At 42.7% G+C, this 576,716-nt stretch overlaps 7 protein-coding genes across 10 annotated transcripts in view; 2 read left to right on the top strand and 5 right to left on the bottom strand.

Annotated features, from left to right (window-relative positions):
• The window catches only part of tbck (TBC1 domain containing kinase), a 275,407-nt gene extending 211,813 nt beyond the window's left edge, over window positions 1-63,594 (top strand). The window contains exons 24-26 of the mRNA XM_055641803.1: window positions 9,304-9,479; window positions 40,099-40,258; window positions 63,116-63,594. Coding sequence (XP_055497778.1) covers window positions 9,304-9,479; window positions 40,099-40,258; window positions 63,116-63,226 — 447 coding nt within the window. The 3' untranslated portion in view covers window positions 63,227-63,594. The remainder of the gene's footprint in view (window positions 1-9,303; window positions 9,480-40,098; window positions 40,259-63,115) is intronic.
• A 13,360-nt stretch (window positions 63,595-76,954) lies between these two features.
• npnta (nephronectin a) lies at window positions 76,955-145,471 on the bottom strand. Of its 2 annotated transcripts, XM_055641780.1 has the most exons (13): window positions 144,916-145,471; window positions 140,802-140,899; window positions 135,674-135,724; window positions 124,749-124,841; window positions 117,900-118,019; window positions 113,392-113,511; window positions 111,607-111,741; window positions 111,331-111,453; window positions 108,214-108,549; window positions 98,983-99,078; window positions 94,126-94,224; window positions 84,221-84,480; window positions 76,955-79,219 (listed from the first exon to the last, which is right to left on the bottom strand). In XM_055641780.1, exons 1-13 carry the CDS (start codon window positions 144,993-144,995, stop codon window positions 79,118-79,120), a joined length of 1,713 nt encoding a protein of 570 aa, XP_055497755.1. In that variant the 5' UTR covers window positions 144,996-145,471; the 3' UTR covers window positions 76,955-79,117. The 2 variants fall into 2 exon arrangements, with proteins under 2 accessions (XP_055497755.1, XP_055497763.1); XM_055641788.1 differs by lacking the exon at window positions 135,674-135,724 and having other exon boundaries at window positions 144,916-145,466.
• A 36,200-nt stretch (window positions 145,472-181,671) lies between these two features.
• gstcd (glutathione S-transferase, C-terminal domain containing) lies at window positions 181,672-401,225 on the bottom strand. 2 transcript variants are annotated; one of them, XM_055641751.1, is made up of 12 exons: window positions 401,090-401,225; window positions 399,396-399,821; window positions 380,390-380,977; window positions 365,155-365,409; window positions 355,082-355,172; window positions 231,963-232,078; window positions 230,061-230,105; window positions 226,762-226,890; window positions 201,051-201,184; window positions 199,472-199,502; window positions 194,725-194,794; window positions 181,672-183,918 (listed from the first exon to the last, which is right to left on the bottom strand). In XM_055641751.1, the coding sequence occupies exons 2-12, from the start codon at window positions 399,807-399,809 to the stop codon at window positions 183,716-183,718; spliced, it is 2,076 nt and encodes a 691-aa protein (XP_055497726.1). In that variant the 5' UTR covers window positions 399,810-399,821; window positions 401,090-401,225; the 3' UTR covers window positions 181,672-183,715. The 2 variants fall into 2 exon arrangements, with proteins under 2 accessions (XP_055497726.1, XP_055497733.1); XM_055641758.1 differs by lacking the exon at window positions 365,155-365,409.
• ints12 (integrator complex subunit 12) lies at window positions 401,198-412,897 on the top strand. The gene is made up of 6 exons (XM_055641773.1): window positions 401,198-401,473; window positions 407,396-407,548; window positions 408,070-408,251; window positions 409,674-409,833; window positions 410,948-411,097; window positions 411,539-412,897. Exons 1-6 carry the CDS (start codon window positions 401,318-401,320, stop codon window positions 412,076-412,078), a joined length of 1,341 nt encoding a protein of 446 aa, XP_055497748.1. The 5' UTR covers window positions 401,198-401,317; the 3' UTR covers window positions 412,079-412,897.
• A 34,173-nt stretch (window positions 412,898-447,070) lies between these two features.
• Window positions 447,071-477,297, bottom strand: ppm1kb (protein phosphatase, Mg2+/Mn2+ dependent 1Kb). The gene is given in 8 exon segments (XM_055641728.1): window positions 447,071-447,343; window positions 447,345-447,380; window positions 448,277-448,411; window positions 449,475-449,619; window positions 449,743-449,908; window positions 471,070-471,170; window positions 474,919-475,463; window positions 477,159-477,297. Coding segments are annotated over 7 exon segments (1,119 nt in total). The 5' UTR covers window positions 475,359-475,463; window positions 477,159-477,297; the 3' UTR covers window positions 447,071-447,247.
• A 16,465-nt stretch (window positions 477,298-493,762) lies between these two features.
• The window catches only part of LOC129700896 (probable E3 ubiquitin-protein ligase HERC3), a 275,970-nt gene continuing 193,016 nt past the window's right edge, over window positions 493,763-576,716 (bottom strand). The window contains exons 1-25 of one of the 2 annotated variants that reach the window (XM_055641704.1): window positions 568,261-568,493; window positions 557,240-557,396; window positions 555,574-555,650; window positions 554,552-554,773; window positions 552,749-552,840; window positions 547,075-547,205; window positions 545,569-545,723; window positions 544,047-544,123; window positions 540,783-540,859; window positions 537,822-537,881; window positions 536,516-536,621; window positions 533,966-534,155; window positions 528,833-528,990; window positions 523,417-523,497; window positions 517,213-517,272; window positions 511,942-512,007; window positions 510,180-510,269; window positions 508,931-509,035; window positions 505,990-506,127; window positions 503,764-503,930; window positions 503,458-503,524; window positions 502,026-502,105; window positions 500,828-501,011; window positions 496,398-496,497; window positions 493,765-495,186 (exon numbers count right to left, since the gene is read on the bottom strand). In XM_055641704.1, coding sequence (XP_055497679.1) covers window positions 494,966-495,186; window positions 496,398-496,497; window positions 500,828-501,011; window positions 502,026-502,105; window positions 503,458-503,524; window positions 503,764-503,930; window positions 505,990-506,127; window positions 508,931-509,035; window positions 510,180-510,269; window positions 511,942-512,007; window positions 517,213-517,272; window positions 523,417-523,497; window positions 528,833-528,990; window positions 533,966-534,155; window positions 536,516-536,621; window positions 537,822-537,881; window positions 540,783-540,859; window positions 544,047-544,123; window positions 545,569-545,723; window positions 547,075-547,205; window positions 552,749-552,840; window positions 554,552-554,773; window positions 555,574-555,650; window positions 557,240-557,396; window positions 568,261-568,423 — 3,024 coding nt within the window. In that variant the 5' untranslated portion in view covers window positions 568,424-568,493 and the 3' untranslated portion in view covers window positions 493,765-494,965. Of the gene's footprint in view, window positions 495,187-496,397; window positions 496,498-500,827; window positions 501,012-502,025; window positions 502,106-503,457; window positions 503,525-503,763; window positions 503,931-505,989; window positions 506,128-508,930; window positions 509,036-510,179; window positions 510,270-511,941; window positions 512,008-517,212; window positions 517,273-523,416; window positions 523,498-528,832; window positions 528,991-533,965; window positions 534,156-536,515; window positions 536,622-537,821; window positions 537,882-540,782; window positions 540,860-544,046; window positions 544,124-545,568; window positions 545,724-547,074; window positions 547,206-552,748; window positions 552,841-554,551; window positions 554,774-555,573; window positions 555,651-557,239; window positions 557,397-568,260; window positions 568,494-576,716 lie in introns of those variants that run through there. The other variant, XM_055641695.1, reaches the window with a different exon arrangement.
• LOC129700920 (probable E3 ubiquitin-protein ligase HERC4) overlaps window positions 570,151-576,716 on the bottom strand; it is a 70,261-nt gene continuing 63,695 nt past the window's right edge. The window contains exon 23 of the mRNA XM_055641738.1: window positions 570,151-572,755. Coding sequence (XP_055497713.1) covers window positions 572,547-572,755 — 209 coding nt within the window. The 3' untranslated portion in view covers window positions 570,151-572,546. The remainder of the gene's footprint in view (window positions 572,756-576,716) is intronic.

Genomic DNA, 576,716 nt, shown 5'->3' with positions numbered 1-576,716 from the left:
CCTCTGGCAGCTTGTTCCATACACCCACCACCCTCTGTGTGAAAAAATTACCCCTCAGAATCCTATTAAATCTTTTCCCCTTCACCTTGAACCTATGTCCTCCAGTCCTTGATTCCCCTATTCTGGGTTAAAATAAAGTGCATCTACCCAATCTATTCCTCTCATGATTTTGTATACTATAAGTCCTCCCCTCATCCTCCTACGCTCCAAGGAATAGCGACCCAGCCTACTGAACATCTCACTATAGCTCACATCCTCTAGTCCTGGCAACATCCTCGTAAATCTTTTCTGAACCCTTTCATGCTTGACAATATCTTTCCTATAACATGGTGCCCAGAACTGAACACAATATTCTAAATGCGGTCTCACAAACGTCTTATACAACTGCAACATGACCTGCCAACTTCTATACTCAATACTCTGACTGATGAAGACCAAAGTGGCAAAAACCTTTTTGACCACCGTATCTACCTGTGACTCGACCTGGCCAATCGATCCATATCCTGCTGCAATCGTTCACAACCATCTTCACTATCTGCAAAACCACTAAAAACACTACTCTGTTAAGTTATGGCCACCATGCTAAAGGAAATATGTTGTCAAGCTGGAAAGAGTGCAGAGAAGATTTAGGAGGATGAGCTATAGGGAGAGGTAGGACAGGCTAAGACTTTATTCCTTGGTGAATGAGGGGTGATCTTATTGATGTGTAAAGGGCCTGTCCCACTTACGTGTCCTTGGCACGCAAATTACGGGACCTCGTAGTCGCGTTGAGGCGCACGGGCATCGTGTGGCCGCGCGGGGCCGGTCCCACTGAGAAGCGTGGAGGGGTATGTAGTTGTGCGCGACATCTACATCTTCTTAGCGCGCCAACGGCCTGTCGGGTAACTGACGACCAAAGTGGGACAGGCCCAAGACCCTGGCGCAAAGCAACGTCTCACCTTCAACAGCAGCAGAAGCAGCCAAACGATCGAGGGGGGCTCACGGCCGTTGCGGTCCGGATCCGCCCCCACTTCTACTCCCAGAGCAGGGCCAGGAAAATTGACGATAAACACAAAATGCTGGAGTAACTGAACACAAAAGAGTCTCGACACAAAACGTCACCCATTGCTTCTCTCCAGAGAAGCAGCCGGTCACGCTGAGTTACTCCAACATTTTGTGTCCATCTTCAAATGAAGTCACGCGCTCCAGACGGCTGTGCGGGCGAATGAAGTTGCGGGCGACCTTCGCAGGACCGTCGCGCCTCAACGCAACCACGTAATTAGCAGGTCATGTAATTAGCATGCCAAGGACACATAAGTGGGACAGGGGCTTAAGATCATGAGGGGAATAGATGGGATGAATGCATAGAGTCTTTTACCAGAATAGGGGAATCAAGAACCAGCGGACAAGTTTAAGGAGAGAAGGGAAAGAGCATGAGGGGCAACATTCACAAGGAAGGCGATGGGTATATGGAACGAACTGCCAGAGGAGGTAGTTAAGACAGGTACTATTACAGCATTTATGAGGCATTTAGCAGGTACATGGATGGGAAAGGTTTAGAAGGATACAGGCCAAATGCAGGCAGATGTCAAGTTGGGCCAAGCACCCTTTTCCATGCTGTATGACTAATGCATGGATGCTTATGCTTTCAATTAATCTCATCAAGTGTTAGGAATATTTTTCTGCACTTTATTTTTATGAACTTCATAATCCTTTTTCCGTAATGCCTCTTGAATAGACGACTATCTGCCTTGTAATTCAGCAGATAGACACAAAATGCTGGAGTAACTCAGCGGGACAGGCAGGATCTCTGGATAGAATGAATGGGTGACATTTCAGGTTGAGACCCTTCTTCAGGCTGGTAATTCAGCAGGTTGCCTCATCTATAAACGTAGAAACATAGAAATAGAAAATAGGTGCAGGAGGAGGCCATTCGGCCCTTCGAGCCAGCACCGCCATTCATTGCGATCATGGCTGATCGTTCCCAATCAATAACCCGTGCCTGCCTTCTCCCCATATCCCTTGATTCCACTAGCCCCTAGAGCTCCATCTAACTCTCTCTTAGATCCATCCAGTGATTTGGCCTCCACTGCCCTCTTTGGCAGGGACTTCCACAAATTCACAACTCTCTGGGTGAAAACATTTATTCTCACCTTAGTCTTAAATGGCCTCCCGTTTATTCTAAGACTGTGTCCCCTGGTTCTGGACTCGCCCAACATTCTATAAGATCCCCCTCATCCTTCTAAACTCCAGTGAATACAAGCCTAGTCTTTTCAATCTTTCCTCATATGACAGTCCCGCCATCCCAGGGATCAATCTCGTGAACCTACGCTGCACTGCCTCAATCACAAGGATGTCCTTCCTCAAATTAGGAGACCAAAACTGTACGCAATACTCTAGATTTGGTCTTACCAGCGCCCTATACAACTGCAGAAGAACCTCTCTACTCCTATACTGAAATCCTCTTGTTTTGAAGGCCAACATTCCACTAGCTTTCTTCACTGCCTGCAGTACCTGCACCCCAGCTTTCAGTGACCGGTGTACAAGGACACCCAGGTCTCGCTGTACCTCCCCCTTACCTAACCTAACCCCATTGAGATAATAATTTGCCCCCTTGTTTTTGCCACCAAAAGTGGATAACCTCACATGTATCTATATTATACTGTGCCACGAATCTGCCCACTCACTCAACCTGTCCAGGTCACCCTGCAACCTCCTAACATCCTCTTCACAGTTCACACTGCCACCCAGCTTTGTGTCATCCGCAAACTTGCTAGTGCTGCTCCTAGTTCCCTCTTCCAAATCATTAATATATATGGTAAACAGTTGCGGCCCCAACACCGAACCTTGCGGCACTCCACTCGCCACTGCCTGCCATTCTGAAAAGGACCCGTTCACTCCTACTCTTTGCTTCCTGTCTGCCAACCAATTTTCTATCCACGTCAACACCCTACCCCCCAATACCATGTGCACTAATTTTAGTCACCAGTCTCCCGTGCGGGACTTTATCAAAAGCTTTCTGAAAGTCTGGATACACTACATCCACTGGCTCACATTCATCAATTTTACTTGTCACACCCTCAAAAAATTCCAGAAGATTAGTCAAGCATGATTTTCCTTTCATAAATCCATGCTGACTTGGACTAATCCTTATACTGTTATCCAAATGCCCCATTATTACCTCTTTAATAATTGACTCCAGCATATTTCCCATCACCAAAGTCAGGCTAACTGGTTTGTAATTCCCCATTTTCTCGCTCGCTTCTTTCTTGAAAAGTGGGATAACATTAGCTATCCTCCAATCCGTAGGAAGTGATCCTGAATCTATTGAACATTGGAAAATGATCACCAATGCGTCCACTATTTCTAGAGCCACCTCCGTGAGGACCCTGGGATGCAGACCATCAGGCCCAGGGGATTTATCATCCTTCAGTCCCATTAGCCTACCCAATACTATTTCTCACCTAATGAAAATTTATTTCAGTTCCTCAACCCCCTTAAATCCTCTGTCCTCCAGTACTTCTGGGAGATTGTTTGTGTCTTCCTTAGTGAAGACAGATCCGAAGTACCTATTCAACTCTTCTGCCATTTCCTTGTTTCCCATAATAATTTCACCCGTGTCTGCCTTCAAGGGACCCACATTTGACTTTGCTACTCTTTTTCCCTTAACATATCTAAAGAAGCTTTTAGTCCTTCTTTATATTCCTTGCCAGCTTCCCTTCGTTCTTCATCTTTTCAGCCTGTATTGCCCGTTTTGTTTCCTTCTGTTGGCCTATGAAAGTTTCCCAAACCTCTGGCTTCTGGCTACATTTTGCTGTGTTATACATCTTTTCATTTAATTTTATTCTATCCCTAACTTCTCTTGTCAGCCACAGTTGCCTCGTACTCCCCTTAGAATCTTTCTTCCTTCATTCAGAAGCTACGTTATCGCACATGTTTACAAGCTGTACAAAAATTAAAAATTTTTGGGTAAATATTTTTAGTATAATATCCAAAGTAACCAAAACACAACTGGAACCAAACTCAAAATTAATAATACTCGGAATATTAGAATTAAATCAAACACTTAGAATAACACAAAGAAACTTTATCGATTACAGTTTAATAACAGGAAAAAAATTAATCCTAAAATTTTGGAAAGGCCCTACGGCCCCCACAATCAGAATGTGGATTATAGAAATGACGGAGACCTTAAACGTGGAAAGAATTAGACTTGCCCTGTTGGACAAACAGGAATTATTCGTTGGAACATGGTCTCCTTTTATTGAGTACTTAAAGGGTCAGAATAGTTCAGCACAGGAACCTGACTAGCACCCGGACTAAAGATTGGATGAAATACTACACTTTGAAATATACGAACATATCTCGAATGATGTCTTTAAACTTAAACAAACTTTTCCATTCTTCCTTAATTACCTTTTTCACCCCTCCTTCCTTTTTTTTTTTTTTTTTTTTTTTTTTTTCCTTTTATTTTCCCCCTCTTTTTCCCTCTTCTTTCCCTCTATTTCACCTATCCTTTTAGTTCTATCTAGTTATTAAAAAAAAACGAAGAAAAATGTAAAAAATATTGGAGACAATGTAATAATAACTGTCAATGTTATCATTTTAAAAATGTAAGACAGTAATGATGTAATAGACTATGTACTTATCTCCAATAATAATTAAAAAAAAAAAAAAAAAAAAAAAAAAAAAAAAAAAAAAAAAAAAAAAAAAAAAAAAAAAAAAAAAAAAAAAAAAAATAAAATTAAAAAAAATTAAAAAAAAAAAAAAAAAAAAGAATCTTTCTTCCTTTTTGGAATTAAATGATCCTGTGGCTTCCGGATTATGCCCAGAAATTCCTGCCGTTGCTGTTCCACCATCATTCCTGCTAGTATCCCTTTCCAGTCTATCTTGGCCAGCTCCTCTCTCATGCCTTCATAATCCCCTTTGTTCAGCTGCATCACTGCCATTTCCGATTTAACCTTCTCCTTCTCAAATTGCAGATTAAAACTAATCATATTGTGATCACTAACTCCAAGCGGTTCCTTTACCTCAAGTTCTCTTATCAAATTTGGTTCATTGGACAACGCTAAATCCAGAATTGCCTTTTCTCTAGTCAGCTCCATTACAAGCTGCTCTAAGAATCCATCTCGGAGGCATTCTACAAACTCTCTTTCTTGAACCAACCTGATTTTCCCAGTCTACCTGCATATTAAAATCCCCCATCACCACAGTGGCGTTACCTTTGTTACATGCCAGTTTTAACTCCTGCTGCAACTTACACCCTACATCCGGGCTACTATTTGGGGGTCTGTAGATAACACCAATTAGTGTCTTCTTGCCTTTGCAATTCATAGAAACATAGAAAATAGGTGCAGAAGGAGACCATTCGGCCCTTCGAGCCAGCACCACCATTCATTGTGATCATGGCTGATCGTCCCTGATCAATAACCCGTGCCTGCCTTCTCCCCATATCCCTTGATTCCACCAGCCCATAGAGCTCTATCTAACAGAATTCCTCAACTCTATCCACAATGACTCTTCCTCGTCAGCCCCTATGTCTTCCCTCGCAAGGGACTGAATTCCATTCCTCACCAGAAGAGCTACTCCCCCTCCTCTGCCCACCTGTATGTCCTTTCTATAGGATGTATAACCCTGAATATTAAGTTCCCAGACCCGATCCTCCTGCAGCCACGTCTCGGTAATGTCATATCTAGGCCTGACATATTGAACCAAGGCTGATGAGACTTTACTAATTGTCAGCATAAGAGCGGATTTCTAATGAGATGCAGATTCAGGTTGAGATTAGGTCAGGTCAGACCCTGCACAACAACCTAGCTCAGTAACTCATCCAGGTCATGGTGATTTGCTTGTCATTACTCTCTTCTCTCTTGCGGTCCTTGCATCTCAAAGCATTATACTGTAAGTTCAGCATTTAAATAGTTATTTTTTGCTGCTTTTCTGCAGATGATTCAGAATCAGGTTATGGAAAAAAATCTAAGTGTTTGAACTCGGCTCATATTTTCTGTTCTCAAGTAGGTATTGGGTCAGTTTTAGTTTATACCCAAGTAGATCTCAAAATAGAAATACATTGATCAATGTAATATTTAATCTTTGTCTATACTTGTGAAGGCAAGTACCTTGTAATTTGGCTAATATGGAAGAAATAGAGGAGCAAAGTTGTATTGTTTACAAAATCATTTTCTTGACCTTTACTAACCATTTTATTTCTAAACACATCTGGCTTTAAAAAAATTTAGACATCACAGCGGGAACTGGATAGAAAAGGCTGAGAGGGATATGAGGGATAGTGGGATAAAAGGCATAGAGCCAACATCAAAAATACTGGGTGGGCATTGGTTTATTCTGGCAATTATTCCTTTTCTGCAGTTGGAAAACAGATGGGTCTACATGGATGAATTGGGCCGAAAGGCCTGTTTCCATGCTGTACGAGCCTATGAGAAGCTGCAAGGCCAACAGGACTTGGTGAGCAATGGGGCAAGCATCAGCTCTCTAAATTATCTGCTCTGCCCAAGACCCCAAGAAATTGCAGAGAGTTGTAAATATTGCCCAGTCTGCCACACAGACCAGACTCCCCACCATTGATTCCAGCTACACTCCACGCTGCCTCGGAAAAGCTGCCAACATAATCAAAGACTTGTCCCACACTGGTCATTTCTCCTTCTCCCTGTTCCCATCCGGCAGAAGGTACATAAGCTTGAAAGTGCGCACCACCGGATTCAGGAACAACTTCTTCCCCTTTGTTATCAGGCATCTGAACGTTCCATCTATAAGCTAGGGTCCATAAGTCCGATTCACCTCTACCCCATTGAAGATATTGGACTTTTTCTGAAAAACTGATATTCTACAATGCATGTCAATGCTGAGAAGTATATTCTGCATGCCATACCTTTCCCTTTGCTCTATCTATTGTACTAGAGTTTGATTTGTTTGTATGGTATATCTGATCTATTTGGATAGCATGCAAACCAAAGCTTTTCGCAGCACCTTGATACATGTGACAGTAATAAACCTACCTATCTACAGAGCCTGAAGATGCATGCTATACTCTGCTGGAACTCAATGTTACATATGGGACTCTTCACTATGCTGTGAACCTAATGAATTAAGAGCAACAAACTAACCAAACCTATTGTTTCCCAACTCAATTAAATAATGCTGTTGAGGGGAAAAAACCTACTGACATTGACCCTATCTGTCTCAAGGAAAGTTGTGCAGGAAGATTAACTGAGGGGTTGGAAGACTATGAAAATAAGTCCTCTCTTTCAAATAAAAGTCACTAAATGCGGTTGACACCGTAAGAAGCTGCTGAATAAGCAGGAAGTTTGGCCGGGTAACAAAGAAATATAAATCCAAGGAAAATAATCTGGTGCTGCTGAATAAGAATTCTCATGTGCAAAGTAGCAGGAAATCTCAATGCAGGATTAAAAAACCAAATCAATAGTGTTTCCTTGGTATTAATACCTTTATCCTTTCTTTGAAGCTCTTTATTTTCAAACTGTTTGGAAATTAGTCCCTGACATTTAGGAATGAATGCTTAACATTGTAATCATCTGAGACATATATGTATGTGTTCTTTACTTCTAGTCCCTTGTGTATTAAACTATTGTCCAAAACTATTTAATATTTTTAGGGCTACAATTTGACATTTAATTCAGGGATAATTTAATTCCACAGATGGTGAGAGTGACGGCAGTGAATGAGACCAAATAGAATTAAATAAGCTGTGGTAAAGGAAAGTGACAAAAGCATGAGATGGAGGTCAAAGAAGCAATGAACAGAAGAATAATACACGATGATTATCCTTGTGCCATTTCTATCCATTTATTATGTTCCTACGTCAATATAAGTTGTGATTGTGGATAATTCAACAGCACTACCACAGCCAAAAAGTGTATGTAAACAAGCAAACGTGAAAGAAATATGGATTGCGACATTTATAATGAAATATATGTTTAAAAAAATTAAAGGATGATGTTCCGAAAAGTGACTGATGGTCCTGGTGCAATTATCCCGCAACCTCTAATTCTCTCTAAGTCGCACACTATTCTGGTATGACTCCACAAAGATTGATGAAAGTCAGCGTATGTTTTGTGTATTAAAGGTCAGTTTAGTTTAGTTTTAGTTTAATTTATTATTGTCACGTGTACCGAGGTAGAGTGAAAAGCTTTTTTGTTGCACGCTATCCAGTCAGTGAAAAGACTATACATGATTACAATCAACCCATCCACAGTGTACAGATACAGGATTAAGGGAATAACATTTAGTGCAAGACAAAGTCCGGTAAAGTCCAATTAAAGATAGTCCGAAGGTCTTCAGTGAGACAAATGGTAGGTCAGGACTACTCTCTAGTTGGTGATAGGATGGTTTAGTTGCCTGGTTAACTGAATCTGGCCCTGAATAAACTGTCCCTGAATCTAGAGATGTGCGTTTTCACACTTTTACACTTCTTGCCTGATGGGAGAGGGGAGAAGAGGGAGTGACCCGGATGAGACTCATCCTTGATTATGCTGGTGGCCTTGCCGAGGCAGCATGAAGTGCAGATGGAGTCAATGGAAGGGAGCATTGGTTCGGAGATGTTGATTGTGCACACACTTTTACCTGATCCGATCCAATTGTCTATTCCTAAAGCAATGACAAATCTATTAAACAGATTTGGAAAGAGCCATTGAAAGCAGATCTATTGTAAATTCCTGTGGCGGCATTTACTGTGGAAATTATCATATAAACAGACCACTTTCTAATTATAACTCCTGGTAGTGTTTTTATTCCTAGAATGTGGATCTGTTATTGCCCTTGAACTCTTATTTGTTCAACCACTTCAGAAGACATTTAAGAGGCTTCTACATCACTCGAATGCCGGAATCTTAAGGAAAGATTTCCTTTCCTGAAAGATGTCAGTGAACCAGATGGGATTTTATGACAATCCGGTAGTTTCACAGTCACTGATATTACCTTTTTATGGTGCAAATTTGGCTTTTTATGGTACCTGAAATTTGGCTCTGCAGCTTCTCACATTGCCTCATGTTTCAAAAAACGATTGTATAAGAAATAAAGACCATTTAATTTGATTTAAATGTGACGACCAAATTTGATGAGTGGGCATTAATAATTATTTACTGCTTTCGATTCTGCTGTTCACTTCGAATTGAAACGTGGTAATCCCTCTCCACATAATAATCATGCCATGATGATTGGTGGGTATCTTTGAAAATTAAAAACATGATTGCTTTAGTTTTGTACAAAAATTGTATGTTGTGCAATTGTTAATACATGTGTACACTGTTACCTCGGTAGTTTTAAACAGAAGTCTCTTTCTTTCAGTCACGTGACCCCATTAGATTAATTGAACTCAAGGCTGAAGTGTCACCACGGATATCTGCAGAGGACCTGATTGATCTGTGTGAGTTGTCTGGACCCACCAACTTCAAGATGCCCACGAAAAAGACAAAATCAGGGAAGCCAAAACTGCTCGTGGTGGACATTCGAAACAGTGAGGAGTATCCTTGCACAAACTATAACTGCTTTTCCTCTTGTTATTTTAGGGTTACATAATGGAAGGATATGTACTAATGCTCTGAACTAGAGGGCTGTGTATGCTTAGTTATTGAGGGTATTGAAGACACATTTTTCAATACTAAAGGATATAATAAATGGGTAGGAAAGTGCACATGATCAGATGCAATCTTCTTGAACAAACTGCTGGAGGAACTCAGCAGGTCAGGCAGCATCTCTGAAGGGAAATGGACAGATGATTTGGGTGGGGATCCTTCATCAGGCTGATGGGGGAGAGGGGAGACAGCTGGTAGAAAGAGTGAAGGCAAGCAGTGGGGCAAAAGCTACACTGTGATAGGTAGATACAGGTGAGGATGGGTCAATGGTCACCTGGATCAATCTATCACTTGCCACCTCTTTCCCCATGCCTGTTTCTACCTCCAACCTCCAGTCTACTCCAGTCTCAGGAAGCCCCAAAATGTTTTCTGTCCATTTCCCTCCACAGATGCTGCCTGTCCTGCTAAGTTAATCCGGCACTTTGTTTCTTCCTAAAGATTCCTGCATCTGCAGTCTCTTGTGGCTTCAGAATCTTATTGAACACTGGAGCAGGTTATAAAGGACGTTCCTGATTCTGTTTCTCATGTTTAATTGATATTGGCAGCTTGTTTTACCACAAATGAGCTGAAAAATTGAGGATGAATGTAACATTGCATCAAGTAGGCAAACAAAAATGTTCATTATATATACATAGTACTGTTACCAGTACTGGTTTTGAAATTTGAAACGTATCATTATGAAACTTAATCAAAATATATCTTTGCAGAATCACTTTTTCAAATGTTGACAAATGCATGTTAAACGATATCACTATTTTTGTAGTGCTTTCAGCGACTAATGCTTATTTTGGGTTTTTATGAGCTGCTTTATGAGGTTTGACATGTGGCTGATTGGTAAAATGGAAAGCTTGGCATTCGATCAGATGAATCAGCTTATTTTCAATACATAAATCATACTAACCAGCATTTTTATGACCTTGTTAAAAACCAGAACTAGTAAATGCTATAGTAGCCCCGTTCAATTCTCCCACATTTGATCAGTGTCCAATGTTTTACTGGTAGGTACACTTATAACAAAGAAAAAGAAAATTGTATTTATGTAACACTTACCTGTATATTGCCTCAAAATATCCCCAAACATGTTATGGTTAGTTTAGAGTTACAGCATGGAAACAGGCCCTTTGGCTCATGGAGTCCACGGATAACCATTTCACACTAGTTCTATCCACCCTTTCTCATCCACCCTCTACCTATTAGGGTCAATTTATCAAGGCCAATTAACATACAAACCCACACGTCTTTGGGAAGCAAGAAGAAACCGAGCACTTATGAGGAAACCCATGCGGTTACAGAGAGAGCATGCAAACTCCTCACAGACAGCACATGAGATCAGGATCGAAAGCTGGGTCTCTGATGATGTGAGAAAGCAGCTCTACCAGCTGAGCCCCTCTGCTGCTCGATTATATTTTGTGAGTAAAGATCTGTACTAGATCTTTAATATAAAGAACCAAATACTGGTGATCTAAAATAGGTGGAGTTGCTCAGCAGAACAGGCAGCATCTGTGGAATAAAGAACCATTCTCTCATTTTGGTCCATTGAATAAAGCAAAACAAGATGACCGAGAAAATAGAAAGGTAATGGTTAAATTCAGGCATGTGTTACATGACCCATGCTATATGACACTTAAGTGGATTCTAGAGCAGGTTGTTGTAGTGATAGACCCTGGAGTTTTTCTGGCATTCCTTATTTAAATATAGATAGGAAAAGTTTAGAGGGATATGGGCCAACCACAGGGAGGACAGACTAGTGTAGATGGGTCATCTTGAACAGCATGGGCAAGTTGCACTAAGGAACCTCATTCTGTGCTGTATGGCTCTATAACAAGTGTCTTTTTGATCATTCCGCTCACACACAAATTGGCTTGCAAATTCATAGCTTCTCTTTTGTGTTCATTCATATGTTTGCTGTAGTTCTTTTAGTCACCAATTCCATCACCTCTGTTTTCCTTCCTACCATTGTTTGTTATTCCCAAAATCCATTATCCATCTTTCCATGTCATATTCCCATCATGTTAAACACCACTCCCTTTTCCTTTCCTTGACCAAAGTTAATTACTTTGGAATTAACCAGCACAAAGACAACGCATGGCTTTTCTCACAACATTTAAGAAACATTTGGACAGGTACATCGGTAGGATAGTTTCAGAGGGATGTGGGCCAAATCTCAGCACATGTCAACACCTCTACTTCCTTAGAAGGCTAAGGAGGTTTGGCATGTCCCCAACAACCTCTACTGATGTACCGTAGAAAGCATTTTATCAGGATACATCAGAGCATGGATTGCGAACAGCTCCATCCAAGGCCGCAATAAATTGCAGAGAAATGTGGATGCAGCCTAGACCATCTCACAAACCAATCTCAATTGACTTAATTTACACCTCACACTGTCGTTGTAAGGCCACCAGCATAATCAAGGACAAATCCCACCCAGCCCATTCATAGAAACATAGAAATTAGGTGCAGGAGTAGGCCATTCGGCCCTTCGAGCCTGCACCGCCATTCATTATGATCATGGCTGATCATCCAACTCAGTATCCCGTACCTGCCTTCTCTCCATACCCTCTGATCCCCTTAGCCACAAGGGCCACATCTAACTCCCTCTTAAATATAGCCAATGAACTGGCCTCAACTACCCTCTGTGGCAGAGAGTTCCAGAGATTCACCACTCTCTGTGTGAAAAAAGTTCTCCTCATCTTGGTTTTAAAGGATTTCCCCCTTATCCTTAAGCTGTGACCCCTTGTCATGGACTTCCCCAACATCTGGAACAATCTTCCTGCATCTAGCCTGTCCAACCCCTTAAGAATTTTGTAAGTTTCTATAAGATCCCTCTCAATCTCATAAATTCTAGAGAGTATAAACCAAGTCCATCCAGTCTTTCTTCATAAGACAGTCCTGACATCCCAGGAATCAGTCTGCACTCCCTCCATGGCAATAATGTCCTTCCTCAGATTTGGAAACCAAAACTGTACGCAATACTCCAGGTGTGGTCTCACCAAGACCCTGTACAACTGCATTAGAACCTCCCTGCTCCTATACTCAAATCCTTTTGCAATGAAAGCTAACATACCATTCACTTTCTTCACTGCCTGCTGCACCTGCATGCCTACTTTCAATGACTGGTGTACCATGACACCCAGGTCTCGCTGCATCTCCCCTTTTCCTAATCGGCCACCATTTAGATAATAGTCTGCTTTCCTGTTTTTGCCACCAAAATGGATAACCTCACATTTACCCACATTATACTGAATCTGCCAAACATTTGCCCACTCACCCAGCCTATCCAAGTCACCTTGCAGTCTCCCAGCATCCTCCTCGTAGCTGACACTGCCCCCCAGCTTAGTGTCATTAGCAAACTTGGAGATATTGACTTCAATTCCCTCATCCAGATCATTAATATATATTGTAAATAGCTGGGGTCCCAGCACTGAGCCTTGCGGTACCCCACTAGTCACTGCCCGCCATTGTGAAAAGGACCCGTTTACTCCTACTCTTTGCTTCCTGTTTGCCAGCCAGTTCTCTATCCACATCAATACTGAACCCCCAGTGCTGTGTGCTTTAAGTTTGTATACTAATCTCTTATGTGGGACCTTGTCGAAAGCCTTCTGGAAGTCCAGATACACCACATCCACTGGTTCTCCCCTATCCACGCTACTAGTTACATCCTTGAAAAATTCTATTAAGATTCGTCAGACATGATTTACCTTTCGTAAATCCATGCTGACTTTGTCCAATGATTTCACCACTTTCCAAATGTACTGCTATCCCATCTTTAATAACTGACTCTAGCAGTTTCCCCACTACTGATGTTAGACTAACTGGTCTGTAATTCCCCGTTTTCTCTCTCCCTCCCTTCTTAAAAAGTGGGATTACATTTGCTACCCGCCAATTCTCAGGAACTACTCCAGAATCTAAAGAGTTTTGAAAGATTGTTGAAATGCATCCACTATTTCTGGAGCTACTTCCTTAAGTACTCTGGGATGCAGCCTATCTGGCCCTGGGGATTAATCGGCCTTTAATCCATTCAATTTACCCAACACCACTTCCCGACTAATCTGTATTTCACTCAATTCCTCCAACTCCTTTGACCCACGGTCCCCTGCTATTTCCGGCAGATTATTTATGTCTTCCTTAGTGAAGACGGAACCAAAGTAGTTATTCAATTGGTCCGCCATATCCTTGTTCCCCATGATCAACTCACCTGTTTCTGACTGCAAGGGACCTACATTTGTTTTAACTAATCTCTTTCTTGTCACATATCTATAAAAACTTTTGCAGTCAGTTTTTATGTTCCCTGCCAGTTTTCTTTCATAATCTATTTTCCTTTCCTAATTAAACCCTTTGCTGGTCTCTGAATTTCCCCCAGTCTTCTGGTATGCTGCTTTTTCTGATTCTAATTTGTACTCATCATCCTTTGCTTTGATACTATCCCTGATTTCCCTTGTTATTCACGGATGCACTACCTTCCCTGATTTATTCTTTTGCCAAACTGGGATGAACAATTTTTGTAGTTCATCCATGCAATCTTACATTGCATATCCACCGTCAACCCTTTTAGAATTAATTGCCAGTCAATCTTGGCCAATTCACGTCTCATACCCTCATAGTTACCTTTCTTTAAGTTCAGAACCATTGTTTCTGAATTAACAATGTCACTCTCCATCCTAATGAAGAACTCAACCATATTATGGTCACTCTTGCCCAAGGGGGCACATACAACAAGATTGCTAACTAACCCTTCCTCATTACTCAATACCCAGTCTAAAATAGCCTGCTCTCTCGTTGGTTCCTCTACATGTTGATTTAGATAACTATCCCGCATACATTCCAAGAAATCCTCTTCCTCAGCACCACAGCCAATTTGATTCACCCAATCTATATGTAGATTGAAGTCACCCATTATAACTGTTTTGCCTTTGTCGCACGCATTTCTAATTTCCTGTTTGATACCATCTCCAACTTCACTACTACTGTTAGGTGGCCTGTACACAACACCCACCAGCGTTTTCTGCCCCTTAGTGTTTCGCAGCTCTACCCATACCGATTCCACATCCTCCAAACTAATGTCCTTCCTTTCCATTGCGTTAATCTCCTCTCTAACCAGCAACGCTACCCCACCTCCTTTTCCTTTCTCTCTATCCCTCCTGAATAATGTTTAGTGCAAGATAAAGCCAATAAAGTCTGAACCAAGGTAGTCCGAGGGTCTCCAATGCAGTAGATAGTAGTCCAGGATAGTAGTTATCCTTCTTCTCCCCTCTCCCATCGGGCAAAAGGTATAGAAGTATGAAAACACATACCTCCAGATTCAAGGACAGTTTCTTCCCAGACATTATCAGGCAACTAAACCATCATCCCAACAACTAGAGAGCAGTCTTGAACTACTATCTACTGCATTGGAGACCCTCGGACTAGCTTGGTTCGGACTTTATCGGCTTTATCTTGCACTAAACATTATTACATTATTCCCTTTATCGAGTATCTGTACACTGTGGATGATTCAATGGTAATCATATATTGTCTTTCAGTTGACTGGTTAGCACACAACCAAAGCTTCTCACTGCACCTGGTATATGTGACAATAAATTATACTCAACTCAAACTCAAATGCAGGCAGGTGGGACCAGCATATATGGGGCATGTTGGTCGGCGTGGGCAAGTTGGACCAAAGGGCCTGTTTCCACTGTATAACTCTATGACAGAGAGCCACATGACTGCTTTTCATACCCATTCAGCTCTCATCATCAAAGCCACGTGCTAAGAGCTAATGGGCCTTTTGTCTCAGAGATTGATAACATTATAGAGCTGCTTTGCATGGTTACGGAAACTCAACACCAGTTTTATGTCCCAATTGGTGTATTACAAAGCCTTCCAGTAACACTCATAGAGCTGTACACTTCAACAAAGCAATAGAGCCCAGCTGTATTAAATATTTGAAACATTACCTGTAACATGAAAGACATGGCTATAGTTAGAATGCCATTTCAAGCTAAAAGTAACTTTAGCATAATCAAATGCAAGGGCAAAGTGGTAAAAGTTAAGTCCCACGATTGATGTGATCAAGGATTTGTTCATTCCCATTTATAAATAGAATGGATTCTATATGAAAACAAAAATATAAATTCTGCAATCATTCAAGGGGAAATAAACAAGGGGTTCTTGTATAGGGCGATCCAGATGGGCTGAATAACTTCCTCCTTTGGTTCTTTATAATTTCTGCAGGTATACATTAAGAGCGTTTATGTATAGGGCTGGTATTTGCAGATGTTTAGCTCAATGTTTCTAACCTCTCCAGGCAAAGTTAAATGTTGGCTGGAACTTCACTTCCTCTGTCGTACACAAGACTAAAGCTAAATTAACTTGAGCAGTATCAAAAAACGCATTACCATAGAAAAATATGGATTATAATCTGATACTAAACATCACTCCAGAGGTTTTATATGAATGGCAATGGAAATGGTCACAGTTCAACAATTTCCTGCATTGAAGCAAAGTGCTGAAATAACTCAGCAGGTCAGGCAGTAACTCAGTAGAACATGGATAGGCAATGTTTTATTCAGGACCCTTCTTCAGACTGATTGTAGTAGGGGGAGAAAGCTGGAAGAGAGGTGGCGGCAGGACAAAGCCTGGCAAGTGATAGGTGATAGATACAAAGTGCTGGAATAACTCAGCGGGTCAGGCAGCATCTCTGGAGAAACATAGAAAATAGGTGCAGGACTAGGCCATTCGGCTCTTCGAGCCAGCACCGCCATTCAATATGATCATGGCTGATCATCCAAAATCAGTACCCCGCTCCTGCTTCTTCCCCATATCCCCTCATTCCGTTAGCCCTAAGAGCTACATCTAACTCTCTCTTGAAAACATCCAGTGAATTGGCCTCCACTGCCTTCTGTGGCAGAGAATTCCACAGATTCACAACTCCCTGGGTGAAAACGTTTTTCCTCATCTCAGTCCTAAATGGTCTTGCCCTTATTCTTAAACTGTGACCCCTGGTTCTGGAGTCCTCCAACATGGGGAACATTTTTCCTGCATCTAGCCTGTCCAATCCTTTATGAATTGTATATGTTTCTTTAAGATCCCCTCTTATCCTTCTAAATTCCAGTGAATACAAGGCCAGTCGACCTATACTTTCATCACATGTTAGTCCCACCATCCCGGGAATTAACCCGGTGAACTTACGCTGCACTCCCTCAATAGCAACAATGTCCTTCCTCAAATTAGGAGTCCTAAACTGGACACAATACTCCAGGTGTTGTCTCACCGGAAAAAGTATGGGTGGCGTTTTGGGTCGGGTCTGTTGAAGAAGGGTCACCTATCCATGTTCTCCTGAGATACTGCCTGACCCGCTGAATTACTCCAGCACTTTGTGTCTATCTTTGGATAAACTAGCATCTGCAGCTGTTTATTTCTATTAGGTGATAGGCAGGGACAGGTGAGAGGGTTTTTTGATTAGTTTTGACTGATAAGGGCCAGAAATGAAAGGACAAAAAGTGTGAGATAAGGGTAGAAGATGTGAGAAATGTGAAGCCAGAGGAAGGAACCTAGGTGGGAGCGGACGGGGGGAAGAAGAACAGGAGAACTGGGTGCACATCCAGGTGGAGAACAGGAAAGACAGAGAGAGGCGGGAGAAGAGGGCGGGGGTTATTTACATAATATTGGAAAACTCGATGTTCATACTATTGGATTGTAAGTGATCCAAGCGGAATATGAAATGCTGTTCCTCCAGATTTTGTGTTTGGTCTCACTCTGGCAATGAAGGAGGCCCAGGATGAAAAGATAATTGTAGTTCAATGGTTCTTTATTGTCATGTATGCACAGCACAGTGAAATTCCTTTACACATTTCTTTTGGGAATGGCTTTGAGGAACCGAGAAATCCAGCAGGTCCTTGTGGATTTCTCACCATTGTAAAGAAGACCACATCAGGTACACAAAATACAATAGTTGAGATTGGAGGAGGTGCATATGAACCTCTGTTTCACATGGAAAGACTGCTGGGATTCCTGGATGGAGGTGAGGGTGGAGGTATAGGGACAGGTGTAACATCTGTGGTTACAGGGAAAGTACCTGGGGAAGGTAACTTTTTGGTCCCAGGTTTGCAGCAGTGACTGTGGCTGCTCCTAGTCTGGTTCACAGGTGGGAAATTCTCCCTAACTTAATCAGGCTAGAATTATATAGTGTGGAAAAAGGCCCTTCGGCCCAACTTGCCCAGACCGACCAAGATGTCCCATCTACACTAGTCCCACCTGCCTGCTTTTGGCCCATATACCTCTAAACCTGTCCCATCCATGTACCCGTCCAATTGCTTCTTAAACATTGCGATAGTACGTGCGTCAAATACCTCCTCCGGCTGCTCTTTACATACACCCAACATCCTTTGTGTGAAAAAGGCTGAGACGAAAGGCTAAAGGAAACGTTTGCCACAAGATCCCAGGAATGAGTAGGTTAACATATGATAAGCATTTGATGGCACTGGGCCTGTACTCGCAGGAGTTTAGAAGAATGAGGGGGAACCCATTGAAACTTACCGAATAGTGAAAGGCATGGACAGAGTAGTGTGGAGAGGATGTTTCTATTAGTGAGAGAATCCAGGATTAGAGGTCATTGCCTCAGAATTAAAGGACGTTCTTTTAGGAAGAAGATGAGGAGGAATTTCTTCAGTCAGAGGGTGGTGAATCTGTGGAATTCTTTGTCACAGAAGACTGGGAAGTGTACTTCAAATGATTGCACATCCTTTAAGCTGATCAGGATAGGGGGAATTTCCCACCTGTAAACCAGATTAGCAGCAGCACTTTCATCCGTACCTCACCGAGAAGGGCCAATTAACCTACAAATCCACATGTCTTTAGGATGCGGGAGCAAATCGGAGCACCCGGAGGAAACCCACGCGGTCACGGAGAAAGTGCAAACTCCAGGCAGACAGCACCTGAGGTCAGGATCGAACCCACGTTTCTGGCGATGTGAGGCAGCAGCTCTACCAATTGCACCCCTCTGCTGCCCAATTATATTTTGTGAGCAAAGATCTGTACTAGAACAATATAAGGAACCATTGGAAATCCCAAACCAGATGCTGGTAATCTAAAATAAAACAGGTGAAAAATGTTCACTCAGCAGATCAGGGAACTCAGGGAAGTTAACTTCTTGGTCCCAGGTTTTTAGTAGTGACTTCAGCTGTTCCCGATCTGGTTTACGGATGGAAAATTCTCCCTTGCCCGATCAGGCTAAAGGAAACGTTTGCTTTTCAGCTGCAGTCACTGCTGTAAACCTGGGGCCAAGAAGCTAACTTACCAAGGTACTTTATGGCAGCACAGTGGCAAAGCGGTGGAGTTGCTGCCTTACAGCGCCTGTGACCCGAGTTCGATCCTGACTGCGGGTGCTGCATGTATGGAGTTTATATCTTCTTCCTGTGACTGTGGGGGTTTTCTCCTGAGGGTGCTCTAGTTTCCTCCCACAATCCAAAGATGTACAGGTTTGTAGGTTAATTGGAATTCTGTAAATTGTAAATTGACCATAATGTGTAAGATCATGTTAGTGTACGGGGTGATTGATGGTCGGCGTGGACTCGGTGGTCCGAAAGGCTGTATCTCTAAAGTCCAAAAGGCTAAAGACACATGATATAGTAGTGCTTTTCTGCAGTTGAGTTCAAACGCTGCCGCAAGGCAACGACCAATATTAATGATTGATAATACAAATGTCATAGGGGCCACAGTGAAGAATGTCAAATGGAATGCTTGCCCTCATCGGTCAGGGCATTGAGTAAAAGATTCAGGAAGTCATGTTGCAGCTTTATTGGACTTTGGTTTGGCCACATTTGAAGTATTGTGTGCAGTTCTGGCCACTCCATTACTGGAAGGATGGGGAAGCTTTGAAGAGGATGCAGAAGAGGTTTTGCCAGAATGACACCTGTATTATAGGATATTAGCTATAAGGAGAAATTGGATAAAGTTGGACTGTTTTCTCTCAGAGGCTGGGGGAGACCTGATAGAAGTATTTCAAATTGTTCATCAGCGGTTCCAATGCAATCTCTCATAAAATTGAGACGAATGGTAAGAATACATTGCATTCCATCTTCCACTCCATCACAACTTCAATTTCCAATTGAAGGACGTTTGCTACAGTTGAGCGAGCATCCACATAGATAGAACTATTCTTCTAAAAAGCATTCCCCTCCTTCCCCACTTCTTACATTTCCTTCTTTCAAAAACAAATTCACGGTAGACTGACATTTAATCCATTGACATAACTAATGATCTTTCTGTACTGACATCACCTAAACACTTTTCTTGAATGACAAAAGTTTCTTTATCTGGAGCGCCATTGTGAGGAATGTTCTCCACATCACCTTGGATTTCCACAAAGCCTCATATCCAGTGTCTTCTGTCCCATAATGTCTCCTTTCCTCAGTCAAAATAGCTGCTCCTCCATTAGTATCAATGATGTACTTGATAAGGTACACAAAAATGCTGGAGAAACTCAGCGGGTGCGGAAGCATCTATGGAGCGAAGGAAATAGGCAACGTTTCGGGCCGAAACCCTTCTTCAGTCTGTACTTGATACGGAAACCTTGCGGACTGTGGATGGCTTGTCAAGGATGAAGGTGGTGAAGCAATGGTTCGCTGAGATGTAGGGTTGTCCAGGAGGAAACATCAAGTAGGATGGACCTTTCACTCGCCGTAGTTTAGGAGAGTGATATTTAATCTCTTCAAACATCTGACCTTGAGAGTATATGTTGACTGGCTGTTTCCACAGCCGGTGAGTCAGAATTGTAGAGCATGAGGCCAGTTCATTGGCTATATTTAAGAGGGAGTTAGATGTGGCCCTTGTGGCTAAAGGGATCAGGGGGTTTGGAGAGAAGGCAGGTACAAGATACTGAGTTGGATGATCAGCCATGATCATATTGAATGACGGTGCAGGCTCAAAGGGCCAAATGGCCTACTCCTGCACCTATTTTCTATGTTTCTATGATGTTAGGATGAGTCATCAGCCATCTACCAGAGATGTAAGAAATGTCTTTATACAGAGGTTTGCGACTCTTTGGAATTTCAGACTCCAGAGGGTTGTGGATGCTCTGAATGTTCAAACCTGAGATCAATAGATCTTGGTCCCAAATTAATCAAATAAATCTATTAATATACAAACATTCAAAATATGTGCTAGACAAGAACTCGAGGGCCTGGGCTACAGGGAAAGGATTAGTAGGCCAGGACTTTATTCCTTGGAGCACAAGAGGTTGAGGGTTGATCTTATAGCAGTTTATAAAATCTTGAAAATAATAAAAAGGCAAAAGCAGTATTTTACCCACAGTACGGGAATCAATCAGAAGACAGATTTAAGTTGAGAGGGGCAAGACTTAATAGGAACCTGAGGGGTAACTTTTAATACATGAAGGTTTAGAGGGATGAGGTCAAACGCAGGCAAATGGAACTAACTTAGATGTGGCATCTTGGTCATCTTGGACAAATTGGGCCTAAGGGCCTGGTTTGTGCTCTATGACTCAATGACAGGGCCTTGCCTTACATCTGGGGCTAAACAGGTAAAGTTACATCTGGCCTCATAATATCACAGCAAGCAGCTGCAGCCTAATCTTGTGACCAGCTGATTTTGCTACCAGTTTAGAAATCTATAGTAACATTACAAATATACTGAGAAAGTACATTTTGTATTCAGTAAAAAGTACTGAACACATAATATCTGCTTCATGTTTTCGAATTCAGTTTTTAGAAGAATGAGCTTCCTTAATTGGAAGTCATAACAGAGGTCATAATGTAAAATGCAATAGCTGGTACAAGTATGAAGACATGACTAATGCAGTAAATATGGTCTAAATATAGCAGCCAAACTTCATGGTGCCAAAAAAAAAATGTTAAGGCAGAGTAAGTTCCTCAGCATTATCCACCGTTTTCAAAATCCAGTCAGCATGCCAAATGTAAAGAGGGGTATTAGCATAGTTATATAGAAAGTCGCAGTTTAGAAATAAATAATGTCTCAAGCATGAAAGGAATATCCAGTTGGACACATCCCCTTGCTCTTTCCTATAGTTCTGCAATTCTTCTCCCTTCCCTGCCCTCCCCACCCCCACCCACCCCTCAACACCCTATTTGAATGATCTTTTTTTTTGCTATCTCCTTCCTTAACCTTAATTCCAAATCACAATTTGCTGACATTAAAATATTTTCTTCATCTCTTGTGTGAAACTATTTGCCTGGCCGTCTATTAAAGGCTTATGGAGATCTAAGTTCATAAGCTGCCACCTACAGAAGTGTTTTTGAAATCAGCTTAACAAACTGTAAATCGACAACTTAAAGAGGTTGATGGGTATTTGGAATGAGCTGCCAGAGGAAATACATATAACATTATGAGAGACATAGATAGAGTAGAACATTTTTCCAGGGTGGAAATGTCCAACACTAAAGAACAGAGCCATAATGTGAGGGGGGGAAATATAATGGAGATGTGTGGGGCAGTTTTTTTTACACAGAGAGTGTTTGGGCCTGGAACACATTGCCACGGGTGGTTGTGGAGACAGTGGCATTGTGTTTTAGAGGCTTTTGGATAAGCACATGGAAATGCAGGATATAGAGGGTTATGGATCATTTTCAGGCAGATGAGATTAGTTCAGCTTGGCATGATGCTCGGAACAAACAATGTGGGCCGAAGGGCCACGTCCTGTGCAGTATTGTTCTAAGTGCTAAGAATCCCGACACAAAACACGACCTGTCCACATTCTCCAGAAATTGAGTCTTTTTTCGGAAAAGTATTCACTTTCCACCTCAACCTGATTGCATTTTAAATGAAATTGATTAAAGTTATATACAGATTGGACAGCAATCCAAATGCCTACATTTATTATGTGGTTGTAATTTCAACTGGATCAGGTCCCACCAGGGCCATTCTGAGAATCTGCCTTCCATTTCAAAAATATTGATGCATCAGTAAACTGTTAAAAGTTACATGAGTAAAAGTAAGATTGCTTTTAAAATAAAACACTGGCTCACTTTTGTAGTTCATGGAAGGAGATTTACCATTATCACAGGTATGGCCTAAATCCAAATGCAATCCCAGGCAATGTAGGTGACTGTTTGTCATCTGAGATACCCTTATAAGGCACCAGATTGTATCAGTCACATCTCAAGATGACTAACAAACAGCGGCAGAGCCAACACTGGTCATTTTTTAAGAATGAGTTTTTTTTTTTAATGCCTGGTATTTAATCTATGCCAGTAACTACTGATGATGTTTCTTTTGGCCTTCATTTCCAGGCCTCTATTTTATGTATTAACTTTATCAAAACATCAACCATAATGTTGGCCTCTGCATCCAGGATTCACTGCGGCCCATGCGCTGCCCACTGATTCTGGAAGGCTTAGGAAACCCCTGTGGACACTGCACGCTTTGTCTCCAGGGATATAGAGGCAAGAATGTAACCCAGAAAGAGAAGCAGACAGATAGCTCTGTCTGACCCCAAGGTACTACTTCTTTGTCCTCAGTCACACAAATTTTTCTTTCAACCAAATTGCCCCCGTTTTCATCAAGTGCAGAAAGCATAGGTCTAAAGTGCAACCAGAACTTGAGGAGCAACCACTTCAACAGATCAACAGCGGCACAACAGGACTGTAAACAAACTACTCTGCAGATATCACAATAAACAACCAAGGGAGTTCAACAAAGTGCAAAAACAAAACCAAAGCTTAAGTCCCTACTGCAATCAAGGCAGCTCAGAGTCTAGTAGGACTCCATAGAATTCAATAGCCTGATATTTGTTGGGAAGAAACTGTTCCTAAACATGGACATTACAATTTTCAGGCTCCTACGCCTTCTTCCTGATGGTAGGCATGAAATCAGAGCATGATGGTGTGGGTCTCTGATGTTGCTGGCTGCCTTTTTGAGGCAGTGCCATCTATAGAACCCTTTGATGGTGGGGGAGGTCAGTATCCGCGATGGACAGTCTGTGTCCACCACTTTTTGTAATCTGCTTTGTTCGTGGGCATTCGAGTTGCCAAACCAGTCTGTAATGCAACCTGTCAATATACTCTCAGCAGTACACCTGTAGAAGTTCAAAAGAGTGTTCATCAATGTGCCAAATCTCCTCAATCTTCTAAGGATGTAGAGGCGTTGATCGGCTTACTGTATTATTGCTTCTCAATATGCTGGGCCCCAGAGACCATAGACTTAAGGTGAAAGGGGAAAGATTTAAGAGAGACCTTTGGGGCAATTTCTTTCACCCAGAGGGTAAGTATCTAGAAAAGAATCTAGCCAGAGAAACCTGAACTGGAATTGTTCATCGGCCCAAGGTCTCAACCTTCCTTGGAATATGGCCCCACGTGACTTGAACCATCTTTATAATGCTCTCCATGCCATTCCACACCATATAGAAGTGTTTCCTGTGTGGGCAGCTCCTCACATTCAGGAGTCAACTGATGAGGAACTCCCTGGACCAACTCGCCACCCTGTACCAGATACTGAAAGCACATGGTTAAAAGGCAACCAGAATCTGAAGAGCAGCCACTTCAAATGCTCAGAGAAGAGCTTCCATGTTGTGCATTCCTTTTCCTCAGCTGTGTCTATCACAGAGCCATAGTCATAGACTCATACTGCATGGAAACAGGTGTTTCGTCCCAAATTTTCCAGGCCAACCAATATGCCCCATCGACTTCCAAGATCACAAGGTGCAGGAGTAACTTCGCAGGTCAGGCAGTATCTTTGGAGAACATGGATAGATGATGTTTCGGGTTGAGACAACTTCTTCAGTCTCATTCTGCCCCATCTTCTTATCCCACCTGCTTGTGTCTAGCCCATATCCCTTTAAACCTTTTCTATCCATCTACCTGTCCAAATGTCCTATTAGATGTTGTCATTATTTAGACACAATGTGATGATCGGTTCTGGCGGTGGTAAGGGGGGACCCCAGAAGAGGAGTCTGCATGTTAGAGTCCTCCCCACTTTATATTGGGGATGTAGAGTGGAAAATGTGGCATAGAGCAGTTCCACCTGTCATTTCTTTGGCTTCAACGACTCCATGGTCCATACATTTATGGAGTGCTGAAGGTATTGACCTGTTGATTTAACATTTCTGTCTTATCTATCCTACCCCAGGTCTGTATTAGATCTTTATTTTGTGATATCCTGAAAAGCGACTTGCGTTCTCAGACTTGCCTTCTCACTATACATACCTGTAGAACATAAGTGCCTGCATCCTCACAAAAACATAGTGAGGTTGCAAATATAGTCTTTACAATGAAGTGTTAAGAATTAAACAGTTTTTCATAACAAGAGCGGTAAGAATTTAATCATCTTCTTATACCCACATATGGTTATTTTTATAGCAATTATTTAAAGAGGTCAGATTCTTCTGTAGTGTCTGCAAACAATAGTCTAGCCAAAGCAGCATACCAAGTGTACTTTGAAAAGGGAAGAAAAATCACATTGCATGTTACCAAATATCCCTGTTTATTATCTCAAAATTCAGGCTAGGTTAACACAAGATCTCACCACACCACTCCCACTATGTTGATATCCTCATTCAGTTTGGAGTATATTTGTCACACACTTAACACTGTTCAGCTGTACGAGGACTGGTTTTCTACTATAATATGTACCAGCTGTGCACACTCAGCAGTTTGCAGTGTCCTGTTTCCTATTAAAACTGCCTCTACCTAAGATATCCAACACCTTATGTCAGTGACTTCCTTCACCTTACCCCTTTTGATCCATGGACACTATTCCACTCTTTCATTACCAAATGTTTTTCCAAACCTAATACACTTGTTACCTTCTTCGGAGCTTTCACCAAAGTCCTTTTAATCCCTTCCAGAATTCAAAGTCGTACCAGAAGGTTATATCAGTCAGGTGTTCTTGACCCCAGGACATCTTATTAATTGTTTCTTCGATTCACTCAAAATGTTTTGAGATATGAGACCATAAAATAAATGTGAACTTATGATCATATATTTATTTTGACATAATTTTTCAGTACTGTGTCAGGATGGAGATTATCCAAGATGACATCAGGCAGCTCAAAACTAAAGCTAAATTTAGAAATAATTCAACATTTGAGGCCAGTCAGCACAGTGGCTCAGCAGTAGAGTTGTTACCTCACAGAGACCTGGGTCAATCATACCTCGTGTGTTGTCTGTACAGAGTTTGTACATTCTACCTGTGCCCATGTGTTTTCTCTGGGTGCTCCAGTTTCCTTACACATTCCAAAGACTTGTAGGTTAATTGCCTTCTAGTGTGTAGGATGTAAAAGTGGGATAATATGAAATGAGTGTATGGGTGATTGATGGTCGTGGTGGGCCACAGGGCTTTTGTGGGCCACAGGACATAGGTGTGATCTTGGTGGGCCACAGGGCATGTTTCCACACAGTATCTCTAAACTAACTTAAAAGGGCAGCACGGTGGCACAGTGGTAGAGTTGCTGCCTTACAACGGCAGGGACCCGGGTTCGATCCTGTCTACGGGTGCTGTCGACAGAGTTTGTACGTTCTCCAGAACAAAATGACTGATTTCTTAGTCAGTCTGATCAGCACAAAAACTTCAGCACTTGTCAGGGAAATACACCCACCTTGGAACAATTGTAAATTCTGATACCCGAGACAGAACGAGTCATTGCAGTTTATGTACCTCATGAACAACTAAATGAATTACAAGCCTTGCAGCCTGCTACCTTTCCAAGGGATTTATGGCACTAGTTAAAGCTTGGCTTTTATTGTGCTACAGGTGTGAACTCTAACCTGTGGAAACATCCTCAGATTTTTACTCAAATCAGTGAAGCAGCTGCATCAGCGAAAGTTGGTGGATGCAGAATTACTTGTCTTCCTAAGTACAGAAAAGAAAGTTACAGATTACTATAAACCCTGCACGGGAGCTAAAGTAAATAAGAAGCACATTTATACAGCGTGTTTCAAAAGGATCTACAGCCAGGGAAACAGTTTTGAAGTGTAATCACTATTTGTGGCTAACTTGCATGCAGCATTATTATACAATAAACATGCCAGAAAATGGCACAGCGGTAGAGATGCAGCGCCAGAGACCTGGGTTTGATCCTGACCAACCTGTCTGTATGGAGTTTTTACGTTCTCCCTGTGACCGTGTGGGTTTTTTCTGGGTGCTCCGGTTTCCTACTGCACTCCAAACATGTACAGGTTCATAGGTTAATTGGCTTCCGTAAATTGTTCCTACCATGTAGGTTTGTGCTAGTGTATGGGGTGATTGCTGGTTGGCGCGGACTCATGCTGTATCTCTAAAGTCTAAAGTCTGAAACAATGAAATTAATAACTGTACAATTTACCCTAGCTTTGACTGAGGCATTGATATTGCCCAACAGTAGATGTATTTTTTAAGAACTTCTTAAAGAGCCAACATTGATTTAACATCCCTTCCAAAAGGCAGCACTTACAATGCTCCCTCAAAATCACACTGAAGTGTAAGTGCTTAACTTTCCGGAGTTGAACTTGAACCTATATCCAGGATGTTACTTCATTCCAGTAGTTACACGAATAGGAAAGGTTTATAGGGATATTTGCCAAACCTGGCCAAATGGGACTAGCTCAGATGGAGCATCCTGGTCAGCATGTAGGGCTGAAGGGCCTATTTCCATTCTGTGTGATTCTTATGACATGTTCTGGGTAAGTTCACGGGTTCTATCCGGTCCTATACTAAAGAATAGCGGAGCCTTAATCATTGTTACCAAAGACACATTAACTGGTCATATATCTTACTTTATTAAGTATAATATGCCTTTCATCATTATGAATCATTTGGTATGTCCAGAAAATGTGAAAGGTATATAACGGCACCAGGGGGCGCCGCACGATGGCAGCCTCGCCAACAGTCGATCTGTCTTTTCGTCTTTTTTTTGTTATTTTTAATGTGTTTTAAAAGTTTGTGTTAATGTTCTTTGGTTTGTTTTATGTGGGGGGGGGGGTCGGGCGAAAAGTTTTTTTCAATCTCTTACCTTGCCGGAGTTGCGATTGTTTTCCGGATCGTATCTCCGGTCGCTCTGCGGCCTAATATCATGGAGCTGGAGGCCTTGCTCGGGACTGACTTTGAGCCCCACCGCAGGGACGTGGACTTACCATCGGAGCCGATCCCTTGCCTGGGATCGACGCTCCATCGGGGAGCTCGCAATCTCGGGTAGGGATGAATGTCAGGAAGCTCCAAACGACTCAGAAGGTTCGACCAACCCTGACCCGGGGTCAGATTGCCCAGCGCGGGGAGCTGACATCCCCCCGATGTAGGAGCTTGATCACCCCGATGCGGAGGGTTCGACCGCCGACTACGGAGCCAAGATAGCCCCGTCAATGGAAGGCTCGAGGTCCCCGACCGCGGGAGAACAAAGAAAGGGAAGAGAGGAATGTGGAGGAGTCACTGTGGTGGAGTTTATGTTAAAATGTATTTTGTGTGTTCTGTTGCTTTTTATTGGTATGACTGTATGGCAAATTAAACTCATCGAATGTTGCAAACATACTTGGCTAATAAAGCATGATTATGATTACAATTATAAATGCAAGTTCTTCCCTCATTGTAACAACGTGGAAGGAGTTCGTGCTTGCCTGTTTCAGAAAAGGTCATTCAATCATTGTACAGGCAACAGAGGAAGATTACAAGAACCAATGAAGGCAAACATTATGTTCGCCTTCATTGCCACTTTATAGAGTTGTGTTGCTGCGTTCAGGGAGTTGTGAACTTTCGCCCAACATCCCTCTACACATCAATGCTCCTAAGGGTCCAGCCATTTACTGTATAATGAGTTCACCTAATCAAAGCAGCATGGGAATCTATATTACTCATCATCTTTATCTTGTTATTTAAAGGAAGGAAGGAAGGCCATCATCCTTACTTGGAACGTTATTTGAATAGCCTTGTTAAAGACATTGTCAGAGTATATAGAACTGGGCAATTCATGCTCATGTCAGCCATGTTCAAATAATTAAGCCTGTGCTAAGCTTCATATCAATGACTTAAATCCTTCAAGTTCTTTCCTGGGAATTGACCAGAAGTTCATATGACCAGAAGTGGAAGAAACTTGCAAAGATTGAATATTCCTGAAACGTTTTGATTGCTTCCCGTGCTAAAATTGAAGGGATTTTGTTACAAATTCGACCAAGTTCCTAGCAACCCAATTTATTTGATACTTTCAGCAGTTTTCTCATTCTGAGAATGACCTGACGGGTTTGAATTGTGATTCAAACACAGAGGAATAAAGTCCCAGATAATAGATTTTTAATCAAGTGTATTTGTTCTGTGAAGGATAATCTGCTTAATTTAATTAACTTTTATAATTATTGAAATATTGAGTGAATCTTCCCGTCTATTGTTGTTCTTTCGTTTATCAGCTTGGTTTCACAAATTTACACAGATAAGCTAGACAATAGTACATTTTTCTCCATAGCAGAAGTGTAGGAAACTGGAGGGCAATGGTTTAAGGTAAGGGGTTGGAGGTTCAGAGGTGATATTAGGAAGAGGTTTTGCATTCAGAGGATGGTTAGAGTTTGAAACATTGCCTGAGAGGGAGGTGGAGACTGGCACTCTCACAATATTTAATAAATATTTAATAAGCAGTAGCACAGCTGAGAGAGCTGCTGCCTCAAAGCACCAGAGACCCAGGTTCGATCATGACCTCAGCTGCTGTCTGTGTGGAGTTTGCACTTTTACCTGCGAACGCATGGGTTTCTTCCAGCTGCCCCAGTTTCCTCCCACATCCCAAAAAACGTGCGGATTTGTAGGTTAATAGGCCTCTGTAAATTGTCCCTAATGTGTAGGGAGTGGATGAAAAAGTGGGATAACGTACATGTGGTGTGAACGGGTGATCGATGGTCATTTTGGATCGATGGGCTTGTTTCCATGCTGTATATTTAAGCTAAACTAAAGTTTTCATACAAGCACTTGAATCGGCAAGACTTAGAAGGAAGCAAACCAAGAGCTGGTAATACTTTTAACAGATGAGTATTTAATAGTCTGTGTGGATGACATAGGCCTATTTCTGTGCTGTATGATTATAAACACTAACAGTTATTGCACCTGGGACTCGAACTCTATTAGTCCCTTTCCAGTTTAACTGAGGTAATTATGCTTCATCTTCGTGTTTTTTTCCTTCAGTGGGATCTTGAGTCAGAGTCATGCAGTGTAGAAACAGGCCCTTCAGCCCAACTCGCCCACATGAACAGTAGAGACGTTTAAGATCTCTTCTGAGTATTTTCTAATTTAAAAAATAATTATGGCTGCTTAATTACCCACTGTGACATGCAATATAATCTTGGCTATTTCTTTATCCAAACTTTTCATTTGCAGAAATACTAAAGCCCCAAAGAGATGGAAGGAAAAGTTTTGATTTTACTGCTGCAGTGGCCAATGAAATGGAAAGCAGTGGTGGAAGGAACTGTGCTCATTTTTGTACCAGTGCCATTTATTAACAGTGGTGGAATAAAAGAACATAGCCCAGGAACAGGCCCTTCACCCCACAATGTCCGTGTCGAACATGATGCCAAGTTAAACGAATCTCAACTAATCTCATACATGATCGATATCCTTCCATTCCCTGCAAATCCAGGCGCCCATTTAAAAGCATTTTAAATGCCACTATCATATCTGCCTTCACCACCACAAAACACAGCATGTTCCAAGTACCCATCTGTGTAGAGAAACTTGTCCTGCACATCTCCATTAAACGTTGTCCATCTACCCTTACAGCTTGGCCTTGAAAATTCCACCCTGGGAAAAAGGTTATGACTGTCTACCTCTATGCCTCTCAAATTTTGAGAGGATAAGAAGACAGGAAGAAGGAGATGGGTTTCTTAGCTCAGGGTAGGGTTTGAACTTTCAAACAAAGCACAGGTGTAGCAAATTGCATAATTACATCAAGACAGCTAGATAGTAACAAAATAAAGGTGGTTCACAACAGGAAAAAAACCGGAGGGATATCGATCGCTAGGCTTCCATTGCGTTGGAATTCCATTACCTTTTTTCCCGTTGTCGTGGTCTAAAAACAGCCTCCCCCCGCCCGCGGAGATGATCCGCGTTCGCGAATCGGCCGCTTATTAATTGAGACCGAGGCTTCACTTTACCGCGAGTACCTATGTCCCGCGATCGGAGCACTGTTTCCCGGTAAGTTTTTGCAGGCAGCTCCGAGATTAGCTGTTAAAGACTAATTACTCTACAACAGGCTGGCATTAGTGACAATGTTTAATTGACTGTGTTATGGATACATATAGTTTAGGCCCTCAATTTCATGAATTAATGAATGAATGTATGAGTGAGTGAATGAATGGATGACTGAATGGATGAATGAATGATTGATTGAATGAATGAATGATTGAATGATGAATGAATGAATGAATGCATGAATGAATGAGGTAAGTGAATGAATGAATTTATTCACCTTATAAAAGGGTGCAATTAATTTAATTAAACTCCATACAGATAGATTTTCATAAATTCAGACTTTAGATCTTACCTTTTAGTTAGAGTTGGTTCCTGGCTCTTAATCTTTGTGTTCCAGGACCTCAGCAGGGACTTTGCTTTCAAGACTTCCATCACTTTCAACACTTCCATCAACTTAGCAGCACTTTCTTCAGCCTTTTTAATGCTTTTCCCACTAAATACAATTACCTGCTGCAAGTTTCCACTACATTTATTCCACAGAACAACAAATCGGAATCTCCAGTAAAACAGGCATCTGTGAAGCCCCCTCAGCCATTTTGTGTGCTAGCCTGAAACAAAGCGCGTGATTGGCCAACTGGCAGACAACTCAATGTTAAACGTGCTTTGATTGGACTAAAAAATACCCGAAATTTTTCCGTTTTTTCTCTAATTTAATAAAAATGTGCAAGTCTTCTTCATATCGAGTTTCAGGGGTGATTTATATAATTTATTTTACACAATATGTGAACATTTCATGTAGTTTGGTGACTTGTGTCACAAAATCCTTTTTCTAGACACAATTTTGATGCTTGGCCCACAGCCTAAGCTGGCACCTTGTTATAGCAAGGCTGTAAAGGTGACTGTAATACCGAAGTGGGTAAGAAGATTTTCTCCCCGTAAATTAGAGTTGAAATGCATTGTCAGCATTGTGCTAGGACTGTGTTATGCTGTATCTGATTCTTGAAAAGCTTTTTTTCCCTGGTGTGTAGATGTTGATACTTACATTGGATGAGGAAGAATTAGAGATACAACACTGAAAGGTTTAGATGGATATAGGGCAAACATAGGCAGGTGGGACAAGCGTAGATGGGGCATTGTGGTTGGCATTGGCAAGTTGGGACTACGGGCCTGTTTCTGTGCTGTATGTACACACCTTAGATGACTATAAAATGGGAAATATCAGAACAGCTGTAGTGTATATATCTTCACTGATGAGAAACAGTTAATAGATGTCTGATGTGATAGTGTCTCAGTTTATACAGTGACCAAAGATAAATTGACCCGGCTGAATTCCTTGGTGATGATGCTGGTGTTTTTAATAGGCATCAATTCGCGGAAATCTACAGGGGATTCTTTTACAGCAACAACTGGATGCCAAACTGTTATTCCAGCAATGATGTCAGCTGCAGAATTAAAATAAAAACCACGAAAGTCTATTCAGCATATTGCAAACAAAAGCTATGTTTAGAATGATGCTTGTGCAAAGCTCCAGGTGGATGTCTAGTTGGTACATAGAAGTTTACAAAAGTGAAATAGCCGTGCTCTCAATAGTCCTTTATCCAGTGCTCGTAAGTCAGGAGTTGGAGTGACACAGTTGCACAGCTGGTAGAGCTGCTGCCTCACAATGTCAGAGACACAGGTTCCACCCTAAACTGCGGTGCTGTCTGTGTGGAGTTTTCACGTTCTCCCTGTGACCACGTGCATTTCCTCTGGGTGCTCCAGTTTCTTCCCACATTCCAAAGACGGAGGGTATGTAGGTTATTGGCCTCTGTAAGTCGCCTCTAACATGTAGGGAGCAGATGCAAAAGTGGAATTAAGTAGAACTAGTGTGAATATGTGATCAATGGTTGGCATGGACTTGTAGGGCGATTGGGCCTGTTTCCATGCTGTACCTCTAAATTAAACTAATGGCAAAAAGGGGGTTGAAGGATGTGCTGAGAATCGTCCCTTTGCCATGAATGTATTTGCACTACTAAATTCCTGAGCACGCACTGTGTAAGGAGTTTCACAAAAGATCACAGGAGCTGTAAGAGTTAAACGTGTAGCTAAGCAAAGTCTGATTTTTCAAGGTGCTGTGTTTCTAAGGCCACAGCGACTGTAAGCATAATTAGAATTGCAGGGTTAGGTGTTTTAGAGCAGGGTCTCCATGCTCATTGTACAAAGCCGATTACAACATCTAGACTAGATCCACATGAAAGCATTAAGGTGCTGACCCTTATTAGTGCAATTTCCTCCTCCCCCTAAGAGACTAGGTGGAAGTTTTCTCATTGCAGCAGGACACCACCCAGCACAGCGAGATGTTTATTGACTTTGGCACTTGAAATGAGGAGGTGATTAAAGCAAAGTTGGGCCCAAGTAGTGACAGGAGATCTAACTGCAAAGCAGTTTTTAAGATGTCCAGTTTATCACTGCTTGTAAATGATCTTTTTCTCTCCTCTGCATTTCTTGTGGGTTAATAGAAAAGGTCTATTCATGCTTTATGCAGAGAGGTTACTTTGTATTAATTTAACTGATGTGGACACATGGTTTATGGGGAACAACAGGAGCCGTGCTGGGTTGAGAGGCATATATAGTGTCGACCTTTTTCCAAAGGCAGAAATGTCAAAGACTAGGGGGGCATAGCTTTAAGGTGAGAGGGGCAAGGTTTAAAGGAAATCTGCGGGGCATTTTGTTTTACAGAGTGGTGGGTGCCTGGAACACACCGCCAGGGGTGATGATAGAGGCAGATATGTTTAAGTGATGTTTAGAGACTTTTGGATTGGCACATGAATATACGGAGAATGGAGGGATATGCATCACTTGCAGGCAGAAGAGATTAGTTTAACTTGTCGTCATGTTTGGCCAGGACACTCTGGGCCAAAAGGTCTGCTCCAGTGCTGCACTATGTTATAATAGCTATTTTCATGTTTGTGGAACATTGCCACCATAACTCTTAATTGCCCTTATTGTGTATAGTGAGCACACTATTACAAACTGTGTTCCATGTGACTTAACCTCACTATAGCATACTCTGAGTATCGTTTATCATGCAGCCTGGCAATTACACAATAACTAACTGCTAACGCATTAAATTTGTGAAGAACCTTGGATAGACCACACTGATCAGTACTGGTCTGAATGAAAACTTTATTGTCATTCAGATATACACCTAGACACAGTGCACCTTGAACGAAATTTCGTTGCATTTTACTCTCCAAAATCAGTTAATAGTTAAAAGTTCTAGGTGCGTCCATAAAAATGCCTCATGCGCATGGTTCTGTAAAATAAATATATATAAAAAAGTTTTTAAAAAGTGACGATATTTAAAAAGTTCTAGCCTCGGTTTTTTTGATTGTTCAGTAATCTTATGGCCTGGGGGATGAAGCTGTTGCAGAACCTGGTTGTCCCGCTCTTCATGCTGCGGTACCTCCTCCCAGAGTTAAGCAGTATGAACAGTCCAAATTGTGGGTGTGTGGGGGCTCTGATAATGCCCTTAGCTCTAATCAGACAGCGCTTGTACCCCATGTCCATGATGGAAGGAAGAGAAGTCCCAATGATTTTTTCCGCTGTCCTCACCACTCTCTGAAGGCACTTCCAGTCCGCAGCTGTACAGCTGCCGCACCACGTAGAGATGCAGCTGGTCATGACCGACTCAATTGTGCTTCTGTAGAAAGTGGCGAGGATGGGAGGGTGGAGGTGTAAACTTCTCAACCTGCGGAGGAAGTACAACCGCTGCTGTGCCCGTTTTGCCAGAGATGTAATGTTTGTGGACCAGGTTAAGGTGTCCGTTATATGCACCCCCAGGAACTTGATGCTTTTCACCTGCTCCACTGCTGAGTTGTTGATGCAAAGTGGAGTGTGACTGGGCTGAATTTTCCTTCTGAAATCGACGACAATCTCCTTGGTTTTGTTCACATTTAGGAGAAGGTTGTTCCTGCTGCACCAACTCACCAGCTGTTCCACCTCCTCTCTATATGCCTGGTCGTCGTTATTGCGGATGAGGCCCACTACTGTTGTGTCATCCGCGTATTTGATGATATGGTTAGTAGTGGACCTGGCGACACAGTCATGTGTCATCAATGTAAAGAGCAGCGGACTCAGGACACAGCCCTGAGGGGAGCCGGTAATCAGTGTGATGACCGAGGAGGTGTCCACATTATGGTCAGATAAAGAGACACAGGAAACGTAGCAGAGAAAGGTAGGAACTGGAAAGATGTACATGACAGGTCTAAGCAGTCAGGGACATATAAGGTGGGGTGGGGGTAATGACTGTAAAAGTGTTCAGTGTAGTTATTGTAGGAAAAATTGCTTTACTGGTTCAGGGATGCAGAAATAAAAAAATATACATATAAGAAAGTTGTTAAATCATCAAGGAAATGTATCCAAAGCTGCTACATCCAGCGTGGCACTTTCTACCACCGTAGCATCAGGAATGAAAAGATAAATGCATCAAGTTATTATTTTAATTTAACTTGGCATCATATTCAGCACAGACATTGTGGGCCGAACGGCCTGTTACTGGGCTGTATTGTTCTGTGTTCTAGAGGTTGGGAAATGGAGGGATGAAAAGGCTTGTGTGAAGTATGAACATTAGTACAGACCAGTTGAGCCAAATGTCTACTTTTGAGCGCTGCAGATTCAATGTAACACAATGCATTAGTTCACACTATAAACAAGTACAACATAATTAATCCATCCAAGTCTCGTACAAATACAAGTGTAATATATTTGTGTGTGTGTGTGTGTGTATGTGTACACTATATATAAAATATATTTTGTCAGCAACAGTTGTCAGCAACTGTAGAGCTATGGAGCATAAACTAGGCTAAACTACGTAGATGTCCTTGATAGTTGGTGGTGCTGTGCCCAGTTGCGTGTGGAAGTAATTTAAACGTAGTGTGGTGCATTAAATACCACTCTTAAACATTGACTTCACAAGCACCATAATTAAAGATCAGAGAGAGACTACAAATATGGGTGGGTGGCAAGTTAAAGACCTGCAAAGGCCACCAATGCTGACATTTCTACCACTGCTGGTGGTGTACATTTACAAATTCAACAGAAACCATCTCATATTTTCCAACTAATGTCTCGTACATTTGTGAGACGCATAACCAGTGGGAGGTAGCAGTGTTGTTACCTGTGTAGTATTTAATAATTTATGTACATTGAACATAGACTTCTCGTGTACTTTATTTATTTTAACTATGGAATGTCAATATATGGTAAAACTCCATGGTGAGATAACTTCAATATTTTTTGCCGGCTGAATGAAATTTGTTTGTATTGAGTGAAAATTTGAGCCCCAGTTACTCATTGTTTATCCCGTAAAGAGAAGTGAATGGCACTTGCAGATCAGTGTGAGGTATGCCCACAATCAGTCATCCCCCCCACCCACCCCGTTTTAATGCTCCTAATCTCCGTGCATTCACTGTACCGCATGTTGGGAAATGGTTCGGAATGTTGTATAATCCGCCAGCAAGTAATAGATATGTTTGATATAAAGTCTGAGTCGGATTTGATATTATTTTGTTTAGATTTCTATGCAATTCAGTTAATTAGCTCTTAATATTGTAAAATGAAGCGCTTGTTTATATTGTGATCTCCTAAGGCCTTTTACAGGTAGTTAAGTATAGTATAGGAAATGTGGGAGCCAATTTGCATGCAGCACAATATCACTAACAGCATTTAAATAATCTGGATTGTGATGTCGGTATTGGTTGGGCACCAGCGAGAACCAGTCTGCTCCGCTTTAAATAATTTGTTTGTTTTATCTTAACCTGGAGCTTTGGATTCAAGTACCATATCATGTGTGTATATATTTATATTATAGTACTAGACTAAGTGGGACCCGTTGGGTCCCAGCATCACACAGGAGGGCTGGTCATCCAACGCAATATTCCACCTCTCCACCAATTCTAATATTGGTGGCCAGTTGGGGGGGGCTTTCTGGAGCGCTAGTATGGGTGTTGTGGGCTGAAGGGACTGGTTTCCAGAGGGCTAGTATGCAAATTGTGCGCCAAATGGATTCTTGGGCTGGCGTCTCAGTCAATCAAGCCTGTTGTGCTGGCAACTCACTCACTCACGGCTGGTGGGCTGGTAGTTGACTCACGGCTAATCCTTGAAATTCTATTTCAAGCAGGGTATAAGGCCACCAAATTCAAGTGCAGTTTCATACCATTTGAAGTAGGGTGCAAAGCCACTAAAGACAGCGAGTCGTGACCTCTCCCTCCTGCAGAGACTGAGCCACACCCACATTTCTGGGTTTTATAACCCCCCCCCCCACCAGAAAAGGTGTGGCTTTCATGGAGTGATTGACAGGAGAGAGATTCTCAACATTTAAAAAAAAACTAATAACACTTTTATTTTTCATTGATGGGAAGAATTCTCTGCACCTGCTCAGCGGAGGGGGACCGAGTAAGATTGCCAATAATCACAGCCGTAAGTGGTAGCGTTTTATGTAAATCAATATACAGTGCAAACAGGAAGTGCATTTACAGTAGTCATGCCTTTCAACTTCAAACCAAAGCACCCAAGGCACCATTTGCAGTAAGTAGTGCATTTCAACATCATGCCACCATTTGCAGTAAGTGGTGCCTTTCAACTTCAAGCCAATGCACCCAAGCCACCATTTGCAGTAAGTAGTGCCTTTCAACTTCAAACCACACCCAAGCCACCATTTGCAGTAAGTAGTGCCTTTCAACTTCAAGTCAAAGCTCCCAAGCCATCATTTGCAGTAAGTAGTGCCTTTCAACTTCATGCCACCATTTGCAGTAAGTGGTGTCTTTCAACTTCAAGCCACCATTTGCAGTAAGTACTGCCTTTCAACTCCATGCCACCATTTGCAGTAAGTAATGCCTTTCAACTTCAAGCCATTGCACCCAAGCCACCATTTGCAGTAAGTAGTGCCTTTCAACTTCATGCCAGCATTTGCAGTAAGTGGTGTCTTTCAACATCAAGCCACACCCAAGCCGCCATTTGCAGTAAGTAGTGCCTTTCAACTTCAAGTCAAAGCTCCCAAGCCACCATTTGCAGTAGTAGTGCCTTTCCACTTCAAGCCAAAGCAACCAAGCCACTATTTGCAGTAAGTAGTGCCTTTCAACTTCATGCCACCATTTGCAGTAATGGTGTCTTTCAACCTCATGCCACCATTTGCAGTAAGTAGTGCCTTTCAACTTCAAGCCAAAGCTCCCAAGCCACCATTTGCAGTAAGTGGTGCCTTTCAACTTCATGCCACCATTTGCAGTAAATAGTGCCTTTCAATTTCAAGACACATCCAAGCCAAGACAACCAGGGGAGGGGGAGGGGAGGGGCTTTCTGGAGCGCTAGTATGAACCATTTTATAACCAATAGACATTTTTTTTTGCAAGCTTTAGAACCAATAGAGACATTTTTTTGCAAGCCTTAGAACCAATAGAGACATTCTTTTTGCAAGCTTTAGAACCAATAGACATTCTTTTGCAAGCTTTAGAACCAATAGAGACGTTTTTTTGCAAGCTTTAGAACCAATAGACATTTTTTGCAAGCTTTAGAACCAATAGACACTTTTTTTGCAAGCTTTAGAACCAATATACACATTTTGCAAGCTTTAGAACCAATAGACATGTTTTGCCAGCTTTAGAACCAATAGAGACACTTTTTGCAAGCTTTAGAACCAATAGACATTTTTGCACGCTTTAGAACCAATAGATTAGAGACACTTTTTGCAAGCTTTAGAACCAATAGACATTTTTTGCAAGCTTTAGAACCAATAGAGACACTTTTTGCAAGCTTTAGAACCAATAGAGACATTTTTTGCAAGCTTTAGAACCAATAGACACTTTTTTTTGCAAGCTTTAGAACTAATAGACATTTTTTGCAAGCTTTAGAACCAATAGACACTTTTTTGCAAGCTTTAGAACCAAGAGACATTTTTTGCAAGCTTTAGAACCAATAGAGACACTTTTTTTGCAAGCTTTAGAACCAATAGACATTTTTTGCAAGCTTTAGAACCAATAGACACTTTTTGCAAGCTTTAGAACCAATAGAGACACTTTTTGCAATCTTTAGAACCAATAGAGACACTTTTTGCAAGCTTTAGAACCAATAGACATTTTTTGCAAGCTTTAGAACCAATAGAGACACTTTTTTGCAAGCTTTAGAACCAATAGACACATTCTGCAAGCATTTTAGAACCACTAAGGGCACTTACATTTGAGTAGACATGTGTTCAGTGTTATTCCCAGCTCAGAGAAACGTGACCCTCTGCCTTCCTCCATGTTGAAGAGACTGTGTGGCACACCACTTCCTGGATTTATAATCCCTCCCCCCTGCCGCCAGCGGGGGCAGCAGAGAGAATGGGTAATTTTGTAAAAACATTAATATCTCTGTCATTTTTAATCGACGGGAAAAATCCTTGGCACACATGCGGCGGAGGGGGACTCTGAGCAAGGTGGCCAAAAATGACGGCCGTAGGTGGCGCCGTTCTCTCGGAAATCGCAGCACAGATGGCCAAAACCGATCAAGAACAGACATTTAGTAATATAGATAGATAGATATGGATATGGACACACTGATCTGTTTTGTAGTAAACGCCAACTATGTTCTGTGTGCTGAAGCAAAGCAAGAATTTCATTGTCCTATCAGGGACACATGACAATAAACTCACTTGAACTTGAACTTGAATGCATTCGATGGTGCAACACCACCTTGGTACACTGTTGCAATGTTAAAGCTATTAAAACTGCCACAATGCCATGAGTTGCCTATCTCATCAGTCCAGTCAGAATTAAATGGTGTTGACTGTGGGGGGAAGACAATCCATTCTCAATTTGTTAGAAATTTAAGTTTTATTTTAGACCAATATTTGTGTCCTCAGCTTGTGAAAGAACTCAGTGTCTCTGTGTTTCTCTTTCCGGCTAATTGGGTATTTCTCTTGTTGGCTAAATGCTTCTCTGTTGACTAATTGGCTATTAATACAATTAAGTTTGTATTATTAGTAAGAGTTGAGTTTTATGAAATCCAAAAGCATAAAATAAGATATATTGCTGCAAACACTTAATTTTCAAACTGTGAAGTTGAATGTTATTATTTGATAAAAAGATATGACCCGCATAAATGCAGAAAATGTTCCTCTGCATGTAAAGTCAACAGGTTACATCGAGCGGAGCGGCTGAGGTCAGCTACAGATCAGCCCTATTAAATGGTGGTGCAAGCTTGAGGAACTAAGACGTCTTTTACTGCTATAATATCCTGTGCACTTGTGACCACTATAAAAACAGATAATAAGCAACTGCAAAGTACTGCTATATCATACGTTTATGATTTGTAACACCAGCATGGCAGATACAATGTGCTGGAGTTATTCAGCAGCTTGTTTTGTTTTCATCCATTGGTACTCTCCTTGACTATTTGGTTCCAGATTCACTCGTGGCCACATCAATGGCAGCATAAACATTCCATACAGTTCTGCCTTCAGCCCGGATGGTGAGCTGATACAGTGTGCATCGACCAGCTTGCTGCAGAGTTTCAAGGGACGCGTCATTGTCATTGTAGGAAATGTGGTCAAGAACACAGCCAATGTAAGTCACTACTTCTTTGTTCAAAAATATACTGATATGTTTCCAGTAATGGGAGAGTCTGGAACCAGTGGGCACAGCCTCAGAATAAAAGGACGTACCTTGAGAATCATCCACACATTTATCTCCTCCGCCTAGATTACTGCAACTCTGGCATCAGCCAATCTTCCCTGTCATGCCTGCAACTGTTCCAAAACGCCGCAGCGAGACTCCTGACGAGCAGCCGAAAAAGGGACCACATCACCCCGATTCTGGCATCCCCACTGGCTCCCTGTGCGTTTCCGAATAAATTTCAAGATCCTACTTTATGTCTACAAAGCCCTTAACGGGCTTGCCCCCACCTACATCAAAAGTCTGATTACCCACCACACCACCTCCAGGTCCCTCAGATCGACCGACTTGGGGTTACCGAACATCCCACGGTCAAGACATAACCTCTGGTGCGACCACGCCTTTGGGGTTGCAGCTCCTAGACTGTGCTAGACAGCATCCCTCTTCCCATCAGAACTGACCCTCCATCGACTCCTTTAAGTTGAGACTCAAAACTCATCTTTACTCTCAAGCCTTTCTTGACGTCCTTGAGTGAGGGCTATATGTATGTATTTATGTATGTACTTAATCTATGAACCGATGTTGTGTAACGTTAGTACCTCCACCAATTGTAAAGCACTTTGGCCAACTAGAGTTGTTTTTTAAATGTGCTATAGAAATAAAAGTGAGTTTGACTTGACTAGAATGGAGATGAGGAGCAATTTTGTTAGCTAGAGGATGATTAATCTTTGGAAATCTGTGGCCGTGGAGGCCAAGACATTGGGTATTTTTAGTGTAGAATGATAGGATCTTGATTAGTAAGGGCATCAAAGGTTACGTGGAGAAGGCAGGAGAATGGGGTTGAGAGGAAAAATAGATCAGCCATGATTGAATGGCGAAGTAGACTCGATGGGCCAAATGGTCTAATTCTGCTCCTATGTCTTATGGTCAATGTTGCTTAAATATTGCTTTCACTACGCTATTGAGTTCTTTCTGGAGGGCAAATATACAAAACTACATAGCCTAGTGAAAAGGAAGCAAGCATAAAGTTGGCTCACTGCAGATGCTGAAACTAAGATCTTTAAACACGCTTAAATCCTTAGGATGATGACATGAATCTTTGGTTTCGGATGATCAATGTAGACCCATTTATTAGCCTGCACACCATGTGATCATGATAGACACAAAAAGCTGAACTCAGCTGGTCAGGCAGCATCTCTAGAGAAAAGGAACAGGTGATGTTTCAGGTCGAGACCCTTCTTCAGACTGAGAGTAAGGGAAAGGGAAACTAAAGATATAGAAGGATCATGACCTTGGCATTTAGAACAACCTGTTACCAATTAACATTTGGAGATTGGAAAAGGCTACATTCCCACTGAATGCACCTACATTTTTGAAAGGAATTTGCAAAAATAATGTATTCTCCTTTTAAATAGTGCAGGGCCGTGGTAAGGTAGATGTAATTAATTCAATGCATTTCCCAGAGTCAGACACAAAGTGCTGGAGTAACTCAGTGAGGCAGGCTTTTTCTCTGGAGAAAAAGGAGTTGGAACCCTTCGTCAGAATGAAAAGAGGGGGTGGGGGGGGGGGAGGGAATTGAAGGAAGGAAAAGGCCAGAACAAATCTGGCAATAGATGACCAATGTAGCACATAATGGCACGTTGTTGGCTGGGGAAGAGGTGATAACAGGGATACAAGGATGTTTCTGAGTCATTTTCACATTTTCCTGAATCAATCTATTGACTGTAAAATATTCACATGATATTGGAAGCCATAATCCAACACTTGGCCCCAAAGTGGAAGCAGCTTTAGTCTGGCATGATGTGATCCTGTGGATGATGCTTCATTCAAAGTGTTCTCAGGGAATTCTGTATTTTCAATCAAACCATCTTTCTAACAAGATAGTTAAATGATTTGAGTGAATGCGAAAAACTTCTGGCAGCACTTGAAACACAGCAGGGGACTTCTCCCCTTCCAGGAAAATACAATCTCTCAATAAATAACACTAAAATCAAGTTAATCAACCATTTATCCCCGATTACCGCTGATGGAAATTGTTTTTTTTTTTTTTTCAATGTTGGTGCCATTTTAACTGCATTATAATGGTGACTTCTTTATGGGAGCCCCTTTCCTATATCCTGTTGGTTATGAGAGGGCACTTTGTAAACATAGCTTCTTTTGTCAGAGTGTCATCAACAATGTTTGAATAGTGCCAGGGAAACACTTAACAAATGTGCTTGCAGTAAATCTTAGAATCTGGACAGCACAGACTGGTCTCACAGTACTATCTAAACTACTTAAATATTAACTACAGAGAGAGGTGCACTTTGCAGGTGTCTATCCACAGGGGTCCTGGCTTAGGCAAGAGAATTGGAGTTCCAAATACAAACAAGGTTCTCTGTCTGGTTTAAAACTGAACTCCAACTATCTGATTCGGAACTAAAGCTGCAGTGTTTATACTTCTTTAGTTGCTGAAGCAGAGTAGTTATTGTGGAGCTAAATTCCTTTTTTACCTCTATCTCAAGAGCAGTTGCCTGTTACTCAATATATTGCAAAATATGAATAATTAATATTAATAATAATTTAATATCTTGATTTAATGACATTAGGTAAGCTTTTCTTCAAAATTACCAAAGCTTGGGCAGCACAGTGGCGCACCGGTAGATTTACTGCCTCACAGCAGCAGAAACTCAGAATAGATTCGGATCTCAGTCTGTGGTCTGTGTCGAGTTTTTTTTATTTTCCCTGTGGGTTTCCTCCATGTGCTCTGGTTTCCTCCCATATCCCAATGATGGGCCAGTTCCATGCTGTATCTTTATGCTAAACTAAACTAAGCTAAATTAAGAAGGGTCATGACCCAAAACAACGCTACAATCAGTTTGAAGAAGGGTCCTGACCTGAAATGCCACCACTTTTGAAAAAGGGAGGGAGAGAGAAAACGGGGAATTACAGACCAGTTAGTCTAACATCGTTAGTGGGGAAACTGCTAGTCAGTTATTAAAGATGGGATAGCAGCACATTTGGAAAGTGGTGAAATCATTGGACAAAGTCAGCATGGATTTACGAAAGGTAAATCATATCTGACGAATCTTATAGAATTTTTCGAGGATGTAACTAGTAGAGTGGATAAGGGAGAACCAGTGGAAGTGTTATATCTGGACTTTCAGAAGGCTTTCAACAAGGTCCCACATAAGAGATTAATATACAAACTTAAAGCACACGGTATTGGGGGTTCAGTATTGATGTGGATAGAGAACTGGCTGGCAGACAGGAAGCAAAGAGTAGGAGTAAACGGGTCCTTTTCAGAATGGCAGGCAGTGACTAGTGGTGTACCGCAAGGCTCAGTGCTGGGACCCCAGCTATTTACAATATATATTAATGATTTGGACGAGGGAATTGAATGCAACATCTCCAAGTTAGCGGATGACACGGAGCTGGGGGGCAGTGTTAGCTGTGAGGAGGATGCTAGGAGGCTGCAAGGTGACTTGGATAGGCAGGGTGAGTGGGCAAATGCATGGCAGATGCAGTATAATGTGGGAAGTAGAATATTATCTGAATGGTGGCCGATTAGGAAAAGGGGAGATGCAACGAGACCTGGGTATCATGGTACACCAGTCATTGAAAGTAGGCATGCAGGTGCAGCAGGAAATGAAGAAAGCGAATGGTATGTTAGCATTCATAGCAAAAGGATTTGAGTATAGGAGCAGGGAGGTTCTACTGCAGTTGTACAGGGTCTTGGTGAGACCACACCTGGAGTATTGCGTACAGTTTTGGTCTTCTAATCTGAGGAGACATTCTTGCCATAGAGGGAGTACAGAGAAGGTTCACCAGACTGATTCCTGGGATGTCAGGACTTTCATATGAAGAAAGACTGGATAGACTCGGCTTGTACTTGCTAGAATTTAGAAGATTGAGGGGGATCTTATAGAAACTTACAAAATTCCTAATAATAATAATAATAAATTTTATTTTCGGGCGCCTTTCAAAATCTCAAGGACACCTTACAGAAATTAACAGAAGAGAAAAAACATATAGTCGGAGTAAAATAAATAATAAGGACATCACCAATACACAAATTAAAGACAGAAATCACTCCAAAGACAAAAAATCAAAAAACACAATGTGAAAGAGAGAGCAGCGGCAGCTAAAGCGCGCCAGCGTCCACTCTCCCTTCCGACAGCCATCTTAGACACAGACTAACATTTTAACTTACAGACAGGAAAAAAATCATCCCCCCACAGTAGTTACCACTGTGGGGGAAGGCACAATGTCCAGTCCCCATCCCCAGTTCACCCAAGGTCAGGCCTATTGAGGCCTCCGCTATTGCCTCTACGGAGGCCCGATGTCCCTGGCCGTTCTGGCCGGGTGGTGTTGCCCCGGCGTCGGGAGAGTCCTCTCAGCGGCTGGGCCACCTGGAATGGCCGCTTCCTAGCTGGGGACCGCGGCTTCCGAAGCCGACAGGGCCGCGCCGGGTTGGAGCTCCCAGGCTCCCGATGTTAGAGTCGGCGCCGTCCGCTCCGCTCCGCAGACCCGCAGCCCGGAGGTGTTGATATCAGCGGTCAGAGCTCACCAGAGCTCCAACGCGTCGATCCAGCGCGGCGACCCAGGCAAGGCATCGCCCGCTCCGCTCCACGATAGCGCTCCAGCGCTGTGCCGCCACCGAAGCCGGGGTGCTGGATGTTCCCCGCCAGGAAACGGCGCTCCAAGCCCGCTGGTAGACCACAAGGACGGGTCGACGGGGCAGAAGCTGCCTCACCGACCAGGTAGGGACCTAGAAGTAAAATTGCCCCCTACCCCCCACATTAAAAATACCTTTTCTCCAACGGACGAAGCACAGGACTTACTCAAAACTTCAAAAAAAAGTGAATTAAACGGACGGCTGCTGGTTAGCAGCCGTTCCCCAAGATGGCTCCTCCTCACTTAAGGGGTTGGACAGGCTAGATGCAGGAAGATTGTTCCCGATGTCCAGAACAAGGGGTCACAATTTAAGGATAAGGGGGAAATCTTTTAGGACCGAGATGAGGAAAACATTTTTCACACAGAGAGTGGTGAATCTGTGGAATTCTCTGCCACAGAAGGTAGCTGAGGCCAGTTAATTGGCTATATTTAAGAGGGAGTTAGATGTGCCCCTTGTGGCTAAAGGTATCAGGGGGTATGGAGAGAAGGCAGGTACAGGATACTGAGTTGGATGATCAGCCATGATCATATTGAATGGCGGTGCAGGCTCGAAGGTCCGAATGGCCTACTCCTGCACCTATTTTCTATGTTTCTATGTTTCTATCCATTTTCTCCAGAGATGCTGCCTGACGAGTTGAGTTACTCCAGCACTTTGTGTCTATCTTATACTAAACTAAACTTTGATGACGAAAGTAAACATTTATTGCATGTGAGAGAGCATTAATGTTACAGAATTACTGAAGCACAGACTGGTTTAATGAACAATTAAAGCATTCCAAAAACCTAATATATTAAATAAATAAATATATTAGAACTGCAATATCTTTCAAGTCGTTGAATAAAACCCTCCAATTTCTGGAATAACCAAACACAAATCCATAAAGACACTTTTTGTCCACGGGGGTGGGGCAGCATCAAAAATATCCTCTAATTTACTGCATTCTTAAGAACGGGTATTTTTATTGACTTTTATTGGCAAAAGATGAGTAAGATGTTCATAATTTATTTGCTTTAATACTGTGCATGCCATGACACGGTATTAGATTTAAGCTTTATACGTTATCACAGTGGATAACTTTTTCATATATAAGACAGATAAAGGGCAGCACATAAACCATCTGGTTTAAGTTTCTAACATACTCCCTATTAAGCTATTTTTTATAGCACCAACACCCCTTGTGACCTGAGCTTGCAACCCTCCCTGCTACGCCACCACCATGAAATGTCAACATATGTTTAGCTTTGACCTGCAAGTGCCTATGATGGGTGTTTAAGTCATGGTAAGTTAGGATGTTGTTTTCATTAATGGCAGGGTCCACTTTCATTCATTTGTTTAATGAACCATCACAACAGGTGTCTTCCACAGCTTCTGCCAGCAGTTGATCCAGCAGAGGAAAGTGAGCACCAGTTTCTTGATTAGTACGGGTGTCAGAGATTACGGGAAGAAGGCAGGAGAATGGGGTTAGGAGGGAGAGATACTGTAGGTCAGCCACGATTGAATGGCGGAGTAGACTTGATGGGCCAAATAGCCTAATTCTGCTCCTATCACTTATGATCTAAAGGACAGCAGAATCTGAATCCTGAATCTGATCAGGTTGTTGTCGGCAGCACAGTGGCACAACCTGGATAGCTGCTGCCCCACAGTGCAAGACACCCGCGTTTGATCCTTACCTCGGGTGCTGTCTGTGCGGAGTTTGCACATTCTCCCTGTGACCGTGTGTGTTTCCTGCAGGTACTCCGGTTTCCTCCCACATACCAGAGACATGCGAGTTAATTGGTTAAATGACCTCCAGAAATTGCCCCCAGCATGCAGGAAATGGATGTGAGAGTGGGATAATGTAGAACTGGTTTGATGGTTGACGCTGACTTGGTGGGCTGAAGGGCCTGTTTCCATGTTGTATCTCTAAACTAAACTCAATCCAGGGCAGAAGCTCAAATTAATCTCAAAGAGCGAGTTAGATATAGCTCTTGGGGTTAACGGAATCAAGGGATTATGGGGAGAAAGTAGGAACGGGGTACTGATTTTGGGTGATCAGCTATGATTATATTGAACTGGCTCGAAGGGCCGAATGGCCTCCTCCTGCACCTAGTTTTCTATGTTTCTATGTTCATCCAAGCTTGCAGATCACCTGTAGTTTCCCCTCAGTTGCTGGGATCAGTGTAATTCCTCCAGACCTGCCTATCACTATTAGGGACATTGCAGGAAAAAATGTCATGGGTGAACCTTTTCCTCTCAATCACGTAGCATATTTGTGTGTATGTACAGTATCAAAGACTCATTTACACTAATCCCATTTTTCTTCTCCTCAACAATTACCCCTAACCCACAGATTCTTCCACACACACCAGGGGCAATTTACAGTAGTCATTTAACCTTTCAATCTCACATCAGCAGAAGGCTTTTGGTACATTGGCCTTCATCTGTCAGGCTATTGAGTATAGAACATGGGACGTTTTGTTACAGTTGTACAAGACTTTAGTAGTGTTTTTCCCTCTCAACCCCATTCTCCTGCCTTCTCCCTGTAACCTGTGATGCCCCAAAATAGTCACAAAACACCATTGCCGGTGTGGTTAATGGCATGGAAAAGTAAAGGTGGGTTGTGACGGGATAGATTAGCCACTGAAATAGGTGTTTATTTATGATTCGTTTTTGCTGAGGTTTTTTTTTTAGTTTGTTTATATCCTATGCCTTAAATTTTAGAAAATAGAAAATATATATTGTGCTAGAACTGCAGAAAGCTGTCACAATCCATGCAAATTGTTTAAATTGATTTATTTAAAACATCAGGGCAGAAATCCTTGAATTTTTCTAACGTGAACCAAGCCTTTGACACTCAAAACCTAAAGATTTTCCAACAATATGGAAAATTGCTTTTGCCCAGGGGCCAAGTGAGTCACATGGAGAACAGAGAACAGAGAACAGCAAACAGTGTTTGCTGGAGTTTTCTGAATGAGAACATTCCATCCTTGGCTTGAATTCAACCTGAAATTGTGACTCTCTAAAGCTGAATGAATCGGAAGAAATTGCTTGATAATCTAGTCAAATGACAATAAAATGTTGCAGATTTTTAGTTTGGTTAGAGATACAGGGCGGAAACAGGCCCTTCGGCCCACCGAGTCCGCACCGACCAATGATCCCTGCACATTAACACTATCCTACACACACTAGGGAGAATTTACACATACGCCAAGCCAATTAACCTACAAACCTGTACGTCTTTGGAGTATGGGAGGAAACAGAAGATCTCGGAGAAAACCCATGTGGTCACGGGGAGAACGTTCAAACTCCGTACAGATAAGCACCCATAGTCAGGATCGAACCCGTGTCTCCGGCGCTGTAAGGCAGCAACTCTTCCACTGCACAATCCGTGAAAATGGCATCTTCAAAATAGGGAAATACTTTTTCCTTCCTCTTTTCCCATATTTCTCAATTTATACACCCATTCCCACCCACTCCCTTTTCCCTGTCCCTCTTCAGTGACATTAGTCTTTAGTCACCTGGTCATTTTCACTTCAGCAACTTTTGTTAGACCAAGGGAGTATGTATGAGCAAAACATTCCATCCCACACATTGCACGCTTCCATCAGGGATCACTGATCTCTGACCATGAAATAGGGAGCACATTTTGCTTCTTCCGTACTTTCATGAGCAGCCCATCCATCTAGTTCTCCCTGCAAGCCAGTGGAAAATAAGTTGACTCGTTCCAAATTCTACTACCTTGGATATTATCATCAAACTACAGTGGAGGCCAAATCACTGGATGGATTTAAGAGAGAGTTCGATAGAGCTCTAGGGGCAGGTGGAATCAAGGGATATGGGGAGAAGGCAAAGCACGGGTTATTGATTGGGGACGATCAGCCATGATCACAATGAATGGCGGTGCTGGCTCAAAGGGCTGAATGGCCTCCTCCTGCACCGATTTTCTATGTTTCTACACCTTGTGTTTAAGGAAACCCTGGTAAACAATGGGACTACATTGAGGGGATTAAGGGATATAGGTACATCTAATAGAACTACTGCCTCTATCCTCTAAGGACCCAGGTTAAACCCTGACTTCCGTTGCTGCCCGCGTGGATTTTGCACGTTCTCCCTTTAGCTGCTTAAATTTCCTCCAGGTGCCCTGATTTTTTCCTACATCTTAAAACCATGCAGGTTGATAGGTTATCCAGCCACTGTAAATTGCCCCTGGTATGTAGGCAAGTGGGAGAATCTGGGAGGAATTGGTTGGATGTGGAGATACCAAATGGGATTAGTGTACAATTGGTACAAATGGGTGCATGAAGGTTGGTGCAGACTTGGTGGGCTGTAGCGATTGTTTCCGTGCTGGATGATTATGGCTCCTGTGAACTTCAGGTTGGTTCAGACATGATCCTTCTGATTGGCAATGTAGGTGTATGAGGCTGATTGTTTCTTATGTCCTCACAGAGTGAGTTTTGAGTTCAGTGTCGGGAGATGGGGCAATGGTTCCTTCTCAGTTATAATTTAGCCTAGTATCATGCTTGTAGAGTAGAGCTCATCAGCGCCTCTACTTCCTGAGAAGATTACGGAGAGTCGGATTGTCAGGGAAGACTCTAACTTCTACAGGTGCACAGTCGAGAGTATGCTGACCGGTTGCATTGTGGCTTGGTTCGGCAATTTGAGCGCCCTGGAGAGGAAAAGACTGCAAAAAGTAGTAAACACTGCCCAGTCCATCATCGGCTCTGACCTTCCTTCCATCGAGGGGATTTATCGCAGTCGCTGCCTCAAAAAGGCTGGCAGTATCATCAAAGACCCACACCATCCTGGCCACACACTCATCTCCCTGCTACCTTCAGGTAGAAGGTACAGGAGCCTGAAGACTGCAACAACCAGGTTCAGGAATAGCTACTTCCCCACAGCCATCAGGCTATTAAACCTGGCTCGGACAAAACTCTGATTATTAATAACCACTTTCTGTTATTTGCACTTTACCAGTTTATTTATTCATGTGTGTATATATTTATATCATGGTATATGGACACATTTATCTGTTTTGTAGTAAATGCCTACTATTTTTTTTCTGTGTGCTTAAGCAAAGCAAGAATTTTGTTGTCCTATACAGGGACACATGACAATAAACTCACTTGAACTTGAACTTACAAAACCAGAGAGCGATTATAACTTAATGACTGCTATTTCTCTTTAGTTAATCTTCAAAAATACTGTTAATCAAAAACGAAAACAATTTAACCATGCAGTACAAACAAAATGAGCCAGTAATAAGAAAAGGTTTCAAAGTAATTATGCTAGAATCAGAAAGCATCTTCAGGCAAAAGATTAAGACAAAGCACATCAAGCACTTTTGTTACCTGAGGCAACAAAAAAAACTGCTGAAAAATGTTGAGCAAAAGCAGTAGTGGAGATGAAACAGCATGAAAGTGAAAGTTTACACCCAACAGGCAGTTTTACTTGCTGGGATGCCTGAAGTCAATGATTGTATTTCAAGACAAAAGAATGGTAACCTTTAGGTTAATTTTGAACTCTTGCATTCTTAGCTGTGGAGTCAATTTGGTATTCAGGCAAAATTCCTTAGATCTGAAAATGCACTCAATATTACTCTCATTTTTCTAATTTCTAGTTACACCCAACCATTTCTATATAGTCATGCCAATACATTGAACTTGATTTTTTTTTTAAACCAATCATAGAATTATTCAGAAAATTACACAAAGAATAAGTGTAAAAAGTCTTGTCGTAAGGTGATATTGAGAGACCTCCCACACGCTCAAATCAAAGAATTTGAGGATACTTGAATTTGATTGTTGTTGGGTAAGGTGCTTGGAGTACCGGAAGGAGGAAGTTGCAGACACATGTTCTGGAGATGTTGTGTTGATTACTTCTTAAAAAGGTCTTGTAAAAGACCTTCTGCCCATCTTGGAGGGTGAACTAGCAGCTCCTGGTTCACCTATTATTGCATTGATAACTCACACACTCTCCATCATTTCAAGAACTTCCAATTCCTAGGCCCCCACCACCTCATCACCATATGGAAATGTTATTGTAAAATCATGAGGGGAATAGATAAGGTGAATGCACAGATTCTTTTAGTTGAGCATCGAGCACCAGAGGACAAAGGTTTAAGGTGAGATGGGAAAGATTTAATAATGAGGCCTCACCAACATCTGAGGGGCAACCTTTTCACAGAGTGGTGGGTATTTGGAACGAGCTGCCAGAGGAGGTAGTTGAAGTGGGCACTATAACAACATTTAAAGCACATTTGGAGAGGTACATGGATAGAAAAGGTTTAGAGTGATGGATCAAACATGGCCAGGTGGGACTAGTGTCGATGGGACCAGCAAGGGCATGTTAGGCCGAAAAGCCTGATTCTGTGGTGTGTGACTCTATGCCTATCTAAGTGTGGTTAAAGGCTGCACACTTACAGTGTTCAAGCAGTTTGACTGTATTTTTGGAAGTTAAACCAGGAACATTAAACCATTCTGTTATTACTGTCCCCCGTTAAAACTAATCTTACATTATAAGCTTGATATTAATGTCAAATTAATGTTTAGGTATTAAAGACCACTATTTAACTCACAGATTCTTTAAAGCTGATGTGACCTTAAATTCTTTGTCTAAACCCCGTTTGAAACTTGTGCTGAATCAGATAAGTATGTACGAAATGCTGAAACCGTGAAATTTCTTCCATAATTTAATTACAGGCCGATTGAAGATTAATGTCCATATATGGTTGCCAACTTTCTCACTCCACAATAAGGGACAAGAGGTCAATATACGGGAAAGAATTCATCGGTTGACTGACTCGGCCATGGCTGAGTGAATGATGAGTTGGCCTGGGTGCTGGACTGCGCATAAAGCCCAGCCGGCGGGCCAGCTGAGGAGTTTTAGCCCGCGCGATGTCGTGCACAAAGTCCGGCACCCCATCCAACTCATGAACCAATGATCGGCCATTAGAAGGAGGGGTGGTGGTGTCGGCGGTAACCGAAGGTCCAAAGGTGGGACAGCTGGCTGGGCTGCCGACCAACGGGGCCACGGGCGAGTCGCTGCTGCTGCACTCCACGGGCTACGTCGGGACGGGTGAGGCGGGGTCCGATGCGACGCTACGACTCAACAGTCCCCTCGACCCAAGTAGTAACAGTCAAATATGGGACAAGGGCGGTCGCATACGTGACAAACAAATGTAGCCCAAAAAAACAGGATGTTCCGTCTAATAGTTGGCAACCCTATGTTGATACTTAAGATTCAATGAGCAACAAGCACTATCAATTTCCAGAATATGGATCGCACTGGGAATATTCATGAACTCAAAGACAATTTTTCCAAATTTAATGGGGATAAGTGCGAGGGGTTGTATTTTTGGAAGTCAAACCAGGGCAAGACCTTCACAGTGAATGGTAGGGCCCTGGGGAGTGTTGTAGAGTAGAGGATTATGAGTACAAGTGCATAATTTCCTGGAAGTGGTGTCACAGAAAGGTAGGGCTGTAAAGAAGGATTGAGGTTACAGTCAGTCTTCATCAGTCAGGATATTGAGCATAGAAATTAGGACATTATGCTACAGTTGTACAAGATGTTGGTGAGGCCTCATTTGGAGTACTGTTTTCAGTTTTGGTCACCCCGCTATAGGAAAGATATCATTAACTGGACAGAATGCAGAGGAGATTTACGAGGAAATTGCCAGAATTTGAGGGCCTTTTTCAATCAGAGGGTGGTGGGTATATGGAACGAGCTGCCAAACGAGGTAGCTAGGGCAGGTGCTATAACAGCATTTAAAAGACACGGGCAGGAAAATGGTTAGGAAAAGTTCACAGGAATATGGCCCAATCACTGGCAAGTTGGACCAGCTTAGATGGGGCATCTTGGTTGACACAAACAAATTGGGCTGAAAGACCTGTTCTTGTGCTGCATGACTCTATGAGTCATTCTTCAGTATTGAATGCCGTTGTTTAAATGAATGTTCATTTATTACATGAGAGAACGTCAAAGGTAGAAGCTAACATGTTGTAGTAATTATTTTAGTACACCTGCTTCATTTAACAACATGGCTTTGGATTGCTACACCTTTTTAACTCTGTGCCCAGTCTTATTTTCCCAGATTTCTGTTAATTCCCAATAAATGTTCCAGCAGTTCCAGATCCTGTTACTCATTGTTACAGAGTGGAATGAAAAGATTTTCCTAAAAAATGTGTTTTGCTCTTCTTCTGAGGATCCTACACATTGCACAGATGCAAGCGCGTGTCTGTTTTATTGCAGCAGACTTCATTCCTGCGCTAACCCTTTTGTGCAGTAAATTTCCTTTCACATCTGTGGTCCATTTGGGCCTTCTATCTTTGATGTTGAGCTGACACGTGGTGTTAACCATTTAATCAATACATTTTACCGAGTCATAAGCCAGATACTGAAAGCTTATTTCCAGCACAGCCTGAAACGTGGTCAACATTTGGGGCTTCTCCGGCGTCTGGATAGCTGGTGAAGGGTTTGTACTGTGCTTAATGCTATCCAAAAGGAAACGGATGCAAACATCATTGTACCATCTTTGACTGCAGTTCAAGCTTTTAATGGAAGTTGTTGACCTTTTAGTTACAACTGTGACCAATAGTTTGTATTTATTACAATGCTTTGAGGCTATTATTGTACACCTGAGGCCAATATATTGTGGTTCAGCCCAAAATGTCAGTGTCCTTATATATTCAATTACAACGTTGGGCTGCCATTTAGAAATAGGATGATTTAAACCAGTACTATGTAACGTGCGAATGGGATAATCACCATTGTGTTGGCGGCTTATGTTGTAGTGTAAACACTCCAAGTTACAGTTCATTGCTGGTTTCTAAATATGTTGAAATTGTGTTGAATTTTATTAAAAAGCACTTATGACAGCACCAGTTGTGCTCAGTAAATGCTGCCTTCTCTCTTAATGTCCGCTTTTCACGTCAAGGCAAGTTTATTGCCAAATACACAAGTACGCTGAGGTAAAGGCAGTGCTTTATATTGTCGACAAACAGGTGCCGGTACGCATATCAATTAAAAATTAAGCTGCAATGCTCAACAATTTGTTCCCGTCAATATAACCAACGTTGACTTGTAATATAATAACTGAACTCTTAAGTCTAAACAAATAAATATTCTCTGATAGACACAAAATGCTGGAGTAATTCAGGGGGTCAAGCAGTGTCCCTGGAGAAAAAAGGATGGGTGACGTTTCAGGTCGGGACCATTCCTCAAACTCAATAAATGTTCCAGTTCATTCACTTACTTCATCCATTAACTCAACATGATTAATAAACATACATATCACAGTAGACGTGCCGGTACAAACATTGGGTTCATGTACAGTGAAGATCTTGCTTGCAGCAGCATCACAGACACATAGACTTAGACAATACACAAAAACATAAATTACGCCTACATTTTAAAATCTGTAATTCAAGCAGATATTTTCCAAATTTAATTGATTTACAACTGAAAATATTACGTGCACTCCTCCCTACAAAGGGGACCATTAACCATTAAATCTAATTGGGTTTCAAATATCATAATCATAATCATACTTTATTAGCCAAGTATATTTTGCAACATGCGAGGAATTCCCGACATCAGTTTCTATCTGAGATTGTGAGCTCCTCGATGTTGAAATCTACAGGCTGCGGTTGGAGCGTCGATCCCGGACAAGCGACGTTGCAGACAACCGATCCTGACATTGCACGGGGCTCCGTAAGAGATTGAGAAAAAGTTCCCCCCGAAAAACTGACAGTACGCACCGTCGATGGGCATAAGCAGCATCTTGACGCCGTACGCACCGTCTCGACGCCGTACGTCACGCGCGAACTTCCCGCAGACTTCACTTGAACTTCATGTCACTCACTCGACCTCCGCGCGGCCCCCGCCTCTGGTTTGGTCACGCTTGCCACATGCAGTCGCATGCTCGTGGGACAGGCCCTTAAGGGTAATCATTGAAGAGCCTGTTTCAACATTGTATCTTTAAACTAAACTAAATTAAATTAGGTGACATGTTTCAGAGCTAATTGTGCTCAATCATTATTCAGTGAATATTAGCTGAATCTAAACAACAGTGGAAACAAGGAACTCCAGCTGCTGATTTACAAAAAAAGACACAGTGCTGAAGTAACTCAGCGGGATAGGCAGCATCTCTGGAGAACATGGATAGATGACGTTTCGGGTCGGTACCCTTCTTCGGTACCTAACAGTGGGTCTGTTACACAGCAAGAAATTTAGAGATCAAAGAAGAGCTGCTTCACTTTTGTTTTTAAACCAGTTGCTACATTTAGCATTTTAAACATTATAACTTATTCAAAGCCCTGTCCCACTGTGCGAGTTCACCCAAGAGCTCTCCCAAGTAAAAAAAAAAAAAAAAACTCGTGGTAAGCACGTAGAATGAACGTAGCGGGTACATCGGAGCTCGGGATGTCTCTTAGCGCTAACAGCAGGTACTCGGGAAACGTGGTAACTCGTGAAGATTTTTCAACATGTTGAAAAATGTCCACGAGTAAAATATACTCGGGATGTAAATTTTTTTTATTTTTTAACACGTAGTCATACCGTAGTAGCTCGTGAGTTTACCGTAGTAGCTTGTGAGCTTGACGTAGTAGGACCTGGTGTCCTATATCACCCCCTATTGTATGTTCATGATGGAAATAAGAATAGTCAGTATATTCATTACCTTTGAATTGTAGTTTGATGTAATCGTCCCATAATTTCTGAGTTCCATTTCACAATATCTATCAGACATACAGAATGTTGCAAGGTAATATTTTGCCCAAACTCAGTTGTATCTTTCTATCTCAATAAATATCACAAAATATGCCATTGTTTCAGCCACATTATGACAAAATATAGAATATTTTAAAAATATAGAATATAGTTATTTGTAATCAGTCACCCATCCCAGAAACAACAGTACTTAAAGAAGAACATTTGTTTTACTAATTTACAAGCATGTACCATACATAGTCCGTTGATCCATATCCAGCATAATGTTGTGATAATTGCATAAAAGGTATTATTGTCTAAGAAATTTGGTGTGGAATGATAATCCATCTCAGTACTCATTTAGGCAAGTCCCAAGCTGTAGATACTTTTCCCCACCCCATTCCCCCCTCGCCCGATCTTCATTGAACCTAGCATTTGACCAATCTTTTACTCAGCTGCTGTAACGTTTTCTTCCTATCAAAATCTCTGTGTCTATCTTCAAATTCCCACTTTGAAATAAAATACAACTTTTGACTTAAAAATTTCACAGTTGGAACTCAGAAATTATGGGAGGATTACATAAAACTACAATTCAAAGGTAATGAATATACTGAGTGTTCTTATTTCCATCATGAACATACAATAGTGATATAAGACACCAGGCCCTACCACGGTAAACTCACAAGCTACTACGGTATGACTACGTGTTAAAAAGTATCACATTTTTACATCCCACGTATATTTTACTTGTGGATATTTTTCAACATTGAAAAATCTTCACGAGTTACCACGTTTCCCGAGTACCTGCCGTTAGCACTAAGAGACGCCGCGAGCACCGACGTACCCGCTACGTTCATTCTACGTGCTTACCACGAGTTTTGATTTTTGTTTTAAACTTGGGATAGCTCTTGGGTGAACTCGCACAGTGGGACAGGGCTTTCACAAAATCCGGAACTCTATTTTGAATAAATGGTGCCAAAGTTCACAATGTTACATTTAAAGGCTGACCAAACACAACAACAAACTCAGTTTGCTAGTCGGTTTGCAAAGCAGAATGGTGTTTAAGTGACGCCAAGTAGCTTGAGAAGGATCTATGTAGTGGGTGAAGATGGGGAGAGAAGGGTGTAGGAAGGAACTGCAGATGCTGGTTTATGGTTGTTCACACATGGCTAGTCAAATAACTGGGATACAATGCACCCATCTCTTGTCCACAGCTGGTAAATGTCTGCAAGATGGCTGATCCTAATCATAGAAACATAGAAAATAGGTGCAGGAGGTGGCCATTCGGCCCTTCGAGCCAGCACCGCCATTCATTGTGATCATAGCTGATCATCCCTAATCAATAACCCGTGCCTGCCTTCTCCCCATATCCACCACATGCTTCTATCTTCTACCACATGTGTTAGGTTGTTGGACAGGCTGAAGGGAGTTTTATTCTTTTTCTAGCTGTGTTCAGCATAAGCCAGGAGACCTTAATATTGACCATGAAAGCCTAAATGGGAGAGGCTCCATTTTCCTAGAAAAACATCCTTTGTGATGAGCACAACCTTTTGTAGCCTTACTTTAGTTTAGTTTAGAGATACAGTGCAAAAACAGGGCCTTCGTCCCACCAATTTTTACCAAAGCCAATTAACCTACAAACTTGCACATCTTTGGAGAGAGGAAGGAAACTGGAGCACCCGTAGAAAACCTATGCGGTCATGAGGAGAACGTACAAACGCCATACAGACAGCACCCGTGGTCAGGATCGAACTCGGGCCTCTGGCGCTGTAAGGCAGAAATTCTACTGCTGCGCCACCACAAGTACAATGTCAGTGAAACCTGATTCTGGAATAAGTGTCTGTGGGATAGCAATGAGGTCCAAAGGAGGATGTGTTTAAATCCCCAAAATTGAAGCAAAGAACTTTGATCTCCTAAAGCAGAAGAAAGTGAGGGGAGCAAAATTGAGGTGAGGGGCAAAGTTTAAAGCAGATGCGCAGGCCAAGTTTATTACATAGAGGGTAGAGGAGATACGATAGTGGCATCTAAGTGACTTTTGGATACACATATGGGTATGCAGGAATGGAGGGATGTGGATTATGTGCAGGCAGATAAGGGTTTGTTTGGTATCATGTTTGGTCGGCACACATACTCTGGGCCGAAGGGCTTATTCTTGAGCAGTATTGTTCCTTGTACTAACATACAAGGCAGGAGTGAGCAGGGCAGAGGAATTAGTTTTGACGAGTTGGTCATAGGCTTGGCTGTGGACATGATAGGCAATATGAAACCCTTGCATGCTGAAAACTTCCAATACTGTCATTGCTTTAGTGCAGTCCAAGAAGCCTCCATGACGCATGTCAAGTATGTTATAAACAAAGATGTATTTCAGCACAGAAGTTAGGAACAGATGACGATGTAATAATAATTTAAGAAAAACATAAGAGCAGTATGTTAGAGATTGCTTTGGTCACAGATGATGATATCGCCCTTTCTATGTTATAATTCCTTTCTGAATTATTATTTTTTTTTAATAATCTGCCGTATTCAGTTTACAGATGAATCTGTAGTAGAATTTGGTACATTTTTTGAAATAATTCCTTCTTTGCTTAACCTTCAACCTATTAAAGAGATTTTTTGTGTTTCAAAGTAATACAACATACATTAGCTACCCATTTTAATTGTTTCTTAGTCTTTACTCAACTGTTTTTAAAATGCATTTTTATATTACAACTCGTGCCTTCAGCAAGTGGGCAAGAAGATATCATGAAAATGTCTGTTGCATTTGACAATATGTGTTTGACTGAATCCAAATCTACTTTTGATTCTGGCTTCTGTCAAAGAGACACTGTTAGTGTGCATGCTATTCACTGTGTATATTTAATGTAATTTAACCTTGAGTCAAAGGGGTATTGAAAATTATAGTTATGAAAGTTCAAGGGCCTTGTTATAAACATTGTGCAACAGCTGACCCTAAATAATTTCATATCTTGCATGTATAAGGAGGAACTAATCATTGAACAAATATCATAGCAGTGGACAAAGTATACAATTTCAAATCTTGCTTGGGAACAGGGAACGTAAAGCTAAATTTTGACAAATGTCATTATTTTTAACCTTATGTTATTGTACTTTAAATTGCAAGAGAGCTTTTAGGCTCTGACATCTATACTGATGGTTCATAAATTGAGAAAGACACAAAGTGCTGGAGTAACTCAGTGGGCCAGGCAGTATCTCTGGAGAACATGGATAGGGGACGTTATGGGTCAGGGCCCTTTTCAGACATTCTTTGGGACAGAAGGTTCCTGACCCAAAACGTCACCTATCCATGTCCTCGGAGATGTTGCCTGATCTGCCGAGTTACTCCAGCTCCTTGTGTCTCAGCAACATCTGCAGTTCCTTGTATCCATAATCAGAAACTAACCCACCAAGTTCCTCCAGCACTTTGTGTTTTGCTCAAGATTCCAGCATCAGCATGTCCATGTGTCGTCTATTGCTTCTGATTCTCATACTCACCCCTCTCTTCCTTCAACCTCTATTTTTCTATTTAAGGTAATGTTGAAATTGGGATCAGCGCTGTAGAACGCGGTTAAATCATTAGTGGGGGAGAGAAAGGAAGCAGCCGGTATTCTTACAGAGTTTAAGGATCCCTGCTTTAGTTGTCTCTGATGGCTATTTACAGTTCAGACAAGTGGCACTTTATAGAAGCTGTCAGCCTGCTTAATGTTACTAGGATTACAAAAATCATATTTAACACTGACAATTGTGCACACCCTGTCTGCCTTGGGACTAGTCAAAGTGCTTATAGCTATTGGGTCTAAAACGATACAAAGCTCCCTTGGGCAGCAGGCTTTCACAATCATAGCTTTGGTCAGATATCGCCTTTCAAAAGGTTTTACAGGGAAATTGTCACCAGAATAAATTTCAAATTATACTTAACATATTTCCAAATAACAGGTGGAGATTCTCTGCTCTGTCAGATAGCTAGTGTAATGGTATTTGTAGCCACCACATCTCACTGGCTGTACCCCTTGAAATCAGTTTGTTTTATTTAACCATGCTTAAAGAAGGAGAGGTGTAAGAAGGATTTGGGCAAGAATAGAAGTTGTTTTATTATTGGTAAGCCCCTCAGGATGAAAGATAACTTGCTTCCATGCCGTTACTGAGGCTTTGGAAGTAGGTAATGAGGCCATGTTGGATTTCAGGCACATTCACAGATGGTGCTTGATGGGGTGGCTAGTTTGTGAGATTGGAGCGTTCCTTCTGTCTTTTTCACTGGGCTGCTGTGTGCTTGTGACTCATGGACTGTCCATGGCTGTCAGTGTAATCCAAACTCCTCCACAGGGAATGAGAATGGGGAAAGTAGTGACAATTACTTTTTCAGGCTTCTTTAACTTTCATCAACAATAGGAGAAAGACCAGCATGCTGTGCACCCCCCCCCCTCCAAATAAACTTTATTCAGAATGAGAAATACATGCAAAACAGGAACTGTGCAAAAATTCTTCCAGCTTTCTCAGTGGTTATACATACAATCATTTGGTAGTGTTCACAGTAATATCATTATACTTGCCATCCTTGTGGACCCAAGACTGTGGTCCTCCCCCACAAAGCTTTGGCATTGTCTGCACCGAGCTTCAGTGCATCCCTCTGCACTTACTCCTGCAGTCTGGAGCGGGTCAGTCGGCAACATTCCCTGACGGACATCTGGCTCTGCTGGGAGATCAACAAGTTTCAGGCAGACCAAAGAGCATCTTTCACTGAGTTGATGACCTTCCAGCAGCACTTGAAGTCTGTCTCTGAATATGTACCTGGGAAGAGTCCGTAGAGTCCTCTGTTACAAAGTTGTTCGAGATAACCCGTGACAAGGACTCTTGCATCATTCACCAGATTGTATTCACAAATCCACACTCCGTGAAGAGGTGGGCAACCATCTTCTCTCCTCATGCTGGACATGTTAGCATTTATTTAGAGAGGACCAAGATATAAAAGCAAGGATGTAATGCTGGGGCTTTATAAGATGCTAGTCAGACCACGTTTGAAATATTGTGAGCAGTTTTGTGTCTACATCTGAGGAAGGATGTGCGACATTGGAGAGGGCACAAAGGAGATTTACAGGAATGATCCTGGGGATGATTGGGTAAATATACGAGGAGAGTTTAGTTTAGTTTAGAGATACAATGCGGAAACAGGCCCTTCGGCCCACCAAGTCCGTGCCAACCAGCGATACTCGCACATTAACACTATCCTGCAGACACTACGGACAATTTACACATAATCCAAGTCAATTAACCTACAAACCTGTACGTCTTTGGAGTGTGGGAGGAAACCGAAGATCTCGGAGAAAACCCACACGGTCACGGGGAGAACATACAACCTCTGTACGGACAGCACCCGTAGTCAGGATCGAACCCTGGTCTCCAGCTGTAAGGCAGCAACTTTACCGCTGCGCCACCGTGCCGCCCGCCGCAATGGCTCTGGGCCTGTACTCACTGGAGTTTAGAAGGATGAGGGGGTATCTTATTAAATACAGCAAAATAATGAAATGTCTGAAAAGAGTGGATGCGCAGAGGATGTTTCAAGTAATGGGAGAGTTTAGGACAAGAGGATGCAGCCTGACAATAATGGGATGCACCTTGAGAATAGAGATGATGAGGAATTTCTTTAGCCAGAGGGGGTGAATCCGTGGAAGTCATTGGATATTTTTAAAGCGGAGTACTTGATTAATAAGGGTGTCTAAAGGTTTTGGAGAGAAGGCAGGAGAATGATGTTTTGAGGGAAAATTAGATAAGCCATGATCGAAGATGGAGCAGACTCGTTGGGCTGAATGGTCTAAATCTGCTCCTATGTTTTATGATCTTATGAAGCAGGTGTCAAGGGAGTCAAGAGTGCTTTATTGTCATATGTCCCCGATAGAACAATGAAATTATTACTTGCTGCAGCACAACAGAAGACACTGTAAACAATGTAATAAACGAGAAAAATAAAAGTTCAGTTCAGAGAAAAAAAAGGTGGTGGGGGGTTGGGTTGGGTTTGGGACTTATTAAGGGACTTGCATTGGTGAAGGACCTTTTTCCCAGGATAGAATTGTCAAAGACTAGAGAGCATAACTTTAAGGTGAGAGGGACAATGTTTAAACAGAGCAGCATAATCCTGAGCATTTGAGGATGAGTAGACTTCAGTGTTGGAATCTAATTACAGTCTAACTATGGACTGATAGATGCTCAACATCTGATACTCACATCCTGGACTTTACATAAATCTGTACTTTACATAGATGATTAGACACAAAATGCTTCAGTAACTCAACAGGACAGGCAGCATCTCTAGAGAGAAGGAAAGGGTGACCCTTCTTCAGACTTTAGTCTGTACTTTACATACTTAGGAACAGCCAAGTGGCAAAGATAACTTTCAAAATTGTTATCCACAGTCAGTGTGATTCAAGCCACACAGATATCCCTTACAAATGTCAAAAAGGAAATGTTTAAAAAACTTTAAAAAATTGTTTCTTTGAACATTTAAAGTGAGAGGCATTCTTTTTTACACAGAGTGTGGTGAGTGCTTGGAACATGCTGCCAGGCGTGGTGGTGCAGGCAGATATAGGAGGAGCATTTAAGAAACTTTTGATGGCTATGCAGGGAATGGAGGGATAGGGGCTATGTGCAGGCTGAGGATAGTTTAACTTGGCACCATGTTCACTACAGATATTATGGATCGAATATCTTATTCCTGTGCTGCTTGTTCTGTGTATCTTGTAGACAAATTGATTACATTTTTTGCCATAATTAGGCAACTCCTATCATTATTGCATCATCAGGCAACCCTCAGAGTTGGAAAGGGCCAAACAGATGCATTACATTTTCTATTATTTAGCAGTTCCTATACCACACAATTAACAATGAATTTCATTTTGATATGTTTGTATGCACAATAAGAAGTCGCATCAAAATGGGCAGTTTTTATTTCTTCATTATTGGCAAGGCTAGTCTTTATTGCCCATCCCTTGTTCCATTAACTAAATAGTTTGCTAGGTCATTTCGAAGAGCAGTTGGTGTTGGAGAGGTCAGAAGATTTGTTTTCTCTAAATTACATCAGGTGACAACTTCTTCACGGCACATTGTTTGCCACTGAGCTGGGCTGTTTTTGCGATATTAAGGGGTAGCACAGTGGCGCAATGATAGAGTTGCTGCCTTACAGCGCCTGAGACCAGGATTAGATCCTTACCAGGGGTGTTCTCTGTGCGGAGTTTGTACATTCTCCCTGTGACTGCGTGGGTTTTCTCCTGGTGCTCCGGTTTTCTCACGCACTCCAAAAACATAGGTTAATTGCTGTTGGTAACTTGTAAAATTATTCCTAGTGTGTGTGGGTGGTGTAGAGGTGATCACTGGTCGGTATGGACTCAGTGGGCCACAGGGTCTGTTTCAGTGTAGTATCTCTAAAGTCTAAAGTAAAGTCTAAAGTTTGGATTGCTCATGGCTCTGCCTTTCTTCTTCAGTTTGCAGAACATCTAGTGAAACTGGCTTATCCACGAGTCTGCATCTTGGACGGAGGAATCAACAAGATGAAACTCACCGGACTGCTAATTGTGCCATCACCTCAAATCTGACCATGTTCACCTGCAGCACCGGGGAAAGATGTATGAAGTCGGAGCTGGCTGAGGGCATTTACAGCACCTGCATCGAAGGGCATTACTGGAACCAGTGACTGTAATCCTTGTCCATGAATCGGACATGATCATGAACTTGTAGCGTGGTGCTGATTTCAACACCAGTGAAATCCACAGAGCAGTGTTATCCAACATGATATTGAATCGGTGGAGATTTGTACCTGAGTGTTATTCAGCAAGGAGACCTCTGATGAATCATGTTTTTCATTACTATCAGAAATGTAAGACTCGTTTATTGTGACCTGTGATTTTAACAGCATGTTGTAGTACAATCGTTATTTAAAGACCATACACAAAATCAAACCTCGTTTGCAGTTTTTTGAACCATTTCTGGAAGAGGTCTAAATGACAGGAATGAAACTCTACAACAGCCCATCTACCATGTCAAATAAACCCAAAAGTGGGGCTTCAAAGAACCAGAAAATAATTACCAAAGCACTGAACCCACTGATGATAAAATTGGGCTACAATTCCTTCGTATAAGCCAAGCATTGAAGGGCCTGTTGATGCATAAAATTTACTTTGGAGGACTCCGGTCCCCCTGGCTTCCTCCAATATCTCCAAAACTGCATGTTTGTGATGTGGGAGGAAACCATAGAACCCAGAGGAAACCCACGCAGTCACTTAGCGAGCATGCAAACTTCACACAGACATCACAGTCAGGATCGAACGTGTGTCTCTGGTGCTGTGAGGCTTCAGCTCTACCAGATAATGTGTTGGCAATAGTGTCAAGTCTGGATTGTTTCCTAGTTTGGCCTACTTGGAATATGCTGAGTAGGCCAGAATATACAAACGAAAGAGAGAAAAAAGTGGGAATGGAATGGTAAGTGAAAATGGCCAACCCTGATGCAAACTGAAAGAAAGAGCATGTTACCGGAAGTTAGAGACTTCAACATTGAGTCCTGCAGGTTGCAAACTGCCCAGATGAAAAACATAGCACTGTTGCTCAAGCTTATAATGGCTTATCAATGGCATTGACTGTATCAATGCAGGAGGACAGAGAGGTCTGAGTGGGATTGGGACAGTGAGTTAAAGTGGCAGGCAATGAGAAGCTCAGGTTCATCCCTGTGGACTGAGTGCAGGTGTTCCTCAAAGCAGCCACCCCAACTACATTTCATTTCTCAATGTAGAGGAGACCACAATGTGTAACACTGAACACGATAGACAATAGATTGGAAGATGTGCAAGTGTTTCGCTGCTTCGTTTGGATTGATCACTTGAATCTGCTGCCAATTTGACGTAAAAGCTGTAAGCTGTAAGCTGCAGGCAGAGAGGTGATCAAAATGTGGAAGGTATTACATTGACTTTGCAATCTGAAATTCCATTGCAATCATTAGCACTGAGCAGGCTTCTTAGCTCCCGGAAGGTGACCGTCGAATAAGGAGGAACACGATAGAGACAATGCAGAGAAAATAGCAGGACAATGACATCCATGAAGTCACCAGGTGAGCTAACCTGTCAGAGCACTCTTAGAAGGAAGCAAATAAACGTAAACTCATGATAATCAAAGTTAGGAAGTACAGTGGAACAAGTTGGTGAGGCTGCATTGTGCATATTGTGTTCAGCTTTGGTCACCCTGCGATAGGGAGGATGTCATTGCTGGAAAGATGCAGAGAAGATTCAAGAGGATGTTGCCAGGACTTGAGGGAGAGGTTGAGCGGGCTAGGACTTTATTACCTGCAGTGCAACGGGATGAGGGGTGATCTTATTGATCTTACATAAATGCACAAAGTCTTCTACCCAGAGTAAGGGAATCGAGAACCAGGAGACATAGGTGAGAGGGGAAAGATTTAATAGGAACCTAAGGGGCAACTTTTTTACACAGAGGTTGGTGGATATATGGAACGAGCTGCCAGAGGAGGTGCTTGAGCCAGGTACATGGACAGGAAAGATTTAGAGAGATAAGGGCTAAACACGGCAGATGGGACTAGTATAAAAGGAGCATCTTGGTCGGCATAGGCAGGTTGTGCCAAGGCCTGCTTCCCTGCTGTATGACTGACTAAGTTGACGTTTGTTAAGTTTTATTGTCTAGCCTTGGTGAATATTTTGAGTCCCATTGTGGAAACTGCAAATGCATCTAAACCGATGACAAGAGATGATGCCTACTTCTATTTCTGAACCTTTGCAAAGGGTCTGAAATCAGCATTATTTTATAATGTCCTAAAATAATTATGGACTATACATTGAACGGCAAAGGGCGAGAGTGTGGATCGTTGACATTTCACCCTGTATTAGCTCGGGTTTCATTCCTTGGGACCTAGTCCTGAGCTGTTAGTTCGACAGGTAAGACCGTACTGTTTCGGGTCACGTTTTGTAGTGTTTCTCAGAGCAGCAGTCGGGGATTTTATCTTGTTGCCTGGTAGTTACCGCACGCTCTCATTGCCTGTGAACAATAGAAGCATTGTGAGAACTTTCTCTTTCCATAATTGCGGCCACTGTTAAGAAAACGGAACTTGTTGATTGAGCACAGCAAGGATTACCGTGTTAGCTCGAGGAGTGAAAGAAGTCAGAGTTTCAGACTGCATTCTAATCAGGCAGCTGCAGTTTTGAAGAGTGAGGGCTTTACTGGTGGAATTTTCCACTCTGCAATCTTGTGACGGTTTATGTGTGGGCTTTAATTGATTAAAGTCCAAATTCCATAGACATTTGACATCATTGGTTTAGTAACCATAAATCTTGAATAGTGAATGTGAATATTTAATACATGTGTGTCAGTACTGCTCGATACTTTTTTTTATATGGTATGACGCACTTTTAGACAAAGTAGAGATGTTAGTGGAGATTCATTTTTGTTTATTTTTTCAATGCCATAGTTCAAGTCATACAGTGTGGAAACAGGCCCGTCAGCCCAACTTGCCCACACTGACCAACATGCCCCATGTACACTCGTACAACTTGCCTGCATTTGGCCTCAAATCCTTCTAAATGTTTCTTAAAAGTTTTGAGAGTGACTGCCGCAACTAACTCCTCTGCCAACTCGTTCCATACACCCACTACCCTTTGGGGGGAAAAATTGTCCCTCAAATTCCTATCACATCTTTCCCCCTCACCTTAAACCAATGTCCTCTGGTTCTTGATTCCCCTTCTCTGGGTGAAAGACACTGCATTTACCCTCTCTATTTCTCTATGATCATATACACCGTTCATCCTCCTGCTCTCCAAGGAATATAGTCCTAGCCTGCTCAGCCACTACTTATAGCTCAGACCCTCGAGTCCTTGCAACATCCTCATAATTAGGTTATTACACAAAAAGCATAATTTAGAAAAGCCCTTGGGGGTCAGCTGTGGTTCTGTCTGTGATACATTGGTGAGATTTCCTGCCTTTGTATACAGTACATGGGTCTTTAACTGGGTATGGTGGAGCCTTCCTGCCCTCAGAAGATCAGATGGTAACGACTTACGACTCGCTTCTGATTCAGATTCAGATTGCTTTATTGTCATATACACCAGGGTGCAATCAAATTCCTTGTTCATGCAAAGTTTCTTAGAGTGAACAGTACACGTGGTAATAATAAATACACCAATAAACGCAAAGATGATGCAAAATAGCAGAATGGTACAAAGGTTGAAGTTCAATCTGAAGTACTGCACTTTAGTTTAGTTTAGTTTAGAGATACAGGGTGGAAACAGGCCCTTCGGCTCACCAAGACCGCGCCGACCAGCGATCACCCCGTACACCAGCGCTATCCTACATATGCTAGGGACAATTTACAATCGTTATCAAAGCCATTTAACCTACAAACGTGTCGTCTTTTGAATGTGGGAGGAAACCGGAGCACACAGAAAAAACGCGCATGGTCACAGGTAGAACATACAATCTCCCGTAGTGGAGGTTCTTTCCTGTCCATGTGCCTGTCCAAAATGTCTTTTAAATGGTGTTGTAGTACCTGGCTGCGCCACTACCTCTGGCAGCTCGTTCCATATATCCACCAACCTCTGTAAAACCGTTGCCCTCTTAGGTTCCTATTAAATCTTTCCCCTCTCACCTCGAATCTATGTCTCCTGGTTCTCGAATCCCCCACTCTGGGTCGAAGATTTTGTGCATTTATGTAAGATCTATAAGATCACCCCTCATCCCATTGCACTGCAGGCAATAAAGTACTGCACTGCACCCGGTCAGGATCGAACCCGGGTCCATGGCGCTGTAAGGCAGCAACTCTACTGCTGCGCCACTTTGCTGTTTTATGTAGTGCAAAAAGAACACTAAAGTACAAGAGTACTTTACAAGAGTAGGAGTATGTGGCAGCACCTCCAGGAAGTGATTGGTTCAGGGGTCTGATAGCAGTGAGGAAGAATCTTACTCATGGATGTCCGAGCTTTTAGGCTCCTGCATCTTTCATAGATAGTAGATGGGGGGAAAGGGAATGGCCAGGGTGCAGACATTTAGTTTAGTTGAGTTTAGAGACATTGTGTAATAACAGACCCTTTGGCCCAACTGAGTCCACGGCGACCATCACACTAGTTCTATGTTATACTTTTGTATCCTACACATTAGGGACAATTTACAGATGGAAGCCAATTAACTTACAAACCTGCACGTCTTTGGAATGAAGGAGGACACCTGAAGAAAACCTACCTGGTCACAGGGAGAACGTACAAACTCCACACAGACAGCACCCATAGTCAGGATCAAATCCGGGTCTCTGGTGCTGTGAGGCAGCAGCTCTACTGCTTGACCATACTTCCAGCCTTCCTGATGCAAACACTGTGAAGATGGACCGGATGGAAGGAAATGACATGCCTGCGGTGGACTGTTCACCACCCTGCAGGCTTAGGTGGTCAAGAGCAGAGTAGATGCCATAATAGGCAGAGGAGCATCCCCTCTTAAACATTTCTATAGGGTCATTGGTCAAATTGTAGAGAATCCTCATCGATATGCTGAACCTTCTCGGAAGTCTAAGAAAGTAAATACATAGACAAACGTTCTTGATGGTGATATGAATGCCTACGCAATGTGGCTTTTCACCATCTCTACAGCCGCTCCATTGATGAAGAGTTTATGTTCACCCCCCACTTCCTTCAGTTAACAACCAACTCTTTCATATTGCTGACATTAACGGCTAGGTTTATTTAGTTTAGTTTATTGTCACATGTACCGAGGTACAGTGAAAAGATTTTGTTGCGTGAAAGACAATACATGATTACAACCAAGTTATTTACTGTGTACAAATACATGATAAAGGGAATAATGGGAATATCTTTTAGTGCAAGATAAAGTTCAGTAAAGTCCAAATAAAGATAGTACGGAGGGCCTCCAATGAGGTGGATAGTAGTTCAGCTCCATTCTCTAGTTGTTGGTAGGATTGTCCAGTTACCTGATAACAGCGGAATAAACTGTCCCTGAATCTGGAGGTGTACGTCTTCACACTTCTATAGCTTTCTCCCGATGGGAGAGGGGAGAAGAGGGAGTGGCCGGGGCATGACTGGTCCTTGACTATGCTGGTGGCCTTGCCGAGGCAGAGTGGAGTGTAAATGGAGTCTATGGATGGTTGGTTTGTATGATGGTCTGAGCTGCGTCCAACATTTTCTATAATTCTCACAATTCACCAGCAGACTTCAAGATCGAGTTGGTGATGTACTTGGCTGCACAATCATGGGTGTACAGGTGAAAGATCAAGGAACTGAGCACACAACCCAGAGCAGCACCAGTGTTGAGGGTCAGGAGAAAATGACGTGACCAATTCCAACAACTGAGGTCTGCTGTTCGTGGAGTTCAGAAGCCAATTGTTGCTGAATGTCACACAGCCAAGGTCCATGAGCTTTTTGATATGGGCTTAGCCACTATTATGGTGTTGAAGGCTGAGCTGCAGAACAGGAATAGCATCCTGACATACGTAGGTGTTCTTACTGTCGAAGTGACTTCAAACTGGTGTGCAAGAGTGTTTCTGCATCCACATTGCAAGGTGGTTAAGATTGTCTGGAAGACTGGCATGGATATGTGTCATTACTAATCTTTTAAGGCACTTAATTATAGTGGATGTTAGAGCTATTGGGCTGTAGCCATTGAGACTGGTACTTTACTTTTCTTGGGGAGTGGAATGATGGAGGTTATCTTGAAGTCGATGGGGACTGTAGACCATTGAAGCAAGAGGTTGTAGATGTTGATGGCCAGTTGATTGGTGTACAATTACAGAACCTGTCAATCTTTTAGATGCCTTATGTGAGGCTGAATATTCAACCACGCGTTTTTTCCTCGTAAGGTGATTATTTCCAAATCATCACTGGCTGACCTGACCTGACCAGTGACAAGCCTGGAAATAGAGGACGTGGAGAGGATGTTTCCAGAGTCTAGGAGAGAGTCTAGGACCAGTGGCCATCAGCTGAGAATGAAAAGTTGTACCTTTGGAAAGGAGATGAGTAGGCATTTCTTTATTCAGAGGGTGGTGAATCTGTGGAATTAATTATCACAGACGACTGTGGAGGCCAAGACAATGGAATTTTTTTAAGGCGGAGATGGACCGATTCTTGATTAATACAGGGGTTATGGGGAGAAGGCAGGAGAATGGGGTTGAGAGGGAAAGATAGATCGGCCATGATTGAATGTCGGAGTAGACTTGATGGGCCAAATGGCCAAATTCTACTCCTAGAACATATGAACTTATTAACCTCCAACTATCCATAAAATCTTCTGCTGCCCATGTCCTAACTTGCAACAATCGTCTTCCTTCGTCACCATCGCTAGGCTTGCTGGCCTGGATTGGTTGCAACTCAAGAACTACTTTGAATTCTTACCTTAATAATATTGCTTACTCAAGCCCTCTGACACTTCACATAGTAATTTTCCCAAGACCTTTACCCCTACCAAATATCTGCCCTCTAATTTGATGATAGCCATATCTTTAGCTACCTGGACTATAAGCTCTGGAATTCCTTACATGAACTTTCTTTCCATTTTTTCCTCCTTCAATACATTCCTCAAAGCCTATCTTGTTCATTTATGCTCATCTGCTTACATGATGGAATTCATTTTTTACCCGATAATGTTCAGATAAGGTACAGAAGTGTGAAAACGCATACATCCAGATTCAGGGACGGTTTCTTCCCAGCTGTTATCAGGCAACTGAACCATTTTATCAACAACTAGAGAGTGGTCCTGAGCAACTATCAACCTCATTGAAGCCCCTTCCAACATCTTTAATCGGACTTTACTGAACTTTATCTTGCACTAAGTGTTATTCCCTTTATCCTGTATCTGTACACTATGGATAGCTCAATTGTAAACATGTGGTCTTCCTGCTAACTGGGTAGCAGTTTTTCACGTGACAATAAACTAAAGTGGTTATTCCAATTTAACATTTGATACACTGAAGTCATTACATAGATGGATAATATTGTTTTCATTCATTGTTTTTCTTCTCAAATTATCCATGCCGTGACATTACGGTTCATATTGGTAGCTGGTCCTTGCACTGGGAAGCCTTTCTTTTTGTGAACGAGGAAGAGGACAATTTATATATTTCTTAGCAAGAAACATTAACAGCCGGCGAAAGCTTTGTTGATCTCGCATCTGTTTCCCTGCATTTTATCATTTAATGCCTTGCAACATCTGACCCATTCTGATGACTGGAGTCGGTTTAATGTCTGTGCACCTCATGTATCCATAATTGATGTCCCATTACACATTGTTGAACCTGTGCCTAATGCAGGAATATGGGATGACATCTTATCAATGTGCACAAGATTGATGCTCAGCCCTGAGAAGCTTTTGAAAGTCATAGATAACTTACAGCTGCAGCTCCTATCTGGTTCTGGAGCCTAGTAATGATCTGGGGTTGACAGGCACAGCCTATAGCTTACAGCGCAAGAGACCCGGGATTGATCTTGATAACGGGTGCTGCCTGTATGGAGTTTGTACGTTCTCCCTGGGACCACGTGGGTTTTCTCCAGGTATTCCAATTTCCTCCCACACTGCAAAGAAGTACAGGTTTGTAGGTGAGAACTGCAGATGCTGGTTTAAATTGAAGGTAGACTCAAAATGCTGGATAAACATTTGTTCTCTTATCATGATCCTAACTTACTGCAGTCTGGTGAAATAGCAAAACGATGTGATCTGTCAACAAATAGATAATATGTTTTGACTGTCTATGCTGTCTATGTGCAGTCTCCATCACAGGAGACAGCCTATTGACCGACATCTACTACAAACCTATTGACGCCCATAGTTATCTAGACTACACTTCTTCCCACCCTGCTTCCTGTAAAGACGTGATCCCCTACTTCCAATTCCTCCATCTATGCCGTATCTGCGCCCAGGATGAGGTTTTCATTACTAGATCATTGGAGATGTCCTCATTCTTTAGGAAACGGGCTCCCCTCTTCCATTATAGATGAGGCTCTCACTAGGGTCTCCTCAATATCCCGCAGCTCCGCTCTTGCTCCCCCTACCCCTACCCCCATTTGCAACAAGGACAGAGTCCCCCTTGTCTTCACCTTCCACCCCATCAGCCGTCGCATACAACATATAATCCTCCAACACTTTTGCCACCTCCAACGGGATCCCACTATTGGCCACATCTTCCCATCTCCACCCCTTTCTGCTTTCCGCAGAGACCGTTCCCTCCACAACTCCCTGGTCAACTCATCCTTTCCCACCCAAACCAACCCCTCCCCAGGTATTTTCCCCTGCAACGGCAGGAGATGCAACACCTGTCCCTTTACCCCCCTCATATTTCGCTTGGGCAGTTTACACCCCAGCGGCATGAACATTGGCTTCTCTAACTTCAAATAGCCCTTGCTTTCCCTCTCTCTCCATCCCTCCCCCTTCCCAGTTCTCCCACCAGTCTTACTGTCTCCGACTACATTCTATCTCTGTCCCGCCCACTCCCCTGACATCAGTCTGAAGAAGGGTCTTAACCCATTCCTTCACTCCAGAGATGCTGCCCGTCTCGCTGAGTTCCTCCAGCATTATGTGTCTACCAGGTTTGTAGGTCAATTGGCTTTAGTAAAATTGTAAATTGTCCCTAGTGTGTAGAATAGAACTGGTGCACAGAGTGATTGCTGGTCGGCACGAGCTCGGTGGGCCAAAGAGCATGTTTCCACACAGTAACTCTACGTAAGTTAAAAAAGAAAAAAACTGGAGTATTACAAAGGAAATCCAAAGTGTATTTTTCACTCAGTATGAAGCCCACTATCAACTCACTATTTTCTCCTGAAATCAGGTAAGTGATGCAATACACCCTGACAATTGTTTTCACCTTGTGTCTGGCAACTGGTGGAAATGCTCGATTTTTACGACCTGTCACTAGGTAAGCCTGAGCCTTGGACCAGTGCCGTCATTGTTAATGATAGTACTTCTACAAGTCACTTATATGAGCAGTTCCAAGATATTGATTCATTGACGGGAAGTTGATATATGTTGTCAAGGCATGGCGACTTAGGTCTTGCAACCTTGGTTCTCTGGTCTTTCGATGAGGTCCAAGGTCATTTGGAGAGGAATGTTTAGAAAAATTAAATTTGTTTCATAGGTTCATAGAATTACGCCAATCACGAAAAGGCCAATCAGATAGTCCTGCCTGTGTTATTAGCCAATTAGTCCCAGAGCAATGCAGCACAGAGAGAGGCCCTTTGGCCCACCTTGTTCACACCAACCAAGTTGGCATACTGGGCGAGTCCCATTAGAAAATTATTCTAAAGGTCAACAGTAAAGAACTACAGATGCAGGAAATCTCAACACAGCAAATGTTAGAACTTGTCAGTTCAGGCAGCATCTGCAGAAAGAGAAACAGTTAATATATCTTGGTATACGTAGCATTATAAATCAAAACCAATAGCAACACTCCAGATTCTACCACTCCTTTACACTTTAGTGCAATTTATAGTATCCAATTAACTTACCAATGCGTACTTTTTTGGGATGTGAGAGGAAACCAGAGAACCCTGGAGGAGAACCAAGAGAGAATGTGCAAACAGTACGCAGACAGGACTGGAGGTCAGAATCCAGATCTCTGGAGCCACGAGGCAGCAGCTCCATTAGCTGTGTCTCTGTGCCACCAATACTCACACTTCTCAGACTCCTGGCTAAATTGAAACAGTGGGGACAAAGAACTGCAGATGCTGGTTTATACTAAAGATAGACACAAAGTGCTGAAGTAACTCAGTGGGTCTGCCATAATCTCTGGAGGAAAAGGATGTGTGATGTTTCAGGTCAGGATTGAAGAAGAGTCTCTTTTCCTCCAGAGATGCTTCCCGATCCACTGAGTTACTCCAGCACATTGTATCTAAATTGAAAAGATGTTGCTAGGTAATCCTATTCATCCAGAATCGTCTCAAATGTTTGATTGTCTCTCTTGTTCCTGGACAATGTGCTGGATGAGTCTTCCCCACAAGTCCTATACAATAAATGTGGTGTCCTTGGCAATGTGGACAACAATCTACTATTAAGCACTATCTTTTGCATCTCTTTGCAACATTATGGCACAGTTGTTAGAGCTGCTGCGCCATAGCATCAGAAATCCAGGTTCGATCCTGATCTCTCCTGCTGCCTCCGTGGAGTTTGCCTATTCTCCCTGTGGTGCATGGGTCTCATCAGGATGCTCAGATTTCCTGCAACATTGCAAAGAGATGCAGGTTTGTAGGTTTATTGGCCTCTGTAAATTGCCCCTCGTGTGTAGGGAATAGATGCAAAAGTGGGATAACATCGAACTTGAGGGAGCGTGTGATCAATGATCCGTGTGGCCTCCATGAGCCGAAGGGTTTGTTTCCATGGTGTATCTCTAAACTCTCTAAACTCGAAACACACCTGCAAACTTAACACATCAATCAGTTGAAGTGGCAGATTTTTGATTCTGACATTTATAAAGTAAATGCAAATAGTCTTTATTAGCAAAATAATTCATGATCGCTGCATCTTACAATAAAATAATGATACAATAAACTCTTGTTATAAAGGACTGCAGGGATAGGGTGGTGTCTGTTATTGCCAATTGTCCACTATAACCAATTAAGGGATTCTCATTGTGTAAGCAGTAGAAACAAGGAACTGCAGATGCTGGTTAATACACTGAAGGACACAGAGTGCTGGAGTAACTCAACAGGTCAGGCAGCATCTCTGGAGAACATGGATAGGTGACGTTTTGAGTCGAGACTTCTTCACTCGGTCTGGAACTGAACCATGTAAGCAGGTGAGTTGATGGGCCCAGGCTACTGGCGGTCGGGGGAAAGGCGAGGATCGGCGGAGTCATTGCATATGGCCTACGTGCGGTAAAGGTCGGTGGCGGCGGCAGGCAGGGCCTGGTAAGGGGCGGGGAGGTGGTGATGGCCGGGGTTGGTGCGGCAGCCTAGCCCAGAGGAGAATGTCGTTAGGTGCGTCCACTACAACCAAGATCCATTATATAGTCCATAATAATGGCGGTTTACAATACGTCAATGTGATTGCTTTTGTCTATAATGCTGCCCAGACTCGACCATAACCATATTTGTGCAGTTACTCTTCACCAGGAACTGTATGATTCCAAGACTAGCTGCTCCCATCCATTAACAAGGGAATCTAACCACAACACCAGGATTGTCTAATCAATTTACTGGAGAGCCTGATCCCCTCCTGATTTTGTGAAGTCTTTTTGATCTCGTTGTGGCTACTTCAGTGTAAAACGAAGCTGACTGAATAATTGCCTTAAACCTTTATTGGTGTGTATTACTGTAACTCGCACCAACTTTTAGCGCAAGTATCATTATCATTGGAAGATTAAACTATATTGCTGACAGATGAGTTCAGAAAGAAGTACAATATAGATGTTTCTGAGCTGATTCCATCACTAAATCCCTTAAAAAAATAACTTTCAAACACACTCCCTGGCTTCAGGCGATCTACTGTTGTTCCAAACTAATGACCCTGTCCCACTTAGGAAACGTGAACGGAAACCTCTGGAGACTTTGCGCCCCACCCAAGGTTTCCGTGCGGTTTCAGGAGGATTTTGTCATTCTCCCTACCTGCTTCCACTACCTGCAACCTCCGGCAACCACCTTCAACCTCCGGGGACCGCACGGAAACCTTGGGTGGGGCGCAAAGTCTCCAGAGGTTTCCGTTCAGGTTTCCTAAGTGGGACAGGGGCATTATAAGCCAATCTCAGAGGAAACCGTGTGGGAATTGGGGCAAAAGAAGATGGTGGATTAGGGATGAATTGGGTAGCTCTTGCACACAGGTGTATCGTAGGCACAATGAGCCACACAGCCTCGTTCTGCACGCCGGTTTCCGTAAAGACCGAGAGAGCTGAGAGAGAGAGAGAGAGAGTTTGGACCCCTGCGATTAGATTGTAGCTCTGATTTCTGATATTCCCAAACAGTCATGTGTCCAATGTAACATCACATCTTGGCAGCTTGAGAATATAAATGCATTGTGTTTTTCCAAATAATCTGTCAGAAGGCCAACTGGTCAAACAGTGTTCTTCAACGGAAATCTACCATCCTGACCTCACCTCTACTCTCTCTGACTGTTATCCCACACCAATGTGAATGATTCTCATTAGCTCTCTGCAGTGGCCGAGGTCAAGTCCATTGTATCAAATCAAATTGGAGGAACAGCATCCAATATTACGCTTGGGTAGCTTACAAACCAGCGGCAATAACGTTGATTTCCCCAATTTTAAGTAACCCCTGTATCCCCTCTCCCAGTGCTCCCCTCTCCTCTACCCTCGTCATCCCATTAGTTCCACTGTTCGCATCCTTGTATCCATCTTTATCACCTCCTCCCCAGCCAACAATGGACAATTATGGGCTCCACCTTTCCTTGGTCATCTGTTGCTGGGCCTGATATGTTCTGGCATTTTCCGACCTTCAGTTCCCTCCCTTTTACTTTCCGTCTGAAGAAGGGTTCCGACCTGAAACGTCAGCCAGAGATGATGCCTGACCCTGAGTTACTCTAGCACTTTGTGTTTATCTTCTGTATTCAATCCACCACCACACCACAGATATATTCTTGATTAGTATGGGTGTCAGGGGTTAAGGGGAGAAGACAGGAGAATGGGGTGAAGAGAAGATAGATCAGCAATGATTGAATGGTGGAGTAGACTTGATGAGCCAAATGGACTAATTCTGCTCCTATTACTTATGAATACCACCTCCTCCTTGTAACTGAAAATTAATGCTGGCCTTACCAGTCACCAGATATTTCTGTTTCAAAAAGTGTAACAAGAAAGGTTTAGATGGCAGAGATGGGACTTTTCAAATACTGAGTGGTCAGCAAAACTAAGCATTTCACTGTACATGTGGCAATAAAATATCATTGAATCTTTGAACTTATCCATGCCGACCAAGATGCCCATGTAAGCTAGTCCCACCTGCTGACTTTTGGCCCGTATCCCTCTGAGTCTTTCCTATCCATGTACCTATTCAAGTGTCTTTTAAATGCTGTTATGGTACCAGCCTCAACTAAGGCAGCGCATTCTATACCCACCATATACCCAGCATATACCATCCACCCTTGGTGAAAAGGCTGTCCCTCAGGTTCCCATTAAATCTACCCCCTTTCCCATTAAATTTATTGCTTCTGGTTTTTGATTCCCCTACCCTTGGTAAAAGCTCACCTTAGAAACATCACCAGGTCAATTTGGAACAACCTAACCCATGGTAACTGCATCTGGTTCCATCTCCCAAAGATTCTGCTTCTAAGGTACCACCATGGACATAATGAAGTGAGAGTTGATATTGTCTACCACTAATCAGAACAAGCACTTTTACACAAGTCCATTTTTATTACAAAAATCAGCACATTTTTAACCCTTTGATTCCCTTCCAGTGAATGGGGTGGCTGCCATCGAATGGTGGCCAGTTTTAAACAAAGGTTGACTCGTTGTCATTAACTTCATAAAGAAATGCCATTCCTGCCTGTGTTAAATATTCTGTAATAAATATTCCATCATCACTCATGAAGGCCTATATTTTGGATCCACTGACTGCCTTTCATTGGGGACAGGCATGGGTCTGATAACGCAGAATGCTGGGCAAGAAATATATTCAGTGGGGGCAAAAAATATATTCAGACCAAAAATGTTTACTAATAGAATATGTGACCATGTGAAAATTCAAGAAAAAATAACCACCATTGTAAACATAGTGCCACAGGAATCACAAAATGAGCTCTGAGTCTTAGTGCCACCCAATAGTGTTCATGGGTGTTGTTTAACGAGGATTACTGAACAAACTGATAAATGTTAACACACGATACAGGATGTATTCAAGGACTGACCATACTGATCAGAAATAGTCCCACTCTCAAGCTACAATCATAATTGGTAGCTATAGTTATAAGGAGTGGAACAGCTGAAGTCTTGCTATAAAACCTTGTAGTGATGAAGGGTATTTAACTGAAGGGTACTTACTGGGTGTGAACATAACCAAGACAAGATATCCCACCCAATCACACTGGACTAGTTTCCTGCACCCTGACTGCCAAACAAGGGCCACTGTGATCTGGATGTATTGCTTTGTTCCTCTTGAAAAGAAAACTTTATTTTTATTTATTGCAATATATAAGGAATAATGTGCATACTCACCATTTAATTTTCTGGGTTTGCAACCATTTGTGTGTTCTGGTAAAATCAGGAAGTGAGTTTTGTATTCTGATAATCCCATCAATTTGCATTCCTAAATAATCACCGCTACAAACCTCCTCAATAGCTGCCTGAAAAGCTTGTAAAAGTACAGCTGTGTAATTCCCTGCAGTGTTATATACAGTACTATGGAGTGCCTACACAAATACAAATAGCTGCAGTAAGTGCATGCTCAAGTAAATGTGAAACAAACGCATGTTAAATAGAGTGAGACAATCATCCCAAACAATAAAGAATTCATTTACACGTAGGTACATTTTTAAATGGCTATAGTTGTTGTTTGGCATCAATTACTAAACAAACAATTAAAAGCAAAAGCACATTGTAGGAACATATTCATGGCACGACCACTGTCAAGCTCTTAAGAGACAAAAATGTGAAGGAGAAACACAGTCACCTGGGTTACTAAGCGGCAGTCCATGTGACACGATCCAGGACAGTACAGGAGTCCCCCCGCATGGAGCCGAGTGATTTCCCAGTGTACAACAACATGCTCAATGTGGGAATGGGGTGGGAGGAGAGTTGCTAGGCAGCTTTAAGCTGAGACGGCAGTGACTGCAATTTAACAAGTCATCAGTTACGCACCTGTAATGAGGTGGAGGATGCCAAAGGGGTAAAGCAACACAATGAGACCCTGCATGACGGGCAAGAGCAGAAGGAGGAGAGGAAGAAAAAGGGCCAGGAATTAATGGAGTGACTACCGACTGAAGTCCCTTGCAGCTCAAATATACGTGCGTGGTGTCAGATTAACTTCACATGGAAACTTCTAAAAAGGTGATGCTAGACCCAGGTTTCAGGTTACGTGAGATATTTACCATCCGAGGGCCAAGACTCATCAGGACAATGTTTAGGACGTTTCCAGTCCAGTGCCCTGATAAGAATGACAGAGATATGATTTGTGCAAGGAGTTGACATCTAGTTGGGTGCGTCCACTCTCCAGCGTAATACAATGACATGTTGATTAATGAGTCGTTTCATTTAGAGCTGCTGTTCCAACCAACACCCCTCTCATTCTGGAGATTTCATAGCCATATTCGTCAGCATTACTGGACCACAGACTAATCGCATAAGCACACAGATAAGGTTTATTAAAAATGCGGAGTTTGTTTGAATCTCTTGTGCCCTCAGAGGGCTGTGTCCAGGAAAGATTGTACTCAGGAGCCAAATAGAATGGCAGTCAGCTACTTCTCCCCCTCCCCCCCCCCCCCCCCCCCGCATTCAGTCCTCACACAGACGGAGGGGGGTGAGGTGGGGTGGCCTTTCAGATGTGGAACCCTCCGCTTCACTACTGACCCCAAGGTCTTCCCGAGCATTGGCCTTTCTGCAAGCTGATATCATCCAGACCGATGATTCCTCTGTTCTTCTCTTGGATCCCTTTGAAGATGACCTGGAGGAGAGAGAGAGAAACCAGGTGAGAAACGTAGAAACAAGGAACTGCAGATGCTGGTTTACAAAAGAAGACCCAGAGTGCTGGAGTAACTCCGCGGGACAGGCAGCATCTCACGAGAACATGGATGGGCGATGTTTTGGGTTGGGACCCTCCTTCAGAAATTTGGGAAAAAAACAGCAATCTCTTCTTTGCATTGAACTTTCAACATTCAGAGTTTCGGAGCCATTTTTCAGCTAATCCGTGAAGTTTCGTGTTAGTTCACCAAGTAAACCATCTTTCGCCTTGCACTGATCTCCAAACAATTGTGTCCAAACTCACCAAGTATATCCTGTCCACATTTGTGCAATCAGATTTTATTTTAAAGGCTAAATAGACATTTTTATTATTGAATTGTGCATATTTTCCAGGACCATATGAAGTAGAGTGTATATGAAGCTCATTTTTCAGGGGCTACATTATGCTGGAGGAGATAGGATCAATCTTTTGGCATTAAATGTATTTGGCAGCTCGACCAAAACAATGAAGTGGTCTCATTCTCTTTGGCAGTGGGGAGTTTATGACTATTTTGGATTCCTGGATTAGGGGGTAATAGTTACAGGGAGAGGTTTACAGACTTGGATTGTTTTCTCTGGAACACTGGAAGTTGAGGGGAGACCAGATGGAAGTATATCAAATGATAGGCATAGGTAGGAGACCTTTCTCCCAGGATGGAAATATCAAATATTAAAGAGCATAGGTTCAAGGTGAGATGGGCAAAGTTTAAAGGGGATGTGCAGGGCAAGTATTTTTACACGGAGGGTGGTGAGTGCCTGGAACACGATGCTGAGGTGGTGTTGGAGGCTGATACCATAGTAGCATTTAAGAGACAATTGCGTAGGCACATGAATATGCAGGGAATGAACAAATATGGATTATATGCAGGCAGATAAGAGTTGGTCTTGGCATCATGTTTGGCATAGACACTACAGACCGAGTTCGATTTTCTATTCTGCCCAAAATGCTCCAGACCCAATCTTCATAGTTTGTTTCTTATGAACGAGACCCAATGACAACACCATTCTCGAGAATAAAAAGGTAGGTAGCAAGATAACAGTATGACAAGTAATAAGGAGGTACTAGAAATCCTGGTTATCCTTAAAAAAAAACCTGTAGATCCCCAGATAGCTTCTTGAAGGCTGCAGAAGGCATGGGATTTGCAAAGGACTTGCTGTAATCTCCTGACAGCCCCTAGTTATTGGAGTGGTTCCAGAGAACTGGACAATGGTACTTATGATACTTTTGGTCAAAAAGGGTGTGAGGACATTCCCGGCAACTGCAGGGTGATAGGACCAACCTCAGAAGTGGGGAAACCTTCAGAAGCCATATTTAGGGAACAAAAATATGGACAGAAGTTTCAGTTAAAAAAACAGAACCATGGATTTCTCCAAGGCAAATCATTGACTAACCTGATTGAATGTTTTATGGGATAATAAAAAGGTTAATGGAACAAATGCAATAGATATGGTCCAGATAGCTTGTCAGGTGCTGGTTTTCCAGGTAGATTGTCAGATGCAGGTTGATTAACAAAAATGAGGACCACAGAGACATTTTATCTATTTTTGTCCTTATTTTTATGAGATGTGCTCTGACAACAAAGATAATATTGAAAATGGGCTTCTGAACTGATTATAGTGGCAATATGTTCTGACTGCCAATGCTGTCTATGTGCCATCTTATTAAGTTAACCCATCAACCATGCATCAATTTGGTTATCCATTCTGCCTCTAACCACTGATGTATGATCGAAGGGTTAACAGCAAGGCGGTACATAGACAGTCAAAACATATCTATTTGTTGACAGATCACATTGCTTTGCTATTTCACCAGACTGCAGGTAGTTAGGATCGTGATAAGAGAACAAATGTTTATCAAAGTTTCACAAGATTGTCTTCTCAAAAGCATGCACACATTAATAGTGTGATAATTCATGTGGAACTTTTGATAAATAAACGGAATCTATGATCAGATACAGTATTGACTAAAACCTGCCCTCTACACAATCGGTGGCCTGCCTTGGTTTGTCGTTCCATATCATTTGATTATCTTCAAAAGACAAACATCTTGCAAAAATTCCCAAGCCCTTGGAGCATTCCAAAAGCTTCACCCCGCCAATGAAACCTAGAGTCATAGTCATATGGCATGTCCTTGGCCCATGTCTACCGCACTGACCAAAATGTTACATCCAAGCTGGCCCCCTATGCCCATGTTTCATCCATATCCCTCTAAACCATTCCTATCCCTGTACCTATCCAAATGTCTTTTAAATGGTATCTGCCTTAACTACCTTCCCTGGCAGCTCATTCCATAAATCTACCACCCAGATGAGTGAAAAAGTTGGCCCTCGCGTTCCTCATAGAGTGATACAGTGTGGAAATAGATCCTTCGGCCCAACTTGCCCACACCGGCCAACATGACCCAGCTAAACTAGTCCCATCTGCCCGCGTTTGGTCCATATCCTCCATATCCAAACCAGTCCTATCCATGTACCTGTCTAACTGTTTCTTAAACGATGGGATAGTCCCAGCCTCAACTACCTCCTCTGACACCCACCGCCCTTTGTGTGAACAAGTCACCCCTCAGATTCCTATTAAATCTTTTCCTCTTCACCTTGAACCTATGTCCTCTGGTCCTCAATGCCCCTATTCTGAGCAAGAGACTCTGTGCATCTACACGATACGTTCCTCTCATGATTTTATACACCTCTGTAAGATCACCCCTCATCCTCCTGCACGCCAAGGAATATAGACCCAGCCTACTCAACCTCTCCCTATAGCTCACACCCTCTAGTCCTGGCACCATCCTCGTAAATCTTATCTGAACCCTTTCAAGCTTGACAATATCTTTCCTATAACATGGTGCCCAGAACTGAACACAATATTCCAAATGCGGTCTCACCAAAGTCTTATGCAACTGCAACATGACCTCCCAACTTCTATACTCAATACTCTGAGTGATGAAGGCCAAAGTGCCAAAAACCTTTTTGACCACTTTCTCTACCTGTGACTTGACCGTCAAGGAACCATGCACCTGCACTCCTAGATCCCTCTGCTCTACAACATTCCCCAGAGGCCGACCATTTACTGTGTAGGTCCTGCCCTTGTTAGACGTCCCAAAATGCAACACCTCACACTTCTCTGTATTAAATTCCATCAACCATTCGTCCGCTCATGTGACCAATCGATCCAGATCCTGCTGCAATCGTTCACAACCATCTTCACTTTCTGCAAAACCACTAACTTTTGTATCATCAGCAAATTTGCTAATCTTCCCCTGAGTGTTCTCATCCTAATCATTGATGTAGATGATAAACAGTAATGGCCCCAGCGCCAAACCCTGAGGCACACCACTAGTCACAGGCATCCAATGCGAGAAGCAACCTTCCACCGTCACCCTCTGCTTCCTTCTACGGAGCCAATTTGCAATCTCTCCTTGGATCCCATGTGATCTAACCTTCCAGAGCAGCCAACCATGCGGAACCTTGTTCCTATTAAATATTTCCCCTCTCAAGTTAAACCTAGCTCTTGATTTCCATATCCTGAGGAAAAGACTCTGCACATTCACTTTTTTATTTACCTCATGATTTGCTGCAGGGGTATCTCAAATCCCCCCGCAGTTGCAGGTTCTCCTACTCTCCAAAATATAAAGTCCGAGCCTGTCAAATCTCGTTGGCATTCTGTGATGTATGTAACAGGATTGTTTTCAACTCAACGCCTTTAGCAGATGCAACCCCGTGCATGGTCACTAAGTTTACTGCAGCCATCAAAGGCACATTTGATTCATTTCTCAAACTGTGTTGGCAGTGACACATCCAGACAGCTGCTTCTGTGCAAATAGTGCATGTGGCATTCAAGTCTGATTACACACTGTTTAACTCAATGCTCTTCCCTGCATACGAAAAATAAACTCATTGGAACAACCTCATGTTTTCCATCATTCCCTTGTTATTGTATAAAAGGGACGATTGCAAGAGAAGTGGAGTTGAATAGCAATATTTAAGGATAATTAATGGCAGCAGTGTGCTCACTAATCAAGTCTGACTTTTCCACAACTTGGCCAAGATTACACAGACATTCCAGGCACTACAAGGATCTGGAGACAGGGGTATGGGATACAAGGAGTTTCATCCTATTTTCAATAGTTTGTTTAAAGTGTAGGTGCCCGATCCATCGCCCCCTCCCCCCTTGTGTAAGTGGGGTACATCTAAGAACGACCCTGGCAAACCATCGCTTAAAGTCGCACATGAACTAGGCTGTTGAGATTGCTATCGCTATAGAGTGTTTTAAGAGTTTCGGGGGGATTTGAGATACCCCTGCAGCAATGTAGTGTTCATCACCTTGCTGAGGAATTCTGATTACCCCACTGGGAGCAAAAGAATGGAAGAATGGTTTTGTCCCACCGTCAATGTATCAGTATCCACTCTGGGGGGTTGGATACCCATTCCAGATTTACAAACAACTATTAACTTGAAATTGAGGCAAATAAAGCTGATGGACACAAGGAACTGCAGATGCTGAAATCTTCAGCAAAAAAAATACAAAGAGCTGGAGTAACTCAGCAGGTCGGGCAGCATTGCTGGGAAACATGGATAGGTGACGTTTCAGGTCGGGACCCTTCTTCAGGCTATGAAGTTGTAAGAATAAACTGGAGATGCTGGTTTACACTTAAGATAGACACAAAAATGCTGGAGTAACTTAGTGAATCAGGGAACATCTTGGGTCGAGATCCTTCATCAGGCTGCTTTGTCAAACTGATGAAGGGTCTCAACCCGAAATATTACCTATTCCTTTTATCCAGAAATGCTGCCAGACCCGCTGAATTACTCCAGCATTTTATGTCTATCTTTGAAGCACTTGAGTTGGCTGTGACCACTCTGGGATGCCAGAATGTGTGCCATTTGTTGTGTTCCCACCAACTACGGTTATTTAAAGGTTGTACTGTTTTAAAGTTGAAGGCACTCACGCTCTCAAGACCTGGTCCTCTCAGTGTGAACCAACTCGTCCTCCAGCCACGCCCCCTGTTCCTCTCCCACAGTGTGTGTCCATAAATGCCATGCCTCTTCACGAACACCTGGATCTTTCCTGGGGAGTCACCGGACAGCTTGTGCCTGAAGGAAAGGCAGAGGTTGCCCACACCAGTGGTTGGCCCCAGCGCCAGGAGCATGTAGGCGACCTCCCTCCGCTTGTGGTGGGTCACGTGAAGTGTCAGATACCAACCACGACCTGAAAACACACATCAGGAGAGAATTAGACTTCGCACAAACTAGGGTTGCCATTAAATGGGAGTGGAACACGCAGACAGGAGGAACAGCATATTCTGCTTGGTTTAGTATAGTATAGTTTATTATGTAATTTGTACCAAGTTGCAGTGAAAAGGTTTTTTTGTTGCGTGCTATCCAGTCAATGATTACATCATGATTACAATCAAGCCATCCACAGTGTGCAGATATAGGATATAAGGTATATTATTTACCACAAGATAAAGTCCAATATAGTCTGCTTAAAGGCAGATTAAAGGCCTGCAATGAAGTAGATGGTATGTCAGGACCACTCTCTAGTTTGGTGAGAGGACGATTCAGTTGCCTGATAACAGCTGGGAATCTGAAGGTGTGCGTTTCCTAACTTCTGGACGCAAACCCATCCCATCACGCAAACCAACCTCCCTTCTATTGACTCCATCTACACCTCACGCTGTATGGGCAAGGCCACCAGCATAATCAAGGACGAGTTTCACCCCGGTTACTCCCTCTTCTCCCCGCTCCCATCAGGCAAGAGGTACAGAAGTGAGAAATGCACACCTCCAGATTCACGGACAATTTCTTCCCAGCTGTTTTCGGGCAACTGAACCATCCTATCATCAACTAGAGAGCGGCCCTGAGCTACCATCTACCTCATTGGAGACCCTCGGTCTATCTTTAATTTACTGGACATTTTCTTGCACTAAATGTTATTCCCTTTATCCTGTATCTGCACACTCTGGGCGACTCGATTATAATCATGTATAGACTTTCCACTGACTGGATAGCACGCAACAAAAAAGTTTCTCACCGCACCTCGGTACAGCTGACAATAAATTAAACTAAACTAAACTAAATGTGATGGTCCAGTCTTGCCCTGGATTCTACAGTCTAGATCAGGTACTTGCGCCTCTGTAATTCGACATGAGTGCAGAGTCCGTGTGAAAGTTTTCAAATGCTTGCACCTAATGGAAACCTTAAGAGAAACTATCCACATGCCCTGAAAGGGAGGTGGAAGCAGGATCAATAGTAGCTTGCAGAAAAGGAGGGGCAAATGGAATAACTTGAGAGCATTTTCAAAGAGTTGGCAGAAGTAGAGCGGAGCGAGAGGCCTGTGCATTATGATCCTTTTAAACGTCAGACATCAGAGATACAGAACGGAAACAGGTTATTTGGCCGACCTGGTCCACGCCGACCAGCGATTGTTCCACTGGCACCATCCTACACACTGGAGATAATTTACAATTTTACTGATGCCAACTGACCTACAAACTAGAACGTCTTTGGAGTGTGGGAGGAATCCAGAGCACACGCAGTCATGGGGAAACGTACAAACTCCGTACAGACAGCACCCATAGTTAGGATCAAACCCGGGTTTCTGGTGCATTGAGGCAGCAGTTCTACCACTACATTACTGTGCCGCCCCAGTCATTCTTAGTTTAGTTTAGTTTATTATTGCCATGTGTACTGAGGAACAGTGAAAACATTTTGTTTTATGCTACCCAAATCTAAAAGTACCAATGCCACAAACGCATTGACAACAAGTAGTCAGCAGCAGAATGTGTCTCCAAGTGTTTCTTGATTGCTGAAAGTCCCTTTTTGCAATTTTGGCACAAATGTCCACAGTTAACAAGATAATTGTTGCCATGGCTGACTACGTCTTTGTTCCTCATTCACTACGGGCGGCAGACAGCACAGCACAGCATTCCAGAATGGAGCACAGGCTTTGAATTTATAATGTAAGGACATAAAACATCCAGCATCATAGGGACAAATGGCTGGTTTCATTTAAGCATATCTGCTCGCAACATACACGTGCGTGCACACACGCACACACGTGCATGCATGCACACACACACACACACACACACACACACACAGTTTAGACTAATTGTTCCATTATGGCGTTTCATAGAAACATAGAAAATAGGTGCAGGAGTAGGCCATTTGGCCCTTCGAGCCAGCACCGCTATTCAATATGGTTAATCATCTAAAATCAGTACCCTGTTCCTGCTTTCTCCCCATATCCCTCGATTATGTTAACCTAACTCTCTCTTGAAAACATCCAGTGAATTGGCCTCCACTGCCTTCTGTGGCAGACAATTCCACAAATTCACAACTTTCTGGGTGAAATAGTTTTTCCTCATCTCAGTCCTAAATGGCCTGGCCCTTATTCATACACTGTGACCCCTGGTTCCGGGCTTCCCCAACATTGGGAACGTTTTACTTTTACTTTTACTCCCTTCCCATTTATATTTCATGGTATATTATCAAGATAACAATCTATTCTTTTCCTCTCAAGTGCTTATCTATGCTGTCACCTGCACTACTGTTGGTGGGTCCATATTTAACCACAATGGTTAGAAAAAGCATTTCTTCTGAAACTCTATTGAATTTATCATTGACTATATTTATGGTTCCTAGTTTTGGTCTGGGATAATAAAATGGAATTATTTCTGCGCCTATCAAATATAGATCTTCGTCAGGAGATTCCTCAACATCCCTTTCCATATAACCATATAACAATTACAGCACGGAAACAGGCCATCTCGACCCTTCTAGTCCGTGCCGAACACGTATTCTCCCCTAGTCCCATCTACCTGCGCTCAGACCATAACCCTCCATTCCTTTCCCGTCCATATAACTATCCAATTTATTTTTAAATGATAAAAACGAACCTGCCTCCACCACCTTCACTGGAAGCTCATTCCACACAGCCACCACTCTCTGAGTAAAGAAGTTCCCCCTCATGTTACCCCTAAACTTCTGTCCCTTAATTCTCATGTCCCCTTGTTTGAATCTTCCCTATTCTCAGTGGGAAAAGCTTATCCACGTCAACTCTGTCTATCCCTCTCATCATTTTAAAGACCTCTATCAAGTCCCCCCTTAACCTTCTGCGCTCCAAAGAATAAAGCCGTAACTTGTTCAACCTTTCTCTGTAACTTAGTTGCTGAAACCCAGGCAACATTCTAGTAAATCTCCTCTGTACTCTCTCTATTTTGTTGACGTCCTTCCTATAATTAGGCGACTAAAATTGTGCACCATACTCCAGAATTGGCCTCATAATTCATATTTTCATTTTTGTTCTCAATATGACTATTTGGCTCATCAATATGACCATTTGGCTCATCAGGTCTTTGCAGCACCCAGAACATTTCCATTCATCCCATTCCCCCACTTAGGCCTTGTGACCTATCTCTCTTACATACCCATTAGTCGCTTCCCACCAGACATCTATACTACAGTAGCCCACCAACCAACCAACCAACCAACGTGTCTTTAGAATGTGGAGTTCTTGTGAGAAACTCATGTAGTCCCAATGAGGACGTGCAAACTCCACACAGACAGAATTTAATGGAATTTAATAGGGAGAAATGTGAGGTGTTGCATTTTGGAAAGTTTAACATGGGCATGACATACCCAGTGAATGGTAGAGCACTGGGGAGTGTTGTAGTGCAGAAGGATCTGGAATGCAGGCAGACAAAAATGCTGGAGAAACTCAGCGAGTGAGGCACCATCTATGGAGCGAAGGAAATAGGCAATGTTTCGGGTCGAAACCCTTCTTCGGACATAGTTCCTTGAAGGTGGCACCACAGGTAGTTAGGATGGTCAAAAAGACTTTTGGCACATTGACCTTCATCAGTCAGAGTACTTTGTTTAGAAGTTGGAAGGTCATGTTGCAGTTATATAAGGCATCGGTGAGGCCACATTTAGAGTGTTGTGTTCATTTCTGGGCACCAATCCCCTGACCTCAATGAGCACATGGAAAGCAAGCCTGTGCCATGTAGAGTTCATTTGTTAACTATAAAGGCAATCAGTTGACAGGGTGGCCTCTGCTGGACATACTATCCAATAGTCAATTTTTTAAAAATGGCGCAGCGGTAGAGTTGCTGCCTCACAGCGCTGGAGACCCGGGTTCGATCCTGACTACGAGTGCTGTCTGTACAGATTTTTGTACATTCTCCCTGTGGCTACGTGGGTTTTCTCCAGGTGCTCCGCTTTCCTTCCACATTTCAAAGATGTGCTTCTACAAATTGTCCCGTGTGTAGGATAGAACTAGTATACGGGTGATCATAGGTCGGCATGGACACGATAGGCTGAAGGGCCTGTTTCCAAGTTGTATCTCTAAACTAAACTAAAGTAGCTCTTTTAAACCAGTACTTGGCCTGAATTGATTTCGCCTGCCATGCTTGTGCGAGAATGATGAATTATTTGGGAGTCATTGAAGCTTTAATCCAAGTAACACGTTCCAATCAGGCAGTGATCTGCTCCCCCTGGTCCCCGTAGATCACGGTCTCTGTCATCTCGAGCAGTGATTCCCAACCTGGGGCCATATGGCCCCCCATGGCAAATTTCAGGGGGGCCACAGAAAAATTTGGGGATTTAGGGGGGCACAGGTTCAATGAAGGGGGGCCACAGAGCTACCACCCTGTTGCCTCCTACATTTCAGTTCTAATAAATTTAAATCTATGTAGTTGAAATATTTTGATGTTTGTGGAATAGAATAAAAGAGAATATATGTGCAATTAATAGACACTGATATTTTTATGGAAGGTATAATAATATTGAAGTTCTTCTTTTCCGCTAATAATGACAGGGGGGGCCACAGAAAAATTAAAAGATCTCAAGGGGGCCATGAGCTAAAAAAGGTTGGGAACCACTGATCTAGAGGAGTGCGCATATTGCCGGATGCTCAGAAGCTGGTCAGGAGCGTCCATCATCATAATTTGTCCCTGACCTCAGTGTCTGCCCTCGTTGGCCTTCTGCCCTCCCATTTAATTTGTTCTGCATACCTGGTTAAGTGATAGCTTCCCTCCAGTGCCGTTCTGTCAGGGCCCATCTGGCAATCACTGTTGTCAGGCAGAGCACACATGTCAACAAACATTACAGCTCTGCAGCTGCAAGGAAATTCAGATAAACTCTTCTTCAAACTGCAATTTTTACTCCAGATTTAGAGTCCCCTTGACGATACAAGATGGGAGATACCAAGGGCACCAACTATGGGCGCACAGTGATGCAACGGTAGAGTTGCTGCCTTACATCGCTAGTGAACCAGGTTCGATCCTGACTACAGGTGCTGGCGGTACGAGGTTTGTACCTTCTCCCTGTGAACGCGTGGGTTGTTTCCACAGTGTTCCAGTTTCCTCCCACATTCCAAAGACGTATAGGTTTGTAGATTCATTGGGTGAAATTGTAAATTGTCCCTAGTGTGTAGAATAGCGCTAGTGTATGGGGTGATCACAGGTCAGTGTGGACTCAGTGGGCTGAAGGGCCTATTTGCGAACTGGATCGCTAAAGCCTATATTAAATTCTGGACTTCAAATTATGAACTGCTTTGGTTGCCCTAGGGTTTTTTGGGGGGGGGTTGCACTAATATTGTTTTTTTTTAATTTATTGAAATGTTTTTTGTTTCTTTATAATGTTATTTATTGGGCACTGTGTTTACAGACCTGTTATGCTGCTGCAAGTAAGAATGTCAATGTTCTGTTTTAAACATTCTAGACTAAGTGGGACCCGTTGGGTCCCATGTTCACACGGGAGGGCTGGTCCCCCAACGCAATATTCCACCTCTCCACCAATTCCAATATTGGTGGCCAGTGGGGGGGGGGCTTTCTGGAGAGCTGGTATGGGTGTTGTTGGCTGCAGGGACTACTGGTCTCCAGAGGGCTAGTATGGACATTGTGGACCAAATGGATTCTTGGGGTGGCAGCTCAGTCCCTCAAGCCTGATGTGCTGGCAGCTCACTCATGGCTGGTGGGCTGGCAGTTGACTCACAGCTATTTCTTGAAATTCCATTTCAAGCAAAGTGCAAGGCCACCAAATTCAAATCCATTTTCCTACCATTTCAAGCAGGGTGCAAGGCCACCAAATTCAGGTTCAGTTTCCTACCACTTCAGGCAGGGTGCAAGGCCACCGAATTCAAGTGAAGTTTCCAACCACTTCAAGCAGGGTGCAAGGCCACCACATTCAAATGAAGTTTCATACCATTTCAAGCAGGATAAACCACCATAAAACCACCATAAAACCACCATAAAACCACACAAAACACCACACTCACAGATCAGTAGACATTCAGTGTGTTTAGTTGATTCACAGCTCAGACAGAGTCGTGACCTCTCCCTCCCCCATCATGCAGAGACTGAGCCACACCCACACTTCCGGGTTTTATAATCCCTCCCCCTCCCACTGGAAAAGGTGTGGCCTTCATGGCGTGATTGACAGGAGAGAGATTTTTAAACACAAATAACACTTTTATTTTTCATAGATGGGAAGAATCCTCTGCATCTGATGAGTGGAGGGGGACTGAGTAAGATGGCCAAAAATCGCAGCCATAATTGGTAGCATTTTATCTAAAATCAATATAGTGCAAACAGGAAGTTTAGACAAACAACCCTTTGCAGTGCCTTTTCACTTCAACCCAAAACCCCCCAAACAACCATTTGCAGTGTCTTTTTTACTTCAACCCAAACCCTCCAAACAACCATTTGCCGTGCCTTTTTACTTCAACCAAAACTCCCAAAACAACCATTTGCAGTGCCTTTTTACTTCAAACCAAAACGCCCAAACTACCATTTGCAGTGCCTTTTTACTTCAACCCAAAACCCCCAAACAACGATTTGCAGTGTCTTTAAACATTTTCAAACCACATTAAGGGCATTCACAGTTGAGTAGACATGTGTTCAGTGTTATTCAGAGCTCAGAGAGACGTGACCCTCTCGCTTCCTCCATCTTGCAGAGACTGGGTGAGGCATACCACTTCTGGGTGTTATAGTCCATCCCACCAGCAGGAGCAGCAGAGAGAATGGCGAATTTAAAAAAATATTAATATCTCTCTGATTTTTCGTCGATGGGAAAAATTCTCCGGTCCAGTCCAGCGGAGGGGGGCTCTGAGCGAGGTGGTCAAAATGAAGGCGTTCTCTCGGAAATCACATTGCAGTGAGTCAAAAGCGGTCAAGATCTTACTTTTAATAATATAGATAGATGACAATTAAACAATCTTGACTCCTGACTCTTGGACAGAGCAATTTTTGATGATGGGGAATTTTCTCAAGTGCTTTAAAACAAATTAAATACTTTTGAAGTACTGTCATTGTCGTAATGTGGGGACACATGGCAGCCACATTTATCCACAGCAGAATCTGTTTAATGATAATTTTCTTAAGGTTTAAATATTGGCGTGGGCAAGAGGAGGACTTGATTTATGAACAGTGCCATGTCCACTAGAGACACATCCAAGTGGGAATCTCCAACAGTGCAGCAATTCCCAGTACTGCACAGAAATGGTAACCAGGATTCCATCTCCACATCCCAGAGAGGATCTCCTATTTATTCCCATCTCTATTGACATGTGATCTGAGCGACTGACATTTACGAATCAACTGTGTTGCTGTCTGTGACTGGGGTCACATACTGGTCAGACTGGTTAAGGGCAGTAGGTAGTTTAGTTTCGTTCAGCGCGGAAACAGGCCCTTCGGCTCACCGGGTCCACGTTGACCAACAATCACACCGTACATTAGCACTATCCTACACACTAGGGACAATTTACAAAAGGCAATTAACCTACAAACCTGCACGTCTTTGGAGTGTGGGAGGAAAACAGAGCTGCTGGAGAAAGCCCATGCGGTCAAGGGGAGAAAGTACAAATTCCATAAAGACAGCACCCATAGTCAGGATCAAATCCGGATCTGTGGCGCTGTCACACAGCAACTTTACCGCTGCAACACTGTGTACCATAGTTGGTGCCCTTCTTGCCTCCCTTCTCTATCGTCAAGGGGACTCCAAATCTGGAGTAAAAATTGCAGTTTTGAAAAATTGCAGGATCGATTCCGGGCTCTGGTGATGCTCACTTTAACTGGGGTCCTTTCTATGAACATTTATTTTAAAAAGTGCCTTTAAAACATTAATTTTAATCTTGCATTCTGATTTACTCAAGTCACAGCTACAGATACAATGTGAAAGAGGGTGCAAAGGAGTAGGAAATCATTTAGCCCCTCATGTCTCCCCCACATTTGGTAAGGGCCTGTCCCACCAGCATGCGATAGCATGCGTCTAGCGCACCAAACGTGGTCGGTTGAGGCGTACGGCCTCGCGGGGCCGGTCCCACTTCGATCGGCGGAGGCGTATGGAGTTGTGCGGGGCTGGTCCCGACATCGCGCGGGGCTCCAAAATCTTGCACTGTCCGAAAATCCCGCGTGACAACGGCCCGTCGTCCTGCAGCCGCATTGAGGCCGTTTGCAGCGTCTTGATGCCGTACGCACCGTCTTGATGGCGTATGCCTAGCGCGTGGCGTTGTGCGATGACGTCACTGCCCGACGCCATGCGACGTCCAAATTCAGTCGGCCCGCCTCCTGCCCAGCTGATTGGTGAATATGATGTCAGGACCAGCCCCGCACAACTCCATACGCTTCCGCAGTTTGAATTGGGACCGGCCCCGCGAGGCCGTACGCTTCAAGCGACCACGTTTGGTCGCGCTAGACGCATGCAATCGCATGCTGGCGGGACAGGCCCTGTAATCTACCTCAACACTAACCCTCTATCACTGATATACCTCAGTGTATCTTGAGCGCTTATTCCCTGGGGCCCAATGTGGGTAAATTTGCAAGAAAGTCTTTCCAGAAAGCTGCTTTTGTTAAAACTACAAAATATTCCACTCGCTATATCATTGCTACTTAACTAAAGTGCAACTGGGCACAGACCGACATATAAAAAAACAAAAAAAATGTTTTATTCCACGTCTACCTTCATTTTGAAGTCCTCATGTTGGAATCACTACATGGCTTGATATTGCACACTCTGTAACCTCTTCCAATCCGGAAATCCTGGAAACTTTGAATGGCACAACTATTGCCCTCTCTGCCATTACCATTGCCTGGCATACTATCTAGAATTCTAGAATTCCTCCACTGTACCATCCCCTCTCCACAGTTTAACCCTTTCCTTTTTTTTCCAGTTCTTCTAAATTTAAGTTTCCAGTCAACCTTCATTACATTTCATCCTATGTTTGTTCTTAAGTCTATAAGTGGTAGGAGCACAATTAGGCCATTCGGCCCATCAAGTCTACTCCGCCATTCAATCATGGCTGATCTATCTTTCCCTCTCAACCCCATTCTCCGTTTCCCCATAACATAGAAACATAGAAAATAGGTGCAGGAGGTGGTCATTTCGGCCCTTCGAGCCTGCACCGCCATTCATTGTGATCATGGCTGATCATCCACAATCAGTAACCCGTGCCTGCCTTTTCCCAATACCCCTTGATTTCGCTAGCCCCGAGAGCTCCATCTAACTCTTTTAAATTCATCCAGTGAATTGGCCTCCACTGCCTTCTGTGGCAGGGAATTCCACAAATTCACAACTCTCTGGGTGAAAACGTTTTTTCTCATCTCTGACACCCATACTAATAACCCCTGACACCCGCACTAATCCAGAATCTATTAATTTCCGCCTTAAAAATATCCATTGACTTGGTCTCCACAGCCGTCTGTGGCAATTAATTCCACAGATACGCCACCCTCTGACACAATGTTTGACGTTAATATTTGGCCAGACTATTGAATAATTTTCTACATTTTTTTGTTTGATTGCCATTTATTTGAAGGCATGAACAACATGTTCTTTAAGAGGTTTTGATTACCTGACGCTTCAGGGACTCGCTCCCAGAGAAGTGCTGCGTTTTTCTCCTGTGTCCAGCCACACATTCCGTGGTCAAAATTGCAGCTGTTCACCAAAATATCTGTAAACAAACCAAAAACACAGCTGTTTACTCCAGACAGCTTAAGGAGAACCATTGGTTCATTGATGCTTGTAGGTGTAGGTGTTCTGTGGGATTGAACAAAAAAATATTCAAATTAAGGTGGCGTAGTGGCGTAGAACTAGAGCTACTCCCTTACTGCGCCAGAGACCCAGGTTCAATCCTGACTATGGGTGCTGTCTGTAGGAGTTTGTACGTTCTCCCCGTGACTTGGTTTTCTCTGAGATTTTTGGTTTTCTCCTACACTCCAAAGGCGAATAGGTTTGTAGGGGCATTGGCTTGGTAAACAAATTGGCCTTAGTGTGTGCAGGACGGTGTTAGTGTGCAGGGATCGCTGGTCAGTGTGGACTCAGTGGAATGAAGGGCCTGTTTTCACGCTGTAGCTCTAAACTAAACTAAACTCGGGTGCGAGCTTGTTAGCAAAGAGGGATGGGTGAGGCAGGCCCATTGCCATTTCCAGGAATGTCAACCTTGTCATTCTTGACTGGGAAAGGTTTCTTGGCCACTGTCCGAGATGCTAATGACTTGGTGTCTTGGTTTTTGAATATTTTAGGTAAAAGATCCCTTTGGTATTTTGCACTTATTTGGTTCTGTGAGGTAACACTGCTAGCAACTTAATGTTCGAAACCAGGCAGAGTGAAGCCAATCAACATCACATAATATCTCCTCAAGTGAAAGATCATCTTTTTAACTTATTTTTATTTTTTTTTATTTTATTAGAAGTACAGTAAATTACAGTAATACACATCACTTATATCTTATTACATTTGTTGTAAGATCATCTTTACCCTTTGTTATCCTGTGCCCACTTCAATGATAAACTAGGGCTTGTCTCAGTTAATTCTAGGCAAACATGGTGTGGAAGAAAATATTAATATCCTTCACTACTTCATTTTGATTGGAATTGAATAAGGTAACAAAAGAGTGTTTGATTGTGACAAATGGCATCTCTCTTTGACCAGGTGGGGAAGAGGTTTGTGGGAATCGGCAAATAAGATTAGACTTATTACTTCTTGTGTAGGGCTGTGTTGGAGGGTGGATGGTAAATGTAAACATGAAATGGTAGAAGGAGATAAGGAAGCTTGTTTTCCTTTGTGAGAAGTTACAGTAGATTACCCACGCCCCTACCGCTAGTAGCATAGAAATGTTGCTTTAAATGGGGGGGCTTATGATTGGCTCAGAAAGGGTCTGTCTAAAAGGTGAGGTAGAATAATGTCAAGATGCTCTTGTATTGTATTTGACGTATTAACTATTTGTTGTTGAATAAGATTGACATAAACAGAAAGCATGTTATGACAAATGACATAATTGGTACCCATGTAGTAGATAGTATATTTTTGAATAGCTGTATCTAACCAAAAACAAAAGTTGTTTACTACAAAGTATAACTGTTGCCTAATGTTGCTATAAGGTCAGAGAACTGGTGAGCAGTTAACTGCCGCCATCTCTCCATGATATCGTGCAATAAATTCTCTTGAAGTAAACCTGCAAAGTGTCCACTTGTCACTTTCCTTTAATTTCCCTCTAAATTAATTTCTTCCACACATGGTCGCTGTCTGTGCAAGAGAATGATGTTTGAAATTATTCTGAGTGGGAACATCAAATTTTGTCAGAATGTTCACCCAATAGAAGACTGTGAGGAACACGGTTTAAACACAGGAGCACATCATGAATGAGGTTCTACAGATGTTTGAACAAGGCTTTGCAATCTGCATTGTTCTCCAGTGCAACCTGTTCTTTGAATAATATGTATGCAATTTATGTTGTGTTAAACCCCTGTCTCACGGTGCGAGTCCACCCATGAGTGATCCCGAGTTTAAAACAAAGCAAATCAAAAGAGAAGGAATGGGTGACGGGATGACGTTTCCAAAATTCTGCTGTGTCTTTGTGTTACTCCAGCATTGTGTGTTCACGTTGTGTCAACCAGCATCTGCCCTTTCTTGTGTATGAAACAGTGCTGGAGTAACCCATTCCTTCTCTCCAGAGATGCTTCCTGTCCCGCTGAGTTAAAGAGTGCCCACGGTAGGCTCACGAGTCACTACGGTAAACTCACGGATTACTTACATTCTTACAACGAGTTTAAAAGTTAAAAATGTTTACTTCAAGAGTAAATTTGACTAGTGGAAGTCTTTCATCATGTTGAAAGATTTTCACGATTTAACAAGTTTCCTGAGTACCTGCCGTTAACGTTACGAGTTCCGACGTTCCTACTACGTTAATTCTACGTGATTACCACGAGTTTGATTTGTTTTAAACTCGGGATCACTGGTGGGTGGACTCACACCGTGAGACAGGGGTTTTACTCAACTCCCACTTCACAGCTAAGGTTACCAGGATAAATCATTGACAGAGTAGCCAGGGGCAAGCATGCCTGACATAATTGGTACCTGTAATAGTACAACTTTGAGATTTAGCAAAGCCGTCTTTAGATCTCCACATAGAAATTCATCCTTGGTCACTTGCACTAACTGCGGCGCAGTGGTACGGCAAGTAGTTGCTTCACAGCGTCAGCGACCCGGGTTTAACTTTACCTTGCGTGCTGTCTGTGTGGAGCTTGCATGTTCTCTTTGTGATCATGTGGATTTCCTCAGGATAATCGGGTTTCCTCACATATCCCAAAGTCGTGGGGAGTGGTAGGTTAATTGGCCCCTTGTTTAGTTCGGTTTAGAGATACAGCGCGGAAACACTGTTTCCCATGACTCAGTGGGCCATGCTGATACAGGCCCTTCGGCCCACTGAGTCCATGCCAACCAGCGATCGCCATACACGAGCACTATCCTACATGCACTAGGGACAATTTACATTTTTTATAGAAGCCAATCAACCTGCAAAACCCATATGTCTTTGGAATGTGGGAGGAAACTGGAGCTTCCGGATAAAACCCATGCAGGTCACGGGGACAACGTACAAACTCCATACAGACAGCAGCCGTAGTCAGGATCGATCCCATGTCTCTGGCACTGTAACTCTTTCCTGGGGGTGGAGTTGGATTCATTGGAGATGGTCTTGGTGGGGAGGATGCTCCTCAAACTGCGGGCATCCTGGACAATACAGCTCAATCCCTCCATGACACACTGGTTACCTTCAGCAACAGACTGGTTCCACCAAGATGCAGGACGGAACAACACAGGAGATCCTTCTTCCCTGTGGCTGTCAAACTTTACAACTCCTCCCCTTCTGTCGTGGGGTAGACTGACTGAGACCCCCCCACTTCCTCAATCTTTGCACATCCCCAAAACCTTACCACTCATCATTTTATTTTCATGTTTCATGTAGTTTTTGTTATTTATAACTGTTGGCAAATTAATTTCCCTCCTGCAATAAATAAAGTTCTATGGTATGGTATGGTATGGTATGGTAAGGCAGCAACTCCACCCCTGCGCCACTGTGCTTCCCAGCATAGCGGGCACACTCAGTGTGTCAGTGAGGGGTAGAATCTAGTGGATGGTCAATTGGAATTTGGGGAGAATAAGGGTAGGATAAGTGTAAAAATGAAAGGCTAATGGTCGGCATGGAATCAGTGGGCCGAAGGGTCTGTTTCCATGCTATGCAAGTTCAGCACGAGTCTGCTTGATGCAGGATATCAGCAGTGGAGTACAAGATATGTAAGGTGAGGTATTGCACATCGGAGACATGTAATGGAAAGCGATCTCCATCTCCATGGCTCTGTTGCCTTAGAAAGTGTGTAATGATGAGTTGCCAGGCAGGGTAACAGCCTGGGAGTGTCCAGAAGGTTAAATCTGACAGAAGGGTGTCGGGCGATGACACCCTGGGGATTACTAGAAAGCAGGAAGAGCCTAGCTATGTTAACAAAGTTAATAAGACCATCTGGCATCTGCAGTCAGTTTTGTGGTCACATAATTCCTTTATTTCTTTACAGCTTCTTCATGGAGAAACGTCCTGGATTCTTTAGACAATGCGGAAACAGGTACTTCCACCTACCGAGACTGCACCGACCAATGATCTCCCTGTACATTAACACTATCCTATAATTTACAATCTTTAGTGAAGCCAATTATGCTACAAACCTGTATGTCTTTGGAGTGTGGGAGGAAACCGGAGAACCCGGAGAAAACCCACGAGGTCACAGGGAGAATGTACAAACTCCGTACAGACAGCACCCGTAGTCAGGATCGAACCCGGGTCTCTGTTGCTGTAAGTCAACAACTCTACCGCTGCGTCACTGTGCCGCCCTGGATCACTGATTTTTATAGCACAGGAGGCCACTCAATTCATCATTCTGTGACCATCTGGACAATCTAATTAATCCCGTCCTGATTTTTTCCCGTAAATTTTTTTTAATATTTTTATCAGCATGCCTTCTGAACGTTCCAACTGAATCTGCTTGCTCCTCTTTTCTCTGCCACAGAAAGTAGTTGAAAGTGTGGAATTCTCTGCCACAGAAAGTAGTTGAGGCCAGTTCATTGGCTATATTTAAGAGGGAGTTAGAAGTGGCCCTTGTGGCTAGAGGAATCAGGGGGTACGGAGAGAAGGCAGGTACAGGATACTTAGTTGGACGATCAGCCATGATCATATTGAATGGCGGTGCAGACTTGAAGGGCCGAATGGCCTACTCCTGCACCTATTTTCTATGTTTCTATGTTTCTTTTCCATTGTATCTCCGTTACTGTGATGAAGCTCTCCTACTCTCAGCAAACTAGAGCTGTGAGCTTTGATTTCATACAACTGGAGCCCTGCCAGCTCTAAACACAGCGTGAGTGACAGGACTGGAATAAATACCTCGGTCGTCTCCAGCATCATTTTCGTCTGCGGTAATCCCCCTTTCAATGTCAAGAAGGCCGAGTAAAGCCCCATTCCCTCCAGGCTGACGTGGGACTGCAAAATGAATGAAGATCTGTTAGATGCAACACAAGATTAATCATGTTCACATACTCCTATAATTACCACAATGGTGAGAGAGCATCAAATGAAGCACTTCTGACTGTCCTGCACATAATTGATCCCTTTGACATCCAAACAATGACAGACCAAGGAAAGCAAATCGGTTAAACATTTCTCTCACTAAGCCCACCGTTAGATCACTGTGTGTGCGCTGATACATCCTGTAATTCTCCTTCAATGGGACAATGTCGGCAGCATTTAAATGCACTGGTTTTGGGGGAGGATCAGCTGAGTGGAAACAGGTTCATTTTGTTCTCACCAACAATGTTCTCGCCGTTTTGTGTGAACGATTAGCAAGCTCCCTGAACGTCCTTAACAACCCGATAATCTACTTTAGTGATGTTGATCGAGTATCAATATTGGCTGGGACTCTGGTGAGAACTCCTCTGCAAATCATCAAAATTGCACCCTAGGAATTGTTCTGCTCAGCAGATGCACAGATGATATTGGCCACGTTTTAGCTAATTTAGTATTTTTGAAAATGACTCTGGCATGCCTTGAAAGTAACGTGAAAAATCCCATTGAAACAATTTTTTTCTTACTCTCTCTTTAAAACCAATGGACCTATCCTGTATATCCTGAATATAGAATAGTACAGCACTGGAACAGGCCCTTCGGCCCACAATGTCTATCCGAACACGGTGTCAAGATAAACTATTCTAATGTGCCTGTGAATAATTAATATCCTTCCATTCCCTACATATATCCGTGCCCATGCAAAAGCCTCTTAAATGCCACTTTCATTTCTGCCTCCACCACCACCCCTGGCAACACAATCCAGGGACCCACCACCCCCTGTGTAAAACACTATGCCCCATACATCTCCTTTAAACGTTGCCTCGCCTTAAAGATATTTTTATTTTTTACAGATTTTGTTTTTACTTCAGATTTCTAGTTTTATGCCTTTTGCTTCCTTATGAATTTTCTTTCTTCCCCCATGTGTCCTGACCCGGTTGGTTGTCTGCTTTTGCTCAAAAAAGTAACAGATTTCTACAAATTAACAAAACTATAAACTTTGGACTGTCTTTGATTGCACTATGGACCTTGGGCTGATTGTGCATTAGTTTTGAGGTTATAACTTTCCTGATTTTGTTTGTTTATTACATGTTATCTATGAGTATTGTGTTTACAGGCCTGTTATGCTGTTGCATGTGATAATGTCATCATTCCATTGTCAGTACATGACAAGTAAAACAGGAGTAGGCCATTCGGCCCTTCGAGCCTACACTCGCTCAGTGGGCGGCACAGTGGTGCAGCAATAGAGTTGCTGCCTTACAGCGCCAGAGACCCGGGTTCAATCCTGCCACAAGGGCCACTATCTCTACGCCCTCTGTAAATATAGCCCCCTGTGAGGGCCCTAGGTGCCCTCTGTGGCAGAGAGTCCCAGAGATTCCCAAGACGTACAGGTGAAAAAAGGTTAATTTGGCTCGGTTTTAAAGGATTTCCTGTGTATCCTTAAGCTGTGAGGGATTGTCCTGGTTGGTACCCAACATCGGCCGAACAATCTTCCGGTGTATCTAGCCTAAACCAAAAAAAACAGAATTTTGTAAGTTTCTATAAGATCCCCTCTCAATCTTCTAAATTCTAGAGACGAGTATAAACCAGTCTATCCAGTCTTTCTTCACAAGACAGTCCTGACCTCCCAGGAATCAGTCTGGTGAACCGTCTCTGCACTCCCTCTATAGCAATAATGTCCTTCCTCAGATTTGGAGACCAAAACTGTACGCAATACTCCAGGTGTGGTCTCACCAAGACCCTGTACAACTGCAGTAGAACCTCTCTGCTCCTATACTCAAATCATTTTGCAATGAAAGCTAACATACCATTCGCTTTCTTTACTGCCTGCTGCACATGCATGCCTACCTTCAATGACTGGTGTACCATGACACCCAGGTCTCGCTGCATCTCCCCCTTTCCCAATCGGCCACCATTTAGATAATAGTCTGCTTTCCTGTTTTTGCCACCCAAATGGATAACCTCACATTTATCCACATTATACCGCATCTGCCAAACATTTGCCCACTCACCCAGCCTATCTAAGTCACCCTGCAGTCTCCTAGCATCCTCCTCACAGCTAACACTGCCCCCCAGCTTAGTGTAATCCGCAAACTTGGAGATATTGCCTTCAATTCCCTCATCCAGATCATTAATATATATTGTAAATAGCTGAGGTCCCAGTACTGAGCCTTGCGATACCCCACTAGTCACTGCCTGCCATTGTGAAAAAGACCCGTTTACTCCTACTCTTTGTCATCATTCCATTGTCAGTACATGACAAGTAAAACACTCTTAATTGACATTTGACTCACCTACACTCGCTCAGTGGGCGGCACAGTGGTGCAGCAATAGAGTTGCTGCCTTACAGCGCCAGAGACCCGGGTTCAATCCTGACTACGGGCGCTATCTCTATGGAGTTTGTATGTTCTCCCTGTGAGCGCCTAGGTGCTCTGGTTTCCTCCCACACTCCAAAGACGTACAGGTTTTAAAGGTTAATTTGGCTTCGGTACAAATTGTTCCACTGTGTAGGATAGTGCTAGTGTACAGGGATTGCTGGTTGGTACGCACTCGGTAGGCCGAAGGGCCCGTTTCCGCGGTGTATTTCTAAACTAAACAAAAAAAAACACACACCAGCGACAACTTACAATGATTAATTAACCTATTGACATCTTTGGGACGAGGAGTTTCCAGTAGGAACCTACGTGTTCACAGAAAGAACTCCACAAAAAGTCAGGATTGAACTTAACTCCCTGGAGCTGGGAGGCAGAGTCTCAGATAGCTGCACCACTGCCTGCCTACATTGTGAAAAATGCGACATCATTTCAATATATTTCAATCGTAGTACACGACAAAACCATTGACAGTTAACAGATATTGGGATATCTCTCTGTATCGCATCATTGAGTTATACAGGCAGAGAGTTATACAGGCCATTCAGCCCAACACATCGGTGGACACCCATCTGTATTAATCCCTGCTTTTGGATCTTCACCCCTATCCACCGATCACCTGCCAGTCTTTGTACCGCCCCCATCTCTTTTGCAGCTTTCTTCCCCCTACTCCAATTAGTTTGAAGTAGGGTCCCGACCCAAAACACCACCTGTCCATGTCCTCCACAGATGGTGCCTGACTCGCTGAGTACACCAGCACTTTGTGGTTTCTTCATGATTCCAGCATCTGCAGGATGATTGTGATTGTCATTGTGTCTCCATCATTTGAATCATTACTTCACAACTTTTCTGTGACTTAAAACCTCCACTTATTCCCATTCGTAAAAGATACTCCCTCTCCCTTAAACACCTGGTGACATTACCAACCGACCCCTTTAAGGAGATGAAGCTGACCCAGATATTGCTAAAGGACCTACAATAAGACTGAGCATCGTTTTTATTTCCTTTTCCTTTGTAATTTTACCAGCAAAATTACCTCAAGATAAAAATCTCCTGAACCCTCTTTAATACTTGGCACTCCAAGGGAGTTGTGCACAAAGAGTTGGGAATGGTCGTTTTAGACAATGAACACAAAGAGTTGGAGTAACTCAGTGGGTCAGGCAGCATCTCTGGAAAACATGCATGTGGCATTTTGAGTCAGGACCTTTCTTTAGACTGAAGATAGTGGGAAAGAGAAAGCTGGCGAAGAGGTGGGGCGGGACCATTCACAAACACTTGAACATGTGAACTTTGACATTATCTGAAAAAGTATTTCAAGAGTGGTTAAACATAGGTTTAAGGTGAGGGGGGAAAGATTTAATAGGAACCTGAGGGGCAACTTTTTCACACAACAGGTGGTGGGTTTCTGCTGCTGGAGGAGGTAGTTGATGCAGGTGGTATCGCAAAGTTTAAGAAACATTTAGGCAGGTACATGGATAGAACAGGTTTAGAGGGATACGAGCCAAATGCAGGCTGGTGGGACTATTATAGATGGGACATGTTGGTAAACTGGGCCACAGGGCCAGTTGGGATGAAGGGTCTGTTTCCACGCTGTAAACCTCCATGACTAACTCCAAATGTGGGCAATGTTTGTTCCACAAAACAACAGTAAAAAAACATATAAAATATATATTCACACATGGTGAATCATGAGTGCTTCCTGATGAGTGGTTTAAAAATAAGTTAATGCTTCAGAGTATCTCAGTTCCACAGCTGAAGCCCTTTATATTTATTCAGAATTAGAAGAACAATGGCCTTGAACTTTACAATGCCAGGAGATACAAAGCCAAGGGAAGCAACTGAGGCCAAAGGCATTGACAGGAACAGAACGCAGAGGGCAGAGCATTAGGTCAGTCAAATTGTAAGCAACTAATGGAGAGACAAGAGTATACCGATGTTGGAATCCAGAGCAAAACTACTAATACTGTTCTTTAGCATTGCCAACCCACACACAATGAGACTGTGTCTTTGACTTCTTTCTCGCTTTTATTATCTGTATTTTAAATGGCTCCCTTTCACCACACAAAACCAAATTAAATCTGTTGATCTGCTTAGTGCCAGATTATCAGGGAGAGGGGACCAAGTGGGAGTGAATACGAGGTGAACACTAGGTGCATCAATCCAGTGTTCATTTGTCTATGCATTCTTTACGCGTCATTATACACAACTGTAGTGAATTTTGGTTCTAGATTTTAGTATCTGCAGTCTATTTTGTATCAGATGGGCTGTTGGCTTCCTGGTGCCAAAGCGGGTGCCATAGTGGCACAGCAGTAGAGTTACTGACTTAGAGCGCGAAATACCCTGTCTGTACGGAGTTTGTACGTTCTGTAACTGTGTCGATTTTCTCCAGGTGTTCCGTTTTCGTCCCATATTCCAAAGACGTGCAGGTATGTTGGTTAATTAGCTTCAATTAAAATTGCCCCTAGTGCGTAGGATAGTGTACATGTAATCGGTGGTCAGCACGGGCTGGGTCGGCTGAAGGGCTTGTTTCCACATTGTGGCTCTAAACCAAATTCAGCAGAAATTTACCGCAAAATTGTGCACAACTCTAACGCCCCTGTGCTGCCCCTAGTCTTAATCTCCAATCACAGGCCCTTTAAGAGTTGTGAAAGTGGAGAAAATCACCTTCAAAACATTATTAGGATGCTTCCTCCCATTCCGTTACAGTAAAATGCAACCTGCATGATTTAGAATGATCACTACCTATAGAGAATGCATTTCACAAATAGAAGAGGTCCAATTTCTAGGCTTGTGCATCTGGTGATAACTGGAACAGAATGTGAAATGGGCAGCACACTGGCACAGCTACTTCCTCACAACTCCAGTGACGTCAGGTGCTGACACTGTGGAGTTTGCACGTTCTCCCTGTCACCATGTGAACTTCCCCAGGCTGTTTCAGTTTGCTCTCAGATCCCAAGAAAAAGCTGTGGTTTAATTGTGCTTAGAGTGTACATGATTGATAGCGTTGTGGGAGAGGTGATGGAAATATGGGAAGAATAAAACGTGAATACCATAAAATTCATGTAAATGGGTACTTGCTGATCATTGAGGAATTGTTAAATCATTTAGAAAGATTGCATGTCCCTGGAGCAAATGGGTCAGCATGGACAGTAGACTGAATGGACCATTTCCAATCCGAGTCTAAATCTGTATAGGAAAGTGACAACTTGTACAGTCGGTGCATATTAATAAATATTAAGATGGAGACACAAGGAACTGTAGATACAAAGTGTTGAAGAAACTCAGCGGGTCAGGCAGCATCTCTGGAGGACATGGACATGCAGTTTTAAGAAGGGTCCCACCCAAAACATCGCTATCCATGACCTCTAGAAATTCTGCCTGTCCTGCTGAATTACTCCAGCATGCTGTGTATTAAGACATAAATATTTAGACAGATTTGTGAAGATTTTTTGGGACATGCATATACAATAATCTGTGGAAATTTTGCTTTGAGTTTTGCTTTGTAGTTTAAAAAATCTCTGCAAAGTATGCTAACAGTACTGAGGTCCACCTTTGGCTATGTGTTTCTTGGATAGACTTGAGCCTAGATCATCAGGTATAAGCACATCATTGGGTGAGATGAATTCTAACTATGACAGAAATGTTTGGAATGTCACTTAGATATTAAGAGCCTAATTGAGTTGGTGAATGATTTCTCAGTCTACTTACAGGAGGAATTGTTACATCATTTTGAAATATTACATGTCCCTGGAGCAAATGTTGTGTGGTGGTGTCAAGGGAAAATTACTAAATTGGGCGATATTTGATATCTACTGAATTTTTAATTTAGTTTAGAGATATAGCATGGAATCAGGCCATTCGCCCCACAGGGTTCATGCCAACCATCTCATGAGCACCTGCTCATTCTAGTTCTATGTTATCCCACTTTTTCATCCACTCATGCATGGACTCTGCAGAGTTCCAATAAATTTTGTCAGGCTTTTGAAATTCATTCCTTGGCCCATTGCTTTATGTTTATCGTAACTATTGCCTGAAATAGAATAAGGTTTGGCTCATTATTGTCAGGAAGCTGGCACGTCGCATGAGGAACAGTTAGCTCCCAGACACAGACTTGGATCGAAGTTCAACAAGAGGAAAGAGGCCAAAGCTTTTCCAATCATAGTCAACAGGCAAGACATCTAGCCACAAGCCACAGTCTTGCTTCATTGGAATGCTCGGCTTTAAAGGAGCAGCACAGTGGCACCGCTGGTAGGGCTGCTGCCTCACAGCGCCAGAGTCCCGTGTTCAATCCTAATGTTTATCGTGTCTCCCAAAGACGTGCAGATTTGTAGGTTAATTGGCCTCTGTAAATTGTCCCTAGTGTGTAGGGTGTGGATGCAATAGTGGGATAACTTGGAATTGGTGTGAATGGGTGATCGGTGGTCACAGTTCTATCACCATGGCCTATTTCCATGCTGTCTCTTTCAATAAAAAAAAAAATAGGTCCAGAACTCCTACACTGGCTTGGAAATGTAATATATGCATGTGCCTTGTTATACAGCTGTGCAGAAGATCAGCATGCCCCTTCCACCTACCCTCTGCTCCTCCCTGTTGAGAGCCAAGGAACGCTGGTAAGTGGAAGTTTACTACATCCCTAGAAGGAAGAGGGGAGCATTGGAGTACAAATAGCTTTATAAAGAGGAGTGGTCTCAGCGACCTGTGTGTGCTTTCACTGCCTTGAGGTTGGACACGAGAAGCAACAATGGGATACAATACGGGAAGAAGATAATTAACACAAGAATTAATTGTTTTGGAAGGAACTACTGGTGCTGATTTACACCGAAGATAGACACAAAATGCTGGAGCAACTCAGCGTCAGGCAGCATTTCTGGAGAAAAAGAATAGGTGACGTTTCGGGTCGGAACTCTTCTTCAGACTGAAAGTAGAGGTTGGAGTGACATAAGCTGGAGGCGAGAAAAGGCCAGAACACATCAGAAGCGGCCACGGGTGACCTCAGGAAGGGTGGAGGCCCATAATGGCCCATTGTTGGCTGGGAAATGTGTGATAACAAGAGGGATACAGGAATGTGAACAGTGAAACTGGGAGGACCAGAATGGTGGGAGACGAGGGGGGGGCGAGGGGAATGCAAGAGGTACTTGATGTGGGCGAAATCAATGGTCATTGTTGGGTTGAAAGCTGGCCAAATGCCTGGTTCTTCAGATGCTTACATCAATCACGTTAAATGCAATTTGGACATCTTTATTCCACATTTAGTTTTCAACTGAACTACAAGAAACTGCCTAATAAAACAGCCGGACTGATATAAACACTTTTTAGTGTTGATTCTGCAATTGGAGGAAATTATTTGATATGAAAATGTAAAATGCAGGATGGAAACAGGCCCTTCGGCCCACCGAGTCCATGCTGACCATCGATCACACCTCCACACTAGTTCTCTTATCCCACTTTTGCATCCACACTTTTTCCACACACAGTGTGGTGGGTTTATGCAAAGAGCTGTCAGTAATTGAGGCAAGTATGAGAACAGCATTTAAAAGACATTTGGAAAGGTACATGGATAGGAAGAATTTAAAAGGATATCAGTCGAACGCTGATATTCTATGGGTAGTGTAGATGGAGCATCTTGTTCGGCATGCGTAAGTTGGACCGCTGCTATCCATGCCGTATAACTCACTGACTATGACACTCGGGACAATTTTTGGGTGCCAATTTACCTACAAACCTGCACCCCTTTTGGGATGTGGGAAGAAACCGGAGCACCCGGAGAAACCCATGCACAGAGAGAACGTGCAAACTCCACACTGCACCTGAGGTCAGAATTGATCCCGGGCTCTGGAACTGAGGGAGTGGCCCGACGAGATGCGCCACTGTTCTGCTTGTCACATACACATGCGAAGAATTTTCTTTTTTAGAAGTATTACGAACATGCAAACAGCAGATTGTCAACGTTGCAGGTCGAACCATTAGCAATTCCTTTCCCCACTCAGATGCTGCTCAAAGTGCTAACTTCCTCCAGCAGATAGTTCGTTGAACTGGAACGCAGTTTAGCAAGTTTCATCTAATCAAAATTACACCTTGTTCAACATAGGACCTCTAATGGAAAAGGGAAAATGTAGAATCCACAATATAATTTATAATGTGAATGAATTTTAATCACACACAGGCATTGACGTAGGAAAATGAATACATTCATATCATAGTTATAGGATCATACAGCACGGAAACAGACCCTTCAGCACGACTTGCCAATGCTGACCAACATGCCCTCTAAACTAGTCCAACCTGCCTGCTTTTGGCCCATATCCCACCAAACCTTTCCTATCCAGGTACCAGTCCAAATGCCTTTTAAATGCTATAATAAGACCCGTCTTATCTACCTCCTCTGGCAAAAATACACAGTCAGAAGAAGGGTCCTGATCTTAAACATCAACTATCAATGTTCTCTAGAGATGCTGCCTGACCCACTGAGTTACTCAAGAAGTCTTGTGTAAACTAGCATATGCATTTTCTTGTTTCTACCTCTTCTGGCAGCTTGGTCCATATACCCACCTCCCTCTGTGTGAAATATCCACATATTTTCCCGTCACTTTCGTTTGTTCCATAGTTTCTAGCTCAATGACAGAACAGTTTCCTGAACTTCCTGAACAACAAAATGTAGCATTGTAATAGTTCAGGTACTTACTGAAAACATCCCCTCTTTGCCGTGGGACTTCAATGGGTATTCTGTTATCCACAGGCATGACTAACGTCGTGGTTGCAGCTGAGGTTGTGCTGGTTGTGCTGGTTGTGGTTGCAATTGTTGTTGTCCTTACTGTTGTTGTCGCGGCTGTGGTTGTGCTTGGCTTTGTGGTTGGGATGGGACGTTGTGTTTTGACCTCTGGCTTCTTGTTAATGAATGGCTGGGTCACCGTGGTGGTTTTCCTCCTACTCATTGCTGGGGTGGTGTTGGGCACATAAATACCATTCCCAGTTCCATTGATTTTGGGTGGGATCGTAAACACAGGGTATTTCTCGTCAACTGAAAAACAAGAGAGTCAGTGCCATTAAATAGTGACTGGTTTGCCAATGTTTAAATCACATTGTTCATTGTACACAGTAGTTCAATGTTTGTTCTTAGCTTTAAAATGACAGCACGATCTTGGCTTTGAGGCAACACAGACACAAAAGAGAATCAGCCTGCTTTAGTCTCACACATATACACCAGACACTCAAGGCATTGCCAAAGGGCCTAAGGTAGGTGACATGTCTGATCTTTGGACTAACAAACAATATCTGGAGAAAAAGGGATAATAAAAATGTGAGCAAATTCATTTCAATCATTTATCCAATTTGTTGCTACTTATACATTTTTATTCATATTAGTCAAACTTTCTGACAACACAGTGGTGCAGCTGATAGAGCAGCTGCCTCACAGCGCCAGAGTCCCGGGGTTCGATCCTGACCTCGGGTAATGCTCGTGTGGAGTTTGCACGTTCACCCTACCATTTCCTCCGGGTGTTCTGGTTTCTGCCCACATCCACAAGACGTGCAGGTTTTTTGGATTCATTGGCCTCTGTAATCTGCCTCCAGTGAGTTGGGAGTGGATGAAGAAAGCGGGATAGCATAGAACTAGTGTGAACAGGTGATATGAGGTGCTGATCCTCCTGTTTGCGTATGGCCTCACTCTGACAATGGAGAAGGCCCAGGACCCAAAGGTCAGTATGGGAATGGGAAGGGGATTTAAAATGTTTGGCAACTGAAAGATCTCGTAGGCCTTAGCGAACCAAGCGCAAGTGTTTAGTGAAATGGTCACCAAGTCTATGCTTGATCTCGCCCATATACTATTACGTGATTACCCACTGCATTAAACACAAAATGGGGACAAGATCCAATCCTCTCCAGGTGCTGGGTTTGGCCATTGGTGGATATTTTCACCAAGTGGCAGAGATAGGATTGACTTCCTAGTTCTGCTTTTTCAAATAAACTGACATGAAACATTCCAATGTCAGTTTGGAGATGTTACAGTATGTAAACTTGTCACATTACTAGTACATTCTCTGCTGAAGGGAGGATGAGGATGTAATTGTAGCATGGCCAGTTAATGTAAACAATCTCTGCCTTAAAATTTGACATACTAATTTATTACTTGAAAATTTGACAAGTCTGCACAGGCACAATTTAAAAATTAAAAAAATAGTCATGCAGCATGAAAACAGGCCCCATAGGACAAACATGCCCACGGCGACCAACATGTCTCATCTACAATAGTCTCACCTGCCTGTGTTTGAAACAGGCCCAAATCCCTCTATATCTGTCCTCTCCACGTACCTGTCTAAATTATAGATAATTATTTCCAAAATGTCAGTAAGAATGCAAAGTTTTAAGAAGTGGGAATACTTTGGCACCAATTTTTTTTTGTGTCCATAATAATTTTATAAATAAATAATATTATAAATAAAATCTTATAAAACGGTGTCCTCAATATGTTTTCTTTCTGAATAAAGCATGCAGCAGAAAGGACAGAATTTTTCAGGTAACATTTCTAGAAGGTTTTTTAAGTCAAATCCCACATGCACCTGGTTTGGGACAATTGCTAAGTGGAGTCTATGTAAAGATAATACACAAAGTGTTGGAGAAACTTAGTGGGTCAGGCGGCATCATTGGAGAACATGGATAGTTTAGAGAGATACAGCATGGAAACAGCCCACACCGAACATCGATCACCCATACCCTAGTTCTATGTTATCTCAGTTTCATATTCTACAGACCAGGGGCAATTTACAGAAGCCAATTAACCTACAAATCTGCACGCCTGTGGAATGTGGGAGGAAACTGGAGCACCCGGAGAAAACCCATGCTGTCACAGGGAGAACATTCGGCACGGACTAGAAGGGTCGAGATGGCCTGTTTCCGTGCTGTAATTGTTATATGGTTATATGGTTAACATACAAACTCCACTCAGACAGCATCCGAGGTCAGGATCAAACCCGGATTGCTGTTGCTGTGAGGTAGTAACTCTACCGCTGATGTTAGGTGACGTTTTGGGTCGGGACCCTTCTTCAGAAAAGTTAAATGGACAGCATGTCTATCCTCTATAGAAGAGGTAACTGGCGTCAACCACTTTGTCCACTCATATTTAGCAGGCAAGCTTTATTTAATTTGTTTGTAATAACAAAATCCCAAATCTAGCATGGTTCTAATATTGCACATTATTTCAAACATGCAACTCTATACCTGCATTATAACCAATATATTTTCCTGCTTTGAGCGGCAGAGAAATATCAAGTTAATTTCAGACGAAGATGACTGAGGTTCAGGCAAACTTTACTGTGAACAATTCAGTCAACTCAGGAAAGGGTCTCACAATTGTGAGGTCATGATTAATACTGGATTTATAGAGTCAACAAGGTGACTAACGGTGACCATTTGCCCCATCACGCCTTTCCCAATGCTTTGAAATTCAGTTACAGCTATTGCCCTCTTCTCTCTCCATGCAAGTTATAAATAAGAAAGACCATAAGATAATGAGACATAGGAGCATAATTAGGGCATTCGGTCCATCAAGTCCGTTCTGCCGTTCAATCATGGCTGATCTATTTTCCCCTCTCAACCACATTCTCCTGGCTTTTCCCTACATCCTCTGACAACTTAATAATCAAGAACCTATCAATCTCCACTTAGAAATTACCCAATGTCTTGGCCTCCACAGCCTTTTGTGGCAATGAATTCCACAGATTCACCACCCTCTGTTTGGAATGTGAAGAACTATTCTAAAACATGAGGAGTTATTAGGCTGCTCTGTTTGAGTTGATGTACATACCTGTACAGCTGTAACCATTGCCCCAGAAGCCTCTCACACACTTGCATTTATAAAAGCCTGGTATATTGTGACAGGTAGCAAAGGAATTGCATTTATGTGTCCTCCTTGAACACTCGTCGATATCTAGGAGAGAAGGGAACAAAAATGTCAATGTGGCTTCCCATTCTTATCACGTCTACAACTCTGCCAATCACATCAAAGGTTCGGATGCAAAGTTTATTCTCCTCAGGCCAGTAACTATTGGGCCCTTTGTTAGACAGAGTCCTTACCACTCACCTATACACCGATACTTCCCATCGTAGTACCGCAGTTCAAAGCCATCGTGGCATTTGCAGAAGTAACTTCCAAATGTATTAATGCATTTCCGGAAACGAGGGCACACAACCCTGCCAGCAGCACACTCGTCAACGTCTAAAAGGAAATTGCAGGAGGTGGTCAAATCAACAGCAACTTCCATTTGTACTGCTCCATGTACTAAAACACTAACATCCAAACCTCTTCACCGTGACGTCTTTGTTAAATAAACTGATGCTGAAGCATAAGCAGCAACCAAAGGATTGACCAAAGGGAAATACATTTCATGCTGCTTCAGCAAGGACAGCAGCATAATCAAGGACCCGTCACACCCCGGCCACTCCCTCTTCCATCAGGCAAGAGGTGCAGAAGTTTGAAAACACACACCTCCAGATTCAGGGGCTGTTTCTTCCCAGCTGTTATCAGGCAGCTGCACCGTCCTACCAACAACTAGAGAGCAGGTCTGACCTCATTGCAGATCCTCAGACTATCTTCAATCGGACTTTATCTTGCACTAAACATTATTCTCTTTATCCTGCATCAGAACACTGTGGGCGGCTTGAATGTAATCATACTTAGTCTTTACGCTCATACATGACAATAGTAAATAAAGCAGTGACAATAGGTAATAGTGCCAGTGGGGTGCCACGTGGCTCGATGCTGGGGCTCCAGTTATTTACAATATATATTAACAATTTAGACGAGGGAATTAAATGTAACATCTCCAAATTTGCGGAGGAAACAAAGCTGGGTGGCAGTGTGAGCTACGAGGAAGCTGCAAGGTTATTTAGATAGGTTGGGTGAGTGGGCAGATGCATGGCAGATGTAGTATAAAGTGGATAAATATGAGGTTAACCACTTTGGTGGCAAGAACAGGAAGGCAGATTATTATCTGAATGGTGTCAGATTAGGAAAAGGGGAGGTGCAACGAGACGTGGGTGTGCTTGTACATCAGTCACTGAAAGTAAGCATGCAGGTAAAGCAGGCAGTAAAGAAAGCTAATAGCATGTTGGCCTTCAGTGCGAGAGGATTTAAGTTTAGTAGCAAGGAAAACCTACTGCAGTTGTACAAGGCCCTGGTGAAACTGCATCTGGAGTATTGTGTGCAATTTTGCTCTCCAAATTTGAGGAAGGACATTATAGCTATTGAGGGAGTGCAGCGTAGGTTCACCAGGTTAATTCCCGGGATGGTGGGACTGACATATGATGAAAGAATGTGTCGACTGGGCTTGTATTCACTGGAATTTAGAAGGATGAGAGGGAATCTTATAGAAACATATAAAATTATTCAAGGTTTGGACAGGGTAGATGCAGGAAAAATGTTTCCGATGTTGGGCGAGTCCAGAACCAGGAGGTACAGTTTAAGAATAAGGGGTAGGCCATTTAGGACTGAGATGATGAAAAACATTTTTACCCAGAGAGTTGTGAATCTGTGGAATTCTCTGCCACAGAAGGCAGTGAAGGCTGATTCACTGGATGTCTACAAGAGAGAGTTAGATTTAGCTCTTAGGGCTAAAGAAATCAAGAATATGGGGGAAAAGCAGGAACGACGTACTGATTTTAGATGATCAACCATGATCATATTGAATGGCGGTGCTGGCTCGAAGGTCGAATGGCCTACTCCTGCACCTATTTTTTTTTAATTAAACTAAACTAATTCAAGCTATTCAAATTTAATTTATTTAAGTTCTACTGCTGCCTCTAGATCTTTCAACCAGAACATTGTCTGGAAGAACTGTCCGCTGTGAAGAAATGCTGAGATACTCACCTATGCAGGTCCTGCCGTCTGGAGCAAGCTGTAGCCCAGCAGATGGACAACGGCAGTGGATTTCTCCTTTCACCTTATCACAGCCGTACTGGCAGTTTGCCATGGCGCACGATCGTGTATCTGTCGACAGATGCAAGCTAGTTCATTCACACACCAGCGCCAGCAAGTCAGCATCCTCAGCTCGCATGCAGGTAGCTGGCATTGGCAACGTGTGCCCTGGTCTATTTGCCCCAGAACACACGGACAAGTTAATGGTTCAGGCTGTTCGTGCCCCACCGAACCCCATTGTCTCCGCCTGTTCGTGCCCCACCGAACTCATTTCCAAATACCTTGACTCCATCCTATCACCCTTGGTTAAATCCCTCCCTACCTATGTTCAAGACACCTCAGACACTCTCCGTCGTCTCCGCGCATTCAATTCTCTAGGCCCTCACCCCCTCATCTTCACCATGGACGTCCAATCACTATACACCTCCATCCCCCACCACGATGGTCTCACAGCCCTCCGGTTCTTCCTCGACCAGAGAAGCAACCCATACCCAGCCACTGACACTCTCCTCCGCCTCGCGGAGCTGGTCCTTACCCTCAATAACTTCACGTTCGACTCCTCCCACTTCCTCCAAATACAAGGCGTAGCTATGGGCACACGCATGGGCCCCAGCTATGCCTGCCTATTTGTAGGTTACGTCGAGCAATCCTTGTTCAATACATACCAGGGCCCCATCCCCGACCTCTACCTCCGCTACATCGACGACTGCTTTCGTGCCACCTCCTGCACCCGCACACAACTGACTGACTTCATCCACTTCACCACTAACTTCCATCCGGCACTCAAATACACCTGGACCATTTCCGACACTTCCCTACCATTCCTTGACCTCACTATCTCCATTGCAGGTGATAGACTTCTAACCGACATACACTATACACCCACTGGCTCCCATGGCTATCTGGACTACACTTCTTCCCACCCTGCTTCCTGTAAGGACTCCATCCCCTACTCCGAATTCCTCCGTCTACGCCGCATCTGCTCCACGGATGAGGCGTTCCACACCAGGACATCTGAAATGTCCCCACTATTCAGGGAACGGGGGTTCCCCTCCTCCACCATAAATGAGGCTCGCACCAGGGTCTCTTCCATACCCCGCAACACTGCTCTCTCTCCCCATCCCCGCACTCGCAACAAGGGCCGAGTCCCCCTAGTCCTCACCTTTCACCCCACCAGCCGTCACATACAAAAAGTAATCCTCCGTCAGTTTCGCCACCTCCAACGTGACCCCACTACTCGCCACATCTTCCCATCTCCCCCCATATCTGCCTTCCGCAAAGACCGCTCCCTCCATAACTCCCTTGTCAATTCTTCCCTTCCCTCTCGGTCCACCCCATCCCCGGGCACTTTTCCTTGCAACCGCAAGAGATGCAACACTTGTCCCTTTACCTCCCCCCTCGACTCCGTTCAAGGACCCAAGCAATCGTTCCAGGTGCGACAGAGGTTTACCTGCATCTCTTCCAACCTCATCTATTGCGTCCGCTGCTCTAGATGTCAGCAGATCTATATCGGTGAGACCAAGCGGAGGTTGGGCGATCGTTTCGCCGAACACCTCCGCTCGGTCCGCAATAACCAAGCTGACCTCCTGGTGGCTCAGCACTTCAACTCCCCCTCCCACTCCGCCTCCGACCTCTCTGTCCTGGGTCTCCTCCATGGCCACAACGAGCAGCACCGGAAATTGGAGGAACAGCACCTCATATTCCGTTTGGGGAGTCTGCACCCCGGGGGCATGAACATCGAATTCTCCCAATTTTGTTAGTCCTTGCTGTCTCCTCCCCTTCCTCAGCCCCCCTGCTGTCTCCTCCCATCCCCCAGCCTTCTGGCTACTCCTCCTTTTCCCTTTCTTGTCCCCACCCACCCCCCCCCCCGATCAGTCTGAAGAAGGGTTTCGGCCCGAAACGTTGCCTATTTCCTTCGCTCCATAGATGCTGCTGCACCCCGCTGAGTTTCTCCCAGCTTTTTTGTGTAACCAATGGTTCAGGCAATGTGGCTTCACTTTAATACAGTATACCCTCGTTATAACGGACCCCAGGGGGGTTGGGGGGAGGGGGGGGGGGGGGGGGGGGGGGGGGGGGGGTGGCATGGTGTCCGCTATTGCCGAATGGCTGCTTTAACCGAGTGAGGGAGGTAAATATTAACTAGTTTAACCCAAGGCCGGTACGGAAGAAACACAGCATTGAAGGGTTGGGGTTAATCCAGCATGAATTCACAGCCGTGGTACGTCAGGGACGGGTCCAGTACTGACGCAGCCTTCATTCTGCTCCCTCTCTCTATTCCCACAACCAAAACTCCCGCCATGTGGCACCAGCTCACCGGGTAATCTGGCGGAAGTGGGCGGGGGAGGGGTGGTGCAACGGGAGCCTCGTTACAACCAAAACCCGTTGTACAGATGTCTGTATTGCATGGGTTTACTCTATCCATCCCACTCCCATTCCGACCTGCTTGCACTCACTCTCCTATTTGCCAAGACACCAGAGACTGACAGGCTGGCATTCTGTGGCATCGTTCAAGCCCTCAATGTGTTGTTGAACATAAAACACAGCACACAAAATGGCCCTTTGGTCAGAACATGATGTCAAGCAAATCTTTTAACTATCAGCGGAGTACTTTCAGTGATAAGCCTGTAGCTAACTGGCACAGAGCAGTTCCACATTGTGATAATGGCCTGATAACATGTTTTAATGGTGAATATCTATTGGTTAAGTCACTGGAGCTGTCTTTACTTCATTTCAAAGTAATGCCGTGGGATGTTTCACTTTGGAAACCTTCCAGGAACCTAATCTCATCTGAAAGATGACATCCCTGAACCAGCAGCACTCATGGAAGCTTCAGCACAGATTTGTACACATAGATGTTTGGACTGGGCCGACAACCTTCTGTATGGAGTCATGGTGACGAACGTAACATCGGGAAGAAAACTTCACCTGATTCTAGGCGAGAAGATTTATAGTGACCTATGAGTCTGAAGAAGGGTCTTGACCCAAACCATCACCCATTCCTTCTCTCCAGAGATGCTGCCTGTCCCGCTGAGTTACTCCAGCATTTTGTGTTTATCGTCGGTGTAAACCAGCATCTGCAGTTCCATCCTACACAGACTTATAGTGATGCGGCGGGTAGAGCTGCTGCCATACAGCACTAGTGACCTGGGTTCAATCCTGAAGCTGTCGGACATTTCCACATTCTTCCTGTGACCGCCATTTCCCAGTATTTCCCATTTCCTTTCACAACCCAAAGCTAACAGCTTGATTGACCAATGAGACACACAAAATGCTGGAGTAACTCAGCGGGCCAGGCAGCATCCGTGGAGATAATAGATAGGTGACGTTTTAGGTGGGGACCCTTCTTCAGACTGATCGTGGTGTGGGGTGAGCGGGGACAGTCAGTTTGATTGTCATTTGATATTGTTAAGCTGGAAAGGGTACAGCGAAGAATTACAAGGATATTGCCAGGATTCGAGGGGCTGAGTATAGGGTGAAGTTAAGCAGGCTAGGACTTTAGTCTTTGGAGCGCAGGAGGATGAGGGGTGATCTTATAGAGTTGCATAATATCATGGGGAAATTAAAAAGAGTTAATGTGCAGAATCTTTTACCCAGAGTAGGGGAAGAGAGAACCAGAGGACTTGGCTTTAAGGTGTTGTGGGGAATCTTTAATAAGTGCCTGATGGCAGCCTTTTTAAACAACTGGTGGTGGATGTATGGAACGAGCTGCCAGAGGAGGTAGTTGAGACAGGTACTATCACAACACTTAAAAAACATTTGGACAGGTACGTGGATAGGATAGGTTTAAAAGGAGATGCGCCAAGCGCAGGCATGTGGGACTAATGCAGATGGCCCATGTTGGTCAGTGTAGTGTAGGCAAGTTATTTCCACACTGTGGCTCTATAACTCTGTAAATTACTCCTAATCAGGAAGCAAATAGTAAAACCTGGAAATTGACATAAATATAGAGAGAATAAAATGGGATTAGCATACCATTTATGTAAATGGATACTTTATGGCCAGCAGAGACACAATGGACCAAGGGGCCTCTTAAAAATGTTGGGGGACATTTTTTGATTAAACAAAAAGATACAGCATAGAAAAAGACTAACCATCGATCACCCATTCACACTAGTTCAATGTTATCATAATTTCGCATCCACTCCTCACACATTTGGGACAATCTTACAGAGGCCAATTAACTTAAAACCTGCACATCTTTGATATGCGGGAGGAAACCGGAGCACCCGGAGGAAATCCATGCAGTCACGGAGGGAGAATGTACAAAATTTGCCCAGACACCCACAAGGTCAGGATTGAACCCGGCTCTCTGGCACTGTGAGGCAGCAGCTCTAACAGCTGCGCCACTGTGCCACCCATTTGCTTATGTTAAGTATATGACTGTTAAGTATATGACTGTCCCGAAAGCACAGTCTAAAGTGAAGCCTGAGATTGCATTTAGTCAAAGGCAGGTCACTCACTTGCACACGATCCATCAGACATGAGCATGTAGCCATTCAGGCAGTAGCACTTGTAGCTGCCGTACGTATTCATGCACCGATGCTTGCATGGCCGAGGCTTCATCCCACACTCGTTAAAATCTGTTCAGAAACACAAATTCACAGATCTCATCAGATTAATTTACAAAATGAGTACTGCTAGTCGTAAGAGTTAAAAATCATAATTTCATGCTGGTTACCCATTCTGTTTCAATTAAAAATTAAACTCTCATTGCTAAGAAGCAATGACTTCTGGCTGGGGTGGTTCAGTAACTGCATCAATATTACTTGAAGTATAATGGCTAAGCATGTTGTAGCATTAGGGCTAGGGTGCTTGCAATACACCAGTACTGCTGCAGTATCTGTAAGACTATGTCGTGGCATGCTGCAGGTTTATATCATGGTTGATTCACTGAATCATCAGAACTTACAACCTATTTAGCTTTAACTTTCCTATGCTGACTTTCAATAAAAATCAGACCTACTCTCTACGTAATCCCAAAAGGATACCAACTGCTGGTGTAATTCAGCAGGTTAGGTTCTGGAGAATCAAAAGTGTGAAGAAGGGTCTCACTCCAAATTGTCACCGATCCAAGTTACCAGAGATAGACACAAAATGCTGGGGTAACTTAGTGGGTCAGGCAGCATCTCTGGAGAAAAGGAATAGGTGGAACCCTTTTTCAGAAACCTTCCCAAAACCTATCTCTTTACCCCAGAGATGCTGCCTGTCCCACTGAGATACTCCAGCATTTTGTGTCTATCTTCTGTATAAATGAGCATCTGAAGCTCCTTCCTACACAGTTAATCAGCAGGCTGCCTGACCTACTGAGTTACTCAAGCACTTTGTGTCCATTTGTGAAACCAGCTTCTGTGGTTCCTCATTTCCACATCGATATAATCCCCATGGCTGTCCAACCCCCTTTTTTTTAGAATCAAACAAAGAATGCTAGAACTTTTCAGCATCTGTGGAGGGAGAAAAGAAGTGTAACATTTCAGCTCAATGCCCTTGATGAGATTCCAAGACAGGCATTGCAGCTGGATATCTAAGCTGCCGACAGGAAACAGTGCAGTTTCTGGAGGGAATATCCGGACAAGATGCAGTATAATATTTCCTAGGGGGAGTGCTTTGCACTGACACAGATGAGGATGTACATGCATTGAAAAAAGCGATGAGAGTATGAATGTTGCTTATCGAAAATGAATGAAGCCCACTCACTGTCACATACCCTGCTAATTCTGTTTCCTTTCCTATACACAAGCTTAGTATTATCTGTCGGGGAGACAGATAAGATAGTGGCATTTAAGAGGCTTTCAGCTATGCATATTGCTATGCAGAAAATGGGGTTGATAGGGATCATGTGCAGGCAGGGGGGATTAGTTTAGCTTTGCATTATGTTCAATGTGGACATTGTGGGATAAAGAACCTGTTCCTGTGCTGCATTGTTCTATGTACTGTAGATAGATTTAATGTGGGAATCTTTGGAGTATTGTGTTCAGTTTTGGTGATCCTGCTATCGGAAAGATTTTGTTAAGCTGGAAAGAATGCAGTGAAGATTTACGAGGATACACAAAATTGCTGGAGAAGCTCAGCGGGTGCAGCAGCATCTATGGAGCGAAGGAAATAGGCAATGTTTCGGGCCGAAACCCTTCTTCAGACTGATGGGGGGTGGGGGGGAGAAGGAAGGAAAAAGGGAGGAGGAGGAGCCCGAGGGCGGGGGGATGGGAGGAGACAGCTCGAGGGTTAAGGAAGAGGAGGAGACAGCAAGGGCTAGCAAAACTTGGAGAATTCACCGTTCATGCCATCCGGACGCAAGCAACCCAGGCAGAATATGAGGTGCTGTTCCTCCAATTTCCGGTGTTGCTCACTCTGGCAATGGAGGAGACCCAGGACAGAGAGGTTGGATTGGGAATGGGAGGGGGAGTTGAAGTGCTAAGCCACCGGGAGTTCAGGTAGGTTATTGCGGACTGAGCGGAGGTGTTCGGCGAAACGATCGCCCAACCTCCGCTTAGTCTCCCCAATGTAAATCAGCTGAAATCAGCTGCACATGCAGTAGATGCACTCAGAGGTGTTACAGTAGATGAGCTTCCAGGGAAGATGGAGGCAATTTTATCCTTTGGGAAAGTCGAGTGCAGGTACCTGGGGAAAAACTGTTTGGGTCCTTGAAGGGCCGAGCGAGGGTTTCCCGGGTAGGTGAATGGTTATATGATAGGATACAGGGGAACTTTTCTCGCACCTGCGATTGGGTCAATGGAGTCGAGGGGGGAGGTGAAGGGACAGGTGTTGCATTTCCTGCGGTTGCAACGGGGAGGGGGTGGCACGGGAGGGAAGGGAAGAATTGACAAGGGAGTTGCGGAGGGAGCGGTCTTTGCGGAAGGCAGACATGGGGGGAGATGGGAAGATGTGGCGAGTGGTGGGGTCACGTTGGAGGTGGCGGAAATGGCGGAGGATTATTTGTTGTATTTGCCGGTTGGTGGGGTGAAAGGTGAGGACTAGGGGGACTCTGCCCTTGTTGTGAGTGCGGGGATGGGGAGAGAGAGCAGTGTTGCGGGGTATGGATGAAACCCTGGTGCGAGCCTCATCAATGGTGGCGGAGGGGAATCCCCGTTCCCTGAAGAACGAGGACATTTCCGATGCCCTGGTGTGGAACGTCTCATCCTGGGAGCAGATGCGGCGTATACGGAGGAATTGGGAGTAGGGGATGGAGTCTTTACAGGGGGCAGGGTGGGAAGACGTGTAGTCCAGATAGCCATGTGAGTCAGTTGGTTTGTAGTGTATGTCGGTCAGAAGTCTGTCCCCTGCGATGGAGATGGTGAGGTCAAGGAATGGTAGGGAAGTGTCGGAAATGGTCCAGGTTACGAGGATTTACGATTTAAGATTTACGAGGATATTGCCAGGACTTGAGCTTTCGGGAGGGGTTGGGCAGGCTAGGACTTTTCTTATCCCACTCATCTCAACATACAGTCTGGTTACAAGCTGATGGGATCCGGTTATATAGAATGCATTCGGGTGGGGTCGGGAGTTAATAAAACAGAAAGCCTTAGGCGTGGGTCAGGTTCAGATTGGCCATGGTCAGGTTGGGTTTCAATAGTTATCTGAGGAGATCTCCACCACCAATTGCAAATTATTAATGGTTCACACTGCAGTAAAAAAAACATTCAGGCCTTTGAACTTATGCTAGATCTTTCTTATCTGCACAAATCTGAATAGTGTCTCATTGTACTTACTCTCCAGAGCATGGAATCCTCTTCTGCTCCAAATATAATGTCCTCAGACTCAAGTGATAGTTCAGAATTGATGACACTTCATCGTGTATTCCTTAATTCATCTGGATCACATAATTCTAGTGCATTTGCACTGAACAACACTAACACAACTAGGATGGATCGGGAATTATTTTTAAGGGTGGCACGATGGTGCAGTGATAGAGTTGCTGCCTTACAGCGCCAAAACCTGGGTTCGATCCTGACTACATGTGCTGTCTGTCAGGAGTTTGTATGTGCTCCCTGTGAACGCACGGGTTTTCCCCAGTTGCTCTGGTTTCTTCCCATACTCCACAGGTTTGTAGGTTAATTGGCTTTGGTAAAAAATGTAAATTGTCCCTTGTGTGTAGGATAGTATGAACTAGTGTTAGTGTATGGGGATCGATGGTTGGCCAGGACTCGGACTCAATCGGTGGGCCTCTAAACTAAACTAATCTAAATGAAACTAAACTGTTCTATTCCCAGTAAAAAACTATTGGGTATTTGTTCCCATCATTTACTGATTGAATGTCCTTTCCTGTGATGTAGCATTCACAATGATATCCAGCACTATCTTGGCATTTAAAATGACTTGCGTAAACCTATTGCTAATGGAATGGTCACGGCCTTGGAAATGGGAATTATTGGCACATCAAATGACCATGAAAGAAAACGATACTCAATAGTCTTCGACCGGGAAGAAACCAGTTAAATACATTTCCGTTCCGTCCTAGTTTTTAATAGAAAGGCAAAAGGCAAAACATTGTCTAACTTCCATGGAATATCCATTTCCCTTATTGCTTTTTCATTTAATAATATCAAATACAATTCACATTATTCCATTTATCACGTATCTGTACACTGTGGATGGATCAATTGTAATCATGTATTGTCTTTCCTCTGACTGATTAGCACACAAGAAAAGCTTTCCATTGGAGCTCGGTACACGTGACAATAAGCTAAACTAAACGATAAAGACACTCAGCATTTTACAGTCCACCTGCATAGTCACCAATGCTTTTGTCCCACAACTGTGCAGAAATATTACTGATGCAGCACCAAATCGCACAACAAAGCCCACTTTCCAGCTGCTTTCAGGCAACCAGTTTCATCTTTTAATGGCAAAGGAGTTAATGCCCCTGTCCCACTTAGGAAACCTGAACGGAAACCTCTGGAGACTTTGCGCCCCACCCAAGGTTTCCAGGTGGTTGCCGGAGGTTGCAGGTAGTGGAAACAGGTAGGGAGACTGACAAAACCCTCCGGGAACCGCACTGAAACCTTGGGTGGGGCACAAAGTCTCCAGAGGTTTCCGTTCAGGTTTCCTAAGTGGGACAGGGGCACAACAGCTTATTTCTTCAATTGGTCAGGTTCAAATCCCTACGGTTTCCTACTCATTTATCCAACGTGCCTTTTTACGAGAATATTGCCAGGACTTGAGGGCCTGAGTAACAGGGAGAGGTTGGGCAGGCTAGGACTTTATTCAGTGGAGCACAGAAGGATGAGGGGTGATCTCATAGAGGTGTATAAGATCATGAGGGGAATAGATGGGGTGAATGCACAGAGTCGTTTACCCAGAGTAGGAGAATCAAGAACCAGAGGACACAAGTTTAAGATGAGAGGGGAAAGATTGAATATGTACCCAAGAAGCAACCTTTTCACACTAAGGGTGGTGAGTATGTGGAATGAGATGCCAGATGAGGTAACTGAAGCATGTAATATAATAACATTTAAAAGCCATTTGGACAGGGACATGGCTAGGAAAGGTTTAGAAGGATAGGGCCAAACATGGGCAGTTGGGACGAATGTAGATGGGGCATCTTGGATACGTGGTCAAGTTGGGCCGAAGAACCTGCTTCTGTGTTGTATGACTCAATGGCTCAAAGCTGCTCCAACTTTCTGTAATGAATCACTTTTAAATAGACTCATGGTTTACTGTATAGATCACGCTCCAGCAAAACCCTGGAAAGAATCTCAAGTCATGTACACATCAATGACAAAAGGAAAAGTTAGTGTTAGCTCTATACAGCCAGTAAATTGAATGTCTAAGTATTTAAGTTTCAAAGTATTATGAGAAAAGATCTTTTGAAATTTGCTAGCAAAAATAAATTCAGGCTTCTCTCCAATAACATGACCTTTAAGTTGATGCAGGGAATGAGTTATTTTATTGAACAAAACAGTTAAAAAATAAATGTGCAAATATTGTATTTTTGAATCTTAAGCTGTCCCACGATTTTGACAGATTAAAGTGTTTTATTATTATTACTATTTTGACTGTTTTAATCATTGGTGCATTGTAGGAAGTGGCAACAGGGTATTGAAAGATAAAAACTGCAGAATCGGAACAATATAACTATTTTCTAGTTCAGATGTAAAGTCTTAGACTGGGAACGTGAGGTGTTTCTCGTTCCACAGATGCTGCCTAACCTGCTGAGTGTTTCCAGTGTTTTCTGTTTTTGTTTCAGATTTCCAGTTCTTAACACTGTAAAACCAGTATAAATTAAAATCCATGGAACTAGAATATACAAGTTTATAGTAAAATAAACTTTAAAGGTCTTCTACAGTACCACCTCTGGCAGTGCAGTTACACCTTTCTATTAGGGGCAGTATGATGGCAAAGAAGAGAGTTCGGCTTCCCCACAGCTCCAGTAACTGGGGTATAATCCTGACCTCTGATTCTGTCTGTGTGGAGTGTGCTCTTCCTCCTCCTGACCAGGTGGCTTTTCTTGAGATTCCTTCTACATTTAAAGACCTGCTGATTGATAGGCTAATTGGTTCCTTTAAATCACCTACAATAATTATCTCTCGTGGAGATGAGGTCAGATGTAGATGTGTGAGAGAATGGATTACATGGGAATAAGTGGTAGAATGGGATTCCCCTGAGAGGGGATGGTCCTTTATAAAATATAAATAAGATCATACTTGCATGTGTATTCCCAACATACAATAGGAACATTTAGGTTCTAATATATGTGATTTTTGTTTGGGATATCTAAGATTTTTGCCTATTTGTGTATGCATTCATATTTTTTTATCCAATAACAACTATTGCTAAATTCATACCCAGTTTCTCCATGGGAAAGCAATAGTTCATACTGCTGTCATCTGGAGACTGGTTCTTCGCAGTATTAATTATTCACACAATTTTCAATATTTCTGAATTAACAAAGGTGCCTCCAAGAGACATTAATAAGAATAGATAGGGCCATTGTTTACACTTCACGCTGCCAAGGAACAGTCTCACCTCAGACACTCCCTCTTCTCCCCCCTCCCATCAGGCAAGAGGTACAGGAGTTCGAAAACGCACCCCTCCAGATTTGGGGATAGTTTCTTCCCGGCTGTTATCAGGCGAATGAACAGCCCTCTCATCAGCTAGAGTGCATTCCTGACCCACCATCTACCTTATGAGAGACCTTTAAATTATCTTTGTTCTGACTTTACCTGGGAACCCACAAAACAATACCCTTTATGCTGTATCTGTACACTGTGGATGGCTTGATTGTAACCATGTATCATTACCTTTGACTGGATAGCATGCAAACAAAAGCTTTTCACTGTTCCTCGGTACAGGCGACAAACTAATCTTGGTCTTACCTTGATTGCATGTTTTGCCCGTGTAGCCTGGATAACACTTGCATCTGTTTGGTCCCACACACTCTCCATGTTTACATCCATGTTGGCACACAGCTGAAAAGAGCAGAACAAACATATTAACGCTTAGACTAAACACCAGCTTCATCAGTCGAGCGAGCACTTTGCTGTTGACTTAGCCTTCCTGATCAAGAAGGATTCTGCTTTAGTAAAATAAGTTCTACGGTCCAATCCAGCACACCACCGTTCTATTGCAAGTAGACATCTTTGGAAATAGATTTCTAACTCACTTATTGCTTTACTCACAAGGACTTTGACTAATAGACAATGTTTGTCTATGCAAGATTATATAAAACAGACACATAAATCAATAATGGTGACATTGAAACCACTGGATTCACTTTTATTTTTAATCTTGCGTTTTAAGGCTTTTCCAATCGGGATTATCTGTAACTCCAGCAGTGTGTCTGACTTGACCCTTCTTTAAATTTATCTGCTCAACTATTTGTTTTCAAGAAGGGAGCTCACCATCCGATTTGTTGAGCAATCAGGAATAAGCAACAAATGCAGGAGTCAAGCGTTAATAAACAAGTATTAAAATACATGTCCTTCTATCTGACATACACCAGGACTGTTATTCAACCAAAATCCAACACACACTGAGGATCTGAGCATGCAGTAAGCTCTTGCTGAGGTCTCACATGCCTTCCCCCTGAGATTGTCTCAGTCATCATTGAAAGGCATGTGTCACACAGGGCTGCTCACTGCAGAGTGGGCATCTGCTTCCAGCTCCTGCGATAACACATGCGCCTTTGAAGTGTTACAACAGCCAGACAGATGTGCCGCAGATGGCATTGGACGAGGTTAGAAACTCGAGATTCACCCCGAAATGGAAAATAAATTGTGAATTTGGACCTGGCGTTCCGAGTAATGGGACAATTTGGTACTTGCAATGTTTCAGTATTTCCCCAGTCCACTAACTTTCCTCTGGCTTACCCCTCAGTATCTTGTTCTTCACTTTCTGCTTTTAACCGACTTACCTTAACACATGAATAAAGTTTCTTGCACTACCACTGTTTTGTTCAGTTCCTGCAAGCTGAATAAAATTGTGGAACTTTGAGTCTATAATAAGCTTTGGGTCACACTGGGGTTGTGAACGACATTCCCTAGTTCAATATCAGAAGGAACAGCCCAGCTCACAAATTTCTCCCACCCTCCTTCGCCCACCTGCCCCACCTGTCACTTCCCGTTTGCCATTTCCCCATCAACCACCTCAGAACCAACAAAAATAGAGGGGAAGTACATCATTCACAAATCTAAGAGACTGATTGCAAGTTGCTGACCTTCATTGTTTGAGACAGAACAGAATATAGAGAACTCCATGCACCCACAGAGGGAGAAAAGCCTTATAGCACATGGGTGACCCTTACCCATAGACTGCCGTCTTGTTCTCCATTATATATGGGGCTAAGATTGAGCAATGCAGTGTGAATACAGTCAATGGTGAAAGTGAGCATTGATATGGGAAAATACAGGGATGCATCTCCACTTTAGTTTGTGTTACTTTACTTCCTTGAAGAGGATTTTATTTGAAGGGGGAGGGCAGAGATTGGAAATTGGAGGGAATAGCAAGTTAATGAATGTGTACTGCCTATTTGTTTCTCACATGGTATCAGTAACTAGCATTGCAGTTATAGCTAGCCATTGAAATTAGTCCACACGCAAACTGGAGGAATAACATAGAAACATATAAAATAGATGCAGGAGTAGGCCATTCGGCCCTTCGAGCCTGCACCGCCATTCAATATGATCGTGGCTGATCATCCAACTCAGTATCCTGTACCTGCCTTCTCTACATACCCCCTGATACCTTTGGCCACAAGGGCCACATCTAACTCCCTCTTAAATATAGCCAATGAACTGGCCTCAACTACCTTCTGTGGCAGAGAATTCCAGAGATTCACCACTCTCTGTATGAAAAATGTTTTTCTCATCTCGGTCCTAAAAGATTTCCCCCTTATCCTTAAACTGTGACCTCTTGTTCTGGACTTCCCCAACATCGGGAACAATCTTCCTGCATCTAGCCTGTCCAACCCCTTAAGAATTTTGTACGTTTCTATAAGATCCCCCCTCAATCTTCTAAATTCTAACGAGTACAAGCCGGGTCTATCCAGTCTTTCTTCATATGAAAGTCCTGACACCCCAGGAATCAGTCTGGTGAACCTTCTCTGCACTCCCTCTGTGGCAAGAATGTCTTTCCTCAGATTAGGTAAATGTAGATTTCCTCAGATGTAGATTACCTACGCCTCATATACCGCTTGGGTAGCTTTCAACCCAATGGTATAAACATGGAATTCTCCAATTTTAGGTTACACCCCCACCACTCCATTTCTCCTCCTCTCTCTTTCCTGTGCCTCACCCTGATCTGTGTTTCTCCCACTATCCTATCCCCTCTATCCCCTCACTCCCCTTCCACCTATATCCCGCTGGCTTGGAGGCTACAGCTATCCCGTCAGAAAGGCCCACCGCCAATCCAGTAGTAGGCCGCTGTGTGGGGGGGGGGGGGGGTGGGGGGGGGGGGGGGGGGGGGGTGGGGGGGAGGACCACCGCCCTCTCGCTTTACATTTCCCGGTTCTTCTTTCCTTATCTGACACCATTTTGTCTCCTTTTCATCTCTAGTCAGAACCAGGGGCCTTAAGAATAAGGAGTAAGCCATTTGAAACGGAGGCGAGGAAACACTTTTTCTCACAGAGAGTTGTGAGTATAGAATTCTCTGCCTCAGGAGGCCGGTTCTCTGGATACTTTCAAGAGAGAGCTAGATAGGGCTCTTCAAGATAGCGGAGTCAGGGGATATGGGGAGAAGGCAGGAATGGGGTACTGATTGGGGATGATCAGCCGTGATCACAGTGAATGGCGGTGCTGACTCGAAGGGCCGAATGGCCTACTCCTGCACCTATTGTCTATTGCCTTTGTCCATCCATCTGCCAGTCAAATCTAACCCCACGAGTATCCACCTATCACTTGCCAGGATTTTATCCCACCCCAACCTCTCTTTTCCAGCTTTCTCTCCCCACTACAATTAGTCTGAAGAAGGATCCGGATCCAAAATGTCATCTATCCATGTCTTCCAGAGATGCTGCCTGACCTGCTGAGTTACTCCAACACTTTATGTTTTTCTTTAGCAACGAGAGGGCAACGTTCAGGGTGGGACTACGTCAAGGGGCATGGACAGGGGCATACCTGATAATAAGTGCCAGAGAAGATAAACTGGGAACATTCTTCAAGAAATATTCAACAATAACATGTTTCATCAGAATGGGACGGAACAAAATCAAAGATTGAAATCTTCAGACTTTTAGACTTTAGACTTTAGAGATACAGTGTGGCAACTGGCCCTTCATCCCACTGACACCGTGCTGACCAGCCATCACCCCGTACACTAGCACTATCCTACACACTAGGGACAATTTACAGAAGCCAATTAGCTTACAACCTGTAAGTCTTTGGAATGTGGGAGGAAACCCGGAAAAAGCTCACATGGTCACAGGGAGAATGTTCAAACTCTGTACAGACTGTACCCATAGTCAGGATCACACACGGCTCTCTGGCGCTGTAAGGCAGCGAGTCTATCGCTGCGCCGCCCTTAAAATCCTTGTGCATTTTCTAGACTTGATCCCCAGTAATCTCATATCTCACTTCACAATAGTAGCTGTGGAAGTAAATGCCGACAGAACATACAACTATTTCTCCTTTCATTGTGATTGTGAAAGAACTCTAATCACAACCAGAACAAACAACAACTCAAAGCTCAGTTAGTTTGTTTTTACAAGAAGTGGAAATAATTGCTCTTTAGTTTGCAGCGGGAGCTGACTATGTTACAAGGCAACGGAATCAAAGCTGCCATAAGTGAGGGGTTCCTTCCAAGGCTTCTACTTCACCATACTGGTCACAAGCACATATTAAACCAGCGTTCTTTCATGCAACTAAATGCTGTACTTTTATCCTTTATCTGTGCACAGTTCGATCGTAACTAGTTTAGTTTTAGTTCAGAGATACAACGGGGAAACAGGCCCTTTTGGCCCACAGAGTCCGCGCCGACCAGCAATCCCCTACACTATCCTACACACTATGGATAATTTACAATTTCGACTGGTGCCAAGTTAACCTTCAGACCTGCACGTCTTTGGAGTGTGGGAGGAAACCGGAGCAACCGGGGAAAGCACGTGCGTTAACAGAGAGAACGTGCAAACTCCGTACAGACCGCACCTGTGGTCAACATCGAACCAGAGTTTCCGGCGTTGTAAGGCAGCAACCCTACCACTGCACCACCGTGCCACCCCATGTATAGTCTTTTCTTTGACTGGATTGCACACTAACAAAAGCTTTTCATTGTACCTCGGTACACATAACAATATTATACTAAACCAAATCTTGGTGTGCAACTTATTAGACAATAGGACCCTCACCATCTACGCCTTAAAGGTTTTCAGAAAGCGGAGGTGGTTTGGCTGTTAACAGTCTGTCCATAAGTCTCAGCATTGTGGGTTAAAGGTTCTAATGTATTATCCAGGCTACAATACAGCCCAGAAGAGACATCAGCCTGGAGCCCTATCCTTTCTCTGAGATGTTCTCTTTGGAAAAGTGCAGGGGATTCTCCCTGATTGTGCTGGACGTGGTCATTGCAGGGACAGATTATCTGGCTGGACTAGGCTGCATCCAGTTTGGCCACTGACTAGCTGACATTGTAATCCTGGCCACATCTCAAAAGCCCAGCTGTGAGATATTCTAGGACATTCAGGGCTGCGAAAGTCACTACATAAATGGTTAGTTTAGTTTGGAGATACAGCATGAAAGTAGTATCAGCTACACTCCAGCTCCAATACCCAGTCCCCTGCTCCCCATCACCACTGCCTATTATAAACCATGTGTCACCCTGCCCAGTACTCGGTGTGCAAGATAATGCTGTTCTGCATTTGGACAAAAACCAATCCCACGACAACATCACTGAAATAGATGATCTGGTCCCATCTGAGAGACTTTTCCATGTGCAAATTGACGGTTGCTTTTCCGGCACCATAACAGTGACTGTAGTTCAAAAAAGATGTCATTGATTTTAAATCATTTTGGGGTGAAAACCTGCATGGGCATTTATTTTTGTTGGAATGTGCGTGTAAAGGCTGATGGATGAATGTTGCCAGTCACATAGTAAGATCTCAGGACTTAGGTGAACCTTGAATTGGGCTTGGCTCTGCTTCCCTCTATATTAAGTTTCCAATCCCTTTGAGTATTGAAGAGCAGTTACCAGTAAGTATGAAAGAGAATTGTCAGAGTAGCTGGAATCCACTCTTTAGTGAGGGTTAATGATTTCATTATAATGGAATAATTTGGTGGGAGGCCAATGCACACACATTAAAATAATCTAGTTTGCAATCTATGAGAGGGAATAACAGCTCCCTTTATACAAGGCATGTTTAACATTGCAAAAATGTTACATGCACTTCATCAAGTGCAGATACTCTTTTCTTCTTGTGAAAAACAAAGGGGATAAACAAGGGTGTCACAGTGGTAGAGTTGCTGCCTTACAGCGCCAGAGACCCGGGTTCGATCCTGACTATGGGTGCTGTCTGTACAGAGTTTGTACGTTCTCACGTTTGTACGTACCGGGACCACTCAGGTTTTCCCCGGGATTACTCAGGTTTTCACCAGGTGCTCTGGTTTCCTCTAACATTCCAAAGACGTACAGGTTTGCAGGTTAATTTGCTTCTGAATGAATTGTAAATTGTCCCTTGTGCGTAGGACAGTGTTAGTGTACAGGGTAATCGCCGGTCGGCCCGTACTCAGAGGGCTGAAGGGCCTGTTCCCACGCTGTATCTCTAAAATCTGAAATAGCAATGGCACTCTTGTTTCTTACCACCTCAAAGACATGTTGGTTGGTTAATTAGCCGCTGTAAATTAACCTTTACATGTAAGTGGACGGCAGAATCTGGCAGTTGATGGACATGTAGAGAGAATACAATGAGATCAGTGTAGGATTACTTGAAGGTCGGTTCAGACTCTGTGGACTGAAGGGCTTGTTCTGTGCTATATGATGCCATAAGTACCAAGGGATTTACAACTAGAAGTCAGCACCTCTGACAACGCTTCCCTAATCATTAGCTCTGCAGTGTTAATAATTACCAGTTATCACTATCAGAACAAGTGCAAGTTCATCAATGAACTCAGACTGAAATTCTGAAATATATCTGGTCCCTTCCCCTTTGGAAAGCTCATTTGTACTGGGTTCATTGATTTTACTTGGAATAATGATAAGAGTACCTCAGTACCACTGGATTGCGGGCAGTGTTTCTAGCTTCTGATAGCTATCCAGTCGCATTGGCTGATGGTGACCACGGATGGATGTGGACAAACAAGAACGTGGGAACAACACTTCAGTTGAATCCTGTTAATATCCGTGAACCAGGTGAAGAGTTATGAACTGCCTTTTCTTGGGAGACAGAATTCCCCCAAAAGATGGACAAAGGAGGTCTCAAAAATAGGTAATAGTTTACTCCAGAACATCCTAGAGTACAAATCCAATGATGGATTTATCAGAGATCAAGAGAGGTTGGGTAAGAGTTGAAGACACAAAGTGCTGGAGTAACTCAGTGGGTCAGACAGCAACTCTGATGAACATGAATAGGTGATAATCAGGCTAAGACTCTTCTTCAGACTGACTGGAGGGGAAAAGGGGAGAAAGCTGGAAACATCACCAAACCATGTTCTCCAGAGGTGCTGCCTTGAGCTGCTGAGTTACTCCAGCACTTTGTGTCTTCTTTCGTAGACCAGCTTCTGTAGTTCCTTGTTTCTAGTGTTTCAATTGCTTTTGTGTAAGAAGGAACTACAGATGCTGGTTTAAACCGAAGAAAGACACAAAAAGCTGGAGTAACTCAGCAGGCAGCATCCCTGGAGAGAAGGAATGGGCGATGTTTCAAGTCGAGACCCTTCTTCAGACTAGTTAGTGTTCAGGGAAACGAGAGATAGAGATGGTGATGTGGAGAGATAAAGAAAATGAATGAAAGATATGCGAAAAAGTAACGATGATAAAGGAAACTTGGGCCATTGTAAGCTGTTTGTGGATGAAAATCAGAAGCTAATGCAACTTGGGATAGAGAGAGAAGGAATGCCAGGGCTACCTGATGTGAGAGAAATCAATATTCATACCACTGGCTTGTAAGCTGCCAAAGTGAAATATGAGGTGATGTTCCTCCAATTTGTGTTTAGTCTAACTCTGACAATGAGTAGACCGAGGACAGAAAGGTCTGTGCAGGAATGTGAAGGAGAATTAAAGTGTCCAGCAACCGGGAGATCAGGTTGGTTCACGCGGGCTGAGCAAAGGTGTTCTGCAAAACGATCACCCAGTTGTGTTTGGTCTCGCCGATGTATAAGAGTTCACATCTTGACCAACGGATACAGTAGATGAGGTTGGAGGAGGTACAAGTGAACCTCTGGCTAACCTGAAAGGGCTGTCGGGGTCCCTGGACAGAGTCGAGGGAGGAGGTATAGCGACAGGTGTTGCAATTTCTGTGGTTGCAGGGGAAGGTACCTGGGGAGGGGGTGGTTTGGGTGGGAAGGGACCAGTTAACCAGGGAGTTGCGGAGGGAACGGTTTCTGCGGAAGGTGGAAAGGGGTGGAGATGGGAAAATGTGGCTTGTGGTGGGATCCCGTTGGAGGTGGCGGAAATTTCAGAGGATTATGTGTTGTATGTGATGGCTGATGGGGTGGAAGGTAAGGACTAGCGGTACTCTGTCTCTGTTGCGACTCGGGGGAGGGGGAACAAGGGCAGAGCTGCGGTATACTGAGGAGACATGAGTGAGGGCGTCATCTATGATGGGAGAGGGGAACCCCAGTTCCCTAAAGAATGAGGACATCTCGGATGTTCTAGTATGGAACAGCTCATATTGGGCGCAGATGCAGCATAGACGGAGGAATTGGGAGTAGGGGATAGAGTCTTTGCAGGAAGCAGGGTGGGCAAAAGTGTAGTTGAGATAGTTGTGGGAGTCAGTGGGTTTGTAATAGACATCAGTCAATAGTCTATTTCTTGTGATTGAGACTGTGAGATCAAGAAATGGGAGGGAGGTGTCAGAGATGGTCCAAGTACATTTGAATGCAGGATGAAAATTGGTGGTGAAGTTGATGAAGTCCATGAGTGCTGCATGGGTGCAGGAGGTAGCACCGATGCAGCCATCAATGTAACGGAGATTGATTTCGGGGATAGGGCCAGTGTACACCTGGAACAGGGATTGTTCAACGTACCCTATAAAGGGGCAGGCATAGCTGGGGCCCATGCGGGTGCCCATAGCTACACCTTGGACTTGGAGGAAGAGGGAGGAGTCAAAGGAGAAGTTGTTGAGGGTGAGGACCAGCTCCGCTAGGCAGAGTAGAGGGAAATTGGATGTTCTGCGGTTGAGGAAGAAACGGAGGACTTTAAGGCCTTCCTGGTGGGGGATGGAGGTAGAGTGAGTGAACATCCATAGTAAAGATGAGGGTGTGGGGGCTTGGAAAGCAGGTCATTAAAGAGACGACGGGCATGTGAGGTATCTTGGACATAGGTCGGGAGAGATTGGACCTGGGGGAATAGGATGGAGTCGAGGTACGTGGAAATAATTTCCGTGGGACAGAGGCAGGCAGAAACAATGGGTTTGCCGGGGCCATTTTGTTGCTTTAAAAACTATTGCTTATGTTCAATATGTTCTTGCCGGTGGTCTAACCTCATGTTTATTCAGTCTCTTATGTCTGAATCATGGAAAAAAGACCTCAAACTAATGAGAGGTTTTCATTTATGAAATGGTACATTCACACAGCAGACTCTCTGAGATTGTTTTCACATTTGGTTTGTTTGCATTGCAAAGGTTCAGCAGGCAGATCACCCAGAATGTTCTGTTTAGTTTAGAGATACAGCACGGAAACAGGCCCTTCGGCTCACCAAGTCCACGGCCACCATTGATCACCCTAGTTCTATGTTATCTCACTTCCGCTTCCACCCCCTACCCACTCGGGGCAATTTATAGAGGCCAATAAACCTACAAATACACACTTCTCTGGGATGTGGGAGGAAACCGGAGCACCAGGAGGAAACCCACGCGATCACAGGGAGAAGGTGCAAACTCCACACAGACAGCACTCAAGGTCAGGATCAAATCCGGGTCTCTGACGCTGTGAGGCAGCAACTCTACCAGCTGCACCACTGTGTCACCCTCAACGGTGTGTCAACACTGTCTTCTGAAGCACCTATCCAAATGAGAAGGACAGGCATCTCTTGGTTTTAGAGGCTCAGTGTTTTTTTCCACATCTTTCCTGGCAATGTTTGACAACTCAGTGGAAAACAAGTTTTATATTTTGGCCTCAACTTCATTTTGAGTGGTTTTGTTTCTGTTTTAAGATTTTAAATAATTGCCAACACATGAATTTAAACAAATGCTTACTATTAATACCGTCCTATGCCTGCTAATCTTTCCATGTTCCCCAAACTCACACCCCTAACACATGATAAAGAAGGGATTATCTAATTTCCTTGTGACTTGACCTGGCTGAATAGGCGAAGACGGTAAGAAATGCTTCGCTCCATATGTACACCAGTAACTTGCCCCAACAGTAATAATGAGAACTCACATAGGCTAAAGATACCCTGACCTTTTAATACAACGTTCCTCCTATATAAAGCTTCCCAACACTGAAGTATAACATGTGTTTTAAGAAGAACTGCAGATGCTGGAGAATCGAAGGTTACACAAAAAAGCTGGAGAAACTCAGCGGGTTTCTATGGAGCGAAGGAAATAGGCAACGTTTCGGCCCGAAACGTTGCCTATTTCCTTCGCTCCATAGATGCTGCTGCACCCGCTGAGTTTCCCAGCTTTTTTATGTAACCTGAAGTATAACATGGTCATCGAAAACACTTTCAATGTCATAAATCAGTGGAGATAAAAAATTACGCTAATTCAGAGACTGCATATTGTTAGGCAAATGTTCATCAGAATTATTCTTTTTTTTTTAAAACAGTAAAATGTTTTTTTATATTTTCACAAGATGGATCTAATACACCCTGCTCACCGACATTCTAACATTGCACTGTGAAAGGCAACAGCCTTCAAGGAGTAACAGCTGGGGCCAGGGATTCAGAGCAGTGTTGACAGAAGAGCTTCGAGAGAGATCCCACTGTTAAGATGCCTGCATTCGTTTCAAATCATCATTGTTGTAATAAATGGTCATCCTGAAAAATGCAGACTTTTATAACTCCTTGCTAACGGCATGCCTTTTGTGAGTTTCATATAGGGAGTTCCATGCCAGATAGCATGGGCAGTGCTGCTTTCTCTAGGATCGCAGAACAGTCATTACCACATAATAAGAAAGACTATGGTGCCAGTATTTAGTGGCCACTGTCATCGTTCAGTCCACATCTCTGGATCACAAAGAAACAATCTTGCAATGAATAGCAAGAATATCAAGCAAACATTTTACCCCAGTAGAGAGCATAAGAAGTGTACTGAGGTAAACACAGTAGACAATTGGTGCACATTAAAGTCCCACAGTCAACAAACAAGATTACCTGATTTGTCAAGGGATCATTTTTTTACAGGAGACCTTGGGGAATGCTTTCTCTTCTTTGATAGTGTTTTCAGGATTTTTTTTGGATGTCCACCTCAGAACATAGACAGGGTTGGGTTCAACGGCCAGAAGTCAGCATCTCCAACAGGGCTGCATTCCTTCAACGCTATTAAACTGCGCCAAGGTAGTTGATGTGCTCAAGGCTCAGACATGAATCCACAATCCACTGACTGAAGTGGGAGCACTACCGAACCACCAACACCTGCCATTCAGATTACTCGATGCTCCACATACCGTCTTTAAGCCCCGAATGAACAAGATTATTGTAAGAAATATGTTAAGCTAACCTTTCCGAGGGTACGTTACTCGGCATATTCTCTGCAAATACGGGATGAAAGCTGGAAAACAAATATCCAGAGAATTTCCGGAGCCTTTTTAGGTGGTTGGTCTTGATTGTGGCAATAAGCCACATTCGGTACACATAGACACACACACACACAAACGCACACACACCCGGACACACACAGATATAGAACCATTATCAAAACATCTCTAAAACACATAGCATGGGTCACAATATTTTTGGTGCCAGTCAAGACCACCCTGTTCACTCAGTGGGAACTGTTCACATTAATGAGTGAGAGATACAAGGGTGAGAACTGTACACGTTCCTCTCCATTTGCCTTCTAAGTCTGGTTAGGAGGGCAGGTCGTTTAGCATTCGCCAAGACTGCCACTGGATCTCTGATTCTCAGTGATAATTGCCCGGTCCAAAGCAGGAATCAGTTAGAGTAAGTGTATCTGTTGTCATGATGAGGTTAGGAACTCTAATTTTGCAATGTCAGCCCGCAAACAGTCTTAACATCATTCATCATTGTGGCTGCAGCAGACATGCCGGTTACTGACACATGCTCTTATAGGCATTGTTATCCGAGAGCAACCAATGATACTGTTGCTTGCAAAAATATTGTAAAAATATTTTGTAAAAATAAAAATATATTAAAAAATAGCTTTTAGAACAACCCATTGCAATAATTTATCATAAATCTTATTTTTTGTTTTTTTTGGTGTTGAGCTTTCTTGTTTTTATATTGGGCTTGATTTTACAAAAGGAAGAATCAGGTTTTTTTTAAATTCATTAAAAAAAAACAGTCTTGAAAATAAATAGCAAAAGGACTATGTGTGAAAGAAGAAGCCAGTATCAAACAAACGGAGCTTATTGCAGTGGTGATCATTGCAGGTAGATGACTGGGCAAACCTTTATGCAATGAAAAGTCTAAGTAATGCACATCGCAGTGAAAACATTTAAAATCCCCGACAGGACCACTGTCTCTTGTGCAATAAGGCGTATAAACTGTCACCAGTGATGTCCCCGATATAAAGGCTGTGGTAAAGGAGCAGGGAGTGGGACTGGACCGTTCTTCCATGAAGACAGCTGCAACCTGATGGATCAAATGACCGTGGCCGTGTGATTTTATGATGCACTTTCTACTGCCTCTTGAGATACAAGTGGGGTGAGCCTGTTTAATGAAACACTGATGTAAGATTTTCCCAATTAAGTTCTAAGGTTAAAAGTCTTTTAAAAACATAACCCACTGCACCGTTCCCCAGCCTGACCACCAACTATTTGGCTGTGACTATGATTGCCTTATCTTTCACCAGTAGCTGCAGCAGTACCAATAGTGTATATTGTCTAATAAGTGCAATCAGTTTCAAACTATAGGGAACTCATTCCTGAGGTTGAAAAATTGCTTAAGAGCACCCTGCTCTAGGAAATATACCATTAAGCTGGAAAGAGTGCAGAGAAAGCGGATGTTGCGAGATCTCGAGGGTTTGAGTTGTAGGGAAACTCTGGACAGGCTAGGACATTATTCCATGTGTAGGAGACTGGGGGCTAATTCATAGAAGGGCATCAAATCATGAGGGGCACAGATAGGGTGAATGCACAGAGTCTTTTTCTCTGGGTTGGCAAATTCCGAACTGTAGAACACTGGTTTAAGATGAGAGAGGAAAGATTTAATGGAAATCTGAGGAGCAACAATTTTACAGAGTGCGGTACGTAGAAGGAATGAGCTGCCAGAAGAAGTGGTCGAGGCAGGTACAACAACAGCATTTAAAAGACATTTGAACTGATACATTGATTGGAAAGGGTTAGAGGAATGTGGGTCAAATGCAGTTAATGAGACTAGCTTAGATGGATATCTTAGTCGGCATGGACAAGGTGGGCCGAAGGGTCTGTTTGCATTCTGTATGAGTCTATGATTCTAAATAAAGGCAAAGAATACAAAAACAAAAAAGTTACGCTAAACCTTTCTAAGCTGGGTTCAGCTAGATTGTTGTGCCCAATTCGGGAGACCACGGATCAGGAACATGTACAGGAGTGAGCAACTTCTAATATCAGGAAATAGTTAGAACAGAGTCGGTTGAGGGATTTAATAGTGGGATTCAAAATTCAAGTGTTTTGATAATGAAACAAGGGCAAACTGGTCCCATTCACCGAAAGGTTCAATGAACCAGAGGACACATGTTTAACTCAACAAGTGTCTGAATCAAATGAAATGAAGAGAGACTTTTATGCCGTGATCTGGAATCCATTCTCCAAATGTAGGAAAATTATTCTAGATGGAATCAGGTTCTTCCCTACAACCATCAGGCTATTAAACACTCCAACCTTTAAATAGGCTTTGAACTATATAAACTTGGGGACATTATTTTTGACTTTGCATTACTATTGTCCATCTATTTGTATGTTTGTTATATATTTATATGTATAGGCACTGAACTTTGTTGTTTACAATGGGTTTTATAGAGTAATATATTTACATATCTGTTGTGCTGCTGCAAGTTAGAATCACTTTATTCCATTTTGGGACATATGACAATAAAAACTTTTGACTCCTGAATACCTGGAAAAAAGTTCAGGGCAATGAGGTGGAGCCAGGGATTGGGACTAACCAGAAATCTTTTTTACAACTGTTGGCATTAGTCATGGGGGGCAGACATGCTGTACAAGAGAGGTCCAAAGGATTTAAAATTTGCAGATTTTTGGAGGGACTGGAGCTCGAGTCTAAAACATCACAGGGTGAACATGAACAGAGGCCCAAAATCCCACACCGTGCAGATATTTAAAATGATTATTGTGGGATCTGCTTCTCTTCTTGGGTATACATCTATTACTGGGAGACCTTAGAAAGTTAGCACTGGAACAGGGCCTCTGACGGCATGGCAGCTTCTAATGCGTGTTGGTGAGTTCTAACGTCATAGCTGGCTAAATGTGAGGTTAAAGACCATCCTCAGGTCTCTGTCACAAGGTGCAACCATGAAGACTGCGCCATCTACTGTTAGACAAATAAGTTACAGTCAAAACCCTCTGGCAGGACTGAGAGGGAGAGGTAGGGTGCTGACCACAGGGCATTAAGGCATGGCCTGATTTATTTGGAGGAAGATGCATACGATTGTATTCAGTGGCACTGAACCAACTGACATCTGGAACTTTGGAGCATGTGCTTTTCAACAATGTTTGAGATATATTCCTCTTTAAAAAATTACAGCTGCCATCTATTCAAGGTGACACAGTATGCATTTTAGAGTGGAACAACAGCAGGAAGGTTTTGCAAGATTGCGCAGGTCCAAGCAGCCCCTTACATGTAACTTCCCAGCAGAATGTCAAAGCCTTCAACAACCTTACTTAACACCAGGCAAGCAAGTGCAAAAATAAACTCCACATGGACTTTGGGAGGAAGGGTGAACAGCCATTTGCCACACATGTTAGAAGCTTCTGCAGTGATGTGTAACCTGTATTGAATAATTAGTAAAATACTTTCCCTGCCCCTGCCCTTCAGCCCCAAATGCTATATAATACCTCAATACAAGTTTAAAATCAGCCCTTGGTAATAAATAGAGAAATAACCAAAATGCTGGTGTAACTCAGCAGGTCAGGCAGTATCTCTGGAGTAAAAGGATAAGTGACGTGGACCTTTGTCGTGAGTGACCTTCTTCAGACTGATTGTCGGGGGGGAGGAACTAGAAGCAAGAAAAGACCAGGACAAATCAGGCAGGCAAGAGATGACATCAGGCTGGGTGGTTCCCTGAGAGGCCAATTGTTGGCTATGGATGGTGCGATCACAAGGGGATACATTGTTGCGAACTATGCAACTGGTTAATTGACTTTTAATGGAGGAATGGGGAGGAGGGAGAGGGGAATGTTTTGGGTTTCAATTTGAAAGCTACAAGATGGAGCCAGGAAGTGATGACTCTTTGTGTACTGCCTAAGAAGAAATCTACCATTTTTCAATCATTGCACAGATTTATTATGTAATATTGCGCTTATGTACAGTATGCTTTTATTGGATTGTATGCCATAAAAAAGCATTTCATTTTATTGAGGTACGTGACAATCAGGTAGCTATTGAACTATTCAATAGGTTGTGTGTGAAAGATTGCATTCACCTTAATGCCCCAATGGATGGCAATTTGAAGGGGTGTTCCATGGACGACAGATCATAAATCTCTTTAGTGGATAAACTTGCCTCCACTGTAGATGACCGAGGAATGACCTGATCTTAGCATTTGCAAAAAATCTTACCACTAACGTAGCAAATGAGAATGGTGGGAAAGTGAGGGAATAATATTAATGTTGAAACTGGCCCATTCTGGATAAAAAATAGGGAAATGTTTTACGCACAAACAATAGTAGAAAGTTGGAATTTGTGGGGGCTGTGTAAACCCAAGGGCCAATTAAAACTTTCAAGATCATCTGGGTTTTTTTTGTTGAGCAATCATTGACAAATATGGAGCAAGAGCAGGAGACTTGTGTTACAGTGTAGGTTGGCCAAAGTGATGAACTGTTCCCAAAGGTCAAATATCTGAGTTCAGGCATTCAGCTCTTCAGGGCTCCGTGTGTGTGTGAATTCAAAGTTCCATACAAATTCACCCCAACTGTATTAAAATCTAAAACTCCCTCCCCAAATATAATCTTAATTATGTACATTTGTTCATGCTAAAATCAAGTAACTACCGGTCCTAATCTCACTTTCCAACACATGGCTCATAGCCGTCTAACCCTTAATAATTCAAGTGCTCGTGTAGGCATTGATGTCCAATGAGCTTTCCTCCAGAATCCATTAATATTCTACCATGACAGCATCTGAATAGCCCAACATTTCATAAAAGCCCTATCTCCTGTGCAGATTAATACCCTTCACTATCCAACTCTCCAGGTGTTCTGAAACCCCAGTTGTGTGTAATTGCCCCAGTTGCAGGGCTTAGAAATTCCTGCTTTCAAATTTACCCAACTGTTTGCATAAAACCCAAACGTCCAGAATTAACTGTGGGCTAGAGTGAATGCTGTGTGTTTGTCATTAAAGATGCGGCTATGTGCAAAAGCTCCCGCTGCATGTGCGTTGAAACCCCAGCTCCATGTTATGAAAGCCCCAGCCGTGTGCAGAAGCCCATGCTGGCATGTTGTGGTACTCACGTTGGCACTGACCCCAGGGTCTGCGGTTCCATCCCCAGCAGCAGTCCGTCCGAAGGCCATAGCGGCACATGCCCGCAAGAGAACGCTGCTTGCGGACTCTGATGGGAGAACAAGGTTAGAACAAGGTCAGTGGCTGCCGGATGAGGGAGGGAACCCAACCACCAAAGAGCTGTAAGTACTGAGGCTGAGAGAGAGAATCTATCACCCAGCAATTAGTGCCATAGAACAACATTGTGTCCAGAATAGGGACAATGGGCAAACTTATTCATGTTCATAACTTCCAGGAGGAGAATTAGGCCATTCGGCCCATCGAGCCTACTCCACCATTCAATCATGGCTGATCTATCATTCCCTTTCAACCCCATTCTCCTGCCTTCTTCCCATAACCCCTGACTTGGATTGTTTCGGCTGGTTATGTCAGCCACTGAGGGTAGACATGATAGAAGTTTATAAAATTAGAAGAGGCATATGGTAGATAGTCAGGGTGATGGAGTCATGGAGCAGGGAAACAGGCCATTGGCCCAACTCGACCATGCCGACCAACATGCCCCATCTAAGCTAGTCCCATTTGTTAGCCCATTTCCCAGGGTGGTAATGTAAATAAACTAGAGGGTATAAGTTGAAGGTGAAAGGAAATAAGTTTGAAGGAGATGTGAAAGACAAGATTTTTTTTACCCAGAGATTCCTGGTGTCTAGACGCACTGCCGGGGGAGGTGGCAGAAGCAAATACAATCACAATGTTTAAGAGACATTTAGACAAACGAATGAATGGGAAGGTAATGGAGAGATGCAGAGCATGTGCAGGCAGATGGGATTCATTTAGATTGGAATTATGGTCTGCACAGACATGGTGGGCTGAATGGCCTGTTCCCCTGCTGTACTGCTCTGTGCTGCATGTTCTACAAAGCAGAAGTAGAACCTTTGGCCCACCATGTCCCTGCAAAAATCAAGTAACTATTTGTCCTAAGATAAACACAAAGTGCTGGAGTAACTCAGCGGGTCAGGCAGCACCTCTGGAGAAAGATGCTTGGTGACATTTCAGGTCGGAACCCTTCTTCAGGCTGAATCCTGTTTATCCCACTGAGTTACTCCAGTACTTTGTGTGTATCTTCGGTATGAACCAGCATCGGCAGTTCCTCACAACAAACTAATCTAATTTTCCAACCCTTGGCCTTCCAGCCCTTGATGATTGGAGAGCTCATTCAGGTATTTATGTGGGAGCACCGGAGTCAGCAGAGAACACAAGAGACTACAAATGCTGGCACCTTATATAAAGTGCTGGAGGAGCTCAAGCAGGTCAGGCAGCATCTATGAAGAGACATGGACTGGCACCATTTTGAGTCTGGACCTTTCTTCAGACTGGGAACTTCGTCTGAAGAAGAGTCCCAACCTGAAACATCACCTGTCCATTCCCTCCACTAATGTTACCTGACCCACTGAGTTCCTCCAATACCTTTCTCAGTTTCTCAGGCAATGCATACCAGATTGCAACCACTCGCCTCAAGTAATTTTCTAGGTAACTTCTTCATACATTTTGAGGGGTTATAATAAAATTAGACGAAAAGTGTAAGAAGAAACTGCAGATGCTGGTTTAAACCGAAGATAGACACAAAAAGCTGGAGTAACTCAGTGGGACAGACAGCAGTGAGTCTGAAGAAGGGTTCCGACCTGAAACGTCACCCATTCCTTCTCTCCAGAGATGCTGCCTGTCCTGCTGAGTTACTCCAGCTTTTTGTCTCTATCGTCCCTTTCATAATAAAATTGGAAGGTGGTTGACCAAAGTAAACAGATTTAAAGTGTTAGCAAAGTTAGTAAGCAGTGCTGGTGGGCATGGGTTACCCGCAGGAAAGTTTATTTCATGCAATGAGTTGTTACATTAGACAATAGACAATAGGTGCAGGAGTAGGCCATTCGGCCCTTCGAGCCAGCACTGCCAATCAATGTGATCATGGCTGATCAGCCACAATCAGTACCCCGTTCCTGCCTTCTCCCAATACCCCCCGTCACCGCTATCTTTAAGAACCCTGTCAAGTTCTCTCTTGCAATTACGTGTTGCCTGAAAGATTGGAAGAAGCAAAATCATTATTTAAATGAGAATTTGTCTCCTAACAGAAGAATTAAATAATGGTTCAATGGTTCTTTATTGTCACATGTACCAACCCACAGTGGAATTATTTTGTTGGCATACAGTTCAGCAAAGTATTACTATAAAAAAGAGCAATGCTTAAATCAGTATATAGGGTCTATGAATAGTCCACTGAGACAATATACAAGAGTCGTAGTTTTGGCGTCATCTTGAATGTCCAAGTTGCTTTAAGTTCAGCTGGCTCAGTTATGGGATAAGAGCGTGGCTTTTACACCAAGGAAGCTTGATGGAGTTTGAATTCATTGAAAGATAAAGTATGGAAACAGACCCTTCAGCCCATGGAATCCACACCGACCATCGATCACCTGTTCACACTAGTTCTATATTATTCCACATTTTCATCCACTCCCCTACACATTCATGGCATTTTACAAAGGCCAATTAACCTACAAAGTCACACATCTTTGGGATGTAGGAGGAATCCAGGACACCTGGAGGAAACCCATGCAGTCGCAGAGAAAATATGCAAACTCCATACAGGCAGCAGCTGAGGTCAGTATTGAACTCGGGCATCGTGAGATAGCAGCTCTACCAGCTGCACCACTGCACTGCCCCTTTGCTTACAGACGACGGTCTGTAACTAGAGTCTATGGCTCACCATTACTACTGGAAGGCCAGTCCAAAATGAGGCTTGAGATTGCAACTTCAGGTTCGAACCGAGGTCTCTGGCGCGATGAAACAGCAGGTCTACCAGCTGTGCCACTGTTAGGATTCTGGGTGCAGGGTTTTTTTTCTTTTGAACAAGCTGCGTTTCTCATTGATTGCAAAGCATTTTGGCTGCACTGGAAATGGCACCGAAAGGTTCTCTAAAAAAATTGAAGGCTTTCTTTCAGAACAGTGTTAAATTACCAACTCTCTCATCGGACAAGAGGTACAGAAGTGTGAAAGCCCACACCTCCTCCAGATTCAGGGACAGTTTCTCCCCCAGCTGTTATCTGGCAACTGAGCCATCCTGCCACAAACCAGAGTGGAACTGACCTTCCCCACTCATTGGAGCCCTTTGGACTAACTTTAATCTCCAAAGATGCTTCCTGACCTGCTGATCAATCTGAAGAAGGGTCTCGACCCGAAACGTTGCCTATTTCCTTCGTTCCATAGATGCTGCCTCACCCGCTGAGTTTCTCCAGCATTTTTGTCTACCTTCGATTTTCCAGCATCTGCAGTTCCTTCTTAAACATGCTGAAAAAGTCCAGTATTTTGTGTCTATCTTCGGTGTAAACCGGCATCTTCAGTTCCTTACTACACATTTAATCAGACTTTACTGGATGTATCTTTATTCGCTGTATCCTGTACACTGTGGACTGGCAGAGACTGGCTAGCACGCAACTAAAAACCTTTTCACGGTACCTCGGTACAATTGACAATCAACAACTAAACTCTTCCCAGCTCTTAGACTCATGGCATCGATCCTTCAAAGATCTAGCTCAGGTGAACTGCTTTCCCTGTAGTTTCTTTCCCCTTCCAAGCCAGGTTTGTAACCATTAGTTTATTTTGGTCGCAACTCTGGGATCCGGGGAGTGAGCAGGTCGATTGCCTGAGGTACTAGCAGTCGTCACTCACACAGAGTCGCCGAGATGAGGCAGAACATGCGGGCGGATTGTTGCATTCCTACACACCCCGGCCCCACGTTACAACACAAGCCCTAACTTGACAGCAAACCGGTGCCTGTGTCTCTAACAAACTTTAATCGCAACTATCTGAGAATGGGCGCACGTTTCATTTATTTGCAATGCGAGGTGTGTTCTTGGAAGTTTAAAAAATGCTTCGAGATGAAATTAAACACCAACTTGCACTGCAGTGTTAAAAGTGGCAGGTGTGACCCCGCGTTAAAGATGTAAAATCGAATATACTCTGTCGACAAAGAATGATGTTACCGAATTAAATTCCACGGGTGGGAGAAAGTGGCGGCGACAGTCTCCAATTTCTGAAACTATTACACAGAGATACAACTTCCCTTGGTCTTCTTACCTGTTGCTGCTGCTCTGCTCAGCTGTGGCGCACAGATACACAGTGGACACGGCCAACAAATGTCCCACGAAACCCTTCATGATCTCCCCCTTCCCAACTCTTCCCTCGGTAAAATAAAAACGAGTCCAACGGCTGCTGTGAACTAGCTGATCTCCTCGCCACCGCTCTCTCTCTCTGGTTTCGACACTGGAGTTAGTTAATGTCCCGTCTATCGAGAGACCATGTAAAGAGTGAACCAGGAGGGCAGGTCTTGCGCCGGACGCCTGCCTGTTGCTCAGAGATCCTGTGGCGCTCACTTTATGTCCACCCTCTGTGTCTATTTGCACCCTCTCTCTGCGGAAGATTAGATCCCCTAGCGGAGGGTGGTTTGCGCTCTGACAAGTCCGCAGACAGAAGGAGGTGTGAGAGGGAGAGGTCTGATCTCTTGTGGGCGATTCTCACACTCCCCCCTCATCAAGCCCTTAGTTCCCACCCTCTCTGCCCGAGACACAGCTGTTCTCACTCTTAGTCTTAGGCGAAAAGAACGAGAGAGAGAATGAGAAAGATAAACGACGGCGAATAGAGAGAAAAACGAGGATGACATAAACGAGAGGGGAGGAACAACGTGGGCGGAGAGAGCCTGGTGAGATACATAAGACAGAGAGATATAGAATGAACGAGAGCCAGCGGGATAGATCGAAAGAAAGGGGAGAGTAATAGTTGAATGATGCCAAGGTGAAGGGGGTAGAGAAAGGAGAATTTAGAGGTAGATTGGAACAATTAAAATGCTTTGCAGAAAGTGCATGAAGAATGGAGAAAAGAAGGTAAATGGAAAGTGAAGCGCTCACGGCCGGGGGTGGGGGAGAGAGAAAGCGTGTTGTTGGATTAATCCTGAGCCGCATGAGAGGGTCAAAGGCAGTTTCACTGGCCGGCGGGGAGTGGAAGGGCTATGTTTACTCCATGAATATGGTCACACGGGAGATTCCGTCCAATACAGACAGTTCTGCTGAAGGCCGCTAGAGTTTAACACTTCGGGGTTAAACCAGGTCTTATATTCCGGGACAGGTGGGCACATGAGTAGACATCCTGCTCCAGATTGTGGTGCAACACTGTCCAGAGAGGGAGAGAGAGAGAGCTGACTGCTCACCGGCTGGTGTAAGGGTGATATGACTTCGTGTGTTTTATTCCAGAGGAACAGCAGAGTGAGTCACACACGGCCCGAGCTCTGCATTAAAACTTGCTTGTAAATACTAAAGCTTCTGCATTAAAGCTTGCTTGTTTGCTTGTAAATATTTTAAAAAAATTCGACCTTGCTGTAAAGTGCATTCTGTCACAAAGTCAATGGACTTCCAAACACCGTCATCTTCCTTCGCAAATCTAGAAGTGGCTAAGGACTGGATATAATTCAGAGAAAACGGGGAGGTTACAGAGGAAATCAATACATTTGATTCACCAGCGTCCAGGTCAAACTCCGAGACTGACTGAGCAAAGAGCATAAACTCTGCTAACCTAATCCTCTCGATATCCCTTCTTCTGACACCCTTTACATTTCTAGCCTTACTCCATCCAAGAGTCAAGAGTCAAGAGAGAGAGTCAATTTAATTGTCATTTGGACCCCTGGAGGTCCAAACGAAATGCCGTTTCTGCAGCCATACATTACACACAAATAGACCCCAGACACAACATAATTACATTTTACATAAACATCCATCACATAGCTGTGATGGAAGGCCAAAAAAAAAACGTATCTCTCCACTGCACTCTCTCCCCCCCCCCCCCCCCCCCCCCCCGATGTCAGAGTCGAAGTCAAAGCCCCCGGCTGGCGATGGCGATTGTCCCGCGGCCATTGAAGCCACGCCGGGTGGTCCGAGGTCGCACACCGGGTCTTGGTGTTGGAGCCCCCGGCATGCGCTCGCAGAGTCCCGCGGCCATTCCAGCCGCGCGGGGCAGTGGTGTTAGGCCCCGCTCCAGGAGCTCTTCAACCCCGCAACTCGGGCGGGAGAATTCGCCGTTGCAGGAGCCCCGAAAAGCGGTCTCCCTCCAGGGATCCGCGGGCTCCCGGTGCCGCCCGGCAGCCCCTCCGCCGTCAGCCACTCAGCCCAGCTCCGCGAGCAGGGGCAGCAGCTCCGCTCCTCAGCGGCCTCACAGCAGCCCGCTCCGGTCGGGTCAGCGGCGGCGCAGCAGCAGCCCGCCACCGCTCCACCCGCTCCACCTCCACTCCAGCTCCGCGCCGAGTCGGCACGGCCGCGGTCCCCGCAGTCCCCCGCTTCTTCCGGCAACGTGGGAGGCCGCCGCTCCTCGTGGCGGCCTCAACGACACCTGAGACCCGGAAGGTCGGGTCTCCAGTGCAGGGAGAGATTCAAAAAAGTTTCCCCCCCCCTCCCACCCCACCCCATCCCCCCACACCCCCACACACACACCCCAACATAAATAACAAAAACTACATAAAAACACAGACAAAAAAATAATAAAAACGCGGACAGGCTGCAGAGGCCGCTGCTGACTAGAGTCGCGCCGCCTACCGGTTCCCTCTGCAAACCAACCCCTCCTCACCTATCACTTAGAGACACAAAATGCATGAGTAACTCAGCGGGTCGGGCAGCATCTCTGGAGAAAAAGGATGGGTGACATTTCTTCCAGATAAGAAAGGTTCCGACCCAAACTGCCATCCATCCATTTTCTCCAGAGATGCTGTCTGACCCGCTGAGTTACGCCAGCACTTTATGTCTATCTTTGGTATAAACCAACATCTGCATTTCCTTGTTTCTCCCACCTTTTTATCATTTGCCACCTCTCTTTTTCACCTTTCTTCCCTTTACTACAACCATTCTGAAGAAAAGTTCCGACCTGAAACGTTGCCTATCCCGCCCCTCCACAGATACTGCCTGACCCGCTGTTACTCCAGCACTCTGTGTTTGTCTCAAGATTCCAGCATCCACATGTGTTTCGGAACCAAAAAAAAGTGCTGCACCAAGGACGTGCCTATCACACAGAGGGTGGTGGGTGTATGGAACATGTTGCCAGAGGAGGTAGTTGAGGCAGGTACTAAAGCAGCATTTAAATGACATTTGGACAGGTACACGGATAGGGAAGGTTTGGAGGGAAAAGGGCCAAACATGGGCAGACGGGACTGGCCTAGGTGGGTCATTTTGGTGGTATAGTTACGTTGTGCCAAAGGGCCTGTTTCCATGATGTATGACCTAGAAATTGTACAATTTACCAATCGGGGATGTAAATCCCCAGGCAATCACGCAGTACACTAGCACTATCCTACACACTAGGAACATATTACAATTTGCAGAAGCCAATTAGCCTACAATCTGTACGTCTTTGCAGTGTGGGAGGAAACCGGAGCACTCTGAGAAAATCCACACAGGTCAAGGGGAGAATGTATAAACTCCATACAGACAGCACCTGAAGACAGGATCGAACCTGTGTCTCTGGCGCTGTAAAGCAGCAACGCTACCGCTAGTCACTGGGCTGCCAGCTTGTTCCAATCCTCTTGCACCCCTTCACAATCCATTTGCAATACTCTTAACTTTTACAATTCAGGCTATGGAAACACAATACGACTATTTCAGAGGCAATTTGAGGTTCAATTACCAGAAGCAGTCTGCATGTGTACAAGTCTACGTATGTACATTAATATCTAGGATTAATATGTGGATAGATTGTGATGGGGGAAGGTGATGTGGGAGTGTCGGGAGATATACATTCCAGCTGAAATGTTCATAGATAGGTATGAATGTGTCAACTCTGCAAGAGAGTTACAGTAAGGTCACTCCAGTGTTTAGGATTCAATTATGCACAGTACAATAATCATAGAACTTGCATTCATGGAAACATATGGTGGTTATTCATGGTATGTAAGGTACTGCTTGTAATGTATTAAATGCACATGTGTTCTTATAACAGTTGTCCAGTAATGCGCTGAAATAGGTTGTATCCTGTTTGAAATCGCACCATCTGCTTGTCACCCGAACCCCAGCCAATGCACAACGATACTTCTGCAAGCAAGAAATCGGTTTGATCCAAGGATCATTTTCCAGACAGGAAGAGCTTCCGAATTCTGTCCCATGTAGCAGTGGGAAGTACAATTGTGTTCAGTCTCCTGGGGGGAAGAGGGGAAGAATTGGGAAACCCCTTGCCATACATTGTCTCATGTCTGAAGAGTTTGTGAACATTGCACTGTGGACAACAGGATATCTGTTGTGATGGTGTCCATGGCAATATAGTTCACTGCCATTCAGGTCCCAGCAGGTAGAATGGAATGAACTAGTCAACTGGGGCATGAGTACTCAGGGAGCTAGCACAAGAATCCACTACCTTGCAATAGCACTGAGTGGAGGTTGATATTTTTACTAGACACAAGAAACTGCAGATTGCTGGTTTACAAAAAAAAGGACACAGTGTTGAAGTAACTCAATGGGTCAGGCATCATTTTTGGAGTACATGGATAGGTAATGTTTCAGTTCGGGACCCTTCTTCAAAATCAAAAAGAGTCTCAAACTGAAATAAACACAAAATGCTGGAATAACTCAACGGGCCAGGCAGCATCTCGGGAAAGAAGCAATGGGTGATGTTTTGGGTCGAGACCCTTCTAAATGTCGCCTATCCATCTGCTCCAAAGATACTGCCTGAACCACTGAGTTACTCCAACACTTGGTATTAATACAGTCAATGATCTACAGCAAATTACTCAGAACAATTCAATTCTGCTCAAGAGAATGGCTTTCCATTCGAAGGCTAGCAATCCCGGTTTCTAAACAGGCACCACAGAAACCACCAGCTCTGCCTTCAGATTATCATTAGCGAGAATGAATCCACCATACAGTATGGATCACGCCCAGCAATAACCATCTGGACAGCGGTGTAAAGACAGGGTTTACGAGATGGACTGGAGTAAAATGAAGCAGACAAACTACATTGCATGAACATTTATAGACAATAGACAATAGGTGCAGGAGTAGGCCATTCGGCCCTTCGAGCCTGCACTGCCATTCAATGTGATCATGGCTGATCATCCCCAATCAGTGCCCCGTTCCTGCCTTCTCCCCATATCCCCTGTCTCCGCCATCTTTAAGAGCCCTATCTAGCTCTCTCTTGAAAGTATCTAGAAAACCAGCCTCCACTGCCCTCCGAGGCAAAGAATTCCACAGACTCACAACTCTCTGTGTGAAAAAGTGTTTCCTCATCTCCGTTCTAACAATATTGCACACAATACTCCAGGTGTGGTCTCACTATGGCCCTGTACAACTGCAGCAGGACCTCTTTGCTCTTTTACTCAACTCCTCTTGTTATGAAGGCCAACATGCCATTCGCTTTCTTCACTGCCTGGTGTACCTGCTTTCATTACTTCAATTGACTGATGAACAAGAACCCCCAGATTTATTAGTCTGGCTGTGGTTAGTTGGATTATCTGTCCTGCAGAGACCACATTGAAAAATTCATGACTTCTGCACTTGAAATGTTAAGTAAGTTGTGCAATTTTCAGCATGGCTGGAATGAGATGGGTGTTCACTACAATAACAATCTTATTTGCATTACATCTTAATGCAGCAAAATGTTCTAGAATAACCTGGCGGATCATAAATCATTGTTAGACGTTGGATTACAAAAGCAGATTTTAAAGAGGTGTTTTGCTGGGATCGAAGGGGGAACCCGGCGTGAGGGGAGGGGGGGGGGGGGCGGTGGTCTGCTGCCACATGCGGCGGCAGGCAGAAGATAGGACTGTTTGGTGAACTTTTGTAACTTTATCGGCATCAGAAACATGGCACCTCTTGTGTACTGTCTAGATGAGGTCTGCTATATGATTTTACCGGGTTGGATTCAAAAGAAAGCAATTCACTGTACCTAGGTGTCATTGAATCATTGAAACACTGTGAGAAAGCTATGATTTATCTAAATCTCAACCAAAAAGTTCACATTGGTGTCAAATGGAGATTATCGTCATTTGTACAAGCAGAGACGGAAACCGCTATCAAAATGTGGAGGGACGACGTCGTACACAAGATGATGCCCATCCAAGACAAATTATCGTAAAAGTGCAACTGGATCATGAATTTGACGATATAATGAAGAAAATTGTTCGAGGCGGACAGCTCCTCTTTGAAGGTGTGAGATTCAGTATTTACCGAGATTATCCGGCAGAAGTCTTCAAGAAAAGAGCGCTGTTCACTGAGACAAAAAGAATATTGAAGAATGTACCTGATTTGAGATACAGCTTGCTTTATCCCGCAAGACTAAGAGTCTCCTACAAGTCCAAGGAGCTCTTTTTTACAGACCACGAAAAAGCACTGGAATATGCCAAAGAAGTCGGTAACATGACCATAGACTGAGGAATTTACATTACTCCTTAGGAGTCAAGGACTAACAGGACCGCCAGATCTAAAAGGACCTTTAAAGTTCTTTCAAGAGCTTTAAGGACATTCGGAAACCGAAATCGATGGAGGACATTGGATAAAACCGTGATCTTTGTAATTTTTTTTTTCAAAAAAAAATTTCTTGGGGTTTTTTTTTGTTTTTTTGTTTACTAATCATTATTATTATATGTATATTCATATCTAACTATATATGTAACAACTAATACTTATTAAATATCCATATTTCCACTAAAATTATTAACATTAACATTTCTTATAAAAAGTTAATACTGTATATGATTGATAACAATGATTAATAATTAATAGTCTTCGATTAACGTAGAAATGAATTACATACTTATATTATATAGGAAGATATGTAAGAGGTAAATTAACCTACATCATAATAAAGTTTGACGGTTTTTCTCTTTATTTTTCAATTTAAAATTAAATTTATAGATTTAGCGAAAAAATTAATATGATATGTAGAGAATAATAACGTTGGGAATTTTTGCTGTTCTCGAACTTTTCTGCAGGGTTACGTGTTTATGTATGTATACATATGGGTATATATATGTATATATATATATATATATATATATATATATATATTGTGTGTATGTATGTATGGGTAGGTAAATAAGTTTGTTACTCCCAAAGAAGTTATTTGAATGTTAGAAATAATCTTTTTTTTTTCTTCGGGCACGGAGCTGGGAATTTTTTTTTCTTACAAAGGCTACGGAAGTCTTTAGAATTCTAGCCACGTTAGTGTGGCTATCACTAACTACACTAATTGTAGATGTAGTTCTTTTTCCTTCACCCTACACTAATCAACTCTATCACTTTTCTCACTTTAAATATTTTTATAACTTAATGTTTGAATGGAAAAATAAGACTAATACAAGGAGATGTGTTCGGAAGAGCGATGTATATGATTTTAAATTCATCTATTTGAGGTTCGGGAGCAGGGTCAGGTTCTATGTGTTGTTCCTTCTGCTCGGATATAGACCACCTTAGAAGCAATATGCAAGATGTTAACATGACAAGAAGCGGTCAGGGAATAACATTTTGTAGTTGGAATGTCAAGGGAATCAATGAACCAATTAAGAGAAGTAAAGTTTTGGCACATCTAAATTTAATCAAAACAGATATAATATTTCTTCAAGAAACACACCTTAAAAAGGAATCTCAACATAGACTTAAAGCTAAGTGGATCGCTGAATCATATCATTCCTCCTTTTCCCACAAGTCCAGAGGAGTTGCAATAGTAATTCGTAAAGGAATACCTTTTACGAACTCTTCAACAATAATGGATATTGATGGTAGATATATTATTTTAGTGGGAGAGTTAAATGGAGAAAAAGTGATCCTTCTTAATGTTTATGGGCCTAATTTTGATAACCCCACGTTTTTTAATAAAACATTTAATAAAATTCCTGAATTTACACAATATAAATTAATAATTGGAGGAGACTTCAATTGTACATTAGATTCATACTTAGATAGATCATCAAGGCAAAAAAAAAGCAACATCTCAATCAAGTGTATTTTTAAGTTCATTTATTAATACCACTAATATTAAGGATGTCTGGAGAATAGAAAACCCAACTGGACGGGAATATTCATTTTACTCACCAGTACACAAAACATACTCAAGAATAGATTATTTTTTAGTTGACTCTACGTTTATCCCATTTATTTATAATTCAAAATACCATAACATTATAATCTCAGATCACGCACCTGTAACATTCATGATTAAATTAAATGGAATGTCCGAGAAACAAGCATATTGGAGATTTAACCCACAAATTTTGAACGAAAGATCATGCCAGGAATATATTACTAAACAGATTCAAATATTTTTTGAGGTAAATGACAACCCTGACACACCTATTTCTCTTATGTGGGAAACGTTCAAAGCGTATGTTCGAGGTACATTAATTTCTGCTCAAGCATTTTATAATAAAGAAAACAGGATTAAACAACAAACATTGGAAAGTGAAATCAAGCAACTAGATATAGAAAATGCGAGAATACCATCTACGTTAAAACATAATAAAATTGCTGTACTGAAATATAAATTAAATAAAATGTATTCAGAACAAGTAATAAAACTTTATCAAAAAAACAAACAATTACATTTTGAATTTGGAGACAAACCACAAAAACTATTAGCACGCCAGTTACGAAAAATGGAAGGGGAAAAAATAATTCATAAAATTAGAACAGAGACAGGAGAATTATTAAAAATGCCCAAGGACATAAATGATAGATTTCTCCAATACTATCATAACCTTTATTCAACTAAAACCGTAGCACAATCAGAAGGAATAGCAGATTTTTTAATAAAATGTAATCTAAAAGGTTTAGATTCAAACGATAGAGAATTATTAGAAAGGGAGATTACGATAAAGGATATTGAGGAGTCTATTGGCTCTCTAAAAAATGGTAAAGCAGTAGGACCAGATGGTTTAGGTTCCGAATTTTACAAAAAATTTTATGATTTGCTTTGCCCACGTTTACAAAGACTGTATGAGTATATCTATACTTAACAGAAACTTCCAGATACTTTAAATGAATCTATAATAACACTTATTCCTAAAGCTGATAAAGATCCGGAAGACCCGGGATCATACAGAGCAATTGCACTTCTGAATACAGACCAGAAAATATTAACTAAAATACTAGCGCATAGATTAAGTACAGTGATGAATAAATTAATACACCCTGACCAAACAGGCTTTATTCAGAAACGGTACTCATATTATAATCTAAGAAGATTATTTAATATTATATATTCCAAGAGAATTATTAATGAAGATCTAGCAATAATCTCACTTGACGCTGAAAAAGCATTTGATCAGGTCGAATGGCCTTATTTATTTTCGGTGATGGAAAAGATGCAGCTAGGGGAGAAATTCTGTACATGGATAAAACTGTTATATACAAATCCCACGGCTAGAATATTTACTAACCAAAGGTTGTCATCTAAATTTAGCCTATCTAGAGGTTGTAGACAAGGATGCCCGTTATCTCCATTATTATTTGCGCTTGCTATTGAGCCACTGGCAGAAAGAGTTAGGGGGCATCCGGAAATACATGGGTATAACACTAAGGACACAGTGAATAAAATTTCTCTATATGCAGATGACGTATTAATTTACATTACAAAACCAGAAATTAGTATCCCAAACTTATTAAAGCTAATAACCCAATTCGGTTCACTTTCAGGATACAGAATAAATTGGAATAAAAGTGAAATTATGCCAATAAGGGAACATAACAAACAGATAATACAACAATTTCCATTTAAAATAGTAAATGAAAAATTTAAATATCTAGGTATTTATGTAACTAAGATATATACATCATTATTTAAAGCAAATTTCCCCCCATTACTGAACAAACTGCATAAGAATATCCAATACTGGAAAACACTTCCTATCTCAATGGTTGGCAAAATTAATGCCATAAAAATGATTTTTTTACCGCAAATATTATACCTTTTTCAGACGATTCCGATATACCTGGCAAAAAACTTTTTTTTTAAATTGGACTCTATTGTTAATGATTTTATCTGGGATTATAAGAATCATAGGATAAACAAAAGACACCTGTGTAAATCAAAAAGAAATGGAGGCTTGGTTTTACCTAACTTTTTGTTTTATTTCTGGGCAGTTAATATTAAAAATATGAATTTCTGGTTGGAAGAAATAGATCATCAACCAGACTGGTTAAAAATGGAAAAGGAAGATTGTCTACCTTTTGATATCGGTTCGATATTATTTGCTACGTCTAAATTAAACAAAAAAATTTATAGGGAAAACCCTATAATATTTAGTGCTATACGAATTTGGAAACAATTAAAAAAGACATTAAAATTAGATAACTTATCACTTTTTCTTCCAATTGTGAATAATCCTTTGTTTAAGCCTTCATGGTTGGACGGGGGTTTTACACAATTTTAAGAATTATGGAATTAAAAATATGGGACAACTTTACAAGGAAGGCACTTTTCTGACATTTCAGGAGTTGCAACAGACTTATGGACTTCGAGGAAATGATTATTTCAGATATCTTCAACTTAGAGATTATGTAAAATCGAACTCTCAAAATTTTCGAATTAGAAACTCAGAAATTCTTGATGAATGTTGGAACAAACATCCTAATACAGAAAAATTAATATCTTATATATATAATATCTTACTAGACAGTGACATTCCTTCGACGGACTTACACAGACAAACATGGGAAAAAGAATTAAATCAAGTAATAACGAAAGATACTTGGGAAGAAAGTTTGCAACACATACATCAGTGTTCACTAAACGCCAGACATTCTCTAATACAATTTAAAGTAATACATAGGTTACATTATTCAAAAACAAAACTACATAAAATTTTTCAACATATTTCACCTATATGTGATAAATGTCAACATTTAGAAGCTACATTATCGCATATGTTTGCAAACTGTACAAAAATTAAAAAATTCTGGGTAAATATTTTTAGTATAATATCTAAAGTAACCAACACACAATTGGACCCAGATCCAAAATTAATAATACTCGGAATATTAGAATTAAATCAAACATTTAGAATAACACAAAGAAACTTTATTGATTATAGTTTAATAACAGGAAAAAAATTAATTCTAAAATTTTGGAAAGGCCCCACAATCAAAATGTGGATTATAGAAATGACGGAGACCTTAAACGTGGAAAGAATCAGATTTTCCCTGTTGGACAAACAGGAATTATTCGTTGGAACATGGTCTCCTTTTATTGATTACCTAAAGGGTCAGAATAGTTCAGCACAGGAACCTGACTAGCACTCGGGCTAAAGATTGGATGAAATGCTATACTCTGAAATGTACGAACATATCTCGAACGATGTTTTTTATTTTAATAAATTTTTCCATTCTTCTTTAACTATCTTTTTCCTTTTCCTTTTTTTTTTTTTTTTTTTTTTTTTTTTGTTTTTTTTTTTTTTTTTTTTTTTTGTTTTTCTTTCCTTTCTTTTCTTCCTTTACTTCATCTATCTCTTTAGTTCTATCTAGTTTAAAAAAAAATGAAGAAAAAGGCAAAAAGTATTGGAGACAATGTAATAATAACTGACAATATTATCAATTTAAAAATATAAGACAGTAATGATGTAATAGGTTATGTACCTATCTCCAATAAAAAAAATTTCAAAAAAAAAAAAAAAAAAAAAAAAAAAAAACGTGGAGGGGACCGTGGGACAGAATTTCTTGGCGGCTGCGCGCGCATGTGCACACCCAAACACGCGCGTGCGCACACTCACACACACGCACGCGAGGCTTCGGAGGCTCAATCCAGCACTGAATGCAGCTCAACTCTGCCCATCTCACCGGGTTAACTACAACCCTGTCTGGACTGACGACATACCAGCGCTGCTTCTCCACGCTGGCCATATTTCCCGCAAGTCCAGGAAGGGTTGTAGGCTCACCTGGCGGGACAGGCAGAGTTAGCTGGGTTTAGCGCTGTTTCTCTGCGCTGGCCCGTCTGACTGCCAACCAAAGATATAGCGGAGGATCTTTGCTGCCGACCTCTGGCCACCCGCGGGGGGGGGGGGGGGGGGGACAGGACAGCGCCGGAGAGCCGGCCGGGATCATCCTGGCTGCGGATGAAGCGCAGGTCTGTGCCACGTCTCCCTGCTCTAAACACCGCTCTCTACCCTCAGTCCCGTCCCCCCCCCCCCCCGCTACTCCCTCCTCCAATCATCGCGCTGAATCATCATGTCCCGCCCCCATTGCCTGCTGACCGACGTCTCTCTCCTCCAATCGGCGCCCTCGATCATCAGTCCCACCCCCACTGTCTCGCGAAAAGCAGGGATTTCACCGGATTTTTAAATCCGGATTACAAAAACTTGGGGGAGATGTCCCCCACCTCTCAAAACATGGAGGGGACGTGTCCCTCTGTCCCCCCCGGGTTTTCCGCCCCCCTGTGTACAAGTACAGTGGGGTATAGGTATGATAGAATCTTGTCTGTAATAGCATGATAGGCCTATAAACTTAGATCAAAACATAAAATATACTCAAATTGTTCCGTGAATTATGTAAGAGAGTAAAACAAAAGGACTGACAAAATACAAGATACACAAACAAAACACAATAGACCATGGTCAGACATCCTACCACCAACTAGAAAACTAAACTAATAAACTAAACTAAATTACAAACCATTACGTCTTTGGGATGTGGTAGGAAACAGGAGCACCCGGAGGAAATCCATACAGTCACAGGGAGAACATGTAAAGTCCACACAGACAGTCAGGATCGGACCTGGGTGTCCAGAACTGTAATTTCAAAGTTACCACATGTTTCACACAACAGATTGTAAGGTTCAGGCTTAATTCAATCTTAAAATTGAGATGTAGAATGTATGTAATTGGAAGTGTCCCAAGATGATTCACAGAAGTTGAATCAGAAAAATAAAAAAATTGTCACCCAGCCCAATAATCAGATATTAGCAGGGTTCAGTCAAATGAGCGCTCAGAAGGATGGGAAGATTGAAACGCCTTGGGAAGGATTCCATGACTTACAGCTTAGTTATTTGAACTACAGTGTCAGTGCTTGCTGCTGTTCAATAGGATCCTTCCGTGAAGTGACTATGTGAAGCACAGCTTTTTACAGTAACTTTTTTTAGAAGCTAAAAATACTTTTCAAAGTATCTTCCCAACCCAATGTCTAATTTTAACAAAAATCTCCTTGGAACATGGTGAGATGATGAAAGACAGGGGTGAATTACACCAAATGTGCAATGTGAGTGTTTTAAATTGCTTGTGGTGAGCAGAAGCTGCTCATTTATAAGTCTGAATACCAGAGGGTACCATAGAATAGTTTATAAATATTAAGCCAAATTGTATGAGGGTATCACATGAGAATAGTGTTAATACAGACATCTGTTTATATATAAATATATAAATTTTATATATATATAAATTTTATATATATAGGTTCCAGCATCACACAGAAGGGCTGGTCCCCCAACACAATATTCCACCTCTCCACCAATTCCAATAGTGGGGGTGGGGGGTGCTTTCTGGAGCGCTAGTATGGGTGTTGTGGGCAGAAGGGACTGGTTTCCAGCGCTAGTATGGACATTGCGGGCCAAATAGATTCTTGGATTATCGGCTCAGTCACTCAAGCCTGTTGTGCTGGCAGCTCACTCACTCACGGCTGGTGGGCTGGCAGTTGACTCATGGCTATTCCTTGAAATTCCATTTCAAGCAGGGTGCAAGGCCACCAAATTCAAGTGCAGTTTCTTACCACTTCAAGCAGGGTGCAAGGCCACCAAATTCAAGTGCAGTTTCATACCATTTCAAGCAGGGTGCAAGGCCACTAAAGACAGCGAGTGGTGACCTCTCCCTCCTCCATCTTGCAGAGACTGAGCCATGCCCACACTTATGGGTTTTATAGTCCCTCCACCCTCCCACCAGAAGTGGCGTGGCCTTCATGGCATGATTGACATGAGCGAGAATCTCAACATTTTTTAAACACTAATAACTCTTTTATTTTTCATCGATGGGAAAAATCCTCGGCACCTGATGAGTGGAGGGGGACTGAGTAAGATGGCCAAACATCACAGCCATACGTGGTAGCGTTTTTTCTAAAATCAATATAAAGCACAAACAGGAAGTGGTCAAGATTAGACTTTTAATTATATAGAAGGCAGGGCAATTTTAATTAGGCAAGGCAACTTTAATTAGGCAAGGCAACTTTGATTAGGCAACAGAGCTTTAGCATTTCCAAACCAAAAGCAACACAGCTGAAGCATTTCCAAACCAAAGGCAACACAGCTTTAGCATTTCCAAACCAAAGGCAACACAGCTTTAGCATTTCCAAACTATATTTTCAAACCACATTAAGGGCACTGACAGGTCAGTAAAAACACTCACAGTTTAGTAGACATGTGTTCAGTGTTATTCACAGCTCATACTGCGAGACGTGACCCTCTTGCTCCCCCATCTTGCAGAGACTGTCTGAGGCACTCAACACTTCCGGGTTTTATAGTCCCTCCGGAAGGGGAGTTGCCTTTAGGAGAGAGAATCTCAACATTTTTTAAACACTAATAACTATTTAATCTTTCATCGATGGGAAAAATCCTCTTGTCCTGCGCAGCGGAGGGGGACTGAATAAGATGACCAAAAATCAAAGCTGTAAGTGGCAGTATTTTTTCTAAAATGAATATACAGAACAACAGGAAGTGGTCAAGATCAGACTTTTAGTAATATAGAGATATATAGATATATACACACTCATACAAACACACATGCACGCACACACACATATATTTCATTTTCAAATATATATTTATAAACATAATCTTTTTATATTCTAATATGCAGAAATTTAACAATGAATTGTTGTAATAGATATTCAGATTTCTTAGTTTATTTCTCAGTGTGTTTATTCCTGCCTTTACAATGCTGCAAATCATGGACACTATAGACCTGAAGAGTGTCAAAAGTAGATTGTAGTAGGCCCCCCTCGGTCATGACTGACCACGGGTGATGCATCCTAGTTGTTGGCTGCTTGCTCCAAACCTCGGCTAGAGCAGCGTTGCTTGTGGCTGAAGAGACCAATGCGGGAGTGACAGTCTTTGTCGCAAAGGTCACATGTGTGTGCAGTCTCAGGTTTGTTGAAGTTGCTGCGTTCCTTTCTGCGTTCCCGCTTGTCTGCGGCTACGTTCAACAGTTTCTCTTCCCCCGTTTTGAGATGTTGGTTCAGGGTACCTCTTCACCTCGTGCGGTCAGCTGCAAGGCTCTCCCAAGACTCTCTGTAAATGGATTTTAAGAATCGAACCAGTATTTTAAAAAGTCCAATTTATTTTGTGCTTGATTATCCTAAGCAATGCAAGCCTTTACCGGGTGCTGGTAAAAGATCTAATGGAAATTCAAAATGAAACTCACTATAGCCAGCCTGAGTATCAATTGGGGCAGGGGGTCTCTCTGTAGGTTTCACCACCTCTCGGTGCTCAGGGACGGGCGGTACACGGTGAGTTTATGGCAGGAAACACTCACTGTGGATAGTGATGAACCCACCTGGCTCCTGGAGTGGGAAGGGGGAGGGTCTACATGAGCCATCTTAACTTCAATTCGAGTGGAGTGGCTTTCCTGTTGGCCCCGTCTTTCCAGCCGGAGATCCTCAAGGTGCAGGAAATTGTACCAGGCCGGTTGCTGTATCTGGCCATGCGCCTGGATGGCGTGCCGTTACACATGTACGCCCCCAAGATCGGCACAATGCAGACGCGCCAAACCCGGGAGGTGACCACTTTGTTGACTACCATCGACTGTGGAGAGTGTGTTTTTCTTGGGGGAGATTTTAATTGTACGCTCTGCCGTTCAGTGTGACCCAGCAGCAGTGAAGATATTAAGGGAACTGGTAGACTCTTTTGAGCTGGTCGATGCGTGGCGGAATTTCCATCCTGACTCTAATGCCTTCTCGTACAGGTTTGAGGGAGGTGGTTCCATATGGAACACTTGTACGTTTCCAAGGCCTATGTCTCTTATGTCTCTTGTGTCTCGGCAGCTTCCAGGCGGTCGGTGCCGTGCACGGACAACTGCCGGGTGCGAGTGGACTTTATCCCAGCGCACAAACGGGCAGGGTCCGTGTATTGGCATTTTAATAACCGGCTGCTGGAGGATCATCGATTCATTCAGGAAGTTCTGGGTGAAGTGGAGAGAGAGGCAGGGGCGTTTCCTTTCCCTAAGGCAGTGCCAGGACTATGCGAGGGGGTCAACCAACGGGCGGGACTCTGAGATCGGACGTCTTGAGAGAGAGCTGCTCGACTCGGAGTCTCTTCTGGGTCAGACTTGTGGGGATGTGCGAGTGGTGGGAGTCCCAGGGGAAGAAGGGTGCGCTGAGGGACTTGCAGCTTAGGAGGTCCCAGGGCGCGTATGTGAGGTCACGAGTCCAGGCATTGCACAATCTGGACCGAGCCTCCCCCATCTCTGGAGAAGTGGCGAGGAGCCCGCAGGCAGCTCGTTGAGTTGCTTTCGGATGATGGCTCCTCTGTCACAGATTCGGAGAATATCAGTGCCTCAGTTCGGTCTTTCTACAGGATTCTGTTCTCCATGGGTACATCTAGTGGGGATGCACAGGGGGTCCTGTGGGAGGGCTTACCCATAGTGCGCAAAGAGGTGGCTGAATGCTTCGATGATCCCTTAACTCTGGAGGAGCTGACTGCTACCCTGCATCAGCTCAGGGGAGGGGGAAAGTCTCCAGGACTGGATGGGCTGGCGGTGGAGTTTCTTAGAGCCGCCTGTGATGTCCTGGGGGATGACTACATGAAGGTCCTGGGGGAGAGCCCAGCGACTGGGGACATGCCCTTCTCATGGCGCAGGGCAGTCGTTGTCCTGCTACCCAAGAAGGGCGATCTCTGCCTTTTGAAGAACTGTCTCTCCTCAGCACAGAATACAAAGTCTTTGCACGGGAAATGGCGAATCGCCTGGGTCCCGTGCTGTCCCAAGTGATCAACTCGGACCAATCCGACACAGTCCCAGGCCAGTCCATCCAGGACAATATCCGTCTAGTCCGGGACCTGATCCCAGGGGATTGGACAGTCAGAAGCCTTTCTCTCCCTGGACCAGGAGAAGGCGTTTGACACGGTGGATCACGACTACCTCCTTGGGACTCTGCAGGCATTCGGATGTGGACCGCACTTCGTGGCCTGAGTCCAGCCTTTGTACGCTGCTGCGGAATGCCTTGTTAAGGTCAACGGCTCTTTGTTGGCCCCCATTCACTTTAGGAGGGGGGTACGTCAGGGATGTCCCATGTTTGGCCAGCTGCATTCCATCTGGGTAGATCCGTTCCTATGCCTTCTCCGGAGTTGGTTGGCAGGCCTGGCCTTACCGGGGCCGGGGTGCAGGAGGTTCTTTCGGCCTACGCCGGTGATGTCCTTTTGATGTTCACCAACCCTGTTGACCTGCGGAGGATGCGTGAGTGCCAGCAGGTTTCGCGGCTGCATCTTCCGCCAGGAGCAACTGGGGGAACTGTTCTGGTGTCTTGGTGGGTCAGTGGGAGGTGGTCTCCCTGCCGGAGGAGATGATAGTTTATGTGTGGAGCACCACGCATCTCCTCTGGGGGTCTACCTGAGTCCCACTGAGGGGGCTTGGCCGGCGAGCAGGCAGGAGCTAGAGGCGAAGGTCATCGCCCGGCTAGGGCATTGGTCAGACCTCCTTGGCATGCTCTCATAAGGGGGGAGAGCATTGGTCATAAACTGGCTGGTGGCCTCTATGTTGTGGTCCCGGTTGGCCATTCTAGTCCCGCCCTCTTTATTTGTCACCATGACCCAGAGAAGGTTGGTGACCTCCTTCTGGGGTGAGAGGAATCATTGGGTCTCTGCAGGGGTTCTAGGTTTCCCATTGGAGGGGGGCGGTCAGGTGCTGGTTTGCGTCCGTACCCAGGTGACGGCTCTCCGTCTCAGGATCCTGCGGCGGTATATGTATTCCGAGTGTCCTCCTAGATGGCACGCGCTGGTGACCTACTTTTTCTGCCAGGGTCGCTGCCTCTAGGAGGACTCACAGTTACCGGTTGCGGGCATCACTCGACATGGAGCAATTCCGGCCGAGTTTACCCCCGCTCCGTCGGAATTGCTCATAGGACCCACGGCCCGTGTCCCTTCCCGAGAGCCGGCCCCACGCAACATGAGCCGCCTTTCCTTTTTGTTTTCACTTAAATTTTTATTGATTGTTAGGAGATATTTTCAAAACAGTGCAACACCATCACCATAAATAAAACAAAGTAAGAAAAACAGCAATCAAAATAAAAAAATAAGTAGATGGGGGAGAAAACAAAAAAAAAAAAGTAAATAAATTAAAAAAATTGGAATAAGACTGTGTGGTTCACTTATCAAATTAAAAAAAGAAAAAGCATTACATTGATTAGTTATCTGGAGATAATTCAACATTCATACAAACATACCACCTAGTTCTATATAACGCAATTTTCCCATATCTAGCTCGGCATTTATCTAATTGGTGTCATGGCTCAAATAAACAGTCCATTTTCCCCAGATCTTCTCAAATGAATTCTCCTTGACTCTCAAGGAATATGTCAATTTTTCCGCCTTTCCGAGATGCCCGGCGTGCCGTTCCGTGACGCGGAGAGGCGGGTGCTGTACAGGCTGCTCCTGCACACTCTGCACTTCCTCGCCCTTGTCTTCTATCCAGACATGCCCTGGCAGTCCCTGTTACCACCTGATGGTGGGAGTGGTCCTCAGTGGAGATCTCTCTATAAGGGCGTCCTCCACCTATATATCGGGGACCTGGGGTGAAGAATGTTGCACATGGCTGTGGCCAGTAGCAGATACTTGAGCCAGTTCAAGGATTCGCCAGCCGCCTGTCAATTCTGCGGTGAAGAAGAGACCCTGTTTCATTTGTACATGCAGTGTGAGCGGTTGCAGCCCGTTCGACTATCTGAAGGCGCTGTTCCTCAAGTTTTGGCTACATTTTAGCCCCACACTCCTGATATTTGGGCACCTGGTACAGAGGGGGGAAGGTCGGGAGGGAGCGAGGGATCTCCCTGTCCGTCTGCTCCTGGGCCTGGCCAAGATGGCCATTCGTGGGTCCAGGCAGCGGGTAGTCGATGGCCGCATCGGTGTTGACTGCCTGCCCCTTTTCCGGGCCTACGTCCGTGCCTGGAGAGGGAACACGCGGTGTCCACGGGGACTCTGGAGACCTCCGTGAATGCTGGTCACCGCGGGGGGGGGGTCGGGTGTTTTGTTGATAAAGTTGGTGATATATTAATTTGATGTTCGTTTGTTTGTAAACTGTCTACATAGTCAGTCTTTGATTGTGTTAATACTCTAAAAATGGGATAGGATTCAGTCTGAAAATTCTGTGCCTTTTATTTAATCTGAGTCAACATTAAAAAGGGATTAATGACCTACATTTGTCTGACATCTTTCACAACTTCAGAATCCCCCAAATGTTTCCACTGCCAATAAATTACTCCTTTTTCTTATCTCTGTCATGTAGAAAATTGACTGCAAATGCTTATTCCACAAAATAATGAGCAGATAATCGTCTTTCGTGTATTTGTCGAGAAGTAAATATTGAACAAGATGTCGAAACATATCTGTTTTTGGTTTAGACTGAAGATATTCACAAAGTGCTGGAGTAACTCAGTGGGTCAGGCGGCATCTCTGGAGGAAAAGGATGGGTGACGTTTCGGTTCGAAACTGAAAGTAGAGGGGAGGGGAATGAACACAAGAAAAAAAGGGGAAAAAGCATTTTTTGTCTTATCTCCAGTTCCCTTCCCTCCACTTTCAGTCTGAAGAAGAGTCCTGAACTGAAACGTCACCCATCCATTTACTTGCACGCAGATCTACCGTAGAGTCACAATGTAGACATTACAATTTAAGTCTCTAGAGTGGGACTTGAACACACACAATATTTGGGCAAATTTAAGTCTTGAAAAACCACCATGGCTCATAAGATTGCAAACTGTGCATAAGCATTAACTATGTGCTTCACTGAACACAAATGTTATAAGTACCAGAGACAAACGTGGACACATTTCAATTAAAGTACCTAAATGGCCTCTTATTAGTTCTAATGTTACAGCTCAGGTATTTTAGTCAAAAATACCAAATGTTTGTGATAAATATAGAATAATAGATACCTGAGACTGTTGTTAATATCGTAATTTAATCAACTGCTTCAGATGGTGTGGCTGGAACAGTTGATGAAGGTCATCTAATCCCCAGTATTAAATGACTTTTTAGCTCAATGCCAGGTATTTATGTTGTTTAACGTACATGATATATATACAGACTTCGAAAAGTCTTACATCTGCAAGTATCTGTGATCAACTTGTTCTAATATATATGGAAAGTAAAAAAGAAAGCAGAGAAAGGGGCCCAATTAGATTAATGTTTCAAAGAATTGTTGTAGGCGTGATAGGTCAAACTATAAATTCCTGAGTCTGTACATAATAAAACGTAGGTTAATGAATATGACACACTGTAATAATACCCACTCGACAAGAGAGGCATAACAGCACCACCACTTGCAGGCATATGTAATTACAATGTGAAGTATACATGCACAGTTTACAGTTTAGTTTATTGTCACGTGGTCTGAGGCACAGTTAGAAACTTTTGTTGCATGCTATCCAGTTAGCAGAAAGACAATACATGATTAACACAATACCTGACAATCCAATTATCTATGTGGATATGGACATTTATAATTAAGTAGAATATATAATTATACAATAGGACTGAATTACATTGGTACAGCCCAATCCAAATATTCATAGGTATAATGTAAAACAAAGACTTTTTAGCTCAATGCCAGGTATTTATGTTGTTTAACGTACATGATATATATACAGACTTCGAAAAGTCTTACATCTGCAAGTATCTGTGATCAACTTGTTCTAATATATATGGAAAGTAAAAAAGAAAGCAGAGAAAGGGGCCCAATTAGATTAATGTTTCAAAGAATTGTTGTAGGCGTGATAGGTCAAACTATAAATTCCTGAGTCTGTACATAATAAAACGTAGGTTAATGAATATGACACACTGTAATAATACCCACTCGACAAGAGAGGCATAACAGCACCACCACTTGCAGGCATATGTAATTACAATGTGAAGTATACATGCACAGTTTACAGTTTAGTTTATTGTCACGTGGTCTGAGGCACAGTTAGAAACTTTTGTTGCATGCTATCCAGTTAGCAGAAAGACAATACATGATTAACACAATACCTGACAATCCAATTATCTATGTGGATATGGACATTTATAATTAAGTAGAATATATAATTATACAATAGGACTGAATTACATTGGTACAGCCCAATCCAAATATTCATAGGTGATAATGTAGAAACAAAGAACTGCAGATGTTGGTTTATACCAAAGATAGACACAAAGTGCTGGAGTAACTCAGTGGGTCAGCGAGCATCTCTGGAGAGAAAGGATACGTAATGTTTCGGGTCCGGACCATGTATTCATATCTGAAGATGAGTCCAAACCCGAAACGTCATCACTGAATTACTCCAGTACTTTGTGTCTATTCATAGGTGATAATCCTGCTTCACATAACTCCGACTTTCTAGTATGTAATACTTAGTGAGATAGATCAATATTTTATACAAAGAACACCTGTTATTAAAATCAATGCAAGCTTGCTGATTGTACGATTATAACTTTGTAAATGAGTTTTCATAATTAAAAAAAAATATTTATTGACAAACCAGCCTTTGATATTCCTTTGAGTAACAACTTCTATGAGGTGTAAACAATAGGCTTGTAACATAACAAAAAAAAAAATTATTTTCACAACATGAATTCCTATCAAAATCACGTTGGTTCTATTTAAATATGTTCAAATTCAGTTGTATTTATCTCATTTGATTTTACTAAAGGGCCGGTCCCACGAGCATGCGACCTGCATGCGGCAAGCGTGACCTAAAGGGCCTGTCCCACGAGCATGCGCCTGCATGCGGCAAGCGCGACCTAACTTGGTCGATTGAACCGTAGGGCCTCGCGGGGCCGGTCAGACTTCGATCGCCGGAGCTGTATGGAGTTGTGCGGAGCTGGTCCCGACAAGTCGCGCAGGGCTCCGAAAAAACTGACCGTAAGGTGAGAAACACGATTCAATTGGGCGACGGCAATATTTTCACTGGTACCCGCCAGAGGAAGTAGTTCGACAATTAGTATAACATAGAAACACTCAAATATAGAAACATAGAAATTAGCGCAGCTCCCTCTGGTTTCGGTGCGCATGCCATTCACGGCTCAAGGCTGACCACGTTAGATCGCCTGCTTGCCACATACAGGCACATGCCCTTGGCCACGGCCCTTTAACTCGCCTCTTAGGGAATAAGACCAGAGGCCTCAATACCCTCTAAGGTGAGAGGGACAGAGATTCAATTGGAATCGAAGGGAAAAAAGTTTTTCTCACTGCAAAGTACGAGCTGCCAGAGGAGGTAGTTGAGGCAATTAGTATAACCAGCATTCACCTCCACCCTCACCACTATCTAGGGAACTAAACAGCCGTTCTAGTTGAGTCAGAGATTTACATGCACTTCCTCCAACCTGGTCTATTAGATTCAGCACTCTAGATGTGGCCTTCTCCACATCGGTGAGACTCGGCGGCATGGTGGCGCAGTGGTAGAGTCACAACTTAACAGTGCCAGAGACCCGGGTTCCATCATGACTACGAGTGTACATGCTGGTGGGATCAGAGATTGTACGTTCTCCCCATGACCGCGTGGGTTTTTTCTGGGTGCTCCGGTTTCCTCCCGCACTCCAAAAATGTACAGGTTTGTAGGTCAATTGGCTTTGGTAAAAATGATGAATTGTTCATCGAGTGTAGGATAGTGCTAGTGTACGAGGAGGATCATATTGGTGGGGTGTACTTGTCGGCGCAAACTCGATGTGCTGAAGGGTCTGTTTCCATGCTGTATCTCCAAACTTAACTAAACGTGAACTAGACAACCATTTTACTTCGGAGTCACGTGAGTGACTAAGTGAAGAACCCGTCCAGCACGCATGCGTGGCATTAGCGTTCACGCAGATGCAACAGCGACGAACGGGAGTACGGGCGCTCCCGCTACAAGCCTGAAAGAACGGACTGTTAGGTAAGTTAGGTAAGCACAGGTTCGATTTTACAACTTTGCTCCTCTTCGTTGCTCCAGGGTAAACTGGAGAGAGCAAAGCAGAACAGAGGGAAGCGGCCCCCGTTCGACTCCAGGGAAGGAGCGTTCCGTTAGTGGAGGGGGGAAGAGGCGGCACCGGGACCGCACACTCTGCGGTCCACAGTCAGGGTACTGAGCCGATGCCCAGTCCGCTAACAGCTGTCTGACCAACAGCAGCGGACTGGAGGGAAACTCAAAAACCGGCCGGTAACCCCTGCATACTCCCGACAAGGAGACTCGCCGCCCGAGACCCGCAGAAATGCCGCCCGAAAACGGCAGGCAGCCTCTAGAGCAAAGTCAGCCATGGAAGATGGAACCGGCACTTCAAACTACCGCCCGAGAGCAAGTAAGTGTCTGTTCTCCAAGCCTAAAGTAAGGTCATGGAGTAAAAAACTCCAGCGAGACTTGCCTCAGGAGCTGGGGCAAGCTCGCCAAGGGAGCATAACACTCCCGCTCCAGTGCACTAACAGCACTGGCCATCTCCCTTATCGAGGGATCGATGGCGACCAGGGCTGGGCTGGTCAAGAAGAGGGGTCACTGGCTGAACAACATCGGGAGTATGCTTGAGGTACAGGATCAGGAAGAGCTGCTGGGTGTGAGATACAGCTACGTGGCTACACCACGAGCGAGATGGCCTTTTCAGTCTAAACTGACGGCCAGCTTACTACCTGTTTTTTCAAAAAAAAACCTTTCCAAGACAGGTAGTCATGAGGTGTTGGATTTTACCACGCCTCCCCAAAATTGCATTTAGTCTACCATTATTGGGGATACATTGAGTAGGGCATTTAAAAACCCAAATATCTTAAATTGCATTTGATACCCCTGACGTCGGCTATCATTTTCGCATGCTCATTCCAGAGAGGCAGGGTAGTATGGCAAAACACCTGACCCTACTGTTCACAGTATGCTCCGCAACATCTCAAAGGAAGTCATAAAACCTGCCCTCAACCTAAAAAATTCACAGGACTGTGAGAACGCCGACCTCACAACCACAGATCCTGCTATCTGGCAAAGTTACCAAACCAAGCCTAAAAACTGGACGAAGTGTCCAAGATATTCGGCATCAAGAGGGCAGGACCTGGAATGAGCAAACCACACAAAACACAGACAGTAGTACCTCCACGTGTCCACCAGTAAGCGTCTACTTAATGGTACCGGTGAAAGCTCGGGACCCGCATGCCAGCCCCCATAAACCTTTTCAGGCCAGGGTCCAGAGCGGGCCCCATGGAAAATGCGCCACCCCCCAACAACACCATCCCTACCGACAAGGAACCAGAAACCGAAGAAATGAACACACCACTAAACAACAGTGAAGACAGATAAGTATGGTTCCTACCGTCACATAAAAGGTGAAGGGTTTGTACTAACAGGGGGGGGGGGGGGGGTCACCCCGGGGTGGGAAGCATGAAGATCTATCACACTTGGTAGTTATATACCAAAAGTATTCAAGGATACAATTGAATTAAAAAACTTGCCACCTGTTCAGCATGCACCCCAAAGGGGTCTACCCTCCCACTAAAAAAGAACATGAGTGACTAGCTAACTGGAGAAGATATACAAAGGGGTCATAAAGAAGCCTAATATGAACCTTTGGTACCAAAAACCCCAAAGATGGTGAATGTCGCACCATCATTGACTTAACCACTTGAGTATTTTCACCAGGTATACACACTTTATGGAAACTTGTAACTGCTAACCGTGGATTTCCTAGGATACTTTATGGTAGACATCGACTTAAAAGATGCATACTATTCAGTACCCATTCATAAAAGATTTTCGGAGATACCACAATTTACCTGGATGGGGTAACTATGGCAGTATAAATTATTGACAATGGCTAATATGAGCCAAAACTGTTTCCAGATATTCAAACCAGCCCTGACACTATTAATGAACATATCGTCATGGCATGTCTCTATGATATTAACAACAGACAAATCGATGGAAATAGCTAAATCAGCATCATTAGCTACTAAAACATATTTAGCCTGGGCTCTGTCATACTATCCAGATAAATCTACGTTGACACCATCCATAACTATTGACTATCTGGTATTCAATTAACTCTATCCACTCATCTATAACATTGCCAAAAGGAGAGCCAGCGTATGGCACAACCTGTAACAATTAATGGTAACAATCAACCAACCATTCAACAAAGTGGCAAGAGTAATTGGGAATTAGTAGCAGCATTACCAGCTACTTAACTTGAACCTTTCCATTAGAGCTAAGGTGCTAGTGTTTAAACAAAATAACCCATACCCAGAACATGGTGGCAAATGGACTAATCTGGAGTCGTAATCACTATAGACACTGGACATAAAACTTAGTTGGAAATATTGAGTACGGTCTATGGGTAAAAGCATATTGTTCAGTAGTGCACCATTTTGCATGTTTGTTTATAAATTAACAACATCACAGTGGTGGCATATACCAAACCACTTGGGCAGAATAAAATCGATATCATGTGACAATTTATTTAACAATTGGTAACCGTATGTCGTCAAACATATTTGACCATCAGCAACTTACCTACCAGGTGAGCTAAATACTGTAAACAGACATATTAAACCAAAGTATTTGCTGAAATTACAAAGCAATATGGAACACCAGATATCGATTTCCTTGTATTCCAATTGAATCACCACGTACCGATGTATGTCGCATGAAACCAGACTTTGAGGCAGCGGCAATGGATACATTCCCGCTGAACTGGGGGGGGGGGGAATCTAATCTCTATGTTCTCCCCTTTTCTACCTCATCAGTCAGGTACTACGGCCTCATCAGTCGGGTACTACGCAAAATACAGATGGACTCTGCTTCAGGTATTTTGATAGTACCCGACTAAACCCACAGTCATGGTTCCCAGTGGTCCTCGACATGGTCATTAAAACCCTAATGATTTTCCCAGTAGCCCAGACTTATTAATTCACCCAGTATCAGGCATAAGCCACCCATGCCACGATAAATTAAACTACTGGGTTGCAGATTTGAAAAGACCACTGCTGGGCATGGGTTGCAGAATTGGGATGACCACTGCTGGGCCTGGATTGTCAGACAGCACTATCGACACGATGACAGCATCCCATCGCATATCCACAAGGGAACTATACTTGGCGAACATCAAGAAGTGGGAAGATACTGTTCAAATACAGGAACTACATATTCAACTACTACAATAACCAATGTACTGGAGTTCCTGGCAGGTCTTCACCACAATGAAGGACTCAGCTACTGCGCCATTAATACAGCCAGAAGTGCTCTGTCAGTCTACTTAACTCAGGCACCAGGACAACAGGCCATAGGGTACCACCCACTGGTGATTAAATTCAGGAGAGGCATATTTAACTCTAATCCCAGACCTAGGTACACCCAAATTTGGGATGTCAGTGTGGTTCTGACGTACCTTAGGGGATGGTCACCAGTCAGGTCCCTCACCCTGGAACAGCCTACCCTGAAGAGGGTCATGCTGATGGCCTTGTCTCAGCACAAAGAGCCCAGTTCCTCCATCTACTACGATTGGACAATATGGTTATAACACCAGACCGTGTCACATTTACCATTCAGAGGCTGGTCAAACAGAGCAGACCAGGAACATCAGGTCCAGTCATGGAATTCCGGGCACACCCACCTGAACCACGGTTATGTGTCATGACCCACTTATTGAATTACATCGACACAATAAGAAATCCCCGAGGGAGAGAAAAAGCCTTATGGGTCAGCCACAAGAAACCTCATGGTCGGGTGACGAGCCAAACTATCCCAAGTGGCTCAAGCAGGTACTGGGAGTTGCTGGAGTAAATACTAACGTGTATAAATCTTACTCCACCAGGGCAGCATCCACATCGGTGACTAAGAGGATGGACGTGCCTATGGACCACATCCTGGCTACAGCGGGGTGGTCTAGGGAGTATACGTTCCAAACTTTTATAACAAGCCGCTGGCAGAACCTGTATCGTTTGCAGAAAAAGTATTAGAATCTGCAAAAATATATAATTTAAGCCTGGGGGAGCATTTTGGTCTTGTTATTGTTAATAACACCATTATTGTTTTACAAACAGATTCATGGTTGATTACGATAACATACTTCCTCCCTCGAAGGACTTTGGCAGCGAGTGAAGTATGAACTGTTACACGGTTTGAAATCACAGATCATTAAAATCTTCACGTAGTCACTCACGTGACTCCGAAGTAAAATACTGTAGTAGGATTAAACGAGAACTTACCAGTTTGAAGTTTGATCTGTATTTTATGAGGAGTTATGATGACGGATTACGTGCCCTCCGCTCCCACCCTCAAGTATAGAGATCAACTGGTATTTTAGTTCTCCTTTTCTTTACTATGTTTATTTCAATTATTGTGTTTCCTGTGATTCCACACCGCTGCTTTGAAGTATGTTACGCATGCGTGCTGGACAGGTTCTTCACGTAATCCCTCATCTTAACTCCTCATAAAATACAGATCAAACTTCAAACGGGTAAGTTCTCGTTTAATCCTACTATTTTACAGAGCACCTATGCTCTATCCACAACAGCCAACTTGGGCTGCCTCGGACTTCTCCACAGCCACAGTGAGGCCAATTGCAAACTTGACGAAGAGCATCTCATATATCACTTAGGCAGCACTTCATATGAGCACCTCATATACCACTTGGGCAGCTTACAAGCTACTGGCATGAACGTTGAATGTCATGTAACCCGCTCATCCTGTATACCTTTCCCACTTCTGTCATCCCACCCATCTTCTCACTCTCTTTATTCGCCTTTCCAAACAGTCCCCCTCCCCTGGTCACCTGTTCTCATCACCTACTTCGTTCCATCCATCATCTCTCCCTTATCTAGTTCTAACTATCCAACTACCAAAGAGTAGGGATTAACAAGTCACTTTCAGAATGGCAGGCAGTGACTAGTGGGGTACCGCAAGGCTCGGTGCTGGGACCGCAACTATTTACAATATACATCAATGATTTAGATGAAGGGATTCAAAGTAACATTAGCAAATTTGCAGATGACACAAAGCTGGGTGGCAGTGTGAACTATGAGGAGGATGCTATGAGAATGCCGGGTGACTTGGACAGATTGGGTGAGTGGGCAGATGCATGGCAGATGCAGTTTAATGTGGATAAATGTGAGGTTATCCACTTTGGTAGCAAAAACAGGAAAGCAGATTACTATCTAAATGGTGTCAAGTTGGGAAATGGGGAAGTACAACGGGATCTGGGGGTCCTTGTTCATCAGCCAATGAAAGAAAGCATGCAGGTACAGCAGGCAGTGAAGAAAGCGAATGGCATGTTGGCCTTCATAACAAGATGAGTTGAGTATAGGAGCAAAGAGGTCCTTCTGCAGTTGTATAGGGCCCTAGTGAGACCACACCTGGAGTATTGTGTGCAGTTTTGGTCCCCTAGTTTGATGAAGGACATTCTTGCTATGGAGGGAGTGCAGCGTGGGTTTACAAGGTTAATTTCCGGGATGGCAGGACTGTCATATGCTGAGAGAATGGAGCAGCTGGGCTTGTATACTATGGAATTTAGAAGGATGAGAGGCGATCTTATTGAAACATATAAGATTATTAAGGGTTTGGTCACGCTAGAGGCAGGAAACATGTTCCCGATGTTGGGGAAGTCCAGAACCAGGGGCCACAGTTTAAGAATAAGGGGTAAGCCATTTAGAACGGAGACGAGGAAACACTTTTTCACACACAGAGTTGTGAGCCTGTGGAATTCTCTGCCTCAGAGGGCAGTGGAGGCCAGTTCTCTGGATACTTTCAAGAGAGAACTAGATAGGGCTCTTAAAGATAGTGGATTCAGGGGATATGGGTAGAATCCAGGAACAGGGTACTGATTGGGGATGATCAGCCATGATCACATTGAATGGCGGTGCTGGCTCGAAGGGCCAAATGGCCTACTCCTGCACCTATTGTCTATTGTCTATCAGCTTGTCTCCAGCCTCCCCCCGTCCAACCCCATCCCTGTTCCCACTTTTTCTCACTGTATGGCGTGATCACTGATCGGCGTGGACTCTGGTCTCTCTAGTCTAATCACCAATCAAAGCAATGAAGTACTAAATGGCGCCAAAGAACAAACCTCGCCAAATTGTATCATTAAATATTTACTGAATAGTCTGACCGATTCTTGCGTTTTTAATTATTTCCCAGTTGGCTTAATGTTAAAATCTGGTTTTATGACTCATGGTCTCAATAACAAAAAAAAAATCAACAATTGGCAAAGAAAGCCAACCAGATTAGATATGACCAGCTGATTTACTTCAAAGATTATCGTGCATGCACACCTTACAGTTCAAGAGAAGAAAGTATTTTAAAATGCTTGGCCTTTCAGAGTGCTGATAACATCCTTGACTGAGACTTGAGTGAGACTATTATTAAATATGTTTTTAAGATACTGGATACAGAAATCTGTGGTATGAACAAACAAAATAGTTAAAGAAGAACCCTTGGGAACACACTGACCTTTTATTGACTAGTTTGAGCAATGCTATTCTTTCCCCATTGTAAATCCTCAATGTTGCATGGACAGTAACGCACTGTATGTATTGCATGAGGAGGTTGTGGAAGTACAAATGTATGTTTAATTCCGTTGAATTAAATTGCATTTGGTCAGTGCCGATCCATAACAATTACTCACATTAAAGTAAGTCATGTCCAACTTGAAAGTCGATAAGTGGTTTTATTTTGTAGATTTAACACTTGGTTTAACATCAGGAATCCTCGCACCTGCCGAGTGAATGCAAGTGAATGCAAGTTTTAAGTGAAATGCTGATCCAATGAAATATTTTAGGATAAGAGTGTGAAATTAAATGTCAGCAATGATATATGACATCTTTTAATACAAAAAATAGCAGTTCACTATCCAACCGACATGGATGGTGGGTTAAATGGCAACCATAAATTACCCCTAGTGTAGAGGAGTGGCAGGAGAATCAGGGTTGATGGAAATATGCGAAAGTGTAAGGTATAGAAAAATTAATGTATGAATAGGACTAATGGGAACGCTCTGAGAGCTGGCATAGAAACAATGGGGTGAATGGCCTCTTACTTTGTAAAAGAGCATTGTGATATAAGGAATATGCTTTGTCATAAACAAGATCAGTTATTTTTACAGGGACAGTATTTGTACAGGGATGTGTCTAATCTAATCAGGGAAATTTCTAAACTCCCCTGATGTTTCTTGTAGATTGGTGATTGCATGTGAACCAATCATAGTAGAATAGCATCACTAACCCCACCTTAGTGTATGATGCATACTAACACCCACTTCCTACACTGGTCAGTCTTGGAAGCGGTAATGACGAACTAACAACTAACGACCTGCTGTACCGCTATAATATGGGTACTGATTAACGATGATCTTGAACTCCAGATTGTGCAGTCTGCTTATTTACATGGTGTCAGAGTGGGACTCAGTTGTCCGTGCACCTCACCGCGTGCCACACACTATGAGAGACAGAATCAAGTCTGGACTAAAGAACATGGTCTCCTTAGGTGTACTAGCCGAGATCAGTGAACCCACAGACTGGGTTTCCACCATGGTTGCCACCCTTAAGAAGGACAAAAACGAGCTCCGCGTATGCACCAATCCAAAGGATTTGAACGCTGCCATCAGGCATCCACATTATCCTATGAGGACTGTCGAGGACAGCGCTGCGCAGATCGGATGAGCCACAGTATTTTCAGTCCTCGACGCAAAAAGCTCGTTTTGGCAGATACCACTAGATGACGAGTCATCAAACCTGACCACATTTGCCACTCCATTTGGCAGATTTAAATTTCTCAGAATGCCATTCGGCATTTACTTGGCCAGTGAAGTCTTCCAGAGAAACATGGAACTGCTGTTCCAGGGTCTCCCGTGTGCCAACATCGTTGACGATATCCTGGTTTATGGCAAAGACACAGCGGAGCATGACAACAACCAAGTCAGATCAACCTGTAATTCAACCCTAACAAGTGCAAGTTCAGGGTTCCAGAGGTCACCTATGTCAGACATGTTTTCACTCCTGAAAACCAGATCCGAAGAGGACTGCTGCCTTCACAGAGATGCCAGCCCCTACCGACGTGTTTAGCCTGCAGCGATTCTTGGGTATGGTGAACTATCTGGAAAGTTTATACTGAACCTCAGTGAACTGAGCTCGCCTCTGAGACAACTCACTCGGAAGGATACTGCCTGGTCCTGGTTCCAGCAACACCAAAAAGCATTTTATGCTTTAAAATCGAGGCTGACCAGCGCTGATGGGGCAAGAGGCTGACCACCTTGACATTTTTTTACCTGAGGCGTCCTGTGACAGTTACCTGCGATGCCTCATGATACGGGCTGGGCGCTGCCTGCCTACAACCATCTGCCGATGGGATTTTACGTCCTGTCTCCTATGCCTCCCGCACCATGACGGACACCAAACAGCGCTATGTGCAAATCGAGAAAGAGCTGCTGGACGTGGTCTTCGCTTGTTCTAAATTCAAGGCCTTTGTCTTTGGGAATGTTTTCACGGTCGAGACAGACCACCAACCTCTGATGACTATCCTCAATAAACCTGTCCACGAAGCTCCTGCACGTTAGCAGCATATGATGATGCAGCTCCAGCGATTTGACTTCAGTATTGTTCACAAAAAGGGTAAGGACAGCTCGTGGCTGACACTCTCTCTCGCGCACACCACGGGCATCCAATGAACGATACCCCTGCGAACGGGACGAGTTTACGTTTCTCAGCATTGACTTTGTTCCCACGGAACGATTGTGGCATCTAGCCGAACACACAGCCACCGACGGCACTCTCCAGCTACTCTCATCCATAATCAAGAGGGGCTGGCCAGACAGGTAATCCAGCACACCACTGGAAGTGCAGCCATTCTTCCTAGTCCGTGATGAACTGGTAATACAGCATGGGGTCATAGTTATGATCCCTTCATCACTATGCAGAGGCACACAGCCACCCAGCAACCGATTTGACGCACATCAATTTTGTTCACAAAAAGGGTAAGGACGGCTCGTGGCTGACACCCTCTCTCGCGCACCACGGGCATCCAATGAACGACACCCCTACGAACGGGACGAGTTTACGGTTCTCAGCATTGACTTTGTTCCCACGGAACGATTGTGGCATCTAGCCGAACACACAGCCGCCGACGGCACTCTCCAGCTACTCTCATCTATAATCAAGAGAGGCTGGCCAGACAGGTAATCCAGCACACCACTGGAGGTGCAGCCGTTCTTCCTAGTCCGTGATGAACTGGTAATACAGGATGGTGTCATAGTTAAGGGCCACAAAGTCGTAATCCCTTCATCACTACGTGACGAATACTACAAAGAGGCACACAGCGGCCACCCAGGCACCGATGTCATGCTGGCCCATGCTCATAATATGTTTTACTGGCCTGGCATGGCCAAGTACATACGGGACAGGACAGCCTCTTGCCCCATCTGCAACAGCCTGGCGCCACACCAACAGAGACAGCCCCTGCTACAACAATCTCCACCAGCACTGCCCTGGACTTCGCTGGCGGCAGACATTTTCAAGTGGCACGGTAAACATTATCTAGTCCTGGTCGACTCTTATTCTAACTGGTTCGAACTTGATTTACTGCCTTCTATCACATCAGAAATGGTCATTCAAAAGCTACAGAAACACTTCTCCACATTCGGCGCACCTGTCCGTTTGCAGATCAACATCGGAAGACAGTTTACCAGTTACGCCTTCAAACACTTTGTTAAACATAGAAATTAGGTGCAGGAGTAGGCCATTCGGCCCTTCGAGCCTGCACCGCCATTCAATATGATCATGGCTGATCATCCAACTCAATATCCCGTACCTGCCTTCTCTCCATACCCTCCGATCCCCTTAGCCACAAGGGCCACATCTAACTCCCTCTTAAATAGAGCCAATGAACTGGCCTCGACTACCCTCTGCGGCAGAGAGTTCCAGAGATTCACCACTCTCTGTGTGAAAAAAGTTCTTCTCATCTCGGTTTTAAAAGATTTCCCCCTTATCCTTAAGCTGTGACCTCTTGTCCTGGACTTCCCCAACATCGGGAACAATCTTCCTGCATCTAGCCTGTCCAACCCCTTAAGAATTTTGTAAGTTTCTATAAGATCCCCTCTCAATCTCCTAAATTCTAGAGAGTATAAACCAAGTCTATCCAGTCTTTCTTCATAAGACAGTCCTGACATCCCAGGAATCAGTCTGGTTAACCTTCTCTGCACTCCCTCTATGGCAATAATGTCCTTCCTCAGATTTGGAGACCAAAACTGTATGCACCAAGACCCTGTACAACTGTAGTAGAACCTCCCTGCTCCTATACTCAAATCCTTTCGCTATGAAAGCTAACATACCATTCACTTTCTTCACTGCCTGCTGCACCTGCATGCCTACTTTCAATGACTGGTATGTTAGCTTTCATTGCAAAACCTTCCGGTCACCAGCCCAACACTTAGCCCATTGTGCCATCTGTCGTCCCAGGGGATGTTGCCTCTTGAAAACAATTCTGCAGGATCCGAGAAAAAACACGCATCAAGGGGTTATAAAGCATGGAACTACGGACTGCCGCCACGCCACCCAGGACAGTGCAAAGTTCCAAGCTGGTGAAGATTGGAGACTAAAAGTGGCATCAAGATGTACATCCCAATGATCAGCCAATGGAAAAGTAAAGGGCCTGTCCCATGAGCATGCGACTCCATGCGGCAAGCGCGACCTAACATGGTTGCTTGAGCTGTACGGCCTTGCTTGGCCAGTCCCACTTCGATCGCCGGAGCCATATGGAGTTGTGCGGAGCGGGTCCCGACATCGCGCGGGGTTAAAAAATTCCGCGTGGCAATGGCCTGCCGGCCCGCAGCCGTCTCAACGGCGTACGGCGTACGCAGCGTCTTGACGGCGTACGTCACGCGCGAACTTCCCGCGGACTTCGCTCGAACTTCACGTCACTCACTCGACCTCCGCGCGGCCCCCGCTTCCGGTTTGGTCGCGCTCGCCGCATGTAGGTCACATGCTCGTGGGACATGCCCTTTATAATAACAATGGTATTAAGACAGTTTACATTCAAGTATAAGGTGTAGCCATGGGTGCTTTCATGGGTCCCAGTTATGCCTGCCTTTTTGTTGGTTACATCAAACAGTCCATGCTCGAGACAGACACTGGCACCATCCTCCAACTCTTTCTCTGCTGTGCGATGACTGCATCGAGCATGCCTCTGCACTCCTGCAGAACTTGTTGATTTAATTTATTTATCCACTAACATCCACCCTGTGCTCTAATCACTTGGACTCCCCCATTTCTTGATCTCTGTCTCCATCAGACGGGACAGACTATCGACTGACATCTATTACAAATCCACTGGCACCCACAGTTATCTGCACCACACCTCCTCCCACCCTGCCTCTTGCAAAGATGTTACCCATAGGTACAGTAATTTCCACTGCAACTGCAAGAGATGCAACACTTGTCCCTGTATCTCCTACCTCACATCCATCCAGGGACCCCAACAGAATTTCCAGGTGAGATGGAGGTTCACATGCATCTCCTCTATCCTTATCTGCTACATTTTGTGTTCGCAATGTGACTACTTTTACATTGACAAGACCAAGCATGGGCTTAGCAACCATTTTGCCCAACACATGCACTCAGTCCTCCAAAGGTTATTGCATCTCCCAGTTGCTAACTATTTGAACTCCCTTACCCATTGCCATACTGACCTTTCAATATTGGGCCTCCTCCATTGCCAGAATGAGGCCACATGCAAACTGCAGGAACAGCACCTCGTATTCCGCATGGCTAGCCTACAACATAATGGTATGAATATTGAATTCCCCAATTTAATTAACTAACCCACAAACAACCCCTCTGTTTTGTTCCTTCCCTTCATTCCTTCTTCCCTGTGCCCCATCTGGTCTCGCACTGATTTCTCCCCTTCTCTCTCCCCCCTTCTACCTATATTCCTGCTTCTGGCTTTACAATCTGCATGACTATCTTTATCTCACACCTATTGTCATTTAATTTCTTGCCTTTGTCCAACCATCTGCCTATCAAAACTCGCCCTAACACTACCCTTAAACGAATGGATTTTGTTATTATTATTACCACCAGGGGGGCACCACACGATGACAGCCTCGCCAACAGTTTATCTGTCTTTTTGTCTTTTTTTGTTATTTTTTGTGAGTTTTCAAAGTTTGTGTTAATGTTCTCTCGTTTGTTTTATGTGTGTGGTGTGGGAGGGGGTCGGGGGAAACTTTTTTTCAATCTCTCACTCTGTAGCCTAACATCATGGAGCTGGTGACCTTGCTCGAGACTTACTTTGAACCCCACCGCTGGGGCGTGGACTTACCATTGGAGCCGATCTCTTGCCTGGGATCGATGCTCCAACCGTGGCCTGCGGATTTCAACATCGCGGAGCTCGCAGTCTTGGGTATAGACCCAGTCAGGAAGCTCCAACAACGCAGAAGGCTCAACTAGCCTCCACTTGGGGTCGATTGCCCAGTGCGGGGAGCTGACATACCCCCGATGCAGGAGCTTGATTGCCTCGACACGGAGGGCCCGACCTCTGGCTACGGGAGCCAAGATCGTCCCGTCAACGGAAGGCTTGAGACCCCCGACCATGGGAGAATAAAGAAGGGGAGAGATTGAACTTTTTTTTTCCCTTACATCACAGTGAGGAATGTGGAGGAGTCACTGTGGTGGATGTTTATGTTTAATGTATTTTGTGTGTCTTGGTGCTTTTTATTGGTATGACTGTATCAAAATCATTATATAATGTAGTACGTTATTCATTTTTAACATATACTAGACCAAGTACAGACCCGTTGGGTCTGCTCCCCCAATGGTGTGATCCCCCAACCCAATATTCCACCATGCACCCGTCTCCTCCATTGGAACTGAGCCCGTTCCCAAATGTAAGATTGCAGCCCTCCCCTGCCTGCTGCAGCAGTGAAAAGTTCAGTGTTCCTCTCTTGCAACTTTGTTTCGAAGTGTGTTGGAAGCTGACATGTAAATGGAGAAGCCTGTTTATTTTTGAAATACTTGGCGGTGGGTGGGGGGGGGGGGGGGGGGGGGGGGGAAGGGAGAAGGATTTGATTAAAAACATGTACTTCAACACGACGAAATGAAATGAGGAGCGGATACTTAGAAAGAAAAGCGAAATCTCTACCGAAATAGAAAATATCTCGGAGATTGAGCGTCTGGATTGGGCGTGGCAATGAATCAAAGGAAGAAATGCAGCCGGCAGTCGTACATGCAAATGAATCCATTCTGATTGGACATCTGCGAGCATCGGCCATTCCGATTGGACATCTGCGAGTATCGGGCACGAATCGAAAGGCAGGAAGGGATCCGTACTGCAGGCGGACGGACGGATTTGAGTTTTATATATATGTACAAGTGCAGACCCGTTGGGTCTGCTCCCCCAATGGTGTGATCCCCCAACCCAATATTCCACCATGCACCCATCTCCTCCAATGGAACTGAAGCCGTTCTCAAAAGTAAGATTCCAGCACTGCCCTGCCTCTTTAAAAAAAATCCCTGCCTGCTGCAGCAGTGAAAAGTTCAGTGTCCCTGTCTTGCAACATTGTTTCGAAGTGTGTTGGAAGCTGAGGAAGGAGCAGCCGTCAACGAATCGAAAGGCAGGAAGGGATCCGTACTGCAGGCGGACTGATTTGAGTTTTATATATATATAGATAGATATTAAATTTTGACCACTATTATCTAGGTTAATGCACCATTAATCCAAATTTAAACAAAGAAACAATTTGCATTTATTCACATTGTCCATTTTATTATTCTGACACTTTCCAATCAAATGTTTAACCTGTTTTTTAAACCTTTCAAAGTAGGAACCAGTGATACCAGGGAAAACAACACATTTTAATGCCCAGTGTTTTAAATATACATTATTACAAAATAATTATATCTTGATTGTAAAAACATTCCGATTGCCAATCATACTTAACAATTGGATTTTAATCAAATTCCACAATATTAGAACAATCCTGGAAATATCAGGAATATTACTAATCTATTGAATGCTGCATTCCAACTGCACCTATGGCAGGAAGTGCTGGAGTAACTGAGCGGGTCAGGCAGTATCTCTGGAGAGAATATCGATAGGTGACGTTTCGGGTTGGAATCCTACTTCAGACCCAAAATGTCACTGATCCATGTTCTCCAGAGATGCTGCCTGAGTTACTTCAGCAGTCTGCATCTTCTTTTGTAAATCAGCATCTGCAGTTCCTTATTTCTATTATAGAACAATATTATTTTCTTAAAATTCATTAAAATGATGTTAGTTTTACCTAGCCAGCACTGGTTACAAATGCTGTTATGTCTGCCTGCCTGCACTGAATAAAACATTTTATCAAAGAAAGCATTTAGAAAAAAAATTAATTCAAGAACTATAAAACATTGTTTTTACCATTTATTCGTTCACTAAAAAAGAGTTCAAATATTGAGATGGGAAGATTTTATCAAGTTATAAGCAATTATTAAGGATACAGTCAAATGAGGAAACAGAAACTCCATCAGGTGAATCCTTCTCAAGTACAATATCAGATTTCCGTGTTTTATTTTCTGGTTTCATTATATAACTGGCTGATGCACATTGGAACTGAGTGCATTTGTAGTGAAAATGGCTTACAATATCAAATCATGAAAATTCAAAAACATTTCCTGAAATAATTCACAAAATGTATCTGAAAATTCCCAGTCAGTTTCATTTCTCAGTAGATCAAACCACGGCAAGGTGGAATTTACAAGGCGTTACAGTGCCATTTGTTAAAATAAGTCAAAGTATGGAATTGGAGGTGGCTTTCTATTTCCAGGCTGAAGTCATTGCACAAAGCCGTGACAATAGGGGATACATTGTGAGTAAAGAATGACACAAGACCTCAATATCCTTCCACAGCTGAGCACGAAAATGTTAAGAACGAAACGCAAAATATCGTAGATGTTAGAAATTTTAAAAAGCAGAAAATGTTGGAAATGCTCAACAGGTCAGGCAGCGTGAGGAGAGAAACAGGCTTAAAAATTCAGATCATCAGAGCTGACCATCGACTTGAATCTTTAACTTGGTTTCTCTCTCCACAGATGCTTCATCAGTCTGGGCATTGAGTATAAAAGTTGGGTCATGTTACAGTTATATAAGACATTGGTGAGGCCGCAAATTAGAGTATTGTGTTCAGCTCCGGGCACCATGTTATAGGAAAGATGTTGTCAAGCTGGAAAGGGTGCAGAGAACATTTACGAGGATGTTGCCAGGACTCAAGGGCCTGAGCTATAGGGGGAGGTTGAACAGGCTTGGACTTTATTCCTTGGAGAGCAGGAGGATGAGGGGTGTAGAGGTGTATAAAATCGTGAGCGGAATTGATCGGGTAAACGCACAGAATCTCTTGCCCACAGTAGGGAAATCAAGAACCAGAGGACATAGGTTTAAGGTGAGGGGGGAAAGATTTAATAAGAATCTGAGGGATAACTTTTTTACACAAAGGGTGGTGGGCATATGGAACAAGGCTCTGGAGGAGGTTGTTAAGGCAGGTACTATTGCAACGTTTAAGAATCATTTAAACAGGTAATGGATTGGATGGGTTTAGAGGGATATCGGTCAACGCAGGCTGTGGGACTAGTGTTGATCGGACATGTTGGATGACGTGGGCAAGTTGGGTTGAAGGGCCAGTTTTCATGCTGTATGACTCTATAACTCTATGCTGTCTGATCTGACTCCCCCGGCATTTTTCTGTTTATACAATGGCAAAAAGTTACTGGACTTCAAGTGGGGCGCAATGAAACAGCTCATTTTCATGTTGTGTTGGCAGTTTGGTTGTTGTCTTTTGTGACATTGTGCATTGAAGTTAAGGCATTGAGCTGCTCACGTGTCCCCACTATCAGGTTGTTCTTCGGTGAACAACTATCTGGTTCCATGGACGTGACATAGACAGTGTATCCATGATCCTCTGCTGCCAATGCTCGGTCCAGATCCACTAGGCCCATGCAGTTCTTCCCTGTAAGTAAATAAATCCCATTAGTACATGTGTCGATAACTACACAGCATTGAGGCATAGCCCTAAATATTACATGAGAATCAAAACACAAATCTGAGGTGAAAACAGGAACACCCAGTTGCAAATAACAAACTACTGGAGGAACTCAGTGCGTCAAGCAGCACCTGCCGAGACAAAATGGAGGCAGACAGAGAGGGTGGAGGGTAGGAAAGCTGGAAAGGAGAGGAAGGGGTGGGGCAGAGCGATAGGTGAATACTGGTGAAGTGAGCTGTATTAAAAGATGGATGGAGATAGTGACAAATGCTGGAGGTGAAATGGAGATAAAAGAATGTCAGATCAAGAAAGATGAGGTGTGAAATGTACAGCCGGAGGGAAGGATATGTGTGGAGAGGAAAGAGGGGAGATAAAGGGGAAATGGGGGACTCAGAGTAGGGAAGATTATGAGATGGGTAGAAGGATGAAATGGTTGGTTGGAGAAATGGGTGCACACAAGGGGGAAGGATAGAGGGGAAAGGGAAGGGGAGAGGGGGTTTTACTTGAAATTGGAGAATTCAATATTCGTACCATTGGGTTATAAGCTACCTAAGCAGAAAATGAGATGCTGTTTGAATGTGGCCTCACTCTGACACTGAGGAGGCCAAGGGCAGAAAGGTCAGTTTGGGAATGGAAAGAGGAGTTAGAATGGTTAGCAACCGGGAGCTCCAGCAGGCCATGGCAAAGATGTGTCTGGTGGTGGGATGACTTTGAAGGTGGCGCAAACGTCGGAGAACAAAGTGTTGGATGTGAAGGCTACTGGGGAGAAAGGTGAGGACCAGATGAACTTTATACTTGATCCATTTGGGGGGAGGGGGGAGGAAAAACAAGAAAAGAACTGTGGGACACAGAAGAAACATGGTGAGGGGTCCATCGACAACAACATGGGGAAACCGCGATATCTCAGATATCCTAGAATGAAAAGCTTCATCGTTGGAGCAGATACGGCGGAGATGGAGAAACTGAGAATAAGCGATGGCGTCTTTGCAACAGGCAGGTTGGGAGGAATAGTGAAGATAGTCGTGGGATCAGTGGGCTTGTGGTAAATGTCAGTTGACAGAGACAGGAGATGGATCAGAGAGATCGAGCAAAGGGAGTGGGGTTCAGAGAAAGTCCAAGTGAATTTGAACAAACTCTGCAGGTCATACAATGTCTGTTGAGCACAGGAAGTTATAACAAACATCAACCACCAATCCTGCAAAAACAAAATCCCATTTTATTCTCCCCACTTTCCCACCAATCACCCTCCCACCCGTTCAGTGTCTACCACTCACTCGCGCACTTGGGGCAAATAAAAATGGTCAATTAACCTGCCTATGGGAGGGGAAACACAGATGATGGTTCAAATCGAAGAAGGGTTCGTGATGAAGCAACTCTGACCCGAAATATTAACTCTGTTTCCCTTTCCACCATCGTCGCCAAGCCCACAAATGTTATTGCTTTAAAGTCCATGGATCTAAATGTGTGCTCATTATTCACCCAAGGACTCTTTCAATAATCAGTGAGCATTGAACTATGTTTTTTTTTGTTTTTTTGTTTTTGTTTATTTTATTAGAAGTTAATACAGTACAAAACAGTACAGTGGAACCTGATTTTAGGTGCCAACTATGTCATACCGTAATCCATTCTATGTACAACCTCTAGTTTTATGTTATAAGGAAGTAAGTAAGACAAGAAAAAAAAAAACAATAGAAAGAGAAAGAAGTGGAAAAATAGATGGTAGAGAGTAGAAAAACGTGAAGGGTGTATATAAAAAAAAAATAAAAATAAAAAATGGAAAGTAGAAATAGAAGAGAAGGCCCCTTAAAAGAGAATTTTTCAAATCTGTATTCGGAGATGTAGATCTATCCGTCATGAACTGAAATCAGCAATCTTTACGGTACCGCTGCATCACATGATTCCAAAAAGTCGATGAAAGGAGACCAACTCCTTAAGAATTGGTCATATTTATCTATTAGTCGTAGTCTCATTTCTTCAAGGCGTGCTATTGAACTATGTTGTCAGGAAATCCCAGCTGTTTTGCTGCTGTACATTTAAACCAGACTATCTGCTGGTAAATCATTGTTTATTGTCCATTCCTGAGAGAACAGTGGCAGGTAAGAGTCAACCACCTTGAAAGGCCTAGAAGAACATCCCAGCTAGTTCTGGTATGTATGGTTGACTTCCTTCCGATGTGTGAACCAGATGGTGTTTTATTACAACCTGGTCATTTCATGCAATGTCGTTTTTGATCCAAGATTTTTATTCCACATTTGTTTAAATCCTTGAATAAAAATACTCCACCTGATATGCTGGGATTCAAACACATGCCTCTGGATTAATCATCAGGTGCCTTATGGTCCTGTCCCAATTAGGCGATTTTTCAGCGGACTGCCGGCGACTGTAAAGTTGCCGGAAGTCGCCTGAAAAACCGGCAACTGGAACGGCGACTGTCAAAGTGGAACACAAACACATCGCTTCCTTCCCCGGCCCGTTATGCAGGCGGGAGACAGGGCAAGCGGGGTGGAGCGCTGTCTAAAAAAAAATCACATGGTGAAAAAGCCAAGGTGATACAGACGCACACCGCGATGAACAGGAAGGTTGGCGCTGTAATTACGATGGCTAAAGCACAGTGTACGGTAAGTCCTTTAAAAGAGGGGGGGGGGAGGGGTGAGAGGTAGAAGGGGGAAGAAGGAGTGGAGACAACGTTTAAGAAGCCAGAGATACACAGCTGTGAAGCTCGGCGGACATTTAACATTACCGGTTGGTTACCCTTGGTTTTGAAAACTACTGCTTACCTTTTTTTTCCCAATGAGCAAATGAGATTCACCGGTCAGCACTGGCTACAACCTACGTGAACCTACGAGAACCTTCAACCTCCTGGCAACCCACTGGGACCGCCTGGCGACCCACCTATGGCACGAGAATCCTTGCTACTCTCCATGGCGGCTTCATTCTAGTCGCTGCTAATTTTTTCGGCGACTTGTTCCCAGAATGCGGGAACTCCTCACGACAATGAAGGCCACTCACCGGCAACTACCCACCAACACGTGGTGACCATGTGGTGACTGCATAGTCACCTAAAGAGTCACCTAAGTGGAACAGCCCCATTAGTGTCTAACTATGGTTAGTTGTGGACGGAAAACCTGATTGACAGTCCAATACAGAAAGTAATTTATTTTCTCTTCTCAGATTTCTATAAACAGCACATTTCCAATTTAATGTAATGCAAGGAGAAATTTACAAAAAGCAGCATCAGTTAGTCAATTAACACCTGCTTTTGGGTTTCAGGCACCGGGCATTTTATAAGGATCTGCAGCCATTTATATAACACTAGACCAAGTGCAGACCCGTTGGGTCTATTCCCCCAATGCGTGTTTGCGGAGGGGGGGGGGGCGGCATGCGGCGTCACACACACTAACCACCCCCACTCATCCACTAACTACCCTTGATATTATATTAACATTATTCATTCGCTCCTTTTCCCCAATAACCCTATCCACTGAAGCAGAGCCCCCAACTACCAGGCAGCGTCTAGGGGGGGGGGGGGGGGGTGGGGGGGGCAACGTTGAGAGTGAGGGCCAGTTGCGGAGAGAATGGGGAGAGACAGAGAGAGAGGCAGAGACAGAAGGGCAAGAGACATCCCCCCACAGGGGGGGTGGGGTGGGGTGGAGGGGAGGAGGAGAAGGAGAAGGAAAAAATAATAGGGAGGCGGACAGAGAGGAGAGATGGGGAGGGCCAGAGCCGGGGGCCTACCGGAAACTCCTCCTCCCACTCCAACGGGGGCCTAACCATCAGTGTCTAACTATGGCAGGTGTGGACGGAAAACCTGTGACAGATGGGGGGAAAGTAAGGGTTTTCTCTTCTCAGGGGAAGGGAGGGGGATTTCAGGGGTGTAGGGGAGGAAATTGGGAAAAAGGGGCATCAGTTAGTCAATTAGGGGGCTTTGGGTTTGTGGGAGGCACCGGGCATTTTTAGGATCTGCAGGGATTTATATAACACAGTGCAGACCTGTTGGAGCCATTCCCCCAATGCGTGTTTGGGGGGGGGGGGGGGAGAGAGAGGGGGGGGGAGAGGCGAGGCGGGGGGGAGAGATCCCCTAGAGACCCTTCTGGAGAGAGAGGGGGGCGAGAGAGAGAGAGGCAGAGACAGAGAGAGGGAGCCACTAACTCCCCTAGAGAGAGAGGAGGGAGAGAGAGAGAGAGATAGATAGTGAGAGTGGGAGGGGAGAGAGAGTGAGAGCAGAGAGAGAATGGGAGAGAGAGAGAGAGAGAGGCAGAGAGGAGGAGTGCAACGGGGGTGGAAGGGGGCAGGGACTCGAGGAGGAGCTTTTTACGGCTCTTTGCTGAGCTGCAAAAGCAGTGGACGGGGAGCCGATCGTGGCTTCCACCAGCGGGACAGACGTTCGGGCCATGGACACGGAGAGGAGATGGTCCCCTGTGATGGGTAGAGAGGAGAGGGGAGAGAGGAGGGAGGGGGGTAGGGGAGGGCTGGGGGGGAGGGGGAAGTGGAGGGGAGCCGGGGGACACCAGCAGACAGAGCCAGGCCGGGAGAGCGGAGGGGGCAGAGAGGGGGGGAGGAGAGAGGTGGAGAGAGGCGGCCATACTCCCTCTGGAGATTTTTGGTCCGCAGCAGAGAGTGGGAGAGAGAGAAAATGAGACTGATTTAGGGGGAGGGGGGGAGAGAAAGTGAGAGAGAGAGAGGGGAGAGAGAGAGGAGAGCATCTGCGAGTCGAGAGCGGGGGGGGAGGAAGGGGGGAGGGGGGGGGGAGCGGCTTTAGGCTCTTTGCTGAGCAGCGAGCAAAGGCATTGTGATGTCCGCAGCTGCCGCAGCGGTTTGATTTAAAAAAAACAGTCCGTTTTGTGAACAACTTTATTAAAAATCTGGTGAAATAATTGATCAAATTTAGAGAGGAGTCGATTTCCGAAATCATAAGTTAAATCGCTACCGAAATTGTAAAAATCTCCGCGTTTTTACGTCTGGTTTTCAAGAAAATACGTTTCAAAGGCAAAATGACACACACCCACACGCACACACGGTTTTAAAAGTATATAGATTTTCACATTCTCAGGACTTCACACAACTCCAATGGGCCAATGAATGTTTCATTAAGTATAGACAAAAAGAACAATCAAATTTTATTTAGATGGGCTGCCAGACCCAATTAAGATATCAATGCTTTTAATCTCTCTCGAGTTGCGTTATCGGAGGGGTAATGACTGGGAAAACTCTGGAAAAATTAACTTTATGATTCCCTTTATTATACATTTTGCCAAGTTACTCTAAGTTGTACCAGACAATAGACAATAGGTGCAGGAGTATGCCATTCGGCCCTTCGATCCAGCACCGCCATTCAATGTGATCATGGCTGATCATCCCCAATCAGTACCCCATTCCTGCCTTCTCCCCAGATCCCCTGACTCCGCTATTTTTAAGAGCCCTATCTAGCTCTCTCTTGAAAGACATTTTCAACATCCACCTTTCACAAGCTAGGGTACTGCCCGATTCACCTCTACTCCATTGAGACAGTGGACTGTCTTTGGGACTGATGCATAGCAATGTGTTACAAAGTTGCAAACTATATTCTGCACTCTATCTTCCCCTTTGCTCTCTCTATTGTCTTTGTGCATGACATTTCCATTTATGCACGGTATTTCTGATCTGTTTGGATAGCACGCAAAACAAATCTTTTCACTGCACCTCGGTACAAATGACAATAATAAACCTAAATCTAAGTTGACAGTCTCATCCAACATATCTACATTATTAATTAAGCAAAAATCAGAAGCATATAAAATTGTCAGAGGCATGGAACTTTTTTCCCCATTGTGGAAATCTCAGTGTGGAGAACATAGCTTTAAGGTTAGAGAGGGTAAATTTAAATGAGATGTGCGGGGTATATATTACACAGAAAGTGGTGGGTGCTTGGAAGGTGCTGCCATGGGTGGTCTTGCGGGTGTGATGTTTAAGAGGCTTTTAGATAGGCACATGGATATGTAGAGAATGGAGTGATATAGATCACATGCAGGCAGTGATTAGTTTCACCGGGTATCATGTACGGCATGGAGATTATGGGCTGAAGGGCCTGTTCATGTGCTGTACTGTATTATGTTGTTCAAAAATGCTGCTCATCAAATGTTGACCCCAAAACACCAAGAAATAATTATTTAAAGTTTTTTTTTAATGTAAATAGAAGTCCAGTCTTTGGGTCTGCTATTGCATGGAACATTTTAATTATAACAGAGATTTTTTATCTATATGAGGAAATGGTCATTCTCTGTGAAATGTTCTTTGTATAATGCTACACAGTGAGCCACAAATAGAATTTGTTAGGACTTCATTCAGGGTATTGGACAACCTCAATGATTTAATAAACATGTTCCCAAATGAAATACATGTGAAGCTTTGCTAACTCATGCTAGATCCCGACCACAAAAACTCTGGAAAATTAATAGTGTTTATGTCCACAGAATATATAATAGCCCAGGACGGTAAATGGGTTCTGCTATTTATTACTTGACATTGTGGCAACCTGGTGGAATGAACTAACTGTTCTTGAAATTGATGACCACTCATTGTGTTTATTGAATTAGTTTTCCCATGTGGCTTGACGATCACGCCAACTAATATTATCATGTTTACACTGTACTTTAGTACTCACTCTGACCCGAGTATGAACCAACGCATATGCATCAGGAAGTACGTTTGCTCAATTATGGTGAGTTTTCTGCATTAAATGGAATTATTGTCTTAAAATTATGAAATGTAACCATTCCCAGGTACTCCAGATTATAAATTCATTATATACCTCATAGGGCAACCAGGCAATTTAGTCTTAGACACAGACCAGGATACTGTTAATCCTCCTCTTTTCCCTGAGTAGTTGCAGCTACGACTGAAATCGACAACTCACAATGAGCCTAAAAGGACATAAAGTGCAGGAGTAACTCAGCCGGTCAGGCAGTGTTGCCAGAGAACGTGGATGGACAATGTTTCGGATCGAGACCCTTCACAATGAATCTACATTGGTTTAGGATCTTAAATTGTGTTGTCAAAAAACATAAATATCAAAACATGAATCAGCAACAGCATGAAAAAATGAATCAAAGTCAGTCCCTCCCTCAGGCTTGGGTTAAATCCTAAATGATGATATGAATTTGCAACTTTTCTATCCTTATCTCACACTTTTTGTCTTTTCATCTTTGGTCTTTGTCCGACCATCTGCCTATCAAAACCCCACTCACTTGTACCCCCCCATTGCCTGCCAGGCTCTGTCTTGCCCCTCCTCTCTTCCAGCTTTCTCCCCCCCCCCCCCCCCCCCCCCCACCATAACAAGTCTGAAGAAGGGTCCCGACCCGAAAAGTCACCTATCCATGTCCTCCAGAGATCTGTCCCGCTGAGTTACTCCTACACTTGGTGTCTTTTTCAAAATATAAATGTCTCATTTCTTTGTAGGTCTCCTCTCTATGAAGAGCCTTGATAAAATATGTGGATGTAGAATATGTCGACATAGGCACGGTGGCGCAGTGGTAGAGTTGCTGCCTCACAGCGCCAAAGAACCAGGTTCCATCCTGACTACGGATGCTGTTGGTACGGGGTTTGTACGTTCTCCCTGTGACCACGCGGGGTTTTTCCGAGATCTTCGGTTTTCTCCCACACTCCAAAGATGTACTGGTTTGTAGGTTAATTGTCTTGGTGTAAATGTAAAAAAATTGTCCCTCATGTGTGTACGATAGTGTTAATGTGCGGGGATCGCTGGTCGGTGTGGACTCGGTGGGCCGAACGCCCTGTTTCCACACTGTATCTCTAAACTAAACTAAACAAAATCCACTGATTTTGGATGATCAGCCATGATCATATTGAGTGGCGGTGCTGGCTCAAAGGGCCGAATGGCCTACTCCTGCACCTATTTTCTATGTCTCTAAACTAAACTAGATTCTACCATCACTTACATAGGTTCAAAGATTTGAGGGATTGCAAATATCACATGGACGCTCCTTTTTAATTGGGTTTCAAGGACAGTTTTAGGGCGAACTAGAGGGTGCTAGGGTGATATAGCTGGAACAGAAAAGAAGGGACCACTCAGCTTCCAGCTGAAATGATCACTGAAAGGAAATAACCAGCAATATTCTCCGATCATAAAACTACTGAAGGAGTCCGCAACGTCAACAATTCTTTGACATTGGATTCAAACTCCTTCATTTGTACTGTGCGTCACCTAGAACCATGAAGCTAGTTATATGGTTAGCCAGCGGAGACTTGATGGGACAAGTAGCTTTATTCCGTGCTGTACCATCCCATAGCTTTACGAGGCTTACAACAACCATGAGAATACCATTACTGTCACTGCACTGATTGTGCCATCATTAAATAAACATGCTGATGATACAAAAGTGATGTGGCCATTCTGTGACTCGGGCCGGACAAAGACTGTACGGATCCATCAGACAAGCAAAGCAAGATCATGTCATCACTAATGTTTCCTTGTAGTGTCAGTGCAGTCCATCAGGCAAACCAGCTTCTCCCACCCTGGTTGACTCCATCTATATTGCCTTGTGGTGGCAGCCAACATAATCAAGGATAATTCACACCCCAGTCATTTCCAGATAATACAAAAGCTTGACAACATATATCACCAGATTCAAGTACAGCTTCTTCTCTGCTGCTATCAGACACTTGAACAGACTCACCATATACTAGGGTATCGTCCCGGTCTTCTAATGTACCTCCTTGCAGCCCAAACACTTTTATTATTTACATTTTTTTCACAGCTATACACTATATTCTGCACTCTATTTATTTTCCCTTTTACTGATTACTACCTGTTGAATTAATGTGTGGTATGATTTGCCTGATTAGCACGCAAAATAACATTTTTCACAAGGCGATAATAAACCAATACCGAAGATAGACACAAAAAGCTGGAGTAACTCAGCGGACAGGCAGCATCTCTGGAGAAAAGGGATGGGTGACATTTCAGGTCGAGACTCTTGTTCAGACTAGTTAGGGAACTAGTTTCCCCATATCGCCCTAAACTTTTCTCATCTATGTTCCAGCTTAAATGTCTTTTAAATATTGTTCCTGAACCTAAGCACCTCAAGCACTTCCTCTGCCAGATTGCTCCATATACCCGCCACCCTTTGTTTGAAAAAGTTGGCTGTTGGGTTCCTATTAAATCGTTTCCCTCTCACCTTAAACTTATGTTCCCTTGTCTCCTTTGCCGTGGGGTAAAGACCCTTTTCATTCATCCTATGTATGCCCCTCATGATTTTATGCACATTTATAAGATTACCCCTCAGTCGCCTATGTGCCAAGAAATAAAGTCCATGAATGCAGTGGTAGTCAATAAACCAATACCAAAATGTTCCTTGCCAGCATTTCACAGGTTGGAAATTAGCAGGTACTGCTGCTTCTCAAAAGCCTGGAACAGATGCTGAAAAGTGGGTGTGGAGATTAGTAATTTCAGTTGACGTAGATGTTAGCAGACAGCGTGGAGAAGCAGCAGGTAACATAAGTGCAGAAACCACGGGCAGTTTGAATGGGAAAATCCTCACAATCAATATATCTCCAGCAAATGTCTTCAGAATTTCCAGACAGATGGGGCATCTCATTTGTCATGGACAAACTGGGCCAAAGGTCCTATTTCCATGCTATTGGACTCTATGCAACAGGATCTCGTACCATTTTGAATACGGCTGCAAGTGGCCTCTTCCGTACTTGTAGAGCACAGATTTATAGCAGGAGTTGGTGGTGTGGGTGGACAAAAGGGGCCAGATTCTACATTTAATGAGCCCTTATTTACACGTACTTGTGAGAATCCCTATTACCTCAGTCATCTTTGGCTACCAGAATTAATCTCAACCTGAAAATTAAAAGAAGCATTAGTCATAGAATCAGTATGGAAACAGGAACTTTGGCCCAACTTGTCTATGCGGATCAAGACGCTCCATCTAAGCTAGTCCCATTTGCCTGCGTTTTCCCCATATCGCTCTAAACCTTTCCTATCCATGTTCCTGCTTAAATGTCCTTTAAATATTGTTACTGAACCTACCTCAAGCACTTCCTCTACCAGATTGTTCCATATACCTACCATCCTTTGAGAAATTTGCCTGTTAGGTTCCTATTAAATCTTTCCACTCTCACCTTAAGCCTATGTCCCCTTGTTTCCTTTGCTCTGGGGTAAAGACTCTACTCATTCATCCCACGTATACGCTTCATGATTTTATACACCTTTATAAGATTACAGCTCTCCTATGCGCCAAGGAATAAAGTCAATTAATGCAATGGTAATCAAGCAGAATTGGAGATGATTTGTTTTTCAAGTGTCAAATATTGAAGAAAAATATTTTTAAAATCTGTCTGAAATTACAAATGGCTTTGAAAGATGAAATAGTTAAGAAGAATTCCACTGGCAGGAGGATTGACGAGAACCCAGAAATTTAAGAATTTTTTGAAACATAGGAAGGAACTGGTTGATAGAATGATGGATATAGCTTCAATTGTACCTTTTAATTGGGTACAAGTGCGAAAAACAAATGTTCAGGTCTATGGGGAAATTGCAGGGTGAGTGAGATTATTTGGAGAGCATATTCACACAGCTGCTGCAGGCACATGTGCTATCATTGCACTCCTATTCACATTTCCAAGAAATACATTTTTTAATTGAGTTTGATGTCCACATCACAATGATATTCTTTGAATAAAGAAGCAGCCAGTCTGGGCTGTATGAAACACATTCAGTCAGTTTCTTCACCATTCTATAAGGTGGAAGCAGCTACATATCTGTCCTCGTACCTATTAACCGACGCTCTGCAGGGAGTTGTACAGCCGTCTGATCCGCAAACCTGCACAGTACCATGTGTTCCTGCAACACAAACAAAGCACAAAGCCAGAGATTTCACAACGACGAACAAATCTCACTTAAATTATCCACGAGCATGCTTACAGACATAAATTATAAAGAGCAAAATTAAAGAAAACAACAAGATTTATTATCTTGCAAATTAATAGATGCAATGGGGAATTAGTCAGCCCTTCAGCAAAGCATTAACACTGGATGACGCAAAATAGAATATTTCTGAATTCACGTGCCTTGTGGCTACAATTCCATCTAACTTCCAATGTAATTACAAAAAAATAGTTACTCAAGATTGCACTGACAAATTGTATTCTGGCTAATGTTTAATGAAAGCATACAATACCTTGAACCTAGCTACATTCAGCTACTGAAATCACCAATAACTGCATTAGCATACATTCAGAGCTTTCACCTGTCTAATGAGGCTACTTTAAATCCATCTGTCTACACATCAAAATAAAATAGTATTGCACAGACACAATTATATTGATCCAGCTGGCTAATTGTGTGAATTATTTACCTCATCTAAATCACTACTTTCTTTGTATGTTAGAAGTAATAATACTAATTGAAGGCATGAACATTCATTTTCTGCAAACGTCATGTTAAAAAGAAAAAAAGTTTACATTTGTTTCAGATGAACTAGCTCTGTTTAAAATTAATGCCCTATTTGCATTATGTGTAGCTTCTCAGTGGTTTCAGCAGGTTTCAAAAAGCATTAATGGAATAAATGACAATTGTTTTTTTAATTGAATCAGTTTCTGTTCTATGCAAAGTACATGTATAATTGATCATAAGCAAAAGATATAGGAGCTGTATTAGGCCATTTGACCCATCGTTGGCGCTGTCATTTGATCATGGCTGATCTATTTTTCCCCCTTAACCCCATTCTCCTGCCTTATCCTCATAACCTTTAACGTCTAGATTAAGGAACAGTTTCTTCCCAGCTGTTATCAGGCAACTGAATGGTCCTCTCATTAGCTACAGTGTCCTGACCTCCCATCTACCTCATTGGAGACTTTGAATCGGCCGTTATCTTTAATCTGACGTTATCAGACCTCAGTGTTGTATCTTACACCAAATGCTGTACCCATTATCCTTTATCTGTGCACTCTGGATGGTTTGATTGTATTCATGTATAGTCTTTTCTTTAACTGGATAGCACGCAAAAGCTTTTTGCTGTATCTCCGTACTCATGACAATAATATACTAAACTAATCAAGAACCTATCCATCTTTGTTTTAAAAATACCCAATGACTTGGCCTCCACCGCTGCCCGTGGCAATTAATGCCACAGATTCTTTATCTTCTGGCTAAATAAATTCCTCCTCATCTCGATTCTAAAGGTACGTCCTTTTATTCTGAGGCATTGATGCTGGTTCTAGCCAAGAACATAAATAACATTGCATTTTCTCCAGGTTGGCATTTGCTAGCATAGAATTTACACAGCATTAGAGTTGCAGGGATTCTTAGATTAATGGTAACCTACAAATAATTTTCCCAATGCCATTTATGATAGTTTAAAAGAAAGACCCCAACATCAATCACCTGGGACACCATAGCTTCACCCAAATGGTCTTCACCCAAATCTACATTTATTAATAACTAATATTTATCAACAGTAATGCATGCAATTCATAATGTACATGGATAGCAACTCTAGACAATTCTGCCTTGCTTGAATAGTTCAACATTTCTTGCATATCTGATCAATAAAATAAATAGAATTGTCCTAGGAGCGATAGTTTTTGTTCTTTTTTCCAATTCGTAAGAATGAAAGATCCCATGTGACTCAAACCCATTTTGCTCAATTCACCCCATGAACAAAGTATACTTATGACCACAAACAGAAATAGCGTCCCAACCCAAAACATCAGCTACCCATGTTCTTCAGAGATGCTGCCTGGCCCGCTCAGTTACTCCAGCACTTACTCTGTAGTTGCTTGTTTCTAACAATATCTTTCTTCAGAAGTCTACAAAAGGAAACAGCAATACCCGATAACTGGTATTATTTATAAAAATGATAGCACGAACAAAATAATTAATGCTGGCTCTACATGGTTTTCCTTCCTCCTCATCTATATTACTAAAAGTCTGTTCTTGACCGGTTTTGGCCATCTGTGCTGCGATTTCCGAGAGAATACCGCCACCTACAGCCATCATTTTTGGTCACCTTGCTCAGCCCCCCTCCGCCGTATGTGTGCCGAGGATTTTTCCCGTCGATGAAAAATGACAGAGATATTAATGATTTTACAAAATTCCCCATTCTCTCTGCTGCCCCTGCTGGCGTCAGGGGGGAGGGGCTATAAAACCAGGAAGTGGTGTGCCTCAATCAGTGTCTGCAAGCTGGAGGAAGGCAGAGGGTCACGTTTCTCTGAGCTGTGAATAACACTGAACACATGTCGACTCAAATGTAAGTGTCCTTAGTGGTTTTAAAATGCTTGCAGAATGTGTCTATTGGGTCTAAAATGTTTGCAAAAAGGGCTTATTGGTTCTAAAATGTTTGCAAAAAGTGTCTCTTTAAGTTCTACAATGCTTGCAGAATGTGTCTTTTTTGGTTCTAAAATGTTTTTTTTAGGTTCTCCCCCCCCCCCTCCCCTCCCCCCCTCCAACCCTCCCCCCCCCCTCCCCCCCTCTCCCCCCTCCCCCCCCCCCCCTCCCCCCCTCCCTCCCCCCCCCCACCCCCCCCCCCCCCCCCCTCCCCCTCCCCCCCCCCCCCCTCCCCCCTCCACCCCCCCCCCCCACCCCCCCCCCCCCTCCCCCCCCCCCCCCCCCCCTACCCCCCCCCTCCCCTCCACCCGCTCCCTCCTCCCCCTCCTCTCCCCCTCTCCCCCCTCCCCTCTCAGCACCCCCCCTCTCCCCTTCCTCCCCCTCCTCCCCCCTCCCTCTCCTCTCCCCCTCTCCTCCCCCTCCTCCCTCCCCCTCCCCTCCTCTCCCCCCCTCTCCTCTCCTCTCCTCTCCTCTCCTCTCCTCTCCTCTCCTCTCCTCTCCTCTCCTCTCCTCTCCTCTCCTCTCCCCTCCCCTCCCCTCACCCTTTTTTTCTCCCCCCTCTCTCTCTCCCCTCTTTTTCTCCCCCCCTCCCCCTCCCCCACTATTCCTCCCCTAAACCCCCTCTCCCCTCCACACACCCCTACCCCCTTCCCTCTACCCTCCCTCCCCCTCCCTGCTCCCCACCTCTCCCCTCCCCTCTCAGCACACCCTCTCTCCCCTTTTCCTCTCTCTCCCCCTCTTTCCTCTCTCTCCCCTCTCCTCCATCCCCTCCCCCCCACCCTCCCTCCCCTAAACCCCCTCCCCTCCACACCCCCTACCCTCTTCCCTCCACCTCCCTGCTCCCCACCTCCCCCCCCCTATCGCAGCACCCCCTCACTCTCACCCTCTCTCTCTCTCCCTCCCCTCCTCCCCACCTTTACCCCCTCACCCACCCTCCCTCTTCTCCTCCTCTCCACCCCCCTCTCCCTCATTCCCCTCTCTCTGTGACTGTCTCTCTCTCTGTCTCTGCCCCTTCTCTCTCTGCCCTCACTCTCTACCCCCGCCCACTCCCCCCCTCTCTAGGTGTGACTGCAAGTTGGGGGCTATGCGTCAGTAGATAGGTTGTTTATGGGATAAAAGGAGCAAAATAATAATATTAATATATCAAGGGGGGTAATTAGTGTGAGTGAGGGGGGGGGAGGGAGATAGTTAGTGTATGTGATGCTGCATGCCGCCTCCCCCCCCCCCCACAACCGCACGTTGGGGGAACAGACCCAACGGGTCTGCACTTGGTCTAGTAAACTGTTAAAAATCACTGCTGTAACCAGGGCTTACTGATGTATTTTATGTTCTTTTTTCAATCTGGTGCATGCCTGGTCTATGGGCCTTTTTCCTAAAGTAATCAGATGTGGAGGGGTTTTTATTTATATAACACCTGTCACAATTAAAGATATTCTAAACTATTATATATATCATGCAATTTTGAAGTGAATGAAAATTAAATACCACAAAAGTTAGTTTTGGGATGTCGGTTTTTTACAATCTATTATTAATGTTTGTGGACGATACATAGGGTCTGCAAAAGTGAACTCTGACAGTGACAGGGACTCAAAAGATGATTATTAAGGACAGAGCCTTTTTTTTGTAGAGAGAAAGATGCCAGTCACATATCTATTAACAATTAAACTACAATAATCAACATTTATTTACATCAATAAACTCCTTCTGTTTTGATTTCAAAAAATTACTAAATTTACTGATTTAATAAATTAGTAATAAAAAAGTATAAAACTATTTAAAATTCTAAAATAATTAGGAAATCTAGTTTTTAACATATTAGTGATGCTGGTATGCAGTACAAAATACAGCATTTAGGATAAATCTAGGCAGAAAGTACTGCGATTAAAATTGTCTGACCTCCAAAGAATCTCACGGTACTGAATGTTTGAGGCATGTTAGTCTGGAGAATGAATTTTGCTTACAGCTTTGTACACTGTTATATCATTGACTGGCAGGGACACAAGTGTTTGCAAGTGTAATATACATAAAATGATGGAATAATTCAGCGGGTCAGGCAGCATCTCTGGAGAAAAGGAATAGGCGACATTTCATGTCCAGACCTTTCTTCAGACTGGGAGTCTGAAGTGTAATGTTTTTGCAAGTGTAAAGTTTATTAACAGTAACTTGCAAATCGTTGAGGAAAATGCCACGTACCTTACATGACAAAACACTCTTGAATCTCTGGCTGTAAAAGAGATTAAATATAATTATTAGTTCTTATATTCAAAAATAACAGTGAACATAAGCAGAGTCATTTCACTGTGAATATTTCTGCAAAAGTGTTCATGGGCATAGACATATTAATATACCTTCATTGTCAATGAATGCAGAAATATTTAGCAATACATGCATGCATAAAAAATTAAAATATTTTCTGGAAGTAAACTTAACGATTAAGTTGAAAACAATGTGATGCAATTATTTCTAACAACCTTTTGAAAACACACACATTTTAAAAGGGAACCAATGGAATCAAGCAACCAAATGGTGGATAAGAGCAGGGAATGGAAGAACATGCTTATACGCAGGCAGATAAGAGTTGGTCTTGGCATTATGTTCGGCACAGACATTGTGGGCCGACGAGCCTGCTCTTGTGCTGCACAACAGTTCTATGTTCTATTTTTTATTCTATTCTGTCTATTCCAGTTCTATTTCATGATTGTATTCTTGACACAAACATGCAGTTAGCAGGAAGGCTAAAGACATCTTCACACATCTTATAGTTAATATATAAAATGCATTACATTAACAAAACCGGATTGGTTGAAAAGTAGTAAGTAAATTGATGAAGTTAAACCCTTTTGGACTTTTCCATTTGATTTCAAACAGCAATTTATGTTACTGTTTTGTGGGAAATACAATTACATCTATATAAGGCTCGGAATGTACAATGGCTTTTGTAAATCACACATTGATTTTCTAATGATAACATTATAAGTGATGGGGCGAGGGGAAGGGGATGATTGAGAGGCTTTGCGTGTGTATATAAATGATGACGACACTCCTTAATGTTGACAGGCACCATTTTTACTTTGTTAGATACTAGTGTTCAATTTGCCGTGAGCTGTCTTCTCAGTAAAATACAAGTGGTTTCCACAGCAACCCTCAGCAGCACAGACATCAAGGTTGGTCGTAAAGTATTTAAAATTCTCGATATACTTGCGGGGAATGAAAGACCTGGATTGCCACCATAACTTAAATTGAATATCTTGAGAAGCTTTGAACTGTAGAAATTGTTGCTACATTGCTTATTACTTTCCTGATGACAGCTGACTCTCCCCACCCAAACCTTGGCTGAACCAATGTGCAAACTGTTCTGCTTGAATTGTACTTATTCAGGCTGAAAATAAACAGGGCGGCGCAGTGGCACGGTGGTAGGGTTACTGACTTATAGTGCCAGAGACCCAGGTTCGATCCTGACTAAGGATGTTGAGTGTATGGAGTTTGTACATTCTTCCTGTGAGGTTGAAAAAACCAATGCAGTTACAGGGAAATTGTATAAATTCCATACAGACAGCACCCATAGTCAGACCCAGGTCCTTGATGCTGTAAGGCGGCAAATGTACCACTGCAAAACTGTGCCACGCTATCTTTTAAAAGTCAGATCATGATCTGGTAAAGCACCAATAAGAATGAATGGGTATTGAAAAAAAGAGCCCCACAATATCTACAAATGTTAGGGAGCAAGGCTCGAAGTAGACGCAAGATGAAATCAACAGGGAGCTACACCCACCTTCTTGGGAATGTGTACTTGACTGTATTCTGTATGAAACCGTAGCAGCATGGGCAGACAACAAAGGCCGCCTGAGCCATGATACAATGATCGATCACCATGTCAGTCGCCACCCCGCACGCGTGAAGTGCCACCTGGAAAGTAAAAGTGGGAGTTAAGAATAATTGCTCACACAGAAGGTGTGAAGACCTCATAGAGCATCAGTTACTGCAACATTAAATTGGATCTGCTTGAAAATTTGACACTCCTTAAATTGATTTCCATGAGATGGTTGAATAGATGTAGTGTCATGCAGCGTGGAAACAGGCTCTGGCCCACCGCGTCCACGCTCACTATTGATTTTATCTCTAAAATGGGAAAGACTCTGTCCCCTACTCCCAATCCCTCCGTCTACACCGCATCTGTGTCCAGGATGAGGTTTTCGATACTAGATCATCAGCGATGTCCTCATTCGTTAGGAAACAGGGGTTCCCCTCTTCCATTATAGATGAGGCTCTCCTACTAGGGTCTCCTCGATATTCCTCGCTCTTGCTCCCTCTTTTCCCATTCATAACAAGGACAGGGTCCCCCTTGTTCGCACTTTCCACCCCATCAGCCGTTGCATACAGCATATAATCCTCCAACACTTTTGCCACCAACGGTGTTCCACTACTGGCCACATCTTCCCATCTCCTCCCCGATTTGCTTTCCGCAGAGACCGTTCCCTCCACAAATTCCCTGGTCAACTCGTCCCTTCCCACCCAAACCTCAGGTACTTTCACTTGCAATAGCAGGAGATGCAACACCTGTCCCTTTACCTCCCACCGTGGACCGCGACTCCATCCAAGGACCCCAATCAGTCTTTTCAGGTGAGGCAGAGGTTCACTTGCACCTCCTCCAACCTCATCTATTGTATCCGCTGTTCCAGGTGTCAACTTCTGTACATCGCTGAGATCAAGCGCAGGCTGCTCGGTGATCGTTTCGCTGAACACCTCCGCTCAATCCGCCTTAATCTACCTGATCTCCTGGTTGCTAAGCAATATAACTCCCCCTCCCATTCCCAAACTGACCTTTCTGTCCTGGGCCTCCTCCATTGTCAGAATGAGGCCTAGCGCAAATTGGAGGAACAGCACCTCATATTTCACTTGGGTAGCTCACACCCCAGCGGTATGAACATTGACTTCTCTAACTTCAAATAGCTCTTGCTTTCACTCTCTCTCCATCCCCTCCCCCTTCCCAGTTCTCCCACCAGTCTTACTGTCTCCGACTACATTCTATCTCTGTCCCGCCCACTCCCCTGACATCAGTCTGAAGAAGGGTCTCGACCGAAACGTCACGCGTTCCTTTTCTCCAGAGATGGTGCCTGGCCCACTGAGTTACTCCAGCATTTTGTGTCTACCTACTTACTATTGATCACCTGTTCATACTAAGAATACATTATTCCACTACACACACACCAGGTGCAATTTTTACCATGGTCAATTAACCTACTAACACGCACGCCTTTGGGAGACTGGAAGAAACCGGAGCGCCCGGTGGAAATCCGAGTGGTTCAGGGAGAATGTGCAAACACCACACAGACAACGGCCAAGGTCAAGATTGAGCCCGTGTCTCAGGCCCTCTGAGGCAGCGGTCCAACCAGCTGTGCCAGTGAGCCGTCCATTCGCCACTGTGCCGCCCTAATTAGAAATAACTGGAAAGATCAAGAGGCTACATTTTCCTCTTGGCACTTGAAACTCTGTGATCAAATTTTATTTTAAGACCATAAGACATAGGAGCAGAATTTGGCCATTCGGCCCATTGAGTCTGCTCAGCCATTCGATCATGGCTGATCTATTTCCCTCTCAATCCCAATCTCCTGCCAACTCCCCATAACCTTTGGTTCACGGCAATGAATTTCACAGATTCACCACCCTGTGGCTAAAGAAATGTCACTTCATCTCCAGTCTAAAGGTATGTATTCTGACACTGTTCTGGTCCTAGACTATCCAAATACTGAAAACATTATCGCTACATCCAGTCAATCTATCCCACTCACACTCCATTAAGCTTTGAAAATGTATTTCTCCTTCACTCCTCACGATTATGTTTTCCATGTGGGAGGCAATTCAGAAGTTCATTTAAATCTCATTTGTCAAGTGTAAGGCAAAATGAGCATGGAGATTGGCATCTATACCAAAGCCGATCCAAATGTGGTCAATGATATTGTCCATTCATGTCTTCCAGACACTGATCGACAGCAGTAAAACTAGTTCTCTGTCTCTCTCGCTACAACTGCTGTCAATCTGGCCTCTGCTTTCTCCTCCTAGGCCAGGGACTGAACCTGGGGCCAATCCTGATCAACAGGAGAAGTTCACTTATCCAAAGTCTTTAAACTTTATGGAGCATGGGTAACATTTTTGATTTAATTAAAGATATGTGTTATTGCTCTATTTTAGGTTAATACTGATTACCATAACATTCCAAAAACATTAATTTCCTGTTCTGTTTTGCAGTGAATATTTACATATGTAATCGTATAGTCATGTTCCAAGAAAGTAATTTGTTTAATTTAGTTTAGAGATACAGCGTGGAAACGGCGCCATTGGCCCGCCACGTCCCTGCCGACCAGTGACCCTATACACAAGCACTGTCCTACAGACTAGGGACAATTTACAATTTTTACCAAAGCCAAATTAACCCCCTGAATGTCTTTGGAGAGTGGGAGGAAACCGGAGCTCCCAGGGAAAACCCATGCAGTCACAGGGAGAACGTACAAACTCCGTACATAAAGCACTCACAGTCAGGATGGAACCTGGGTCTGTGGCGCTGTAAGACAGCGACTCTACTGCTCCGCCACTGTGCCGCCCCAGGAGTAACTGTATTGTGTCTCATCTCAATAATGTGGCCAGTTCTTGGACACTTGCCAAATCCTGTCTCTTTGTTGAAACATAATTCTGAAAATTATAGCTATGACACAAAGAACCTCAGGGACTGGTTTATATCTCTGATTTTAATTGCTCCAGTACAAGGAGTCCTGTCTTTAACCCACAGGCCCCAAAAGTTAGCAATTCCCTCCCAAATAATTTCCCTTTCTTCCCCTCTTCCCTCTTTTAAGATGTTTCTTGGTTCAAGTTCACATTTATTGTCTTGTGCACCAATTAAGGTACAGTGATATTTGAGTTACCATACAGCCATACAAGTAAAAAGAACACAATACATGATAGAGTTCAACATAAACATCCATCACAGTGGAATCAGCATTCCTCACTGTGATGGAAACATAGAAACAGAAAATAGGTGCAGGAGTAGGCCATTCGGCCCTTCGAGCCTGCACCGCCGGCTCGAAGGCGATAAAGTTCAGTCGATCTTCCTCCTTTGTTCACCCATGGTCGAGCCTTGAACCCTCTGCAGTCGCCACTACAGACGGCCCGATGTACACGCCCTCTCGTCGGGATGATCGAAACTCTGTCGGCGGGACGGATCAGAACACACTCCGCGGCTTGGAGTTCCCGAATCGGCCGCTTCTTACCGGAGACCGCGGCTTCACGATGTTAAAGACCACGGGCCAGTGGTCGGAGCATTTTTTCTGGCGATCCCCGGCAAGGGATCCCAGGCTCCGCGATGGTAAGTCCACGCCCGGGGGTAGAAGCTCCGAAGACCGCTGCAGTCAGCAGACCCCCGCGGATAGAGCTCCAACACTGGCAACCCTCGGCAAAGGATCCCAGGCTCCGCAATGGTAAGTCCGCACCGCGCCTGCTGCTGAAGATCTGGGCCGATCTCCGGTCTGGAAAGGCCACACCAAACCAGCTGTTAGGCCACGAGGGGGGAGCGAAGATGCGTCAAGGAGAAAAGTCGCATCTCCGTTGAGGTAAGTGACTGAAAACAGTTTCCCCCTATTCCCCACCCCCTCCCCCATAAAACATACAGAGAAACATTAAATCATACATTTAGACGCACTAAAAATAACAAAAAAAATTGGAAGGACAGACGGGTTGCTGGCGAGGCCAACGTCTCATGCTAAGTATTTTGCTATCTGCCCTAATATTGCTTGGGCACCTTGCTTTCAGCTGGATATACTACAGTAGATGTTATGCTTTCAATAAAAGATTTACCCAAAATGCTGGAGTAACTTAGCGGGTCCAAGTTATGCTTTCAACAACATTTAAGCGGTCTGAGAATCTTCACACCGTTAATCCAAAGACACGTAGGAGGGACGGCTAATAAGTGAGACTGATGAGCAGAACAACCTCCAGTCCACTTTACAAAGCAAAATCAATAAAAACAATGCACTTTTCTTTTTCCTTGCATTCAATTTAGTTTATGCTTTCATATTCCTCACCTCTGTTTGATGAGGAGTGGCTCAGTGGCACAATGGTAGAGCTGCTGCCTCACAGCACCAGAGACTTAGGTTCGATCCTGAATGTGGGTGTTGTCTGTGCGGAGTTTATACGTTTTACCTGAGCCCGGTGAGTTTCCTCTGAGTGCTCTGGTTTCCTCCCACATTCCAAAGGTTTGTAGGTTAATTGGCTTCTGTAAAAATTGGTCCTACTGTGTAGAATATAGAACTAGTGTATGAATGATCAATGGTCAGCGTGGACTGGGTGGGGCAAAGGGCCTGTTTCATCGCTGTAGCTCTAGACTAAACTAAACTATTCTGCTACCTCTTTAATAAGGTAAATTCAGTATTAGAAAGACAATTTCAACTTTTCCGTGTCATTTCTCCAGTCTTTATCTTCCTGTATAGAAGTCCAGACTAATCCATATCCAGCTTGGCTTGCCTTCAGCTTAGTTTGCCAACCCTCTAGAGTTACCCTGAACTTTTCAGGATTTTAAGATTAATTTCCAGAAGAATGTTGTGAATGATTCAAGTTTAGTTTAGTTCGTTTTAGTTTAGTTTAGACATACAGGCCCTTTGGCCCACCTTCGACTGGCGATCCCTGCACACTAATACCTGTACTATCCTGCACACACTAGGGACAATTAACAATTTTACCAAGCCAATTAATCTACAAACCTTTCTTTGGAGCATGGGAGGAAACTGGTGCACCCAGAGAAAAGCCACGCAGGTCACGGGGAGAACGTACAAACTCTATACAGACAGCACCCGTAGTCAGGACCAAACCCAGATCTTTGACACTGTAAAGCAGCAACCAGACTGCTTATACACCATGGTGAAATGTCATCAGGTGCCTCAAAGGAATATGTTGTTCATTAGTTTCTTTAAACTATATTATTGATAATAGATACATTGGAGCAAGCAAAAAGAAGATGATCTGATTTGATGAGGTTGTTCGAGATCAGAGGTCTTGAAATGACAGATATTGAACCAGTGGAGACACAAGAAATCTTGAGCAAAACACAAAGTGCTGGAGTAACTCGACCGATCAGGCAGCATCTCTGGAGGGAATGGATAAGTAGTGTTTCGGGCCGGGATAATTCTTCAGGCCCAAGGATGCCTTTCTATTACCTCCACAAATGCTGCCTGTCCCACTGAGTTACTCCAGGACTTTGTGTTTTCTGAACAAGTGTCAAGAAAATTAAATTCAGTCAAGCAAATCAGTTGAAATAAAACGCTATTATCAGCGGTGATGTCCATGTAACTGCTCACATTTCTTACAAATCCACCACTGTTATTTAGAGAAGGGACTCAATCATCTTTACATTGGCTGTTCTACATGTCCTCAGACCTGTGACGTAAAACACATTTTCATCAACTGTTTTGGCCCAAGTAACTGAACTTGGGCTGTTTCCACGCTGTACTACTCTACATAGATATAAAGTGTTAATGATCAAATGGGACAACCCCCAGGTCTTAACTGAACACTACCTTTAGGGAGTGATGCATACAATTGCTCATGCTTGTTCTGATTGGAAGGAGGATTGTGCTGTTTACATTTTAACATTCCTTGTGAACCCCTTAGGGTTACCGCACTTCATATAAATACATATACAATTCACTCATAGATGGATCTAACTTGGGACAAGAGCATTTTATTGTCTACTTACAAAATCATTATTTTAGCTTTAACCTTTCTCAGAATAGATGTATTGAATAGACATATTGCAAGAAAATGAATTTACAAACAATTTCACTAATCTTGCAACTCGTCAAAGTAAATAATTCAAAAAGAATGCAGCCTCTCATCTGTGCTTCTTAAACTGGTTCCACCTTTTTGGAAGCAGAGATTCAATGACAGACATAATACTTTGATCTGAGATGCATTGAAATTAATGTGGAGTTGTTTTACTAGTCCATGGAGAGGAAGGAAATGATAGAAACATAAAAAAGTCCATGAATTCATGCATCCTGCTACTTCAAATACAGTGCCCTCCATAATGTTTGGGTCACAGACCCATCATTTATTTATTTGCCTCTGTAATCCACAATTTGAAATTTGTAATAGAAAAAATCACATGTGGTTCAAGTGCACATTGCCAGACTTTATTAAAGGGTATTTTTGGTTTCACCATGTAGAAATTACAGCTGTGTTTATACATAGTCACCCTATTTCAGGGCACCATAATGTTTGGGTCTCATGGCTTCACAGGTGTTTGTAATTGCTCAGATGTGTTTAATTGTCTCCTTAATACAGGTATAAGAGAGCTCTCAGCACCTAGTCTTTCCTCCAGTCTTCCCATCACCTTTGGAAACTCTTATTGATGCTCATCAACATGAGGACCAAAGTTGAGCCAATGAAAGTCAACAAAGCCATTATGAGACTGAGTAACAAGAATAAAACTGTTAGAGACATCAGCCAAAAACTTAGGCTTACCAAAATCCACTGTTTGGAACATCATTAAGAAGAAAGACAGCACTGGTGAGCTTACTAATCGCAAAGGGACTGGCAGGCCAAGGAAGACCTCCACAGGTGATGACTGAAGAATTATTTCTATAATAAAGAAAAATCCCCAAACACCTGTCCGACAGATCAGAAACATTCTCCAGGAGTCAGGTGTGGATTTGTCAATGACCACTGTCCGCAGAAGACTTCATGAACAGAAATACAGAGGCTACACTGCAAGATGCAAACCACTGTTAGCCACAAAAATAGCATGGCCAGGTTACAGTTTGCCAAGAAGTACTTAAAAGAGCAACCACAGTTCTGGAAAAAGATCCTGTGGACAGATGAGACGAAGATTAACTTATATCAGAGTGATGGCAAGAGCAAAGTATGGAGTAGAGAAGAAATTGCCCAAGATCCAAAGCATACCACCTCATCTGTGAAACATGGAGGTGGGGGTGTTATGGCCTGGGCATGTGTAGCTCCTGAAGGTACTGGCTCACTTATCTTCATTGATGATACAACTGCTGATGGTGATAGCATAATGAATTCTGAAGTGTATGGACACATCCTATTTGCTCAAGTTCAAACAAATGCCTCAAAACTCATTGGCCGGCGGTTCATTCTACAGCAAGACAATGATCCCAGATATACTGCTCAAGCAACAGAGGAGTTTATCAAAACTAAAAAATGGTAAATTCTTCAGTGGCCAAGTCAATCACGCGATCTGAACTCAATGGAACATGCCTTTTATATGCTGAAGAGAAAACTGAAGGGGACTAGCCCCCAAAACAAGCATAAGCTAAAGATGGCTGCAACACATCTACATCTGAAGAAGGCCGGAAATGTTGCCTATTTCCTTCGCTCCATAGATGCTGCCCCACCCGCTGAGTTTCTTCAGCACTTTTATCTAGCTGCAATACAGGCCTGGCAGAGCATCACCAGAGAAGACACCCAGCAACTGGTGTTGCCCATGAATCGCAGACTTCAAGCAGTCATTGCATGCAAAGGATGTGCATCAAAATACTAAACATGACTACTTTCATTAACATGACATTGCTGTGTCCAAAACATTATGGTGCCCTGAAATGGGGGGACTATGTATAAACACTGCTGTAATTTCTACATGGTGAAACTAAAATGTATAAAAATACCCTTTATTAAAATCTGACAATGTGCACTTTAACCACATGTGATTTTTTATATTACAAATCTCAAATTGTGGAGTACAGAGGCAAACAAATAAATGATGGGTCTTTGTCCAAAACATTATGGAGTGCACTATCGGTGGATAACATCCACTGAAAGAGTCATACAGAGATACAGCACAAAGATATCCTTTTCAGATAAGGTTTACTGTGCTTACTGACCAGTGACCGTTCCCTGATACTACTACTGCACTAATTCCATTTTATTCCACCCACATTCTCCCCCGATTCCCACTAATGTGGCAGGGGGATGGGAGCATGAGCAGAGAGACAGAGGGATGTAAAATGAGGGTAGAAGCAATAGGAAGCAAGGTGAAAAGTAAAAGTGGCAGGCAGACAAATCTAGGGCAAAAATCAAAAAGGGCCACTTTTCAACATATTGTATAAGGGGTAAGAGTGTTGTAAAAACAAGCCTGAAGGCTTTGTGTCTCAATGCAAGGAGCATTTGTAATAAGGTGGATCAGTTGAATGTGCAGATAGTTATTAATGAATATGATATAGTTGGGATCACGGAGACATGGCTCCAGGGTAACCAAGGCTGGGAGCTGAACATCCAGGGATATTCAATATTCAGGAGGGATAGACAGAAAGGAAAAGGAGGTGGGGTAGCGTTGCTGGTTAGAGAGGAGATTAACGTAATAGAAAGGAAGGACATTAGCTTGAAGGATGTGGAATCGATATGGGTAGAGCTGCGAAACATTAAGGGTCAGAAAACGCTAGTGGGAGTTGTGTACAGGCCACCTAACAGTAGTAGTGGAATTGGGGATGGCATCAAACAGGAAATTAGAAATGCGTGCAATAAAGGTAAAACAATTATAATGGGTGACTTCAATCTACATATAGATTGGGTGAATCAAATTGGCAGGGGTGCTGAGGAAGAGGATTTCTTGGAATGTATGCGGGATAGTTTTCTAAACCAACATGTAGAGGAACCAACGAGAAAGCAGGCTATTCTAGACTGGGTTTTGAGTAATGAGGAAGGGTTAGTTAGCAGTCTTGTTGTACGTGGCCCCTTGGGCAAGAGTGACCATAATATGGTTGAGTTCTTCATTAGGATGGAGAGTGACATAGTTAATTCAGAAACAAGGGTTCTGAACTTAAAGAAAGGTGACTTTGAGGGTATGAGACGTGAATTGGCCAAGATAGACTGGCAATTGATTCTTAAAGGGTTGACGGTGGATATGCAATGGAAGGCATTTAAAGACCGCATGGATGAACTACAACGATTGTTCATCCCAGTTTGGCAAAATAATAAATCAGGGAAGGTAGTGGATAACAAGGGAAATCAGGGATAGTATCAAAACAAAAGCATACAAATTAGCCAGAAAAAGCAGCCTACCAGAGGACTGGCAGAAATTCAGAGTCCAGCAGAGGAGGACAAAGGGCTTTATTAGGAAAGGGAAAATCGATTATGAAAGAAAACTGGCAGGGAACATAAAAACTGACTGCAAAAGCTTTTATAGATATGTGAAGAGAAAAAGATTAGTTAAAACAAATGTAGGTCCCTTGCAGTCAGAAACAGGTGAATTGATCATGGTGAACAAGGACATGGCAGAGCAATTGAATAACTACTTTGGTTCTGTCTTCACTAAGGAAGTCATAAATAATCTGCCGGAAATAGCAGGGGACCGGGGCTCAAATGAGATGGAGGAACTGAGTGAAATCCAGGTTAGTCGGGAAGTGGTGTTAGGTAAATTGAATGGATTAAAGGCCAATAAATCCCCAGGGCCAGATTGGCTGCATCCCAGAATCACCGGAAGTAGCCCCAGAAATAGTGGATGCATTAGTGATAATTTTTCAAAACTCTTTAGATTCTGGAGTAGTTCCTGAGGATTGGAGGGTAGCTAAAGTAACCCCACTTTTTTAAATAGGGAGGGAGAGAGAAAACGGGGAATTACAGACCAGTTAGTCTAACATCGGTAGTGGGGAAAATGCTAGAGTCAGTTATTGAAGATGGGATAGCAGCACATTTGGAAAGTGGTGAAATCATTGGACGAAGTCAGCATGGATTTATGAAAGGTAAATCATGTCTGACGAATCTTATAGAATTTTTCGAGGATGTAACTAGTAGAGTGGATAAGGGAGAACCAGTGGATGTGTTATATCTGGACTTCCAGAAGGCTTTCGACAAGGTCCCACATAAGAGATTAGTATGCAAACTTAAAGCACACGGTATTGGAGGTTCAATATTGATGTGGATAGAGAACTGGCTGGCACACAGGAAGCAAAGAGTAGGAGTAAACGGGTCCTTTTCACAATGGCAGGCAGTGACTGGTGGGGTACCGCAAGGCTCAGTGCTGGGACCCCAGCTATTTACAATATATATTAATGATTTGGACGAGGGAATTGAATGCAACATCTCCAAGTTTGCGGATGATACAAAGCTGGGGGGCAGTGTTAGCTGTGAGGAGGATGCTAGGAGGCTGCAAGGTGACTTGGATAGGTTGGGTGATTAGGAAAAGGGGAGATGCAACGAGACCTGGGTGTCATGGTACACCAGTCATTGAAAGTAGGCATGCAGGTGCAGCACGCAGTGAAGAAAGTGAATGGTATGATAGCATTCATAGCAAAGGGATTTGAGTATAGGAGCAGGGAGGTTCTACTGCAATTGTACAGGGTATTGGTGAGACCACACCTGGAGTATTGCGTACAGTTTTGGTCTCCTAATCTGAGGAAAGACATTCTTGCCATAGAGGGAGTACAGAGAAGGTTCACCAGACTGATTCCTGGGATGGCAGGAATTTCATATGAAGAAAGACTGGATAGACTCGGCTTGTACTCGCTAGAATTTAGAAGATTGAGGTGGGATCTTATAGAAAATTACAAAATTCTTAAGGGGTTGGACAGGCTGGATGCAGGAAGATTGTTCCCGATGTTGGGGAGCTCCAGAACAAGGGATCACAGTTTAAGGATGAGGGGAAGTCTTTTAGGACCGAGATGAGAATTTATTTTTTTCACACAGAGAGTGGTGAATCTGTGGAATTCTCTGCCACAGAAAGTAGATGAGGCCAGTTCATTGGCTATATTTAAGAGGGAGTTAGATGTGTCCCTTGTGGTTAGAGGGATCAGGGGGTATGAAGAGAAGGCAGGTACAGGATACTGAGTTGGATGATCAGCCATGATCATATTCGAAGGCTCGAAGGGCTAAATGGCCTCCTCCTGCACTTATTTTCTATGTTTCTATGTAATCTGGGAGAATATTCTCCCAGATTCTACCACTTCTCCACCCAGTCACAGTTAATTTACAGTGTTGTAGTTCATGGGATATATGCAATATGCAATATACAAGTTGGGTTCCTACCCAGGCATTCTGGCTGCCTCACGTGGCTGCTGGTGATTTAAACAAATCCTAAATTTATTAATCTAGATTGCACAATTTGTAAACTGAGTTTTTTTTTGAATATTTAATACGTATCTGCCACTTCTGGGAGTAAAATTAACTCAATTTTTATTTCCCCTGTAGCCCATATGGATTCCTTTAAATAATTCCTGTCTCGACCCGCATGCAGTTCCCATTACTCGAGGTGTTCACCGGGTGTCAGGATAGTGAGGAAATATTCCACTTTGCCTGCAAGTCGAAGCCAGCTTTTAGTCTGGTGCAAATGGTGCAATCTGGGTCCAGATTAACCCAGAGAATACTGTACGCAGAGACAGGCTGCAAACTGTCAGTGAGAGAAGCTGAACATCCCCCCAGTACTTTGCAACTAATTTGATGCACGACAGCTGCTTTCCTTTTCGGTAAAAGCTTTGGCATTCCCTTCATTAGATTGAAAGGCAGGTGTACTTGATGGCAGCTTTCTGAGCCCTATCACAACCAACATACCCACTCCATCCAGATTTTGACAGGGATTGTTCAACATGTACAATTATAGCAGGTGATTTCATACTCAGAATTCAATCCGTTTTGGGGGATAATCACATTTAGATTTAAGATCTGGATGGATGTCTGCAGCAGAAAAAAACTTCAAAACTGTGCAATCTAGTTTAATGAGTTTAGGATTTAAAAAATATATAATTTTAAATGAGAATAAAGATTTTTACTTATTCACTTCATCAGATTCAAATCAACAAATGCCTGCAGTAAGTGAGGCCTATTTTTAAACCTTAATGTGGTGCAGTGTGGTGCTGGTGTTGCATTTCCCACTTCCACAGCTGTCACCAGTCCTGTCTGAGTGTGTGAGAGGAGCACGTTCATGTACTTTGTCGCTTATTCCCAACTGTCCTGAATAAAGCCAATGTTAATCAGTCTGAAAACATTATTGATGCCATTGAGAACAAACATTCTGAATAGGGTGCAAGGTAAAGGGGCCAAGTTCTCCTCTTACTGCATAGAAAAGTATGAAAACAAATCGAGAGTGTCTTGGTCTTCAGTTATCCTCAGTATTTCTATAAGTAGCACCAGTAAGGTGACAGACAAAAGTAAGTTGAACCTCAAATTGTTGCTGGATAAGTATGAGAGGAATTTTGCCCTTGGGCAGCAGCGTTAAACAAGGAACGATAAAATGTCCTATTGGACAATTAACAGTTACTTACTGGTTTTCTGACCAATCTTTATTCTTCAATTAACAATTAAAACATAATACCATGTAAAAAGGATGCTGGTTTACACCCTGAAGATGGATCACAAAAAGCTAGAGTAACTCAGCGGGTCAGGCAGCATCTCTGGAAAAAACTAATAGGTGATATTTCAGGTCGAGACCCTTCTTCAAACTGATGATGAAGGATCTCGACCCGAAATGTCACCTACAGTATTCCTTCTCAAAACATAATACCTTGCAGCTTGTGGAATTTTATAGTCCCCAAATTGGCTGCTGTGTGTCTGTACATTACAACAATGGCTACACTTTAAAAGAAAATGCCACACTGGCTGATTTTTTTTGGGTGTCCTGCAAAATAATTCAACTCCTTTCTTGAAGTTATCCTTGAAGCCTTGATCATCAAGTCTGTTAAAATGTGCTAAATTATCACATTAGTTTTCTTTGCATTCTCTGGAACTCAAATATACTTTGAAACCCAATGCTCACTGCCAATGACAAATGTACTACTAATGAGTTACCTAATGCTTCCATTACACACGACAAGACTAGCCTATAGTTGATGGAGGATGACTGGCGCATAATTCAATTTATACTCATTCCACCACCATTGTATACTTCCATTGCCGTTGCTACTGTTCTACGAGGAACAGCCTGTGCAAACTTGTTAAAACACCAGATAGTGTTGGGACCATTCTTTTTTGATGGATGGACAGCTATTGCAAATTTAAAATACATGATGGTTTATTTAAATATGTGTTGTTAAGATTAATGCAATGTTTTTGGTTTTCTATATTTCTATGTTGTTTTATTCAGAGGCCTTGCTGTGTAATTCTTAATAGCAATAAAAATACTGCAAAATATTATGACTCTAAATGCTCACTAAAGGTACAAGTAAAATTGATTCATTTATTCTGTAAAATCAATAAACTCATTTTATAATTCAATAATAATAACAATAAACAACATACGAATAACATGAGATATCCTCATCCAAGTATATCCTCATCCATCTGCAATCTCCGCCATAAAATTTTACAAACTATCTCATTACGATGCTTGCATTTTTTAATTCTGCACTCTGTAACAGTAATTCAGCTGTAACAATCTATTTTCCTAAGATAGAGACAAAAATCTGGAGTAACTCAGCAGGTCGCACAGCAATGGAGATGTCCATCATTAGTTAAACTAACATCTGCAGTTTCTTCCTACACAACCTATTTTTCGCTCTTTTTGTCTTCTCTTTTGCACTAACCGGTGTACTTACTATGGGATGATCTGCCTGGATAGGATGCATATCGGCATCCTATACGATAATAAACTAATACCAATACAAAAATGGCCAATGTAATATTTTTTCTATTTGTAACAAATAAAGACCATTAGGCAACATTTAATAAAACCTTTGAGGTTTTAATAGTAAGATTAAACGAGAACTTACCAGTTTGAAGTTTGATCTGTATTTTATGAGGAGTTACGATGAGGGATTACGTGAAGAAGCCCGCTCAGGGCGCAGGTGCGGCATGCTTCCAAGCAGCGGTGTGGAATCACAGACAGACACGTATTTGAAGTAACATAGTAAAGAATAAAGAGACATCAATTATCAGTTTGATCCATGTAATGAGGGTGGGAGCGGAGGGCACGTAATCCCTCATCGTAACTCCTCATAAAATACAGATCAAACTTCAAACTGGTAAGTTCTCGTTTAATCTTACTATTTTACTTCGGAGTCACGTGAGTGACTTCGTGAAGATTTCAAAGCTCTGTGATTTCAAACCGTGTAACAGTTTTACTCACTCACTACCGAAAGCTCTTGAGGAAGGAAGTGTTATTGTAATCAACCAATGAATCTGTTTTGAAAACAAAACGGTATTTATTAACAATAACAAAAGAAAATAGCTCCCCCGGGCTTTAAATTAAATATTTGCAGTTTCTAAAATTCTGGCTGCAAATACGTCAGGTTTCACCAACGGCTTATGATAAAATGTTCGGAATGTGGATTCCCTTGACCATCCTGCTTTGTTGAGGATTATGTCAACAGGCACATCCATCCTTGCTGCCGATGATGTGGATGCTGCCCTGGTGGAATGAGATTTAAATATATTAATGTTTATCCCAGCAGCTTCCAATACCTGTTTCAACCATCTTGAAATGGTTTGGCTTGTTACCCTGCCATGTGGCTTTCTGTGGCTGACCCATAAGGCTCTCTCACTTCCTCGGATATTATGGGTTGTGTCAATGTAAATGTTTATGTGGGTCACCACACACAATCGTGGCTCTGGTGGGTAAGCCCGGAATGCCACTAGCGTGTTGGATGTTCCTGGCCTGGACTGTTTTATCAGACCTTGTATTGTGAAGGTTATCTGATCTGACGTTGTCTCCATGTTGTCCAGTCGTAGTTTATGTAAGGACTGGACCCTCTGAGCAGATACTAGCGCCATCAGCATGAGCGTTTTTAAAGTCAATTGCTCTAAACTGAGAGATCTTGCTGGTGGTCTGTCCCGAAGGTATGCGAGTACAATACTGACATCCCAAATTTGTGTATATCTAGGGTTGGGGGGCTTGCTGTTAAATATGCCCCTCATTAGTTTGACCACCAGCGGATGGGATCCCATGGGCTGATGTCCTGCAGGTTTGAGGTAGTTAGAGAGTGCACTACGTGCCGTGTTGAAGGCACTGTAGCTCATATCTTCACGATGATGTAAATCGGCCAGGAACTCCAGAACATTCGCAACTGTGGCTGTTTTGTAAGCAGTCCCCGTTTTCTGGCAGTACGTTTCCCATTTCCTGATGCTGGTTAGGTACTGCCTCTTTGTAGATGTTCTCAGGGATGCTGACATGGTGGCGATGGTTTGTTGCGATAACCCCAGATCCAGGTAAGGTCGGTCTAGAATCTGCAACCCAGGAGATTCATGTCTTTGTGGCATGGGTGGCTGATGCCTGATACTGGGTGAGTCAGTAACCCTGGATGACTGGGGAACACCATAGGTGCTTCCACCACCATGTCATGGAGAATTGGGAACCATGGCTGTGTAGGCCAGTCGGGCACTACCAAAATTCCAGATGCTGAATCCGTCTGGATTTTTCGAAGTACCCGACTAATGAGGCAGAAGGGAGGAAAGGCATAGAAAACAAACTTTCCCCAATCCAGCGTAAATGCGTCTACCGCTGCTGCCTCCGGATCTGGTTCCCACGCGACATAGATAGGTAGTTGGTGATTCAGTCTTGATGCAAATAAATCTATATCTGGCTTCCCATATTGCTTTACAATTTTAGCGAATGTTTTAGGATTTAACATCCATTCGATGTTGTCATTGAATTTACGTGACCTGGTGTCCGCCACTGTGTTTAGCTTACCTGGTAGATAGGTAGCTGAAAGCCAAATATGTCTTTCGACACACCATTGCCAAATCGTATTGACCAATTTGTCGCATGATAAAGATTTTATGCCGCCCATATGGTTAATATAAGCCACCACCGTTGTATTATCTATTTGTAATCTAACATGCAAGTGATGCATATTAGATGCATATGCTTTCAAACCATAAAAGGCGCCCAACATTTCCAAAGAGTTAATGCCCAGTGTAGATAGTAATGATGATTCTGAGTTAGTCCATCTACCACCTGTGCTGGATATGGAGTTAGTTGCTCCCCAGCCTTGAGCACTAGCATCTGTTTGGAGTACTAAAGTAGCATTAGTAATAACAATAGGACTATAACTGTGCCAAATATTTTGTATCCACCACTGTAGCTCTGATATCGCTTCAGGGGGTATCGTCATGACCCGGTCATAATGACCTTTGTGCTGTTTTAGTGCCTTTATCTTTGCTCTTTGCAAATTTTGATAGTGCAAAGGTCCAAATTGGATAGCTGGGAATGCTGCTACCATTTTGCCAATTACTGCTGCCACTTGTCGAATAGTTGGTCTTTCCTTTATCTTTAAGTTATTACATGATTGTATCAATGCAATCATCTTTTCCCTTGGCAGGGTAATAGTCATTTGGACTGAGTTAATTGTGAAACCCAGATAGTCCATAATTGTGGATGGATTTAACTTGGATTTATCTGGATGTAAGACAAAGCCTAGAGTCTCTAGGAGCTGTTTAGTAGCTGATACTGCTGCTACAGCCAATTCCATAGTTTTCCCAACTATGAGGATGTCGTCCAAATATGCCATGACTATATGGTTTCGTTTTCTTAACGTTGCCATGGCTGGTTTTAATATTTTTGTGAATAGTCTTGGAGCTGAAGTAAGCCCATTAGGCAGTGCTTTATACTGCCAAAGCTCCCCCATCCAGATAAATTTAAGATATCTGCTATAATCCTTATGTATAGGTACTAGATAGTAAGCATCTTTGAGATCGATGCTGGCCATATAGTATCCTTTGGAAATCAGTTGTCTAGCAGTCACAAATGTTTCCATTTTGAAATGTATATACTTAACAAATACATTCAGGGATGTTAAGTCAATGATGATGCGACATCCACCATCCTTTTTACTTTTAGTAAATATGTTGGAAACAAATTCCAAGGGCTCATGAGTAGTTTTTTCTATGACCCCTTTGTTTATAAGCCTCACCAGTTCAGCTTGTCCCTCCTGTTGTTCCTTGTTGGAGAGTACAAATGCCCTCTCGGGCATATGTTGAACTGGCGGTATATTTGAGATAAATTCTATTTTATACCCTCGAATACTATTAAGTATATATTTATCATCTGTGATCCTTCCCCATGCTTCTTTGAACAAGTGTAACCTTTCCCCTGTTAGTAAGTCACCCTTATTCTCGATATGCGGGTAGGAACCAGATCCACCTACCTCCATGGTTATTGGCGGGGTTGTGGTTTTTTCTTTTTGAGTGTTCTTCCCTGTCGACGTGCTGGCGATGTTGGGGGGAGGCGCATTTTCCAGGGGGTCCGCTGCAGGCCCTGACCTAAAAAAGGTTTCTGGGGATAGTGCGGCCCCAAGCTTTGACCAGTCGCATATTCGGGACGCCGACTGGTAGATACAGTGGTGTGCTGCCGCCTGGGTGGAATGAAGAGCTTTGGTATGTTCGCTGCCGGTGGTGCCCTCATGAGGCTAAAGGTCTTAGACGCCTCCTCCATCTCTTTGAGCTGTTTGTTCAAGTCCTTCCCAAATAAAAATGAGTCGGTCTCTACTGATGGAGTTTTGCATAATCCTGCAAATTTAGGATTGAGGGCCGGCCTGATGTTGTCTCTTCTCAGGTTATTCAGCTCATATTGTGTCGTGCACATGAGTGCCAGGACATCCTGTTGGTGAGATGTCATATCTACGGTCTCGACACCCCGCGCATAGGCTGTTATAGCCGCCGTGAGGAGGCGAAGTATGCGCTGGAGTTTGACCTCCTGTGTCCGAATCGGTCCCCCCACGTTGCCCCATATTTGAGGATTGAGGCTCTTGACCTTGAGAGCCTCACAATTATCCGGGGCTGTGTGCTCCTCAAGCACTTGGGCGAGCACCTTCTCCTGCAGTGGTTTGTTGGAGAGATGGTTTATGCTGGCAGCCATCCTTGGCTCCAGTGTTGCTCCAACCCGTGGGGTAGCGACGAATCGGCTTACGACCCCCAGCAGCTCTTCCTGCACACCCTGCTCTCTTTCGGCTCCTTCCGCCTGCCCCATACTCAGACCAGCCTGCCCCTGGTCACCGATGCTAACCTCCCATTCCTGGTCCGAGGTCGCAAAGGGAGGTGCCGGACTCAGCACCATGGAGGGGGCGCCTGTCCTGTCTGACCGAGAGCGCTGCTGCTCTCGGTAGACCATCCCCTCCAATAGCTGCTGGATGCAGCTTAGGCGGCTGTCTCTCCCCCGCTTTGGGGTGGACATTTCCCCCTCCGACGAGTCGGAATCGACCGGCCGGTTTGTCTTCCGGGTGGCTTTCCCAGCCCGCCGTGTAGGCTCTGGCGTGACTGGGACCGGCTCGGTCTGAGGAATTTCAAACCGCTGTTCAAGCGGTAGTACCGCCGGTTGCTGCCCCGCTGGAATTGACTCCTCTGGTGGAGTTAAAGCTCGGGCAGGTCTACTAGCGAGTTTTCTACGTTGGGACATGTTTCTTCCAAAAGAACCAACACCAAACTCGCTCCGTTCCCAACGCACCGTTCACTTACCTGATGGTGCGCTTTTAAAGTGCAGCTGGAGAGCCTGACTCCAGCTGCCGCCGCTGTTGCACTTGCTGGCGTAATGCCGCACCTGCGCCCTGAGCGGGCTTCTTCACGAAGTCACTCACGTGACTCCGAAGTAAAATTACATTGAAGCATTGGCCAAGAAAACAAACCCTCCCCTCTATTTCCTCAGAAGACTCAAGGGGCTGTCCCACTGCGGCAACCTAATTGGCGAGTTTAGAAGAGTTTAGGAGAGTTTGAAAAAGTGTCATGTTGAAGACCTCCTTTGACTATTTCTTCTAAAAGTCAAAACTATATTTTGACCTCCTTCGATTATTTTGAAGACCTCCTTTGACCTCCTTCAACTATGTTGAAGACCAGCTTCGACTTGCTTCGACTAGCTTCAGGAAAATTGGACACCGAATATTGGAGATTGAAGACGACCTCCTTCGATCTCCCTTCGACTGTGTTGAAGACTATCTACGACTACCTTCAACTACCTTTGATTACCATATAACCATATAACCATATAACAATTACCTTCGAATACCCTTGATTACCTACGAATAACATTCCGACCTACTACGAACTACTTCGACTAAACCTACGAGTAAAAATAAATTGGGATTTATTTTCCATGGCGACCTTTTTTTTTTACTCGCAGGCATTTTTTAGCATGTTGAAAAATATGCCACGACCTAGCTGACGCCTCGAGTACGCAGGGACTACTCTCAAGCATGAAGGAGAGTCACAAAGACTTCCTAGGACCTCGTGTCGACCATGCTGCGAGTATGAGTCAAATCAAACTCTTCAAAACTCGCCAATTAGGTCGCTGCAGTGAGACAGGCCCTTAAGGAAGGTTGGCATGCCTCCACCAGATTCAGGAACAGCTACATCCCCACTATTATCGGTGTAGTCCACTCATAAACTAAGGGATCAATCCCAATCATCCAACCTACCTCATTGTCACTCTCGTACTTTAAAAAATCTGCACTTTTGTTTGTAACTGTAACAATATAATGCTGCAACGATATATTCTGCACTCTGGTATTTTTTCTCTTTGCAATACCTGTTGTACTCGTATATGACTTGAATGTAGTCATGTATAGTATGACTGGCTGTGTGGTTCGCAAACAAGGTTTTTCCACTATATCTCAGTATACAGGACAATTAAAAAAAAACAATACCAATCCCAAATACATTTGTTTGAAATTGTTTGATCTATTCAATGAACTCCCTAATTAACATCCCAGGTGACCAGAAGCAATTAAAAAAAATGATTGGGAGTTGAAAGTTAGAAAGATCAAACATTTGAAATCATTGAAAATACCAATTCATAAAGTTATAAATTATATATTATAACTTGAAAAAACTTGCATAACTTTGCTGCTGGCCATTTGAGCAATAAAAAAGAAACATGCTTCTGGAAATAGGTAATTCAACATCTTGAAACTGGTTTAATATACAATCAGCTGATCTGCACCATCTTTATATTTCACTATTTTTCTACCAAATATAAATCTATCAATTACAGTGTTGAACATATTAAGCAGAATCGGCTGAATCCAGCCACAACTCACATTTACCACAACTCTGTCGGTGCCCACAAACCACATTTACCACAACTCCTTGGATAGCCACACGGCTCCAAATGTCCTCCCGTGATTCCTGCTGTACCCCAAGTGCGGAGGAACAACCAGTGCAGAACTACTATCTACCTCTTTGGTGATCCTCGGACAATCCTTGATCGGACTTTGCTGGCTTTACCTTGCACTAAACATTATTCCCTTATCATGTATCTCTACACTATAAATTGATCAATTGTAATCATGTATTGTCTTTCTGCTGATTGGTTAGCACACAACAAAATATTTTCACTGTACCTCGGCACACGTGAAGGTACATTGTTTTATCCTGAAGCTATGGCCTCTGGATCTAGACTCTCCCACATGGAAACATCCTCTCTACATCCACTCTGTCCAGACCTTTCACTATTCCGTAAGTTTCAATGATCTTTCTAACCCTTCTAAACTCCAGTTCTTGCGGTCAGAAGAGGTTTTCAATTTTTGAAAAAAATTCAAAATGATTGAAAACAATTAAAAAATTGTGAAATTTAAAAAAACTGTACTTATTAATCCATTAATACTATTAAAGTGGAGAGAAGAAAAACAACCCAAAGGTCACTTTGTAATCAAAGGTTGGTGTACATTCAAAATTATAAGCATGCACAAGATGCATTATGGATAGCCCAAAACTGAGAGACTAAATTGGAAGTGCGCCCAGTCCGTCAGTTCAGTACATTATAGAATAACCCAATAGTGAGTCAAGGTGTGAAGCAAGAGATAAGATTCATTGATATCTAAGTCTAGTGTTTTTTTGAGGTTCAGTACATTGGCACTGAAGTGCAGTACAGGTGTCAGTTAGCTGGTAGTTCTTCACCATATTGCTGGCCAACATTCAGTGCAATCTAACCCATTAAGTGACTCAGAATACATATTTAGGAAGTTGAGTTAGAAGACTGCTTCCAAATTTTATTAATTAACCTAAATTGGTGTTACACTCTGAAATAAATAGGACATGCTTGACATACCATTATTAAATATTGAACATGGGCCTCCCGCGCTAAAAAATTGTAATATTTCTTAAAATATCTAAAACCATTTTTTTTTACCATAAAATATCTGGAGTCAATTTTCACTTCAATACTGCTCCTTTGACAGTTTTATTTCCCTCTTTCTGGGATTCCTGCTGTACCCCCCCTGTGCAGAGGAACAACCAGAGAGCAGTGCTGAACTACTATCTACCTCTTTGGTGACCCATGGACTATCCTGAATCGGACTTTGCAAGCTTCACCTTGCACTAAATGTTATTCCTTTATCATGCATCTATACACTATAAATGGATTGATTGTGATCATGTATTGTCTTTCTGTTGACTGGTTAGCACACAACAAAAGCTTTTCACTGTACCTTGGTACACATGAAGGTACGTTGTTTTATTCATGATCCCTGCAAGCATGGAGCAAGTGACTGATGCATCGGTCATCTCTTTCATTTCCCTTCTCACTGACTGCCCATTATCTTAACAGTTGCTCCTATACTGATGGGTTCATTTCATGGTGTTGTGATAGACAGATACCAGGTTCCTGTTCCCTCATAAGATCCTAATCGCATTTGAACTAAGCTCAGGCTCAGTGACCATGGCATGTGGAATGTCTGTCATACACACAATAGCGCGGAGTGCTGTGAGCCACTTCCTTGTTCTAGGTCACTGACAATGCGGGCAGATTGCTTTCACAAGTCTACCGTGACAAAAAAAGGACCAACGCTGGAATGCCGGCTCCAAAACATGGTGTCAATCAGAGCTTGCATTGCAAAGTATCAAAGTGCATGAGACTGGTACGTTTAACAGAGTGGGATGATTCTGCATTGATCTTGGGGATTTGTCTGTCGATTCACCTTTTACTTCTCTTCCCCATTAATAAATGAAACCACTTTAAGGTGGCACAGCAGTAGAGTTGCTGCCTTACAGAACTAGAGCCCCAAGTTCGATCCTGACTATGGGTGCTGTCTGTATGGAATTAGTAAATTCTCCCCGTGAAAGACGTATGGGTTTGTAGGTTTATTGGCTTTGTTTAAGACTGTAAATTGTCCCTTGCTCTTAAGATAGTGCTTGTGTACGGGGATCTCTGGTTAGTGCGGACACGGTGGGCCAAAGGGCCTGTTTCCGCACTGTATCTCTAAACGAAAATTATAGCAACATAAATTTGCATAAATATTGAAAGAAACTATTTTGTAAGGATAATTTACATCATAAATCTGATGTCCGGCTAACAAAAAGCCCAAAAGGAACCCAAAGCAGTATCACTGGAGAACATATGATAGGTGACATTTTGGGTTGGGACCCTTTTACAGTGACTCCCCCAACCTGTCTTCTAGTCTCTCTAGACCTTTTTATTTCTAACTCCCAGCTTAGAAAATGTTCTCCAAAGATGTTGCTTGACCTTCTGAGTTACTCCAGCACTTTGTGTCTTTTTTTGTAAACCGGCATCTGTAATTCTCTATGAAATGAACCCATCAGTTTAGCTGCTGCAATAATGTGGAGATAATGGGCAGCCAGTGAGAAGGGAAATTAAAGCAACTACTGATGCACGTATTGACCATGCTATTTAAGCAAGTATTCTCCATGTACTTGTACACGCATATTTAGATGGAGAGGAAAGGTTTTGAGGGATATGGGGCAAAAGCGGGCAGGCGGATGGGGTATCTTGGTCGGCATGTGCAAGTTGGGTTGGGTTGGCTCAATAACTCTATGAGAAGCCAAGAACAAGTCACAGGTAAGGCTGTGGAAATTACAACTAGCCACATGTCCAATATTAATAGGAAAGACCTGACATTCACTGCATCAAATAAACTTATTTAACTTAGGAAAAGTACAGTTATATTAAATTTACATCTACCATTACTCAACAAGTAGATAATACTCTCAAACAAACATGGCCTGCTCCTTCCCTTATCTTCCAGCAAAACATCAAATAATGAAACTTCACATGTATACCCTGCATAATTGAATACGATGATCACATGGCCAACAACAGTCCCAGTTACTTTGTTTGATGCAGGAAGTTGGATGATCAGCCATGATCATATTGAATGGCGGTGCAGGCTCGAAGGGCCGAATGGCCTACTCCTGCGCCTATTTTCTATGTTTCAATGTTTTTTCTTTTATTAATCATCAATACAGTTATTTACACTTGCTTCCTAATTAGACATATCCCGAGATTGTGTATTGGACAACACGGCATGCAAGTGTAGTGGTTAAACTCACAGTGTGGTAAACTACAGGCCTGGACTAACAATTCATAACATTTTGTTCAAATCCCACCTTGGCAGCAGGGAAATAACCTGGAATTTAACCCAAAATTATTCTCACTGATGATGACCATGAATAGCTCTAAATCAAAGTAGAGTACAGGTACTGGATTCCCATAAATACCCCTTGTAGCTTACATGTCTCTTCGTCATTTAGTCTACGCAGTAAAGTATGCATGGACATTTATGCCGTCATTGCCAGCAATGTCTATACTCCATGAATGAATAAAAACTTTCCTGACTGATTATAACGATTAAAGTAATTGGAAAATTCTATATTTACACTTAGCTAATAATAAAGCAAATGTGAAAATGTTTACACAAATTGGAACAGAAGATAAATATCAAAACAACTGTATCAATACAATAAAATGGATTCATCACTTCGAGGATGACATATTCATGCCAAGCTTGTTTCATAAATAACTACAAGAAGGTGATAATTCAGTTTCATTCTCTACAGATGCTGCCTGAACTGCAGATAATTTCAGTTTTATCCGTTTCTACCCCAGCATACGTCACAAGTGCCACACCAAACAAAGGTTAACACCAAGCCATAAAGTGGCCCAATATCTAAGAGTAACATCACCTTGAACACAAAATTCATTTAACATAAATAATTAAGATCAACATAAATTAAGGAAAAAAAATGCTGCCACACACTCTGCCACATAGGCATTATCTGTGGAAAGAGAAACAGAGATAGTTCAGATCAGCCATGATCATATTGAATGGCGATGCTGCCTCGAAGGGCCGAATGGCCTACTCTAGCACCCATTTTTCTATGTTTCTAGGTCGGGATGTTTTATGAAGAGATCACCAACCTGAAACATTAACTCTGTTTATTAACCTCAGAACTTTTAGATTTCATAGCATACATTTTCTTCTGGTTCATATTCCTAACGTATTATTTTTATGAAGTATGAAAGTTGATATTCCAGGATATGTTGTAAAATAAAACGGCACAAGGGCGTCGCTGGTAGAGTGGATGTGGAGAGGATGTTTCCACTGCTGGGAGAGTCTAGGACCAGAGGTCATAGCCTCAGAATAAAAGGACGTTCCTTTAAGAAGGAGATGAAGAGAAATTTATTTAGTCAGAGGGTGGCGAATCAGTGGAATTCATTGCCATAGAAGGCTGCGGAGTCAAAGTCATTTAATATTTTTAAGGCAGAGATAGAAAGATTATTGATTAGTATTGGTGTCCGACAGTGGCGGACTGGGTCAAAAAATATTGGTTGCCAGGAGACAAAGGGGGCCCACTTCATCAGGGGCCCACTTGATATAGGGGGCCCACTTCATCAGGGGCCCACTTGCCATTGGGCAAGCTGTCACCCTGGCCAGTCTGCCACTGGTGTCTGAGATTATGGGGAGAAGGCAGGAGAATGAAGTTAAGAGGGAAAGGTAGATGAGCCATGATTGAATGGCGGAGTAGACTTGATGGGCCAAATGGACTAACTCTGCCCTTATCACATGAACTTATGAGCTGCTGTCACACAGTGATAGAGACCCAGGTTCAATTCAGACTCCGGGGCTGTCTGTGTGGAGTTTGCCCGTTATCCCTGTAACTGCATGGGTTTTCTCCGGGTGATTGGATTTCCTCTCACATTCCAAAGATGTGCAGGTTTGTAAGCTAATTGGCCTGTAAATTCCCCTTACTATTTAGGGAGTGTATGTGAATGTGGGTTAACATGGAACTAGTGTGAGAGTGTGATCAGTGTCCGGCATGGACTTGGTGGGTCAAAGGACTTGTTTCCATGCTGTATCCCTAAACTAAACTAGACGAACAGAATATTTAACATGTTATTACTTCAATCATTGTAAACTAATGGGGTGTGAGATTGCAACCTTCACGTGGTCCACCCTGTTTCGACTAATGCAATCAACCCGACGTGATCAAACAAAAGATCAAATAGAACAAGTTAACCTACAACTTTAGGCTGTGCACGCCATACGCAAGAAAAAATTGTAAACTAATCAACCACAAAACTCACTCACAGCCAAGATCTAATGACCCCCGCTGGCATCAGATGAATATAGGATTATGTTCACAGGTGATGCCATCGTGCCTATGATCTAAACAATAAACCACTTGGGCAACAATTGATCAAGGTGGAGTAGGATAGTAGTCTGCCAGTATTTGCAAAACCCTGCCTCCCCACTTTAAGCAGTTCCAGAAGAGACAACAATAAATTAAGTAAACATTATAATTTTTTCCTTAATCATTTTGTGCTGTTCACTTACACCAATTTCAAAAGAGCCTGTGAAATAATCCAGATTTGCCTGCAGAAACCAGATGTTTTGTAATCCAAGGCTGTCGCATCTGTCTTTGGCACGTTCTAAGGATTCTTCTTTGTTTTCCACTAAAATTACCTGGAACGCAAATCAAATTTAACAGTAAGAGAACAGAAAATGCTAGGAAGGTTCAGAGGGCAGCATGTGTGGACAGTCAAACAGTGTTAACATTCAAGTCAGTTTAGTTTAGACATAGCATGGAAACAGGCCCTTCAGCCCACTGTGTCACACTGACCATAAATCACCTATTCACACTAATTCTATGTTATTCCATTTTCACATCGACACCCTGCGCGCTAGGGGCTATTTTACAGAGGCCAATTAACCTACAAGCCTGCTTGCCTTTGGGATGTGGTAGGAAACCGGAGCACCCGGGGGAAACCTATGCGGTCGCAGGGAGACAGCACAAACTTCACACAGACAACATCCGAGGTCAGGATTGACCGTGGGTCTCTGGTGCTGTGAGGCAGCTGCTCTACCAGCTGAGCCTCTGTGATCTGATGACCTTTATCAGAAGGCCTGAACTATAGGAAACGGTTGAGCAGGATAGGTCTTTATCCTTGGAGGATCAGGTTGAGAGGTGATTGTATAGAGATGTATACAATCACAAGGGTAATAGATAGTTAATTATAGATTAAGTTAAAATAAATTATACTGAAGAAGTAAATGGAGTTAAATTTCTGTGCTGCAAAAACAAAAGTGGTGCCTTAAGCAAATTTGGGATGAACTTGCTGCTTCCTAACATTCAATTTCACTCTATTACAATCAAAAATGAGTATCAGGGAATACTGGAAATCTAAAATAAAAATTAAATTGCTGGAAATAGTCAGGCAGCATCTGTAGAGAGAAAACAATGATCATTTCAGGTCAGGAACCCTCAGTCAACGGAAGGGTGTTTGTTTTTACATGTTAACATTGTTTCGCTTTCCACAGATACTGTCTAACCTGCTGAATATTTGCAGCATTTTCTGTTTATATTTCAAATGTTGTGGGGGGTTGCTTCATTGAAATAAACAGCTTGAACATTTTTTAAATGATACCTTCAAAGCAGGGGTAAGACTAGAAAGCAATAGAATAACCTGCATGCAATCTAGGTAAGTATTGTGGAAGAACATCACGTTGATCATTCACTGTGGGGGGTCTGGGAGATTTACAGTGAAATAATGGCCATGGAAACATACAATACTTATTGCCAGATTACTAAGAAATAGGCCACGAACACTCATTTGCAGTGTCACATAAACACCGTGAACAAAAAGCAAACAGCTGCCATTTATTAAAGTTCTGCCTCCTGTGTTACATTCACTTTTTGATGGTGCAAGATCAAGGAAGCTGACATTTGTAACTACTATAGAACTAAATAAATAAAGCCATTCCAGATTAAATTATTTTTAACTTCAAATGCTGAATCACAGCATGTTCCCAAATGCTTCAAAGGGCAAAAAATACAGTTCCCAGGATATATGGCTCCAATCCCCAAACTCTTCCCCTTCTTTTATATATTGCATAACCAGTTGAAAAATTTCAAATCCAGTACCACTCTGCAGAAGTGAGCATAACATGAACTATAAGCTGCCTCATATCCCACTGCATACCACTGTAACTATTTATTTTCACATGTCATTGAGTTGTGGCTTCCGAAAAACAAATTACGTTATGGAGTGTGGTTCCAAAACGCAAACAATCCTGAAATCTAAACAGATTAAAAAAACTATTTAATCTTTGGCTTGTTGAGCTGGAGGCTTTAGTAACAGGCCAGTTTCTTGAATTACGCATTGAACTTTTGTGTTTAAGAAGGAACTGCAGATGCTGGAAAATCAAAGGTACACAAAAAAATTCTGGAGAAACTCAGCGGGTGCAGCAGCACCCACTGAGTTTCTCCAGCATTTATTTGTGTACATTACGCACTGAACTGTCAGCTTTTGGGTGATTTTACTGCCCTTTGTAAGTTTTTTTTGTCAGCATTTCTGAGCTAGAAAGCATGCAGGAAACTGTGAGCTTGATGGATTTTAAGATCAAGCTGTGGAGTCAGCTGCAGGTATCATACACTAAATCTCTTCCTGATGATGCGGGATGGAACACAGAAGGAGAAAGATGATTGTTACTTGAGATTTTGATGAAAGAGACCAGCATACATATTTGGCCCAAAGCCTAACATATGAAAGATGGTGAGCAGGTTAAAAAGAAAATGTTGACAGAACTTCACAATGCAGTTTTAGCTGCTTCAGGCTAACCTGTGTGCGTGGGCCTCTACTGATTTTTTGCTATATGCATATGTTAGTCCTTGACGGGTACTGATCTCCCCACCTTCGAAGGTATCTTACAGGAGGGCACTGCCTCAAAATGGCAGCTACAATCAAGGACTCACACCATCCTGGTCACAATCTCATTTCACTCCTACCATCAGGAAGAAGGTGTAGGAGGCTGAAAACTGTAACATCCAGGTTCAGGAAGAGTCAAGAGTGCTTTATTGTCATATGTTCCAAACAGAACAAAGAGATTCTTACTCCAGCTTGTGTAACCAAAGAGATTCTTACTCCAGCAGCACAACAGAATATACAAGTTCATAGCGATAGAAGCAGAATTAGGCCACGGTCCATCAATTCATGGCTAATCTATCTTCCCTTTGAACCCCATTCTCCTGCCTTCTACCCATAACCCCTGACACCCATAGTGATCAGGAATCTATCTATCTCTGCCTTAAAAATATCCATTGATTCGGCATCCACAACCTTCTGTGGCAATAACATCTACAGATTCACAACCCTCTGACTAAAGGCACACAGACACACACACACACACACACACACACACACACACACACACACACACACACACACACACACACACACACACACACACACACACACAACACACACAAACAATAATAGTGCAAACAATCAAACAACTTTGTCCCAACAACCACAAGGCCATGAATGTTACGAAGTCCAACTAAACTCCAAACTACAAACTGCCTTGGTCGCCTTAGGGACTTTGGGCTTTTGTTTTGTTTTTTTGCACAATATATATTTTTAATTTATTGAGCATTTTTTAATGTTTATTTATTGCATTATCTATTGAGTACTGTGTTTACTAACCTGTTTTGCTGCTGCAAGTAAAGAATTTCAATGTTCTGGTACCTATGACAATAAAACACTCTTGACATGCCATCATAGAGTTCTCATCCTGAATTGCAAAATTCATTCTGGACTAAGCAGAATAATTGGACCAATTTTAAAACCACGTACCTGACACGATGACAAGGTGTGAGCTAGGACTATCCCAAGGTGCCCCTGCAAACACAGAACACACAGCTGAGTTAATCATGGTCTCACTTCAAGACCAGACATGCATACACCGGCGAAGGCAGACATCTTTATTTACCTGCCTGCCAGATGAACTCTTGGGAACTCAGGCTTAACCAGATATGGAACTTAAAACTTCCACTCTCAGAAATCGTGACATCAAAATGATCATGTTTATGATTAACAGAGAGACACAACAGGCTGCAGGTGCTGAAATCTGAGATCTGAGCTGCCGGGAGAACTCAGCGGATCAGGCAACATCTGTGGGGAATCAGTCGAGAATGAAGAGGGATGCAGCGGGACGGGGAGGCGCTGCAAACGATGGGGGGACCCGGCGGGGGGTCATGGGAGGGGGGCCATGAGAACGATGGGGGACTTGGCGGGGAGGGTGCGCCTGCTGCCACGTGCGGCGGCAGGCAGTAGATGACACAGTTTGGTGAACTTTTGTAACTGTCGGTGCCAGAAACGTGGCGACACGTGTACTTCCAGGGAGAGGTCTGCTATATGATTTTAACAGGTTGTATGCATAACAAAGCATTTCACTGTACCTAGGTACATGTGACAATAAAGTATCAATTAAATCATTGGAGACAGAGGATCAGTCAATGTCAGGATGCTGTATTGCTTTGAAATTCATCTGTTTTAAATCTGCTGTCAAACTGGAATCATCAACTACAAATGAAGGCACTAATTTATTATGTAAAATAAAGATTACGGGATGTATTTCTCCACAATTAATAAACTTCAAGTAAAGTGTATTCCAACATACCATATTCTAAGACATAGAGGATGGCACACTGGCACAGCTGGTAGAGCTGCTGACTCACAGCACCAGACACCCGGGTTTGATTCTGACCTCGAGTGTTGTTTGTGTGGAATTTGAACGTTCTCCCTGTGACTGCGTGGGTTTCCTACGGGTGCTCCATTTTCCTCCCACATCCTAAAGTTGTGCGGGTTTGTGGGTTAATTGACCTCTGTAAATTGCCCCGAGTGTGTAGGGAGTGGATGTGAAAGGGGGATTACATAGAACTAGTGTGAATAAGTGGTCAATGGCCGGCATGGACTCTGTGGGTCGAGGGGCCTGTTTCCACACTGTATCTCGAAATACAAAAATAAATCCGACAACTTCACTACCTATGAACTTATATAACTGTAGATAAATCCTTTCTGCAGGAGATCACACTCAGTGCTGTGATCATAGTCCACAGCTCAATCACATCATGGCTGATCGGTTCCATGACTCCACTTATCTTTGCTCCAGATTCCTTGGTAAATTTATCAGATTTAAAATAAAATTATTTATGCTTTTAAACTACGGGGCTTTAGGCATGAACGTACATGCTTGAAAGCCACTATGTCACCCAAACCACCAAAAAATTATCAGAGTTTTTCATATGTATTTCTATATGCTTTTTAAGACAAAACTTTCAACATAATCTTATCTGACTACTATACTATGGACAAAACATTCAAATGTAATGCACAAAATATATAACCATGAACATAATAATTAAAATAAATGAACTTAAAATATAATGCCTTTTAAAATCTCTGGTTGCTAATTTTCAGCCAGCAAACGACTCCTGCTTTAAAGTAGCAAATGGCTGCAGCTAACTTGCACATAGCAAGCTCCCAGTATGTTAACAACCTGATCATCTATTTCGGAGATGTTGATTGAATAATAAAACGCAAAGTGATGCAGGATGGTTATGATGTCCACCCATGAACCTAGGGTGTTAGTTAAATATCTTAGTGGACAAGGTGGGTTGAATAGCTTGTTTCCATGCTGCATAACTCTACGAATCAATGCAACTTAAAGTTAGCAAAGATTTTTAAATTGCCTACCCCGCCACTGCAGAAATCAACAATCGTATCACCAGGCTTGGCCAATTTTGTCACAATGGAGATTATGTTGTCCAACTGTTGCTGCTTCCTCAGAGCACGTTCAGGGGAGAGCATTCCTGTAAGAACAAGTCAATGGCAAAATAGAAATCTATCAATGTAAAAATCAGACATACTTTCAGTCAGCAGGTGCCATATATTTTCTGCTTTGCAGTCACTGTTGTAACGTACAGATAGGCTGATAAACGTGAGTTGGCTTTGTACTTTCCAGTCGGTTAAACTCTCAATCAGCATGGAACGTATTTAAGGCTTGGCAACAAATAGTTTCAAGGAAATCTCTTGCATAATAAAAATTTGGATAATCAATTTCAACATTTGAGCCACTTTGAAAAAAAAAATGTATATTCATATTTAATGACTTGCAAAATCAAATCAAATATTTTACAGATATCCATCCCCATAATTTCATGAAATGAAAAACAAAATTTTGTGATGTTAAATTAAGTTGAATTAAATTAAATTAAATTGATTTGATTTATGCATTTGTGCCACTTCTGGCACTTCTGGCATCATGATGGATCCATACTTCAGCTCCATCAACCTGCTTTTCTTCACAGCTCGAGATACTCAGATTTAGATCAGTTTATTGCCATGTAGACTAATCTGAATCTGTCACATACACCAGGTTGTAATGAAATTTTTTGTTCACACAATGTTCACAGAGTAAACAGTATGCATAAAGTAATGATGAATAAATACAATGAATGCAAAACAGACAAATAGTGCAATATTGTAGTGCAATCCAAAGTAGTGCAAAAAATATGAAGGTCAATGAGAGAATAACCAAATGAGGTAAAATTAAGAGTAAGAGTGCTGTGGCAGCACTTCTGAGAAGTTGGGATGTAATGTTAAAATTGAGCTGACTGGGCCAATTTCAGGTGTAGTTTGATAGCAACAGTGGGGAAGAAGCAGAATTTGCTTAAGTCTGGAAGTGGACCGGCTCTGCAGAAGGTATTTTCTCCTGGAGAAAGTAGGCACGGGGACATACATGAGAATGGGACCAGGGGGGAACTTCTTTACTCAGAGAGTGGTACAATGCAGTCCAGGTTTGATCATAAAAATAAAATGCCAGCGCTTCCGACGGACTGCGAATGGCCTGTTTCCGTGCTTAAGATTCCATCTACACCTGGCCACAAGCTGCCAGCCTTCGGCAAGGCCCACCAGCATAATCAAGGCCACTCACATAATCAAGACACTCCCTCTTCTCCCCTCTCCCATCAGGCAAGAGGTGCAGACGTGTGAAAACGCACACCTCCAGATTCAGGGACAGTATTTTCCAGCTGAACCATCCTCTCACAAATAAGAGATAAGTCCTGACCTACCATCTACTTAATTGGAGACCATCAGACTGTGTTTCAATGGACTTTTCTGTACTTTGTCTTGCACTAAATGTTGTTCCCTTTATCCTAGAGCAGCACACGGTAGTCTTTCTGCTGACTGGTTAGCACGGACACAAAAAAGCTTTTCACTATACCTCGGTACATGTGACCATGAACTAAACTCTGAACTGGATGCAAACGGGTGATGAGCCTGCCATGGACCACTCTACAGGTTGAGGCGGTCAACAGCAGAGCAACTGCATATTAGGCTGTGATGCATCCCGTCAGAATATTGTAGTCTGCAGTGCCATCTGTAGAAGTTCAAGTGAATCCCCATGGACACGTCAAATGTACTGAGACGCCCTAAAAAAGTAAACATGCTGATGTGCCTCTTTGACCACTGCATCAGTGTGCAGGGACTTGTTTAGGTTGCCAGTGATATGGGCACTGGGAATATGAAACTGTCAACTATTTCTACAGCAGCTTAGATGGTGAGCATAGAGTTATGTTCAATTCTTCATAACCTCCAACCTCCCGCCGCCCCTGCCACACCCTTCACCATTTGATGGTCAGCATATTTGCTATATCGACCTGCAATTTTATGAAGTGATTTTTTTCAATGCTTTAATAAGAGAATAAACAATGCACGTGACTCAGTACTGTTGGTGACAAGTGGATTGTGGCTTTTAATGCGATCATATTTTCCTCGCTGTGTAGATTTTCATGCTGAAATACTGATGTGGATACAGACGTTAATCTAGAATATGTCTTCTTAACTTTCAAGTCAACGCACCTAAACTTCTTATATGAATTATTGCAACTCACACTTTACAACATTCCACTGGAGTGGAGTGATCTCCACCCACCAATCTTTTGCACACACCACCAACCCCCGTCCCTGCCAACACCAGTCTAATGATCTTGCCTCGACCCTGGTATTTTGGCATGATTTATTTTTACATTGATTCCACCTGGAAGAGACTGGAGTCTCTTTCGCATATGTATAACTCTGTGGAAGAATTATTCTGCAGTTAGAGCTCACTTGAAATGCACTGATTTGTTGATTTATTGAGTTCAATAACACAGTCCTTGTTCAGTAACTTGCCTCACATGCGCATGATTATGATATGATGGGGTGAAACTGATAATATAGAGTTGGAAGGGACATGCAAACAAAATAAGAATCAGCGGTCACCCAGTCATTAAATGACATTTGTCCCTTTCCAAATTTTGAGACCTCCAAAATGTAACTTCACCCACATGGTGAAGGGATAGGACAGGGGCAAGAGGAGTGGGGGTGTAGTGGGGGCGGGGGGAGAGGTGACTGTGAAGCGGAACAAGGAGGAGGGGAATCTTTCAGGTAGTAAAGATTTTACCTTAACAAAATTAACTTATCTTTGATGTGCCTGCCTGGCAGTGTAAAGCAAACTGGTTCCTTGAGTAACAGTTAATTTCACCATGAAAGGTACTGATGCATCTGTTGTTTACAGGTCCACTACCGATTTTCCGGCACCCTTGATTCCAGAGCCTTTCTGGATTATCCATTTCTCCAGACCATCAGAGGTCACGGCCTCCGTGAGGAGTCCAACGGTACAGGTGAGGAGTTGAGATACCAATCCGCAAATTCGGCCTTGGAAGTAAGCTATGGGAACAGATCTGCCAGCTCCGGCTGGGCCGGACTTCCAGATCCCTGGCCACAAGGGGAAAATTCCACCCACCGATCGGCTGCAGAAGTCCTGATGAGGTCAAGATCAGACACCTCACCCGGCCTTTTCGGGGGGGATTTTAAGTGCACTCTTGTAATTTTGGCTGGATTAAAGGAGGTGCCAGACCACTAGTTACCGGAAAATCAATGGTGGACTGCATATGTTAAAGTTCCACTATTAACCTTACATTATATATTGTTCCACATCAAGAACAACTTGTATTTATAAAGCACTTTAAACTCAGTGACAAGATGCATTATTTTTTGACAGGAATATTAGCAAATTAAATTTGACACCAAACTACTTCAGTTGAAAATCCAAAATAAATACTAATGCAGGAAATCTGGAAAGAAAAACAGAAAATGCCAGAAACACTCATAAGGTCAGGCAGCATCTGCATAAAATAAAGCAAAATTACTTGTTTCAAGTCAAAAATCTGTCATCAGAACTGGAAACAGAAACTACTGGATGTGAACAGCTCTGATGACCAATCTTTGACATGAAACATTAACTCTGTTTCTCGGCAGATGTGTTTGACCTGCTAAGTGTTTCCAGCATTTTCTGCTTTTAGTTTAAGTATGTATTTTGACTCCCAAGCAAATATTTGCCTAGCGAGAGATTGGAATTAAGGAGTGAGATGCAGTAAAGAGGCAGAAAATATTTTTGCATGTTATCTTGACATGAGTAAGTTGGATTATTGTCATACATTTACACACAGTGTTCTGGAGATGTATCCTGTTCTTGGTTTGTAATACCTATCATATTCTGGGCAAAGAAGTAACATGTGTATAGTTTTAGTTATAGTTTAGTTTATTCTCACGTGTACCGAGTGAAAGTTTTGCTTGCGTGCCCACCAGTCAACGGAAAGACAATACATGATTATAATCAAGTCATTCACAGTGTACAGATACATGATAAGGGAATTCGCGTGAATAACGTTCCGATCAAATATAGACCATGTCTCCAATGAGGTGGATGGTAGCTCAGGACTGCTCTCTAGTTGTTAGTAAGATGGTTCAGTTGCCTGATCCAGTGTAGTATAGTGTATAGTACTACATAGAACACTTACTTATATACATGTACTACACCAAGTGCAGACCCGTTGGGTCTGTTCCCCCAACATGCGGTTGGGGGGGGGAGGCGGCATGCAGCGTCACACACACTAACTATCCCCCCCCCCCCCCCCCGCACTCACGCTAATTACCCCCCTTATATGGTATTAATGTTATTCATTTGCTCCTTTTACCACATAACCACCCTATCTACTGACGCATAGCCCCCAACTTGCAGTCACATCTATAGGGGGGGGGGGGGGGGGGGGGGGTTAGGGTAGAGAGTGAGGGCAGAGAGAGAAGGGGCAGAGACAGAGCCAGAGACAGAGACACAGAGGGAAGGGCAAGAGGGATAGGGGGGTGGAGAGGAGGAGAAGAGGGGAGGGTGGATGAGGGGGGAAAGGTGGGGGAGGAGGGGAGGAGAGAGAGAAGGTGAGAGTGAGGGGGAGAGAGAGGGGGTGCTGAGAGGGGGGGTGAGGGGGAGAGGTGGGGAGCAGGGAGGGGGAGAGGGGAAGAGGGCAGAGGGTTTAGGGGAGGGAGGGAGGGAGGGAGAGGGGGGAGGGGAAGGGAGGAGGAGGGAGAGAGAAGGAGGAGGGGGCGGGGGAAGGAGAGGGGAGGGGGGGGGGGGGAGGAGGAGGGGGGGGGGAGGAGAGGGGGGGAGGAGAGGGGGAGGGGGAGAGGGGGGGAGGGGCGAGGGGGGCGAGGAGGAGAGGGGGGAGGGGGGAGGGAGGAGGAGGAGGGGGGGGGAGGGAGGAGGAGAGGGGGGGGGGGGAGAGGGGGGGAGAGGAGGAGGGGGGGAGGGTGGGGAGGAGGAGGGGGGAGGAGGAGGGGGGGGGAGGAGGGGGGGGAGGGAGGAGGAGGGGGAAGGAGGATAGGGGGGGGAGGAGAGGGGGGGGGGGGAGAGGAGGGGGGGGAGGAGGGGAGGGGGCGAGAGTGGGGGGAGAGAACCACAGGAGGGGGAGGGGGGAGAGGGAGAGAGGGGAGGGAGAGAGGGAGAGAGAGAGAGAGAGGGGGGGGGAGAGAGGGAGAGAGGGAGTGAGGGAGAGGTGGGGGGGGGGGAGAAAGGGGGAGGGAGATTGGGAGGGGGGAGAGGGGGGGTGAGAGGAGAGGAGAGAGAGGGGGGGGGGAGAGGAGAGGAGGGTGATGGGGAGACGGGGGGAGAGGGGGGGTGGAAGAGGAGAGGGGGGGCGAGGAGAGGGGGGGGCGAGGAGAGGGGGGAGAGGAGATGGGGAGAGAGAGAGGGGGGAGGAGAGAGAGAGAGGGAGGGGGGGAGGGAGAGAGAGAGAGAGAGAGAGAGAGAGAGAGAGAGAGAGAGAGAGAGAGAGAGAGAGAGAGAGAGAGAGGGGGGAGAGAGAGAGGGAGAGAGAGAGGGAGAGAGAGAGAGAGAGGGAGAAAGGAGAGACAGGGGGAGAGAGAGAGAGAAAGAGAGAGAGGGATAGGGAGAGAGAGATGTGGGGAGAGAGAGGGGAGAGAGAGAGGGTGCCTTTTTGCTTCAAAGTGGTGACATTTGTTACGTGTCATTCAGAGCTCTGATTGAGGCACACCACTTGCAGAGTGATTGAGGCACACCACTTGCAGAGACTGATTGAGGCACGCCACTTCCTGGTTTTATAGTTCCCTCCCCCTCCCTCCAGCAGGGGCAGCAGAGAGAATGGGGAATTTTGTAAAAACATTAATATTTCTGCCATTTTTCATCGACGGGACAAATCCTCGGCACACATGCAGCGGAGGGGGGCTCTGAGCAAGGTGGCCAAAAATGACGACCGTAGGTGGCGGCGTTCTCTCAGAAATCGCAGCACAGATGGCCAAAACCAGTCAAGAACAGGCTTTTAGTAATATAGAAGATTACCGAGTGTATAGGTTGGCATAGACTATAGACAATAGACAATAGATGCAGGAGTAGGCCATTCGGCCCATCGAGCCAGCACCGCCATTCAATGTGATCATGGATGATCATCCCCATTCCTGCCTTCTCCTTAGGCAACCAATTGTTCTTATGCAGTTCTTTGGGATTGAGGATGACACTTCCACCCTGGTTCAGTGGCTAAAAAGGCCAACAAGGGAATCATAGGCTCTTCCACAGACGGTAGGTAGTTTGTGAGGTGGTCCTCTCATTCCACCACGCGCATGACCTCCACACGTTTTGAGATTTTCAATGCCATCCTGAAAGCTCCTTCTCCAGGTTGAGAAATCTTGGGCCTGATGTTCCCAGGAGTCAGCGAGGATTTTGCATTTCTTCAAGGAAGTTTCAAGCACATCCTTGAATCTTCTTCTCCATCTAATAATCGTCTCCCATGAAAGTGCTTGAAATAGAGAGACTGTTTCGGTAGTTTGATGTCAGGCATGCGAGTGACATGGTCAGTCCCACGTAGCCAGATGACTAGAAAGTAGTATGTGTAGGAAGGAACCCCAGATGCCGGTTTAAACCGAAGATAGAAACAAAAAGCTGGAGTAACGCAGCGGGACTCAGCCTGGTTTGGCAACTCGACGGAATGAAGAAGATTGCCAGTCTTGACTACATTTAATTTTAGTTTTAGAGATACAGCGCGGAAACAGGCCCTTCGGCCCACCAAGACCACACAGCCCTCTCTTGACTTCTTGACTTTGGACTTCTTGAGTACTGCGGCTTCAATGCTGTGGATTTAGGTTGCGAGAGGATTCTAATCAGTGATTTTGAAGATCGTAGCAAAATGCTTTAAATGTTTAAATGTCTGAAGAAGGGATTCGACCCGAAACATTGCCTATTTCCTTCGCTCACCCGCTGAGTTTCTCCAGCATTTTTGTCTACCTTTGATTTTCCAGCATCTGCAGTTCCTTCTTAAACATTAAATATTTAAAACTTGTTTTGGTTGAAATGCTGAGACAAAGGGACACATTTTCCTACAATTAGCACTTAAGGTAAAGACTGAAAATAGTTGCGACTATTTATTGTGTTTTGCTTCTGAAACTTGGAATAAGTAAACAATAAGCACCCTGTATCTATCTGCACATTCTGTTCACATTATCCAGGGCACGTTTCAATTCCAAAATTTATAGCCATAATCAAGAATAAGAACTTATCTAAAAATGCCAGATTAGCTCCTTCCCTTTCATGTTTGACTAAGTATTGGGATCAAATTTAGTCTTCACCGTCTCTCTATCCCTGCTATCATTGTAAGGTGTTGTGTTTCTGAGCTGTCAACAGTGAATCTAGGTGTGACTGTCGTCAAAGAGCTCCAGTTACTCTGATGCCCTGTACTGTGAACTGTTGTCAAACCATAATGAGAGGTTTACATTTCTTCCTGCTTTTTAAATGCTTGGCTGAGAGATTTAGGTCTGATGCAATTAATTATTTTCTCTATCAAGCCTATTGATAACACAGAAGAACAGGAGTTCAACGCAGACACAATAATGTATACGACATCAGGTTCATTGATGTTGATTTTCCAGTCACAAACACTATATATCATTAATAAAATTTGCATAAAGAAGCATTTTAGTTTAGTTTCGTGATACTGCGCGGAAACAGGCCCTTCGGCCCACCGAGTCCGCACCACCAACGATCCCCGCACATTAACACCATCCTATGCACACTAGGGACAATTTACACTTACACCAAGCCAATTATCCAACAAACCTGTATGTCTTTGGAATGTGGGAGGGAACCGAAGATCTCGGTGAAAACCCACCCAGTCACAGGAAGAACATACAGGCGGCACCGGTGATCAGGAATGAACTTGAGTTTCTGGTGCTGTCAGGCAGCAACTCTACCACTGCGTTACATTTGTGAACATTGTCAGTGTTATACCATTGGCCAAAAAAGACAGAAGGTGCTGGAATAATTCAGGTGGTCAGGCAGTGTCACTGAAGAACATATCTAAATGACATTTTGGGTCAGAGCCCTTCTTCAGACTCCTTATACTATTGGCACCATAGTCTATCTTTATCTGCATTAGAAGGGAAACACTGTGGTTAAGCCTTTAGGTTTAGTTTTCGTTTAATTCAGAGATGTAGCCTGGAAATAGGTCCTTCAGCACACCAAATCCACATCGACCAATAATCACTATCTTACACCCGAGGGACAATTTTATAGACGCCAATTAACCTACAAACTGGCACGTCTTTGGAATGTGGGAGGAAACCGGAGCACCGACAAGAAGGATGTACCAGGGCATCTCAGGCATGCCGTGATCATGACCATGTTCAAGGTGACAAGCAAACTACGTTGACGACAGAGGAGTTTCACTGCTGTCTGCCGCATAGAGTCAGCTTCAGCATACTTCTCAATTGATACTTCCCAGTGCCAAGCAGCTGCTCCATGGATAACAGGGGGATTCCATCCATTCAGAGGTACAATTGGCATGATCAACACTGTTACAACTTCAAAAAGGATGCAGGAAGCAGAACCAGGAAGCCTGCATGGCCCTCTTTGACCTCACAAAAGCCTTTGACTCCATCCCATGGGAGGGATTGCGGAACACACTCCTCAAATTTGGCTGCACAAGAAATTATAGAGCAGGACGATGAAATGACGCACTGTGAAACCTGTCCCATTGGTTTCAATTTGGCTGAGAAGAAGATGTGTAGAGTTTAGTTTATTGTCACATGTACGGTGAAAAGCTTTTCTTGCTAGCTAACCAGTCAGCGGAAAAACAATACATGATTACAATTGGACCGTCGACAGTGTACAGATACATGATAACGGGAATAAAGGGCCTGTTCCTTTTTCGGCAACTTTTTCGGCGACTGCCGGCACCCGCCATGGGTCGCTGAAAATTTTCAACAAGTTGAAAATTCAGCGGCAACCACAAAGACGCCACGACTCTTTGGGTGACTAGAAGACTACTCATGACCATATAGGCGACACCCTGGCGACAAGTAGTCGCCCAAAGAGTCGTAACCTTGTTCTGGTCGCCACTGAATTTTGAACATGTTGAAATTTTTCGGCGACCTGTAACGACCTATGACGACCTATTAACGTGAATAATGTTTAGTGCAAGATAAAGTCAGTAAAGTCTGATCAAAGATAGTCGTATTTCATAGTTCATTGTCTTCCATTCTCCATGCTCTAACAGAACGTTGAACTCGATAAATAAATAAAATAAAACAATACAAGAGAGGAAGCTATGATCAAGCTAAAGCCTGCATTACGTACCAGCTGTAAAAGATTCAAAGAACCAAGATGTTATTATTGGTATTCTGGCCAAAATGTATTCCTCAGTCGACATAAAATCAGATTGGTGTGGTATTTGGTCATTGACACATTGAGTTGGGAGATTGCAACCTTCCCGTGGTCCACCCTGTTTCGACTAATGCAATCAACCCGACGTGCACAAACAAGATCAAATAGAACAAGTTGATCTACAACTTTATGCTGTGCCCGCCATACGCACGAAGAAGAAGAATGACACATTGTTGGAAAACCAAATAGTACCACAAATCCTACCTTACAACTATAGACTTAACAAAGCACTACATTGCCTGCAAACCTTTTTGTGACATTCTGAAATGCTCATGAGAGGCCCTTTGTGAATGGAACTATTATTTCTCTTTAATAGCACTTTTTACTATTTTATGAAACCGGCACCTCTGACAGTTTAACAATCCCTCAGCACTGCATTAGGATGTCAACTGACATTTTTGGTGCCCGTGGGACAAGAAAACAGAACCCATGAAGCAATTGTGCTGACAACTGAACCTCTGACGAGCAAAGTAAGTCTGTTTTTATCTCAGCAGAATGGCCACAAAATTTTCATTTCAGCATATAGGTGCTTAAATGCTTCTGCAATCTATAAAATCCCAAAGGGCTTCATAGACAAATAGTTTTTGAAGTGTTCTTCGATTGTTTTCCCTGGAACACCGGATAATGAGGGGATTCAGGAAACAGGCCCTTCGGCCCACTGAGTCGATACCGACCAGCAACCCCCACACATTAACATTACCCTGCACACACTAGGGACAATTTTTACAAATTTTATACCAAGCCAATTAACCTACAAACCTGTACGTCTTCAGAGTGTGGGAGGAAACCGAAGATCTTGGAGAAAACCTACGCTGTCACAGGGTGAACGAACAAACCCCATACAGAGAGCACCCGTAGTTGGCATCAAATCCGTGACTCTGGCGCTGAAAGCGCTATCAGGCAGCAACTCTACTGCTGTGCCACCGTGCCACCCTATGAGTGCCACCATAGCAATCTGTGGATTTTTGCATACTCACTTGGACTTCAATTTGTTAATTGGACCCATGCACTTACCTCAGAGATGAAGCAACATTCCATCTCTCCAGGACCATGAATCTTTGAATAGCTTTCTCAAGTAACAGACAATGGAAGTATGGTTTTTGTTTAATTTTAAGCAAAGGTAGATATATACATCGTAAGCAAGGGGTAAAAGGTGAGGTGTCGATAATCAAATCAGCCAACATTAAGTGTAAAGTTGGCTGAAAACATGACTGGCTTACTGCTGCTTGGATATTTAGTCTGAGACCTGAGTGAGCCATTTGACCATTTTGCTGGAAACATAAAGAAGATGTGACCGGAAGTCACCTTGCCTGGATCGTGTTGTGAAGGGAGGTGTGGAAGCAGACATTTTAATAACTTTAACAATTACGCAAGCACACAGGGAATGGGGGAATATACTGTAGATCAAGTGCAAGCAGAATTTAACACAGCCATCGTGGCTGAAGGGTATGTTCCTGTGCTGCACTGTTCTATGTGCTATGCTTCCCTCTCCCTCAGTACAAATTGTTTGAGAGAAGTAGATCTGGATATTCTCACTCCTGCATTTTTCCTTATCAGGCTTTTAATTTTTTTTACCTTTAGCTTTTCATTAGACCTGGCATTTTTCAGTTTCATTAAAAAAAATGTTTAATGTTAATTTATCATAGAACATTGAAACATATCCTTTTAATGTATTATAGGTCCTCCCCAGCTTATGAATGCCTGACATGTATAACCTGTACACGTAAGCGCGCATCTGGGAGACAGGTGGGATGGACTTGCTAGCTCTAGTGGGGCTGCAGGTATCTTCTGCCAGTTGGGAGCTTGTTTCACAGATGCAATTCTGACTTGCAAACTGTTTGGGTTGTGAACAATTCTCAGGAATGGAACACGGCGTATACTTGGGCATGACCTGTGCGGACTTAGAAACAATTAAAATATAAGGCAAATAACATTTAAACCACTGATATTATAACAGGTGATGACTTTAATTGAAAACATTGATTGTGCAGTCTGAGTTTGGTTTCACGGGCCAAAGGTTCTCAGGTGTTGGATAATCAAATGACTTGGCCATCCCAACATCGCCAATTGAGACTAAGCAAGGCCTCAATGTAGGACATAATGTTCTGGGAGACAGCACTGACGTTGGACTGCTTATCCTTCCTGTGAAATTGGAGGATTTGGTGGTGGTGGAATTTGGTGGTATTTTGACAAAGCACTCTGGCACAGCGGTAGAGTTGCTGCATAAAAGCACCAGGGACCTGGGTTCGATCCTGACTGCGGGTGTTGTCTGTATAGTGTTTGCACGTTATCCCCGTGACCACGTGGGCTTTCCCCGGGTGCTCCGGTTTCTTCCCACACACTAAAGATGTACAGGTTTTTAGGCTAACTAATGTGTAGCACGGACTCGGTGGGCAGAAGGGCTATCTCTATGCTATCTCTAAACTAAACAAAACTAAATGCCTTCAGATGTCTACTATAGCTACTCCAGATATCAGAAACATATAGGAGGGAGGGATCATTGTTATCCAGAAGACTGTGTGCCATGTGCAGATCTGAGATCTTTATCTTCAGGTATATTTTACTTCAACTGTCCAAAGGTGGTGCTTGATGCATCAAAGGTGGTGTGAAATGTTATCATTGATATCTACCTTTACCAAGAGGTGCTTCTCAAGATAATGGATGTGGTCCACAATTTCCAGGGTTTTGCCTTGAACCTTTATTCTCAGAGGACAATGAGATGTAATGGGTTAGATTGGTGTTGGATTTGTGGACACTGAGAGTGAGGCTGCCCCTTTCTTGTGCATTGGTGAATGAATTGGCAGACTTGAGCATGGCATGTGAACATGCGTTTGTACAAGTATTGGCTTCGTACTGGAGCTTAACTACTAAGATTCAGGTGACCTGGGTTCTGTAGTAGAGATGCTGTCGGTTGAAGTTTCCCATCTCTGTAAACTGTGGGCCATCTGAGAGGTCAAACCAATCAATCCTCTGAAATCCTGTTAAGCTGGAGAGAGTGCAGAGGAGATTTATAAGGACATTGCCAGGATGTAAGCTGTGAAACAGGACCTAGGACCTGGGCAGGCTAGGGTTTTATTCCTTGCATCGCAGGAAGGTGTGGAGGTGTAAAAGATCATGAGGGGAATTGATAGGGTAATTGCACAGAGTCTTATACCCAGAGTATGGGAATCAAGAACCAGGGGACATATGTTTAAAGTGAGAGGAGAAAGATTTAATACGAACAACTGAGAGGCAAGTTTTTCACACAGAGGGTATTGGGTATATGGAATGAGCTGCCAGAGCAGGTAGTTGCGGCAGGTACTATAACAACATTTGAAAGGCATTAGACAGGTACACGGATAGAATAGGTTTAAAGAGATACAAGCCAAACGGCGGCAGATGGGACTAATGTAGGTGGGGCATCTTGGTCAGCATGGGCAAACTGGGCTGCAGGGCCTGTTTCCATGGCTGTATGACACTATTCAGAGTGACTCAGCAGTGTCCTGCTCGTCAGAATATGCATGAGCTGCAAGCTAAACACAGCTGACATGTGAAGTCACCAAAGATAGACACAAAAAGCTGGAGTAACTCAGCGGGTTAGACAGCATAGAAACATAAAAAATAAGTGCAGGAGTAGGCCATTTGGCCCTTCGAGCCTGCACTGCCATTCAATATGATCATGGCTGATCATCTCCAGCATCTCTGGAGAAAAGGAATAGGAGATGTTTCGTCACCTCTGACCCGCTGAGTTACTCCAGCGTTTTGTGTCTATCTTCGGCTTAAACCAGCATCTGCAGTTCCTTCCTGCACATGTGAACTCATCAACTTCTATTGGGTTTAATGCTATTCAATCAGCAATGAAGCTTAGATGGAGAGATGTTCTGATTAAAAGATCACCAGTGGCTACTTCAACATTCGAAAAGAAAGAGGAGATCACACATTCAAGAAAATACCAATAAACAAATCAGTAACTGAGCTTGAAAAGTGACTCACATCTCCATAAGTATTCTTTCAGATAAATACATGGTTTAAGTTTAAATTATCAGTTCATCTTCAGTCACACAGGACTGCCTGGTTAATAAAACTCGACAGGCAGATATTAGGGAGCTCAAAAGTTGATAAAGTAAATGCAGGAGGCTGTTATAATGCCTCCATTTCCACCAGGATGATTAAAAGCTGATCTTGCTAAATTCATCAAGTTGCAACGGTATCTGTTGACAGAGTGGTGTTATGTCCAGTGAGGAAATAGTTACTGACAAAATCTTGCAACTCATGCCTATGACAGTTCATACAGAATATGGTCTGTGTACCCAGTCTGTTAGGTTAGACAAGCCCACCTCTTCAACCCTCACCCTGAACACCGGCGTTCCACAGGGCTGTGTGCTGAGCCCCCTCCTCTACTCCCTCTTCACCTATGACTGCACACCTGTACATGGTACTAACACCATCATCAAGTATGCAGATGATACAACGGTGATTGGCCTCATCAGCAACAACGATGAGTTGGCCTACAGGGAGGAGGTCCAGCACTTAGCAGCATGGTGCGCTGACAACAACCTGGTCCTTAACTCCAAGAAGACCAAGGAGCTCATTGTAGACTTCAGGAAGTCCAGAGGCGGCACGCACACCCCATCCACATTAACGGGACGGAGGTGGAACGTGTTTCTAGCTTCAGGTTCCTGGGAGTCAACATCTCCGATGACCTCTCTTGGACCCACAATACCTCAACTCTGGTCAAGAAGGCTCACCAGCGTCTCTTCTTCCTGAGGAGACTGAAGAAGGTCCATCTGTCTCCTCAGATCCTGGTGAACTTCTACCGCTGCACCATCGAGAGCATCCTTACCAACTGCATCACAGTATGGTATGGCAACTGCTCTGTCTCCGACCGGAAGGCATTGCAGAGGGTGGTGAAAATTGCCCAACGCATCACCGGTTCCTCGCTCCCCTCCATTGAGTCTGTCCAAAGCAAGCGTTGTCTGCGGAGGGCGCTCAGCATCGCCAAGGACTGCTCTCACCCCAACTATGGACTGTTTACCCTCCTACCATCTGGGAGGCGCTACATGTCTCTCCGTTGCCGAACCAGCAGGTCGAGGAACAGCTTCTTCCCGGTGGCTGTCACTCTACTCAACAACGTACCTCGGTGACTGCCAATCACCACCCCCCCCCGGACACTTATTATTATTTATTCAAATCATTTGCTATGTCGCTCTTCCAGGGAGATGCTAAATGCATTTCGTTGTCTCTGTTCTGTACACTGACAATGACAATTAAAATTTAATCTGAATCTGAATCTGAATCTGAATTACAAATCAAATGGGGCATTTACTGACAGCTCCAAAAGGGAGAGGCACAAAGGGTCTGGGGATTTTTTTACATACGTGTTACTTGACTGATGAAATGTACAAAGCTTGGGGTAGCCAATCTCCAGGTCTAGCGTGAATCATGAGCGATTCAACACTAATTTCCAGTATGTTGCCATGATCAATTCTGCTGCGTAGTGATGAGGGAAATAAAAATAATATAAATAATTGAGGAAAAAAACTTTTGATTTGAGAATTAGGAATCCTCAAACAGAGTAAAGAAGACGCCATTCATAGTCTAGATGGAGTAGGACTGAATGTGCCTGAAAAGCAATGGTAGGGAGTGTGATCTGCTGGCCTGGATGGAAGTAGGCCGGAGATCACACAAGGAAGCCTCTGGGAATAGGGAATACATTCATTACCAATCCCCTATTCCGTGCAAGTTGGCAATCCTGCAGATTCACAACTCCACGTAAAGGACATTTATACACAGTTCAGACAAAAATGCTGGAGAAACTCAGCGGGTGAGGCAGCATCTATGGAGCGAAGGAAATATTTCCTTCGCTCCATAGTTGCTGCCTCACCCGCTGAGTTTCTCCAGCATTTTTGTCTATCTTCGATTTCCCAGCATCTGCAGTTCCTTCTTAAACATTTATACACAGTTCATGTGGGTCTGGAACAACGGCTCACGGAGGATTGAGGCTTTCATGTGCTGACCATATAGACTAACAAAGATTCAGATGGTACAATGGAAAATGTGGGAAATGTACAACAGCCTATATACAAAAATACCTACTTCAACATTTCAGACTTTAAAAAAAAATATCAGAATTGCATGATGAATGTTGAAACAGCTTTGGGGCAAAAGGAAGTATTACTGCTTTGGAACTGTGTTAAAGCAGGATTGCGGTCGTGTTCTCCAGTCGCAAGACGCACAAATCAGCACTATCTGGTTAACAACAAAAAGACCCAAAGTGCTGGAGTAACCCTTTAGTGCTGAAGTATTCTCTGGAGTATTGGAGTAATCTCTGGAGAATTGGAGTGCTGGCAAATTCCCTTGTATCTGTATCATGTATCATGTATGTTTCCTTGTATCATGTATCTGTAACCTGTGGATGGCTCGATTGTAATCATGTATAGTCTTTCCATTGACTGGTTAGCATGCAACAAAAGCTTTTCACTATACCTCGGTACACATGACAATAAACTAAACTAAATTAAACTAACTCAACAGGTCAGGCAGCATCTCTGGAGAAGTTAGGTGATGTTTCGGGCTGGTACCCTTCTTCAGTTTCTTGTTTCTACACAGCACTGCCTGGTTTCCTTGTGTAAGATAACACAGAGACTGACAAACCTGATTTCAGTGCCTCATTCTCTACTGATGTGTTGCCACTTCTTGCAGCTGTCAGCATAACTCAGCAGGTGTTGACCTCTGACACCAGCCCTTAAAGACACATACCACAATGCAAGCAACATACTTCCTGCTGCTGAGAAGTGCTGCTGCTAAATTAATGGATGTCCGTGAGGCTGATGAACAATGGTGTCCGTAGAGGGCATGTTCTATATGCGTGGGATTCATAGAGATCCTCCAGGGTTACAGCCAAACAATCCTGGCTGCCTGTAACCGTGGATGATCCCCTGTAAGGATATTGAGTGCAGTATGCCAATGGGGAATCCTGCACAGGAGGTTAATAATCTCTAATGGCTCTTAATAACATCTACAGATGCAACCTAAAAAGCATACTGTTGGGTTGCATCATAACTTAGTTTGGGAACAGCTCAAAGTCCTCAAGAAATTGCAGAGACTTGTAGACATAGCCCGACCGTCAGACCAGACACCATTGATTCCAACTACACTTCACGCCTCCTCGAGGAGGCAGCCAACATAATCAAAGACTTGCCCCACACCAGTCTTTCTTTCTTCTCCCTGCTCCATTCAGTAGAAGATACAGAAGCGTGAGAGTGTGCACCACCAGATTTAGGAACAGCTGCTTCCCTTCTGCTATCAGGCTTCTGAAGGTCCTTCCATAAACTAGGGTGCAGTCCAGATTTTCCAAACTACCCCACTGCAGACAGCGGACTTTTACTCTGCAACTGTTACGCTGCAGTGCAGAGAAATTATATTCTGCATTCTGCTATTTTCACTTCGCTCTGCCCGTTTTACTTGCGTTTGGTTTGATTGTATCCAAATATAGTATCATCTTATTTGATTGAACAGCAAACAAAAGCTGTTCTCACTGTACCTCAGTGCACCTGAACCTAAACCGAAACCTAATAGCTGTGCCCACTCTTCTTGCTGATGTGGGATGAAGAAAAAATAAATGATGTCTTCTCACAATTGCCTTGGATGATTTCCCTCATCCAACAGCAAGCAGGAAATGGAGATTTGCCACAGATCTACAGCACCAGCCTAAACTGATTCTGAGGCTTGGACGTTGAAAGTGAATGTGACCGTCATGGCTAAAACAGTCCAGGACCATGAGAGGTTGCATTTGAAGTCGCAAGGGATCATTCATCTCAGTGATTGCTGGCCTTTTAAATAAAATAGTCTCAGAAAAAATGGCATTAGTAACATATGGTTATTCCATACCCTCTGTTTATTAGATCTCGTTGAACATCTCTTTGCAGATGTATTTTGATTGTTGAATTATTATTTACGTCATCTGGAGATGTTCTATCCCACAGAAATAATATGCTTGGGGTGACAGCAGAGCTACTGAAAAGTCAGGAGCCAAATTTCCAAGCCAAATTGGTAATAAAACTTCTAGTAATGTGTGCAAAATTGCTCTATTCTAAATGCCAATTTCTCACTGAAACGCACTTTTTCCTGGAATCGTGCAAAGGGTTTTTTTAGACGAGTATCTATTTAGATTTTCTGAGTCATGTCATATTTATTACAGCATTATCTATTTCACTTTTCTTTGCACCAAGGTCTTTCTTCATTTAATACTTTCTGGAATTTAGTTTAGTTTAGTTTATTGTTGTCATGTGCACCGAGATACAGAGAAAAGCTTTGTTTTGTATGATATTCAGTCATGTCATACCACACATGAGTACAATCAATATCAAGTAAAAGAATGGAACGATTGTACTAGATAATTGCAGATTCTCTTCCGAGGTAGCATGTCACCGCATTCTAGTGCCATCTTGCAATCTTCAATGTTTCGCGTCTCTGAAAATGTCAAGTTCAATCCTGGCTTAAGGAGATATGTATTGTAGTTTTTTATTTTTCCACTTCAAGGCCCAGTCACCGGCGGCATTGGATTGATGATGTGGGGGTTAGCTTGGCTCAGTGCGATGCCTTCTATTGACTATAGGTTGACTAAATGCAACATAAATAAAGGAGCCATTTAGAGTGCTCCACTGAAGAGTCAGATAACATGCGGTATTATTTCCCAGGCTTTCACTCTCAATCAAAATGGATACTGTTTAGTGGCATTGAATTCCAAGCAATGCTTCAATATGATTGCTGAATTGTTGTTGTCATGAGGAATTAGGATCTTTGTCTCGCCCCGGACCGTTCTATGCTTTTTGAAACTTATTAGACTGCAAAAATCATGCAGTCTACCTTGTCCAATCGATCACAAGCTTTGTTGTGCCTTCTCTTTTTGCCAGGGCAAGACAAAATCGGTACATTTAAAACCTATCATATCTATTCCCATGACATATGAAAACACTAATGATGGATCTGAGTTTTTGGAATAAAATACACAACCGAGTAATCCGTTGGTTCTGCATTCACTTCAGCTCTGAGTAACATAAAACATGCTGACAGGATAATGTCACTTTGGAATTGTACAAAAATGGGGAGTGGGCTGTACACAGATATTTGGAGCCCGTCCAACTGCACACTTTAGTGATATCTTATCACTAAAACTATTAAACATAAGAGACCAAAATTGAGAGTTTAAAAAAAATATATATTAATGGCCTTCCCATTCTTATTATATAAACACTTTACTGTGAAATATAGCATCTGAAGCCATATGACTGGCCCATCTCTAGAGGATATTACACCCCTCAGTACATCTTCAACTATTCTGCACCATTATTTTTCTCTATTGAACTCTTGGTACAACTGCTTTTATTTCCTTTATGTGCTTTATTGACAGGATATCATAAAAGACCCACAATATTTGAATGTAAAGGATATACACTGTATAAGACACACAGATTGCCTGCTGAGCAAAAATGCCTCAAAACCCCTTGCAGATCCTGTGCATCATGAAGAGGATCAATAACAGAATTAGGACATTCGGCCCATCAGGTCTATCATGGCTGCTCAATCCTTTCCTCTCAATCCTATTCTCTTGGACGCTCCCACTAGTGGAAACATCCTCACCATATCCACTCTATCCAGGCCTTTCACAATTTGGTAAGTCTCATTGAGGGACCCCCTCATCCTTCTGAACTCCAGCGAGTACAGGCCCATAACTGTCAAACGCTCATCATACATTAACCCAATCATCCTTGGGATAATTCTCCTAAACTGGACCCTATCCAATGCCAGCACACCTCTCCTCAGATATGGGGTCCAGAACTGCTCACAACACTCCAAATGCAGACTGAGTTATGCCCCTTTCCCACTTAGGAAACCTGAACGTAAACCTCTGGAGACTTTGTGCCCCACCCAAGGTTTCCGTGCGGTTCCCCGGAGGTTTTTGTCAGTATCCCTGCCTGCTTCCACTACCTGCAACCTTCGGCATAACAGATAACGAGTGCAATAAATCCCCAGAGCCTGCAACCCAGATTACTCAAGGAGGCGGCCCTAGAAATTGTGGATGCATTGGTGATCATTTTCCAATGTTCTCTCGTCTCTGGATCAGTTCCTGTGGACTGGAGGGTAGCTAACGTAATTCCACTTTTTAAGAAAGGAGGGAGAGAGAAAATGGGGAATTATAGACCAGTTAGCCTTACATCAGTAGTGGGAAAGATGCTGGAGTCAATTATTAAAGATGTTGCAGTAGCGCATTTGGAAAGCAGTGACAGAATCCGTCAAATCGGTCAATCGGTGGATTTATGAAGGGGACATCATGCTTGACTAATCTTCTGGAATATTTTGAGGATGTAACATGTAGACTAGATAAAGGAGAGCCAGTGAATGTGGTGTATCTGGACTTTCAAAAAGCCTTTGACAAGGTCTCACACAAGAGATAACTGTGTAAAAGTAGAGCACATGGTATTGAGGGTAGGGTATTGACATGGATAGAGAAGTGGTTGGCAGACAGGAAGCAAAGAGTAGGAATTAACGGGTCTTTTTCAGAATGGCAGGCAGTGACTAGTGGGGTGCCCCATGGCTTGGTACTGGGACCCCAGTTATTAACAATATAAATGGTTTAGACGAGGGAATTAAATGTGACATCTCCAAGTTTGTGAATGACACAAAGCTGGGTGGCAGTGTAAACTGCGAGGAGGGTGCTATGAGGCTGTAGGGTGACTTGGATAGGTTGGGTGAGTGGGCAGATGCATGGCAGATGCATGGCAGATGCAGTATAATGTGGATAAATGTGCGGTTATCCATTTTGGTGGCAAGAACAGGAAGGCAGATTATTATCTGAATGGTGTCAGATTAGGAAAAGGGGATGTTCAACGAGACCTGGGTGTACTTGTACATCAGTCACTGTAAGCATGCAGGTACAGCAGGCAGTGAAGAAAGCTAACGGCATGTCTGCCTTCATTGTGAGAGGATTTGAGTTTAGGAGCAAGGAGATCCTACTGCAGTTGTACAGGGTCCTGGTGAGACCGCACCTGGAGTAACGTGTGCCATTTTGGTCTCCTAATATGAGGAAGGGCAATATTGCTATGGAGGGAGTGCAGCGTAGGTTCTCCAGGTTAATTCCCGGGATGGCGGGACTGACATATGCTGAAAGAATGGGTCGACTGGGCTTGTATTCACTGAAATTAAGGAGGATGAGAGGATATCTTATGGAAACATATACAATTCTTAAAGGATTAGACAGGCTAGATGCAGGAAAATTGTTCCCGATGTTGGGGGAATCCAGAAATAGAGGTCACATTTTAAGAATAAGGGGTCGGCCATTTAGGGCTGAGATGAGGAAAAACCTTTTCAACCAGAGAGTTGTGAATCTGTGGAATTCTCAGCCACAGAAGGCAGTGGAGGCCAATTCACTGGATGTTTTCAAGAGAGAGATTTAGCTCTTAGGGCTAAAGGATTCAAAGGATATGGGGAAAAAGCAAGAAAAAGCAAGAATGGGGTACTGATTTTAGATGATCAGCCATGATCGTATTGAATGGCGGTGCTGACTCGAAGGGCCGAACTGTACCTCCTGTACCTATTTTTCTATGTTTCTAGCTCACAGCTAACAATGGCCTGTTTCCTTTATTATCGTTACGTTTTTTGCACATTTTACAGCCTCAGGTGATCCTAAAATGCTTAAAACCCGATTAAACACTTTTGATGAAACAAGAAACTGCAGATGCAGGTTTACTAAAAAAAAGACAAAAGTGCTGGAGTAACTCAGCCGGTCAGGCAACATCTCTGGAGAACATGAATAAGCAACATTTCTGATCTGGATCCTTCTTCAGATCAAATCTATGCCCGGCCAGATTTTAGATAACTTGACACGTGCTGTGAGACACTTTTGAATCCCACCTTCTGTCAAGTTGTGCGTTTGCTCTTTATAGAAAACTGAGACGTGCACAAATTAGAATTAAAGTACGTGGCTTTAATTATCAGTTGAATCACAATATGATCTAAATCACTTCAAAGTGGCACTGTTCTTTCAAACCTTGCTATTTGACATGTAATGGATTTATTCACTATTTAGACACATTTTAAATAGTTGACAAGCAATTTATTTTACATTATTCATAGATTTGTGGGTTCATAGAATTATACAGCATGGAAACAGGCCATTCGGCCCAACTCATCCACACTGACATAAAGATGCCTATCTGATTGTCAACACTGCATGAACCAACAAGTGATAGCATTACTGTAACCATATGAATAATTTGTAACTACATTTTTTAGACCCATGATCTGTCAAACACACCAAGAGTGCTAATTATTCATAAGATAATGAAAGAACATTTTGTGGGCTTTGAAGGTTTTTTGTGACTGTTCTTATGAGTTAACTTGCTAACACAAGGAACTCATTGCATTAGCAAGTTAACTCATAAGAGCTGTTATTTAATTAATTAAGTGACATTATTTAACTTCATTTATCCATCTTATATTGGTTGCATCATGTGTGATGACTGAAAATAAGTTAATCATGAAACCCAAAAGACATGCATCTTAACTGTATTAGATCTGTTTAGGTTGCACTATGGACTTTGGGCTTTTTGCAATAATATTGTTTTTTTTAATTTATTACATATTTGGGGTTTATTATGTTCTTTTGATTACTCTTTACAGGCTTGTTATGCTACTGCAAGAATGAATTTCATTCTTCCGTTTTTGGTATGACAATCTTGATTATTGATCAGTCTGAAGAAGGGTTTCGGCCCGAAACGTTGCCTATTTCCTTCGCTCCATAGATGCTGCTGCACCCGCTGAGTTTCTCCAGCACTTTTGTCTACCTTGATTATTTACTCCTGACTCTTGTTGAAACTTTTTATATTTCCAGTACTTTGAAATGTAGCTTTGTTGCAATTGTGGATTAACTCCTGTGACATGTTCAGGATCTAGACTCTAGAGGATTCCCGAAACACAGTCACACCCGGCGCTTGACCCAAGTACAAGAAAAATCATTGATTGGTCGCCAAATGGTTTCCTGAGCTGTGTAGGAAGGAACTGTACCCATCCCAGCTCTTTTAAGTACCCAGCAATTATTTCCATTTCCCACCTCTCTCGCTACAGGACTGCAAAATGTTCCATATTAGGGCATTTTTATGGACACATTTATCTGTTTTGTAGTAAATGCCTACTATTTTCTGTGTGCTTAAGCAAAGCAAGAATTTCATTGTCCTATACAGGGACACATGACAATAAACTCACTTGAACTTGAACTTGAACTTTAGGGCAAGCAAAATCAAGGGATATGGTGAGAAGGCAGGAAAGGGGTACTGATTGTGGATGATCAGCCATGATTACATTGAATGGCGGTGCCAAATGGCCTACTCCTGCACCTGTTTTCTATGTACAGGTATCTATAAATTAGATTCTGAATAAAATGTTCCATTTGTAGAAACAGCTTTCACTTAAGTATTAAAATTAATAGCATAACGGATGGTGGGTGAATGGGGAACAAAATCTGTTTTCATGAACAGCAGTTTATCTTGTCAAACCTTTTCTCTTTCATTAGACATGTGGCAACTAGCACCAAAATAAAAGCTGTAGGAATATTAGAAAGCAAAACGATAAACAAGTAATGGTAATGGAACAGCTATGAAATTTTACAAGCAACTATGATACGCTGTGCTTTTATTTTTTCTGCCAACTGTCTTTAATAGAGGAAATCAATGATGTTTGCACGTTGCACTCTTTGACAATTAATCAATGATTGTATATAAAGACTATGAGTTAAGTGGCACTAACCTGCATGAAAAATGTGTTACGCAATATTACTGACATGTCCAAGATGTTTTTTGGACTCTATCCTCAGCACCACCAAATGTTCTTCTACGCAACAGGACCTCTCCTCTTCACCACCATTACTATGGACCCCCACACCCTCCCCCCCAGCCACACACCTCAGATACTCAACAACCCTCCTTTCTGTGCAAGCAGATATGAGTTCATCTTGGCATCATGTTTGGTATATACATTGCCGGTGTTGTACTGTTCTACGTTCTCAGTTCTATCTACACATCGCTTCCTTCTTGCTGAGACTTTGTACTAAGTGCAAGTATGGGGTGGCACGGTGACACAGTAGTAGAGTTGCTGCCTTACGGCACCAGATACCCAGGTTCAATCCTGACTATGGGTGCTGTTTGTACGGAGTTTGTAAGTTCTTCTCGTGACTGTGTGGGTTTTCTCCAGGTGCTCCATTTTCCTTCCATATCTACAAAGATGTACAAGCTTGTAAGTTAATTGCCTCAGTACAGATTGTAAATTGTCCCTAATGTGTAGAATAATTCTAGTGTACAGGGATATTGGTCGGCACAGACTCAGTGGGCGGAGGAATCTGTTTCCTCGTTGCATCTCAAACTAAACTAAACTGAGAGCCGCACAATTTGGAATTTAAACTAAAGGATTTGATATGGAAGATATGGATCTGGACTTAATGAGATAGGTCCATTTGAATCCTTAGTAATCTTCCATTTTTTTCATCTATACAATTCACAACAATCCCATCATCCAGAAACACATCAATTCATTCTCATTAATATTGCACTGCCAAATTTTTAAATACCAAAATATTCCATAAATCATTTCATGCACTGCTAGTTGTATAGTTAAAATGCTCTCAGAGATGGAGCCACAACAATTTGCACAGTCTTCATTGTTTGTATGTCTCACTTCCATTGAAAAGGAAGGAACTGCAGATGCTGGTTTTCATCAAAGATAGACACAAAATGCTGGAGTAACTCAGCGGGACAGGGAGCATCGCTTGATAAAAGGAATAGGTGACGTTTCAGGTCTGAAGAAGGGTCTCGACTCGAAATGTCACCCATTCCTTCTATCTAGAGATGTTGGCTGTCCCGCTGAGTTACTCCAGCATTTTGTGTCGATCTGCCACTTCCATTGCACATTGTTTGATTCTCCAAATCAATCAGCTCTATAGACATCAGGCCAGGGTATTTCTTCAGTTACACAACTACGCCACTAATTCAGGGGAAATAGCTCCAATCTGATTGAAGTAAGAGATGCTGCCTAACGTGCCGCATTCATCCAGCACTTTGTAAGTTTGTTGAAACTAATTATAAGAGTGACATCAGCGATCTACGAAATAATTTTGATTAGTCCGTTGTTTAGAAGCTTTGATCACTTGTCGTCCCATGAAACGCCTTTACTCCACCAGATGTGTCAATTCTTGATGTGTCTAAGCAAAGCCTTACATCGTTAGATGTCATTAACATACCTACTTGAAATAGGAATTTTCTTAGGACTGCTCTGCCTTTGGCTAAGTTCCAACGTCAATCTCATTCAAATGTGAAAACAAGGAACTGCAGATGCTGGTAAATACACAATAATACACAAAGTGATGTAGTAACTCAGCAGTTCATGCAGCATTTCTGGAGACCCATGCAATCCGGAGAAGCTGCCTGACCTGCTGAGATACTCCAGCACTGTGTGTCCTTTTGTGTCAATCTCATTGATGTGCATAAGTGGAACCTCTCTGTAATCTCTGTGGCCCTGGTTATGAAAATAATTCAGATTTTCATTTCACTTCCAAACGGCAAAACAAACTTCAGAACTCAAGCCACAAATTGACTATTGCCCCATAACGACCTTTAGCTGACTTCAGCGGAAGACAATCAACCCTTGTCCTATGGATTCCGAACACAACAGTTTAACACACAGAGCTACAGACTCAACAGTTCAACCCTTGCAATGTCTCAGGATTGGCACAGTGAAACAGTAGTAGAGTTGCTGTCTTACAGCGCCAGAGATGAAAGTATGGGTCGACTGGACTTGTATTCGCTGGAATTTAGGATGAGATTGGATCTTATAGAAACATATTAAATTCTTGGAGGATTGGACTGGATAGACGCAGGAAAAAATTTCCGTATTAAGACTAATTGGCCTCTGTAAATGGTCCTTAATATGTTGAGAGTGAATGCGAAAATGGGATAACATAGAACTCGTATAAATGGGTGACCGATGGTTGGCATGGACTCGGTGAGCCAAAAAGCCTGTTTCCATGCTATATCTTTCAATTAATTAAATAGGGCAGAAACAACTGCATTGTGGAGACCAGATCTCCTGGTTGCCAAACACTTTAACTCCCCTTCCCATAGTGACCATTCTGTCCTGGGCCTCCTCCACTGTCAGAGTGAGGGCAAACGCAAATTGGAGGAACAGCACCTCATATTTTGCTTGAGCAGCTTACAACCCAGAGGAATGAATCTTAATTTCTCTCACTTCAAGTAACCCTTGCATCCCCTCTCTCGCTGTCAATCCCCCACCCTAGTCGCCCTAGTTTAACTGCCTCTGTATTATGTTTCACTGTTTGTATCACTCGTTATCACCTCTCTACAGCCAACAATGGACCATTGTGAGCTCCACTTTCTTTGATCATCGTTGCGGGCTTTTCATACCTTTAACTAATTTGTTCTTTGTACCTTTTCAAATCTCTCGTTCCTTCTCCCCTGACTCTCAGTCTAAAGAACGCCCTCGACCCGAGACGTCACCTATTCCTTTTCGCCAGACATACTGCATGACCCACTGAGTTACTCCAGCATTTTGTGTCTATCTTCGGTGTAAACCAGCACCTGCAGTTCCTTCCTACATGGCATTGCTAACACGTTGGGTGATTTGAGCCCTGTCCTAAATAAATGCTCGAACATGTATGAATGGAGTTATGTTGCCACAGCACCGGCAATAGCTACGAGAGTCCGAATACATAGACATGTTTGTACCTGACTATTACAGGAATTGTGCTTTGTTTTTGGTCAATCGCGGGCAAGACTTATAACAAGCATACCCCGACACTGCCCTCTGGTCTCGCCAAAATCAGTCATATTGAGTGGCAGTCAGCTCCGAAAGTACGTTAATGGCACCAAATGTTAAGAAGGTTCGTGAGCAAGGGGATAGCCACCAGAAACGAAGAGCGGAATCTGAAAAGGGACAAAAGCCTGGAGGCATGCGGAGAAGGGATCTGTGGGAGAGCATGTTTGGGGGCCTTCTCGAGTTGCCAGGGTCCTGACTTATGATACCCTGTTCTCCCCATTGCTGCTCGCCCGCTGTCCTCGCACGTCGGTTTATGCATCTTTTCATTCTATGTCACACCAACCACCCCCGCTGTTGATGGGACCCGGTTCCGACGGCCGTCATTGCCCTCCCATCAGTCCCAGCAGGCAGCTCCCTCTCCGTTTCCCGTGGGCGACATGTGATCTATAAACTTATGCTATCCCCCTCTACCCATCGTACCTAGCCTCCGTCCCCTTTTTGTGGCCCATGTGCGGGTCCGCGTGTAGGGATTGCGCGGCACACTGTGTTATTGTCTTCCCCGCGTGCCGGAAAGGCCCCGATCCTCGTAGTATCCGTCCTCTCCTCCGCGAAGGTCCGACTGCCATCGCCGAGATTCCTGACCATAGCCGCCCAGGTGTGTAGATCGGTGTAGCTCGCCAGCTCTTTTCGCGTGGGAGGGGTCTGTAGTTCGAAACCCCAATCTTACGGGGTTGCCCGGTTAGAGCCGGAAGCTTTTGCGATGTGGGGGAAGCGCCTCAAAGGAGTCCCAGTAAGGTCTCGGGTGGCAGGGGATCCCTTGTAGCCCACGCTGAGGCACAACTCTTCGGAGGCGGGCACTCTGGAATCTGCCCCCGCCGGTCGTGAGGCAGTTGCCGCCGATGGGGTAGCTGCTCCGCGTGGTCCCGGGCCCGGGGGATGTCGAGGAAGGCGGTCCCGATCCTGCGTGGCTGAGCCTTCTATCTGCGGCTTGAGCCCTAAGGGTGCGGCTCCTCTGCCGTCTATTTCTGTCTTTGAATATGTCCCCGGCCAGTTCTTACACCCCGTGTTCAATACATTCAAGGACACCCTCACCGGTCTCCGGTAACTGCCCCCTAAGCCCGAGAGCACTGCACCTCCCTCGTGTCGCCCTGAGTCTTCCTCAGCTTATTGTCACCGCCCTGTAGTTACTGAAGGCTGATTGTAAGATGTGTCTGGAGATCCGAACAAACCCCCCCCCAAGGATATGGATCGCAGGACACCGTCCCGTGGTGCCCCGACTCTCGTGGTTATGTGTGCTGACGCCGGCTGCACTGGCCCGGTTTTTTGGATGAGTTGGCAAACCCTGCGTTCCTGGTGGTGCTTGTTTCTATATGCGTCCTGCTCTCTCCCCCGTTCCCCTCCCCCTCTTCCCGTCACCTAACCCCTATCCTCGCTCCTCTTCCTCTTTCTCTCCCTCCCAACTCAATCCCCATCCCCTTCCCCTCTTCTTCTTGGCTTGAACGTCTTCCCCTTTCCGTCTGTTTTTTCCTACCTTCCAACTGATCCCACCGCATCCCCCTCGACTCACTCGCGGTCTGCTACGGAGTGTCTTATGGCTTCGTTGTGCAGCACTTGCTCATCGACACAGTTTAAGGTCTCGAGCATAGCCTCTCCTAGTCAGCTGCTTGCAACTCCTGTGCCGACCATCCTTCATGTGGTCACCTGTCCTCGTTGTGCCTTTTCTCGCCACACCACAAGGATATTCGGTCAGACCGCACTGAGTGTCGACCTTTCTTCGGATTTCTCTTTTCCCTTTCCGTTCTGTGCGAGGCACCTTTGATATTGATCTCGCGCCTGTGTGTTGCTGTCTTCTGTCCCCCATTTCAAATTTGATCTGTTTGCTCTGTGTCTTCGCTTGCCCTTCTTGTCTGTTGCCACACTTGAATTCCCCCTACGCCTACCCTTTGTCAATACAGCACTCATCGGCCTCTGATTTTTCCACTCGCCAACCTCCTTATAACCCAGCTCTCATCCATGCTGGCACGGTTTGTAGCACAGCTTGGTTGTTTACTAGATTCCACCCGCGCCGTTCCCCCTTTGGCCTCTTTATCGCTGATTGGTTCAACCCTCCCTCGAGCCACAATCTAGTCCCGTTATCTTAACACTCTTTACCTTGTCCGTCTATACATCTGCCAATAACTTTGCATCGCTCTATGCTCCCTTCTTCCTCAGTTTTCGTTAACTATCTAATGACGTCACCAAATCTTGTCGATTTCCCTTTATCCCTGTCATGTGTAAACGCGCTCATCTATGGATTCCTTAGGTGTTTACGGGTACCCTCACCCCCGCATCATACCCTTGTCCCGTAGATACCGCCTTCGCGTCGGCGTTCCTTTGTTCCAGTTATTCTCTGATCCCTCCACACACATAATCACGTCCTCCATTATCCGTTCAGCCCCCACACCTTGTTTTCCCTTCCTTAATCTCTACCTGTACTACATCACACTCTTCTTTTGTCTCCACCCCATACGCCTCTCCCGTCCCCTATTCGCGCCTGATATTCTTATTTCTTGATTTGTGAACGTCGTTATTCCCCGTCGCATTTACTCTGTGCTTGGGTGACCCTCGTTTCTTCGCCCCTTCTGTCGGAGGCTACATACTCCGCTGCTTGTTTTCTCCAGCTTCCTCTTTTTAGTTTGGCGCCATCCTCGGCGCTATTTCCATCTGTGTGGTGTATCTACACCTGGATGCTACCTTTCGTCAATCCTTTTATTTTCCGTTTCCTTTTGATCTCTCATCCTTTACTTTTGGTCAACATACGAGTCTCCACATGCCCCCTGTCCTGTTTATCCGTCATGGTTTTTGTTTCCTGTGATTTGTGTTTTACTTGGTATTCTGTTCGTACTAGGGTCGTTCACTAATATCTCGGTTCTCATTTTCTTCTATTTGTAGCTTGCACTCGCGCCACTTGTGACGTTCACCGACTTGCTTCTGGTGGTTGTTGAGCTAATCATGCTCCTCTCTCTTACTACCCTGATCCATTTCCCTTTAGGCTTCTATCCACTCTCCTTATCTTCTCCCGCGTGGCTTCTTTTTGTCCGTGAGTTTAGTGTTGAACTCCTGTTGCTGTCGTTTGGGCGTGTACTTCAGTTGCCGACCTGGATCGTCGTGTCTTGTCGTGTGTCATTCGCCTCTGTGTATTATTGCATTGTTGTTATGATTTTTCAGTCACTTCTGCTATCTAAATGTAGCTTTAGTGGGTAGGATGTTGTCTTCTTGTTCCTGTAGTCCTTAGTCTAAGCGGTTCGATATTCGGATCTCCGTTCCCCTCCCCGTCCACCCTTTAATGGTTTGGACAGTATAGCCTTTTTTTCACGGAGTGTCTACATTCTTTGTAATTCATTTATGTACACCCTTCTCCCCTATTTTTTTTTTTCGCTTTATGTTTTTCCGTATTTTAGCCCGCGTCTCCACGCCCACAAGCAAACCATCCCGACCAACTTAACATTTCTAGCCAACCAGAATTGTGTATCATAGTACCTGACATGCCCGTTCCCTATCAACCTGATCTACCAAGTTTGTTCTTATGTGTCGTGCTTTCGTATACTTCTTTGTTGCCCACTCTGTTATTGTCTCCACGATGTTTTATTCTATCTTTATCAATCCCCTGTCTCTCACCTTATACTATTATTTTGCCCATTCTTTTCTTTGTGTTTTTTAATCTTTTCTTCTGCCGTGTGTTTTAACCAGCCTTGACAATGCCCACCGTGCGTTTATCCTTTCCATTTGTCTTTGAGCCTCGCGTGTTTTACATTTGTGTCATCTCTTGTGTTGTTTCTCGCCTCTTCTAACTATTTCCTAAATTATGGCATGTCCTTGTCCCCCCCCGTCACTTTTCCCCCCACCCTTCACTTTCTCTTCCTTCCCCTTTTCTTTGCATGTTGTCCTTATAGTCTCTGTTTAATTTATCCTTTCTATCCCCGCAAACACGTCTCATTTACCCTTTTATGATGTTTGTCTATTCCTTTTTCCCCACCTTTTTGTCTTTTCGTTCTCACCTCAAAGCGACTCATCCACTACCGCCTTCCCTTCCATCTGACTTCCCACTTCCTTTTATATCACTTGTCTGAGCCGCACTTGTTCATGCTGCCTCCACGGCTTGTTCTCACCATGGGAGTTGTCTCTTACTTCTCAGCTTTTGTTAGTAATTTCTCTTTCCGTGTGGTCAACTGTGGCATTACATATGTGTGTCGCTGTGTGTATTACATCATTCTATCGTTTCTTGTCATAGTTCAGCCATCTCGTCTGACGGTTGTGCCCGCGTCTTTCCGTTATGTGTTTCCTTCCGTTTACCTTCCCTGCATCTTCGCCGTCTCCTGTGGCCGGTCCCCTCAGCAAGTCAGTGGGTGGACCGTAGTGGTAGAGTTGCTGCCTTACAGCGCCAGAGACCACCGAGTCAGGACCGGAGTCAGGACTACAGGTGCTGTCTGTGTGGAGTTAGTACATTCTCCCTGTGACCGCATGGGTTTTCTCCGGGAGCTCCAGTTTCCTCCTTTACTCCAAAGACGTGCAGGCTTGTAGTTTAATTGGTTTCGGTAACTTGTAAAATTGTCCCTGGTGTCTCCTTCTTTTGCGTGTCCATCAATTTCAGTGGGAGCCATCATTATTTCCAGTTTCCAGCCCCGCGACATGGACGCTTCTGCTATGGGGCCGTCCCTGGTGTGTGTCGGATAGTGTACGGGGTGATCACCCGTCGGTGCGGACATGATGGGCTTAAGGGTCTGTTTCCGCACTGTATCTCTAAAGTCTAATGTCAGGCAGCAATTGTGTTAGCATTGATCAGAGTTAACGTTTTGGATCCAAACCCTTCTCTGGGTGTTTCCAGCATTTCGCATTTTTAATTTGGATTTCCAGCATCTGCAGTTCTTTTAAGGTTCAATTACTGGAAGAGAGCAGATAATGACCTTTAAATCATTAAAGGAGGGGCAAATAAACCTGTCCAGATTATTGGCACTCAAGTTGGTTGGAATCAAATTTGTAATGAAAACAAGCCGAAACTTCCTGTCTTAGGAGTCAGCCTGACCATCGTCTTCAAAGCAAGTGCTGTAGTGGCGCCTTGGGAAACTTTAATACGTTTCGTTGTCTTTAACTTTATTGAACTCTGTGATCTACTGTTGGCTCACTTTCATTAAAACATAGCTAAGCTCAAGAATACAATGACACCACAACACTTTTAATCTATAGAAACTAATATTAGCCACAAACTTCTTTGCCTCAGGAATATTACACTCCTGGCATGACTAACCGAATCAAACCGGAATTCATCTTTGAATAATTATACTCCTATTTTATTGCTCCATACTTGCAATGTTGCAAAAAATAAATAAATTAAAGTAGTAATTTCAACATGTGGTATCATGTGCATTAGAGCCAGCAGCCGACACTGATGACATTTGAAAACATGAAACTTAGCTGTACTCAAGAATTAATTAAAGGAGTTGCGGTTAGCAATTGTTGTTGCTGCTGACCTAATATGGACCTTTGTCGTTTAGCTCTGTCACCTTAATCAAAGAACAGAACTTGCTTTTTTTAAAATAATGATGTGGGACATTTATTAAACAATGAGCTTCGTTTTAGAGTTTTAGGTCATCTTGACCCCAGCCGACGATCTAAGTGCTCAAATTCAAAGTTGCTTCGACATACATTCCCCATCCCAACACAGAATTAAATGCTGTTAGTCATTATTTCGAGGACAAGACTGGATTTGACTCAGACCTTTCTTCGCTAAAGTAGGTCATGTGTTTCTTGAAAATAACTTTAAAGCAAGATTTTACGCTGGCATTCATAAATAAATTAAGATGCCCTCTGTTCCTGGCACTGTGCCTTGTTAAAGATGTATGTTGCTGCATAACAGCAGATTAGAGTTACTTTGTTGTCTTTCGACTCTCTTCCTCACAAGAACTTAAAACCCTTCCCATCTGATGTCATGTCAAGAAAGTCAAGAGTGTTAAATTTGTCATATATACCAAAAATGGAACAATAAAATTCTTACTTGCGGCTGCTTAACAGGTCAATAAATGCAATACATGCACATATTATTAAACATTCAATATATTAATAATCATTGATAACAAGCAAAAAACCAAAGTCCTTCATGCAACCCAACACTGCATAAAAATTCATAGTAGCTGTGGTTGGTATTGTGTAGCGTAGAAGAGCCTGATGGTTGTTGGGAAGAAGTTATTCTTGAACCTGGTGGTCATAGTTTTCAGGGTCCTGTACCTTCTTTCCGATGGTAAGAGCAAAATAAGAGAGTGACCAGGGTGATGCGGATCTTTGATGATAGTGGCTGCCTTTTTAAGGCAGTGCCTCCCACAGATCCCTTCGATGATGGGGAGATTAGTACCTGTGATGCATTGGGAAGTATCTGAGCGTTCGAGTTGCCAAACCAGGCTGTGATGCAACCAAAGATAGACACAAAAAGCTGCAGTAACTCAATGGGACAGGCAGCATCTCTGGAGAGAAGGAATAGGTGATGTTTCGGGTCAAGACCCTTCTTCAAACTGTTATACTCTCTATCATACACCTGGGGAAGTTCAATACAGTATTCGTCAACAGATATCCACACCTGTCCATCCTCCAGATGTCAAATTTGGCTGACTTTATTCATTCTTAGCCCACGCATACTGAAGCCAAATATAATGTACTTCTGCTATTGCTACTCAGAGAACTAGCCCCATAAATACCAAGGTGACAACAGCAGGGGCAGTGCAACGGCACAGTGGTAGAGTTGTTGCTTACAGCACCAGAGACCCGGGTTCGATCCTGACTAAGGGTGCTGTCTTCATGGAGTTTGTATGTTCTTCCTGTGACCTTGTGGGTTTTTTATGGGTACTCCAGTTTCCTCACATATTCCAAAGACGTGCAGGCTTTTAGGTTAATTGACTACTGTAAACTGTCCCTGGTGTGTAGGATAGAAATAGTGTGCGGGTGATCGTTGGCTGGCATGGACTCAATGGGCTGAAGGGCCCTGCTGAACCAGCTACAGTATGCACCATCTTCAAAATCTGTTAGAGTTACACACATAGGTTGCTAAAACAACACTTCCCAAATCCGTGATCTTTACCACCAAGCGGAAAGTGGTTCAGAAAAACAATTGCAGATTCCCCTCAAAAATCACACACCAACATGACTTAGAAATAAATGGTTAGTCCTTCACTGGTGCTGGATCTAAATCCTTGGACTTCCATCCTAAAGGTTCTATGGGAACACCTTCACCAGAAGGGCTCCAATGATTCAAGAAGGCAGCTCGCCAACATTTAGGAATGGACAATTACTACTTGCCTGGCCAGCAATGCACAGTTCGCAAAAATGAATAAAACATGTGCTATTCAAAGACGACATCGTGAAATCTCCTATAGCAATTGCCACTTAGTATATCCCATAATCAATCCCACAGGAAAAAAACCTGTAAACATCTGAATATTACGTGTTGAGCTTTGCTCTGCATAAACTGCACCATGAAATTGATTACAAAACCCCATTCAACATTTTGTCATGTCGTAAGGTGCTGTTATGCATGCACACCTTTCATTATGTTCATCTGTCAACACACTTTTGAGGAACCAGATGTTAGATAATTTACTACCTTGATTTCTGCACATTCATTTTTAAGAGGATTTTTAAATGCAGAAGTTAGCCGGTTCTAATCGTATATTAAATATTGGGCTGCATTCTTTTAATTTTCTTAGTAACATTGCTTTTCCAAAAACAAAATGGTTAAGTGAAAAATAACAAGAATTTGGCTGGTTTGTCTGGTCTTGGTAGTGCAGCAGCTGTGATGAATTCAGACCAATTACAAAACAGCCTTTGACATATCTGGGGGAAAAAATAGAATAACTGACTCAGTCATTGATTGATGTCTTATTTTGCAGTAACAGGTTTGAGGATATATCTGGAAAGTAGGCTTACCTGAATTTTGCAGCAGTTGGGAACTTTCCAGTAACCGGATCTGCCACCCTAACCTGATCTGATGAAACTGCAGACCCACCAAACTCCAGACCCGTTGATGTCTCATGGCATCAGGTCAAACATGGGCAGGCAGATCTCCTCCTGATCACCACCTACCCTCACCTGTCTGCCAATGTGATTATCCATGATGATCACTCGCAAGGACTCGAGGGCTCGAGTTAATGGGAGAGGATGGCCAGCCTAGGGCTTTATTTCTTGGAGTGTAGGAGCCTGAGGGGTGATCTCATAGAGGTACATAAAATCCTGAAGGGCAATAGACAGAGTAAATGCACATAGTCTTTTTACCAGGGATTGGGAATCGAGAACTAGAGGCCATAGGTTTCAGGTGAGGGGAGAAAATAGGAACCTGAGGGGTAATGTTTTCCACACAGAGAGTGGCGAGTGTATGGGTCGAGTTGCCAGAGGAAGTAATTGAGGTAGGTATAATAACAATATTTCAACTACATTTAGATTTAGAGGGCTATTGGCCAAACACGGGCAAACAGGACTTACTTCGATGGGGCATCATGGCTGAAATGTGCATTTTCATGCTGTACAACTCCATAAACAACATTTGGAAGAAGCACTTTAGGTAGTTTGGGCGCAGTATATACTCTGACTAGGGGATGTCATTATCTAAGGCCGCACAGTGGCGCAGTGCTAGAGTTGCTGCCGTACAGCACCAGAGACCCGGGGTCAATCCTGACTACGGTGCTGTCTGTAAAGAGTTTGTACTTCGACCTGTGACCACGTGGATTTACTCTGGGAACTTTTGTTTCCTCCCACAGTCCAAAGATGTATTAGTTTGTAGGTTAATTGGCTTCTGTAAATTGTTCCCAGTGTGTAGGATAGTGCTGATGTGTGGCTGATCGCTGGTCAGCTTGGACTCAGTGACCTGAAGGGCCTGTTTCTATGCCTAATCTCTAAAGTCTAAATCTATCACTGAGAGTAGCTTGGTAGTGCCACTAATGTCCAAGCTGGCAAAGTCCTGAGTTCATGACTGAGAGATCGGGCCTATGGCAAGCAGGGGGGAACGGACATGAGGAATTAATTTGTGACCTTGCTCTCGTTGATCTACCTCTGCTAGATGCATCTATCCATGATACCATTAGTAGAAATTCTCACTACACAATCCTTTGGAGACAGAGTCCAGTGTCAGGTCCCCATTAAGTGAGAAATAATACATTTTGGGAAGTCATATCAGAATAGGACATATACAGTAAATGGTAAGGTAGTAAGGAATGTTGATAACAGAGAGACCTTGTGGTCCAAGTCCAAAATTATCTTGACCGTCGCAACACAGATGGACAGGGTGGTGAATACGGTTAATCTCATTAAATTATCTTTCAGGCAGAACAAATCAGATCATCAAAATTCACCTGCAAAATTATTTCTCCTCATCGTCATCTGCCAATATTTCAAACCCTTCCCCTTAAAACATTTCTTCCCACTTATCAAAGTTTTTTGTGATTCTCTATCAAATCACCCCCTGACCTTAGATGCTCCAGAACCCAGTATCATGATGAGGTATTGTGCAACATCATACTCACATGATTGGAAATAAAAAATAATCAATTGTGATAAATCAAATGCAATGGGCACGTCTAGTAGAGCTGCTGCCTCACAGAGCAAGAGACTCAGGTTCGATCCTAACATCACGTGCTGTCTATGTGGAGTTTGCATGCTCTTCCTGTGACCACGTGGATTTCCTCTGGATGATCCGGTTTCCTCCCACATCCCAGGGACATGTGGGTTTATAAGTTAATTGACATCTATAAATTGCCCTAGTGTGTAGGATGTGAAAGTGGGATAACATAGAACTAGTGTGAATGGATGATCGATGGATGTTGTGAACTTGGTTCAAGTCAAAAGGAATCAGCATGTCCATTTTTTAAATCCAATGCTTTTCTCCTTCACACATTGTATTCTATTTATAGAATTGATATGACACGAGGTAGAGCATTTGTACAGCTCAGACCATTACACATATAGGCTTATACTTTTGTTGCCAGGGTCAAGTCAGCAGTTATTTATTATTTGCTCCCCTTACTCCCACCTGCTCTTCAACTTCCCCAATTTTCGTTCAGGTAAGATAGGAGGCAAAACTGAAATTTGTCTACCTGGATTAGCCTATCATAAGTTCATAAGTCATAGGAGCAGAATTAGGCCATTTGGCCCATCAAGTCTACTCCGCCATTCAATCATGGCTGATCTCTCTTTCCCTCTCAACCCCATTCTCCTGCCTTTTCCCCATAACATTAATCACTAATCAAGAATCAATTAATCCCCGCAGCTGTCTATGGCAATGTGTTCCACAGATTCACCACCCTCTGACTGAAGAAATTCTGCTTCATCTCCTTTCTAAAGTACATCCAGGATGAAATTTAAACAAAAATAAAAGCCTTTGGTCAGAACACTGCCTCTCAGCACTACTGTGAAGTTGGTATATTTAGACTTCAGGAGTCGTGAATTGACAATAGCGTTCCTTATCGGATAAAGATATTGAACCATGTACCTATAAGATGAGAAAATGCTCAGGCCCAAGTCATAAATAAACCCAGAGAGTTTAATCTATTAGGTACGGTTCAGCTGTCAGCAGTAATGACAAGTTCTTTCATCTAAAGCTCAAATGCAATGCTTCCCTGACATTTTATAATATTGTGGCAATAACAAAAGTCCATTCATCACTTTCCATTCAGTAACTGTGAGACAAAGATCAATGTTCTGAGAACCAAATTAGATCAGAGCTCTGTACTTATTAATCAACTGAGGCTCAATTTATCATTGGCAATAATGAAATACAGTACAAGGTCAGAATAACTCATCATCAAACTCGTATGCAATCACAAGATAATTACAGATGAGAAAACCCAATGTAGCTTAACTAGTTAAGAGAACTTAAACTGCAGAAACCAAGAGTTTTTACCTCCAAACTGCCCTTTCCATTCCAATCCATGAATTCTATACTTTTAAATTGAAAAATAAGTTCCTAATAAATAAGTTTAACCAGAATAACCTGAGTAAACAGATTCAATTCAACTAGCGATGAGGGTTTTGCAGTCAAAAAGCGAGTAGATTTTCCATCTATTAGCTTCTGGCTGGTCTACATCCAGAGGTGAGAGATGAATAATCAATTATATCACCAATTTAACTCAATCATTAAATAAAATAGCAATTGTCCTTCAGATGGACGTAGAAGGGAATAACTTGAATTTATAGAGTGCATTAAAATAAAGAAATCTTAATGCATATCACTAACTAAAGACGACAGCGTCAAAGGTGGATTAAATTAATGTATAAAATCATGAGGGGAATCATGAGAGGTTTTACACAGGGTAGGAGAATCAAAAACCAGAGAACATAGTTTTACTGTAAGATGAGAGGGATAAGGTTAAAGACAAACCTGAGGGGCAATTTGTTCACTCAAAGGGTGGTGGGCATACCACCAGAGGAGGTAGTTGAGGCAGCTACTGTAACAGTATATAAGATACACTTGGGCTTGTACATGGACAGGAATGGTTTAGAGGGACATGTGCCAAACGCGAGGAAATGGGTCAAGCTTAGATGAGGCACCTTGATTGGCATGGACAAGTTGGGCCGAAGTGTCTGTTTCCATGCTGTAAGACACTTTAAATGTGCAGTTTGCAGGAAAATCTAAAGGAGGAGACAAAGCTAAAGGACAGGCATGTTGACTGAAAGCACAGCTGCTTACGATGCTCAGAGGGATTGGAGCAGCCAAAAGTCGAGAAATATTGGGGGTTCCTCCTCATCTCTGCAGAAAACAAAGGCGATAAGGAAGAATTTGAACATGAGAATCAAAGTTTTAAAATCTGATGCACCGATGGGGTGAAAGTCAGTTGCACATCTACAGGCTCAGAATGAGTCATTCTAGATGGGGATGGGAAGGAATCTGTGGTTCTGCTAACATGCAATCATTCTTAACGTACATAAGAATCAACCCAATATAACTGGCCATTCATCTCTACCATTTGCAGCGCAAAAGTAAGTTTTCCAACAAATTTTATTCAGCATATTATTTTGATTAATTTCCAGATTCACAGCTGATTGCAATGAACACAGAAATGTTTTTGATGAATATTATTGACATTGTAATACGCAGCAAGATTAACCCACCAGCTTTCATTTCATTGTATCTATATATTACTAAATTTCTCATCTTGTTTGTTTCTATGTGTGTGAGTCTGCCTGTGTGTGTGCGTGTCTGTCCTCGTGCTCCCGGAACTACACCAAAACGGTACACGGTAGCGCTACAATTGTCCTGTGATGTGTTTTTTATCGTTTCATTCAGATTGATGTTATATTTTACAAGTTATTCACATTTTAAACTTTACAAAATCCAGTTTGAGAAAAATCACTTGAACTTGCTCTGGCAGTTAGCAGCTACGACATCACAGTGGATCTCATTTACATAAACTGCCCGTCAGCAGTGCTCCACCCAACAACGACATCACAATGGGATCTAATTTACATTTTTAAAAACAGCAGCTTCCACCTCACAACGACATCAAGCAGGGTAGGGAGGGGAGAGGGGTTAGGGAAGGAAGGAGGGAGTGAGTGAGTGAGTGAGTGACTGAGGGTAGGGGAAAGGAGAGCGAGGGAGAGGTGAGAGAGGCAGTGAGGGAGGGGAGGAGGAGAGGGGAATGAAGAGGGAGGGTGAAGGAGTGTTGGGGATGAGGGGAAATGATGGGTCAGTGGTGGAATATTACTTTGGGGGAACGGTTGCGTTGGGGGAACGGGTCAGTAGTGGAAATGGGTTGCGTTGGGGGAACAGGTGAGTGGTCGAATATTGCGTTGGAGGAACAGGGCCCAATGAGTCCCACTTGGTCTAGTTCAATTCAATGGCACTACTAACTCTGAAGTCATGTTAAACCACGATAAACGGTACATTAATGATATTTAAACCTGACTTATTTGCAAAATAACCAGAAATAAAATTAAAAACCTGCCAATGTTTCACTAAATAAGGATAGGAATTTATGGATTGGCACAGGTGCTGAATATGCAACACAGTAGTGGCTGCACATTGCACGCCACATTTAAAATCTGCTTCCAATTAAATTGGTACTAATTCCCATGTGTAAAGTGTGTATTTAAGAACTAATTTCTACCCTATCATCTTTGAGATTACCTAATAAACAAAAATGTTGTTGTTAATGATAAACTTTGCAAAGGAATAGCCGACTGCAGCACCATGCCAAAGCTTCATTGACAGTGCATTGCATTATGCCTTACCACCTTGAAACCCAGGACAACAAAGGTTTGGCAACAGCACCACCAAGTTTCCCTCCAAGTCACACTGAGCTGGAAGGGGTAGGCTGTGGCCAGTAATCAGCCCAAAAAGAGTAGGATCTGTTTTATTGCTTTGTTCATTTGCCTCTTCCAGTCTAAGGGTGGTGTAGTACACTGAGCAATCTGGCTCACAAATAGTAAAAGAAAAGCTAAACTGGGATACCTCATGTAATGTAAGTGCGAGGCCAGTAACCCAATCAGTAAAAACAAAGCAGAGATCCCGCTGAAGGACATCTGTGAACCCCCTGGTGAGTGTCAGTGGTGACACTGGTGAGTGTCAGTGGGGATGAAGTTTGTGATTCCCCACCATTTAAAAAAAAAGTGGTTTATTTAAATATTAGAATCATAGGTCTTACAGGGCATTTGGCCCATCTAAAGAATTAGATTTTATAAAAAGCGGACTGTACACAGGCTCAGAAGAGTGCAAACATAAATAATGCTCACTCAGTCAATTTAAAAAAAAAAATTTTTTGTCCTGTTAAAAAACAAAATGTTAGTTGGAGGTCTTCTTTTATGTGGGGGGTGGGGGAGGGGAAGGGGGAAACTTTATTTCTTAGTCCCCTACCTGGTCGCAGAGGCGGCTTCTCTCCGAGCTGCTTCTTCGCCCCTTCCTCGCGGACTACCATCGGACTGGAGCGGCGTTTCCTGTCGGGACCGGCCGGGACTACAGCTTCGGTGGCGGCACAGCGCTGGGACACCATCACGGAGCGGGCGATGCCTTACCGATTCGCCGTGCGGTAAGCTCCAGAGTGCCGTGACTGCCGACTCCAACATCCGAGGAGCTGTGCCTGCGGAGCGTCCAGCCGCGGGTGGGCGGAGCTGGATTTAAAACACCGCGGAGCCTGAGATCTGTTGCCGAGATCACCAGAGTCGGAGCTCCGGCCAGCGCGGCCAGTCGACTTCGGGTGCCGCAGTCTCCGGGGAGGGAGCGGCCGCTCCAGACATTTCCAAGCCACCGAGGAGTGTTCACCCAACGCCGGAGTTCCAGCTTTCTGGCAAGAGGGCCTGAAAACATCAGACTGGCTGCGGAGGCTACAAATAGGCCCCGACTTGGGGTGATTCACAGAGGAAGGGGACTTAACTTTTTGATGCCTTTCCCCACAGTGGAAAATGTTGATTCTGTTGCGGGGGGACGTTCATGTTGAATTCTATAATGTGTTGTGTCATTTTTTCTAATTTTTAATTTTTTTCTATGGATGTACGGAAACCTAATTATTTATTTTATGTAAAGCAGAAGGTTTCAACGCGAGTTGATTTAAACGTGCTATATAAATAAAATTTACTTACTTATTTATTTACTAGTGGTTTATTCAGCCACAGGTAGACAACGATTTATTATTCATCATAAAGTTTGTCAGATTCCTTTATTGAATATATTTAATCAATTTTAATCTCAGAAACAAGACCGATGAGCAAGAAGGCATCTGTTAAGCATTGCATCTATAGCAGCCTAGAGATAGATGCTAGGATTACCACTAGGATTTGTAATTATTAACTATAATTTACTGATTTTTGTTCATTTTTATTTGGTAATCAAAGTTAAGCCATGCAAATTTTAAACAAAACATTTATTTAAGATTACTCTAATTGTCTACTAAATTACAAAGCTTAGGTTTTAATAACTTAATTTGATATTTACCACATTTTGAAATCTCCAGGGTATGGAGTTTTGATTGATTGTAATATACAGCATGGAAACAGGCTTTAGGGCCTACCAAGTCCACATCGATCATCGATCACCCATTCACACTAGTTCTATGTTAGCCCACTTTCGCATCCATCTCTACATGCGGGGGGCAATTTAAAGAGGCCTATTAACCCAGAAACACAGATGTGGGAGGAAACTCACACAGTCATGGGGAGAATGTGCAAACTCCACACAGACAGCAACCAAGACAGGATCGAACAAGAGTCTCTGGTGCCGTGAGGCAGCAGCTCTACCAGCTGTGCCACGGTAATGTAATATAATTGGAAGGTCTTCATGAACTGGTAGTGAAAAAAGGGAGAAAATCATTACAGAGGAAAAAATGTAACTGAAGGGAAGAATAATTCAAAGTATGAAACAAAACAGGAAGAGTGACTCTAATGGGGAAAGAGTTCACCTGGGAATAATGAGGGGAAGATGTTAAGAATGACTAATAATTGTTAAGGGAAATAACTGTGAAGACAAGAAGAAAATGGGAAGTAGACACACAATGCTGGAGTAACTCTGCGGGACAGGCAGCATTTCCGAAGAGATGGAATGGGTGACGTTTTGGGTCTAGACTCTTCTTCAGCTGAAGGGTCTTGACCCGAAACGTCACCCATTCCTTCTCTCCGGAGGTGCTGTCTGTCCCGCTGAGTTACTCCAGCATTGTGTGTCTACCTTCGATTTAAACCAGCATCTGCACTTCCTACCTACACAAGAAAATGGAAAGACTGGATGAGTTTAAGTTCAAGTTCAAATTTATTGTCACATGCACCAATTAAGGTACAGTGAAATTTGAGTTACCATGCAGCCATACAATCAAAAATAACACGATACACAATAGATTTTAACATAAACATCCACCACAGTGGAATCAATATTCTTCACTCTGATGATAGACATTAACGTTCAGTCAATCTTCCTCCTTTGTCATTCGTGGTCGGGCCCATGAACCACTAATCGCCACTAACGACGGCCCGATGTACAAGCCCGCTCATCGGGATGATCAATACTCCGACGATGGGATGGATCAGAACATATACTGTGTAGCTTAGAGTTCCAGAATTGGCCACTTTCTTATCGGAGACTGCGGCTTCACGATGTTATAGGCCGCAGGCTGGCGGTCGGAACACTTCTTCTGGCAATCCCCGGCAAGGGATCGCCAAGCTCTGTGATGTTAAAGTCCGCGCCACACCTGCTGCTGAAGCTGTGGGCCGGTCTCCGAGAAAGGCCGCACCAATCTAGCTGTTAGGCCGCCCGCGAGGGGGAACGAAGATGCGACAAAGAGAAAAGTTGCATCTCCGTCGAGGTAAGTGACTGAAAACGGTTTCCCCCTATTTCCCCCACCACTAAAACATACATTTAGACATACTAAAAAACAAAAAAGCCGAAAGGGCGAACACGCTGCTGGCGAGGCTGCCGCTCGCGGCGTCACCCGATGTTGTTTGGAACCGCATGCCTTGTGATTTCCAATTAAAAATATCTATTTCTACAGTAATTATTTTAGCCACAGACTTAATTAGTAATGGGAGTGAATGTTAATGGGTTAACCAGTCTTGTTCTCTCCAGAAAACAGCCCAATTGATTCAGGATCATCTTAATTGGTTAATTTCCATAAATTTTGAAAGTAGTACAGATCAAAATGTTTTAGACAAGTTAGTGTTGTTAATTGGAGATGCAGGGAACCACAGATTCTAGTTTACCAAAAATTGCCCACAAAGTTTAGGAATAACTCAGTGGGTCTGGAGAACATAAATAGGTGACATTTCAAATCGGGACCTGATCAAGGGTCTGAAGAGCTCTGCATGCTCTCCAGAGATGCTGACTGACCTGCCAAGTTACTCCAGCACATATAGGCTTTTCTGGTGCTGCTAATTGTAAGCGGTAAGATTTTGAATTAAACCAACTCACTGCTGCACTATGTAGCATAGAGGCCACTTGGTTTATATTTATTATTGAAAAGATGCAATTATGCACAACCTCAGAGAAACTACGTCAATATAGCAATCACTCCATCCTTTCCTGTGCTTCTGAGAAGAACTATTCTAATCCTATCAGCATTTGACAAAAGGGGATAAATAGTTCCCACAGATATAACATTTCTGCTCACTTGATGGATAGCCCACAGTGATATCCAGATGCGAGAGCTTTGGTTGTTGCTTGAACGGAGGTTGCTCAATTTTTATATCCAGCCTTAAGATTATCCATTTAGGTTTTACTAGCGTGTGTGGTGTTTTTTGCACAATGCATAGTGGCAGGTTTTGTACGATGGTTTGCAAAATATACAATGATGCAGTCATGGAATCGTTGACTGCAATGATTGCGGCAGTAAATTCATTTTGTTACATCTGATATGGAGATACTTGCTTGTCAGTATAATTATCGGCTTCACAAGAACTATATCCCCAGGTCATAATGGTAAATATCTTAAGTTCATGTGTTTCCCTGTATCGGCATCCACAATCTTCTTACATGGACGTGGAGCATGTACCCCGAGTGTTACACCTAGAAAATGTACATGCAGAGATTGTACAAAAACAAATGTAGCTGACAGCATTCCCATCACTGAATTCCCATCCCCTTATGTATAAATACGTATACATTTCTTGCTTCCCTGATTTCCCTTTGCTATTTAACAGTACAGATGTTTTTCATTAGCATCCACATAAATTGCTCTTCCAATGGATTGTGCAGTCATAGTCATAAGACATAAAAACAGGCCACTCAGCCCAATTGCATCCATGCCGACCAACATGCTCCATTTAAGTTAGTCCCATTTCCCACTTTCTCATCCATTCCCTACGCATTATAGCCAATTTTCCAGAGGCCAAATAACCTACAAATGCACAACTTTGAGACACAGGAGGAAACTAAAGCACTTAAAAGACACTTAGACTGATACATGGATAGGAAAGATTAAGAGGGATATGAGCCAAACACAGGCAAATTGGACTACGCGGCATCTTGGTTTAATGGATGTGTTGGGCCAAATGGCCTGTTTCCGTGCTGTATGACTATGATACTTGGAGGAAACCTATGCGATCATAGGGAGAATGTGCAGATTCCACAAGACAACACCCAAGGTCGAACCCGAGTCTCTGGCAGTGAGGCGACAACACTACCAGCTGCGTCACTTCACTCTCACAAGTCTACAGCAAAAAAACTTTCTGAGTGGTATTCACTGACAAAACATTCAAAATGACAAGCAACTGTCATTTGCTCATCTTTATTACCCATGTAAACTGAAACTAGTAAGCTTTTTGTATGTGTGATTACACAACCGCAATGCTGCATGTAGTAGAACAATGGATGCTTTCTTTAGTATCACACCCAAGATAATGAACATGTTCAGAATTATACACAAATTTTAAGAGGAAATATAACAGCAGCAACAACCTCAAGTTACACGGTGAAATTCAGGGTCAGCCACGTCCGGAAATGAAAGGGGACAAGATTGTTAAAGTAAATGGCCGGAGCCTCAGAATCAAAGTAAAATATTTTGTTCCTAAGTCTGAAGAAGGGTCCCGACCCAAAACGTCACCTATCTATGCTCTCCAGGGATGTTGCTGAGTTACTCCAGCACTTTGTTCCAAAAGCAATTCCAGTTACTTTAATAGTCAATTCAAGATATAATCGTGCTGTGAACTGTGCAGATAAGATGCTGTATCAACAAGCATTAATACAGAGAAAATAACCATGGGATAAAATAACCATTCACAGCTGGTCTCAACAAAGCCATTGTGCACTTCATCAGCATTACTGTGTACCTGGCCAGCCACAGAAGCTGCCATGTTTTAACTTGGGCTTATCTCCAACAATCTGTCCGTTAAGTGTTTTCCATGTTCCTGCAATCCACTAATTGAGTTAACAAATTGAACTCACCACGCAACAAGCATGCAGGAAAATGGAGAGATACCTGAATAGAAAAATCCTTTGTGACCCTTTAGAACCTCTTCCACCTCCCACATTTCTACAATTTTCAGGGCAGTAAAATTCCTAATTTTAGAAAATAGTTTGAAAGTTGTTCATTGTCTCCATGTTTGTATGAAGGGGAAATCTTTTTTGGGGGGAAGGGGGGATGGGGACACTTTGTCTTAATCTTCCAGACGTAGTGACACAAGGGAGCCACTTGAGCTAAGAAAAAGCAAATCACACTCACATTTTTTTTTGAATCTACAAAACCAAAAGAAACTTGACTCTGCATTTGCGATGATATTTTCACATCCAAGTCAATATTCTTGTGATCTTTAGTTCTGATGCAGATTCAGACCTGCATGTTGATAATATATCAGTAGCTGGAGGCTTATTTCAATCAATGGTCCAAACGTTATTTAACTTGCATTATTCCAGAAATGTTATTGCTTGCGCGATACTTGAATCCACAAATACAATTTGGCTTCAAAGAAAATTCATGGGTTTTAATTCCAATCAATCCAACGCACATCTGGAATATCGCAAGTTAAGGGAACACCTAATAGAAGTATATAAAATTATGAGGGGCATAGATAGGATAGTCATTCAGACCTTTTTCCAAGGATGGAAATGTTAAAAACTAGAGGTCATAGTTTAAAGAGGGGCAAAGTTTAAAGGAGATGTGTGGGGCAAGTTTTTTTACACAGAGGGTGGTGAGTGCCTGGGACGCGCTGCCGGAGGTGATGGTTGAGGCAGATACAAAAGTGCCATTTAAAGATACTTTTGGATAGGCACATGGATATGCTCAGAGTAGAGGGATAGATTATGCGCAGGCAGATACAGGTTTGTCTTGGCATCAAGTTCAGCAAAGGCATTGTAGGCCAAAGGGCCTGCTGTATTGTGTTCTGTGTTCTATCTTGTGACTAGACAATGAGAAACATGGAGGTGGGAGGGAAAAGCATTAATGAACAGCCCATTAACAAATATCTTCAATCATTCCGAATGATCATGTTTGCCACATTACTCTGCTTGTTTAAAAACGACGCAGATATTAAAAAATCCCTTCTTGCTCAAATAAGCAAAAATTCTGGCATAATATTGAACATCATGTTTCTGGATTCCTGATATTGGTAGTAAGGGCAAAGATGGGGGGAGGGCTAGAAGGCTAAAGAGACAGTCATATCATCCTTAGAATTTGGGGCAGCCTGGTGGCACAGTGGTAGAGTTGTTGCCTTACAAAGCCAGAAACCCGGGTTCGAACCCGACAATGGGTGCTGTCTGTACGCACTCTGTAAGTTCTCCCCATGACCTGCGTGAGTTTTCTTCACAAGCTCCGGTTTCCTCCCACACTCCAAACACGTACAGGTTTGTAGGTTAATTGACTACTGTATACTGTCCCTAGTGTGTGTAGGATAGTGTTAATGTGAAGGGATCGCTGGTCGGTGCAGACTTGGTGGGCTGAAGGGCCTGTTTACGTGGTGTATCTCTAAAGTAAAACTAAACTAAATGTTATTTGTAACAATGTTTCTGGATGGGTGGAGTGGGAATAAGCATGTTTGAGTGGGAAGGACGGTTGACAGAACTTTTGCAGTGAGTTGTCCACACTTTTGTAATCTAATGTGTGGTCTAAGTTAACATGCCGTCAGACAGAATTGCAGCTGCTGTCATTTCTATCAACACCATATGAGGAGCAGAATTGTGCCACAGTTTTAAGCAAGAAATAACATGAACAACTAAGTCAAAGCAGACAAACCTTTCAGAATAAGATATTAAGCTTTTCCTGGTTCCCAAGCTTTTGATACAATAATCCCTGAGGCCTGATATTGGTCAGGAGATTCCTAATGAGGTGGTACACACTTGACAGCATGTGGCATGCACAGCCCTTCTTTAAATTGCAGCTAAGCTTTGTGTAAAACTCCTTCACAAGGAATTCTTATAAGAAACTGGTATTGACAGCTTGAAAAGTTGTTTCTAAAAATGTAAATACAAGAAACAGCCTATTAGTTCAAAATATTGAAATCATCCAAAAGCTAATCTTAACCGTGAAATACTATTTGTTGGATCTACCTTCCAAGCAAACCAAATCCAAATCCTCATGTCCTATTAATTAGTTCAATATCCATTCATCTGAGATACATCTGTGAATAAAAATACTGTGCTTACGATAATCTATTCTGTCCTCTAGTTAGTTTTAATGCATAACCGGTTGTATCAGATTTTAATTTTGTTGGAAATAGCAAAACCTTGAAATGATCGAAATTTATATTTATTTGCAATCATATTTTATTTTAATTGTGGCACTTTGAGTCAGAGTCATACGACACGGAAACAGACCCACCGGTCCAACTCGTCCATACTGACCAAGTTGCCCCATCTAACCAGGTTCCATTTGCCTGTGTTTGGCCTATCTCACTAAATCTTTCCTATCTAAAATCAGATTGTTCATACTTGCAGAAGTCTGGTTCCATCGGTGACTGTGGTTCTCAGCTACTTCACCGAGGTCATTTGGGCTATGTTTTCAAGTTGGCAAAGTATGCAGAGTTTCCAAAGCAGGAGTCCTGCCAAAAAGCCAATCTGATACAGGTTGAAACTCTCCAGACTGCAATCCGTGGAACCAGAGTGGTGACAGACCACAGAAATAGCTCTACTGAGCAGGAAAACTTTTATTTTTAAGTACAGTCATTCTAGACATTCCCCAGATTATATTAGGTTCCAAGCATTGTCCATTACCTTATGATCACAACTCCTGTCTGATGGCTGCGAATATACTCGCCATGCCATTCCATCCCTAGTCTGTAACCCAAAGATTTTTGTAAGTCGGAAACAGTGTCAATTGAGATTGTAAGATTAGCTACAGATATTGTTAATTTTAGATCACACTTAGAATTAGTTAATTAATACAGAACTGTAACAATAATTCAAAAGATGCCAGACCACGGTCTTTACTGGACCACAGATTCTACCTGTACTTGGGTAGAAAAATAATCATACGCCATGGATCTGTTACGTGCATTAAATCTTTTCCTTTATCAGTTATCGGGCCTGTTTATTAGATAAAACTTCAGCACAACAGATATCTCATAATTCTCAGTAATTAGAAGAACTTTTCTTGGTGCATTTTATTTATTCACCAAATTGAAATAATATTTATGCAGTGCTGGTCTTCTAATTATATATATTTTTTCTCTTTTAATACATACCAATTTATGAAGACCAAGAGTTGTGGATTAATCAATTAATCGTTAATGGCTGTCTGCCTGAAGAAGGGTGCTGATCCCAAACATCCCGTCCATTCTATTTGCAGAAGCTGCCTGACCCGCTGAGTTCTTCCAGCACTTTGTGGATCACTCAAGATTCCAGCATTTGCAGTCTCTTGTGTCTTTAGTGAACATATGATGTTGATACTATTGAAACCATTTTGTTGTCAAATGAGGCAAATGTAGACTTAACAGAAAATATTTATGAGAGGACGTTAAGTTGTCCTTAATAAAGCCAAAGCACAAAAAGAGTGGAATGAGGCTGCTGAGCCAACTATCTCTTCCCACTATTTTTTCTCTCTCAGCGAGACCTTTAGCCACTGCTCATAACCCACTTGTAAATGTAGATATGTTTGAACTCATTTTCCTTGAGGTGGAAGATTGCAACCTTAACGTGGTCCGTCCTGTTTCGACTAATGCAATCAACTCGACGTGCACAAACGGAAGATCAAATAGAACAAGTTGTCCAACAACTTTAGGCTGTGTATGCCACACGAAGGAAGAGGAAGAACTCATTTTCCTTCAACCAGAAGTCCCTTTTCTGTACCTATTGTACTTGAGTTTGACTTGATTGTATTTATGTATAGTAGTGTCTGATTCAATTGGATAGCATATGAACAAAGCTTTTCAATGTACCTCCGGACAATAATAAATATAAACCAACCTCTCCCTAATCTCTTAGTTTGTCCTGGGATGACCCAGTGAACAATGGTGTTAGCTCTGCATTAGCAGGTGTAAATCCCCAAATTCTGTATACAGTGGAAGAGATCCCAATAGAATAAGGGCAGCACAGTGGCGCAGCGGTAGAGTTGCTGCCTTGCAGTGCCAGAGACCTGGGTCTGATCCTGACTATGGGTGCTGTCTGTACGGAGTTTGTATGCCCTCCCTATGACCATGTGGGTTTTCTCGGGATGCTCCGGTTTACTCCCACACACCAAAGATGACAGGTTTGTAGGTTAATTGGCTTCGATTGAAATTGTCCCTAGTGTATAGACTAGTGTTGGTGTACAGGAGGATCGCTGGATGGCGCGTCTGGGTGTGCAAACGGGCCTGTATCCGCGCTGTTTCTCTAAAGTTTCTCACAGGCAGATGAAGCTACTGTCACCATCTCCTCTCAGTGAGACTGGCTGTGATTAGAATCTAAAATTGTGCACTGGTGCTTGAACCCACGATCTCTGACACAAAGATGATTGTCCAAGGCAGTAGCGGACTGACCAGGGTGTCAACTTGCCAGATGGCAAGTGGGCCCCTGATGAAGTGAGCCCCCTATATCAAGTGGGCCCCTGATGAAGTGTGCCCCCTTTGTCCCCTGGCAACCAATATTTTTAGACCCAGCCGCCACTGGTCCAAGGTACTCACTTTACAGACAATGGGTAATCGATTAATTCCTGAAGTCATTAGTTTCTAATTTGAATGTCACTAGATTCTCTTAGTTACACTTTAGCGTTGCATTTGCAGTTAAATTTTTCTTCGCTCTAATTGGATTCAGGAATTTCCATTTGACAAGCTTTATTGTCCTGGTGCTGTCTACGTTTTTAAAGCTCTATCAGCATACCATAGGTCACATTCAGAGGCTTATGATTCCTCTAAATCCCAAGCATACAGAACTGAACTGGAGTGGCAGGTCAGTCAGACCAAGGATGGCAATTATGTTTTAAAAGTCACTTTCAGTACTTTATCCTCAAATTACCAGAAAGGATTTGAATTCATGACCTCTGTGCAGCACCATTCTGACGAGAATACTCTACCCCATAAAGTAAACATATCCAGGAATGGGCTAATCATTAGCACGGTCTGTCATCCTGTCCACAGTTACTTAAACACAAGTTTAATCTCAATAGTTAATATTAACTACAACCCAATGTCTTTTAATTCATTTCCTCATATTTTGGGTTTTAGTCCACCCATCACATTTAAAAGTCTTTAATTTTTAAACGTTAATCCCGCCCATATGTCATTCCATAATTTGACATGATCTTGTCATATCTGCGGTCACTGAGCAATTCAATAGAAATGTGATTCCAAACAAATGCCAAAATCTGGAAGTCTACTCCCACACCAACCATCTAGCACTTGCATTTTTACAGTAAGTTTAGGTTGGTCATTGTCACATGTACAGGTATACTCGTACAGGTATACAGATGTACGTGGTATAGTAAAAAGCTCTGTTTTGCATGCTTTACAAACAGATATCCCATACATAAATATAATTAATTCACTCACATACAATAGATAGAGCAAAGAGGAAGATACTGAATGCAGAATATAGTTCTCAGCATTTCAGCACATTATTTGCTTAGACAAAGATCATTGTTCTGAATGGGGTAGAGGTGAATCGAACAGTACATTTCCCGAAAAAGACAAAGTCCGTGTGTAACTCAGCGGGTCAGGCCAGCATCTCTGGAGAACATGGACATTTTTGACTTCAGACTGGGAAGAAGGGTCCAGACCTGAAATGTCACCTATCCCTGTTCTCCAGGGATGCTGGCCTGACCCGCTGAGTTACTCCAGCACTTTGTCTTTTTTCCTACACCAGGTTCTGCAGCTCCTTGTTAGTACATTTTCAAATTCCTTTTGCCCATTTCTTGATAGTCAGCATGTGCGCTATAAAAAGAATACATAGAAACATTAGAAATAGGTGCAGAAGGAGGCCATTTGGCCCTTTGAGCCAGCACCACCATTCATTGTGATCATGGCTGATCGTGCCCTATCAATAACCCGTGCCTGCCTTCTCCCCATATCCCTTGACTCCACTAGCCCTTAGAGCTCTATCTAACTCTCTCTTAAATCCATCCAGTGACTTGGCCTCCACTGCCCTCTGTGGCAGGGAATTCCATAAATTTACAACTCTCTGAGAGAAAACGTTTTTTCTCACCTCAGTCTTAAATGACCTCCCCTTTATTCTAAGACTGTGGCCCCTGGTTCTGGACTCGCACAACATTGGGACCATTTTTCCTGCATCTAGCTTGTCCAGTCCTTTTACAATTTTATATGACAATACAAAGAGACTTCAATGCAATTTTGGACAGGTTCAGTGAATGGGCAAATACATGGCGTATGCACAGTGATATGGATAAATGCATGCTTTTTAGTTTGGTAGGTAAAATGAGAGGCAGAGCATTACTTACATGGTGACACAAGAGACTGTTGATGCCGGAAAAATAACAAGAAACAATCCGCTGGAAGAATTCAGGTGGTCAAGAAGAAGGTCACGCAGCATAAGTGGATGGAAAGGAATGATCAACGTTTTCGGTCAACATCTTGCATGATGATCTTGCATAAGTCCTGATGCAGGGTTTTGATCTAAAACGTTGACCATTTTTTTTCCACCCACTGTCCTGATGCAGGATTTCGATCAGAAGCATCCACTGATGCTGCTTAACCATGGAGTTTCATCCAGCAGATTGTTGTTTTATGTTATTTACCTGATTATAGATTAAGAAGGATCAATATATAAAGGGTGTTCACCTACTTCACACACTGGAAGCAAACATGCCTGTATGCAGGTTTGTGATTAAGTAGGACGTTTGCCATGTTTGCTTCTGTTGCAAGACATTTTGAGTGCAAAAGAATGGCTGTCTTACAACCATTGCATAGAAACATAGAAACAGAAGTGAAGTAAGGCACTTGACCCATAAAATGTGCTTTACCATTCAGTACGATTGTGGCTGATCATTTATCACGTATAGAATGTGAGTGCACATTTTAAGGGTATTCATATTCATACTTCTCTTCCCTTACTCTTTGATGTCTTTTGCATCGAGAAATCTACCTCCTTAAAATATATTCAGCAACTTGACCTCCAGTCTTATAATAGAGAATTCCACAGGTTCACCACATTTTGAGTGAAGAAATTTCTCCTTATTTCATTCGGATATGTCTCACCAAGTTTTGGAGTTTTGCAGTTTTGGTTAAAAACAAGACTAACTGAACGGGTCAGGTGGCGAATAGCATGCAACAAAAGCTTTTCACTGTACCTCGATACACGTGACAATAAACTAAACTGTAACTGTGACTGTAACAGCTTTGGAGAACATGAATAGATGATGTTTTGGTCGGGACCCTTCTTAGGTCTGGAGAAAAGTCCCGACCCGATATGTTACCTATCCATATTCTCCGGAGATGTTGCCTGACCTGCTGAGTTACTCCAGCACTTTGTCTCTTTTTTTTGTAAACCAGCATCTGCATTTCCATGTTTCTACATGCTGTTTCGGTACCCTTGCCATAAATGGAAGCGAAGCAAAAGTCAACCAGACTGATTCCTCGGATTGCAAGGCTGATATTTAAGGATAAATTGGATCAATTTAGGCCTGTATTGCCTAAAGTCTTGAAAAATGAAAGGCGATCTCATTGAAAACTACAAAATCCCCACAATGCTAGACAAACTCAATGTGGGGTCTAAAATGAGGGGGGGGGGTGACAGTCTCAGGCTGTGGGATGAGGCATTTCCAAATAATATAAGGAGAAATGTCTTCACTCAAAGACTGGTGAATCTGTGGAATTCTTTATCATGGAGGGTTGTGCTGAAGTTATTGAATATATTTTAAGGAGGTAAATATCTCAACACAAAAAGCGTACGGGGAGAAATTAAGAATCTGATATTAAGATAAATGATCAGCCATGATCATATTGAATGGTAGAGCATATTTTAAGGGCACACAAACTTACTCCTGCTTTTGTCTTCTAAGTTTCTGTGTTTGTAATTGCATTGCTCCTAACTGAAAAACAAACTAACAGATGACGAATGTTACGCCTTTATTTTTTTTACACAGCATGCATTTTATTGCAAGTCACCGCTCCTTCTGATGAGGGTACAATGTACTTTAATCTCAATCAACTATGTCACCTTGCCCAGGGGCAATATGTCAACTATGTTCACTCTGCAGCTGGACAGAAGCATGCTGCTAATATTTAGCTGGTATTCATGCCCACATTGCAAACAGTAAGGCAGAGAGAATCCCAGTTTTCTGCTGCAAGATAAAGTAATATTATCTTTTTGCTATTTTAAATCTTTGTAGTTTATTTTACTTTAGTTTATTTTCACGGTACCTTGGTACACGTGACAAGCTTGTTTTGTTGTCGTTGCTGTTGCATGCTTTCCAGTCAGCAGAAAGACTATACCAGTGGTTCCCAACCTTTTTTTGGCAATGCCTCACCTAATCACCTCTAAAATCCTGATGCCCCCCCTCAATTGCCCCCCTTAAAAATCAAATTGTCCCCCTGTGGGCGTACGCCCCACGTTGGGAACCACTGGACTATACATAATTACAATCAAGCCGTCCACGGTGTACAGATGCAGGATAAAGGGAATGATGTTTAGTTCAAGATAAAGTCCTGAACACATTAGCAGTTCCAGCCCTCACATCATGATAGACACACTGATAGCTAGTCTCCAAACTATTCCTCTGTACTCTTCCCCAAGGGAAGAGCACGAAGATACAAAAAGAACTATTAAAAGACAGAAATATGTGTTAACAGCGTTTGCATAGCCTTCGGCAATTCAGTTAAGTTTTGTCCCAACACCCTCGGAATGAAACATTTTTCAGAGAGCATACTGCAAATTAGTATTTCCAGGCATCCACAGGTTTGCTACAATATCTGCTACATAATACCAATTAAATCTTAATTAATAAAACTACTGCTTCAAAATTTAAATGTCGCCAACATAGTAGTAACATTTGTTGTTTTATATCGAATGGTTACATGATTTGCTTGGTACACAGTTGCTGCAAATAAAATAAAATTTATCACAATTTATTTCCCCATTTGTTCCCCCACTTTCTCCCTTCATTTCCTAAAGTATTTCATTCTGGGTTCAATGTTAAAAAGATCCACAACCCTCCAGCAGCCTCTCGTAATTAATTTATTATGCTGGATGTTGGCATGCTATTCAACTATGCAAGAGCACTGTGAAACAAATTAAAGATATCTGTCTCCGTTCAATAGATTTTTTTTTTGCTGGCCAAAATTTACTCTGAATTGTACAACGAGAGACTTTTTTTTTCAAGCAAAGTATATGAAGGGCCTGTCCCACTTAGGCGACCTTATTTACGAGTTCAGGATACTCTGCGCTCGCTACATGCCTGCCACATGGTTGCCACATGTTCGTAGGTGGTCTCTGATGTCTCCTTTATGGTCGCGAGGAGATCCCGCATGGTGGTAACTATTCGCAGGGTCAGCATGGTCGCGGAAAAAAAGTTCAACATGTTGAAAATTTTTCCACGGCCAAAAATTGTTCGCCATGGAGAAAATCGATACTTTTGAAGTCATAGTGCAGTGGTAGTGGGGCCGCAATGTCATTGTAGGTAGTCGAGGTAGCCGTAGGAAATCTCCTTTGCTGATCGGGTATTTTAATTGGCTCATTGGGGGGAAAAAAACGTAAGCAAGAGTTTTCAGAACCAAAGAAAACCGACCGGTAATGGTAAATGCCCGCTAAGCTTCACAGCTGTGTATCTCTGGCTTATGAAAAGTTGTCTGGCTTCTTAAAATGTGTCTCCACTCCTTCTTTTCCCTTCTTTTCCCCCCTTCTCCCCCCTTCTGCCCCCCTTTTCTCTCCCCGCTCTTTTAAATGACTTACCGTGCACTGTGCTAGCTGTCTTTAACCTTCCTGTTCTTCGTGGGTATCACCTATCTTTGCACCATGTGAATTTTAGACAGCGCTCCCCTGCTTTCCCTGGCCCCCGACTTTGCGATGTGGTTGTGCGTGTGTGTTCCGCGCTAACGGTCGTTCCAGCTCGCGGTTTTTCAGGCGAGCGCCCCCGAGCTTGAAGGTCGCAGAGTCCGCTGAAAAGTCGCATAAGTGGGACAGGCCCTTTAGCTTCACACATGAGGAAATGTCAGAGATTTCTAAAGTTCAGGAAATTTGCCTGGTAATATTCCACATTAAAGGTAAACAGGGACTGGGTATTGCACAGTTCATAGTATGTGACTATTGATTCATTAATTTCCAAACATTTTAATTAATTAACATCCTACTGGTTTCGAGTGACAATGATGCAGGAGAAGAAGTGCCAGCGATATCTTTGCAGGAGAGTGGCCCTATAATGACAGCTGTGAAAGATAGGTCTGTGCCCAAGAAAAAGCAAAATCCCCACCACTGACTCCATCTACACTTCATGCTGCCTTTGGAACCAACATAATCACGGACTTTTCCGTTCTCACTCATTCCTTCTTCACCCCTCTCCTGTCGAGCAGAAAATACAGAAATTTGAAAATGCACAACGCCAGACTTAGAAACAGCTTCTTCCCGTTATCAGACTTCTGAATGGTCCTTCCATACGCTTCGGCAGCGTCCCCACTTTCCAACCGACCTCATTGTGGACATTGGACTTTTGCCCTAGAACTATTATGCTACAATCCTGAGAAACTATCCTCCACACTCTGGTATTTTTTCCCTTCTTTTTAATGTTTGTACTTGTGTTTGGCTTGATTGCATTCATGTATGATACTATCTGATCAGATTGGATTGCACACAAAAAAAGATTTTCACTGTACCTCTGTACAGAAGAAAATAATAAATCTAGACAAAAAATAGGTTTATTCAGGTTGTGCACAATTCCAGTCAGTTTGAAGTCAGCCCAGAGATCAAACAAAGTAAGGCTCTACAGCCTTCTGAGGTCATATAAGGTATAAGCCATAAGTTATGGTTTAATGGTAAGTTGAAAGGAGAGGAATGTGTGATATTTTCATGACAACAAAGATATCGAGTGCATTATATTGTAAGGCCAAGTCAGTGGATATTTGTATGGATAAATTCTTGATTAGAACGGGTGTCAAGGGTTATGGGGAGAGTTCAGGAAAATGGGATTAGGAGGAAGAGATAGTCATAGTGTCACAGAATGATAGTATGGAAACAGGCCCTTCGGCCCAACTCGCCCACACTGGCCAACAATGTCGCAGTTACCCTAGTCCCACTTGTCTGCGCATGGTCCATAACCCTCCAAACCTGTCCTATCCATGTACCTGTCTAACTGTTTCTTAAATGATGGGATAGTCCCAGCCTCAACTATCTGCTCTGGCAGCTTGTTCCATACAACTGTGTGGAAAAAGTTACCCCTCTGATTCCTATTAAATCTTTTCCCCTTCACCTTGAACCTTCAATCCGTCATGATTGAATGAAGGGGTAGACTCGATGGGACAAATGGCCTAATTCTACTCCAACAACTTGTGAATTTATAAGTATATTGTTTGTGCTTAAGTGGTGTTTCTTTATTTAATGTTCAGCAACATGTTTTAAAAATGGCAGCATTCAGTATGAGATGAATATATGCTGTACATATTCAGCATATATACTGTATATCATGTTAAATGCTAGATAATACTATAATGGTATGATGCATTCTAGTCAGTTACAATAGTGAGAATGATTCCCCGTAAACAGGCCTGGCCACCAAGCATATAGCAAATATACAGCCTGCTTTATAAGGGATACCAAGTGTACTTACAAGAGCGGTCACTGAACCAAATGGTATTACCATTATTAAACTGCAAAAATATTTTCATGGAACATTAAAAAGATTGAGTTAGTCTTCACCTAACATCCATACACATGGAGCATGAAGCATTTTGCTGGAGAAATTCAGCAGCTCATGGAGGTAAATAGATGGCGTTTCTGGTTGAACCCTCTTCAGACCTTCATTCATTTCCGTCTAGGGATGTTGGCAGACCTGCTGAGTTCCGAATGTGAAGGGAGTGGATGAGAAAATGGGATAGCATAGATCTAGTGTGACATGTGATTGATGGTCATTGTGAACTTGGTGGGATGAAGGGCCTGTTTCCATGCTGTATCTCTAATCTAAATTGAATTGAATGGAATACTTTTTTGTCACATGTGACAAGTCGCAGTGAAATTCTTTGTTTGCATACCCAAGGTATGCAAATAGTCGCCCATAAAAGGTGCTTACAACGTTACAAATTCCTCCCCCCCCCCCCCCCCCCCACCCCCCACCTGGTCAATTCCCCCTTTATTCTTCCCCTCCTCCCTCCCCCATGCCGGGTCCACGCTGTCCATTGTTCTTCCCTCCCCACACGGATTACGGTTCCTCTTCCCCCCCCTCACGGCCCCCCCCCCCCCACACCAGATTACTGTTTCTCTTCCCCCTCCCTCATGGCGGTCCCCCCACGCCGGGTCCTCCTTTGTCCTTTCTCTTGGCAGCAACGTCCTCACTTCCACTTGGTCCGTTACTCATCCGTTAGTCGGAACCATCATCGCCCGCCACACCGACCTCTCCGTTAATGCTGCCGGGTCCTCTCCGGACGCCTCTGTGGCGCCAACCTTGGCCCCAGCCGCATACCCGGGCACCGTTGGCCGCGGGCATCATCGACCCATGAGGCTCCACCTCCGATCCGCGAAGCCCAACCCGCGATGTTCCGGCCCGCGAGGCCTGAACTAAACCAAACTAAAAATCTTGTAACAATTTGCAGCCTTAGTTTGTCAGGGAATCATTTTAAAACAATAGTGACATTTGATGGGAATTTATATATGAAAAACATTTCTATCGTAACAAAATAAGACACGAAGTGCTGGAGTAACTCAACGGGTTAGGCAGCATCTCTGGAGAACATAGATAGGCAACGTTTTGGATCGGGATCCAACAACAGTCTGAGCAGGGTTCCAACCCGAAACATCGCCTATCCATGTTCTCCAGTGATGCTGCCTGTCTCGCTGAGTTACTCCAGCACTTTGTGTCTTTTTTTTGTGAAATGTACTGTTCGATTCATCTCCACTCCATTGATGACATTGGACTTTGTCCAAGGAGGTTAACATCTGCAGGTCCTCGCCTCTATGTCCTATTCTTCTGTCTTTGTTTTAAATTACATCAGAAAGTATTTTCCTTGTTGGATAATTCCTCATCTTGAAAAATACAAATTAATTCCATGCCGTCTGACCCGCTGAGGTACTCCAGCACTTTTGTTGTAAACCAGCACCTGCAGTTCCTTGTTTCTCTACCTCTACAAAATTAACTTTTCTTACTGGAAACCTTACCGATAGTTGTTCTCTTTTGGTCTGAAGCAGCTTTACAGCCCTTTCCCAGGGTAAGACCAGTAAATTACTGCAGTAATTCATTACTTTGTCAGTGAGGCTTGCTCCAAAGTTTTAATCAGTGCAAACATCAGCCTTTGAGGACATTTGCTCACGTAACAGTTTGTCTTGGACATTAATCAGTGCAAATGCTCTTTGTGCAGAGTTTAAGGAGTTCTTTCAGAAAAAAAAGGGAGCATGCTTTTACACCTGATAGTACTACCTCTGGAGCCCTTTACAATGTTGTACGAGTCACTGCATCCCCATGGCAACAGTTCTGCATTGCTTTATGCATTGTTGAAAAGAAGCATTTTTTTCCCCCATCTAGTTTCATCAAAGCGCCAGCATAAACTTTGATTGAGGCTTTTAAACATTTCATCAGACTTTCCTATTTCATAAATCAAATTCAAATGTTTCCTGTAACTGTTCCACATTATCCACAATCGCAAGAATCTGTACCTACGCATTAGCTTTAATTATAGGGTCCCTATTCTGTTGCACCAAGTTTTACAGCTATAGAGTATTTCTCAGACGACTGTCATCAGGCAGCAAAGAATATGTTAGATACTTGCACACACCCTTTTAAAAGGGGAGTTATGTCCACACCTATCTAATCATATACACTGACCTTTGTTTAAGTCAACGAGGAGGAAATTTCAAATAGAGAAAAGCTGATGGGAATTTGTTGTCCTCTATCATTTGAGATTTAAAGTCACATTTGCAAGTTGCTGATGTAAGCTTTAACAGTGTAGTTCCCCGGGCGTTGTTAATTCAAGCAAACCTGTCATATTCTTTAGTGCAATGCCTTACTTAATACATGATAGACCAGTGCTAATGGACCATAGCAAACAAATGATAACAGAAAATATTGGCAGATATCCAAGAATAATTGTACAAGTATTTGTACGGAACTAGACCCAAGGCAGGAAAGTACTATAATCAACATTTTTTTTCACAGAAAATTGTGCACGATACTAACCACAAATAGGACAATCTTACCAAAAGCAATGCAAGCAACAATTCATATTCATGAAGTGGGTGCAATTAATTGAATTGACTAAAATTCCACGCCTAATATAACTAAATCATTGCTGGGATCCAGGTTTATAACAATAAAGAAGGTAGACATAAAATGCTGAAGAAACTCAGCGGGTCAGGCAGCATCTCTGGAGAGAAGAAAGGGTGACGTTTCGGGTCGAGACCTTTCTTCGGACCAAGTGTCACGGGAGACAAATATTAGAGATTTGGAAGGTTACAAAGAACATGTTAGGCGTGAAAAAGACAGATCAATGCAGACGATGATCAAGGAAATGTACAGTGGTTCATTGTTGGATGAGGGGAAAATGACAATGTGGCATACAAACAGTAAAATTAATCAGGAGGACAGTGGAACTCGTAGGGGAACTAGAGTGGGGAAGGAAAGGAGAAAGAGGGAAAGCAAGCGTTACTTGAAGTTAGAAAAATCAATATTCATACCGCTGGGTTATAAGCTACTCAAGCGAAATGTTCCTATTACAGGAATAATTTATATAATATATATTATATATGTAATAATAAACTCCTTTGTGATATCTATATTCATTCCACACATACTTAATAATTCACAACTTTGTTGACACTAGACAAAGTTTAAATAATTAAGCTGTTTTTTTACCACAACCACATTTAAACCTGGATTAACCTAGCTCAACTTCTATTCATACGGTACAATAAAGAAAATGTTACTGTGCTCCACTTTAGAAAAGGACTTTATTTAAGTTACATTTGCGAGAATCTTTCAATCTCAACCACTATTTAGTGTTTTAAATACAATTATGTTTTTTACTTCCAAAACAAAACATTCCCAAAAGAATCTGTGCATTAACATTTTTTGCTTCAGTGAAAATGCATGACATTTTTGTTAACCTACAGGCTCAGAGGGAACAAAATTAAGGCTAAAAATCTTAAATAGCTGCCATCTAGCCTTTTAAAATGCAAAACAGGAACAAACTTTTTTATATCAAGTTCTTATATCTAGTTTAGTTCAGCTTAGTTTAGAGATACAGCATGGAAGCAAGCTTTTTGGCCCACCAAGTCTACCCCTACCGTCGATCACTCCTTCATACGAATCCCTCGTTATCCCATTTTCTCATCCACGCCCTACATATTAAGGGCAATTTAACAGAGGCCAATTAATCTACAAACCCACACACCTGTGGGATGTAGGAGGAAACCAGAGCACCCAGAGGAAATCCACGTGGTCACAGGGAGAACGTGCAAACAGAGACAGCATCCGAGGTCATGATCTAACCCAGATCTCTGGCATTGAGAAGCAGCAGCTCTACCAGCTGCATCACTGTGCATTGTAGAATAGTCTTTCTGTGAAAAATTACCATAACCATCCAAAAACATGACAATAGGACTTTTAACGAACAGATTTCTCACAGCCAACACCATCAAAAACCATCAACAATGAGGTTTATTAAAATCAATTTATAATTGTGTTTATGTAGTTGAACTGATGTTACATTCATTTGTAATAAAGTGCAATGCGTTCATTTCTGCTACTGTAGATATTGTTCATAAACCTGCTGGCGGCATGATGTGTTGGGGCAAGAGAGGAAGAGAACAGCAATAATTTTAATGTTGCGGCCAAATTTACATTGATTGAATACTTTATTATCACATGTAACATGTCACAGTGAAATTAGTTGTTTTGCACACCATACACAAGTATGCAAAGAGTCACCATGTATAGGGGACCAACAAAGTTACAAAGTGTTCAATGTAGTCCCCAATGGTCCCCTTTTGTTCTCGTCGGACCCCCAAGTCGGGTCCATGATGGTCCACTTTAGAGAAAAGTCTCATCATCAGAGCAAATATGAAAGAAGTGGAGGGAATGGGAGAATTAAATATAGTACTTACAGGGGACGGGGTGGGTGGAAGAGTAGTCCAGATTGCTAGGGGAGTTTGTTAGTTTGTAATGGATGTTCATGGCTAGCCTTTCCTTTTCCTTTGAGATGGAGACAGAGATATCCAGAGAGAGAAGGGTAGAGCCAGGTGTGGACCAGGTTGAAGGTGGAGAGTCACATGGAAATAGACTACTCTCTTCACTGGTAATCACAGCTTATTATTATCTAATGGTGGCCGATTGGGAAAGGGGGAGATGCAGCGAGACCTGGGTGTCATGGTACACCAGTCATTGAAGGTAGGCATGCAGGTGCAGCAGGCAGTAAAGAAAGCGAATGGTATGTTAGCTTTCATTGCAAAAGGATTTGAGTATAGGAGCAGGGAGGTTCTACTGCAGTTGTACAGGGTCTTGGTGAGACCACACCTGGAGTATTGCGTACAGTTTTGGTCTCCAAATCTGAGGAAGGACATTATTGCCATAGAGGGAGTGCAGAGACGGTTCACCAGACTGATTCCTGGGATGTGAGGACTGTCTTATGAGGAAAGACTGGATAGACTTGGTTTATACTCTCTAGAATTTAGAAGATTGAGAGGGGATCTTATAGAAACTTACAAAATTCTTAAGGGGTTGGACAGGCTAGATGCAGGAAGATTGTTCCCGATGTTAGGGAAGTCCAGGAAAAGGGGTCACAGCTTAAGGATAAAGGGGAAATCCTTTAAAACCGAGATGAGAAGAACTTTTTTCACGCAGAGAGTGGTGAATCTCTGGAACTCTCTGCCACAGAGGGTAGTTGAGGCCAGTTCATTGGCTATATTTAAGAGGGAGTTAGATGTGGCCTTGTGGCTAAGGGGATCAGGGGGTATGGAGAGAAGGCAGGTACGGGATACTGAGTTGGATGATCAGCCATGATCATATTGAATGGCGGTGCAGGCTCGAAGGGCTGAATGGCCTACTCCTGCACCTAATTTCTATGTTTCTATGTTTCTATGTTAACTGTTGAAAGTAATATAGGAAGCTTCTATTTATTTGCTAAGGCTGTTTAAAATAAAGTCATGCCTCACAGTGGGCGATCGTTTCGCTGAACATTATCACTCAGTCCGCCTGGGCCTACACGATCTCCCTGTTGCACTTCATTTCCCCTTCCCATTCCCTTACTAACCTTCCTGTCCTGGGCCTCCTCCACTGAGGCCACACACAAAATGGAAGAACAGCACCTCATAGTTTGCTTGGGCAGCTTATAACCCAACAGTATGTTGATTTCTCTAATTTAAAGTAACCGTTGTATGCCTTCACTCCTCCCCCACCTTAGGCGTGCTACTAGTTCCACTGTTCGCATCTTTGTATCCCTTCATTATCACCTCTTCCCCAGCCAACACTGGGCCATTATGGGCTCCACCCTTCCCTGGTGATCTGTTGACGGTCCTGATTTGTTCTGACCTTTTCTTACCTCCAGTTCACTCCCCTCTACTTTCAGTCGGAAGAAGGGTCCTGATTCAATACGTCACCCATCGTTTTTCTCAAGTGATGCTGCCTGAATCGCTGAGTTTATCCAGCAATTTGTGTCTATCTTCAGTATAAACCAGCATCTGCAGTTCCTATTCTACACGACATTTCACCATTGCTGGCTAGATGAAACTAGTTTTTGGATTATTGTGTTCAAAATAAAGAAGTCATGCCTTGTTATCTGTATGGAAGAGGTTTCAAATATGCACTCATTTCATAACAAGACTCATCTTTAAAAGTATCAGTGGTTTCAACAAACTCCCAATCTGTCATCTCCAACCTCTTTCTAACATCTGCAACCATAGATCGGTTTTCAAAAATGATTAACCCCAGGGAATTGTTACAGGATTCCAGAGTTCTTGGACCTTATTTTCAATGGGGAGAGATACATTCACACTGTTGCATCCCTGTGAAATGTCCATACATTTCTTGTTTTGTTTTTCTGATTTATTTTGAGCTACACTGTGAATTGGTTTTGGCAGAACATTTTGTATTTTATAAAATTTGCTTCTGCTTTCACTGGTTTGTGAAAATGCTAATATCAAGATGGAACTTAGTTCTGTTACTTTTTATTTTAACCACTTCCCAGGACAAAAGGTAGAGAAAAACAAAAATGGCCCTGCTTTTAATCAATGTAAGCCCTCATCATTAATTGTTGTCAAAAGATTTAGCAGATATAGACCAGTTGAAAATGTGGACAGGGAAATTTTAGATGCAGTTGTATCTGATCATGTGTGGTGTTTGTTGCACAGTGTAAAAGGTAAACTATACAGTAAATGGCAGAATTCGTAGTAGCATAGATGTACAGAGGGATCTTGAGGTGCAAGTCCATAGCTCCTTAAATGTGACAACACAAGTAGATTGTGTGATAAAGAAGGCATAGGGCATGATTGCCTTCCGGTTGAGTATATGTTAGAAAGTTCTGGTTGTACAGGAAGGATGTGAAGGCTTTGGAGAGGGTGCAGATGAGGTTCACCAGGATGTTGCTTGGATTAGAGAGTATTAGCACCAAGGAAATGCAACAAACTTGGACTTTTTTCTTTGGAGCATCAGAAGCTGAGGCACAACCTCAGAGAAGTATAAACTTATGAGAGGCATAGAATGGAAAATTGTTACAGTCTTTTTCTCAGGATCAAATACTCGAGGGGAGGGGGAGGGAGTTTAAAATATTTACGACACAAGTTTTGTTTTACACAGGAAGAGGTGGAAGCAGATATGATGGCAATGTTGAAAAGGCATTTAGACTGGCGCATCATATCTGAACAGGCAGAGAAAAGAAATATAAATCTACTCCCTCCCCCTCCCCTCGAGTATTTGATCCTGAGAAAAAGACTGTAACAATTTTCCATTCTATGCCTCTCATAAGTTTATACTTCTCTGAGGTTGTGCATTTCCTTAGTGCTAATACTCTCTAATCCAAGCAACATCCTGGTGAACCTCATCTGCATCATGGGCTAAAGGGCCTGTTCCTGTGCTGCACTGATCTATGTTCCATGTCCCTTCACAACTGTGGGCCAGCGCTGAGAAACATAAATATATTACAGTAACATAAATAATTACAGGATCTTATAGAAACACATAAAATTATAAAAGGACTGGACAAGCTAGATACAGGAAAAATGTTCCCAATGTTGGGCGAGTCCAGAACCAGGGGCCACAGTCTTAGAATAAAGGGGAGGCCATTTAAAACTGAGGTGAGAAAAAAACGTTTTCACCCAGAGAGTTGTGAATTTGTGGTATTCCCTGCCACAGAGGGCAGCGGAGGCCAAATCACTGGATGGATTAAAGAGAGAGTTAGATAGAGTTCTCGGAGCTGGTGGAATCAAGGGATATGGGGAGAAGGCAGGCACGGGTTATTGATTGGGGACGATCAGCCATGATCACAATGAATGGCGGTGCTGGCTCGAAGGACCGAATGGCCTCCTATTTTCTATGTTTTTATGGTACAGTTGTGGAATTGTATGAGATTAGTGCAAAGTTGTTAGCAATGGCTAAAATTGCTTTCATAATAGCTGAGGGACATGCTAACAGATTTTATTTTTAAAGCTGGTTTATAATTGTTGCTGTTCCAAGACGTGGATGTTATCAATTACATACAGAACATTTTGCACTCTTTATGCTGTTTTGAATTCAGGCATAAATTGCGAAAACATACAGCACAAGACTCCTTTATAGTTCCATGATAATATAGCTATAGCAGACAGGCTACCACACGTGTAATGCCATTCCATGTCCAACATCAGCTATTTTTATGAGCTCTGTATGGTTGCCAATGAGTGCCTATGCTCATGTGGGTATTTGAATGAAATGATAAAAATTAATTTCACTTGCCTTTTTCAGAAACACTGAGCTAACTTTCCATTGAAAGAATAAAAGGGTTCTATATGTGCTTCTAATACTGGAAATATCTCAATGCTTTCTTTCAGTTTTGCTGATATTCCAAAAGGCTGGCTTGGATTTAAACGTTGATCTTGAAACTGATAGCACAAAGTGTTAATCCACTATAAAAATAACAATTTTCCACTGTCTTCAGCTGTTGGGGCCCTGTACTCTGAAAGTATTTCCCTAAAATTCCCCGCCTCACGTCTTCCTTTTCTATGTTTAAGACACTCCTTAAACCCTAGCTCTTTCCCCCCCCGAGTTTTTGATCACAGTTTTTAAAGGATCGGAGTTTGGCACAGAATCTCTGCCAGCAAGTCAACACACTTCTCCGAACGGCATGCAACCCTCAACAGAGGATCCAGGTTAATATGGTGTGGAACCACATATCGAATTTAAAAAACTTAGATGTAAAGCACAAAGTCTGAATTAAAAACAAGCGACCTGATCTGATCCTGACAGAACCCAAATGCCTTTGAAATAGTTATCAATAAAGAAGTCCTCAGACTTGGATTGGATTGAACTAGCTCTTCAATGCTTGCAATTCTGGTCACCCCTGGTTCAATCCTTCAGATTCAGATTCAAACTTTAATTGTCATTGTCAGTGTACAGTACAGAGACAACGAAATGCAGTTAGCATCTCCCTGGAGAGCGACATAGAATTTGATTTCAATAAATAAATCTATTATTTATTGAAATCATATTCTATGTCGCTCTCCAGGGAGATCCTTTACGTGCAGTATTGTGCTAAGTTTGATGTTCTATGTTCTATGACTCGTCTTATCGTCTTAGGCCTGATCTCAACTTTCAGGTTGATGCCCAAATGAAATTGCAGTTACCGATAATTTAAAATCAGAAGAAATGAAAAGGACAAGTCTTGTTATTCAAACCAAACTCTCTCAGGTACAATAATGGTGCATTCTAAATAGCTCTAATATACCTAAGAAATGTTTAAAACAAACCGAGTCACGAGATTATCATTAATAAAGAATGCTAAACCTCTAATTAAGCTGTCTTTCATTCATAACAATTAAAAATTAATTAAAGTCATGGAAATTATTAGCTTCAGAGTACATAAGGGGCATTATTCTCAGTAGGGAATTGTTCGTTTTGCACCAGTGGTTCAGCTGCCAAGTTTGTAAGTGTTATTAGCAAGCTGGTGTGCATATACAATTACACACTCAACATAGACCGGTACAGCACAGGAACAGGTCCTTTGGCCCACGATGTCTATGTTGGCCATGTTACCAAATTAAACTAACCCCAACTGGCTACACATATCTTTCCAGTATTTGCATGCTCACCTGCTCATCTAGATGCCTCTTAAATGTCACTATCATATCTGCTTCAACCACCTTTCCTAGCTGCACGTTCCAGGCACCTACAAAAAAGTGTACAAAACTTGCTTTGTACTTCTTTATTAATCTTCTCTCCTTTCAGTTTAAAGCTATGCCCTATGGTATATGGCATTTCCACCTTGCAAGATTATAGTCTTTTTTTATTTTTTTTTATTTTATTTAATTAGAAGTAAGTACAATCATTTTGCTGTCTTGAACCTTTCTGCAGGGTTATGTGTTGACACTAGTATACATGTGGGTATGCATACATATATATATATATATACGTGTACATAGGTAGGTGTATATATATTGTGTGGGTATAAGTATGACTAGGTAAATAAGTTTGATACTCCCAAAGAAGTTGATTGAATGTTAAATATAATTTCCCTTTTTTTTTCTTTTTTTTTTTTTCTTTCCTCTTCCTCGGGCACGGAGCTGGGAATTTTCTCATTTTACAAAGGCTACGGAAGTCTTTAGAATTCTAGCCACGTTAGTGTGGCTATCACTAACTACACTAATTGTAGATGTAGTTCTTTTTTCTTCACCCTACACTAACCAACCCTATCACTTTTCTTTCTTTAAATACTTCTTTAACTCAAGGTTTGAATGGAAAAACAAGACCAAGGCAAGGAGATATGATCGGAAGAATGATGTATTTGAATTTAAATTCATCTATCTGAGGTTTGGGAGCAGGGTCAGGTTCTATGTGTTGTTCCTTCTACCCGATTATAGACCACCACAAAAGCAATATGCAAGATGCTAACATGACAAGAAGGGGTCAGGGAATAACATTTTGTAGTTGGAATGTCAAGGGAATCAATGAACCAATTAAGAGAAGTAAAGTTTTGGCACACCTAAATCAAATCAAAACAGATATAATATTTCTTCAAGAGACACATCTTAAAAAGGAATCACAACACAGACTTAAAGCTAAGTGGATCGCTGAATCATATCATTCTTCTTTTTCCCACAAGTCAAGAGGAGTAGCAATAGTAATTCGTAAAGGAATTCCTTTTGCGACCTCCTCAATAATAGTGGATATGGATGGCAGATATATTATAGTGGTTGGAGAGTTAAATGGTGAAAAAAGTGATCCTTCTAAATGTTTATGGGCCTAACTTCGATAACCCCCACTTTTTTAACAAAACATTTAATAAAATTCCTGAATTTGCACAATACAAATTAATAATTGGAGGAGACTTCAATTGTACATTAGACCCATACTTAGATAGATCATCAAGGCAAAAAAAAAATCAACATCCAACTCAAGTGTTTTTTTAAAATTCATTTATTAATACCACTAATATTAAGGATATCTGGAGAATAGAAAACCCAACCGGACGGGAATATTCATTTTATTCACCAGTACACAAAAATATACTCAAGAATAGATTACTTTTTAGTTGATTCTACGTTTATTTATATTTACTTATAATTCAAAATATCATAACATTATAATCTCAGATCACGCACCCGGTAACATTCATGATTAAATTCAATGGAAGGAATGTCAACAAACATATTGGAGACTTAACCCGCAAAATCTTGAACGAAAGATCATGCCAGGAATATATTATTAAACAAATCATGATATTTTTTGAGGTAAATGGACCACACTGCTTCTTGGATCGTCGTATCATTCTTCTTTTTCCCAAAGTCAAGAGGATTAATAGTATAAAGGAATTCCTTTTGCGACCTCCTCACAATAGTGGATATGGATGGCAATTTATCTTGGAACGTTAAATGGTGAAAAAGTGATCCTTCTAAATGTTTATGGGCCTAACTTTGATAACCCCACTTTTTTTAACAAAACATTTAATAAAATTCCTGAATTTGCACAAATAATAATCTGGAGGAAACTTCAATGTACATTAGACCCATACTTAGATAGATTCATCAAAAAAAAAACAACATCCAACCAAGTGTTTTTTTAATTCATTTATTAATACCACTAATAAAGGATATCTGGAGAATAGAAAACCCAACCGCGGGAATATTCATTTTATTCACCAGTACACAAAACATACTCAAGAATAGATTACCTGTTAGTTGATTCTACGTTTATTCCATTTACTTATAAAAAAAATATCATAACATTATAATCTCAGATCACGCACTAACATTCATGATTAAATTAAATGGAATGTCCGAGAAACAAACATATTGGAATTAACCCGCAAATCTTGAACGAAAGATCATGCCAGGAATATTAATTAAACAATCATCAAATAATTTTTGAAAGGTAAATGAAACCCTGAACACCTGCTTCTCTTATGTGGGAGACGTTCAAACGTATGTTCGAGGTACATTAATCTCTGCCCAAGCATTTATAATAAAGAAAACAGGATTAAACAAAAAGCACTGGAAAGTGAAATTAAGCAACTAGATACAGAAAACGCGAGAACGCCATCTACGTTAAAACATAATAAAATTGCTGTACTGAAATATAATTAAATAAAATGTACTCAGAACAAGTAATAAAACTTTATCAAAAAAACCAAACAATTACAGTTTGAATTTGGAGACAAACCACAAAAATATTAGCACGCCAGCTGCGAAAAATGGAAGGGGAAAAAATAAGTCATAAAATTAGAACAGAGACAGGAGATTTATAAAAAATGCCCAAGGATATAAATGATAGATTTCTACAATACTATCATAACCTTTATTCACCTAAAACTGTAGCACAATCAGAAGGAATAGCAGATTTTTTAATAAAATGTAATTTAAAAGGTTTAGATTCAAAGGATAGAGAATTATTAGAAAGGGAAATTACGATAAAGGATATTGAGGAGTCTATTGGCTCTCTTAAAAATGGTAAGGCAGTAGGGCCAGATGGTCTAGGTTCAGAATTTTACAAGAAATTTCATGATTTGCTGTGCCCACGCTTGCAAAGACTATATGATTATATCTACACCCAACAGAAACTCCCAGATACCTTAAATGAATCTATAATAACGCTTATTCCTAAAGCTGATAAAGATCCGGAAGATCCGGGGAGCGGGATCATACAGAGCAATTGCACTTCTGAATACAGACCAGAAAATACTAACTAAAATACTAGCACGTAGATTAAGTACAGTGATGAATAAATTAATACACCCTGACCAAACAGGCTTTATTCAGAAACGGTATTCATATTATAACCTAAGAAGATTATTTAATATTATATATACCAAGAGAATTATTAATGAAGATTTAGCAATAATCTCACTTGACGCTGAAAAAGCATTTGATCAGGTCGAATGGCCTTATTTATTTTCGGTGATGGAAAAGATGCAGCTAGGGGAGAAATTTTGCACATGGATAAAAACTGCTATACACAAATCCTACGGCCAGAATACTTACCAACCAAAGACTGTCATCTAAATTCAGTCTATCTAGAGGGTGTAGACAAGGATGCCCGTTATCTCCATTACTATTTGCACTTGCAATTGAGCCACTTGCAGAAAGAATTAGGGGGCATCCGGAAATATATGGGTATAACAGTAAAGACACAGTATAAAATTTCTCTATATGCAGATGACGTATTAATTTACATCACAAAACCAGAAATTAGTATCCCAAACCTATTAAAACTAATAAACCAATTCGGTGCACTTTCAGGATACAGAATAAATTGGAATAAAAGTGAAATTATGCCAATAAGGGAACATAATAAAAAGATAGTACAACAATTCCCATTTAAAGTAGTAAATGAAAAATTTAAATATCTAGGTATCTATGTAACTAAGATATATACATCATTATTTAAAGCAAATTTCCCCCCATTATTGAATAAATTACATAAGAATATCCAATACTGGAAAACATTACCTATTTCAATGGTTGGTAAAATTAATGCCATAAAAATGATTTTTTTACCGCAAATATTATACCTTTTTCAGACGATTCCGATATACCTGGCAAAAAACTTCTTTAAAAAATTGGACTCTATTGTTAATGATTTTATCTGGGATTATAAGAATCATAGGATAAGCAAAAGACACCTGTGTAAATCAAAAAATAATGGAGGCTTGGTTTTACCTAACTTTTTGTTTTATTACTGGGCAGTTAATATTAAAAATATGAACTTCTGGTTGGGAGAAATAGACCAGCAACCAGACTGGTTAAAACTGGAAAGGGAAGATTGTATGCCTTATGATATTGGTTCGATATTATTTGCTACGTCTAAATTAAACAAGAAAATTTATAAGGAAAACCCTATAATATTTAGTGCTATAAAAATTTGGAAACAATTAAAAAAGACATTAAAATTAGATAACTTATCTCTTTTTCTTCCAATTGTGAATAACTCATTGTTTAAGCCTTCATGTTTAGACGGGGGTTTTACACAATGGAAGAATAATGGAATTAAAAATATAGGACACCTTTACAAAGAAGGCTCTTTTTTGACATTTCAGGAGTTGCAACAGATTTATGGACTTCGAGGAAATGATTATTTCAGATATCTTCAACTCAGAGATTATGTTAAATCGAATTCTAAAAATTTTCGAAATAGAAACCCAGAGATTCTTGATGAATGTTGGAATAAGCATCCTAATACAGAAAAATTAATATCTTATATATATAATATCTTATTAGATAGTGACATTCCTTTGACGGACTTACACAGACAAGCATGGGAAAAAGAATTAAACCAGGTAATAACGAAAGACACTTGGGAAGAAAGTCTACAACACATACATCAATGTTCACTAAACGCGAGACATTCTCTAATACAATTTAAAGTAATACATAGGTTACACTACGCCAAAACAAAATTACATAAAATTTTTCAACATATCTCACCTATATGTGATAAATGTCAACATTTAGAAGCTACGTTATCGCACATGTTTACAAACTGTACAAAAATTAAAAAATTTTGGGTAAATATTTTTAGTATAATATCCAAAGTAATCAACACACAACTGGAACCAAACTCAAAATTAATAATATTCGGAATATTAGAATCAAATCAAACACTTAGAATAACACAAAGAAACTTTATCGATTACAGTTTAATAACAGGAAAAAAATTAATCCTAAAATTTTGGAAAGGCCCTACGGCCCCCACAATCAAAATGTGGATTATAGAAATGACGGAGACCTTAAACATGGAAAGAATCAGATTTTCCCTGTTGGATAAACAGGAATTATTCGTTGGAACATGGTCTCCTTTTATTGATTATTTAAAGGGTCAGAATAGTTCAGCACAGGAACCTGACTAGCACCCGGACTAAAGATTGGATGAAATGCTATACTTCGAAATGTACGAACATATCTCGAATGATGTTTTTAAACTTTAACAAATTTTTCCATTCTTCTTCAACTACCTCTTTCACTCCTTTTCCTTTTTTTATTTTTTATTTTAGTTTTCTTTTTCCTTCTTCCCTCTCTCTATTTCATCTATCCCTTTAGCCCTATCTAGTTATAAAAAAAATGAAGAAAAATGCAAAAAGTATTGGAGACAATGTAATAATAACTGACAATATTATCAATTTAAAAATGATGTAATAATGATGTAATAGATGTAATAGATCATGTACCTATCTCCAATAATAAAAAATTAAATAGGAAAAAAAAAAAAAGAAGTAAGTACAATAATGTAGTACATAAGTATCTAATACGTAATGAGATAATGCAGTTCATGTACAACTTCTTTTTCCAGATTTAGCAGAATAGAACAGAAAATGAGAGTAGTCAAGATAGAGGAGAAAAGAATATCCTAAGCCGTAGTGTTGGTTCGTGAGAGTAAAGAAAACACAAAGAAAAGGTAGAGATAGAGTAGAAAAACAAGGAGAAAAAAAAATACATAGAGAGACAGAAAGGAAATAAAAATAAAGAGATTGAGAGAGATATACCTATTTAATATCTTTATCCACCCATCACCCAGTTCTGAAACGTTTAATTTCTAATGTTGTGTTGCACCATATGCTTGTAAAAAGTTGATAAAAGAAGACCAAATCATTAAGAATTGGTCTGTTTTGCCTATCAGGAGGAGCAAGATTATAAAGTCAATCGTGGCATTTCCTTCAAAGCCTTTAGGAAGTTTTGTCACATTACAGGCACTAATATAAATGCACTTCCTGATAATATGGCATAACATTGCATAAGATTTTTAGCCAATTTATAACCTAATCCACACCTGACTTGGGCTATCAAGTGTACCGAGAGTGGACAGGTAGCTCAACGTTTTGGTTAGCTGTTCCGGAGATCGGTAACACTAACTATTGGCTTCACGGACATTCAAACACAGTAGGTCATTTCTGACAAGTCTGGCTGATAAAGAAATCAGTATCAGCTGACTGTGTCACCTCAGGGATGAAGAGAATATAACATAACATGTCAAAACACAAAGTGTTGGCGTCTCCACAACAAGTTAAAGCCTGCAGACACACACCACTCATCTACCAATCAACACTTACAGCAACTTCATCGAAATTCAAGAGTTTGTTTCCCCTTTCATGACTCAAAGAAAATACCGAAACTGAAGGGAAAGCAGATTGAAAAGATTATGGAAAATTAAAACAGCAAGTGTCTGATCTGGGTGTTAATGCAAACACATGCGGATGGATTAAGGACTTTTTAACAGATCGCCCACAAGTCCAATTATTCCCCAGTCCTGACGCTCAGCACAGGAGCGCCACAAGGTTGTGTGCTGAGTCCCATCTTGTATACAATATACACTTATGACTGTATACCAACACACAGTACAAACAGGATCATCAAGTTTGCGGACGACACGACTGTGGTGGGACTGATAAACAACAACGACGAGTCTGCCTACAGGGATGAAGTCCAAAAACTGACTGTCTGGTGTACCAAAAACAACCTGGTACTCAACCCATCAAAGACAAAAGAGCTGGTCGTTGACTTCAGGAGGAAGAGGAGAGAGGAACCTGCTCCCTTATACATCAAAGGAGACATGGTGGAGAGAGTCACTGGCTTTAAGTTCCTGGGAATAAACATCTCCCAGGACCTCAAATGGCAAATGAACACCGTCACTCTCGTGAAGAAGTCACATCAGCGGCTGTATTTCCTGAGGTCTCTGCGGAGAGCAAACGTCTCACAGCCGCTGCTGTTGTCCTTCTACCGATGCGCCGTGGAAAGTATCCTCTCCTATGGAATCCTGGTGTGGTTTGCTAGCTGTACTGTGGCTGAGAGGAGGGCGCTGCAGGGAATTATAAAAACTGCGCAGAGCATCACAAACGCCCAACTGCCCTCCTTGGATGATATATACAGGGCCCGATGCTTGCGCCGGGCCACAAATATCAAGCAGGACACATCCCACCCTGCCAACCACCTTTTTACTCTGCTACCCTCTGGGAGGCGATTCAGGACTCTGAAGGCTCGCACCGGTAACTAAAAAATAGTTTCTACCCATGTGCGATAAAATAGCTAAATTCCAATAGAGAACACTGGGGAAGCAAAATGTAATTCCAAGAAATGCCGCCAAATTCTTTAAAATTCTTTTAAATTCTTTTTAAATACCTATTTATTATTTTATTAATAAGTATACATATGTGTTAATGGTTGTCGTGTTTGTATATATTTTTTTTAACCGGAGGAGATGTAATGAAATTTTGTTGGACAGTATTGTGCAATGACAATAAACGTATTCATTCATAACAGGGAGCTGTTGGGGAGATAGTACAATGTCACTATTTCCACTCCAATAATCTGTTCATGGCATTTTAAGATCAGCCAAAATGATTATGTGTGGGAGCCATTAAGAAAGAAAAACATTGATTGCATGATATCAGCATTTCATTCTGTTCTTTTCTCAAATGTTCACTTTTTAACATATTTCCTCTTCCTTTCTTTTTACTCAAATACTCATGGAATCTTTTACATCTTCTCAAGAGGGTTTTGGTTTAATATCTGATCATAAAAAGGTAGCATAAGAGGGTGGGCACAGAGGCACAGCAGGTTTTTGGGATGTGGAAGGAAAAACAGGTTTTAGTGGAAGGAAATCAGGGCGCCCAAGTGAGTAGATTGCCCCAAGTGTGTAGCGAGTCGATGGGAAAGTGGGTTAACATAGAACTAATGTCAATGGGTGGGTGATCGGTGGTAGGTATAGATTCGGTGGGCTGTTTCCATGCTGTGTCTTTACAAAAAACCTTAGTGCAACACTCCTATATAGTACTGGAGTGCCAGTACATTATTGCAAAAGTGAGATTACCAACCTTCTGAAAGTTGCGAACTCTATCATCCAACTAAATGGACATTACTACGCCGTATAAAATTTAAATCTCAAGAGGATTCAAATCCTATGTTCTATCATAGTGCTTTGCACCACAATAGGAGGATAACTTCAAAAACTTAATTTAGAATGATTATTTATAACATTCTGAGTGCTTATTTGGAAACCACGCATTATCTAATATTGTGGTTTAAAATCTAACACAAAAATTATTCATAACATTTTTGATTTCTTGCAAAATATTAACAGAGCAAAGTATTAAAGGTGAAAGCATTTATCAAGCTAATTGAACATCAGCAATACATATATTAAAAAATGGCAACACACACTCGCAAGCATCATTTTGATTACATACGCAAAGACATTAATTAGAAATCATTGTCATTTATATAATGGGCGTGCATAGCTTTTGTGCAGTAAAAACATTAAAATACCACTGGAGAGTACAAATATATAATGGGGCTGGATACGCAATTGGGCTTAAAAAAACGTGAACCATAAATTCTAATTGAAACCAAATTATTCACAGCAGGAAATTTGTCAAGTCGGAAGTAGATGAAACTGTAGGATTCTTGTGCTACTTCATGAGTAATTTTACTTCGGAGTCACGTGAGTGATTCCGTGAAGACCCCAGCTCCAGTGCGCATGCGGCATTATCGCACAGCGTGCAGAACGCGGCAGCCAGCGGGAGTCGGGCTAGCTCCCGCATCCAGGGACGAGAGGTAAGTACTTACCTTAATCGGGCCTTGTGATTTTTGCTCCAGGGGGAGCAAAGTGAGGCATGGTGAGCGGGCCCCGTTTCGACTCCAGCGTGGGGCCGACAGTGACGGGGAAAAGGTGCCACCCGGACCGCTAACGCTGCGGACCGCTGCTAGGAGCTGCGCTAATGCCGGTCCGCTGAACAGCTGTTCCGTACAGCCGCGGACCGGCGGGAAAATTTTAAAAAACCCGACCGGCAGCCCTGCAGACTCCTGACCAGGAGAATCACCGCCCGGGAACCGCCACAACGCCGCCTGGAAAACGGCAGGCAGCCTCTACTTACAGGTAAGGGGAAATCTTACCAATTTACAGGTTCTACAGGAGCCATCTTCCTCCAAGCTGGAACAGGTTGGAGAAGGCAAAATAAGTATGTCTGTCTCCCCAAGCCAGAGGAGGTCATGAAGTTCACCTCCAGGAGAAGGACTGCCTGCCCAACTCCACACGAGGGCCTTATCTGGGAGGCAGCCACCGGTAGCGGTGGAGCTATTTCAATGCTCCCGCTCACTCGACACCGAGCCGCTCCCTGTGCCGCCGGTGTAAAGGGGCACTGGCTGAATGCCAAGGGAGCTGACTCCTACCCCAGTGCTATTGCACTAGCCATCTCCCTTGTCGAGGGATTGATGCAACAGCGGAGTGGAGTGCTTTGCCTCCTCCCATTTAGCGCATCCTTTATGCTCCTTTTTTAAGGGCTAAGGAGGCCAGGGCTGGGCTGGCTTAAGCGCTGGGCAGGCGGACGAGAACAGCAGTATGCCAGGGGAGCAGGATCAGGAAGAGCCACTGGGTGTCGTGGGCCACTACATGGCTCCTCCACGCGACCATCTTCCCAACAAAAGCCCTGCAGGAGCAGGCCTTTCCAGAGGCAAATCCGCAGGCAGCTGGGTCTCGTAGACTCACAGACAAGCAGCGAATTCTACAGAAGGTCAAGATGTTACCACCTTTGCTCGCCTTTGGTGCTGACGCCTAAGATGTTCCCATATTTGGGATACTCGACTGAACGATGGTGCATATAGACCTGCCCGCAACCCCGAATATATGGGGCTATGCAAACCGCTGCTGCTGCGGGGAAGAGGGAGCAGGCTATGGGACGAGCAGGACATCACATCCAACACCCAGCTGGCAGCACCCCTCGGCATCCACCAGCAATATCAAACAAGGACTGGTGAAAGCCTGGTGACCGCTGCAGATCCCCCATAGTTCTTTTTAGACGGGGCCCAGAGCGGAGCCGTGGGAAGATGCGCCGCCCCACCGACAGCACCAGCATACCAGCAAACTACGCCTTCATGAAAAACAACAAGCATGGAGGTAGGTAGTCTGGTTCCTCCCAGTTTACACTAAAACAAGGGTGTTCTACTAAACTGCATGGGGAGTGGGCTAAGCATAGGATGCTGTCACAAATAACCAAAATATACTCAACAGCATTAGAGGATAAAAACGAATTCAAATTGGGCATTTTTCTGCCAGTTCAGCAATGCGCCCAAAGGGCTGTTTCTCCCTCTAAGAAAAGAGAAGTGAGAAGGCAAGCTGAACTAAACAGGCACATTACTAAACGGATTGGAATTTGTATCGAATATATTCACCAAAACTATAAAAGATGATGAATGTAGCATCATCATTGATCTAATATCACTAAATAAATCTGTTGAGTATATCCACTTTAAGATGGAGGTGGAGTTTTGTCACTGCCAGACATCTGATCTCCCTAGGATACCTATGGGGAGCATTGATATGGGAGATGCTAACTATCTTATACCATACACTAGGATCATTATAGATACCTAAATATATTTACCTGGATCATGGATATCCCGGTTAGGGCAACCATGGGAGCATATAGCATTTCATATGGTCTAAACCTCAGCCCTAAACTATTATAAATGGCCATGAAAATATTAAGAAAACAAGCATAATCATGGCACATATTGGATGATATCCTCATATTAGGGGAAACAAAGGAATTAGCTGTGGAGCAGTTCTAGCTACGAAACAGCTCCCTAAAGCTGAGGTTCATCCCACGCCCAGATAAACCAGAATTGAAGCGTTACTACCAAGGATTATCTGGGCTTCAATAATAATTCCGTCCATATGACTGTTACTTTGCCAAGATACTTGGGTCACTATAATCAAATCATGAATGTACCCACTGAAGCTATATCACAATTAAGGTGGTGGGCAGACATATATTTGGCATAGTTTTCAGCCCTATTATCATCACCAATCCCAACTTGGTTATTTTTAAAAACCAATGCCAGTACTTTAGGCTGGGGAGCAACTAAACTCCATATCCAGCACAGGTAACAGATGGACCAAGTCACAAACATCGTTACTACACATACCGGGCATCAACTTCTTGGGATTGGTGATCGCCTATTGGGCTAAAAAGCATATGCATTTCAAATGCAGCACGTACATATGTGGTTACGGATTGATAATACTATGGTGGTGGCTTATATCAACCATATGGGGAGCATAATAATCATTATTGTGCAACAAATTGGTCAAACAAATCTGGCAATGGTGTGTCAAAAGACATTTTAACTATCAGCTGCCTATGTCCTAGGAAGCTAGAACACAGTGGGAGACACCATGTCACGGGGTAAAATTTATGATTACATTGAATAGATGTCATAACCCAAAATATCTGCTAAATTTATTAAGCAGTTTGAAAGCCAGATATCAATTTGGTTGCACAAGACGGAATCACCAGTAACCCATGTATGTGACTTAGGAACCAGATTAGAGGCAGCAGCGATAGATGCCTATACGCTGGAAGGGGGAATTTCTGCTTTGCCTTCCTCCCTTCTGCCTCATCAGTCGGGCACTTCGCAATACAGATGGGATCTGTCTCCGAGATATTGAACGTGCCCGACCGGCCTACAGCCATGGTTCCCAGTTCATCACGACACGGTGGGCGAGTCACCTATGGATTTCCCTAGTGGACCATGGTTGCTGACTCAACCCAGTATCAGGCATAAGCCACCCATGCCAGGGAAACATCAAACTCCTGGGTGCAGGTTTTGAATAGACCTTACCAGGGACTGGGATTATCCAAAGGAACCATTACCACCATGTCGGCATCCCTGCGAACAGTCACTAAAAGCTAACATGGGTAAAATACTGCCACGACGCAGGGACAACGAACTATTCAACCACTGACGTATTGGAGTTCCTGGAACATCTACACCATGACTAAAAGGTGAGTTACAGTGCCGTAAATACAGCATGGAGCGCCTTATCTGCTTATCTAAAACCGCATGTCAGCAGAGCATGGGATCCCATCCACTGAAGGTAAACTTATGAAGGGCAACTATAATATAAGCCCCAAACACCCAGGTATATACCCATGTATGGGATATTGGTGTGATATTGACATACCTCAGAGAATGGCACCAGCCAGATCCCTCAGCTTGCTTAATCTATGTTTTAAAAAAAGGCTCATGCTTATGGCTCTCGTACACGCTCAAAGAGTCCGGTCACTCCATAAACTAGACTGGATACATGGTGATTACCCCAGACGCATCAAGTTCATATTTAGGTCTGGTAAAATCTAACTCGCAGGTATATTGGACTGGATTCGGCACGAACTAGCAGGGTCGAGATCGCCTGTGTTTTCCGTGCTGTAGTCGTTATATGGCTATATGGACCAGGAACGCCCGATTCACTGGTGGGATTCCGGGCCTACCCACCAGAGTCCAGGTTGAGTGTGGTGACCCATCTACTACTATATATAGACACAACCCACTATCTTAGAGGGAGAGGAAAGCCTATGGGTCAACCTCAGTAACCCAAAACGGGGTACGAGCCAAACCACTCCAAGGTGGCTCAAACAGGTACTGAAAGCTGCCGGAATAGATAATAATACATTTAATCCCATTCCACTAGGGCAGCATTGGTATCAGCGGCTGAACGAATGGACATCCCGGTTGACCACATTTTCAATACAGCAGAATGGTCAAGGGAACCGCGTTCAGAACATTTTTTATTATAAACCGTTGATAAACCTGATTTAATTGCAGGAGAATATTACAAACTGCAATATTAATTTAAGCTCAGAGGAGCTCTGTTATGTTGTTATTGTTAACAAATACCTTTCTGTTTCTTTTGAAAGCAGATCCACTGGTTGATTACGATAACACTTCCTCCCTCATAAACTTCGGCAGTGAGTGAAATAAAAACTGTTACACGGTTTGAAATCACAGACCTTTGAAGTCTTCACGGAATCACTCACGTGACTCCGAAGTAAAATAGTAAGATTAAACGAGTACTTACCAGTACGAAGTTTGATCTGTATTTTATGAGGAGTTACGGTGAGGGATTAAGTGCCCGCCGCTCCCACCCTCATTATACAGATCGAACTAGTAAACTGATGTCTCGTGATCTTTACTATCTTACTTCAAATATTGTGTCTATTCTGTGATTTCACACCGCTGCTTCGAAGTATGCCGCATGCGCACTGGAGCTGGGGTCTTCACTTAATCCCTCACCGTAACTCCTCATAAAATACAGATCAAACTTCGTACTGGTAAGTACTCGTTTAATCTTACTATTATGTGGCAGAGTGAAGAAGCTTGTAACATTAGCTATTATTTGCTCAATATGTGTGCAGAGATCATTTGTTGGTAGACAGCTCTTGAATGAAGCCATATAAGATTACTTTTCACATATATAAGATTATATATATATTAAACCATGACTAAACTATTTTAAATAGTTGTGCAGATTAGATTATGTGTTATGTTGTATTTTAACTTAATTTAGAGATACAGCACAGAAACAGGCCCTTCAGCCCACCGAGTTGACACCGACCTGCGATCCACATACACTAGCACCATCCTTCCTACACACTCTGGACAATTTACCTTTTTTACTGAGGTCAATTAACCTACAAACCTATATGTCTTTGGAGTACGGAAGGAAACCGGAGCTCCCAGAGAAAACCCACTCGGTCAAGTTGGTGACCCTGCTTTGTTCAAGCCTTTTTTTTACCACCAGTTCTCTCCCCACTCCATTCAGTCTAAAGAAGTGTCCTGACCTGAAACGTCACCCATCCTTTTTCTCCAGAGATGCTGCATGTACTGCTGAATTACTCTTGCACTTCATGTCTATCTGCGGTATATACCGGCATCTGCAGTTCCTTTCTACCCAATTGCCCACCATTGTTGGCTATATGCCGGTGATATATCTGTAGTGAAACAGCTTGGCTGTAGTTTTTGGATTCAAGTCTTCAATACTACAGCTCGGATGTTATCCTGGCCCATTGCCATTGTCATATCCTATGTCCACAGCCATTTCTTGTTATCGTATGGAGTGAACTGAACTGTAGAAACAAAGCACTGTAGATGCTGGTTTACAAAGAAAGACACAAAGCTGCTGGAATAACTCAGTGGGTCAGGCAGCATCTCTGGAGAACATGAGTAGATGTCGCTTCGGTGCAGAACTGAATTGAATTGTTTTCAATTCAAGGGTGAATTGAATTGTTTTGAGATTAGATTCTGTGATAGTAGGGATGTGGTCTTGACTGCCCATGAACAATAGCACCCAGATATTATCCATATTTTTTTTTAAAAATTTGCAAAATAAAAACAGGAATGAAATGAAGGAAATATTTTGTTAACTGAAGTATAACTAAACGATTCCCAACACTAAACCACAGAGCTGTTTCAAATTGCGGAGTCAAGCATTCATCAAATTGAATAAAAAATGCATGAGTAAGCAATGGAAATTGATCCACGTTTGGTCAGTGCTGAAATAGGCTGCTATGCATTCCATTCAAGAAAACAATGAAGTATCTATTTAAAATATAGAAACAAAAATAGAAGGCTTTGAAGTAAAGTATTTCCTGTCTAAGGTTGACACAAAGTGTTGAAGTAACTCAGCGGGTCAGGCAGCAACAATGGAGAAAAAGATGTGATGTTTCGACTTGGAACCCTTCTTCAGACTTTCACCTTCATTCTTCGACCCAAAGCATAACTCATCCTTTGTCTCCAGAAACCCGCTGAGTTCATCCAACACTTTGTGCCTATCTTTGGTATAAACCAGCATCTGCAGTTCCTTCCTACATATTTCCTGCCTATTTTGTTTCAGGAAAATTACAGAGTTTACTAAATGAATGAATAAAATCCTACCCAGATTTCAGTTAAAACAAAGCAATATTGATCATAGTCTCATAGCCGAACACTAGGGGAAAATAAGTGTTCGGCACGGACTTGAAGGGCCGAGATGGCCTGTGTCCGTGCTGTAATTGTTATATGGTTATATGGTTAAAAGGAGTTTGTGAATTTCTTAGTTAGTAACTTAACTGTGTCCACTAGGGGGCGCCGCATGAAGGCTGCCTCTGCCTACAGTCTGTCCGTTTTTTCCATCTTTTAAAAATGTTTTAGTTTGTTTAAAAGTATGTTGATGAGGTTTCTTTAGCTTTTCTATGTGGTGGAAGGGGTAATGGGGAAACCGTTTCCCAGTCGCCTCCTGGCGAGGACGCGACTATTCTCCGAGTAGCGTCCTCGCCCCCTTCCTCACCGCCTACCACCTGGATTGAAACAGCCTTTCCTGTCAGGGACCGGACCAGATCTCCAGCAGCGGCGGCAAACGCTGGTACATCGTGGAGCGGGCGATGCCTCACCTGGGATCGTCGTTGAAGCTCCAGAGTGCTGGGCCTGCTGCAACAACATCGCGGGCTGTGGTTTGAAGAGCTTCCAGCGCAGGTGGCACTAACTTTAACATCGCGGTGCCCTGGGGCCCTTTGCCGAGGGCCGCCAGTGTGGGTCTCTGCTCGGCGCGGCCTGTGGACTTCAGGAGCCACGTACTCCGGTAGGAAGTGGCCGATTCGGAGGTCCAAGTTGCTGAGGTTGTTCTCCCGTGCCGACGTCAGAGTTCATCATCCCGGCGAGAGGGCCTGAGCATCGGGCCACCCGTTGCGGCGACTGCTACGGGCTGCGGAGGGCTCGGGAGGGCCCGACCACGGGTGTACATCAAGGAACATCTTGGAGGAGGACTGAACTTTGGGCCTTCCCTCACAGTGGGAAGCTTTGATTCTGCTGTGCAGGGGATGTTTATGTTAAAATACTATCATGTTTTGTTCTTTTTATATTCGTATGGCTGTATGGTGACCCCAAATTTCATTGTACCAATTGGTGCATGTGACAATAAATGTCTCCTGAATCTCTTGAATCTTACCAAGGTTTACTGATAATAATAGATTAATTTTAATATAAAACTACTGTAACATTCAAAAATTGTAATTTCCAACTACCACAAAGGTACAAACCTATGGATGTATGCCCAGCCTACTGATTTTTAGAAACAAAATTGATCATTTAAAACAACAAAAATGTAGGTATTCTATGTAACTCTTACAATATTAAGCAATTGATATGATAACAGTGGACGTCAAGTCTACTACTATCTGCATTTACTTGCGCCCTTCCGCTAAATCCAGACGTTGGACACAGATAGCAATTGTTGAGTGAGTAGGCGACCTGTTCTACTACTTTTGCCTGTTTTTCTTCAAAAGATAATGACTCGTGCCAACATTAAGTCTTTTTATTATTTTAATCTTAGATTGCTATTCTTCAAAAATGCACTGAGACACTAGGTGCAACGGGCTATCTGGCTGAGATATGGCCAGTGCAATGCTCAAATGATATCCATACACATGTAGTTTCCCATAGAAATGTCATTCCTATGATTTGCAGGAGGAAGCCTACATGCATTTTCTCTTTCCTGACCGGCCAATTCGAGCACAATTTCTGCTAACGGCAACTCCTCCTGAACTCGTTACTAAATCATACAGACCAGAAGATATAACTCATAACAGACCAAAACAAAACAGTACCTGGTACCTTCTGTACTCTAATAATTTACCAGCTTCCCTGCTCTCCCTCAGTGGGAGTCTCCAAAGTTATGTGGAGGGTGACATTTCGCCTGTATAAAACTGGAGCTATTTAAGAGTATTAAGATGCAATGATTCATAAAAGGAAACCAGATAATATGCCCCAATCAAAGATGACATAAAAGCTCTCAATGCTCATAAATGGTCAAAGAAAGGCCCAGTCTTTTGATAGTATGGTCATTACAATCTCTACTGATTTGCAAAATTAAATCTCAAATTTCTTGCAGCTGTTTTTTTAAAACCTTTTTTTTACAAAAGTATCAGTTATCGTGTAATCAGGAGATCTAAGTAACACAATCACTATGCTGATGTTTCTAATGGTATATCAAAATCTACAAAGGCATTTATAGGTAAGATTATGGGATTAGAAGCAAGAATTGTGCTTATTGAAAATCTCAAGGCTGATGTTAGGAAACCATTATATTAAATGATAGCTTAGAAATCACTAATATCTAAATGGAGATTTTTTTTATGAGCAATGCATTTCTGCTGATGAAAAACATATCTTTTTTGCAGAACAAAGCCCCCTATGTATGCATGATTTACAACAATAGAAAAAAAGTTTTTCTTTGGAATTGCCAGCAAATTGCTCATTTTCCCAAAAGTTGAAGAATGGAAAGAAGCTTCAAGCTACTGGAAGTTGATGCAACAACTAGTACTTTGCTTTTCTACAGTAGACAGATAGCATGAAGTAGAGGGATAATGTTGCCGATGCATGGTCTGCACAGAAAATAGAAAAAATTGTATCAATTTTGCTTGCAATCACAACTAAAATATGAGGATTTTTTCTATTAATGCTTTCCTACCAGTGCTCCTCTCCAAACCATCTGACGTGATTGTTTTTGAACTAATGTTTGGCTGCCACTCTGATGACCAAATTTGTTTTATTTTGTCTTGAAAAGAAATCTGAAATCACCCTACAGTCTGAAATAAGCAAGACAGATAGGATTCATTTCTAATAATTCAATATTGGTACCAATTTTGAAACATCAAATTAAATGGACTTGACTGCAGCTTAAGGACAGGGGGAAATGAATGGCTGACATTTTTGAAATGATAATGAAGGTCCATTTTCAGATGGACAAGTTACTTGAGCTGGATTGAGTGGAGCTGTATCGTCAGAAAGCTCCCACAACAATTCCTTCAACACGATAGGGATTGGGGCTAAAACCAGTCTTAATCATCTATAAGGCAATATAGCATTTCAATAGGTAGGAGAGTCAGAGAGAAGAGGGAAAAGGGATGGGTAGAAAGGTAACCGTGTGGATAGAAATTGGATGCTCCAGTTTCCTCACACATCCCAAAGACATGGGGGTTTGTAGATTAATTAGCCCCTGTAAATTGCCCATACGGTCTAGGGCATGGGAAAATTGAATAACATTGAACTAATGAAAACAAGTGATCGATGATCAGCGTGGACGTAATGGGCCAAATACCCTTTTTCCATTGTTTTCTCTAAACTAAACTAAACAAAGGGAGTATCTATAATTGGGTGAGACTATATGGGTGAACAGATGCATGTTAAACTTCTTTATCTGTGTAAAGTGCTGTTAATGGCAAGGCAGTGGAACACACAAAAAGGATAAGAAAAAAAAAACGAGCCAAAATGATGACCAGCAGAAATGGCCAGTTCTAATATGTAGCAAAGAAAAGCATCACCTACCTAAAGTTGAAGAATCCGATATTGAATCCAGAGGGCTGCAATGGTGCCAGATGGAAAATGAAATGTTGTTTCTCGTGTTTGGATCGAGCTTATGTGACAGTGCAGGTGGCACAGTTGGAAAGGTCAGAGCGATACTGGGATGGTGAATTAATGTGCAGGAAGCAGAAGCTCAGGGACATATTGCAGAGGGTTGCAAACCCGAAAGGTTAACAGCTATTTTTACCAGATACTTAATGATCTCCTTCATGTAGTACGGCGACCAAAACTGAACACAGGCCAATGTGGCCATAATATCCCAATATAACCGGATCATAATATTAGGTATGTTACAAAACCTACCTGAATCGTGGCTGAGCATCTGCCCTACCCCGTGTGTGTGATTTTGGCGCTGTTTAGAGGGGGCGGGTTTAAAACGCGATTTTTACTAGGCTGTTCCAATCGAAAATGTTCAGCCTAGTAAATCATTAACGGAAAATCGCTGAAAGACCCCGTCGCAAAAGGTATTATTAGTTTTTATGGCCTTGTATAATATTTATAGTAGTTTAAAAATCACTCTCTCACTCCGCAACCTCTCGCAGCCCCAGGGTTTTATAAAGCAAACAATTAAAGGTATGTACCTTATTTTTACATTAAATGGGGCTTGTATATAACCCTGTATATAAAGTTTTCTATAGCGAGTAGTTCATTTTGGGCTCTTTATATCCCGCAGTATTTTTCTGGGCACTTGAGGGCACAAATCCAGCGCAATGTGAACGTTCTAAACCAGCGCGTTCACATGAACCCACTAGAAAGCCGATTTAAATTGACTTTAATTTACAGCAATTGAACACTAAATTCCTTCCATTTGGCCTATAAATTGATGTAAATGAGATTTAAAAATCATGTTTTGTTGTGAATTATTTGTGAATATTATTTGGACACTTGGGCTATTTAAAAATGTTAATAATTTATTAAGAAATGGATAGATGTTTAGATTAGTAATTGAAGTTTGAAATTAGCTACAATTGGGTAACTAACTAATTATATGCTTTAATTTCAGGTCATCCAAGTAAGATTATTTTATATTTGTTTCAGAATGCTTCAATCTATGATAACTGCAAATTTCATTCAGTTCTCTTAATTTTTAAGAAGGTTATGGGCTTTTGACTGTCCACGATCACAGCTTTTATGTTATGTCCATAGAAAATCAATAGGGAACAAGATGCTAATTTCCGAGTATGAAAATGGCCATAACTTTTTTATTACTTGAGATATGAAAGTGAATTAGGTGTCAAATTAAACTTATTGTTATGCTTTATCTGATGGGATAAATTGCAGACTTGATTTTTTAAATCTCAAAATTTTGTAACATTGTTAATAATATCCCAACTTCTATACTCAATACCCTGACTGATGAAGGCCAATGAACCACAAGCCTTTCTTACCACCCTATCTACCTATGATGCCACATTAAGGGAACTATGTGCCTGTACTTCCCTATTAGCTATTAGAGGCTTACGCAAATGGGTGACTGCAAACAAGGGGGGGGGGGGGGGGGGGGGCGAGGGCATTGTGCATCTCCTGCTCCTTCATCCCAATCATTAATCTAAAAAATATATATTAACATGCACTCTGGACACAAACACTAACACATTCACCTAAAATAAAGGCCCCCCTCTGAAAATTAGCCGTTTTAAATTGCAACTCTGATGACAACCAACGGTACACACGTGTGTCATGTTGAATGAAATTATCTAGTTAGAAATTTTCCATCAATTTAAATGTTCCTTAGTGTTCCTATCAGAAATAATTGCATAACTGTTCTCTGACTAGATACCAAATGGTTCACATTCAAAAACAGGCTTCCATGTTACAACTGTCAAGTGATCATTTGTCATGGTTATGGAATTATGTTAACTATGTGTCAGAATCATCCAAGGGGCAGATATGCATTCGTTTTTCAAGTTAATACAGGGGAAGTCCCTGGTCACATTCCTCTAAGCCTTCGCACAATGTGTGCTCTGCTCTAAGCATTTTCGTTGACTTGATTACTAAAATAATATACGGGCGTTGAAAGTATCACAATACTTAAAATACCAACAATTAGTGCAATAAATAATGGTAAATTATGATAAATATAGAAAATGTTGATTTGCAGCAACTAGACAAGCAGTCTTCATTTTGATTTAGACTGTAGACTTTAGATTGTCAATGAAATGTTCCAAGGTTTTCTCTAGCACGTTAACTCCTAAATTAGAGATTGTTTGCAATCTTTCCCAACCATCTCCACATATGGACTGGGAACAAACTAATTAAGTAACAGCTCCTACATACATACGGCATTCTGCAGCTTTTGCACATTGCAAAACACGCCCAGGCCAGCAGATGAATTATGTGGAAATAAAACTTTCAAAAATTAAAAACATTCAGACTTACAATACAGTTTTCATATTCTTAGAAATCCCAAAGCAGATCCATTTTAATGGAAACACAGGAACTGCACATGCTGAAATCTTGAGCAAAACACAAAGTGCTGGAGAACTCAGTGGGTCAGAGAGGGAATGGACAATGTGTCGGGTCAGGAGCATTCTTCACTCTGCCTTCCACCTTTATCTCTCCCTCTGACTTTTCATTTCACTCATCTTCTCACCTTATTGATGCCAATTAAACTTCCTTCATCGTATCCACCTATCACTTGCCAACCTTTGCGTGCACACACTTTTCTTTATCAGTTTTCTCCCCCCACTACCATGTCTGAAGAAGTCTCAACCCAAAAAGTCATCCGTCCATTCCCTCCGCAGATGTTGCCTGATCTATAAGGCACCAGTTATCCCATAACCTGGTGTGTATGCACAAGTATTATTAAAAGATAGGCATCTTATTAAGGAGAAAATTTGTACATGGCATGATCCAATTATCCTTAAATGGTATTTTGAACTGAAACATGGACTACCCACAGCCTCCACTGCTGCTGCCTGATCTACTGAGTTCCTCCAGTAGTTTGATTTTTGCTCCAGATTACAGCAACTGTAGCCTTGCATTCTTGATCATCTGTTTGATAGGCATTATTTAAGGGATAGAAATTGGCTAGGATAGAGGGAAGAGAGCACCAGCATTTCTTCAACTATGCCATGTGTTATGTACATCGTCTGAGAGGGCAGACGGGTTTCTTGTGTAATATCTCATTCGAAAGACCCAAACTGTAGGATTTCCTAAATTAGGAATCTAGATCCTGGAACAGGCCTTAGATTCAACACTTCCTGAATTTTTGCTGTGTGTGCAGACCTAAATTGCAATCAGAAAAAAAACGATGATAAATTTCAATTGATGGGAATTTAAGTTGCAAGAAGTAAAAATAATCCATATTTGGTTCATTAAAAAAACCCCAGAATGTTTATATTTGATAGTTCTTCCTGGGATGAGGTGACAGTACCTTTCCCCAGGATTACTCAATGCAATGTTATTGGGAGGGGGAATGTTTTGCGAGTTCAGAAGATTAAACTTGTGACAAGTAGGCTATTAAACATTTTTTTTTTAAATCACCAATGTCGTATTTATTCTTACTCATATTTATTCACCATGACTATGATCCAGGATTATTCATAGATGACAATCGACTCCTCAAATAAATAATTTATGAAACAATGAAAGGAAAATTAAGAAAGAACTTGAATCTGAAAGTCAATCATAGTCTACGCAGAAGGCACACATGCATTTGTTAAGTGAAAGACACTTCATTTCCTCCCCCCTCAAACATGGGAAATATGAAACTCAGATAGGTTTTGATTCTCCACATTCCAGTAAACTAGGAACGTTTTGTAATACTGCAGACGTAGATGAGTACCACCTGTGCCCCTTACTATGAGAGAAATAAACCCTGCTATGGATGACCAAGGAGCCTCCAGAATGGACCATACAGTTACTAACCCTTTGATCCTACCCATAAAAGCCTATTAACTAAAACACAGGTCATGTGCATTTACAAGGCCAAAACTGTGGGATCAAGATTCAAGTGTGTTTAATTGTCACATGCACCAACAACAGAACAATTAAATTCTTACTTGTAGTGGCATGAACAGCCTTGTAATACAATACACATAGATAATACAGGTACATACAAAGTAGACCAGATATAAGTATATTATGAGAGGCATAGGTAGGGTAGAGAGTCAGACCTTGTTCCAAGGGTGGAAAAGTCAAATACTAGAGGGCATAGCTTTAAGGTGAAAGGGGCAAAGTTTAAAGGAGATGTGCAGGCAACTTTTTTTTACATAAACGGTGGTGAGTGCCTGGAACGTACTGCCAAGGTTGGTGGTTGAGAGATATGATAGTGGCATTTAAGAGGCTTTTGGATAAATATAAGGAACAGAGGGATATGGATGATGTGCAGGTAGATAAAAGATGGTCATGCCATCATGTTTTGCTCAGACCTTGTTGTCTGAAGGGCCTATTCTTGTGATGTACAGTGTTCTATATAATAAACGAAATTGAATTAATAACCCCAACACCAGAGCAAAAAAAAAACCTTAGTGCATCCAAAGACAGCCCATACTTCATAAATCAGTGTTGTGTACATTCAAGTAAATGTATATTCAAACGTGGTTGTTTGGTTGTTATTCTTGAACCTGATCGTCACGGTTTTCGGACTCCTATGCCTTCTACCTGATGGCAGGAGTGATAGGAGAGTGTGGCCAATGTGGTGTGGAGCTTTAATGATACTGGCTGCCTTTTTGAGGCAGTCCTATTAATGGAGGGGCAATCTGTATACATGATGAACCAGGCAGCGTCCACCGCGTTTTGTAATTTACTCTGTTCCTGAGTGTTCGAGTTGCCAAACCAGGCTGTGATATAACTGGTCAATATGCCCACTACCATACACCTGTAGAGGTTCAAGATATATTTTGTCAGCATACCAATTCTACTGAATCTTCTGAGAAAGTAGAGGCATTGATTGGGCTTTGTTTATGATTGCATCAATGTGCTGAGCCCACGACAGATCTTCAAAGATATACACGCCCAGAAACTTGAAGTTGTTGATCTTCTCCATCGCCAACACATAGATGAGGACAGGTTCATGGATCCTCGACTTTTCCTTTCTAACGTTCACAGTCAGCTTCTTGGTCTCGTCGACGGCGCTGGCACCATTCAAACAGATTTTCAATCCCCCTCTTAAAACCTAACTCATGATTACCCATTATTCATCCAACAAACATGGGGTCGTCAGTGAATTAAAAATGGCATTGGAACTATGTCTGGCTGCACACTCATGGGTAGAGAGTGAATAGAACAGGAGAGTGAACACACAGCCTTGAGGTGCTCCTGTGTTGATAGTAGTCGAGGAGTAAATTCTATAACTGTGTTGGGATTGTCATTCTTCGTTGGCATCACTTTTCTAGCAACCTGAAAGCTTCACAACCCCTAACATTACAGATGACACTGATGCAAACGTGGTTAGGCATTACTGATCCTTTGTGTCAAACATAAACACCACTGTCTGACTTGATATATGTTATGTCTTGTGCTAAAAAATATTACCACTACATGACAACTGGAATCCATCACAGGTATTCTTGTATAAAGTGTTGAAGGAATCCTTTTCTCATTTATGAATTAACATAATATGATGCAGACTAAATGTTAATATATTCATGCAAATTGTGGTGGAGGAATGAATTGAGGTGATCTGATGAAGATTGTCACTTTGAACTATTAGTAATTTGCTTTCATACCTTATAAACAATATATATGGGAACAAGATGTCAGAGGAGGTAGTTGCGGCTGTGAGGTAGTTCAGATCTGTCTGAAGAAGGGTCTCGACCCGAAACGTCACCGGTACTATAACATTTAAAAGCCATGTGGACAGGTACCTATACAGGAAAGATTTAGGTGGATATGGTCCAAACACAGGTAAATGGGACTAGCTTACATTGGACATCTTGGGATGAGTGGGACAAAGGGCCTGCTTATGTGCTGTATGACTCAATTACTCTAAGGATAATGAGATCTGCATTTATTGTGTTCTGAAAATCCCACGTTTATGGTAACCTCGCAAAATTCCTTTTATTACTTTTGTCCTGCCCCAATTCCTGCATTTATATAGTATCCAATAATACCTCTAGGTTCTATCGCAAAAGAATGACTATCAAATTGCAGTCATCAGATAGCCAATTCACTTGCAGCATGTGCATAGATGCATTGGAATCGCAGAAAAAAGATTGCTTTTACACTACAATATCTGAACATCAAGTGTATTTAACCATTGACTAATCCATTATCTGATTTGTAAACTAGAATAGTAAGATTAAACGAGTACTTACCAGTATGAAGTTTGATCTGTATTTTATGAGGAGTTACGATGAGGGATTACGTGAATACCCCAGCCCAGTGCGCAGGTGCGGCATACTTCGAAGCAGCGGTGTGAAATCACAGGATAGACACAATATTTAAAGTAAGATAGTAAAGATCATGAGACATCAGTTTATTAGTTTGATCTATATATTGAGGGTGGGAGCGGAGGGCACGTAATCCCTCATCGTAACTCCTCATAAAATACAGATCAAACCTCATACTGGTAAGTACTCGTTTAATCTTACTATTTTACTTCGGAGTCACGTGAGTGATTCCGTGAAGACTTCAAAGGTCTGTGATTTCAAACCGTGTAACAGTTTTTATTTCACTCACTGCCGAAGTTTTTGAGGGAGGAAGTGTTATCGTAATCAACCAATGGATCTGCTTTCACAAGAAACAGAAAGATATTTGTTAACAATAACAACATAAAGAGCTCCCCTGAGCTTAAATTAATATTGCAGTTTGTAATATTCTTTCTGCAATTAAATCAGGCTTATCAACGGTTTACAATAAAAAATGTTCTGAACGTCGTTCCCTTGACCATTCTGCCGTATTGAGAATGTGGTCAACCGGGATGTCCATTCGTTCAGCCGCTGATATCAATGCTGCCCTAGTGGAATGGGATTAAAATGTATTATTATCTATTCCGGCAGCTTTCAGTACCTGTTTGAGCCACCTTGGAGTGGTTTGGCTCGTACCCCGTCTTGGGGTTTCTGTGGTTGACCCATAGGCTTTCCTCTCCCTCTACGATTGTGGGTTGTGTCTATATATTGTAGTAGATGGGTCACCACACTCAACCTGGACTCTGGTGGGTAGGCCCGGAATCCCACCAGTGAATAGGGCGTTCCTGGTCCATATAACCATATAACAATTGCAGCACGGAAAACACAGGCCATCTCGACCCTACTAGTCCGTGCCGAACTCATAATCTCGCCTAGTCCCATATACCTGCGAGTTAGGTTTTTACCAGACCTAGACTGATGAACATGATGCGTCTGGGGTAATCACCATGTTATCCAGTCTAGTTTTATGGAGTGACTGGACTCTGTGAGCGTATACAAGAGCCATAAGCATGAGCGTTTTTAACATAGATTGAGCAAGACTGAGGGATCTGGCTGGTGCCATTCTCTGAGATATGTCAATATCACACCGATATCCCATACATGGGTATACCTGGGTTTTTGGGGCTTATTATTATAGTTGCCCTTCATAAGTTTATCTTCAGTGGATGGGATCCCATGCTCTGCTGTCCTGCTGTTTTAGATAAGCAGACAAGGCGCTCCATGCTGTATTTACGGCACTGTAACTCACCTTTTAGTCATGGTGTAGATGTTCCAGGAACTCCAATACGTCAGTGGTTGAATAGTTTGGTATGTTGTCCCTGCGTCGTGGCAGTATTTTACCCATGTTAGCTCTTGGTGACTGTTCGCAGGGATGCCGACATGGTGGTAATGGTTCCTTTGGATAATCCCAGTCCCTGGTAAGGTCTATTCAAAACCTGCACCCAGGAGTTTGATGTTTTTCTGGCATGGGTGGCTTATGCCTGATACTGGGTTGAGTCAGCAACCATGGTCCACTAGGGAAATCCATAGGTGACTCGCCCACCATGTCGTGATGAACTGGGAACCATGGCTGTGTAGGCCGGTCGGGCACGTTCAATATCTCGGAGACAGATTCCATCTGTATTGCGAATTGCCCGACTGATGAGGCAGAAGGGAGGAAGGCAAAGCAGAAATTCCCCCTTCCAGCGTGTAGGCATCTATCGCTGCTGCCTCTGATCTGGTTCCTAAGTCACATACATAGGTTACTGGTGTTTCCGTCTTGTGCAACCAAATTGATATCTGGCTTTCAAACTGCTTAATACCTTTAGCAGATATTTTGGGTTTGACATCTATTCAATGTTATCATAAATTTTTACCCATGACGTGGTGTCTCCCACTGTGTTCTAGCTTCCTAGGAAATAGGCAGCTGATAGTTAAAATGTCTTTTGACACACCATTGCCAGATCTGTTTGACCAATCTGGTGCACAATAATGATTTTATGCTCCCCATATGGTTGATATAAGCCACCACCATAGTATTATCAATCCGTAACCACATATGTACGTGCTGCATTTGAAATGCATATGCTTTTTAGCCCAATAGGCGATCACCAATCCCAAGTAGTTGAATGCCCGGTGTGTGTAGTAACGATGTTTCTGAATTGGTCCATCTGTTACCTGTGCTGGATATGGAGTTTAGTTGCTCCCCAGCCTAAAGTACTGGCATCGGTTTTTAATAACCAAGTTGGGATTGGTGATGATAATAGGGCTGAAAACTATGCCAAATATATGTCTGCCCACCACTGTAATTGTGATATAGCTTCAGTGGGTACATTCATGATTTGATTATAGTGACCCAAGTACCTTGGCAAAGTAACAGTCATATGGATGGAATTGTTATTGAAGCCCAGATAATCCATGGTAGTTAACGGCTTCAATTCTGGTTTATCTGGGCGTGGGATGAACCTCAGAGCTTTAGGGAGCTGTTTCGTAGCTAGAACTGCTGCCACAGCTAATTCCTTTGTTTCCCCTAATATGAGGATATCATCCAATATATGCCAAGATTATGCTTGTTTTCTTAATATTTTCATGGCCATTTTTAATATTTATAATAGTTTAGGGCTGAGGTTAGACCACTGGGAATGCTCTATACTCCCATAGTTGCCCTAACCGGGATATCCATTATCCAGATAAAATTTTTTAGGTATCTATAATGATCCTAGTGTATGGGTATAAGATAGTTAGCATCTTCCATATCAATGCTCGCCATAGGTATCCTTTGGCGATCAGATGTCTGGCAGTGACAAAAAACCCGTCTCCATCTTAAAGTGTATATACTCAACAGATTTATTTAGTGATATTAGATCAATGATGATGCTACATTCACCATCTTTTGTAGTTTTGGTGAATATATTCGATACAAATTCCAATGGTTCATGTTTACTCCATGATCCGTTTAGTAATGAGCCTTTCTAGTTCAGCTTGACCTTCTCACTTCTCTTTCTTAGAGGGAGAAAATGCCCTTTGGGCGCATTGCTGAACTGGCGGTAATATGCCCAATTTGAATTCAAGTTTTTATCCACTAATACTGTTGAGTATATTTTAGTTATTTGTGACAGCACCCCATGCTTTATCAACAAGTGTAAATGCCCCCCCCCCGCAGTTAGTAGAACACCCTTATTTAGTGTAAACTGGGAGGAACCAGACTACCTACCTCCATGTTTATTGTTTTTTCATGAAGGCTTAGTTTTGCTGGTATGCTGGTGCTGTCGGTGGGGCGGCGCATTTTCCCACGGCTCCGCTCTGGGCCCCTGTCTAAAAAGAACTTTGGGGGTAATGTGAAGCGGTCGCCAGGCTTTCACCAGTCCTTGTTCGATATTGCTGGTGGATGCCGAGGGGTGCTGCCAGCTGGGTGTTGGATGCGATGTCCTGCTCGTTCCATGGCCTGCCCTCATGAGGCGCACAGGTTTAGCTGCCTCTCTTCCCGCAGCAGCGGTTTGCATAGCCCCGTATATTTGGGGTTGCGGGCAGGTCTTATATGCACAAATGTCAGTCGAGTATCCCAAATTTGGGAACATCTTAGGCGTCAGCACACTCGTAGTGCAACGGGATAGTCTCATCCTGGGAGAACCACCTTGGTGATCATGGCGTCTCGCCTGCCAGGTGAGTATGATCCGTGGAAAAAACGAGCAAAGGTGGTGACATCTTGACCCTCTGTTAGGAGCTTCAAGTTCGCTGCTTTTAGTTCTTGTCTGCGAGTCTGCTGACCCAGCTGCCTGCGGATTTGCCTCTAGAAAGGCCTACTCCTGCAGGGCTTTCTTTGGGAAAATGGTCGCGTGGAGGAGCCATGTAGTGGCCCACGACACCCAGTAGCTCTTCCTGATCCTGCTCCCCTGGCATACTGCTGTTCTCGTCCGCCTGCCCAGCGTTTAAGCCAGCCCAGCCCTGGCCTCCTTAGCTAGCCTCAAAAGAGGGAGCAAAAGGGTGTGCTATAAATTGGAGGAGGCATAGCTCAAACTCCGCTGTTGCATCAATCCCTCGACAAGGGAGATGGCTAGTGCAATAGCACTGGGGTAGGAGTGTCAGCTCCCTTGGCATTCAGCCAGTGCCCCTTTTTTCCTGGAGGTTTTGAATTCCATGACCTCCTCTGGCTTGGGGAGACAGACATACTTATTTTTGCTGTCTCCAGCCTGTTCCAGTGTTGGAGGAAGTTGATTCCTGTAGAACCTGTAATTTTGGTAAGGTTTTTGTCTTACCTGTATTTAGAGGCTGCCTGCCGTTTTTCAGGCGGCATTGTAGCGGTTCCCGGGCGACGATTCTCCTTGTCAGGAGTCTGCAGGGCTGCCGGTCGGGTTTTTAAATTTCCCTCCGGTCCGCTGCTGTTAACCAAACAGCTGTTCAGCGGACCGGCATCAGCGCAGCTCCCTGTCAGCAGTCCACAGCGTGTGCGGTCCCGTTTGCGCCTATCCCCCTCCACTGTCGGCTCCTTCTCTGGAGTCGAATGGGGGGCGCTTCCTCTGCTGCTTTGCTCCCCCTGGAGCAAAAAACCACAAGGCCCAATTAAGGTAAGTACTTACCTCACGTTCCTTGGTTGCGGGAGCGCCGACTCCCGCTGGCCGCGTTTGCACAGCTGTGCGATTATGCCGCACCTGCGCACTGGGCTGGGGTCTTCACGGAATCACTCACGTGACTCCGAAGTAAAATTCCCTTTAAGTATTCATGTATGTTCTTACAGAACTGGCTTTCATATTGTTGTGAAGCAATATGTTGTGTAGACAGGAACTGCAGATACTGTTTTATATCAAAGATAGACACACAAAGTGTTGGAGTAACTCAGCTGGTCAGGCAGCATCTGTGGATAAAAAGGATGGGTAACGTTTCGAGTCGGGACCCTTCTTCAGACATCTAAGGATATCAAAACATGTTTCTGTGTATCGCCAAGAATTGTTTCTACTGTGCTTTTAGAATTTGTTGGGAATTCATAAATACCTCCATGAAATATTAAGACAATACTAATTTCTGTATCTTTTACACAAAATGAATCACTAACTGGGGCTTAACATACCTCACATGAACAAATGAAGTTTCCAATTACAATTCCATTTCAATGCCTTCTAGTTAACTTTTTACAGCTTGCTGTTGACAAGTACATTAGTCATTGGTAACACATTAAAACATCAGACAGTAACCACAAAAGGAATTTTGTACCATTTGGGTCAGAAAGTCGAGAATCCAATGGCTGAGGAGGGAGCTGATTCCTAGGTCCAGGAGTTTGGAGATGTATGGGATTATGGTGTTGCAGGCAGAGTGAGAGTTGATAAATAGGTGTCTAATGCAGGAGTCTTTGTTGCCTAGATGTTCCAGACATGGGTTTATGGCCAGGGAGATGGAGTCTGCTGTAGACCTGTTGCATCGGTAAGCAAACTGCTGTTGATCAAGACTTGGCTGGAAACCTGGAGTTAATGTGCATCTGCTGTGGACCTGTTGTGACAATGGGAACATTGTTAGACTACACCAATAAATGGGTAGACTGGGAAGAGTTGTGAAATGTGGAAATAGAAGAGCTAATGGGGAATTTAGAGCAAGAATAAGTAAATTGTTGTTTGATAAAGGAAACAGGCAAACGAGGGAATTGAAAGAGAGAAAGAAAATGTGATAAATTCCATGGAAATAAGATCAATGAGAAATTATATCTTCTTTCAGGATGGAAAGGGTGATTCTAAAACTATGGTACACGGATAGCTAACAAGTCCAATAAGAAATTCAGGAGGAACCACTTAGAAAGCAATGACAATTTAGAAAGCATTACCACATGGTATAGTTGCCAACAGGGTCAGGAACAACTTCTTCCCCTCTGTTATCAGACTTCTGAACAGTCCTTCCATAAGATAGCGTACTGTCCTGATTTTCCAACTGACCTCACTACAGACATTAGACCTTTTTCTCTGGACCTCACTGCTGTTATTATGCACTCTGATATTTTCCTCTTCACTTTACCTTTTGTACTTGCATCATGTATACAATTATCTGATTAGATTGGACATCACACAAACAAAAACATTTCACTGAACCTTGGTACACATGATAATAGTAAGCTAAACCTAAAGCTAGGTCGAGCAACATAGACATATTCATGAGAAGTATGTTAAGTATGTGAAGGAAACCCAGGCCATTCTCTTCAACACAACAATGCTCTGTCACTTAGATTAGATTAGATTAGATTCCTTTATTGTCATTCAGACCTTTCGGTCTGAACGAAATTATGTTGCCTGCAGTCATACACAGAACCAATAAAAACAAAACATACAATAAACACAAATTAAACATCCACCACAGTGAGTTCACCAAGCACATCCTCACTGTGATGGAGGCAAAGTCTTTAGTGCAGAACTGAGAGGTCAGGTTTACTGACATCAAACTCCAGTTCAATTTGGACGTGTCCAAGGATGGAAGGAACTCTGAAACATACCAAGGTCTGGATGGCTGACTGCCTTGGGAATGAGAATTCCGACATTGTGGTCTGCTTCATATATTAATCTACATTAATAAAGGCATCATATTAATGTTCATTTTGGAACTTTAATGCAAAGTGCGATTGACATAGGCCAAGTGAGCATGGACCTCTGGTAGTGCTAACCAATACAGCACTCTTTAATGCAATACAAAACTACTGAACATAGATAGACAAACCTTGTGGTGCTAATCAACAAATGTAACTCATGGTGTTTATTTTTACGATACCCAGATAATTTCAGTATGCTTCGCACCAAATTCTAAACAAGCCTAAAATTGTCAAATTACTAAGGCATTTAGTCATGAAAGCATTAAATAACACACTAGAAAAAATCCAAACCAGTGCATCTTAGTGAACAATCAGAAATATTATTTGGAGACTGATTTAGTAGGCACCACTCCTACACTGAGGATTTTGGATAACTAATTGTATGAATGCCTGAGGCACAAGGTCTAGAGAGTATTGTACCTTATTTTAAGATTCTGTGGTATTAGGCGTTTATTCTGAAATAGTAAAAAAAATCAACACTTTTCAACGCAGTTTTTAATAACTTCAAAAGACAAACACAAAGCTAATATTAGTGTATTTAAAAAAAATCTTGTTCAAAATGTTAATCTGATTACTTACTATGACAATAAACTGAATAACAGCTAGAATTAGAACATAATGCCCGTGAAGTAAAACATTAGTGTCAAAACAAATAGTAAGATTAAACGAGAACTTACCAGTTTGAAGTTTGATCTGTATTTTATGAGGAGTTACGATGAGGGATTACGTGAAGAACCCCGCCAGGACGCATGCGTGTCATTCTTCAAAGCAGCGGTGTGAAATCACAGATAACTGTAATGACTAAACATAGTAAGATTAGAGAAGAGGTACCAGTTAAGTATATGATCAGGGTGGGAGCGGAGGGCACGTAATCCCTCAACGTAACCCCTCATAAAATACAGATCAAACTTCAAACTGGTAAGTTCTCGTTTAATCTTACTATTTTACTTCGGAGTCACGTGAGTGACTACATGAAGATTTTAAAGCTCTGTGATTTCATGACGTGGAAACGAGTCCATGCATCACGTCTGCCTTGACTGTGGGAGGAATAGTGTTAACATAATTGCACATGATTCGTTATTGAAATCACAAAATATATTAACACAAATTATAACCCCTTTTATGGGTTTAATTAATTTACAGAATTTAAATTTTTTTCTGCAAATATTCCAGTTTTCATCACTGGTTTATTGTAAAATGACTGGAAAGTTTTTTCCCCTGACCATCCTGCTGCTTCGAGGACTTGGTCCATAGGCACATCCAGTTGTACTGCTGCCGATGTAGCTGCAGCCCTGGTGGAATGAGATTTAAAAACGTTAGTATCCACCCCAGCCTGTGTCAGTACTTGTTTCAGCCATCTCGAGATGGTCTGGACCGTCACTCTTTTGTGAGGTTGCTTATGGCTGATCAGCAGTCCCTTCTCATTGCCTCTTAGGATTTTTGTTTTCTCCATGTATAGTGACAGGTGTCTAACTATACAGAGACGGTCATCTGCAGGGTATGACCTGAATTGTATATTGAGGCCTGCTGATCCCTGTCTGTTCTGTTTTACTAGTTCGTATATGTGGAACGTAATATCGTCAGGTGAGGAGGTCATGTTGTCCAGTCTGAGTTTGTGCAGTGACTGAACCCTCTGTGCCGTGACCAATGCCATTAACATGACTGTTTTTAAAGTTAGTCTGTGTAGGGACAGAGTTGATGCTGGACACCAGTTCCTGACTGCTTTCAGGACAATGCTTACATCCCAAATTTGGGAGTACCTGGTTTTTGGAGGATTCGTATTAAATATTCCCCTCATGAGCTTAGTTACCAGAGGGTGAGTCCCTACCGTGTAACGCTCTGTCCCTTGCCATAGGTAAGTCGACAGGGCACATCTGGCGCTGTTGATGGCACTGTAGCTGAGCCCCTCATCATAGTGGAGGCCTGCCAGACATTCCAGAACAGATGGGATGTTCATATTTCTGTTGGTGATTTTGTTCTTATGACAGTACATTTCCCACTTCCTGATGTAGACCAGATATTGTTTTTTAGTTGATTCTCTTTGGGCCGCCGAGATGATGTTCGCTGTTCTGTGACTCCGAAGTAAAATCTGAATCATCAGTTTTAATGTACATTTTGGATAGATTTAAAGAAAACTTGATTGTAAAATACATATTCTAATTTCACATTGATGAATAATTAAGTTTCAGGAAGAAGCATGATGATTTTTTGAAGTCAGTTTCCACCACTTTAAGGGCCTGTCCCACTAACGTGATTTTTTCGGCGACTTGCCGGCAGCCGTCATAGTCGCAGCAGGTCGCAGAAAAATTTCAAAAGGTTGAAAATCCAGCGTTGACCAGAAAAAGGTCGCGGAGTGACGCCTGTATGGTCGTAAGTAGTGACCCAAAGAGTCGTACCTTTTTCTGGTCACCGCTGGATTTTCAACATTTTGAAAATTTTCGGTGACCATCTACGACTACGACAGGTGACTAAGTCGCCAAAAGAAATCTCCTAAGTGGGACAGGCCCTTAAGATTCACAGCTGTTGTATTGGAACAACTGTTCAGAGCTATTATAAATCACTGTGTTGTGTTGTGTTGTGTTCCAGCTGGCGTGTTCTGTTTGACTCTGAGAGCCGTACTACGGAAAGGACAACAAGACCTTGACTTGAGTGCAAATTTGATGTACACCAACTTTCATTTACTTGGCAATTTTACCTAACAAAATATGTCGAAGTGCTTTACAGGAGTATTGTCAAAATGCTGAGCCAAATACAGAGATATAATGAACTGCAGATGCTGGTTTGCAATGAAAGATACAATGTATTAGATTAACTCAGTGGGTCAGGCAACATCTCTGCAGAACATGGACAGACGATGTTTCAGGTTGTGACCCAAGGCCAGGAAGGCACTTCAGGGAAGAGAAGGTTGTGAGACCACATGCCAGTTTCCGTTGTTTCAGCAGTGGAACCACAGACCGCCTCTTGATATAACATGGACTCATTTATTTCCTAATTCTGTTTTGAACTTATGTCTTGAGTTTTTTTTTGCACTTTCTTTTTTCTTTTTACTACGCAGAATTTTTATGTGTAATTTATGTATGAGGTTAGGCCTAAGACAGGTCCAGGAAAGGCCCAAGATGTCCTAGAGTGGAAAGCCGATTCTTGAGAGAAGTTTGGTTTAGTTTAGAGATACAGCGCAGAAACAGGCCCTTCGGCCCACCGAGTCTGCACTGTCCAGCAATCCCCGCATATTAACATTATCCTACACACAAGGGCCAATTTACATTCATCAGGGCTGCCAACATTGGGTGAGAGTTGGGAGTGAGAAATTGCAAGACACCAAGCCCAAGGGAGCGTAGGGGGGGAGAGGGCGTGGGAGGGGGATGCCCCCCTCTCATGGTACGGAGTTTTTGCATTTTTCAGCTTGAAATTGTGCAATCTGGTGCATACTGCAGCGAGTCTTTTAACTTACACTTGAATGCAATATTTATGCTTTAAATTGATTTAGCTATGAATTACATTTCATTTTTTACATTTCTAATTACATTCCACAGTAGAGCCAGGCTCTGATCAACAGGTGCAGCACATGGAGTAGGAGGCAACCGTGGCTGACAAGAGAAGTTAGAATAAAACTAAAATAAAAGATGTATAACACAGCAAAGAGTAGCCGGAAGCCAGAGGATTGGGAAACTTTCATAGGGCAAAAGAAGGAAACAAAACGGGCAATACGGACTGAAAGATGAAGTACGAGGGAAAGCTGGCCAGGAATGTAAAGAAGGACAGTAAAAGCTTCTTTAGATATGTTAAGGGAAAAAGAATAGCAAAGTTAAATGTGGGTCCCTTGAAGGCAGACACGGGTGAAATTATTATGGGGAACAAGGAAATGGCAGAAGATTTGAACAGGTACTTCGGATCTGTCTTCACGAAGGAAGACACAAACAATCTCCCAGAAGTACGTGAGGACAGAGGATCTAAGGGGGTCTAGGAACTGAAATAGATTTTCATTAGGCAAGAAATAGTATTGGGTAGGCTAATGGGACCGAAGGATGATAAATCCCCTGGGCCTGATGGTCTGCATTCCAGGGTCCTCAGAGAGGTGGCTATAGAAATAGTGGACGCAATGGTGATCATTTTCCAAATGTTCAATAGATTCAGGATCAGTTCCTGTGGATTGGAGGATAGCTAATGTTATCCCACTTTTCAAGAAAGGAGCGAGAGAGAGAAAACAGGGAATTACAGACCAGTTAGCCTGACTTCGTTGGTGGGAAAAATGCTGGAGTCAATTATTAAAGAGGTAATAATGGGGCATTTGGATAGAAGTAAAAGGATTAGTCCAAGTCAGCATGGATTTATGAAAGGAAAATCATGCTTGACTAATATTTCGGAATATTTTGAGGATGTGACAAGTAAAATGGATGAAGGGGAGCCAGTGGATGTAGTGTATCTAGACTTTCAGAAAGCCTTTGATAAGGTCCCGCCCGGGAGACTGGTGACTAAAATTAGAGCACATGGTATTGGGGATAGGGTGTTGACGTGGATAGAAAATTGGTTGGCAGACAGGAAGCAAAGAGGAGTGAACGGGTCCTTTTCAGAATGGCAGACAGTGGCGAGTGGTGTACCGCAAGGCTCGGTGTTGGGGCCGCAACTGTTTCCCATATATATTCTTGATTTGGAAGAGGGAATTAGGAGCAACACTAGCAAGTTTGCGGATGACACAAAGCTGGGTGGCAGTGTGAACTGTGAAGAGGATGTCAGGAGGTTGCAGGGTGACCTGGACAGGTTGAGTGAGCGGGCAGAAGCGTGGCAGATGCAGTATAATATAGATAAATGTGGGGTTATCCACTTTGGTGGCAAAAACAAGGGGGCAGATTATTATCTCAATGGGATTAGGTTAGGTAAGGGGGAGGTACAGCGAGACCTGGGTGTCTTTGTACACAGGTCACTGAAAGTGGGCGTGCAGGTACAGCAGGCAGTGAAGAAAGCTAATGGAATGTTGGCCTTCATCACAAGAGGATTTCAGTATTGTGTAGAGAGGTTCTTCTGCAGTTATATAGGGCTCTGGCAAGACCACATCTAGAGTATTGCGTACAGTTTTGGTCTCCTAATTTGAGGAAGGACATCCTTGTGATTGAGACAGTGCAGCGTAGGTTCACGAGATTGATCCCTGGGATGGCGGGACTGTCATATGAGGAAAGATTGAAAAGACTAGGCTTGTATTCACTGGAGTTTAGAAGGATGAGGGGGAATTTTTATAGAAACATATAAAATTATAAAAGGACTGGACAAGCTAGATGCAGGAAAAATGTTCCCAATGTTGGGCGAGTCTAGAACCAGGGGCCACAGTCTTAGAATAAACGGGAGGCCATTTAAGACTGAGGTGAGAAAAAACTTTTTCACCCAGAGAGTTGTGAATTTGTGGAATTCCCTGCCACAGAGAGCAGTGGAGGCTAAATCACTGGATGGATTTAAGAGAGAGTTAGATGGAGCTTTAGGGGCTAGTGGAATCAAGGGATATGGGGAGACGGCAGGCACGGGTTATTGATTGGGGACGATCAGCCATGATCAAAATGAATGGCGGTGATGGCTCGAAGGGCCGAATGGCCTCCTCCTGCACCTATTTTATATGTTTTCTATGAATGATCTTAGTATATGCATGTATGGAAATCAGATTATAACCAAGCACTTGGCCCATGTTGAGCAACCTGGGTCTCACTGCACACCTGGTACTACTCCTGACCCTGACTCCAGTTGCATACCTTCTCTCATTCCTGACCCTGAATCCAGCCTTACACCTGGTCCCCTATTCTACCCTGATCATAGCTGCTTACCTGCTTAGGTTCCCAGTGCTGAACACTCCCATTGTCCCAGCTTTGACTGCACACCTAGTACTATTCCAGACCTTGACTCTGGATGCAAACTTGGCCTTGCTCCTAGCCCCTCTGCACTGACAATATATCTGGCCCACACATAAAGCCCCTTATCTGACCCCCTGGACTTAACCTATTACGTTCAAGTCGACAGGTGCTTATCTAATGCGGTAATCTTTTATGGGGCACTTCACGAACAGATTTGCTACATCCATTGGCTTCCTTGTTTTCTAACGTGCTAGTTACTTTATCAAAAAAGTCATCAATTGGTTGAACACAATTTCTCACACGTAAAATTATGCTCACTCAGCTGTTTAAGTATTCTGTTACCATTTCCATCATTTTATTAACAAACTGTCCTGAAGTCATTTTCACCCCCAATATTTTCTTTTTTTTGCTGTCTTCCTCTCAGCTCGGACTTTTTCAAAATGCAAAGCCTAATAACACTATATATTCTATTTAATGTGATCTTGAGAGTACATAATATTTTCTGTGGTATTCATAACACAACAATGATAAAATATCTTTATTTTGATTGCATCTACCAACATGCACACATCATTATATTATAGTTAATATGTACTGAGTGCAAATTTATGTTCCAATGCTCCCCATTCCCAATTACTTTTACATTGAAGTGATCGAATTCCAAGTGAAGTTTAAATGGCATCAGAAAAATAAAACCTCCGAATGGATGGATGATATTCATTACATGATTGGTTGGAGTCTGCATCAGTACAATTACTATATTAAACTTTGAATCTTCAGATGTCCTAGTTCAAGCTAAAATTAAAGACAAATAATAATCTCCTCACACATTCCCCTGCAAGTATCTCTGTCACTCCTTTAAAATATGCCCCTTCTTTGAACAAGCTCTTAAACATCGCATCTGAATCAGTTTCCATCTGATTACACTCCTTGAGGATGTTCATCTACGTGTTCAATAAATAAAACAATGAGATTGGGAATATTTCTATTCAACTTGTCAAAGGAATTTAAGGGGGAGGGGGTTTAGAAATAGTCTGCGAGGAAAACAAACATAATAATTGAGTGGCAAATGACAAAAGTACTACCTTCCCAATATTTAACTGAAGGAAATAGTGGGTTATTGGGGCTGTATGTTGTGACAGACAGCCTGACACCTTGCATGTCATTTTAATATTACACTTATCCCATCCCCCTGGATATTCCAGATTAATAAATTAAGGTTTTGTCAACTAATTACAAATCAGGCTAATTACAAATCAATAACATTAGCCAACTCCGAAACACGAAGCGCTGAGCATTGGGATCCAGACATCACGAACAGCTGGCCTCAGTTCCCTGCTCACATCTGGCTGTGTTCTCTGTCTGAACCAGGGGGCTGTCCCCCCTCCCACGGTTGTGACTTTTTGAAATTTGATATTAAAATCATGTTTTAGTGCATTGTAGAAGTATGATTTTAATGTTTTTTGTTTAAAGTATTTTTATGAGGTAACTTTTTAAGGGGTAACTTTTTACACACAAAGGGTGGTGGGTGTATGGAACAAGCTGCCAGAGGAGGTAGTTGAGGCAGGGACTATCCCAACATTTAAGAAACAGTTAGACTGATGCATGGATAGGACAGGTTTGGAGGTATGGACCAAAAGCAGGTTGTGTAGCTGGGACATGTTGGCGGGTGTGGGCAAGTTGGGCTGAAGGGCCTGTTTTCACACTGTATTACTCTATGACTACATTATACCTCCACCATGCATGAATGCTTCAAAATCAAGTGGTCGAGTTTTATTACCATATACTCAAGCATAGAAACATAGAAAACAGGTGCAGGAATAGGCCATTAGGCCCTTCGAGCCAGCATTGCCATTCAATATGATCATGGCTATTCATCTAAAATCAGTACCTCTTTCCTGTTTTTTCCCCATATCCCTTGATTTCGCTAGCCCCAAGAGCTAAATGTAACTCTCTCTTGAAAGCATCCAGTGAATTGGCCTCCACTGCCGTCTGTGGCAGATAATTCCACAGATTCACAACTCTCTGAGTGAAGAAAGTTTGGCCTCATCTCAGTCCTAATGGCCTACCCCTTATTCTTAAACTGTAACCCCTGGTTCTGAACTTGCCCAACGTCGGGAACATTTTTCCTGCAGTTACAGTACGTGAAAATCTAGCAGGCAAGCAGGATGCTTTCTCCAACCACCCCCATTTGAAGGCCAGTGTCTTCCACCACTTCTAGTGCTTGGTACATACTTCCAGCAGCCACTGGTTATCCTTCAGGATGCACCAAGCCGCAGCCTGGCCCATGCCGGTCACCAGTGCGAATTCGGCAGAGATTCTCACGGCAGCGGCCCAACGCTTCCGACGCCTCTGGCTGCCCGGGACTCTTGCACTGAGGCTGCTCCATGGCCGGTGCTGCAGCGAGCGACAGCCTGGCAAACACTCGCCAGCCCTGGCATCCCGTCCTCATCTGCCCCCGCCGCTGCTTCTGCTTCCATCCCTCCCTCCGCCCCGGATCTCCAACACCCATGACCAGGTTGCTCAGAGCACAGCAGCGCCTCTTCCAAAGCCAGAGACATTGAAACATGTATAGCCAAAAAAGTGGGAGGGCTGCAGCCCCCCCCGGTTCCACAGCATATGTACCTCTCTCCTGCCGCTGGCCAGCCTCGCTCATGTCAGCTGCTTCCCGCAAATCCTTAAATTCTGACTGCCGCCGGGAGAAGGACATGGCCTTACTTGCTGCGCTGGATGACACTCATTCACTACCTGGTCCGTGTCTTTCAATGTCAATTTGCATGGAGACATGGTTTGGAGGTGCGTGACGATTCAGTCAAGTGAGAATAACAGTGAATAAGAGTGTTACTGTCTTGTCAACAGACGTGCACACAAGTAGTTGAGATTAGTTTTGAAATTCTCGTTGATCACAGAATTTCTCATGACAGAGCCTGAGAAATTCTGTGATCAGTGTGAGAGCGTGAGAATTAGGCGAAATGCATGAGTTTCACGCTCAATGCGTGAGAGTTGGCAGGTCTGCATTTATACCAAGCCAATTAACTTACAAATCTGTACATCTTTGGAATGTGGGAGGAAACCGAAGAATCTCAGAGAAAACCCAGGCAGGTCAAGGGAAGAACGTACAAATTCTGTACAGACAGAACCCATAGTCAGGATGGAGCCCCAATGCAGTGGTCGATGGAGTGGAAAAAGAGTTGGGGAATAGTGCCAGGGTCTGTTTGGAACAAAGACTATTCATCGTAACCAACAAAAAGGTGGGCAATGCTGCGGCACATGAAAGAAGTAAAAAGAGAAGTCGTAGAGAGTGAGGACATATTCCACCAGGCAGAGGAGAATGTTAGCTGGGAAAATCTCATTGTATCTCTGTAAAATAATTTAATTGTCCCATTGTCAGCACAATGACAATTAAATACTTTGGACCCTTGATTGTAACCCCTCACAAATCATCACAAAACAAAACCATCTCTGTTGCCTGGTTTTGAGCTGTCCACTGGTGTGGATAACTAAGCTTCATTTTAGTAATCCTCTCAAATTTCATAATGATCTTTCATTCATCAATGAAATTTACCGCAGTCAATTGATGCAAACCTCATAAATAACAAGGAAGCTAGGAAAATATAATGCAATAGTTTGCAAATGACATTCAATGCATTTGACGCATTTCGGAGCTCCCGCAACGGCAACTTCTCCTGCCGGAATCGTGAGGTTTAAATGACTCGGAGCGGGGCCTAACATCGACCGGCACGGCTTAAACGGCCACGGGACTTACCATCGCCCACCGGGGGCTTTAACATCATGAACCCCAGTCGCCGCGATGCTGCAGTTGGACTGCTGGACCGCGGGAGAAGAACAAAGGGAGAGATAAGACTTTTGCCTTCCATCACAGTGAGGAGGTGTTGGAGATTCACTGTGATGGATGTTTGTGTAAACTGTGTTAAGTGTGTGTCTTAGTTTTTTTTTTTGTAATGTCAAGACAGTATTAATGAAATTTTGTTCAAACCTTGTGTGTTTATTTATTTTTTAAAACATTTATTAGCTATAGTTAGAAGAAAAGAAAGGGGGAAAAGCAAGAACGAGAAAAAGTGAAATGTGCAAAGATAAAACCCCTAGACTACCAAAGTGGTGTAGCCAAAGAGTGATTAAATGAAAGAAAGAAGAAAGGAATAGAAAAAATAATAAAAATAAAAAGACAAAAAGGGAAATAAAGAAAAAAGTGGTGATATACCTGCCTCGCATCCCTCCGCACCCATCACCCAACCTGTAATTAGATTTAACTCCAAAATTGTGTTGTACTATACTATTCTTGTAATAAATCAATGAACGGTGTCCATGTCTTCAACAAATGATCTGTTTTTTCTGCTAAGACAAGTCCAGCGTCTCAGACTTGTTTGTAATCCACATCTAAAGAGTAGGGACAGATGTATGTTTCCAAAATTTGAGTATTAGTTTTTTTTGCCGTTATCAGGCCATAATTAAGGAAACGTCTTTGAAATAATGATAGCAGAGCAGGCTTCTGACGTACCTAGAATAATCACTTCCGTGTCGGGGTCCAATTTTGTTTTTAGTGTTTTTGAAACATTTTCAAAAATTCCTCTCCAAAAATTATGTAACTTTATACAAGAGGCAAAGGAATGTGTTATAGTTGCTTCCTGAAGGAGACATTTATCACAAATAGGAGATACATTTGGAAAGATCCTATTCAGTTTAGACTTTGAATAGTAGAGTCTGTGCAGTATTTTAAATTGAATTAACGAATGCCTAACTTTAATCGAGCAATTGTGTATATATAGGTTTTCTTCCCATGTGTTATACAGATATGCTATTAACTTGTTTGACTCCGAGTCTATTCATACATTCGTCTAGTATGTCTGGCAACAAAGATTGGTAGTCTTGGGTATATGATTTCAGATAGTCTCGAATTTGAAGATATCTAAAATATTGATTACCTTTCAGGTGATATTTCGACTGTAATTCTTGAAATGAGAGAAGAGTTCCCATCTCATAAAGATCTGAGTTTTTTGATTCCTAATCTTTCCCAATATGTGAACTTTTTGTCTAAAATAGATGGCTTGAACAAAGGATTATTGGCAATTGGTGAAATAAGAGATACATTTCTCAGTTTAAGGGTTGACTTCACTTGTCTCCAGATTCGTAAAGTACTGTGGATAATCAGATTTTTCTCATATAGTGTTTTCTTCAAATTTATTGGAGAAAGAAGAATTTGAATTTGAATTTCGGTCTGAACAAAATTTTGTTTCCCTGCAGTCATCCATCCATCCATCCATCTGTCTGTCTGTCTGTCTGTCTATCTATCTATCTATCTATCTATCTTTATATAAAACTCTGTGGCTGCCGCCTGCCGTCCGGCTGCCTTTCTGCCTTTTGATTTATTCCATCGTGTGATGTCACAATGCCCAATACTCGCAGATGTCCAATCGGAATGCCCAATGCTCGCAGATGTCCAATCGGAATGGATCCATTTACATGTACAGCAGCCGGCTGTCTTTCTTCCTTTGATTCCTTGCCACGCCGAATCCAGACGCACAATCACCGAGATCTTTTCCATTTCGGTAGAGATTTCACTTTTCTTTCTAAGTATCCACTCCTCATTACATTTCATCGTGTTTATGCACACTTTTTTAATCAAATCCTTCTCCCCCCCCCCCCAATATTTCTTAAATAAACTGCCTTCTCACCCATAGAAGCAGCCCTGATTTTTTCCATTTCGGTAGAGATTTCACTTTTCATTCCAAGTATCCACTCCTCATTACATTTCGTCGTCTTTATGTACCCATTTTAAATCAAATGCTTCTACCCCCATCCCCCCCACACTCACTCATATTGTCGCCTCCTGCTGGCCAGCGACCATAACGGCTGCTGGCGCCCGCATCTCGCCTCAAAGACGCCATTTAAAAACAGCCGCACTGCTGATTCCTGAGCCGCTTGAGTTGGAGGACCACGTCTCCCGTGGGGGCTATGAGTAGGGAACGGCTGCGTTGGGGGAGCAGACCCAACGGGTCTGCACTTAGTCTAGTATATCTATAAAACTCTGGGGCTATCCGTCCGGCTGCCGTCCGGATCCCTTTCTGCCTTTTGATTCGTGCCCGATACTCGCAGATGTCCAATCGGAATGGCCGATGCTCGCAGATGTCCAATCGGAATGGATCCATTTGCATGTACGGCTGCCGGCTGCATTTCTTCCTTTGATTCATTGCCACGCCCAATCCACATGCTCAATCTCCGAGATCTTTTCCATTTCGGTAGAGATTTCGCTTTTCTTTCTAAGTATCCGCTCCTCATTACATTTCGTCGTGTTGAAGTACACGTTTTTAATCAAATCCTTCTCCCCCCCCCCCCCCACCCCCAAGTATTTCAAAAATAAACTGGCTTCTCCATTTACATGTCAGCTTCCAACACACTTCGAAACAAAGTTGCAAGACAGGGACACTCTGAACTTTTCACCTCAATGGGATATCACAGCAAGTGCTTCAACAGGAGGGGGAGGGCCAATTGGTATTGCAATTGGAACTGCTGCAGCAGGCAGGGAAGGTGATATTTGATTTTTTTTTTAATCCACTGCTGAAGGAGGCAGGGGAGTGCTGGAATCTTACATTTGGGAACGGGTTCAGTTCCGTTGGAGGAGACGGGTGCATGGTGGTATATTGGGTTGGGGGATCACACCATTGGGGGAGCAGACCCAACGGGTCTGCACTTGGTCTAGTATACAATAAAAATGACAAAAACACACAATCAACACAAATTTAACATCCACCACAATGAGTTCACCAAACACCTCCTCATTGTGATGGAAGGCAAAATCTTAAAGTGTCTGTCTCTTCCCTCTTTGTTCTCCCTCTGCATTAAGGCCCAGGATTAACATGTTGTGACCCCACCGGGTGATGGTAAGTCCCGCGGCTCAACCGTGCTCCGCGAACGGGCCGGTTCAAACTCCGCGGGTGGTCGCCGTCGCCTCTGCTGCCGTTACAGCTCCGGGGCTGAGTCGGGTCCCCGCTGCCGCTTCCGCCGCCACAGCTCCGGGGCCGAGTAGGGTCTCCGCTGCTGCTGCTGCCGCCGCAGCTCCGGGGCCGAGTAGGGTCTCCGCTGCCGCCGCTGCTGCTGCTACCGCCGCAGCTCCGGGGCCGAGTCGGGTCGCTGCTGCTGCAGCACTGCCACAGCTCCGGGGCCGCCAGCTCCGCCATTAGACCTCGGTGCAGACGGAGACGGGGACGGGGAATACGACAGAAAAAAGTCGCATCCCCCCGAAAGAAGAGACCAAAACATGTTTCTCCCGCCCCACCCACACACATAACAACTTTTTTTTTTTTTGTTTTTTTTATTAGAAGTTAATACAGCACAAAACAATACAGTGGAACCTAATTTTAGGTGCCAACTATGTAATACCGTAATCCATTCTATGTACAACCTCTAGTTTTATGTTATAAGAAGGAAGTAAGCAGGACAAGAAAAAGAAAACAATAGAAAGGGGAAAAAGTGGAAAAATAGATGGTAGAGAGTAGAAAAACGTGAAGTGTGTATATAAAAAATAAAAAAAGGAAGAGAGAAAGTGGAAAGTAGAAATAGAAGAGAAGGCCCCTTAAAAGAGAATTTTTCAAATCTGTATTCGGAGATGTAGATCTATCCGCGTCATGAACTGAAATCAGCAATCCTTACGGTACCGCTGCATCACATGATTCCAAAAAGTCGATGAAAGGAGACCAACTCCTTAAGAATTGGTCATATTTATCTATTAGTCGGAGTCTCATTTCTTCAAGGCATGCTATGTCCATCATATTCCTAATCCACATTTTAACAGTTGGTGTGGTTGTATTTTTCCAAAATTTAAGTATCAATTTCTTTCCAATTATTAACCCATAATTAAAAAAAACATTTTGATCTTTATTTAAATTGGTATCTTCTCCTATTATTCCAAATATAATCCATTCCGTTTTGGGTTCTATTCTTGACTTGAAAATCTTTGTAAATATATCAAATATATCACTCCAAAATTTATTCAACTTTGTACATCCTACAAATGAATGTGTTATATTAGCGTTTTGAAACAGACATTTATCGCATCTGGGAGAGACGCTTGGATAAAATTTATTCAACCTCGTTTTTGAATAATATAGTCTATGTAATAATTTGAATTGAATTAAATTATGTCTTGCATTAATAGAACAGTTATGTGTATTCATCAAATACTTTTCCCATCTATCCTTCGAGATCTTTATCATTAGCTCTTGTTCCCAATCTTCCCTTAATGCTTCTGTTGAGGGTGATTCTCTATTTAATATATTATTATAAAAGTATGATATTAATTTTTGTGAATCAGCCTTAATATTCATTGCTTCTTCTAAAGGATCGAAAAATATAGTTTGAAATCTATGTGTATATTTCTTCATAAAGTCGCATACCTGTATATATTTAAAATATTGATTATCCTTCAATTTAAATTTTAATTTTAATTGTTGAAATGATAACAGTTTGCCCACTTCATACATATCCCCTACTTTTCTAATCCCCAGTCTATCCCATTGTTGATATGTGTTGTTGATGAGAGAAGGTTTGAATGCGGGGTTGTTCAATAGTGGGGTTAGTACTGATAAATTATTTAATTTCAAGGATACTTTTATTTGTTTCCAAATTCTTATTATATTGTGAATAATTGAGTTCTTCTTATATATTATACTATTCAATTTTATCGGTGAGAGCAGGATCGTTCCTATATCGTGCGGATAGCACTCCTCTTTTTCCATTCTTATCCACTCCAACTGCTGAGTGGAACTATCCAGCCAGTATATTATGTTCTTAATATGCACTGCCCAGTAGTAATATATAAACACATAACAACTTAATAAAACAAAGTTAGCTAAAAAACAGGACAAAGGAACAAAATAGAAAGAAAAAAACAGACGGACTGCAGGCGGGCCGCAGCTGTTAAGCCAGCGCCGCCATCTTGAAGAATCACACCGATATTAAAAGGCGAACAATCCTCTCTGTCCATTATTAACCAATTTACCTGTTGGCCTGTATTGTCCAACCAATAGATTATATTTTTAATATTTGTTGCCCAATAATAGTATTAAAAGTTGGGGAGAGCCAATCCACCAGTTTCTTTGGGTTAACATAGGTGCCGTTTATGAATTCTATGTGTTCTATAATCCCAAATAAAGTTTATAATCAGAGAATCAAGTTTTTTGAAAATAATTTTAGGAAGATATATCGGTATTGATTGGAATAAGTGCAGGATTTGTGGGAGGAAGATCATCTTTATAGCATTTATTCTGCCTATTAGAGACATCGGAAGTGTTTTTCAAAATTGAGAGAGCATTTAATTTAGTAACTTAAGGAGGAAAGTTTGCGTTAAATAGAGAAGTATATTTTCTGGTTACCTGAACACCCATATATTTGAATTTTTCCGTAGCAATTCCGAAAGGGAATTTTAGGAGGTGTGCCGACTCTTTGAATAGAATTGAATAGAATTTATTTGCCACACAACCAGGGTCGGTGGTATTTGGGTTGTCAGCAGCGGTACAATAATAAAGAACACACAACCACAATAAAAATGTAGCACAAACATCCACCACAGCATTCATCACTGTGGTGGAAGGCACAGAACTTGGCCAGTCCTCCTCCATTTTCCCCCGTGGTCGGGACCTCCACTCTCTGCAGCCGTTGCTGCGGGTGTCCAGATGGTAAGGGACAAAGTCAAAGTCAAGGTAAGTCCAGGATCGGCTCTTCCCCACCGGAGATTGAGGTTTTATTGACATAATTTCACTTTTGTTCCAGTTTATTCTATATCGTGAAAAGGAACCAAATTCCTCTATACGATTTAATATACTTGGAATGCTAACTTGGGAATTGGTGATATATAATAATACATCATCTGCATATAATGCTATTTTATTATTGGAGTATTTAGTGATATAGCCATGAATGTTCGGATGTACTCTTATGCTTTCCGCTAGAGGTTCAATCGCAAGGGCAAATAACGGGTGATAATGCACATCTCTGTCTATTGCCCCTAACCTTGTGTGTTTGAATGACAATAAAAGGCATTCTATTTTATTCTATTATATTCGTCAGGTATTTTTGCTCCTTATGAGCCCATTTCCAATCTAATTAAATCATTGTATCTCTTTATTTTTGCCTCTCTCAAATAAGCAGCAAATCAATGTTATTTGATTTAACCTCGTCATGCAACAGCAAATTTCACTTCCCCCCAACCTGTGGAATTTGTTCAGCATTAATAAGCGAGTTCGGTATTCCGACTGCGCATGCCCAGGTCATGGGTCACTCGCTATAAACATTGCCGGGTGCAGATTTGCTGTGTGTTATCTTTGTTTATCAGACCTTCATTTCAGTGAGTGCTTCATGCTTTGTGCTGCTCTGTGGGGTTGGGGTCTGTTGCGGGTCTCCGTCGAGCCGCCGCTGGGCCGTCCCCATTCCCCCCCCCCCCCCCCCCCCCCCCCGGGTACCCCGTCCCCCCCAGGCGGAGGCGGCCAGAGGTAGCGGGCCAGGCTCGTCACCAGCTCGGCTCAGCTCGGGCTACCTCATTATCGTGAGGCTGATGGTTCATTCCATCAATAAAAGGATGTTGCACAATTGTAAGTATTATCTTTCAAACTGGACTTCACTCTGCTCTCAGAAAAGTAGTTGAAAATTCATATAACTTTCTATGAAGAACACCCCGTGTTTGCACTTCATAAAGTTCACATAACAGTTTAAATGGCCATCGATCTTATCAACTAATTTCTAGATTTTATTCTGCACATATCTTATTCTTCTAAAAATACGAGCAAACCTTTTGAAAAACCAAATGCAATTTTTCTGAATGTCCCTTACTTTAAATGTGCTTCATAACACAAACTATTGCATATGAATGGAAGGTTTTCTTTCCATTGGGAACAGCAAGACACAATCCATCATTTGCATGGCATTACTCCTGGGAACTCACGTATCTTTCACCAGTGTGCAAATTTCTGAAAGAGTATAAAACTTGTGAAACAGATGTTAAGACTTAAAATGGAACAGATGTAAACCTTAATCCAGAAACAACTTTTTTGATTAGCCTAGCCCCAGATAGTAGCATCTGGGTATACACATGCCCGAGTGGAGTTTTCTCTGCATTCCCCAAGTTGTGATTTATCACTTGGTTAATTTCTGAGATGAAGCTTTGTAAGCTGTGACACCTGGAAAAACATATTTCCAGCTTCACATCTAAAATAAGATATAACATTAGCGATTTATTCTATGTAGATAATGAAGGGAGGTGGAGATAATATTAGAAACCTAATCAATTCATAGGTTGACAAAAGCAGCTATTAGATAATTTGGCAGTCTTGTCATGCCTAAACTAGACATGGGATCTATTTCCCTTGTGCGTTCAGAGTCATGTTAGTTCCCAGTGAAACAATATCTCAATTAAAATTCTCATCCTTGTATTCAAATCCCGCAGTGGCCTGAACCACCTGCACATCCCCATCCCCAATGCCCCAACCATTTCTCTTTCACAGTAATCTCCAGCCTCACAATGCTCTGGGATGGCCTCACTCCGATTCTGGACTGCTTGTCATCCCTGTTTGTAATCACCACATCAACCGGGCCTTCAGCTGCCCTCCTTAAACCTTTCCAACTCCACAATTTTCTGCTTAAAACCCGATTCCTTCAGGCAAATATCTGCCAATACTTCCTGTGACCAGGTGTCAAGTGTATTTTTTCTTTAATGGTGTTCCTCGAAAGGACATGGGACATGATGCTACATTAAGTGTGCAGTGTAAATATAAAATGTTGCTGCCTTTGCTGCTGCTATCTCTTAGACACACATCCTTTTGAAATGTGTCACAAATTGGTTTGAACTCCTCTGCCCAAAACTGCAAGAAATTCCAGAGAGCTGTAGATGCAGCCCAGTGCATGATGCAAACTATTCCCCATCTACACTTCACGCTGCCTCAAGAAACCAGCCAACATAATGAAGGAACAATTCCAACCCAGTCATTCCTGCTTCTTCCCTCTCCCCTCAGGATACAGAAGTTTAAAAGCACGCACCACCAAATTCAAGAACAAATTCTTCCCCACTGTTATCAGACTATTAAATGGATGTCCCACCCCCCATCCCCCACCCTAGTTGCCCTGTCAGTTCCACTTTTCACATCCATATATTTCTTTGTTATCACTTCTTCTTCACAGGCAACAGTGAATCATTGTGGGCTCTACTTTTCTTTGGTCATCGGTGTCGGCTCTGATTTGTTCTGAACCTTTCAATATTTCTAGTTTCCGTATCCGCTGACTTTCAGTCTCAAGAAGGGTTTCGACCCAAAACGTCACCTATTCCTTGTCTCTAGTGATGCTGCCTAACTCGCTGAGTTACTCCAGCTGTTTGTGTATTTCTTTGGTCACAACCTACAATGTAGTCCCGATTGCAAACCATACACTTTTTTTTTTAATCTACACTTTCTCTGCAGCTGTAACTATATTCTGGACTCTGCTTCTGTTCAGTTTGTACTCTCTGTGTGGTTTGATTGCATTCATGTTTGGTATGATTTGCCTGCATGGCATGCAAAACTACGCTTTTCACTGTATCTCAGTACACATGACAATAATAAAACAATACCAATTAACTAATTGGAACCACATATAAAGAATGGGGAAACAAGGAACTGCAAATGCAGGTTTGCAAACAAAGACACAAAAGTGCTGGAGTAACTCGGAGGGTCAGGTAGCATCTCTGGAGAACAATGGATAGGTGAGGTTTCAGGACCTTTCTTCAGATAAGCTTCAGAATGGGTATTTTCCAGATGTCAGGGAGCTGACATTGCATATTCCAGTTGAACCATCTATAGGAGAGTTAAGGTAAGGAAATAATTTAGGGTAAACTGGAAACGTTGAGACCATCTGCTCTGTAAACACATAAAATTCATGTGTATGAATACACCTCCAACATTATACATGCAATAATGAGCTGGTGAATATAGTCACTGATAGGCTACGTCAATGTTAGGAGAATTACACGTGGAGCTCACCAAACTGCCAGACCTTATTCACATGGCAACTATGATTAAGACGTTCAGGGAAAGGTTAAAAATTCTCCTGACCTAAACTATGTTTAGTATGCCAAAAACATTGAACTTGGCAAAGTACATCGCAGACAACACATTGATTGCATTTAGAACATAGAACATGGAGCAGTACAATGCAAGAACAGGCCCTTCGGCCCACAATGTCTGTGCCGAACGTGATGCCAAGATCTCTTATCTGCCTGCACATAATCCAAATCCCTCCATTCCCTGCGTACCCATATGCCCTATCCATAAGTCTCTTAAATGCCCGGCTCCGGTGGATGGTGACACCGGGAGCTCGCGGATCCCCGGTGGGGGGATGCTTTGTGGGGCACCGGCAGTGGTGACTTCTCCCGCCCGAATTGCGGGGTTGAGAGTGACCTGGAGGGGGGCCCTACAACGCCCGGCGCGGCCTTATTTTGCCGCGGACTAGCGCCCGCCGGGGGCTTTGACCTCGACTTCGGGAGGGAAATGGAGTGCAGGGGAGAGACAAGAACTTTGCCTTCCATCACAGTGAGGAGGAGAGCCACTGTGATGGATGTTTATGTGAATAGTGTTGGTGTGTGTTTTGGTTCTTTTATTGTATTGTATGGCTGCAGAAACTACATTTCGTTTGAACCTCATGTGAGGTTCAAATGACAAATAAAGGTATTGTATTGTATTGTATATCTTCCTCAGCCACCACCCCCGGCAGCTTGTTCAAGGCACTCATCACCTTCTGTGTAAAACAATATTCCCCGCACATCCTTAACTTTTCCCCCTCTCACTTTATAGCTATGCCTTTCCACCCTGGGAAAAAAAGTTTAGACTGTCTATTTATACAAAAAGCTGGATTAACTCAGCAGATCATGCAACATCTCTGGAGAAAAGGAATCGGTGACGTTTCGGGTTGAGACGCTTCTTCAAACTGAGAGTCAGGGAAAAGGGAAACGAGAGATATGCAAAAAAGGTAAAAAGGTAACGATGATTAAGGAAAGGTGGAGTCCACAATGGTCCATTGCTGCCTCAGGTTAGATGATAACGATTTATACAGACAATGAAACTCAACAGGATGACAGTGAAACTAGTATGACAACTCGGGTCTGGATGGGAGGTAGATAGAGGGAATGCAAGGGTTACTTGAAGTTAGTGAAATCAATATTCATACTGCTGTGCTGCAAGCTGCCCAAGTGAAAAATTAGGTGCTGTTCCTCCAATTTGCATTTGGCCTCACTCTAACAATGGAGGAGGCCCAGCAAAGAAAGGTCAGTATGGGAATGGGGAGTTAAACTGTTTGGCAACCGGGAGATCACATAAGCCAAGGCAGACAGGGCGAAGGTGTCAGCAAAACAATCGCCCCAGTCTACGCTTCTATCTATTCAATCTATGCCTCCCATAATTTTATATACTTCTATCAAGTCTCCCCTCAACCTCCGATGTTCCAGAGAAAGCAATACAAGTATATTCATCCTCTCCTTGTAGCTGAAACCTTCTAATCCAGGCAGCATTCCGGTAAACCTCTACATTCTTTCCAAAGCCTCCACATCCTTCCTGTAATGGGACAACCAGAACTGCATGCAATACTCCAAATGCACCCTGAACAAAGTCTAATAGAGCTGCATCATGACTTCCTGACTCTTAAACTCAATGTCCCTAGCAATGAAGGCAGGCAGACCATTTGCCTTCTTTACAACCCGATGTACTTGTGCAGCCTCCTTCAGTGACCTATGAACTTGGACTCCAAGATCCCTCTGTACATCAATGCTGTTAAGGGCCTTGTCATTAACTGTATACTCTCCCTTTATATGCAACCTTCCAAAGTGCAAGACTTCACACTTGCATGGGTTAAACTCCATACGTTTTCCTGTACGAAAGCTACAGTGCGTGTACTAAGTGCTACACTTGGGAGCTGCCATAAGCATACAATGAGGGGACACAAAAGTACCCATGATGTCTGATCCCAAAATGCTTCCTCGAACACATAAATTATGCGATCTTTTCAAAAGTCAGCAACAATTTATACAGGGAAATTATCAACAGAAGTCCACTTGTAGGTAACTGATTCATTTTTAGTGCATTCAGGTATGAAACGCAAGACTGCTGGCTGTAAACTATTTCATTATCAACCTACTGCAGGTTAAAATTTAACAGGAAATGAAAAACTGAGGATGCTAGAAATCTGAAATAAAAGTTGGGAATGCTAGAAATACTGACAAAATGCCAACTCTGCTTCTCTCTTCAGATATAGGCCTGGCTTTTTGAGTTTTCCAAAATACCCTGTTTTTTTTTAATTTAAAAGTAATCGTATTTCGATTTGGAACTGTATTAATCGCTTCAAAATTGTTTCACTTTAATTTTCACCTTTTCATTTAACAGTGGCATTTAGCCCTCTGTATAAAATTACATCCAGCTACCATAATCCTGGTTTCCAATAAAACCTTACGTGGGCCCCTGTCATCAGCAGAGTCTCCGTGGGCAAGGCATCCTTGCAGATATTAAAAAGACAATTCTGGTATTGGTTTACGTTTGTCACATGTACTGAGATATAGTGAAAAACTTTGTTTGCTTGCCTTCAAATCATAGTATATACATGTACAATCAGGCCATACACGGTACAATAGGTAGTGCACAAAGAAAAACACCACAATACAGAATGTAGTCTTAGTGCAATAATGCCATGATTAAACAGACAAAAACAACACATTTCTTTCCATAAAAGGTAATTAATGCATAATACAGATTTTAATAACAATCCAATAGCTTCAAGAGCTTTAGTAACACCTGCCCTTCATTTTAAAGAATTAAAAATAAATGTATTTTAAATTCTTCTGCTACTGGGTGAGATTTGCACTTGCATAGAGTCATAGATTCGTACAGCATGGAAACAGGCCCTTTGGCCCAACTTGCCCACAACTATCAATCAATCAAAAAAACTATCCTATCCACATGCGCGTCCAAATGTTTCTTAAAGTTTACAACAATACCTGCCTCAACTAACTCCTCCGGCAGCTCTTTCCATACACCCACCACCCTCTGTGCAAAAATGTTTCCCCGCAGGTTCCGATTAAATCTTTTCCCCCTCACCTTAAACCTGTCTTCTGGTTCTTGATTCCTCTACTCTGGGCAAAAGACTGTACGTTTACCCAATCTATTCCTCTCATGATTTTGTACACCTCAATATGATCACCACTTATCCTCCTGCATTCCAAGTAATAAAGTCCTAGCCTGCTCAACCTCTCCCTACAGTTCAGGCCCTTGAGTCCTGGCAATATCCTCATAAATATTCTCTGCACCCATTCCAGCTTGACAACATCTTTCCTATAACATAGTGCCCAAAACTGAACACAATAATCTAAATGTGGCCTCACCGGCGTCTCATATAACTGCAATATGACCTCCTAATTTCTATGCTCAATACATTGAAAGAGCTCGATTTCTCTCACATTCCATGATGGTAGATCCACATATCTGCAAAGACTGTGTTTATTAACTATCCCTGGTTTTTCTCTATATGGTGGTGAGCTACCTTCTTAAATCACTAATGCTGTTAGGGAGAGGGTTCCAGGATTTTGACTAATGTGAAAGAATTTCCTTGCAAGGCAGGGAACCCACTTGTGGTGACATTCTTGTGTGCCTCCTACCCTTGCAGGTTGAGGATGCAGTTAGTGTTGCTGAAGCTTTGTTGTGGAAGTTTGTTGGGCAACATGGCATACTCTAGCTCCTGCTTCTTACGATTTCTTATGAAGAACATTTTGTACTTGGTGCACTCTACATACATGGTGAAGGGAGCGAACATGTGTAATTCAGTATCATTTCAGCCCTCAGGATGGTATATCAAACCACCACACTTCTGCACTTAATAGTACTTGGTTTCACTGTCCCTCATATATGGAGGCCAAAGCAACAAGAACACTTAAGTTTATGACATCAATCCAATGCGTTCTGAAATAACAGGTCTAATGTTTCACCGAGGATAGGTGGATGGGATTAATTGGCTTTGGAAAAAATTATCCCATTTTCAAATTATTTGTAGCTGAATGCTGTATATTTTAATTAAATGCTCTTCAGTCTGATCATGCAAACATTCAAACTGCATTCATATCGCTCATCATGTTTTAAGTATGGAGAAACTGGAAAAGGTGTCTTGTCAGCTGCATTCTTGTGTATATCAGCTCTCCCTCTGTACCTGATGGTTATCATTTTCCCACTAAAATCGATATTTGTTAAAATGATTAAGAAATCTCCCTACTCCTAAGCTTGATCCCCACAACCATTGACCACACACATCACTAGCCAGCAGGTGAAGCTTGAGATAAGAAGGTGCTTTATTATTTTCAGATGGGCTCAACAGCCTGCAGCAAAGGAGGCAGGTTCTCTGTGCCAAGCTCACAATGTAAACGTTTTTCAGTGGAATTCAACTGTAGCAATAAAATATCTAGAGGTCAGCGGGTCAAAACACCACCATCCCATTCCTCAGGGTCTACAGCTGGCTGAGCTATGCACAACCAGTATAAATCAGGGATGCCTCTGAACATGCGATACAAGCAAACCATTTAACCTTTCATCAGATAAAGGAACTGGCATTTCAGGCCGTGAACAGTGCATCATAAATTAACATTCTTGGGTAGATTTTAATACCCCAGAACTGTACAGTGCAGGTGGTTCAAAATGATTGCGAACACACTTATCTGTGTCCCCAGCATGTTCACAAGTCGTAAGCAGACAAGCAATTAGATCCTAATAATATTTAAGCTGGAGTACAATAACTTCAGTCAAAAGTGAAACAAAAAAGAAAGAAATGGGAGAATTACATGATATATAATAATAATAATAATAACTTTATTTATAAAGCACTTTAAAAACAACCACTGTTGCAACAAACAAAGTGCTGTACATGACTAATCATGAACAAAAAAAATAAAACATTATTACAAGACAATAAAAACATTAAAAGAGAGAGTAAAAACAATAAAAAAACATTAAAAACACTAAAACAGGAGCAAAGTCTCATGCAGGGTCAAAAGCCAAGGAATAGAAAAGGGTTTTAAGACTGGTTTTGAAGATGGACAGTGAGGGGGCCTGTCTGATGTGCAACGGCAGAGTGTTCCATAATGTCGGAGCAGCAACAGAGAAGGCTCTATCCCCACAAAATATGACCAAGACATAGGACAAGAATTAAGCCAATTGGCCCAACAAGTCTGCTCCACCATTTGATCATGGCTGATCTATTTTTCCCTCAAACCCATTCTCCAGCCTTCTCCATGTAACCTTTGATGCTTACTAATCAAGAACCATAATCAATAATGACCAAAATAGTGGAAACCTACACTAAATAAACTTTAACTGGCAGCAAGTTCATTACTGAGAAAACAAATTATACCACTTATTGTTAGACGGCCAATTTGCAGATCACGACCGCAACTGTAAGTATCTAGTAGTGCTTGGGGGGGAAAAGAGTCAGAGTCAAATGGTTAAAAGCAAGAATAAACAACCCTTTCATCTCTCATCTGTAGGGACACAATTTGAATTGCAAGCAGATCCAATATTGTTGAATCTAGACATAGAATAAATGAAAATGTACATACTCTTAGGATGTTTCCAAATCCCAAAAGTCTTTCTAAAATTAGCAAGGTTTTGCATATTCATATAATAATAACTCTCTTAATATAACAAACAAGTTGCAATTTCTGACAAGGCCAGTAATGGCGATAGATAGTGACACGTGACAATGACATAGAAGAGGAACTTGATCAATGTGCTCATGATCAGACACCAGAATGTTCAAACCATGTTGAAATATGTTGGATATGGACCTCAGCCGACTGTAAAACCCAGCAGACCATGGCCTGGCCCATGCTCGGAGGAAGCAGCAAACCCGTGGCCTGGAAGTGGAGTCTGCCGAGCCGCCGCTGATCGTCCTCCGAAGACCAGACACAAGGAGGATGGAGCTGGCGATGACAATGGACGTAACGGGAGAGAAGCGAGGCCAGCAAAAGAGAGGGAACGGGGATCTGCCCTATCGCACCTTCAAGGTTTGCTGCAGGAGGCACCCCCAGGGAACAAAAGTGGACGGGCGAGGAGAGTACGTTGGTTGCTGGTCAAGCAAAGAAGGTGATGGCTGGAGGCCCATATCAGCCTGGGGCTTGCCTGAATCGGACACCATTCATAACAACTGGGGCTTGGACTGGACTTGGAAAATGGCACTAAAACATTGTTCCTCTTGCATGCGGGCTCAGTAGACTATTTCCGTACACACATTGGGGATGATGTGGTGATGTTACACTGGACTGTTTGTAAGGAGAGAATTTCACCGTGTGTTTGCACTTCGCACATGTGACAATGAAGTACCATTGAAATGAAACAAGAACAAGGTCTGCTCTTACCTTCTATGGGATTGACAGCTACTGGAAGATTGCTCCACTCCTGACTCGAGCAACAAGGGTGTGGAATAAATCTTGCTGAAATTCCATTCTCCTGTATTTTGATAGGAGACATTTGTTAACATCTTTTTAATGGACATAACATCTCAATTTACGTTTGGGTAGGTTTAGGCATAGGTTTATTATTGTCACGTATACCAAGCTTTGTTTTGCATACTATCCAATAAGATCCGATAATATGATACATAAGTACAATGAAGTCAAACTTCATCATGTTGTAGAGAGCTGCGCTTTCCACCTGAAAATTGGAAAATAATTGAAGTAAATGAAAATTAAGTTTGGATTGTGCAAACATAGAGCCAACATGGTGATGTATCCTTTAGCCCTGTTAAGTCTTAACAACCACTTCCTCAATGGTGAAATAAGTAGAGGAACTGCAATAGGTTGTAATTCCACAATTAGGCATTTTCGCTACCTCTGTTAGCTACATAATGTCTTCAGGCCATGACGTTCTATCTTAGAAATGCTTATTTCCGCACCAAAAAAATCAATTAATTTCATTGCACTTTAATGTACATGACAATAAATGAAACTGAATCGCTCAGGATCTATACATCCTAACAAGCATCCCAGCCAACACATACTCTACACCTAGACACTAAAAGCTGGTATAACTCAGTAGGGCAGGCCGCATCTCTGGAGAGAAGGAATAAGTGATGTTTCAGGTCGAGACCCTTCTTCAGACTGGTTATGGATAAGGGAAACAAGAGATATAAATGGTGATGTGGAGAAATAAAGAACGATGAATGAAAGATATGCAACACCTGTCGCTATACATCCTCCCTCGACTGTCCAGAGACCCCGACAGTCCTTTCAGGTTAGGCAGAGGTTCACTTGCACCTCCTCCAACCTCATCTATTGTATCCATTGTTCAAGATGTGGACTCTTATACATCGGCGAGACCAAATGAAGACTGGGTGTTCTTCTTCTTCTTTCGTATGGCGTGCACAGCCTAAAGTTGTCAGACAACTTGTTCTATTTGATCTTATTTGATTGTGCACGCCAGGTTGATTGCATTTGTCAAAACAGATCGGACCACGTAAAGGTTGCAATCTCCCACCCCAGTTCATTTCGTGGAACACCTTCATTCAGCCCACCTGAACCAACCTGATCTCCCGGTAGCTGGGCACTTTAATTCTCCTTCCCATTCCTACACAGACCTTTCTGTCCTGGGTCTCCTCCATTGTCAAAGTGAGGCTAAACACAAATTGGAGGAACAGCATGTCATATTTCGCTTCGGCATCTTACAGCCCAGTGGTATGAATATTGATTCCTCTCACTTCAGGTAGGCCCGGCATTCCATCTCTCTCTATTCATCCCCCACCCAAATCACACTAGCTTCTCATTTTCACCCTACAAACAGCTAACAATGGCCTGTTTCCTTTATCATCATTACTTTTGTCATATCTTTCATTCATTGTTCTTTATCTCTCCACATCACCGTCTATACCTCATTTCCCTTATCCCCAACCAGCCTGAAGAAAGGTCTCAACGCGAAATATCACCCATTCCTTCTCTCCAGAGATGCTGCCTGTCCCGCTGAGTTATTCCAGCTTTGTGTGTCTATCTTCGCATCAGCATCTGCAGATCCTTCTTACACAAACTCAGCACAGTTAGATACTGTAAGAAAATGCACAATAATAGTAAGATTAAACGAGAACTTACCAGTTTGAAGTTTGATCTGTATTTTATGAGGAGGAACGTTGAGGGAATACATGAAAGAAGCCCGCTACGACGCATGCGTGTCATCCTTCAAAGCAGCGGTGTGAGGTCACAGATACGCTATATTGACCTAAAATAGCAAGATTATCAAAGAGATACCAGCTTAAGATTTGACCCTATGAGGGTGGGAGCGGAGGGCATGTATTCCCTCAACGTTCCTCCTCATAAAATACAGATCAAACTTCAAACTGGTAAGTTCTCGTTTAATCTTACTATTTTACTTCGGAGTCACGTGAGGGACTCCATGAAAGATTTCAAAGCTCTGTGACCTCATGCCGTGGAAAACGAGTCCATGCTTCACAACTGCCTTGGTAGTTAGAGAGAAATTGTTAATTATATTCAAAGCATTCATACCAATTATTTAATGGAAATGATAAATAATATCGAATTAATTCAAATCATAACCCTGTATTCTTCAGGGATAAATTATCATACAGAACTTAAAATTGTTCCCCGAAAACCCGTTCCCATGCTGCTAACTGGTTTGTTAACATTTCTGAAACGTATTCTCCAACAACCATCCTGCAATCCTGAGGATTTGGTCCATGGATACATCAAGGCGTTTTGCTGCAGATGTAGCTGCAGCCCTGGTGGGGTGAGAATTAAATATGTTATTGTCCACTCCCGCCTATCATATCCCATATTTCAGCCACCGCGAAATGGTCTGAGTTACACTCTATGGTACAGTATCTTATAGCTGATTAAACGCCAATTCCTTGCCTCTGATAGCCTTATTTTTCTTACTGTATAACAAAACCGTACTTTACTATACATAGGCATTGTCCTCCGGGTAGGCCATCAATTCTATGACCTGCCCTGCTAATCCTGGCCTATTTTGTTTAATAATACGGTCCTGGATCACAAACCTCAATCTTCGTGCTGCAATAGTGAAGCCATCCAGTCTTACTTTTAGCAATAACTGGAGCTTATGCATTGTGACTAGCGCTATCAGCATTACTATTTCTAGTTAGTTATCCAGATTTAATGCTGTAGCCGGCGACCAATTCCTTAGCAAGATCAAAGCCACACTTACATTCCAAATATAGTTATCTTACTGTTTCTTGCCATTAATAACTTAACAATGCACTTTCGGCATTATTCACAGTGCTGAAACACAGTCCTCCATATTGCAGGCTGGTAAGCAACTGTAGCACCCCCGGAACATCCTTATTTCTGTGGTCCAGAAAGTTTTCATGGCAGTAATTAGTCCATTTAATATGACCTAAATACTGTTATAGAGTAGACCTTCTTCGTGCTGCTGTGATCATGTCCACAGTTCTATCGATAGCCCCATGTCCCATAGCGGTGTTATAGAGTCTACAACCTACTAAATCAATATTTTCTATGACATGGATAGCTATCCTCAGTTACTGGATGCACCAGCAACTTAGGACAACGTCTACCGTTATACATAGTTCCAGCACCATGTCCTGTACCCCGGGAAAACCATAGTTGGGTAAGCCAATCAGGTACTAAGACATCCCCAATGCCGATTCCTGTTGAATGTCCCTTCGTACCCCAAATTTATAACTAGACAAGGAGGTAATACATAAATGAAAACTCCTCCCCTAGTGCAGTGAAACAGCATCTGTAGCTTCTGCCTCAGGATCTGGTATCAATGATACATACCTCGGTAACTGGTGATTTAACCCCGGATGCAATTCTAATATCCGGCCTTACCTACTTTACTGATTTTAGCAAATACCATCTATCCAACATCCATTTAGTACTTCCAATAATTTTTCGTGGCCTGGTGTCTGCCACTGATTTAGTATCCCTGGTAGATACGTAGCCCATAACCAAATATTCCTTTGGACACACCATTCCCAAGTTTAATTTGCCAATTCATCACAAGCTGGTGATATCTTTCCACCCATATGACTTAAATATGCCATCACCGAGGTATTATCTATCTACCATCTACCATGCTGCAGTTTCATTCCTGAGCAATAAGATTTTTGCCCATGAAATGCACTTAACATTTCTAACCCTTAGTGTTATGTAGGTTAGCTTCTTATATATTCCATCTCCCCCATAGCTCGAGATGGTATCAGTTGTACCATAACCAATTGCACTGGCATCTGTTTGTAATAGCACAGACGGGTTGTGAATAACTATTGGGTTTGGAGCAATACTTAACATTGTGTTCCCAACATTGTAATTCTTTTATAGCTTCTATCATTTTTCCCTTGGCCAAAATAAATGACCTCTATAATATATGCGCCCATTAAACTCTGTGGCTTTCCATATTAGTAAAGTCATTAACATATTAAATGTGTTAATGGTGTCAATTTTGACTTAAGTGGATGGATAATGAATCCCAGCTGTTCAAACAATTGTTTAGTGGCAACCACTGGCTAACATGCCGATTCATAAGTTATTCCCACAATAAGGATATCATCCAACTATACCATTACTCTATGATTTTGGTGTTGCAGCAGTCCCAACGCTGGTTTAAAATTTTTCCCCCTGTTGGATATTGAGTAGCAAGGATCTTAAAGATTAATACTTGCCATACAGTAGCCTGCTGAACACTAAGTCTTTAGCACTGCTAAAAAATATCCATTTTTAAAATGAATATATTGCACAACATTGTGAAGTATTGATAATCCATAATAATACGGCAACCCCCATCTTTCTTATTTCTAATAAAGATATTTGAGACAAATCCTGTTTTTCAGGTTTGGTTTATTCCATTACCAGCATGTATATCTGTCCGGTATATGTTGTACTGGAGGGTTTTGTTTGTGTAGAAACTCTATCAGATATCCCTTAAAAACTGCTAAGGATATATCTGTCCATAGATATATTACACCACGCTTCAACATGAAGTTGCAATATCCCTCCAACTTCCGTGCTCCCTATTAATGCTGGAGCCCCAAATTCACCTACCTCCATGGTATTGGTGGTAACCAAGTTATTTTTCTTGGTTTCATATGCGGTTGTGGAGAGCCTGCCTAATGGTTCATGTTACTTTTGCATCTTCCACAGTGGTCGTCCCGGCCCAAACCCTAAACAGGACGCTGCTGCTGGGTACCTCTGACCAATTCTTTGTAGTATAATTACAAAAACACTACCTCTCTTAGGATGCACATGAGGTTAATGTCTTCCCCAGATAACCTTTGGATGCTTTAATCAGCCCCAAAGTCAAGCCTCCTCGCCAATTCTTTACCTGTTTAGACAGGTCTCCCCCGCCAAATAACGGGGTCTATAGCCCTTTGCTTACATAGTATAGCGAACTAGGGTCTAGAGCTGGCTTAATGGCCCTTCAAACTGCACATTGCAAAAAAATAGTGCTAATGGCATCCTTGTGGTCACTAATTTTGTACACCTTATTAACATGCGGGCCAAAGCTGTTATGCCCGCCATGAGACCTTTCAGAGTATTACGGATTTTCCCAACTCCTAACGGCCTTCCCAACATGTCTGCAAATGCACCTGTAACAATGGCTACATTAAGAGCACCACAATATTCCGGGGTATAGAAGCCTTGCCAACACTTCAGCAAAATATTAGCTTGAAGTTGATGGGTGGACACACAGTCCTTCAATACTCACAGCCATCCTCTCGCAATCATTCTCCGTGAGTTCTGCTGGCAGTACTGCTCATCATATTCGGCAGGTTGTTTCCCCCCCCTTCAATAGGGGACAGTGGCTCCATCACCTGCTCAGGCTTTACCCCGTCAGACCTTTCATACCCTCCTCAGAGGCGTCCGACATTTCATGCAGCCCATATGGGAAACTGCTGTGGGACTTATATTATTATTTGCCCACTGTGGCTACCTCCAATCCCGGAGCCTGCCAATATGGAGAATTTTACTCCAGCAAACCGCTCCAGCCGACTTACATGCTCTCGGGCACTCGTCGTCGCGGGTGCTTAATATATGGGACCGCTCCTGCCAACCTTGGTGCTCTCGGGCACTAGTCGCACGCGGTATATCCCACAGCCCGTCCCCATGCCTACGGGCACTGGACCGTTCCCCATGGTCCTGGTACTCACGGGCACCTCTACCCATTTAGGGTGAAGTTTGGCACTCGCTCCCATCTGGGAGATGCTGGTGCCGACATTTATTGCTGGCTGCTGCTGGTCATTAAACAACAGCCCTTCAGCTCTATACTGACATCAGTCGCTGGCTCCCTGCTGTTCAGCATCCCACCAGTAACGACCTGTGGCTGTGGCCTGCCTTCCTTAGGTGGCTCCCTGCTGTTCAGCAACACACCAGTCTCTTCAGAATACAGCAAGCACTCTGGAAAAAGCACCAAAAAAGGTAAGGGAAATTTGTTCTTACCTGTACTGGTTTTCAGCCTGCCGTTTTCGGAGGAACGTCCTTCCTCCCGCAGCCCCACGGCCCCCGTAGCGCAGGTCCATGGGCTGCTGTTCCCGATGTCTGCTCTCTCTCTTTTTCCGGGTGGTGCAGCTGCTTTAATCAGCTGCGGAGCGCCGAACGACTGCATCTAAAAATAGACCCGACTTGGTCTAGAAACTCCCCGGGCCGTGTAGCTTTGTTTCCTGCCCGGCAGCAGTCTCTTTGCCGGTGCGGGGAGCGACGTCGGGCACAGCTGTTCTGTGCTAAAAATAGCCGTTTGGGAATCCTCTCCGGAGAGAATTCACACTAACGGCTGCTGCTGCTGGTCTGGCTGCAATATTTCTGCAGTCTCCCTCCAGCTCCTGCAGCTTCTTGTATTTCCTACCTGCAAGGTAAGTGGAAAAATTTTTGCAGTCTCTTACCTGCTTCTTTGCCTTTCTCTCTAGGGAGACGTCGTCTCCCACTTCTGACTCGTTCAATGCGTGTATGCGATATTGCACGCATGCGTCGTAGCGGGTTTCTTTCATGGAGTCCCTCACGTGACTCCGAAGTAAAATCAGCAACAAAATAAATGACTAGAACAGCTTCTTTCAGTTAATTCACAGAGAAGCACTGGTCAACTCATTGAGAGAATTCACTTATTTTCTGAGAATGTCAGTGGGATCCTTTAATTTCACTGGACAGATCTCAACAACCGGTACAGACCTCAGATTAGAATCCGAGCCAAAAACCTTCAACAACGCAGCAATCTCTCAATGCTGCACTGGTATATTCGCTGGGATTAGAAGGATGGAGGCTTGAATGGAGACTTGAATCCTTTCTGAATCAGCGGCACATTCATTCAGGCTCCAAATTTAGAGATTGGAAAATGATTAGAGTTCATTACCTGCTGAGTGAAAGCAATGGGGAAACAAATTTGCTACAAAACCATCAGATGGAGAGTTGACAACAAATCTCAATTTGCATCTTCCTCCTAACAAGGTGGGGATCTGTGTGACTACAAAACCAGCTTTACTATTCCTTTACCAATTATTTTCAGACATATTGATCACAATTTACAAGTAGCCATGCAAAAATGATCTCCAGAAATGGATTTCCTATAATATTGACCCAACAATTTCCTTCGCTCCATAGATGCTGCTGCACCCGCTGAGTTTCTCCAGCTTTTCTGTGTAACCAATATCCTTTGTCAGTTCTTCCTCTCATCAGAACTTTCTAATAGATTATTCATTTGCAAGTACTGGTGATTCCTCTCCCTCCACCCAGTCCCCGTGAAGGATTTTCACAGCTGGTACAATAAACAGTTGGTTTTACGGTTAGCAAGTGAACTCCTCTACACTCTGGTACCATTTAAAAATAGAATACGAACTAAAGTAACCGGTAAATGGAGTGGAACCGGAGACACGTTGATGGTTAACAACAGCTGTCAAAGCAGCCAGTTGGTTTTACAGATTAACACAATGCCGGTGGCACCTCCAGCACTTTCATTCAGGCTCCAAATTTAAAGATTGGATAAACTGAGGTTGTTTTCTTTAGAACAGAGGTACCAGTAACTAATGGGGCTTTCATTGCAGTATATAAGACTATGGGAGTCCTAATTAGTATAAAGGAAGGATCTATTTCCTTAGCTTAAGAATCTGAATCAAGGAGTAGAGAAAGAAAATAATTAGTGAAAGTGCTGAAAGGGGATTTAAGGAACAATAAATCATCCAAGGGGCAGCAGAGGGGTCTGAGCCAACCTCTTCCACCCACCTTTACCCCTATCTTCCCTGTGTCCCACGAGTGAGTACCCATTTCTCCCACATTCCCTACCCCCTTTCCACCTATATCCCAACTGTTAGTTTCACGCTTCACTCTTCCTTTCTCCTTATCTTACATCCTGTTGCCTCCTTTTCCTTCTAGCTTTTGTCCACCGATCTGCCAATTAAACCACCCCCCCCACCCCCCCCCCTCACTGACTGAATCCACATATCCCCTGCCAGACTTTATCTGCCACCTTCCCTTCCTTTTACAGCTTCTTCCCCTTGATACAATCAGTCTGAAAAAAGGATCCTGACCCAAAACGTCGCCTATCCATGTCTTCTAACCCTAACCCGCTGAATAACTCCTACACTTTGTGTTTTTTCTGGAACCCGCGGCTTAAAAGATGATAGGGTAGAACATTTTTTAAATTCTTGGCGTTGAAAACCTTGAAGGTGATAGACCTAGTGCTGAGGATTGGGTTTATTCTCAGTACCTCTTGGAGAAACTTGGAGAAACTGCAGATAGTCAGAAGATGGGTCCTGACCTGAAATGTCATCTATCCATGTTCTCCAAAAATGCTGCCTGACTCACTGAGTTATTCCAGCACATTGTGTCCTTTTCTGGGTACCTTTTGACTGGCAAAGCACGATGGCTCAAGTGACCTCCAGTGGCGTCATAAACTTCCTATAATTTCTAAACAGTACATCACATGGGAAGTAAAGTCAAACACTTAGAATATTTAATGATGGGCAGGGCCATGAACTAATACTGCAGCACAAAGCATAACATGCAATCAGAAAACTCTGATGGCAAAGCATAACATGCCATCAGAGTTTAGAAAATAAAATAGACTGAAATTGGTAGAATTGATGACTTGAAACTGCTGGAACAGCAACTGGAATTCCCAAATGATGGTGTTCACTTTTTGATTATCAACCCTGGATTTCATGCTGTTGGGAAAGCCTGCTCAAATGTTGACAGCAGTTTAAATGGAAAATATCGAGCGCTATTCGATATTTATTTTAACAACAAGACTGCCAAAAAATGATGAAGATCGTGGCATGATAATGCTATACCATGTGATCGAACCACAAAACAAAACAGAGGAAGCTAATAATGTAGACACAGGGAGCCACAGATGCTGGAATCTTGCTTATTACACAAAGCACAGGGAGATAAGGAACTGCAGGTGCAGGAATGTAACAAGAAACTGCAGATGCTGGATTGTGAGGAAGGGACCAGGAGCAAATCGTCACCTATCCCTGACCTGGACAGATGCTGCCTGGCCTGCTGAGTTACTCCAGATCTTTGGTGTTCTAAGCTCATAATATAGCTGTGGTTTTATTCCACCTCAGGAAAGATGCTCCCTCCTCTGTCCCTCCTCTGTCGCTGCCAAAGTCCTTTATAATCTCAATAAATTAATTCTCTTCAGACACAAAGTGCTAGAGTAACTTGGAGGGTCAGGCAACATCTCTGGAGAAAATGGATAGGTGACATTTTGGGTCGGGACCCTTCTTAAGACAGTTTCTTAGCCATTCCCTTAACCAGCTTTCTAATCTTCAAACACTAGCTTCTCAGAATTCATTTGATTTAACACAAAAACAATCATTCACGTACCTTAATTTAGATTGAATGAAGAGATGGTATGAGATAATATTGGAAGATATGGAACATGACTTTAGCTTTTGTAGATTAAACTGGTTGAAGGCATTTCACAAACTTTAAGTGGATGGTGATCAAGGATCAACTATATGCCAGATCCTTCCACTATTGTGTCTATTCTCATTGTTTTATCACCTTCCATAACATATTTTATATATAGCAGATCCCTGCAACTAGAATGGAAAACATCATACATTCTCATCATACAATTACTTGGTTCAGGGAATACATACGTGTAGCTGATGTACATTAGTTGTGTTTTATATCACAAATCCTTAAAATATTCCCTGGAGGATCTAGATCAATGATAGACACAAAAAGCTGGAGTAACATAGCGGGACAGGCAGCATCTCTGGAGAGAAGGAATGGATGACGTTTCGGGTCGAGACCCTTCTTCAGATGTCGGTTTGTAAGCAGACACTGGCAACCATCCAGGACTCAGTTGTCAATCTGATCGTGAAAAGATTATTTTCATGTAGACCAGTTTTGCAGGGTAACAAATAAAATGTTATGCTTACTATCTATGTCTACAATGTAAAATATTGCAGCAAAGGCATCCCCAAACCATAAAAATAAAGATTTACTTCAAGTTTGGTCATGGTGGGTCTTGGGCCACCACGGAAATAGGGATCCATGGTTTCCATCTTTTTGTCCTTATTGTCAACAGAACTTGGAAACAGCACGCTGGAGGAAGGCACAGAGGCAGGAAGGTTGAGAAGCTGGATGTCACAGCGGACAATGGCTTTCTTCACTCCGGGTACTTCCTGCACACGTTGGTACCAACGGCAGAGCAACGGCAAAGCTTTCAGTATGTGTTCTTGACAGTCCTCAAGAGAAACCTGATCAGGAGAAATTCAGAAGAAAAAAAACGTGACATTGTCTTTGTTTTAGTTTTAGATGAACAACATGGAAACAAGCACACCAAATTCGCCCCCACCAACGATCAGCCGTACATTAGTTCTACGTGTATCCCAGTTTCGCATCCTATACATTAGCGGCAATGTACAGAACCCAATAAACCTACAAACCTATATAGGGAGGAACTGCAGATGCTGGTTTAAATTTAAAGACAGACACAAAAAGCTGGAGTAACTCAGCTGATCAGACAGCATCTCTGGGGAAAAGGAATAGATGACGAGACCCGAAGATAGCCTGAAGAAGGGTTCTGACCCGTAACGTCACCATTCCTTTTCTCCAGAGATGCTACCTGACCTGCAGAATTACTCCAGCTTTTTGTGTAGGTCTGACCTACAAACCTGCGCATCTTTGGAATGTGGGAGGAAACTGGAGCACCCAGAGAAAACCCACAATGTCACAGGGAGAGCGTACAAACACCGCACAGACAGCACCCGGTAGTCAGGATCAAACTCGGGTCTCTGGCGCTATAAGACAGCAGCTCTACTGCTGCGCCACTGTGTAGTGATGCATATTTCTTCTTTTTAAAATCATAAGAGCAATTGATAGGGTGAATGCACATAATCTTTTTTACCCAGGGTGGGGAATACAAAAACGAGAAGACGTGCAGTATTTTTAAGGTGAGAGAGGCAAGATTTATACAAACATGAGGAGCAACCTTTTCACTCTGAGGGTAGTGGGTATATGGAACGAGCTGCCAGAGGGGGTAGTTGAGGAAGCATTTATCACAGCATTTAAAGGACTATTGAACAGTTATGTGTAGGAAGGAACTGCATATGCTGGGTATAACCGAAGATAGACACAAAAAGCTGGAGTAACTCAGCAGGAAAGACAGCATCTCTGGAGAGAAGGAATGGGAGACGTTTCGGTGGGATAAGAAAGGTTTAGAGAGATACGGGCCAAAAACGGGTAAATAATACTAGCTTAGATGGGGCAACTTGGTTGACCAGGACAAGTTGGGCCGAAGGGCCTATTTCCGTGCTGCATGATTCTATGACTCAACCCAGGCAAGAATAATGATAGTGACACACAGGAGCCCCTCTCCTCGACAGTTGTGTTTTGAACAATCCTACTACCATGGAGGTCGGAGAGGTTTACCGTGAAGGTCGGAGGGAAGCTCAGCCAGAAGCAGCGAGAGCGAGTGTTGGCTGGAAGTAGGTGAGTCATAGGGAATGAAGATTTAAAAAGAACGCCAATGGCCCAGGTTCGAGTAATTTACAAATTAGCCTTAAAGTAGTTGATTAGATAACAGTTAAAAAAGTGCAGCTGTAGCCTTGGTGAGTGAAGTGAAGTCTTTGGCTTGAGAGTCTTCGGTGAGGAGGCTGAGGCAAGACTACACTTGATTAGAATTATTTTATTTTTTTGTCCACTGAAGAAATGACAGGCAAGTTGGTATAGTGTGTTTCCTGCAGGATGTGGGAAGTCAGGGACACTGTTGGTGCTTCTGGAAACTACACCTGCAGAAAAGATGCAGCTCCTGAATGAACGTGTTGGGGAACTGGAGCAGCAGTTGGATGGCCTCAGGGTCATCCAGGAAAACAAGAGTTTCCTGGACAAGACCTACAGTGAGATTGTCACACCAAGGATACAGGAAGAGTGAAGGTAGGTGACTGTGAGAAAGAGGAGTAAACGTGGAGTGGAGGACTGGTGGCTGTACCTACTGAAAACAGGTACACCCTCTTGGGAGCGGATGACACAACAAGATTGAGTGGTAGCAAGGGCTGTGATTCCAACCCTGGTGCTGAGGCTCAATGGGGAAGAGCGACATCAGGCAGAGCCGTAGTGGTGGGAGACTCCATCGTCAGAGGTGCGGATAGGAAATTCTGCGGCAGCCTAGCGGGAAGGTTTGCTAATGCTTCACAGGAGGGTTTAGAACTAGATTGGCAGGGGGTGGGATCTCGTGCAGTACAGAGGTACATGAGAGGCGAGAAGTTGGTATGGAATGTGGTGTGGGAAAGGTTAGTGGACAGAATACACAAGTGAAAGGCGGAGAGCGAGGAAGGAGGGTTGGTTTAAACTGCACTTACTTTAATGCAAGGGGCCTGGCGGGTAAGGCAGATGGGCCTAGGGCATGGATAGGTACGAGAGACTGGGAAGTTGTAGCCATGACTGAAACCTGGTTAAGGGAGGGGCAGGACTGGCAAATCAATGTTCCGGGATATAGGAGCTTCAGGAGAGACAGGGATGAGAGAAAAAGAGGATTGGGGGGGGGGGGGGCGTTGTTGGTTAAGGAGGATGTCACGGCTGTGTTCAGAGGTGACATTGTGGACGGTTCGTCTAGTGAGGTCTTATGGGTGGAGCTGAGGAACAAGAAAGGGATGATCACCTTGTTGGGGGTGTACTACAGACCCCCCGAATAGTCAATGGGAATTAGAAGAACAAATGTGCCGGGAGATTACAGACACCTGCAGGTCAAATAAGGTTGTTGTAGTAGGGGATATTAACTTTCCCAACATAGACTGGGAAAATCATAACGTGAAGGGTTCAGATGGGGTGCAATTCCTCAAAAGTGTTCAGGAGTTTTCTTAAGCATTATATGGAGGCTCCCACACGTGAGAGGGCAAACCTGGATCTAGTATTGGGAAATTGGGAAGGGCAAGTTAATGAAGTGTGTGTGGAGGAGCCTTTTGGGACCAGTGACCACAGTTCGATTAAGTTTAAGATAGTTATGGATTGGGACGGAGAGGGTCCACATGTTAAAATGCTCAACTGGGGTAAGGTCAACTTTGAGGGTATGAGAGGTCTCACTCAAGTTGACTGGAGCAGGTTTTTATAAGGGAAAGGAACAAGTGGGATGTTTTTAAAAGCGTACTGAAGAAAGCTCAGGATGTGTTGGTCCCTGTTAGAGTGAAAGGCAAAGCAGGCAAATGTAAGTAAGCTTGGCTGACGAGGGAAATTGAGACTTTAGTCAAAAACAAGAAGGATGCATGGGACAGATATTGGCAGTTGCGATCAAGTGCATCCCTGGAGGAGTTTCAAGAACTAAGGAGTAAACTAAAAAAGGAAATCAGAAGGGCAAAAAGGGGCCAGGAGATAGCTCTGGCGGGTAGCATTAAGGACAATTCCAAAATCTACACTATTACTAAAACTCTCATCTTGACCACAGTACAATGTCTGCATTGTATTTAAATTTGCGCAAAAACGCTACCCTGTATCGCTAGGATTACTCGCCACCTTACTCACCATTCTCCTCTGCTCCAAGCCACTAGGTATTCCTCCGATCGGTGGAAGATTACAAAAATTATGAAGGTTTAAAAAATCGTGAGATCAGCAGATTGATCTTCTCGCCTGTCAGTCACCATGGAGGTAACGGCCTTTCTGGCACCCGGGGAGAATAAAGCCCCAGAGGCCGGGTTGAGTCCGCAAGTCGTGCGGAGAAGAACAGCCAACGAAGCGACTAGCGCCCGCTGTGAGTCCCCAATGCACCCCCAACCCCTTCCCCTCTGGTTCCCCTCGCTGGCATCTGCCCACCCCCATAATACCGCACTCTCCCCAAGGCTTTTCTCCGAGCTCTCTCCCCCACTGCCCACACACCCCTACCCTCCGCACAACCCAACCCTCCTCACACACCCCTCCCTTCCACATACCCCTCACAACCCTCCCCCTGCCCACACACACATCCCGAGCTCTCTCCCCCCCTGCGTCTTTACTGCAGCTGCGGGAGGCTCTGGATGAGCCGGCCCGGCCCGGCCCGACCACCCCCTGACCACCCCCCACAACCCCTCTTCCCACACATACCCCCCTCCCTCACCCCCCCACAATGCCACACACCCCAGCCCGCGCCGAGTCAGAGAATGTGCCAATGTCGCCAAACGGAAAGGGGAGATTCCTAGCGGAGGAGAACGACCGCTGTGAGTTCCCATCACACACCCAACCCCTTCCCCTCTGGTCCCCCTCACTGGCTCCTGCCCCCCCTCCCCGTGATATTGCATCTCCCCCATGGCTCTTCCCCTGTCTTTTCTCCGAGCTCTCTCCCCCAGTGCCCCCACGCCCCTCCCACCCTACATATCCTCCATCCCACGCACCCCTCCCATCCACACACTCCTCACAACCCTCCCCCTGCCCACACACACCCCCCTCTCCCACACACTCCCTGTCCAGCCACCCCTCTCCCCCAAACTCCCCCTGCCCACACATACCACCCCCCCACACACCCCACAACCCCTCTTCCCACACATACCCCCCTCCCTCACCCCCCCACAATGCCACACACCCCACCCCCCCCACACACCCCTCCCCGCCACAACCCCCTCTCTCCCCCAAAACCCCCAATCCCCCATTCCCTTTCCCCTTTCCCCTCTCCCCCACACAACCCCCCCCTCACAACAACCCCCCCCCCCCCCACACACCCACAACCCCCTCCTCCAAAACACCCACTGCCCACAACCCCCCCTTTCCCCCACACAACCCGCCCGCCCACACATACCCCTCCCCTCCACTCCGCCCCGCCCACACACACCCCTCCCCAAACCACCCCCTCCCACAATCTAGTTTTCGAATAATATAATCTGTGTAGAATTTTAAATAGAATTTAAGTTATGTCTTGCGTTAATTGAACATTTATGTATATATATCAAGTGTTTTTCCCAAGTTTCTTTCGGGATTTTTATCAGTAGTTCTCGTTCTCATTCTTCTCTAAGTGCCTCTGTCGATGGTAATTCTATATTTAAGATGCTATTATATAAGTGTGATATTAATTTCCTCGAGTCAGCCTTATTGTTCATTGCTTCTTCCAATGAGTCTAGAGTTTGGTATCCTTGTATATATTTTTTCAGGAAGTCACGAATCTGAAGTTATTTAAAATATTGGTTATTTTTCAGCTTGTATTTTAATTGTAATTGTTGAAATGGTAACAAGTTTCCCATTTCATACATATCGCCAATCCTTTTAATTCCCAAATGTTCCCAATGGCTATATGTTTTATCAGTGAAGGATGGTTTAAATGCTGGATTACTAACAATTGGAGTTAAAAGTGATAGGTTTTGTAATTTTACAGTTGATTTTATTTGTTTACTAATTCGTATTGTAAATATGTTTAAGCTACAATTTTTACGCTGCTCCTAGATTCACAGAATCAATTGAAATCCAATCATTGTCTAAGCCTCTGTTAGAATTGCACCTGGTATGAAGGCACGGGGTAAAAGTATGAGATTCTTACATTGTTTAAAGTAGTTTTAAAAAGGGTACACATTACAAAAGATAGTGCCTTCCACACCTCCAGATGTTTCTGAATGGAGGGGGAGAGTTAGTACTGCTCAGCTCCAAATCATAAAATGGATGAAACCTCAACATTCAAACCTCAAATTCTGAAACCCAAGTACATGATCGAGGCTGACTGCGATACACTAAAGAGAGTTCAGTCTGTGCAAAAACTAGCTACAATTTAGGTTAGTTTATTGTCACGTGTACCGAGATACAGTGAAAAGCTTTTCAATGTTTGCAATAAAAGTTTCATTTTTTAAGAAATATTAATTTGGGTGCAAATTGCTTTGAAATATCGTGAAGTTATGAAAAATGCAGTCATAGTCATGGAGTTAATGCAATCATAGTCATGGGAAGCAGGCCCTTTGGCCTAACTTGCCCACGCTGACCAACATGCCTAGTCTACACTAGTCCCACCTACCCCATATCCTTCTAAACCTTTCCTATCCATGTAACTGTCCAAAGATCTTCTAAACATTGTGACCATATCTGCCTCAACTCCCTCCTCTGGCAGCTTGTTCACTGGAAACACTTTTTCTCACAGAGAGTTGTGAGTCTGTGGAATTCTCTGCCTCAGATAATTCAGTTGGAGGCCGGTTCTCTGGATACTTTCAAGAGAGAACTAGATAGGGCTCTTAAAGATAGCGGAGCCTGGGACTATGGGGAAAAGGCAGGAACGGGGCACTGATTGGGGATGATCAGCCATGATCACATTGAATGGCGCTGCTGGCTCGAAGGGCCGAATGGCCTACTCCTGCACCTATTGTCTATTGTTCCACATACCCATCACCCTTTGTGCAAAAAAGATGCCCTTCAGGTTCCTATTAAATATCCCCCCACCCCTCCCCAGCCTTAACTTAAACCTATGTCCTCTGGTTCTTGATTCTTCTACTCTGGATAAAAGACTGCATTTACCCTATCTATTCCTAGCATGATCTTATACACAATGTATAGTCTAAATACAAGATCTTCCTCGCCTTCATAAAATAAGTGATAGCAATAAAGTATAGCCATTGAATTAAGCAACACTGGAAATCAGTTTACGCTGAGCAGACTTCCACAAATAACAATAAGCAAATATATAATCGACCTTGAAAGGTCTAGGTTGTGAAATGGATGCTCACTGGGATATCAGCAAAGCATGCACATATACATCTTGTATGATGCTCTGTATAATCGCTGGCTATGTTTTTTTGCTCATTGTATCTAACCTGCAGCAACAAAAAAGTGAATAGTGGCTTCACAAAGGGCACCTATTTATTAACACTTTTGGAAAATACAATTGGATATAAAGTACAAAATAACTTTACTTTTGCATTATTAACAGAATAGCCACCGTGTGAATTTGTGTAATAAATGCTAAATGCATGGTGTCTTCTCAGGATAGCTCGCCATCAATCTTTCTTAATGGAACAAATTTAAGACGCACCAGAAGGATAAAATGCCATCAGAGATTAAAACCCTCAGAGAGTAATATATTCAGTTTATACTGGACAGTAAAATAAGCAAGTATGAGAAGTATCCAACAGAGATATGTCCAATCCATAGCAGGTGCAGTACAATAGGCTCCTAATACCACACAGTAAATACAGCAAATTTCACTGGGAGGGCCATCAATTATTCTACACATTCTTTCTCATTTTCCAGTACTTCTTTGGAATGACAGCTGCAGTATTTTCCCAACTCCTCTTCCAATGGCAAGAAACTACATAGACACAAACATACCTACTTTTCCCATGTACGGGTATCTTTCAAAGAAGTGCTAAGTTTTTAATTTCATTTCAAATTCCTTTCATTTAAAGCAAGGGTTCCCAACCTGGGGTAAATTTACCCCCAGGGGGTCAATTTCACTTACCCAGGGGGTCAATGTGTTGATTCTGGATTTATACATATTTTTTCTCATTGACTGACTGTGTTTGGTTCTGGTATTCCAGTATCTGTTCATCGTTAGTTGTTCATAAATTAGTGAAATAACATTGTTATAGAAACATAGAAAATAGGTGCAGGAGGAGGACATTCGGCCCTTCGAGCCAGCACCGCCATTCATTGTGATCATGGCTGATCGTCCCCTATCAATAACCCGTGTCTGCCTTCTCCCCATATCCCTTAACTCTACTAGCCCCTAGAGCTCTATCTAACTCTCTCTTAAATCCATCCAGTGACTTGGCCTCCACTGCCCTCTGTGGCAGGGAATTCCATACATTCACAACTCTCTGGGTGAAAAAGTTATTTCTCACCTCAGTCTTAAATGACCTCCCCTTTATTCCAAGACTGTGGCCCCTGGTTCTGGACTCGCCCAACATTGGGAACATTTTTCCTGCATCTAGCTTGTCCAGTCCTTTTATAATTTTATATGTTTCTATAAGATATCCCCTCATCCTTCTAAACTCCAGTGAATACAAGCCTGGTCTTTTCAATCTTTCCTTATATGACAGTCCCGCCATCCCAGGGATCAATCTCGTGAAACTACGCTGCACTGTCTCAATCACAAGGATGTCTCTCAGATGTGGTCTCACCAGAGACCTATACAACTTCAGAAGAACCTATTTACTCCTATACTGAAATCTTCTTGTGATGAAGGCCAACATTCCATTAGCTTTCTTCACTGCCTGCTGTACCTGTAAGCCAACTTTCAGTGACCGGTGTATCGCTGCACCTCCCCATTACCTAGCCTAACCCCATTCAGATAATAATCTGCCCCCTTGTTTTTGCCGCCCTGCAACCTTCTAACATCCGTTTCACAGTTCACACTGCCACCCAGCTTTGTGTCATCCGCAAATTTGCTAGTGTTGCTCCTAATTCCCTCTTCCAAATCATTAATATATATGGTAAACAGTTGCGCCCCCAACACCGAGCCTTGCGGCACTCCACTCACCACTGCCTGCCATTCTGAAAAGGATCTGTTCACTCCTACTCTTTGCTTCCGGTCTGCCAACCAAATTTCTATCCATGTCAACACCCTACCCCCAATACCATGTGCTCTAATTTTAGTCACCAGTCTCCCTTGCGGGACCTTATCAAAGGCTTTCTGATTGTTATGTTGCCAGGGGTAAACGGGACGAAAAAGGTTGGGAACCCCTGATCTAAAAGGTTCACCTTTCCTTTTACATAATGTTACTGAACTGTTACCTGTAAAAAAAAAAAAAAAAACAATTTTCGGGGTGTTTAAAAGTCTTGTTGAATATTCTAATGTTGGAACTCGTTAAAGCTGTAAAATGACAAAAAGATGGAAAAATAACAATCCTAACACTGTGCTCAAATGAGCTGACTTTGCACAATAATATGGAGGATCAATATTTTGATGGGTTCCCAACAAATGACATGCTTCATATCATTACACAGATCAGTGTTAAGTCAAATGCCAAATAAGCCCACAGCAATGGGTAACCAAACTGCCTTTGTAAAAAATAAAACAGGGATTCAAGACATCCCACTGTAGATGGGACTTTTGCAGTCAATTCATATTAATAGCTGCAAAGGAAGGTTGCTCTAAGCTTGATTATAAACATATTTTTGATGAGACTCCCTTAAAAGCTCCTATCAGCTCATGAGAGATTCAAATATGTTGGTGTAGTAGAAGTTGTGTGTCCTCACATGTGAATTGGCAAAGGCTAACATGCAGAACAGCAAGCAAGTGGGGAGGTTGAAGGCTTTATTGTTGGAAGAGACAAGAACTACAGAAGACACGAAGATAGACTCAAAGTGCTGGAGTAAATCAGCGGGTCAGGCAGCATCTTCAGAGCCTGAGTAAGGGTCTCGACCTGAAACGTCACCTATTCCTTTGCTCCAGGGATGCTGCCTGACCCGCTGAGTTACTCCAGCATTAAGTGTCTATCTTCAATGTAAACCAGCATCTACAGTTCCTTCCTACACATTCTTAACAGCCTTGTGAAGTTAAGTTCAGATTCCTGATCAAAGTGGGCAGAATTCCTAAATAACAGAGTGGGAACAGAATATAATTGGTTTCCTAGAAATAGAGAGAAACAGAAATGCAGGCAAATTGGACGAGCTCAGAAGAGTATCTTTTCCGGCAAGGACGTGTTGGGCTGAAGGGCTGGTTTCAATGCTACGTGACTGATTCTAAGAAGCTTATGCAATCAAAAATTAGATGAGAAAAAATGTCTTCACCCTCAGGATAGTGGCTTTGAATTCTGGCCTCAGAGGGCTGTGAAGATTCAGTTGCTGAGTATATTCAGGACAGGCAGGTGATCAAACATGAATTTTGTATGTTTCTTTGTAATTTTGTATATTAGAAACACACATTCTTCTAGACTCAAGAGTATATGTCAAAACCCTATTCCTATTTCTATATCATATGACTTTTCCGTTGTCCTGCACAATCTTTCCTTTCAGGCATGTAGCCAGCTCCCTTTTGAATGCTACAATTTAATTTGCGTCCATTACTATCCTGGCCATGTATTCCACACCCTAATCACTCGCAGCGTCAAATTATTTTCCCTCACATCATTTCTTATTCTTTTGCCAATCACTTTCATTCCAAGCTTCCTAATCCATGACCCATTTGTCAAGCAGTTTATTTCTATCTACTCTAGGTACACTTATCATGACATTATACAACACTACCAGATCTCCTCAAAACCTCCTCTGTTCAAATCTAGCCACATAAAGTCCCTCATCCTGAAATAATTTTGGTAAATTTCTCCTTTACCCTCTACAAAGCCTCTGTATTTTTTCCCAAAACTGGACATAAGACATCTGACAAATGATGCAGCCAAATAACTGCCTTTGTTGGTTTTAGCATTGTAAACTGCAAAAGCTTTGGTCAGAAAGCAAATACTTTGCACTCTGTTGTGAAAATATACAAAGTCCTCGAATGGGCTCAGTAGGTTTCCCTCGACTCTAAACTTGAACCACACATCTAAAACTAAACAGGAAGTTTAACTACTTTGGAGCAATATCAGAAACATGGATCATTGTTCTCACATTTCTTTAAAGCAATCAATCTTCTCAAAAAGGTCACACGATGAGAGGAAGTAATCTTTTCCAGAAGGTCATGATACGCCAAGAAAAGCTTTGCAGAAATTATTTTTCTTCCGACAAATGAAAAACAAGGCAAAAACCTTTTCTTTATTAATTCCAGCATCTCTGAACTTGTAAATACTTTAAGTTGGGGTTGGTTAGAAGACAGTTGAGAAGGTGTGAAAATGTATCTCATAATCAGTGTTCCAGCAGTCTGACATCATTGTTTATCTCAACATTCACACAGCACTTGTAAATTGCTGTCTCTATCCTTCAACCCTTGGAGTTTCTCTGGAGTGTGCAAGAAGAGTGTAGAGAAAACATAGTTCTATTCATTTGCCTTTAATATCAGTTTTGAGAAAGATTGGAGAGGATGAACACTACCAAAAAAAATAACAATATTTGAAGTACTTTTAGTCTTCAGTCACCAGGACTATGTGTGAAATATGCCCCACTGTCATTTTATCTGACAGTTTCACCACAGGTGCTACAAAAGACCCTTAAGTTACAACAAACTGATACCTTGCTGTTCTTTGTATATTTACTGGGTTTGGAGGTAAATATATTTAATGGTTGCATCTTAATTACAGTGAATGATCAGAAGAAAACTTGGGGGGAAAATGCCTAAAGGTCCTGTCCCACTTGGCCGTCATTTGCGTGCCATTTACGCGACCTGGTAGCGTGTGGGTAGCGCGGGACGGGTGCATGGAGTGGCTTGGAGTATGGAGTTGCGCGCAGTATTGCGCAGCCCGCCAGGATTTCATCCTGTACGAAATCTTCGCGCGCCACCGGCCTGTCGCGTAAATGGCGGCCAAGTGGGACAGGGTGACGTTTCGGGTCGAATGGGTGAAGTTTTGGGTCGAGACCCTTCTTCAGACTGAAACATCATCCATTCCTTCTCTCCAGAGATGCTGCTGGTCCCGCTGAGGAACTCCTGCATTTTGTGTCTATCTTCAATTTAAACCAGCATCTGCAGTTCCTTCCCACAGATTAATTTGGTCTGCAGCTTGCTACTTTTAATTCGCCTCTTTTTTTTTGAATAGGGGCATTACATCTGCAGTTTTTCCAATTGCTAGCACCACTCAAGAAACTGGAACATTTTAGAAAATCACCATAAATATCATAAACTGGGTATTCAAATGACGTCACGCACTGCAGACGGCTGTGCGGACGCATGATGACGTGCGCGACAGTCAATACCGGCCCGTCGCGTAAATGACGGCCAAGTGGGACAGGCCTTTAAGGGGGCTATTTCTTTTGACCTATTGTCATTGTTACAGCAAGAGTTAGGAAGATGCTTAAATGGAGATCTCAATACACCTAAAGTCAGATATTCTCAGTTTCAACACATATCTGCCCATAAGCTGAACAATATCAGAGGGGTGGAGAAAGGACTGATGTGTTCCAAATAAGCCAATGCCTTATTTCTGACCCCATGCCAGGAAGTGATAGGATTGGGTGCCACTACGAAATTCTATTCCCAACTTTTCCTCTCGATTAAGAATTTACAGAAACTTTCTAGGTTTACTTTGCTTCAACTGTGGCTCAATTGCAAGCATTTTTGTCTCTGATTCTGATGGTACTGGATTCAAGTAGAGACAAACAGTGAAAGTGTAACCATTCTTATCACAACCTAAAACCAAGGGCCATCTGCCCCTACAGATGGACACAAAATATATCACTTCTTCTTCATTAGATGGACAGGCTATCGATCAATATTTGCCTGTCTACCCATTTGCTGTTCCATACTTCCTACTTTACACCAGTGGCAATTTTATAAAAATAAGAAATTGGTTTTAGAATGCCCCAAAGTGCAAAGTATCACAAATTTCTCTCTGCGTAGGTGCATGAACCTAGATTTGCCACCTATCTTAAAATGAAAGTTAAGTCGTTCAGAACCTCCTCTATTCAAATCTAGCCACATAAAGAACCTTTAAAGAACATAAAGAACCTTTAGTTTCATAACAAAATGTAAGTGCGTTCGCTGGTATTCTATATGATCTCATGGGAAAGAGCGTAAATAGAACAGCAAAGGCAATGTACAACAGTAGGAGCAACCTTTGCTGCAATATAGTGATTATCAAGCATAAAATCAGTGAATATACAGTGAGGTAAAGATGGATCCAGATACAGAGCAGCGATGACTGAATGGCAAGTTTAAGGGGGGCTAAATGGACATCTCCTGTCTCGACAGAAATACGTCTGAACTTTTGGAACAAGGAAACAATAGCAAAACCATTAAATGAAAATGTAAAAAATCTGTAAGTGCCATATATCTGAAATAAAACACAGAAAATGCTGAGAACATTCAATAGGTCAAGCAGTATCTGTTAAAAGGGAAACAGAATTAGCATTTCAGGTTCAAAACCCTTCATCAGCATTGATCTTACAAGAGTCTCAGATTAAGTCTCGTGTCTTGAGAGCAGTCAGTATTACGGTCGCAGTAAGGCATTTGATAAGATTCTGCATGGTAGGCTGCTCTGGAAGGTTAGATCCCATGGGATTCAAGGAGAGATAGTTGAATGGATAGAAAATTGGCTTCATGGCAGGAGGCAGAAGGTAATGATGGAAGGTTGCTTTTTGAACTGGAGGTCTGGGACCAGTGGTGTACCTCAGGGTTCGTTGCTGGACATTGCAGTTAATCATCTATATCAATGATTTGGATGAGAACGTACACGGCATGGTTAGCAAGTTTGCAGATGACACAAATGTGGGTGGCATTGTAGATAGTGAAAATGCTTGTCAAAATTTGCAGCAGGATCTTGATTGGTTAAGCAGGTAGGCTAAGGAATGGTTGGTGGAATTTAACAGAGAAATGTGAGGTGTTACATTTTGGGAGTACTAATGTAAACAGAACCTACACAATCAACGAATGTCATTGAGGGGGTATTGTAGAGCAGAGGGTCTAGGAGTAGAGGTACATAGTTCATTGAAAGTGGTATCAAAAAGGCTTTTGGCACATTGGGCTTCATCAGTCAGAGCAATGAGTATAGAAGTTGGGAGGTCATGTTGCAGTTGTATAAGACATTGGTGAGGCCACATTTTGAGTATTGTGTTCAGTTTTGGGCACCGGGTTATAGGACAGGCGTTGTCAAGCTCGAAAGGGTGCAGAGAAGATTTACGAGGATGGTGCCAGAATTCGAGGCCCTAAGCTGTCGAGAGAGCAGGCTAGGACTCTATTCCTTAGAGCACAGATGGATGGGGGGTGATCTTATAGAGGTGTCAAAAATCCCGAGATGAATGGATTGGGTTGACGCACAAGAGTCTCTTGCCAAGAGTAGGGGAATCGAGAACCAGAGGACATAGGTTTAAGGTGAGGGGGGAAAGATTTAATAGGAACCTGAGGAGTAACTTTTTTTACACAAACGGTGGTGGGTGTATGGAGGTAGTCGAGGCAGATACTATCGTAAAGTTTAAGAAACATTTAGACAGGTACTTGGATAGGACAGATTATTATCTAAACGGTGGCCGATTGGGAAAGGGGGAGATGCAGCGAGACCTGGGTGTCATGGTACACCAGTCATTGAAGGTAGGCATGCAGGTGCAGCAGGCAGTAAAAAAAGCGAATGGCATGTTGGCTTTCATAGCAAGAGGATTTGAGTATAGGAGCAGGGAGGTTCTACTGCAGTTGTATAGGGTCTTGGTGAGACCACACCTGGAGTATTGCGTGCAGTTTTGGTCTCCAAATCTGAGGAAGGACATTATTGCCATAGAGGGAGTGCAGAGAAGGTTCACCAGACTGATTCCTGGGATGTCAGGACTGTCTTATGAAGAAAGACTGGATAGACTTGGTTTATACTCTCTTGAATTTAGGAGATTGAGAGGGGATCTTATAGAAACTTACAAAATTCTTAAGGGGTTGGACAGGCTAGATGCAGGAAGATTGTTCCCGATGTTGGGGAAGTCCAGGACAAGGGGTCACAGCTTAAGGATAAGGGGGAAATCCTTTAAAACCGAGATGAGGAGAACTTTTTTCACACAGAGAGTGGTGAATCTCTGGAACTCTCTGCCACAGAGGGTAGTTGAGGCCAGTTCATTGGCTATATTTAAGAGGGAGTTAGATGTGGCCCTTGTGGCCAAGGGGATCAGAGGGTATGGAGAGAAGGCAGGTACGGGATACTGAGTTGGATGATCAGCCATGATCATATTAAATGGCGGTGCAGGCTCGAAGGGCCGAATGGCCTACTCCTGCACCTAATTTCTATGTTTCTATGTTTAGAGGGATATGGGCCAAATGCAGGCAGATGGGACTAGGGTAGATGGAACATGTTGGCCAGTGTGGGCAAGTTGGGCGGAAGGGCCTGTTTCCATACCGTAAGACTATAAATCTATGACTTTATCCAAAATGTTGATTTTTTTTTCTATTTCCACATCTGTTTCCTGACCTGTTGAGTGATTCAATCAATTTCTGGTTTAATTCCATAAATCCAAAACACTGCTGAACTTCAAACTTTTCACTGAGGTGTCTAGAAGTGCTTTTCATTAAATGATTTGCTCTACAATGTGACAGGATTATTGTTCAATGCAAGTCATTTAAAAAAAATGTTAAACAAGTTATTAGTTTGCTCAATAATCTAAATCTACAAAAGTAATTTTAGATATTGTCAAATCAAATCAAATTTTAATCAATTAAAATTTTAGATAAATATTGTCAAATCAAATGGAAAAATCATGTTCAGGGCTTAATTAAGCAGATAACAAAAAAAATAATGAAAAACTCACAAAAAAGTAGTGTAGACATGGAAATAGGACTATATCTGTGAGCGTGAAGAAAAGACCCTCTGCAAACAAATGTTCCAGTGGTGGAAGATCAGAGGTTTTCACTTTTCTGATACTGGGCTGCTCCCTGCTGCTCACAACTGGTATCTGCTCCACTGCTAATTTTGAAAGTGCTGTCCTCAGCTCCAGGCTTAACCCTTCAGTGTCCTTGTTTTCCTCACTTAAAGCTTTAGTTACGTCAGCTCCTTCAGCAGAGCAGCCAGCTCCTCCTTCAGATCCCTCTTGGGTAGGCTCTTCATTTTTGCTGTCCTTCTTTTCCTCATTTAAATCTTTAGTTACGTCAGATACTTCATCAGAACAGCCAGCTCCTCCATTAGATGCCTTTTTGGTATTGTTATTTTTGTTCCTCGTCCGTTGTCGCAGCTTCTGCCTACGAATCTTGTCATCATTGTGAATGTGGACAGGTTCTCCAAGTTTGTTCTCCAGGTGCAGCATCTCAGGTGGAATGCCTTGATGGTCTATGCTTTTCCTAATGAAGTTCTCCACAGCTAGCGGGATGCTAATCTCACAAAGCTTGGTCCACTGGCTCACCTGCCAAATAAAAACACAAATATATTGTTCCAATCAAATGCTTGCATTAGTTGTCAACTCAGAGAAGATTACAGCATACCATCACAGTGAAGAGCACGGAGATGCTTTTAACATGCTTTTTGTTATGACTTTTCAACATAATTGTATAAGGGGTAAGATCGTTGTAAAAACAAGCCTGAAGGCTTTGTGTCTCAATGCAAGGAGTATTCGTAATAAGGTGGATGAGTTGAACGTGCAGATAGCCATTAATGATTATGATATAGTTGGGATCACGGAGACATGGCTCCAGGGTGACCAAGGCTGGGAGCTGAACATCCAGGGATATTCAATATTCAGGAGGGATAGAGAGAAAGGAAAAGGAGGTGGGGTAGCGTTTCTGGTTAGAGAGGAGATTAACGCAATGGAAAGGAAGGACATTAGTTTGGAGGATGTGGAATCGGTATGGGTAGAGCTGTGAAACACTAAGGGGCAGAAAACGCTGGTGGGTGTTGTGTACAGGCCACCTAACAGTAGTAGTGAAGTTGGAGATGGTATCAAACAGGAAATTAGAAATGCGTGCGACAAAGGCAAAACAGTTAAAATGGGTGACTTCAATCTACATATAGATTGGGTGAATCAAATTGGCAGGGGTGCTGAGGAAGAGGATTTCTTGGAATGTATGCGGGATAGTTATCTAAATCAACATGTAGAGGAACCAACGAGAGAGCAGGCTATTTTAGACTGGGTATTGAGTAACGAGGAAGGCTTAGTTAGCAGTCTTGTTGTACGTGCCCCCTTGGGCAAGAGTGACCATAATATGGTTGAGTTCTTCATTAGGATGGAGAGTGACATTGGTAATTCAGAGATCAGCAGAGGAGGACAAAGGGATTAATTATGAAAGGAAAAATAGATTATGAAAGAAAACTGGCAGGGAACATAAAAACTGACTGCAAACGTTTTTATAGATATGTGAAAAGAAAGAGATTAGTTAAAACAAATGTAGGTCCATTGCAGTCAGAAACAGGTGAGTTGATCATGGGGAACAAGGATATGGCGGACCAATTGAATAACTACTTTGGTTCCGTCTTCACTAAGGAAGACATAAATAATCTGCCGGAAATAGCAGGGGACCGCGGGTCAAAGGAGTTGGAGGAATTGAGTGAAAACCAGGTTAGTCGGGAAGTGGTGTTGGGTAAATTGAATGGATTAAAGGCCGATAAATCCCCAGGGCCAGATAGGCTGCATCCCAAACTACTTAAGGAAGTAGCTCCAAAAATAGTGGATGCATTAGTAATAATCTTTCAAAACTCTTTAGATTCTGGAGTAGTTCCTGAGGATTGGCGGGTAGCAAACGTAACCCTACTTTTTAAGAAGGGAGGGAGAGAGAAAACGGGGAATTACAGACCAGTTAGTCTAACATCGGTAGTGGGGAAAGTGCTAGTCAGTTATTAAAGATGGGATAGCAGCACATTTGGAAAGTGGTGAAATCATTGGACAAAGTCAGCATGGATTTACGAAAGGTAAATCAAGTCTGACGAATCTTATAGAATTTTTCGAGGATGTAACTAGTAGCATGGATAGGGGAGAACCAGTGGATGTGGTGTATCTGAACTTCCAGAAGGCTTTCGACAAGGTCCCACATAAGAGATTAGTATACAAACTTAAAGCATACGGCATTGGATGTTCAGTATTGATGTGGATAGAGAACTGGCTGGCAAACAGGAAGCAAACAGTAGGAGTAAACGGGTCCTTTTCACAATGGCGGGCAGTGACTAGTGGGGTACCGCAAGGCTCAGTGCAGGGACCCCAGCTATTTACAATATATATTAATGATCTGGATGAGGGAATTGAAGGCAATATCTCCAAGTTTGCGGATGACACTAAGCTGGGGGGCAGTGTTAGCTGTGAGAAGGATGCTAGGAGACTGCAAGGTGACTTGGATAGGCTGGGTGAGTGGGCAAATGTTTGGCAGATGCATTATAATGTGGATAAATGTGAGGTTATCCAATTTGGTGGCAAAAACAGGAAAGCAGACTATTATCTAAATGATGGCCGATTAGAAAAAGGGGAGATGCAGCGAGTCCTGGGTGTCATGGTACACCAGTCATTGAAAGCAGGCATGCAGGTGCAGCAGGCAGTGAAGAAAGCGAATGGTATGTTAGCTTTCATCGCAAAAGGATTTGAGTATAGGAGCAGGGAGGTTCTACTGCAGTTGTACAGGGTCTTGGTGAGACCACACTTGGAGTATTGCGTACAGTTTTGGTCTCCAAATCCGAGGAAGGACATTATTGCCATGGAGGGAGTGCAGAGAAGGTTCACCAGACTGATTCCTGGGATGTCAGGACTGTCTTATGAAGAAAGACTGGATAGACTTGGTTTATACTCTCTAGAATTTAGGAGATTGAGAGGGGATCTTATAGAAACTTACAAAATTCTTAAGGGGTTGGACAGGCTAGATGCAGGAAGATTGTTCCCGATGTTGGGGAAGTCCAGGACAAGGGGTCACAGCTTAAGGATAAGGGGGAAATCCTTTAAAACCGAGATGAGAAAAACTTTTTTCACACAGAGAGTGGTGAGTGTCTGGAACTCTCTGCCACAGAGGGTAGTTGAGGCCAGTTCATTGGCTATATTTAAGAGGGCGTTAGATGTGGCCCTTGTGGCTAAGGGGATCAGAGGGTATGGAGAGAAGGCAGGTACGGGGATACTGAGTTGGATGATCTGCCATGATCATATTGAATGGCGGTGCAGGCTCGAAGGGCCGAATGGCCCACTCCTGCACCTAATTTATTTTGATAAATACACACTTAAATTTGCTATTTGGTAACAACGCCACACAACAACAACAACACAACAGAAATTATGTAAAAAGAAAAACATTCCCTCATTAAATGCATTTTCTGAGCTCATATACTTTTGTTGAAGAATAAAGAGGCAGTACAGTGGTGCAGCTGGTAGAGCAGCTGCCTCACAACGCCAGAGACCTGGTCAATATTGACCTTGCAGTGCTGTCTGCGTGGAATTTGCACGTTCTCCATGACCAAGTGGGTTTACTCTCGGTGCTCCAGTTTCCTCCCCCATCTTAAAAGACATGCTGTTCTGTACATTAATTGGCCGCTGCAAAATTGCAAATTTGAAATTGAGCCAGCTGTTTTGTTCACACCCAGTCCCACAAGCATCAATGTGACAATAATCAAACATTTTATTTTACTGATGTTCACAGGGTAATAAATACTAGCACAGTTCATTCCTCTACTCATCTTCAGAGTACCACGCAATCTTTTACCCTCACACAATAGAAGGGACAGGACAGAAGTTTGACTCAACCTGACATTTGTTAGACAGTAACCAAATCAGTAGAGCACTCCAGAACTGCGTTTGAGTGCCATCCCAGATTTCTTTGTGCTAGGTATGACAAGTTTTGTAAAATATTTTCCATTACAATAGCCGTTCTACAAAGTTGCAATAGAAGTCTTACAGAAATTGTATTGTATTGTATTCAAATTTATTGTCATTGTCTCAATTTGAGACAACGAAATGAATTTCCCATACAGGCAGTATCATTAAAAAAAATCACAAAAAAAATAAAATAATAATAAATAAATAATAAAACATATTAAAAATAAAATTGAAATTGAATAAAAAATAAAAAAAAAGCACAAACACAGAAAGTCCACGACACAACATAATATAAATGGCACCAAGGTGAGGATGGCACCATAGTCCAGCCAGCCTCCCCTCCGTGTTCATCCGTGGTCGGGGCCTTCCGAGCACCCGCAGTCGCCGCCCCGGGTGGCCCGATGTTCAGGCCCTCACGCCGGGCTGGTGGTGGAACGCCGACGCCGAACCCCGACGATGAACATCCTCCTCCTCAGCGGCCCGGACCCCCAGATCAACCGCCTCCCGCTGCCGGAGCCTGCAGCTCCTGAGTCCACAGGCTGAGCCGGGCAGAGTCATAGGACCCCGCGCTGTCCATCAGCGCCGCCCGCGTTGGGAGCTCCACAAACCGCAGCTCCATGATGTCGGTGCAGCAGGTCCAGCACTCCGGGCTCCAGACGGCGACCCCTGGTAAGGCATCGCCAGCCCCGCGATGTTCCAGCGCTGTCCCGCGGCTGCTGGAGCTCCAGTCGATCCCGGCAGGAAGGCCGCGCCAATCCAGGTAGGTAGGCCGCTGTGGGGGGAGGGGGGGGGCGAGGACGCGACTCGAATAATAGTCGCGTCCTCACCAGGAAGCGGCTGAAGGACGGTATCCCCCGCACCGTGCCCTCTTCCCCCACATAAAAACACCAAAAAAACACAAAAAAACACACTTTTACATAATTAAATAAACAAAAAAACAAAAAGATACCGGGCTGTAGGTGGAGGCTGCTGGCACCAGCGCCACCTGAAGTACAACAAATGTGTGCACATGTAGATATTTAATAATGTGTGAGAAAGAACAGCAGATGCTGGATAAAATCGAAGTTCGACACAAGATGCTGGAGTAACTCAGTGGGTGAGGCAGCATCTATGGAGAGAAGGAATGGGTGACGTTTCGGGTCACGACCCTTCCTCAGACTGATGTCGGGGGGGAAGTATCAACTTCTCGACATCGGTGAGACCAAGCGCAGGCTCGGCGATCGTTTCGCTGAACACCTCCGCTCAGTCCGCTTAACCTACCTGATCTCCCGGTTGCTCAGCACTTTAACTCAGCACTCCCGGTTGCTCAGCACTCCCATTCCTAATCTGACCTTTCTGTCCTGGGCCTCCTCCATTGTCAGAGTGAGGCCCAGCGCAAATTGGAGGAACAGCACCACATATTTAGCTTGGGTAGTTTACACGCCAGCGGTAATGGCCTTCCTATTGCCCTATATTTTGATTTGTACCCATTCCCATTACAAATTTCAATCTGCCAAGTTTCACCTAGGGCTTAATATCCTTTTGCTAGGATATATGCCCTACTTTTCCTCCCATTTTTTGTATACGTCCGCAAATTTCGGTATATTACACTTGGTTCCTCCTCCACTCATCCTAGTATAAATGGTGAACAAACTGGGGTCCCAGCACCGACCCTTGCGGAACCTGACCTCTCTAATTTCAGATAGCCCTTGCTTTCTCCATCCTTCCCCTCCCCTTCCCAGTTCTCCTACGTCCTACTGTCTCCGCACACTTTCTATCTTTTTCCCGCCCCACCCCCGACATCAGTCTGAGGAAAGGTCTCGACCCGAAACGTCCTTCTCTCCATAGATGCTGCCTCACCAGCTGAGTTACTCCAGCATTTCGTGTCTACCTTAGATATTTAATAATCTTGATACAGTCATGACTAAAAGTACAACATTTAAGCCAATGTGCACATTTGATAGCATTTTGTAAATAACCCACAGCATGGAGACAATGCCCTACACAATCATAATCTGGCATAATACATTTATTTGGATTTAAAGGACTACGGTCTTAAAACAATCCAAACATTATGTCATTGTTCATGTTTTTAATGATTTCCTACTGACTTTCATCTCTTCAAAATAGGTGCTAAACTAGCCTACATGTGACTCGAGAGTCAATCATTTTTTTGTCATATGTACTGAAAGGGAACAATGAAATTTATTACTTGCAGCTGCTGCACCAGGTATTAAACACAATACTCAATACATAATATAATAAACAGATATTTTAAAAAGTTCAATAAAGTGGCGTTTTGTACTTGGAATTAGGAATTTAGTTGGAGTTCATAGCGTTCCATAGCCTGATGGTTGTTGGGGAAAAGCCGTTCCTGAACCTGGATGTTCATAGTATTCAGGCTCCTGTAACTTCTTCTCAGACCCACGCCATGTGATTGACACTGAAATGACCTAGACAGCCACTCTGTTGTAGGAGGCTCCCCAAGGAGTAATAAATGTTTGTCTCCCAGCAATGCCACAATCCTGAAAGATGAATTTTGAAATAACCCCACTTTGAAGTTGGGAAGCAATACCAATCGTTCTTGCATTCAGAATTTTTCCAAAATAAATGGAAAGGTAACAAGCAAGAGACAAGAACCTCAGCAGAATTTAATCCTTCAAGTGGGGCATTTAATCCTATGCGACCTGAGTGCACAGAGCTTGAATAGATACTCCGCAATCATCTTGGTATCAGACTCAGACGGCAAACTTTCGGGCATAAAAAAATTCCAATGATCAAGTTCACCATCCACCAAGGGGAAATATGGCTCTTTCCCCAACCACACTGATGCCAAAAAACAAGGAAAACATCCTTCAGCTATTAAACCCAAACTTTTTCTAGAGCAAGCACAACAGGGCAAGAAACCTTAATGCTCATATTGTACTCCCTCATAATATACACACTCAAAACAACCAGGTCTTGAAAATAAGATCTGCACATAACAGTATTAAATCTTATGTCCAAGTTGAATTCTTGTCAACTTGCCCCATTTTAAGTTCCAATGTGAAGCTAAGCTGCCGATCCAACACTGAGGAAGCAGACCCAGCACTGAGGAAGTATTCCATAGTCAAAGGTGCCGGCTTTCAGATCAGGCCTTCAGCTGAAGTTCTATTTAATGAACTTAAAATATTGTATCTCATAATTACTCTTAGGATAGATCTTCACTTTAAAAGCACCTCACATGCATTATAAACATGATGTAAACCTGATTTTATGGCACTTTAGGAGCACCACTGGTAGATAAATTAACAGAGACTGTATTGTAGCTTTACTGGATTTTATCTTGCACTAAACATTATTCCCTTTATCATGTATCTGTACAATGTGGATGGTTCAATTGTAATCATGCATTGGCTTTCTGCTGACTGGTTAGCACGCATTATACATGACAATTAACTAAACTACAGTTAACAGAAGCATGAAGTAATAAATGCAATACAAGAGCTTAAAATGGAAATAATCTAAATTATTTTGATTCACATATCCATTATCCTCAAAGCTGCTTTATTTGAAGATTAAAGTTGGTCCACTGCACATGTGCAATTCTTCAGAAAACGATTTGAGCAAAAATGTTTAATTCCTATCTATAATAATGTATCAACATTCCTTAATAAATCAGTAGTAAAAGACAAGTAAAGTTCAAACATGCTTTCAAAGACCTCATGACTGAACAAAGGCACATGATGCATTTTTACACTACAAAATACCAAATATGGAATTGAAATACAGCAAAGGAAAAATAAAACGTTCTCCGTTTTTTCTTTGAGGCTATTTTATGTTGGATTGCTTCCAGTAATGGAGAACTGATTTGACTGAGATTATTTCCAAGTGTAAAATAGATTTTACACTGGCCTCTAAAACTCACCTATAAATAGCATTGCAGCAAATAAAAAAAGGTTTTAATATTCAGAATAAAAATTAATAGTAAATGATATCTTAAAATCTAAACTCATTCACTGAAGTCATTTTAAACCGATGCACATTCATGAGGAAAGAGAGATCAACATCTGAACAGGCCACATTCTTCTCAAATTATTTACTGCCAATAAAATGCAAAACCTTTTTAGTTGCTACTTAGAGAATAACTGCTAAGATTGCTAAGATTTCTTACTCAAAAACTCTCTGAAAAGCAGTGTAAATACAGGGGATTTAGCATGCGGATAGTAAAATATGCGATTTGTGCACCATGGTTCTCCCTACATCTGATTTATTACATACAGAGAGCCCCTGGGACATGCAGTTGTGTTCTGTAATGTGTAAAACAGTCGACAGGCCACACATACAGAAGAATGATCTTGCAAAACTTGCTTCTACACCTGTTAATAAGCAGAATAATCAGCCATTTATTTACACATTTATTACACTTGGGGAAAACCGGTCTACTGTGGCGCCATCTGGTGGTTGAGCCACTTATGTCAAACCCTCGTCAGTAGAGGTGGAACAGTCACGTGACTGAATTTGGCGGGAGTTTGCGAGGAAGATCGGCAACAGTCCTGTGTGATGTGTCTACTGGTCAGCTGAGACCGATCATCCCTGCAGCTTGGCACTGCCGGGTGTTCGGCATGATTCATGGTTTGGTTCACCTTTCCACTGGGGCGGCGACAGGGTTGGTGGCGGCCAGGTTTATGTGGCACGGGTTGCACAAGCAGGTCAGCAACTGGGCCAGGGCGTGTATTTCCTTCTAGACGTCCAAAGTCCAGCGTCACGTCAAGGCGCCCTTGCAGTATTTTGCCTTATCTCACCGGCGGTTTGATCATATACACGTTGACATCGTGGGTCCGCTGCCCCCATCCAGGGGTGTCACTCATTTTCTCACTGTTGTGGATCGCTTCACGCGGTGGCTGGAGGCTGTCCCGCTCGCTGATACCTCTGTTGCGACGAGTGCATGTGCCCTCGCTGCCCACTGGATTGCTCGTTTTGGTGTGCCGGTGGACAACTTGGCTGACAGGGGTGCGCAGTTCACCTCCGAGTTACGGTCTGCCATGGCCCGGCTGTTGGGAGCTCAGCTACATCAAACCACGGCTTACCACCCGCAATCCAACGGTTTGGTCGAGCGGTTTCACCGACACCTGAAGGCCTCCTTGAAGGCGCAGCTCACGTGTCCGGATTGGTTGGACGAGTTGCCGTGTGTTCTGTTGGGGATCCGCATGACTCCGAAGGAAGACTTAGCTATTTATTCTGCTGAGTTGGTGTATGGTGCCCCCACTTACAGTTCCGGGGGATTCATTCCGGCAGAACATGGGCAGCAACCCCTGCTGGTGCATCTCCAAGAAAAGATGGACTCACTTTCCCGTTCCGTTGTCCCGTCACGGACTTACTCCCACGCACTTCCCTTTTGCCCTTATGAACTTCCAGTATGTTTTCCTGCGTTGTGATGCTCACCGGACCGTATGAAGGGCCTTTCCGGGTGCTGCAGCATAGCGCCTCGACTTTTGTGCTTGACATGGGGAGCCGGCGAGAGACTGTGTCGGTTGCTCGCCTTAAGCCGGCTCATTTGGACATTAGTCAGCCCATGCAGGTGGCCCGTCGGGGGCCTCCATCGTCCCGCCCGCTTCTACCCGCACCTTTGCCGGTTGCGTCTGCCTGCTCATATTCACCCTCCATAACCCCTCTCCCCTCCCTACCTCCCTCCTCTCCCTCTATCCCCCTTCTCCCCTTATCTCCCTTCTCTAAGATGGCGGACTGCGGGGGTGATGCGCCGTTGTGTATGGCTGCTCCTCCTGCAGTCCGTCCTTTCTCCCTTTTTTATTTTTATTTTTAGTCCTGTCCGTGGGAACTTTTAATTGGAAGTCTTCTTTTATGTGGTGGGTGGGGGGGAAGGGGGGGGAAACTGTTTTAATCCCAGTCCTACCTGGTCGGAGATGCGGTTTTCTTCCGAACCGCTTCTTCGTCCTCTCTGTGCGGCCTACCATCGAGCTGGAGCAGCGCTGGAGCGACGATTTCCTGCCGGGATTACAGCTTCGCCGGCGGTGCAGATGCTGGGACACCAGCACCAACACGGAGCGGGCGATGGCTTACCGGATCGCCTTCGGGTAAGCTCCGGGGCACTGGGAACGCCGACTGCAACATCGCTGAGCTGCGGCTGCAGAGCGTCCAGCCGCGGGCGGGCGGCACTGGATTTCAACACCACGGGGCCTGGTGTCCGAGTTCGCCAGTGTCAAAGGTCCGGCCAGCGCGGCCTGAGAACTTTGGACATTACAGTCTTCAGGGAGGAAGCGGCCGCTTCAGTCCAGGCCGCTGAAGAATGTTCACCCGACGCCGATGATCCAGCTTCGCGGCAGAGGGCCTGAGAACATCGAGTTGGCTGAGGAGGCCACATATAGACCCCGACCTCGGGTGGACTATGAGGGGGAGAACTGGATATTTTTAGTGCCTTCCCTCACAGTGAATTCTGCTGTGGGGGGACGTTTCATGTTGATTTCTATAGTGTACTGTTCTGTGTCTTTTTTCTTTTTTCTCTTTTTTGTTTTGCATGGATATATTGACATTTGATCTGTTCAATTAATTTAATCAATCTCTGTAAAGCACTTTGGTTCAAATACTGGTTTTGTTGAAAAGTGCTATATAAATAAAGATTATTATTATTATTATTATTATTTCTCCGGTTCTGGGGGGGGGGGGGGTGTTATTTGGCGCCATCTGGTGGTTGAGCCACTTATAGATTGAACCCTCGTCAGTAGAGATGGAATGGTCACGTGACTGAGTTTGGCGGGAGTTTGCGAGGAAGATCGTCATCAGTCCACAGGTGTGTCCTACAGCAGCAGCAGAGACCTTGCTCGAGCTCTGACTTAGTGTTTAACAGTTGTATTTGCCAATAAACATCGTTTTATTCACACGAGTAAAATTTGCAAATGCATTCACCTTCATAAACAACAATCGCTATGCTTTGAAAATAGTTTATAATCTGCATCTTGCTTGAAATGCTTGGCAGTAAGGTGCCATCCTTTTAAATTCACACTAATTTTCTGCTTAATTCCCTAACCATAGCCTCCTCCAGACCTAAAACTCTCCAAATTCTTTCTTATAATTCTGGCCTGAAGTGCATCCCTGATATTCTTTAATACATTAGTCATTAAGTTCTGGAGTTCCCTCTATTAACCTCAGAAGGATCCTGAAGGATCTTCCGAAAATCTACAGCTGTGAACCAAGTATTTAGTCGTATGTCCCAATCTGTTCTTTTGTATCTCTCTATTAAATTTAAGAAACCTGGTTGTTTTATCACTTCAAAGACAGTAGACAAATGCTAATTGTTTTTGATGGTATTGGTTTATTATTGTCGCATGTACCGAAATACATTGAAAATCTCTCTTTGTGTGCTATTCAGTCAAATGATACTATAAATGAGTAGAATCAAGCCAAACACAACAGGTTGCACAAAGAGAACATTTCAAGGTGCATAATATAGTGTTACAACTTTACAGTGTTACAGATACAGAGAAAGTGCAAAATAAAAAAAGGGTAAGGGATGCAATTGCTATGTTGGGAGATGAGGACTTAGCTAATGAGAAAACATTCATTACCAGTGGGACAGCATGGTGGCGCAGTTGGTAGAGTTGCTGCCTCACTGTGGCAGAGACCCAGGTTCAATACTCACCTCAGGTGCTGTCTGTGTGAAGTTTGAACGTTCTCCCTGTGATTGTGTGGGTTTCTTCCGAGTATTCCCGGTTTCCTCCCACATCTCGAAGAAATGGGATTTTGTAAGTTAAATGGCCTCTGTAAATTTCCACAGTGAATGAAAAAGTGGGGATAACACAGAACAAGCATGAACAGATGTTAAATGGTCGGTGTGGACATGGCCGAAGAAGACTCTGTTTCCATTTTATAGCTCTCAAAAACAGTCGTGGAAAATCTGCTCCTGCATCTGAAGCCAAAAGCTTTCAAGCTTTTGTATCTTCTGTATGTTGGCAGTGGGAAAAGAAAGAATGACTAGGATGTAAATGGTCCTTGATTATGTTGGCTGCTTCCTCAAGGTAGAGTGGTGTAGATGGGGTCCACAACTCTTTGCAATATCTTGTGGTTTTGGGCTGAGCTGTTGCCAAACCAATAGGATGTTCTCTATGGTGCAATTATATCAGCTGATAAGAGTAATTGAAGACATGCTGAACTTCTTTAGTCTTCTGAAGAAGTAGAGGCAGTGGAGTCCTTTTTTGGCCATAGCTTCAATGTGGTTGTCCAGGGCATATGGTTGGTGATATATATGCCTAGAAACTTGTAGCTCTCGACCATCTCGTCTTCGATATCCTTGATACTGATTGGGGATGCACCCCATCTCATTTCACAAAGTCAGTAGTGAGCTCCTTCATTTTACTGGCATTGAGGTTGAGGATATTGTCTTGACACCATGTTACTGAGCTCTCTACCTCGTTCCTGCATTCTGTTTCGTCATTTTTGAGCAATGGAGTTAGAATGGAATTTGGCTGCACAACAATCACGAACTGTACAGCGAGTTCAGTAAAGAGTTGAAAACACATCCATGGCGGGGCACAGGCGTTAAGCATTATTGTGGATGATGTTCTGTCGCTCATCCTCGCTGATTGGGGTCTATGGCTTCGGAAGTCAAGGATCAAGTTGCAGATCCAAGTGCTTGGAGATGTGTTTGATGGAGATAATAGTAATAGTCAATAAGTGGGAGTTTGATGTAGGTATCCTTGCTATCCAAATATGCCAGGGATTAACGTAGGGCCCAGGGGGATATTGTCTGCCATGGGTTGGCGGTATTAAACAGTGGCGCAGTGGCGGCACAATGGAGCAGCGGTAGATTTGTTGCCTTACAGCGTCAGAGACCCAGGTTCGATCCCGACTACCGGTGCTGACTGTGCGGAGTTTGTACCTTTTCCTGTAACCGTGTGGGTTTTCTCCAGGTTCTCCCGTTTCCTCCCACATTCCAAAGTCGTGCAGGTTTGTAGGTTATTTGGCTTCTGTAAATTGTCTCTAGTTAGAAGGATGGAACTAGTGTACGGATGCACACTGATTGGTGTGGACTTGGTGGGCCAAAGGGGATGTTTCCATGCTGTGTCTCTACAGTCTAACGTCTAAAGTAAATCAAGGCTGTCAGGGAGGCTGAAGTTGACTTGTATATGACCAGCCTCTCAAATCACATCATGATGGTGGATGTCACATCCACCTGATGGTAGTCATTTGGATCAATTCATAGAATTGCTCCCTACAATTCCCTACAATTCCCTACAATTCCTGAGACAGAGACTGACCTATTCATCCTAGGTCTCCTCCATTGTCAGTAACATGCAAACTGGAGGAATAGCACCTCATATTCTACTCAGGTAACTTACAACCAAATGGTATGAACATTGAATTCTCTAATTTTAGATAACTAACAACCACATCCACTGTACCTTTCCCCCCTCTGTATCCTGTGCCACATATAGATGTGCATCTTTTTCACCCACAATCCCACACCCCCCAATCCCTTTCCACCTATATCCCTTCCACTGGCTTCATCTTTCATACCTCTACTCTCCTTATCTCACTGCTTTTCATCTATGGCTATTATCCAACCGCCTGCCAATGAAACCCGCCGCTCACCGTTATCCACTTATCACATGTGGGAAGGAACTTCAGATGCTGGTTTACACCGAAGATAGACACAAAATGCTGGAGTAACTTAGTGGGACAGGCAGCATCTCTGGAGAGATGGAATAGGTGACATTCGGGTCAAGACCCTTCTCGACCAGAAACATCACCCATTCCTTCTCTCTGGAGATGCTGCCTGGCCCGCCGAGTTAATCCATCCAGCATTTTGTGTCCACCTAACCCTTGCAGGCTTGTGTTCCCTCCACTTCTCTTCCAACTTTCTTCCCCCCTACAACAATCAATCTGAAGAAGGTTCCCCACCCGAACCTTTGCTTATTCGTATCCTCCAGAGATGCTGCATGATCCACTGAGTTACTCCATCACTTTGCGTCTTTTTTTAAGCCATAAAATCTTCCTGTCTGTCAGCAGCCAAATGGCGTGCTCCAGCTTCTATTTCTTATGTTCAAAACTGTAAGTGTAAACAATTTCCTTTAAGCTTAATATAAAACTAGCCAACTAAAAACTAATTTGTGCACTACATAAGTGATTACTAGATTGGAATTAAACCTAGGCGAGCATAGCTTCAAGCATTGCTTCCCCACTTGACTCCAACCAGAAATTTATTTTTACGCTTTCTCATCAGTTTAACCATATACAGCATAAAATAAATTAGTCACTGTTGACAAAACAAAAATTCACATTAGAAAACAAAGGAAGTTTAGTTGACAGTCTCACCTGGGCTGGAAGGTCATGGATTCACTCCCCTCTTGCCAAAATTTAAGCATAACAGAGAAATTGCTGTACCAGGGGAATAAGTAATCCTCTGATGAGCGACAAAACCAAGTACTTATTACTTTTCTAGTTCAGGTAAGTAGTCAAAGGACTATTACTTGATGGAAGGATGCAGCATGTAAACAAGCCCTTCGACCCACCGTGCCCACGCCAACCGCTAATCACCCATCCACACATGTTCTATTACTTTTGCATCTACTCCCTGCAGACCAGGGGCAATTTACAGAGGCCAGTTAACTTACAAACCCACAAATCTTTTGCATACGGAGGGAAACCGGAGCACCCAAAGGAAATTCATGCACTCACAGGAAGAATGGGCAAACTCCCCTCAGACAGCTCCTGTGGTCAAGATCGAACCCGAGACTCTGGCACTGTGAGGAGGTAACTCAACCAGCTGCACCACTTTGGAGAGCAGTAAGTTCTATTAATGTTCTGGTCAGCATTCCTCCCACAACTTCTAAAGCAGGTCATCTAAGCTTACATCACCCATCCGATCATTTTAATCTCACAGTACCATACCAATTTAAAATAGGAAAGAAAATCACTTAGACCATCACATCTGTAGCTAATTCTTTGCAAGTGTAATTTAAAAATAACGTCAATATCACTACTCTCTCCTCAAAGCCCTGTATCTTCCTTGAAGCAATGTTTTGACACCTTTTCTTTAAAGGATGCAAAGTATTCATCTGCTCCTTTGGCAAAGCATCAGGCATAAATATGCACCCTGGCCAGTGTTGCTTGGTATGCTATTAGGCAGCGTACAATCAAAGTCAATAGTACTAAATATCAGGGCAAAGCAGTGTGCTGTTGATAATACATAGTGTGTTTAACACTGCAGGAGGTGGATGTCTCAGCAATGAATTTCCTTCAGTCCTCTGTAGTAAAATAGAATTATTGGTACATGAACGCTTCAACATCTGTTATATTACCATATAAATAAGTTAAATCTCTAGCTCAGAACCTCCAGTGGTGTTTTCATCCATACTTTTTAGAAGAATGGTACATGTCACTAGTCAGTCTGCCAAAACAGCATCTGTCTGTCAAATCTGATATGTGTCTTTTCACAATACTGGAGAGATTTTGAGGAACGAGATTATCATTCAGTTTTTTAACACCAATACACTGTTCTTAACAAAAATCTACCCATCATGTGAAACCTTATAAATAACAAATATAAATTAGGTAACTTCATGACCGAAAGTCAAAAACATTTTTCATGACAGACAAATCTTCATCATTTCACCACCAATTTGGACACCAGAAATGTGACATTAAAAGCACTGCCACATTTAGTCATGACTCATGAATATTTAATTCATAAATAATCATATGGCCCCTCATACATATATGCTTTGATAATGATCTAGGAAAATATCTTCCTCAATACCAGGAGAAAAATACTGTAAAATAAAGGCAATACAGTTCAGTAAAGATCCCGTAACGGTGGTTGTGCTTGGTGTCCATTGTCACATCGACCGTTATCGGGGTGGGTACCTCCGTAAGCTAAATCGCGGAGGCTCCAAACCTCTAATGCCTTCTAAAAACCCAACGAGGTATCATATGGTAGCAGCGATTTTTGGACTAGTTAATTATTTTATCTTATGTTCCAGTTTGATGTATCAAAAACATTGTGGTGTCAAAAACGCAACGACCGTTTACGATATATTGTCCGACTTTTTTTAAATCAATTAAAAAATTGTTGGATATAAATTGGTCATCATAAATTGGTTATCAGAAACGGAACCAATCTTAAATTTGGCAACACACTGTCTCTTGTTTATCTTTCGTACGGACCAAGTCGCCAACTTCATTCCTTCGTGTCAACTTCCGGAAGCTCCACAACGACCTTTACGGAGACATTTTGGAACTAATTGGAACTAATTGGACAATTGGAACTAATTTGGCCAAGTGGAACTAATCAGCTCAAAAGTCAGCCCAAATCAAACGTTCTGACGAATCATCGGCCATCGATAGCTCAAATCCATAAGATAATGTACTATTTAGATCACATTGGTGAAAATGTATGGTTTTCACTAATAATGTAACGTTCGTTTTCTGAGACATCAAACCTTTCAGTGTCCACCGCAACGTACGTTTGTGTGTATGATCGTGTAATGAGCGTTGCGGTGTCCACTCAGATGGATGCAGTATTCTATTACATGATCAGGTGAATGAAGTGGAATCGGTGTTTGCAATTTTATTGTTCCATGTAGTATTCATAAACGGAGAAAGGAATAAGAAATACGTGCACTTACTGTGCCAACCAGGTCACTGATGGACACCACGCAACAACCGTTACACAAAATGTATTTGCCATTTGTGTATACTGATGCCATTTTCGGACACTTGCCATCAATATGCTATCTTTTCTTATATATTTTGTTGATACTATGTTAGTCATGAACCCAATAAAGTGCACGTCAACCTTTTTGAAGGAATTTGAAATTTGACTCCTTTTGTCACATTTTTGTGTGCAGTATTGTAAAAAGACACATATGCTCTGGGAAATCCCATCACAGGATGTTCCCTGAATGAATTATGAAGCATAAATAAAAGCAATCACACCCCAGACCATCACACAAACCAACCTCCCTTTCATTGACTACATCTATACTTCACACTGCCTCGGCAAGGCCACCAACATAATCAGGGACGAGTCTCACCCCGGTCACTCCCTCTTCTCCCCTTTTCCCATCAGGCAAGAGGTACAGAAGTGTAAAAACACACACCTCCAGAATCAGGATAGTTTCTTCCCAGCTGTTATCAGGCAACTGAACCACCCTATCAACAACTAATGAGCGGCCCTGAGCGACCTACCTTATTGGACACCCTCAAACGATCTTTAACCAGATTTTACTGGACTATATCGTGCACTAAAAGTGATTCCCTTTCTCGTGTATCCCAAATTATCTGGAATTTGATGGTATTTCCTGAAATTTTCAAAAATGCTTCCTGCGTGCTATTTGTTGTTGTTTTTTTTCGTGGGCACACGTTAACAACACTAAGGACAAGGAAACAGATCTAAAACAGATCGATGTAACTACACCGTATCTGCCTGCTTCTGTTACTCACTTGTACAGTGTTATGCAAGGCATCTTTCGTTGCCTCCAACAGCTTTCGTTGTCTTCATTTTTTTCAACCTGCTCTCATGTGTCATGTCTCATGCTCTAAGTCTCTGCTCTCTCTCCCTCCCTCTCTCCCCTTTCCCTCCCTCCCTCTCTTTGTCCCTCCCTCGCTCCATCTCTCCCTCCCTCTCTCTCCCTCCTTCCCTCTCCCTCCCTCTCTCCCTTCCCTGTCTCTCCCTCCCCTCGCTCCCCCCCTCTCTTCCCTCTCTCTCCTCTCCCTCCGTCTCTTATTCCCTCCTTCCCTCTCTCCCCTCCCTCTCTTCTTCCCTCCTTCCTCTCTCCACCCCTCCCTCTCCCCACCCCCCTCCCTCTCTGTCCATTGTAAAATCCCAATGTAACTGCAATCCCACTGCCCACTGGTAACTTTTCACCAAAGGCTTATCCAGAATTCTACCACTGCCTGAAAAATAATCAAAGACTCAACTTCCACTGAGAAAGAGAATTCCAAAGACTCGTTGTTATACGAGAATTTTCCCGAACAGTCTGTGACCCATAGCGCTGTGGCCATAGCGCTATGTTTAAAGCCCATAGCGCAGCAGCCAGTAGCGCTATATTTAGAACCCATGGCGCTGCAGCCGACAGTTCTTTGTTTAAATTCCCACGCATTAAACTGACAGCGCTCTATTTAAACCTTTGAACGCCAAACAGGCAGTGCTGTGTCTATTACCTTTTTACACCCCTTCGTGGGCCGGATGCGGAAATTTCCCGAAATTATTCAATTTCCCTAAGATTACCCGAAGACAACCAGAATTTCCCAAAATTTCAGGTAATTTCCTTCAAAGTGGAAACACTGGAGTGAATAATTGTAATATAGGTAGTAGGAAATTTAGAGGTGAAATTGGAAAGCAATTTTTGTGCAAAATCGTGAATTCAAAGAGGGTGCAATTAATTACCGGTAGATATTTCATAGCTAATCAGGATTGAATGTGATAAAGATATCATGACATGTGTAAAGGAAGGACATGCATATAAAATGTATTTCATGTCCCTGTCAGGGCATCTTAAACTGCTTTATAGCCTACGAAGTACTTGTGAAGTGTGACTATGTTGAAAACAAGGCAACCAATTTGCATTCACCAAGCTCCCTCAAACATTATCTGGTTACTATGCTTTGGAAATGGTAACAGAGGGATACATACTGTCCAGAACACCAGGAATAACTCCACTTCCAGAGCAAAATGCCCTGCGATCTTTCATGCCCACTTCAGATTCAGATTCAGATCAGATTCAGATTCAATTTTAATTGTCATTGTCAGTGTACAGTACAGAGACACCGAAATGCATTTAGCATCTCCCTTGAAGAGCGACATAGCAAACGAGGACTTGTGGCTCTCTCTTCACTTGAAGAGAGAGCCACAAGGACTTTACGATAACCCACTGTTCCGACTTGCTGTGTTTCTCAGTACCTCACTGGAGCATCAACCTATTTCATTATTTCATTGCTTGGAATTGGCAATCTTCTAAAGCGGGAGTACCACCAACTGCAGCGCAAGTGACAGATGAGAAGTGACAAAGTTAAAGTACAGATCAGTTAAGCCTTGGGCAGATGAATAACATGATCCTAAAACACTCACCTCTGCACAAGCCTTTAAGCATGTCTTTTTAAAGCCTAGCAGCTCCAAGACATCCTTGCGACTGGAGTCAATGTCATAAGTCCTTTGAATTATGTGTCTCAAAACTACAGCAAGGCCTGCTCGACAAAAATTCCCATCGCTTTCCACCACAGCAGGCAGACGACAAATTCGAACCACGGGGGGCAGTTCCTGTTCTGAAAGTAGAGCCACAGGAATGTTGGCCGGTACCCTTTTCTGCCATAACGGACAATCCGCAGCATCCTTATTTGGCACTAGGAACACCTTCATAGATGTGGTGTCACAGTAGGACATTAGAAAAAAAACAATGGATGTATGCAGAGGAAAAATCCTGTCTTCTGAGCAGTGGGAAAGCTCCAGATATAGGCACTCATCATGCAAGCTCCCCTTCTTCATTTTTACAACTACCTGCAGAGAGAGTGGAATTACAAAACACTTAAAATATTGGAACATACACTGAAAATAATTAGTAAATATGAATAACTTAGCGATCTTTCACCAGCAGTAAAACAAAAACAGTACATAGCTTTTGAGATGGAAGCGTTTAAGGAGCTTTAGAAACATCTGGTTACAAGAAGAAGCAACCATTCATCTATCCTGTATCTGTAAACTGTGGATGGCTCCACTGTAATCATGTTTTTCCGCTGACTGGGTAGCACGCAATAAAAGCTTTTCACTGTAACTCGGTACGTGTGACAATAAATTAAACTTTGGTGGGCAGTGTTAATGGGCAAAACACAACGTTCTGGAGTAACTCAATGGGACATGCAAAATCTGTGGAATGGACAGGTGTCGTTCAGGCTGGGACCATTCTTCAGACTGATTGTAGAAGGGGGGAGAAGGCTGGAGAAGAGGTGGGGGTGGAACGGTGGGGGAGCAGTGAGAGGGAATCGCACAGAATTCTCATCGGGGAGAGAAGAACCTTCAATGAAGATAGACTTTGAGGTGATTTTGCAGCGACACAGTAAAATGGAGACACAGGAAACTGCATATGTTTAAGAAGGAACTGCAAATGCTGGAAAATCAAAGGTAGGCAACGTTGCCCATTTCCTTCGCTCCATAGATGCTGCCGCACCCTCTGCGTTTCTCCAGCACTTTTGTCTACACAGGAAACTGCAGCTGCTTTAGTATCTTGTACGAAATACAAAGTGCTGGAATAACAGTGGGTCAGGAAGCATAAGCGGAGGTAAATGGACATAGGTGATGTTTCGGGCTTCTTGAGAATGATTATGGCAAGAGGGAGAAATGTGGAAAAAAGGTGGGAGCGGGACAGAGGGAGAGCAGTAAGAGAGGATCTCACATAACTCCCTTTTAGCTCCCTCGTCCTCTGTGCTATCATCACCATCTTTGCCTAGAGGTGTGGAGTCGGATTTTATTCTAGACTCCGACTGTAAAGATGCAAGAGTGTTTACTAGTACATTATGGCCGGAAGAATGAAAGTTTTACTCGCTGCAGCTTCACTGGCTCGTCAGCAGCATCTTTGGTCAGCAACGTGTGCAAAGAAACCCGGGACATGCAAGGGGCCGATCAGTGCAATTAGCGACGCTTCACACATACGCTCTGCAGGTCTGCAGCAAAGATCTTATAGCGAATCTTTGGTCTGCAGGATGTGATAGAGGAGTTCGGAGAAGTGCAGTTATTTTGCAAAGACCAGTGGCCCTCGGCGAGCGAGTTACCTGAAAACATGCAACAACGAATCGGCGCGGGGGAAGCAAAGAGCGGGCGGACGGGCCGGATGTTACCCGTTGCTATGTGGGTCGGGGGAAGGAATAGACAGCGGGGCCGGAAGTCGTGTTGAGGTGACATGAACTCCCAGAGCTTCAGTTCAATGGGGTTCGAGCTGCGAGCGCCGGGTCCTCGTTAATTGGACGTATGTTCTCTCCTCCTCCTCGCCCCTGCAGGAGATGGCTGCCCCCAGTCTAGAGCTGGACCCTCTCTTCCTCAAAGCCTTGGGGTATCTGCATTCGAAGAGCAAGGACTCGGCGGAGAAGCTGAAGGCTCTGCTGGATGAGGCCTTGGCCAGAGGCAGCGATTGCAGCTTTCGGCAGCAGCCGCAGAAGGTGCAGTTACAACAAATAAACGCACATTTTTTAAACAGTAGCAGGCAATGCGAGTGTCGTTAAAACATACACACTCATACACGCATTTTAAGCAGAATATATTGGTGCAGTTAATACACACACGCCTTTTTAAACGGTGACAGAAAATGTTCGGCTCGTTCTACTTCTTCTTTGGAGTTTTACGGCTGCCGGCATCCGCAATGTTGCATTGCTGCCACCTTCTGGCTTCATTCCACCGTACTCATGTCTTTACATTATATCCTTTTTATAAGCCCAGAGGCCCTCAAGAAATCAAACAACAACTTTATTCCTTTTCTCCCTCCACACTCTAGAATGTTCATTACTGATATTTCTGTCAATCCAATTTTCCTCATTTCAATGATCATAAATCCTCTTTCTGTCTCGTGTCTCCGACATGCAATTAGGGCATGCTGAACTGTTTCTGGCTGATGGCATTCCTCACACAGCCCAGTAGGGGGCTGTCCCTTGCTGTACTTTTTCCACGATAAAATCTATATTCCTCCCCCTTCTCCATAGGCTGCCATCATCTGCAAAGAGGGATCGCCCCATCTCTGGTTGAATGTTTGCAAATATATCATTGATCATGATTGAGAATAGGATCGGGCTTATCGCACTTCCCTGGGGAGTTCCATTCTCGACTACACATTTACTAGAGATGTCTGACCCTATTTTAACTTGGATACTTCTACCGTTGAGAAAATCCATTATCCAGTTAAAAATATTTCCTCCTACTCCCATTAAATGCAGCTTTATTAGAAGACCTTCTCTCCACAACATATCGTAAGCCTTCTCTACATCAAAAAATATGGTAACTACAGATTCTTTTTTGACTTGTGCTTTCCTTATATCATCTTCCAAGCACAGAACTGGATCATTAGTACCTCTCCCTTTTCTAAAGCCACTCTGATAATTAGCCACTATACCTTTTTCTTCCATTAGATGCATTAATCTTTCATTTACCATTCTTTCCATCAGTTTACACATGTGTGCTGTTAAAGCTATAGGTCTATAATTTACTGGATTACTTGCATCTTTCCCTGGTTTTCTAATAGGCACAATGATTGCTTCCTTCCACCTCTCCGGTATTCGCCCTTCTTCCCACACCTTGTTATATAGTGCAAGTATATTTTGGAGTCCCTCCTCACTTAGATGTTTTATCATTATGTAACACATATCATCCTTCCCTGGGGCTGAGTTCTTACACTTGGCCAGAGCTCTCTTTAGCTCCCCCAAATTAAATGTAATATTGTACTTGTCCTCTGTGATACCTTTCCTTTGTAAGGCCTCAACATTTTCCTCTCTTGTTCTTTCCCTACCTCTTCTTCCTTCATCTGATAAGTTGTGGGAGCTGTGAACCCTACTAAATGTGTTAACCATTAGTTCTGCTTTGTCTTTATTTGAGACTACAGTTTGATCTCCATTTGTTAGGATAGGATAACTCCACTTCCTTTTATCACCTTCCATTTTTTTAATCATCCCCCATATCTCCCCTACCTGTGTTGTGCTTCCAATTGAATCACAATACTTCCTCCAATATGCTCTTTTTGTTTGTCTTATAGTCCTCCTTACAATTGCCTGAGCCTGTTTGTGTTGGTAGTTATGAGTTATTTTTAATAATCTGAATGCTCTGTTTCTATTCACCACCACCTCTTTACACTTATTGTCCCACCACAGCACAGCTTTCCTTTTTGATCTTCCTTTACTTTTAGGTATGCAAACTAATGCTCTTTTGATACCTTCTGACAATTTATTCTCAAAGCTTTCTATATCAGTCTCTTCTTGTATCGGTTTTACATATCTATCACTTTCCTCCTTAAATTTCTCCCAATTAGCCTTTCCAAAAACCCATCGGTTCGGCTGGTTAAAACACACACGCACCTTTTAAACAATAATAGAAAATGCAGGTGCAGTTAATTAACACATAGAAACACACACATTTTAAACAATTGCAGAAAATGTTGGAAATTAACTGCAGGTCAGCTTTGGGTTTATTATTATTGTAGAAACAAGGAACTGCAGATGCTGGTTTACAAATAAAGACCCAAAGTAGTAACTCAGCCAGTCGAGCAGCAGCTCTGGAGAACATGAATAGGTGACGTTTTGAGTCAGGACCCTGCTTCAGCCTGAGCAAGGGTCCTGACCCGAATTGTCACCTATCAATATGGCCTGACCTGCTGAGTTACATCAGCATTTTGTGTCTTTTTTAGTTTTATTATTGTTATGTGTACAACGGTACAGTGAAAAACGTGCATGCTATCCAATCGGATTAAATAATACTACATATAAATACATCGTCAAACTCGGGTACTATAGATAGAACAAAGAAAAAGATACAGAGTACAAGGTATAGTTCAATTTAGTGTGGAATATTGGTCAATCGGCATCTTTGAGGAGGGGTAAAGGTAAATCATCTATGAACCTTTGTTAAAATGAATAGCGAGGGGGGTGAAGATTTCTCCCAGTTGATGAGAGTTTCATCAATTTGTAACTTGATTAGGCTAAACTTCTTTGTTCAGAGGATTTTGATATCACATCATGCTTCTACATAAATACATAGACAATAGGTGCAGCAGTAGGCCATTCGGCCCTTTGCTAGCACCGCCATTCAATGTGATCATGGCTGATCATCCACAATCAATACCCTGTTCTTGCCTTCTCCCCATATCCCTTGATTCTGCTAGCCCGTAGAGCTCTATCTAACTCTCTTTTGATTGCATCCAGTGAATCGGCCTCCACTGTCTTCTGAGGCAGAGAATTCCACAAATTCACAACTCTCTGTGTGAAAAAGCTTTTCCTCTCTCAGTTCTAAATGGTCTATCCCTTATTCTTAAACTGTGGCCCCTGATTCTGGACTCCCCCAATATCAGGAACGTTCCCTGCATTTAGCGGGTCCAATCCCTTTATAATTTTATATGTTTCTATAAGATCCCCTCTCATGCTTCTAAATTTCAATGTATAAAAGCCCAGTCGCTCTATTCTTTCATCATATGGCAGTTCCACTATCCTGGGAATTAACCTTGTGAACCTACGCTGCACGTCCTCAATAGCAAGAATGTCCTTCCTCAAATTAGGAGAGCAAAACTGCACACAATAATCCAGGTGTGGTCTCAACAAGGCCCTGTACAGCTGCAGAAGGACCTCTTTGCTCCTAAACGCCTCTTGTTTTGAAGGCTAACATGCCATTAGCTTTCTTCACTGCCCGCTGTGCCTGCATGCTTACTTTCAGTGGCTGATGTACAAGGACCCCCAGGTCTCGTACTTCCCGTTTTCCTAACCTGACACCATTCAGATAATAATCTACCTTCCTGTTCTTGCCACCAAAGTGGATAACCTCACATTTATCCATATTAAACTGCATCTGCCACGCATCTTCCCACTCACCCAACCTGTCCAAGTCACCCTGCATCCTCGTAGCATCCTCTTCACAGTTCACACTGCCACCCAGCTTTGTGTCATCTGCAAATTTGCTAATGTTACTTTTAATTCCTTAATCTAAGTCATTAATGTATATTGTTAATAGCTGCAGTCCCAGCACCGAGCCTTGCGGCACCACACTAGTCACTGCCTGCCATTCTGAAAGGGACCCGTTAATCCCTACTCTTTGTTTCCTGTGTACCAACCAATTTTCTGTCCATGTCGGTACCCTACCCCTAATACCACGTGCTCTAATTGTGCCCACTAATCTCCTGTGTGGGACCTTATCAAAGGCTTTCTGAAAGTCCAGGTACACTACATCCACTGGCTCTCCCTTTCCACGAAAAAAATCTTTAAGACAGAAACCATGGAAGGGAAAATTATTTAATTATTTGGAAGAGGATTATAGAGAGAACAAAGAAGAGCACGGTGGCACAGATAGTAGAGGTCCAATGAACCAAGTTCAGTCCTGATTTTGGATAATACTTTTGAGGAGTTTGCATGTTCTCTATGTAATTAAGTGGGTTTTGTCCAGTTTCCACCCTCGCCCTAATGATGTGGGTTAGTATATTAATTGACCACTGTAAATTGCTCCTAATGTAGGTTGGTGATAGACTCCAGAGGAAATTGATGGGAATGTGGGACGACTATGTTGCAGGACAAATTAGTGAAGGAATAGGATTGCTTTGTGAGCTGACATGGACTCCATTCACCAAAATGAGGATCGCCTATATTGTATGTAAATTATGGACAGTGGGGTGAAATTTGGATTGCTGTAGCATCGGGCCACCACAGATGCCATAAGTTAAACGGCCTAATTCAATCCTGTAAATTTCTAGTTATTGGACCCCATTTAAACAAAGGTGCGCCTTATTAAATTGCCGACTGGAGATCACCCCGTGCACTAGCACTATCCTACACACTGGGAACAATTTGCAATCTTTACCAATTTGCAATCTTCATCTTTGGAGCATGGGAGGAAATTTGGAGTAGCCGAAAAAAAAAACCCATGCGGTCACAGGGAAAGTGTACAAACTTTGTACAGACAGCACCCGTTGTCTGGATCGAACCTGATTCTGGTACTGTAAGGCAGCAACCCTACCATTGTGCCACTGTGCAGCTGGGCATAGAATATAACAGAAAAGAAAGAAAGAAGCAAAGCTAAGTGTCTTTATCTTTAAATAATGATCCCCTAGTGTTAAATTCTGCCACAAGAGGAAATATGCTCTCCACAGCCACTCTGTCAAGACCCCTCAGAAGCTTGGATATTACAATAATGTAGCAGGACTCACATTTCATCATAAGACAACCAATCCTTTCCTGAAAATAATCTAGTAAACTTTGCCTAAATTACTTTCACGGCATTAAAATGCTGAAACAAAGCGATGTGCTCTGCATAAATGAAGCAAAACTTTTCTACCTGTAACAAAAAGCAAACTGCTGGAGTAACAAACCTTGCATTAGGACTGAGAATGTAGAGGAGAAACAGCCAGGATAACGAAGTGAGAGGCAGGGATTGGCAGGTGAGAGGAAGACGATGGGCAGATGGAGCTGATGAGTGATAGGCAGAGAGAGAAATAAAGATGGTGGTTGGGGGAGGGACGCAATGGGGACTGGGAAGTGACATGGAAACTCAAGAGACTGTCCGTGCTGGAATTTGATAAATAAAGAACATGGTAAATGGATCCCTTAACCGTTTCCACACCATGTTCCAATCTCTGTCTCTACCTCTATCCTCCCCTCCCTCTAACTTCACCCTCCCCTCCTCTACCTGGCTCCTTTTATCTCACTTTACCAATCTCTGCTTAGCTTCCATCACTGCATCCTGAATCCACCCCTCCTGGTTCCATCTGCCCACAATTTCCCCCCTCACCAGTTCTGCCTATCGCCTGCCAGTCTGTGCCTCTTCAAATTGGATGTTTTCCCTCTACGCCATGATGCAGGGTTTTGACCCGAAACATCGACACTCCCAGTGTCTCCACGGATGCTGCATGACCCACTAAGGAAATAGGCCTATTTCCTTTGTTCCATAGATGCTGCCGCACCCGCTGAGTTTCTCCAGCACTTTTGTCTACCTTCGATTTTCCAGCATCTGCAGTTCCTTCTTGAACAAGTTCCTCCTGCATTTGTTTGTTGGTTCAGATTCCAACATCTGTAGTCTCCTTTGTCTCTACCTGTATACTCAATTCTCCTCTAACGAACATTCACTTTCTGTCGTTTTAATAATGATCTATTGTACCTGCATGCTAGCCTCTTGCAAATCATGCACTTGGGCTGCAAATCAGGTGCTGATAAGGTGCTTTCATTATAGTTCCTGCCAATCTGGGCAGTGTCTCCTTTTTGCATGTAATTCTGTATCTGTCAGACATTTGTTCACTCATTTAACATCTATATTCCTTTTTAGACTCTTTAATTCCCCTGTAAAACTTACCTTTTGAAACTATCATCAGGTCTATGTTTTGAATTTGTGTATCCAAACTTGCACAGGAAGTTGAAACACCCAAGATAACTGTTGGTTCCAAGTCCAGTTCAGCCAAACAGGAATCTAAAGTGTCCTCGTCGCTAACATCTGGCAATAATGGGAAATCCAGTTCCAGCGAGAAAACCAAAAAGGAAACTGAGAAGAGGCCAGCTGAAAAGGTAAAGATTGCTAGCTTATCTCTGAAGCTTTAGATTTTGTACAGTAAATGGTTTGTGTTCACAAGGGAGTTCTGCTTATTTATCATTTGAGGCAGTTCAAGTGTTGGAATGCCGTGTCTGAAATTTGATTTGGAACGTATGTGAACCATTAAATGTACATTTTGCCTTGTAGTAACTTTGTTAACTTAAAATAATTAAAAGTCATTAAGTTGTCATAATTAGATTTTATTCTAAATTAGTATTTTCTGTCAAACAAAGTAATGGTGTCAAGTGGAGACAGAAGTAACTGCAGATGCTAGAATTTTGCATTGAACTCAAAGTGCTGGAGTAATTCAGCGAGTCAGGAAACATCTCTTGAGGACAAGGATAAAGAAGGCCTGGATCCGAAGTGGTGCTCATTCATGTCCTCCAGACGTGCTGCCTGGCCCGCAAAGTATTCCAAGCACTTTGTGTTCAAAGTAAGACGTAGTAAGTCTTTTAATATGTTAATACATTTTAATAATTGTTTTCAATTTTGAAAGGTTAAACTGGAAACTCAGGAGGGAGTCGACCCCCAAAAGAAGTCCAGGCTGGAGAAGCCAGAGAATCGATCTTCCCCAATCACTGTTCAGTCCAGCAAAGACCTGCCAATGCCTGACCTGCCTGGCTTTGAGAGCGCTGAGGAGTTTGCCATGGAAATGGGGTTGGCATGTGTGGTGTGCCGGTATGAGATCATTTAACATTATAAATCATTTTAAACCAACATTATTTCTCAAATATTGCTGGTTTAGAGGAAAGATGAAAATTTTGGATTATGACTCAAAGTGCAAAGTGTACGCACGATCAAATCATGAAATTGTTAACAACTCTGAAAACAACTATTTGAGGTATACAGTACATGCTGATTCTTTATAGAAGAACTGTGTAAGACCGATCCTCCAGTTTTACTTCCAGTCATATCAATTATTTTCCACACAAGTGCGAATGAAAACCCTGACTCTTTCAATCATCTTTACACACTTGTGTGTTAGTATTTTCTAGAGCAATTAAAATAAACAACTGTGAGTACAACGCGCACTCAATTTTAAAATAACTCTGAGGGTATTTCATAACTGATGCTAAACATAATTGCAATACTAATTATAGACTGACCTCTACAAAATCTGGTTTTAATATCCTCCTCAACTAACCTTTAAATATCATCTTTTGTAATTTTAGTAAGACTCTGATATCTAATGACAAAGAAAGATACAGGGTCTTTCCTATTATCAGGCTTCCGAACGATCCTTCCATAACTTGGGATAACTTCACCTCAACCCCATTGTGGACACGATACTTTGTTTATTGTTTATGTTACTGGTGCACTACAATGCTGAAAACTATATTCTGCACTCTGTGTCATCCCCCTTGCTCTATTTATGGTACTTGAGTTTGGCTTGATTGCATTTATGTATCGTATTATTTAATTTGATTGGATAGCATCCAAAACAAAGGTTTTCACTGTGTGTCGGCACAAAAGCTAAACTTAGGTTTAGGGCAGCTCAATGTCACAGTTGCTGCCTTACAGCCCCAGAGACCCACGTTCGATCCTGACTACAGCTGTTGCTTGTACTCAACTGGTCAGTGCGGATTTTGTGGGCCAAAGGACCTGTTTTTGCACTGTATGTCTAACGTCTTAGAGAAAGCTGGAAAAAAATCAATGCAAGTCACAAGGTGGGGACATAGTCCCTTTTTGCTGCCTTTGGAACTGTATTAGGCGACTGTAACAGTCCTGTGTAAACACAAATGGACAAAACATACAGAATGTTCAGATGGCTCCGATAAGCTTACCTGCCTTTTTCTTTGCCCATCAATTAAGACACATTCTCGGGCTCTTATCTTGGGTTGGTAACTTTCACAGTTTTGCTGTTGCAATAGAACACTTGGCATTTGAAGTATCCATTCTGCAGCCTGAAATTATCTGCCTCATTCTATCACTGAGAGAATACAAATAATTAGTGACTGTAACATAAGGGTGCAATGCAAGGAAATAATTTGTACATAATGAAATGCACCAGTACCATGAAAATGATACACTTTTGTAGAATAAGATAAATTGTCAACTTATTTATTGATACTAATCATTGGTTAACAAACTTGCTTTTAGCCAGATGACTGTTACATCAGGTAACCAGCTGGTTGAATGTCAAGAATGTCACAACCTCTACCATCAGGACTGTCATAAGCCCCAGGTGACGGACAAGGATGTGAATGATCCACGGCTGATCTGGTATTGTGCCCGCTGCACACGGCAGATGAAGAAAATGGTAAGACTTTCTCACCAGTTTGATGCATGTAAATGCACCAGGATGTCCTTCACTATTTATCTTAGCAGATGCATCGTCTTTAATTTAGATCACTTTAATTTTGATAAAGCTGGAACATTTTGGAATATCCAAGGAGATGAGATTAAGATTTTACTTGTGAGCTTTATGAACCAGAAACATGTCAATTTGAATTTGAACCAGAAACATGTCGATTTGAATTTGATATTTGAATTTGAATTTGACCCCGATCAATTGTGGTGAACTCAAGCTGTTTCTTAATGGCATCCTAAAGGTTAAGACTTATTATATGCCTGATCAGCTATGGATTGGTATGGAGATACAAAACAAATTTACTTTTTTGTGTGTGAAATGGTATATAGGCATTGCAGACTGCCCAAATAACATTTAAAAGTGATGCCAGAGCTCACAGAAAAAAACTTGCAAGCCAGAGCTGAAGACTAATGCCCCTGTACCACTTAGGAAACCTGAACGGAAACCTCTGGAGACTTTGCGCCCCACCCAAGGTTTCCGTGCAGTTCCCGGAGGTTTTTGTCAGTCTCCCTACCTGCAACCTCCGGGAACTGCACAAAACTGTGGGCTGTACACAAAAATGCTGGAGAAACTCAGAGGGTGCAGCAGCATCTATGGAGCAAAGGAAATAGGCAACATTTTGGGCCGAAACCCTTCTTCAGTCCTCATGTGGACTGTTAAACTTGGACATGCTGAATGCTCTATTCCTCCGCTATGTGGTCTTTGGGGACTGTGAAGGGAGGAATGGATAACAGATGTGTCTATTTTATATTTAAACTAGGTAATGATTAAACTACCCTATGGGATGATTGGAACCGCAGATTCTTTTCACTTCCTAAATAAGCTAACCAAAGCTGACAACTCTTTCAATGAGAAGCTCCAGAAAAAAATCTTTCAAAATGGTTTCTGTGGAATTAGTTAAATAAAGTTGTCCAATTTTCTGGGCCGCTATGGTGGCACAAATTGGAAAAGTATGAGATTTTTCACCGATATTTGAAATATCGAGGCTTGTCAAAGTGTTGCTTTTGCATGAAATTACTTTTTCAACTGTGTATCTTCATCAAAAATATTTTCTATTATGCAGGCACAAAAGACACAAAAGGCTGCCCCAAAAGCTCCCAGTTTAGTTGCTATCACCACTCCATCTGTAAAAGATCCATCCGTGAAAAAGCCAGAAACGAAGCTGAAACAAGAAATGACCACATTTCAAGCTTTCAAAAGAGCTGAAGTAAAGGTACAGTAACAGCCTCTTATATTGGACGGACAGCTAAATACTTTGCTATTTCAACTCATACCCTGTTTCATTTCCACTTGGAGGTAACTGTTCTGTGCACCAAAGATGTGCATTAGTGGGATTAGAACAGGACCACTGTTGTGAACTTTCAAAAGATGCAGGAGCACTCTTGTTAATGTTGGAACTCGCTGCTTATAACATTGTCAGTCACAGTTTTAAAAAATAATTGACTAATATCTGAGGGAAGGTGACATGCAGGATTACAGGTGCATTTTACAATGTTAGTGGTCCTTTATAAACGGTGTCTAATCTAACCAGTTTACCAGGTGTGAATTTTTAAATGTTCTTTGTATAAAAGAACACATGTTAGCATGTACATTTTCATTCAGTCTGTTAGTTGATAATTTACGGCAATTTTGCTTTTCATTATTTTGTTTTCAGGCTTCCACATCTGCTTCTGGGAATTCCTCCAATTCTAACACCGCCTCTTCCTCTGTTAGTGGTCTCACAGGATGGGCTGCCTTTGGAGCTAAAACATCAACTGCAGCACCTTCCACGGCTAAACTGGGGTCAACTGTACAAACTGTGAGTGGGAAACCTACTGCTCCCTCCTCAAATCAGAAGGCAGTGGGTTTGTCTGGACTGGCACCTTCCAAGGCAAGCCTGGGGTCCAAAGCGTCCACCAGCATTAACTCGAGCACTGGACCTGTAAAGCCACTCCCGCCCCTGACACTGGGGAAACCGAGTCTTAATCGATCATCTAGCAATGACAACGTCAGCAACAGTGTTGGCCAAGCCAGCAGTGGGAATGGAGGGACCTCTTCTACCAACAATGGTGGTAACAATGGGGCCAAAACGTCATCTGATTCCAGCAATCCTCCCGTCGTTAAGTTGCCGACATCTCAAGAGTCTCAGCTTAATGCTATGAAAAGGCTCCAGATGGTTAAGAAGAAAGCAGCGCAGAAGAAGCTTAAGAAGTGAATGCTGATGTGTCCAAATGGTTGTGGTTCTCTGCTGTCTTTGTGTTTCTACACAGAAAAGCAGGCACCTCACCCTTGCCAAGGAGGCCAACAAACTTGCCCTTGGATTTACACATTTTGTAGGATTTTTATATGTGAAAAGATCACAGATCTCTTGCCTCCTAAAAGCCCCATGAAACAGTTAGTGTTCTCTTATTGAGAGAGGGTTTGCATTTCTCTAAGTGGTCATAATCAAGAGTTGCAGCATTAACAAAGCTATTAGCAAAAAGCTGAGGGAATTAATAGAGTACACTTTCACGTGGCAGAAACGTCATTAAATTAATTTTACAATTTGCTAATTTTAACAACATTGACTTGCTGGCCTTTTCTATTTTAAGTTTATCTTTTAAATGCACCATCGATTCAAGCTCTGTTTCTTAGCTGTTTCAAGCAATTTGAAAAGAGCTTGTTTCGAGACCCAGCAGGCAAAGGTCTTGATTGTTCAGTCACTTGAGATGATGTTGTTTTTGTGCTGCACAGGACAAGGTAACAGAAGCCTTATTTCTGAGCTTGTTCTGCTTACCCTGCACTACAGAAAACTTTTAAAATATTTTGCTAAAGCTCTCAACAGGCCAAAAATGTTCTGCACTTCTCAAAACAAATCTTGAAAGTTGTGAGAGAGACCAGTTTACTGTGACCTTGATAACTAGGGAGGTTTGAATTCTGGGTCAAATGGACCTGATCACAAATGTTTTCTTGTGTGTGTTATTGTTAATGGAGATGCCATTTGGTGAATTGCACTGGTATTGGAAAAATTAAAAGTCAAACCTTGTAACTTCAATTTCTTACTAGTCCCTTTGCATATTTTCATGGACTTTTCATGACGTTTTAATATTTAATTGATGATCGATAGGTAAAACCAAGTTGTTCTCTGACACTCAAATGTGAATATCACGGAATAAACCCAGTAAGTACAACACTGACTGATGATAATTATCACACAACCTCTGCAACCCAGCCTAACATTTATTTAAGTATGACCCATCTAGGCCAACACAATGGTGCAGCTGCTAGAGATGCCAGATACCTGGATTCCATCCTGACCTTAGGTGTTGGATGTGTTGCGTTTGCACGTTCTCCATGTGAACGTATGAGTCTCCTCTGGGTGCACCGGTTTCCACCCACATGCCAAAGACATGTGGGTTTATAGGTTAATCTGGCCCTGTAAATTGCCCCTAGTGTGCAGGGAGTGGATGAGAAAGTGGGATAACATAAAACTAGTGTGAACGGGTGATTGATGCTCGGTGGACCAAAGGGCCTTTTCCCAAGGTAATGGAGTTTATCTGCTTTTGCTCCATGCAACTGAATCCCAACGTTTTATAAAATAAATTAACATGTCTTTAGGAATTTAGGCTTCTGGCCTTCACCCATGATGACGGCTCAAATTTTCTGATTATATTCTCTGCACAGCAGAAAATAATGTCCTTTTCCCTGATCAACATAATCCATTAAATTATTTCATCCTCCACAAATACTTGCATTGAAATAGCATCCTTCACATAGTCTCGTAGGTTCCTGAAGCTGATATGTGGGCGCGGAGGAAGCATAAAAACTAAACTGTAGAGAACGAGCTCTAGAAAGACCAAAGTAATGATCAGATATTATGTTACTATTGAAAGGAAGGATGATATCGGAAAAATCCCAACCAATATCATCTACTGGGGCGGCACAGTGGTAGCTTTGCTGCCTTACAGCGCCAGAAACCCGTGTTCCATTCTGATAACAGGTGCTGTCTATGGAGTTTGAAGAAGGGTCTCGACCTATAACGTCACCAATTCCTTCTCTCCAGAGATGCTGCCTGTCCCGCTGAGTTACTCCAACTTTTTGTGTCTGTCAACGGAGTTTATATGTTCTCCCTGTGACTGGGGTTTTCTCTGGGTGCTCTGGTTTCCTCCCACATTCCAAAGATGTGTAGGTTTGTAGGTTAATTGGCTTCTGCCAATTGTTCCTAGTGTGTAGGAGAGAACTAGTGTATGGGTGATGGCTGGTCACCATGGACTCGGTGGGCCGAAGGGCCTGCTTCCACACTGTATCTCTAAAGTAAACTAAACTACTCTTTGTAGTACCATGCTTTTTTTTTTCAACCTCCACCTAAGAAGAGTCAGGAGCTCAGGTTGACACCTTCTCTAAATGAAAACGTTTCCATCATCACAGCATCTCCTCAGTACTGCAAGACGTCTCATATTGTGATTGTGTGGAGGTGGTTAGATGACCTTCCTTGATTACACAAATAAAGCTGATGTGGGTTGACTGGCAATTGATGATGATCATATAATATGTTCATATTGAAATGATGGATGATAATGAAATGATGAAGGATTGGACAATAATTGTTTTACCCTGGCATTGCTGAATTACCTGATCAAATTGGTCAGCTGTGAAGTTGATAGATTTTTTCCCTATATTTGGCTCATGTTTGCCATCTATTGGCCCTTTTTGATATGAGTAGTGTTCAAGGTTCAATGGCTCTTTATTATCACTTGTACTGAGGTGCAGTGGAATTCTTTTTTGCATACAGTTCAGTAAATTATTTGCATACATAAGTACAATCCCAGATTAAGTACAAAGGGTATAGAACAATACAATACAATACAATACAATACAAATTTATTGTCATTTGAGCCCCAGTGAGACTCAAACGAAATTTTGTTTCCACAGCCATACAAACAAAGACAATGTCCTACAAAAAATGGTAAAAACGAGGAACTGCAAATTCTGGTTTACAATAAAATACATTTCCCTATGGAAATAGTCCACTGTTGCCATATTGCAAGACGCCAGGTTTTGGCATCATTTTCAAAGTCCGAGTTGTAGTTGGCCATAAAGACCCATTGCAGCCGTCGCTTCCATCCAGATCATTCAGCGAGCCATCGTCCCTCTCCTCGCCCGGCCTTCAGCCTTTGTGCTCCGGAAGCATCTGCCCCAGCCAACCATGAGGATGCAGAAGATAAAATCCCAGTTCTTACCGGCCCTTTGTTCTCACACCCACCATCGCTGACCCCATCCTTTCCACTTCCCAGTCTTTGGGGACAATCCCTCTCCAGGTGGGTTGCCGGTTCTGCGGCAAGCGAGCCAGGCCTGCTGTTGGAGTGCGGCCGCACACTGACGGTCCTGCCGCGAGGCCTGATGGTGCTTCTCAAACCACGATCAGGTCCAGCTGTCATGTACCTCCTGTGATCAAGCATCCCATAAATGTTGAGTGTCATGCATGCAGGAATATTGCCCTGACAATAATTCACCTGCTTCAGCAATTGCCATCATCAATAGAACAGGAAAAAATGGTAAAAACGAGGAACTGCAAATTCTGGTTTACAATAAAAGACGCAGTACTGCAGTAACTCAGTGGGTCAGGCAGTATCTCTGGAGTACAGCACCTCTTCAGACTGATGAAGGGTCCCAACTCAAAATGTCACCTCTCCACATTCCCTAGATATGCTGCCTGACCCGCTAATTTACTCCAGAACTTTGTGTTTATCTTCGGTATAAACCAACATCGGCAGTTCCTTTCTACTCACTGGCAAGGATGATGTTTATCTCCATCCCAAATTTGATTGTAAAGGCAGTGGAAACTCAATATCTTGAACCAGTGGCTCCAACTTTGCAGGATTTTGACACAGCTATGACAAAGGAATGTTATGGTAATTACTGGAGGATTATGTGCTACTTAGAATGGTTCTTAAATATTGTTGTTTCCTCGTCCAAAGTGGTAGATGTTTCAGGTGTGGGAGGTATTGTGAAAGAAGCCATGGCAAGTTACTGGAATGCTGTTTGCTGCATGCTATTACCTGCAATCTGCTTTATTCCAGTCACAGAGATATTTTATTTAATGAGCAGGAAGTCAAGAGGTAGGAGGAGAGACCTCAGGCTGATGTGCTGAGTACTGATTCTGTACCACCAAGATCAGGCTGGAATGAAGCAAAATACAAAGTGCTGGAGGAACTCAGTGGGTCAGGCTGCATCTGAGGAAGAAATAGGCTGACAATATTTCAGGTTGGGATCCTCCTTCAGACTGACAGAGTAAGGGGGAAGAAAGCTGCGAAAGAGGTGGCATGAGGCAAAGCCTGGCAAGTTATAGGAGGATTTGAGTAACACGGTGGGGTCTGTATTCTATCACTTACCAGCTTTGTCCCTCCCTCACCCCTTTTCCTGCTTTGTCTTCTCTACTCCATCAATCTGAAGGAACCGGACCTGAAATGTCATCTGTCCGTTCCCTCCACAGACGCTGCTTGATCCTCAGAGTTCCTCCAGCATTCGGCACTCTTGTGATCCTACACTGAAGCAGGTCACATTTCATAAATGTTGAGTGCCTTTATAGATGTACGTTAGAAAATTTAATTGAGTTTAGAGATACAGCACAGTAACAGGCCCTTCAGCCCATTGAGTCTATGCTGACCAGCGATCTCCGTACACTAACACTATCCTACACACCAGGGACAATTAAAATGTTTTGCCAAAGCCAAATTATGCTACAAACCTGTACATCTTTGTAGTGTGGGTGGAAACCAGAGCACCCGGGGAAAACCACAGTCACGGGGAGAACGTACAAGCTCCATACAGACAGCACCCGTAGTCAGGGTCGAACCCAGGTCTCTAGCGCTGTAAGGCAGCAGCTCTACCGCTGTGCCACCGTGCTGCCCCTACATCTGCCTTGAGTAGAATAGGTTGTAGAGAAATTGTTGCTAGCGGGCTCTGTGTTTTCTGGCTTTTGCCTCTCCTGGGAGATTATCCAAGAGTAAAGAACTTCTGATGGAAGTGTCTGGTCAGGATGTGATATCTGCAGTAAGTGAGGAATGACAACAGGAATTCTGGAATCATTCAGCATTGTTTATACTTCTCATATAAAGTATAAGGAAGCAAATGTGCAGAATAATTTTACTGGGAGGAGTCCACACTCTTGGTTGCATTTTCCCTCTCACACCCTTTCGACTGTGTGGCCAAAAACATTCTATTGGTGGAGATACTCTGGTTATGGCTGGGTGAGAAAAAGTTGCAGTGGTGGAGTTACTGTACTTACAGCGCCAGAAACCTGGGTTCGATCCTGACTATGGGTGCTGTCTGCACGGAGTTAGTTTGTCCACCCTGTGACGGCATGGGTTTCCTCCCACATTCCAAAGACGTGCTGATTTGTAGGTTTACTTGACTTCTGTAAATTGTGCTTGTTGTGTAGGGAAGAAATAGTGTACAGGTGATTGTTGGTCAGCGTGGGCTAACGAGCGTGAGCTGTTTCCAGGCTGTATCTCTGAAATGGAGGAAGACTGACTGAACTTTATTGCCTTCCATCACAGTGATCGCTGTGGTGGATGTTTATGTTAAGTTCTAGCGTTCTTTTTAATTGTGTTGTGTTCTTTTAATTGTATGGCTGCATTGTAACTCAAAAATATCACTGTACCTTAATTGGTGCACGTGACAATAAATGTGAATCTGAATCTGAAATTAAACTAAAACTAAAGTATCCTGACCCAAAACGTCATCTATCCATGTTCCCCAGAGATGCTGCCTGACCTGCTGAGTTACTCCAGCATTTTGTGTCTATCTCAGGTCAAACTAAGTGCAGTTTCACTTAGTTGGATCTCCAAGAAGGAAGGTACAGTTGATGACATTAAAGGCAGCAATGAGGAAGCAAGCAAAAGGAGAAGAATGCACCTTGGTAGCAGTGCCAGAGTTGCCTTTGACATCCAGCGCAACCATTTTGGTGCTGGGAGAGAGTGTAAAAATGAAGTTCGACAAAGCATTCGAGAGGTGTCTGGACATCCCTGAACTTTGGACAGGAAAGCAAACAGGACATCTGTGTTCACCCTCATGTTTATTAACAAACAAGAACAAATTGGATAAATATGTTTCATAAACTCTTCCCACATCACGGAACTCACTGAACCTTTGGAAGTGGAGGATTTCCACAGAAAGAGGAAAGGTTTATTTAATACAAATATAATTGTTTATTTTTGTTCAAAGTTGCTCAACTGCCGTCTCACAGCTCCAGCAAACCGGGTTCAATTCTGACCACTGGTAGTGTCTTATGGCGTTTACACATTCGCCCTGTGACCGCCTGGATTTTCTCTTAGGCTCTGCTCCTGCGGGTTGATAGGTGTGTTGGAAGGAATTGCACATGTAGGTTTACACTGAAGATTAACACAAAATGCTGGAGCAATTCAGCAGGTCAGGCAGCATCTCTGGAGAAGGGTCTTGACCTGAAGCGTCACCTATTCCTTTTCTCCAGCTATGCATCCTGACCAGCATTTTGTGTCTATCTTTGGGTTGATAGGTTAATGGTTACTGTAAAATGCCCCAGATGTGGAGATGAGTGTTGGAATCTGGAGGGAGTTGATGCGAATGTGAGAAAATAAAATGGGATTAGAGTAGGGTTAGTGTGAGAAGGTTCATGATATCCTGTTCAATCTCATTATCGGCTTGTTTTATGCTGTATAATTCTCTGACTCAAAACTAAACACGTTGTTAGACTAGTTTAGTTTAGACATACAGCAATGAAAACTTGCCTTTAAGCCCACCAAGTCCATGTTGACCATTGATTGCCTGTTTACACTAGTTATATATTATTCCTCTACACATAAGGAGCAGTTTACAAAGGTGAATTAACCTACAACACGCACGTCTTTGGGCTGTGGAGAAAACCGGAACACCCGGAAGAAACCCACACTGTCACAGGGGGAATATGTAAACTCCAGTCAGACACTGTCTGTCGAATTATATTCTTCAAAAAGTAGAGGCTATCCATTTTGAACCTCTGGTAGAAGTAGGTTTCAAATTCCATTGAACCCAAAACTGGTTAGGATGTTAAATTTCCTCCTCTGAAAAAATATCAGTGAAAGGAATTGCTTCATTGCAAGTAACTGGCAAGACAAGTGATGAGTTCGTCTTCAGTGCAAGAAATTTCAGTGCAAGTGCAGTATAAGAGGAAAGACATCTTACTGCCCCCGGTGAAATGTCATCTACAATACTGTGCACACGTCTGGTCTTGTAAAGATGCATGTTGTGAGCTGATGCCTTTCAGAGCAAAACCTGCCAGTGATACCCCAGTTTACTAAACAAAAGGGTTAAAAAAAGACGCGGTAAAATTAACCAGCAAAAAAAGGACAAGAGTTATTTTTAACTGAGCAGATTGCTGCGATTTGCAACAACACTTCCTGAATAAATTATCTGTGATAAAAACAGATTCAGAATAACATTTGAAAGAAAATGCTTGGAAACAGTTGCAGGGTTGTTGGGAAAGACTAGTGGAGTGGGATTGATTATGTTATGCTCAAAGGGCCAGCACGGGGACTGTAGCCTGAATGGCCTCTACATGCAGTATTACAGGTCTGACTAAAGATAAATGATGAATATGACTTGGCCAGTAACATCTATTTCCTGAGCATATATAAGCTGCGAAAACCATTGGGTCTTTGTTAGCCTCTCATAAGCGTAATGGTCTTGATGACCCTGTCCTTACTGAGAAATAGTATCAACAAGAGGTTTGAAGTGATTGTTTCTTCTCCTTTGAGAAAACCTATTGCCAATGTCATAAATGTAAAGTTGGTGTAGTGCAGAGTGCAAACAGTATGTTCAATTTAATTATAATAATATTGTAGATGCACAATAGAGTTGATGAATTTTCGCCATTACAGTAAGATGTTTTTACTTTTATACTTACAATTTCTTGCAATTTGCCACTTGCCTTTCTAGTAATAAAATAATGTAATACAAGGAAACACAAGGAACTGCAGATGATGAACTTTTGAGTTAAGCACAAAGTACCGGAGTAACTCATCTGGTCAGGTAGAATCTTTAGAGATATATCGCAGAAACAGGCTCTTCAGTCCACCAAGTCTGCTCTGACCAGCGAACACCCTTAACACTTGTTTAGTTTATTCCTACACACAAGGGGCAATTTACAATTTTACCAAAGCCAATGAACCTACAAACCTGGAATCTTTGGAATGTGGTAGGAAACCAAATCATCCAGAGAAGAGCCATGGTCACAGGGCGAATGTGCAAACTCCATACAGACAACACCCATAGTCAGGAAGAAACCCAGGCCTCTGCCGCTGAAATTCTCTACCGCTGCGCCACTGTGATGACCAAAGGACATGGATGGGCAACGTTTCGTGTCAGGCCCCTTTATGTTTGAGAAAAAAATCAAGTGTAAAATAACAGCAATTGAATAGGTTCATGGCAGCATATTGTATATGCTTTGAATGTGTTTAGGAAGCTAGGTGTGTGGAAGAGTGACGCAGTGTGATAATGTAGTCAATGGCACGTAGACAAAAGTCAAGTATTTGTTTTTACAAAGTCCTCTGAAAGATGGTTTAAACAGAGCTGGCACTGTCAGTAGTTTTTGCAATGAGGTAGTGATCACACGATGACTTAACCCAGCTGATGTGCATGGAAAACTTGTATCTAACCCCTGAACCATGTAAATTATCTATTATAACACAAAGAACAGCCAAGATTCATTAATGGATTCTCAGGGTCATCCAGTTTGATTGCACAAGCACTGAGCATGTCAAATGTCTCAGCAGGTGGAAGTTGGTGAAACCCTTTGGTTTATTTTTATTATTGTCAGGTTTAGTTTATTTATTGTCACGTGCACCAAGGTTCAGTGAAAATATTTTGTTGCGTGCTAACCCGGTCAGCAGAAAGACAATACATGATTACAATCCAGCCATTCACAGTGTACAGATACATGATTATCAATTGTCCCTCCTATGTGTAGGATAGTGTTAGTGTACAGGTTGATCACTGGTCAGCAAGGACTCGGTGAGCTGGAGTGCATGTTTTTGCACTGTATCTCTAAAACACAATTATCTTGCTAACTACATCGGAAAGGTTTGCGACATTGCAGGCAATGCGGTTTGCAAGTGTTAAATGTTGCTGAAAGTAGTGCAGAGCAGACCACCAGCCATAACCGCCATTCGTCATGTATGAACACTATACATAGCACAAGGACTAGACAGGGCAGAACACAAGTACCCTCAGAGCTGCTGCCCTCACCACACCAAGAGACCCAGTTTCCTGGGGGGGAAAAAAAAAAAACGGAAAAACTGGGCCAATTCGTGTCCGGGAGTTCCTCTCCGACCCCAATCTAGGCGATCGTTGTCCAGTTCAGGTCTTTATACTAACCATACCTAGGTTATCCCTGCCCTCTCAACCCCTTATCCCCTTGAGCTAAAAAAACATCTATTTTAGTCTTAAATCTCTGTAAAGTTTCTGCCCCACTAGTATGTAGGGCAGTGGATAAGAAAGTAGGATAACTCTGGGTGAAGAAATCTCAGTGTTAAAAGAGCCCCCCCTTATTGAACTATGGTCGGATCATGGACTCGGTCGGTGCATCCACCCGATCAAGGCCCCTGATTTTATGTTTCATGCTGTGTCTTTTGAAACTCCAAAGAGTGACCAGGGCGGGACAAATCCCCTTTGATTATCTTGGCTGCTTTTCCAAGTACAAAGTTTCGTAAGTATGGACCCCAGAACTGTACACAGTATTCCAAATGTGTCTCACTAATACTGTGTACAGCTGCAGCAAGACCTCCGTGTTTTTTATACTCAATCCCCCTAGCAATAAAGGCCAATTCTCTGGCCTTCCTGATTCTTGCTGCACCTGCATACTAACTTTTCAGAGCATGTACTAATACCCCTAGATCCCTTTAGTGCAATCCACAACGTATGCTTTCCTCATGGTAGCAAATAACTTGCCCTATTTTTTTTCAAAGTGAAACTTCACATTGATTAGTATCAAATTTCATCTGCCAGGGCCCACTCACCTACTTATCTATATCCTTTTGCAGACTCTTCCTTCCTCCTCAACTTTATTTTTGATCGGGCAAAATTTTGATATATTACACTTGGTTCCCTCCTGAAATCATTTATAAAATTTGAACAACTGGGGTCCCAGCACCGACCCTTGCGGAACCCCGCTAGTTACCGGTTGCCATCCCGAGTATGAACCATTTATCCCCACTCTTGCTTCCTATTTGTTAGAGCCAATCCTCTACCCATGCTAATATATTACCCCCAATCCCATAATTTTTATTTTTAGCAATAGTCTCTTAGTGGCACCTTGTCAAAAGCCTTTTGGAAGTCCAAATACCACATCCACCGTTCCCCTTTATCCACCCGGTTGTTACAGAATTGAATTCGAGCAGATTCGTGAAACAGGACTTCCCCTTCACAAAACCATGCTGGTTCTGTCCGATGAAGTCATGTTTATCCAAGTGCCCCGTTAGTGTTTCTTTAATAATTGTCTCTAACATTTTACCCACCACCGATGTTAGACTATAGTTACCCGCCTTCTGCTTACTTCCTTTTTTAAATATAGGTGTTACATTGGCCATTTTCCAATCCACTGGGACCGTTCCTGTCTCCAGGGAGTTTTGGAAAATTATCACCAATGCATCCACAACCCCCACCGCTATCTCCCTCAAGGCCCTTGGATGTAATCCATCAGGCCCAGGGGATTTATCCTCCTTCAGTCTCATTAATTTCCCTAATACCACCTCCTTGGTGATCTTAATAGTATTTAGCTCCTCCATTCCTACCGCCCCCTGTTTATCCAGCGTTGGAATATTTTTTGTGTCTTCTATGGTGAAGACTGATACAAAAGACTCGTTTAATGCCTTTGCCATTTCCATGTTCCCCACCAACAACTCTCCAGTCTCACCCTCCAATGGACCAACGTTCACCTTAGCCACCCTTTTTCTTTTTATATAGCTATAAAAACTCTTACTAGAGATTTTTATGTTGTTCGCTAAATTCCTTTCATAGTCTATTTTCCCCAGTCTTAATTAATCTCTTAGTTATTTTTTTGCTGACCTTTAAATGCTTCCCAATCCTCTACCCTCCCACTATCTCTGGCTACCTTATATGCCCTTGCCTTCAGCCGAATACTATCCTTTATAGTTTTTACTGAGCCATGGCTGACTGTTCTTACCCTTACCCCTTTTTTTCTTCATAGGAATAAATTTTTCTTGAAGGTTATACAGTATACCCTTAAACGTACACCACTGCTCATGTACCGTCTTATTCTTGAGTCTGCTATCCCAGTCAACTTTGATCAGCTCAGTCCTCATACCTTCATAATCCCCCTTATTTAGACTAAGCACCCTAGACTGAGTTTCAACCTGCTCCCCTTCTATTTGAATATGGAATTCGACCATATTGTGGTCACTTGTTCCCAACGAGTCCCTAACTATGACATTTTTAATTAATCCTGCTTCATTACACAGGACCAGATCCAAGATTGCCTCCCCCCTTGTCGGTTCTGTGACATACTGTTCTAGGAACCCGTCTCTAATACATTCTATAAACTCTTCCTCTAGTCTACCCTGCCCAGTTTGGTTTGCCCAATTAATATGAAAATTGAAGTCCCCCATGATTACAGCAGTTCCCTTTTTACATGCGTCAACTATTTGCAGATTTATGTTCTGACTAACAGCGTCACAGCTATTTGGAGGTCTATAAATTACACCCACTAGTGTTTTTTTCCCCTTATTATTCTCTATCTGTACCCAAGCTGTTTCACTATCCTTGTTCCTTCAACGCAATATCCTTCCGCTCTTTGGCCGTTATTCCCTCCCTTATTAACAGGGCCTCCCCTCCTCCCTTTTCTTTCCTGTCTATCCTTCCTAATTGTCGAGTATCCCTCTATATTTAACTCCCAGTCCTGATCCCCTTGCAGCCATGTCTCCGTAATGGCCACGATATCATAACTATATATACTTAATTGCACCGTTAATTCATTTATCTTATTACGAATACTCCGTGCATTTAGATAAAGCACTTTCAGATGATTTTTACTACCCTTCCTTTCCGTTTTTGCCCCTTTTACATCTAAAGCTTTATCTTCACACATTCTGTCTCCTGTCACATTTTGACTTTCCGCTTCCCCACTGATACCCTGCTCTATTTCCTCTACCCCTGCCGTTATTACCCCCCTTGATACCTCCCCCCCGCTACTTAGTTTAAAGACCTCTCTACTGCCCTAGTTATATGATTTGCCAGGACCCCAGTCCCAGCACCGTTCAGGTGAAGTCCGTCCTTACAGAACAGATCCCCCCTGTCCCAGTACTGGTGCCAGTGGCCCAAGAAACCAAACCCATTATTCCCACACCAGTCTTTGAGCCACGCATTTAGCTTTTTAATTTTACGTGTTGCTGGTGCAAGGCCATGCCATTAATTGTCATGTATCATACATAGCAAAGGACTAGACAGGGCAGCACGGTGGCAGTGCTGCTGCCTCACAGCACCAGAGACCCAGTTTTGAGCGGGACCTCTGGTGCTGTCTGTGTGGAGTTTGCACGATCTCCATGTGATCGTGTGTTTTTTCTCCAGATGCTCTGGTTTTCTCCAACATCCCAAAGACGTGTAGGTTAAGTAGTCTCTGTAAATTGCCCCTAGTATGTAGGCAGTGGATAAGAAAGTAGGATAACAAAAAACTAGTGTGAACAGACGACTGATGATCGGCATGGACTCGGTGGGCCGAAGGGCCTGTTTTCTTTCATGCTGTGTCTTTTGAATATATCTGACCAGGGCGGGACAAATCTTTGATTATGTTGGCTGTTTTTCCAAGTCAAAGTGGCGTAGATGGAGTCAATGGTGGGAGTCTGGTCTGTGTGATAGGCTGGCTACACCTACAATTCTCTGTAATTTCTTGCAGTCTTGGGCAGAGCTGTACTCAGACCAAGTTATAGTGCAATCCAACAGTATGCTTTCTATGGTGCATCTGCAGACGCTTTTGGTTCATGAAATTCTTGAGGGATCAGAGGCATCTCCAGGGCCAGATGGCCACAGTAGATGGGAGCATGTTTTTCCAAATTTATGATGGGGTGTTACTTTTCATGAATGAAATCTAAATTTAATCAGCACACCAACACAGTCTTTATTTGGCCAGAGACACTTTAAAGAGAATGCAACGCAAGTTCATTGCAATGTTTGGCAGTAAGCAATCTTTGGCATTAAATGAAAGTAGAAAAGGTCAACAGAATTGTTGCACTGATTTGTGAATAAGGCAAATACACCATGTGTACTTTTGTGAGTCAGGGAGAGTCTATTACGAGCTCGTAGTAGGGCGACATCCCCAAAATGATTGTTCCAACCCAAATATCGATACTTGTTAAATGTCATCATAGTAGGAGCAGGAGGCCACTCTACCTCCTTCACCATTCAATGTGATCACGGTTGATCATCCAAATTCAATTCCCTTTCTCTCCATATTCCTAGAATCCTCCCGTCCATAATTGTATAGAGTATAGAAGTTGGATAACATAGAAACAGTGAAAAGTGAAAAAGTGAATCTGAAGAAGGGTCTCGACACGAAACGTCGCCCATTCCTTCTCTCCAGAGATGCTGCTTCACCCGCGCAGTTACTCCAGCACTTTGTGTCTACCTTCGATTTTACCAGCATCTGCAGTTCTTTCTTATACATGGAAGTTGGGAAATTATGTTGCAGTTATATAAGATGTTGGTGAGGCCACATTTAGGGTGTTGTGTAGGAAGGAATTGCAGGTGCTGGTTTACGTCATAGATAGAAACTAAATGCCTGAAGAGGGGTCTCGACCTGATAAGTCACCTATTCCTTTTCTCCAGACATGCTGACCCGTTGAATTACTCCAGAATTTTATGTCTATCTTTAGAGTATTGTGTTCAGTTTTGGGCACCATATAATAGAAAAGACGGTGTCAAGCTGGAATAGGTACAGAGAAGATTTTCAAGGATGTATAAGCATTATTTGAGGGCCTGAGCTATAGCGAGAGGTTGAGTAGGTTAGAACCCTATTCCTAGTGGCACAGGAGGATGAGGTGTGATTTTATAGAGGTGTACAAAATCGTCAGAGGAATCGATCGGGTAAATGCACATAGCCTCTTGCTCAGACTAGGTGAATTGAGAACCAGAGGCCATAGGTTTAAGGTGAGGGGGAAAGGTTTAATTGGAATCTGAGGGCTAACTTATTTACACAAAGGGTGGTGGGTGTATAGAAGAACTGCCAGAGGAGGTAGTTGAGGCAGGTACTATCGCAATGTTTAAGAAACTTTTATGTAGACAAATGTGCTGGAGAAACTCAGCGGGTGCAGCAGCATCTATGGAGCGAAGGAAATAGGCAACGTTTCGGGCCGAAACTCTTCTTCAGACTGATCAGTTGATTTTCACCAGCACTTTTGTCTACCTTCGATTTTCCAGCATCTGCTGTTCCTTCTTAAGAAACGTTTAGACAGGTACATGGATAGGAATGGTTTAGAGGGATATGGGCCAAACACAGACAGGTGGGATTAAAGTACATTGGACATGTTGGTCGGTATGGGCAAGTTGGGCCGAACGGCCTGTTTTTCCACGCTGTATGACTATGACTAATAACAATATCTAGCTGGAGATCATGGATAGGTGACATTCTGGCTCGGGACCCTTCGTCAGACTGATTATAGTCGGGGGTAGAAACTGGAAGATAGGTGGGTCGGAACAAAATGTAGAAAAAAGGAACTGCAGTTGCTGCTTTACACAAAAGGATACAAAACGCTGGAGTAACTCAGCGGGTCAGGCAAAATCTCTGGAGAACATGGAAAATTGACTTTGGGTTGGAACCTTACTTCAGATTGATTGTAGTGGGGGAGAGGGGATGGAGTCTTTACAGGGGGCAGGGTGGGAAGACGTGTAATCCAGATAGCCATGTGAGTCAGTTGGTTTGTAGTGTATGTCGGCCAGAAGTCTGTCCCCTGCGATGGAGATGGTGAGGTCAAGGAATAGTAGGGAAGTGTCGGAAATGGCCCTGGTGTATTGGAGTGCTGGATGGAAGTTGGTGGATGAAGTCAGTCAGTTGTGTGTAGGTGCAGGAGGTGGCCCCAAAGCAGTCGTCAATGTAACAGAGGTAGAGGTCGGGGATGGGGCCCTGGTAAGTATTGAACAAGGATTGTTCAACGTACCCGACAAAGAAGCAGGCGTAGCTGGGGCCCATGTGTGTGCCCATAGCTACGCCTTGTGTTTGGAGGAAATGGGAGGAGTCAAATGTAAAGTTGTTGAGGGTGAGGACCAACAACGCTAGGCGGCGGAGAGTGTCAGTGGCTGGGTATAGGTTGCTCCTCTGGTCAAGGAAGAACCGGAGGGCTTTGAGGCCATCCTGGTGGGGGATGGAGGTGTAGAGTGACTGGACATCCATGGTGAAGATGAGGGGGTGGGGGCTTAGAGAGTGGAATGCGTGGAGGCGGCAGAGAGTGTCTGAGGTGTCTAGAACATAGGTGGGAAGGGATTTGACCAAGGGGGATAGTATGGAGTCAAGGTATGTGGAGATGAGTTAGGTGGGGCACGAACAGGCAGAGACAATGGGTCTGCCGGGAGAGCCGGGTTTGTGGATTTTGGGGAGAAGGTAAAAACGGCCCGTGCGGGGCTGGGGAACGATTAGGTTGGAAGCTTGGTCGGGCAGGGCGTGGGAATTGATGAAGTCGGTGATGGTGCTAGATATGGTGGCCTGGTGCTCGTCAGTGGGGTCATGGTTCAAGGGTAAATAGGAGGAGGTGTCCGAGAGTTGGCGCGTGGCCTCAGCTTTGTAGAGATCGGCGCGCCAGACTACCATGGCACCTCCCTTGTCGGCTGGTTTGATGACCCAATCTGGGTTTTTGCGGAGTGATTCAATGGCAGTGCGTTCAGGGGGGAGAGATTGGAGTGAGAAAGGGGAGTGGAGAAGTTGAGGCGGTTGACGTCGCGGCGGCAGTTCTGGATAAAGAGTTCCAGAGCCGGGACTTTACGAGGAGGGTTCCACGAGGAAGGTAATAGGTGGTAGGTAATAGGTTGACATAGGCAAGGGTGGCGGGTTCGACATGCAGGTGGTTGGAACAAATGTTAGAGATAAGAACAGAAGGTGTAAGATGGTTTTGAAAAGTTGCACTTTGTGAAGCCATGGGGAGGAAAGTGGTAGGAGGGGGAGGGGGATGTAGAGGGGAGACTAGGTGGGAGTCCAGGGAGGGCAAGGGGGAGGGGGGCAAGAGGGTGGTGTGGGGGAGAACAGGGGGGAGCTGGTTGTGGCTCGGGAGTTAGTTAGAGGTTATCTGTACAGTAATACTTGGTATAGTGTATCCTTATGATCCCTTCCTCTAAAATATACCTATGGATATCCAGTTTCCATAATGTAACCATTTGAATCCCAAGGTGAATTGACAACACCCCCACATTTGAAGTGGGGCCCAGTACCCAAAACTAAATACAGCATCATGAAGCCTACGTTAGGTCCTGTACCTATAGGACTTGGGACTTTCACCCTTCTCAACACCCAATTACTTGACTAGTGGCTTAAAGACGTTGAAGTGAATAAGCATGTTTCTTTCTAGATAGCTCTTAACCAAATGGATCAAAAGGTACATTTAAATGAATGATACATCCCAGAAGGACATTTGCCTTATTGTACCAATTCCAGGTCCCTCCAACAAATGTAATTATTTTTCTTTCAACTATTTGTCCAATGCTCTATTCATTTTCAGATGTTGTATTCCACATCACAACAAGTCTCTGGTAGGTTTATATGTCATTAATATTAGTATTGGTTTACTCTTGTTGCGTGCACGGAGATACACTGAAAACAAAAGATTTGCTTGCTACCTGGGAAAATAGTAAGATTAAACGATAACTTACCAGTTTGAAGTTTGATCTTTATTTTATGAGGAGTTGCGTCGAGGGACTGCATGAAGAAGGCTGTCCAGGCGCACAAGCGTCAAACTTCAAAGCAGTGGTGTGAAATCACAGATGATATATACCGAAGCATAATAGTAAGCTACGTGATACAAACTTAACTTACCTTTGATCTTTATTAGGGTGGGAGCGGAGGGCACGTGGTCCCTCGACATAACTCATCATAAAATAAAGATCAAACTTCAAACTGGTAAGTTCTCATTCAATCTTACTATTTTACTTCGGAGTCACGTGAGTGACTATGTGAAGATTTTAAAGCTTCTGTGATTTCCGGCCGTAGATTCAATTCCGGCGTATCACTGCATTTTGATTGACTCTATGAGTGAAAAACAGTCAATAACATGCAACCATAACATTTGTTAATCAGTTAATGGTTTGTTTTATGATAAACATTATGTGTCCCATTTTAATCACTGGGAACATTTAATACTAAATCCAAAACAGTACCACCAATTACACCAGGGTCTACAATCTCTTTGTGGTAATACTTGTAAAACATCCTTTCATTTGACCATCCTGCGGCCGAGAGGATATGGTCTATTGGAACGTCCAAATCCTTGGCCGCCGATGTTGCCACCGCCCTGGTGGAATAAGATTAAAATTTGTCAGTATCAATTTCTGAATCCAATAGCACCTTCTTCAGCCATCTTAAAATTGTTTGTGATGTCACTTTTTTGTGTGGTTATTTATGGTTGATAAATAATGCGGATTCTACACCTCTAAGGTGCTAGGTGGTCTCAATGTAGTGTTTCAAATATGTAACTACACATAGTCTTTGATCTGTAGGATATACTGAAAACCAATTTACACCCCGAAACTCCTGGTCTGCTCTGTTTTAGCAGGTCATCGACATAGAATGTAATTTCCTCTGCTGCCATTCCCATTCTGTCTACTCGTAACTTGTGTAAAGTTTGTACTCTTTGGGCTGAGACTAAAGCCATTAACATGACTATATTCATAGTGATTTTGTCTAAAGACAAATTTGAGATGGGACTCCAATCCCTGTGAGTACATCCCTCACATTCCAGATTTCCGTATATCTCGGTCTGGGAGGTTTAGCATTAAAGATGCCCTTCATATATCTACAAATCAAGGGGTGTGATCCTAGAACTTGTTGTTCAGATGTTCTCGATAAATATGCAGAGAGGGCACTCCTTGCAGCGTTGATCGCACTATACTTAAATTAGCATCAAAATGTAATGTTGATAAGAATTCTACAACATCTGACTTGTGTGCAGTATGGTAAGAAATATTTTGTGTTGAAAAAAACTGCTCCCATTTCTTAATGTAAGAGATATACTGCTTCTGGATATTATCCCTTCAGGATCCTGTAATTACATGCATACTGCGATCTGTTAGTCTTCTTCCAAGATATGGCCTTTTTTGAATCTGCAAATCAATACGATCATGTAAAGGACAAAATCACCAGTTACAGGGTGCACCAGTAGGTTTTCTTGTCTTGAAACATGCATTATAGGTTCTGTCATCATTTTTTAACACTAGTTGATACCATGGTTATGTGGCCAGTCTGGAACCACCAACAATCCTGAAGCATTATCTTGTTTGATCTTCTGTAGACTCTACTGATCAGACAAAAGGGAGGAAATGCATATAAACATTCCACCCCAATTTAACGTAAACGCATGTACCCCTGTTGCACCTAGTTCTGGTTTCCACAAAACATATTGAGGTAACTCATGGTTCAATCTGGATGCAAACAAGTCAATTTCTAGTTTCCCAAATTTATTCACAATCTTATGGAAAATGTCATGGTTTAACAGTATACTGAGTTGGATGATCAGCCATGCTCATATTGAATGGCATGCAGGATCGAATGGCCGAATGGCCCACTCCTGCACCTATTTTCTATGTTCTATGTTTCTAACATTCATTCTGTATTGTCATTAAATTTTCGTGACCTAGTATCTGCAATATATTGAATTTACCTGGTAGGTAAATTTCAGAAACCAAATGTATCTCTTAATGCACCAGTGCCAATTCCTGTTTGCAAATCTGTCAAATCTGATTTGATTCCACCCATATGATTGACATATGCTACTGCCGTAGTGTTGTCAATCTGAACCTGTACATGCAAATTTTGTACCTTGCAGCAAAGGGCTTTAAGCCCATGAAATACACTTAGTAATTCAAGATAATTAATGCCATGTGTCTCGAGCAAAGGTTCTCCCGCTGCATTCGATCTATCTCCACAGCTATCAGCATATCCCCAACCTACTGCACTTGAATCGGTTTGTAGGCTGATAGCTGGTGATTCAACCAGAATTTTTTCTGTAAGATATAACCATATAATAACCATATAACAATTACAACACGGAAACAGGCCATCTCGACCCTTCTAGTCAGTGCCGAACACATATTCTCCCCTAGTCCCATATACCTGCGCTCAGACCATAACCTTCCATTCCCTTCCCGTCCATATAACTATCCAATTTATTTTTAAATGATAAAAACGAACCTGCCTCCACCACCTTCACTGGAAGCTCATTCCACATAGCCACCACTCTCTGAGTAAAGAAGTTCCCCCTCATGTTACCCCTAAACTTCAGTCCCTTAATTCTCAAGTCATGTCCCCTTGTTTGAATCTTCCCTACTCTCAGTGGGAAAAGCTTTTCCACATCAACTCTGTCTATCCCTCTCATAATTTTAAAAACCTCTATCAAGTCCCCCCTTAACCTTCTGCGCTCCAAAGAATAAAGCCCTAACTTGTTCAACCTTTCTCTGTAACTTAGTTGCTGAAACCCAGGCAACATTCTAGTAAATCTCCTCTGTACTCTCTCTATTTTGTTGACATCCTTCCTATAATTAGGCGACCAAAATTGTACACCATACTCCAGAATTGGCCTCACCAATGCCTTGTACAATTTTAACATTACATCCCAACTTCTATACTCAATGCTCTGATTAAAAAGGCCAGCACACCAAAAGCTTTCTTTACCACCCTATCTACATGAGATTCCACTTTCAGGGAACTGTGTACAGTTATTCCCAGATCCCTCTGTTCACCTACATTCTTCAATTCCCTACCATTTACCATGTACGTCCTATTTTGATTTGTCCTGCCAAGATGTAGCACCTCACACTTATCAGCATTAAACTCCATCTGCCATCTTTCAGCCCACTCTTCCAACTGGCATAAATCTCTCTGTAGACTTTGAAACTCTACTTCATTACCCACAACCCCACCTATCTTAGTATCATCTGCATACTTACTAATCCAATTTACCACACCATCATCCAGATCATTGATGTACATGACAAACGACAGTTGACCCAACACAGATCCCTGTGGCACCCCACTCGTCACTGGCCTCCAACCTGACAAACAACCATCCACCATTACTCTCTGGCATCTCCCATTCAGCCACTGTTGAATCCATCTTGCTACTCCACCATTAATACCCAACCATTGAACCTTCTTAAACAACCTTCCATGAGGAACCTTGTCAAAGGCCTTACTGAAGTCCATATACACAACATCCACTGCTTTACCCTCATCAATTTCCCGAGTAACATCTTCAAAAAATTCAAGAAGATTAGTCAAACATGACCTTCCAGGCACAAATCCATGTTGACTGTTCCTAATCAGACCCTGTTTATCCAGATGCTTATATATATATATCTAAGTATTCTTTCCATTAATTTGCCCACCATTGACGTCAAACTAACAGGTCTATAATTGCTAGGTTTACTCTTAGACCCCTTTTTAAACAATGGAACAACATGCGCAGTACGCCAATCCCCCGGCACTATTCCCATTTCTAATGACACTTGAAATATTTCTGCCATAGCCCCTGCTATTTCTACATTAACTTCCCTCAATGTCCTAGGGAATATCCTGTACGGACCTGGAGACTTATCCACTTTTATATTTCTCAAAAGTGTCAGTACTTCCTCTTCTTTGAATCTCATAGTTTCCATAGCTACTCTACTTGTTTCCCTTACCTCACATAATTCAATATCCTTCTCCTTGGTGAATACCGAAGAAATGAAACTGTTCAATATCTCCCCCATCTCTTTTGGCTCTGCAGATAGTTGTCCACTCTGACTCTCTAATGGACCAATTTTATCCCTCGTTATCCTTTTGCTATTAATATAGCGGTAGAAACCCTTCGGATTTACTTTTACCTTACTTGCCAAAGCAACCTCATATATTCTTTTAGCTTTTCTAATTTCTTTCTTAAGATTCTTTTTACATTCTTTATACTCCTCAAGCACCTCATTTACTCCATTCTGCCTATAATTATTGTAGATCTCCCTCTTTTTCCGAACCAAGTGTCCAATTTCCCTTGAAAACCATGGCTCTTTACAATTTTTACGATTTCCTTTCAACCGAACAGGGACATAAAGATTCTGTACTCTTAAAATTTCACCTTTAAATGTATTCCATTTCTCTTCCACATCTTTCCCATAAAACAAACTGTCCCAATTTACTCCTTTTAAATCCTTTCGCATCTCCTCAAAGTTAGCCTTTCTCCAATCAAAAATCTCAACCCTAGGTCCAGTTCTGTCCCTCTCCATAATTATATTGAAACTAATGGTATTGTGATCACTGGACCCGAACTGTTCCCCAACGCATACCTCTGCCACCTGACCCATCTCATTTCCTAACAGGAGGTCCAGCACCGCCCCTTCTCTAGTAGGTACTTGTATGTATTGCTGCAAAAAACTATCCTGCATACATTTTACAAACTCCAACCCATCCAGCCCATTTACAGAATGCGTTTCCCAGTCTATGTGTGGAAAATTGAAATCTCCCACAATCACTACCTTGTGCTTACTACTAATATTTGCACTCTCCTTACATATTTGCTCTTCCAATTCTCGCTCCCCATTTGGCGGTCTATAATACACCCCTATAAGTGTTGCTACCCCTTTCCCATTTCTCAGTTCCACCCAAATAGCCTCCCTAGACGAGCCCTCTAATCTATCCTGCCAAAGCACTGCTGTAATATCTTCCCTGATAAGCAATGCAACACCTCCACCTCTTGCCCCTCCAATTCTATCACACCTGAAGCAACGAAATCCTGGAATATTTAGTTTCCAATCACAGCCCTCCTGCAACCATGTTTCACTGATCGCCACAACATCATACTTCCAGGTGTCAATCCAGACTCTAAGCTCATCCACCTTTCTTACAATGCTCCTAGCATTAAAATATACACATTTAAGAAACCCACCCTCTCTTATTCTCTGTTTATTGTCTTTTTCTTCTCTCTCCCCTACATTTTGGGTCAGAGTGCTACCATTCTCTGCCCCCTGCCTCACACACTGACTGCTAGCTTTCCCAATTTGAGTCCCTCCCCCCAACCATACTAGTTTAAAGTCTCCCCAGTAGCCTTTGCAAATCTCCCCGCCAGGATATTGGTCCCCCTTGAGTTCAAGTGCAACCCGTCCTTTCTGTACAGGTCGCACCTTCCCCAAAAGAGGTCCCAATGATCCAGAAACTTGAATCCATACCCAATGCACCAGTCCCTCATCCACTCATTTATCCTCCACCTCGCTCCATTCCTACTCTCACTGTCGCGTGGCACAGGCAGTAATCCTGAGATTGTTACCTTTCCAGTCCTTCTCCTTAACTCTCTAGGACCTCTCTCTTTCAGGACCTCTTATCTTTTTTTACCTAAGATCAATCAACATTTTTAATCCACCATTTTATATCATCAATTGTTGTATTTGGTAGTTACATGGGTCTATCTAATACCCGTAATGTCTTCATTTGCTCATTGCAGTTGTTGTTAATGCAGTGGGCCAAGCTGAACAGCTGGAAAAGAAGCAATTAATTTGCCAATTAGGCTTGCCACTTGCCTGATAGATGGTTGTTTGCCTGCAATTAGTTCCTTACAACCCTCAATTCATTGCAGCTTTTACTCCTTAGGTAAGTCACTTTCATGTGCTTTGAATTAATAGTGAACCCCAAGTAATCAATTCTTTTGTTGGGTGTCAATCTAGATTTATCTGGATAGATAAAGAAGCCCAGATTTTGAATGTTACACAAAAAATCTGGAGAAACTCAGCGGGTGCAGCAGCATCTATGGAGCGGAAATAGGCAACGTTTCGGGCCGAAACCCTTCTTCAGACTGATCGGGGGCGGGGGTGGGTGGGGACAAGAAAGGGGAAAGGGAGGAGTAGCCAGAAGGCTGGGGGGATGGGAAGAGACAGCAGGGGGGCTGAGGAAGGGGAGGAGACAGCAAGGACTAACAAAATTGGGAGAATTCGATGTTCATGCCCCCGGGGTGCAGACTCCCCAAACGGAATATGAGGTGCTGTTCCTCCAATTTACGGTGCTGCTCGCTGTGGCCATGGAGGAGACCCAGGACAGAGAGGTCGGAGGCGGAGTGGGAGGGGGAGTTGAAGTGCTGAGCCACCGGGAGGTCAGCTTGGTTATTGCGGACCGAGCGGAGGTGTTCGGCGAAACGATCGCCCAACCTCCGCTTGGTCTCACCGATATAGATCTGCTGACATCTAGAGCAGCGGACGCAATAGATGAGGTTGGAAGAGATGCAGGTAAACCTCTGTCGCACCTGGAACGATTGCTTGGGTCCACCACATGAACACCACATGAACGTTCTGCCATCGACTCACTCCGCAACAACCCAGATTTAGTTATCAAACCCGCTGACAAGGGAGGTGCCGTGGTAGTCTGGCGCGCCGATCTCTACAGAGCTGAGGCCACGCGCCAACTATCGGACACCTCCTCCTACTTACCCCTGGACCATGACCCCCACTGACGAGCACCAGGCCACCATCTCCAGCACCATCACCAACTTCATCCACTCCAATGCCCTACCCGACCGAGCATCCAACCTCATCGTTCCCCAGCCCCGCACAGCCCGATTTTACCTTCTCCCTAAAATCCACAAACCTGATTGTCCCGGAAGACCCATTGTCTCCGCCTGTTCGTGCCCCACCGAACTCATTTCCAAATACCTTGACTCCATCCTATCACCCTTGGTTAAATCCCTCCCTACCTATCTTCAAGACACCTCAGACACTCTCCGTCGTCTCCGCGCATTCAATTCTCTAGGCCCTCACCCCCTCATCTTCACCATGGACGTCCAATCACTATACACCTCCATCCCCCACCACGATGGTCTCACAGCCCTCCGGTTCTTCCTCGACCAGAGAAGCAACCCATACCCAGCCACTGACACTCTCCTCCGCCTAGCGGAGCTGGTCCTTACCCTCAATAACTTCACGTTCGACTCCTCCCACTTCCTCCAAATACAAGGCGTAGCTATGGGCACACGCATGGGCCCCAGCTATGCCTGCCTATTTGTAGGTTACGTCGAGCAATCCTTGTTCAATACATACCAGGGCCCCATCCCCGACCTCTACCTCCGCTACATCGACGACTGCTTTGGTGCCACCTCCTGCACCCGCACACAACTGACTGACTTCATCCACTTCACCACTAACTTCCATCCGGCACTCAAATACACCTGGACCATTTCCGACACTTCCCTACCATTCCTTGACCTCACTATCTCCATTGCAGGTGATAGACTTCTAACCGACATACACTATAAACCCACTGACTCCCATGGCTATCTGGACTACACTTCTTCCCACCCTGCTTCCTGTAAGGACTCCATCCCCTACTCCCAATTCCTCCGTCTATGCCGCATCTGCTCCACGGATGAGGCGTTCCACACCAGGACATCTGAAATGTCCTCACTATTCAGGGAACGGGGGTTCCCCTCCTCCACCATAAATGAGGCTCGCACCAGGGTCTCTTCCATACCCCGCAACACTGCTCTCTCTCCCCATCCCCGCACTCGCAACAAGGGCCGAGTCCCCCTAGTCCTCACCTTTCACCCCACCAGCCGTCACATACAAAAAGTAATCCTCCGTCAGTTTCGCCACCTCCAACGTGACCCCACTACTCGCCACATCTTCCCATCTCCCCCCATATCTGCCTTCCGCAAAGACCGCTCCCTCCATAACTCCCTGGTCAATTCTTCCCTTCCCTCTCGGTCCACCCCCTCCCCGGGCACTTTCCCTTGCAACCGCAAGAGATGCAACACTTGTCCCTTTACCTCCCCCCTCGACTCCGTTCAAGGACCCAAGCAATCGTTCCAGGTGCGACAGAGGTTTACCTGCATCTCTTCCAACCTCATCTATTGCGTCCGCTGCTCTAGATGTCAGCAGATCTATATCGGTGAGACCAAGCGGAGGTTGGGCGATCGTTTCGCCGAACACCTTCGCTCGGTCCGCAATAACCAAGCTGACCTCCCGGTGGCTCAGCACTTCAACTCCCCCTCCCACTCCGCCTCCGACCTCTCTGTCCTGGGTCTCCTCCATGGCCACAGCGAGCAGCACCGGAAATTGGAGGAACAGCACCTCATATTCCGTTTGGGGAGTCTGCACCCCGGGGGCATGAACATCGAATTCTCCCAATTTTGTTAGTCCTTGCTGTCTCCTCCCCTTCCTCAGCCCCCTGCTGTCTCCTCCCCTCCCCCAGCCTTCTGGCTACTCCTCCCTTTCCCCTTTCTTGTCCCCACCCACCCCCGCCCCCGATCAGTCTGAAGAAGGGTTTCGGCCCGAAACTTTGCCTATTTCCTTCGCTCCATAGATGCTGCTGCACCCGCTGAGTTTCTCCAGCTTTTTTGTGTAACCTTCGATTCTCCAGCATCTGCAATTCCCTCTTAAACCCAGATTTTGAATGTTAGTTTGACTTTTAAAACTGATGCTGTCGTCATGGTTTCAGTGTCTCCCACAACTAAAATGTCATCCAAATAAACCATTATCAAATGGCCTTGGGCTCTTAATAATGCTAAGATTGGTTTTAGCAGCTTAGTAAACAATCTAGGGCTGAGGTTAATCCATAAGGCAATGCTTTGAATTGCCACAATTGATGCATCCAGATAAATTTCAAATATCTACGATCTTACCTTGCACAGCCACATACGTATCTTGGAGATCTATGCTTGCCATATAGCCTTTTGTTGAATTTAACTGCAAAGCATTAGTAAATGTCTCCATTTTGAAATGTTTATACTGTACAAAAGGGTTGAGACTTGTAAGGTCTAAATGATTCTACTGCCACCATCCTTTTTTAGGTATAGAGAAAATACTAGATATGAACTGGGGGTTTTGATAAGTTGTTTTCTCAATTACCCCCTTTTTTACTCAATATGTCAAGTTCTACTTGAATAATTCTAATCTCTTCTTTAGAGACCATGTATTTGTCTTGGAATATGTTGAGTAGGGAAATTTTCATTTTTGGTAGAATTCAATTCTAAACCCCATTATACCGCACAGTATATTTGTTGCCCTTCTTTTAGGAAGAATTGTAATTTCCCCCAATTTGTGAATAAGACACATCTAATATGTTTGTCTCAGAACCAGAACCACCTACCTCAGGATTTGCTGGTGTCACTTTTTGTACCTTGCCCCTTGTGGGAATATCCACGTCCTGGGGTCGTACGCCAATATCGTGTATGCGGGTACCAGCGACTTGTTCCTTCATCAGTTCCAGCCACCCTTCGGTATGGATATTGCCATCGTTATGGCAATTGTATATTAGATGGTTTACAGAGCCCTGCAAACTTAGGATGTATGTTAGGTCTTATCGCATTTTTACGAATACAGTTTATTTCAAATTGTGCATTACACATTCCCATAACATCCTGATGTGATGTTGTCACATTTCCTTCTTCCAGGTCTCTGGCAATGCCTTGATGCTTGACCACATTAATCTTAGTACCTGCTGTAACCTAATTTCTTGAATGCATACTGCAGTGCCCATAATTCCATAGTTCACTGTTGACAGATGGGACTACTAACAGAGCGCAATTCTTCAGGATTTCATATTTGTTCTCAATCTCATCCATCGTTGGTTCTTCCAAATTATGGGAAAGCGGGTATTTATAATTCTGCTATAATCCTCTTTTAGAGGTTGTCCCTTTTTTCTGTGACTAGAGAACTTATGGGCCAGCCCTGGTACATTTATTTTTTTGTGTGGGCTCTGGTCCTTATATGATTCATTGTCAGAATAATCTGGGTATTCCTCCTTATAATGGGTTTCACCTGGTATTTTTCATCAGGTATTTCATGCATGGCTCTGATAAGCCTACGCTTCTTTGACCCTCTTTGGGGTATCTCAAGCTCTTCATAGAGCCATATACCGACAGCCCACTTTTTGGTGCTGCTCCATTCTAGTCTCCTGTAGACCAAAGTCTGTATTGTCTTTCAGACATTTCTGTTGCTGGCTCAGTGCTAGGCCAACATACATATTCATCTCCAACGTTTCCCCAGGACCTCTCCTGGGTGTTCCATGCGCTGGCTCTTTAGGCCCGCGTTTTTTATACTCCTTCTGGAGTTTGCTTTACCCATTAGGAATTCCAGTTGATAAATTCTATCTGACATGATATATAGTTCAGACTCCTCTGAGTCTTACAGGCCTATTATTTTATTAATGGCCTTGCTCCCTGTGGGAGTTTCAACAGGACTTTTTCTCCCATGTACAAATAGTTCTTTACAATCGACTTTTTAGTTGGGTGCCCGCTACTCTCAGACATTTTGTCTTATTGAGTGCTTACTGCGGTGCGCTTTCCATTATTCCTCCCACCTTTCTCCATACATTAAGACTTGCCTGTATCTCTGCACGCAGTCTCCACGGAGAAAAGCAGCCTGAAAATGAAAGTAAAATACTTACATTCAGGTTTTCATTCACTCACTGCTTAGAGGTTCCACACCTCCTACCACGGTCGTAGCGCAATGCATCTGACGAGATGATGCGCGTGCGCCTGGACGGCCTTCTTCACGTAGTCACTCACGTGACTCCGAAGTAAAATCATGCCATACCAGCCATATATATGTGACCTTGACTTAAATATAGATGGGTTGGTGAGTAAGTTTGCTGACAACATCAAAAGTGGAGGAATTGCAGACTGTGAAGAATGCTGTCAGAACATACAGTGGGATATAGTTCAACTGCAGAAATGGGTAGAAAAATGGTAGATGGAGCTTAACCCGAGCAAGTGTGAGGTGTTGCATGATGGAAGGTTGAATGTAAGGAGAGATAATACAGTTAATGGCAAGACCCTTAACAACATTGATGTTGCAGAAGGATCTTGGTCCAGGTTTATAGCTCATTAAAGGTGACACCACTAGTAGATAGGGTGGTAAAGGGGGCATATGTCATAGAAACATAGAAAATAGGTGCAGCAGTAGGCCATTTGGCCCTTCGAGCCTGCACCGCCACTCAATATGATCATGGCTGATCATCCAACTCAGTATCCCGTACCTGCCTTCTCTCCATACCCCCTGATCCCTTTAGCCACAAGGGCCACATCTAACTCCCCCTTAAATATAGCCAATGAACTGGCCTCAACTACCTTCTGTGGCAGAGAGTTCCAGAGATTCACCACTCTCTGTGTGAAAAATGTTTTTCTCATCTCGGTCCTAAAGGATTTCCCCTCTATCCTTAAGCTGTGACCCCTTGTCCTGGACTTCCCCAACATCGGGAACAATCTTCCTGCATCTAGCCTGTCCAACCCCTTAAGAATTTTGTAAGTTTCTATAAGATCCCCCCTCAATCTCCTAAATTCAAGCGAGTACACGCCGAGTCTATCCAGTCTTTCTTCATATTAAAGTCCTGACATCCCAGGAATCAGTCTGGTGAACCTTCTCTGCACTCCCTCTATGGCAATAATGTCCTTCCTCAGATTTGGAGACCAAAACTGTGCGCAATACTCCAGGTGTGGTCTCACCAAGACCTTGTACAACTGCAGTAGAACCTCCCTGCTCTTATACTCAAATCCTTTTGCTGTGAATGCTAACATACCATTGGCTTTCTTCACGTCATGCTTGGCTTCTTTGCTAGTGGTGTTAAATATAAGAGTCAGGAAGTCATGATGCAACTCTGGATGTTTAGACCGCATTTGGAGAATTACGTGCAGATCTGGTCGCCCCATTACAGGAAAGATGTGAAAATTTTGGAGATTGCAGAGGTTTGCCAGAATGCTGCCTGGATTAGAGGGTTTCAGCCACAGGGAGTGGTTGGATGGACGTATAATTTCCTTTGAATGTCAGAGGTCGAGGGGAGGACTTAATAGAAATGTAGAGAATTATGAGAGGCATAGATACAGAACCTTTTCCCCCAGGATAGAAATGCCTGATACTAGAGGGCATAGCTATATGGTGAGAGGGGAAAGTTTAATGGAAATGTGTGGGGCAAGTTTTTTTTTTTTACACATGGTGGGGCCCTGGAACGCATTGTTAGGGATGGTGGTAGCAGCAAATATGATAGTGGCGTTTAAGAGGCTTTTAGATATGCACATGGAAGTGCAGGGAATAGAGTGATATGGATCATGTAGTGTCAGATGATCAGTTCATCCAGGCATCGAGATTTTAGCACAAACATTATGGACTGGAGGACCCATTCCTCTGCTGTACTGTTCGATGTTCTTTTCTAAAAATCCTTTTCACTTGCTTTTTGTTACAAGAAATTTTACATTTATCAAGAAACTTATTTTAGATTATCTTTTTCACGAATCCCAAGGATTCTAAATGTAGTTAATTTGTATTCTAGAGGTCAGTCTAGAGGTTATGTGTTCAGTTCTCAGGCTTGTATCAACCTTGGCAAGAATGTGTTGTACACTTTGTGATTTAACTCAATCACTAAGTCCTCAGACTTCCAAATGGTTTTTTTTCTTTCTTGTGCCACTGCAGTCCCTCGAGGGATGTTGGTCTGAAAATGCTGAGCACCTGTTCATAGATTTTCAAAATCCAGATTAGAAATGGGTATTTCCCAGATCTGCCGATTTTGGTAATGGTAACAGAACACCACAAAACAGAGGGAAACCATGAAATTAAAAGTCTGAATAACACACTGGACAATTGAAACTGCTGGACATACAGGCAAATAAAGTCTGGATTTAGTCCAGGTTTGATACTTATGCATTGGATACAGATATTATCTTCAACAGCTTGTGTGACTTGTACTTTGATTAATTTTGAAATATACAATGTGATAAAATGCTCAAGAGTTTGTATTTTATTCTCACCAACTGATTTCCCATGGCATTACACTCGGTCACTGCCATGACTGGTATAAAGATGATTAAACTGGGCATTTGCAGTTTAAAATCATGCATGGTGATTTTAATATCTTGTCTATTATTTTAAAAGAATAGCAGGTATTTCTGATCCAACCACCCCCCCCCCCCTTTCTCCCTATGCCCAATTTGTATTTGCACCCATTTCTCCCCTCCCTCGACATTCCTGCCTCTCAATTCCCACCATCTATCTTTTCATCCCTGGCCTTTGTCTATCTGCCTATCAAACTACTACCTGCCACGCTTTATCCTGCCTCTCCTCCAGTCCAGCTTTCTTGTCCCACACGCCAGATTATCCAACTACAATCAGTACAAAGAAGGGTTCCAACCAAAAACGTCACCTATCCATATTCTCCAGAGCTGCTGCCTGACCCGCTGAGTTACTCCAGTACTTGTCTTTTTTTTTCTAAATTGCTATAATCCTGTCAAATCAGATCATCGAACTCATGTGTTGAGAACATTCACTTCTGGATGTGTCAGTAACAAAATCCTTTCCTCCTCTTTAGCTGATGTAGAGAAAATGAAATAATATGGAGTCTTGTACAAGTCCTGTACAATATGCTTTTACCTTTCTATTAATGTCGCTAGATTAATTTTTCATAAGGGTTCTGACCCAAATCGTCACCTATTCATATTCTCCAGAGATGTTACCTGACCCGCTGAGTTACTCCAGCATATTGTGTTAATCAAGATTTAACTATGGTGGGTTTTTTTAAACTTCCTGTATATTTTAAAATATGACTCGCCATAATCCAAATTAATCTTTAAGAACATGAGTAAACTACTCAACCCCTAAGGTTGTTTGGTCATGTGTTTGGATCATGACTGAGCTACATCTGAACTCCATCTTCATGATTGTTACAATTGTATTAGTTGCATAAAGGTTCCAATTATTGCAGCATTCGGTTTATTTTGCTGAGAGCACATTCTACATTTCTTTCGCTGCATTAAAAAATTGCCAATGGAAAAGATGTTTGAATAGCTGTTCATAAAAATGCAGAATAATATTAGTGGGCAATTAGAACCCATTTTACCCCACATTTTAAATTCGACAATTCATTCCAATTTCAGACCCTTAATGACATAGTTCTAAATTTGAAATTTGTTCCCTCGATTCTGGATTCCCTTTCCATCTGCAAGTTCCTTTTTAAACATTTCACTTTCTGGAAAGATCTTGGGTTCATCAGCTGCTGTGTAATACTTTACAAGAATATAAAAATTAAATGATAAATAATAACATGATGTCATTATTCCATGGTGTCACATGGAGCAAAACATTAAAAGTAAGTTGCCATTTCAATGCAACTTGCCTTGATTAACTAGATAACAACTGTTTTGGGCTGGAATTTAATTTGTGTAGTTTATATTTGCTCTCAAAGAGTATGGGTTAGATTGCCTTTTTAGTTTAATGTCCACTTTAATATTTTGAGTGTACTAAAGGTTTACTGGATAAAGGAGGATGGCAAATGAGCAGAATCATCCGAGTAGAAGATAGAAAATTATGTAAATAATTTTATTTAGTAATGAAAGATTACAGTTTCAGCTTTTTACATGCTGGTTTAATCATGCATTACCCAAAACATCTACATGTTCCATTTTATTTTAAAATGCATTGTATCCAGCATCATACAAACACCTTCCATTCTGTGCATCCAATTGAGACACTGGAGGGAAGAGAATGGAGATTCTAAGAAAAATGTGCTGATGGCTTTCAAAAAAAATTAAAACCAGAAATACATAAGCAAAATGCTAATATTAATATTAATATACAACAGAAAATATCAATGTACACTTTACCAAATCTAATTGGACAAAGTACCCATTTGAGAAAAAACACATAGCTTTATGCTATTTTGATGATTATTATAGTATGATTCTCCGATTTCTTTTAAACAAGAACTGCTTGTACATTGTTGCTCACATTCCATTCTGACCGCATTGGAACATAGAACAATTAACCCAACAGATATCCAAATTTGATCAAAAGGCATCTGAGCCAATCAAAACTCATTTTCCTAGTTCACAGCAAGAATTCCATTAACTATTTTAGCTGTAAGGCATTAAGCACTCCTTCAGGAGATAGTTCAAAGTAATTTACTTTTCTGTGAGACGTCATATCCAGGTTAAAATAATTGGTGTCCACTCTGAAAAGATCGATTATCAATAACCTCAAAGTAATGAATGTAAATTTTGATCAAAGTGGCATACAATTTAGAATTGTATAGTCTGAATTAGAAGTCTAATGACAATCACTGTACCACCATGCCTATAGATGACAATAGTTAACAAAAGTGTTGTTCTTTTAAACTATCTTCATGATATTAATATATTACACTCAAAGAGCCACAATTAAAATGTATACTCCTATTACTCCAACACTAAAAAGCTTATTAGTGTGGCATGAAATGGCCAGCAAGAAACGTCAGCATCACCACATAATGCCAAGTTGTTTATTAAATATAGCACTAATTCACATTTGTCTAACTGGATATTTGAGTGAGAGCAGCACATCTGGGTACCAATTCAAACAAGCACATCAATTTATAGCACTGTGTGTATATATTAAATTGAACGTGGTTAGTTTGTTCACAGCTTTAGGTTTCATTATTCAGTCACTTTTTTGCACCATAGAAATACCAAAGCTTCAGAGCTTTTGAGGCTGAACACGTATTATGCCTGTAATTTGTGCCCTCAAAGCACAGTAACATTATGTTCTCAATATGTTCAAAACCACCCAGTGACGACACAGAGCAATTAATTTTACAGACGCGAATTGGATTTCATGGCAAAGACTTGAATTTTAGATATTTAAACAAAAAATCACAGCAGGTTGAATTTATATGGGTAGTTCTATAGTATCTTCAGACATATACAACATCTGGTACGCTCTGTAATGTAATTAAATCCCATTCATGGGGTTCTCCAGGTTGTAAAATAAAAACATGGTTCAAATGCAAGTGTAAAATCTGTACAAACAAATCCAGTTCAATCATATAATACATTTTACTACCACGGTAAATAGATATCCACTGTATATTTACTGATTAATACTATATACACAAGTATTTACACATATACACAATATAATACAATTAACAGAAGCTACTGCATGCGCATACCTGGGTTACCAAGTTTCTGGATATCAATAACATGAAAACAGAATAGCAATTCCTGATGAATTAAATTAAAGTCACTTAGAGAGCAGTGCTGTATTTGTAGATCTTTCCAAGATGCTGGTGATCCTATAATTTCACCATTCCAAGGATCCAGCTTCTAATTACATGCATGTAACTAAATGCAAATCACTTTACACAAAACAGTATTACCCGAGATTGGGGAGCTCACTAATTGAAATCAGTTAAATTATACACCAGACTGAGTTTCGTGCAACAGTCTATGTAACTGAGGTAATGAATACAGGGTTCCATTCCAGAGAACCCAAACAGTTCACACGTTAGAAATGCAATCTCCCAGTGATATATTTATATAAAACATAAGCCATCGAAAAGCTATGTGTAGTTAAACTGGGGTGTTTAACTTGACTATTCAGATGTTTATGCAAAGTACTCACATGGCAGATGCCAGCACCATAGCAGCTGGCAAATCCATCCGACCAGTCTCCCAAACATTTCTTCAAATGTATGAGCTGTACACAATTCAATGTTTGTAACCAGATGACCTACAAGTTTTTCTTACAGCCCTCCAAATTTGCACATATTGGTGTTAGCAGACTCTGTTAGGCAAGCTTAGAGATAATTGTTTTGTTGACATGAACTTTGCAGAAAAAAAATCAAGAAACATTAAAAAAAAAACTGATGTAAAATTTTACCAAACCAAACATCACTTCCCATCTCTGAACATTCTGTTTAATAAATGCAAAGTTTTAATGAGTTTTATATTATCACAATAAAAATTAATCTATGCGAATATTAGCTTCCTTTAAACTGCAAGAAATTTTGACTCCAGGTTTCTCAGTTATAAAAGGACATCCAAGCGCCCCAATTCAGCCTTTCACATGGGTTTGTGTTAGGGAATGGTATGAGAGAAACAGGAACAATTGTTCTTGTTCTTTGCCCCCACAAGTTCCCCTCTCCCTTCATGCACACCACCACCCAACTCCCCAAATGAATATTTGTGCTTTAAGTGTTTGGCCAATTTTCTTTTAAATCCAACAGGGATGTTCTTCTGCCTGCCTCACTCCATATCCTTTGCAACATTCATTTATATAATGCATTTACACAGAAACCCACTTGACGTGTTTCAAAGGAGCAATCCAGATTCTGAAGCACAAGAGTAACAATGTAAATCCCTTTCTGGTCAAGTTTCATACTGAAACTTTCACCTATCCAAACACTGTCAACATTCAAGCTTCTCAAATCCACCAAAGGTTAATGCAGAAGTAGATATGGCTAAAAAGGCACACCAATACATTTATTCTGGTCACATCTCATGCTACCATTCTGGCAGAGATTTGGAAAGGCACCAATATGTGGTGCAGAAACCTCTGAGATAGCCACAAACCCATCAAGTGCAAGGAATCATGTCCACAGACAGCAGGACAATTTCCCCTCATGTTTAACATTACGAGTTGAGCTTAAAGCGACAAATTAGGCTTAAATTACTATCAACCACATTTAGTTTATGTGAAATCAACTCTTGTCCCAAGCTTACTTCATGGTACCATACCAAATAAACAAAGGTAAATAGAGAAAGTAAAAGTGCTTTTGTATTTGGGAGGGGAGGGGGGGGAACACTCCATTTAGCTAAAAAGTATTGCAAGGAAATTTTTGACCTAGACAAGTGGTACTTTTAAACCATTTAAATAGTTCCTGCCACAAATGGGGTTTATCAAGCTATATTGGATAAACAGTATTAGTTCAGAGGTAATTGGGTCCCAGCGTAAATGAACAATTTATCCCCTATTCCTGGCAGCAGATACAGCATTCAATGTGGACAGCCGATAACCCCATTTCTGTGCCAGATCTGAAAACTCATCCAAATTTTCTTTGTATTATTATTAAATTGAGTTGAATATAACCAAATATTTTTACTGTCCTAAAATCTTAAAAAAATTATAGGGGTTGACCATTTTCATACCGTACGCCATCTAAAATGATCAAGTAATGGATTTCAAATACAGCTGCCTAGTTTTCTCCAATGATCAACAATTCTGTCCAGTTTTTTTGTTGCTTCAAATGACACAGCAAAGCTTTAATTATACATCTAGCTAGCTGCCTTTATTCACATTACAAGTCTTCACATGACTGACACACCCCAAATGAAAACATTATGCATATAGTCTTTGAAGGTGGTTTTTAAAGTGGATAGTATTTTCAAAACTGAATAATGTGCAGCATTCAGATGATAGTCTATCCAGTGGTGTAATTTCACGCCCATCTTCCACTGGAGACAAAGCTTCGGCTGAATGAAAAGCTGATGTCAGAGTTCTTGTGTTTCCCCCATGCACCAAATGGAACTACAACCTGCTGTACTGTTATCTTCTGCACCGTACTGTAGGGCCTGAAATAGAAAGATAATAGTAGCATTTCAGTCAATGCAAAATGCCCTAGGTAAACTATGCTATTTTAAATCAAAATATGTTGTGCGGCAATGTTTTTATAATAACATCCATTAAAAGTAAACAGGCCTCAATTCGCAGTACTTTTGCCAGCTGGAGGAACATTTCAGCCAGCTCGGAAAATCTGCAGCCAAAAAAATCTCTATTCACTAGGAGATGGAGGCTACTATTCATAGAAATAGTAGGACAAGGGCAATTTGAATTACCTAATCAAATTGCTGTCACCCCCCCCCCCCCCCCCCCCCCACCATTACAAAATAGAGTCTCCAGCCCATTGTTTCAGAACCTTTCTTGCTCCTCTTTCCCCACCCAGAAATGCCAACTCTACCACACAACCCTATTTAATGTCCACATTTACTTTACATTTTTTTTTTAAATCCAAAGCTTTGGAAAAATAAAATTACATTTTTATTGAACCAGTGCACAATAATGGTTCTTAGCAAAATTGATTTTAAGGCAAAGATTCTCATTCCTGCTTAAGTAACTAACACGTAGAACTTGGCAACTTAGTTTATACATCTTTATTTTATTTTATTATTTATTTCGAACAGAATAAAAGAATAAAAAGCAAGTGTGAAACAGCATACAAAAAACAAAACAAAAATACAAAGTGTCATAAACAATATCTATAAATAAATGAAATTGTTTATAAATAAATTAAATCTTTAAAATATAAACTGACTATTATCAACTCAAATAGGTATTTCAATAACAGGCAAACCATAAAGCAAGCAAATTAGACAATCTTGATTTCCCAGAGGGCGGAAAAAAGGGCATTTTAACAGCAAGGAAAATATAAACATGACTCATCCACTTGTTTACATCAGATTTCATTTACCTGTTCAACAATAACCTGGGCAGCCTCTATTGGATCATGGCATTGACTGATATGGTCACAGATTTCTTGGCTGTTCATGATAAAGTTAATTCCATCTGTTGTTAAAACCAAGAAAGCATCATCTCCATGTTGTAGCTGCAAATAGAATGAAGATTAGCTGATAGAAGAGAAGTAATTTTCCATAAGAAAGACTAAATGCATCATTGCTAACCCTCACAAACATACACGTCTATTCTGCTACTTACAACCTCAAACTCCTTGTCAAACAGGATTTCCTTTTCATAAAGCTATGCCGACTCCACTCATACTAAAAATTGTCGACATTATCTTCCATTTCTATTATAAGATTGAAGCATTGCTCTGTAGCTGATGACAGGCAAACTTATTTGCAACTTCCCTATTCTTTCTACATCTTAAAAATAAAATAGTAGTGTTATGTTTACAATCTTCCAATCTGCAAGTACTAAATTGGAATTCATGACATTTCAGAAGGTGACAACCAGACAGCTGCAGTCTGCTCTAAATCCTGGGCGCAAGATATCCAGTCCTGGGATTTAATTGACTTTCAGTCTAATTAAGAGCCACACACACGGACATTAAAGAGGGTTGAGTAGTAGTGTTCTGATACAAGAATACTAGCTTCCATCTGCACAGACAGACAGACAGACACACACACACACAAATGCATATCTTGGGTCTTCAGTCACATATTTGGCCCATCTCTTCTGCATGTCACTTGTGCATAAGCAATTTCCAATGTACTTCTGAAGCATGCTTTTAAACAAATTAAAGTAACCTCTCTACCAGGCCCCATGCCTGCACTGGCAACTCAAGTTAAGTAGATACCCTCTGGCAATAGATTTATACACTTTTTTTCTTTGCTTTCAAATGGCAATTGCCAATCCTGATACTATAGCTCCCTCTAACTCACAACATATGCAGCAACTGCATTTCACATTGACAATCCCAAGCAAAATGCCACCACCCACCCTGCCCTCCCTGGCTGTCACCCTTCCTCTACACATATTGGGCAAATATGGACATTGATTCTCAAATGGTCTTAGAAGGCCACAGTAATTACTTAAAATTATCAAATACACAGTTGAAAAATAAACAAAAACAATGATGGAAAACCAGTTCAAAATCTTATGGTTCCCAAATGGTGGTGGGTGAAGTCATCCAAAGTCTGCAAGCTTACCTTAACTCGCCTGGTTTCTGGCTCAGCAATGACTCCGACAGATTTTAAAGCTAGATCTCCTATACTGCGAGTCATAGCCAATCTCCCATTTACATGTGGTTGGCCCAGACTATTCCATGAAACAAATCCTCCACATTTCTTTATCCTATCAAATGCAAGTAAAACAAAATCTTTAAAAGATGAAACAGAATGTGAAATACATAAAAATTCATCAATGCACAGTGAATCACTGAATTAAAAATTCTACTCTATTTTCATAAAGAATTACCTTTCCCTCTCATCCTTTCTTTCTGGAGTGTGGTCCTCAGTCAGCCGCTTATGGTTTCCCTTACGACAAAGAATTGCCCGGCTATCACCCACACTTGCCACCACAAGCTCAATACTATCACGTAAAAGAGCCACCGTGGCAGTTGTCCCAGAGGAAAGGAAGGAGGCTAAAATCATCAAAAATAATTTAAATTAGTCCCTAAAAGTATAGAGTATTCAATTTAATTTGAAAGCATCGAAGTAAACACTTGCTTATGATCAAAATTATTGCTAAATAAGCAGGTATGTCAACATAAAGGCTTAGCATGCAGGTATTAAAATGCAATTAAGCTAGAGAATGGATATTATCTTTTGTTAACAGGGCTCAATGCTCAACTTAGATCATGCAATGACTGAAAATAGCTTTTAAGCTTTAACAAAACTATAAAAGGCTCTATAAAAACTTTAGCTGATGCATGGTCAGTTTGAGAATACTAATTATATTTGGATTAGTTTCCAGTTGGCATCAAGCCTTGTTGCAACAATTATGTGGAATCAACTAGAAAGATAAATCTAGACAGTAAGATTAACACCAAGTAGTGCTCAATTAAAAACTGTATACTATATAGCAGGTATTTTTCATTGCTCTCTGCACATGTTAGAAGGGAATCCCTTGCAAAAACTTCAACTTAGGTTCAAATCACAACTTCATGAATCACAACCAGACCTAAAAATGTTTTTCCTCATTGAAAACAGATGTTAGATTTCTTAAGTCAGTTCATCAAAGCTTTCTCATCTTAGGGATTTTTCCTTCCCAGTGAGCTATGAAATTAGTAATTGTTTTCCCCCTTCAATACTTCCATTACCACAAGGTCAGATACAGACCAAAATCGACATTAGTTCAATCAGAAAAGTCAAGTTGGGTAAATTCTCAACAATGGTTGGTGCTGAAACTGTTTCGCGTAAGATCATCTGCTACAAATCAGTCATGATACTCAAAAGGAAACAATGCATACTACAAGTTGCAGAAACCCATGAGATGAGGTCTTCTACTAAAGGCCTTTCACGCGAAAGGTAAAAATAACAAGCATAATAAATACTTTTGAAAATGGTCTCCCCATACACACTCCTAATTATTTTAATAATTAATGAACATAGGCGAAGACCCAGGTAAAAATTTGGAAATTATAACCTGATCAATCAGAAATTAATTCCAATATACGAGAGCAACTTGCACATATGGGTGCTGTTATTGTGGTAACTTGTCTAGTTAATGGATGTTTGTGGAGCAGCTTATCTGTGGGGAAGGGTGAGGGGGGGGGGGGGGGGGGGAATGCGATGCAGGAGGGGGAAATAAATGGAACTTGTGGAAGATGCCTAATTTTTAACATGTTACAAATAGTCCTACCTTTATAATACAGCTAAATTGTTTTAAAGGCTTGACTTTATTTCCCCAGAAAGTGTGAAAGGGTTTCTCGGAAAGCAGAAAAATACATCTTCAATTTAGTCTGAGCTGCTCAAATTAGAGTAAACTGAATTTGCTATTTTGATTAATGTCCCCATACTTGGCAAAACACTCAAATCAACTATGATTTATTTTCTTATACCAAAATTCAGTGTGTGTTTTAACTAGCTCAGAACTTTCATTAATAACGTAAAAGTGCTAGTGACAGACTGAAGACAATTCCCCAGTTTTATATAATTCTGTTGCAAATTCTCCTTGATCAGCACCTCCTGCTCAGATACCAGAACAAGGAGATTCCTTGAATCCAACAATGACTTCCTTCAGTGGGTTGAGCAACCATTTTGGCCCAGAATCTCCTGCCAATAGCAAGCCAACACTCATCTTGGACTCCAATGCCAACTTACAATTTGCTGTCTGTGATTCTCTCAAGGCAAACTTGAGTTCCTAAAGAGGCCCAACCCTTAATGTTCGAGCTTCCGGTGAATACTGTCACAGAATATGGGGGCTATTGACAACAAGCCCAAAACCATAACAAACTAAGACAACACTGACATTAACTAAGCCATGCCTCATGGTTCAGCCTAATAAACATTGGATACTTGGATTAATAAGGAATCCGAACGACTGGAAATGTTGATTTAAAATCCTTGCATTTTGATCATGGAAACATTTTCAGACAATTTACCAAGAAGCAAACACTAAACTACAATGTCCAATCCTTGCTTAAGGGAATAAAAAGTGCTGGAAATTCTCAGGTCAGGCAGCATCTCTGGAGAACATGGATGCTTTGACTCGGGGTCCTTCTCAACCCGAAACCTCACCTACCCACTTTCTCGAGAGATGCTGCCTAACCCGCTTAGTTACTCCAGCACTTTGTCTTTTTTGTAAATCAGCACCTGTAGTTCATTTTTTCACTATGCTGCTATCTCCATGGATACTACTATTCTTTCCATTTTATTTCCTTACTCTCATCTCCAAATGCTGGTTATTTTTAATACTGCCAACTAAACAACTTGGATCTGCTTCCAATCAAGACATTGTGTATTCTCATTTCCCCCTCTCTGCACCCAAAACATGCATATCTCCACTTTTCCAGTTTCCTGAGCCATTAGCTTGATCAGTTCTCTCCCCAGAGGCTGCTCAACATGCTTCAAGCATTTTCTTATCCAAATTTCTAACATTTGGAGTTTTTTGTAATTACGAAGAGTAAAAGTTTAAAACATTTTACTAAGTGCTAACAATCGAAACAAACAAGCATGCTATTCCATGTGTGTAAAATAATGGAGGTTGCTATTTGGTCTAATGCCAGTTGCCAGAGGAATCGCATCCATCCCAATTCTTGTTTCCCTATAGTCCTGCAATAATTCCCCAATGATTCTTTTGAGACTTATCCCTTGTTCGGGGAAATCACGATTAAAGTTGACAGAGGCATTGAGGTTTTGCAAGGGTTTTTAAAATACAGTGTGGTGAGGGATTCTACCTGAATTGTTCCCTCATTGTCAAAATGCAAACTGTTTGATCTCACAGTTTGTACGTTAATTTTGGTATTTAATGGTTTCACACAGTTTATTTTCAACCAGTTACTCTTGATTTAGTGGAAAAATACCCGCTTGAAATAGTATACAAAAATTTTACTCCAAGAACACTAATTAAACTCCTTTACCTGCATTTAAATTCATAATTCCTGCAGACTTTGATAGAGAATTAAATTTAATAGCTGCAAGGATTAAAAAGCAATTCTGTATCCATCTAACTACACAAGATTACAAATTCTAAAAAACGTAAAATATTTATTAACAGATTTTCCTTGTTAACATTACTACATTACTAGTTTCTTCAACAGGACTGAACACTCACTGGAGCAGATTTTATTGCATGTCATCTCTACTAATGGGACAAAGAGGATGTAAGGGACCTTCCAGTAGTCCAGGCTAGGAACCGCTGGACTCCTTCACCTGGGATAAAAGGGAGCAGTTCTCCTTCCACTGAAGCCCAACAGTGTCCAGGGCCTCCAGTTCTAGAGCCGCTGGTGCTGCGCAACAGACCAGGTACAGACACTGCTATAGATAACATGTACACAGAGGCAAATAGGAAATTTACGCAGGGATGTCCAAACAATAACTGCAGCACTGGAAATATAACAACTGGAGCTGGATGAAAATTTTTGTTTGCAATGTAAAATTACGCCAAACATTACTTGTATTTTCACTGTGTATGCAGAGCAGGTTTGTGCAAGATCAAAAATGGCACTAATTTTCAAATATTAAATTTGGATTTCTGTCTTCCAATCCCATAAATCTTAAGAGACCAAAACAATTTTTTTCACCGTAATTTCATCTGTAGCTCTTAAAAGATATTATCCAGTGTTACAGAGCAACAATAGAGCATGGTAGAACCATAGGCAAATGTTAAATCATGCCAAAACATCTTTGCAGTATCTGAAGATTTCCAATTTATGCTACTAAAGAATACCACAATGATACTGTTAAATTTGGAAACATTACAACTGCGTGGCCTGACAAATACATTCTCCATAATGCCATAACATACTTTGTATAATTTCAGCAATGTAGTTTACTGCAGATTTTGACCATTAGGTTTGAGATACAGGCTGCTCCAGAACAGAATCACTGAGGATTAAACTCACAAATAGAATGTTTAAATGTATTTATGCATTTTAAAATAAAGAGACATATGCCACCAATGATCAATCATCTTCATTTTCACATATTATCTAAAATTGAGCATAATCCAATAAGCATAAGTTTAAAGGTTTATGGAGTTTATGGAAAGGCAGATTGTTTCAAGAAACAAAAATGAAAAGGCATCTAAAAACAATGTTAAATTCACCCGCAATATTAGACATGACCATGTGATAGCAAATCTTTAGAGTACAAAATCATGAAATTGGTTGCTAACTATACAGAGTTTTGATTATTCTCTTATGATCATGAAATATGAGAATCCATGTTTATCAGGTCAGTTATAAACTCAGTTTGGAATGGGGATAAATGTGTAACTAGAAAGTGGGGCAAGTACACGTGCCTTAGCAGAGGCACGAAGTCAGGAGTCGAGAATAAGAGTCGGTGATGGTCCAAGGAGGACAAAAGCCATTCAGGAACAGGTATGCTCAAGAATCAAGGGAAAGGGAAGGAAGTGACAAGGTACCAATGAGCAAAGGCTTCTAATAGACCACAGAAGCAAAGTGCATTTACGAACATGCATCTACCAGTGTGTTACGATCCATGTCTCCATTCATCTTGGAAACCTTTTGCCATGCTCATCTGATGTGCAATAGCTATAACTTCCACTTCTCAGTATGAAGATCTGGAGAATCTAGATCATTATGGGCTATCCCAACAAAAACACTTGGATGGAGCTTCACTATCATTGTTGTAAACTCAGATGGTTTGACATTGCTGCATTGAGAGAAATAGGATAGGCAGGAAATAACTATCCCAAATTATAAAGGTCCTGAATATCCCTTCAAAAAGAGCAGTCAACCATCAAGCATGTTTTCTTTTTTTTAATCTACTCGCATTCAAATTAACTCCATCACATTCTACCACTCACCTAAACAGAAGGGTCCATTTACAGTAATCAATTAACCCACATATCTTTAGTATGTCCAAAGCAACACGAGCACCTAAGGGAAGCTGATAGTCACAGGAAGAATATGCAAGTGCCACAAGGACAGCACCAGAGATCAGCTGTGCAAAGTTCAATGATCATGCCCCTATCCTAGAAGATATGGGAGGCCATGGAGGACGACTTCTAGTCCTAGTTGAAAACTTTCAGCCTATGTCCTTCCCAACAATCTTTTTCCAGTGAATGAAGAGTTCTGAACTCCATTCACAAGGCACAATGGACACAGCCTTCATCATCAACTATATGTATAGGGACCAATATTAATCACTGCATGCAATTTTTTTGACTCTTCAAAGGCCTCTTCAAAGGTGTATAAATGCTCCACTTGACATCCAAAAAGTTTCCCACTAGAGTGGAGCTAATCTACAGGATTTATGAGCTCTATCAAACAGAGTACAATCCTGACTTCACTTCTGTACACATACATTTTTTTGTTTGATGGTTGTCTAGAATTAACCATAATTACACATAGCTACTGATCCATACTTTAACTACACAAATAAAAAGAAAATAATGTCCATTTCTTGAGATCAAGCCACAAAACAGTGTACATTTCGAGTTAAAGTGATATGGAGCTATTGAAATTTGACATCCATTTGGCTCAATGGTTTTTTTGGGACAAAATGTAAATATTAATTAAGTAACCGGGTCATGCTACAAACAAACTACTATTCAAAATTGATTATTGGGGTGCCTGAATAAATATTTTAAAAAGACTGCTTGTTCTTCATTAAAATGATCTTTCTCTATGTAACTTTATGTCAATTAAAAATGATCAGATCTATCATGTATGAATACTCTTTCCTTACCTATTGCACCTATACCACAATTTGCTGAGCTAATTGTCCCATAGCTTCAGATAGATTTTAATCCAGATTGGCAATGGCCAAATTGAAAGCAAAGTATCCCTCCACCCATGGTATGTTCTGGAGCAGCCTGGTATCAGTCAGCAATTAGACATCATAAACAATAAAACACAGAAATGGTTTGCATGCAATAGTGACTGAAGGCGACATATTTAAATTACATTAATGCAATGCCTTGTATGCAACACATAACTTTCAGTTTCAAATTTGGATATAGCAATCACATATGCAACAGCTTAAAATTGTGCTGTAGGATTAAAATATTCTTTCAACCGTTCAATTATACAAATTTATCATTTGAAATAGAACACTAAACTCCAATTAGCTGCAGTCATCAGGTAATGTTTTGTGATTGTTTTTTACTAAGTTTTGCAACTTCATTATTAGTTAGGTTTGTATTAATGAATTTGAAGTAATATGCATTAAAAAAAATCTATATAGCATTTGAACTGGCAGACAACCCTTTGCAAGATTTGATGCTAATGTTAATCTGTTATTAATGTAGGCAATATATTATTAATTAGCGAGCTGTATATTGCTGTTGTATTACAATCCTCAAATGCTCGGGTAGGGGAGGGGATGCAATGTTTGTGTTTATTTTTAAAAATTAAGAGTTTCAAACTAGGGATGAAGCACAACTCTTCGAACAATATTCCCAATTTTTAGCCCAAAATGAAAACTTTGGCTTGCGATCGTGCTGAACAAGTACCAAACATTTACAGTATGAAAACAAAAGAGACTGCAGATGCTGGAATCTGGAGCAAAAGAACACTGGGGAGGGGGAAATCAGTGGAGCAAGTAATGGAAAACGGTTCAAACCTACATTTCCGTTTGAGATCTCTGCATTAGCACTTATTTTGCATTTATTATACTCTATCAATGGATGGAATCTTCTGTAAACTATTGTTATATAATTTATCAACTTTTACTATTTAAAATTATTGGTGGAGCTTTCATACTTCAAGAATTGAGGTGGCATAAGCTCTCTTTGAACAAATACACCATTCTTTACTCTCCACTCAAGTTTTAGTTTTGAGAGATCTACATCTTTGAGAGATGTCTTCCTGTTTGATTACAGGAATCATTACAGATAAAACTAATCTTCTATAGATTATAGCCAAATGTAGAAAACATAATTATTCTCCCCCTCAAGTCTTCTTTATGGAATGAAGTAACATTTCTAACAAAGAATAAGATTCAGCCATTGGTCTGCTGAAAAACTAACCATTTTCTAGTAATAGATACAGAGTCCTGCAAGTCAAAGCTTTTCAACTACATATCTATGTATATTTTAAATGATTAGGATTTCTGCCTCTACTTGCCTTGCAGGCCACACCACTATTTCACCAGTTCGGACTGACCAATCTGAGAGAATGCAGTTTTCTACCAGTTATTTTGATTACACCAATCACATCCAACAATGAATGAATAAGATAGACACAAAATGCTGAAGTAACTCAGAGGGACAGGCAGCTTCTCCGGACCGAAGGAATGGGTGACGTTTTGGGTCGAGATCCTTCTTCAGACTGTCTACAAAATCCATTGGGTGTCAAGGAAACAAGCTGCATTGCTCAGAGAAATTGATCTTCTATTTACTGCTTCTGCACAGATCAATGACTGAATGAGACAAAAGCAAAAAGGAAGATTGTTGTAGACTTCAGCCTGGATTCATAGTAATAGGCTCAATTCTAAATCAACCCATTCTTTAGGGCTCAAGACGTCTAATGCAAGAAATAGTTAATAATTAACCACCAAGGTAGTTGGCCATTTAGCAAGATCATGACGAATCCTCCACCTTGAACTCCATGCATTTTAAATGGACCTTAAACTGACGTAATGCCTCTTCATCCCCCAAATGGATCAAAAAGATTACAGGACATTATTAAAGCAAACAGAAAATGGTTTAGTATTGTATTCAACCAATATGTGGTTTAATTTTTTTTTTTTTTTTAAACTTGCCACAAATATCCTATCGGCTTCCAACCTCCACCATAAATCTATGCCCTCCAATATTTGACATTTCCATAAATACACATTGTTCGTACAGTTTAAGATAAGGATCGTAGACCTGTTCTCATTGGTAGACCAACCAACAAGAGAGCTTCATATTCCCAGGTATTAACATCTCAGATTACCAGTCCTGGGCCCGGCACATAGATGTAGTCATGAGGGCTGCATGCTAGTGCCTTTACTTACTTAGTAGAAAGAGACTTGACATGCATCCAAGAGGGTTTCTCAAAACAGTATATGAATAGTCGAACCAGAGAAAGGAACATACTGGACTTTGTGTTGGGAAATGATCCTGGCCAGGTGGCTGGGTATACAGTGGAATGGCATTTTGGGGATAGTGATCATGGCTGATCTATCTCTCCCTCCTAACCCCATTCTCCTTCCTATTCCCCCATAACCTCCGACACCTGTACTAATCAAGAAGCTATCTATCTCTGCCTTAAAAATATCCACTGACGGCCTCCACAGCTATCTGTGTCAAAGAATTCCACAGATTCACAAACCTCTGACTAAATAAATTTCTCCTCGTCTCCTTCCTAAAAGAACGTCCTTTAATTCTGAGGCTGTGACCTCCAATCCTCGACTCTCCCACCAGTGGAAACATCCTCTACACATCCACTCTATCCAAGCCTTTCACTATTCTGTATGTTTCAAAGATATTCCCCCTCATTCTTCTTAACTCCAGCGAGTTCAGGCCCAGTGCCGAAAAAACACCCATCAAAGGTTAACCTACTCATTCCTGGGATCATTCTTGTAAACCTCCTCTGAACCCTCTCCAGAGCCAGAACATCCTTCCTCAGATATGGTGCCCAAAATTTCTCACAATATTCCAAATGCAGCCTTACCAGTGCCTTACATTATATCTCTGTTTTTGTATACAAACCCTCTTGAAATTAATGTTAGCATTGAGTTTGCTTTCTGTACTACTGATTCAACAATATAACAACAATACGGTTTTATTTGTCACATTGCACATAAAGTGCAAGTGAAATGAATTTGATTTGCAGATTAACTTTTTGGGAATCCTGCACCAGCACTCCCAAGTCCCTTGACACCTCCGATTTCTGAATTATCTCCCCATTTAGAAAATAGTCTACACCTTTATTCCTACTACCAAAATGCATGACTCCACACTTTGCTACACTATATTCCATCTACCACTTCTCTACCCACTCTCCCAACCTGTCCAAGTCCTTCTGTCGAGTCCCTGCTTTCTCTACGCTACCTGCCCCATCACCTAAATTCATATCACCCGCAAAGCCACAAAACCTTCAATCCCCCTTGTCCAAATCATGAATATACAACGTGAAGAGTAGTGGCCCCAGCACCAACCCTTGCAGAACTCCACTAGTTACTGGCAGTCAACCATAAAATGCCCCCTTTATTGCCACTGTCTTCTGCTATCCAGCCAACCTGCTATCCATGCTGGTATCTGCCCTTTAATACCGTGGGCTCTCTTCTTCCTTAGCAGCCTAACGCGTGGCACCTAAGAAAGCAAAGAAAGATTTTCAGAAAGCAAAGGCTTTCTGAAAATCTAAGTACTGACTATAGACAAAAAGCTGGAGTAACTCAGCAGCGCAGGCAGCATCTCTGGAGAGAAGGAATGGGTGATGTTTCGGGTCGAGACCCTTCTTCACAACATGTTACACACATCTACTGACTCTCCTTTGTCCATCCTGCTACTTAATTCTTCAAAGAATTCCAGCAAATTTGTCAAGCTAGACCTCCCCTTCACAAAGCCATGCCGACTTTGGCCTATTTTATTGTGAACTTTTAAGTACTCCGTAACCTCATCCTTTATAATAATGGACTCTACAATCTTACCAACCACCGGTCAGACTAACTGGCCTATAGCTCCCACTATTCTGCTTTGCTCCCTTCTTGTGGAGCGGGGTAATATTGGCAATTTTCCAATCATCTGGGACTACTGACTCTAACGATTCTTGAAATATCACTATCTATGCCTCCACAATCTCTAAAGCTACCTCTTTCAGAACCCTAGGGTGCAGTCCATCTGGTCCTGGTGACTTATCCACCTTCAGCCATTTCAGCTTCCCAAACACCTTCTCTCTCGTAATAGCCACTCCACTAACTTCCACCCAGACTCTCTTGAATTTCAGCTCCACTGTGAAGACTGATGCATAAGTTATTCAACTCCTCTGCCATTTCTTTATTCCCCATTATCACTTCTCTTGCATCATTCTCCAGCAGTCCAATGCCCACTCTTGCCTCTTTATATGTGTCTTTTTACAAAACGGGCACACAATAATGTGACAAAGGGGGTCAAATTTCAAATTCCTTCATAAAAGTTGACAAGCTCTTTGTTGGGTTCATGACTAACATAGTACCAACAAAAATATAAAAGATAGCATATTGATGGCAAGTGTCCGAAAATGGCATCAGAGTACACAAATACATTTTGTATAACGGGCCACAGTTTAAGAATAAAGACTAAGCCATTTAGAACGGAGACGGGGAAACACTTTTTCCTCACAGAGTGGTGAGTTTGTGGAATTCTCTGCCTCAGAGGGCGGTGGAAGCCAGTTCTCTGGATACTATCAAGAGAGAGCTAGATTGGGATCTTAAAGATAGCGGAGTCAGAGGATATGGGGAGAAGGCAGGAATGGGGTACTGATTCTGGACGATCATCCATGATCACATTGAATGTCGGTGCTGGCTTAAAGGGCCGAATGGCCTACTCCTGCACCTATTGTCTATTGATTGTCGCGTGATGTCCACCAGTGACCTGGTTGGCACAGTAAGTGCACGTATTTCTTATCTATATAATTAAAACTCAAATCTTGACCACTTCCTGTTTGCACTGCATATTGATTTTAGAATAAACGCTGCCACTTACGGCTGTGATTTTTGGCCATCTTACTCAGACTCCTCCTCCGCTGCGCAGGACAAGAGGATTTTTCGCATCGATTAAAAATAAAAGACTCATTAATGTTTAAAAAATGTTGAGATTTTCTCTCCTGTCAATCACACCATGAAGGCCACGCCCCTTCCGGTGGGAGGGGGAGGGACTATAAAATTCGGAAGTGTGGACAAGCCTCAGTTTCTGCAAGATGGAGAAGGGAGAGTTCACAGCTCTAAGTCTGAGCTGTGAATAACACTGAACACATGTCTACTAAACTGAGCGGTTTTACTGACCTGTGAGTACCTTTAATGTGGTTTGTGGTTTGAAAATGTGGTTTGAAAATGCAAAAGTTGGTTGTGGTTTGAAAATGCAAAAGTTGGTTGTGGTGTTCTTTAATGAAAAGTGGGGTGCCTTATTGATATTGATAATTAAAAGACTAATCTTGACCACTTACTGTTTGCGCTGTATATTAATAACCACGTAAGGCTGTGATTTTTGGCCATCTTACTCAGAGTCCCCCTCCACTCATCAGGTGCCGAGGATTTTTCCCATCGATGAAAAAAAGTTATTAGTGTTTAAAAAAGGCCACGCCCCTTCCAGTGGGGGGGGGGGGGGGGACTATAAAACCCGAAAGTGTGGGCGTGGCTCTGTCTCTGCAAGATGGGGGAGGGAGAGATCATGACTCTCTTTGGTGGCCTTGGAACCTGCTTGAAATGGTATGAAACTGCATTTGAGGCTCCATCTGCCCTCACCCTCTACCCCCCTCCCTAGATGCGCCTGCGAGTTGGGCGCTATGCATTAGTAGATAGGGCGGTTATGGGGTAAAATGAGCAAATTAATAATATTCATATATCAAGGGGGGTAGTTAGCGTGTGTGCGGGGTGGTAGTCAATGTATATAGTGTGTGTGACGCCGCATGCCCCCCCCCAACTGCGCGTTGGTGGGGAACAGACCCAACGGGTCTGCACTTGGTCTAGTATTATTATAAAACTCTGAACTTGGATGTTTACTTGTGGGTTTGCTTGCTTGAACTTTTTCTTTGATTCATATCTCCTCGAAAACCCGAAGCGGTAACGGTGAAATTTTTACATATTCCGGTAGAGATTTACCCCATGATCTTAAAAATCCCCACATCTGAAAATTTGATTTATTATTTCCCGAGTTTTTTTTACTAAAACTGTTCACCAATCTCACATTTAAAAAAATCTAACGAGCTGGATGATGTCACAATGGCTCCTCTCACTCACAGTCGATCGGTCTGCCGTCAGCAGCACTACGCCCGCCCCCCCCCCCGGGTTCTGGGTTGCAACCGATGACGACCCACATTAACCCCCCCCCCCCCTCCCTCCGACTCAGTCATTTTGTCGCCTCCCGACTCACAGTCCACTCGCACTCGGCCGGCCGTCCACAGCGCAGCAGCGAGGGCTCTGGAATGAAGCCGCTGAAAACGGAGTACGCTCGCCCCTCGGCACCGGTTTTCCGAGAGAACCAGAGTGACGCCGACAAGCACCCGTGTAATGATGTCACAAAGAGCGACACGCATGGAGACTTTGGAGAGGGTGCACAGGCACCTCATAGGTTATCTGCAGTTGCCATTAAAAGCCAAAAAGAATTGATGTGCCAACCTGATTTTCCCAGTCTACCTGCATGCTTAAACCCAAGACAACAACTGTCCCTCGATGCAGTGAGCTACATATGACCACTTTACAAATGAGGAAAAAATATTCACAACGAAAACCTGATGGCAAAAGCAGCTGACCAACTAAAACAAATTTAAATATGAACTCTCAGACTTAACAGCCTGCTACATTCCATTTATAGCTTGGTACTAACATTCTTTCTGAATAAGCTATGTGTAAATAAGTTACATGCAGCAAGTGAAACTGTTAATGAAAAATACACAATGAAATCATCTCCATAGAATCCAAGCTAAGCTAGGTCACTTAGGTGGTGCACATAGAATATTTGAAACAGAAGACATTTGCCCTCTATCTCAGAGAAATCTTTTTCGTTATGCATGCTTAATACTGTTTCCAAATACAGTGGGAAAGCAGTACTGCTGAACGTGACTTTTACTGAAGCAGAATGCCGTTAAAGTATTTGGAAGGCAGGGATTGATGCATTTCACACTTTTCCTCCGTCACGCACTATAGATAAACTAGCTTCTTATATTGTTTACAGCTCTTGTTGGAGAAACTAACGGTCAATTTCAAGTTGTACATCGAGTTTGCCCATTAATGCTAGACCAAGATTGACAGAAAGATTGCCTTCAGAGCTACCTGAATATCAGGCCAAAACAACGTTAGAAACAATACATTCAAAGAAGACAAAGTAAACAAGGGAAAATTGAATGGACAACCCCCCCTCCCACATCAGCCATTTAGGCTGACCATGTGGCAAATTCTGCATCCCGCTTTTAGCGCTGGTGTGTGGGTACCATTGGATTAGTCCTTGTGCATGTTAATGCTAAACTATCTTAATTTCACAGGACAGTGAGCTGTAAACCTTGGGTGATGTTTCTTTGGTCTTTTTTGAGGTTTGTGTAATGGCTTCATTTCTACATTCTACTCCCCAGCTCCTGAAAAGTGTCAAGACTAAGAAATATCATGGCAGTGTCAATTACAATCACCTATGAGGGAGAGGGATTTTAAAGAAAATAAAGCAAACGTTAGGACCAGTCTGTGTCTTCATTTCGTGGTCTGTCCAAAATACTTACAACTTATGGGCTGATATTTTGCAATAGGTTTTATGAGCACACATAATGCACAGTATTAACTTTCTCTCCCCATACTGGAACCCACACAGAGCGAAAGACTCTGCTCTGTCCTGCAATTTTACCCTGCCAGAGGCTTCTTGCCATTTAGGAGTCCGTCTGTACCATTAAAATTCGAAGTAGTTGGATTACCAAATCATAGGAGCAATCTGTCAATGAATAGGAAGATGATTTTGGTTCCACACATGCAGCGAGGGGCCAATTTTGCTGGTAGGCAAGCAGACAAGGTGAACAATTTACCCAAAAGCTGGCCACCCACCAAATGGAAACAAGATAAACTACTGTTCGGACAATGCAGCCTCGTAAATGGTAGGATACCGAATTGTGTACAGAAGCTAAAGTATCCTTTTCACAGCTGTAAAAGTAGCAATGCAGGTATGTAATCTGGTTGAGAAGGCATAAAAATTGGGAAGTCAAACAAGAACTTTATTATATACTGAGGCCACAATTTAGTCAGCACACCACATTGTGTAGCATCAGTCAGAATTTGGATGATACTTAAGCAGAATGTGTTAAGTACACAAACGTTTTGTTATGACGAAATACAAGGTGGGGCTTTTTGTTTGAAATAAGCAAAGTGATTTAGTCAAGATGTGTGCACAAAAAGGTATAGAACAGGTGAACATAGACCAAAAAAGTTGAGGTCAATATCTGGAAAGAATGGCAGAGATTTATGGCTATGCATAAGTAGTTTGGATTAAGGTAGGTCCAGAGAGCACAGTGGAGGATTTATTTGTCATTCAAGATTCATAGGGTACTGGAACTCAGTTTACTAGGATAATTAAAGGTAGACACCCTTCCTGCATTTTAGTAATGCCCAGATATGAACTTGAAATATCATAATCTACAACATTACAGCCCAAATTCTAGAAAGTGGAATTTGTCTCAATAACCAATTTTCTTGGGATGGCACATTTAATGTGATGGCACATATAAAGCTTCTTGTGATTTATAGAAATTCATATCTACTAATATACAAATGAAAATGCAGTCAATATTTCTTTCCTAATTAGCATTAAATCTTCGATGGGATGGATTTAACTCACTGCAGAAACTTTGGTTCATTCGTCACTTTTGTTTTCAGTTTTCTCGCCTGACCATTGAACCAGTTCTCACATCTCTGCAGAGTTCATGGCACACCAGAACATCTGAAGTTAAGCAGCATATGTCAACTTCAAGTACAAAAGACTGACTTATGAATTAAATAAAGAATCAGGATTTCAGTTGGTACATTATTGAAATTCTACACCAAAATGAATTCATATTCAGCTACATGAAAATATTGCCATTTTGATAGAGACTGAATAAATAATTCATTATTATGACAAAGTGGAATATTTCATTTGAAAGGTTTCAGAACAAATGTCTGTTATAAATCAACTTGCTTTCAAATACATCAGGTGACTCCCTGCAGTCGAAAATAAATACTTTTAAATACCACCCATAAGGCAAATTTTACATCCAACATTAAATGAAACAGAAACTCCAAATTATTTTAGCATTTTGTATTTCTCAGGTCATAGTTTAATTAGGCAATTGGAAAATCAAGACGGCTGTATGTGACATTAATTAGTATAATTTGAAGAAGTGGCCATGAAGGTTGATGAAGCCAGGGCCATAGACGGACATCAGCAAGGCCTTCGGTCAGATTCTGCGTAAGAGATTGCTCTGGAAGGCTAAATTAGAGGATTCAGGGAGAGCTAGCTAACTGAATGCAGGAGATAGACAAAAAATGCTGGAGTAACTCAGCAGGTCAGACAGCATCCCTGGAGAAAAGGAATAGGTGATTTTTTTGGTCAGAATCCTTCAGACTGAATGTAGGATTTGCTTCATGGTAGGAAGCAGAAAGTAGGGGTGGAAGATGTGGCTAGTGGCACATCTCATGGATCTATGCTGGATCCATTGCCAATTATCATCCACAGTGCCCTCCATAATGTTTGGGACACCCATTATTTATTTATTTGCCTCTGTACTCCACAATTTGAGATTTGTAATAGAAAAAAAATCACATGTGGTTAAAGTGCACATCGTCAGATTTTAATAAAGGCCATTTGTATACATTTTCGTTTCACCATGTAGAAATTACAGCAGTGTTTATGCATAGTCCCCCCCATTTCAGGGCACCATAATGTTTGGGACACATGGCTTCACAGGCGTTTGTAATTGCTCAGGTGTAATTAATTGCCTCCTTAATGCAGGGATAAGAGAGCTCTCAGCACCTAGTCTTTCCTCCAGTCTTTGCATCACCTTTGGAAACTTTTATTGTTGTTTATCAACATGAGGACCAAAGTTGTGCCAATGAAAGTCAAATACGCCTGTATGAGACTATGCAACAAGAATAAAATTGTTAGAGATATCAGCCAACTCTTAGAGTTACCAAAATCAACTGTTTGGAACATCATTAAGGATGAGAGCACTGGTGAGCTTACTAATCGCAAAGGGACTGGCAGACCAAGGAAGATCTCCATAGCTGATGACAGAAGAATTCTCTCAATAATGAAGAAAAATCCCCAAACACCTGTCCGACAGATCAGAAACACTCTTCAAGAGTCAGGTGTGGATTTGTCAATGACTACTGTCTGCAGAAGACTTTGCGAACAGAATTACAGAGGCTACACTGCAAGAATAGGATGGCCGGGTTACAGTTTGCAAAGAAGTACTGTATTTCCCAGCAATGAAGACGCTATTACCTGTGTCTTACATAGAAACATAGAAAATAGGCACAGGAGGCAGCCAATCGGCCCTTCGAGCCAACACCGCCATTCATTGTGATCATGGCTGATCGTCTCCAATCAATAACCCGTGCCTGCCTTCTCCCCATATCCCTTGATTCCACCAGACCCTAGAGCTCTATCTAACTCTCTCTTAAATCCATCCAGTGATTTGGCCTCCACTGCCCTCTGTGGCAGGGAATTCCACAATTTCACAACTCTCCGGGTGAAAAAGTTTTTTGTCACGCAAGTCCTAAATGGCCTCCCCTTTATTCTAAGACTGTGGCCCCTGGTTCTGGACTCGCCCAACTTTGGGACATTTTTTCCTGCATCTAGCCTGTCCAGTCCTTTTATAATTTTATATGTTTCTATAAGATCCCCCCTAATCCTTCTAAACTCCAGTGAATACAAGCCCAGTCTTTTCAATCTTTCCTCAGATGACAGTCCCGCCATCCCAGGGATCAATCTCGTGAACCTACGCTGCACTGCCTCAATCACAAGAATGTCCTTCTTCAAATTAGGAGACCAAAACTGTACACAATACTCCAGATGTGGTCTTACCAGAGTCCTATATAACTACAGAAGAACCTCTCTACTCCTATAATGAAATCCTTTAGATATGAAGGCCAACATTCCATTAGCTTTCTTCACTGCCTGCTGTCCCTGCACGCCAACTTTCAGTGACCGGTGCACAAGGGCATCCAGGTCTCGCTGTACTTCCCCCTTACCTAACCTAACCCAACCCCATTGAGATAATAATCTGCCCTTGTTTTTGCCACCAAAGTGGATAACCTCACATTTATCTTTATTATACTGCATTTGCCACACATCTGCCCACTCACTCAACCTGTCCAGGTCACCCTGCAACCTCCTAACATCCTCTTCACAGTTCACACTCTCACCCAGCTTTGTGTCATCCGCAAACTTGCTAGTGTTGCTCCTAATTCCCTCTTCCAAATCATTAATATATAATCTTGGAGGCCGAAGGTTAGATTGTTGGCCAAGAAAGATAGACTTGGCTAACCCTCAGTACAGCGGCTGTAAAAGGACAGCAACGCTGGGGGGGGGGGGGCGGTGGGGGAAGAGTTCCTTCCACAACGTGTGGGGAGTCTGGCCCGGGTCAGCACGGCTGGGCCGCCTAGGGTAAAGTTGCGGGGAGGGCAGAAGCATTGAGAAGGGGGTCGGGGATCATGCCAGCAACTCACTCAGTAGCTCGGTTGGCTGCAAGCGGCCGCTGGAACTGCAGCTAGACCCAGGGCTCGCAGGCGACTTGGGAACTGCAGCTAGTGCCGGGGGTCGCATGCGACCTGGGCGCTACAGCCAGTCCTTGGGCAGGCGACCTGGGAACTGCAGCTAGTGCCAGGGGTCGCATGCGACCTGGGCGCTACAACCAGTCCTTGGGCAGGCGACCTGGGAACTGCAGCTAGTCCCGGGGACGCGAGGGATCTGGGAACTGCAGAAAACGAATTGAAAAACATGGAAACTATGTCTTATTAGTAGGTATTAATCATTTATGTATTATTAGTATGTATTATTACTAATTACTAATTTAGTTAGTATGTATTATTTATTAACTATGGCGATAGATGTGGCCCGCCATCCACTCACAAACATGGGTCCTGGCCCTATGCAAAAAAGGTTGCCGGCCCCCTGGACTAAACCAAACCCTTGATTTTGTCCCGCCAACCATTTTTCAAAATTTAGCAACTCAAAATGGGTGTGCATCTTCGATGCAGGTGTGTCTTCATTGTGAAATACTGTACTTAAAAGAGCAACCAGTTCTGGGCAAATGTCTTGTGGACAGGTGAGACAAAGATCAACTTATATTAGAGTGATGGCAAGAGCAAAGTATGGAGGAGAGAAGGAACTACCCAAGACCCACAGCATACCAGCTCATCTGTGAAACACGGTGGTGGGGGTGTTATGGCCTGGGCATGTATGGCTGCTGAAGGTACTGGCTCACTTATCTTCATTGATGATACAACTGCTGATGGTAGGAGCATAATGAATTCTGAAGCATTGACACATCCTATCTGCTCAAGTTCAAACAAATGTCTCAAAACTCATTGGTCAGTGGTTCAATCTACAGTAAATCAATGATCCCAAACATACTGCTAAAGCAACAGTTTTTCAAAGCTAAAAAATGGTCAATTCTTGAGTGGCCAAGTCAATCACCAATCTGAACCCAATTGAGCATGCCTTTTATATGCTGAAGAGAAACCTGAAGGGGACAAGCCCCCAAAACAAGATAAGCTAATGATGGCTGCAATACAGGCCTGGCAGAACATCACCAGAGAAGACACCCAGCAACTGGTGATGTCCAAGAATCACAGACTTCAAGCAGTTATTGCATGCAGAGGATATGCAACAAAACACTAAACATGACTACTTTCATTTACGACATTACTGTGTCCTAAACATTATGGTGCACTGAAATGGGAGGAGGGGGCGGGGGGCGGACGGGACTACCGTATGCTTAAACACTGCTGTAATTTTAACATGATGAAACCAAAATCTGACAATGTGCACTTTAATTACGCGAGTTTTTCTATTACAAATCTCAAATTGTGGAGTACAGAGGCAAATAAATAATTGATGGGTCTTTGTCCCAAACATTATGAAGGACACTGTATATCAACAATTTTGATGAGAAGATACAAAGTATGATTAACAGGTTTAACACTAAAGTAGATAGTATTTTAGACAGTGAAGGCACATTATAGTGGGTACTTGATCAGCTGGGCAAGTGGGGCAAGGAATGGCTAACGGAGTTTAATTCAGTGAAGTATGAGGTTTTGAATTTTGGAAAATCAAACTATGACAGGTCCTTCAATGAACAGTAAGGATCCGGGGACTGTTGTACAGCAGAGGAATCAATGAGTACTACTACACAGATCCCGGAAAGTGGAATGACTAATAAATAGGGTGGTGAAGAAGGCTTTTGGCGTATTGAACTTCAAGAGCCAAGGAATCAAGCGTATTACTTAACAGTTGTACAAAATGCTGACACTTGAAGTATTAAGTTCAATATTGTTCACCCTGCTATAGGTATGTTACAAAACTTACGTTCAACGGCGCTGCAGTTCTGCCACTGGCCGTGTGCGTGACTTTGGCGCCTTTGAAGGGGGGGGGGGGGGGGGGGGGGGGGGGGGGGGGGGGGGGGGGGGGGGGGGGGGGGGGGTGGGGGGGGGGGGGGGGGGGGGGGGGGGGGGGGGGGGGGGGGGGTTAAATGCCGTTTTCTCCTGCCTGTCAAAGTCAATATTCTCAGGCTGTTTAGCTGCTGAAGAATAATCGATCCGACTTGCGTTCTATCAAGTTTTTTTAAAAAACATCGCTAGATAATTTAATTACTGGTGTAAAATAAAAATCGACTTCCAACGGCGGCAATGCCGACAACGGGACGGATCTGCCGTACGGGACAGATAAAGGTAAGCCGTTTATTTTACATATAAACGTGCTTCTTAGGATTATTTGAATCCAAATTTTGCATTGCGAAAAGGTGATTTAGGCCCCATACGAACCGGCAGTGTTTTTCCTGCCGATATGGGGTTTAAATTCACCGCAAACCGCAACGTTCCAATCGATCCCGTTCCACAAAATCCCACTGGCAAGATGATTAAAATGGCCATTAATTTACGGAAACTAAACACTAAATTCCTTCCATTTGGTCTATAAATTCATGACAATGAGATTTAAAAATCATGTTATATTATGAATTCTTGTGTGAATGTTATTTGGACACTTAGGCTAATTAGACACATTAGAAATGTTAACCTTTTCTTAAGAAATGGGTAGATGTTTAGATCTAGTAATTGAATTTTGTAATTAGCTACAATTAGGTAACTAACTAATTATATGCTTTAATTTCAGCTCATCCAAGTAAGATTGTTTCATATTTGTTTCCGAATGCTTCAATAATAACTGAAAATTTCATTCAGTTCTCTTAATGTTTAAGAAAGTTATGGGCTTTTGACTGTCCTTGATCACAGCTTTTGAGTTAAGTCAATGGAAAAGCAATAGGGAACAAGATGCTAATTTCCGAGTATGAATTTTTTTTTAATACTGAAGATATGAAAGTGAATTGGATGTCAAATTAAACTTCTTTTTATGCTTTATCTGATGGGATAAATTGCAGACTTGATTTTTTAAATCTCAAAATTGTGTAACATTGCTACCTGCTATGGAAAGATGCTATTAAGCTGAAATTACTGCAGAGAAGATTAAATGAGGATGTTGCCTTGTCTCAAAAGCTTGAGCCTGCAAGGAGAGGTTGGGCAGGCTAAGACTTTACTCCTTAGAGCATAAGATGCTGAGGGTTGACATTAGAGAATCATGTGGGGATTAGATATTTTTCCCTAGGGTAGGAATAGGAGTCAAGAGGCAATGCTTTCCACACAGAGGGTGGTGGGCATATAGAATTACCTGCCAATAATCGCAGTAGAGGCAAATACAATAACAACCTTTAAAATACATTTAAATTGATGCATGTATAGAAAAGGTTTAGAAAGATATGGGTCAAATGTGATTAACTTAGGAAGGGCATATTGGTCGGCACGGACGAGTTAGGCCAAAGGGCCATTTTCCCTGCAGAGAATTGGCATTAAAACATTAGTTGTTACTGCATAAAGATGAAAGTGATAAAAAATGGGAATCAAAAGCAAAAAGATTTTAACTAATGACATTTCAATCCTGCAGCACAACTATTTAACTTTGTTAATTCTAATGCATTTTACTGTAGTTGCATAATCTTAAGCTTCATTTGCAACATTAACATTTATTAACTATAAATAACAAAGAATAACCCTAAACTGTCAAGCATTACTGGTCACCTTATCATACACATGTACTATTAAAATTGATGTTTCTGATATTTGTATTTATCCGACACTAGACCACTTTTTGAAATAATTTATGCTCCATCAATGCATCAATAAATGCTATTAAAATTTGCTATATTAACTCATGACCACTAACTCATTCTTACTAGAAGGCTTTTAATAAAAAGATACCTACCATTTTTAGATAAATGAACTTGTCTTGCGAATTCCTTGTCCGTCTCATAAAATGCTTTAGTCAGCACGATTTCCAGATCTTCCTCCTGCGAAAGGCATTTCCTAAATAAGAAACAGAGTGAAACTCGTAAATCATACTTTAGTGGGACTTAAAATTTAAACAAATGGCACATTCCAGTGCTCTGTACCAAAACAATAACTAAATGTAAAAAAAACAGCAATGTGACATCATGTTTAACTTCGATATTAAATGATGCAATTACATGGAATCAACTTCAGGACATAGGAAGTCTTTTTCTGAGTGCAAGTTGGGAAATGCAGTAGGAATCTACACGGCGAATGTTGCAATGGAAAGTGTATCAAGTTTTTGCGACATTCAGAACATTTCAAAACATTATTCCGCAAAATGTACTGCTGCCCAATCATTCAAAATGTAAGAAATTCAACATTATTATTATTTTTTTTTTTTTAAATGGGGATCAATATTGTTCATGGCATAATATACTATACACAAATAAAGCCTTAATTTTTTTTTGTATCAATTTTATATTAATGCAGTCCAATGATAGGTGCATCTTCAGTTAACATGTATCTATCTCAAAAAGTGGAAAATTAACTGATGATGAAACTCAAAGCATGTTGGCAAGCTTTCACAAGCTGTACAATAATTTCATTGTGCTGTAAAACAGTTCAAAACAAAACCTCCAAGTTCATCTATTTATTAAAAAGATATGGATTTTCATAAATGCCAAGGCCCTGCACATTATGAGGGATGCTATGCCATCCATTGAAAGCATCAATTGGTAGCTTGGCTAAGTACTTGTCACAAAGTCAGAAGGTTATAGGATTAAACCCACTCTAGACTTTGCCGTGTAATCAAGAATGCCACTACACAGTACAACAGTTACAAGTTATGGATATTAATCCAAGCCTACTAAAAAAATGCTAGAAGTACTCAGAAAGCTACGTAATATCTGTGAGAAAGAGAATCCAGGTTGAAAATCCTTCATCAAACCTGTTTTTGTTCCAGATTCCAGCATTTGCAGGTTTATTTGTTTGCCAACCAAGCCTGTTATTCTTTAGTCCACCTTTTCAAAAGAATCTCTCTTCCACCCCTCTGCTAACCAACGACCTTCCTCTATAATTATTTGTGTTGGAAACCTTCTCATGAATTCTGGCCACCCTTTATATCTCATTAAAAAAAACTTATATACAGCAAGGTCATTTCTCTCTGTAGGACCTTGTCGTATACAAATTAGCTGCTTTGTTTGCCTACATTACATTAGCAACAATGAAAATACATTGTACTGCCAGTGTGCAATGGATTGCCCTTGAGGACAAGAAAGTCACTATGCACATTTTTTCTTCACTTTTAAAAATACTAACATGCACGTCAAGAGATAAAATTAAATTTACCGCCAAAATAAAATTACAAAATAGAATGTATTCCACATACAGTAAAGAAATGATTAGGGATAGGAAATATCCATTTCTGATCCCAAATGCAGTTCAGTTACACATGGTGGAGTCAAATACATTTCACACTCCAGAAAATTGGATGACAGATGTTATAATCCTAATATCCAGTGCCACAACTCACACTATTTTTGACTGGAACTGGAACCAACCCAGTCTCAACATAATGAATATTCTAAAGATCACAGAAAATGTAAGTGAAGATTAAAAAAGTATAAATAGATAAAAGTAAAATCTAAAAAGACAAATTTTCTATTCAATTGCTAATGAAAATATGAATTACTCAGCGGAAAATAATCCACGGGTAAAAATAATTTATATTGGAACATTTCAATAGGGGGGTTGCACGTAAGGTCATCGGGTCAAAGGGCGTGACACACGGAGAAGCTCAATCCATGTGGAGGACATGGTGGCCTCGGTATACACTGTTAATACATGAAACGCGTACTTTCTTTCCTGTTAAAAACCGACGAAATGATCATTTTTTGCGCTGTAAATAATTGTGGGTGATGTCATAGAAAGCAGGAAGGTACCATGTTTAAACTGGTGTTATCTCATGGTTTATCATCTTTTACAATCCGCGACTAATAGCCGCATTCATTGTCGTGTCCAGAGAGACAGCACCATCTTGGTAAGCCTTCACTAAATAAAGCGAACTCTAAGTCAGAGCAATTTGATTGCAATATTGTGGGGTTATTTTTTTTGCGTGACTGAGCGCTCAGAATCAAATGCTCTAGTATCTTTACTCTGAACCCGAGCACCAAGGTGTAAGCGGCCGAAGGAGCACATCCCTCGGGACGGCCCCCACTCTCTCCCCCCGGGTCAGCACTTTCTGGCCACGGCCGCCCCCCGCCCCGTCTCCCCCTGTGGGCTGCACTTTCTGGGGCTGTGGGTCGGCAGCACCCACACACGGCCGGGTGGAGTGGGGCCTCGGCTCTGGGCAACGTCAGCTGCAGCAAAGTTGGGGACGGTTTGCTCCCTCCTGCTCACTGACCGCGCTGCACCGACACGCCAACTTCTTCCTCCCTCCCCCCCAACCTCACCCCCCGCCCCCTCCCCCTCCTCCCCCCCCCCCCCCCCCCCCCCCCCCCCCCACATGCAGTTCATCATGTGTACTCCAGTTAGCGTTGCGTGGGAACAGTACGGGTCACGGGTCGTGACTTTGACTGCGTGCAACCTCCCTATACACTAACATATACTACCTTAAAAGCAAAAGGCTGCAAAGTAGCCTTCAGGCTGTGTAAGAAAGAACTGCAGATGCTAGTTTAAATCGAAGATAGACACAAAATCCTGAAGTTATTCAGGACAGGCAGCATCTCTGGGGAGAAGGAATGGGTGACAATTCGGGTTGAGACCCTTCTTCAGACTGATAAAGTGAGACAAACAAGTAAGCAGTGTTTGCTTAAACAAGATAACTACCACGAGAATCAATAATACTGTCAGTAAAAGTCTGCTACAGAATTATTTGAATGCATTTAAAAAAGTGACAAATGAAACTATGAATTGCTCACTGAAAATGATCTGCAGATCGCTGGTCAGTCAAGAGAGCAAAAACTGGATTGCAGGCATGACGGCAGAATGAAAGGTATCCACCCAGCATATACAGAAAATATAAACAGACCAATAAGAATCTGACACTTGAAACAAGGTGATACCGGAGACTAAAGCAAACTTTTTAAGAACGTGTAGAACCCATCCTACATTACTCACAGTTGATCCAAAATCAACTTCATTTATCTGCCCTTTTCTAAATATGTCCCCGTGTTTCCCAATTTGCTTCCGAATGATCCAAATCCAATTTGAAAATCAGATCCATAGGTTTTTCCTTCCAGCACAGTTGGTTTCTCTTAATCTACCAAATCCTGTGTCATAAATACCTCAATTGTATCAATTTTAGTCAGATTACTGATTTGTTTGAACAAGAGTGAACATTTCAGGATGTTCAGTCCAATTGCCGTTAGAGCATACTGTGCATGCCTGAAGACTGTGGGGGGCGAGCAGAATCAGCCTGGCCGTCACTCCACTCCTGGGTGTCACTCCATTGCACCTAACAATTCAAACTAGATAGCCACATACAAATGTATATTAAATGATACACACTATGCATTCTCTTTCTCTCTCCATCCCCCACACCCCACCCCCGGAATGTTGGAATAAAGAACGCTTCAAACACTATCCTCTCCATAAAGCTTTTTTTTTTGTAAATATCTCATGCCACTTTTAACAAAACAATACTGAACTATAAAATGTACTTATGTTCATGCAAGGATTGAATTATGAATATTTTAAATGACAACTATATTGTCTAACAATAAATTACATGAGCATCCCAAATTAATGTCTTGGAAACTAAAATATCTGAAGAGATACATACACAATATACTTAGCCATGTACTTGTCACAAAAATCAGCTGCCGATGTTCCACCATGTCCATCATATACTGCAAAATACATCACGTTATCAGTCAGCATTCCAATATTGAAACGGTCCTCATTTTCTCTGCGTTGGCCTATTTGAGTAACGCACCCAACTTTTCCCAGGCTAACATTTGGAATGGGTTTGCCATATTTTATACTTGGTGGAAGCAGAATTGGTTCATCGATGCGGTTGTCCCAAATACCAAAAGAATCCCATGGTGTTAGACGGCCACCACCATCTACATCAAACCGAGATGACCTTCGATCACCAGTCGTAGTATGGTAAAGAACCACCAGCCGTTTTTCGTCCTGAAGCAACTTGAAGGTCAACAATCCTCGTCTTCTCACTTGAAAGCCACCAGATCTACACAAGGTGATTAGTGCAGCTGTTGACATAACTTAATGCACAGAAATCAGCCAAGAAGAAAGCTCGAGACGAAAAAAAAGATTTCTTTCAGTGTGGATGACCAATTTCAAATATCTGAGGAATCCAGCCGTTTTCTGCAATAGGAAGCAAACCAAAACACAATTACCAATAAGCATAGAAATAGACAGTCCTTTTATTGAGGAGGCATCACCTAACTCGTCATCAACCCTGTCAATTCAGAAATAATGCCAGGTGCAGACATTTGTCCAATATAAAAAACAGAATTCTTCTATTCCTACAGGGCCACGTCATTCACTTTAAGAAACAACACGATTGCCTTCAAGTCTTAAGTGTCAAGAAGCAAATATAAATTGTAAACTTAGTACAAGGGAACCAAATGTGTGTACATCAACTAAGATCACACTGGCCTGCCAACAGATCTAGGTCTTATTTATTTTGTAATGGGGGAAGTGGGTGGACAAATTGGATCAGTTTAAGCTATTGTGCACACTATTCCACAATATGTAATCACCTTACTAGAGAAGGGGGCTGTCTGCACTCCATGACACCCTTTCTCGGGGGGAAAGACAGAGAGGGTTGAGAAGATGAAGCAAAATATGGGGTTACACTGCCTGCCCAGGACAATCTACCCTTTCCTGCGACACATCTAGTCGGGAAACAGCGCCGAAACGCCTCGCTCGTTGCCTGCCTGCCTCTCACCGGGTGTTGTCCTGGTTCGACCCTACAGCCGCCACCGCCGCTTCACCACCACCTGGACGACGACGCCGCTGCCGCCGCAGCTTCACCACCAGGACGCCGCCGCTTCTTCTCCACCACCACCAGGACGCCGCCGCCGCCGCTTCTCCACCACCACCAGGACGCCGCCGCTTCTTCTCCACCACCAGGACCAGGACGCCGCTGCCGCTTCTCCACCACCACCACCAGGACGCCGCCGCTGCCGCTTCTCCACCACCACCACCAGGACGCCGCTGCCGCTTCTCCACCACCACCAGGACGCCGCCGCCGCCTCCACTCCACCACCACCAGGACGCCGCCGCCGCTTCTTCTCCACCACCACCAGGACGCCGCCGCCGCCGCTTCTCCACCACCACCAGGACGCCGCCAAACCCCCCGCGCGCAGCTTCGGTTGAGGGGCCGCGACCGGGCGCTGACTGACATCCGGCCCGACCAATGGCAGCGCCAAACCAACGTGGGCTGGTACGCCAGCAGCCAATCAGACGCTGCAGTGGGCGGGCCTTCCCGTCCTCCCCAGCGCCCCGCCCCCCGTGGAAATCTGGAGGATAAAGATCATGGACCTCCGAAGCAAAACAGCAGGAGAGAAGTAACAACGCTTTACAGATAAGACCAAAATATCCATTCCAGAATTGCGACCGCCCCGGTATCAGTGGTGGTTGACGACCGACTGGCCGCTGCGTGGCTCGCCGTCCCCGTCAATGGAAGAGCGGGCAGGGTTGTCCATGGAAACGGTGCTGCAAGCTGGGCTCCGTCAGCGCGCCGCAGCCACAGGGACATCCACTTGCATTGGCATTGATTGTTTAACGCTGGCTATTCCACAACACTAACAACGATTTAGCATGAGACAACACAACCAGCATTTCGAGAGGTGAACGGGAAAAAAAGGCAAAAATTAACAAACAACGGCATTTGCACTTCAATTCGGCACATTGCATTGCTTCTTGCGTGCTGCTGCAATCAGATGCATTGCAGCCATACCTTGCAACCCTCTCTTCCCCTTTCTGCGGTATTTTATATTTTAAAAAAGCGTCTCAATTTGCACGCATCTTGCGCGGACCTTGTTTGTAGCCTACCTTTGCCCCCTGCGCGATGTTGTTTATTCTTATGGAAACGATTCGCACCAGACAATCGCGAGAAACGTCATGACCCAGGCGCGACGACGAAAACTGTGTTGTGATTACATGACTCTCGCTCTCTTGTCTTTCTCTCTTGCAATGGGGCGTTGTACCAGGCGCTCATTCCAATTCGTCAACTTTGCAACCAATAACATAACCATGCTTGCAAACGATGGCTTCACTGCATCATGATACCTTACACTTCAACAGAAAGGTTAACCTTCATGTGAGGCCTTATAGGTCAATTTTGATAAACGCTAGGATTATCTTTTAAAATTAATTTACAGCATTGCCTTTCCTTAAAAAAAACGAACAGCTGAAATCAAAATAATTTTCTGCATCGAACTCCTTAAGCTGAAAGACTACAATATGAAGCTGACAGCACAACATGTAATCGCTTGATTCAATTTGCCTCACCTGATAGTTTGCACGGAGATGTTCACAATAGAATGATCCGCTATTTCTTTCTAAGCTGCCACATCACTACATCTATGACGTTCTACTACCATTAAATCGATTAACCGAGCCGCTTCTCCAAATACAGTTCATTTTGTACTCCCTCAAATCCAAGGGAAATTTCCATTCGAAGGTTCGAATTTCCATGCGAAGATTTTTCACACGTTTTTCCCGCGGCTGAATAAAAAAAACGTGTTCCTTCGGTAGAGAATTACAGCTTTAAACAGGTAGTTTTAATAATTAACCAAATGTAAACATGAATGTTGTTGATAAAATGTTTTGATATTAATAACAGTAATTATAGATGATCAGGTTGGGCTTCAACTTGAACTTAGTGATCTGCTTACGAAATATATGAATATGATCTGTCAAAGGGAAATGAAAATGATCAAACAACCTGCTGTCATGCTCAGAATACCTGCTCTTCTTACAAAATTCTACAAAATTCTTAAGGGGGTGGACAGGCTAGATGCAGGAAGATTATTCCCGATGTTGGGGAAGTCCAGAACTAGGAGTCACAGTTTAAGGATAAGAGGGAAGTTTTTTAGGACCGAGATGGGAAAATCATTTTTTACACAGATAGTGGTGAATCTGTGGAATTCTCTGCCACAGAAGGTAGTTGAGGCCAGTTCATTGGCTATATTTAAGAGGGAGTTAGATGTGGCCCTTGTGGCTAAAGGGATCAGGTGGTTTGGAGAGAAGGCAGGGATGGGATACTGAGTTGGATGATCAGCCATGATCATATCGAATGGCGGCGCAGGCTCGAAGGGCCGAATGGCCTACTCCTGCACCTATTTTCTATGTTTCTATACTCTGGAATTTAGAAGGATGAGAGGGCATCTTATTGAAACATAAGATTATTAAGGGTTTGGACACGCTACAGGCAGGAAACATGTTCCCGATGTTGGGAGAGTCCAGAACCAGGGGCCACAGTTTAGAACGAAGAAAAAAATGTTCACACAAAGAGTTGTCAGTCTGTGGAATTCTCTGTCTCAGAAGGCAGTTGAGGCCAATTCTCTGGAGGCTTTCAAGAGAGAGTTAGATAAAGCTCTTAAAGATAGCAGAGCTTAGGGATATAGGGAGAAGGCAAGAACAGGGTACTGATTGTGGATGATCACAGTGTGAATGGCGGTGCTGGCTTGAAGGACCGAATGGCCTACTCTTCACCTATTGTCTATTGTCTATTGATGAAATCAAAGACTGGAAGCAAAAACAAACCTGAAAAAATTACGCAAAAATTACCAAGCACCCTAAACAATGTACTTCATACAACACATCCTCACCCTCTCACTCATTATATCAGTTGTAAGCAGAAACTTCCAAGAATTTTGATTCAAACTTCCATCTTTCACTATTTTCAATGCAATCACCCTTCACACCCTCAATGAATGTATCGTGTTCATGAGAACAACATTTTGCTTTCTCACCCCTATTGTCAAATTTTCGATCATCCAATTGCCCTTTCTGTGGAGTCAAAAGACTAGATGCAAAAATTTTGATCAAAAAGCAAAGTGTTGGAGGAACTCAGCGTATCAGGCAACATCTGTGGAGGGAAATGGACAGCCACCAATTTGGGTCAGGACCCTTCCTCACTGAAGTTGGGTCCTATCTGAAGAGTCAGCTATCCGTTTCCCTCCATTGAGGCTGCCTAACATTGAGTTCCTTCAGTACTTTGTGTTTTGCCCTTCCTAGGATCCATGTTATTTAATATTTTTAACAGGCTCGGCTTTTCAGAGAATGTTGTTCCCATGAACCCAATTAACTCCCCGAGGACATGTCTCCTACAATAATGCTGGCAACATCTTTACCTGCATATAAAAGCCATGTTCCTATTGGCTTTGCAACTGGTATCCCATCATTAATCTCTCCAGGGTCCTTGACAACCTCTCAAACACATGCACAGCATTCACAAAAGGTTTTGTTGGAAACGTCTCAATCTGGCTACTGCCTGGTCTTGGTTCTTGGTTTCTTGGTGCTCCAAAATATTCCAAATGGAATTTAAACTGGAGGTGGTGAAGGGAGGGATTAAGCTAGAAAGGGTTATTGGGAAGAAAGAGCTACTTTAAATTTAGTTGCATCTGGTTGGGTAACTATAGTAGAGTGGAGATTATTCCATGCTTTAATTGTGCGTGGGAAGAACGAATTGCTGTACACATTTGTCTTTGTAGTTGGGATCACAAATTGGATCGAATGCCCTCGTCTGCTCTTAATTGGTTTGGGTTTGATGTAGGTCTTGTATTCTTGTATTCAAATTTTATTGTCGTTGCCTCACTTTGAGACAACGAAATGAATTTCCCGTACAGCAGTATCGTTAAAAAAAATCACAAGAAAAATAATAAAAATAAATAATAAATAAATAATAAAACATATTAAAAAAAAATAAAATTGAAATTGAATAAAAAATTTAACAAAAGCACAAACACAAAAAGTCCACAACACAACATAACATAAATGGCACCCAGGTGAGGACGGCACCATAGTCCAGCCAGCCTCCCCTCCGTGTCCATCCGTAGTCGGGGCCTTCCGAGCACCTGCAGTCACCGCCCCGGGTGGCCCGATGTTCAGGCCCTCACGCCGGGCTGGTGGAACGCCGACGCCGAACCCCGACGGTGAGCATCCTCCTCCTCAGCGGCCCGGACCTTCTGATCAGCCGCCTCCCGCTGCCGGAGTCTGCCGCTCCTGAGTCCACAGGCCGAGCTGGGCAGAGTCACAGGACCCCGCGCTGTAGTCAGCGCCGCCCGCGTTGGGAGCTCTGCAAACCGCAGCTCCTTGATGTTGGTGCAGCAGGTCCAGCACTCCGGGCTCCAGACGGCGACCCCCGGTAAGGCATCGCCAGCCCCGCGATGTTCCAGCGCTGTCCCGCCGCTGCTGGAGCTCCGGTCGATCCCGGCAGGAAAGGCCGCGCCAATCCAGGCAGGTAGGCCGCTGTGGGGGGGGGGGGGGGTGGGGGGGGAGGACGCGACTCGAATAATAGTCGCGTCCTCACCAGGAAGCGGCTGAAGGACGGTATCCCCCGCACCGTGCCCTCTTCCCCCACATAAAAACACAAAAAAACACAAAAAAATACACTTTTAACATAACAAAATAAACAAAAAAACAAAAAGATACCGGGCTGTAGGTGGAGGCTGCTGGCACCAGCGCCACCGGAAGTACAAGTCTTGTAATCTATGTCAAGTTGACCATTTAACATTTTGTAAAAACAGGTCAAACTGTGAGCTTCACGTCTGTCTTGGAGAGGGTTCCACCCCAGAGAATTCAGAAGTTTGGTGACACTCGCTTCTCTCTCATAGGTGTTAGTAACAAATCGAGCTGCCTATCTTTGGACACGTTCGATGGAAGAAATGGTTTTATTTGTATATGGGTCCCATGCTGCAACTGCGTAGTCCAAATGAGGTCTAACAAGGGTGAAGTATAGCTTCACCTTGACAGAAGTTGAACAATGATGAAAGTTGCGCCTCAGAAAGTTTAGGACACCAGTTGCTTTCACCGTTGCATGATAAGTCTGACCATTCCAACGCAGATCATTCTGCAATTTGATGCCAAGATACTTGGTTTGTTTGGATTCTTCAAGGGTGGCACCAAGAATATTGTAAGATGTTTCGCCTGGATTCCTCTTTCTGGTGACACGCATGGTTTCACATTTGGAAGGGTTGAACTGCATGCCCCATTGTTGTGACCACTCAACCATAGTATCGAGATCCTTTTGGAGAGCATCTTCATCATCAGCTGACTTAATTGGACGGTACAGCAAACAATCATCAGCGAATAGTCTGGTCGTACTTGCGACTTTTTCATGGATGTCATTTATGTAAAACAAAAATAGGTGTGGGCCAAGTACTGTGCCCTGAGGTGTACCATTCAACACTGGATGCCAATTGGAGCTCTTTCCGTTCACACACACACGCTGACGGCGTTTTGTCAGGAAACTGGAAATCCATCGTTTCATGTTGGAACGAATACCATAGAAGTCAAGCTTCTGAAGCAGTCTCTGGTGTGGGATGACATCAAATGCTTTAGAAAAGTCCAGCACATCTAAATCCGTGATGACATTACTATCAAGGTGCTTGGCCGGATCATTTGTCGTCAGGATAAGCTGAGACTAGCATGATCTATGCTTCCTAAATGCACGTTGGTTGTCAGCAAGAATGTTATATTTGCTCACGTGTCGCATCAGATTACTATCATAGAAACATAGAAATTAGGTGCAGGAGTAGGCCATTAGGCCCTTCGGGCCTGCACCGCCATTCAATATGACCATGGCTGATCATCCAACTCAGTATCCCGTACCTGCCTTCTCTCCATACCCCCTGATCCCCTTAGCCACAAGGGCCACATCTAACTCCCTCTTAAATATAGCCAATGAACTGGCCTCAACTACCCTCTGTGGCAGAGAGTTCCAGAGATTCACCACTCTCTGTGTAAAAAAAGTTCTTCTCATCTCAGTTTTAAAGGATTTCCCCCTTATCCTTAAGCTGTGACCCCTTGTCCTGGACTTCCCCAACATCGGGAACAATCTTCCTGCATCTATATGATCATGGCTGACCATCCAACTCAGTATCCCGTACCTGCCTTCTCTCCATACCCCCTGTATCAATTACAAGCACAAAATGCAGGTGTAACTCTGCAGCTCAGCGAGCATTCCTGGAGAACATGTATAGGTGATGTTTTACCTATCCAACTTCTCCAACGATGCTGCCTGACCAACTGAGTTACTCCTGCATATTGTGTCTTTCCTTGGTAAACCAGTATCAGCAGGTCCTTGTTACTAGTCTTTGAAAGTACCCTGGGGTATATTGCTCAGGTGAATGAGATAAACAATAATATTTGTTTTGCTTGTGACAAAATAGTGGAAACACTCTGTAGATCAGGCAGCATCTGAGGAAAATTACAACACTTCATCAGAGCTGATTACTTGGAGGAATGAAATACATACAGTAAGGGATTATTCAGAGGAGCCACTGGAGATTGCTATTGTAGCAACAACGCAAATGTTCCCAGGGTGTGGATGGATTATATGCAGGACATTGACAGCTTTGTTTTTTCTTCCAATAGGTGGTCTCTACTCCTACAGAATAAGTGACGGGTAACGCTAGGCATTGTCAGTTTCATTTAGATCAGGCTACAACAAACATTTTGATGTCAAACCATTATGCAGCAAATTATTTTAATTCATTTTCAAATACAGATGGTTACTTGATGTTCGGCATGGGCGTGGTGGGTTAAAAACTTTATGACTCAGAGATTCCGCAGTGTAAAAAATGCCAAAGGACTGGTTATCTTTGAGTGGAAAAGAACCACTATATAAAGTATAGGTTTCAACATCAAGATTATTAGTAAAGTGAAATAATAGAGAAATCCTTGTCTACATACAAACTTCAGATGATTAATAGTATAGGAACTTACAGTTGGTTAGAAGATATTGGAAATAAGAACATACACAAAAATACCCTGAAGGTTAGCAAGCATCTGAGGGGATAGGAACAAAGTCAACATTTCAGATTGAACTCTGTTGCTAAGTCTGTTTCTCTACCTGTTGCCTGGATTGTTCAGTATTTCCACCTGTTTCTCTTATTAGTTCAAACAACCTGTGATTAAGTGCAAGAGACTGCAGATGCTGGAATGTTGAGCAAAAAACAAAGTGCTGGGGGAACTCAGTGGTCAGGCAGCATCTGTGGAGGGAATGGACAGGTGACGTTTTGGATCGGGACCTTTCTACAAGCTCAAGGAGAAACAGCAATGAGAGAATGTCCAGATAATTTGTAGATCTTAGCTGAGGGATATATATTAGAGAGGTATATACTAGGTAGAATGGTGGTCCTCTCTGTATAGTCACACTTTTTTCAGACTGCTGAAGGGTTTAATGTTTTACCTGAAAGATGTACAGGTTACATTGCAGTATTATAACAGTTCCACTCTGAGAGTACCAGCCAAGAAACTATACTAATAGGGACTCCAAAATTAAAATTTGACGTGTGGCTTAATTCAATGAGTCATTAAGAAAATTGGCACAGTTTTTATTTTCCATGTTCACTGACGTTAAAGATATTGTGGATTGGCAAGTAGAAGTTGTTTGACAGGTTTGCTCAAGTATGCCCAATGTGGACATGGCGGAATGCAGGCCATTGTTTAGGATGATTAGTCAATATTATCATCGCCCATGTCAGCTTTGTCTTCATTCTATGATCTCTGCTCATAAAAAATGAAGGGAAGGGTAAATGCTAGGCATTGAAACAACTCCCACACTTTAAATTAGTCCAGGCTTCGGTGAGGGTGTGAACTTTTTTGTGTAATTTAGTTTAGTTTAGAGATACAGTGCGGAAACAGGCTTTTCAGCCCACCAAGTCCACACTAACCAGCGGTCCCGGCACATTTACACTATCCTATACATGCCAGGGACAATTTACAATGATACCAAACCAATTAACCTGCAAACCTGTACGTCTTTGGAGTGTAGGAGGAAATCAGGGATCCCAGAGAAAATCCATGCAAGTCATGGAGAGAACGTACAAACTCCGTACAAACAGCACCAGTAGTCAGGATCAAAACCGGATCCCTGTCCCACTTGACCGACCTATGCCGACCTTTTTTTACTCGTGGACATTTTTTATCAGATTGAAAAAACGGCGCGACCTATTTGAGGCCACGAGTACACGCAGACCACTCAGGAGCATGAGGAACAGTTAACGAAGACCTCCCATGATCTCGTAGTGACCATGCTGCGATATGAGTCAAGAGCAAAATCGGCAGTGGCCGTCAATTAGTTCATACAAGAGGGACAAGATGTTAAGAAGTCCCTTGTGCCAATAGGTGGGGAGCATTTCACGACATTCGTTGATTGTTGAGAGTGGTAGACGCTCAACATCGGTGGGGGGTGGGGGGGGGGATACGTATATCTTGGCCTGGGTAGCCTTCAGGACAGTTGGGCACAGGACACATCATCAGTAGTGTACCCTTGCAGCACTGGGTGTTTCGGCCTTTTAACACTATACACCCTCCACAAGGGCGGCCCGCTGCAGGATGATCAGCCCTCAGCGCGTGTCCCGTGTCAAACCGACATTGCAAACTGTCTTTCTATCCAATCTCTGCATTTGAGCGGTCTTGCCATGACTCCTTCTTGACCAAAACTCCTTCTTACCATAGTTCATTGCCATGAGAGGATGTTTATTTTTTATCTTTCTTACTCTAATCTCATTTATGAATCATCATACATGTACAGTTCTTGAGCAATTATTTATTGGAGGTCTTCTGGTTAATGTAGAGGCTCAGAGAGTCCGGGAATACCATCTGGATGCTATCAGGAAGTAGAATTGCACATTCACGTGCTTGACATAGATCAGGAATGTAAAGCAGTTTATCTTGAAGATGGTCTTCCATTTGTTTTTAGATGATTCAATAACATGGAATCTTAATTCCAAATTATCTTTCCAATCGTAAGAAAAGCCCTTTCTGCCCTAATTTGAGAGATTCTACAGCCAAGAGATGAAATTAAACTCCATATTTTTTGGGGAGTAGCATGTTCCAACGAAAAATACATTGTTTTGCTTTCATAGCGTCATAGAGAGATGCACCATGGAAACAAGTATTGGCTACATTTTGGTAAATTTGCAATAGGAAAGATGCCATTAAGTTAGAAAGCATGCAGAAAAGATTTACAAGTATGTTGCCTGAATTCAAGGAGCTGAGTTTAGAGAGATAAGTGAAGCAGCTGGGCCTTTATTCCTTGGAGCATAGAAGGCTGAGGATATGAGAAACATTGGTCAAACCAGGCAAATGAGACGAGCGTTACCATTCTGTACGACTCTCGACTCTTCAAAACTATAATCTGCACAATGATTATATTATGACCTGATTTCCCATAGGCATGTATTGCTGCCCCATAATTATTGTGCTTTCCACACATTTGTATGTAAAGCTCAGTGTTCATGTTGCATTTCATTTCTCCATCCCGCTTGCATTTTTCCCTCTGTATTCATCCTCTAGTATCGACAAACCTTCATCCCTTTGGCTGTGTGATCGCGCCTGCGTTTCACCCTGTCTCAGACGTCCATTCTGTCCTCTTCTCCCATTTCCTTGCCATTGTAGTGGATTGAAACTTGTTACCTTCTAACCTTTTAATGATTTGCCGAAAGGCTATTGAGAAATAAAAGTTCTCTCTCCACAAATGCTGTCTAACCTGCTTAACATATTTTGTGCATTTCAATCTCTTGCTGAGCAGGCAAATGAGGTGTTAGTTGAAAATCTTTTCTCTGTGACGCAATATAACACTGGCATGATATGATTGAAAATTAAATTGGGAAACTGCTTAATACAAGGTTAAGTTGCTAGCAATGCAAAGCAACTGGAGGATTTTGCAGGTTTCTGTTCAGAAGTGAACTCAATTCAATCTGCAAATTTAAGATCACTGATTTTTTACTTGACTTTGTACTTAGGTTTAGAAACCAGGGATAAAATTCTATTAAGGTGACCATTGGCACTATTGGATCTGCCAATTAATTCAGTCAGGAAGGAGGCACTCATTTGATGTAGGATCTCTTGAACTAAATTGGAGTCCAAAATATGACTGGGTTATTTATCCTGAAAAACAGACAGTTGCAAAATAAGTTCAGTTCATAACATCAATCTGAGTTACTCGTTTCAAGAATGATTGACAGGTGAACTATCCAAACAAAGTCAAAGATAGACATAAAAAGCTGGTGTAACTCAGCGGGCCAGGCAACATCCCTGGAGAGGAATTGGTGTTGTTTCAGGTCGAGACCCTTCTTCAGACTGAAAGTCTCATTACTCCAGCTTTTTGTGTCGATCTACGATTTAAAGTTCCTTCCAACACAAACTATCCAATCATCTCTGTTGTGATACAGTCCCTAACGGGCCTGTCCCACTTAGGTGACTTTTTAGGCGAGTGCAGGGGAGACTGCGCTCACCACATGGTCGCCACACGTTCGCTGGTGGTCTCTGGTGAATCTCCTTCATGGTCGCGAGGAGTTCCCGCATTCTGGGAACTAGTCATGGCCTCAGTATGGTCAAACATGTTGAAAAATTGGTCGCCATGGATATAATCAATAATCCCGTAGTCGTGGGTGCAGTTGTAGTGGAGTCGCCATGTAGTTATACGTAGTCGAGGCAGTCGTAAGTAGTTTTTGCTGACCAGTCATTTTCATTGGATCATTGGGGAAAAAACACGTAAGCAGTTTGCAGAACCAGGGATAACCGACCGGTAATGTTAAATGTCTGCCGAGCAGCGTTCTCCCCGCTTGCCCTGCCCCCCGCCTTTGCGATGTGTTTGTGTGTGTGTTCCACTCTGACAGTCGCTGTTCCAGTTCCCCACTGTCATTGTTGCCGGCAGTCGCCTGAAAAACCTATAAGTGGGACAGGCCCATTATTGTTCCATAAGTGCTTTTCCAATTGCTACCTATGCAAAGTCCATCCTTAAACCAGTGTGTGCCTAACCCATTTGGAATTATGTCCTAAGCTGATCTGTCTATTTCTAGGTCTATGTGACACTTCTGTCATTGAAATCTTGTGTGAATTATCCTGTCTGATCATTCAGGCTTTGTTACAAAGTAATCCAATAATCCATTGCCCTTTTTACACTCTACTTACTGCATTGAAAAGTTAGAATTTTCAGGGCCCAAACTCATTGTTTACTTATTTTCAGTTAAGGAGTCTTAGACAACAATTTATCCATACGGTGGTCAAGGTGCCTTCCTGAGCTGAACCCATTTGCTTGCATTTGGCCCATAGCTCCATAAACCTCTCCTATGCACTTGTACCTGTCCAAATATGTACCTTATCCATGCACCTGTCAAAATATGTACCTGTATCCATGCACCTGTCAAAATGTCAAAACAACTCGGGGCTGAGACGGTGCTCCGGTGAGGGCGGCCCGGCTCGGAGCTGAGACGGCGCTCCGGTGAGGGCGCTCTGGTGACAGTGGCCCGGCGCGGGGCTGAGACAGTGCTCCGGTTGCTGAGGCGGCGTTCCGGCGGCGGCGACATGTATCCGGGGCTCGGCCGCGGGCCAGTGGACGACATCGTCGGGAGCTCACAGGTCACAGGCTGGTCCTTGTTTTCCGGAGCTCCCGCGGCAACAGCTGGGTCCGCTGGATTGGAGGACGGCAGCTTCGACCACCCCGGGCCGCGGAGCTTGAACCGGCCCGTTCGCGGAGCTCGGTTGAGCCGCGGGACTGACTACCATCGCCCGGTGGGGTAACAACATATCGCCTCAGCGCAGAGGGAGAATGAGGAGGGAAGAGACAGTAACCTTAAGACTTTTGCCTCCATCACAGTGAGGAGGTGCCTGGTGAACTCACTGTGGTGGATGTTAATAGTAAGATTAAACGAGAACTTACCAGTTTGAAGTTTGATCTGTATTTTATGAGGAGTTACGATGCGGGATTATGTGAAGAACCCGCTCAGTGTGCATGCGCGGCATACTTCAAAGCTTCAGTGTGGAATCACAGATAGGCACAGTTATTGAAATAAACATAGTAAACAAAAGGAGACATCAGTTTGACCCATATTATTGAGGGTGGGAGCGGAGGGCATGTAATCCCTCATCGTAACTTTTCATAAAATTCAGATCAAACTTCAAACTGGTAAGTTCTCGTTTAATCTTACTATTTTACTTGAGTCACGTGAGTGACTACGTGAAAATTTTAAAGCTCTGTGATTTCAGACCGTATAACAGTTATTACTTCACTCACTGCCGAAGTCCTTGAGGGAGGAAGTGTGTTATCGTAATCAACCAATGAATCTGCTTGTAGACAAACACAAAGGTTTTTGTTAACAATAACAGTAAACCTCCCCTGGGCTTAAATAAATATGAGTCTGTAAAAATATTTTCTGAGGTTTTGCCACGGCTGTTATAAAAAGTTCTGGACGTTGTTTCCCTCGACCATCATGTTGTAGCCAGGATCTATCGGCACGTCCATTCTTTCGGCCATTGAGGTGGATGTAGTGACATGTTAATGTCAATCCTCAGCTTTTAGTGCTTGAGATCTCGAAATGTTTGCCGTCACCAAACATTAAGGTTTTTTATGACTGACCCATTTTTTTCACTCCCTCGAGCGTAGATCTATGTTCCAGGATCAGTCCCTGGATAATGAAAGAGGGATCTGGTAGTGACTGGTGGCCATCTGGCTGGTGGCCATCCCCTGAGGTATGTCAGGACCACACTGACATCCCATATATGGGTGTACCTTGGTCTAGGGGGGTTAGAGTTGTAAATACCCTTCAAGTTATAGAGAAAGGTTGAACAAGTTAGGGCTTTATTCTTTGGAGCGCAGAAGGTTAAGGGGGGACTTGATAGAGGTTTTTAAAATGATGAGAGGGATAGACAGAGTTGACGTGGAAAAGCTTTTCCCACTGAGAGTAGGGAAGATTCAAACAAGGGGACATGACTTGAGAATTAAGGGACTGAAGTTTAGGGGTAACATTAGGGGGAACCTCTTTACTCAGAGAGTGGTGGCTGTGTGGAATGAGCTTCCAGTGAAGGTGGTGGAGGCAGGTTCGTTTTTATCATTTAAAAATAAATTGGATAGTTATATGGACGGGAAGGGAATGGAAGGTTATGGTCTGAGCGCAGGTATATGGGACTAGGGGAGAATATGTGTTCGGCACGGACTAGAAGGGTCGAGATGGCCTGTTTCCGTGCTGTAATTGTTATATGGTTATTGTGCATTGAGCGTGTTTTAAATAGACAAACAGGGCACTTCTAGCTGTGTTGATGGCACTGTAGCTGAGTCCTTCATCGTGGTGAAGGTTCGCCAGGAATTCCAGTACGTTGGTAACTAGCGGTTGAGCAGGTGGTCCCTGTATCCAAGCAGTACTTCTCCCACTTTTTGATGCTGGACAAGTACTGTTTTCTTGTGGATGTTCGGAGGGATGTCGTGGAGTAATGGGAACCATGGCTGTGTAGGCCAGTCGGGTACTATCAAAATACCTGAAGCAGAGTCCATTTGTATGTTGCGTAGTACACGGCTGATGAGGTAGAAGGGAGGAAATGCACAGAAGAAAAAAAGTCGATATCTGGCGTGCCATATTGCTTAATAATCTTTGCAAACACTTTAGGGTTTAACATCCATTCGGTGTTGTCATTAAATTTGCGTGACCTGGTGTCTGCCACTGTATTTAGCTTACCTGGCAGGTAAGTTGCTGATAGCCAAATATGTCTTTCGACACACCATTTCCAAATTGTGTTGACCAATTTGTTGCATGATATTGATTTTATGCCGCCCATATGGTTAATGTAGGCCACCACCGTAGTATTGTCTATTTGTAACCGTACATGCAAGTGATGCATATTGGATGCATATGCTTTTAAACCATAAAAGGCACCCAACATCTCTAGATAGTTAATGCCCAGTGTAAGTAGTAATGATTACTCTAGGTTAGTCCATCTACCCACCTGTGCTGGATATGGAGTTGGTCGTTCCCCAGCCTTGAGTACTGGCATCTGTTTGGATAACTAAAGTAGGGTTAATGATGATGATAGGGCTGAAACTATGCCAAACGTTTTCTGCCCACCACTGTAGTTCTGATATTGCTTCAGTGGGTAATTTCATGATTCGATCATAATGACCTGCATGTCGTTTTAGTGCCTGTACCTTTGCTCTTTGTAAGTTTTGATAGTGCAAAGGTCCAAATTGTGTAGCCGGAAATGCTGCTACCATTTCCCCAATTACTCTTGCTACTTGTCGAATAGTTGGTCGCTCGTTGACCATTAAATTGTTGCATGAATGTGCCAATTCAGTTGTTTTGTCTTTTGGCAAAGTTACAGACATGTGGACTGAATTAATTGTGAAGCCCAAGAAGTCCATGATTGTGGATGGTTTCAACTTAGATTTATCTGGATGTAAGACAAATCCCAGGGTGTCGAACAACTGTTTGGTAGCTGATACAGCTGATAGAGCCAATTCCATGGTCTTGTCTACTATTAATATATCATCAAGATATGCCGTGACAATATGTTTTTGTCTTCTTAAAATTGCCAGGGCTGGTTTTAGTATCTTGGTGAATAATCTTGGGCTGATGCTAACCCATTGGGTACCGCTTTAAACTGCCATAGTTGCCCCGTCCAGGTAAATTTCAGGTATCTGCGATGATCCTTGTGAATGGGTACTGAATAGTAAGCATCTTTGAGGTCAATGCTTGCCATGAAGTATCCTTTGGAAATCAGTTGTTTGGCAGTAACAAGCATTTCCATTTTGAAATGTACATACTTAACAAACATATTTAGTGAAGTTAAGTCAATGATGATGCGACATCCACCATCTCTTTTGGTTTTTGTGAATATATTTGATACAAATTCCAAGGGTTCATGTTTTGTTTTTTTCTATGATACCCTTTGTGATTAGTGTCACTAGTTCAACTTGTCCCTCTCGTTTTTATTTAACTGAGAGGGAAAAGACCCTCTGGGGTGAATGTTGAACTGGTGGCAATTTTTCTAGTATAAATTGTATTTTGTATACACTAATGCTATTGAGTATATACTTGTCACTCGTGATAGACTCCCATGCTCCCTTAAACAGGTGTAATCTCCCCCCTGTTAGTATTGAGCCCCTACTTTCTATATGCTGGTAGGAACCAGACCCACCTACCTCCATGGTTATGGGTGTTTCTTCTGTTTCTTCCCAGACCAGCGAGTCTTGCGCGTTGTCTGACGTGGCGGTGATGTTTGGGGGTGGTGCATTTTCCATGGCGTCCGCTCTGGGCCTTGGTCTAAAAAAGACTTCTGGTGATAAATGTGGACCCCGAGCTTTCACCAGTCCCATATGGTAGACGTCGACTGCTGGACGCGATGGGGTGCTGCCGCTTGGGTATGGTTGTTTTGGGTTTGCTCGTCCCGGGGCCTGCCCTCATGAGACCGAATGTTTTAGAGGCCTCTTCCATATCTTTTACTTTTTTCGTGAGGTCTTTGCCAAAGAGCAGTATGTCTGGCTCAGTGGCTGGGGTTTTGCACAACCCCGCGAATTTTGGATTTAGGGCAGGTCTTATCTTTACGGAGGTTATTTATCTCGAACTGCGTGTTGTATAACAGTGCAAGAGTGTTTTGTTGGTTTGTGGTCATCTCCGTATTGTACACAGAACGAGCAATGATGTGATGGCTGACATCAGGAGCCTAAGGATCCGCTGCTGCTTCCGAATATTTGTCCCGACGTGCCCCCAGATTTGGCTGTTGACAACCGGCACTTTGAGGGACTCACAATTTTCTGGAGCTGTGTACATTTTTAAGGCCTCATTAACCACCTGCTGTAGGGGCCTGTTGGAGAGGTGGTTGATGCTGGCCGCTAGTTTAGGCTCTAATGGCCTTCCTACACGTGGGGCTGCCACATAGTGGTCCACCACATCCAGCAGCTCTTCCTGGTCCTGCACCCCTTGCATACTCCCAACTTCTTCAGCCAGCGTCCCCTCTTCCTGACCAGCCCAGTCCTGGTCACCAAAGCTGCCCTCGGATGAGGGGGCAGCGATGGGCAGTGCACAAAGGCACTGTGGAGGGAGTGCCTGAACTCCGCCCTGCGAGAGCGCCCCTCACGCAGCGCGTCTCGCTGAAGCACCTGCTCCAGGAGCCGCTCCATGCGGCTCAGGCGGCTGTCTCTCCCCCGTGCGGGTGGAGAGACGTCCCCGTCCGACGAGTCGGAAACCACCGGCCGGATGCTTTTTCGGATAGCTTTACATCCAGCCCGCTGCTCAGCGGGACTGGGCTCGGCACGGTGTCGGGGATGACGGAGCGCCTGGTAAGCGGTCCTAACGCCTGTTGCTGCCCCCCCCCCCCCAGATGGAACGCTCCTCTGTTGGAGTCGAGCGGGGGACAGGTTTGTTCAAGAGCCTTTTTGTTCTCTGCCTGTAAAACAAAGCAGAAGGCTCTCCTGTGAAAGAAACCCGACCTCAGGGTACCTACCTGACAGTCCGTCTTTCAATCTGTAGCAGGAGCGCCTGACTCCCGATGCGGCCACAGTTGCACTGCTGAACGCAATGCCGCGCATGCGCGCTGAGCGGGTTCTTCACGTAGTCACTCACATGACTCCGAAGTAAAATTTGTGTTTATTGTGTGTTTTGTTGTTTATTATTATATGTATGGCTGCAGGCAACGACATTTCGTTCAGACCAAAAGGTCTGAATGACAAATAAAGGAACTAATCTAATCTAATGTCTTTTAAATATAGAAATCATACGGATTTTAACACCTCGTTCTTCTGACACATCATTTCATATACTCACCACCTTCTTAGCGAAAAGCCTACTCCTCGGGACTCCTTTAAGTCTTTCCTTTCTCACCTTAAATCTACGCCGTCTTTGTTTTAGATCTCCTATCCTGGGAAAAAGACTGACCATCCATCCACCTTATCTATACCTCTCATAATTTTATATGTCCATATAAGGTCACATCTCAGCCTCCTTCACACCTTCACTTTAGGTAAAACAGTCCCTGGCCTTGCAGCCTCCTAATCATTGCACCCTCCAGTACTAGCATTATCTTTATGAATATTTTCTGCACCCTATCTAGCTCAATTACACCTATAGTGTGGTGACCAGAACTGCAGCCAATATTCCAGCTGCAGTGTCATCAATATCTTGTGTGCAATGCTCTGTTCCATGAAGGCAAGTGAGCCATATGCCTTCATCACCTTGTCTACCTGTTTCACCTCTTTCAGGGAACCATGTACATGCACCCCTCTGTCTCTCTGTTCAACAACATTCCCCAGAGGCCTGTCATTCACTGTGTATATCCTTCCCTGGTTTAACTCTCCAAAATGCATCATTTCGCACTTCTTCTGCCCACATTTGTCGAAGTACCATTAGCCATTCTATCTAGATTATTGCTTCTAATAAGGTGGAGATCATGTCAAGAAATAGATTTCTAATTTTGGATCACTTTTAAAAAGTCGTTCATGAAGAAAGACTTGCATTTATACAGTATCTCAGGGTGTTCCAAAGCATTTTTCAGCCAAAAACGAATGGTCGGATTGTAGGAAGATCAATAACGTGTTGCATGGAGTTCCCTGTGTCCGAAACATCTTCCTTGTATTGTTTTCATCTAAATTTGAAAATAGTCGTTGGGTATTGGGAACGTGGGCTCAAATTCCAGATGTAATTTGGTTGGGAATTGCTGCAATTATTGGGGTTAGATCGATTCTTCCTCCTATCACTTTGGATAAGTGAAGCTAACATTAATATAAATAAAGCTGCTCCATCATTATTCCCCACACGAGGGCAGTTGTGTCTACATTTCTGGTTGCTGCTAGAAACACATTCCTCATTGAAACCACATTCAAGGATCATTATTGCCTTCATGTTAACATGCAAACATATTGCAAATCTGACCAATTCATCAAGTGAACCATTTAGCTCATTCTGCAAAATAACCCCTAGATATTCACAACAATCCATCAAATCACAATCAGAGGCAGTAATCCAGTGGAAAAGAGTAGTGGCTGATAGCCATATTGAAGATGGCCATTTCAGCCCATCGAGTCTATACCAGCTCAAGGAGCAATCCCATTCCCTTACTAAATTTTCCTGCTATTCATTCTCCCCACATTCCTGTCAATTACCCCACAGATTCCACCATTCACCAGCACACTATGAGCAATTATACAGTGTCCAATTAAACTTTCTAGGATGCATGTTTTTGGACGTGTGAGGAAACCGGAGCAGCCATAGGAAATCCACTGAGATACTCTTGTTCAAACTACTCCCAAAGCTAATTCAAACCCCTAAATGTTTTTAGCACCCAATAACCATTTCTGACACAATGAGGAATTGTTATTAAAAAAATCGAATTATTTTAATTCAATATAAATACAGAAATAAATTCACAAATGATTATTTATACTTAAAATTATGTTACAATTCAAAAAGCACACGAATTGTGACAGTGAAGAGGTTTATATGTGATACTATTGGAAGATAATCTCAGAGCTGAATGATTTTATTACAAAGTACAGAGAAACCTTTTAAATGACGGGTAATTGGCAAATGAAACACATTCATCATTTTCTGGTTTTGTTTCCATTGTCATTTTATTTTGCACACAATGAATGACTTGTTATGCCAATAACAAGTCAACATATACTTCCCAAATGCAAATAATATTGCCCTTCCACATCCATTCATTTAGCAAAAGTAGCATAAATCACTGAATTAACAAATCAGTCAGTGTACATTATTGGTTCGATTAGAGAAGATTTTAAATAACTCTAGTAATATCACTGATATTTTCTGTGCTGTTATCAAACAAGTGTTTTGCTACAACTTATTTTAATCAATTATGATATCACAGTTTCACAACATAGTTTCCAACTGCAGATATCAGGGTGGCACTGCACAGAATTCAAGGCATTCAATAGCATGAAGTAGCCTGACTCGCAGTAAATCTTTGTTGCTGTAATTGGGGAGTTCCAAGCTCTTGGTGCAAGTATATGCACGAGGATACGATAAATCTGGATCATCAACGTTCCGGGGCCTAAGTATTTTAATTATGAATCTTCCAATCCCACCTGCTAGGATTCTCTCACTTCCTGAGAGAAAAGCTAAGAGATGGGAAAAGAACAGATGTTAAAATTAAGATCAATCAGAAATAAGTAGGCCAGTTATAGTGGAATCATACGTGGAAAAAGCTTGTTGGCCCATTGAATCTACACTGATCATCTACACTTTACATTAATCTGAAAATAATTAGCATTCATGTTCTCCCCGCATTCTCTTCAACTTCCTCCAGCCTCCAATTCACCTACACGCTAGGGGCACTTTACAGTAGCCAATTCACCTCCTAAGCTGGAGAACCTGAAAGAAATCTGCACTGAGAACATGCAGCCCCACAGCACTAGAATTAAGGATTGAACCCAGAACTCTGGCACTGTAACACAGCCACACAACCAGGTGAGCAGGTGAGGTCATCTGCTGTTGTTCCTGATTTGTTCTGCCCTTTTCTCGCTTCCAGTCCCTCCGTCCCCCGAACTTCTATCTTTCCGTCTGAAGAAGGGTTCCGACCCAAAATGTCAACTATTCTTTTTTCCAGAGATGCTGCTTGACCCGCTGAGTTACGCCAGCACTTTGTGTTTATCTCCAACTGTAATTTATTTATTTTATTATCATAATAAAGTTGTTTGTTTATTCTGAGCAAAAACTAAAGGTTGTGAATAATCCTTATTGCTCAAATAGAGGTCGTGAGTAATAATTGTTTCTTTGAGGCTGATACTTCTTTCAGGATTAACTCTGGGCATCATGAAAAGTTCCAAAAGCAATCTATGAAGAACCTTGAATAAACTGCACCCCTTGTTTGAGCTCCTCATATGGAATAACTTCATAAGTTCTAGGAGCAGAATTAGGCCGTTTGGCCCAGCTAATCGACTCCACCATTCAATCATTGCTGATCTATCCCTCCCTATTCCATTCTCCTGCCTTCTCCCCATTAACCCCTGACACCCTTACTAATCGACTTAGCTGGTGGCTAAGAGCTCACTGAGTATACATGCTTTATATGCGCATATGTGGTGTGCCAGGTTTGAACCTCCTTCCAGATTTCCTAACCAAATATGATCAAATATGACTTGAAACACAACTGTTTCTCCTTCCACAGATTTTGTCTGATCTGAGTGCTTCCAACATTTTCGTTGTATTTTATCTTAAGATCTATTTTTCCTGCATAATTACAATATGCATCTAAGTTATATATTGCTGCTGTGTTGAAATTGTTTCATGTTAACATGCTGTGCTATTAAAAGATTTTGGATATATTTACCAATTAATTGCTTTTTCTCCTCTTCCAGTAGGCTTTCAAAAACTTCCCAAAAATATAGAATTATTCTGTCAGTTGGAAAATATCCTTGATACATGGCATTCTGTAGATGAAAAACATTGGATTGAGACTGGATGGTGAGATTTTAAAAATGTTTAGAGTTTCTTTTTTCCCCCAAATGCAAGGATAGTTTCATATTGAAGTAAAATGTATACATAGGCATATTTGGTGGAAAAAAATGTGGATTTCCCTATCTGCAACAAGAAAATCGATCCTCATCAGTTGAATTTTTAACTGGGAGCCTGCAGACAGGCACGTTTACAATCCTTCATGGCGATCAGGAACACGAAAAATCGTTGGTTGAAAGTGGATCCAGCGAAGGACAAAAAAATTATGGACTCCAGCGCATTTGGGAGAGTGAGGGAAGGAGCTGTGGAAAAGAAAGAGGGACAAAACATACCGGTACATGGCAGGAATGGTAGAGCAGAACACAGCAAATACATGGTCTAGTTAAACAGTGAGCAGGAATGAGCAGATGAATGACCTGCTTATCTAACAGAGGCATACTCCTGCCTGCTTGTGCTTTAGCAAGTTGATTAAGTGGATTAAATGGGCTAAATCGAGAAACACCCTGAAGGGTTAGAATAAAAGCTCAATGGTGGAGTGTTTTGGACTATTCCCAATATTATTTCCTTACTATTACTTCCTGTAAACACAGGTGACTTGCCAGAGAAGGCTGTGGAGGCCAAATCAGTGGATATTTTTTAAGGCAGAGATAGGTAGATTTTACTTTGGAATCACGTGAGTGACCACGTGAAGAAGCCCCGTTCAGCCGCACGTGCGTCATTAAGTCAAGACGCATTGGTGCAGGCGGCCAGTTAGAGCAGCAGGAGCTTCTCCAGCCCTGTAAGTTTAAACTCAAGGTAAGCTTGTTTTCTTACCCGTTTTATTCCTTGCAGGAACCTCTTGTTCCAGAGGCTTCCTGCTGCAGGATTCGCGAGGCTCGATGAGGGAACCAGCTATGGGCTGTGGGGAAACCCCGGTTCTCTCCGCGGGAGCGGATAGCTGGAGAATGTCGGGTGTTGCAAAGTCGGTCGCTGATGGGTGGTCAGTGGCTTCCAGGCGCTCCGGGTGCCGGGAGGGTTTCCCTCCGATAGGCACATAGACGCTAGGGTTCCCGGGGAGGGGTAGGGGGTTCCCGGGGGCTTCCCTCCAACATAAATATTAATGCTGGGGTTCCCGGGGAGGGGTCCTCCAGTAGACCGGGTGTTGGGAGGGTTTCCCTCCAATATAAATATTTATGCTGGGGTTCCCGTGGACCGAGTGTCTGGAGGGTTTTTCCTGATATAATATAGATGCTGGGTGTCGTATTCCAGGAAGGTTGGAATTTGGCCAGAAGAGTGTTGAGCCAGGTCCAGTATTTTAGCCAGGTTTGCCTTCGAGACAGGCTTGGAAATATGGGGAATTAGATTTCAAGGCAAGGTCAGAATTATGGCTAGAGTTGTCTTGGGACATGTGAGAATTATCGGAACCGGGCCAGAGTTGCCATTCAGGGCAGACACAAAATGATGGCAGGCGTGGCCTGTTCATTATGAAAGAAGGGTGATCAAACTGATTTCATAGGATTTTCCATGTACAATGATCATCAGAGATATTTGAAGGCATTGCTATGATGAGGCAATTTAACAGTATGATAACAATAAATCATTCAAAGGACTACTCAGAGTTCAAAAACACTTGTGATGTATTGTCTGGATTATATTTTGATGCTGTCTTTGGCTAAAATCCACTGTTTCAGTGTCAAGCTACTTGAGAAATTGTTCTCTCCTATCCAGTTAGATTAGGTTGTTATCAAATGGATAGTTGGCCTGTGACTCCGCCCTGGGCAACAGATTGGAGTCAATAGAAACCTGGAACAGCCTTGTTGTTATAAAGCAGGTTCTATTCATTAGACTAACTGGCAATGTAATAGATGTGATGCAGCTGAGCAAGTGGGAGAATTGACAGCATGCTTAATGGCAAACTATAAGGGCCATGAAGGTCGTTGATAACTTTTGCTATTACCAGCTGAAGCTACTAAAGTCACTATGATGGACAAACATTATTCAGCATTGCTCCAGTAGTTGATCAATAAATATGTCATTATATTGCAAAGGTGGGAAAATACGAATGTCATCTCTAGTTGGAGGTGCAGGAGATTTGCATGAGTTATTAACTCTTCAGTTATTGGTACCGACTATCTATATGTATAGCTGCATGCTCAACTTCATGTTGATACGCTATGATGTGGCATATGATAAGCACGAGGGTGCAATCAAGTAAAAGACACTGTAATACAAAACAATACCATTTATTTGGTACATAATAGGGACATAATCTCATTTGCTACTGGAGTATCATTAAGTACAGATCAATGACAACACAGAATGGGTGTTGGACCACACAGTATGTATGAAATCCTGAGTCAATGCAACACCGAATATAGATATGCTGTTTTCATGCTAATTCAAAGGTTGCAAAAATGTTATAGCATAACAGTAGCGAAAGATACATTCTCGCTACAAACATGAGGAATAGTCTTTATGTCTTTCTCCATTTTGCTTTATGTCGGGTCTTGAAATAAAGTCATCAAGAGCCTGCTTTAGGTTCCAGCTGTGGAATTGGCCTGTGCAGTTTTATTCCCGATTTGTCGGGAATAATAATAATGCAACCATATATGGTTATTTTAAAAGTAACTTGCTGGTTCAGCCTGTGGCTCGGGAAATCAGCCGTTGCATGATAAAATCAATTTATGTTCTACAGATTCTCAATAGACTGCTTACGGCTGGGGTTGTCACAACTAATTTTGTATGTATTCACAGTGCTGGAATGGTACCAAAAAGCAGTACTTTGCTGATTCAGGAGATGGGAAGCGTTTGTTTAATGCTCATGTTACATTTAAAATGGTACAGATTCTGAGCTATTGCAGTTCATTTAAATGGTCTTTGACAATATTGAGTTGTAGGGTCATTAACTGTGCCAAGGTGCTTTCCATCAGACTTACTGCAACTAACGAGGTCCACGTTGTTGGGTTCACCTCGGATATCGAGTTAGTAAAGGATATCTGTTACACAAGTTTCCCAGGACAAGTACAATGCAGTATGGGAGGTTGACATTGTGTTAACACTATTTCACCAGGGTATTCCAGTTACATTGTTAGCTTTGATCGGACGTCATTAGGTAGTTATCCTCCTGGCGCTGGTTAGCGCAACAGGTCACTCGCTACATTGTGACAGGAGAGAATGATTACTTCTGCAAAAATATGCATAGTATTTTATGCTATAATTAATTTAAGCAGAGCAGTAGGGGTGTCAGGTCTCAAAATAGTTCAGGACATGCCCAAGGACCTTTCATTATGTGGGGACACACATATACAACAATACGTCAAGGTCACCAAGAGCCTTTGAGACTCTGAGCTAACTATGATTGTTAGTTACAAAGAGGTTATAAGAACCTATCTGCTCAGATCTTGCCAGGTGTTAAAACGGAGTTGAGTTATGCAGGAGTAGATACTGATCCGGATCTCACTCCACCAGGGCTGCTATAACAGCAGCAGCAAGGGTTAATTACGTTCCGCTGGACCACATCCTAACGGCTGTAACGTGGTCAAATGAACAAATTTTCAAACATGTTATAATAACCCGTTGCCGGACCAGGGGTATTTCTCAATTTATTTTATGTTCTGTTATAGGTTCCACCTGGATGAGAGATGTGACTATTGTTATTGCTTATTTAACAGCATCAGCATGTTTAAATCTATGTCATGACTGTATGCATTATGAATGTTTTCCCTCATTTGTCAATGAGGCAGTTGTGGTTGTGTAGACTTGTTTCTCACGGCATGAAATCACAGAGCCTTGAAATCTTCACGTAGTCACTCATGTGACTCTGAAGTAAAATAGTAAGATTAAACGAGAACTTACCAGTTTGAAGTTTGATCTTTATTTTATGAGGAGTTACGATGAGGGATTACGTGCCCTCCGTTGCCAGCCCTCAATAAGATCAACTGGTAGTTCTAGTCTTCTTTCATCTTACTATCATACTTCAGTCACTATTGTCTGTGATTTCACACCGCTGCTTTGAAGATTGACGCACGTGCGGCTGAACGGGGCTTCTTCACGTAATCCCTCATCGTAACTCCTCATAAAATAAAGATCAAACTTCAAAATGGTAAGTTCTTGTTTAATCTTACTATTCTTGATTATTACAGGTATCAGAGGTTATAGGAAGAAGGCAAGAGAATGAGGTTAGAAGGGAAAGATAGATTAGCCATGATTAAATGGCGGAGTAGACTATTAGGCCAAATGGCCTAATTCTACCCCTGTTTCTTATGAACATACAAGGACAGGATCTGTTACAAGCATTGAATGGTAAATGTGGAATGCGAAGCATACCTGTTTCAGAAGTTCCCACTCGTAATTGGTGTTTCCATGGATAATGGCCATCAGTTCTTCTGGGTGGAATAAATCCACAATGGGTAGTGGGAAACCTCTCCTGAAACCATCAAAAAAGGCTTTGAATTGGTTCTCCACAGCAGTGTTCAACTTGTAATCCACATAGGCTTCCACAAACTGTTTCCTATTTTAAAAATAAAATAGATTATCTTTAAAGTGAATAACTTGGGTATATTTGATGATGTGTGTTAAATGTCAGACATGTTATGGAAGCTCACATTCAAGTATTGAACCCCTTTGTTGGACTGCCATGGAAGAGTGGAACAAAATAAGGGAGGGATGATGGTCCAATGCGAATAGTGGAGGGGGATGATAGGGGACCCAGTCATAGAATTATGTGGAGAAAAAATGTGGAATGGGTGTGGGGAGGGGGAAGGGTTGGTGGCAGAAGAAAATAGGTAATAAGCAGTTGGAAAAAATGGTTTGTGACAAAGGACTTGGGGAGATCAGAAAGATAGGCAGCAAGTTAACTGAAATGGATGAATTCAATGTACATGCTAATGGGGATTGTAAGCTATTCAGGTGGAATAGGAGGTGATGTTCCTCCAGTTTGTATTTGGCCTCACCTTGGAAATGGAGGTAGTCAAGGACGTCGATGTGGGAACAGGAGGAAGAATCAAGTGCCTTGCAACCAAAAGCTCCCAGCACCCATGGGGACAGAGTAGGTGCTAGGCAAAACGATAATTTTGTTCCATTCTGCCTTCCTTATCAGATTCCATGATCTGTAGCTCATTGTTGTGTCCACATCCCCTTCCAGCCTCTTTTGCTGTCGATTGCCAGTTATTTGCCCCACTCGTCCCTGCCACCTTTTTTTATACTGCCACAACCCCTCCAGTCTCTAGGTCCAGATGAAGTGTCTGGGCCCAAAACATTAACTGTCCAATTTCCCTCCAAAGATACTGCCTGATCCATTCGCAGTTTTGTTTGGAATGGCAGAGTTTGCTTGCCAGATAAAGGTGGGGAGGTGAACTTTACCATAGAGGTGCACTGTTCCAACATTGGCCTTAATCGGGGAGTTGTGAGGTGCCCACCCACCCTATTTTAGAGCTTGGGGTTGGGTGTGTGAGAGTTGACTACCCTAGTTCTCCATCAGTTCTGCTTGTGACCTGAATAGTTTCCTTTAATGAAGAACATTTACCTGTTATGCTTTTGGACAAGTGTGTTGGCACCATCAGCAATGAGTTCAACTATCGCTCCTTCCTCAGTGTCTTTGATTACCTGCAAAATCATTCCAGCGTTACATCATTTTGTCCAGGTTTATTTATCCATAGCACTTAACACAATTCAAAAGCTTCACACTTCATCAAGCTCATCTTTTCATAGTTATACATTCGTAGAGCATGGAAACGGGCCCTTCAACCCAACTCATCCGTGCCCACCAAGATGCCTGTCCAAGATGTCCCATTTGCCCATATTTGGCCCAAATCCCTCTGAACTCCTCCTATCCATGTACCTGTCCAAGTGTATTTTAAATGCTGTTGTCGTACCTGCCTCAACTCTGGCAGCTTATTCCATTTACCCACCACCCACTGAGTTAAAAAAAAAAATCCTATATCTATGCCCCCCCCCCCAAGGTCTTTTGTAACAAATTTACTTTGAATCTGTTCAATGATGGACCCCTTAATTTCTCTTCCTGAATAAGTTTGCCTCTGGGAATCAGAAATGGTAGGTTTGTTATTTTAATCTTATCATGGGCCCTTCCTGGGCAAGAATTTAGGTCAGGAACGCTACAGTCCAAGTTACAGCTCACTTCTGTGAAGTATTGCAATTTAACAGGACTTCAGTAGAGGAGAGGTACAGAGAAAAGATTGAAGGAAAATTATTCTTCACGAAAGTTCTAAGTAGGCTAAGACCACTAAGAAGAAGCAACAGTAATCACCTCCTTCCTTACCAACAATATTGAAGACTCCTAAGGCTCAAATAACCAGAGGTACTCTGGGAAGTCAGTCCTGCTGGTGGGACAGGAATGGACCCCAGGATTAAGATGAATGAATCTGGCGCATCTCTTGAGGAATGATTCTGTGAATATGACCATGTCAGGCTGTTGCTTTACCAGTCAGAGGGACAACTTTCCCAAACTAGTCGCCAGACCTCAGTCATTTATGAAGAGGACGTTTTCACATCTAAAATCAGTGCCAGGACTAATGATTGGTGGTCTATTTGGTTTCATTGAGATGAAGAGTTTCAATCCAAAATGTTAAGCGTCCATTTCCCTCAACAAATGCTTCTTGACCCACTGGGTTCCTCCAGTAGGAGTTTCTTGTACTTCATTCTATGCTGGCCAATTTCCATCAGTCTAAAGAAGGGTTTCGGCCCGAAATGTTGCCTATTTCCTTCGCTACATAGATGCTGCTGCACCCGCTGAGTTTCTCCAGCATTTTTGTGTACCTTCAGTGTCAATCATACTGCTGAGTGTCTGGAGTCACAAACAGGACTAACTGGATAAAAATGTCAGATTTACTACCCATAGTACCTTCTGGGTTTCAGTACAGTCTTTCCATTATACTTCAATTTGTTAATAGTTTGAAATTAACATGTTTGTTGGTGATATAAAATTGGGGTAAACCTACTGTAAAATTTTGGCCCAATTCTTCTTCAATGTCATCATACTCATAATCAAGGACATATTGGAGTGATCTGTAATTCAGAACAAAAATACAAACATTGAAAGCTAGTCACTGTGTTACTGGTTTTAATGCAAGACATGTACAAGATTATGGAAGCATCTTATGTAAACTGATCATCTCTCATTGATCAGAAATTGATTGTTATAATTGTCTGTAATCTTCACATTTTAAATTCCCATTTTTATGGACAATTCACTAATATTCTCTGTAGAATCATGGATGGGATGAATAGATTTAGAGTTTACTCACGCTCCATGTGTTGGTGAGAATTCCTTCAGATCTTCCAGTGTTGGTTGAACATGGAGCAACTTTTTGTACAAAGCCAAAGGGAAGTGGAAGTTGGCAATATGACCATTGAATAGGGCAATTCCACAGAGAGTTCCCACCAGGTGAAATACATCATCTGATCCGGATTCCTATGAATATTAAAACAATACAAAACTATAATAATCGTGTTGGGTCTAACACCACAACAGTTATGTGATTGGGTAGATAATCTTAGCACTAATTCATAAACTGATCTAAATTAAATTCCACCATAATGCCTCAGAAATGTAAATTTTTATTTAAATAAATCTAAATTCAGATTTTTCTACATTGTTGGCATTTCATTCCTCTTGAGGAATTTAAACAGAGAACAATAACAGTATAGTTCCAGCAGATTGCTATTTTTAAAATTGCACGTATTGCAGATTTAAAATTTTAATTTTCAGTCACAGGAAGTGGATAAAACTGGTAAAGATTAGACTTATTGTCTATCCCCAGCTGCAATGATTCTAAGAGATGAAGCTGATGGTAAACGGGCTTGCTCAACTATCAAGTATCCTCTATTAAAGTAGTGAGGAGTACTTTAATAGAGGATACATGATTTTGTAGAAAATTGAGCTGGGTAACGAGGCTGATGTATGAACAGGAAGTGGCTGGTGGATTGTATATGAGATGATGCACTCCCTTGTCCATATATTTGCTTCTAATACACAGCCTCATGGTTTTCAATATCATTCTGAAGGCTGCCACCATTTTGAGCAGTCTCCCGGACTAAGAGATTCCCAATAATCAATAGGGACGATGCATTTCTTAGGCATGTACTTTCCTCTTCCATGGTAATTAAATCCCATGACAGCTCAAAATAGAGCAGTTGTTCAGGAATGCCCAATGTAACCCTCTCCTGGAAGGCATTATGGTGCAGAAAGAAACAATTTGGGTAGAGATGACATGTCTGGTATTGGTAACTACAAAGTGGCCTTCCTGCTGTCAACGACCAGGAAATGTATTGCCAGGGTTCTCAACTGTCTCTTCATATAGTTAACTTCCTCAAGCCAAGGAGGGTGTTTTAAACAGTGTGGTTCTACTCATCCAGAGGCACAGAGGACATGATCGTCACCCTGTAACAACTACATGATAAATGCAGGGAGTAGCACTCTATGTAAGCTGCTTTAACCTCACTAAAGGCTTTCACTCCATTGATCGAGAGACTGAAACACCCTTTTCAAATTTAGCAGCACAAACAAATTCAAGTCCATCTTGCTCATTTTCAGCTACTGCATGTTGATCCTGATATTATCCAGTGGGTCGATGTCAGAACTATTCTCAACAATAGGTGTTAAACATGGCTATATCATTTCCCCACCACTTTTCTAAAATTAAAAAAAATGGTGCACTGTTGCACCTCACCTCCAAAAAACTTATTGTACCTAAGCTTCAAAACTAATATGAAGTTGTTCAACTTCGAGCAACAATATTCCAGACCAAGGATTACTCAACTCACATTAGTCAAGCTACATTTATAGATGACGCTTATGTCTGCACATGTTCAGCAGCCAAGTTCCAAACCATTACTGATGCTTTTACGGAAGTGTCGTCCACTTTGCCTTACACTTAACCTCCTCATGGCATCAAATTTGGCAAGCTAATCACATACTGACTCGAAACTAAATAGCTTGGTCAACAACAAGAAACATGCTTGGAACAGAACTTTTAAAGCTTTTTTAAAATGCTAATAACTGCATGGCATGAGGGGATTGGTGCCCATTTTTTGATTTTATCTCTCATCCACAAAAAAAATCACTTATCTGGACATTCAACATTTATGTAAGAAAAGTGAAAATGGCATTGAGATTTTTGATATTTCCGGATTGGTCAATATAATACTAGCATAGTGGCGCAGCGCTAGAGTTGCTGCCTTACAGCGCCAGAGACCTGGGTTCCATCCTGACTATGGGTTCTGTCTGTACAGAATTTGTACTTTCTTCCTGTGACAGCGTGGGTTTTCTCTGGGTGTTCCGGTTCCCTTCCATGTTCCAAAAACATGCAGGTCTGTAGGTTAATTTGCTTCTGTAAATTGCCCCTAGTGTATTGGATGCAAAAGTGGGATAACATGGAACTAGTGTGGACAGATAGATCGATGGTCAGCGTGGACTTGGTGGGCCGAATAGCCCGGTTCCATGCCGTATCTCTAAGACTAAAACTTCTTACCCTGCTGGGGAACCACAAGAAGCCAGATTCAGAATAGTGCTCAAAAATACTTGTATCATCCTGAAGGTCCTTGCTTAAAAGAGTGAAGAATTCTTGTGTCACCCCATGACCATAACATGATTCATTGTTAAATGTAACCTGAAATAAAAGAATCAAGAATGAAGCATTAACATTTTGAATCTTAACACTCTCCTCATTCATATTATTAATTTTATATATATTTAAAACTCAACATAAATTCTCACATGTCCTCACTTTATTGCTCGTGACTTTGGCAAGTAGGAGTCAGGAGAAACCTAATTTTTAGTATATTAGATGCAAGAGGGTAGTTAAAGAAAGAGTGGGACCCCTCAAAGACCATGGGGGTAATCTAAGGGATATGAGTGAGGTATAAAATGAATACTTCTCAACAGTATTTAATGTTGAAGAATCTAGAGGCTGAGGTGTGGAGAGAGGGGGTGCTGATATTATGGATTCTGTCCATCTCAGGAGGGAGAAGTCTTGGAAATGCTGGTGCACCTTAGGGTGGATGAATTCTTAGCAACTATTCCAGGCTGTGCAGCAGAATACTTCCAGAGATGCCACAGCCGAGGTGCCCAACCGGAAGGTTCGTAGGTCGGCAGGACCTTTCCCAAAGGCTCAGTGGTCGACAGGACAGGGAACATGCTTGAAAGCTCGTCTGGGCCCGCACGAAGGTTTGTCAGTCGGTGGGACCCACCCGAAGGCTCATCAGTCAGTGGGACTGGTAACCCATCCAAAGGCTCGTAGGACTCTGGGATCGGGAACCCAATCGATGGCTCACCTGACAGCGTAACCAGGAGGGAGATGGAGACATTAGGCGCTAGAAGTGGGCTGGTAGGAGGGTGAACCAGTAATGCCTCTAACACCTTCAAGGTTGGCTGCAGGAGGCACCCCGGGATACAGATGGCCGGATGAGGATTTGCGGGAACTGCTCCAGTACACCGAGAGCGTGGGACGACCGGACATTGCATAATGGCGTAAAACATGGCGACGCCTGCATGTGAAATATATGCAAAAGGTACTTCACTTTGCAGTGGCATATGTGACAAATAAAGCACTATTGAACTATTGAGGATGCTAAGGGAAGCAAGGAAGGAGATTGAGAAGATTCTTATATCTTTGTTAGTGACGGGTGGGTTACCGGAAGACTGGAGGATAGCTAATATCCTTTTATTCAAGGAGTCTGGATAAACCTGAAAACTCCAGGCTGGTGAGCCCTACATCAAGGATAGGGAAGTTGTTGGAGAAGATTCTGAGACTAAGGAGGAAACTAATTAGTAGGCGTCATCATGGTTTTATACAAGGAATGTAATTCTCACATAACAGATTGAGTTATCTGAGGAGATAAATGAGAAAAGTGATAGCTGTTGACTACATGAAGTAAACCTTTTGACAAGGGCCTACTTGTTCGGCTGGTCCTGAAGGTTAAACAGAAGGGTCCCGAGGCATGTCAGAAAACTGGATCCAAACTTGGTTTTGTCATAAAAGGCAGAGGTTAGTTCATGATGGATATTTTTTTCCCGACTACACATCTGTAACAATATGCAATTCTATTTTAATGTGCTTGTGTCAACTTGACACACTGTAGGAAAAAATTGATTAAGCTAGAGAGTGTGCAGAAAAGATCCACAAGCATGTGGCCTGGATTGGACGGTTTGTGGAATGACAAGAGACTGGATAAACGGGGTCTGTTTTCCCTAAACCGAAGGAGACCGACAGGTAACACGATAGATTAATAAAATAATGAGATTTTATAATTTTAGAATTATAAAATGATAGGATAGGAAAAATCTATTTCTCTTGGTAGAGGTGTCTAAAACTAGAGGGTGTAGGTTTGTGAGAAGGAGGAGGTTTAACGGAAATCTGAGGGGTACATTTTCATTGGTCTGGAATGAGCTGCCAGGGGAGGTGGTGGAGGCAGGAACAATAACAACATTTAGGAGGCATCTAGACAGGTACAGGTGCACAACCTTTTATCCGAAAGCCTTGGGACCAGACACTTGTCGGATTTCGGACATTTTCGGATTTCCGAATGGAAGATTTTTAGCGTAGATTAGGTAGGTAGCGCGGGCGGCTTGAAAAGTCTGGAGCGGCTGCCTCCTCCCCGGAGACCGGGGAATCATTGTAAATCATTGCATAAATGTTAGTCAGTTAGTTTGGAGGGATTTTATGGGGTGGTGGTGGGGTGTGAAGGGGGAAACTTTAATTCTTAGTCCCCTACCTGGTCGGCGACTCCCAACATCGCGGAGCTGGGGCTGCGGGCGTCCGGCCGGGGCGGCGGTGGATTTGGAGCGCCTCGCAGCCAGGGGTAGAGTTGCCAGGGTCGGAGCTACAACCGGCGCCGCCCGCGGCCGGACGCCCGCAGCCCCCAGCTGGGAGTTGGCGGCCACAGCGCTACGGAGCTTACTGCACGGCGACCCGGTAAGGCATTGACCGCTCCCCGCCTCTCCGACCAGGTAGGGGACTAAGAATTAAAGTTTACCCCTTCACCCCCCCCCTTCACCTAAAAGCCCTCCAAACTAACTGACTAACATTTAAGCAATGATTTACAGATGTTTAAGTGTCTCCCCGGTCTCCGGGGAGGAGGCAGCCGCGACAGTAGTACAGACCTGGGTTGACCGTGGGTCGTTTCGGGTCAAGTTTGGCGCCAAACGCGAGCTTTGGTGTGCAGACGACATCCTGGGGGAAAATGGCCGGTTTTCGGAGTTTTTCGGTTTCCGGAACACCGGATAAAAGGTTGTGCACCTGTACTTGAATGAGCAAAGCTTAGAGGTGCAGCAAGCAAGTGGAATTAATACAGGTAGGAATTATGGTCAGCATAGTCCTGGTGGGCAAAAAAGCCCTTTTCTATGCTGTAGAACTCAATGATGTTTCGATATTTGAAATATATCTGATGGGAAAACATGGGCTAGTTTCATACCAGAAGTGCTGTAAAGTCCGCAAGTCCATACTGAGTTCTGTACCATTGTATTATGTCTTGAAGAGCTGATGTTCTTGAAACAGTCACTTGAGGTTGAATAGCATTCTGAAGGAAATAAGTTCACTCATGACAAAAAGTTTGCAAATGCAGGCAGTAAATGAGAGACAAAGTAAATCAAGAAGACTACCATGCAGTTGTTAAAAACATTTTTGATGTGAGGGAAATACGTTATTTTCCACTGCAATGTTCTAATGGGACTAGTGGACGAGAGAGCAGCTCTCTATAAATCAGCTGGCGAAAGAGGCCTTCGTGAAAAATCCTGCACCACCTAAAATGGGAGCAATAGGCAGGAGTGTGATCAAGTGCTACTCAAGGCATGGGCGGCCTGGAGTCTGAACACATGTGCAGCGAGAAGCCAGACTGTGGCCAAGATAGGGGGGGACTTCAGTGTCGTCTGGACTGAGAGTTTAATTTAGCGATGCAACATAGAAACAGTCCCTTCGGCCCATCGAGTCCACATCGACCATCGATCCCATACACTAACACTATAATAACACTAACAGATGTCAGCTTGAGACCAGGAGCATGGCTTCCTGATGGGTCGCAGCCGTGATCATGCCAAAATATCAGGCCTGGTTTGCTGCCACGGAAACAAGAACAATCCTAGAGTGGTTGCAGCCGAGCCTCGCCCCTATGGATCAGCAATCAGAAAGGTAGTAGAAGGAGACAGTGACGGAAACTGGATAAAGAGCCCGGTGCGAGGGCCCGGAGGGTCTTGCCTTTCATGCCCTCAAGATCGGCTGCGGGAGGCGCCCCCCAAGGAACAAGGACTGAAGAGGTCCAGGCGTGGAGAGAGACATTGGATCGCGGGACGACCGAAAACGAGGTGATGGCTGCAACGGGCTTTGTGGCCAGCTGCAGCTGGGACTGTAGAATTATGCCAACATGGCACCTCTTGCATATGGACTCAGTGGGCTGTTCTGTTCATATTGTACTAACCGGAACAATTGTGCTTATGTACGGGGGTAGTTTTGCTGAATTGTATGCAAAATATGTATTTCACTGGTACATGTGACAATAAATGTACCATTGAAATGTACCCAGGATGGTTGGGGGAGGGCTGCAGGGAACAAGTGAGGAAGAATGGGAAGAGGTCAAAGAACCAGGGAGGTGAAAGGGATACTCAAAGTCAGAAATGTGGTGCAGGTATTGTGTTTGGTTGGGACGATCACTTGGAAGTTATACTTACGTTTTGCATTATTTGGGTTTCCAGCTTTAAATATGCAAGCTTTGTGTCGATATTAAAGATGCAGGGATAAGGAATTAATTGCCCTAAGATCTGCAAAAGGCAAAACACATATGTAGTATTAACCTGATCCTTCTACATTATTAAAAGTTGTGCACTTTATATATTTCAGGAAGGTAACAAATGGTCTCTATCAGATCTTTCTATCCTGAGCCTCCTCCATTGTCAGTGTGAGGCCCAGCACAAATTGGAACAACAGCACCTAATATTTCGCTGGGGTAGCTTACGCCCCAGTGGTATGAACATTGACTTATAACGGATGGTGTCCATTATGGCCGATTATCCACTACGACCGAGTAAAGTATTATTGTGTCATAAGTCAGAAGGAATAGGAGTAGAATTAGTCCACACGTCACATCAAATCTACTCTGCTATTCAATCATGGTTGATCTATCTCTCCCTCCAAACCCCATTCTCCTGCCTTCTCCACATAACCTCTGACACCTGTAATAATCAAGAATCTATCTCTGCTTTAAAAATATCCACTGACGGCCTCCACAGCCTTCTTTGGCAAAGAATTCCACCGATTCACCACCTTCTGACTAAAAAAAATTATCTTTGTCTCTTTCCTAAAAGAGCGCCCTTTCATTCTGAAATGAAATAAAGAACTGCAGATGATGGGTAAGTACACAAAACGACATATAGTGCTGGCGCAACTCAACCATGCTGGCAGCACCTCTGGAGAACATGGATAGTTGACGTTGGAACTCTTCTTCGGATTGATTCAGTCTGCTGAGTTACTCCGCCAATTTGTGTTGTTGCAATTAAAACTAGGCAGCGATGTTGCTGGTCTGTACCAGCAAGCCCTGCTTCACCAGCTATCACACGGTCCAGTTGAAGTGATGTTCTTGCAGCTCACGTTGTAGCCCCTGGCAAGACGGGCTTAGTCACCATGGGGCTCCCTGCTCTCTCACCAGGTGCCATATCTTCCTTCGCTTTGTCCACCCCCCACTCCACCGCCACCTCCTCCTCCTTCTCTACCGCCGTCGTCGGCATCAACAGCCACGTCAATCATACCATGCGTGGGTGAAGATGGGTTTGCTGGTGCACCGTGCGAGCCGGGGATGGCATTGGAAGTCGGGGTTATAAGCGGGGGGGGGGGGGGGGGGGGGTTTGTGAGTTGGGGGTGGTCCGTCCGCCTACTATAACCAAGATCTGTTTTCAAGAAGTCCAGTAAAATTCGGGTTTACTGTAGAGTGGACTCAATTAAATATATTTTGCAGATGCTGAAATTCTGAAATAAATCAAAAAATGCTGGAAACACTCAGCAGGTCAGGTATCCATGGAAAGAAAAACAGGTAACATTTAATCATTAATTTGTCGTTGATATGGATGGACTCTTTACTGATCAACTACGTTGCTTTTGAAGAACTGGTAATTCTCTCTTCTGCAGGAACAACTGAAAATCCACAAAATAAAGACAGAAGTTGCTAACATTTAGGTTAGTCTCTATCTTTCCTCATGTACCGAGCTTGTTTTCTTTCTCAATGGGTGGCACTCTTTCTTCTTCGGAAGGATTCCGACCCAAAAGATCATTTTCCATTCCCGCCACAGATGTTGCCTGACCTGCTGAGTTCCTGCAGCGCTCCATTTTGTCCCTAAATAGAGTGGCCAGTGTCACCAAATTACCTGTGCGAGCAAGATTTGTTGTCTCGTGTGGTATGATTAACATTTCAGAAGCAAACATGCAACAGAGATACTCTACCTTACGAAGTGCTGCAAGGTGCAACTTCGCCCATTGTAATGAGTATGATTGAAATCCGTACATCATCTGTGAAGTAAACACAAGGTCAGTATCAGGGATCCAAATGTTGAATCAATTCCAAAGATCTTAACTGCTTAGAGTTTTGAGATAAAACAGAGAAACAGGCCCTCCCCCCCCCCCCCCACTGAATCCATGCCGACTATCAATCACTCATTTACACTCGTTCTCATCCACTTCCTACACACGAAGCAACTTACAGAGACCAATTAACCTACAAAACTGTGCGTCATTGGGATGTGGGGGAACCGAAGCACCTGGAGGAAACCTATGCAGCTCACGGAGAACATGCAAACTCCACAGAATCAGCAACCGCACGCAGGATTGAACCTGGGTCATCGGCACTGTGAGACAGCAGCTCTATCATTTGCATCATTGTGCTGCCCACCACTGCCCACACAGATATTTCTTGCTTTTCTTATTTACACCCTGCAAAGTGATCTTCCTCAAATAATGTTTTGGAAGTCTGAAGAAGGGTCTGTTTCAGTCTGAAGACGGATCTTTACCCAAAAACATCGCCCATTCCTTCTCTCCAGAGATGCTGCCTGTTCTGCTGAGTTACTCCAGCATTTTGTATCTATCTTCCTTGAATAACATGGTTTGCCAATATCTTCCATCCAAGAACAGTGGTTACTAGACTAAGTGGGACCCGTTGGGTCCCAGCATCACACGAGAGGGCTGGTCACCAATGCAATATTCCACCTCTCCACCAATTCCAATATTGCACGCCCGGGGGGGGGGGGGGGGGGGGGGGGGGGGGGGGGGGGGGGGGGGGGGGGGGGGGGGGGGTTTCCAGAGGGTACTGGTTTCCAGAGGGTAGACATTGCAGACCAAATGGATTCTTGGGCTGGCAGCCAACTGTTGCAACGATTTTAAAAGCCAAGGCGAGGAAAACAATTGGGCTGCACCCACACCTGACAACCAAAATTCATTTTGTGAACACAAACTTGTTAAAAAGGCGAGGCAAACAATTTACAGCTGCAACGAGGGGACTCACTGTGGAGTACAATACAATACAATACAATTTATTTGTCACTTGAACCTCATAGAGGCTCAAGTGAAATGTTGTTTCTGCAGTCATACATACAAGAAAAAAAAGACCCAAGACACAACACAATTTACACAGACATCCATCACAGCGCATCTCCACCTCGCTGTGATGGAAGGCAAAAAAAAAGTATCTCTCCCCTGCACTTCCCTCTCCCCCCGATGTCAGAGTCAAAGCCGCCGGCGGGTGATAACAGTTGTCCCGCGGCCATTAACGCCGTGCTGGGTGATGCAAAGCCGCGCTCCGGGTCTTGTTGTTGGAGCCCCGGGCGGGCGCTGGCAAAGACCCGCAGCCGTTGAAGCCACGCCGGGCGATGATGTAAGGCCCCGCTCCAGGTCATCCTCGACCCCGCTACTCGGGCGGGAGAAGTCGCCATTGCGGAAGCCCCGAAAAGCGGTCTCCCAGCAGGGACCCGCGGGCTCCCGGTGTCACTGTCCACCAGACCTGCGGTAAGCCTCCGAATCTCCGAGGGTCGGGTCGCAGCAGCGCGCCACCACCGCTCCTCCCGCTCCGGACTCGGCCAGCTCCGTGATGGTGAGTAGCTCCGCAGCTCCGTGACTGGAGCCCCTGGACGTTCCTGCTGGAGGCCGCTCCAGGGTGCAGCCCCAACGACAACGGAGACCCGACAGGGAAAGGTCGGATTCTCCGTGCAGGGGAATTTTTTTTTTAAGTTTCCCCCCCCCCCCCCCCGCCTCCCACACACACACACACATACCCCATCAAAAAAATAAAAACTACATTAAAACAGGACAAAAAATAACAAAAAGACAGATGGACTGCAGAGGCCGCTGCGACGTGAGTCGCGCCGCCCACCGGATGGTAGAGGTGCATTCAGTGTTATTGGCAGCTCAGAGAGCCGTGACCCTCTCGCTTCCTTGGTCTGGCAGAGACGGAGTGAGGGACTACACTTCCAGGTTTTATAGTCGTCCCTCCCTCCTGCTGCCAGCGGGGGCAGCAGAGAGAATGGCAAATTAAAAAAAAACATTAATATCTCACTGATTTTTTTTTTATCGATGGGAAAAATCCTCCGATCCCGGAAGGCGGAGGGGGGCTCTGAGTGTGATGGCCAAAAATGACGGCTGTAGGTGGCGGCGTTCTCTCGGAAATCGCAGCACAGTGGGCCAAAAGCGGTCAAGATCAGACTTTTAGTAATATATAGATGTAGCACCTTTAGCACAGCAAAATGCCTCAGGCCATTTCACAGTAGTCAGACTTGCACTTCCCACGGAATAGTAGTTTACCTCTTGTTTGTATTTAACACAATTTAGGGTGACACAGTAGCACAGCTGGTAGAGCTGCCACCTCACATTGCCAACGATGAAGGTTTGATCCTGACCTTGGGTGCTGTCTGTGTAGAGTTTGCATGTGCTCCCCATTCCCTAGGGTTTCCTCCCACATCCCAAAGATGTGCGGGACTGCAGATTAATTGGCCTCCACAAAAAAATGCCTTCAACGTGCAGGGAGTGGGTGAGAAATTTGGACAGACAACAGCTGAAAGAAAGTCAACCACAATATATTGCTCGGGAATAAATGATACATTGATTGCAGGGTACAAGAATGGTGTTGTGCAAAAGCATAAGAAAAAAGATCAACATCCAAAAGAAGGGTTGAACTGTTGAAGGTGAGGTGTGTCAAGGGATGCGTGTTCATGATCATTTGCAGTCAAAGAGAAAAATAATATAATATGGACCAGAAAGAGGAAGCAATCACAATGGAAATTGGCAGTCAACAGGACACAGGAGGAACAAACTTGTGATGCAGTCAATCAGAGGGCAAGCCGTACAGGTTCCATGTGGATACCTCCAATTTTAGGCAGCCAGTCAACTTCCCATCCCCCTCCTTTCTCCCCATCCATACACCCCTCTCCCTGCTAATTTCCTCCCTCTGTCTTTACAATCCCATAACTCTTCAAACTTGTCTCACACCTTTCTTCCTTCCTTCCTTAACTTTGGCCTCTGTTTCAACCAGCTGCCTATCAAAACCCCCCTCCCTTGCCTGTGTTGTAATCTAAAATGTCACCTATCCATGTAACCACTGTCTTTGTCAAGTATTGGTTGCAACCAACTTAAATTTGTGGTGCTTCAAACTAATAGAAACATAGAAATTAGGTGCAGGAGTAGGCTATTCGGCCCTTCGAGCCTGCACCGCCATTCAATATGATCATGGCTGATCATCCAACTCAGTATCCCCCGTACCTGCCTTCTCTCCATACCCTCTGATCCCCTTAGCCACAAGGACCACATCTAACTCCCTCTTAAATATAGCCAATGAACTGGCCTCGACTACCCTCTGTGGCAGAGAGTTCCAGAGATTCACCACTCTCTGTGTGAAAAAAGTTCTTCTCATCTCAGTTTTAAAGGATTTCCCCCTTATCCTTAAGCTGTGACCCCTTGTCCTGGACTTCCCCAACATCGGGAGCAATCTTCCTGCATCTAGCCTAATATATCTGTACTCATAGCAGTTTAGTTATTAAACATGTCTCTTAATTTAACTAATATTTGAATATTGAAAATAAAACAGAACTGGAAATGGCAAATGTTACTGTGCTCTTGCACCCTTCTGTATTGGCCTTTGTTTCAACTAGGACAGGAAATCAACTTTTCTGACCTTTTATTTGCCAGACAGTTGCCAGACAACTGTGTGTGAGGAAATTAAATACCTAGGTCATGTCATATCCGATGACTGGACGGATGACAAAGACCTCTTCCGACAGCGCTGTAAAATTTATTTTCAAGCTAACATACGTATAAGGAAGTTTTCTATGGGCTCTGTGAAGTGTTCCTTGTTCAGAACCTATATCACACCGTTATATACTGCTCAATTGTGGTCTAACTATAAGAAAAAGAGTATGCAGAGGCTCAAGGTAGCATACAATGATGCAACGAGGTTGCTGCTTCGTGTCCCTAGCTGGCATAGTGCCAGTCAATTGTTTGTGTCCATTAGAGTGCCAACCTGTGAGGCACTCTTAAGACAGCTGATGTTTAGTTTTATGTGTCGCCTGGACAAGTCAGAGAACCACATAATTGAAGCCCTAGTCAGCCCTCTGAAAAGCTGCTATAGATTCACTTCTAGGCTAAGATGGCATTGGTGCAATAGCTTGTATATCTTATAGGCTAATATGCAATTTTTAATGTATTGTTTGTATCTCCTTATACTGTATGATGTGTTATATGGACCTGTGTCTGAAATAAAGGTTTTATAAATACCATGTGCTTCCTGGATACCCAATGTTTATAGTGGAGAATACAGGTAGGATAGTGGAAATAACAAAAGGTATTTGGAATCATGTGGTTCTATGTGGCTCATGATGCGCAATGAGCAACAGTTGCAATCACTATGAAGATAGAATGAGAACACCACTGTATTTCCTTCCTTACAGGAGCACAGTAACATTTGCAATTTTTAGTTCTATTTTATTTTCAATATTCAAATATGTTAAATTAAGAGGCATGTTGAATGACTAAACTGGTATGAGTACAGATATTAGTTTGAAGCACAACAGATTTATGTTAGTTGCAAGTCAATGTCCGGAAATCCTGGGGGGGTGGTAAAGACCTGTCCCCCCCCATATATTGAGAGGTGGGGGACAGGCCACCACAGCCTCCAAAGTCTCCCAGCTCTGTGATGGTAAGTCCACAGGCTCTGCGACCAGAGCCCTCAGGGTCGTTTCCAGTTGGAGGCTGCCAGCTCCTAAATTCTAGCAGCCCGGGACCAGCTGCAGTTCCCAGGTGGGCTCGCCTACCCCAGGAATGGCTGTAGCACCCAGGTTGGATCGCCTGCCCCGGGATTGGCTGCACTTCCCAGGTCACGAATACTAATTGCAACAAAATACAGGCCGGATGACTTCTGGTTACGGGCCGGATCCGGCCTGTGGGCCGTTGGTTGCCGGCCCCTGCCCCAGATGTTAGGCCTCATTGTGTCCCCCATGTTTTAAAAAGAACCAATACTTGACAAAGACAATGGCCACACACTGTTGTAGAAACAAAGTAATACAGATGCTTGCTGCCATTCATTAATAATAAAGAATGAAATAAATGATTTTGGAGAACATGTTTCATAATTCCATTCTCCTTTCATTTGATAATCTTAAACTATCAACGTTCACTTAAAGAGAATTAACAGTGACATTTAGCCAATGTATATTCCATTCTGAATAAATTATGTACCTCATTTATGAATTGATCCAATGGTATTTGAATACCAGGAAGTTTTCTGACCACAAATGCCTGCAAAAAATTACAAGAAAGTTAGACATGAAAACAGAATTTGAGGAGCATGTGGACAAACACATGGGATGTGGCAGGGAATAGGGGGATAGACCATGTGCAGGCAGATGAGATTATGAGATGGTTAGATTTGCATCATGATCAGTGCAGATATGGTGGGCTGAAGGGCCTGCTCCTCTACTGCACTGTTCCATGATAATATTACGAGTTGTTTTACAAACTCGCTGCTTGGGCTTTGTATTTAGGATATTTGCCCAAATGTAGAGCATGAGAAATGTGAACAGCCTTGATTTTGACTTTATACTTTTGACCAATAAACCAAGAAGTTTCAAGTTCAAGTTTATGTAAAATGAAGATGGCCTTCATTGCAAGTCAGATACATTAAAGATTACACCCATGTGCGGAAAATTAGTTTATTACATGGAATTCCTCCATGTTATACAACTGGGATTGAACCCGGACAGAAAATGAATAGAAAGGAAACAAAATTTACATTGATGGGCAGGAATAATTGGCAAATAAACTAGAAAAATCTCTTTTTACGTGACAATTGAGATCGTGGAAAAAGCTTCCATAACGAAAATTCCAAAAGGAATTGCTATTGTGTTGGGAAAGGAAATAATTTCTAAAATGTGCTGGAGAAAATAAAGAATTGGGACGACTGGCAAACTCAAAGAGGCAACAAACACAAAATGGGCTGAATGATCTCCTATGCTGTCAAAATTCTAACTTTGAGAAATATTGTTTGGAGTAACACTTTCTTATGAATAGATAGATTGACAAACTCACAAGCTGAATACAAATGTTATTATAAATCTTTGATGAATAATTTCAATTGTATTTTTTAATTCAATTTCTGCAAAAGCTCACTTAGAAACATAGAAAATAGGTGCAGGAGAAGGCCATTCGGTCCTTCGAGCCAGCACTGCCATTCATTGTGATCATGGCTGATCGTCCCCTATCAATAGCCCGTGCCTGCCTTCTCCCCATATCCCTTGACTACACTAGAGCTCTGTCTAACTTTCTCTTAAATCCATCCAGTGATTTGGCCTCCACTGCCCTCTGTGGCAGGGAATTCTACAATTTCACAACTCTCTGGGTGAAAACGTTTTTTCTCACCTCAGTCTTAAATGACCTCCCTTTATTCTAGGACTGTGGCCCCTGGTTCTGGACTCGCCCAACATTGGGAACATTTTACCTGCATCTAGCTTGTCCAGACCTTTTATAATTTTATATGTTTCTATAAGATTACCCCTCATCCTTCTAAACTCCAGTGAATACAAGCCTAGTCTTTTCAATCTTTCCTCATATGACAGTCCCGCCATCCCAGGGATCAATCTTGTGAACCTACGCTGCACTGCCTCAATCACAAGGTTGTCCTTCCTCAAATTAGGAGATCAAAACTGTACACAATACTCCAGACGTGGTCTCACCAGAGCCCTATACAACTGCAGAAGAACCTCTTTACTCCTATACTGAAATTCTCTTGTTATGAAGGCCAACATTCCATTAGAAACATAGAGAAACATAGAAATTAGGTGCAGGAGTAGGCCATTCGGCCCTTCGAGCCTGCACCGCCATTCAATATGATCATGGCTGATCATCCAACTCAGTATCCCGTACCTGCCTTCTATCCATACCCCCTGATCACCTTAGCCACAAGGGCCACATCTAACTCCCTCTTAAATATAGCCAATGAACTGGCCTCAACTACCCTCTGTGGCAGAGAGTTCCAGAGATTCACCACTCTCTGCGTGAAAAAAAGTTCTTCTCATCTCGGTTTTAAAGGATTTCCCCTTTATCCTTAAGCTGTGACCCCTTGTCCTGGACTTCCCTAACATCGGGAACAATCTTCCTGCATCTAGCCTGTCCAACCCCTTAAGAATGACTTCATTAGCCATTCAGGACTTTCAGGACCCATTAGCTTTCTTCACTGCCTGCATACCAACTTTCAGTGACCGGTGTACAAGGACACCCAGGTCTCGCTGTACCTCCCCCTTACCTAACCTAACCCCATTGAGATAATAATCTGCCCCCTTGTTTTTGCCGCCAAAGTGGATAACCTCACATTTATCTATATTATACTGCATCTACCCACTCACTCAACCTGTCCAGGTCAGCCTGCAACCTCCTAACATCCTCTTCACAGTTCACACTGCCACCCAGCTTTGTGTCATCTGCAAACTTGCTAGTGCTGCTCCTAATTCCCTCTTACAAATCATTAATATATATGGTAAACAGTTGCGGCCCCAACACCGAGCCTTGCGGCACACCACTCGCCACTGCCTGCCATTCTGAAAAGGACCCGTTCACTCCTACTCTTTGCTTCCGGTCTGCCAACCAACTTTCTATCCACGCCAACACCCTACCCCCAATACCATGTGCTCTAATTTTAGTCACCAGTCTACAGTGCGGGACCTTATAAAAGCCTTTCTGAAAGTCTAGAAACACTACATCCATTTGCACCCCTTCATCCATTTTACTTGTCATATCCTCAAATTAATTCCAGAAGATTAGTCAAGCATGATTTTCCTTTCATAAATCCATGTTGACTTGGACTAATCCTTTTACTGCTATCCAAATGCCCCATTATTACCTCTTTATTAATTGACTCCAGCATCTTTCCCACCACCGAAGTCAGGCTAACCAGTTTATAAATCCCCGTTTTCTCTCTCGCTCCTTTCTTGAAAAGTAGGATAACATTAGCTATCCTCCAATCCACAGGAACTGATCCTGAATCTATTGAACATTGGAAAATGATCACCAATGAGTCCACTATTTCGCGAGCCACCTCCCTGAGGACCCTGGGATGCAGACCATCAGGTCCAGGGGATTTATCATCCATCAGTCACATTAGCCTACCCAATACTATTTCTCGCCTAATGAAAACCCCCTTAGATCCTCTGTCCTCCAGTACATCTGGGAGATTGTTTGTGTCTTCCTTAGTAAAGACAGATCCAAAGTACCTATTCACCTCTTCTGCCATTTCCTTGTTGCCCATAATAATTTCACCCTTGTCTGCCTTCAAGGGATCCATATTTGACTTTGCTACTCTATTTCCCTTAACATATCTAAAGAAGCTTTTACTGTCCTTCTTTATATTCCTGGCCAGCTTCCCCTCGTACTTCATCTTTTCAGCCCGTATTGCCCGTTTTGTTTCCTTCTGTTGTCCTATGAAAGTATCCCAATCCTCTGGCTTACGGCTACTCTTTGCTGTTTTATACATCTTTTCTTTTAGTTTTATTCTATCCCCAACTCCTCTTGTCTGCCTCGGTTGCCTCCTACTCCCCTGAGAATCTTTCTTCCTTTTTGGAATGAAATGAGTACTTAAGGAAGTAATCCCAGAAATAGTGGATGCATTACAGATTTACAGATTTCCTTTATTGTCATTCAGACCGAAGTCTGAACGAAATTTCGTGCCTGCAGTCATACATACAATACAATAAAAAACAACAATAAACACATATTAACATCCACCACAGTGAGTCCACCTAGCACCTCCTCGCTGTGATGGAGGCAAAAGTCTTAGGTCTGCAGTCTCCTCCCTCCTCTTCTCTTATCTTATTATTAGTGATAATTTTTCAAAACTCTTTAGATTCTGGAGTAGTTCCTGAGGATTGGAGGGTAGCTAATGTAACCCCACTTTTTAAAAAGGGAGGGAGAGAGAAAACGGGGAATTATAGACCAGTTAATCTAACATCGGTAGTGGGGAAACTGCTAGAGTCAGTTATTAAAGATGGGATAGCAGCACATTTGGAAAGTGGTGAAATCATTGGACAAAGTCAGCATGGATTTATGAAAGGTAAATCATGTCTGACGAATCTTATAGAATTTTTCGAGGATATAACTAGTAGAGTGGATAAGAGAGAACCAGTGGATATGTTATATCTGGACTTTCAGAAGGCTTTCGACAAGGTCACACATAAAAGATTAGTATACAAACTTAAAGCACACGGTATTGGGGGTTCAGTATTGATGTGGATAGAGAACTGGCTGGCAGACAGGAAGCATAGAGTAGGAGTAAACGGGTCCTTTTCTGAATGACAGGCAGTGATTATGGGGTACCGCAAGGCTCAGTGCTGGGACCCCAGCTATTTACAATATATATTAATGATTTGGTGGCAAAAACAGGAAAGTAGACTATTATCTGAATCGTGGCCGATTAGGAAAAAGGGAGATGCAAAGAGACCTGGGTGTCATGGTACACCAGTCATTGAAAGTAGGCATGCAGGTGCAGCAGGCAGTGAAGAAAGCGAATGGTATGTTAGCATTCATAGCAAAATAATTTGAGTATAGGAGCAGAGAGGTTCTACTGCAGTTGTACAGGGTCTTCATGAGACCACACCTCAAGTATTGCGTACAGTTTTGGTCTCCTAATCTGAGGAAAGACATTCTTGCCATAGAGGGAGTACAGAGAATCTTCACCAGATTGATTCCTGGGATGTCAGGACTTTCATATGAGGAAAGACTAGATAGACTCGGCTTGTACTTGCTAGAATTTAGAGGATTGAGGGGGAATCTTATAGAAACTTACAAAATTCTTAAGGGGTTGGACAGGCTAGATGCAGGAAGAATGTTCCAGATGTTGGGGAAGTCCAGAACAAGGGGTCACAGTTTAAGGATAAGGGGGAAATCTTTTTGGACCGAGATGCGAAAAACATTTTTCACACAGAGAGTGGTGAATCTGTGGAATTCTCTGCCACAGAAGGTAGTTGAGGCCAGTTCATTGGCTATATTTAAGAGGGAGTTAGTTGTGGCCCTTGTGGCTAAAGGTATCAGGGGGTATGGACAGAAAGCAGGTACAGGATACCGAGTTGGATGATCAGCCAGGATCATATTGAATGGCGGTGCAGGCTCGAAGGGCCGAATGGCCTACTCCTGCTCCTATTTTGTATGTTTCTATGAAATGATCCTGCGTCTTCCGGATTATGCCCAGAAATTTCTGCCTTTGTTGTTCCACCGTCATTCCTGCTAGGCTCCCTTTCCAGTCTACTTTGGCCAGCTCCCCTCTCATGCCTTCATAGTCCCCTTTGTTCAACTGCATCACTGCCACTTCCGAATGAACGTTCTCCTTCTCAAATTGCAGATTAAAACTAATCATATTATGATCACTACCTCCAAGCGGTTACTTTACTTCGAGTTCTCTTATCATATCTGGTTCATTGGACAACACTAAATCCAGAACTGCCTTTTCTCTGGTCGGCTCCATTACAAGCTGCTCTAAGAATGCATCTCGGAGGGATTCTATAAACTCTCTTTCTTGGGGTCCTGAACCAACCTGATTTTCCCAGTTTACCTGCATATTGAAATCCCCCATCACCACAGTGGCATTACCTTTGTTACATGCCAGTTTTAACTCCTGCTGCAACTTACACCCTACATCCGGGCTACTATTTGGGAGTCTGTAAATAACACCAATTAGTGTCTTCTTGCCTTTACAATTCCTCAACTCAATCCACAGTGACTCTACCTCGTCAGTCCCTATGTCTTCCCTCGCAAGGGACTGAATTCCATCCCTCACCAGCAGAGCTACCGCACCTCCACTTTCTATTGTTTGTTTTTTGTATTAAATTTTACATTATAAATGACTGTATTTAGATTTGTTTTGGGAATTTTGGTATGGCACCTCCCAACTCCACAACCTGCCGATAACTCCAGCCAACCACACTTTTGTGGAATATATTTGACTTTCTTTTCCTTTTGGAAAATTCTCAATACAAAGACAGTAATAAAAAACCTGAAGATAGACACAAAAAGCTGGAGTAACTCAGCGGGCAGGCAGCATCTCTGGAGAGAAGGAATGGGTGACGTTTCGGGTTGAGACCCTTCTTCAGACTTGAGTTACCCCAGCTTTTTGTGTCTATCTTTGGTTTAAACCAGCATCTGCAGTTCCCTCTTACACAATTAAAAAAAGTCTATTTTCATGTGTAGGAAGGAACTTAAGAAGAGTCTCGACCCAAAACGTAACCTATTTTGTTCAGAGATGCTGCCTGACCCGTTGAGTTACTCCAGTGTTTTGAGTCTATTTTCATTTCTTTCAGCTGAAGTTGCAATGAGAATGAGCCAGAGATATTAGCACTTGATTTGAAACCCCACAGAGATCATTTTCAGCATAGCATTTAAGATAAATATTCTATCACTTACCCAGAACAATTCTTTAAACATTTTAATTACAGGAATATTGAAGCGCCACTCTCGAATTTGATCATCTCTGGTAGAATTTACCTGCCAGTATATAATTAGACATCAGTATGAAATACAAAACATAAGCAATATGAGACAGGATGTTGTTGCATTTTCAAGAGAAATTACAAATTAAGTCCTAAGATAAACAAAGAGCTGGAGTCACTCAGTGGATCAGGCAGCATCTCCGGAGAAAAACGCTAGTTGAAGTTTTACGTCAGAACACTTTTTCAAACTCAAATCTGAAGAAGGTTCTGACCTGATAAGTTACCTATCCTTTTTCTCCGGAGATGCTGCCTGACCTGCTGATTTACTCCTGCACTCTGTGTCTATCTTTGATTTAAAACAGCATCTGCAGTTCTTTGTTTCTACAAGTTAAGACCTGATGGTTACTAAATGATCCGCCATTGATCTTGGTAAAATGTCAGAGTCCATTGTCATTGACTTTTATAGACCCCAATCATTCACAATGTTTAGTCGAGTTAGTCCCATTTCCGTGGATTTGGCCCATCTCTCTTTACTATCCATGAACCTGGTTAAAAGTCATTTCAATATTTGTAATTGACTTCACAGAACAATACAGCACAAGAACAAGGTCTTAGGCTAACAATGTCTGCAACGAACATGATGCCAACTCTTGTCTGCCTGCTCACAATCCATATCCTTTCATTCCCTGCCAATTCAAATGCATATCCAAAAGTCTCTTAAATGCCACTATCGCATCTGCCTCAACCACCACCTCACGTGCATTCCAGACACTCACTACCCTCTGTGTAAAAAACCTCTTAAACTTTGGTCTTCTCACCTTAAGCCCTCTAGTATTTGATATTTCCATCCTGGGAAAAGCTTCTGATTGCCTACCTAAACTATGCTTCCCATAATTTTATATCAGGTCTCCCTGCAAAGTTCAGCATTCAGGAGAAAACTACTTAAATCTGTCCAACCTCTCCCTGTGGCTAACAGTAAAATTAATCAGGAGGAGTGAAAGAAGAGTGCTAGGGTGGGGGAGGGCAGGGCCGGCCTTAAGCCGATTGGACCGATTTCTCCCAATTGGGCCCCGCGCCTAAGGGGGGCCCCGCGTTAATTTTCCGTATTTCGTACGGAAATACAAATTCGCTTTGTTAAATAAAGATTTTTTTTTTTTAATTCGCCATATGGATTTATTTACAAAACAAACATGGATAACAACCGCTGCACGGCCATCAGACTCAAACGATTTGTTAACTACTGCTGTAGCATTTGTTAACAGCCAGTAGTTAACAAGTAGTTATACAATGTGTCATCAATGCATCGATCCACATTCCTCAGCAAATGTAAATGTGTGTTGAACGTATTAATGACGCTGCATTCCTTTGAATACAATTCACGCGGCATCATTAATACATGTTCAAAACACAATTACATTTACTGAGGAATGTAGATCGATGCATTGATGACACATTGAGAATTTCTTAAAACTCACCATCATGATTGAGGGCTTCGGCTTGGTGAGCTTCTTGGTATGCAGCTGGTTAGTCATTCAATTTACCTACCAACCCACGTTGTGTCTCTCTGTCTTTCGCTCTCTCCCCCATTTTCTCTCTCTCGCGCACTCTCTCTCTCCGCTCCCCATCTCATCTCTCTCTAGCTCTCTCGGCATTCCCGGAATCATTGCCATTTTGCGGTAGACAAAAATGCTGGAGAAACTCAGTGGGTGAGGCAGCATCTATGGAGCAAAGGCAACATTTCGGGTCGAAACCCTTCTTCAGACCCGGCCCGAAACGTTGGCTATTTCATTCGCTCCATAGATGCTGCCTCGCCACGCTGAGTTTCTCCAGCATTTTTGTCTACCTTCGATTTTCCAGCATCTGCAGTTCCTTCTTAGATGTTTGGCGGTGACGGTTGCATCTGTGGTTCCTTTCTGTTGGAGGGGGAGGGAAGAAGAGTCCTGGCCCGTGGCCGCTCCTGATAAGTGATACGTTTCCTCCGTGGGTGCTGCCTTGCCCGCTGAGTTCCTCCAGCATTCTGTGTTTTTTGTTTGGCTCTGAAGTTGGTGCAACCCCGTGTCTCCCTTCAACTCCCTGTCTGTGGTGAATCAGCGGGATGGGCAGGGGCTCTGGGGAGAGGGTTGCGTTTCTGGTCGAGACTCTTCTTCAGACAATCACAAGTACTCTCACCGACGAGAGTTCAGTTCAGTCTGAAGAAGGGTCTTCTCTCCAGTCGCTGCACTGCCTGTCCTGCTGAGCTACTCCAACTTTTGTCTATCTTCAATTTCAGAGTTAGATAAAATGTCTCATGAGGGGATTGTAGCGCATCCCCCCCCCCCATCCCCCCCCCCCCCCCCCCTCCTGCCCAACCTCAGCCTCATGGACCTTAGCGTATCCCTAGTTCCTAAAAACCCATTTCCATCATTGATTGCAATATATATGTTACACCACATTGCAGATCTACAGACATTTTGATTATATTGAGTGGATGTTTCTAGATTAATTTATGGGAATTAAACATTAAATTCCTTCCATCTGGCATATAAATTCATGACAGTGAGATTTAAAAATCATGTTATATTGTGAATTCTTGTGTGAATGGGATTAGTTTGTTATTTGGATACTTAGGCTATTTTTTAAAATTATCTTTTCTTAAGAAATGGAATCTACAGGACATTGTTAATGGGAAAGTAGTGGGCAGAAAGGCATGTCATGCGTGGTTTGAAGAGCAAAAACTTGTAGTTTACAATGCCAAAATTGAAAACTTGAGGAAAAACAAGGTGTACAGAGTTGTTTATTGGTTACAATCTGAGGAGTATGATGATGCTACTGATTATGATATGCCAATGTATCAGCTAGCAACTGATCTTCTCCATAAAGACATGATTTATTGCTAGAAATTGTAATTTATTTACCTATCTGTTATGGATTTACAGCATATAATACAATAATATTAAAGTTCTGATCTTGAGAATATCACATTTTTGAATTTTCAAGGCAGTCTGGGTGTTTATTACTATTTCCGTCACAACGGTCAATTTTGTAATTAGCTACAATTAGGTAATTAACTAATTAAATGCTTTAATTTCAGGTCATCCAAGTAAGATGTTTTATATTTGTTTCAGAATGCTTAAATCTATAATAACTGAAAATTTCATTCATTTCTCTTAATTTTTAAGAAAGATAGGCTTTTGACTGTCCTCGATCACAGGTTTTGTGTTGTCAGTGAAAAAGCGATAGGGAACAAGATGCTAATCTCATAGTATGAAAATGACCATAACTTTTTTAATACTGAAGATATGAAAGTGAATTAGGTGTCAAATTAAACTTCTTTTTATGCTTTATCTGGTGGGATAAATTGCAGACTTGATTTTTAAATTCGCAAAAGTTTGTTACATTGCTAGAAAATGTACCTGCATCTTGGAGGCCGAAGGTTAGGTTGTTAGCTAAGAAAGGTTGCTAGCTAATCAAGAACAATGTTGCTGTACTGAGGTATAGCCAAGTCTATCCCTCATTGCTGGCAGCTGACGGGAAGCGGCTGTAAAGTTGGAAGCGGCTGTAAAAGGACAGCGCTGCTGGGGGGGGGAGAAACAGTTCCTTTCACAGCTTGTGGGTAATCTGTCCAGGGGTAAAGTTGCGGGGAGGGCAGGAGCGTTGAGAAAGGAGGCGGTCGGGGATCATGCCAGAATCCAGCTCAAGAGCGGGTGATGGATAACAGGACAGCGGGCGGTGGAGCTTACTCCATATGTCAGTGCGAGTAACCTCAATTGATCCCTTGTTCGCGCTGACACAGGAGTAAGCTCCATCGCCCGCTGTGATGTTATCCATCACCCGCTGACCCACTCCGCTCTAAGATCTTAGCTCTTGAATTGGTCCCCCCACTGTTCAGACGGAGAGCACTGCCAGAGGTGAGCGGGCCGGCAGAAGGCGCTGAGATGGCAGTCGATTCCGCTGTCCGGTGATGGCGACCGCTTGTAGCCACGCGAGCAACTTCACTACCCGGCCACAATGCGGTGGCTCCGCGCCCGGAGCGCCGTGGCAGCGGTGAGTCGGTGGGTTACTGGCATGAACCCCGACCCCCTCCTTCTCAATGCTCCTGTCCTCCCCGCAACTTTACCCCAGGCTAGACTCCCCACATGTTATGAAAGGAACTCTCCTCCCAATTGGTCCCTTGAACTAGTATAGTCATTCAATAAGATGGCAACTGATTCATGTTGTCCTGGTGTGCTCCCATTTTTCCCACCATCTTTCCATCTGCCATCACCCTCCACCCCCCACCTATTCAGTAATTCAGAAAGGAGATTTGGAAGCCTTGGACAAATTGAATTGTTACTTTATTTATTTTTATTTTTACGGAGAGGAGAACAATTAGCGCATGCGCGGTTGGAGATTTTTTTAAAGCCGACTGACTGTCAGATTACTCACGACACGCAACTCATTTATAATTATTTATTTATATTTCTATGAATATTGTTCCCAATTGGGCCCCGCACCTCCTAAGACCGGCCCTGAGGGAGGGATAGAGTGAGGGAAAGCAAAAGTTACTTGAAGGCAGAGAAATCAATATTCCAACCACTGTGTGCTGTTCCTCCAATTTGCATACGGCTTCACTCTGACAGGGAGGAGGCCCAGGGCAGAAAGATCAATATGGGAATGGGAGGGGGTGTTAACGTGTTTAGCAATGTTGGAGGATTATGGGCCACATTTTCTACACAGATCATAATCGTTTGACATTTTCGCCACGTTCAACGGGATCCCACCACTAGCCCCATCTTCCCATCTCCACCCCATTCTGTTTTCCGCTGAGATCGTTCCCTCCGTTACTCCCTGGATAACTGTTGTAACAAAGGAAAATTCGAAGTCAATTTGCCCATAACCAGATCTCAACTTCAATTAAATAATGGATGGGAAATGTGTAATCATATTTGATGATGAATACGTATTGATTAAGATAGTTGTGGATGCAGCCTAGTCACGCAAACCAAAGTTCCTTCCACTGACACTATCTACACCTCATGCTGCCTCAGCAAGACCACCAGCATAATAAAGGATGAGTCTCACCCCTGTCACTTCCTCTTCTCCCTTCTGGCAAAAGGTAAAGAAGTTTGCAAACTCATAACTCCAAATTCAGGGACAGTTTCTTCCCAGCTGCCACGCCAACTAAAGAGTGACCCTGATCTCCCATCTACCTGATAAGAGACTTTCAAACAGTCTTTAATCAAACTCTATTTTGCAGTAAATGTTATACCCTTTATCCCATTACTTTACACTGTAGACGGCTTGATTGTAAACATATGGTCCTTTTGCTGACTGGATAGCATGCAACAAAAAGGTTTTTCACTGTACCTCAGTACACATTACATTAATAAACTAAACTATATATTGTACAACAAGAAGAAATTCGCACCAACCTTATAAAGTGTTTGTAAAATTTGTAATGATTTCTTAAGTTCAGAGGTATTCTTTGAGATATCAGTCATAGCGAGGTGAAGAAGTTGCTTGGATTCGTCATGATAAATCCTCACAAGACGCTTGAAGAAGTAGACAGGTATTGCCTTCCACCAACATTCTGATCAAGAAAGGGTGAAATAGTCAAGTAAAATAAAGCACAATTGTTTGCAATTAAATCAAATAACAAAGAAACAGAAAAAGATAAAATCAAAATGAATATTGAATTTCAAAACAGCATAGTTACGTTTTCAAAAAAAAAAAGCAAGAAGAATTTGACAGATCAGACAGATGTTTCAGGTCAGGATTCATCTTCTGGCTGATATGCTTAAACAGTTTCACTCATTTCGAAATGATACCAGAGTTCTTTTGGTTGACTTCTTTATCTTTAGCAGAGATCTAAAAAGTCTAAGGAACCTTTTTGATACTAGAAATAAAAATGCAAAATGAGGGGAACATCTCTGGTGAAAGTGAATAGGTGACGTTTCTTCAACCTGAAGAAGGGTTCCTCCGATCTTATACTAGCAATGTTACAAAATTTTGAGATTTTAAAAATCAAGTCCGCAATTTATCCCATCAGATAAAGCATAAAAGGAAGTTTAATTTGACACATAATTCACTTTCATATCTTCAGTATTAAAAAAATTATGGCTATTTTCATACTCGGAAATTAGCATCTTGTTCCCTATTGCTTTTCCATTGACTTAACACAAAACCTGTGATCAAGAACAGTCAAAAGCCCATAACTTTCTTAAAAATTAAGAGAACAGAATGACATTTTCAGTTATTAGAGATTGAAGCATTCTGAAACAAATATGAAACAATCTTAATTGGATGACCTGAAATTAAAGCATACAATTAGTTAGTTACCCAATTGTAGATAATTACATAATTCAATTACTAGATCTAAACATCTATCCATTTCTTAAGAAAAGATCAACATTTTTAAATAGCCTAAGTGTCCAAATAACATACATACAAGAATTCACAATATAACATGATTTTTAAATCTCAGTCATGGATTTATAGGCCAAATGGAAGAAATTTTATGTTTAATTCCTGTAAATTAATGGCCATTTAAATCATCTTGCGAGTAGGTTTTTCTGGAATGCGATCAATTGGAACGTTGCGGTTGCTGTGAATTTAAACCCCATATCGGCATGAAAAATACTGCCGGTTCGTATGGGGCCTAAATCACCTTTTCGCAACGTAAAATGGGAATTAAAGGCATCTTAAGGAGCACGTTTATACATAAAATAAACGGCTTTCCTTTACCTGTCCCGTACGTGAAATCTGTCCCCGTTGTCGGCGTTGATGGCTTTAGAAACGGATTTTTTAATTACTCCAGCACTGAACTTGTCGGGCGATTAAATAAAAAAATTCACAGAACGGCCGTCGGAACAATTCTTCAGCAAAAGCTTACACTCCCAGAAAATATAATCGAGGACAGGTAGGAGAAAACCGCATTTTAATCCCGCCCCTCCCACCTCAAATGCGCCAAAATCACGCACACGGCCAGTGGCAGAACTGCAGCGCCGCTGAAGGTAAGTTTTGTAACATACCTACTTATACGTCACCTCTGACCAGTGAATCCCACCTCCTCCATCAGATCGTCACAGAGCCACCACGACGAGTGTGCCTCAAGTCACGGCACCCCTTTGTCACGCGATCCCAAGAGTTGCTCTACACAACACCGGCTGCGCTTCTAAGGCCACCTGGGTCAAGACGAGAGGGAGCGACCAGTGGAAGTCAGCAGGCCTTCTAGGCTACACCATTACATCAATGACCCCATGGACGTCCCTGGCCAGGACCTGCCCCGAAAGCAGTGGACAACCCTCAACCGCTTGAGGACAGGCATCGGACGCTAAGGGGTAGCGATGAAGTGGGGCCTCGTGGACAGCGTCTCCTGCGAGTGTGGGGACCCAACACAGACAGTGGAGCACATAGTCACCAGTTGCCCCAAACACCGGTCACCGAATGGTGAATGAGTTCTGATTGACCTGGACGATGACACGCTGGACTGGCTCGCCTCAACAGAACTGCAGGTCTAAAAGACATACGACAGAAGAAGATGTCACCTCTTCCTTTTCTTCAGTGATGCTGCCTGACCTATTGAGTTACTCTAGCACTTTGTGTCTATCTTTCCCTAGCAGCTCCTTCCTACACAACAGCGTTAATGTTTCCAGTTGGAGTCCTTTTGGCAGGTGGAAAAGGGTGTCAAAAAAGGTGTTTTCATGTTGCAAAGATGGTAGTGAGGATGGACAGGGCTGAAGGCACACACAGGGTGCTGCGGCCTTCAGGGCAGCCGATCAACAATATTTATAGCCACTTTTGTAACCTTGTCAGCGACATGTGGCAACTCTTTTGTATACTGTGAATGAAAAAAACAATGAATTTCACTGTACCTTCACGGTACATGTGACAATAAAGTATTATGTGCAATACGTTGAACAATCCAGTACACTAGCCCTATCCCCGAACTCTATCTCCGTTATATTGATGACTGCATCGGTGCCACCTCCTGCACCCATGCAGAATTCATTGTCTTCATTAACGTCACCACCAATTTCCATCCTGCACTCAAATTCACTTGGACCATCTCCCTCCTCTTTCTTGATCTCACCATCTCCATCACAGGAGATAGACTGACATCGATTACAAACCCACTTTAAGTAACCCCTGCATTGTGTCTCTCCATCCTTCTCCCACCCAAGTTGCATCAGCTTCTCATTCTCACCTCACAAATATCTAACAATGGCCTGTTTCTTTTATCATTGTTTCTTTTTTGCATATCTTTCATTCATTGTTCTATATCTCTCTCGACATCACCATCTATTGTTTTCCTTTCCCCTGATTAGTTTGAAGAAGGGTCTTTACGCGAAACATCACCCATTCCCTTTACAGAGATGCTGCCTATCCCGCTGAATTACTCCAGCATTTTGTGTCTATCTTCAGTTTAAACCAGCATCTGCAGTTCCTTCCTACAAATATAAATATATAAATATATATATATATATAAATACATACATACATATATATAAATATATACATACATAGCATACTAAGTGGCACCCATTGGGGCCGTCACACAGGCGGCTTGGTCCCCCAACACAATATTCCACCACTCACACATAGTCCCCAACTGCACAGGCACAGCTCATTTCCTCTCATCCCTAGCACTCTCTCCCTCCCTACACCCCTCCTATCCCTCTAGCCCCCACCTCCCCCACTATCCCTCCTCACCTCCCCAATGCACTACTCTCCCTCTATTCCCCACTCCCTACCTCCCCCACTGCTCTAACTCTATTCCCCCACTCTCCCTCCTCACCTCCCCATCTCCTCTTACCCTCCCCAATCCCTCCCTCATCTTTCCCCTATCCTCAGTCACTCCCTCCCTCCCTCCCTTCATAACTCCTCTACCCTCCCTAATTCCCTCCTCTCCCACTATCCCCTCTCCTCTTCCACTCTCTCCCCAAGATCTCGAGTTTGCCACTCATCTCCCTTCTTGTGTGCCCCGGAGGAGCATCAGCCGTCAGCGCCCTCAGAGCCAGGCCTCGTAGCGGCCCGGAAACACCAGCAGCTACGACCGCGCCGGTGTGTGGGGGTGGGAGGAGAGCTCGGAGAACAGACGGGGGAAGAGCCAAGGGGGAGAGGGGGGTATCACGGGAGAAGGGGGGTGGGAGCCAGCGAGGGAGACCAAAAGGGAAGGGGATGGAGCTGCAGACCGTTGCGATGGTGGTACGTTTGAGACTCACAGCAGGCGCTGGATGATCTCCTTCGCCAGGAACGGATTCACCGCTTTCCGTTTGGCGACATCGACGTTCCGGTTGGAGACCTCCGCTGGCCCCCCTCTGCTCCAGTAAAGACGCGATGGCGCAGGAAGGGGCGGATCGTCCCGGGGAGTGACATGAGAAGCGACCAATCCGCACGGCGCTGACTGGCAGGAGAGGTGATCGATCTGCGCAAGCACGGTTTTTTTTATGATTTTTAAAACTCACAAACTTTTACATTATTCCATCGATCAGAATGAAACTTGGTGCACTCGCAGCACAGGAGAACGGTGAGTGAGCTGGTGAAAATTCGCTGCGCTATCGCATACTGTTTTTGCGCAAATAGAAAAAACACGCAAACCAGAAGAGCACAAGATCAGAGCTTTAGTTATGTATAGGTTTGTCTATGATAAGCTGAAGACAGGTTAATGGGAACAAGTTAGAGGGCGATCACACTTCTTTGTGTTATGTGATGTCAATAGCAGGGATATGAGATTTGCCTGTTGAATGAATGGTTTCATTATCCTATTTTACCGAGCCTCACCCGATCACATTCATTCAGCTTATCCTATCCATCTTTCCCACAGCCTTCACTGCAACTCAAAAACACCTTTTCAGCTCTGATGAAGATTCTTCAACTTGAAATAATAACTCTATTTCTCTTTTCATACATCTTACCATACTTGGTGAATGTTAACAGCATTTTCAGTTCATATGTATGAGCCCAAGAAGTCCTCTGATCTGGTCCATTTTGACCACGCAAGATATTTGGACTTGGCAAGAATTTCTTTCATGAAAAGGGCAAAGTATTTTATAATCAATGATATACTTATACTTATATATAATTATATGAGGAATGTAATCACTGTTGTAACAAACGAAAAGTTGAAGTAAATTTGCCCATAAACAGATTCCTTAACTCCCAATGAGGTCTTGGATGGAATATGTTTTAATGATATTGGATGAAGAATACATTTAGATATCTGGAGAAAAATCCCATGTCAGTCTTTGAAAATAGCCTATAAGATCTGAGAGGTTAACGGACCTTAGATTAACAACTCATCCAAAAGATGCCATCTCACCTGCTGCATTGCCCAAGTGCTGCATAAACAAACCTGACTAAATTATCTGTTCAATTCTTTGGATTGAAGATTGAAGACATTTTAACCTGATCGTTTTATAATGGTGTTCTCTGCCACAAACCGCTCCTCTTCAGAAGTTTTAAGTCAGAAACTGATCAATGTGCAATAATTCTTTGTTTTTTGATTTAATTGCAAACAACGGAGATTTTGGTAATGTTTAAATGTTCAGAAATAAATCCCTTACCTAGAACTTTGAAGTAACTTCCTTCGAGGGACAGAATGGCTGTGGTTAGCGATTCTGTCAGCTTGGAGCTTTTTGGCCCATCAAGTACAGCGATGAGCTCAGGCAGAACAAGGTAAACTCGCAGAGCTTCCAAACTTGCAGGAGAGCGAGGGAGTGAAGGGATCAGCTTTGTCAGGATTGCATTTGTCACCTGTAAAACAGTCAGCATCAGGAGCGGAACATCTTTTCATAATATTCAACCCATTTAATTCAATGTATAAGTCTAGTTTACTTTCGTTTAGAGATACAGCGTGGAAACAGGACCCTTTGGCCCACCAAGTCCATAACGAGCACAATCACCCGTTTACATCAGGTTATTATCCCACTTTCTCATCCACTCCCTGCGCACTGAGGGCAATTTACAGAGACCAATTAACCTACAAATACACCGTCGTTGGGATGTGGGAGGAAACCGGAGCACCCAGAAGAAACCCATACGGTCACAGGGAGAACGTGCAAACTCCACACAGACAGCACGTGAGGTCAGCATTGAACCTGGCTCTCTAACGCTGTGAGGCTGTGGCTCTACAAGCTGCACCAAAGTGCCACCCTATGCCCATTTGGGACATTGTTAGGCTGAGTGGAGATGGCTAGATTAATTTTACCAATTAAACTTGGTGAGCAAAGTTTTGAAAACTAATTTTATACAAACATTATTTATCATTATTCTCCACGCACTGCATTTATCCGATTACATTATTCCAGCATGAATTGGAGAATGTATTGTAGTTTTTGTTTTCTACACAATTTAAACAAACTGCATAGTGAATTGAACTTTTGCAACAGTTGATAGTTTGTAATGTCACTTGGGCTTCACCCCCACCATACATCAATGCCCAACAAAGTATTGTCAATACTTTATCTATTTCCTTCATTAATGACCTTGCAGTAAAAATAATTCTTATATTTCATAGATTATTTCCTTGTATAATCAATGATTGCAGAGTTGATGTTAGTGTGTTGAAAGAGGTAGCATTATAGACGGCAGAAATACAAAGCAATACTGAGATTTCCTCATTCTTTTCTAAGTAATTGCAGTATGAAAGCAAGTGAGTTTATATTGTCATATAATTCTTCTAAAGCAACATGAACTTTTGAGAAAGATTGATGAAACATCCTCTGTGACTTATTTGCTTTCGAATAAAATACCTTCAGAAGCTCTTGGGTGGTCAATAAGAAGCTCTTGTTCTGCATATTTTTTAATTTAAGCATTTTTGTAAATTAAGTTTATTCATTTTGAGATATTCACTGTCTTTTACTTAAAGGGCTAGAAGTGTAATATAATTGATCAGAATGTATCGAGTGGGCATGTGAAGAATGAGGAATCTATTGACCTTTGGTTGTAACTCAATATTCGGTTCTGTCCTTATTCATCAATAGCAGACAGTAACATTCCTCTGCACTCGCCAAAGGTTGAAAATTGAGAGAAACTATTATTTCCAAAAAGATTTCATAACAATACCCCAGTACATACGTCTCCCTACTTGCAGAGGTCAATTATTAATTTTGCAGGTACTAATGGGAGCACTACCATGAAATTGATTTTTTTCAAATGGGCGATGAGCTGCTGGGTAATAAAGAAAGTAAGCTCAATGCTAGCATTTATTACAAGAGGGCTTGTATACAAAAAACAGGGATGTAATGCTGACGCTCTATAAGGCGCTGGTAAGGACGCATTTGGAATATTGTGAGCAATTTTGGGCACCGTATCTGAGGAAGGGTGTGCCGCTCTGGAGAGGATCCAGAGGAGGTTACAAGAATGATCGCAGGAACGAGTAGGTTAACCTATGATGAGCGTTTGTTGGCACTGGGCCTGTACTCGCTGCCGTTTAGAAGATTGAGGGGGGACCTCATTGAAACATACAGAATAGTGAAAGGCTTGGATAGATTGGATGTGGAGAGGATGTTTCCACTAGTGGGAGAGTCTAGCACTAGAGGACATAGCCTCAGAATTAAAGAACATTCTTTTAGGAGAGATGAGGAGGAATTTCTTTAATCAAAGGGTGGTGAATCTGTGGAATGTTTTGCCACAGAAGGCTGTGGAAGCCATGTCAGTGAATATTTTTAAGGTAGAGATAGATAGGTTCTTGATTAGTACAGGTGTCAGAGGTTATGGTGAGAAGGCAGGAGAATAGGGTTAGGATGGAGAGATAGATCAGCCATGATTGAATGGCGGAGTAGACTTAATGGGCAGAATGGACTAATTCTACTATCATCACTTACGACCTTATGACACAACTCTCCCCAAAACATGTAAACAGCCATGAATGTTAAAGCTCATCTTCAACATCTATAACAATATATGGTGTTTCATTGTGTGAGGCATTGTCGGCATTATGGAATGTTTGGTCGACAAGACACTTGGACAGGTAAATGGATAGGAAATTTAGAGAGATATGATAGAGAACATGGAAAAGTGTTCTATGTCAAACGCAGGTAAATAGGAGCTAACATGGATGAACGCATTGGCCGAAGGGCCCGTTTCCATGCTGTATGACTCTATAACATTACCTGGGATAGCAGTGAAGTGTCTTTTGCCAAATTCTCAAAGTTCAGGTACACTAAGGACATATCCAGACCAGACAGCATTTGGCTTGTTTTGAAATGGTTATCCTTGCTGTTTTCAATATATCAAGAAAAATGGTTAGTGCATTAAAGATTACTAAATTTACTGTCATTTTTAAAAGACATTCATTTCAACACAGGGGTCTCAAAGATGACACAAATAAATCCATATCTTGGTATGAAAAACTGCAATGACGTGCGATGTGCTGGAGTTCACTCGAGGCGGCATGGTGGCACAGCAATATAATTGCTGCCTTACAGTACCAGAGATCTGGGTTCAATCCTGACTACGGATGTTATCCGTATGGAGTTTGTACTTTCTCCCTGTGACCGCGTATGTTTTCACCGGGTGCTCCGGTTTCCTCCTACATTCCAAAGGCGTATAGGTTTGTAGGTTAATTGGCTTCAGTAAAAAATAATGTAAATTGTCCCTAGTGAGTAGGATAATGTCGGTGATTGTTGGTCGGCACGGACTCGGTGGGCCAAAGGGCAGATTTCTGCCCTGTATCTGTAAATTGTCTAAAGTAAAGTATCTAAAAAGTAGAATACAAACTCATTCCATGCACTGAATGGAGCTATAGTAACATACGCACATTGTAGTCCAACCAAAAGTGTATAAGTTGTACACAGTCAATGCACATCTAATGGACACCACTTGTCCATGTGCAGACCGTCAGAAGAGAAGAGGGATATCGCTTGAAAATCCATTGTTTGTGGATGGATCATAACAATAAACAAACAAGTTCTTAAATTTCTTTTACCCCTTCACTGGCTCTTGGTTAGATGGAAATGAGTCACCTTAGGACAAATGAGTAAAACAAAAAGCAGAGAATAGAATGTAGTTCCTTCTTGATCAAGGACAAATGGATTTGGTTTTAGTTAGGCTAGAAGATGAAACAACCGATTTGGGCGGCACAATGGAGAAGAGGGAAAGTTACTGTTTACAGCGCCAGAGAACTGTGTTCGATCCTGACTACGGGTGCGGTGTATATGTTCTCCACGTGGGTTTTCTCCGGGAGCTCCAGTGTCGTCCCACACTCTAAAGACGTGCAGGGTTGTAGGCTAATTGGATTGGTATAATTGTAAATTGTCCCTAGTGTGTGAAGGGTAGTATGCGGGGATTGTTGTGGACTCAGTGGGCCGAAGGGCTTGTTTCCGTGCTGTATCTCAAGACTAAACTGAAGTAGGATCTGCAGCAAGTTTATTTAGGATATTTTAACACGAATTGCTAAGCAACAGCCCTTTGATTTACCTCGTGTCCAGGAAGCTTGCATTCATAATCGGTGAAGATGAATAACCCCGAATGATTGCCCTGAGAATTAAATTAAAACATATTTAACGCAGGGTGTTAAATTGACCTTATATAAAAAAACAACAACTTCCACCAGTTCACAGACTGTTCAAATTCTCAGAAACTTTCCAGCAGGATATTCCATTAAAGGTCGGTTTGCACAACCATTGAAGAAGAGCAAACTACTATCATGCACTTGAAGCCTATGCTATCTTTGGTATAAACCAACATCTGCTGTTCCTTCCTACATATGTTTACATATCTCTTGTGCTGCTGCAAGTAAGAATGTCATTATTCCGTTTCGGGACATATGACAATAAAAATTCTTGAGTCCTGACTATTGAGTGACATTGTGAAGTCAATGTTGTCCATCTAAGAGTTAGTATGGGCTCAGTGCTGGTGGAGAGGACACTGACTGACATTGGTGCGCTTATCCATGTAGTCAGTTTGGAAGACTCTGAAACTGGCATCTTGGTCGGCACGTAAGAGTTGGGCCAAAGGGCCTGTTTCCAAGCTGTATGATTCTATGACTCTAATCAAAGTTGGTGGAAAACTGTTCAAACCACAGTGACATTTGCTCCAGAATCTAGACCCGCTCAAACCCAAGTGTTCAATCAATCATGTGCGGAACATAGTTGTCTTTCTGAACACAGCCACATTCCACAATGTTGCCAACCTGCCAGCTGATGCATGTATGAGGGTGGGCCTGACACACAACATCTACTCTGATCTCAATCTCAACACTTGTTCCTCAATACCATTGACTTCTCAGTACTACAACATGCTGACTCAGCTTTCTGGTGTACAGAGTTCCAAACATTCACAATCTTCTAAGAAAAACGTATCTTCATTTTGAAGATGAATGCCGCCTTATTTTAAAACGATGCCCTGTGATTTTCAATTACCCTCTAATGCCCCTTCACAACCCTCTGCGTATTAATAGAGTCACTTTTTAAGTTCATAAGTCATAGGAGCAGATTTGGACCATTCAGCCCATCCAAACATCTCCGGTCTTCAATCATGGCTGATCTATCTTTCCATCTCAACCCCATACTCCAGCCTTCTCCCTGTAACAGTTGACTCCCTTACTAGTCAAGAACCCATCAATCTCTGCTTTAAAATTACACAAAGACTTGGCCTCCACAGCCATCTATGGCAATGAATTCTACAGATTCACCACCCTCTGATGAAATAAATTCCTCCCCATTTCCTTTCTAAAGGTACGGTTCTTTAATACTGATGCTTTGTCCTCTAGTCCTAGACTTTCCCACTAATGGAAACATGCTCTCCACATCCACTCTATGCAGGCCTTTCAATCTTCATTCATCTAAATGATGTATAGACCCAACCTGGTCCGTTTTTTCTAAATAATACAATCATAACTGCTGAGGAAAAAACTCAGATATGTAGATTTGCCAGCAGAAGTTGAGCAGTGAGGATGGAGAGCAAGATTACGTCCGGTAGAGGTGGGTTGTAGAGGTTTCATAGAGTGATCAACCACGTGGCCATTTGGAGAGCTAGGAATTTGCAGATAGAGTTTGCATCAGGCCGTAAAGGAGATGTCAGAGGCAGCAGAGTAAGGCAGTAGGTGGATTTGGTGGAGTGGAAATAGCGTCAGTTGGGAGCAGAAAGGAAATGTATAACGAGCGGTATGTGCATTTCTTTGTAAGTGTATTCTGTGTAAATGTGTACCAGTTTTATTTGTGAGGTTGATATTTGTGATGCTACAACTGTTTATTGATGGGTCAGGATACGTGTGAGCATTTGTTTGAGTGAATGAATCGTCTGTAGGTTCCTGTATTTAGTAGATACTGGTAGCATAGGTGGCGAGAGCAGGTATTGAGGGGGATTAATTGTTGAGTCTACCCGAGGTGTCGTGGAACTTACTCAATGAAACACCAGTGAAGGGAGGTGCCCACTTGATAACCCTAATGATATACGCATCTACACAAACAGTTTTTTATGTGTTTGTTAACATGTAGGTAGTTGATTATTGCATATGGATTTAGTTATTGTCCTTAGCAAAAGTGTGTGTAAACAGTTTAGATACTATTTTGGCTTTGGGCTTGGTTTTCTTGGTTGAGCACTTATCCTGGTGTTATAGCACATACTTTTGTGTTTTCATTGTAATTTTTGCTTGTGTGCAGGAAAGGAGATCAAAATTGTGTAAAGTACTCGGCATCAGCCTCAACCCACTTTGAAATAAACATATCAGGCTTCAATCCAAGAGTAAAATGTAGTCATTTACCTTTCCGAGTGTTGGCTCAGAGACTGATGAAAAGTTCTAATGAAACTTGTTGCAAATGCGAACATAAGACAGTACAGCACAGGAACATGCCCTTCAGCCCACGATGTCCGTACCAAACACGACGCCATGTTGAACTACTCTTCACTGTGGGCACATGTGCTACATTCCTCCATTCCCTGTATATCTAAAGGCCTCTTAAAACCACTGTGGTATTTCATTTTACCCCCCACCCCTGGCAGTGCGTTGCAGGCACCCACCACTCTGTGTAAAAAACTACCCCCACACATCGCCTTTGAACTTTTCCCCTCTGACCGTATAGCTCTTCCCTCTAGTATTTCACATTTCCACCCTGAGAAAAAAGGTCCTCACTGTCTCTCTTACCAAGGACTCTCATAATTTTATAACTTTCTATCATGTACTATCATGACATTAAGCTGGACTCTGAAGAAAATTGACTCAAAATGCTGGAGAAACTCAGCGGGTCAGGCAGCATCTCTGGAGAAAAAGAATAGGTGACGTTTTGGGTCAGAACCCTTCTTCAGACTCATTCTGTTTCTCCAGGGAAGCTGCCTGAGCTGACTCACTGAGCTACTTCAGCATTTTGTGTCTATCTTTGGTATAAACCAGCACCTGCAGTTCCTACCTACACATTTTTTCTGCAGAAAGAAACTTACTTTTTTGTAAATAAATTTGTTAGTGGCACAATTCTCTTCAGAGTGAGCAGAGATTCTTCCTGCGATGATAGTAAATTCTGGAGGAAAATAAGGACATTAAATAACCACCATTACATCAAGAACAGTAAAAGGAAACATCAGGGTTTGACAGTAGAGACAAAGCCCTCTTGCTATCTAGGTAGGAAAGAACTAGGGCGGCCATGGTGGCACAGTGATAAGAGTTGCTGTCCTACAGCTAATGCAGCGCCGGAGACCTGGGTTCGATCCCGACTATGGGCGCTGTCTGTACGGAGTTTGTACGTTCTCCCTGTGACCTGCGTGGGTTTTCTCCAAGATCTTCGGTTTCCTCCCACACTCCAAAGACGTACAGGTTTGTAGGTTAATTGGCTTGGCAAATGTAAAAATTGTCCCTAGTGGGCGACGTTTCGGGTGGAGACCCTGATGTGTTTTCAAAACCATTACTGGCAATAGATAGCCAATGGCATTCTTCTATGTAATTAAAATTTCAATCCCTACAGTTTACGATCAATTAAATTAGCTCAATGCAAATAAAAACAAATTAAATTGCTGCATTCTGCAACAAAAACTGAAATGTTGGAAAAACTCAGCCAAACTCAGCAGGGAAATAAAAAGAATTCACATTTTGGGTCAACAAGAACGTGCAAACTCCACACTGACAGCACCCAAAGTCAGGATCGAACTGAGTATTGGGGTTTGTGGGGCAGCAGTTCTACCAGGCTAAAGGGTCAAGAGTGTTTAATTTGTCACATGTCCCGACAACGGAACAATTAAATTCTTACTTGCAACAGCATAGCAGGCCTGTAAATACAATAAACATTGATGATATATAATAAACAGAAATGCAATAAATTAATAACCCCAATATTAATGCAAAAAAAACCCAGAAGTCTTCAGTGCAACCAAAAGCAATTCATAGTTCGTAAATGAGATTAGTGTGGTGTAGCGTTCAAGAGCCTAATGGTTGTTGGGATGAAGCTGTTCCTGAACCTGGTGGTCAAGATTATATGGAGCAGAAAACAAACTGTTGGAGGAACTCAGCGGGTCAAGCAGTATCTGTGGAGGCAAAGGGATGGCTGACATTTCGGATCTGGATCTGCAGTCTCTTGCGTCTCTTATACAGAGGTCGGTTCAGGCAGATCGGGTACAAAGTAGCATGAATACTGACCACATAGAACCAAAGCGAGAAAGGGGCACAAGCATAATAATGGGAAACATCATGAGGGCAGCTTTAGTTTCTGGGTCAGAGTGTTCTGGCTGCACAGAGCGCACTCACAAGGTTTGCTAGATTATGGTGCAAAGCTCTTTTTACTGGCATGGCTTTCGAAGCCAAAGATTGTATACAGCTCTACTGAAAATTGGGGATATTTACTGCTGTGACGAAAATGACGTTTACCTGGGTAATAGATGTGCCAATGTGTACAAAGCCAGCAACAACAGTGTCACTCCTGGTGCTAAACCAATTTATTTGGGGTCCAGTGACATGTTTTCATGGTATTAGATGCATGGTCTGTGACAAGTTCAGGAGCAAAAGCTATGGGAGGGCATAGGATTCGCCTAATGTTGTATCCACCAAGAATTTATAGGAAAGCTTTAGACTTTAGAGATACAGAGCGGAAACAGGCCCTTCGGCTCACCAAGTCAGCGCTGACCAAAGATCACCCCGTACATAAGCACTATGCAACACACAAGGGCCAATTTACAATTTTAACAAACCCAATTAACTTTAATACCTGTACGTCTTTGGAGTGTGGGAGGAAACTAGAGCACCCAGAGTAAACCCACGTGGTCACAGGGAGAACGTACGAACTCTGTACAAACAGCACCCATGGTCAGGATCAAACCCGTGTTCCTGGTGCTGTAAGGCAGCAACTCTACTGTTGCTCCACTGTGCCGCCATTACAGCTGTACATAAATTTAAAATAAATAGCAAACTAGGCTAAATTGTAAAATCAAAGAGGCAAATTATCTGTAGTTGGAACATTCATTGTTCTTTCCTGAGGTTGCAAGAGAGCGAAGCCGAGATGTTGTTCCTTTAGTTCATGAAGGAATCGGGATGGGATTGAGAATTAAAGTGGCTGCCTGAAGATCACCCCTGCTAACTGAGAACTCCACAAAGCATCAACCAATTCTGCAAATGTTGGACTACTGACAGAAGAGTGAATATGACAGGCATGCTACTTCCACTGTTGGCATGGTGCACCTCCTATCGGCTGCCAAAGCTACGACATAACAAAATCCAGGAAGAAACCTCTCTTGGTTCATACATTTTAGGAACAGATTAGGCCATTCAGCGCATCAAATCTACTCCGCCATTTAATCGTGGCTGATCTATCTTTCCCTCTCAACCCCATGCTCCTGCCATCTCCCCATAACCCCTGACCCCCTTACCAATCAGGAATCTGTTAATCTCAGCCTTAAAAATGTCCATTGGTTAGGTCACTTGTTGTAGCGCATACAGGCAAACGATACCATGGGTGGGCTGTAAGGAGACACACTCAGCATCTATACTGAAACAGAATTTGATGGATAAAATGTTGGCACATGGTCTGAAGAGGGGTCCAAACCCAAAACGTCACCTGTCCTGCCCTCCCCTGATGCTGCCTGACCCATTGAATTACTCCAGCAGTTTGTCTTTTAAATTCATAGAATCTATCACACAGAACAATGCCACTAATCCCATGCTTCTGCTACTTCCCAACATTCCTACTATTTTCTCTCCTGTAAGTTATTGCAGAATCTGCCACCACCAGGCTTTAGAAACTGATTGAAAGGGGGCGGCACGGTGGCACAGCAGTGTAGTTGCTGCCTAACAGCACCAGAGACCCGGGTTCAATCCTGGCAATGGGTGCTGTCTGTACGGAATTTGTACGTTCTCTCTGTGACTGTGTGGGTTTCTCCGGGAGCTCTGGTTTTCTCCCACATTCCAAAGATGTGCAGGTTTGCAGATTAATCGGCTTCAGTAAAATTGTGAATCGTTCTTAGTGTGTAGGATAGTGATAGTGTACGTGATTGTTGGTCGGCGCGGACCCGGTGGGCTAAAGAGCCTGTTTCCACGCTGTATCTCTAAAGTCTAAATCAAGTCAAAACATTATAAGTATGATATTAAGAATGTCAGACACAATACAAAGTTACACAACTCAAATGAACTCCGATTACCAATAGGAAATTACACCACCATTATCCTCTCATTGTAATCCATGTCAAACCCCATTTCCTGTTCCTAAAGTTTAGTTGTGCTCTTACCTCTTCATCATAGCATTCTGCAAAGCTGAACTTTCCCCCAGCAAATATTTTTCTGACGCCTCGTTTAATTGAACTGCCTGTGAAATAGCATAGGTACAGATTCAATGGACGACACTGTCACTAATACCAAGTCCCAATGCCCCTGTACAATCTATTCATTTGAAACCAAGCGCATTTCCTTCCAGTTTTCTGTTACATTTCCATAATGGTACAGACAAGCACCCGTAGTCAGGATCAAACCCAGGTCTCTGGTGCTGTAAGGCTACCGCTGCGCCACCAAATTGATAAGAAGCTGAGGGGCAACCTTCTCACACAGAGGGTGGAACATATATAGAACGAGCTGCCTGAGGAAGTGGTTGAGGCAGGTACTACTATAACAGCATTTAAAATACAATTGTACAGGTACATGGATAAGAAAGGTTTAAAAGGACATAGGCAAAATGCAGGAAAATGGGAGTAACTTAGATGGGCATCTTAATCGGCATGGATGCATTGAGCTGAAGGGCCTGTTTCTGTGGCTCTAAGTCCTATGTCAATGTCCTTGGTGCCACAGATTATCCACTAATTCTAAAATAGACAAAATGCTGGAGTAATTCAGCAGGTCAGGCAGCATCTCTGGAGGAAAGGAATAGGTGACGTTTCGGGTCGAGACCCTTCTTCAGTCTGAGATTCAGGGGAGAGGGAAATTAGAGGTATGAAAAGGTACAGCTCCAAAGCAAAAGATGGAGTGTATGCAAGCACCGAGAAAACACAAGTGGCTGTGGTAGCGAGTCTGAGTTAAAACATGGTCGTGGAGCCGGTGCAATCACAGAGAGGGAGCAGCGATAGAGGGTGCTGCAGAACTCTCATCGGAGAGAGGAGGAGAACTTCTTCAAAGTAGGCAAAACTGGAGGAAATTTCACTGTGGAGTAGACAAAATGTGTAGGAAGGAACTGCAGATGTTTAAACCAAAGATAGATACAAAATGCTGGAGAAACTGTGGGTCAGGCAGCATCTCTGGAGAAAAAGAATAGGTGATGTTTCGGGTCAAGACCCTTCTACAGACTGAGAGTCAGGGGAGAGAAAAACTAGAGGTATCAAAAGGTACAGTGGCTGAATGGGCTTTCTTCTGTGCCATTATGATTCTACACCTGTATTTGAAGGGGAATTGCATAAGTTGGAATCTGCCCATGCACACTTAACACTATATCATTGAATGGGGGATTAAGTTAAATTGTGGCAAATCGAAATTAGACGTTGCCATTATAAAAAGATAAAAAGCCATTGATCACGGAAATTGAATAAAATGGCTAAACAGGCATTAAATTATGTCTGCACACCCTGTATGTGTGAAGCCTATAATTCTACTTCAAATTAATATTACAGATTTTGAATCGTCTGGTGATCATTTTTAATGACTGCTTTATTATCACATGTTAGATGAATAAACTTGATGAGCTTAGTTATCCCATTCACAAGTTAAACAGCATTGCATTTCTAATTTTGCGCTCTAGTTGCAGCTTTAAGGCTTTGTTTTGCTCACCATTGTCAGCTCCACCATTGCTTGCAGTGTCTATTAGATTGATGGGAAGAGGCACTGAATGTTCACTGGTTTGGCCATTTCCCAGCCTTATCATTTCTCCACAACCAAAGGAATAGACTGTGCCAGTGGATGAAACGAGGGCCAACGTGTGATAGCTGTTTAAAGTGGACAAACGGAGCTAATTTTAGATACATTTGCTCATTTTTGTACTACAGGTGCACAACCTTTTATCCGAAAGCCTTGCGACCAGACACTTGTCGGATTTCGGACATTTTCGGATTTCCGAATGGAAATTTTTTAGCGTAGATTAGGTAGGTAGCGCTGGCGGCTTGAAAAGTCTGGAGCAGCTGCCTCCTCCCCAGAGACCGGGAGAATCATTGCATAAATGTTAGTCAGTTAGTTTGGAGGGATTTTATGTGGTGGTGGTGGAGTAGGGGTGAAGGGGGAAACTTTAATTCTTAGTCCCCCACCTGGTCGGCGACTCCCAACCTCGCGTAGCTGGGGGCTCCGTCCGGCCGCGGGCGGCGCCGGTTGCAGCTCCGACCCTGGCAACTCTACCCCTGGCTGCGCGGCTCCAAATCCAGCGACGCCCCGCGAATGTTGGGTCGGTGGCCACAGCGCTCCGGACCTTGCCGCACGGCGACCCGGTAAGGCATTGCCCGCTCCCCACTGGTGTCCCAGCGCTGCGACGCCGCCGACTCCCAACATTCGCGGAGCTGGGGCGTCCGGCCGCGGGCCGCGCTGGATTTGGAGCGCCTTGCAGCCAGGGGTAGAGTTGCTGGGGTCGGAGCTACAACCGGCGCCGCCCGCTGCCCCACCGGCCACAGCGCTGCGGAGCTTACTGCACGGCGACCCGGTAAGGCATTGACTGCTCCCCGCCTCTCCGACCAGGTAGGGGACTAAGAATTAAAGTTTACCCCTTCACCCCCCTTCACATAAAAGCCCTCCAAACTAACTGACTAACATTTAAGCAATGATTTACAGATGTTTAAGCGTCTCCCGCTCTCCAGGGAGGAGGCAGCCGCTACAGTAGTACAGACCTGGGTTGACCGTGGGTCGTTTCGGGTCAAGTTTGGCGCAAAACGCGAGCTTTGATGCGCAGATGACATCTGGAAAAAATGGCCGGTTTTCGGAGTTTTTTTGGTTTCCGGAACACCGGATAAAAGGTTGTGCACCTGTATTTAGTTTAGAGATACAGCGCGGAAACAGGCCCTTAGGCCCACTGAGTCCGCGCTGAGCAGCGATCCCTGCACATTAACACTATCCTACACACACTAGGGACAATTCTTACATTTACCAAGCCAATTTACCTGCATACCTGCACATCTTTGGAGTGTGGGAGGTAACGAAGATCTCGGAGAAAACCCACGCGGTCTGCATCTGCATCTGTTCCCAAGCCAAGTTGGGATGCAACCTGACAGTGTGCTTTCTGTGGAGCATCTGCACATGTTTGTACGAATTTGAAACTGACAGTGTATTTTGCTTTACAATGTATTACCAGCTCACCTCCCACATGCGATCTGAGAAACCTTTCTCCCAAACAGTCCGCCAACCAGTCGAGGTTTGATCTCATCTCTTGTCGAGTTGTGTCCAAGCTGTCCGTGCGCCCCAGCTCCAAATGTCAAAACAAATCCATCCTAGAAAAGAAAACGTGACTGATAACGTAACAGTGTCTTCAATGAATCAAGGGAAGCCTTTGCACTGGGAAAAGCAAAGGGAAGAATCACGGGAAGCCTTTGCATTGCTCAAGTGCTCCATTTATCAATAACCAGTGCATGTTATAATCATTACCCAACATGACAACAGCATCCAGTAGCTAAGAATAATAACTTCATCTGCAACAGGGCAGCACAGTGACACAGCGGTAGAGCTGCTCCCTCACCACGCCAGGGACCCGGGTGCGATCCTGACTATGATTGCTGTCTGTGTAGAGTTTGCACATTTTCCCTGTGACTCCGTGGCTTTCTCCGGTTTCCTCCCACATCCCAACGCCGTGTGGGTTTGTAGATTAATTGGCCTCTGTAAATTGCCCCTAGTGTGTAGGAAGGGGATGAGAAAGTGAGATAACACAGAACTAGAGAACACAGACCACTGGGTGATCGATGGTTGGGGTGGACCCGGTGGGCTGAAGGGCCTTTTCCACGGTTTCTCTAAACTTAATTAATCCTACCTTGAATTAACCGACATATTTTGAAAACCTCTCAGATCAACAGTAAAATCTATATTTTCGCTATGTGTCTGTGATATATTCCAGCCATGCTGGGTCTACAATTTCATTGATTTAGCTTTAAGAATGCTTTAGAAATGTTGGTGAAGACTTCAAGCCAACACCATTATTTGCTGTGGGGTGTGGGGTTAGCGACAGTGGTGTGGAAGGACAAGAGTGGGTGAGGGGGTAAAGCAAGGGTGAGAGGATACAGCAAGGGTGAGAAAGTAAAGCAGAGGTGAGAATGGGTGAAAAACAAAGTCTTTGTAATTCTGAAAATGAGAATAAAAATTCTAGATAAAACATGGACTGATCTTTATTTGCAATTATTCATGATCTTGATTTAGGTGCATTTTATAGAGCCTAAACATTTATGTATTGGGAGTGCTCAGTGGACCACTTAGCAGAGTGTGACAACTGCAGAGACCTAGGTTCAATCCTGGCCTCATGTGGCTGGCTGTATAGAGTGCACATACACTTCCTATGACTGTGACTCTTTCCAGCAGATATTCCAGTTTCTTCCCACATCCCAATAGACACGAGGGTTGGTAAATTAATTGGCCACAGTACATTGTTCTAAGTGGGTAGGCAAGCAATAGCATTCAGGGAGGAGCTGATGGGAATATCGGGGTAAAAAACTGGGATTTGTGTAAATGGATGCTCGATGGTTAGTACTAACTCCGTGGGCTGAAGGGCCTGTTGATTTAGTTTAGTTTATTGTCACGTGTACCGAGATACAGTGAAAAGCTTTTGTTGTGTGCTAACCAGTCAGCAGAAAGACAATGCATTATTACAATCGAGCCTTCCACAGTGTACAGATACATGATAAAGGGAAATATGTTTAGTGCAAGATAAAGTCCTGTAAAGTCCGATAAAAGATAATCCAAGGGTCTCCAATGAGGTTGATAGTAGTTCAGGACTGCTCTTTAGTGTTGATAGGATGGTTCAGTTGCCTCTGACTTTCCTGCAATATTTTTTAATGACCAAAAATATCTGACTTTGCTGAACATTGGTGGGCGGCATACTGGTGCAGCTGGTAGAGCACCAGAGACCCCAGGTTCCATCCAGACCCCAGGTGCTGTCTGAGTGGTGTTGGCACGCAACCTCTATGACTGCGTGAGTTTCCTCCGGGTGTTCCAGTTTCCTCCCACATCACAAAGGCATGCGAGTTTGCAGGTTATTTTACCCCAGTGTGTAGGAGGTTGATGAAGAGAGCAGTCCTGAACTAGTATACACCTCATAGAAACATAGAAATTAGGTGCAGGAGTAGGCCATTCGGCCCTTCGAGCCTGCATCGCCATTCAATATGATCATGGCTGATCATCCAACTCAGTATCCCGTACCTGCCTTCTCTCCATACCCCCTGATCCCCTTAGCCACAAGGGCCATATCTAACTCCCTCTTAAATATAGCCAATGAACTGGCCTCGACTACCCTCTGCGGCAGAGAGTTCCAGAGATTCACCACTCTCTGTGTGAAAAAAGTTCTTCTCATCTCGGTTTTAAAGGATTCCCCCCTTATCCTTAAGCTGTGACCCCTTGTCCTGGACTTCCCCAACATCGGGAACAATCTTCCTGCATCTAGCCTGTCCAACCCCTTAAGAATGTTGTAAGTTTCTATAAGATCCCCTCTCAATCTCCCAAATTCTAGAGAGTATAAACCAAGCCTATCCAGTCTTTCTTCATAAGACAGTCCTGACATCCCAGGAATCAGTCTGGTGAACATTCTCTGCACTCCCTCTATGGCAATAATGTCCTTCCTCAGATTTGGAGACCAAAACTGTACGCAATACTCCAAGTGTGGTCTCACCAAGACCCTGTACAACTGCAGTAGAACCTCCCTGCTCCTATACTCAAATCCTTTTGCTATGAAAGCTAACATACCATTCGCTTTCTTCACTGCCTGCTGCACCTGCATGCCTACTTTCAATGACTGGTGTACCATGACACCCAGGTCTCGCTGCATCTCCCCTTTTCCTAGTCAGCCACCATTTAGATAATATTCTGCTTTCCTGTTTTTGCCACCAAAATGGATAACCTTACATTTATCCACATTATACTGCATCTGCCAAACATTTGCCCACTCACCCAGCCTATCCAAGTCACCTTGCAGTCTCCTAGCATCCTCCTCACAGCTAACACTGCCCCCCAGCTTAGTGTCATCCGCAAACTTGGAGATATTGTCTTCAATTCCCTCATCCAGATCATTAATATATACTGTAAATAGCTGGGGTCCCAGCACTGAGCCTTGCGGTACCCCACTAGTCACTGCCTGCCATTGTGAAAAGGACCCGTTTACTCCTACTCTTTGCTTCCTGTTTGCCAGCCAGTTCTCTATCCACATCAATACTGAACCCCCAATGCCGTGTACTTTAAGTTTGTATACTAATCTCTTATGTGGGACCTTGTCGAAAGCCTTCTGGAAGTCCAGATACACCAAATCTACTGGTTCTCCCCTATCCACGCTACTAGTTACATCCTCGAAAAATTCTATAAGATTCGTCAGACATGATTTACCTTTCGTAAATCCATGCTGACTTTGTCCAATGATTTCACCACTTTCCAAATGTGCTGCTATCCCATCTTTACTAACTGACTCTAGCAGACTAACTGGTCTGTAATTCCCCGTTTTCTCTCTCCCTCCCTTCTTAAAAAGTGGGGTTACATTTGCTACCCGCCAATCCTCAGGAACTACTCCAGAATCTAAAGAGTTTTGAAAGATTATTACTAATGCAGCCACTATTTCTGGAGCTACTTCCTTAAGTACTCTGGGATGCAGCCTATCTGGCCCTGGGGATTTATCGGCCTTTAATCCATTCAATGTACCCAACACCACTTCCCGGCTAACCTGGATTTCACTCAATTCCTCCAACTCCTTTGACCCGCGGTCCCCTGCTATTTCCGGCAGATTATTTATGTCTTCCTTAGTGAAGACGGAACCAAAGTAGTTATTCAATTGGTCCGCCATATCCTTGTTCCCCATGATCAACTCACCTGTTTCTGACTGCAAGGGACCTACATTTGTTTTAACTAATCTCTTTCTTTTCACATATCTATAAAAACTTTTGCAGTCAGTTTTTATGTTCCCTGCCAGTTTTATTTCATAATCTATTTTCCTTTCCTAATTAAGCCCTTTGTCCTCCTCTGCTGGTCTCTGAATTTCTCCCAGTCCTCCGGTTTGCTGCTTTTTCTGGCTAATTTGTACGCATCATCCTTCGCTTTGATACTATCCCTGATTTCCCTTGTTATCCACAGATGTACTGCCTTCCCTGATTTATTCTTTTGCTAAACTGGGATGAACAATTTTTGTAGTTCATCCATGCAGTCTTTAAATGTCTTCCATTGCATATCCACCGTCAACCCTTTTAGAATTAATTGCCAGTCAATCTTGGCCAATTCACGTCTCATACCCTCAAAGTTACCTTTCTTTAAGTTCAGAACCATTGTTTCTGAATTAACAATGTCACTCTCCATCCTAATGAAGAACTCAACCATATTATGGTCATTCTTGCCCAAGGGGGCACGTACTACAAGATTGCTAACTAACCCTTCCTAATTACTCAATACCCAGTCTTGAATATCCTGCTCTCTCGTTGGTTCCTCTACATGTTGATTTAGATAACTATCCCGCATACATTCCAAGAAACCTTCTTCCTCAGCACCCCTGCCAATTTGATTCACCCAATCTATATGTAGATTGAAGTCACCCATTATAACTGTTTTGCCTTTGTCGCACACATTTCTAATTTCCTGTTTGATACCATCTCCAACTTCACTACTACTGTTAGGTGGCCTGTACACAACTCCCACCAGCGTTTTCTGCCCCTTAGTGTTTCGCAGCTCTACCCATACCGATTCCACATCCTCCAAACTAATGTCCTTCCTTTCCTTTGCGTTAATCTCCTCTCTAAACAGCAATGCTACCCCACCTCCTTTTCCTTTCTCTCTATCCCTCCTGAACATTGAAGATCCCTGGATGTTCAGCTCCCAGCCTTGGTCACCTTGTAGCCATGTCTCCGTGATCCCAACTATATCATAGTCATTAATAGCTATCTGCACATTCAACTCATTCACCTTATTACGAATGTTCCTTGCATTGAGACAAAGCCTTCAGGCTTGTTTTTACAACACTCTTACCCCTTATACAATTATGTTGAAAAGTGGCCCATTTGTGACCCTCGGACAATCTTTGATCGGACTTCACTGGCTTTACCTTGCACTAAACGTATTCCCTTATCATGTATCTGTACGCTGTGAATGGTTTGATTGTAATCATGTATTGTCTTCCCACTGACTGGTTAGCACACAATAAAAGCTTTTCACTGTACCTTGGCGCAAGCAACAATAGACTAAACTGAAATGAGAAAGTGGGATAATATAGAACTAGTGTGAACGGGTGATCGATAGTTAATGTTGACTCAGTGAGCTGAAGGGCCGGTTTCCACGCTGAATCTCTAAAACGAAAGTAGTGAAGACTAGCAAACTGAACCAAAAACAAAACTGGATGTATTTAATCCAAGGTGTCCATCTATGTGCAAATCCATGTGATCTCCACTGTGATCTCGCTTCCACAGGACTTAATCACAACTCACCCAAGAACATTAGTCAGATGGTGGTTACTATGTGGAATTAATTCCCACAGATTGTTGTGGAGGCCAAATCATTAGGTATTTTTAAGGTGCAGATTGAGATTCTTGATTAGTATGGGTATCTGGGGTTATGCGGAGAAGGCAGGAGAATGGGGTTGAGAGGGAAAGGTAGATCAGCCATGATTGAATGGTGGAATAGATGTGATGGGCTGAATGGCCTCAATCTGCTCTTACAAATTCCAGAGCCAATCACTTGAGAGGTTTCCCTTTGTCTTCCAGAAGGATTTTTTTTTATCAGGTCGCAACTTTAATCGCATAGAAGAACTTTCTCTCACTTCTGTAATGCAGAGCAAACCATTAAGATTTTCAATTATTTGAGAACAAACCTTCGTCAGAACTGCAGTGTGCTCCTCTCCACAAGAAATAAAGATGGTGCTCTTGCACGATAGGATTTGCACATGTTTGGGAGTAAGAGTATCTGCAAGAAGGAATGAAAGCAGTCAGCCCACATTCTTCTTCCTAATTCTACCACGATAGCCATTTCTAATGTACTTTGACCAAATGGTAACTGACCATGAAAGTTCGCACTAAAACCAAGTTGAATAAGTGAAAATAAAATGGTTCATCATCACTGAACACACTTGATGTTGTTGTAAACCCGTGTCCTGAAAATCTCCGAGCTCTTACAAAGGATGTTCAGTGGTGTCAAAGTGCAATACAAAGGGGGCCCCGGTGGTAATGGGAGGGAGTGGGATGCTGCCAGGCAGGCAGTAGAGGGCTGTTCAGTAAACTATTGTAACTTTGTCATAGCCAGAAATGTGGTGACATCTATCTACTGCCCAGGTGTGGTCTGCTCCAGGCAGCGAGGCAGTCGAGGGTTCTGCCTGAGTCGACTGCCTGCCCCTCTTCCGGGTCAACGTCTGTGCCCACGTGTCCCTGGAGAGGGAGCACGCGTTGTACGTGGGGACTCTGGAGGCCTTCTGTGAACGCTGGTCGCCACGGAGGGGGGGGGTCGAGTGCATTGTAGATAAAGTTGACAATATTTTAATCTGATAACTATTTGATTGTAAACTACCAATGGCAGTTTTGATTTTGTTACTACTCTGTATGTGTGTATAATTGAATAAAAGTATTTTAGATTATTATAAAATAATATTAAAAATATATATATAGGCGAGGTCTGCAGTATGATTTTACCGGGTTGGATGCAAAACAAAGCATTTCACTACACCATGTTACAATAGAGTATAATTAAATCATCATTGAATCAATATTTTCTCTATTGTAAAATGCTTTGTTGACGTGGTTGTTTTAAATTGAAATCCAATGAGCGGTTAAATGAATTGTTCAACTGTGGTTTTGTTTTGCAACAACAGTTACTTCTAATAAGTTAACCATCTTCTTATTCCTTTCCCTCTATTTCCTGTGCCCACCCCTCCTTCTTTATGCCCATCCCCCCTATTTTGCCCAGCTCAGTCCCTATGCCCGCCAGGATTCACAACTATTTGTCCCCCCCACCCATCTTCTCCCCTATTAACCTACATTTCTTCCTCTGGCTTCACAATTCATCAAATGTTTTATTTTCAACTCCAGCCTTGTCCAACAATTTACCGATCAAAAATAAACCTACAGTAACTGTATCCACCCATCACTTGCCAGGCTTTATCCTGCCCCCTCCTCTCTCCCAGCTTTCTTCCCCTCTCCCACCACCACAATCACTCTGGAGTAGGGTCCCAACCAGAAATATCACCAATCCATGTTCTCCAGAGATGCTGCCTGACCTGCTGAGTTACTCCAGCACATTGGTCAATAATTACACGAGTACAAAACTACGTGGAAATGTAGTTGGGAGGCACATGGGTGCAGTGGTAGAGTTGCTACCCGGGTTCGATCCCGATTATGGATGCTTTCTGTATGGAGTTGGTATGTTCTCCCTCTGACCGCGTGGGTTCTCGCCAGGTGCTCTGGTTTCCTCCCACACCCCAAAGACGTACAGGTTTGTAGGTTAATTGCAATCAGTAATAACTGTAAATGGTCCCTCGGGTGTAGGATTGTGCGAGTGTACGGGGCGATTGCTGGTCTGTGCGGACTCTTTGGGCTGAGGGATCTGTTTATGCGCTGTTTCTCTAACGTCTAAAGCCACAGAAAGGAAAGAAGGAAAGGCTGATATTGTTTGGCAATGTCCTTACCCTCTGTGTCGTCAAGCCCCAGTTGTCCATGATTATTTCTGCCCCATGCAAATACCGTCCCCGAGACGGTCAGAGCGAAGCTGTGCTCGCCTCCAGCAGTGATTTGAGCCACTGGGACCCCAGAGAAACTCTTCACCGTCTGGGGGTCGCAAGGCAGGGGACCTCTTGTACCGAGACCCAACTGGCCAAAGGTGTTCTGTCCCCAGGCAAAGACTTGGCCATCTTTCAAGAAAAGTCAAACAATGTTAAATATTACCTTTTGGATTCAAACAAATGTAGTCTCAGCATTAAGAGAAATATTAATCTCACACAATTTCTATAAAACATTGAGCATAAAATCTTGCTCAGAGCATCAGACATTTTGTTATAAATAGTGAGAAAGTATTTTCTCCCAGAAAACAGAACACACAATACACGGATCCATTATGGTTTTTTGTATGCACCAAAATCACAGTATGAAAGACAACATTTTTAATTTAGTTTATTGTCATGTGTACCGACGTACAATGAAAAGCTTTCTTGGTGTATGCTCTCCTGTCAGAAGGCTGCACATGATTACAATCAAGCTGTCCACAGTGTACTTTTACAAGATGACGGGAGTACAAATGCTGCGGTTGGAGTAGAGGTTTAAAAGAGTGGAGTGTTGTAATTAATGAATGCAAATCCGCTTCTACGACCAGCATGCTGAGAGTCGCCTGGCTTGGGTGCCATCTTGACAGCACTAGTGATGGAGGGTAATTTCATCCACAAGACTTTGAAATATGACAGAGATATCCAGCAGGTTACTTTTGACACTACAGAGAAAACACGCAACCTCTCCTTGCAGCTAATACTCTCTAATCCAGGCAACATCCTGGTGGCATCTTCTTCTGCACCTTCTCCATAACATCATCATCCTTCTTGTAAGATGTGCCATTTTGTGTCAACTTTGATTTGTTCATTCCTATAGCAGTATGCACAGTTTAATCAGTATATTAATATTTCTAATTAATTCACAGAGGCCATTTTATTTTATCTTTTACCTTTAGAAAGTGCCAAAGAATGATTGTTTCCGCAAGTCACTTGTATTATATTGCTTCCACTCAAACTCCTAAACAACCTAAACATTAAAAAAAGAACATAATTATGTACACTGCCCACATTTATTAAATCTGCCTGACACCATCTGAGACTGTCCTTTAATGTATCTGTTCATAAGATATTGAACGGCACGGTGAAGCAGCAGGTAGTGCTGATGTCGCACAGCTCCATAAGCCCAGGTTTATTCCTGACCACCAGTACTCTAGTTGACCTTCCATATTCTCCCTGTGAGGTTTCCTGGTGCTCTGGCAATATTCCAGCATTGGACTATTTTCCCCAGAGCTTTGGAGGTTGAGGGGAGACATATTAGAAGTAAATATAATTATGAGAGGCATAGACAAGGTAAACAATCAGAACCTTTGACGTCACAAATGTCAAAGACTAGATGGTATAGCTGTAAGGGCAGAGGGGGAAATGTTTTAAGGAACGGTGCGGGGCAAGTTTTTTTACATAATGTGTGGCTGATATGCACTGCCAAAGGTTGTTCTTAGAGACAAATACGATAGTGGGATTTAAGAGGTTCTTGGATAGGCACATTTATACATGGAATGGAAGGATATGGATAGCATGGAGTGTAAATGAGTGATCGATGGATGGCATGGACGTGGTGGGCCAAGGGATCTGTTTGTATGCTGTACCTTGAAACTAAACTAAACTAAGAGCTCATAAGGAATATTAGTAGAATTAGGCCATTCAGCACATCAAGTCCACTCCGTCATTCAATCATGGCTTATTTATCTCTCCCTCCGAACCCCATTCTCCTGCCTTCTCCCCATAACCTCTGACACCTGTACTAATCAAGAATCTATCTCTGCCTTAAAAATATCCACTGATAGGTCTTTCTAAATGGTGCTACCTTCCCTTTCGAAATTGGCTTAAGATTTTAGGGACAGTTGAGCAGGCTAAGACTATTTCTTGGAGCGCAGGAGGATGATGAGCGATCTTATAAAGGTTTATAGGGTCATGCGAGGAATAGATAGGGTAAATGCAGAGTCTTTTACCCAGAGTAGGGGAATCGAGAACCAGGGGACATAGGTTTAAGGTGAGGGGGGAACGATTTAAAAGGAAACTGAGGGGTAACTTTTTTTACACTTAGATTGGTAGGTGTGTGGAACGAGCTGCTGGAGGAGGTAGTTGAAGAAGCTACTATCACAACATTTAAGAAACATTTAGACAGGTACATGGGTAATATACTCTTAGAGGGATATGGACTAATAGCAGGCAGGTGGGGCTAGTGTAGATCGGGCATATTGACTGGCATGGGCAAGTTGGGCCGAAGGGCCTGTTTCAACGCTGTATGACTATATGACTATCTAAAATCCTTCCATGGAAAGTTGAACATTTAATCAAAGATTATATCCCATTAGGGTGCTGCACTTTCAACAGGAGCTGTCTGCTGGATGGAACTTGCAATCTTTAATAATCAGAATATCCTCTGAATGTTTATTTGATTGAGGAGCAACTAAACCCAACATGTTTACACTTTTACCCCTTGCAAGTGTTGGTGACCTGTGACGCTGTGGTGCAGATTACACCACAGCAGCAAAGAGTTAACAAAAAACTTCAACTTTGTTCAGATTTGAAAGACTAGGAATAATGCCGCCTTACTGTGGTTTCGATAAGGTGATCCCTCTTAGATTATTGGCACATCTCTTTGAATTGACTTGACTCTGAAGAATACTTCCTGTCGCCGAAACAAACAGAACTTGGGATGTCCCACAAGCAGCAAAGTGAATCTTCTGGTCCTTGGAATAAGGAAACTGCCCTGCATGGGATGAAAACAAGTTATTAATGCTGGACAATGTGTAAATTGCAGTTCTGGACCTGGACTCATAATCTCACAAAGTCCAAGAGTTATAGAAAGATACAGCATGGAAAGATGCCCTTTGACCCACTAAATTAAATGATTCAATTATACTTTGTTGTCACATGTAACTCGGTACAGTGAAACTTTTTATTTGCATACAACCCGGTAAAATCATACAGCAGACCTCACTGAGGCAGTGCACAAGAGTCGCCGTTTCTGCCGTTGACAAAGTCACAGTAAGTTCATTGAACAGTCCTAGACATACGGACTGAAGAACGGTCTTGACCTAAAATGTCGCCCATTCCTTCTCTCCAGATACTGCCTGTCCCACTGAGTTACTCCAGCTTTTTGTGTCTATCTTCGATTTAAACCAGCATCAGCAGTTGCTTCCAACATGAACAGTCCTACCTTACTCTCGAAGCAGCGAATCAGGCCTGCCACCGCCCTTCGTTCTCGGCGACCCCCTGCCAGGTCCCCCCCTTCATTCTTAGCGCCCATTCCGACCACCAACTACACATTTATGCTAATCTTACATCAATCCCTTTTAAAAGATTTGCCTACATTCTCTTCATCAATGTCACACAGATTCTATCACGCATTTATACACCGGAGCAATGTACGGTGGCCAATTAACCCACCAAACCACATATGTAAAACTGGACTTCAATCTCTACCAACAAGGCAACTGAAAGGTAGCAAAACATAAAGTGCTGAAGGAACTCAGCAAGTCAAGTAACATGTGTGGAGGAAAATGACAGGCATCGTTTTGGGTCAGGAATCTTCATCCCCGACTTGGTGAGTTGCATCCCAAGGCTTTGCAGAGATAGTGGATGCACCAGTTGGCATCTTCCATAATTCCATACATTCTAGAAAGGTTCCCACAAATTGGAGGGCAGCAAATGTAACCCCAGTATTACAGAAAGGAGCAAGAAAGAAAATAGACACAAAATGCTGGAGTAACTCAGCGGATCAGGCATCATCTCTGAAGAGAAGGAATGGGTGACATTTCAGGTCAGGTAAGAAGAACGGTCACCCGTTCTTTTTCTCCAGAGATGCTGCCTGTCCCGCTGAGTTACTCCAGCATTGTTTGTCTACCTTCGATTTAAACAAGCATCTGCAGTTTTCCCACGCAAGATAGAAAATGTTGGGCTACAGAACCAGTAATAGACACAATGTGCTGGAGTAGCTCAGCGGGTCAGGCAGCCTCACTGGAGAAAAAGAATGTGATGTTTTGCGTCACAACCCTTCTTCAGACTGAGAGTCGGGGGAGAAGGAAACTAAAAATATGAAAAGGTACAGAACAAATCACAGCCGGCACCGATGAAAGGTGGAGCCCACAATGGTACATTGTTGGCTCACACACACCCTCCTGCACACTCCCCCTCTCTTCCTCCCTCATTCATCTCCTGTGCCCCACCTAGACACTCACTTTTTCTCCCCCCCCCCTCCCCCTACTGTAGATAGGGCGAGCTGCTTTAAATACCTGGGAATCCACATCACAGAGGATCTGACATGGACAACACACACTGCCACGCTGGTGAGTAAGGCAAGGTAGCGCCATTACCACCTCGGGCAGCTGAGGAAATTCAGAGTCTCTCTGAAGATCCTTCAGTGCTTCTACTCTGGGGCTAGAAAGCATCTTGTCCGGCAACATCACACACTGGTTTGGGAACTGCTCTGCCCAGGACAGGAAGGCTCTGCAGAGAGTAATGCGTTCAGCCGAACGCACTATGGGAACTACACACGCCCTCCTGCAGGACCTATACACCAGGAGGTGCAGATCCAGAGCCAGCAACATTATGGGGGACCCTTACCACCCCAGCAGCGGCCGGTACCAGCTGCTACGGCCAGGCAAATGCCTCCACTGTCATGCTGTGAAAACAGAGGATGAGATCGAGTTTCTTCCTACAGGCCATCAGTCTGCAACTCTTCTTAAACCTGTTCACACCTTCTTTCCTTATTGCTGGCCTGTGTTCCAACCATCTGCTTATCAAAGCCCGTCTTGAAAAAGCTACTTATCTTAACTACTAAACCAGGTTCGCTTCTTAATAAACAGACACCACACAAACTGTTGGTAGACCAGTTCAAAACTTTACTTAACATCGGCCGATGGAAGGGAGGGAGAACGCCAGTCAAGTGACTAACACAGACACTTGACTGTGCTCAGTCACCTTCCCTGAACAACAGAATTACATTGCTTTAAATAGGTTTTTTGTCCCCTTATCACATTCCACAGACATTAGTCATGGTCAGAAGTACTGGAAAAGGTTTCCACAGAATGCATCACATCAAACCTTTTTTTTTTACATGGTACAAGATATACTAAAAACATTGTCCATTTGTTTTATCTCCAAATAGACCACCCTTGCTCTGGTCGCTGCTTCCTCTGTCATTTGGTCCCTCATAAACATAGGTTATTTGTTTACAAAGATGTGACTGTTTATTTCTCTCTTCCTTTATCGCCTCCTCCCCATAAACATTGGTTTATGGCATCTCCCTGTGAAGATATCTCTCTAGCTCCTTCACTTGGGAGACAATGTTATCTCTCACACCCCCCAACCTGAGGAAAGCCTAATTTGACACTAAATATAAGCTGTAAGCTAGCCCAGAAACCAATTTAATATCTTCTTATATTTTTAACTAAAACTCGGCTTCATCATTCCATCCTTTTATCAAAATTTTGATAACAACTACAGTCCTTCCTGAGTACATACGAAAGACCATAAGCATCTCATCAGACAATTTAATAGTACACTAGTAACACAATCAATTCATAGTGGACAATCGTTCCACAAGTCCCTCCAAACATTTTAAATGGCCACCAACCTCCCCCGGACGTGACACTAATATACTACCATAGGACAGGAAAAGGATCATAAAAATTGCTCAGCCTTTATTCGGCTTCATTTGGAATTCCCTGTGTGCTGGTGTAACTGGTTCATGCTTCTCTTGTGTGACACGGCATTTGCAACATAACAATGCCCTGTCACAAATATACTGTTTCTTTAAAATACACCAGTGCCTTGGTTGTGGCAAAAACAGGTAGATTTAACTGGCCTTTGCAGACCTCTTACTGTCTGTAGTCAGGGTATCTTTGCTGCGCTTGTCATGTTTGACTTCAATCTTGTTTAAAAGGAGGTGTGTACCATCCTTTAAATGTGGGTTAGTCCGCAAGTTTGCCATTCTGAAGAAAGTTCAGTCCATGTGGGCTGGGCCACCCCAGAATAAAGGAACATCAATAGCCCATCGTCCTTGTTTCCACAAACTGTTCACAGTCAATCAAATGTATCCAGCGATGATGATCTTTCATCTTTACAGCAGTTCATGTTGTTAGCAACACTTGGTTGTTTCTTTTCAATACAGTTTCAATTTCTTCTTGTCCCAGCACCCCCGTCATCGTATAGCTTTTATGGCTCCCAGCAAAGCTCCTCCAACCTGGGAATGTAGATCTGGCAAGACATGGGTTAATTGCCGACCATACATAATTAGTTAATTGCCCAGGGCCTGTTGGTGGCTTCCCCCCACTCTCCAGGGGGTGGACACCGCAGCTTTTCCTGTATCAATAAAAAGTTGTGAATCTTGTTCACCAGCTTAGTTTCACCAGCACTTTTGTCCCCCTTTGATCCTCCATTTTCCTTCTTAACACTTCCCTGTGAATTTAGTCTTTAATCCGATTATATCCGAAGAGGCTCTCCCCACCTAAATATTCAATTCTCCAAATATGTTCTCTTCCCCAATCTACTTTATCTTCTCACCTTTTATCCCTCATTGTGAGTTCCCTCAAACCTCCTTTTTTAAGTCACAAGACAATTTTTCATCTACCTTCATTTCACTCACAAAGCACATGCTTCAACATCTTTTTGTTTGCTTGAAAACAGTAATCTTGCTTCATTAGCATTTTAAAAGACAACCTCTGTTATCATATCAAAACAATCTTTTCCAAAAGAACTCATTCAGAATCAGTAATCAATAATACATTTACTTTTCTCTGTAATTTTGACATTTCCAATCTCATTTAACACTTTAATCGGGATGAGTCTTTTTTAAACTTGGTTCAAAAGATCTATAATCATCCAACACATTAGCACACCATAAACTTTGTAAATTTGCATTTTAAAGGACAACTTCTTAAAAAGTGACACACAACTTTGCTCATTGCTTCGAATTTCCCACATTCCACATACAAAAACATTGTTTTACAAGCAGTACATATACAAAAACATTGTTTTACCAGCAGTATATAATATTTCATTTTCAAAGACGTCTCTTTGTAATTTACTTTCCCTTTTTTTTTTTTTTTAAATTTTTTAGTTCTCATTTGATTGTTCTAAAACACACAATTTTAGGCCTACTGCTATTCCTAGCAATACTATAAGCCTCTTCCTTTATTTTCTCCTGGCATTCAAAAACAAATCACATTTCTTGGGTTTTGATGCTTTAGAGGAATTATATAAATCATTTATTTGAATGATAGCCATTGCATATCCATCATCAAGCTTTCTAATGTGGCTTGTCAGCCATCCCACTGCTCATAACTTCATAAATCCTTTTATTTCGATTTGAGAGTCCAATTTTGTATTAACCCACATCAAACTCAATGTAAAATTCCACCATCCTATGTGGAATTTTCCCTAAAAGTGTCTTTAAAACAAGACTATTAATCAATCCCCTTAGTGTACAATACTCAATTCAACAATAAGCTTTTCCTTAGCTGGATCCTCAACATCATAGTTCTGAAAACCCTTGTATATATATTCTACAAATTTGTCCTTCACCTATAACTGATCATTCATTTTGTCGATCCTATATATGTAGATGATAGTACTTCATGCTTTTTCTATTTATCCATATCTGCATCTATTTTTTTAATTATGTTGTACTTAATGAATACACTACATTTCCACATTGCAGAGGGGATGAATTCCCAACAAAATGTCCACAAAGAGATTTAATGTACTGCCAAACCCTTGACAAAATTTGTTGATTCTTTTGCCTTTATTTAATTTTTCCTTACACAATTTCTATTAGAGAAAAGTAGGCCCAAATCCTCTATCGATTTCCTCCACAGATGCTGCCTGTCCCGTTGAGTTACTCCAGCACTTTGTGTTTTACTATTGCATTTACATTTTATTTGTGCTGTTAATTTATCTACCTTATTGCAATGCCGTACGCAATTAAGTACATTGCCTTATTTTTCCTCATTTTTATATACTCCAACCTAATTTACTACTTGTTTTTGTTTCCACTGCCTATTTATTTTGCTTTCCAGTTGTCTAATCTTTATTTTCCAACTTTCCTTCTTAAATTTCCTTTTGTTTCCATCCCCCTGCCAAGCTAGTTTAAATTCTCCCAACAGCACTGGCAAACCTCTGTGGGGATAATGTTCCTGTGCTGCTGGGGTACAACCTTTCCGATCTGTAGAAAGGTCCCTGGAAATAGCCACAATGCCAGAAATCCAAAGCCCTTCATCCTACTCCAACCCTCATCAGTACTTATATATAAACCCGAAATATACTTTCAGGCTGGGAATTCACATTGATTCAATTGCCTAGTTTGGGACATAACAAGGATTCTATCAGCTGAGACTGGAAATAACCTGGCAATTAGTCCCCAATTTTTTATAACAGAGTTGCTTGTCAGAATAAGGATTTACCTCCTGGGTAATTTTGTTTTGCAATCCCCATTGACTCTTTCCACCATCCCAGATACCTGTGGGTGGTGTACACAGTGAATTGCTGTCAGATATTAAAATGTGCACATTTTTCCTTATTAACAGTGGTTGGTAGAGCTTCACTCCACCTACTAAATAAATCTAAAATTACTACGCAATATTTATAACACTGGGCCCTTGGCATTATCTCCTTAAACTGCTTTCCCATCCTTTACCAGCCTCAACTCAAGCACAAACAAAAAAGCCCCTGGATAGCTTTGTGATTAATAACATATGTATATATCATTTTCCTCAATGCCAGAGAGCTAAAGACACATAATTCTCCGGATATGCTCCTACAAGCTCACCTTGCCCACAGAACTAAATCTGCATTTTCTCCTGATTTTAAATTTATTTTTTTTTAAACACAAAATCATTCAATATCCCTTCCTTCTCATCTTTTTTACTTATTTTGCTTATATGTAATACTTCTCAGTTAGTCCCTTCAAACATGTTGTCATATTCCCAATACATATCGTGTAAACATCTCCCAACCACTTGTTCTTGAATATAGTACTGGTATCACCAAAATCAATCCTCTATTTAATAGTTTAACAAATACAACGTGTTGCTAAAGTAGGAGCAATTCCAATCCAAGTCATTCTCATCATTCTTAATCTGTTACCTTCGACATAGAGATAACCAAATTTGTTCATCTTGGACCTTGCCTACAACTGAGACTCACTACCGAGAGACGTTATCCATCCAGACTTACTTTTACCAGAACCCCAGGACAGACTGAGTAGTCTCTCACAAGGTTGAACAACCTACCTACTGCAGGAATTGCCAGGCAGAGTGTTCTACAGACTCACCCTCAATGACATTTTGAAGGCTTTTTTTTTGTTGCCAAAGGCATTAAAAAGGAATCAAATATATTCAAATAACAACTATTTAAATAGTTTAAACATAACAGATAGTTTAAAACATGAACAGTAAAACAACTCAAGCATGTAACTTTTTACACAGGTCGGCAACCCCATGCAAATGAATAAAGTTGCCATTCCTAATATGCAGTGCCACCACATTTCCTTTGTTATCCTATCATTCCCTCCTTACCAGCATGGGTAAGACGGGTAAAAATGTATCGTTATACACCAACTTGTCCAAGCGGGGTGTGCTGAATCAATGGCACAGCCCTCTTGTTTCCATAGTTATTATTATATACAAGAGGCGTCCCTCTGTAATGTACATACCTCCCTCATATCTGGCAGGACCGTTCTATTTGCTAGCATCTGTTTAGCTGCTGTCACTATGCATTTGGATGTACAGGCTGCACTGTTTGGATACACTATCAGCAACCCATTGCCTTTTGCTATAGGGTCCCCAGCACCAGTGTGTGCAGTACATTTAATAATGATCAGCTGTTCTGGTAGCATCAATGCCTTAAACAAATTACACACAGAAAGGCATTCCCGTGCTCCCAATCCTGGAGAGCTTTGTAAGGTCAGAACTTCAAGTTATAGGGATGTTACTGATGGAACTGTCCCAGGTAAAGATGCCATTGCTACTGGTAGACATCTCCCAAGATGATCTAACTCCTCCTCATCTTCATTACCAAATAGGGTCGTCGTGCCAGACATGAAGTCTCCTCCAGAGGATTTACCAGTACTGGGTTTATTTTTTACGAACCATCACCTGTTTCTCACCTCCTGTCTGTCTTTTAATTCTATTCTCTTGTTCCTCTGCCCACTGGCATTCTAGTTGCAATAATTTCCATCCTTTCCTAGTGCTATCCTAGTTTCTTAACTCTATCTAGCAATGTTACCAAACTGTGAGATTTAAAAAAAATCAAATCTGCAATTTATCCCATCAGATAAAGCATAACAATAAGTTTAATTTGACACCTAATTCACTTTCATATCTCAAGTAATAACAAAAAAATTGTGGCCATTTTCATACTCGGAAATTAGCATCTTGTTCCCTATTGATTTTCTATGGACATAACAAAAAACTGTGATCATGGACCGTCAAAAGCCCATAACCTTCTTAAAAATTAAGAGAACTGAATGAAATTTTCAGTTATCATAGATTGAACCATTCTGACACAAATATAAAATAATCTTACTTGGATGACCTGAAATAAAAGCATATAATTAGTTAGTTACCCAATTGTAGCTAATTTCAAACTTCAATTACTAGATCTAAACATCTATCCATTTCTTAATAAATGATTAACATTTTTAAATTGCCTAAGTGTCCAAATAATATTCACAAATAATTCACAATAAAACATGATTTTTAAATCTCATTTACATCAATTTATAGGCCAAATGGAAGGAATTTAGTGTTCAATTGCTGTAAATTAAAGTCTATTTTAAATCGGCTTTCTAGTGGGTTCCTGTCTTCCTTTCCCATATCAACACCTCTGCTTATTTAATTGTCTCAACATACCATGTGCCCCCTACTGGCCAGGCTTCATCCCCTAACCGTTTGGTCAACTTGTAACTTAACATTCTAAATTTCTTATTATACATAGGATTCAAATAACACATATATAGGACTGGTTTCCATAACATTCCCCATAGATAGATAGAAAGAGAGAGAGAGAAAACACACTTCTTAATTCCGAATCGTTCCAAATATATCAACCAGGCTGACCCACTAAATGAGACCCCAGTTTCTCAATTTGACTGACCTTTTTTAACTCTTTAATATACGACCCAAGTGTCTCAACGAAGCAGACCCGCTAACCGAGACCCCAGTTTCTTTCAACTTGGCAGACTTCTTAATACTGTAATATACAACGTCACTTATTTCTCAACCCGACAACTCCCCGGATGTCTCAATAAGCCAGACACACACCTCAACCCCCGTATCTCAACCCGACAAATCACGGATATCTCAACAAGGCTGATGAGCCCTTAGTAGAGAGAGAAAAAACAAAAAACAAAGAGAGATAGACAGAGAGAGAGGAACCACTCACGTCCTTCTTAACAATATACATAAGACCTTTCTTAAAAATACATGCACAATTCTGTCTTAAAAATACATACACAATCCCTTCTTAAAAAAACATATAAAGCCCAACTGGTCTTACCTTAGTCTGTTTCTAAGAACCTCGGCAGGGAACCAATTCAATGTCTGATGAAGGATCACAGACGTTCCCGGGAGTTTCTAGGGAGTCGGTCGTACAAGGGGACCGATAGAGCTCAGTTATCTCCCTTCCAATCCCGGCAACCTCCGCAACCTCTTGCACAGTCAGCCGTTGATGTGGTCCCAGCGAGGCCTGCATAACTACGCCAATGAAAAAGCTACTTATCTTAACTACTAAACCAGGTTCGCTTCTTAATAAACAGACACCACACAAACTGTTTGGTAGACCAGTTCAAAACTTTACTTAACATCGGCCGATGGAAGGGAGGGAGAACGCCAGTCAAGTGACTAACACAGACACTTGACTGTGCTCAGTCACCTTCCCTGAACAACAGAATTACATTGCTTTAAATAGGTTTTTTGTCCCCTTATCACATTCCACAGACATTAGTCATGGTCAGAAGTACTGGAAAAGGTTTCCACAGAATGCATCACATCAAACCTTTTTTTTTTACATGGTACAAGATATACTAAAAACATTGTCCATTTGTTTTATCTCCAAATAGACCACCCTTGCTCTGGTCGCTGCTTCCTCTGTCATTTGGTCCCTCATAAACATAGGTTATTTGTTTACAAAGATGTGACTGTTTATTTCTCTCTTCCTTTATCGCCTCCTCCCCATAAACATTGGTTTATGGCATCTCCCTGTGAAGATATCTCTCTAGCTCCTTCACTTGGGAGACAATGTTATCTCTCACACCCCCCAACCTGAGGAAAGCCTAATTTGACACTAAATATAAGCTGTAAGCTAGCCCAGAAACCAATTTAATATCTTCTTATATTTTTAACTAAAACTCGGCTTCATCAGTCTCACCTGTTGACCTATTCCACCTTTTTATTTCAGATTATCCAGCATTTGCGTCTTTAATTGTTATTTTGAAGCTTCATACCATTCTCCAGAGATGCTGCCTGATTGACCCGCTGTTACTCCATCACTTTGTGGCCTGTTGTGCATTAATCAGCAGACTGCAGGTAGACACAAAATGCTGGACTAACTCAGCGGGGCAAGCAGCTTCTCCGGTGAGAAGGAATGGGTGACGTTCCTTCTGTCCAGAGATGCTGCGTGTCTCGCTGAGTAAACTCCAGCATTTTGTGTCGAACTTCGATTTAAACCAGCATCTGCAGTTCTTTCCCACACAATCAGCATCTGCAGTTCCTTGAAGTGTTTTAGCAATTTGTATACCCCTCACTGGATTAACCATACATCGGGATTAATTTTGTCAATTCACTCTCATTTACCACCCATTACAGTTTTATCCACCAAAATAGTTCCTTCGAAATTGTTCCCTGGTCGCTGATCACAATAAAAGGCAAAGGCGGAGTTTGAGGGGAGAGTTTCGTTTACACCGCTCAAACGGATAACGTCGCTGTTTTTCTATTCAGATCGACTGCCTGCTTGTGGCGCTGGCACTGTGCGTGAGAAGCGAAAGTGAAACTGACCAGCGCTAAACAAAATACAAACGTACTGCCCCAGGATCAGCGCCCAGAGAGCAGACCCAGCCCAATACCCCAGGCACTAATTCCAATCATTACCCAGATTGGAAAATCGACTCCCAAGGTGGAAGAGAAGTGGAGAGAGAAAATAATACTCATTTTTGTTGTAATATATAATACATTTAAAATGTTATTAAATATAATTTTCAAATCTTTAACTAAATATAACGAAAACAGACTGATGAGCTTGAAAATGTTAATCCAATTTTATAATTCTTCCATTATCTGTAAATCACTTAAACTAGAATCAGAAATATTGATTCCAGCATATTACCGATTTATGGCCTTTTTTTGCATGAAATAAAAAGCAGTTTTTCTGTAGTTCCTTATTTCTACACAGAGCGATGCTACCTGACCCACTAAGTTACTCCAGCACTTTGTATCAAATACGTAGATTGCTGTGCATCCCACACGCTTTGGTGACATTACAGATTGCCTCAATATATAATTTACTGCGTGTCAATTTGAGATACAACACCATCCTGCAGCACACAGGATTTTACCCGCATATCTGTTCCCCCTTACCAGGTGGTTTTCCATCAACTCTCCTGAAAATCTTCCCGCTGGACAACACAACTACTGTGCATCCGCTCCGGCAGCAAAGGTGCCGGATCTGCTCGGTGCCCAGAACATCCCCCAAGTCGGAGCAACGTTCGGGCTGCAAGCCCGTCTCCCAGTTGTACAGCATCGCCCCTTCGTGACACTGCAAACGATCGGGTCAAAGTGTGAAAGAAATGAAATGAAACCCCAGTGTCAGGTTATAAAGTGTCACTTTATCATCACGTGAGGGAGTCCCGCCCTCAGGCCCCGCCCCAAACATCCCCGTCCACCAATGGCATCTCCAGGAGGCAGGTGAGGGGGAATCCCTCTCTGGGGTATTTCACACGGGAGCCGCTTCTCACCCCCTGGCAACGAGTCCTGTGCTCAAGTGAACACTAATGTTACTCAACGAGCTTACAAGGAAAGCACACCAATGCTTCTTGATTAGTACATGTGTCAGAGGTTATGGGGAGAAGGCAGGAGAATGGGGTTAGGAGGCAGAGATAGATCAGCCATGATTGAATGGCGGAGTAGACTTGATGGGCCGAATGGCCTAATTCTACACCTATTCCTTATGACCTTATGACTTCCTTGTTCCCAGCAACTCTCACCAACTACAGATGTTCAGTGGAAAGCTTTTTAATCGAGATGCATCACAACTTGGTTTGGGAACAACTCCATCCAAGACCACAATAAATTTCAGAGAATAGCGGACGCAGCCCAGACCATCACACCAACCAACCTCCCTTCCATTGACTCCATTTATACCTCACTTTGCCCCGGCAAAGCCAGCAGCATTATCAAGGACGAGTCGCACCCCAGCCAATCCCTCTTCTCCCCTCTGGAAAAAGGTATAGAAGTGTGAAAACACACACCTCCATATTAAGGGACAGTTTCTTCCCTGCTGTTATCAGGCAACTGAACCATCCTAACACAATTAGAAATCAATCCGAAACTACTATCTACCTCATTGGAGTCCCTCGGACTATCTTTGATCAGATTTTACTGACTTTATCTCACACTAAATGTTATTCCCTTTTCATCTATCTGTACACTGTGAATGGCTCGATTGTAATCATGTATTGTCTTTCTGCTAAATGGTTAACACGCAACAAAAGCTTTTTGTTGTAACTCGGTCCACACAAACTAAACCAAATAAACCAAACTGAAAGGGAGAAACAAAGAACCACAGATGCTGGTTGATATTGAAAAACATACAAAGTGCTGGGGTCACGCACCATCTCTGGAGAACATGGGTAACCGCTGCATTGCCTCTCTGATGCAGGTACTGTCACAATATTTAAAAAACATTTATATAGGTACATAGATAAGATAGGTTTCGAGGAATATGGACCAAAAACAGGCAGCTGGGATCAGTGTAGATGGGACATGTTCCTCGGCCTGGGCAGTGTGTGACTGTGTTTCTATCTCTAATAGAGCAAAATATTAAATTTCAGTATTTCCTCTTCGAGTTGACCTGCTCTGTAATTGAGTATTGTTTCCGATTCCACCAGTGTTTTTCTGCATTCCTTTCATGCTTTCAGTTTCAGTTTCCTTTCATCATTCTTGCTGAACTCCAGCCATAAGGATTGTAAATGGAATCCAAGCTGTCACATTGGAAAGGAAATGAATCACAGATGATGCAGTGGCACACCCTTGCCTCTGGGTCACAAATCCGTCAGTTCAAATCCCACTCTTGGACTCAAATTGAACTGACACCAATGCAGTCCTGACAGGAGCACCGACCCACAGCCAGAGGGACCATCTTTTGGATAATGTTTAGGTTTAAGTTTATTATTGTCACATGTATAGATGTTTAGTGACAAGCCTTAGTTTGTAGCTATACAAGTCATTGCGAGACCACACTTGGAAAAGTTTTCTTTTAAATCAATTAATTTTATTATTGGCACATGTACCAAAGTAGTGAAAAGCTTTGTTTGGTGTGCTATCCCGTTAACCCACGCCATGACTACAATCATATACAAGTTAAGGGTTGAACGATGCAAGAATTACAATGTTCTGGTGCCATCTGACCATTTTCAAACCCCAAGTCTCTGAAATCTAGCCTGATCCTGGTCACCAGAGATATGCTTTTTTTTTTTTTTTTTTTTAAAAGACTTAGAGATGCAGTGTGAAAACAGAACTCGATAGCACTATGATCAGAAATCCCAATGCAAGCTGGGTTTGTTTTCGATTGCATTAAATAAACTGCTGGAGGAAGTGAACGGGTCAGGCAGTATTTGTGCAAGGAAATAGACAGACAATGTCTCGTGTTGGGACCTTTTCTTCACACGAGGATGCAGCCTGACCCACTGAGTTCTTCCAGCACTTGGTTTTTTGTTCAAGATCCCAGCATTTGCAGATTCTTGCATCTCCATTCCCTTTGAATGCTTTGCTCATAGCTAATATGATGACCAAAAACTACTTAAAGTATTCTCATAATTACAGCACAGGAAAAAGCCATTTGGCCCTAATTCATTGGTCTATCCCTTTAATTTGAACAGATTATCAGTAGCTTTTAACGTTCAATTATACTTTCCCATTTCTTATAAAAGGTTATCAACCTGAAATATGAATAATTTCACTTTCCAGATGCTACCTGAGTGTATGACCGTATTTAATGTTTTTACACTGGTGATGATTAATAGTGATGATGATACATTACTTTCGCATTTACCTATGAACCTAAGCACAGTGAAAATATAGATATTTTTTGCAACCAATTTAATTAAATCAGACTCCAAACTAGCATAATCAGAGATAAGCAGAAAGTGCAAAAAATGAAGTGTAATAGTAGACATCACCGAGACAGTACACAAAGAGTTGCCACGTTTCTGGCGTCAACAAAGTTTCAGAGTTCCTAAGAGCGCAGCCTTATCTTGGCCTTCAAGGCCCGTTGTCCTGGCAACACCGATCCTGTCATCCTTCCGCCGCTATTTTGAAAACAGACTTTTGTCCGCCGTCACAGTCCTCCTCACCAGTTTCCAGTCTTCAGGGTCGAACAGGAGACGAGTCTCGGACGACTCCAGGTGGTTTCCCGGTTGCGCGGGGGCGAGCCAGGCTAGCTGTCGAGGCGTGGTTGCTGCCCGTTGGGTCATTCCTTTCTTTTAGTGTATTTATTCAACATCTCTTTATGTGCCTCCATGAATTGGCAGGTCTCAGTAGCATAAAAATCCAATGGATGATCCAGCAAAATGTTCCAAGGATAGGCAGTACATCAACATAGTCCACACACTGACAACAATGAGCCATGGCATTTTCCGATCGTGTTTTAACCAAATTACCAACCATGTGAAGGCACAACAGTCAGTGGAGCTGCCTCACAGCTCCTGGTTCGGTCCCGACCCCAAACCTTGCATGTTCTCTCTGTGGGGTTTCCTACGGGGGCTCTGGATTTGTTCCACATCATGATGACGTGCTGTTAGGTTAATTGTCGACGGCAACTCATTGTAAAAATAATTTAAGGGGTGTAGGTGACAATATTTAGTTTAGTTTAGAGATACAGCACGGAAACAGGCCCTTCGGCCCATTGAGTCCGCGCCGACCAGCAATCACCCCATACACTCACATTATCCTACACACTAGGGCAATTTACAATTGTACCAAAGCCAATTAACCTACAAACCTGTGTGAGGAAGGGTTTCAACCCGAAACATCACCTATTCCTTCACTCCATAGATGCTGCCTCACCCGCTGAGTTTCTCCAGCATTAGTGTCTACCTTCGATTTTTCCAGCATCTGCAGTTCCTTCTTAAACCTGTGAGAGGAAACCGGAGCACCTAGAGAAAACCAAAGCAGGTCACGGGGAGAACATGCAAACTCCACACAGACAGTACCCATAGTCAGAATCAAACTCAGGTCTCTGGCACTGCAAGGCAGCAACTCTACCGCTGCGCAACTGTGCTGCCCTGAGAAATAGATAAAGCCGGGTACAGGGAAATGAGAAAGGTAATGAGACCAAAGGGATTATTCGAAGACCTGATGGGCCAAAGGGCCTCATAAATAGTTGCAAAATAAACTTCCTTCAAGAGTGCAGAAGAAATAACACACCAATTTCAAAATCTGCTCTGTTTTTACACAAGTTTGACAACACTTTGCTTTACAACATGAACATAGAGGTTTCCAGTCTTGAACATTGCCACCAGATTCAGGGACAGTTTCTTCCCAGCTGTTACTAGTCTTTGATATAAGTGCAGGTGTGGATCATTGGATAGGGTGTCGTTGCTAATGTTTCTTCCATTAAAAGCTGAAGTCTCTTTTGCTGAGTAGCTTCATTCTCTATTAAGTTTCTTCTTAGATTTGATAGCTGTCACCAGTTTTGTTCTCAGAGATCCTGGACTGGTATACTCTGGTAGAAGCAAGGTGTCAAAACAAGTGACTGCCTCTGGATAATCATCTTCAGTGAACCCACATGAAGATATTTTTATCTTCAAACACTTCATTCCCATCACTGGAATTTGATCGGATCCGAAGATAAATACTGAGAAAGGAACATTATTAGAAGTTATGTTACATGATTCAGAAAAGTACATTCCACATATACATATATTTAGGCAGCACAGTGGTGCAGCTGGTAGACCCACTACCTCACAGTGGCAGAACACACGTTTGATCCTGATCTGTGTGGAGTTTGCACGTTCTTTCTTCGACCGTGTGGTTTTCCCCCAGTGCTCTGGTTTCCTCCCACTTCCCAAACAGCTCTACCAGCAGAACCACTGTTGATCTTAAACATTCCCTCAACCCTCGTTGATAAAGGCAAGGGGACAAAATGTTCATCCCTTCACTTCAATAACCCGCTACCCCATCTGCTTCAAGGACTTTTCCATCATTCCAGTCTCCAGTGACTCAATGAGTACCTTCCAGTAGCTCAAATATCGATCGAAACAAAGAGCTTTCAAAGATTGTCAATGCCCTACATCTGCCCTAGTCTCTCAGACAACTTGCATGCAGGTAATGATGAAGCCGAATTTTAGTTAAAAATATAAGAAGATATTAAATTGGCTTCTGGGCTAGCTTACAGCTTATATTTAGTGTCAAATTAGGCTTGCCTCAGGTTGCGGTGTGTGTGAGATAATAAATCCTATAACATTGTCTCCCAAGTGACAGGCAGAGGAGCAGCTAGAGAGATAGCTGGTCAAATCTTTGAAGTGAGATGCCATAAAGATCAAATGACCAATGTTTATGGGGGAGGAGGTGATAGAGGAAGAGAGACATAGGTGGTCACATCTTTGAAGCAAGAGGCAATAAACCAGATGGCCTATGTTTAAGAGGGACCAAGTGACAAAAGAAAAACCAGGGAAGTGGAAATAAAATGATAAAGCAGATGGTCAATGTTTTTAGTATATCTTGTACCATGTAAACAAAAGGCCTTTGATGTGATGCAATCTGTGGAAACCTTTTCCTGTACCTCTGACATGATTAATGTCTGTGGAAGGTGTTAAGGGGACAAAAAACCCTATTTAAGGCAATGTAATTCTGTTGTTCAGAGAAGGTGGCTGAGCACAGTCAAGTGTCTGTGTTGGTCACTTGACTGGAGTTCTCCCTCCCTTCCATCGGCCGATGTTAAGTAAAGTTTTGAACTGGTCTACCAAACAGTTTGTGTGGTGTCTGTTTATTAAGAAGCGAACCTGGTTTAGTAGTTAAAATAAGTAGCTTTTTCATTGGCGTAGTTATGCAGGCCTCGCTGGGACCACATCAACGGCTGACTGTGCAAGAGGTTGCGGAGGTTGCCGGGATTGGAAGGGAGATAACTGAGCTCTATCGGCCCCCTTGTAAGACCGACTCCCTAGAAACTCCCGGGAACGTCTGTGATCCTTCATCAGAGGTTGAATTGGTTCCCTGCCGAGGTTCTTAGACACAGACGAAGGTAAGACCAGTGGGCTTTATATGTTTTTTTTTTAAGAAGGGATATTGTGTATGTATTTTTAAGACAGAATTGTGCATGTATTTTTAAGAAAGGTCTTATGTATATTGTTAAGAAGGACGTGAGTGTTTCCTCTCTCTGTCTATCTCTCTTTGTTTTCTCTTTTTCTGTCTCTACTAAGGGCTCATCAGCCTTGTTGAGATATCCGTGATTTGTCGGGTTGAGATACGGGGGTTGAGGTGTGCGTCTGGCTTATTGAGACATCCGAAGCGTTGTCGGATTGAGAAATAAGTGACGTTGTATATTACAGTATTAAGAAGTCTGCCAAGTTGAAAAAAAACTGGGGTCTCGGTTAGCGGGTCTGCTTCGTTGAGACACTTGGGTCGTATACTAAAGAGTTAAAAAAAGTCAGCCAAATTGAGAAACTGGGGTCTCATTTAGTGGGTCGGCCTGGTTGATATATTTGGAACGATTCGGAATTAAGAAGTATTTTTTCTCTCTCTTTCTTTCTATCTATCTATCTATGGGGAATGCTCTGGAAACCAGTCCTATATATGTGTTATTTGAATCCTAAGTATAATAAGAAATTTAGAATGTTACGTTACAAGTTGACCAAATGGTTAGGGGATGAAGCCTGGCCTGTAGGGGGCACATGGTATGTTGAGACAATTAAATAAGCAGAGGTGTTGATATGGGAAAGGAAGACAGGAAAGAAATGGAAGAAAGGAATTAAAACATGGAAATCAGGAACAGAGGAGAAGCATGAGGAGAGTAGAGTTCGAAGTTGGATGGATACTGCATGTAAGAAGGGGATAGAGTAGGTATGTTACAAAACCTACCTGAATTGTCAATGAGAATCTGCCCAGGCCGTGTGCGTGCTTTTGGCGCTGTTTAGAGGGGGCAGGTTTAAAACGCGAGTTTTACTGGGCTGTTGCAGTAAAAAATGTTCAGCCTAGTGAATCATTGACGGAGAATCGCTGGGGGACCCCGTCGCAAAGGGTGTTATTGGTTTTTATGGCCTTGTATGGTGGTTGTAGTAGTTTGGAGGTCATTCTCTAGATCCGCGACCTCTCGCAGTCCCAGGGTTTTATAAAGCAAACAAGTACCGGTATGTACTTTATGTTTACATTAAAAGGGGCTTCTTAAGAACCCTGTAAATAAAGTTTTCTATAGCGAGTAGCTCATTTTGGGCTTTTTATATCCCGCAGTATTTTTCTTCACAGGAACCCACTAGAAAGCCGATTTAAAATAGACTTTAATTTACAGCAATTGAACACTAAATTCCTTCCATTTGGCCTATAAATTGATGTAAATGAGATTTAAAAATCATGTTTTATTGTGAATTATTTGTGAATATAATTTGGACACTTAGGCTATTTAAAAATGTTAATCATTTATTAAGAAATAGATATATGTTTAGGTCTAGTAATTGAAGTTTGAAATTAGCTACAATTGGGTAACTAACTAATTATATGCTTTTATTTCAGGTCATCCAAGTAAGATTATTTTATATTTGTGTCAGAATGGTTCAATCTATGATAACTGAAATTTTCATTCAGTTCTCTTAATTTTTAAGAAGGTTATGGGCTTTTGACGGTCCATGATCACAGTTTTTTGTTATGTCCATAGAAAATCAATAGGGAACAAGATGCTAATTTCCGAGTATGAAAATGGCCATAATTTTTTTATTACTTGAGATATGAAAGTGAATTAGGTGTCAAATTGAACTTATTGTTATGCTTTATCTGATGGGATAAATTGCAGACTTGATTTTTTAAATCTCACAGTTTTGTAACTTTGCTAGATAGAGTTAAGAAACAAGGATAGCACTAGGAAAGGATGGAAATTATTGCAACTAGAATGCCAGTGGGCAGAGGAACAAGAGAATAGAATTAAAAGACAGACAGGAGGTGAGAAACAGGTGATGGTTCGTAAAAAATAAACCCAGTACTGGTAAATCCTCTGGAGGAGACTTCATGTCTGGCACGACGACCCTATTTGGTAATGAAGATGAGGCGTTAGATAATCTTGAGAGATGTCTACCAGTAGCAATGGCATCTTTACCTGGGACAGTTCCGTCAGTAACATCCCTATAACTTGAAGTTCTGACCTTAAAAAGCTCTCCAGGATTGGGAGCACGGGAATCCCTTTCTGTGTGTAATTTGTTTAAGGCATTGATGCTACCAGAACAGCTGGTCATTATTAAATGTACTGCACACACTGGTGCTGGGGACCCTATAGCAAAAGGCAATGAGTTGCTGATAGTGTATCCAAGCAAGCAGCCTGTACATCCAAATGCGTGGTGACATCTGGTAAACAGATGCTAGCAAATAGAACGGTCCTGCCAGATATGAGGGAGGTATGTACATTACAGAGGGACGCCTCTTGTATATAATAATAACTATGGAAACAAGTGGGCTGTGCCATTGATTCAGCACACCCCGCTTGGACAAGTTGGTGTATAACGATACATTTTTACCCGTCTTACCCATGCTGGTAAGGAGGGAATGATAGGATAACAAAGGAAATGTGGTGGCACCCGAAAATTTGATGAGGCACTGAAGCAGGCCTCTGAATG

Source organism: Leucoraja erinacea, chromosome 1 (assembly GCF_028641065.1).
Source record: "Leucoraja erinacea ecotype New England chromosome 1, Leri_hhj_1, whole genome shotgun sequence".
Lineage (NCBI taxonomy): Eukaryota > Metazoa > Chordata > Chondrichthyes > Rajiformes > Rajidae > Leucoraja > Leucoraja erinaceus.
The sequence above is the reverse complement of the archived record's forward strand: the minus strand, read 5'-3'. Positions and strand labels throughout refer to the sequence as shown.

Coding starts and splice junctions, on each gene's coding strand:
- npnta (XM_055641780.1), bottom strand. CDS start 144,995: ATGAAGGGTTTCGTGGGACATTTGTTGGCCGTGTCCACTGTGTATCTG. Junction 111,742..113,391: donor AGACGGCAGGACCTGCATAG/GTGAGTATCTCA, acceptor ATTTCCTTTTAG/ACGTTGACGAGTGTGCTGCT. Junction 94,225..98,982: donor TGATGCTGGAGACGACCGAG/GTATTTATTCCA, acceptor GTTTGTTTACAG/ATATTTTGGTGAACAGCTGC.
- gstcd (XM_055641751.1), bottom strand. CDS start 399,809: ATGAAGAAGGGGAGCTTGCATGATGAGTGCCTATATCTGGAGCTTTCC. Junction 355,173..365,154: donor CCACCATGACCAAACTTGAA/GTAAATCTTTAT, acceptor ATCAAAATACAG/GAGAATGGAATTTCAGCAAG. Junction 226,891..230,060: donor ACACCTTGTCATCGTGTCAG/GTACGTGGTTTT, acceptor TTTGCGTTCCAG/GTAATTTTAGTGGAAAACAA.
- ints12 (XM_055641773.1), top strand. CDS start 401,318: ATGGCTGCCCCCAGTCTAGAGCTGGACCCTCTCTTCCTCAAAGCCTTG. Junction 407,549..408,069: donor AGAAGAGGCCAGCTGAAAAG/GTAAAGATTGCT, acceptor CAATTTTGAAAG/GTTAAACTGGAAACTCAGGA. Junction 408,252..409,673: donor TTGGCATGTGTGGTGTGCCG/GTATGAGATCAT, acceptor ACTTGCTTTTAG/CCAGATGACTGTTACATCAG.